At 39.9% G+C, this 416,153-nt stretch overlaps 3 protein-coding genes and 1 long non-coding RNA gene across 14 annotated transcripts; 2 read left to right on the top strand and 2 right to left on the bottom strand.

The window, feature by feature from the left end:
- The first annotated feature begins 293 nt into the window (after positions 1 to 293).
- Positions 294 to 236,884, top strand: LOC109446342 (histone-arginine methyltransferase CARM1-like). Of its 5 annotated transcripts, none has more exons than XM_019729679.3 (13): positions 294 to 556; positions 82,232 to 82,357; positions 121,829 to 121,935; positions 122,795 to 122,899; positions 143,410 to 143,520; positions 191,113 to 191,290; positions 195,949 to 196,039; positions 211,071 to 211,152; positions 212,761 to 212,846; positions 215,315 to 215,404; positions 217,116 to 217,253; positions 227,040 to 227,129; positions 236,725 to 236,884. In XM_019729679.3, the coding sequence occupies exons 1-13, from the start codon at positions 379 to 381 to the stop codon at positions 236,786 to 236,788; spliced, it is 1,446 nt and encodes a 481-aa protein (XP_019585238.1). In that variant the 5' UTR covers positions 294 to 378; the 3' UTR covers positions 236,789 to 236,884. The 5 variants fall into 5 exon arrangements, with proteins under 5 accessions (XP_019585238.1, XP_019585261.1, XP_074186593.1 ...); XM_019729683.3 differs by lacking the exon at positions 236,725 to 236,884 and adding an exon at positions 230,412 to 231,072 and having other exon boundaries at positions 296 to 556; XM_019729702.3 differs by lacking the exons at positions 227,040 to 227,129; positions 236,725 to 236,884 and adding an exon at positions 230,412 to 231,077.
- Positions 236,885 to 268,823: 31,939 nt separating this feature from the next.
- LOC141571340 (uncharacterized) lies at positions 268,824 to 270,062 on the bottom strand. The gene is made up of 2 exons (XR_012496102.2): positions 269,550 to 270,062; positions 268,824 to 269,452 (listed from the first exon to the last, which is right to left on the bottom strand). It is a non-coding gene; the product is annotated as an uncharacterized LOC141571340 (long non-coding RNA).
- Positions 270,063 to 270,891: 829 nt separating this feature from the next.
- On the top strand, positions 270,892 to 327,714 carry PUM3 (pumilio RNA binding family member 3). 7 transcript variants are annotated; one of them, XR_016019133.1, is made up of 20 exons: positions 270,892 to 271,023; positions 276,591 to 276,682; positions 277,779 to 277,994; positions 281,241 to 281,376; positions 281,983 to 282,058; positions 284,367 to 284,460; positions 284,703 to 284,769; positions 285,799 to 285,973; positions 286,781 to 286,884; positions 287,836 to 287,914; positions 291,406 to 291,504; positions 292,353 to 292,406; positions 295,565 to 295,645; positions 302,412 to 302,554; positions 303,204 to 303,426; positions 305,070 to 305,157; positions 307,523 to 307,613; positions 310,569 to 310,800; positions 327,125 to 327,192; positions 327,677 to 327,714. XR_016019133.1 is itself a non-coding variant. In XM_074330498.2 (18 exons), the coding sequence occupies exons 2-18, from the start codon at positions 276,598 to 276,600 to the stop codon at positions 310,699 to 310,701; spliced, it is 1,944 nt and encodes a 647-aa protein (XP_074186599.2). In that variant the 5' UTR covers positions 270,892 to 271,023; positions 276,591 to 276,597; the 3' UTR covers positions 310,702 to 310,854. The 7 variants fall into 7 exon arrangements, 3 of the variants coding, with proteins under 3 accessions (XP_074186599.2, XP_019585585.3, XP_074186596.2); XR_012495725.2 differs by lacking the exons at positions 327,125 to 327,192; positions 327,677 to 327,714 and adding an exon at positions 312,491 to 315,262 and having other exon boundaries at positions 310,569 to 310,782; XR_016019134.1 differs by lacking the exons at positions 327,125 to 327,192; positions 327,677 to 327,714 and adding an exon at positions 312,491 to 315,262.
- A 20,170-nt stretch (positions 327,715 to 347,884) lies between these two features.
- On the bottom strand, positions 347,885 to 360,616 carry KCNV2 (potassium voltage-gated channel modifier subfamily V member 2). The gene is made up of 2 exons (XM_019729740.3): positions 359,085 to 360,616; positions 347,885 to 348,264 (listed from the first exon to the last, which is right to left on the bottom strand). Exons 1-2 carry the CDS (start codon positions 360,462 to 360,464, stop codon positions 347,983 to 347,985), a joined length of 1,662 nt encoding a protein of 553 aa, XP_019585299.3. The 5' UTR covers positions 360,465 to 360,616; the 3' UTR covers positions 347,885 to 347,982.
- Between the last annotated feature and the right edge of the window lie 55,537 nt (positions 360,617 to 416,153).

Here is a 416,153-nt window from a genome sequence, read left to right as displayed (position 1 = left end):
CGGCCGCAGAGCGGTCCGGCCGAACAGCAGGTGTCACCCTTCTGCTTCCAAACCCCAACTGTCTCCAGGTGCGTCGCGCACTCTCTAAACTTGAGTGTTCTCAGATGCTGCCCCGCGAGGCAGTTACGCCCACGTGCGCATCCGTTGCGCGCTCCCGCGAGATGTGTGTGGGAGGTCCGCGTGTCCGGGGGGGGGGGGGGGAAGGTCAGCAGGTGTCCGAGAAGTCAGCAGGCGTTTTCCAGCGCGAAGACTGAACTTGCAGCGGAGGTGAGGAAGGTGGCTAGCGCTGCCAAGTTCCTCCCCTTCCCCCGGCAGTTTCTCCCCGGGCCCAGGGCGCGCAGGAGGCGCCGCCAGGGTTCGGGCGGAGGCGCTCGCACCATGGCCACGGCCCCCGCGCCGGCCCGGGTCCCCGCGCGTCTGTACTACCGCGTGCAGCTGCGCTTCGTGACCGAGGAGCAGCTCTTCGCGGCTGGGCCGCTGTCACCCCCCAACCCGAAACCTCTGTGGCTGGAGGTGCACCCGGCAGGGGAGGAGGCGGACGCGACAGTGACAGACGGTGAAGTACTAGTAGCAGCCCATGCGCTCTAGTCCCGAGTCCCGCTCGGAGGCTGCGGCCCGTGTGCGCGCGTGGAGGGTACAGCGGTGTGGAAGGGACGTGAGAGGAGGGCCGCGTGTGAGCTCGGGGCGCGGGTACAGGGGGAGGGGCGCGCACTCGCCGGGGCTTTGCGCAGGTGTGCACCCCGACAGCTCGCTGAGGGGAACCGCGGGGCCACCTCCCTTCCCAAAAAGGCCCAAATTGCTCCCCTTGGGTCTTTATTGCTCTTGGAGAACTTGGAAGCCGAGGGCAGACAGGCCCTAAGTTTTAACTAGGTCCGAAGTGAGGTCCGGAGAAGAGAGGCGCTAATGCCTTTTTTTTTTTGGTGGGGGTGGGGGACTCGTCTTCAGCAGCCGAGCAGGACAGGAACCGATGTCCTTTTACTTTCAGGCCTGCGCGCTGCTCGTCCCCTCTCTGCCTTATAGCTGCACCTGGAGCTTTCTGGGGACAAAGTGAGAAGAGTAGGGAGGACTGAGGGACTGTCACGGCATTACTTTTTGGTTCAAAAGGTGACCTTTAGCAAAGACGTGCAAGTGTAATCCTCTGGGTTCTTGCAGCTACGGCTGTGCTAAGGGAATGCTTGTAATCTGTGTGGAATCTCGTACCTTTTTTGAGAATTCGAGGAAATCTAGTTCCTGGCCCTTGAAAGTGCGCATACTTGCATGCCAACTCTGCATGTAAATATGAGGGACTCACACCTCCTCCCCACAGTGCCTATGAAAGACCCCTTTCTAGTTAAGTGTTGGCAACAGAGCCCTAGGCAGCTGCGAGGCTCCAAAGACTCCTGGGGTCTCTTCTCACCCTAACTTATAAGATTCTGAGCTCTGCGCTGTGGTTTGGTTCTAGTGGGAATTACAAATAACTCAAAGGTACTTCTGTTGCTCCTCAGTGATAAATAGAATACATATTCACTGCTGTATCTCCAAGGCCTTAGAACAGACTCAGGCACATAGTAGGCACTTGGTGCTTATTGTGGAATGAAAGAAAGCCTTGAGATGTGTCTTCTCCCGTTAGGCTGGAATGGGGAGATTTGAGTCTTTAAAAAAGAAGTATCAAATACCATTCGACTAGGGTCTAAAGAAGCTTGAGGCTTGGCAAGGGATCAAAAGCCTTACTCAGCAACTCATCGATTTCTCTTTTGGACGCAAGAAGGATAAAGGAGTAGCTTTCAGTGTTTCCCCTGGGAGTTCTGAAACTCAAGGTGCCAGAAAAAGAGTTCCGTTTGTCTGTTATGGTAATTTTGTTTAATATGCAGCCATACACAGGGAGAAACAAAAGAGCAGATTTGAGATTTACACACTAGTTGGCGTCCTATGAATGTCTTTCCCACAAATGTGCATTAAGAAATATCCGAGGTTCAAGGTGACTGAAGTTGTAGACTCCCCAATGCATTCCCCAATGCCTGGTCTATGAAGATATAATTGTCTTACGTAGAGCAGTAAGCTTTTCCTCAATGCAGTAAGTCGAGTCTAGAGAGGACCACTAGAAAGAATAATTAAAGCTAAGGCATCATCATCAGATTGTAACTAAATTCCTTGGGAAAGACATACAAACAAGGAAGCAAAGAACTCGTTACTCTCTTAACAGCTTGAGTCCTAAAATGCGTTCTATATATGATTGCAGTTATTAAAGCTTACTACTCTTCTATGGAGAGTTCTTGGACAGTAACTATTCTGGAGGTTTATGTGTTTTTTGTGGTGGTTGTTGTTTTTAATAGCTCATTTTATTCTGTCACCTACTAGGCCCCTGTGGATGGTGACCGGGCAGTGCAAGCTTAAAAACAAATTCTAGTAAACTATTAGAAGAAAGATTCTGCTGTACTCAAATATTGTAGATTTAGTAGCAGAATTTTGAATGGGTAGGAAAGCTCCTGGGGATGAAGATTGGCCCAAAGTCTATAATGGACTTTAAGGACAGGCCTAAACAATGTACCTTTAGAAAATTGTAGTTTCTTAGCTCATATTAGGATTAGTTGATAAACAAGTATACTCTGGAGTAACACTGACTGGATTCAAATTCTGGCACTGTTTATTAGCTGTGCTGCATTTAGCAAATTATTCTCCCTATTTAAGCATCATTTTTTTCATCTATAAAATAAGGATGATAATACTTATGTCGTGTTATTAGATAATGCATACACCATGTCTGGTGCAATGCCTGGCATATATTAAGAGCTCAATAAGTGTTCACTATTATTAATAATATTTATATTCTATCCCCCCAAAACAGTGTCCGCAGGCTGTTCTGAAGGATAGCTAGGCTGTAGTCTCAAGATGTTTCTAAGTAAGACTTAATTAAATCTGGTAATAACTTGGAAAAATTGAATCATCTTTTAGATTCCCAATTGCAATAGCTTGTGTAAAGAATGGGATAGAACAAGACAAATCAGTTTATTTTAAAACCCTCTAGTGTTAACAGTGATTTTATGAAGGGAACACACCAGGTTATCCGGCAAATAATGCGCTCCAGCTTGTGAATTCTGGGGAGACATTCATTCATTTATTCTTTCCTTAACTATGTCTCGAGTCTTTATCCTACCAGGAGCCTGCCTGAAACATGTTTAATTCATCTTCCTGTCCCCAGAGCATTCCACAATGCCTAGTACACACAAGGCATCAATAAATGTTTCTTGAGTGCATCAGTGATTTAAATCAAGAATTTTAAAATCTTGCTAAAATAAAACTTAAAATACTGAGCACTAAGTACAGAATCTGAGTTGCCCCCAAATGATTAAGGCACTGACTTTACTTACAGTGTAGAGAGACGGTTTAAAATACAGTGTATCAATGCAAAATTTGAGGTATAGTGTGGTCCACAAATGAGATAACTGTCATTGAAGTTAGTTTGTCACTCACCGCTCCCAAGAGGAGGGGGCACACCACACCTTGGGTGGGGGCAAATGGAGAAGCACCAGAATTGGTCATGAGGCAGAAGGAGAGAAGGGAACTGTGGGCAGGAGCCTTCCCTGTGCTCTCTGGGGCAAGGAATGGGGAGGCAGGGTAAGCAGACTTAGCATGGCGAGCTTGAATAATTTCAGTGGGCTCTAGGGTGTAGGGTTTGTCCGAGCTGTTTGGTACGTGGTCGTGGTGTGATTAGGACAGTGGATAGTGGCCTCAGTATCAGAGCCCAGTAAAGTTGGTGGTTGGGTGTGGGGTCTGGGTTGGTTGGTACTTGAAAAGTGTGCTTGGAGGTGAGTTGTTTGCTATCTCTAGGAATTGGCTAACCTGGGAGGGGCAGGCTCTCCAGGGTCAGCAAGTCTCCCAGTGTCAAAGCATCAGAAAGCAGAAAGTAAAAGACATGGTTGATACCAGGGAAAATCAGAATGCATACAAGGGAATTAGTATGTAGGGTAGGAGTGGGTGTCTGCTGGGCGTGGAGGCAGCTGCAGGTAGGAAGGACCCGTGCTTCAGGACTTGAGTTCAGGGGATGGGGAAAAATGGATATGGTTTTCATACTTCAAGCATATGAAAAAACTGGAAAATGGAGGGGAAACAAAAAATGGGTGGTGGATGGGCCTGCTTCTTTCCTTCCCTTTCTTCAAGCTCTCTGAAAGCCCCGTCCTTGGGGGCTGGAGGAAACAAGAGCTGAGATTGTATCACACACAGGCTAAGGGTAGAATTGGTCTCCAGGAGAGAAGAGAGAATATTTATTCCCTTTCTCAGTTTACAATGGTCTTGTAATTAATCCTGAAGTGTTAGGAAAACATATAAATAAACCACATAGATACTCAAGTATAAAAATGTCGTGGTTTTGTCCCTGAGATGCTATAAAAGGACTCAAGGATTTTCGTCCCCTAGTATTTGCTCATCTCATTAGAAGAGGGGGAAAAAAGAGCAGAAGAAAGAGAAAAACATCCTCCGTATCACTTGGGAATTTTAATCTTCCTTTATTAAATTTTGTGAAAACAGAGTAAGTTGAGGCCTGTGAACATAATGCTGAAGTCATACAACATAAGCATTCATTACTTTTTATTCAACAAATATTTGTGGAACACAAATCACTGTACAAGCAATAAATGAGCTGGATAAAGACCCATCTTTATCGAACTAGTGTTTTAATTGGGGGAAGCCAATAGCCAAAGACACAGCAAGGTAATTTCAAATTGAGATGAATGTTTTGAAGAAAATGAACAGAATGAAAAAAGTTGAGAAATAGAGAGGGAGGCCAGTTTAGAGAGAGTGGTCAGGGAAGGCCTCTGAGGAAGTAACACAGCGGTACCTCAGTTTTCGAACATCTCCGTTGATGAACGTTTCGGTTTATGAATGCTGTAAATTTTATGGATCTATGGTATCATTAGTAAAATTCATGCTAAATTTGTAGTTTTAGGGGTTGATTTTAAAGGTCTGGAGTGGATTAATCCATTTTGCATTACTTTCTATGGGGAAACCGTGCCTTGGCTTTCAAACGTTTCAGAACTTGAACGGTCTTCCGGAACGGATTCCGTTCGAAAACCGAGGTACCACTGTATTTGATCTGACGCAGGAAGGATGAAAGAAGCCAGCTAAGCCAAGATGGGGGGTGTGTGGGGGGGGATATTACAGGCGGAAAGAATGTCAGGTAAAAAGTCTCTGAGGCGAGAAGGAGTTAGTGTATTTGAGATGTCCAGTGTAGCTGACGCTTGTTAAGAGAGGTGAGGAGTATTGTGAGTTACAGTTCCAGTTACCAAGCATAACAAGCAACCTGTAAACTCGGTGAGTTAAAATAACTAATGCATAGCGCTCCCGTACTCCGGGTTAGGAACCAGGCAAGGGCTTGGCTGGGTGATTCTTTCGCTCCTTCTAGCATCTTCTAGCATCGACTGAAGTCATTCATTGGCACTCAGCTGTTGGCCAACTTGGTCTGAAAGAGCCGAGAAAGCTTCATTCACCTGAGCTGGCATCTGGGCAGGTGTGATGGCTAATTTTTTGTGTCAGTTTTGGTGGGCCATGTGCCCAGAATTTGGTCAGATATTCTGGATGCTTCTGTGAGGGCATTTTTAGATGAGATTAACATTTAAATTGGTGACTTTGAGTAAAGTAGATTACTCTCGGGAATGTGGGTGGGCCTCACCTAATTAGTTGAAGGCGCTAATAGAACAAAGACTGATCTTCCTGAGTAAGAAAGAATTCCGCCAGCTAGTGGCCTCAGGACTTGAACTGCAATATTGGCTATTCCCTGAGTCTTCACCCCACCAGCCTACCCTGCACGTTTTGAACTTGCCAGCCTCCATAATTGTGTGAGCCCATTCTTTGAAATAAATCACTTTCTATATAGATGCATGCCCTCTGGGTTCTGTTTCTCTGGAGAATCTTGACTAATACATTGGTGATGACTCAAAGACTAGGGCTGTCAGTGGGTCTCGCCACTGGGGCCTCTCCAGCTGGCGTGGCTTCCTCCTGCATGTTTCTTCATACCATGGACTTCTGTAGAGAGTCATGTCTCCAAGTGGGAGTTTTCCAGCAGACAGAGCAGAAGTTGCATTACTTTTTGTGATGCTCCCGGCGAAATCCATTCACGTCACCTGTGTCATACTCTATTGGTCAAAGCGGTTACAAGTTTGCCCAGGTTCAAGGAGAGAGGATGTAGACCCCTTCTCTTTATGGGAGGAGGGTCAAAGAACCTGGGGACAATGTTTTAAAACTGCCAGTTAGAACCAGATCATATAGGATGTAATTCATTATCTCTCTCTTTTTTCTCTCTCTCTCTTCTTCTCTCTCTCTCTCGCTCTCCGCCCTCCCGCACCCCCTTTCCCTCCCCCTCCCTCCCTCCCTCCCTCCCTCCCTCCCTCCCTCCCTCCCTCTTTCTTTCGGAAAGGCCATAATAACAGCCCTCGTCATCTGTCATCCGTATTACTGAAAAAGCTCATCACAGAGCCTGGGTTTTGATGTGTACCACAGTAAACTTCCTGATTCTTCCCTCCTAAATTGAACTTGCTCCCTACCCCAAAAGGAATAAAACGATGCAGGTCTACCACTTTGGGGGAGCAGCCAGTAACCCCTTCTTTGCAGGCAGGCAGACCAGGAAGTAAGAGGGGAGGTGGCTGCCTGGGCAGGGTCCTGTCCGTCTCCTAAAGACATGAGTCAGAGAACCCCAGGCGGACAGTGGGTAGGGAGAGAGGCTGGCTAGAATTGTTACTGGGCACAGTATGTTTCGGCGGGGCACGGATAGCATTTGTGCTGGGACTTTCTTCCTGGTGAGAGACATTGCACCCTGGTCCCTTAGCAGTAAATGCCAGCAACCCCCATTTTCGTACCCTAGTTGCTGTGACAATGAAGAACCACCTTCATGCATGTTAGCAAAACTCCTTTCACATGGACAGAGGGTGGAAACATGCAGAATCCCTTCCACTGCCCTGCGACCCCCAACCAATAATCACAAATTTATAATACTCTCAGACTTCTCCATCCAAACTATCTGAAAAATACTACATAGATCTTTGGCACAGTAGTCCCTCTCCCAAAGAGAAGACTACTCCTTATATTCGGAGTGAAAACCCACCATGCTACCATTTAACCCAGCAACTATTTAGATATTGTTGCACTGAAAAGTTGTGAATGCACATGAAATACAGTCAGAATCCTGCCATGTTACTTCTCTGAAATATAGTCAGAATCCTGCCAACTAACTTCTTTCTCTTATTTTTATTTTACTAAGAGCAACATTTTCATGATTGCTTTATAGCTTTCCAAGAAAGATACTTAATGCAACTCATCTGAGACTCGCAGCTAGCCTCGGGTTTGTGCTCCAGCATCATGGGACACATCAGCAAAGAGAAAGCCTTTCCTTCCTCTGTCACGCAGTAATGGTACCTCGAATAGATGACAAATGGGAAACCGTCCAAGGCCCTTGTGTATTTGAGTCTAAAGACAGCAGAAGTAAAAATAGATGAAAAGACTTGTTTTCCTCATCAAATAAAGACCCCTTAAGATTCCTTTCTTCCCCTGTTTTCAATAGTTGCAGCAAGATGTGGTCTGTGGTCTGTATTCAGCGCTGATGAATAAATCAGGGCAACGACAGGCAATCCACCGATTAACACTTTCAGTCAGTGACACTGGGAGGAGAAAAGAGGCATGGAGATCTTGTGAGTAAATCGTAGACAGCATAATTGTCCCTTCATTTTCAGAGTTAGTCTTCGAAACAAAGAGGTTATTGAGATAAGAAAATATCACTGACGTGTTTGTGCTTTGTGTTGTGACTGGCGCAGGACATTTGAAATAAACAGTTACTTTAAAGATGAGGTTTGTAACTGTACCAGATTAGAACCATCCTGAGGATGAAAATCCCTCTTTACCTCTTCCTCCCTCTGCTTAGGTCATAGATGAGGAGCTCTTTTACCCCTGGTGGTTTGAAACGGAAGTGCAGAGTTGAGTGCACTGTCATTCGTATGCCCTCCTCCCAGGACTTGCCTCCCTTAGGAGGTCCTAGGGCTTGGGGGCTTTCCCCATGCCCCTCAGTTTCCTCTCCCTCTACCCAGGGTTTCAACCAGAAGATTTTTTTTCAGATAAAGGTTTCCCCAGTGTATTAGCATTTTGATAGAGAAATCCTCCCCTCAGAGGAAAGACTTTACATTCTGGAATAAGATCCTTTTTTCAGGTCTGAGAGATCATTGGACATCGCAGATCACTTTCTGAGTGTTACAGTTACCTTAATTTAGCTAAGCTACTCCTGCCTGGTAGCTGCTAGACACGTCATCTCTTGCCTCACATAACCTGAGGGTCGATAATATTGACGTTATTTTATTGGTCCATTTTGTCCCAGGTATATTGTCCTCAAAACTTGAGTGCTTCCCCCTTGGCGTGATGCCTTTTAGTGTTAGTTACCCAGCCTTTAGCACATGGTAAACCTGGACTTCTAGCCACAAACCCAAAGTTGGATTTGCCTATGGAATAAGGAGACATTTGCTCATCCTTTGGAGGAAGGTGGATCCTTCACTGAGCTTAGCAGCCTTAATGAGAATGTAGAGTGACTGATGGTATCACTTTTGGCATATTTTAGACAGAATCGAGGTGTTTATACTCCAGGCCAGTTATCTCAATAAAATTGTGTGATCCTTTTTTGTTGTTGTTGTTATTTTCTTCTCACCATGTTAGTCTCTGTTTTATGATTAGGCTGGCGAGGTGGTTGGATCCACCAGATCAGATCCCCCAGTTTACTAGCTTTGTGACCTTGGGCGTGTTTACCGAACCTGCCTGAACCTCAGTTTTTCTCTCCTGGAAGCTGAAATAATTTTTACCTCATACAGTTATGGGAAAAACAGAATGATTAAACAACAAAAAGTTCAAAATGACTTCTATTAATTTTCCAAATGAGTACAGTCAAAATGATCAAGTAAAAACGAGGCAAACACATTTTACAAGCAGTTGTAAAGCAAAACTGCCACTTTTATGGAGCTGACATTCTTGTGCCATTCAGAAAACGTGAGGAGACTTTGTGCTGGGCTCCCTACAGGACTGTTTGAAAAAAATATGTTTTGTGATTGTATCAAAATAGATTTTAGCAAACTATAATAGATTTATTGTGTATCGTTGTCTCTCACGTTCGCCATATGTAATATCAACCTTCTGCTGAGGAACCTTTCCTCGGGGCCTTTGTATGTGCTGTTCCTTGTGTTTGAGATGCTGTTTCATGCCCATATCCCCAAAGCAGCCCTTTGTATATTTGGATCCTTCTCATCCGCCAGTTTAAAGTTTGAAAGTCACATTTCAGAAAGGACTTCCCATCATGCTAAGCACCTACTGTTCCTTCTGCAGCCACTGCGATTTATCTCAGCATTCTTGCTTTCATAGCAGAGATCACAACCGGTAATGAGAAATTTTCTAAAAAATTATTTACTCTCGAAGAGTAAAAAATTTTTTACTCTTTATTTACTAAAATTGAAGGTGGACTCACAGGCCACAATTCACAAAGAGTATTTAATGAGAAGCATTGCGAGGAAGGGAAGAGGTTGGCCCAAATGCTTTTGAGAATATGAGTGAGAAGCTTGAAGCATATTTTCCAATTAAAAATCATAAATGCATAAAGAATAAAGGGCACTGGCCAGGTCAGGTGAAAGGACTCTTCGAGCTATGCCTGTTCCGAATCTTATCGTGACATTGAGTTCCTGGTCAGTCTTTTTGCTGAGAAGGGTCAGAAGGTCTCCAGTACTGTTTTGTTTTTAGCTATAGCTGGCTGATTGTTACCTCCTGGGGAATATAAGTGAAACTTGAGGCTATTATGATGACTAACAAGCTTGTTTAACATGTTTTTTATCAGAAATTGTATTTACTTACCATATGTTTATTTTAGAAAATTGATAGCATGTTTCTTGTAGCCAATCAAGTTTATTTACCTTGTTGTGTTGTATACAGCAGCACTGTGATGGATTGCTTACTAACTTTCTTCAGAAACTTTTTTTGTATCAGTGACATGAATTAATTTCATTTATTGATCCCTGTGAGTCGTATTTATTGCACCACCCTATGAGCCAAGCATGGTTCAAGGCACGGGGAAATAGTGCATTAGTTATTTATTGTTTAGTGTAAAAAATAACCCCCAATTTAGTGGCTTAAAACAACACACATTGATTATCTCACTGCTTCTGTGGTCAGGACTCGGGACCTGACATAGATAGGTCCTCTGCTCAGGCTGTAACCGGGGCTCTGCTTAGCGACGAGGTCTGATAGATTTGACTGGGTAAAGATCCCCTTCAAAGCCCACGTGTGTGTGTGTGTGTGTGTGTGTGTGTGTGTGTGTGTGTGTGTGTTGGCGCAGTTCAGTTTATCAAGGGTTGTTCCCCGAGGACTTCAGTTCCTGGCTGGCAGTTCACTGGAGGTCATGTTCACCTCCAGTTTCTTGGCACACAAGCCTGTGCAACATGACAATTTGTTTCCTCAAAGACAGAGAGAGAGAGAGAGAGAGAGAGAGAGAGAGAGAGAGAGAGAGAGTAAAATGAAAGTATAGGCCTTATGTAGCCTAATCTTGAAAGTAACATCCATGATTTGTGCTGCAGTTATTGGTCAGCAGGCCAGTCCACACCTGAGGGGAGAGGATTACACAATGGCATGAGTATTTGGAGGCAGGGATCACTGAGTTTGCCTGCCACAAGGAATGAAACCAACAAAGTCACCACTTTTACAGAGCGTACATTCGAGTACCATTGAGAAAGCATCAGGATCTTTGTGCTGGACTTTCTATAGGCCTGTTTGAGAAAATGTATTTGTGCTTCTAACACAAATTATTAAACACCATGTGATGAATCTTTCTTTCTCAAATTCGTTGTCAGATATATGTATAGTCCTGTCCTAAATCTCTCAGGAGTTTGCAGTTAAATTGCAGTACTAAAGCATGTGTGTAAACGTATACGACATCTCTGCAAAGTGGCACTGATTGATGAAACAAAAATACGCTCCAGTGTGCTTTTGGCTTCTAGATCCTTTGGTCTACTAGAGAGCTGGACAGAGGAGACCCCTATTTATGAAGAAGACAAATCCCGTTGTGGTAACTTCTATTTAATTTTTTGGCACCTTAATCATGACTTCACTCCTTTGGAATGCTTAGCTAGCTTTTCATCTTTGCAGGAAAGAGATGTATTGAGATACATTTTGCCTTGTGTTTATGTTTAGACACTGAAGTACTTTTATTAAGTCACTCACAGGGGAGCAGGAGTGAACTGCTGTTTCAAATACTAGAAATTAAACTGACGTTTTGTAGAGTGAAACAAAGAAGTTAGTACAAGATGGGAAAGGAAAAAGGGTGGAAGGAAGCAAGGAAAGTAGGAAAGAAGGAAGAAAGGAAGGGGAAAATGAGGGAGAGAGGGAGGGAAGGAAGGGTGAAGGGAGAAGGGAAGTGGAGGGAATGAAGGAGGAAAGAAAGAGGAAAAGAAGGAAGGAAGGAAGGGAAGAGGAAGGGAAGTTGGACCCCTTACTGTGGATCTGTTGCATCTTACGGGATAAACAACTGGTACCTCTACAGATATTGCTATTTTCTGTACTAGCCATGTTTTATGGCTTTAAGTCATTATCTAAAACTGTCTCACAAACCTTGACATTTACACAGCCATGGGTTTAGAATTTATTTTTTTAAAAGACATGGAGATAAATTCTTGACAGGCTTGAGAGAACAGCCATGTCTTAGATCTTGGCTATCGGAAAAATCAAAGATTAATGAAAATCCGTAGATTAGAAAAAAGGAAAGGAAAGTGAATCTAAATTGTGTGTATTGTTCTTAGCCTAACCAAATCTGGCTAATGACACCACAGATCCTAAGGTATTTGCAAAGTAATGTGAGGTGCCCTGAGGCAGAGTTTAGGAACTGGCCTAAGACATTCAGAGGCAGGAGCAGAGCTGAGATACAAACCCAGCTGTCAGAGGGCTGGCGTCTGAGCCTTCATAATGCTTCTTTGTGTTTGGAAAACAAAAGGTCTGTGTCATTGCTTCACGAGTTTCCTTTGGATAAAGCTTATTATTTTCCTTACAGGGAAACTCTTTTTCTGATTTCATTTTTTTTTTTTTCTGCCTCAGAGAAGGAAGTTTCTTGTCTACAGATGACAAATCCTGCAGGATATGAATTCTGTTTCTTTAGGTTTTTAGGAATATCAGATCAGAAGAGCAGAGAACATGTCAACCATAGGCAATGGATATTAATTTTCTAATCTGTAGAATAATAAGAGCATCAGAAGAGACTGCAGTTCAGAGTGGTGGAATGAATCCATAGGCTCACGGGGCTAGTACATAAAAGAGGTGGGCTGGGGCTCAGCCTTTCCAGTGCCCAGAGCAGCTCTCTGCCCCGAAGTCTCCTTAGAGAATATTTAGAATGCATTTTCTTAGACAACTTATATGAGTTTTATCTCTTGACTCTTAGGAATAGTTCTGATTTTTCTTTTTTATTTACACGAGGGCTTTGTTTCATAAAGCTATTGATTCCTTGATGTTCTGTTTAGAATTGTAGTATATATCTGATGTTGAAGCATTTCAGTAGTCCTGTTTCTTTGCATTTCCCCATATTCTGTTGAGGCCCTTCACTTTCAGGTTTGTGAGGTCAGGGTTTGTGTCTCAATCATTTCTCTGTTTCTAGAAGATGTACAGTTGGGCCTTCATCTAGTGGGTATAGTTATTCTCAGCTCCTGGGACAGAGACTGTAATTTTTCCCTGGAAAATATGGATCTAGCATCTCAGCTTCACTCAGCCATTATTACAGTGAGACAATTTTTCTGTAATCTCTTAAATTCATTGAGTCTATCTTTTATTAGTTAATTTTGTTCCACTTGGAGCAAATTCTTCCTATTCAGAACATGTGCCTGAACTTTAAAATAAGAGTAATAATAATATGACAAGTTATCAGAAGCAGGTGAGCTAGTATGCAATGTCTACTGCAACAAAGCATCATTTAGTGTTTTGTGTATCATTTCTAAGTTTTCCCACTCTTTTTCCGCCTATCTTTCTTAAATGTGTTTTTATGCTTTTAGTTAGTTCCGTTCACATGGGACCAAACATATTTGCAATCTGTAGATAGCACCATTTCAAAATGGTCCTGGAATTTCTAACAAATCAAGTTCCTTAGAATGCTAGAGAAGATACTTTTCTCCATGTAGTTTAGATCCCCCAAATAGGGATTTCGTATCATTTGAAGCAGAATAGTAGCCTTTAAATAAACGTTTTCCAAAACAGCATATTCTGTCATTGGCAAATAGAAGATTATGAAATGTCATGGTCATTTTCATTTCTGATAATTATTCATTTACAATTATTTGAGTACTTTTCTGTGCCTGCACCATTATATCACCTTACCAGTAATCAAAAATAGCCAGCCACTTAACGTTGCTTGATTCTTACTCTTGATAATTTGACCTAAGAGAAACAGAGATTGTTGTCAGAAGTTGGTGGACCCAAAGTCTTTGAACTTCTGAGAAGATGCATTCTTGCCCTTAACGCTTCTTGACTTGGTCCTCTGGTTTATCTCAGTGGAGACCACCAGCTCTTAAATTCATAGAGTGAAATTTCTATTAAAGATACCAGTAACACAATACTTAGAGAATAAGATAAGACACACAATACAGAGGAACTGAATCAAGAGAGGTAGAATAGTGAAGGCTAGAAAGAGCCATGAACCCATGTCCATCTGTTTATAATAGCCTTTAGCAAACGTCTCTTACTGGATACTTATGTACCATGTAACTGCTTCCTAATATTGTACTTTTCCTTTTTGTCTGACATTTTTCACCTTCAGGTAGTTAACTACTAGGGGGTTGGGGGGGGGTCCATCTTTTTGGACAGACCTTTAAATATATATAATTCTTCTGTGATTTTGAGATACCCATTCTTCCTATGTCATTTCAGATATAACAGTATACACCAACCATATACTAGAGAATTAGAGAATTAGTAAACATGTTTTGGGGACAGTATTATGACATGGGTGGAAAACTAGGGCTCTCACAGATAACAATCATTAGACATGTTTCATGTGGTGACACAGAATTATTAACCATTTAATTTGAAGGGTAGTTGAGGTAAAGGTAATGGTATCCATCTTACTCTCCCAACATATCCTACCCCCCCAAAAAAAAATAGCAAGAACTAAAATTCATGCTCTCAGCATAACAAGATAAATACTGTCTAAACTTAAAAATGTCAGCAATTACAAAAACATGGAATCCCAGTGAGTTAACTCCATCCCACTGCTGTAAGCCCTTGTGAATTACAAGGGCAGTCCCTGAAAAATTGCATAAAACAGAGAAGGAAGAACTAGCAGTAGGCCTGATAGTCATCTGAAACTATCACCATAAAGAGAAAGTCCACCATAAAAGTAAACATACTGGGGAAAAAAGGACCCTGTGGATCAGGAGGCTGACTGACAACAGAGAAGAAACTTAAAACTGCAAACTGTGTCAAGAGGCATTTTGAAAAGGTGACACTTCAGGAGACAAATTTAAAATGGAGACGCACCCTTTGACAGCCATGTGTTGAAGAGAAAAGAAAGTACATTTGTGATCTTACAAGGCAAAAGAAAAAAAGCAAAGATCAAACAACCCCTCCCCTATAGCTCTGATTCTGAAAAAAGCGCCATCCAATAAATTGACCACATTTTAATACTCTGATGGAAGAGTATACTCTTGAACTAGGCATCTCTTAAAACACTCCAAACCACCAGTTCGTCTGTAGACAGCAATGCAGAGGCACAGTTATAATTTATATATAACTACCATAAAAATATAGCAGGAAATGAGAATCAAATTAATTCAGCTGATGAAAATTCCACTCACTAAATTAAAAGGAATGAAATATTCTTAAGTAAGCATTTGGGGATTTGAAAAGAAAAACCACTTTGAAACAGAAATTAAAAATCAAGAACAGAAATGGACACAAACAAAAAGTCTAAAATAAGGGTTGATTAAATTCAGGAAAAACAGAAGAAATAGTCTAAATTACATTAAAAAAAATGAAAACTAGTTTAAGAATTCCCTAAGGAATAAGATATTCAAACAAAATCTTAGAGCATTGAGGAAAATCAGAAGACTACCAAGAGAATAAAATACGAGATTAAAAAAGATAAGAAAGAGTAAAAGAAAAAGGTATTTGAAATGAAATGTAGGCAAAGATGATTCAGTTAGGTATAACTGGAGTCCCTGAAAAAACATACAAAACAATGGACAGAATTAATATTTAAAACTATGTTTTTTAAACCTTGTTTTCTGTAAATAAAATGTCAGAATCTATATATTGAAAGGGCTTAGTAGATACCGGGGGATATTGACCCATAACAACTAATTCTGAGACCTCTCTTAATAAAATTATTACAGTTTATAAAGATAGTTTTAGAAGTCCTCAAAGTTACATGGCAAAAAGATAAACTATCTTACAAAGGCACGAGTACTAGGCTGGCTGTAGACCCTCAAAAACACCAAAATGTTTTTGATTCAAAAACAACACACAAAGTACATCAGCAATAGAACAGCACTCTTGTTTGTTAAATATGCAAGAGCTCAGGAATTTGTATCCAGTAGTCCTTGAGAATCTACTAGAATCTCCCAAAGAAGGAAGTGAATGAGCTTCAGCATGAGGAGTGATAAGAATTTGATTGTGCATCTTACACTAAGTCAAAAATGGGGATGAGGATAGAAGAAAAACATTACATGTATATGTATATGGAGTGATTAAAAGAAAACTCATAGCCTTAAATGCTTTTATCAATGAAAATGAAAGAGTGAAAATTAACAAATTAAACTCCAAATTCAAAAAGCTAGGAAATGTCAAAAAAGAAAGAAAAAAAGAAAAGGAGGCAAATAAACAAAAGTAAATATAATTAATAAAGTGAAAATCATGGTTTTTGAAAAAATTAATATACAAACCACTAATCTAATGAATTTAAAAACAAATAGAGATTCCTTTGCCAACAACAGTGCAGATAAATTTGAAAACCTATATGGAGCAGACATTTCCTAAAGAACCGGCTCTGTTAGAAATAATGGTTTAAGCAGACCAATTCCCTCGAAGCAATTAAGGTTGTAAGGGAGCTCCACACCTGGATGGCTTCCCAGGGGAATTCTCCCAGACCTTTGAAGACCAGATGGACTCAGAGCTCTATAACTTACTCCAGAATATCAACATTATTTTAAGGAAGTAAGTAATGACAGTATAATTAGAAAGTTATTACCAATGTCACTTAGGAATATTGATGCAGAAGTGCTTAATCAAACATTAACAAATAGAATCCAACATCACAATAAAAAAACAGATAAACCATGATTAAGTGACATTTATTCCAGGAGTACAAGCTTGGTTCACTATTAGGAAATCCAGGAAAATAATGTACTGTATTAACAAATCTAAAGAGAAAAAAGATCATACAAATATCTGCAGAGGTGCTCAAAAATCTTTGGACAAAACCGAACTTAATAAATGTATAACTCATTCTTAAAGCAAGCATCTTAATGGGAAAATGCTAGAGGCACTTCCACGAAGGGAAATACGCCTACTATCCACTACTATTCAGCTTTGTCTTGGAAGTAACAGACAAGACAGGGATAAGAATTGGAAAAAGAAACAAAACAATTTCTATTTGCTGATAATAATGATCATGTACCTGGAAAACCCTAGAAACAATAGTAAAACTCTTTCAAATAATAAAAAAGAATTCAGTGAAGTAGCAGAATATAAAGTTAACATAAGGAAATAGAAAATTGCTAGTCTTCAGATACAGAAATAATAACCATTTTTTTGGATATAATGGTACAGAAACCCCATTTAAAAGGGAACAAAGGAGATTAAGCCCAAAGTAAATTCAACATTAAATTTGCAAAAACTAAATAAGGCAATCTTTAAAACACTCCTGAAAAACACAAACATATGTGGATAAATTAAAAACTTTCTCCCCTGTTCTTGTAAAGGATGACTCACATCATAAAGCTGTCACTCTCTCTAAGCTAATTTATAAATTAACATAATTTCAATAAAATATCAACAAGACTTTTATTTAAGTGGAATTGGATGACTAATATGAGAGTTTGTATGGAACAATAAATAGCCAAGAAAACATTAAAAAGGAAAAGCTATGCGAGAAGTGTAGCGCTACCATATTTAAAAAACACAATGCCTCTGTAATTAAAACATGAAGAGAAAGATCAGTGGAACAAAATAAAAAGTCTAGAAATAAATTCAAGAATATCTGGAACTATAATATAAAGATGTCATCTTAGATCATCAGAGCAAAGATGGACTTTTTCATAAGTGACTTTGGGACAATTGTTTTGCCATTTGGAAAAAGATAAAAGCAGATCGATAACTCACATCATACACAAGAATAAATTCCAGATGGATCAGAAATCTGAATATAAAATATAAAGTAATTCCAGAAGAAACATTCATGATTCTTCTTTCACCTGCATGAAGGAAAAGGTGATTGGAACTCAACATTTACTGATGCAATAAAAGAAATGATGAATAAAATTTAATGCAGCAAAACATAAACATTAGCAATTCAAACCATAACTGACAGAGAAAATTTCGCAATATATGTCACAAAGTGTTAATATCCTTAATGTATAAGGAAATTTTAAGAAATGAGGGAAAAAGACTAAAATCTGATAGAAAAATGTGCAGAAGACATGAATAGACAATTCAGAGATAAAGATACAAAGTGGCCCTTCAACATATGAAAAATTATTTAGCCTCACTTTAATAAGAAAAAGGAAAAATATAAGTACCCCGAGTTATGATTTCCTATCTATCAGATTGTCAAAAGTTAAAATGTATAACAATACCACTTTCTGTTTTTGCTTCTGTGAGGAAACAGGCATTCTTAACACATTGGTGGTGGAAATGCAAATTGGTACAATTTTCTGGAGGTGAGTTTAACATTATCTAAACCAAAGCAAAACAAAAAGACTACATATGTACTTGTCATTTGGTCCAGCAATTCCACTTTTAGGAGTTTACCCTGAAGGTACCCCTTAAACAATATGGAAACGTGTGAAGTTTTTTCATTGTAGTATAATCCGTAATTGCACAATATTGAAAATGACCTAAACACTGAAACATTGGAGAGATAGATTAAATAAACTGTGTTAATGTCCACGCAGCAGAGACTTGGGCAGGTATAGAACAAATGAGGAAGATCTGTGAGCCAATGTGGAATGATTTTCAGGATAAGTGAAAAAATTAAAATGGAAGAATATAATGCCCTACCTTTTGTATGAGAAAGAAAAGGAAATAAGAAAATACGTGTATCTGAAATGTATACCACCAAGAAGGAAAGAAAGGATATATGAGAGACTATTCTTGGTTATCTAAAGGGGTTGGATGGGAATGGGCTGGAAAGGGTAGAAATGATTGGGGGAAGGGAGTTGACACTTTTTTTTTTTTTTAGAAGCTTGGTTTTTATTCTCTGGATCAGACAAACGGTAATGTCATAAACCTATGTTTTAGAAAGTTTCCCGTGGTAGAGCATGGAGGATGTATCCAGAGTACCTGTTGCCTCTGTCATAATTTTCCGTAAGACTAGCTTTGATTATTGAACTGGGCTGGTATGTGGTGAAAGGAAATCTGAAAGAGGATCTCTTTCTTCTTTGTCCGTGCTTCCTTCATCAATTGGACATTGGTGGCATCACTGGCTAGATCTGGGACTCCTGAGCAAAGGGTTGACACTTCTTAAAATACATGTTTTTGCGTAGTTCTGACTTTTGGAACTACGCTAATGTTTTATATACTTAATAAAATATATAAAACCAGCCTATATGGGGGCAAACGTTAAATTGGAATACAGATAGAGAAATAAACTGAATTGCATTTTAAATGAATGACATAACGACACTATTATTCTCTGAGAGAGACAAATTGAGGGAACAAAAATTCTGTGATGCTTGAGCACCATAAGCTTGGCAAGTACTTAACCTACGCTAACTCTTGTTTTGGTCACCTTCTTGTGAGAAAGGAATTTGTGTTAAAGGAGAAAGCCACAGTGGTTTCAGGAAGGAAAAAACGCCCTTATGTACTCTGAACCAAAAGGGTGGGAGTCAGTGATAAAATAACAGGCGAGAGATGAAAATGACATTCTAAAATTAGTATAAGCTCAGGCGAACTTGGCAGTTTCATGTTGAGCCCTGCCTTAAGGAAATAGCTTCATATATCATTTCTTTAGACTAGAGCAGAATATTTGCAAATAAAAGTTAATTCAGAGTGTGTGAAAGTAGCCTTAATGCAATATACTTTGTTTTATGTTGGAATAGTATGATTTTTAAGTTAAAAAATGTTAGTGGAATCTGGAAAAATATTCAAATTTTTTCTTATTAGATCTATTGGAGACTTAGAAGTAAATAATCCAGTCTATAGGACCAACGATCAAGCAGAGATGTGCAGAAAAAGAATGTCTTCATTGTTCAGTCTTAAAATATGAATGTTTATTTTTATTAAACATCAGCTTATAAAAATCACCCTTAATAAAGATATTAAGATACTGTAGACTACAATAATTTTACATTAAGATGGTAACCCAACTTCTTATTTCATGGATTATATAAATTAAAATGTAGTGGGTTGAGTAGTGGTATCCAAAAAGGTATGTCCCTCTCCCAATCCCCAGAACTTGTGAATCTTACTTTATATGTGAGTGTTACCTTATATGGTGAAAGAGCGAATAGTACGTTATATGAAAAAAGATGTGATTAAGTTTAGGATCTTGGGAGGAAGAGTTTGTCCTGGATTTTCCAGTGCCGCTATATCTAGTGATAAGTGTCCTTATAATAGAGAAACAGAGGACAATACCACAGAGACAAGAGGAGGCAATGTGACCATGGGACCAGAGATTGGAGTCACATGGCTGCAAGTTAAGGAAAGCCTGGTGTCACCAAAGAAACCATGAGCTAACCTAATCTAGGAAAAAAAGGAGAAAGCACAAATACACAAAACTAGAACTGACAAGGAGAAATAGATATCAAAAGAGAGGAAATTATAAAAAATCGTGAGACTACTTTGTACTATTTTATGAAAAAACTGAGTAAATGCTGTGAATATTTTTTTAACGCAATGTATGAAATTGACCCTATTAGAAGAAGCTCTAAACACAAAAATTATCATAGACTGAAATGGAGGAAATACTTAAAGATCTCCCCCAATCAAAGCACCAGGCTCAGATTGTGTCACAAGGGAAGTCTACCAAATTTTTTAAAGGTCAAAATATTAAGAATACTTAAACTATTCCAAAGCAGAATAAGTTACATTTTTCAAATTTGTTTTATGAAGCATATTTATCATGGATCCCGAAACTAAAAAAGATGTAAACTTATTAGATGTAAAAATACATAACCAATCTCAGTTATGACTATTGATGGAAAAATTTTAAATGAAAGTTAGTAAACATATTTAAACAAAATATTTTTAAAATAACCAATAAAGTTTCATTCTAAGAATATTAGAAAAAAACACTAATTTATTATTTTAATACAGCTATGGAGGAAAATAGTTGTATGACTTCCATAGATGTAATAAAGACGTGTTGTAAGGACTACCTTCTCTAGGCAGTTCTGCTCCATCCATTTTCTTACTTTGTCAGGCTCTGTGCCCGGTGCCACCAGACCTAAGGTGGCGCTCTCAGTTTCCTGCCCTGTCTTCAGTCTTTCTCAGAAATACCCAGTGGAGGTCCATAGAAAACAGTTGGTGAGTGGGTAAGGACTCCATTTGTGTCTGGGGCTCCCAGGGATTCTAAACTGTCATGCTACTCCACCGTCAATCTTTAAAAATGCATTAATCTTTCAGTTGATTTTCCCCCCTACTTTGAAGTTTGCTACCTCTTTCTCCCCAGTCTGCCAAGAGTGGAACAATTTGTGTCTCCCGTCTTCTCCTCAGAGAGGTTTGTCACCTTTTAGAAATCAGTTTTCCTGGTTGCTTTGTAACCGCATTCATTCATATACCCCATATATGCCATCTTTTGAGCGAACGTCATACTACACATTGCTACCATAATTCAACTTCAAAAAGTAATACAAAGATAATAGCTCCTAAGATGTGTTTTTTGGCGCCCCTTATATATACCGTGTTTCCCCGAAAATAAGACTTAGCTGGACAATCAGCTCTAATGCGTCTTTTGGAGCAAAAATTAATATAAGACCCAGTATATTATATTATATTATATTATATTATATTATATTATATTATATTATATTATATTATATTATATTATATTATATTATATTATATTATATTATACCTGGTCTTATATTATAGGAAAATAAAACTGGGTCTTATATTAATTTTTGCTCCAAAAGACGCATTAGAGCTGATTGTCCGGCTAGGTCTTATTTTCGGGGAAACACGGTATATATAAGGGGTGACAAAAAACACATTTTAAAAGCTATTATCTTTGTATTACTTTTTGAAGTTGAATTACGGAAGCAATGTGTAGTATGACGTTCGCTCAAAAGATGGCATTAATCAAATAAATGCTAGCATCATTCATTGTATTATCATTTTAATACAGTTTTTTCCTAAAACGTGTATACTTTTTTTTGCCATCCTCTGTGTATGAAGGAAGAATTTATTATGGGAATTGGCTCAGGCAATTATGGAGACTGAAAAATCCCAAGATCTGCTTGCCACCTGCAAGCTTGAGACCCAGGGAAGGAGTGTAGAGGGCAGGAGATCAATGTCCCAGCTCAGGAAGGGCTGCATTCTTCCTCCCTCTGCCTTTTTGTTTTATTCGGGCCCTCAAAAGGACTAGAGATGATGCCCATCCACACTGGAGAGGGGGGCAAATGGCTTCACTGATCCCACCAACTCAAATGCTAATCTCATCCAGACACACCCAGAAATAATGTTTGGCCAATATCTGGGCACCCCATGATCCAGTCAAGGTGACACATAAAATTATCCATTGTATATATAAAATTAGGGTTAGAATGATGTTCTTTTGTGGCTTTCTATATCCTAAATTAAGGAATTGTGACTTACTCATCAATACAACCCAGTAACTAAATACAAAAAACTCTCCTAGTAACAACCTTATCATTGGCTTAAACTAGGCATGTTAAGTTACATTAACTGGAAGATTTTCTTTTTTTCTTCTTCTGTGTACAGAGAATCTCGATATTTACTCTTGGTTACTCCCTAGTGGTAGCATTTTTAAAACAACTGGCAGTATTAGAAAATCATCTGACAGTATTTCAGGAATGAAAAAGAAGCTGTAACTAATAAGCCAGTATACAGAAGAACAGAAACAAATCTTTTTGGGGACAAATAAATATTGCTATATTAAAGAAAGATGAAGAAGTAATCACCAAGGTTTTCTTAAACAGAGTGTATTTCTGAGAATAGTTACCAACTTCAGATTTTTCACCTCAGAGATTTTCTAAGGATGACCAGGGCTTTCTTTTGTGTTGTGAGAGTTTCTGCCTCAAATGAATGTTGAATTTAGGGAGAACACAAACACAAACCAAATAGGTGCACAATTAAATGCCTTCTTGAGAGATTGAAAAATCCAGTGCTTTAAAACTGCACACAGCCAGCAAGACTTGAAATTATTGGGACATTTCCTTTACTCTTCATCTCTCTTAGTCTCCATTCTATTATTTGTTTCTTTTGGTTTCTGATTTTTGTCATTTTTTAAAAATCTCACTTTTTTTCCTTTAAAAAAACCTTGATGTTGATTCCTGTCAGCCATCGTTCTCATGCTTAATATTGGCCTCAGCTTCATTACTTAGTTCTGAGAGGGTCTGACTTATCCCTCTAAGCGGGTCTGACAGTCAAGTGCTTCTGCAGATAAACACCCCTGATATGATCAAGCCCCATTCCACGGCCAAACTTGCAAATTAGATGAGGACCTCTACATTTCTACCCTTTCCTCTGATCATTCAAATTTCTTTCACGTTTTTTCCCTAATGTCTCCCAAATAACAGCTTTTTCTGAGTTAATTCAAATCGATCTCATCTCATACTACCTCATACACTTAAACTGATTTCTGTGTTAATGTATCTGAATTATATAAATATATAGTTGAATATTTTCCTTGTGTCAGTGGACTCTTAGTGAATTATTTGTGGGATCTCTGTCCATTCCGTTTCCTCAGTGGGTTGTAAATTCAGCATAGGCAAGATCAAAACTTATCCCATCACTTGGCTTTAGAAAAAAGCTTGATTTCATGCTTCTTGGAAAGGTGCAATAAAGCAGCTTATGATTCTGGTGTCCTCATTGTGAGCTGTAATTAATGTGTACCCTTTAGTAGTTGTTTGGAAATGCTTGGGTCTGGTCATGCAAGGGATGATAACGGGTTATAGAAAAAGACATCTTATAGAGTTTTTAGAAGATCACGCACATAGCAAGCATCCATATTGACTATTCTTATTATTGAACCACTGAGGATTCTTTGCTCATCCACATTTATCACCGACAACATACGTGATTGGATTCTTTTTTTATTTTAACCAGAACAAATTAATTGTGACATTTGACAGACTATCAAAAATGCTGCCTTCTCCCTTGCTCTCAAATCTGTTAGTTCAGGCAGACTATCTTCTGAGTGGATAATATCTAATTGAATATACATACTACCTCTATTTTACTCCTTTCTCTTTCCAAGTTAACTGCCCCTACTCCTTTGTTTTTTGGGGCAGATGTTTTCTTTTCCTCAAATTTCTTGAATGATGAAAGCAGTCTTAGTTCAGGCTGTGCTAACAAAATACCACAGACAGAGTGGCTTATAAACAACAGGAATTTATTTCTCACAGTTCTGAGGGCTGGAAATCAAGATCAGGGTGCCAGCACGGTCGGGTTCTGGTGAGAACCCCCTCGCGGGTTGCAGATGGCCAACTTTTCTGTTTCCTCACATGATAAAAAGAGGAAGGGAGTGCTCTTGAGGGTCTTAATTATACATCACCAATAACATTTATGAGGGTTCCACCCTCGTGCCCTAAGCACCTCCCAAAGGCCCACCTCCTAATACTATCACTTCGGGGTTAGGATTTCAACATGGATTTTGGAGGGACACAAACATTCTTAAACGGTGATGTTATATTTTGAAACAACTAGATCTTCGGTTATGTGAAATGTTTGGCTGTATTTAACATACTGAACTTCAAATATCTTGGAAGAAAAATTGCCTAAAAAAAATCAGTTTTGGTCACCTAACACCAGGTCCATTTTCGTTGCATAATCTAATTTTTAAAATCCTGGTGTTTTGTTTCTGTCAATCATGTCATACCAATTTATACCTTAAAAAGTGAATTACGAACAGTGTTATTTAGCAAAGGAAATTATTTGATTACCTCCCCGGTGCTAGCCGCAGCCTGGCATTTAATCTGGCTGAGGCCTACAGACCGCAATTTGAACAATCAGGGTAGTTTTCTGTAATTGCAATAAATCATATCATTAACCATGACAGACTTTTCCTCCTACAGATTTTTTTTTTTTTTTTCGGTAACGGTTAACTCCTGAACTCCCCATGAAAGCCAGATTTCACTGTAGTCAAGTGAATTTCATAGTCAGCTGGCAGAATATAAAGACAGAGTCTGTGTTGGAAAAACACTGATGTCCCAAGAGCGAAGCCTCGAGAGGTCCCTCTAACTTTAAGAGATGTTAAGGCTCAGATGAATATGCCACATGCAGAGGCCATCTGAAAGAATACTTGTGGAAGGATTATCTGCTACAAGCAAGGTTGTTTAATTTTCTAACAGAGAAACAGATTGAGATCAAGATGTGAGGCATACTTACATTGTTACATTTTGGTCATTCATATACAATACACCTGCCACTGTAGTGAGGCTTCCTGGGGTGGAAAATATGAAAAGAGAAAATATTTTAAGAGTTAACATTTATTGCCACCTTATGTAAGCTCATTTTACAGTATATCCCTTTAAAAAGTTAAAAATGTTCCAGGCTCTACCATCTTTAAAACTTGATCGTAACATTCGTCCTCTCCAATGCCTGATGTGTAACCATGCTTAACAGTTTATGATTTCAGATGACATACTTTTCTTTGTTATCCAGTTGGTGTTCAGACTGTTGGCTATCAATATGAAAAAGGAGAGATTTTGAGCATTTTTACTCGTAAGCTTATTGATTTTGTTAAGCATATATATTTTTTCTCATTGATTTTTGACCATTTATACCATAGATAGTTCCATGTCTCTAAGACTCCTTCGCTTTGTCTATAAGTTCAATAAAATAGCATAGTATTGTGATTATCTAAACTGTATTTTTATAAGTACTAAATATTGATTACGATTTATAGAGAAAGAAGTCAATTCCATGTCATTAAACCCTTGGTAATCAAAGAAAAATGTTCCAATGTTAAGGACTCATTGCTTCTCTTTAATTTCTTTGGAGCTTTCTATTTTTTAAGTTATTCTTGGCTGCTGTTGTGTGCTGTATATGGTGCATGGGAGGTGAATTATCTGAGTCTCGCATGACTCAAACTGTATTTTGTCCTCAAATTAATTTCTATCTACTCGCTATACAATTCTAGCTTCTAGATTATTTTCTCTTAGACATTTGAATGCATTTCCACGTAGTCATCTAGTATTCAGTATTGTGTTGAGAAGTCTGTCCTCAGTTCGATCTAGTTTTTTTTATAGGTAATCTATTCTTTTCTCTGTAGTAATTTTATTTTTCTTTCTATATTTGGTGTTCTGAAACTTCACAATAATACATCTGATTCTTTTTAAAAATTCTTCTTTTAAAAATTATCTTCCTTAGCATTTGGTAGCCTTTTACCTTTTTGGTTTTTAGAACTATTAATTCTAATAATCACCCCATTCCATTTCAGAAATCTTTCATATTTTTCATTCCTCAATTATAGTAGTTTGTCTTTGTCCTTGTTTTATAGATACAACGTCCTTTTGCCTGTTGACTTTTCAAAAAATTTTCTGAACACAAAGAAATATTGAAAAGTAGGTATAATGGATAGCTAATACCCTCCAACTAGATTTAAGCATTGCTAACATTTGTACCATAGCCTTTGGAATCTCTCTGTGGCTATCAAACCTCCTAAAACATCCTCTTCCATTTACTAAATTATTTCTGTTTCTTCTGGTGTCAGTTGTTCGAATATTTGTCTTGGTTATTCTCTTTTGTGACATTGGCTTTCGTTAGTTGTTTATATTTTTTATTAGCTGCTTATTTTGTTTTCAAAGACTCCATTGATTAGTGTATATGCATAGTACTGGCAGGAGTTTCCTATGCAGTTGTATATTGATTATTCTGTAAACTGGCATGAGTTTCTACTGGCATTGCATTTTTGAGTGTCTATTTCCCTGGTTCCCATGTTGCTCTTCAGTGAGAAGCCTGACAGTAGACTCTACAGAAGAAGACAGGGCATATTGGTTGGCAGGCTTCACTTTAAGATGTGGCTGTGGATCAGATAATCAGCTTGGGGTTCTCTGCTCCAATTGGCAAAGGTACAAAGGACTTCAGGGCTTCAGCGTGTTTGTTACTGGGCAGAGTGGTCTTTTCTCTTTTTCCTCCTACGTATCTGTTGTATGATTCCAGAGTTATCTTCAACTTTGCTTGACTGTTAGACTTCTACACACAGAGCCATTGTTGAGTTAGAATACGTTTCCTCCCTCTGCACAGATAAAAAATATATGGTTAATAAGAACGTGGCCTGGATTAAACTTCTGTTAAACTCCTTGTTGGGAAACTATGTGCAGTGTACAACCTATATACCTGTATGTGGTGGCCTTACCTACAGCCAAGAGCTAAGAGCCTTCCCCAGAATGTAGCTCCCTTTTAAAGAGCTTCATAAGGGTGAAAGGAGGTAGATGGAAGGCTGCAGTCATCTTTCTAGTGCCCACCCCGGTTCCCATTTAAATACAATTTCTGCATTGCTACCAGCAAGATTTTTCTGATATTCATAAACAATGTTTTCACTTGTCCAACAAGAGAAGGAGATGTGAGTGTGTGGATTCAATCATGAGTGAAATTATATTAAGAGATCGTGGGAAAACACAAGGTGGAGCTACCAGAGTATTGGGGCAAGGGAAGGCTAAAACAGAGATAAAGTGCCCAGGTGTGTGGTAAAAAGTGTGGGGCTAAAACAGGAAAGGGGACCTGGTTAGAGATGGTGTCTGGAGAACCACCTCAGTGGAGGTGATCCCTAAAGTCATCCGAGTGAAAGAGACTGTGAGGGGCCGAACACAGGGAGTGCAGAGCCTTTCCAAACACATCAAGGGTGGAATAGGCAAGAATAACTTTTGAAGTTAAGAGAAGAGAAAAAATTTTCGGCATCTGTGCCGTTTTATATCATGATTGTCCTACATTTATAATTTCAAAGTTTCTTCATTGACCGTAGGACAAAGTCAGAAGTATTTTGCATGGCATGTAGTTTCCTCCAGGATCTGGTCACTGCTTACCCTCCACCTCTTCCACTAACCCCCAGCTTTACTCTTCACTCCTGCATTTTCAAACTCTTTGTGACACCTCAAACACTGTTTTCTCTTATGGGCCTATAACTTTGAACATCAGATTTTATCTAATTGTTTTCCATCCACTTAAAAAACCACATTCGCCTCCTCCTAGCCTTAGCTGGAGATCGCTTTGCCACTAAAACCATTCTAACTGTGGCCTATGTTGAGTTGATTTGTTCCCCTATTCTCCTTTTTCTGTAAGTTGTCGTTTAATTGTGTTTCATTTGTTTAATTACTCGTAGCAGAACCATTTCCTTACAGAACTGTCCTCATCAAGACATCCACATTACTTGCTACTTAACAGGGAGGTGATTAGTGATTGTCAGCCAAATGGATGAATGAGGCCCATGCCCCACCCCTCTCTAACCATTCATTCTGACACATCCTCTCTCCGTTTGGCCCTCTTGTATACATTAACTACTTCATTCTTCAAATTAAGAAGAAAGACTTATCTGCTCAGAGGATACAAGAGTAGTATATCCCTCCATTCATTCAATGCACACAATATTATGGATACGGGCAGAAACCCTGGAGAGGAACAAAAGCAGACCCAGTTTCTGCCATGTTAGAGCCGACTGTTCAGTGGGAGATACTGGCATTCATCACGTGACTACACAGACAAGTGTAATTTGTTCTCCAAAGGAAACACATGGTGCTTGGGGAACCTCGAATGGGCAGTAGGTAGTTAGGGAGGTTATGGAAGGCTGCTTCTGGGAAAGTGGCACATGAGCTGAGATTGAAAGGAAGAGAGGGAAGAGTGGTCCAGTAGGAGCGAACGATAGATGCAAAGACTTTGTAGCTGGCATGGGAAATAGAATGTACTGAAAGAAGCCATCATGGCTAGTGGTGAGGAGCAAAGGTGAACATATTGAAGAAGTTGGAAAGCAGTAGGCTTTAGCACATGCAGTGTCTTCTGGTCTCTGTGCAGTAGCTTTTGCTGTTAGTGTGCAAATTCTGGGACTAGGCTGTCTGAGTTTGTACCTTGACTCTAGCACTTACTCCTTTGTGACTTGGAGAGTCTCTGCCTCAGTTTGCTACCTGTAATGTGAGGGTCATATTATTACTATTACCTATCTTATAAGGATTAAATGAGTTAGTATGAAAAGCATTTAGAACAGTGCCTACCTAGCACATAGCACTATGATAATTGTCAGCTATCATTATATCTTTCCCAGGCATATTACCAAGATTAGATACGTTGAAGTATTTACATTAAGTCATGCAGTCATGGAAATCATGTATATATATATACATATACATATATATGAAGTATATACCTCTGATGACATATACACACATGTATACATATATAAAATATACACTGATGATATAGATATAGATACAAGCTGTGATCAAACAATATGGTGAATGTTGAAATAAAAAAAAAATTACAGTAAAAGACACATTGGCATTAATCTCCCTCAAAATACTCCACTTGTTTCGAACACACTTATCCCATCATTCTTGGCACTTTCTGAAGCAGTTCTGGAAGTCCGCTTTCATGAGTGTCTTTAGTTGCACTGTCATGGCTGCCTCCATGTCCTGAATCATTTTGACTTTGGGGAAGAGCCAGAAATTGCACGGGGCCAGATCTGGTGAATAAGGTACATAGGGATACACCGTAATGTTTTTATTTGACAGAAATTGCCATATACCAGAAGCGATGTGTGACATGGAGCATTGTCATGATGGAGGATGATTTATGGCACACTATAAAACACACCTTTTCTCAACTGTAGCTCACACCCGACTGACTGCATCATTCAACAACTTGAAACTTATCATACAATGTTACTAAGGTTCAACACCCCACTTCACAAATTGAAGATCCCTGCCTTTCCATTGGAAGGCGCTCAGCAGCAGCATTCACCGTATTTTGTGATCACAATGGAAAGGCTCCATGTCACATATCGCTTCTGGGTTGGCAATTTCTGTCAAATAAAAACATTACGGTGTATCCTCATCCACCTTATTCACCAAATCTGGCACCATGTGACTTCTGGCTCTTCCCCAAAGTCAAAATGACCATGAAAGGTAATCGTTTTGAATTAATTCAGGACATGGAGGCAGTTACAACAGCGCAACTAAAGACACAAAAGAGGACTTCCAGAACTGCATTAGAAAGTGGCAAGAATGATGGGATAAGTATGTTCGAAGTGAGGGGGAGTATTTTGAGAGGGATTAATGGCAATGTGTCTTTTACTGTAATAAATTTTTTAATTTAAACATTCACTGTAGTTTTTTATCACACCTTATATATACGTACTGGGGGTGCCAAAAAATGTATACAAGTGGACATTTTGCTCAAGCAGTAATTTGCTGTAATCAGAAGTGTCTGGACACTGGTGGTAACCACTTTGAGCACCTCTTGTAATTGCAGAAGTCAAACATGAGTTGTATTCATCTTTTGTTATCAGTATATATTGAGCATTACAGTTTTAATAGTATTTTCCTTTCTTAAAATGTGTATACATTTTTTGGCACCCTCTGAATATTTCACGTGTGTGTGTACACACACATATATATATAATCATCAGTATATATTATATATATATAAATATATATATCATTATTTGTATATATTTTCCATATGTATATATGTATATATATATATCATTGTAGAGATATATGAGTTGTATACATACACACACATATCTATGATTTCCATGACTTAGTATAAATAGTTCTTTATATCTAATCTTGTCCATATATATTTCAGTACTATTCCTAGGGAAGACATTTTATATTGGAAACTAGAGAAAGAAGGGAAATTAAGGGATTGTTCTTTAATTTTCCCTTTCAAAACTGTAATTTTGAAACTTATGAAGACTTTCATACAGTTGAAAACCTCTGCGTTTAAAGGATTATTTTTTTTCCATTCCTCACCCCTGTTTAAGAGCAGGAAGATCCTGTAGGTAGCATTTTTCTGTAAGCGAAGAAACAGCATGCTTCAAGCACCTAAATGCATTGATCCAGCACCTCTTGACCCCTTAAGTCGAGGTAAACGTGCAGTAGCAGAAATCTTGCTGATAAGAACCCCGTTTTCCAAGTCACTAAGTACTACTAAGACATACTTGCATAAAGGGTATAAAGGGATTTCATTTCAAGCATCATTGAGTTGTGAAGGCAAGAATTATGCATAATTTGTTTCATTGGAACTGTTATTTAAGAGGCCTTATTGATTTTCATTGGTGGCCACATGTAACAATTCTTTCAATGATCATTTTGATTGCGATTGTGTTAAAATAGCATCCAAAGCACAAATAGGGGGAAAAGAGAGATTTCATTTAGAACTCCTTTTTTATTGAGTGCCTGCTTTGTGCTGTTTGGAGAAAGTGGAGCCTGTGTGTGTGTGTGTGTGTGTGTGTGTGTGTGTGTGTGTGTGTTTTCCACAAGTATCACCAAGTGTAGTGTCTCTTAGAAGATACTGGCTTCTGAATACATTTGGACCATGAAACAGTATTTTCCTTTGTCTCCCTTTGTCTTTGTTAATTAGGAAAAATTGCCAGACTCCCCAGTGGTAGCATGTCTAATTTAATAACCTGAGAATCTGATGCTTGAAAATATAATGAAATGTACTAAATACCGTGGCCGTTTTATAATTACTGATACAAAACATATTGTAACTAATCTTTACTGATTAGAAAAGACTTTTATAAACACAAAATACAGTCAGATGAGAACTGTAGTTCCATCTGCATAATTTAATATAATTATCAATCAGGAAATTGTTTTTGAACATGGGCTGATAGGCCAGAATTTGTTTGAAGATGATGAATATAGTCAACAAACTCTCTGCTAGATTTTTTTTTCTTAATTCTGTAAAACAAAATAAAACAAAAAAACACAGAAATCAATTTAGTGGAAATCTCTCTATTTTTCTTTGGAAAAGTTTCTACCATTTGCTTTTCATCAACAGTCTAAATGATTATCCTAACAAAACTGGCAATTTTGCTTGATTTTTTTGATATCTTGTATATACTGCTTGAGCCAGTATTTCTACACACTTTAGAAAACCCCATCTTTTCCGATATTTTATTTATTTTAAAATATTATGTAGGTGACATTGTGGAATAGGAGGACTTATTTGCATTGAATCCCAGTTTGAGTCTTCCCTAGTTGTGTGACCGCAGAGAAAGATGAAAGTTGGCAGGTGACTTGACCTTGGAATCTCAGTTTCTTTATCTGAAAACACAGGTACATTTATTAATGGGAATTAAATAAGATTTCACTGTAAACCACATTACCTGACACATCGTAGGTAATCAAAAAATGTTCTCCCTTCTCTTCTACCTTTTCCTCTTGAGAAAGCAGCCATGATACGGGAGCAGTGACACATGAAGACTTAGTGGAACGTGATCTGGAAGGAAAGACACAGTGTGTTAGTTCATGTGTAAGTGTTGTAATTGGCTGGGAAGACTTTAATGCCGTATTCACGGAAGATGGTTGAGCGTAGTGATTCAGAGCTTGGAGGTGAATAAATTGAAGCTAGGATGAGCTTCAATCCTGGCTTTGTTACTTACGAGGAGATTACTTAACCTCTGGGAAATTTATTTTCTTGATCTGTAAAAGCAGAATAGTTATAGTACCACTTCCTAAGAGATTAAATGGTGCAGGTTAAATAAAATGAAGCATATGGAAACCTCATACAATCAGGGACCCATGGATGCTTTCTTGTGTCCTTGTATTTCATGTGTGTCTCTTATAATTCACACACCCTGGGGAGGCCTTTGCTTCCCTATTCTAAGCCTCGTTTCTGATGTTGGTATTATCCTTAGTTATAACTTGGGTTTTTATTCCCCATTTAGCAACCAATTTGACTACTCAAATATCGCTAAGATAGATGAACTTTACAGTTTTAATGAATTTGTGATTGGTGGTGGAATCAGCTATTTTTTTCTTATTAATAGTAAAGAGGATTGAAAGCAGGCAGAAGCTAATAACACAGGTTACTCCAAAGAGTAAAACTGGCTCCACATAGTCTCTCCAAAATTACATATTTTGGGCTGGTTGCGGGGAGTTGAAAAGATAGAAGCTCCAACATGTTGCTTGTTACAAAACATATTCACATTTTTTCCTTAGTATAGACCAAATTCTCTGCATATGTCATTTGTTTTATCCACTATTTTCAGTGAACATGGGTAGAGCCCTTACTAGGCTACAAAAGACTGCCTTTCCTCAAGACATTCGTAGGTGGGGGTGTGGACAGCAGTGGGGAAATGCACAAATGGATCGTGCTATGATACACTGTATTAGGACAGTGCTAGAGAAACTGCACAGGTGTTACGGGGACAGGGAAAGGGGCGCCTGACCTGGCCTGGGGTAAAGCAGGAAGGGAACAGTAGAAGAGGTGATGAATAGGGTTTGGGTCTCAATCGAGATGGTTCGGCACTCTTATGAAGTGTTTAGAATATATAGGACCATTTTTGGTTGTCACCGTGATGGGGACTGGGATTATTGAGTGAGGGCAGTGATGTCAACGTCCTTCAAGGTTCAGGGCAACCCCACACCACACAAATTGTCTTTTTCCAATGTCAGGAGTGTCCTGGTTGGGGAATATTGAGTGAAGATGGCAAGTAAAGGGAATGGTATTTATCTCCTATATGTACGACAGGGTGGGGAAGAAGATTTTGCTTTAAACTTGTCGCATTTGTGAAAAGAGAGGCAGTTATAAAGCAGGAATAATCGTTTTCTGTCCGTGGCTGCTGTTGGAATGCCTGGAACTGGTTTTACAATCCCACGACTTTCCCAAAACCTATGTAATGATGCATGTTGGCTTGAACATGCCTGTTGGAGAGGCTCGGGCTTCTCAAGCCCCTGGAGAATGAGTCCACCCAGATCACTATCAGAATGATGAAAACCCCAGGTTAGAACATTCTCAGGTTTTGCTTTTTTCTTTCTTTCCGACAGACTGCCAAGTGAAGAAAGGGGCCAACTATAAAACAGTAGTGACATTCTGAACCAGAAAATCTGTTTTTCTTTGATACATTTTTGAATAAAATAGATTTGTTCAGACATCCAGAGCAGTTACTAGAGTTGTCCATGGCTCTGGCCTAAAAGAGAGAAGGCACCAGGAGAAATAATTAAGTTGTGTACATGCAGGAGCAGGAGGAAGGGAAGAGGAACAGAGGACACGAGTCTGGCCCCAGGGCACATCTGGTGATCACAGAGGGTGCAGTCCAGTAGTGAGGGCGCAAAGGGCCCCAGTATTTCAGCAGAAACAGAAGTCCCATGGTGATATATGCAAAGGTTCAGACTCTCTGCCTTAACTCCCATGGTTCTGCAGAGGCGTCGTGCAGGCCAGAATTGGGCATAGGGTGGAGGAGGTAAGACAAATGGCAAGAGTGATAAGGAGAGGCGGGGTCAGCCAGTTTCTCCCCTGATCGTTAGCACACATCTCTGACTGTTACATATAGATTGGAGTTCTACGTAAGATTTCATTTTAAAATAATGAAAAATGTTCTTTAAAAACCTTTTGAAAGCCGTGAGATTGGAAAACACCAAAGTGCTCATTCCTCTGTCAGCTGATTATTTAGAAATAAATCTGCTGGGCAGCTTTGGTCAAGTGCTTGGGCCTTTGTGTGCTTCTGTTTTTTTTCCCCATTTGGGTGATGAGGGGTTCAAATTAGCATTTCTAAGTGTCTTTCAATTTTAACGTCCTTTGAATTTTCAAATGTATTAATTAATCAGTTTACTGCACTGCTCTGAAAGAAAATGATTTGGGAGCCTAAATAGGGATTGTTTCATGATACTAACTGATGAACCCCCACAGAAGACCTAGGAGAGTCTAGGTTTTTTTTTATCTGGAAGTTCTGAGGTGTGATATGAAAATAAAGTTACGCATGGAAATTCAGTTTCCTGCCTTCACAGATACTAGTGGTGTTATTAAGGCAGAGCGTCCTGACATAGAACAGGAACGCTAATTCATCAATTGACCCACTGTTCAGGTCTTTACCTGGGACAATCAGTAGGCCAGGCTTCCACTGGGTAGATGTGTTGGTTTTTCTGAGGTAACTAAATTTTTTACAGTGGGTGGTCACAAAAAGAGTTCTTTGTGTTAAATGTTTTTAGTCAACTAGATACAGGTGCATCGAGTATAAATGTACTTTTCTAAGAAGGCTTTGATTAAGCAATCCTGTCTTTATGGCTGTACTTCCAGTGGAAGGATTTTGGAAGCATTGGGCAACCTGCCTATTCTGACAGTTTGTTCCATACATTTGCTTCCCATTTTCCTATTAGCATTTAAAAAATTCTGTTCATTATTTGACCTCCATTCATTTTGAAAGTATTATCCAGGTTAAAGGTTCAAGCTGCTTGTTAAGGAGCAGAACCTCTGGGTTGGTTCTGCTACTATCTCCTCCGTTTGCCTGGGTCAGTCCCTTGGCCATTGGCCAGTAATTTAAAATGGTTTTCCGGATTTAGGCTTGCTTTCTGCTTGTTTTGAAATATACTGGCTGGCATTGTGTAAGTTTGTTCAGAATGATCTCTACACTAAAGACAGAAATGAAATGCCCAGGAAGAGCAGAGACTAGTGCATCTTGATGTAGTGATTACAAATCCACACATTGGTGTTTTATTTAAGCCTTGCTACAACCCCCACGAGGAAGGCCTTCTCATTAATGTCATCACCGCCATCATCATTATTATCACGTAATTATAGTTGAGGAACTTGAGGCTTTAGAGAGGTGAAATAACTTACCCAAAGTCTCACAAGCTAATTTCTTTTGCTCAATAAACTTTCTTAGCTAACTTCTTGTTTGTAGAAATTATAAAGAGATATGACAATATATTCTTCAGTCACACATATGCTTTTATAGTCTAATACCCCAGATTTTTGTACTAATTTAAATCACACTGACAGCCCCTGGTTTTTATTAGATTAATTTACACTCACATCCGATGAAATGTCATGGACGCCAGGTGAAGCTTGACTGTTAATTTGAAAGAGCTTTTGGGTTGGGCTGGCATTTTCATAGCTTATTGCTAATGCACCCATCCTCACGGAGTGACAAAATAAAGTGCAGCCTGGCCCGCAGCCCCTTAACTACCAAATGCATAGCCATTGATATCTCAGTTATGTTTTGTGATTCCGCAGTTGAGAATACTCCATCCAGTTCCTTTCCTTTGTTATACCTAAAAGCAGCTCAGAAACCTGAAGTCTTTCTTTCTTTCAGGGAGTGCTCCCAGACCAGGGAGAGAAGTGGATTCATTAGACATTGCTTTTCAGCCTTTCGAACAAGGGAATAAAGTGGATAGGTGGATTCAAGTGATGTCAAGTATCAATGCTGGTTTGTTTTGATGGCCCAGCACAATTACTCCTTTCAGAATATTGTCAGTATTTAACATTGCCGTGACTCTGAGCTCTGCCATTCTCAGAGTTGCCAGTATTCACAGGGACACAGTAAAATAGGACATCATGAAAGCACTGTGCCTGGTGCATGCCAAGTTCCCCGTACTCTCCAAGGAGGTTTGTCGCAAGTTTTTCCTCATCAAATCTTATAAAGAGCCTAAAATCCTTATAAGAAGTTGATAACAATGGAAATTATAAATGAATAATTTCCACAAACTGTGCACTGTGCCCAATACTTCCTTCCTGCTGCACGTCTGTACTTCAATTTATTGTAGTTTCTTGCACTTTTTTTTTTACATGGTGCTCGGTCGTTATTTTAATTTAATTATATGTATGTGCAAATTGTCTTACAAAGTTTTTGAGAGCACCGAATAATACTCATTTTTCACCATAAAGGTTTTTTTTTCTTGTGTAGAAGTACTGTAAACTCATAATGTAAAGAAAAAAGGAAACTATAAAAAGGCAGATAAAACCAAAATATCTTAGAATCATCACTAATACTTTGTGCTTCGAAGTCTCTTTGTTTTAAGTATTTTTCTTTTTGGTCATATTTGCCTTTACAATGTACGTAAAATTGGTGCTCTGGTTTTTCATTGATCACAGCAGCAGTTTTCTGTGTGAAACAAATAAAATCCTCTCTAAATGTCATCCTTAGTAAATCTATGGTATTGTATGTAGAAATATCCAACATAATTCTCTGCCATTAAAGTAAGAAAGGGAAAGACTCTAGATATTTTTAAGGCTATAGATCTTTACCTAACAGCCCATTTCATAATGATGAGATATGAGAAGCTTTAACCACTGGTAAACACAGTGCCGGTACCACCTGACAGAAGGGCCCGGCTTTAGAGCTGGACCAGAATCCTTTGAAGGCCCGGGCTGTGTGAGGCGTTACCCTTTGTGGGTGGGAGACTGGGAGTTCCTGGGGGTGTCAGGACAGCAGCTCTTTACCAAGCTTGTAAGACCATACCACTGGACTGGCTGAAAATCAGTTCTGGCTTTCCTTTCAGAGTCAGGACCAGTACAAGGACACCTGCTGTAACAATTAGGATTCTGAAAATTCTAAGCAATTCAATGACAAGTGTCAAAAATAAGGGAAAAAAGGAAGAAATAAAATCTATAGATGATTTAATTGTCTGTCTAGAAAAACTGAGGAGAATCAACAAAATCATTAGGGTTATCAAAAAGTGAAGTGACCAGATTAAAAATGAATATATAAAACCATCTACAAAACATGAAAAACTGAAATAAAAATTATACAAAAATAGTTAACATTGCCACAGGGTAACAAAAACATAATACATTTTAAAGAAAATTTAGAATATTTGTGTAGTTTCTTACAGGTTTGTTCAAATTCTGTAAGGGGAGAAAAACACAAACTATATCCTTGTTCTACAGAGAAAAAACTAGTTTTCCAGAGCATTGCCTTTCCCACAGTGACTCAGCCAAGTGGTACAGCTACGAGCAGGATCTGTTCATACAGTTACACGACACAAGTCATGCTTTGTTTCTTCCTATCACTAGTTTATGTCCCAATGAGTTAACTCATGTGCAATCAGTCTAATGTGGTTGACATGAATAAAAACCCCAGCCTAACCATTGGGGTGTTCGGAGCTCTTTTGATCAATGGACAAGATCTTACAAATAACATATGGTACAAGTGTCACATTGTGTCAAGCATTGCCATCCCCATGCCAGTTGTAGCTGATGAGTCATCCCATACATAGAACCACCAGTAACACTCCAAATATAACTTCAGAAAATTTTGAATCACAAATCCAAGTTAGCCAAAGAGGGTCGGGGACACACAGAGCATTGTGTGATTTGAGCTGGCCTCAGTCAGTTGGAGAACTGGGATTCAGAAAACAAGGCCAGTGATTGTGCTTGCCTCCTGCATGGAACCCTTTTCAATAAACCTCATTTTCCTTCTTCTTATGTCTATATCAAATGTTTTTACTTATATTCAGGATTGATTCCTGCCCCCCATCTTGATGCATAATCAACATAACTGGTCATCTAAAATGACTAGTTGGAAATGTTACATGATTAAGTACCTTGGTACGTGTGATGGTTAATTCTTGGTGTCAACTTGGTTAGACTGTAGGCACTAGTTTTTTTGTCAAATACTAGTCTAGATATTGCTGTAAGTGCATTTTTTAAAAAATTGACATTTAAAATCAGTTGGCCTTAAGTAAAACAAATAACTCTCTATGGTGTGGGTGAGCCTCATCCAATCAGTTGAAGGCCTTAAGAGCAAAGACTGAATTCTCCCGAAGGATGAATGAATTCTGCCTTCACACAGCCTTTGGATTCAAGATTACAACATTGATTTCCTCTGGGTCTTCTGTCTGCCATCCTGTCCTATAGATTTAGAACTTGCTAGCCCCTCCAATTGTATGAACCAATTCCTTAATATCCCTCCCGTCCTCCCTCCTTTTCTCTATATAAATAGATTAGCTAGCTAGATAGATAGATAGATCTCCTATTGGTTCTGTGTCTCTGGAACACTGACTAATACAGTAAGAATTTTCCTTGTGATAACAAAATACATTTTAATTGAGTATGCATTATACTGGACACTATGCTAGGTCTTATTTATAAGTTACACAATAATCCTATGAAGCAGTATTATTATCTCCACTTTCGAAGTGGAGGAACCAAAGCTCAGAGAATCTAAGCAGTATGCGTAAGTCTCATACACAGTTGGTTACCATCTTGGAAGCCTTTTCAAAATTTAAAATTCAGTCCTCTTTGCCGAGAGAAATGGCTCCCACTTGGCTGTCTGTTTTTCAAGTAATTGCTTAGATGACAGGAAAAGCAACCTTGCCTTTTCTCCCCCAGGTTAATTATGGATAACAGTAGTTCCTGAGGCAGTAGTTAGTAGGAGCAGCCACCTAGGCTGTGATTACATTTAAATCTCATCCCAAACTTGTCATTGTCCTGAGAATCTCAATTGGACCAGCCCTGAGGAAGGGAGAACTCAGGCCCAGCAGTGAGAAGCAGCAGTCCGTGTAAATGTCAGTTCAGTTTCCTGTGGATGGATCTCATACAGGAGGATTATGGGTACTCATATTCCATCTGACTCCAGAGACTTACTTAAAAAGACTTACTTTAAGCAGCTTTATAAACCAAGAGTAAATGGTCAGCTTGAGTTTTTATAGGAGTTAGACTCTTTTCTGTTTGAGCACAACTAATGTTTTCTCTATAGATAGTTAAGTCAGCCCACCTCCCACCTCCAAACTCTTCAAATTCTGCTATGATCTCTTATAATTTGTCTGTTTAATTCTGCAGGCAAAGTAGCACCTGGATGGGATGAAACCATTGTAGATTCTGTTCATTTAAAAACAATTTTTTATTGTGGTAAAATATACATAATACAAAATTGACCATTTTAACCATTTTAAGTGTACAATTTAGTGGCATTAAGTCAATCATAATGTGTGCAACCATCATCAATATCCATCTCCAGAACATTTTCATCATCCCCAACAGAAAATACCCATTAATAACTTTCTACTCTTCTCTCCCCCTGCCCTGATAACCTCCATTCTACTTTCAAGCTCTATGAATTTGGCTATTCTACATATCTCATATAAGTGGAATCATACAATATTTGTCCTTTTGTACCTGGTTTATTTCACTTAGTTTAATGTTATTAGGTTTCATCCATGTAACATGTATCAATTTTTTTTTTTAACCTGTCCCTGGTCCAACCCCTAGTTCTACTCCTCTGGCCCCACCCCTCTGCATATATCAGAATTCGATTTCCTTTGAATCCCTGCTTTAAACTCTTATTATTTTTCAATTATAGTTGACACTCAGTATTATTTTATATTAGTTTCAGGTGTACAGAGTCGTGGTTAGACTTTAGTGATCCTCTCAATAAGTCTAGTACCCACCTGACGCCATACACGGTTATTACAATATTATTGACATTCCCTATGCTTTACTTTACATCTCCGTGACTATTTTGTAACTACCAATGTATACTTTTTAATCCCTTTGCCTTTTTCACCCAACTCCCCCAATACCTCTCCCATCTGGTATCCAACAGTTTGTCTCTGTATCTATGAGTCTGTTTTTTTTGTTTTTTTGTTTTTTTTTGTTTATTCTTTAGCTTTCACATATAAGTGAGATCATATGGTATTTGTCTCTCTCTGTCTGACTTGTTTCACTTAGCACGATACCCAATGGGTCTATCCATGTTGTCACAAATGGTTAGATTTCATTGTTTTAAAGGCTGAGTAATATTCCATTGTGTATATGCACTACATCTCCTTTATCCAATCATCTATTCATGGGCATCTACGTTACTTCCATATCCTGGCTATTGTAGATAATATTGCAGTGAACATAGGGAATGCATATATCTTTTTGAATCAGTGTTTTGGATTTCTTTGGATAAATATTTAGAAGTGGAATTGCTGGGTAGTTCTATTTTTTCATTTTTCTAGGAACCTCCAAACTGTTTTCCGTAGTGGCTACACCAATTTGCAGTCCAACCAACAGTGCACAAGGGTTCCCTTTTCTCCACGTCCTTGCTAACACTTGTTTTTTGATTTATTGATGATAGCTATTCTGACAGGTGTGAGGTGATACCTCATTACGGTTTTAATTTTCATTTCTCTGATGATTAGTGATGTTGAGCATCTTTTTATGTGTCTATTGGCCATGTCTTTGGAAAAATGTCTATTCAGATGCTCTGCCCGTTTTTAAATTGGATTGTTGGTTTTTATGTGGTTGAGTTGTATGAGTTCTTTATACATTTTGAATATTAACCCCTTATCAGATGTATCATTGGTGAATATCTTTTCCCACTCAGTAGGCTGTCTTTGTTTTGTTGATGATTTCCTTTGCTATGCAAATACCATTTAGCTTGATGTAGTTCGATTTGTTTGTTTATTTTTGTTTCCCTTGCCTGAGGAGATATATCAGAAAAAATATCACTAAGAGCAATGTCAGCAGAGAGCTTACTGCTTTTGCTTTCTTTTAGGAGTTTCATGGTTTCATGTCTTACATTTGTCTTTAATCTATTTTGAGTTTGTTTTTGTATATGGAATAAGAAGGTGGTCTAGTTTCATTTTTTGTGTGTATCTATCCAGTTTTCCCAACACCATTTATTGAATAGACTGCCTTTACCCTATTGTATATTCTTGCCTCCTTTGTCAAAAATGACTGTATAGACATGGGTTTATTTCTGTGCTGTCTATTCTGTTCCATTGATCTATGTGTCGGTTTTTATGCTAGTACCATGCTGTTTGATTACTATGGCCTTGTAGTGCAGTGTGATATCAGGTAGCATGATGCCTCCAGCTTTGTTGTTCTTAAGATTGCTGTGGCTGTTGGGTGTCTTTTATGGTTCCATATAAATTTTAGGATTATTTTTTCTAGTTCTGTGAAAACTGCCATTGGTATTTTGATAGGGATTGCATTGGACCTATAGATTGCTTTGGGCAGTATGGTCATTTTAATGAAGTTAGTTCTTCCTATCCATGAGTACAGTAAATGTTTCATTATTTGTGGCTTCTTCAGTTTCTTTCTTCAATGTCTTATAATTTTCCTCCTTGGCTAAACCTATTCCTAGATATTTTATTTTTTTGATGCAATTGTAAATGGGATTTTTTTCTTAATTTTCTGATATTTCGTTACTGGTGTATAAAAATGCAATGGATTTCTGAATACTAATTTTGTATCCTGCTACTTTACTGAATTCATTATCAGTTCCAATAATTTTTGGTGGAATCTTTGGGGTTCTCTCATATAGTAGTATGTCATCTGCAAATAATGAATTTTCCTCTTAGGACTGTTTCTGTTGTATTCCATAGATTTGGAGTCATTGTGTTTTCGTATTCTTTTGTGTTATGGTATCTTTTGATTTCTTCCTTGATCTCATTGTTAACCTGTTCATTGTTTAATAGCATGTTATTTAACCTCCATGTGTTTGTGTGTTTTTCAGGTTTTATTTCTTGTAATTCGTTTCTAGTTTCATACCATTGTGGTTAGAGAAAACGACTGATATGATTTCAATCTTCTTACATTTATTGAGACTTGTTTTATGGCCTAATGTGTGGTCTATATTGGGAAACATACTATGTGCACTTGAAAAGAATGTGTATTCTTCTGCTTGGGGACAGAATGTTCTGAAAATATCAATTAAATCTATTTTGTCTAGTGTGTCATTTAAATCTGTTGTTTCCTTGTTGATTTTCTGTCTGGAAGATATGTCCATTGGTGTCAATGGGGCATTAAAGTCCTCTACTGTGACTGTATTACTGTCAGTCAATATTTTATGTCAGTCAATATTTTCTTTATATATTTAAGGGCTCCTATAATTGGTGCATACATGTTTACTAAGTTTGCAGCCTCTTGTTGGATTGATTCCTTTATCATTATGTAATGGCCCTCTTTGTCTCTTATTGTAGCCTTTGTTTTAAAGTCTTCTTTGTCTGATATACATATTGCTACTCCAGCTATTTATTTTTGTTTCCATTTGCATGATATATCTTTTTCCATCTCTTTACTTTCAATCTCTGTGTGTCATCTGAAGTGAGTTTTTTGTAGATAGCATATGTATGGGTCTTATTTTCTTATCTATTCAGTTATCCTATATGTCTTTTGATTGGAACATTTAACCCATTTACATTTAAAGTAATTATTGATAGGTACGTATGTAGTTATTGCCATTTTATTATTCATAAGTATGTTCTTCTTTTTCTTTTTTCTTCCCATCACCCTTATTCTTCTTAAAGAAGTCCCTTTAACATTTCTTGTAAGACTGGCTTGGTGGTGAATTTCGTTAGCTTTTTCTTGTCTGGAGGGCTGTTTATCTGTACTTCAATTCTAAATGATAGCCTTATGAGGTAGAGTAATCTCGGTTGTAGGTCCTTTCTTTTCATTATTTTAAATATTCCGTGCTACTCACTTCTGGCCTACAAAGTTTCTGTTGAGAAATCAGCTGATAGTCTTATGGGAGCTCCCTTCTAAGTAATTAGTTGTCTTTGTCTTGCGGCTTTTAAGATTCTCTCTTTGTCTTTAAACTTTGCCATTTTAACTACTGTGTGTCTTGGTGTGGGCCTCTCTGGGTTCATCTTGTTTGGGACTCTCTTAACTTCCTGGACTTGTATATCTATTTCCTTTATCAGGTTATGGAAGTTTTCAGTCATTATTTCTTCAGATAGATTCTCTATTCTTTGCTCTCTCTTTTCTCCTTCTGGTACTGCTATGGTGCAAATGTTGTTATGCTTCATGTTGTCCTAGAGGTTCTTTAACACATTTTTGTTTTATTTTTTTGTCACAATTGGGAGTTCCTTCTACCTTGTTATCCAAATCGTTGATTTGATCCTCTGCTTCATCTAGTCTGCTGGTGATTCCTTTTAGTTCATTTTTCATTTCAGTTATTCTTTATTTCTGACTGGTTATTTTTTGTTTTCTATGTCCTTTTTGATACTTACTATCTCTTTGTTGAAGTTCTCACTAAGTTCCTTGACCATTCTTATAATCACTGTTTTGAACTCTGTATTTTGTAGGTTGTTTACCTCCATTTCATTTAGTTTTTTTCCTGAAGTTTTCTTCTGTTCTTTCATTTGGGAAATGTTTCTTGATTTCCTAATTATGGCTGCCCCCTGTGTTCGTTTCAATGTATTATAGATCTCCTATGTCTCTCAGTCTTGACTTGATAGCCTTATGTAGTAGGTGTTCTGTATGGCTCAGTTGCACAGTCTTGCTGATCTCCTGTGCCATGTGCTCCAGGAACGTTCCTTGTATGGATTGTATGTGCCCTCCTGTTGTAGTTGAGCCTTGATTGCTTTTGACACCTCAGTAGGTGGTATTGACTCTCAGGCTGACTGACTGTGAGGATTTGCCACATCCACAGTGTATGAGCTGCTGTGTGGGGACTGACCCCACAGAGGAAGAGTCACCCCTTTGGGCTCCTGTGCCTATCGAGATGACCTTTTGGGTGTGCCTCTTTTGGAGCTAATCTGGCAGTGCTCTGTTTTTGTCTCAAGATGGCCTCTGGGTGTGTTGGTTCTGGGGTCTCTTCAAGAGGCTCCCATGCAGCCGAAGGTCATCTGCTGCCTGTGACTGGCCCACGGCTAGCTGGTAGGAGTCATAAAGCTATCCAGGTTGGATACTATCTGTGCTGGACCTAGAGGTACATGGGGGAGGCCACGCTGAGAACCTAGGCTGGCTGCCACCAGTATCAGGTCTGGGGTAGTTTAGCAAAAGGCTCAGGGAACCCTGAGGCCTGACACCACCTGCCAGCTGCCTGTAAGGCTCGGCCACTGAAAGGGCCTCAGTCCGTATGTGGGTTGGGTGAGTCAGGGTTCCAGGTAGTAGCAGGTTGGGGCGACTGTTCACCAGATTAATGCAGGTTTAAGTTTGGCAGCAGTGCTGAGTCTGGGACCCGTTGCAAAAGTCCCAGGGTACACCCAGACCAGTTACCACCTGCCTCGGGCCTGCAGACTCCTGAGAGTTGTCCAAGAAAGATTTCAGCATGAGTTGGGTTTGGTTTCCCACCACTGAAATTGCCTCCACTGGTGCATGAGCCAAGACCCACTGTTTGTTGCTAAAAGAGCCTCCTGAGATGTGTGGCAAGTGTCTCCCAAGGTGCTGTGCTAGTTGGGAGGGGCAGGGTCCCAGGGAGTCACCAGGTTGGGCCAAGCAGAGTTCACCAGGCCAATGCAGTTTCAGACCTGGCCATGTTGGGGAGGGCTCAACACAGAAAAGATGGCACCTCCCTGTAGGCTACATGGGAAGAGGGTTCAACACAGCATTAATGGTGGCTAGCCCTGTAGCTCTCATCCTGCAGCCACACAACTCAGTCTTTCCCTGTATGTCTCTGGTGCCTCTAGTCGCTACCGATGGAGCCCAGGGTGAGTGCCTGTGAGCGAATGAGTCTATGTATGGACCCTTAGAGGATGTCTGGATTTCCAGTAGCCTTCCATCTCACTTCAATGTTTGGAATCCTCGTTGATTTTCACAGCCAAATGTTGTGGGAGCTCCTCTTCCTGGCACTGGAACCCTGGGTTGGGAAGCCTGGAGTGGGGCTGGAACCCCTCACTTCTCAGGGGGGACCTCCATCTTTGAGATATCCCTCCCGATGCTCACCCACTACACCCAGGTGTGGGGCTAGCCCATTTTGCATCTCTGCCCCTCCTATCACTCTCGAGGAGCCCTCTTTTTTATACAGTTTGTTATAGGAGTTCTGTTCAGCTAGCCTTCAGATGGTTCTCAAGATTGTTTTATAATTTAGTTGTAATTTTAATGTGGTCATGGTAGGTGGCAAGCACAGTGTTTAACTACTTTGCCATCCTGCCCAGAACTCTAAATTCTTTTGGGTATTCTACAAGGGAATTGCTGGGGCATATTGTGATTCAATGTTTAACTTTAGAAGAACCACCAAACCATTTTCTACAGGGCCTGCACCATTTTACAGTTTCATCAGCAGTGCACAGGGTTCCAATTTCTTTACATCCTCACCAATACTTACTTTTGTTTGTTTTTATAGTAGGCATCCTAATAGGCGTGAGGTGCTGTTTCCTTGTAGTTTTGATTTGCATTTCCCTAATGGCTAATGATGTTGAGCATCTCTTCACGTGCTTCTTGACGATTTGTATATCTTCCTTGGAGAAATGTCTATTTGTATCCTCTGCCCATTTTTTAATTGAGCTGTTCAGTATTTTTGTTGATGACTTGTTGAGGTTCTTTATATATTCTGGATATTAATGCTTTAGCAGATCTATACTTTGCAAATATTTTTCTCCCATTCTTCGGGCTGTCTTTTCAAGCCCTTGACATTGTATGTTGATGCCCCCAAATTTTAAATTTTGATAAAGTCTAATTTACTTTTTTGTTGTTGCCTGTGCCTTTGGTGTAATTTGTTCTTTTTTATTTAAAGGTCAAACTCATATAAGCATCTTCTCCCCAAATTGTACTCCAAAATGTTTTCTACGACTCCTAGAAAGAAGAAACCTGTGTTTCATAAGCCAAAATAACGTAGCATAGCATAGTGATTAGAGCATGACTCTGAAGTTAGACTGGATTTGAAGTTGGCTTAGCCATCTTCCAGTTTTGTAATGTGGAGCAGATTAATTTATATTTATGTAGCCTCAGTTTCATCATTTGTAAATTTGGGTTATAATAGTACCTAACTTATAGGGTTATTGTGCGGATTAAATGAGGCAGCAACTGTCAAGTACCTATTATGTATATTGTGTATTGAATTGTATGAATCCATTTATTTTGGCTGTTATTATCTTAGAAAGCAAGTGGACTTGGGTAGAGCTAGTGTAAAATAGACCACTGGTATATTATTTATAATGTTATAGAGAAATATGTCAGGAACTATATAATTTTTTCCAGATTTTCTTTTATTCTTCTTTCCTCTGTCTTCGACCCTGTGTATACGAAGTAGCTAACTTGCTTAATGCCAATAAAAACTTTGTCTGCAGATGTTTATATAGACCTTAACATTTACTACCCTTAAAAAATCAGAATGAGCAGGCAAAGAGCTCGTGACACTGAAAATTATTGCTCATGCTCTAAAACTTAGAAAAGTTTAGCTAATACTTCTCTTATTCTTAACTTGATCTTAAAGATGTCAAACAATTTTTGGATCACATTCTTTGTGTACAGAGGAAAAATTAAAATATAAGGAATATGATTTTATTACCAAAAATTAGGACTGAACTCAACTGACAGTTGATCCTGTTAGATACCTAATTACTGTCAGAACAAAGTATGTCCCACAATCAACTGCTTCTCAACCAACATCATTATTTTTAACAGATGTTTAATTGTCTTTTATCTAGTTACTATACAACAGGTCAACTCAAAATGTTGCCTAGGGGTTACTTTTGCAACTAAGTCATCTTAGAGGATTCACTAGGTTACATTGCTTAAAGTCAATAATGCTGATTTTGAAAATTTTTTCATGAAAAAACTATCACAGCTGTGCTCTCTTTGAAAGAAGCATGGGACAGCCATTCTTTTTTTCCTTCTTTGGGTGAGAACAGATCCAGAACTGTTTGTTTCTTCAATATATGTTGTTTCTTTCCACTGGTCCTCCATAAGTTCCTTTGGACCACCTCCTGTGAAGGTGCGGTATCTTTTTCTTTGGACAGGGACCCTGTTTAGGCTTCTCAGTTCTTAATATCAAAACATATAACTCTTCTGTTTTGGGGGAAAGAGAGAACATGGACATTCTAGTCTGTTAAGAGAGAGTATTACAACCAGATACTGCCCAGAGCTTGCAAAAATCAACAGTGTAATACTCATGGAGGTAGGTGTCCGCACCAATTAAGTTCATCCCTTCCTCTAGATAGAAAAAACCTGTTCTTCAATAAAACTCGGCTGTTTATAACTGGAGAGCATTATTTTGATCTAGTAGAATAGCTTTTAATTTAATTACAATATGTCCTAAAAATCCTCAACTGTAATCAAATGATGTTAAGTAACAGCTGTATGACACCTACTCTGGTATATGTTAATGGTGTGTTGAGAGTGGTTTCCACCTCATCATTCTACATTCTTCTCGTGAAACTTCAGAGGAGAATTTCTTTAGGTATCTCTGATTTCCATGAATAATTAATACATATTTACATTCAGGGTACTGTGGGCCACTATCTGGTTGTTTCTCATCTCTTTGTATAACCATCCTGTTAACCAGATAAGAAAATTTCAGTCAAATGGATAACCCATTTCTAGAAAACGTGTAAGACTGTGGGATGCATATCTATGTACTATTTCATCTTTAAGCAGAGAGATGGAATAAGCTTTTGATTAAGAGGGTGGTCTTCTAATGCTGAACGGCTTGGGCTTAACTCCCAGTGCTGCCATTTACTAACTTTGTAACTTGGGGTAAGATAATTTCTCAATTTTTTGTGTTTTGATTTTCTTATCTGTAGAAGGGAGATAACATTAGTATCTTTCTCATTGATATAAAGCAATTAGAACAGTTTATGGTACATGTAATTCTTCATATGTTACGTATTATTTTTGCTCTCCCACCATTGTTCTCAACTCTCTTTTATTTCTAGATATATAGAGTGACATATCTAACTTGATAAAAATTATACATACATATATGTGCGTGGATAGAGAGAAGAGAGAGAATATAACAATCTACTTCTGGAGACTCTTCGTTGTAGGTGTCAGAATCGTATCTTAAACTGCCATAAATAAAAATGACTAATATAACAAAATTTCAAGAATGAATCTGCTTCAGGCATGGCAACACCCAGGAGCTCAAATAATGTCATTGTTTCTCACATTTGATCGGTCCTGAACTATTTTAACTGGAATCAAAGATTGCTTCATGCTCTTGTATCAGTTGCTCCATCCTGGGGTTTATATAGAGACAAACTGAATTAAAATACCTTGATTCTGCTATCCTTAACCAGAGGTTCCTTATTAAAAATTACACAAAAGAAAATGAACAAACTAATAAAATATCTTGTAGATTCCGTCAGGACTTTCAAAATATTTTGAGAATGAGATAGAATAAAAGTTACCAAATATAATATTAGGTTGGTAAAAGTAATTGCGGTTTAAAAGGTTAAAAACAATTGCGATATATTTACACTAATATATTTACCAGTGTCTTCAAATTTTAACTCTCTGTGAATATTACTATTAATGCTGCACAAATTTATTATGCTAAAAGGATAAGCACTATTTTGCCTCCACTATGAGAGAATTTTTCAGCCTCATATTTTGAAAATTCCTTAAGAACCCAGTCTGTGTTTCCAAAGAGACTCCACAGTCAAAAGTTCAATTATGTCACTGTCAAGTCATGCATGGAGTTAATAGTAATGTCAGTACTATATTCATGGCCTAAAGACATACAGGCAAGGGCCAAGATCACTAAATTTCTTTTTCAGTGACAACTCTGACCAACTAGCAATGCCTGCTTGGCACTGTGTTGACAAGGATTACGTGACTCCATTGGGCTAAGGGGGAATGGATGCCCTGACGGACTGTTATGATCTGTATTAAATAAGTGAGTTGCCATGTATGTGCCATCCCTGTTTTATGCCATCAGTTCTAAAGAGCTACAGATTTTGTTTTAAGGAGCCACATGGAGTTCTCATATCTCTACATAAAATAATTCCAAGATGTTCATAAGGCATGTCATATGTAAAAACCTGAAGAATTACACGTTTTGCAATCATTTTTGGTAAAATTACTAGTAATTAGAATTGCCACTTAGAAATTCCACTTTAACACAACTGCTACTATTTAAATTTATTTTCTTTGCTTCCCTATGTAGAAAACAGTTGAATTTAAAAAAGGATTGCTTTACTCAAAACAATTTAAAATAGAAAGCCATTAAGTTTCCCAGATGATTAGAATTTGACATACATATGAATATAAAAATAAGTTTGGGTAGAGGTAAATAATTTCTTTTGAAGACAGTTATTCAAAACCAATTCATAAATAGCATTCAGAACACCCCTTTCAAAATGACAGTGTTTCTGTGATGGAGGTTGGATATTCTGATGCATTTTTAATTAAAATATCAGATACTATAAATGGTTACTTCAAGATATGTATTTTAGATTATAATCCAGATTAATATGCCTTGACTTTATGAAAATAGTTATGGCCACAAGTTCTCAATTTTTAAACATAATACCACTTTCAAATATTTTCGCCTAAATTTCCATAAGGACAAACTCCCTTTACCCGTAGTATTCTAACATACAAATTTTATATTGTGTGTAAACATCCTATACCCCAAACATAGATTATATCATTAACATTTTCTTACACTTGCTTTAATCACATATCTGTTAATTCATTCCTCTATCCACCATAAATCCACCTTTTTGTTTTTGTCACATTTCAAAATCAGTTCTAGATATCAGTACATTTCACCCTAAATACTTCAGCATGCATACCATAAAGTTCAGTATTTGTTTACTGTCTTTTTCTTTTTTAGTAATATGTACCTGAAAAAAAATGTATTCATTTTATGTGTACCATGTGATGAGTTTTGACAAATGCTTCCATTCATGTAACCCAATCCCTATCAAGATTACCATCATCCCAGAAAGCTTTTCAGTCTTGTACCTCTCTATCCCCCCCGTAGCAACCACCATTCTGATATATTTCCCCTTGAATTAGTTTTGCCCATCTTCTATGTAGTATCGTGCAATATGTTCGCTTTTGGTGTAAAGCTTCTTTTACTCAACATAATATTTCTGAGATTTATCTGTGCTGTTTTGAGTATCAGTGTTTTGTTCCTTTTTATTGCTGGGTCGTCTCCCGTTGTATTAATATACTACAGTTTATTTATACATTTCTATTGATTTTCCGTCTCTGGCTGTTATTAATAGAGCCGCTATAAATATTCACATACATAAAATACCTTCTTTTGGATTTCATTTCTCATGCAAAAATACCTATGATTGGAAATGCTGGGTCACAGAGTGGGTATATGTTAAGTTTTATAAGAAACTGTCAGGCCTTTTCTAAAGTGATTATACCATTTTTCACTCTCACCAGTGATACATGAGAATTCTGGATGCTCACCACTAGTGTTACCAGTCTTCTTGATTTAGCCAGTCGGGCATGGTTTTTGTATTTCCTTGTAGTTTTAATTTAATTCTCCTGATGACACTGGTGTTGAGAACTTTTTCAGGTGCTTTTTTGTTGAGCATATTTTCTTTTGGAAGTGTCATTTCAAGTTTTTTTGTGTATTTTGGAGGGAGTTATTTGTCTTTTTATGATTGAGTTGTGGTAGTGTTTTATTAAGTCCCGGGTACCAATATATTGCCAGTTGTATGTTTCGATGATATTTTCTTATAGTCTGTGGCTTCCCTACTCACATTTAAAGCCACTAAGTATAATGTTTGTTGAGGTTTTTTGTAGATTGAGAAAATTCCTTTGTATTGCTACTGTGTTTCCCCAAAAATAAGACCTAGCCAGACAGTCAGCTCTAATGTGTCATTTGGAGCAAAAATTAATATAAGACCCAGTATTATGTTTTATGTTACGTTATGTTATGTTATGTTATATTATATTACACGGTGTTATATTATAGTAAAATAAGACCAGGGTCTTATATTAATTTTGCTCCAAAAGATGCATTAGAACTGATTATCCGGCTAAATCTTATTTTTGGAGAAACACAGTAGTTTGCTGAGAGTTTTCATAAACAGTGTTTATTGGATTATGTCCAGTTTTGTTTCGTTTTTTTGTTTTGTTTTGTTTTCATTGGAACTTGTAGTGTTAATGTGGTGAATTACAGCGATTTATTTTTGAATGTTAAACCAGCCTGGTATTCTTGGAAACCCTGCTTGGTCCTGATATACTATCCTTTTTATGCACTACTGTTTCAGTTGGCTTTTATTTGGTTAAGAAATTTTGTGTCTGTGTTCATGAGGGAAATTGGCATGTAATTTTCTACTTTTATTGTTTCTTTGTCAGAGTTATTCTGAATGAGTATGAAAGTTATATTTATTTAGGAAGTAATTCCTTTTTCCTCTGTATTCTGAAAGAATTTTATGAGATTTGTCTTATTTTTTTCTGTAAATGTTTGGCATCAAATTCACCAAGAAGACCATCTGAGGGTATAAGGATGAAGTTTTCTTTGTTGTCAGGTTTTAATAACAAATACATGCTCTTTATTATATGTAAGACATTCAGATTTTTAATTTCCTCTTGTGTCAGATTTGGTAAATTGTATTTTTCAAGGTATTTATCCATTTCATCTAAATATTGAATTTGGGGTTTTTAAAAATAGATATAGTATTGTTATTGATTTCTGTTTTAATTCTATGTGGTCAGATAACATACTCAATATGACATAACTCTTAGAATTTTCGAGACTTCATTTACTGCCTGTGATACAGTCTATATTGGCGATGTACTATGTATACTTGAAAAGAATATTCAAAAGTTCAGGTATGTCAAGGTGGTTGATAGTGTTCAAATCATCTATACTTTTACTGATTTTTTGTCTGTTTCTGTCAAATTTTGCTTCTTGTATTTTGAAACTCTGTTACTAGGCACATACATTTTTATGATTATTAGTCTTCCTAATGAAATGACTATTATATTGTCAAATGACTGTCTTTATTTCTGGTAATATCTTTTTGCTTACCCCAAACTTACGCTTACTGATTGCATACACACGCACACACAATGGCACACACATATATATTTACCCCAACAGATCTTTATCTTTATCTTTAAAATATTCAGTTATGATAATTTCTTAATTAGAATGTTTAGTCCATTAACATTTAATATAATTATTGATATGGTTGAATAGAGGTCTGTCATTTTATTGATATGGTTGAATAGAGGTCTGTCTTATTTGTCCCCTCTGTAGTTTATTTCTTCATTCCTTCTTCCTTGCCTTCTTTTGGATTATTTGAATATTTTTAAGAAATCTATTTAAATTTATCTATTAATGTTTAGCTATACCTGTTTGCAATTTTAGGTGTTGCTTTAGGAATTATACATTTTAACTTTTCACGTCTACATAGAATTATCATCATACCACTTATGTAAAATGTAGAACATTTGCAGCCATACAGTTCCATTTGCTTTCCTATTGTTTGTTATATTTATCATATATATTACGTCTCCATGTGTTATAAACCTCAGAACACAGTGTTACTAATTTTATTTTAAATTATCATGAATATTTAAAAGCAGTTAAGAGAGAAATAATCTTTTTTATTAAAACATAGTTACCATTTCTGATATTTTTCATTTCTTCCTGAAGATCCAAGTTTCCATCTGGTATTCTTTCGTCAGCCTTTATAACAAACATCCTTTAGTGTATTATATAGTGCAAGTCTGCTAGCAACAAATTCTTTTAGTTTTCCTTTATCTGAAATATTTTAATTTTGCTTTTTATTTGGAAGATATTTTCTCAGGATGTAGAATTTTAGGTTAGTGGCTACTTTTTTTTCTTTCAGTGCTTTGACGATGTTCCACTCTATTTGAACTTGTTGTTACAGATAGAAGCCACCGATAATTCAAATGCTGTGCCTCTGTATATTATATGCCATTTTTTCTCTGGCTGCTTTCAAGATTTTATTTCTATATTTGCTTTTCAGAAAGTTAACTAGGCATGATTTTTTTTCTTTTGATATTTACTTTGCTTAGGGTTTACTGAGCTTCTTGTATCTAAAACTTTGTGTCTGCTGGCAAATTTAGGTATTAATCAACCATTATTTTAAAAAATATCTTCTCTGCTATAGTCTGTCTTCTCCTTCTGAGACTCAAATTACATGTGGGGTAGATTTTCATGTTTTCCCACAGTTAATTGAGGCTTTTTTCATAATTTATAAATTATTTTTCCATATAGGATAATTTTTATCCATTCACAAGTTTACTGATTGTTTATCATTTCTTCCTACTATTCCCATTCTGTAAATTTTTAATTTCAGATATACTTTTTTTACTTTTAGAATTTCTTTTGCTTTTTTTGAGAGTTTCTATTTCTCTGTATTTTTTCTATCTTTTAATTCATTATAATTATATATATTTTTATTTTCTTAAGCAAATATAAATAGCTGCTTTAAAATTTTACCTGCTAATTCCTCATCTAGATCATTTTGGGGACATTTTCTGCTGATCCTCCTTCCTAGCAGAGTGGGTTAATTTATCCTGTTTATTTATAAGTCAAATAATTTGGGGTTGTATCCTGAACATTGTGAATGTTATATTGGGGAGCTGCCGATATTTGTAATATTCTTCTAAAAATGATTTTTTTTCTTTTTAAGCAGGAAAGTAATTTGGTTGGACCAAAACTTCCAAGTTTTATTCAGAAACCTAAGTCTCAAATTAGTTCATTTTGCTTCAGTTGAACTGTTTAGTGCTTGTCCCATGCATGTGTGTTTCAGCTGTCAGTAGGCATTTGCAGGGGGTATCTGCAGAATTGGCTCTTCTTCTCTGTCCGTCTTCTTTGTAGGATTTCCTCCTCACTGTCTGGCAGCTGTTGTTACCCCAAATTGTGTCCTCTTATTCTTCAGACCAGAAAGACTACTTTTTATTTGCTTTCAAAGTTTTTCCCGTCCTGCATAGTGCAGACTGGGGTCTTCTCTCAGGATAGAAGCTTTGAAAAACAGGGAATTAACACAGTGCCATTCCTTTCTTCCAAGGGTGAACTCCACTCTGGTTTTTGCCTTCCTTTGATAGGTGTGGTTTTATTTTTTGTTCTGAATTACAGTTCTCTGTAAGAGGGCCAATTTTATAGGAGTTAAATCAACCACTATCAGTAGTACAATCCCGTCTTTTCTTAGATTGTATTGTTGTGTTGATAGGACAATATCAGCGCTGCGTACAGGTGCTATGTTGTATCCACTGAATTATTTATACTAGTCTTCACTGGTTCAATTTAATTTATTTCTTGCTTCTCTAAACATGGAAACCTCATATTCTAGTAATGGTGGAAAAGAACGATGCTTACTTCCTCAGCCTTCATTGTCGTGCTTCTCTTAGTAATATGTTAATCCTAATATAGGTGTCATGTTTGATAGGTCTTGTTCCTAGAATTTGTCCTGCAGTACAGAAATATAGTTTTCATATCTTACTGTTAATTGCATAGAGCTCTTTGTGAACAGTTATATGCACTTACATGGCAGCAAGAAATAAAGCTTGTGACAATGAAAAATCATGAGAAGCCATTAGCTCATTGAGGGTTTAAATATGTGACGTGAGTCTCTGTGATACCATGTTGTAGCCAACTGAGGTTTTTTTTGCCATGAAAATCCCACTCTTATTCCAGTTTTTCATCTGTAGCACAGCACTCATAGTAAGGATAGTCATAGTGGCAGCTACCACTGATGGAGTGCTTGCACTATACCAGGCCTTGTGCAAGGGCTTCCTAATGATAGTCATTCTCAGAGGGGTTACATAGTGTACCAAGTGGCACTCAGAAAGGGGTAGAGCTGTGACTTGAACTCACAAAGTTTGCCTATAAAGCCTATGATCTTAATTGTTTTACTAATAATATACGTCGTCAACATGTACTCTGGTCTGACTTTCTAATCCTTCTCAAATGCATCATCTGTCTGTATGGTTCATTATGTAGGCTTCCTGAGGGCAATATTTTTTTGTCTTTCCATCTTTTATCTTCCATTTAGGGCAGATAACAAGTAGGTGGTCAAATGTAGTAGGTGGTCAATATGTGTGCTGAGTTGAATTGTTTATGTTCTGTCATTGCAGTTTATCAGTCTATCTGCTGCACTTTGTATTTTTATATTTTCCTATCATGATATATTAGACCACTCAACCATGCTCCCAACTAACACTGTAGTCATCTTTATTTATAACATTGTTTATCTGTCCAACTATGTCACGTGTATTTTGTAAATAAATATCAGATAGATATCAGGCAATTAACATATTTAATACGTTGGATTATGTATTTGTTCATCCATTTACTCACTATTTTTTGAGTGCTGTTATATGCCAGGCATTTGCTTGACTCTGGGGATACAAATATGAAAAAAAGGCACAATCCCAAACTAATAATTATGGCTCCTAACTCACTATATTTCCTATAGACCATTTCTCTAATTTTGTCTTTCATCTTGACAATTTAGTATCCATTTTCCAGGTTATTATCTAGCTTATAAAAATCAAATCTGAAAAACAAACTGTTATTCTAGTCTTTCATGTCATTGATAAAAGTCATTACCAAATCCCAGTGCTCTGTCTTCAAGCACTGTTCTCAATGAATTCTGGTGACTACTCTTGCAACGTCTGGTCATTGGCACATATCACTGAGCATCAAGAAATATATCCGAACTTTTGATTTGATGCTCAGACTTCAGGACATTATGTGGATCAGCCCTGTTGAGTCTTTAGAGGATGACTAGTTGTGCATTAATTGAGTGGCCCATAACAGGAAACAATGCTCTAGCTGGCTGCTTGTTATGAGCACACACACATCCAATGACTGCTAATCTCTGTGTGTAGCCTGTGATGGAGAAGGGAGAAAGAAAGACCTCGCTAGTGAGTGCTATGCTGTCTGTAGCTGTATTTACTTGGCACATACATTGAAGACCGTATACTCCAAACAGGCCAACCTACGTTTCTGCTGGCAAGTTCTTTGTTTTTTTTCTATGAAAGTGTTGACGGGTCTCCACCTTTGGGGAGAACTGCTCCTATGGCATGGACTCCCTGAGACTTCTGGCCTACTCTGAGCCTGGGCTGAACACATTTCTGAGCCACAAGATTTCAGGTAAAGAGACACAGAAGCTCATGGTAAAAAAATCACTGGCCAGAATGGAAAGTATTCACCAAACTGTAGGTGATTGCTGGGAGTATTGGTAAGGGACTAACAGCATGTTGTACAGAAGGTGTTTGATTATATATATATATATATATATATATATATATATATCTCCTGTAAAGATATCCTATCTGGAATATGTAAAGAACCCCTACAAATCAATAAGAAAAAGGCAGATGTATCAATAGACAAATGGACAAAAGCTTAAATAGGGTTTTCACAAAGGAGAATATCCAATTGACTAATAAACCTGAGGAAAAGCCTTCAATTTCACTAGTTATGTATTAGGGGAAGGAAAAATAAAGCCATAATAATATATCATTATGCACTCACCAGAATGGATAAAATTTAAAAGCTGATGATAACAAGTGTTGACAAAAATTTGAAGCAATTGAACCTCTCATATTCTCCTGGGGGAGTCTCAATTGTTGCAACCACTTTGAAAAACTGAGAGTAGGTACTAAAGCATACTCATACCCTATAACTCAACAGTTCTACCTCCCAAGTGTTTACAGAAATTCTACCTCCCAGGTATATAACAGAAATGTTTATAAACGTGTATGGAGAATGTGCAGAGTGTTTATAGCAGCACTGTTTGTAGTAGCTCCAAATTGGAAACAATCTAAATATCCATCAGTAGAATGATAGCTTAATTATGAACTTCCCATAAAATGGAATATTTTATAACGGTAAGATGGAACTAATTATTATACATAAAATGAAAGAATCTCTAGTTATCTAGTTTAAGGGGAAAAAAGACAGGTACAAAAGAGATTCACAGTGTGATTCCATTTATGTGAAATTTTAAGCAGGCAATACTAATTTATAGTGACAACAGTCAGGAGAGCAACAAAAGAGAAGTAACTGAGGACGGGTATAAGTGGAGCTGATGGCATGCTGGACTGTACCATTTCTTTATATTGGTGCTGAATGCATGTTAATTTCATGCAATTTCCCTGAGCTGTATATACACTTACATTTCTTCACATTTCTTTTGTATGCTGTATTTTGAATGCATTTAGAACATAGTTACAAGATGGAAAAATACATTTTGGGAATTCTTCCTGGATATGAAATAGTGAGTTTTAAAAGCATTCTGGCTGAGGCCAGAGGGGTTAAATAATTTGTCCAGCTATCAGTATATGATAATTGGTAAAGCCAAGATTCGAACTCTTAACTCCTGTGTCCCCTTAATAAGAAATAAAAGTTTGGAGAAAGAAATCTTGGAGGCCCCATATAATGAAGTTGAAATCAGTTCCATATATGATGGAGACCCTTCAAGGGGGGCAGTGGCATGATAAAAGAGTGTATGTTTAAAAATTCACGCAAAATCCATGGGGAGAATAAATATTGCTGAAGCAAATTCAAAGGAAGGGATATCAGCTATTTATGTATTCCCTACTTTGTTCCAAAATTAAATTAAGGATACTTATAAAGGTTTTAATAAGACATAGAAAGAAAACTAAATTGCAAGTAGGAATGAAAGATAAACAGAAAAAAGGGTAGGGATATGAAATGCCAGTTTTAAGGCAAGGGCAGCAAATATAGTGTATTGCACTGTATACTTGCTAAGTGTATACCATAACTTTTGTTCTAAGCCACGAACATGCAGATGGAAATAAAATAAATTCAGTCTCCATGAAATATTTGGGGCAAATGGTTAGAGGAAGAGGAGAGGTATAGAAGGAAGGATGGATATGTGATACACCTCTTTCTGATGATTTGGCTTAGTATATAGAGATAGACGTTAGAATAGGTGTAAGGAGAACTGACTCTGGGTGGTGAACACACAATGTAATATATAGATGCTGTATTGCAGAATTGTATACTTGAAACCTGTGTGACTTTACTAACCATTGTCACCCCAGTAAACTTGAATTAAAAAAAAGAATGTCAAGGTTGGAAGATAATATTTTATAAATACTACTGTTAGCCCATCTTTTGATAGCTATTGGGTAATAGAGAGTTCAAAGATATGTTTCTGAATAAGCTCCTTTTGTGCAGCCACTGATGTAGTCAGTTGAGTGACGTTATATGCTTTACCTTATCAACAGAGCCAGCATGCAATTGACATTCTCTTATAATGTTGCCTGCTAGAACTAGTATGTATGCCTTACTCTGTTCCATTGCTCACCCATGCACTCATGCACACACATTCTGCTTGGAAATGAACTGCAGAGCAAGAGTTGTGAGTAGAGACCCAAAGGCAGGATCAATATTATCATAAGAAAAAAGTTTCCGTCTGTGCAGACCAAGAGTTCTATTCCATGTAGCATGACCATGTAAAGTTTAGTCTGGAAAAATTCCTAAAGCAGGTGCAATCAAATCTCTACCATAGTCATACTGCATTAAAACATCCAAAAGGCTAGGTTTGAGCAGGAAAACCTCCTGCTGTGTCTTCTGAGATTAATTGTTTATGAAATTTAAACCAAAGTGACTGAAGTAATGTGCTATGTGGAATTATTTGATATAAACCAATTAATAGTTTCTCTGAAGCTCTTCATAGTGTCACTATTTAGATACTAGGATCAATTTCTTCTGAAGGCTCACCTTCTCGTAATTAGAAAAGAAACAATAAAACAATACATCCATCTACTTCAAAAGTGGTGTCTGATTATTAAAGAACAAGTTTAAAAGGGCATGGTATAAAAAATTTAAAAAGAAATAGATTAAAAGAAACATTTTGATTAATGGGAAAGTATTAATGGAGTGAATTCCTCAGAACCCTGATTCTCTCAGTAGCTGCATGAGGGGAATTTGACTAACATCAGAAACCAGGGTCTACACTGAGAATAAGCAGCTTTGAATCTATAAATAACCCCTGCCTCTAGACTCAAAGGACAAGAACAGGGAAACAGGAAAATTCACAGGTAATCTCGTAATTTATCCTTGTAGACTTCTCCAGAAGTGATAAAAACAAGAGTATAAAATAGTTTGAAATGGAAAGACAGAGTAATTACCTTCTCACCACCCTTCCACCTTCGTCCTTGGTTTGGGGTAAATTGACCGGAGAAACCTTGGTCTGCAATTTTATCAAACAAGAAACCAACATAGGGTTTGGAAAGCATTTCCAAGAGATAAGAAAGGGTATAATTCTGGAGACATTTTTTTTAAGCAATTTTTTTATTGGACTCAGTTAATTGGACACTTTTATCAAATCCTTAAGAAACAGATAATTCTAATGTTATTAAAACTGATCCACAGTTAGAGTATTTTGGTCCATTTCCTAAGGTACTGTATTCATTTTCATGAGGTTAGCATGCCATGGTTAGCCAAACATGGCAAAAAAAACCAAAGCAACCATAAACTAATCTTCTGTAGGAGTAAACATGTGAGAATATACTAAACTCTTAGCAAATTAAGTACATAGCTTATTAGAAAATAATTTGAAAGTCAGTGAAAATATTTGAAAGTCAGTGATAGTTTAACATAGAATACCTAGGAATAAAATTTTGCACTTACATAGCACTTTAATGGAAGGAGAAGAAAGTATAAGTAGATGGTAAAAATTAATTTAATAAATTCAAGCTTTATTTGTGGTAAAAATGAGTAAAATTAGTAATATTGGTAAATATATTAGTAAATATTTAAAAACTCCCTTAATATGGTAAAGAATTTTTATCAGAAATCCATAGCAAACATCATACTAAATAGTCAAACTGTAGAGATATAATACTAAAAGATTTTAGCATCCTCTCAGTGCTGTTTAGTCCATGGTATCACTGAAATTTTAGGCAATAAAGTAAGGGTTTTTTTCAGTTTTTTTTTAAGGGTACCAGAAAGGAAATCACAAGTTATCATTTTGAAATGTTAGATTATTTACCTAGAATCAACAGAAAACACTGTTAGGTACGTATAATAAAATTTGGTAAAGTTAACTATATAAAGGGGGAAAAATGCTCCAAATAAATACTTTAGTGGAGAGTTTATAATATGGCATAAATAATAAACAAAAATACTGGATAGTGATAAAGCTATGTGGATAATTAAAATAGGGTTATGTGATAAGGAACCACTGAAATACTAAGGATAAATGGTGGGAGAGGTGTTATTAGGAGGTGCTTTATTAGGAGATGATGTTTAAACTGATATTTGAATGAGGAAAAAAAAGCCAGGCATGAAGAAAAGAACTTCTCACCTACAGAACTGAGAACTAATAAATTTGTATTGATTTAAACTGCTAAGGCTGTGGTAATTTGTTACCAGCAATAGATAAGTAATACATAAAGGGTGTCAGAAATAAAAATGGCCTTGCATTGAGAGGTCTGCAGAGAAGTGGGGTGATTAAGGGTCTGCCAGTCTTCTGTTAGAAAAGATGAGGGGAACTTCAGTTACAAGATTAAGGTTATGGAGGGAAAGATCAGGGGTCCAGTATAGGGGTTTTAGAGGCCAAGGGATTATGGGATACTGGTTCAGATAAATGAATGACTTCGGATGCTTGGAATTCTAGTATTATATGAGGTTAATGTAAATGTGAGGCATTTACATTAACTTCCAATAAGTCCTGTATGTGAGGAAAGTGGGCAACCAGCTGGAAGATACAGGCCATTGGGTCATTATCCTCTTCTGCAGTTCTCTTCTGTAGTGGTGGGGCAGCAAAGAGGTGGGTAAAGTTTTCTTGGAGAACTGACCTCTTAGTGACTGGAACTATGAGTGGTGTCTTAGTCTTTCTGGAGAGTTTCATATGGGGGTTGGGAGAGAAGTGATCTCGTTAGAAACAGGAGGCTGGGAACTGCCTCTTCCTTCCAGAGAGCATAGAGTATATATAGAAAGACACAATAGACTGAAAAAACTTAGCAGACGCTAAATATGATAATGTAATTTGTCTTAGTTTATAAAGCAGAGAAAGTAAGTCTCCTAGGTATTAACCTGCATCTCTGCACTACCAGTGTTGTACCTCTTCAACCTTAAAATCCTTGGTGACTGTAGCTAACCTCACACTTAATGGTGAAACCCTGAAAGCTTTGCCCCTACGATCAAGAACGAGACACGGATGTTCACTCTCACCAGTTCTATTTTACATTGTATTGGAGAGTCTATCCAGGGAGTTTAGGTAAGAAAATGAAATCAAAAGCATCCAGATTGAAAAGGAAGCAGTCAAAATATTTCTTTCTGTATATTTTTAAAAATCCTAGGGAACCCACACGCATTAAAAAACTATTAGAGTGATAAGTTCAGCAAGGTTGCAGTAGACAAGATCACACAAAAATCAGTTGCATTTCTATATACTGAGCAATCTGAAGATAATATTTTAAAATTCCAAATTGTTTGAATAAAACCCTTAGGAAAAATTTAACAAAAGAAGTGCAAGACATGTACACTAAAAACCTCAAAACAAATTAAATAAGACTTAAATAAATTGAGAGAGATCCTGGGTTCATAGATCGGAAGGCTTAATATTAAAATGGTATTGAACACTCAATATTAAGATGACATTGTCGGCCAAATTGACCTACAGGTTTAGTTCAATCTCTATCAAAAAACCCAACTGCCTCTTTTGCAGAAATGGACAAGCTGATAGTAAAATTCATATGAAATGCAAGGGACCCAGAATCGACACAATAATTTTTCAAAAGAAAAACAAAGAGGACTCAGACTTCTCAATTTCAAAACTTAGTGCAAAGCTATAGTCTTCAAGACAGTGTGTCACTGGGCTAAGAACAGACATTGAGATCAATGGACTAGAATTTCAAGTTCAGAAATAAAGCCATACATCTGTGGTCAATTGATTTTCGACAAGGGTGTCAAGTAAATAGGGAAAGAACAGTTTTTTCAGCAAGTAATACTGGACAACTGGATATGCCCATACAAAGGGAAAAAAAAGAATTTAGACCCCTTACTACATACAAAAATTAACTCAAAGTGTTTAAGAGTGTAAGATGTAAAAGTATAAAACTCTTAGAAGAAAATAGTGGCTTAAATCTTATGACCTTGGATTAGGCAATGGTTTCTTAGATAGGCTACTTAAAGCACAAGTCACTAAACAAAAAAACAGATAAATTGGACTTGATCAAAATTAAAATCATTTATGCATCAAAGAATACTATCAAGAAAGTGAAAAAGAACATAGAGTGGGGGGAAATACAGGCAAAGGATTTTCGTAGACATTTCTCTGAAAGTATAAAATGGCCAATAAGCACATGAAACAATGCTAACCGTTGGGAGTCATAAGTGAAATGCAAATCAGAATTAGGAAATACCACTTCACACCCATTAGGATGACAAATAATAATAATAATAATAATAATAATAATAATAATAAAACAGATAGTAACTAGTGTTGGAGAGGATGTCTAGAAATTGGAAGCCTCATATATTGCTGGTGGGAGTGTAACATGGTGCAACTGCAGTGGAAAGCAGTTTGACAGTTCCTTAAAAGTTCAATACAGAGTTACCATATGAGCTAGCAATTCCACTCCTAGGTATGTACACAAGAAAACCGAAAGCATATGTTAAAACAAAAACGTGTACAAGAATGTTCATAGTGGCATTATTCATGATAGCAAAAAAAAATGGAAACAACCCAACTGATCAATGAATAAACTGATGAATGGATAAACAAATACAGGTGTATTTATACACTGACATATTATGCAGACATAAAGAGGAATGAAGAGTAAATACATACTCTGATGGATGAACCTTGATCATATTGTGCTAAGTGAACAAAGCCAGACACAAAGATCACGTGGTACATAATTCCATTTATTTAAAATGTCCAGAATAGGCAAATACATAGAGACAGAAAGTAAATTAGTGGTTAGCAGGGACTAGAGAGAAGGAGGAATGGGGAATGACTACCAGTGGGTATAGGATTGCTTTTTAGGGTGATGAAATGCTCTGGAATTATGTAGTGATGATGGTTGTACAACCTTGTGAATTAAAAATAACACTGAGTTGTACATTTTAAAGTGGTGAATTTTATGATGTGTGAATTACATCTCCAAAAAGAAAAAAGGAAAAAGCCCAGGTTCATTGTGATGGTATGCTGAGGACAGTTTTGATGTCTTGGATCCATTTGGACTGTTTTGTAGGAAGCTTCACTGCGTGCTAGAGCCTGATGAGAGTCTGCCAATCAGGTGGACCCAGGAGCATTTCTGAGCCCGAAATGGCGCAGAGGCATCACTTGTGATCATTCTATCATGTACAGATTTGGATTCTTAAGCTTTTATGCTTTTTAGTGGCAGAGGCAGCAGAGTTCCCAGGGTCTGTTCCTTAGTTTCATGGGTGTTGAAAGCCAGGACTAACACACCCATTCTGCTGACATCAGTTTGTAGCTGGAAGGTGTGTGGCCCTCAAGCCTGCAGCTGCAACAGTAGTTTCTAGATCCCTCTGTTTCTGATCGTGGCAGAGATGGTGGCTTCCCTGGAGGACTGTTTGGGAGGAGTTGTTGTGAGGATCACTCCTGAAAGATCAGCCTGGAAGCTTCTTACACCACCCTGCCAATGATTTTCTAAGTCTCTGTTTCTGAATCAAATCTCTTTTTGTTTCATCTAGCTCAAATGATGGCTGCCTCTTCAGTTAAAGTCTGATGGATGAACATGGTGTGTGAGGCTCCTGCTAGCTTCCTCCTCCCGTCCCTCCTGGGTCCACACTTTGTGTTCCAGCTCCATCAGACTAGTGTCATTTCTGCCACACACCCTGCTTTTTCATGCCTGTATGCCTTTGTACCTGCTGTCACTTCTGCCTGGATCATTTCATTCTGACTTCTCTGACTAGTGATTTTCCAAGTGTAAATCATCATCTGGAAGTGACACGTTCGGAAGGAAATATCTCCTAAAAGTCTCTTGGGACACCTGCCCTCCCAGCCAAGTCTGGGCACATGCTCTTCCTTTGTACCCACTACCACCATAACAGCATGTAGGTTGCAAGACTACTTATAAGTTGAAACTATAAGCTCCTTGAGGGCAGAACCTCTTCCCGCTCTTCTCTGTTACCCTTTTACCTACTTAGCAGAGCCTGGAACATTCGGCAGCCATCAATTCTTGCTTTTCAGAATTGAATTTATGACTTTGAACAATCTTACTAAATTTTTTGTGTGTAACATATAAGAACTAAAGACTAGCTTGAGAAAGTAAATAAAAATACCAGAATTTTAGACATATATATATAAAATAAGATAAATTGGGGTTCTATTTGTAGGTCCATGATGGAGTGTAATTATATCTTAATTCAACTTACCTCTCCGGGGTGATTTAACAGCTCATTGCAATGAAAAACGTTTTTCACGTAACTGTGAATATGGTGAAATTAGGTCATACTTTAATCTACTTATACTAATGATAATGTTCAATACATTAAGGAGACCTAAGTTAAAAAATTTCTGGGATTTGATAATTGAATGGTAAACACATTCCAAATTACCATTAAGTTTTTTCTCTTTATTGTCAGCTACTACTTTAAACCCACAGATATATATTGTATATTTTTATGAATATATGTTTCTACCATGTTTTCCTGAAAATAAGACCTAGCCGGACCATCAGCTCTAATGCGTCTTTTGGAGCAAAAATTAATATAAGACCTGGTGTTATATTATGTTATGTTATAGTATATTATATTATACCTGGTATTATAGTAAAATAAAACTGAGTCTTATATAAGACCCGGTGTTATAGTAAAATAAGATAGTAAAATAACGTGTCTTTACTCCAAAAGACACATTAGAGCTGATCATCCGGCTAGGTCTTATTTTTGGGGAAACAAGGTATACATATATTTTAGGCAAAGTATTTCCAATGTCGCAGATCTACAATCTGAAGACTGGGCCTCACCAATGTCACAATGATGGAAACTTTAGATAAGAAATATGGCAGAGGAAAGAAAGGAGAGAGAAATTTTTGGCCTGTAGTATTTCAGAGGGTGGACTCAATCTATGAATGTCTGGACACTCTGTCCGGACAGAGTCTTTAGCTGTATACAGGCATCAAGTTTTGGATTTATCAGAAAGAATTAAATAAAGATTGAGTTAAGGGGAAAAAAAGGCCGATGGTCAAGTTAGGAAAGCTCATTACTCAAAATAAGCATGGCATTTTTAAATAATAGTGAGTTGGGAAGATATGCATAAATACCATACTATTTATGAAATTATACTCATTTCTTTGGAAACCTGTGTGAATTTTTAGGGAAATGTGGGAAGACAGGCACACTCGTTCTTTGTGCTGCACTTACTGAGTTCATTGTCAAATGCAGTCTAATAGTGCCCTAGACTGCAATTTCAGTGTAGTTTTATACATACATATTATTCATTTTCTGTTCCTTTCAATTCAATAAACTACTAAGTGATTATTACCACTTCAAGGCATATGAGATTATGCTGTTTCTCTCCTTTTTTTTGGTAAAAATAACTTGTACTGTCTTTTCTTATTAAAAAAGCTATACATATTAATTACTGGGAAATCAAAAAAATGGAGAAAAGCAAGAAGAGAACCTGTAATTCTACCTACCAGAAAAAAAAAAAAAGTTAAAGTTTTAGTGCCTATGCTTCTACTTTTCTAAGTATATATCTTTTTCTTATAAAATTAGAATTATACCAGAAATTTTATTCTCTTAGAATACAAGAGGAATAGCTATCCATCTTAACGTTATTTTTTGGCAATTTCATGGTGTCCCTTTATGTGGATTACCATGATCTATTTAATTAACCCCCTGTTGCTTGACATTTAAAATTTTCCAATTATTCAAAAGTGCAAGCAGCACTGTGATGAATAGAAATGTAATTAAATCTTTTCACAATCTTTATTATATTCTAAGGATAAATTCACCAAACTGAAATTACTGGATCAGAGGGCATAGTTATTTTAAAAGCTTTTTGTATATATTACCAAATTGCCCTTTCACAATAGTCTATCATTTACATTCTCATCATATGAGAGTGTTTATTCTCTGTATTTTAATCTGCATTCACTAAAACCATTGAAAAATATGTTCACAAATTTGATAGACAAAAATTTGCTTATCTCTTTGTGGGTCTTTAAAGATTATCCTTATATATTACAGCATATTTCCAGTTTGCAGTTTGTCTTAAGTTTGTGATTGTCAATATATTGGTTTTTGCTTCATGGCTGCTGTCCTTGGTATCATGCCTGGGAAATGTATACAAATATTCTGTAGCCCAACTTCATATAGCAATTTACCTATTTTTTAATTTTTTTTATTTTATGGGTTCTCCCCGCCCACAAATCTTTACTAATTATTTTTTGGGGGGGAGGGAGGAAGTAAGAGGTAAATATGTAACTATTTTTATTCCTCAAATGTTTATACAATTCTCTCAACACAATTATTGAAGAAACCATTCTGTCTCCGCTTATTTGTCCTTCCTAAAATAAAAAAGGTGTTCAGCTATTTAAAATTGTGCACTGTATTCTATAAAATCACACTGATCTAAACATTTAAAAATCCTTCTATGACTGCAGTAAAGATACAAGTGCTTTATCAGATAAAGTCTCTTAATGCCTTTTATAAAGGAATTCTTGATTCCTTTATAAAGTAAAGATGTGGGGTAAAATTATCCTTTGACTGCCAGTGAGGGCCTGCTGGGTCATCTCATCACCCTTTCTTTAAACCTAAGATTTCTTGGAAAATTCCAAGTCAAGATCTGTTGCATTAAACAGCGTTAAAAAATATATTTGCCAGCTGCTCCCTAATTGTAAAAGAATATTGAAAATATTATACATTTAAAAGTTCTAGATGGATTATCTATTTAGTAACAACTTTGAAAAATAGAACATTAACAGCTTTTTTGCACTTAAAAAAATTAATACCATTAAGGAAAACTGGAAATGCCTCCTAAAATAATTGATTATTATGAAAGTGGTATATGTAACACAGAGCTGAATTCACTCGAGAACTGATTAGATTGTCTTCTTGTTTTACCTTCTTATAAGAAATACGTGTTTGGTCATTCAGATGACTCAAATGTATTTTTCATTTATAGTTAGTCTTCATCCACAGTTCCTGGCTCACAGCTTCCCAAACTCTTAGAATTTCCTAAATGTTGAGAATGATAAAGTGTCTTTTGTTATGTTAGTGAGGTGGCTTTTGGAATGAGCTTAAGGATGGGGGCTGGTTGCCAATGGAGCCCACCTAGTGATTAGAGGTGTGGAACTTTCAGTCCCACCCCTTAACCTCTGGGGAAGGGTAAGGGGCTGGAGGTTGAATTAATCAGCAATGGCCAAGGACTCAATCAGTTATGTCTGTGCAATGAAGCCTCCATAAAAACCCCAAAGGATGGGGTTCCAGGAGCTTCTGGTCTGGTGAACATGTGATGGCGCTGGGAGAGAGTCTGGAAGCTCCTTGCCCTTTCCCCATACCTTGCCCTTGTATCTCTTCCATCTGACTGTTCCTGAGTCGTATCCTCTCATAGTGAACCAGTAATCTAGTATGTAAATGTCTCTGCATTCCATGAGCTGCTGTAGCAAATTAATGGAACCCAAGGAGAAGGTCGTGGGAACCTCTGATCTACAGCCAAAAGTACAACCTGGACTTGCTACTGCGTCTGAAGTGGGCATGGGGAGCAGTTTCGTAGGACTGAACCCTCCCCCTGTGGAATCTGGTGCTATCTCCAGGTAGATGGTGTGAACATTGAGATGAATTCTTGGACACTCTGCTGGTATCTGGGAAATTGTTGTTGAAATGGGGACCACCACACACACATTGGAATTGGTACCAGGAACCTAGTTTAACCTTTATGTACACAAAAGAACAAATATGCTAACTTACCTATTTCTCAAGAGTAATTCAGGCAGTCATTCAATTCAGGTTCATTTAGTAATGTTAAAAATTACTTTTCAATGGGGTAGAGATTCAGTCATTAGTTCTAATCTACCAAGGTTCTAATAGTATTTTGAAGTCTAGCATTCACTTCTAGGAATTTTATTTTTCAAATAGCAAAAGTGGTGAAAATACAGGCACGTGCGTTATAGAGGAATGACTGAACAGAAAGAAATAGGAAATCATGTGGCATGACACAAAAAATAGGATGGACGGCCCTCACTTTTAGATCGTTAGAGCAGCCCGTCTCAAGCTTTCTCATTCACGTGAGTCATCCTGGGAGCACGATACACACATACTACATGTTCTGATGCCGAATCACAGGTAGACAGAGTCTACATTTCTAACAAGCTTCAGGTGATGCTGAGGCTGCTGGTCCATGGGGCACTCTTCGAGCAGCAATAATTTAGAGGAATTTGGCTTCTATTCAGCTCTACAATCCTAGGCTTAACTAACAATAAGAGATTCCTCCTTTACTTGGTAAAGAGAAACCTTGGGCTTCATTTTTCTAAGTATGTTTCTGTTTCAATCACACGAACATCAAGAATCTTGACCCCGAAGTAAATTACTTACCTGAAGTACAGTAAAGAAGATGATAGCACGTTCTCAGATTTCTCCAGGCAGAAGCAGTAGAACTGCAACCTACACAGGACTTCAGTAGTGCTGAACAAGGGGAACGCTATTATAGCGCCTGCGAGAACGACTTGTACAATCTCTTACACTAGGTAGGAAAGACCAGTCACCGTAGAGGGTATTCTGCAGTGAGTTATCCAAAGTACACAGAGCTGCTTCTGATTTGCCAAGAACTTCTGATTTGCCTGTCTATCCTTTGGTCTGTTCTCTAATCTATGGTAATCATTATTAGTGTGTGTCTTCAAGAGGCTGTGTAGGTGTGAGTGTGTGTGTATAAATTTAAGGTTTTCTAAATAAGTGTTTTTAAGGCAAATATAACCCCCTACAAAAAAAATGTTAACTTTGCAGAGTTCTCCTTGCAGGGAGGTTCATGGAAAATATTCAAGTTCTAGTCCCAGAACTGCTATTCACAAACTGGATTGTCTTTGACAAATCACTTTACTACCTGGACTTCGGGTCCTCATTTATTAAATGAGCGAGCTGGGTAAGATGTCCTCTAGTGTCTCTTAAGTCAATAATTTCATAAAAAGAGCTTAGTATAAAACTTACACTTTGGCTTGAGTCTTTTGTTCTCATAAGGAATTAATACATTTCACATGTTAGAACCAGAGGGTCAGCTTTCTAAAAAAAAAAAAAAAAAAAAAATGTTTTTGTTGATTTCTGATTCTGAAAATCGTTTGTAATAGCAACCTCCTTTCTTTTGGCAATTGTCAGCGTAATTTCCATTCCTATGTAGTTGATTTGTTGCTTTACTGTCTGGCTGCTTCAGTGATTTTCTCTTTGATTTGGTATACTGAAGTTTCACCCCATATATCTAAATATAGAATTTATTTTTCTTTATTCTGATGATAACTCCTGCTTCCAGTATATAATGATTCATGTTTTCCATAAGTTTTAGCATATTCTCATCCATTATATTGTCAAGTATTATTCCTCTCCTGTTCTCTGTACTCTCTTCTCTTATATGAGATCTTCTTATGTTCTCAGTCTCTTAACTGATTTCACATTTTTATCTCTGTCTTTTCCTGGGGTAACTCTATACGATTGCCTGAGATGTGTTTTCTGTTTATTACATCTTTTTTCAGCTGTATGAAATCAGTTTTTAAACTCATCTATTGGTTTAGTGTTTTTTTTTTCTTTTAATTTCTAAAATTTGTTTGGTTCTATTTCAAATTCACCATGCTTTCTTCATCTTTCTTGTTCTTTCCTTATTGTGGCTACTTTCTCATAGACTTTTTTCATCATGTAAAAGACACTTATTACACTAACAACAAATTATCTGAAAAGGAAATAAAGAAAATGATCCCATTTTAAAAAGTTTCTTACACAGTTTTTCTTTACATATTTGCCTTTGCATGTACACTTAAGCCTTCTCCATTCTGATATTTGAGAAATATTTTTCTATAATCTGGCTTATTTTGAAAATGGCTATTTGTTCTTTGAAAAGTTTTTATTTGGGTATCAATGTTAGATAGGCATCTGTATTGGTCAGGATTCAATTCAGGTGCATGTAAGAGGAAACTCCCAAATAACAGTGTCTTAAAAAATAGAAGTATATTTTTCCCTCACATTAAAAAAATATCCAGTAGTTGGCTGGCTCCAGGAAATCTTCAGGAACATCGTTTCCTTTCGACTCACTACTCTGTCACCTAACTCGACTCAGATTAATCATTAAAAGGGGCTAATAGAGCTCCATTCATCGTATCGGCTTTCCAGCAAGCAGCATATAGGGAGAAAAAGGATAAATATCCTCTCATTTAAGAAAGCTCTCCCTCCATCATGACACTAGATTTTTTTCAACTGTTTTTCTGTATCATTTGTTTAAAAAGCAATCCTTTGGTGGTTGCCAGAGGGTAACGGGGGTGGGGGGTGGGGGGGTGGGATATGAGGATGGGGGGGATCGAATATATGGTGATGGAAGGAGAACTGAATCTGGGTGAAGAACACACAATGGGATTTATAGATGATGTGATGCAGAATTGTACACCTGAAATCTATGTAATTTTACTGACAATTGTCACCGCAATAAATTTAATTAAAAAAAAAAAAAAAAAAAAAAGCAATCCTTTACACATTGACTTGAAATGCCACCTTTATCAAATACTAAATTCTTAGAAAACTCTTTCTGAGATTCCCCCCCGCCTCCCCGGTATATCCATCCATGTGCTTACTGATGTATCAGTACTACACAGTTTTCACTTTGAAATTCTGATAATACTGTATCTGGCTATTTATTGACCACTGCCACCCCCACCAAAAAAAAAAAAAAAAAAAATTCATGGCTTTCTTCATCATTTACTTTCTTGAAATGAATTTAGAATCCCGGGTCAGTTTGCAGACACACACACACACGCACATACACACACACACACTTAGACACACACACACTCAGACACACACAGAAAATCTTGGAATTATGGGCAACTTCTAGACTTTGCATTTATTTGTCTTTTACATACCCCAGCTTTTGTAGTTATGTTTTGTTCATATGGTCTGGTCCTTCACATTGCTTGCCAAGTTTATTTCTAATTGTTTTATAATTCTGTTGCTGTTTAAAATAGAATTATACTTTTAACAGTTTTTTGGAGGGAGCAGATATGTAGAACAACTACCTACTAGTAACTTTATTACGTAATATATGTAACCAGTTTCCTTTCTCAACTCTGTAATTAGTATAAGTTTTAAGTTGATTCTCTTGATTCTTTTAGATCCACAATGAAACCACCTCCTTTCTAATCGTTAAACCTCTTTATTTTCATGCTTCGTTCCATAGGCTAGAACTCTCAGAACAATGTCCATTAATAGAGATTCGTGCAAACTCTGTGGTTGGTCTTATTTGTGACTTTAAATTAATTTCAATCTTAAACACAATGTTAACTTTTGGTTCGATACAAATATTCCTTATTCTAATAAAGATGTACCCCAGATTTCTAAAAGTTGTGTGTGTCTGTGTGTGTGTGAAAGCTTTTGTTTTTTTCTCCTGTTTATTCTCTACATTCATAAAATGTATTACATATTTTCCTTTGGCATGTTAGTATGATACTAATATTAACGACGCAAGGAGTTGCTAATAGTTATGGAACCTAGAGCCAGACTTCTTGGCTTCAGTCCTATCTCCACCATACAAAGGGTCTTCTTTGCTGTCTTAGTTCCTCACTTGTAAAGTAAGGATTAGAGTCATACCTACCTCGGTTATTGCAAAGATTAGATGTTAATGCATATGAATGTCTGTGAACAGTACCAGGTAAATCATAAATGTCAGCATCGTCATCATTATTTCTGTTGAACTTGGACTAACCCTGTATTATCATATTATACTATCATTTTATTTATTATATTATCATGAATAACCATATTTATTGCAGGTTAAATAATTCCTAAGGAGATAAAGCTAGTAAGTGCTCTAATCGAGATTCAAACCTCGGTCATCTCCATCTTCCCTCCATACTCATAATGGAATTTAATATTTATTTTAGGAGTGTGTCTGTCAAGTTTTATTACTGTATTATATTGCCTTGGTAACTGACTTAGGTAGTATTCCATCTTCTCCTCCGTTCTGGACCGGTTTAAGTAGCATAGAAACCACCTCTTCCTCACGTGTTTGTTAAAATATTGCTTGTAGACCATCTGGGCTCCATAATTCTTTTGGAAGAACTTCTGTAGTCTTTAAAAATTTTTCTCAGAGCCAGGTCAGAGCCTGGATCTGCACTTAGGGAACCAACATTGAGTGAATATGTACTGTGTGTAAGGGATTGAGTTGGGGGTTGGTGGGTAGAAAGACATGAATAAGGCATCAGAAAAAGTTTACCAATTAAGGGGTAGATAGGAGTGGTTCAAAAAGAGCACATAAACCATGTGTGGCAAGAAATTAAGGTAATGAAAAAAAGGCCATGCTTAATTCTTGGCAAAGGGGGAACCTTGTGACTTAGAGTGATCCCGTACCCCTTATGGAGCAGGTGAGGTTGGAAGTAGGCTTTTAAGAGTAGCTAAGGTTAAATCGGAAGAGAAGGGGATATTTACACCTGATTGCTTTGGAAGCAGGATTTCAGAGCTCATATTTTGAGAAATGTTGAAATGCCTTCATCTGTCCTGTTCCCCTTCCTTTTTACTTGTCCTAGGGAGCTATGTAATGCAGAGCAATGAGAATAGACTTTGAAGCAATCCAGACTGAGGTGAGTTTAAGCAAATCCCCCAGGGACTCTGAGCCTCCAGTTTCCTGTTGGCAGAATGAGCATAAGGAACCCCACGTCACGCCACAGCAGTGTGGAACAAGTGAGGGGAAAATGTGCAAGCACTTAACAAAGGTAGCTGGTTACTCAGATGCCCCAGTTCTCTTTGTGTTACTGTGGGCAACTGTTGTCAGTCAAAATAGCAACATTACCTGCAGACAATCAAAACCTTTTAAAATCCCTACTCCAGTCTCCCTGTGTGGATTGATGCACTAACAGTTATTACTCTACCTATAAACCACATGGAACTACTTACTCCTCATTTCTAGAGCTGCCATATGTCTTCATGACATGATCATTCACTAGCCTTTTGCATAGGCTGTTCTCTCTGCTTGGAATGACCTTTCCCCCTTCTTTCCTTTCTTCTTGGAAAGATCTTATGTTTCTTCCAAGGCTCAAGTCCAGTGTAATGTCTCCTATGGGGGATCTCCCAGATAAATTTATTTGCTTGTTTCTCAGAGGTACCATAGCATCAGAACAGACGTCTTCTCCTTACACTGAGAGTTCTCTCAAGGCTCTGGCTGCAGTTTATTTTATCTTCGCATCTTCCCCCAGTATTGCCGGTCAACAGTGACTGGCTTGACAGCAGATGCTCATAATGTTAGTTGAATGTGCATGTATGAACAAATCCCCAAACCAAGGCTTGCAGATATCTGGTGCCACCACATCCACTGCTGGGCCAAAGCAAAAATGAATCTCTGGAACAGCTCTTGACAGCAAAGTTGTTATTTTATACTCTTTCATTGGAAGTTCCTATTCTTTTGTTGTTATAGCTGGTGAAACCACATCGGAGCAATTATCCCCTCCTGAGTGAATTCAGGAGGATAGTTTATAATCTCTAGAAACCACAAGGAGAAAGCTGGTGATTTGAGAAAGCTCTACCCAGAAATAATGTAGATGCTACAATATTTAGTTACCCTAAAGAGACATTCAGAATGAAATTAAATTTAAATCCTAGAGAAGCAGTTTATTCAGGGAAAGTAGCAAGACTTGTACATTCTTAGGAAGAAGTGAACTTTTCTTGATCTCATATCATAACTGGAACAACATTTCATAAACCCAAAGACCCAAACCATTTGCTAGAGTTGAAAAAACATCAACTAAAAATAACAAGTGTTTGATTGCCACGTCTATATCTGTAATGCTCTGAGACTTCAGTCTCTTTGTTTTTATGCAGTTTAGGAAGTGACCGAGATATGTATGACTGTATTGATCCACTTGTTTTATGCAGTAAGCATTGTCAGTCATAATGTGCTGTGTGCAGTGCTGGAAACAGTAGACATGTGTTTGATAGGAAAGCGTTGAGATTTTAAAAAAGAACAAGATCTACTTCTCCTTTTCCTAGAATTTCAAGTAACCTTGGGTTCTCTGGCCCCTAATCACCTTCTCACCTTGAGAAATTCCTGGGGGAGCTGATGGATTACTCAGAGAAGCACCAGAAGTACATCTGAAGGAGCAATAGGTTCCTAGAGAAGCTGTTAGGGAAGTGGCATCCTCTTTCATGGAAGGCAAAATGAAATATTACTTCCTTCTGATTTGAGAATATTGGTCACAAAGGTGTTTAACATTTCATTATGATGTCAGTTTTAGTGTTTATTCTTTCTGCTGTGATCACGTGTGGAGAGACGGATGTAAAAGAAAAGAGGGAATGGTTAAAAAATTTTTTTTAAGCTGATTTAGAGGCTAGAAAGGTGAGCTAAGCTTTGTCCTTTTATTTGTTTTTGACAGTGTACACAGCAGATAGGCCACATGTGTCTGAATAGAAATGCTGCTGAGGTGGTTCCAATCAGATTAACTATTCATGGCCCCTGCTGTATACCAGGTCCTTCAGAGGAATAGAAGATGAGGATGACACAGTTCCTGCCAGCAAACAGTCTGACATCGTGCAAAATGGTTAAGATTGGGGTACAAACGGGAGCATAAGCGAAGTCCTATAGGAGAGATGCAAAGTGCTGTTGGGTTCGTGAAGTGAGGGAGATAACATATGCCAGTTGGGGGCAATCAAGAAAGGTGCCATGGAGGTGGTGGCATTTAAAATGGATACTGATAAATTAGGTAATATTTTCGATGGCAGTAAGGGAGCCTTCTCACTTCAGAAGTCCTGCTCTTTAATTTCAGATCTCTACTGCCACTATAATTATAAGCCCTGTTTGGAGAGCAGCGGATAGTTTGTCTGGAGTATGGTATATGTTCAGGGGGTTGGAGGTTAGTTGGGCAGAAGCAGGAAAGGTGCCTGGAGGATTTACAGTTCCAGGCAGGAGAGTCAGTACTTTCACATTCAGTGGGGGAATGTCTGAAGGTTTGGGCAGAGCACTGCAATGACTCACATGGGCTTCAGTGATTGTAATCGGGCAGCTTGGAATAGTGGGAACTCATTTTTAATTGCACGAGCAGATAGCAGTGGAAAGATTGTCACAGTTGTTCAGTTATGGTGTAACAAAACCATAGAATGAGCAAGGTCAAGGGACTCAGGTGAAGAGTTTTTAGACTCGACACCAAAAGATGATCCATGAAAGGAAAATCTGAGAAGTTGGATGTCACCAAAATTTAAAAGTCTTGCTCTGTGAAAGATGCTATTAAGAGGACGAAAAGACAAACTACAGAATGGGAGAAAATATTTGCAAACCACATATCTGACAAAGAACCAGTATTTAAAATATATGAAGAACTCTCAAAACTCAATGGTAAACAACAAAAACAAACCAATTTAAAAGGGGGTAAAAGACATAAACAGACATTCCCTGAAGAGGGTATACAGATGGTGAATAAGCACATAAAAAGATGTTCAGCATCATTAGCCATCAGGGAACTGCAAATTAAACCCACAATGAGATATCACTACACAACTATTAGAATATCTAAAGTGAAAAACAGTGACAACCCAAATGTCGAGGATGTGGAGGAAATGACTCATTTGTTTATTGCTGATGGGAATGTTAAATGGAACAGTCACTCTGGAAAAGAATTTGGTAGTTTGTTGTCAAACTACATGTGCAATTACCATTCTTCTAAAAGTTCAGGAAAAGGAGATTCACATCAAGATGCGCAACAGAAAAGTATGGAGGTCAAATCCCAACCAACTACTATAAGAAAAAAGGCATTAAGGAGCAGAGTACCAATGATGAAAGCATGCTGAAAAGACATGATCCAAAAGTTTCTAAGATTAATTTGCAAAACAAGTTAAGAGATGTGAAGAAAATTGTGCAGGACATGAAAGAATAACATGAAACAGAATTAGAAAAACTCAGAAATGAAATGACAGAAGTTAAGAAATTAGAAATAAAAGAGTTAAAATAATTTTAGAAAGGATGGCTAAACTAGAAGGAACAAGAAAAAACATCGAATAAAGGAGAAAAGTTGGAAAGTTTTAAAATGTAAAAGGAAATGTAAAGAAGAGACAAAAAAGGATTCAAAAGAAGATAAAACATGGAAGGTAAGCAAAGAGGATCCAGTACACACATAAGAATCTCTGAGGAAGATATCAAAGAAATAAGACAAATACTAAAACAATAATTGCAAAAATTTTGCTGAAATAAATAAATTGAAAATGTAATCTTTATACCTGAAAATATTGACCTAGAATTGCTAGCATAAGACACTTTCTAGCAAAAATTACTGGCCTTTAAAGGAAGAGAAAAAATCTTTTGGATATATAGACAACATTAATGTATTATATACCAAGTTTCCCCGAAAATAAGACTTAGTGCATGTTTTGGAGCAAAAATTTTAAAAATCTTATAGTAAAATAAGACCGAGTCTTATATAATAATATAATGTAATATAATGCAATATAATATAATGTAATATAGTATAATATAATGTAATATAATATAATATAAAGACTGGGTCTTATATTAATTAATATTTGCTCCAAAAGATGCATTAGAGCTGATTGTCCAGCTAGGTCTTATTTTTGGGGTAACACGGTATTAGTTTGGTGCAAACGTAATTGTGGTTTTTGCAATTATTTTGAACCTTTTAAACCACAGTTATGTTTGCACCAACCTAATATAAGAGAAATAAAATTAGATTATCATTAGATATCATTGGCAGTCATCTATGTGCCAGAAGAGAAGGGAGTAACAACATATTTAAAGATCCTCGGAAAAAGAAAACGTGAGCCAAGGATTTTATATCCAAGCAAACTGACCTTCAAAAATAAAAAGACACAGTTATTGGCATGCAGGAAATCAGGGAATATTGTTCCCGTGACCCTTCCTAAGGAATTTACTAAAGAATTTGTTTCAGTGAGCCCTTCCTAAAATTCTGCTAGCGAATGACTGGACAACTGAAATGACTAGAGAGACTTGTACACAGGGCTGGTGGTGAGCACTAAATCGTTATTAAATGAGGGCCTACAGGGGACAATATTACTGTGTAATGGCTGTATGATTGGGCAGCATAGACTTAGGATAACTGTAAAAAGAAATGTAGAGACGGGATAGCATTTGAAAAACACAAAACAAATTCAAAACCAAACCAAACCAAAACAACAAAACAACCAGATAATTGTGTAATTCTGAGACTAATGTCTTAGAAGCCCCCTTTCCATCTCTGTCTCTCTCACATATGGCTGCTACCCCAGTTCTCAACACTGAAACCTTCCCCAAGTCCCTTTTGTCCTTTTCCTGCTTATCTTCCCGTTTTCTTCATTTCTCTTCTGTTATTAACATTGGCCCCTTTCAATCTAAGTCAGTCAATCCATTGAAAAATTTTCTTAACTATCATTATTCAACAAGCAAAAGCTTAGAATCTAATCTTTCAAATACAAAACAGTTCTTACCAGGTAAAGGAGAGGAAAAAGCTATGAATATATCATTTATTACTATTTTGTCATATCTCATTGGAAATGGTTACTAAAATGATCAGTGTTGATGCCTGATTTTAATATTAGATATCTTGGAGTTCTATAATCCTGTCCTTTTATCTTTACACTCATTTTCTGGGGTTAAATTTGTTAAAAATGGTAAGTGCATAGTTGTCTATATATTTTATTCCATCTATATATGTGCTGCCTTTATAGTCAATTTTTCACTTATCTATTCCTAGGAAAGATCATCTTTAAGTAGACTAACTTCCTATTTCTACATAGGAAAATATTAAAAGGGTCACTTAGCAAATCCTTGGCTTAAATGCCATATTATTAGGTCGTGGATGCTCTTCTGTCCAGCAATTTGTATATAAGAATATATTTTGGAACCTCAGTTCTAGACCATGTCTGATACATAATATTCTTGGTTAATTAGTGTTGTGATTTGCCTGAGGAGATTGAATTTCTGCGTTTGCACAGGCTGAAAGGAGAGGGTATATATGTAGAGAAGTAGAGAACTATTAAGAAAGGCAAGGACAGCTCTCTTGACTTTATCCCCGTGGCATTTTCATGCTTACTTGTCTGCACTTGTAAAATGGGTAGATACTGGATTTTCTGTGTGCCTTTGGAAGTTTTGTCAGATGCAGCTGAGGTGGCGGATAGAGTTAGGCATCTGGGTTTGCCATCATGATTTTCTTTGAGCGCCTTCTGGGGGAACATGTGGCTTTTCCTCAAGGAGGGAATGACAAGCCTCTGGGCTTTCCTAAAGTTGATTAAACTTTGTGTACATGAACTTATTCTGCTTGCCACCAGCAGATCAGGCCTTAGCCTTTGAAGAAGTAGCAAAGAATGTCACTGATGAGAGCCAAGTTCAAAAGCACAATGATAGTATTAATAAACACACAGAAGCAGCCAGCCTTCTGTGCCACTGCAGAGATGAAATGAGATGTTTGGCAGGGGAATGAGAATGTTCTGTAGATGTAGTTATTATTATTAGTAGTAGTAGTAATGCTAACTGGAGAGATAAACCTTAGTACAACGTGCATTGGAAATGACCTTCACACCACCCCTACTTTTCATCAATGTAGTAGTATTTCCTGGTTTTGGATTTCCTCAGCAATATTTTTATCATAGTCCTACATTATTCTAATATGAATTCTTTAAAGAGACACAGTTCTAGGATGATAATACACTCTCCCCTAAAATAGCTGCACTTTCGTCTTGCTCACATTTGTTCACAGAAATCATTTAGAATGTTTGTTTCATGTACTAATGTGGTCAAAGAACAGGAAAAGAAATCAACACAAGAAGTTACTACATTCGCAAACAAAAAAAATAACAAAACATTCATTTCCATGAATGATTTAAAAATTGAGAATTAAAATAATGATTTTATTGGATGCAGTAATTCCTAAATATTTTTGAATGAATGAAGTTACCAATTAATATCTAATAAATGAAAAAAATGTAAAGAATAGTAATACCCACTGAGAATGACGTTAGTGATGGTAGTGTGTTTTTTGTTTGATTGTTTTTTTTGTGTGTGTGTGTTTTTTGTTTTTGTTTTTACCAAATGGATAGCTTTCTTGTTTTTCCTGATTATAAAAATAAGTAGTCACATAGAAAATTCAAGCAAGGCATAACTTTATAAAGGGAAAATTAAAAATGATCCAAATTTCTCTATCCAGAGGAAACCGCTGATGACATTTTGGTGTATATCTTTTTAAACAGCTTTCTACAAAGATATACACAATATTAAATTGCTACAATAATATCGTACATTCTGTTCTGCAACTTGAACGTGGAAGTATGTTTGACTTAACCAACCATGTAAATGATTGTCTCTTAGCTTTACATTTTCTACCCGTAGTAAACACTTCTAAGATGCACATCCTTGAATGTACATCCATTCACGCTTGATAAAGTTCATCCTGGAAGAAATTATTATGAGTAGAATATCTAGTAAAGAGTACATAGGTTTTAAATTTTAAACAATAAGGGTAGAACATATTTTGGTAATATAGAAATTTACATTTCGAATAACGGCCACTCACTGTTTTCTCTCACCCTTTCCAATATTTGATATGGTCAACGTATAGTCTTAAAATTTTGACAATGGAGAGAAAAAAGTGCTCATCCTTTTATTAGATTTCTCATTGATTATTACTGAAATTCATTATTTTTTCACATTTGTTGTGCTACTGGCATTTTTCTAGTTGTCAGTTGCCTACTGATCCGTCTTACTTTTTTTTTTTTTTTAGTTTTAGGTGTACAAAACAACATAATGACTAGACTTTATGGGGTGTAATGTCAGGGGTGTAAACCCCTGACAAAGTGATAACCCCAAAAAGTCTACTGCCCATCTGATACCATACATAGTTTACTAACTTTTTAATAGGGATGTTTGTTTCGTGTTATTTTTTAAGCTAATTGTATATTGGACATATTATCTCTGTTAAAAACACTTTCCTAGGTTATCATTGCTTTTCAATTTTGTTGAAAGTGTTTAAAATTTTTTTTTCCATAGGTAGATTTTAAAACTTGAAGTAGATATACGTACTTCCTGGATTTTATGGCATGCTTCAAAAGACTTTCCCCACCCGTATTTAAACAGAAGATAGGGAGGGAAGGAAGAAAAGAGGATGTATGGGTAGCAGTTTTCAACTTATAAAAGTAGGAAAAAACAACAACTCAGTTTATACCCTAATTAAATCACACATACACAAAACAAACCAGAACAACAAAAGAAATAATCTGAGCCTATCTGGTTAAGAAGAATTGAATCATATACATTTTGAAGCTTTGTATCTATTCTGGGATGGTATGCAGTCAATACAGTGAGAAATGCCTTCACTGATTCAGAAAATATTTATCAAGTACTGGGTACTGTGCTAGGTTTTGAATCAGAAAAAAAATAGTGATCCCCAAAATAAAGTAAAATATCCCCTGCTCACAAAGAGCTCACAGACTATAATACCGTGTTTCCCCGAAAATAAGACCTAGCCGGGTCATCAGCTCTAATGAGTCTTTTGGAGTAAAAATTAATATAAGACCCGGTATTATTTTATTATAATATAAGACCGGATATAATATAATATAATATAATATAATATAATATAATATAATATAAATATAATATAATATAATGCCGGGTCTTATATAAGACTATGTTTTATAGTATAACATAATGTAACATAATATAACATAACAATATAATATAATACCGGGTCTTATATTAATTTTTGCTCCAATAGATGCATTAGAGCTGATTGTCCGGCCAGGTCTTATTGTCGGGGAAAAGGGCAGTCATGTATGTACAAGGAACTGAGGAGGGCTAGGGTCCTCCTTCCTTCTTCATTCTACCTTATCCTACTTCAAGACCGTAAGAGAAACAATTGGTAAAGGATAAAAATCCTGCTTTCTTGAAAGAAATATTTCTTGTGATTTTAAGAAAACATTGTTTAAAAGAGCCCCAAACTCCCTGCTTCTGCCTCTACATTCACGGCTGCGTCCCTGCAAGGAGACATTGATGCCTTTGAGACACTGACTGGCTGTAATAACCTGTAATCATGTTTTATGCCAGGAGAATGTTTTCAAAACATCTGCATTATTTAACCAGCCGAGACCTTTTGTGAAAAATATCTGAATGCTTTCATCAGGAGGTGCTCATTTATTTGAAGGAATGGTTGAAAATATTTGAAAATATTTGACCATCTTAACTCTGTGTGTTTTGAATGTGTATGCATACGCCTATGTGTAACTGGAATTTAAAACACTTACTGCATTTGATTTTGTAAGGAGGAATGGAAGACATCAAAGATAAGAGCCAAAATCTACTTTATGATAAGAAAAATAATAGTCTCTCATTGTTTTAATAGGATTTTAGAAATTATTTAAACTTTATTATTCAGTCTTAACAAAAAAACCTGTGAAATAAGCATCAATATTTTCATTTTGCATAATGAAAAAATGTGACTCCAATGTGTTTAGGTGATTGAAGTTCCTCGGTTAGTAAACATCAAAGATGAAAGCAAAGCCCAAGTTCATTGCTTTTTTCCAGCACATTACAGCTGCCCCAGTGGTAAAGGCCTGTCTATAACCTATAAAAGGAGGACTAGTGAGTTCGTACCCAGTTATGTATGGATGGCTCTAACGAGACCCTAGCCACTTATGGGCCCTGCTTGCAGAAACTCAGCTCCCTTTTTTTCCACACTTGCCACAGCACAATGTGGTAGGAGCAACATGGGCTTTGAAGTCAAATTCTATTCTGGTTTTAAATTCTAGTTCTGCCACTTATTAGCTATGCATATTTGGACCCATACTCTGTCTTGTATTCACCTAGGAATATTGGCAGTGATAATACTTACAATGGAGATTTTTATGACATCTCTGGCACATAGTAGGTGCTCAAGAATAACCCGTAGGGACATTACCTGGACTCTTTTAGGATGGCATTAAGAGGTACAAAATATTTGGGGAATACAATGCTTATGGGTAATGAGACCCTGGACATAAAGGCAAGAACAAATGAGAGTTAGTTTTGAGCCGTGTTAACCTATCTGCAAAGAATTGGTATTCAGCCATAGAGTCATCTCTTTTTATCTCTGATCCTCATATTCCCGTATGTCTCAGGAGGCGTTGTATCAAGAAAAAAGAAATGGGGAGCCTTGAGAACATGAGAAAATTTTGCAATGCTCAAAATGGATTTTCCTAATCCTTTTTTTTTCCCACCCTTTATAGCTGATGGCGTCTGTGTCTTTAAATGCTTACTCAACAGAGACACTGAATGTTGCCGTGTGGGGAAGGAGTCCGTCTTGATTACTCTGGGGTACAGCAGTGCTCTGCTGAAGTTTGAGACTCATGCTGGTAAGTTTTGCGCTTGTTGTGATCCACTGTCTTTTTCCCAAGAGGAATCTCCTGATGGTTGACTTTTCCCTGTTTCGATTGATTGGCTTTTGGCAGCATGCTTCCTGATGTGAGTTGTCATCGATCAATAAAATGATTGCAAACTGGTTCTGGTGCTTATTTGATACCAGGGCTAGAGAACAATCAGCCTTTTCCTAGGCAAGAACGGTTTTATTTTTAGCCCCCCTTTTGCTTCCCTTTCATCCAAAGCTGCAGGAGTGGCCACCAAGGACTGTCCAGATCTTCACCACTGTTATTGATTCTCCTTGAAGATGAGGTTGTTTGCAGAAATGTGATTTTTCAGTTTCAGTATCAATCAGAATGATTTCATCCTGTTGATGTCTTGCAATCATTTGTTGAACAGTTTTAGACTCTGGACACCTAATGTCAAGCATTAGGGAGGTAAACTAAAGTGTAACTACCGTAGAAGTATTTTAAGAAAGGACTAAATGGCACTCTGGAAGATTTCCAGCCTCATGAAGAAAGTTAGGGCTAGCAATGCCTTGGGTCTACCTTTGATGGTCAGTTGTCATTTTTTTTTAGCTTAGATATAAATTGTTCCGTCTTACTTATGCTGTCAATCCAGATAATGCAAAGTATTAGCAATGGTTCAGATTCTCCTCTGGGTAGTAAAAGTGTCCAAAGTTGTTTCGCTATTGGAAACTACTTGGGATAAAGAAGTTAACCCGGTTTCTTATTTTTAAACTGACTCAGTCAGCCAGGGTGAGGAAGTTGTTTTATCGTATACCTACTCATCCACTCATCCCTCTAGTCGTCCATCAAACCATCTTATTTTTATAATGCATTTCAGAGTAAATTATATTAACCAGCAATTTCACCCCCATATACTTCAACCTGCATGTCATTAACTATAACTCAAAAGTTGTTTATGCTTCTCAGTTTTTCTATTGTGGTTAAATTTACATGCATTAAAATGCACAAATCTTCAAGAATACCAGCATTCCTAAAAGTTATCTTATGCCTTTTCTCAGTCACTCTTTACTCCTGTCCTTCCAGAAATAATCACAGCTTTTATTTTCCCCCCATAGATTAGCTTTGTCTTTTCTAGAACTTTCTATAAATGAAATCATTCAGTATATACTCTCTTTAATTAAGGTCACACAGCATGTTTTGAGATTCATCCCTGTTATAGGTATTAGTAGTTTGTTGTTTTTTATTGCTAAGTAATAGTCACAATTTTTTTGCCCATTCTCATTTCAGTGGACGTTGAAATTGTTTCCAGGTTTGAGCTATGGTCAGTAAGGCTGCTATAAATATCCTTATACTGATCTTCTTGTATACATATATATTTTTTTCATTTTTCTTGGATCAATACCTAGGAGTGAAATTGCTGGGTCATAGAGTAAATGCGTGCTTAGTTTTATAAGAAATAGTCAGAATTTTTCCCAAAGTGATTGTACGATTTTACACTACCATCAATAATGCATGAGAGTTCTGGTCACACCACATCTTTGCCAACATTTGGTCTTTCAGTCTTTTCAGTTTCTTTGGTGGTTGTGTCTTTGTATCTCACAGTGGTTTTAATTTACATTTTCCTGATGACTAATGATGTTAAGCACTTTTTCATGTGCTTACGAGTTCAAATCATTTGCCTGTAACTAATTGGTTGTTTATCTGTGGAGCTGTTTTTCTTTATATAGGATACCAGGCAGGTATCACATATATAATTTATCGATGTTATCGCCTTGTTTGTAGTTTCCTTATTTGTTTCCATAATGATAGCCTATGTAAAGAAGAAGTTTTAAAATTTGATGAAGTCCAGTTTATCATTTTTTTCTTTTTTGTTTATTGCATTCTGTGTCCTAAGAACTCTTTGCCTACTCTCAAACAGCAAATTATTTCTCCAGTAATTCCTTGTAGAAGTTTTATAGCTTTATATTTTTGGTATACAATCCATCTTAATTGTTTTTTATATGGTATGGAGTTAAAGATTAATTTTAGACCACATGGATAAACAGTTATTCTAGCACTGTTTGTCGACAAGACTTCTGCATGTGAAATGACTATATAGACTTGGTCTATTTTGGAGCCCTCTGTTCTGTTCCATTGATTATCCTTCTGCCAGTGTCTCTCACATTGTCTGAATCACCTTTAAAGTAATACTAGAAGTCTGTTAGTTTACGTCTTCCAACTTGGTTCTTTGTCAGGATTGTTCTGGATATTCTTGGTGCTTTGCATTTCTATATAGCTTTTATAAGTAAGTTGTTAGTGTCTACAAAAGTGCTTGGTCAAATTATGATTGAGACTGGTCAATTTGGTGAGAATTGCCATTTTAACATTACGTCTTTCAGTCATTGGTGAGCTAAAGACAGCTCATACTGTATCACAAGAGACCATTATTAAAATTTCAGGAATTTGAAAGCCTGGAATTAGTGGGTCAGAGAATTTACACCACAGAAATTGGCAAACTCCATAAACAGGGGCTTCTTTTGTTTTGTGAGGGAAACCAGTTGTTAAATGTTTATCAACATGCTGTTGCTTCCAGTCCAGGAATAGGGTATTTCTCTCCATTTCTTTAGGTCTTTAATTTTCCCCAGAAATGTTTTATAGATTTCAATGTGAAAGTTATACACAACTTTTGACAAATTTGTCCCTAATTATTTTATGTTTTTGAACGTATTACAAATACATTTTTGAGAACACACAATTGTTTGCTACTAGTCTATAAAAATAAATTAATTTTTAATATTAATCTCAGATACTATAATCTTTTAAATTCACATACTAGTTCTAGTAGTTATAGTTTAGGTTTCTTAGCATTTTCTACATTTAAAAAAAAAGAAGAACTTGTCACCTGCAAATAGAGACAGTTTTATCTCTATGCCTTTTATATTTTCTGGACTTTTGAAATTCTTATGACCTCCAATACCATGTTGAATATATCTGAGAAAGCAGTTGTTCTGACCAGTCTCCTGCTTGTGGGGGGAAAGTCCAGTATGTCACCATTAAGTATGATGTTTGTTGTATGTTTTCTGTGGATGCCCTTTATCAGATTGGGGAAGTTCCCTGCTTTCCTCAGCTCACTGCAAATATTTATCATAGTTGGGTGTTAGATTTTGTTAAATATTTTTCTGGATTTATTAAGATTATAATCTTCGAATTTGGTGAATTATTTACTTTGAATAAAATAGTTTGTGTAGAATTGGTATTATTTCTCCATTAAATGTTTGATAGAATTTACCTTTGAAGTCATTATGGTTTAAGTTTTATTAATGGAAATAAAGTAGATGTAGGCACCTTCAGATTTTATTCCTGTGTCAATTGGTATTCTATGTTCTTTCATGGAATTTTTCCATTTCATGTAAGATGTCAGATATACTATAATTTGCATGTTAATCTTCTAATTTTGTAATATCTGTAGTAATTTCTCCTATTTCTTTTCTAATATTTGTTATTAATGTCTTCTTTTTGTTTCTTGATCAGCCTAGGTTTATCAATTTTATCACTCTTTTCAACAAATCAGCTTTTGGTTGCATTATGTTCTCTATTATTTACTTTCATTAATTTATTTAAGAAATGGAAAATTTGGGGGGGGCTATGTAATGGGACATAACTAAGCTGAAAGCAAAATGTCATTTTTACATTTTATTATAATCATTTAACCTATTGTCTCATCTTGAGGGAGAATTTAATTGGATCATCTTATTGATGAGGAAACTGAGATTCCAAGAAAATCAGTCACTTTCTCAAGGTAATATGACTGATAATTAACTGACTAAGGATTCAAATCCAGAACTACCTGACTCCAAAGCCCACATTCTTTATCCATGCCACCACACATTCCTGGTGACACACATTCAGTTTTAAGAAAGAAAGAAACCAGTGAAAGAACGAGGAGTGAGTGTGCAATAAGACGACTGAATAGGAAACCTTTCTTCCAGTGTGTTCACACTTAACGCTCAAGGAGGTCATACTGGTTTACTCTGTGTAGAATGCATGTTTCCACAGTATCTGTGTTTCAAGCATGGGGTGCTGTTCAGAGTTGGTAAAAAAGCCTGAGCAGACCTGGTAATTTTATGTTTTAGAGGCTCTCAAATTGGGGCTGCCTTCGTTTTCTGGACAAAACCTTTCCTTTGAGTCTTTACACTGCAGTGAAATGGAAATTTTGAGATTCCAGTAGACAAACTCTAGAGATACCGGGATACATTTCACTCCCTGTCACGTCCAGGGGCCAATTTCCATGTACTACATGCACTGCTTGCAGCCCTCGAAGGAGAGAACATTAAATAGCCTGGAGAGGCATGAGACCCAGAACCAACTGGCTCACTCCATGTTGGGGGCCAATGACAGGAGTCTATTGATCATACAGGAGGCCTCTGTAAGTGATAGCTGACAAGGAGAGAGAGTGAACTGACCCTTCTCACTACGTGCCTTGATACAGAGATTTGGGGCTCAGTTATCAAAACTGGATTCAATTTGCTTTTGCCTAATTTTGAATACAAATGATGAAGGTTCTCCTTAATCTGTTTATATCAATCAAAAAAGCTACAAGGCAAATTTCTAAATAGGGAGCCCATAGGTGGGACTAATTCTGATATGAATTCTTCATTGGTTCAGTGTGTTCAGTGTGTATTTCAGGAACGAAGACCTTGGCCCACTTTGCTTTAGAACACTAGCTATAATCACTTAGTCTCATTTGTTCTGTAAGAAGAAAAAATAATGCATATCAAGAGTTGAGACTTTGCTTGAGAATTTTCCCAAGGATGCCTCACAACAGCTTCCTATTCTGGAATTTGTGTGTCTCTTGATTTCTGCTAAGAGTAAATCCCACCACGAAATGGTTTGCAAGTGCAGATGTTTGCAAATTGATGGTCCTCCTTGGTTTAATTTAATAATAGTTTTCAAAATTAATGAATGTCCTTGGGGAGTTGGTTGCCTGTCTGATTTTCCTGGCCCTGGAAACTGAACAAGCCAAGCAGCTGATCCTTTATTCTAGATCTGTCAGGGCAAGTTGTGATGTGAAGAACCGGAGTCCACAGCTGCAGGAAGGTAGTGGCAAGTGAATAACAAGCTGGCTGTGACTCAGTGGGTCCCGGGTGGCCCAGATCCCAGGTGGCACTGGGACCTTGATTGTCATTTGTCAGCCTCAGTGCTGACAGAAAACTGTCTGTTGGTGTCAGTGTCCATCAGACACGATTGCTGAATTTTTGAGATGTGCTCTGCTTTCCTGAAGTAAGAGGACATGGCATTTGAAATGTGAGGCTGCTATTTTATATTTAGAAGTGAGTGAACAGCTGCCAATTATCTGTAACTTAGGTGAGAAAGAAAGTCCAACTTTATCGGGAAGTTGACCTGTATTGGTAATGAGGTAGTATCACTAGGAAAGAAATAATCAAATATCCAGATACATCGATGAGGAATATTTCTTCACTCCCTCCTTTCCTTCTTCAGAATGGTGACTCAGTGATCTCCAAACCGGATATGGTCACATGTCAGATAATCTCCAGTAATCTCAAAGACCACTGTGAAATCCAGTACATTTAAATTGATTGTATTTTAGAAGCAGTGGGGATATTTAATAATGACAGATATCAACAGAGGAAAAAGTTTTATTTAAATGGACTTAAGGTGATATCTATGATACACTGACTGTATAAATACTAGATATGTGCAAGATTTACTTCCTGTTCATTCATTCAGTCAACAAGTATTTACTGAGAGTCTGTTATGTGCTGAGCACTTATTTATGTCCTGAAGATACAGTACTGAATAAATAAAAGTCCTTACAACTCTGTAGCTAACATTGTAAGAGGACAAAGACAGTAAGTAAATGAACATATATAGTGAGTTGTGTGTGATAATGCTGAAAAGAGAAACCAGAGAAAGGCAGAGAATGACTGGAGGTGAAGTGTGTGTACTGTTTGTAGGTAATTTTTGAGGGAAAGCCCCACTGATAAGATGACATTTGAGTATAGAACAGCAGTGGAGAAGGAAGGGAGCTGGGCTAAGGGTGGTTCAGACAGGGAAACAGAACTGCAGAGACCTTACAGCAGGATATGTTTGAAGGACGGCATTAGGAACAGAGAGCCAAAATGAAATGAGGGCGACGGTGAGTGGTGAGATCAGAGAAATAGAGGCCAGATTAGGTGAGACGTTGGAGACTATGGTGAGCATCTTGATGTTATTCTGAGGGAGATTGAAAGCGTCTGAGGGCTTGAAGCGGAGGCCCAGCACTGTCTGAACATTATTTAATTTTTATATACTTTTTAAAGGTATGCGTTTATACCTTCTCCGTAATTCTCATAGCAGCCCTGTGAAGTTGGTATATTATTATCATTAATTCCCATTTTTAAGCAAAGATACTAAGTCTCATCAATGTGAAAGAAATTACCCAAGTGACAAAAAGAAAATGCAAGGCCCATGTTCCTTCAACAGCTTCCATACTGCCCCTTTCACTCTTCACTGGTTGACATTTAATCTAGAAGACCCGTATCTTTAATTGTAATAAGAAACATAGGAAAGCCAATTTTTGTCAACATTTCACTAATGGAGAAAAAAGAAAGACACTGGTGGACCTTATTCTGGGAGTTTATGAATCATGGGAGAGTTTCTTCATCCTTTTTTTATTTTGAAAAAATTTCCAACTTACAAAGAAGGTTTTATATAAACATAACAGACAACTTCTGATACCCTTTAAACGTATTCATTAATTCATAGTATTTTGTCACATTTGATTTATCTCTTTATCTTTGTATATATATGTACATATATAAACACACTCATTTTATTTCTGAATCATTTGAGAGTAATTTGCATATGTCACACTCCTTTACTCTTTAGTACTTCACAAGATATAGCCCATGAAAAAGAATATTTTCTTACGTGGCCACAGTAGAGTTGCCAAATTCAGGAATTCGACAGCTATACAGTATTTATATTTAATCTACAGTTCATAGACTAATTTCATAAATTGTCTCAGTAATATCGTTTATAACATTTTGTTTTCTCTTTCATACTGCATCTGGTCCAGGATCATATATTATGTTCAGTGGTCAAGTCTCTAGATTCCTTTAATTTGGAACAATTCTTCACCCCTTTGCTTTCCTTCATGACATCGAGATATTAGAACAGAGATCAGTTATTTTATAGAATATTCCCTTATTTGGGTTTTTCTAAGGTTTCCTCATGAAAACGTTCATGTTATGCACCGCCAGTCAGAAAACTACCTGACAGATGTTGTGTCCCCCTCAGGATATCAAATCAGGGAGCACGGAGGTCTATCTACCTATTGTTGGTAGTATGAATTTTGATCACCAGGTCAAGTCGTCTTTCCTTTTCTCCACTATAAAGTTATTATGCTTTCCTTGTTAGGTATCAGTAATAAGGAATCTGGGCAAAGGCACTTTGATAGCATGCCAATATCCTGTTCCTTATCAAACAACCCAAATTTAAAATACATCTATTAGCCATTGCTTTGGAAATGCGTTCGCATTTTTGGTACATTAGCCTTGTATCCTGTAATCTTACTAAGTCACTTAGTTCTTGTAAGTTTCTTTTACAGATTCCTAGGATTTACTACATAAATGATCACATCATCTGTAATTAAAGACAGTTTTACCTTTTCATTTCCCATCTGTATGCTTTTTATTTCTTTTTCTTGCTTACTGCACCAGCGAGGCCCTCTAGTATAGTGTTGCAGAGAAGAAATTAGAGTGGACATCCTTACCTTGTTCATGGTCTTGGGGAAAGCGTTCAGTTCTACCATTAGTTGTAGGTTTTTTTGTAGATGTCCTTTATCAGGAAGAGGAAAGTCCGTTATATTCCTAATTTGCTAATAGTTTCTATCTTGAATTGTGTTTCAATTCAAGATAGAAATTATATCTGGATATATGAAGATGATTGCATTGTTTTTTATTTATAGCCTGTTAATATAGTAAATTAAATTATTGATTTTTGAATGTTAAAACAATCTTGTTTTTCTGAGTTAAACCTCTTTGTCATGATGTATGACAGTGCTAAATTAGATTTGCTAGAATTGTATAAATAATTTTTGTGTCTATGTTTCTTAGGTATTGCTTTGTAGTTTTCTTAATTATCTTTGATTTGGGTATCAGAGTAATACTGGTTTTATAAATTGAAACATGTTTCCTAATTTTCTATTTTTGTGAACTCTTTGTATAGAATTTGGGATCATTTCTTTTTCAAATGTTTATTAGAGTTAACAATCAAATCCAAATGGACCTTGAGTTTTCTTTGTGAGAAGATTTTTACTGGAGTCGATTTATTTAATACATATAGATCTATTTAATGTATCTACTGTTTGCTGAGTGAGCTTTAGTTATTTATGTCATGGAATTTGTCCATTTCACCCAAGTTGTCAAATTAGTTTCCATCAAGTTGTTCATAATATACTTTTCTATCAATATGATATGTAATATTGTCCTTTCTCATTTCTTATACTGATTAATAGATCTTTTTCTTATTAATCTAGCTAGATGTTTATCAACTTTATTGATCCTTCAATGAAACAGCTTTTTGTTTCATTTATTTTTCTCTATTTTGTCCATTTTCTGTTATTGATTCTTGCTCTTATTTTTTTTCCTTCTGATTGCTTTGATTCTCTCTGATTACTCTTTTCTCTTTAACTTCTTAGGGTAGATGCTTAGATCATGAATTTGAGTTCTTTTTTTCCCTAATATACACATTTACTGCTATATATTTCTTTCTATACACTGTTTTAGCTGCATCCTATAAATTTTGGTATGTTATTTTTTCCTTGCCAAGCATTTCAAAATAATTTGTATTGTTATTGTTCTTTGGCCAATGGATTTCTTTTTTGATCCATGGATTATTTTGAAGTATATTGTTTAATTTCCAAATGTTTGGAGATTCCCCAGATATCTTTCTGTATTCTTGTTGAATTCTTTTGTGGTATGAGAATGTCATTTGTAGATCAGTAATTTGAAATTTATTGGAGTTTATTTTACCACAATATGGTACATCTTGGTGAATGTTCCACGTGCACTTGGAAAGAATATGTGTTCTGTTATTGTTGGGTGGACTGTTCTCTAAATATTGGTTAGGTCAAGTTGATTGATCTTTAATGATTCTGAGTCTATTTGTCTATCAGTTATTGAGAGAGGAGAATTGGAATTACCAACTATAACTGGATTTGTCTATGTTATAATTGTTTATGCCCCTTTGCTATATGAAAGTTGGTATTCTATTGAGTATATGTAAGGTTGTGCTTCGGATAATGACTCAAGAAAGCAAAACAATAAAGATCCAAGTTTCTAGTAGGTGTTTTTCTTTTTTTAATTAAAGTTTACTGGTGTGGCAATGGTTAGTAAAGTTACATAGGTTTCAGGTGTGCAAGTCTGTAATACATCATCTATATATCACATTGTGTGTTCACCACCCAGAGTCAGTTCTTCCATCACCATGTATTTGATAGTATTTTTTCTTTTTATGAGGAAAACTCATGCTTCACTTAAACCCAGCTGGAACATAGCTGCTCCATGCCTCCCTGCTCTCAGTATTTATTATAGTAGCCATATTCTCTGGGCCCTGTTTCCTGCTGAACATATGCACAAAATATCTGCATACTACTGAAATATTTATGGGTGAAATTACATTATGTCTGGGTTTGCTTTAAAATGTCCAGCCAAGGAAACAAAAAGTACTTGGCAGTAGAAATGATTTAAGATTGACAAAATCTTAGTAAGTTTTGAAACTTGGTGATAGAAATCTTTATATTAATCTATGTACTTTATGTACACTTGAAAATCTTATCAGTGAAATCATATGGGTCTCAACTTTTTCTGTGTGACTTACTGTGCTTAGCATAATAATCTCAAGATCCATCCATGTTGTCACAAATGGCACTATTTCATCTCTTCTTATGGCAGAGTAGTATTCCATTGTGTGTGTATATATATATATCACATCTTTTTTATCCAATCATCTATCAAAGGACACTTTGATTGTTTCCATGTCTTGGCCACTGTAAATAAAGCTGCAATGAACATCAGAGCATATATATCTTTAGGAATAAATGATTTCAGATTTTGGGGGTATATACCCAGGAGAGAGATTGTTGGGTCATATGGTAATTCTATTCTTAATTTTTTGAGGAACCTCCACACTGCCTTCCATAGTGGCTGCACCAATCTGCATTCCTACCAACAGTGTATGAGGGCTCCTTTTCATCCACAGCCTTTCCAACACTTGTTATTATTTGTCTTGTTGATAATAGCCATTCTGACTGGGGTGAGGTGTTAGCTCATTGTGGTTTTGTGGGATACAAAGCTGAAAGTAACAAAGGAGCAAGACAAACAAAAACTCATAGACACAGATGATAGTTTAGTGGTTACCAGAGGGTAAGCGGGTAGGAGGGGTGGAAGATGAGGGTAAATGGGGTCAAATATATGGTGATGGAAGGAGACCTGACTCCGGGTAGTGAACACACAATGTGATATATAGATGATGTATTACAGAATTGTATACTTGAAACCTATATAATTTTACTAACTATTGTCACCCCAATAAATTTTAATTTAAAAAACATCTTCATAATGAAAGTAAAAATAATCATAGATGGAAAAGTCCTTAAAAATATGAGTTGGGGTATCAAATGCTACAAACATTTCTCCAAGAAACAAATCTCATTTACGTGTAAGTTAATCTACCTACTGATCAGCTGAGGTGTATTGATCAAGAGTTTTAGAGTTGCATTGAAATGCCCTCTTACAGTACATTAACAATGGCAGGAAGCTGAGGTGGCTGAGCAATAAAACTTGAGAATCTTTAAAATTCTGGTTTTACTGCATTTGACTAATAGATCCTAAAAAAGCAGAGCAAAGTTATTTAATATAGGACAGTGTGTGCTCAGCATTACTATTTACATTCTCCTCTCCCAGCCCCCAACCCCCAACACCATTATTCTTTAAAGTGCTTTCAAATGCTTTAGCTCTCTTACAAGTATCAAAGAACTTATGTCACATAATAGATTAACACAAAACACTTAAATATTTTAGATATTTAAATTTATTCATAAAAATTGTTAATACACTGTGTTGGTGATGATGTGGGGAAATAGGTATTGTCATCTATCCCTGTGGAGTGTAAATTATAACCTTCTATATAGAGGGCAACATATTTCAAAATTTAAATGGGCCCGTCTTTTGATCTCACTGCTAGGAACATAACTTACTCATAAGAGGGAGAAGTGGAATTTCAGAAAATATTAACATTAACTCATTGCTTGTAATAGCAAAATACTGCAAACAACCAAAATGTCCATCATTAGACTATTGGTGGTTTCGAATACCACGCAACTATTTGAAAAAAATTCTCTGCATACTTATGAAAAGAACTAGATATATTATTGTTAAGTTAAAAGTTTTTAAATAGGCATTATTTATACCATCTATCATTAAATTAAAAAATATTTATTAGTATTTGGTGTTCAAAACCCTGTTATTCAGTCACGTGCTGGGTGCTAAGGATAGAACATTTCCTTTCATCTATTTTCTATTTTTTGAGCACTTTGTTACCAGGCAAGAGCCTCTCCCAATCTTCCCACCTTATCTTTATCAGAGAAAACTCCCTGTGGTTCCCAGGTAAGGGAGTGGTGTCCCCACACCAATTTGGTTCATGTCATCTTAGGATATTTTAGTGGATTTTTATGGAGTCATGGATCACATAGGAAGAAGCAGTGTGCTATATTAAATCCATCTCAAGGAAGGGAACTCTTTATACAGGATTTATTGATGAGACAACATGTTAGTTTGCCCAGATCTACTGGGATGTGTAGTCAGTGACAATCTTACCTCGGAATTGAGTACAATTCTGCTTCTGGTAATTGGAAATTCAGAAATGCATTTTTCTGCCAAAGTAACTTGCAGGGCGCATATGTTCAGGCCAGTCTGCAAACTTCGCAGTATACCTGAAGCATAGTACTCAACCTCCTTATAAACAAGTAGCTTTATGGAGTATGACATCCATATTTGGCAGCAAAAACAATAACATAGGTTAAGGTTTCTCTGAGGACAGAATTTAAGATGCCAAAACATCTTCTCTAGTGGTTCGTGTGCTAATGAAACGTATTCCTCACAGATACAACAATGGCGCCTGTGTCTGTGCATGACACTGTGCATCACGCAAATGTGTGGACAACGGGGGTTGGGGTGGGGGGGGGGCAAAGGGGTGCCTCCAGGAGTCCCCAGGATGAGAAGCTGGAACAACCATTTTCTAAGAATGCCTGTAGTTGTTGGCTAACATCTTGGTCACCCCCTTTCACTATACCAGGTCCAGACATGGGTTAATTCCTTTACATTTCTACTGTCCACCCCTGTAAATACTGCTTAGGGTTTAAGGATGCTTTTCACGTTAAGTTGAAAGTCCCCTTGCTCTTTTTTCCATCTTTTAAATTCCCACACAACTACTTAGACCAGAATTTTTCAACAGTGACACTACTGATGCTTTAGGCTGGGTGACTCTTAGTTTGGCGGCTGTCCTATGCACCGTGGGCTGCTCAGCGGCATCTCTGGCCTCTCCCCACTAGATGCCAACAGCACACCCCTCCCCCGCTGTGACAACCAAATGTCTTCAGACATTGCCCAGTGTTCCTTGGTGGGGAGCAAAGTCACCCCTGGTTGAGAATCACTAACTTGGAAACGTTTCGAGGTTTCTATGGGTTTGACTGCTGGAAATAAGGAGGGAAATGAAGGTTCAACAGATAAGCTTCATTTTGTTCTTCTTTTTTCCCCATCACTTATTTGACCAAGAACCACAGTTTGCAGACTTATGACCAGAGGAATGAATTTACCAGCAGATGAATTACATTTAGCCTACAGCGTGATTTTCTCTTTAAATTAAGCTTAACGCCACTTAGGCTAGGGCTGTCCTCTCCATTCCAGTTTCTCAACATTCCCCTCCACGTTCTATAGAGGGACACGCTTATTCTGCTTCACCTGTGTCCAATCTGTGCAACCCACGAAGGATGTGAGTGTGCTGCCTCTTTCTAGAGTAGACCATAGAGGAAAAGGCAAGGACTAATACCATATAGTGCTCACTGAGCATACTTCAGAGCCACCAAAGACCACGTAACACTTTGCCCAAAGTAGAAAAACACAACAAAAACAAAAAATAAACGTCCTTAAAACAGTTTTCTTTCATCTGCCAGGAAGTTATCGTGATAGACCGATTCTGTTAGAAAATAAGGTGATTTACTCACAAACAATAGTTGAGTGTTTACCAGAGTGTAAGGGGGGAGGGGATGGAGGGGAACAAATATATGTTGATGGAAGGAGAACTGACTCTGGGTGGTGAACACACAATGGGATTTATAGATGATGTATTACAGAATTGGACCCCTGAAATCTATGTAACTTTACTAACAATTGTCACCCCAATAATTAAAAAAAAAAAAAGAAAGAAAAAGGAAAACAAGGTAATTTACTGCCATTTGCTGAAAAATCATAATAAATAAGTCTATGATGCTCTTGAAAAATAATGCAGCCCCTGCACAACCATACATGGCAGGCTTGCATATTTAAATTAAGTAAGGTCTGTATTCCATAACGAAACCTAGATTCAGGCTTTCCTGGGAATTTCATTCAAGTATCTGAGTTTAGAGCAGATCATTAAGAGAACAGGGAAGATCACACAGTGAGAATAAGATCACCATTATCTTATATTCCCTGTGGTAGAAGGAAAATACTGGCTGTTTCTAACAGGCAGGCAGTCCAACTCAGACCCTATCCTGTACCCGTCTTTGGGGTGGGAGGGGTAACACTCAAGGAGGGGTGGTTGATGGGAGAAGGAAATAAAAGCCGAAGAGACTCCTGGGTGATGGTGACATCAAAGAAGAAATGAGAGTTTCCGTGGCTGCTAGAACCTTCTTCCCCACGCAGAACTGATCCTCGGAGGCTGTTCTTTCTAGGCCTGAAAACTGTTTCTGTTTCTCTCATTACTGTTTATCTAGCCAAGGTTCTTAAGAGAGATGATCCCTTCATTTTTATGTTTTTAATTCAACATTCATTTATTGTTCTCTCTTTATTCTTCATTCATCTTTTAAAATGTATTTATAAAAATAAATGTTTTTGAACCCCTACTATGAGCTTACACTATTACAAATCCCTCTTCTCATGGAGAGACCACCTTATAAATGTGATAACTATGTATGGTACCAGATGGGTGCTAGACTTCTCATGGTAAACACTTCATAAGGTTTATAAATGTTGAATCACTATGTTGCACAATTCAAACTAATACAATATTGTATGTCAGCTAGAATTTAAAAAAACATGAGTTCTGATTTATGATGACTCTAGCAGTGTTTGAGTATGTCATTTCATTGAAACCTTAACAAAATTTCATGTTGTAGATTTTACTAATTCTGTTATTCTAAAAGTAGTACATCATTTCAGTTTGCATTTCATTGCTTTCTATTGGTGTGAAATTAAGGGGTATTTTGTTAGAGTCACAGAATTTGATCTTGGAATGCTGGGTGACATCATATCTCTGTCATTGTGTCACCATCTACTCTGGAAGTGTCTGTCTTCAGAGCCGTTCACGGATATTCATTGTACTTTTCGTTCTAGCCCTATGATAGGATTCCACTTCCTACTCCCTTGAAGTCAGGCATAGATATACGACTTGCTTTGGCCAATGAATGTGAGCGAGACGGATGTGTCATTTCTGCCTGTGTTTTACGTGCCTGTGTGGGAATCGCCATGTTCCTTATAGCCACAATCCTGGGCGTTTTCTAGTGGGATCTTTTGGTGAGAATAATGTGAAGCAAAGGCCCTGCACTGACCTGTAGTGGACATGTAGCATAGAAGAGAAACAAAGGCTGTTCTAAGCCACTGCACCTTGGCAGTTGTGTGTTAGGAAGCGTGATGTGCCTCTCCCATCTGATTCCACCGGGCCGGCCGGGCCGCCAGCCCGCGGGGCTCTGCCATGCCCGCGTGCTGGGCCATTTCAGCACCACAGAACACACAGCAGATCTCAGAGCCAGGTGCTTTTCCCAACAAGGAAAGAGTGTGGTGGTATTTATGTATAATCCATTCAATTCCAAACAACAGAGTGGGTGACAACACTATGCCATCTGCCAGCTCAAATTATTTTTGTCATCTCAGATTAAAAAGTGTTCTAATATTCAGCAAGGAAATGACTTCATGTGGGTTGGCTTCGGGCACCTTTTTAAAAATTGCTTTTCCTTCACGACAAGCCTATAAATGCTAAGAAAAGAAGCTAGCATTGATTGATCATTCATTATGCTTCAGGGACTGTGCCCACAGAATCTCCTTTATTTCTCCTTGCAACATGATGAGGTTGGTGCTATAATCATCCCTGGTTTAAAGATGAAGAAACTGAGGCTCAGGGTGAGTGTCACTCGTAAAGGCCATTCGCTGGTTACTGGCAGCACTAAGATTTCAGTCAAGTTCCTTGGGGCTGTGCACCAGCCCCTGCGTGACCGGGACCACGCTGGTTCTTCCCGTACTTCGCAAGGCCCCAAATTGGGCCCATTTCGGTTCTGCCAGGCCTTTGTCTTTTACTGTTATCATCTTTCCCTCTCAGCTGCTTTTGCCATATTGTGATCAAAGATTTCATCCTATGTATGATTTTGTCCAACCAGTACTTAGCAAACAGACACTGCACAGGCTTGAGATGCAAAAACCATTGAGCCATAGTTACTTCCCTCCAGGAGCTGATACTCTAGAGCAGCACCCACCAATAGAAATGCAACATGAGCCACAAAGCAAGTTAAAAAAGCCATAAGTTAAAAAAAATATATTGGTTTTTCCATTTTTTAAGTTAAAAATACACATAACATAAAATTCACCATCTTAACCACATTTTTAAGCCTACAGTTTGTTGGTATTAAGTACATTCATATTGTTGTGCAACCATCACCATCCATCTCCAGAACTCTTTCCACATAGGTAATTTTAAGTGTTCTAGTCCACACATTTCTTAAAAAGCCAACATAAACAAATGAAATTAATTTTGATCGTATAGTTTAACCCAATAAATCCAAAATGTTATAATGTAAACATGAAACAAGTATAGGAAATTACTGACGAGCTATTTTACATTCTTTTTTTTAATTTGTACTATGTGTTTGAAACATCTGCATTTGGACCAGCCACATGTCGAAGACTCCATTGCCATGTGTGACTAGTGGCTATTGTATAGCATGGCACAGGTCTACAGGGAAAGATAAAGGCACAGACTGATGATTTCAAGGTGATAAGGAGAATGATGGGATGGAATGTCCATGGGGCACTGTGGGAGCACAGCAAAGTGACAGCACAGCCCTGGCGCTCTGGGGAGGCTCCCAGGAGAAGACAATACCTGGGTTGGGCAAAGGCGAGTGAAAAAGATGAGATCCAAGGCATGGAGGCAAGCTGTGCAAGGAATTGCCAGCAGTTCATTGTGGCGAGCATAAAGTGCCAAGTAGTGGAGAGAGGGAGGAGACGTGACTTACGAGGCATGATGGGGCCCAATCGTGAAGGGCCTTGTATGAGAAGCCAAAGAGTATGGATTTTATTTGCATGATCCTCTGCCACTTTACGATGTCCTTGCATATACCTTCAGTCATTGGGGAACGGCATCAGCCTTTGAGGTAAGCCTTTGTGGCCAAGACTGCTAATTGCCTCCCCCTTCTAGTCTCTCCATCTTCCACACTGTCAGAAATCCTATATTATTAGAGATGACAATAAGTATAGCTAAAACGTGCACCTCCTAGTCAGCTTCTTTATTTGCAAAGCTGGGTTGGAGGTGAACGTTTTAGCTGCACTTAATGCCACCCCCAATAATACAGGATTTCTGAGAAGTTGTTGCATAGGAGTTCTGGGGAATCTCCTTAACAGGGGCTGATTCAGATAAGAAGTATGTCGTTTACCCATTGCCCCTTTCAGCTTCTTGTGGCCTAGAGTGTACACATGATTGCTGGAGCTACAGCAGTCACTTTGTGACTATGAGGTACCCTAAGGCTGGAAAGTATGCTCTAAGCACATCAGAGGAGAAGGAAACATGGTGCCAAGGTCCATATGACTGTGGAACTGCTGCACCAGCCCTGAACTGCCTAATTCTGGACTTACTTTATATGAGAGAAAATAAATCACTCTCTCATTGAAGTCACTATTATTGATTGCTGTCTTTTTGCTGTTATATGCAAACAAACCTAATCCTGACTCACTCAGGATGCATAACCCACAGATTAACTCTGTGTTCGTTTTACAAAGGACATTACCAAGGATCTGAAAATTTAAGTGACCTGATATGTCCTGCAAGGAGTAGTAGTGTCAGAGACAAAACTGAAGCCTGGAGATTCTGGCCCCAAGGCCTGTGCTTTATGTGTTGTACCACTTTGTGTTTCAGCGATGTGGATTCTGCTACCTTCCCTTTCCTGTGGCTGCACAGTTTCAGGGTAGCCATGATGTACAACAGTGAATATAGAGTACCGGGTCACAGTGACAACCTGTATGGAATATTTAGTAAGAACTGATCTGGTGACCACGTTGTCCCAGCCCCTACTTGGAAGTTGGTGTCCTTTGCCTTGACCATCTGTCAAGAGGACCATGGAACATAGGGAGAAGCAGTGACCATCTCCTCCCCTCCTCTGAACGCCCCTATCCCAGGGAGGGTTTCTTGCCTTTAGGGCTCCCTCTGATTGCTTTCCCTGGGTTCTCCTGGCTGTGCAGAGAGAAAGCCCCACCAGGCCCCTCTCATGCTGCATGTACAGGACTGTGCAGTCGTCTGGCTTGCCCCTCTCCCATCCTGCTGTGTGCCTCCTGGCTATGTCGCTGCTCGATTAGCATCCCTAGCAGAGGGCGGTGTTCCTCAAATCTGTCAGTTCTGCAACTTGTTGGCTTCTCTACAGAGGGCTCAGCAGGAGACGAGGTTGCTGACTCAAGGCTAAATGTGATTTTCGTATCGTCTGCAGAGCTCAGTCATCTGCACGATCCTTGTTACTTGTGAGTTGGCTAAATCAATTAATGGTTTCTTGAGCATCCTCGTTGACCTTCAGAACTACCATCAGCAATATGTCCTCTGCCAGCAAATGGGCCTGAGCCAAGCACCTTGTGCTTGCCTCACTGGTTCCAGGTGTGGACAGGTTGTAGCTAGGGCCTTCAGATGGAGGTGCTCTCGAGCTGACCTGGAACTCATCACTCCATGTCTTATCTGACCTTGTGTGCCAATCCGCCCGCACCGCTGGGCACACACGTGTGTGTACTGTTTAGCTGTGTAACCAGAGATGGGATGAGTACACTTTTTCCATAAAGGGCCAGATGGTAAAATTTTTAGGTTTCATAAGCCATATGTCCTTTGTCACAGCTACTCCACTCTGGTGTTGTAGCATGGAAGCAGCCATAGACAACATGTAAAAGAATGTATAATATTATAGCTGTACTTCAATAAAACTTAATTTATGAACACTCAAACGTGAATGTCAGATAATTTTCATTTGTCACAAAATATTCTTGCTTTGACTTTTTAATGTGAAAATGTAATTTAATGTAAAAACAAAAAAGCAAAAAACAAAAAACTAAACTTGTGAGCTGTACAAAACAGGCTAGCGGCCAGCTTTGGCCCGTGGGTCCTAGTTTGCCAACCAACCCCTGCTCTAGAGGCAGGGTAATGTGGTGGTTAAAAACCTGACTTTTTCGGTGCAAATCCTTGTGCTGTCACCAGTGAGCTGTGTAAATCAGCAGTTACTTCATCTTTCTAAGGTTCGGTTTCTTCATTGTGAAATGGGGCTAATTCTAGTACATACTACAGAGGACTGCAGGTTGATTAAATGAGATGATGGATGTCATGTACGTAGCCCTGCGCTGTAAGTGTCCACGATGGGCCCGGTGCTGGGCTGGTCACTACGGGAGATCTGCAAATGACCCAGACACAGCTGCGCTCTCCAGGAACTAGGAGTCCAGCAGGGAGGTGGTCGTGTGCCCTAGTCACTGTCACACACACGGCCGAGGGATCATAACTGTAACAGAGGCACAGGAAGGACAGTTTGTCGTCTAGATGTTTGCAGTGCTTCTTCTGAAGTTTTGAAATGCTCAGGATGTAGGCTCAAAGGAAGAGCAACCCACCCGAGACTGCCTCGGCGAGGCTAATCCATGCCCCTCTGAAGCCCCTGCCACCCACAATGGCGGGCGCCATTGGAAGTCTAGCTTCCCCATCACCTTCCCAGCACCTCTGCTCTTCCCTCTGCTCACGTGCCTTGGCAGCCAGAGGTAGTGCTGCTACTTTCCATCTGTGTGGTGTCATCCAGTTGACCTTATGGATGGTATCAGTTTATTGTTGGTGAATTTCTATAAAATGGAAGTCATTCCAATAAAATGTGCACAATTTGCAAATAAATTATTTGAAAACAAGGTGAGATATGATAATTGATACTTGTATGTGTTTGCATTATTTTAACTTCCACTTAAAAGCAAATTTTACCCTTACTATTTTGTAAGATTACTTAATCTGCCCAATCTGGCCACCAACTAGAATCCTAACTGAGTTTATCACCTATGGGAATATAAGAATATAGAAATAGGCTATATTCTTATCCTTAGTCATAGGATTTCTTTAACTCAGCCCTTAAAGACAAAAGGTAACACTGGAACCTCCATATGGTTTTGATGGCATAGAGCTTTCTGAATTGTTTTCTTTTATATAATATATAAATCACAGATACCCATCTGAGACTACAGTAATAAGAGACTATTCAGCTGAACACATCTCCAGAAAGAATTGGTAAATTCCTTAGCAACAGTAGTGATCCTTTTACGTTTGTTTCCTGGGGTCTTCCTGAGTCTAATCACCCATGAACCCTCTTCTATCCCATGCTGCTTACATCCTGTGCTTCCCAGGCCAAATTTTCGCTCACACTCTTGAATTGGGTATTTTATACCAATTGTAATGCTTTCTCGTGTCTTTGACTGCAGTTACTCAAGTTCAGGATTTTAAAGTAGTGATCTTCCCACTCTTCCTCTCTGCAAACCCTTTCAGAGGGCCCTTTTCTTCCATTGCCCTTAAAAACGCCTGCCAGTCACTTAGGGAATCACTTCTCTCATTTTTGCACTGTTACTATTTCTTCCTACTCTTTGTCCACGCTTTGATCTGCCTTCTGCAATGATAGCAGGAGAGGTTTTGGGGGTTATTCTAGAATGGTGAAGTGTGAAAGGAACTTCTGAGTTGGGTATGGCAGGGAAAGCTTGCCTGTGCAGGGCTGCTGTGCACGACAATTCCAGACCACACCGTTCTCTTCATGGTCTATGTGACTGTTCCGTGCAGTGTACAACCTGTGTGGCGATACTCAGCTCCCACACATTGCGGACAGGACTCATGAGCCCTAGATGCACACTCTGTGTGGCACTGTCTTACTGGTAGTGGGAGTGGGGGAGGGGAAGGGGGAGGGGAGGAGACAGAGGGGAGAATAGCTGTACTTTCTTAGAGCTACTTTTGTGCTGGGCATTCTTCTGAGCACTCTCTATATACTAACATTTAATTACTAAATAGCAGGTTTGTACTTATTCATTGCAGCGGTGATTGGCTCCTGCAGTGGTCTAGTCCCTGTCCTGGACAATGGGGAACAGGTCAGAAACAGGCTTCCGTCCCTCACGCGAATGGCAACATAATGAACTCCGATGGAACTGATCAGAAAGTCAGCTGTGCTATCCATGGCAGGACCAGAGCTCAATGCAAAGAAAATTGCTCAAATTGTCCTCCGAACCCTCTCAAAAATCCGCACAGTCGACCTGTTGCATGAGATGACAAGTCCACCTTCGCGTTTAATATTACATCACCAAGCGGCTTTTCTGTTCTGCTTAAAATTTCTCTGTAACTCCTTCCCTTGGCCCTTCCACACTGGAAAACCAGGTCACTTCCCCACCTGCACAAAGACTCAAAAGTTTCCCTGCTGGGAGCTTTACTTCAGGCTATTACCTTCCTCCTTCCTCTCTGCCTGTCCAAATTCCTCCTACATTTAGCCCACCTCTTAGCACCCTTCCCTGATAGCATGAATAAACACCACTCTGTGTCCTTGGGTGCGGAATACAAATGATCCTACGTCATTTGTGTGTAACAATGCGTTGTTTTGTAGTAGGTGTGTGTGTGTGTGTGTGTGTGTGTGTGTGTGTGTGTGTAGTCACATATTCCTTGAGGGTGGGAACCTTATTTCGAATTTTGTTTATACCCCCTCCACAACCCCTGCCCTGTGCCTAGCACACAACAGGTGATCAATAAATGCTTTTTAATAAAGAACTGACTCACCACCAGCACTCTGGCCCCCTTGGCTCAAGTTGTTCTGAGGCATGCAGCCTTCCAAGAAAAGCTGGCTTTCTTGGCTTCCTTCGTAGTGCTGGTGTGAATTTCAATGCTAGACCTTCAAAGAAACAACTCAGAAAGGGCCATCATACCCTTTGATAATTGTGAAATAAACAGGTCCCCAGTGGAGAGGGGCCCTGGGGGCCACTTGGATAAAATTCACACCTATGTCTACTCATTCTCCTTTAGCAAAATAAAATAATTTCCAACCTGAGCAAGCACTGAGTGCTTGCTGTATTTTACACACACACACACACACACACACACACACACACACACACGTAATTCAATAATCCCTACCCCCTAACCCTAGGAAATAGGTATTATTATCGTTTTCATTTTACAAAGGACAACATGGAGGCACAGAGAGGTTAATTTGTGTGGCCTTGTGAGGTCCAAGGTCACACAACTAGCAGATAGTAGAGCCAGAATTGAATGCCAGATAGGCTAGTTTGAGTTTGAGCTCTTGGCCTTTGCACTATATACTTCTACGCTATACCTCTTGGGATTCATTAGAGGGGTGTGTGTGTGTGTGTGTGTGTGTGTGTGTGTGTAAACATGTATATGTGTACCTGTGTGTATACAAAACAGGAAAAAATTTAAAGTGCAGTATTTTGTAAACTTGATGTTCTTTGTTTGGTTTTCAGTTTTTTTCCAGCTTTATTGTGCTATAATTGACATATAACATTGTATAAGTTTACAGTGTCCAACATGTTGATTTGATATGTATTGTGAAATCATTACCTCAGTCGGGTTAGTTAATAGTAATACCTCCATCATCTCACATAATTACCTTTTTTTTTTTTTTGCAGTGAGAGTATGTAAGATATACTTTCTTAGCAATTTGAAATATACAGTGCAGTATTGCCGACTGTATACAATTCAATATCACCATCCTGCACGTTAGATCCTTAATCATATTAGATCCTGTACATTAGCACTTAGTCATCTTGTAACTGGAAGTTTGTACCTTTTACCAACATCTCCCCATTTCCACCACTGCCAGCCCCTGCAGACCACCATTCTGCTCTCTGTTTCTGAGTTCAGTTTTTTAGATTCCAGATATCAATGATATCATACAATATTTGTCTTTCTCTGTCTGACTTACTTCACTTAGAAGTATTGTTGTTGGTGAATTGCTATTAAATGGAAGTCAGTCTAATAAAATATGCACAATTTGTCAGTAAGTCATTTGCAAGCAAGGTGAGATATATAATTGCCGCTTTTATGTGCTTGCATTATTTTAATTTCTAGTTAAAAGCCAATCTTACCCTTACCTTTTTGTAAGTTCACTTGTTCTACCCAATCTGGTCGCCAATTAGAATCGAAGATACATCCATGTTGTTGCATATGGCAGGATTTCCTTCTTTTAATGGTTGCATAATATTCTGTTGTATATGTATATATGCATGTATATGTGAGTGTGTGTGTACACACACATCCCACATTTTCTTTATTCATCCATTAATGGATATTTGGGTTGTTTTATATCTTGGCTATTGTAAATAACGCTGCAGTGAACATGGGAGTGCAGCTATCTCTTTGAGATGATGCTATTTTTTACTTCAGATAAATACCCAGAAGTGAATTGCTGGATCATATGATAGTTATATTTTTAATATTTTGAGGAGATCCCATCCTGTTTTCCATAGTGGCTGTATCAGTGTACATTCCTACCAGTCATGAACAAGAGTTTTCTTTTCTCTACATCCTTGCCGACACTTGTTATCTCTTGTGTTTTAGATGATAGTCATTCGAACAGGTGTGAGGTGATATATCATGAGATATTGATTTGCATTTCCCTCATGATTAGTGATGCTAAGCACCTTTTCATATGCCTTTGGCCATCTGTATGTCTCCTTAGGAAAAATGTATTCAGTTCCTCTGCTCATTTTTCAATCAGATTGTTAGGGAATTTTTTTTTCTTTTTTGGTACTGAGTTATATGAGTTTTTTAGGTATTTTCTAAATTAAGCCTTTATCAGGCATATAATTTGCAAGTATTTTCTTTCATCCCACACATATTTCCATTTAGTTGGGTTGTTTCTTTTCAGTTTCTTTTATTAAAGTGTTACAGTTTTCAATGTATAGATTTTTCACCAGCTTTGGTTGAATTTATTCCTAAATATTGTATTGTTTCTGATGCTATTGTAAATGGGCTTTTCTTTCTTTTCTAGATAGTTCATTGTTGGCATGTGTGTTATTTTGTAACCTACAACTTTTCTGAACTCCTTTATTAGTTCCAACAGTTTTTTGATGGATTCTTTAGGATTTTCTATATATAAGGTAAGGTCATCTGCAAATAGAGCCATTTTTACTCCTTCCTTTTTTATTTGGATGCTTTTTTTTCTTTTTATTGCCGAATTAATCTGGCTAGGACTTCCCATGCTATGTTGAATGATAGAAGTGGCAAGAGTGGGCATTCTTGTTTTCTTCCTGATTTTTAGAGGAAAAGCTTTGAGCTTTTCACTGTTGAGTATGATATTAGCTGTGTGCTTGTCATATATGGCTTTTATTATGTTGAAGTACATTCCTTCTAAACCCAATTTATTGAGAGTTTTTATTATGCAAGGATGATGTATTTTGTTAATGGTTTTTTTTCTGCATCTACTGAGATGATCATTTTCTATATTTCATTCTGTACTGTGGAGTATCACATTTATTGATTTGCGTGTGTTGAACTATCCTTGCGTCCCAGGGACAAATCTTTTTAATTTGCTATTGAATTTGATTTTGTGATATTTTGTTGAGAACACTTTGCTGCCATGATTTTGTGACACAGAATCAACAACATCTCCCCATCTAGCCAATCTCTCTGGATGCAGCTGAAGTCATTTCCCTGTTACTTATGTTACATCTTAATTTTGTCTTTGTTCCTTTTCATCCCAGCCATCCTCAATTAGTGTATAGACAGCGTCTTCCAATATAGAAAGTGCCCCTCAAGGATTTCCCATGCTTTAGAATTTTCCCACTTTCTAGAATGCAGGTGCTGCTATTGGAGTGAACATTGGCCTTGCTAATTTGACTCTGAGAACAGTGTGTCAGTATCTCTCCATCTGTACAATGGTTACCATCATACCTCTTGACAATGGGAATTGAATTAGTGACACCATAAATGTGAAAATATTATCATATGGAGCAGTTTGTAAATGTGTGCTTGCCTTTAAACCATGGCTGAGACTGGTAGCAGGAAGTATCTCTCTTCTCTGCTCCCGATTGCTCTTCTATGTTTCTCTCCCCTCCTGCTCTTTCCCCAAGCGTCCTCCTCTCACTTTGGTTCCTGGACAGCTGCTACTGTGAAGACAGTGCAACTTCCATATGCTGAAAGCATATGGGACCAACACTGTTGCTTCCAAAGCCCTTGTATTCGCTGTTCAGAGCAGGGTGGGTTATTGTGTAGAAAGTAAGGCAGAAAATTACAGAATGATTTAAGCAGCCTTTTTTAATGGGACCAACGCTGTTGCTTCCAAAGCCCTTGTATTTGCTGTTCAGAGCGGGGTGGGTTATTGTGTAGAAAGTGAGGCAGAAAATTACAGAATGATTTAAGCAGCCTTTGTTAAGTTCTTCATATAGTATGATGGAATCAGTAGATCAGTCTTTTTACCCATCGTACATTTGTGCCTCTGTCTCCCAACATCTTTCACTTAGAAGTTGAGTTTCCACCCACATTTATATGAGTTCAAGGACAGTATAGAAAGCACAGAAGACTAAGGCCAGAATGAAATTAAAACACAAATCTGCATATTATAGGACATACAATTATTATTCTTGACCCATGACTTTCTCTCTGAGCATCTCAGCACCCAAGCAAAAAAGGAAACACTGTCACTTTATAAAATTTCCAGTGTCCATAGGGGACAGAGAAGTGGCAAGTAAGCAGAATATGTCAAGCAAAGCTTCTCTTGGCATTGAGATCTGAAGAAAATTTTTCAAGTCGGTTCCTAATAAGATTTGGAACACCCTTCATACCAGAGTATCGGGGTTCTAAACTCAACACTCATTCTAGAGCTGGATTGCAGTTAAAGCTTCAGATAAGCCATACGTATAAAAAAGGGCTAGTTGTAGTTATGAAAACATCGAATGATAACTAATATGTCTGGATTTAATTCTCCTCACTTTGGGTCCATTTTGTCCCCTATTCCAGATGAGGAAAGTGCAGGTGGGTGGCAACCAGGAAGCATTCATTCAACTCTTACTAAATCCATTGGTCGCTTGTAATAGAAGTAGATGTTTGGGTCAGCGTGTTAGGGGATGTTGATAATGCAGGGCAGTACCATGGGCATCCTCTATGTGCAGAATTGGTCTTCAACTGTAGACATCACACTCCTGAGACCCCTAGATTATCTCTAATTACAGGGATGTTTAAGGGAGGTGGATGGACTCATAAAAACTCACCTTCCCAGCTGAAATCACACTGTAGGTCAGTCAACAGTACTATATTCATATGAAAACAGGCTGTTTGGGAATGATAATGCTGATTCATAGGCCCGTATCTAATAGCTCTAGACTTAGAGTCTGAACCTGCCCCGATGAATGTCTGCACCTAATAGGCAAACAAAGACACTGCCAAGAAACTCAACAACTTCTTCCATAAGCTTAAAATGGAACAAACGATTACAAAGATAGCATGATAAAGTGTGTTTGACAGTCATTTTCCTTAGCTTTTACGATTTCATGTTGCTTAGAAATAGAAGGAAAGAAGTTGATATTTCGAGTTACACACTTGCTGTCCACTAAGTTTTATAATGGATCCCTAGGGATACGGGGGCACAAACTCAAATACCTACAGGCCCCATGCAGGTCATGAAAATGCATGAAGTGGGCTGGTTACGAGTAAGAGAAAGGTGGCATCTGTGGTGCTCTGGAGATCTCGTATTCATTCAAAAGGTGGCAGTAGCTACTTCCCTCGTGTTGATTGCTGCCACAGAGAAGTTCAGACCCAGGGATATAATGCTGCACAATTTTCGCCAGAAATTCACATTTCCTGTGAGATTTTTCTGATTTTTAAGACACATGGTAGCCAAATTTCAAAATGCCTGTGGGCCAGATTTAGCCTCTGCTCAGTCATTTTATACCCTATGAAGTAGCTATATAAATGTGAAAGAATGAAAATGAGAGAACAGCAAAGAAACTGAGCTAAGAAGACACATGCACATCCATGCTTTTAGCCAACTGTAGCTTCATGTCAGTGAGAAAACTACACTAGATGCATTTTGCTTTCTTAAAAATAAAGACGATTAATTTCTTGTAATACCACAACCATGCTGTGATATTATTGTTAAATCCAAGTTTGAGTGGGAAGAGAGCTAGAGCTTAAAAGCTGTATTGTGAAACCAAAAGATGCTACTTGTCATCTGCACTGATTTTTTATGTGACTTGAAAGCTTGCTTTTGCCTCGCAACAGGTACAGAATTTCTCAACTGAGTTAATGGGTGTTTTTGTCTTATTCATTTACAGATATGATATAAAGAGAAAGCCCAGAGAGGTTTTTATGTCTACCTGTTATGCTAAGTTTTCACTTGGCAAAATGAAGTGCCTCCAACACTATGTGCTGAAGGCCCAGGCTGCTATTTCAGGGTTTACAATTTTATGTTTGGTTATGCTAATGCTTTCCCAAAGTTAGAGTATGTTTTGGGAATGTAGGGAGTATGGGACAGGCAGCCATAAAAATGTCATTTTAAAAACTGTAAATCTAATCAGATTGGAAATGTGCTTTATGTCACCTGTTTGGTGCTCACCTGTGCTGCTTTGCTTGCTGGGTGGCATGCAGAGGCCTTGGAAAGCCATGAGAACAAAGGGAATAATGGCTTGTGTTGCCACATAAATAAATTAGTCCCTCTGTGGATATATGTTAGATGCTCTAGAAGGTGCATTCTGGCCTCCCTTAGTGAACTGAGGTACCATTGACCTTTCTACAAATCCGGTGACCTTCAGGTAAATAGCTGGTTTTGTGAAATTCGGTCTTGACCCTCCATGTGAGGTGCACATGGGAGTGTCTTCACCGTGATAGGCTAAAACTCAATGATGTAAATGAGCCCAATTGCAAATTGACCAATTCACCTGAAGGGTAGAGAAAAGTATGGTGCACACTAAAACAAACAAACAAACAAACAAACAAAAACTTGAAATGAGTACAACATAAAAATATATAAAATTGTTAGTAAAACTAGAAACCAAACCAAATTAAACCAAAAGACTCTCAGTATAATGGCAATGACCCAGGGAAAAAAAATGTTGTAAAATATTTAGGTCATGGCTGCCTGTACTAAATAGCTCAAGTCAAAAAGGGAAGTTACTGTAAGGAAATGTGTCGTGGCCTTTGAGGCAGAGGAGCAGTGTCTGGAACAATCATGGGAAGCAGGTATTCCTTGCATGGCCTCCACCTACATCTTTTTGTCTCATCTTTTCTCAGCTGCCTGTTCCTCTTGCATTTGACCCAGCATGGTCACCTCCCCCAAGACTACATTACCTTAGAGCTAGGATGACTCAATTATTTACCAAAACAAGACTCTTTTGAGTGTGAAAGGGAATAAGATCAATCATTTCTCTGGGACAGCAAGCATAAGTTGGGCAAACCAAGATGTAGAATCACGTTCACTCCCCTTTAGAGCCTCAGAGCCGGTCTCTTGATTACAGTGTCTGGGTCTCTTGGTTGAGGTTGCACTACTCTTTGGCCACAGCTCATTCTTTACTAAGCGAGGTGGGGTATGGGATCCAACAGTGTAAACAGGGCATCAGGAGCTATGAGCAGGGCCACATACTCTTAGGAGATGTGGGCAGGAAAATAAAGTCAGTGACTATGGCAATGTCAGGGATTCAACATCTTATAGGACCAGAAATGTTAGAGCAATTGCTTTGTAGTGATATTTCAGAATAACAGCCTGCTGCTGGGGGCAAAACCTGGGTTCAGGCTCGCCCAAACTCAAAGATTTCAGAAGCCAAGAAGCTGAGTTTCTATTTGCCATGGCTGTTTGCCCTCCAGTTTGCCCCCTTAAGCACAAAGATTTTTCTCACTCCTATGTCCCCTGTTTCAAGTTAGTCTGTACTGTGTCTACCTCTCTTTCAGTAGTGGTCATCTGTGATTTGGCCTGCATTTCATCCACTCGCCTTTCTTTGGATAACAGAAGCTCAATTTTCCTTTGGCATTACATAGGACTGACTCAAGTCTCATCAGTTGGCATTGATCCCTGGCCATAGCCATTGATTCAAAGATAAGTCTTTAATTTAACTTGGCTCAATCGGATTCAACCTGGGGCTTTTGTTGGATCATGTTGGAAGGACTGGGCTTGCTGAGCAGGTACCAGTGTAGTTCTGGAGATGCTGATGTAGCCTTGTCCTGTGAGTGGAGAAGGCTGACTGAGCATGAAGTTCAAACAGAAATAGGGAGCAAGAGAGACATAAAGAAATAGAAACAGAGATGGAGGGAGAGAGACTCAGACTTGGCAATATCATTCTAATTGCTGGACCCAGCTATTCTTTTATTTATTTATTTTATTTTCAGTTATACTTTACATTCAGTATTTTATATTAGTTTCAGGTGTACAGCATAGTGGTTAGACATTTCTATAATTTATGCAGTGATCCCCTAGTACCCACCTGGCTTTATACATAGTTGTTACAACATTATTGACTATGTTCTCTATGCTGTACTTTACATCCCTTGTGACTGGTCTGTAACTACCAATTTGTATTTCTTAATCCCAGCTCCCCAACACCCCTTCCCTCTGGCAACCACCAGTTCGTTCTCTGTATCTGTGAGTCTGTTTCTATTTTGTTTGTTCATTTATTTTGTTCTTTAGATTCCACATATAAGTGAGATAATGTGTATTTGTCTTTCTCTGACTTATTTCACTTACTACAATACCCTCTAAGTTCATCCATGTTGTCACAAATGATAAGATTTCATTTTTTATAAATATTTTATTGTATATGTACAATAAACATTGTACACATGTTTTTTGGCCGAATAATATTTTATTGTATATGTACCATATCTTCTTTATCCAGTCATCTATGGACAGGCACTTGGCTTGCGTTTGTATTTTGGCTATTGTAAATAGTGCTGCAATGAACATAGGGGACACAGCCATTCTTGAAAATGAAAGTTTTAGCCTGAATTTTTCAGTTTTGTGAGTTATGAAGTTCCTATCTCGGTTAAACTTAGTTGAGCTTTTCTACCACTTGCCAGCAAGAGTTTGGACTGTATCATTTCCTTAGAATCTTGTTCCTGTTCTGGCTTAGTCAGTTAATCCTCTGTCCAAAGCTGACCCTTGATCCTTTTACTTATTGGACACCACACAGTTATTAGATCTTGGGCTTTCCTTGTTGGTGGGGGAGTTTCAGGGCAAGTGCACTAGGATACCACGGGGATCAGGGACCTGGCTCAATATTCAAACAAATGAACAGTCCATCCTCATTTTCCTAAATGGTGAAGCTCGCTATTTTATTAATGTTTAGGTCACTGCTGGTCATCTCAGTAAGTGTTTAATTGGTTTTTAAGTATGCATAAAAATTGTTTTGGAAATTTGACAAGATCTATGGCCCAACTTTTTTGCATAAGATTCTTAACACTTAGGGATGGGGCAAATAACATAGTTTCCAATTTTCCTCCCCAGTGCTTTGTAGTAATGTTTTGGTTGCATGAAAATAGTGTTAGGTAAGTGTTAATATAGATTACAAATCATAGGTTTGGTTGCTAATTATAAGGCTTTAAGAAAAGAGCAAGGCCAAATAATATGTTCAGTTTCTTAGAGCTTATAAGTACCTTTGTTTTAAGAAATGTTAATTTGGCAATTGCTTTCAAAGAATGTAGACAAGTTCTCTTTTAAAAGGAAGCAAAAGCAGTAAAAGAAATTATCTTGAAGTTTGGAGAAGCTGTCCATTTTTCCAGCTTTCTCATGTGTGCAGTAGAAACATACAATATCTTGTAATAATGCTATCTGTGTTGGGCACTCAGAGAATCTACTTTATTGCTAAATGCTTTTGTTATTTTACTTTGGAAACCTGCTTACAAGGTATGAGGCCCTTCTTAGGGCCATCCTTATGTTGGATTTTACTGCGCAGTAGAGTCCCCTACAAGTGTTTATGTTTGGATTGTATTCATTTTTCTATCCTGCTTCAACTCCCACCACCTGAGACTGCTATGCTTTCCTCTGGAATTGTATGTGCGTTTCACACACACACACACACACACACACACACACACACACGCACACACATGCACACACACACACAAAGTATATCTGTACAGAAAATTTCCTAAAATTCAGTTTGCATTTATCTAACCTTGGGAGTTGGGATGAAGCCGGTATGGGAACTTTTTATGCAAGTGTTATGTTCCTCTTCATTGAGAGAGAGAGGGAGATCGAGAGAGAGAGAGAGAAAGAGAGAGAGAGAGAGAGAGAGAGAGAGAAAATAGTAGCATTGACATTTAGAAGTTCAGATGGTGAATAGATTTTAACTTAAAATGCATCATAGACCAAAGATAAGTTGGTTTTGCCAGTGATACCTAACTAGAAAAGCCTTTTCATTAATTAAACTTCTCTAAAAGATAGAGCAACTGAGCCCAAAATACAGAGGGTGCCAAAAAAATATGTATACATTTTAAGAAAGGAAAAAACTATTAAAATTGTCATACTCAATATATACTGATAACAAAAGATGAACACAAGTCACGTTTGACTTCTGCAATTACATGAGGTGCTCAAAGTGGTTACCGTCAGTGTCCAGACACTTCTGATTACGGCGAACTGCTCTTGAGCAACATTGACCAAAGTATCCACTTTGGCACCCCCAATATTTAAGTTCACCTCTAATTAGGAAATAAATGAGTCAGTGAGAAAATAAGCCTTTGATTAAGGTAATGACTGTGGGAGAAAAAACAAGAAAGACAGGAAGGGGTGGGGGCGGGGAGAAGAAAGAATGTTTTCATCTGCTCATTCTCTCAGTGCTATTTATTGGGTACTTACTATGTGCCAGATATCCCATTAAGCACTAGGATTTAATGGTGAAGAAATCTTTTACCATCATAGACCTTATATTTTATTGGGTAAGACAGAAAAAAAATAAGCAACTAGACAAATAAAATAGAGATTATTATGCCATATGTTACACAGAGAACTAATAAGGGACTCGTGGAGAGGAAATCATGGTAGCTGTTGGCCTCACATTCATCCCACTTGAATGATGCCCTAAGATACAATACTACAGCTCTGAGCAGATTGGAGACGTGGGGAATCATGCAGCATATCCTAAGCCATATCCATCCTGGGGGGGAAAGCACCAAGGGGAGGAGAATTGAATGGAAGTGCATGGTCAGTATTCTCCTTTTTGTATACTGACCACAGGAAAATAGATAGCTTTGACTTCCTAAGATGCCCAGTAAACAGAGTTTAATTTGCCAAATTAGAGCTGACGGACTAGAGAGAATTAAAATGTGTTGTCTGTAAATTATTCAAGATAGCCCAGAAGCAGTTCTGCTACCATGTCTAGAGTTTGATGTATTATTACTTTAAAACAAACAAGCAAACAAAAATCTACACCATGATTATATTATCAGTTGTGGATTTTCTGGTATAATTTTGTGGCATGTGGCCAGAACAGCTGAGACATTCAGACAGGTATTACCCTTTCTTGCAATAGAAAGAGGCTAGTATCTAGGTAAATAAACTTTTTATGTAAAGCATCACAGACACATTACTTGTAAATAACAGTTATTTAAGAGCAGCAAGCCAACAGAAACAGAGCCCTTCAGTCTGGTGTTTCAGGAGTAACAGAACAGAAAGGAAATGGTGTGCCTCTGGAGTCTTGATTGATCCGTGACTGTAACTACATGCTAACCCTGAAAGTGATGGTTTGTGAGGAAGAGACTTAAATCAAGACTGAGAATCAAAAGGAAAATAATAATGGCTGTAACATGGAACTGCCATGTCCTTGGTTAATATCTATATGAAAGAGAAAGTTATATCCGTATTTGTGGGTTAAAAAAAAAAATGATGGTTTACAGCCATCATGGTTACAATGGCAGTTCCAACAGGTCATCTCTTTGAGAAAGAGTATGGACAAATGTGTCCTTTGAAAGGAGTTCCCATTTTTCTCATACTCCATACTGTATTAGAGGGACTTGGCTTTTACTAATAATTGAAGGTGAATCCTCATCTTTATAGACACTGCTCCTGCCCTCCGACTCCTGTCTGCCCACAAGGACCTCAATTCCAGAGCAGTGGTTCTGACCCAGATCCTCCCATCTTTTCTGCCCTGAGCAGCTGAAGGTGCCAGTATGCAAATGTCAACATCCATTTATACTTGATTATGCTCTAACCAGCTGGCCTTTTCTTTCCTCTCCTCTCGGAGCCATCCTGGATCTACAGAATTAAAGGAATCTTTCAAACAAATGGTGCCTGTAGATCAAAAGGCTCCTTCTCCATCCAAAAACTTATACACCTCGCCAAAATGCTCTCCAAAGGCAAAATTACCTGCTGGGTTTAAAGATCTCTTCACTCCTCTCACCCAGCGTCCCTCCCCACAGTTTGAAGAACTGAGGGAGAGGAGCTGGGTTATCTCTGCTGCATCTCATTTTGGATCCTCCAGGGAGCCTTGCCATTGATGGAATGTTTGTGTCTCCTCAGAATTCTTATGGTGAAACCTAATCCCCAGTGTGATGGTATTGGGAGGTGGGGCCTTGGGGAAGTGATTCGATAATAAGGGTGGGGCCCTCATGAATGAGATTAGTGTCCCCCTGAAAGAGACCCCAGAGAACTCCCTGCCCCTCTCACCATGTGAGGACACAGCCAGAAGACGGCAGTCTGTAACTTGGAAGAGAGTTCTCATGGGAGCCCGACCACGCTGGCACCCTGATCTCACACTTCCAGCCTCCAAACTGTGAGAAATCGATTTCTGGTGTTCAGAAGCCACCCTATCTAGGGTATTTTGTTGTAGCAGCCCGAACAGACTAAGACAGTGCCTTTCGTGGCTTCCAGAGCCTCTCCTTCTGGAGACTGAGAGAAGGGAAGAGATCAACAATTATATTTCTTTTCCTTTTTAAAGAGTGGTGCTTTGTTCTTTTTTGTATCTTTACACGTCAGATGGAAACACAGACATTTCCTTTATTTACAGACATTTATTGAACCAATAAGGGTAAGGGTGACAAGTGAAGAAAATATTCTGCTGGCGGCCATCGTGACAGAATTCACCCCAGGCAGGAGTCAGTGATGCAATTCCTGGACTTTTCAGGGTGTTCCTGGTTTCCTAAATCCTGTAAATGTATCACAAACCTCTCCAACTAGATTTGCTTTGTCAAATGTGGTCCTTCCTTGTGCCAGGATTATAGAGTTGGGACTATAGTGTCTATAAAGTAATACTATTGAGTTTTTTTTAAATAGCAAACATAATAGAGCTGATACATCCAAATTAGTATTTATTTTGGAAGGCTATTTATATATTGCATGGATGCTGGGGTGACACAATATTTCCTTGGGGCTTCTCTTTTACATTTTCCTGTGGAGATAATTGCTGAGCCGCACAAGAAGACTAGCTGTGTTACTTTATAGTCAAAGTCTTGTTTGTTAACCAAAAATTATACTTTTCAGCTTGCTACACGTCCTAATCACTGTATCAGGCAGCCATTATCTGGCTCTACTGAAGCTCAGAGTTTCTCCAAAGATGGAGACTTGTAACTGTAGAGAATATTCAAAAGACAAATGACTTTATTATAGACTATGAAAACCCAACAACTGAGATGGCCAGGACTCAAAGAGCTCACAGATGGGTGACACAAACCACTGCTGGCAATCTCTGAGAACTCAGAGGGAATTAGAGAGATGCCAGGAGACTAGAGCTGGGTAAATATTATCCAGTGTCTTCTTTTTTTTTTTTTTTTTTTTTCGGTAAGTCTGGGAATTTTGTTTATTTCTTGGTGACAGCATTTAAGTTCCCTCTTAGCAAACTTCAGTTACAATACAGTGTTATCAGCTACAGTCATGTATAATATATTAGCACCTCACCTCTTACTCATAGGAGAACATTTGTACCGATGGAGCAACCTCTTCCTATTTCCTACAGAACCCCGCTCCTGGCAACTACTTTTCTACTCTCTGTTTCTATGAATTTGGCTTAAAAAAAAAAAAAAAAAAGATTCCACATATAAGCGATATTATACTTTATTTGTCTGGCTTATTATACTTAGTATAATACCCTTAAGGTCCATCCATGTTGTCACAAATGGCAATATTTCCTTCTTTCTCATGGCTGAATAATATTCCATTGGGAAAATGTGTGTATGTGTCTGTGTATCACATCTTCTTTATCCAGTCATCCGCTGACAGACACTTAGGTTGTTCCGATGTCTTGGCTACTGTGAATAATGCTGCAATGAACATGGGGGTGCACATATCTCTTGGAGACAGTGATTTCATTTCCTTTGACTATGATCCAGTGGGGATTGCTGGGTCATATGGTAGTTCTATTTTAAATTTTTTGTTTTCCATAGTGTCTGTACCAATTTACATTCCCTCCATCAGTGACAAGGGTTACCTCTTCTACACGTCCTTGCCAACACTTGTTATTTATCTTTTTGATAATAGCCATTCTAACGGGTGTGAGGTGATATCTCGTGGTTCTGATTTGCCTTTCCCTGATGATTGGTGATGAAGAACTTTTCACGTACCTTTTGGCCATGTGTACATCCTCTTTGGAAAAATGTGTGTTCAGGTCCTCTGCTCGTTTTTAAATTGGACTGTTTGTATTCTTTTTGCTACTGACTTGTGTGAATTATTTATATAGTTTGCATATTAACCCCTTATCAGATATATTATCTGAAAATATTTTCCCCCATTCAGTAGGTTGCCTTTTTGTTTTGTTGATGCTTTCCTTTGCCGTGAAGAAGCTTTTACATTTGATATAGTCCCATCCCAATTGTTTTCGTTGCCAAATCCAAAAAATCATTGCTAAGACCAATGTTCAGGTGCTTACCCTCTACGTTTTCTTGCAGGAATTTTACAGTTTCAGATCTTAAGTTCATGTATTTAATTGATTGTGAGTTGATTTTTGTGTATGGTGTCCAACTAGGTGTCCAGTTACATTCACTTGCATGTGACTGTCCAGTTTTCCCAGCACCATTTATTGAAGAGATTATCCTGTCTCCATTATATATTCTTAGCTCTTTTGTTGTAAATTGTTTGACCATGTATGAATAAGTTTATTTCTGGACTCTCTATTCTGTTTCACAGATCTGTGTGTCTGTTTTTATGTCAATACCATGCTGTTGTGATTACTATAGCTTTGTAATACAGTTTGAAATCAGTTAGTGTGATGCTTCCAGGTTTGTTCTGTCACAAGATTGCTTTGGCTATTCAGGGTCTCTTCTGGTTTCATACAAATTTTAGGAGTGTTTGTTTTGTTTCTGTGGGAAATATCATTGGAATTTTGATGACTGCATTGAATCTATAGATTGCTTTGGGTACTATAGACACCTTAACAATATTAATTATTTTACACCACGCAATTTTCATGCAGTTGTAAATGGGATTGCTTTCTTAATTTCTCTTTGTGATAGTTCATTGTTAATGTTTAGAAACAGCTGATTTTTGTACATTGATTCTTGTGTCATACAGTTTTACTGAATTTGTTGATTCGTTCTAACAGTTTTGTGGGAATCTTTATATGTAATATCATGTCATCTGTAAATAGAGTCAGTTTTACTTCTTCCTTTTAGATGTGGATGCCTCTTATGTCTCTTTATTGCCTGATTGATCTGACTAGGAATTCCAGTGCTAGTTGAACAGGTGTAGCAAGAGTGGGTATCCTTCTCTTGTTGCCGATCTTAGAGGAAATGCTTTCAGCTTTTTACCATTGAATATGAGATTAGCTGTGGGCTTGTCATATATTCTCTTCATTATGTTGAGAGTGTTCTTTTTATATAGTTTGTTGAGAGTTTTTATCCAGCAAAGTTTTAAAACATTTAGAGTTGTAAAATATTATCCAATATCTTTTTAAAGGAGTGAAAAACAAATACAGGAAATTTTAGTTTAACAGACTTGGTTATTTTTGACCAAATAGAAGTTGATAAGCAAATAACTAGGTCCAGAATTTGAAGGAACAGTCAAAAACCTTGTTGAAATTAAGATATGCTAAGTCTCTGATGTTGCCTCTGAGAACAAATTGGAGAAACAAGAGCACACAGGAAAAGCTAAAAATATATTGTCCAGTGCAGGTTGTAAAACAGTAGAGTACATTATTATTATTACAAATAATAAAAAGATAGATAAAATATACAAAGAAAAATTACTGAGAGATTCTGTCTCGATATAGAATCAGTGATTATATCTGGGAATTATTTTTCCTTCCTGGCTTTTCTGCATTTCTAAATGTTATGATTAAGTCACATGCAATTTTTTAATTACAAAAGAAAACAGTCAAGAAAAAAGTCATAAGAGAAATATTGATTAATTTATTGATTTCCTGTGTGGGATGATACTGTAAAGGAATGATGTCTCTTTTACTATAATGTAGAATTCTTATTATATTGATGTTGCCATATTTGTTGACTGGAGTTCTCAAAAATATCTTGTCACCAGATTCATCAGGAACATAGTTAAAAATAAATGCTAGACTCTACCATTCTGATATAGTAGACCTGGGTGGGGCTTGGGAATCCATCCAGAAGGAATTGGTTAAATTGTGGCATATCCATAAAAGTCCACAACATATACTCATTAACAATGAGGTCAAGGAGACTACTTGGGAAATTATTCATAGTACTTAAATAAAAAGATACAGTTACAAAATAATATGATACAATTTTGTAAAGAAGAGGAATTTTTACACACACATACACACCCCAAAAGAAGATACACCAAAATGTTAACAGTGTTTAATAGCTTGTGTAATGGGATTATGTTTTTATTTTCTTCTTTTTGATTTGTTGCATTTTGTATTTTTTTTTTTACTTTTAATGTGTTGGTTTTATAATTATTTTAAAATAATTTGCATCCTTTCCTTTATAAAGGTATAATTGCAAAAGATAAAGAATTGATATAAAATGAAAATAAGCTTTTAACCAAAGAACCATTCTGTTTTCATACAAGAGAAATCCACATGGGAACACACTAGCTAAGTGTGAGGGTTTATAAATTGGAATGAGCATTTAGAAGCTAGGGAAATATTGAATGTTCTGGATATATTTTAAACCTAATCCTGATTTATATTTCCAACAAGTATTGCTCCCTTTTTCCATCTCCAAGTTTCTTTAGAGTAGATGGCATGCCCTTGAGCAGATGGGGATTGTGTTAAGTGTGTTTACATATTTATTCTCCAGCAATATTCTTTTTCAACCTATCTGACCCCACATGAAATAGCCCTAGGGCTTCACAGGGCTGTCTCACCAATTGAAAATAGTTTCATCAAGTTCATTAGTCATTTCCCCAAATTTACATTTCAGATTAATTTATTGGGTGACAACTGCGTTAGCACCATGGGTGTTTTGTTTTGTTTTGTTTTGTTTTTTGTTTTGAACAGGACTTTATTGGGGAACAGTGTTTACTTCCAGGACTTTTTTCCAAGTCAAGTTGTTGTCCTTTCAGTCTTAGTTGTGGAGGGTGCAGCTCAGCTCCAGGTCCATTTGCTGTTGTTAGTTGCAGGGGGCGCTGCCCACCATCCCTTGCGGGAGTCGAACCGGCAACCTTGTGGTTGAGAGGACACGCTCCAACCAATTGAGCCATCCGGGTTTTTTTGTTTTGTTTTGAAACCTTACCATTAGCACCATGTTTTGAAGACAAGAGATAAATAAGGCTCGGACCTCTAAACCAAGCTCTGAAAGAGTTTGATATAGAGAGATGGACATTTAAATAAATTTTTGATAAATTCAGTAATATATGAAATACAATGATAGGCTAAGACTGTAAGATTAGAGCAAAGGTTCTTGTCCCTAGCTATACATGAAAACTAACTCTGGAGGCTTTAAAAATAATAGAGATGCCTTGTCCCCGCCACAACATGGAATTACCAGATGTAGGATTAAGGGTCCAGCATCTAGATTTAAAAATTTCTTCCCAGGTGACTCTGATCTATAGCCAAGTGTCGAGGCCCACTGTATTATAGCAACTAATCCTGCCTGTGGGTGTTCCAGAACACAGCAATGAGGAAATGCTGGCGGAACTGAATCTTGGAAGATGAATAGGAGTTTGATATCAGAAGAATCTCAACAGAAGAGATGGGGGTTCAAAGTCAAGAAACCAGGCCAAGACCAGGATGACCTGGGAATCTTTACGTGCTTCAGCACTGCAGGCGTGCCGAGGGCATAGTGCAGGTCGTGTGTGTGAAAAAAAGAGAGGTCGTGGAGGGTTCCCATGCAGAGGCAGGGAGAACGTGAGGGGCTGCAGCGCGGGGTGAACAGAGTGCGGGCCCTAGGGATCCAACGTGAGCTGCAGGGGAAAGACCTAGTCACATGCCCGTGGTAGAGAGGGGAGAGGTCACAGGCAGTGAGGATCGCTGGGTAGGAGTTGAGAGACTTTTCTAAGGCAGAAGTCACCAAATTTGACAACTGCGCATGCTGTGCTATCTATTAGTAGTATCACTTGTGGGATTTTTTTGAGCCTTTCCTTTTGTATTTTTTTCCTCAAATGATAGAAAGCATTCCCTTGTATTTACATATCCCTAGCTGTTTTTACCTTTTCTCTATATGCCTAGAGAATACTAACTGTGAACAAAACCCTGTCACTGTGATAATAGAATGAGATTTTATATATATATATATTCATTTACATACACATATATTTTGTATTCACGTACACATTTTTCTTTTCCTTATCAACAGTCACCTTCCCTAGAACACATACTGAGAATAAGCCTGGAAGCTTTGGGGGAACAATAATGGGAGAATTCCATGAGCTCAGTCCCTCTCTGTGTTCCATTATGCTTTCTCACTTGACATTTGTGAATGCAAATATGTCTGACAAGTGTAAATAAGGATGTCACACCTCGGAGAAGTACCCATTTCCACCTTGCCATTCCTTACCATGCATGTGTTCAGGGATGAGTGTGCTGTTTTAATCTCCCAGTATTTTCTCAGTTGGAATTTTGTGGAGTGCCACAGTGAGTTCTGTCGTTTCCAACGTGTAGAAACAGCTTTGCTTCTTTCTTGCAGAATTCAGCTCGTTTTCAAATACCTTGAAAAGATACTGGAATAAGAAAAAGGAATACTCAGTGTTCAGCCAACGGACAGAAGAGGCCTCTGCTGCACAATACTTCCAGGTCAGGGAAGTTTCCCCACGTGGAATTTGACTTGTTCCAAGGTGACATATACCTGGGCAAGGCGTGGGTGGGGAGGAAAGCGTTGATACGGTACCGCAGTGGTTCTGCAAGTGTGGTCCCCCGACCAGCAACGTGGCGTCAGCTGGGTTGGAATCCTCACTCTGTCACTTACCAAGTTGTCAGGACTTGGGCGAGTTTCTGTATCTTTCTGAGTCCCCATTTCATAAGCTGAGAAAGATAATTCATCTGATTATTGTAATGACTTCATTTGATTTGAGGATCTATGTGAAGCCCTTAGCATAGGGCCTGGCACACAGAAAACTCTACCGAATGGTGACAGTGACCACGATGCTGTTTCTTACTAACTGTCAGTGCCCATGGGTTTGTAGGCACCACATTGCCCCACTGACTCACCTCATCGGGGTGATCACCATCGCTACCTTCTGCCCCACCCTCACCCAAGAATTCTGTCCAAGACCTACTTTTCTCTCCCTCCAGACTGATGGGACTCATAAGGGCCATCCATTTTGACCCTGGCGCCTTTCTCTTATCTCCATTACTCTTATACTCTGGTCTCTCTCATAGCCTCTGCTTTGGGAAGGGCTCCTGGGCACTTATCTGGTCAAGATCTCGGCCTAAAACTAGTGTATGGAGCAGCAGTCAGAAGTCTGGGGTCTACTCCCAGCTCTAAGCCGTACAGATAGGGCAGGTGTGGACTAGTCACTGCATCTCTCAAAGCCTCAGCTGCCCTGTGGTTACGCTAAGCCTGCCGTGACCGAGGTGGCTCTAAGACCCACATGCTCATGAAGGTGCAGCCTCCTGGGCTGCTGACTCCCCTCTCCTTCTCTTTCCCTTACAGTTTTATGGCTGCATTTCCCAGCAGCAGAACATGATGCAAGATTTTGTGAGGACAGCCACTTATCACAGAGCCATCCTCCAGAACCACGTTGACTTTCGAGATAAGGTAACGCTGGCAGCTGGTATTCATCTCAAGCCATTTTAAGAAGCCTTGTCAAAAACTAGAAGCAGAATCAAGCTTTGACAGCGTTACCATGTGACCCAGCAGTTCCACTCCTAACTACATACCCCAAAAGAATGGAAAGCAGGTATTCAGACAGCTACCTGTACATGAACGGGAAGCAGCGCTATGCACCACAGCCCAAAAGTGGACCCAGTCTAAATGCTCATTACCTCGTGAAGAGATGAACAAAGTGTGATGTAGCCACACAATGGAGTATCAGAAATATTATTTATATTTCTTTTATCCATGATAAGGAATGTAATGCTGATACACGCTTCGACATGGATGAACCACGAAAACATGTGAAGTGAAAAAAGCCAGTTAGAAAAGCTCATATGATTCCATTTATAGGAAACATCCAGGATAGGCAAATCCATGGAGAGAAAGCAGACTAGTGGTTCTTGAGGGCTGGGGGACGGGGAGATTGAGAGCAGCTGCTTAATAGGTTCAGGGTTGCCTTTTGGGGTGATGAAAATGTCTTTGGAACGTGATAGAGGTGATGGTTTAACAACATAGTAAACATACCAAATACCACTGAATTGTACACTTTAAAATGGTTAACAGTTAATTTTATGTTATGTGAGTTTTACCTCAATAAAGAAATGAAGCTTTGAGTGCCAGGAACTCAAGAGACTGAATGCACTATGTTTTTGGTGCATATAACAGGTTAAGAGCTTTATTGCTACATAATGGATACCTCTTATCGTGTCACTTTACTTCACTTTTTTTCATAGACTCCATAAATGCCGGCATTTATTTCCTTCACAAAATGGACCTGAATGATGGATGATTGTGAACACATTCTACAAGTGTTGTTCATGATTCTTCTACTTGTTAAATAGCCAAAGTGTCAAAACACTATGCAGTTCATCAGAGATAAAAAGCACTGGTCAGTGGAATCAGCAGTCCTGGGCTCTAGTTTCATATTTTCCCTCTAACTAGCTATGTGATCTTAGGCAAAACACATTTCTCTGAGCCTCATATTGTGTTCTGCTGCCATAATTGTTCATCCATTGCCTTGAGCTTCACAGCATTAATTCCACAGGAAGGGTGTGGTAGAACATTGAGATAATGATCCCAGTGACTCATGTCTCCCTGTGTCCTCATCGATGAGCGAAGTTGTGGAGCTAACAGAGAGTCTAATTTTTAACCCCTTATATCGGTGCTGTCCTTGGTTGTACTTGGGTCAGTAGGCTATGACAGAAGTGACATTGGGTGAGTTTCAGAGCCTAGGCTTTAATGAACCTTGTGGCTTCTGGTCTCACCCTCTTGGAGCCCGGAGACCACCAGTATATACTGTGAGGAAGCCCAGTCTATCCTACTGGAGGTTGAGAGGTCACATGGAGGGGAACTGACGCACCCAGACAACAGCCAGCACCAATTGCCAGACCTATGAGTGACGCCATCTTGGTCGAGGCAAGACCAGCAGAGAAACTGTCCATCCCTCCTGCAGACTCAGGACAAATAATAAATTGTTTCCATTTTAAACTGGTAAATTTTGATACAGCATGTTATGTAGCAATAGTTAATTAAAGCAGGGAGAACATGCATGAAATGTAGTAACAAGTAGTCTCCAGTTAGTTGATTTGCCCATGGCTTTCTTTCCTTGGCATCTCTATTCTGCTATTAAACTCATCAGAAAAGTTTTTTATTTTGGTAATTGTATTTTTTTTTAATTCCAAATTTCCATTTGTCTCTGCTTTTTGTCATCTATTTCTTGACTGAGACGTTCTATTTTTCCATTGATTTCAGCACTGTTGATGATTGCTGGTTGGAGCTTTTTTAATAATAGCTGCTTGTAAATTGTTGTCAGATAATGGTAACATCTATGTCACTGCTCTGTTAGCTTTAGTTGATTATCTTTTCCCAGGGAATTAAGATTTTCCTGATTCTTAACATGCCACAAATTTTGGATTGTATTCCATACATTCTGAATATTACGTTATGAAACTCTGGGTCTTTTTTAAAGCTTATGGATAATGTTGATATTTTTGTTAAAATATTAATTCAACCTGGTTAAATTCAGGCTGTGAGTTTCATGTCACTAGTTGGTTTTCTGAGGACTCTGGTTCCTTTGTCAGTTCAGTTTTCAAAGGCTTAGCAGTGCTATTTGGAACTGTCCCATGTGCATGTCACCCAGTGGTCATTCAGGTACCTACGCAGAATTCTCAAAGTTTTGGTGTGCTAATTAAGATCAGATGCATGCATGTACACATTGGGGATAAGCCAAGAAACTTATATACAAAAACAAGCACAAAACATCTTTATGGGGTTGCTTTGCCAAGTTTCTTTCTCTTTGTGATCTCCCTGGTACTTTTTGATTCCCTGGGACCACTTTTCAGTCTCTGGGCCAAAATCTCACTCTGCCACGCACTTCCATGATTTTGCAGACATATTGGCCAAACAGAGGACAAGGAGAAAAAAGGCAATGGGGGTTGACCCCCGCCTCTGAGAATGGCGGCACCACTGAATGCAGAGGAAGATCCCCCTCTCATAGTTTTGGCTCCTGTATGCTGATGTGATGCTGTGACCACCACAAGGTTGCTGGGGGCTGGAGCACAGAAGAAGGGAGGAAAGGAGAGGAAAAGAAAGGCAAGAAGAGGGGGTAGGGGAGAAAGGGGAGAGGAGGAGACAGGAAAGGAAAAGAACAGAGGAAGAAAAAGGAGGATTCCCACACTCTCTCTGAGCATGAAGACTTCCTGTGCCTCATGCTGGGGCCAGAACTAGAAGGCATCTCCAAGAGCTCTCTCGTCTGCACACTGCCCATTTTTGGTGTGTCGCATTAAAGCTATGGGTTAGGGGTAAAGGGATATGGTTTGGTCGTATTTCGAATTCTAGTCTTCTTCCCCAATCTACCTGCTGCTCTTTCCTTTTCAGAGTCTTCACGTAACTGCTTCATGCATTCTTTTCATGTTTTATAGCTGTACTCAGTGGGAGAGACAGGGCGAAATGGGCTTTCTCTGATTTACCAGGACAGGACATTTTCTGAAAACCCAGTCTCGGTACTCAGGTAGGGGTGATGGTGATGGTCGTGTTTGGATGAAGAGTCTCATAAGTCTTGTCATGTGTCTTGAGGTGCCAGGACCTTTGCTTTGCCAGGGAGGCATGCCTGGTTAGCGGTGAGGGTTACCTGATTATGGTAGGTAGGCAGGATGACGATAGAAGAGAAAAGCTTGTTACTTTTGACAACTTACCTGGTAGTCAAGATTGTGGGTGAGCAATCTTATTGACAGAGGGTAGGTTTCTTGCAAAAAATATATATATATATTCAACTCTCAGCTACTGATTGCTTCTCCATGGTTTGAGGATATTTTCTGGAGGTAATACTTTTATTTAGGGAACCTTCTCTCCCTCTGATGTTGCTTAGTTTGAATCTATAATCTATTTTCTAAAATGTATTTCCTGTATTACCTATAATCTGATTTTAATTCTGGTTACAGCTTCTAAAGACCACTCCAAAACTACTAATCATACTAATTGCATCAGATGACTGTTGTACAGAATTTTATATGGATTTTGTCATTTGACCATTTTATTATATCTTTTCATCTATAAAAATGAAGATATTAGACCAGATCATCTTTAAGGTCACTCCCAACTCTAACCTTATTTGATTCTACAAAATACCCTTTTCCTGCAAGCCTGAAATGCGTTTATCTGCCAGAGAAATAAAATAGGCGTCCATCTGCTGGGGTTTATGAAGGTGATAATTAATCACATGGTTGATAATTAATTATATCCCTTTTCCCTTCTGAGTTCTGAAACGATTTAGAAGTAGACACAGATGTCAGGTAGAAATCACAATACCAGCTTTATTGTTGGAAATGCTGTTTAGAAAACAGGGCTTGGACCTGTGTCCAAATCAAGCTCCCTACTCCATTTTTTCCACCAAACTGAACTTTTCTACCCACATGTAGGCCGAACAGCTGGTCACCCCAGACAAGTCCAGAGCCTGCCCAGCAAGCTTCCACACTGGGGACTCAAGTGCTCATGCTTGAGTAAGGAGTGGGCAGGCCGGCCCCTTCCAAGCGCTGGGGCTAGGCATGCTCAGTTCTGTTTTCCAATCAGATAGGTCACTGCTGTTCTGAGGGAAAAGAGGAGGTGGGCGGGGGCGGGGTGGGGTGTGGATAACCATGTGGCTGAGAGGGAGAGGAAGCAAGTCTCTTCCTGTCTCTTCTTATAAGGGCACTAATACCGTCATGAGGGCTCTCTGTCACCTAATTACCGCCCAAAGGCCACCCACTTCTTCAAATACCATCACGTTGGGGATTAAGATTTCAAAATATCAATTTTGGAGGGCACACACATCAGTCTGTAGCTGTTTCTTTGATCTTCAGGACAACTTTAATAAATAGTTATTTATTTATTTATTTATTTATTTATTTATTTATTTATTTATTTTTACCTTTTTAGAGATGAGAGAACTGAGGCCTGGGAATGTGATCATTTACCTGATTTAGTACAACTAGTAAATGGAAAGGCCAGGACTTGAATCCAATTAGTCTTACTTTAGAGTCCACACACATAACCTCTGAAAGGTACTCCTGTGGGAAGGTTGCCTGAAATTGCCAAGGGAGACTTTTGTTCTCCTGGATTTAAGCATGGGGTAAAAAACGTCGTGGTTTCTTAAAATCCTGTGCGTGTATGAGACAGCATCGCACAATGGTTATGTTTATGTGTTCTAGAGCCAGAGAACTGTGTTCAAACTCCAGCTTAGCCACTTACCATGCGCCTGCCATAGACCCTGTTTGCCTGGAGATCTTGGTCTTCAATCTCCTTATCTGTAAGAGTACTAGCTACTTCCTAGAGTCCTTGCAAGGTCAAGATGATACAACGTATGTGAAGTGCTCAGTACATCGCAGCACGTATTATTGTCATTGATGGTCTTGGGGATGCTGCTGTAGTTTCCACTTCTGCTATAATTTTCAATTTTTCAAATTTTGAGTTTTCATTCTGCTTCCTCCATGCAGTTTTAATGAAATTCCTTACTTGGCTAGAGCATTGCTGCCTGAGAACTCCATTTGGAATCCATTCAGGAAACTGACCTTGCTGGAACCCACCCCATTCCCCTCCTCAGAGTTTCTGTTAATTGCCATCTGGCTATTTTTAGTTTCTTCAAGTGTGTGCTGGGTACAAGCAGGGAAAGTCCATCCTGCTGAGGGCGCGGGGCTGTGTGAGCTGTAGGGTTTTAATTTGGAAATGTTTTGACACTTCATTTGTCAGGGCACCAGTTGCTGGAAACTTGTAAGAAGAAGCAGGAGCCTAGAGCTTTTTTTTTTTTAATCAGTGTTTTTGGAGGAGGAGAGAATCCCCAGTCGCAACAGCTGCTTAGTGCATCCAAATGTGAGGCTGGCTTAGACAGAAGGGATTCAGAGGTTTGAAGGCTTCAAAGAAAACACAAATAACAAAAAACAAACGTGCAAAATAACCTGTTCAAATTGTCAGCTGATATTCTAATTTGCAGAGCCTGAGCTTCAGGCTCTCTTGATGTGAGTTTTCTTTGGTGTGGGCTTATCAGTTTGGTCAAAGGCTCTTGAGTTCATCTCAAATGCTGCTGTGAAATTTCCCTCCCCCTTTAAAATACTACACACCTTTGCGTAACCTGGCACACTGATGGAGCCTGCCCTGAATCATCGCTGGGATAGGCCTGCCAAATAGTCCTGTCTGCACGTGATGAAACAGCTCTAGCTGCCTTACTTTTTTTTTTTAACCTCTTTAATGAGGTTTGAATCACATACAAAAAGTTGTACATATTTAGTGTATACGACTTGGTGAGTTTGGAGATACGTATATATCCATGAAATCATCATCACAATCTATGCCACAAACATATCCATCGCTTACAAGAGATTCCTTCTGCCTTCTTTTTTGTTATCATCATCATCATCATCATTTTGTGATAAGAACACTTAACATAGATTTACCCTTTTAGGTAATTTTTAAGTATGTAATACTGTTTTGTTAACTCTAGATACTATGCTTTGCAGTAGATCTCTAGGAATTAAGAATTGAATTATCCATCTTGCATCACCAAAACTTTGTGCAAACCTTTAATTAATGTTTCCTTGTTTTTGCCTCTCCCCAGCCCCTGGCAACCACCATTCTACTCTCTGCTTCTGTGAGTTTGACTATTTTAAATACTTCATATAAGTGAAATCATGCAGTATTTGTCCTTCTGTGTCTGGCTTATTTCACATAGCGTGTCCTCCAGATTCATCTGTGTTGTCAGATGTGGCAGGTTCCCTTTTTTTTAAGGCAGGATAATATTCTATTGTGTTGTATATACCAGATTCTCTCTTCTTTCTATGAATCCTCCACTTCTCGCCCCTAAGCAGCATTGTTAACCTGGTGACAGAATCCTTGCTGAGAGCTGTATTCTAAACCCTTGTTCACAGCCCCACGCCCTCAGCAGGATGGACTTTCTCTGCTTGTACCCAGTGCTGTGTAGGGAAGTGGGAAGAAAGGAAATAACTGGTGACTCCTGCTAGGTGCTTTGCATTTCTTATCTCATTTAAGCCTCTCTTATTAGTCAGGATTCTTAGCTGCCAGCATCAGAGACCAACTCTGCTAATTTAATTTTTAAAAGAAAAAAAAAAAGGACTAAGAATTTCCTAAAAGGACATAGGAGCGGAGAACTAGGCTCAGAGGCTACATAACCAGAAATAACTTCTGAAACCACGCCGCAGAATTGTCTGGCAGACAGCGGTGCAGCCATACATGGACACGGCAGCAGGCACAGCCTTCCCCCAGAGCTTCCCCGTCCTTAGGGCCTCCCTCTGATGGCTGGATTCTGGAGGCAGCTGGGACCTCCCCGGGGTGGCTTCTGTGCTGTCCCTGAGTCTTCACGCTAAGTGCATCTTATTGGCAGAGCCTCGATCCTGTGAGGGTGCCGGAAATGAGCGTCAGCTTGCTCAGCTTCCCTAGTCAGGGGCGGGTGCTGCCTCACCGGTGGGGCATTTCCCCAAACATAGGAAGGAGTCCGATGCTGAGAGGTATAAAAAATTGGCAGATGCCCACTCTACCATACAGCAAACATGTACTATACAAAGGGTGCCAAAAAAAAATGTATACACGTTTTAAGAAAGGAAAAAACTATTAAAGTTGTAATACTCAATATATACCAATGACAAAAAATGAATACAAGCCATGTGTGTACAATGTTTTGGCACCCCAGGTATATTTGTTAGTCCAATAGTATAGATAAAGGGATCAGAACTACATAAATTGAACAAAACTTGCTTCAGGGTTCACAGCTCCTGAGGGGTAAGGTTATGTGCCAACTCAGTTCTGTCTGTATTCAAAGGCCACACCGCAGGGTGATTTGGGAGCAACAGAAAGCTGTTCTTTACATGATAACCAAACTGGTATTTTACTTATCTGTGTGATTTTTGGATATATACGGGGATGGGATATATAGTGAAAAACAGTCTCATACATATGCAGTCGACTCTTGAACAACACAGGTTGAACTGTGCAGTTCCCCATACACACAGATTTATTTTTCAATACATATATTCCATCAGCCCTCCATATCCCCAGGTTTTGCATCCATAGCTAAGAATCCAAATATGCAGAGAGCCAACTGTATACATTGTTCTGTGTCATTTTATATAAGCGACGTAAGCATTCACAGATTTTGGTATCTGCTGGGGAGTCCTGGAACCAATCCCCCGCAATACCAAGAAACAACTGTATATTTAGTGAAAGAAAGAAAACCACACACATACACACACACACACATATATAATATAAATATATATATATGTGGGCTTTTTTCCTATGGTTTTATTTTTCCTGTGGCCTGGGCTTTGGAAGCTGCTTTAGTTTCCTGGGGCTGCTGTAACAAATTACCACAAACCGGGTAGCTTAGAAAAACAGAAATGTATTATCTCACAGTTCGAGGCCAGAAGTCCAAACTCAAGGTATCAGCAGGGCCACGTTCCCTCTGAAGGCTCTAGAGGAGGATGCTTCCCTGCCTCCTCTCACCTTCCATCGTCACACGGCATTCTCCCCGTGTGTCTGTCTCTGTGTAAATTTCTCTCGCCTTCTAATAATACCAGTCACATTAGATTTAGGTTCCACCCTAATCCAGTATGACATTGTCTTAACTTGATATATTTGTTAAAAGACCCTATTTCCGAATAAGGTCACATTCACAGGTGCTGGGTAGACACCAATATAGGGGGACACTCTTAAACCCAGTTCAGAGGCCAAGGTTCATGTTAGGTCATATATCGCAAGAACTCATCCTGGGGTTAATTCTCTGTACTCAAGGTGAAGAGAGAGGGGTCGAAAATGGACGTCAGTCGTAACTGATCTCTTTGGCATCATAGCCCTACAAGGGCTTCCACATGGATTTCCTGATTGGGAACGTGACCAGATGGCCTGTCTGTGTCAGGGTGCTTCTGAACTTGAGTAGAATCTGCTCCTGAAAGGATACTGGAGAAAGATGCCAGAGTCAGCGGAGGAAAATGCTTTCATTTGATATGAAAGCAAAGTATAGCTTTCAAGTAGAGCTAAGAAGATTGAATAAACAATGGTCACAGACTGCTTTTAGATAGAGTATTTGGGAATGAGGGACCTGGGGGCTTTAATGCAATCGATGAGTTTCTAGTCGAGATACCAAAATCCGTCTCTGTAGTTTTCAGCATGGTGACATGACCTCAGTCTTGTTGAGGTGAGTTTTAAATTGGGATAAAAACACTTAACACATGGTGGCTGGAAGAATTTAGTGAGCTACCATATGCAGAATCTTAGCTCAGCATCAGAATGCTGTGGACATACAACTGGGGAATCTGAATGAGAAATCATCGGTGCTCTAGGGAGGTTGCTTCCCCAGGCTTGTGAGGGTAAGCTAGGTTATGCTGCTGTAGCAGTCAACCCCCAAACCAGCAGAGCTTTGTCTCTCACTCATGTTCCATGTCCATTATGAGTTAGTGAAGGGCTGTGCTCTGTCTCAATCTCGCTCCAGGACCCAGGCTGAAGAACTGGTGACACATGACTAATTCCTGTTGCAAGAAAAGAAGAGAGGGGCAAATCATACCCCTAGTTTTTAAATCTTCCATCTGAAAATGACTCATGTCACTTGTGACCACATTACGTGGGCCAAAGCAAGACCTGTGGTTACTCCTAACTTCAAAAGGACGAGAGAGTACAATTCTACCATGTGCCCATAAGGAGAACCAGAAGTATTGCATAAATGGCCGTGACGACTATCATACCAGATGGTACCTTTTTTTTATTAAATTTGTTGGGGTGACAGTGGTTAGTAAAATTACATAGGTTTCAAGTGTACAGTTCTGTAATACATTATCTATATATCACATTGTATGTTCACCACCCAGCAGATGGAACTTTTGCAAAATTATTAAAGAAGGGACAGATTGCTAAGGTGATTTTTCTCAGCACATCATCTGTGCATGGGAGGGGACTAGGGAAAAAAACCAGGAGCAATTTGAAGGATTTATATTTCATTGGTATGGTTTTATTGGTTAACTTACTATTAACTTATACCCATGGAATGTAAGACAGAAAGTTTCTAGGGTTGGATTTCTAAACTCTTCACATTCCGTCTAAGACAGTACCATGAAGGGCCAGTTTGGAACACCTACTGACTTTGCTAAGGTTTATATGGAAGACTCTGCAACAGTAACTTCTAAAGTACGTGAGTTTGTTTTAATATCTGCTTGCTAGGATAAGAATGTAAGTAGATAAAAAGGATAAAGTCAGGCCACTTACACTGGATAAAACAATCCGTGAGTAAGTAGTTGAAAGTACTGTGTTAGAACGTGGCCTTTTCTTGCACTGAACAGGAATTAGGCTATGAACTTGGAGCTTGTACCTAAATCCTCTTTTCTCTTACTTTCCTAAATCTGACGTATTGACACAGTCACTTAGCATCAGAGTGGTGGCTTCGGTTTACAATTTGAAGTCCCAGAAACCCAGAAAAGACAGAATCACAGAAAAATATCACTAAACATGGTAAATGTTGTATAATTACCACCATTTGCTTGGCCTGGGTTCCCTAAGTCACAGATCATGAGGCCAAAGCTTACATGCTAGTACTTTCTTAGGGAGGGCCATCTCAGGGAAGCAGGAGTCAAGGAAAGGGCAGTGAGGCAGGGAAGGAGGGAGGGGACGTGTAAGGGAGGACAGCCCTGAGCTGGCCACAGCTTTATGAAAACCTGATAGCTCTGTGTCACAGCACATCTTCAAAGAGCCAGATGAAGACACTCCATTGGCGTCCATCTCCCATGGCTCAAAGTATGGCCCCATAGTGTGTTAACTCCCTTGTCCTTCCAGGGTGCGCCTGCATGAGTGCCAGGCGGGTGCTGTAGGGCTTGCCTCGTGCCTGATCTCTGTGGTAGGAGGCAAGGGGCAAAATGCATGTGGCATGAGTGAGGTGGGCGTTATTACGCCCAGAGGAACTAGGAGAAGCCCGTGCAGCAGACTCCATAGGCAGCAGTGGATGCACTAGCAGGGGTGGCAGCAAAGAACGTCTGCTCCTGGTTTGAAAGGTCAGCACAAGCAATTCCTAGAGCCGCCATGGCCAGACTGCAAGGCAAGTGCTCCATTCCCGCGTGATATAAAAGATGAATATACAGTGGTTGTCCCTTATCCGTGGTTTCGCTTTCTGAGGTTTCAGGAACCCATAGTCAACCGTGGTCCAAAAACATCGAATAGAAAATTCCCGAAATAAACAATGCACACATTTTGAATTGCAAGCTGTTGTGAATTGCCTGATAAAATGTTGCACCGTCCCACTCACGGTGTGAGTCATCCCTTTGTCCAGCATACCCACGCTGTATGTGCTCCCTGCCCGTTACGTTAGCCAGCGAGAGGTTTCTTGGTTATCAGACTGCCTGACTGTCACGGAATCCCAGTGCTTGTGTTTAAGTGACCCTTACGCTACTTACTAATGGCCCCAAAGTTATTCACATGTTTTATTACAATTATAATGGTACTATTGTTAATCTCTTACTGTGCCTAATATATAAATTAAATTTTATCATTGGCATGTGTGTATAGGAAACAACACAGTTTATATAGAGTTCAGTATTATTCAAGGCATCCACTGGGCATCTTGAAAAGTATCCCCCACAGATAAGGGGGATTACTGTATTATAAACATATGTCACCCAAGCTAGAAAACTGACAGTCAATCTAGACATTTTTCTTTTCCTTCCCAGTCTCCAAATCCTTTAGCATCTATTGACTTGGCATTTCTGTAGCTCTTCCGTTCCCCTCTGTTCTGTGCTTAATTCTTAGTTCTCATTCTTATTGTATCTTTCCTGGAATATTGCAGAAGTTTCCCAATTAGTTTCCGTACTAGTACCAGTTAAAATATCTTTGGCTTCAAGTAGGAGAAAATCCCAACTCAAATTGGCTATAACAGTCAGAGGTAATGTGACAAGGAGGTATTTTAATCCAATTACTCAGAGCATCACATCCAAATTTAATCATGTCCAGGAAATAAAAGGCATCTTCTCTGTGTGTCTTTGTTAGAGGGGAGGAAATCTTTGCCAGTAGCCCACCAGCAGACTTCCCCTCAGGTCTCATTAACAACATTGTATCATACACACATCACTGGCCAGAGGAATGGAACACCTATGATTGCCCTAGACCAATCAGACACTCTCCCTCGGGCTGAGGATGGATAACCACATAGAGGAGGGTAAATTCTCAATAAAACTGAGATTCTGATAGGAAGGAGAAAGGAAGAGATGTTGATTAGGAACCACCAGTGTATGCTTTGCTACCTCTGATCTTGTGCCCACCAATCTGTGCCGCAAGTATGATGCTGCTGAAATGTGACTGCAATTATTCTCCTGCTGAAAACTTTTTCAAGCTCTTTGTCTTGTATACAAGACTGTCTGTGATCGAGCCTCTGCCAGTTTCTTCAGCTTTTGCTCTTGCCGTGTTCATGTCTTGGCCACATCCCAACTTCCACTTCTAAGACACACATCATGCTGCTGAAGAAATTTACCGTCTTCCAAATGTGACTCTATCATTCTTAGGTTCCTTTATTCATATGGCTCCCTCTTGTTGGAGCTCCTGCCCTTCCCATCATTCAAAGGGCACAACAGTGACTCACCTTTGAATTTTAGTACCCAGGCCACCTCATGTCTGTCTAGACCTCTTGGTAGAGTAGACCGTTCCTCCTTCATACTGTGTGCCCTTTATATAATTCTAACATTGCCACCGTCACACATTGTTGTACTTCTTTCTCACATGTCTCTTTTTCCTAACCAGGCAGTTATTCTTTATTCATCTTTGCATCCCCATTACCTAGCAGTGCTTGGCACAATGGGTGGTCGGAGACATTTAATAGATGTCTGATGAATGATTGAGTGCCTAAGGGTTTAGAGCTGAGTGAGCTAATCTGAGTCTATTGGCAGCATATGAAGGGGGTTAATCGAGGGGAGATAAGCTAAGAGTGATCAACATATGTTGTATTTTCCATAATAATAGAGGAAAATAGTTGGAGAACTGGTGGAAGTGTGGTTAAGAGATTGGTGAGGCATTTATGTGTCCTCTCCCAGAAGACCAGGCAGAACGAAACAGGGGTTCTCATAAGTATTAATTATGCATTATTGAAATACAGGCAGTCCTGTGGTTGAAAGCACGTGTCATTGCACAGCAGATGTACAGTTCTGTCTTATGAGCTATCCTAAGTGCCATAACAAAAGTACTAATTATCTGATCAAAATTTAAGCGTAGTCTGCAAAGGCCATAAAGGGATGTCTTCTGCAGCCCTGGAGATGATTTGGAATTTTTATTTTCTGACAAAAGGCAGAGTAAAAGATGTGATGGACTGCAAAAGGCTGTGTATTCTGTGTTTGTTCTGTTACTGCCTAGAAGTTGCTCAGTCAACATTCTGGTCAATAGTTGGGATATTGGAAGAGGTGGGTGCAGTCTATGCAGGTAGGCAGCCCCTGGAAGGTAACAATGATGTGTCTATTTCCTTCACCAGGTTAGGAAAGTTTTCCATCATTATATCTTCAAATAGTTTTCGATTCCTGTTCTCTCTTCTCCTTCTGTAACCCCTATGGTGGTAATGTTGATATGCTTGCTGTTGTCACAGAGGCCCTTAAACACTCTTCATGTTTTTGGATTCTTTTTTTTTTTTTTTTTTTTTTCTGTTCTGATTGGGTGTTTTCTGCTACCTTATGTTCTAAATCGCTGATTCAGTCCTCTGTTTCATTTAATCTACTGTTGAGTCCCTCTAATGTATTCTTCATTTCAGTTATTGTATTCTTCATTTCTAACTGGTTCTTTTTTGTTTTCTATCTCCATTTTTATGTTTTGCATCTCTTTGTTGAAGTTCTCTGTGAGATCATTGAGCATCCTTATAACCAGTGTTTTGAATTCTGCGTCTGGTGCATGGCTTGTCTCCATTTTATTTATGAGGTGTGATAAAAAAATATGGTGAATGTTTAAATTTAAAAATATTATAATAAAAGGCACATTGCCATTAATCCCCCTCACTTCTAACACACATCCCATCATTCTTGCTTTCTAAAGCAGTTCAGGAAGTCCTCTTTCATGAGCATCTTTAGTTGCACTGTCGTGGCTGCCTCCATGTCCTGAATCGATTCAACATGTTTACCTTTCATGGATATTTTGACTTTGGGGGAGAACCAGAAGTTGCACGGTGCCAGACCTGGTGAATAAGGTGGATGAGGACACACCGTAATGTTTTTATTTGACAGAAACTGCCATACCAAAAGCAATGTGTGACATGGAGTGTGGCCATGATGGAGAATGAAACCATTTGCTCATTTCTCAGGCAATTTTCTACGCATATTGTTTATTAAATGCTCATAAAGACACTCATGAAAGAAGACTTCCAGAACTGCTTCAAAAAGTGGCAAGAACTATGGGATAAGTGTGTTTGAAGCAAGGGGGAGTATTTTGAAGAGGATTAATGGTAATGTGTCTTTTACTATAATTTTTTTATTTATTTAAACATTCACCATAATTTTTTATCATACCTCGTAGTTCTTTTTCTGGAGCTTTGTTCTTTTATCTGGGACATAATTCTTTGTCTCCCCATTTTGGCTGCCTCCCTGTGTTTGTTTCTATGTACTACGTAGGGCTGCTATGTCTCCTGGTCTTAGTAGAGTGGCCTTATGTAGTAGGTGTTCTGTGGGGTCCAGCTGAGTAGTCTCCCTGGTCACCAGAGCTAAGTGTTCCAGTTGTGTCCCTTGTGTGGGTTGTGTGTGCCCTCCTGTTGCAGTTGAGCCTTGATTGGTGTTTGCATATCAGTGGGAAAGATTGACCTTCAGGCTGATTGTTTGTGAGGACTGGTTGTGACTATAGTGGAAGAGTTATGGTACAGGGGCTAACCCTACAGATCAGGATTCACTTTAGCAGGGCTCTGGTGACTTTCCCATCAGCCCTTTGGGTGTATCATCCTTGGAGGCAGCTGGGTGATGCTCCGGCTAATTCCGAAGCCCTGGGGCCATCTGGCCAAGTTCAGCCCTGGGTCCTTCTGGCCAAGTTCAGCCTTCATCTGTGCCCTGCCTAGGGACACCTGGCATGAGCCACAAAGCAGTCCACAGATAGCTGCCACCCATACTGTGCTTGGAGGTACCTCGAGAGGCCAAGTCACAAACCAAGGCCAGTTGTCGCTAGTGCCAGGCTTAGGATACTCAGCTAGAGGTACGGGACATGCTGAAGCAATATGCTTCTTGTTTGGGTTTTGTGAACCTTTGAAAGATTTTAGGAAATTCTGCAGCATGAGCCAAGTCAGGCCGTTTGTATGGAAAAGTCACTGGAAGCAGGTTGGGTCTGCCTAAAAGTTTGGTGGGGCAGAGACTCAGAATCACCAGGTAGAGCGAACAAACGGTGTTAGCCAGTTTGATGCGGACTCAGATATGAAATCAGACAATTCAGTCCCCCCCTCCCCACCATGTCCCTCGTGCCTTTCGATATGCTGCTCCAGTGCTGGAGGTCAAAGTGAGTAAGTCTGTCAGTGAGTAAGTCCTTGCATAGGCCCTTTTAGGGGATCGCCTGGGATGACAGTTGCCCTTTGTCTCAGCCACGGTCTTCACTGGTTTTCACAACTGGAAGTTATGGGGACTTCTCTCCCCTATGCTGAAATCGAGGCTGGGGAACCTGGTGTGAGACTGGTACCCCTCCTCTGGGAGGGGACCTCTGCAGCTGAGATATCCCTCCTGATTTTTAACGGTCACACGTGAGTGTGGGATCAGCCTGTTCCATGTCACTGTTCCTCCTACCAGTCTTGAGGTGCCTTCCTTTGTATGTCCTTAGTTGTAGGGCTTCGGTTCAGCGATACTGCAGGTTATTCTTAATGATTATTAAGAATAATTCTTAATGGTTATTCTGTAGTTTAGCTATAATTATGATATGGTTGCAAAAGGAAGTGAGCACAGTGTTTATGTACTCTGCAATCTTGAATGGAAAATGATTAAATACATGACTTTAACTCCATCTTTTTCTGAGCCTCTTTATCTACAACATGGAGGAAATAATAGTATCTATATTATGTATTTGGTAGGGGTAATACATAGTTGTTATCACAGGTAAATAATGTAATGCCTACAAAGTATTAAACAGGCATAGCACGTAATAAGTATAAAACAAATAGTACATATTTATTTTTACTCTTATTCAATAGTTTTGTTTCACACTTTCATAAGGACCTGGATATTCCTTGGTAATTTTAACCTAGTAAATCCAAATAAATAGCTTTGAACAAACTTGGAGCTTTTTTAGCCCTGTTCAAACATTTTGCAGGATTTCTTTGCCTAGGAAACTATAGGAGCATGTGATTAAAATCATCTGTACAAGTGAAATGATGATTCTATCCTTTTAACATTTTAAAAAATTTACTTACAAATAAATTCATAGAACTTTTGGTCATTGTTTTATGGACCAGTAGTTGACTTTTCACTATTAGTCCTGACAGTAATTTCACACCATTTCCTGATAATCCCCCAGATAAGCTCCACATTAGCCATGTCTACAGTTACTGTCTGTGTATCCAGGAGCAGCTGAGGAGAATAGATCTGGAGGAGCAAATAGCACTATGGGCATTGAGTAGGTAAAGAAAGAGCGAGAGCGAGAGCGAGAGCGAGAGCGAGAGAGAGAGAGAGAGAGAGAGAAAGAAAGTTACCGTGGACTAATACAGAATGCAGAGGGGAGCACCCCAGGCAAAGGGAACAACATGTACTAAGACTCTGTGGCAGAAGAGAGCACAGAACCTTCCAAGAAGGTGTGCGTCAGGGCAGAAGGTTGCCTTAGCTAGTCAGAAAATGACCCAAGGGACACGTTCAGATCATAGTCAAGAAGGAAGGGCAGAGATACAGTGTATGAAGTGTCAGGTCTGTGAGGTGACTTGAAGGCCGGGAAATAAGAAACAGACAGGGAAACAGAAGACAAGTTTGGGTGAAACAGTTCCGGATATAAGTCTTGAATAAGCCAAGGGCATTCTGAGTATATCCTCTTTGGTGCTAGCTTTGCAATGCGAGAATACTACCAGAGTCTAAATGGCTGGCACAAGTCATAAGCCTTTTCCAGAGCTGTTTCACGGTGATGTTGGAATTAAGAGACTGCCATATTGACTCATCCCATTCAGTCATTTAGTCAAAAATATTTTTAAATGATTTTTATGTTTTCCTCTGTTGTAGGTGCTGAGAGATAAATGATGAGATTTTTGTCTTTGGGGAACTCGTAGGTTAAGCAGGGAAGATAAACATGCAAAGAAATACTTGCAGTGTCCTGTAGTAAGTGTTATTAGAGAGCCAAAGAGCCCAACCTAGACTGCCTTACCAGGGAAGTCAGGGAAAGTGCCCTTGAGATGTGGTATCTGAGCTGGGTCTTGAGTTCCCCAGGTAGAAAAATGAGAGGAGGGACTTCCCTCAAGGGAAATATATTGGTCAGTATATGCCAGTTACTAAAATATAATAAAATTTATTTCTTGCTCATGCCATGACCAGTGTGGTCTGTGTGGCTCTTCCCAAAGTGGTGACGCAGGGATTCAGGCTCTTTTCAAGTCCAACATGTGGTTTCCAACGCCACTGCATAAGAAGCAAACAGTGTGGGGAAGGTACCACAGATGCTTAAACACCTGGCCTAGAAGTGACACCCATCAGTTCCCCTCACATTCTATCGGCCAGAACTAGTCACATGGCCATATGTAGATGCAAGGGGGCAGGGACATGCAGTCTTGGCTGGGAAGCTGCTTCCCAGCAACTCTAAGAGATCATGAACCTTTGGTAGGCTGTTAGTTGCTTCTACCACAGGGGGTTGTATATGAGGGAGCTTAGAATTAGGGAAAGGGACACAGTTGCTGAACCTAGGGTGTGTGGGGAAGAAGGAAGAGGAGAATTACACAAAAAGAGGCCAGGAAAGTCAGTCATTGCTGGATTACTCAGGCCCAAGGATGACGCACCAAAGAAACCAGACCTTCTCTCTCAACTGCATGGAACCAGCTGCATTGGAGGTGTTTATTCAAAATGTGATATGATCGTATTTACGTCTCTTCACAGGCCACCCTTTCCTCTCATGTTTTGCTAACACAAAGAGGGAGCCACGATGGTGCATATTGCTGAGCACTGGATTCTCATTCCAACTCTGCCACTTACTAGTCATGTTACCTTGGGCTGGAAATAGTCTCTCCGAGCCTCAGTTTCCTTATCAGTAAAATGGGAACAAAACTATGTACTCTCCATCACAGAGAGGCATGAGGATCAAATACATGTCAGAGGAACGTCCTCTGGAAACTGGAAACTGCTTTACAGATACAAGGAGATTAGATTATTCTCTTTTGTCTCTGCCTGGGGGGAGTCATTTTTCTCTAGGGCAAGAAGGTATAACTTAATGTCTGCCAAGATCCACAGGCTTACCCAGTTCTCTGATGGTCTACCCATGGTAGAATAAAAAATGGGCTCAATGTAATGTTCTGTGAGGACAAGAACATATGATTAGAAGTAGCCCCAAGGCTTCCTGAAGTGACATGTATGAAAGTGTAACACTGTGCTAATGTCCCCTCTTCTCCCAGTCTTGGAAACCCCAGCTGGGAAGGACTGAGGAAGTATATTTCCATTGACGCCTAAATATTTGCTTTGACCATCGATTTTTAACCAGAGAATTTATTCTCAGCCCTCCACAGCTTTGTTTCTGTCATTTCATGGCTTACATCGAGAATGCAAAATGTCTTTCTCCCTCCTCACCATTTTCTACCAGCCCCAGACTAAAAATTCACTTGTTAACTCTTTAAATATACACACAAGTGGGAAGGAGATGGCATTATTTAGATAATACTAGCAAAATATCAGATTCTTTTATGCCCTGTTTTGAAATAGACAAACAAGTAAGGCTATTTTGGCTTGAAATTAAGTATAGGCATAAGGTATTTGGAAAATTGCCTCAGTTTGTAATTTTTCACCTCTTTTCTAGATATGGTCTGGGTCTATCAAACCATCTTCCTACCAAATGGACTAATTTGGCAAAAGTGGAACCATGTCAGGCTTCCTCCCAACTCTGTCCCTTTTTGTTTTCTCCCCATCCCCTTTCTCCTCTGTCTCTCTCCTAGTGGTAAAATATTTCTTTGATTTTTAGTCTATAAAATCAAGAGAACTGAAAAACGCTGCTCTAAGATGTGCTTTATGACAACCTAATAAGAGAGACAAAGAGCTCCATTCACCCATTTCTAGGTCCCCTGCCACCAGAGCAAGCAGGAGCAACTTCCATTGTCTCTTAATTTTGTATCCATGTTTTGTACTGAACATGGAATCTAAGGTGTTATACTTTTAATTGAAGAAAGCTCTGGAAAGGATTTTCTGGATGCGGTGCACCTTTTATTTGAGTGGGAGGGTGTCATGGATTGCGTTCTCCAACTTAACAGCCTCCAACTCCCTGAACAGCAGTCATGGGTGTTCTTGCAGTGGACTAAGGTCATGTGAAGATGATGTGTTTCCTAGGGAGGATGAGAAGAAGTGAATATTGGTACTTCTAAAAGTATGGACAGGCTGACAGCTAATTGCGGAGACTGGGTGACATTTTAAGTTAGTAATGCTCTCAATTACCCAAACCCTGGGCAACCATATGGAATACAGCCACAGCTCCAGAATTAATATAAGCAAGCACTGTGAACCCATTACTAACAGCATGTTCTCTTAGAATAATGGCACGGTATCTGTGTCGGCACAGTGTGATGTTGCAATTAACACACGCATGCACGCAACCTCTTGATATTTCCTACTTTTTGGAAAATATTTCCTGCAATCAAAGTTTAAAAAAAAACACCAGAAAAAAAACTTAGCTAAGTTTTCCTTCAAAAAGTAGTATTTTTTTTCCTTGTCAAACATTACCTATTGGTATTGCAGTGTTAAAATGTCATAGTTATAAAGGTGATTTAGGCAAGCAGTGTATGATTTTGTGGAACATGAACTTGGAAGGTAGAACTGTCCACATTCAACGCTTAGCTCCTGTGCTTACTACTAGGTGAACTTGGGCTGGTTGTTCAGTGTCTCTGATTTTCAGTTTTATCCTCTACAAAGTGGACATAATAATACTGTCTGCTCATACGTTTATTGTAAGGATGTAGAGCCAAGCAAAATGGCTTACTTAAAGCTAGTTCTTAAAGATGCTTAAAAATAAAAGTCACTGATGAGATAGAAATACAATAACCTGAAATTTCAATGATCAGACAAGGCCTCGGCTTCAGCAGTGTTTGGGGAGAGCGGCCCATTATGTACCCTGCACCTCTTGCCTGTAGCATGTAGGTCCAAGCATTGGGCCTTTTGTGCCAGTGAATGGTGGTTTTCTTGACTTAAAAGTCCCAGGTCTGAACACAAAGAATAGAAGAGAAGGTTCTGTAAATTCCATCTGCCCACTGCCTTAATAACTTCCTTCCCTCCATATAAACTTCCCCAACTTTGTGGAGAGGGGCTGGTAAAAAAAGCACATACCTCACTTTGGGACTTTTAAAGACTTTTTCTTCAGTTATTTCTCAACATTTTATACATACACACACACACATGTAATATATATGAGTATAATTCTAAAAACGATTTGAGACAGCTTTCATTTTGTTCATGTTGACAGATTTGGTAAGCAAGTACATTCATGATACTACTTTTCTTGGCCCTGAACATCCTGAAAGCAATCCATGTTACAAAGAACCTATAATAATAGCAACAATTTGAAAAAAACACCAGTTCTGTGCCAGGTGCCTCACGTACACTTCATATTACTTAATTTCTATGGCAAACCTGAGAAAGTAGATACAATAACCCTGTTTAACATAAGTGAAAGAGGAGGCTCACAGCCATTCCTAACTTGGCCCAGGTAAGACCACTTGTAAATATCAAAGCTAGCACTTTACGTAACTCTGATTTCAATGCTCAAGGTTAGCGTGGTGCCAACAGCCAAGTACCTGCTTGTGTTTTCACCCCTTTTTTTGTCTTCTCCTCTCCTTCCAGATCGTTCTAGATGTTGGTTGTGGATCAGGCATACTGTCATTTTTTGCTGTACAGGCAGGAGCTAAGAGAGTCTATGCAGTTGAAGCCAGTTCAGTAGCACAATATGCTGAGGTAAGTGGTATTTTTACAACAGCTACTAACTAGGTCTTCAGTAAGCTTCCGGGAAATTAGTGATGGACTCTTCCAGGTAGGTAATTTAGAAAAAAAAATGTTTTACCAGTTTGATTTTTTTTTTTCCTATTGGGATGTTACTGATGAAGGAGACTGACTTCACTGTAGTAATTGATACGAAAACAATGATTTTAAAAATTTCACGATACCTTAAATATAACACAACTTTCTTCCTCCCCATCCACTGGGCTGCAGGTGGGCCCAGGGAGGATAAATGTTTTCTTATCTTTAATGACCTACTAAAGGTGAGGGTCAGACCTCCCTGGAGCCAGGTTTATTTTTTTTTCTTAAGTGCTGTACTGACAATCGCTGCACCACTCACTTTAAATTTGTCTTTTGGTTTAAGGCGCTATTGCTACATGGTAGAGGACAGACAGGGCTCTGTGTTTCAAGAAGCTTTTTCAGATTTCAGGTTCTGATTGGAGGACAGGGAGATGCTTTGCTTTAGATATAGTGCTCTGTTATCGTTACGAAATGTGTACAAATATTAGAGAGTAACTCAGTCAGGCGTAGGACAATAATGGCTTTCAGTGATACATAATAACCCAACCAAGCTGCGGAGATGTGCGCATGTACACATGTGAACAGGGCGATGTGCTTGTCGTTCACACCTGGAGGAGGCCTGTATTTTAATGAGGGACAGCATCGCAGAGAGAGAGGAAAGCGTGGCTGCTGCTTCTGATCAACACCTGAAACTTTCCTCCAACCCAGGACCACTGGTAGCTCCGAGTGATGGTTGGTTTTGGATTGAGTGAGCAAAGAGGGACTGAGACAAGTAGCCCAGTAGGCGTGCTTGGAAGGAGACACCGCCAGGGCCTCTTGGCTGGCATGTCGTTGCACTCTTTTTTCTTGTTCCAACGAGTCTCGGATAAAAATTTTTGGTTTTTGCTTCTTTAACAATTCTTAAAAGTCGTTTTTAATTGTTATTAAGTATTGGATACACACCAAAGAGTATTTGCTAAATGCATACAGTGTAAAGCATAACAATACAATGAATGTGTGCTGTGGGGGCAGAGCCAGGAGTGCAGTTTCCAGGCTCTCGGCCTCACGTGGAAAGGTGCTGGCTCGGGTAGTAAATGGCCATCAACTGTGATTGTATGACCATCAGCTGTGGCTAGTTGGCCGTCAGCTGTAACTAGTGAGCCATTGGCCACTAATATAACTGCCGTGGCTACGTGAGCAGAAAAAAATGGGGGCTAGCAAGAAGATGGTGGCTGAGCCTGCAAGCGGCAGAGTCAGGGTTGTGGATGGTGTGGCTCCTGTTTCCTATTTCTCCAACCCAGCCACCAGCGAGACTATAGCGGTATAACTTCCCTATCTATGGCTCCATGGGTGTTCCTTTTTGGCCTCACCATATACTGCGTTCTTTTGTGGGGAGCAGGACCAGAGACCACATAGGCCGCCCCACATGAAATGTGCCCACTACCTCTTTTAAGAAATAGGCTATTAGCATTTCTATTAAAGGTCCATGTGTCTTTTCCTTATCATTTCTCCTTTCTGCTCTAAACAGAGATAACCACCTCTTGAATTTTTGTTCGTCATTCTCTTGTTGTTCTTTGTAGTTTTACTACATATGTTTCTATCCCTAAAAATAAATTCTTATGAACTGTCCAAAAATGGAATCATAATCTATGTGTTCTTCTGCCGTTTGCTTTTTTGAAAACCAACATTATGTTCCCGATGGTCATTTTGTTGATGCATACAGCTGTACTTTATTCATCCTCAGTGATAAGATAGTGTTATGATGTATGAAATGCTTCAAGTTATTAGTCCTCTGTGCTGTTGGCAGACTTTGGATGGCTTCCATTATAAAAGTGTTGTTATGAATATGCTTGACATAATCCCCACTGCATCCTAGCTAGAGTTTCTCAGTATATACCCAGCAGTAGAATTGTTGGGTCAGAGGGCATGCATACCTTCCATTCTGCCCTGTAATGCCAAATTGTTTTCCAAAGTGGTTGTACCAATTTCTCCTCCCTCTAGAAGTAAAGAGAGCCACCATTGTTCTACAACTTTGTCAGCATTTGATATTGTCAGGCTTTGGAATTTTTGCCAATCTGGTGATTATGACATGATATTTGTGGTTTTCATTTGTATTTCTGCTTACTAATGACTTTGAGCATCTTTGCAAAGTGTTTTGGCCACTTCTGCTTTCTCTTCTGTGGAATACCTGTTCAAATTTTTCACAATTTTTCTTTTGAATTGTTTTTCTAATTTGAATTCAATTGTAGAAATGATTTCTGTATCTGGATATTAATTCTATTTAATTATTTGTGTGGAAAATATCTTCTCCCAGTTTGTACCTCACCTTTTTCTGTATGGTCCTAATACACTTTAAATATGGCATTCTAAATAAAAAAAGAGAGAGAAAAAAATAAGAGAATAAAAACTTCCAGAGAATCCCACAGATAAAAATGGCTATGCATAGATTGTAATAGATCTTAAAATGCGTTCTTAAGGGTGAAGAGATTCAGTCGACCTTTGTCTCAGGTGCTGCTCATTCATTAATCTTACCTACATTCAGCTGCATCCACGATTCTGTTTGTTGGAGAACATAAGAGAAACAGTGATGATGAAGGTTATGCCTATATTCAAAGATCTTTTATTCTAATAAGAGATTGATCCTGTTGTCTCTTGTATCAGACACACCTATCCTCACACCCTATAAAAGACTGGCATAAATAAATTAAGGATTTTTCTTGTCTCCTATAGTTTGTTTTCTCATATGTTTTGAGGTAGATTGAGATACATTAGGTAGTTATTTTTAAAAGCTTAAAAATCTAGAGCAGCTGATCAGCTCAGTTGCTTAGAGTGTGTTACTACTAACACCAAGGTTGCTGGTTCACTCCCCGCATGGACCACTTTGAGCTGTGCCCTCCTTAAAAAAACAAAACAAAAAAACCTTAAAAACTAATACCCTTGCTTGTAAAATTTTTTTAGGGAAGAGAGGAAGAAATTAGCTAGAATGTTCTTGCATTCCCTAGCCATAATCCTGTCTCCATCCCCACAAAAACTCTCAGTAATCACCAGCACACTATGAGAGGAGCCGTTCTAGAACTGTCTCTGCAATTCATTTCTCCAAGAGAATTCTCATCCTGATTGAACACAGCAGCAGAATTGTTGCCTTCTCACAGAGCAGGGCTACCCTCATAGACATTTTTACCCGGAGTGTTGCTGCTGTGTCATTATAAAGGCCTCTAGCAGGAAGCCAACACAGAGAAGAAGAAAAGGGAATGAACTTAACATTTAAAACTTTGTTTTCTTTTTTCTAATTAAATTTATTGGGGTAACAATGGTTAGTAAAATTATAATATATAGGTTTCAAGTGCACATTTCTACAATACATCATCTATATAGCACATTGTGTGTTACATTGTGTGCTCACCACCCAGAGTCAGTTCTCCTTCCATCCACATGTATGTGATCCCTTTTACCCCATCTAAACCACTAAACTATTGTCTGTGTCTATGAGTTTTTGTTTCTTTGTTTGTTTGTTTTGTGTCTTTGTTGTTTTCATTTTTCCACATGAGTGAAGTCATATGGTTCTTGACTTTTTCTGTCTCAATGGAATACTACTCAGCCATAAAAAAGATGAAATACTGCCACTTGTGACAACATGGATGGATCTTGAGATTATTATGCTAAGCAAAATAAGTCAGACATTTAAAACTTTTAAAAGTATTTAAAACTTCTTAAACTATTTAAAACTTGGAAATGATTTCAAATTCACAGCTAAGTTGTAAAAAAATAAGATAGTTCAGTCTACCCCAATTCTCTACCTGGACTCACCTGTTGTTCACATATTACCTCCATTTGCTTTATAATTTACTCTTGCTCCTCTCTCACCACACACGCACACACAAACATGTATACACACACGTGTGTGGATATTTGCATATTTGGAGATAGAGATAGAGATATACACACTTTTTTCTGTGAGTCAGTTATATACATCAGAACCCTTTATTCTTAAACACTGCAGTGTATATTTCCTACGAATGAGACTGTTCTCTTATATAACCAAAGAAGAACCTATTTTAAGGTGAAAAAGAAGCTGCACACTTACATGTCCCTGAGTCTCTTGATGTTACCAGTTAAAAGGTACTAGGAGACCCCAGCACGGGCCGGGAGACTGTCACCAGGGGCATTGAGGTGAGAAGAGTCTATACTTAACTGCCTCTTTTCTTGTAGTATTTCCAGAGGGACTTGATTTTTGAAATTTCAAAACCAACGTTCTAATGAATTCCAAAGCCACAGTGTTATTTTATCTTTGGTTTTAGCTTCTGTAGAGGATGCGTTATTGCCGTAATCTTTCTTTCCTGTGTGCAGCTGGGGCAGGTTGAGGTCAGGGGTAGCTTTCCAGGTGCTGTGAGGACTACAAGGAGTCCTTGAAATTCTTCCCCACAAGACCCCTTTTCCCGGAAAAACTGCCCTGGGTGTAGCCCCAAGGACAGGCTAGTTAAAAATGCATTCAGGACTAAGGATGATTAGAATCTTCTCAAAATCTGCACTTGATGACAGCTGGTCCCTCTTGATGCAAACCGTGGCCTTTGTCATGTCCCTTGCTTCTGCTGTGGGTGTCATGAGATGCTCCCGTGGGCTAAGGCCCTTTCACCCTGGCTCAGGACGACCTGTGCCAGCTCTTGGTTTCTGCTTCTTACAGTGACACTCTTCTGTACTATTTGTGGGTGGCAAAATGCGAGTGTGAACAGCACCCAAAAGATATTCACTCTAAGAATAGGCTTTTGTAGCAGCTCAGCATACAGTGCATGGTGCTCCTTTCGACCTTTTCATTATTTGGTAATTGAACCAGCAGACATTTAATTCTTTCCTCTGGAGTCTTCATTAAATTGCTCGGAAAAGATAAAATTGCAACAAGAAAGAAAAATGTACAAATTTAACTACCATCGCCTGTCCCTGGATTCTTCTCACCCCAGGCTTCTAGGCTCTAAGTAAACAGAATGGTTTCAAATTGCATTGAATTCAATTTCAGTTGCAGTCAGTGGCTCAGCCTGATTTTGTAAGGGCCGACCGTCAGGTGGCAAGGTGATGTGAATGGTTCCTTGTCTGGAGGGCGTGCATGTTCAGTCATTTTTTTGCAGGGTGGTGGGGAAAAACTCTCCCAGGTGCAGCCCCCATGCTCTCACCCTGGGCTCCATGTGACATTTCTAAGTCAGTAATAAGAGATCATCCTTGTTCAAGGAACAAGGTAGAACTAAAGCTCTTCCATGGGTTTCCAAACTGTGAGCCTGCCCATGTCAAAATGGCAGCTATCTCTTGCTCTTTTTTCCTTTCTTGTTTAAAAACAAACCAAATGGGAAAGAAAAAGGCGCTAATCAAATCTATATACATATACAGTCAAGGAGGGGGGTATTCCTTAATTTAAAATTGTACACAAATACATTTCCTATCTCTCCATGTAGATGATAAACTGAAGGGCCAGGAGAACGAAAGACTACGAGGGTGAGCAGTCCTGGGTAGATTTATGTGTTGTAATCAACTGAAACTTACAGCTAAGCTCCCTGGCACTTGGATTTAACAGTGTTCACAATTGTTTTGAGGCTACTTAATAATTAGGCTGTCCTCACACGTGGTTCCTATATATTCCTCATTAGGATGACTTTTAGGGTGTCAGACCAATTCCTTCTGGGTCATGGCAGAAGTAAAGGCAGGTGGAATTGGTGCTATTGTGACACTGCTTTTCTGGACCTGTTGGATTCCTAATCTAGGGCTGATCTGTCCAATATGAGAGCCACTAGACACATGTGGCTATTTATGTTTAACTATAAATCATATATTAAAGCAGTCAATTCCTTAGTCACACGAGCCACGTGTCAAGTTCTTAGTATCCACAAGTGGCTAATGGCTATCATACTGGACAGTGCAGATATAGAACATGTCCATCACTGCAGAAAGTTCTAGTGGACAGCACTGATGGAGAGGACACAGGTGGCCAAACTTCACTTTTCTGGCATATGACAACCAGGCTGATGGCTGTGTTCACTGCCAGATATTGGCAGCCATGGCCAGAATGGACCAGCTTGACGTCGTTAAGTGAGGCAGCACTTCCCAATCCCTCTAGCTGTGGGCATTGTTTATCCTTCACTTATTAATGTGTAAGGTCTGTCGTAGAGCAAGTTCCCTAGGAAACAGAGATTTGCATGCAGGAGGTTTATTGCAAAGGGCTCTCAGGAACCTGACCTGTGGGGAAGTGAAGGAAGCAGGATAGTATTGGGCAGAGGGAGGAGTTAAGCTACAATGTAGTTGTAATAAAGGGCTTAGTCAATCCCGCAGGGAATTCTTGAGCTGGGGGAGCCCTTATGATTTGAATGACCTTGAGGCAAGTGTCTTTATATTCCACATTTGTTGATGTATGCTCCCTCGGGATGGGTTGTGACTTTGGTAAGATGGCTCTCTTGGGCTGAGGAAAGTTTCTAGAATAAGACTCAGCTGAGAGCCATTATCTGCCAACATTCCCAGCAGCTGGGAGAATAAGTGCCTTGGTCCTGAAAGAAGGATGTGTATGGTATGCCACAGGAAGTACTACAAGTTCAAGGTTTAGGATCCTATCTCTGGGCTACAGACGGGAAGCTGATGGAGAGTAAAGATAACACTGGTAAAGCAAGGAAAAGAGTTGAATTGATGGAGCCAGTAGGATGATGCTAAAAGCTGAGGCAAGGCCACAGGGCAATTTGTTATGTGTTTTAGGTGTGAGCAAAAACTTTCTAGAAACTGAGTACGTCACCTGATCTGATGTGTTCTGTACTATTATTCTAAGCCCTGTGAGGACACAGAGCAGATATAAGACAGGATCTCTTCCCTTGAGTAGTTTACAATCCAGTTGGGTTTCAAGCAGGTGAAACTTGACACCAGACAGTGAGCGCCCCGTGCATATGAATAGCAGAGAGGAGAAGTGCAGCCACAGGGACCAGTCCCCACCAGCTGGGCTGCGTAGGGAAGCCGTCAGAGAAGAGGTGCGCTTTGAATTGAATGCTGAAGGATGAGAAGTGAAATGCTCCTGTTTTCTTTTTGTTTTTCACCTCTTATTGCCAACAATGAGATTTTTAAACCCCTTAGGTTCTTGTGGGATTCCTCACCTTAAATGTGTTGATAATCTCTGTACAAATGCTTTGAAGGCCAATTTTTATTCTTGGACACTAGACAGAGCATAACCTTTGGAGTTTCCTAATATGAATTTATTTTGATCTCAACTCTTTGAGCGAGGGTTTTTCTCCAGCTTCTTTAGTAACTCCAATAGCTAACTTCTACTTCCTTCTTACTCTCCCACAGACACCAAGTGTGTGAGTCAGAAAATTCCATCTAGTCCATCAACACTTCATTTTTATATTGACAATGCAGTTAAAAGATAGCAATAATCTGTTAAGGAAAGCATAATAAGCATTTTCCATAGGTGAAGTTTTACAATATAGAATGTGTTTCCACATCTATAAACTCATAGATCTTCAGGAAGCATCTGTGTCGTGCTTGGAGCAGATATCCCCATGTTACAAATAAAGGAGAACTTTGGAAAAGTTAGGTCATCCAGAGGGGACACAGTTTGTGACACACAAGTCCTCACTGCCACCCCCTTCTGGAACATGCAGGTAAGCAGGGGCTAGTGGTTCCTTAGCAGGTGAAGAGGTAAATATGAGGTGTGATAAAAAAAATACAGTGAATATGTAAATTTAAAAAATGTATTACACTAAAAGGCATATAGCCATTAATCCCCCTCAACACACTCCCCTCACTTTGAACACACTCATCCCATCGTTCTTGCCACTTTCTGAAGCAGTTCTGGAAGTCCTCTTTCATGAGTGTCTTTAGTTGTGCTGTTGTGGCTGCCTCAATGTCCTGAATCGATTCAAAACATTTACCTTTAGGGGTGGCCAGATAGCTCAGTTGCTTAGAGCATGGTGCTGATAACACCAAGGTTGCTGGTTTGATCCTAATGTTTTTATTTGACAGAAATTGCCCTATACCAGAAGCGATGTGTGACACAGAGCCTTTCCGTTGTGATCACAAAATATGATGAATGCTGCTGCTGAGAGCCATCCAACTGGAAAAGCAGGGATCTTCAATACAGGAACTAGCGCATCAAACCTTAGTAATTGTGTAACAAGCTTCAAGTTGTTTGGTGCAGTCAGGTGTGAGCTACGGTTGAGAGAAGGTGTTTTTTAAAATGTGCTGTAAATCATCCTCCATCATGACAATTCTCCCTGTCACACATCGCTTCTGGCATATGGCAATTTCTGTCAAATGAAAAACATTACGGTGTGTCCTCATCCACCTTACTCACCGGATCCAGCCCCGTGCAATTTTTGGCTCTTCCCCAAAGTCAAAATGATTCAGGACATGGAGGCAGCTATGACAGTGCAACTAAAGACATTCACGAAAGCGGACTTCCAGAACTGCTTCAGAAAGTGGCAAGAATGATGGGATAAGTGTGTTTGAAGTGAGGGGGAGTATTTTGCAGGGGGAATAATGGCAATGTGTCTTTTACTGTAATACCGTGTTTCCCTGAAAATAAGACCTAGCCAGACAATCACCCCTAATGCATCTTTTGGAACAAAAATTAATATAAGACCTGGTATTATACCCAGTGTGGGGACAGAGGCATGAGTGCAGTTTCCAGGCTCTCAGCCTCACATAGAAAGGTGCTGGCTCAGGTAGTAAATGGCCACCAACTGTGATTGGATGGCTATCAGCTGTGGCTAGTTGGCCGTCAGCTGTAACCAGTGAGCCATTGGCCACTAATATAACTGCTGTAGCTATGCTAGCAGAAAAATGGGGGCTAGCAAGAAGATTGTGGCTGAGCTAGCAAGAGCAGATTGCAGAGAGGTGGATGCCGCCAGCGAGAATATAGTAGTATGACTCTGCCATCTATGGCTCCATGGGTGTTCCTTTTTGGCCTCACCATATCCTGCGTTCTTATGTGGGGAGTGGGACCAGAGCCCCCGAAGGCCGCCCCGCACGACACCCAGTCTTATAAGACCATAAAATAAGACCGCGTCTTATATTAATTCTTGCTCCAAAAGATGCATTAAAGCTGATTGTCTGGCTAGGTCTTATTTTCAGGGAAACACAGTAAATTTTTTTTATTCAAACATTCACCATATTGTTTGATCACACCTCATGTGTTTGACTAAATGCTGGAGCACCTACGCATGTAGATAGTTTATCCAGGAGCCAGGAGAAACGCCATCTTACTCTTCTTTAGAAATTTATTGTGAAGCATGGAAACAGACAGACAGGTCTGCCATGTAAGAAGGAAATTTTCCTCCATTGGCAAAAATCAGCTAATAACACACTTAACAAAGGAGCAATTTAAAGTAGTCTGTGCAAAATGCCACAAAACCCCATCCAGGAAATAAGAACCCTTCTTGTAGCTGGATTAATGATTGACAAGGCAAGAAGACAACTTGGGAGGGAATATCCATGCCTCTTCTCACTCAGCACTCACTTCCCTGTAGGGTAGGCCCTAAATACCTTTGCCAGGATTAGAATTGAAAATGCAGGTTCAAATAGTGTGAAGTTGTACTTTTAATCCGCAGCCTAATGGCTGGCCAGCTATGTGACTTTGACAAGTGTATTCGTTTCCTATGGCTGCTGTAACAAACACAATATAGTGGCTTAACACAAATTTATTACGTTATAGTTGGGAGGTAAGAAATCTGAAATTGGTGTTATGGAATTAAAAACCAAGGTGTCACAGCACTGTGTCCTTTCTGGAGGCTCTAGGAGATAATTTGTTCCTTACCTCTTTTAGCCTGTGGAGGCTGCCCACATTACTTGGCTAGTGGCTGCATCATTCTGACTTCTGTTTTCATCATCATGTCTCCTCTTCCTCTTACCCGCCTGCCTCTTTTGTGATTATATTGGACCCACCAGAATAATCCAGGAAAATCTTCCACCCTTTTATTCTTAGCTTTATTGAGGTATAATTGATATTTAGAGTTGCAAACAGTTAATATATACATCTTGAAGAGTTTGTACATATGCATGCACCCATAATAACATCACCACTACCACGGCATTAAACATATCCATCACCTCCAAAAATTTCTTTGTGTTCTTACATTTCCATTTGTATGCTTTTTGTTTTTTTTGTGTGTTTTTTTTTTTGATGGAACACTAAGCAAGAGATATAAATTCTTAACATATTTTAAAGTACAGAACACCTCATTGTTTACTATAGATGCTGTGTTATACAGATGATCTCTAGAGCTTATTCACCTTGCATAACAGAAACTTTATACTGACTGAAAAACAATTTTCCATTTCCCATTCCTCTAGCCCTGGCAACCACCACTCTATTCTCTATTTCTCTGAGTCTATTTGGATACTTCATATAAGTGGAATCATGCAGTATTTATCCTTCTGTAATTGGCTTATTTCATTTAGCATTGTGTCCTCTAGGTTCATTCACATTGCAAATGGCAGGATTTCCTTTTTTTAAGGCTGAATAATCTGTTGTATGTACCACGTTTCCCTGAAAATAAAACCTAGCCGGACCATCAGCTCTAATGCGTTTTGTGTTTTTTTTGGAGCAAAAATTAATATAAGACCCAGTCTTATTTTAATATAATATAAGACTGGGTATAATGTAATACCGGGTCTTATATTAATTTTTGTTCCAAAAGATGCATTAGAGCTGATGGTCCGGCTAGGTCTTATTTTGGGGGAAACACGGTATATACCACATTTTCTTTATCCATTCATCTATTGATGGACATTTGGGTTGTTTCAATGTCTTGGCTATTATGAATAATGCTGCTATGAACATGTGTGTGCTGATATTTCTTCAAGATCCTGTTTTCAATTCTTCTGCTTTCAACTCCACTCAGAAGTGGAGTTGTTGAATCCTATGATAGTTGATTTTTTATTTTTTGTGGGAACTCCACAGTATTTTCCATAGCAGCTGTACCATTCTATATTCCCACCAACAGTGTATAAGGATTCCAATTTCTCCACATCTTCACCAATAATTGTTATATTTTTGCTATTTTTTAGAAATAGTCATTCTGATAGGCATGAAGTGATATGTCATTATGGTTTTTATTGGTATTTCCATGATTGTTAAGATAGCAACACCCCTTTTATCTGTTTTACTTATTGGGATTCTGGATCAACTTTCATTTGAAAAAGGGTCTAGAGGCCACAAAAAAAACATTTTTGAAACTAATGTCCAATTTCCTCAGTTTACGGAGGGGGCTTAGAGAAGTTAAGGGGCTTGCCCGAATCCACCGGTACCTATGTTTCCTCTGCCATGGGAAGTTGTCCTTATTTCCAACGTGGCCGTATCTGTCATCTCGATATGTAAACCATAATTCAAGCAACATCTTAGCTCACCTTGCAACTTCTGAAATCTACTCATAGCCACTCACTTTCTTGTTCCTTTCTTCACCCCTCACAGCTCCCATTGTTTGTAGCTGTTGTCAGCCCCTTTCAAAGGGCCAGTTTGATTCTGGGCGTTTAAAGAGACAAGCAGCATGTTTGCAGAAAGTACTTGTTGACCTAAAACATTTTCTGCCCTGGCAGCTATACATTTTAAGAGAATTGTGATTAGGCCACATATTTTCTTGGCAAGCAGAGCAGGGAATTTGGGACAGACTGTAATTTAAATTCGCCTAAATAAGGCATCATTTGAGCTCTACCAGGGAATGAAATGAAAAAGTGTTCAGACGGTTGATTACTAATCATTGCTAAAAATGTGTCAGTGTCTTAGAAGTCCCTTTAAGCCTAGCAGTGAATTTGCTTGACACTCTCCCCCTCCCGAGCCCAACTTTACTTTATCTAGCCAGTTTCAGGTAGCTGAAGAGTTTCACCCCATAGGAAGTCTCACAAGAAAGAAAAAAAAAAAAAAAAATCCAAGATTGGCGTTTGGCTGTGTGAGACTCTTCAAGACCAGACCAATGTCTAAAGAGCAAAAAATTCAGTCAAATCAACAGGTTGGCGTACCTACACAATACGAAGTAATCACTTTGCCTATTTTCCACAGAATTGATAAACCCTCTTTTGCTCTGGGCTGATGGTTTGGCCGTCATGTAGCCTCAGATTGGTGTCCAATCTTGCTCTTTTCATCTACTGTAGCCGAGGAAATGATAACTGGTTTTGTCACCTGGGTTACTTTTTAATGATCTGAAAGACCACAAGGAGCCGGCGTGTCTTTTGTGCAGTTCCTCATTCAACAACCTAATAGCTACCTGAAAAGGGCTTTCTTGAAAAGCAAAAAAAAAAGTCTACTGCTCTGAGGCAGAAGCAGCAATACCACACGATTCTCTGATTAAACCCTCACACTGTGCATATTACTGGGAATCTGACCTGCGTGAAACGGACTTACTGCTGAGGCTTCTTGGCATTTGCACTGCTGCTTTTCTGCCAACAAGCCGTGAAATGACAGATGAGTAGCCCTACATGTTAGAGTGAATGGCAAGGAAAGTGCCCAAGAAACTGCTGGGCCCCAGCCGCCTCCTGGGGCAATGCTAGAAGGGGAAACGTGTTTTTCTTTAGGGTCACCCTCTGTGCAGATGAACTTCAATCACGAGGAAAACCAAAGCTGGCACCACGGGCGGTACACTACTCGAGCAGAAACACATGGCCCAGTCTCCTCTCTGCCCCAATGGGCAGGCAGCCTCTGCTAACAGGTTCCAAACTTAGAACAGAAAGCAGGAAATTGTTCTCTCTCCTCCCTAAGTGCTTCTTAAAAATACAACATTTTAAACCTCAAAACCTCCGTAACATAATGTCTAAAAAAGCAACTTCCTAGGCTTCGGAATGGCCAGCACTTAGGGCAGGGACCTGGTTTTTACTGTGTATATGTATCCGCGAAGTTCTAGTTGTGTAGATTGGCGAACGTTTTCAGCTAGCCCATCAACATACTGATTCATTTTGAAAATGGTATGTGTACTAGTGTACTCACACATTATGTACATTATAAACATACTCCAAAGTTAAGATGATATCATACCGCTATACACCCACAAATAACAAAAACTTAAAAGGCTGACAAGAAAGCCAGTGGAACCCCTGAACATTATTGGTGGGAATATAAAATAACACAAGAACTTTCAAAAACAATTGGACAGTTTCTCATACAGTTAAACATGCACTCCCCCTATGACCCAGCAATTCACTCGTTGGCATTTACCTAAGAGAAATGAAAATACCTATTTACACAAGGATTTGTATATGAAAACCTGGAAACAACCCAAATGCCCATCAATAGGTAAAAGGACAAATCAATTGTATATCCAGTACAATATTACTTTTAAGCAATAAAAATGAATAAACCACTTATGCACATAACTGCGGATTAATCTCAAAGACATTATGCTGAGTAAAAGAAGCCAGATAGAAAAGAGCATATAAAGGTATTCATAGGAAATGTTAAAACAGGCAGAACTAATCTGTAGTGACAGAAAGCAGATCGATGGTTGAATGAGGCCGGTGGTGGTGGTGGGATGACAGGAGGGCAGGATTGGCTCTAAAGAGGCATGAAGCAAATTTGGGGGGTGATGAATATTTTCTATATCTTAATTGTGCTGGTAGATACATATATATATACACACACATATATATGTACATATATATATATATATATACTCATACACATATATAAAATTTATTAAAACACATTAAAATTTACACTTAAAGTATGTTTCATTTTATGTAAATTATTCAGTAAACATGCTTTTTAAAAAACAAAAGTAAATAAACTTGTATTCACTCTTGAACTAAAAGTCTTAGTCTGGAATAATGTAATAACAAGAAATAAAATGATTGAAAAAGGAGGAAAAGATGAAATAAGGATGCAAATCAGCAATATTTTATATTTCACTAATGGCATATAAAAGCCTATAGAGTTACGTGATTTAAAATATTGATTTAATATTTGGTGATAATGTAATTTAAAGGTCTGGTTCTATGTTAAATTTATTTTGATACTTAGTTATGAGGGCTGTTGCTGCTGGATTGAAAACATACAAAAATATGTTAATTCAAATGGAATACAGGCAAAATGAGTTGAGCTAAATCACAATACTCATTTTTCAACTGATCTACCATTATGCAATACATGAAATTCAGTTAAAACATTCCGTTTTTCTGATGTCAATCAGAATGTCTTAGAAACTCATCAGAAGGTTTTGTTGCATTTTTACATTTTTAAGAAATAGGTTTAAAATTACTAAAATTCTTCTTTTGGTAGGTTTTTTAAAAAAATGTTCCCAAGTTTTTAAAGTTTTGCAGATACAAGACTTTTTATGCCATTTTTCAGAAACAAAATCATGTAACAATGAAATATTTCAAACAACCATTTTCAAAACGTTCTTGCCATAGCATGAGTCTCTTTTGAAAAATAGTTCATCTCTCATTCATTACCAAAAGTCATCTTTACTTTGAAAGGGAAAATTAAGTTTATTTTTTCAAAAATGCCTGCTAGGGAGAGTAATTCTGACAGCTACTTGTCATCACAGAAAATTTTAGCAAATTACATCTCTTATCTTTAACGAGAAAATTTCATGATTCATCTGTAAGTGAGGCAGCTCTTCTAAGTACTTTGCTATGAAATAACCAGTAAAGGCTCATTGCTGTAAAGATTTTCAAGGACATTCCCATGTTATTTCAAAGTTGTAAATAGTCTACTATCTCTTTAAGGCCTTTTATAAAACAAATAAAATCCAGATTGATGACATCCGATAATGCCATTCTAAGTTAAGCTACTTGTCAGTAATAACTTGCTGATGTATGATGCTGTGACTGAATTTCACATGCAGACCTATCTCTGAAACGTTCTCTTTATGTGCATTTTAGAAATTCCCACCAAAGTAACTGTGTATCAGTGGTTGTATGTACACAGTTTTCCCATGAAACATTGATAGTGTTAAAGATCATGAATCTTCTCCAGTACATCCTTCCTTCAGTCGGCCCTCAGAAAAGGCGTTGTTCTGGTATTTGTTATTCAAACACAATCTCGAATGTAACATAACTTATGCTAGGAACATCTGTATGGAATACGAATGTATGTAGCAAACCTTCTGCATAGCATGTTTTTTCCTTAAAATCATTAATATCTTAATCTTAAAATCATGAATAATGTTTTCCTGCATTGTCAATAATATTTGCTAGCAGATGCTTGCATTTTAGTGTTTTGCTGTGTTGTTTCTATGTATTATTTCAGTCATTTTTTAAATACTTTTTTATCTTTCATTTACAGTCGACATGAAATATTATATTAATTTCAGGTGTACAACATAGTGATTAGACATTGTGATCACAATGTCTAGTGCCCATCTGACACCATAGTTATTATAATATGAATGACTATAATTCCCTATGCTGTACTTTACATCCCTGTGACTGTTCTTATGACTGGTAGTTTATGCTTCTTAATCCCTTGCCCTTTTTCATTCATCCCTCCCCTGCACCCTATGGCAACCATCAAAATATTATCTGTGTCTTTGACTTTGTTTGTTCATTTATTGTGTTTTTTCAGGTTCCACATATAAGTTAAATCATATTGTATTTGTCTTTCTCTGCCTGACTTATGTCACCTAGCATAATTCCCTCTAGGTCTATCTATGTTGCACAAATGGCAAAATTTCATTTTTTATGGTTGAGTAATATTCCATTGTATATATGAACCACTGCTTCTTTATCCATTTGTCTATGATGGATGCTTAGATGCTTTCAGATCTTGGCTATTGTAAATAATGCTGCAGGGAACATAGGGATGCATATGTCTTTTTGAATTAGTGATTTGGGTTTCTTTCAATAAATACCCAGAAGTGGAATTGCTGGGTTATATGGTAGTTCTGTTTTTAATTGTTTTGAGGAACCTCCATACTGTTTTCCATAGTGGCTGCACCAATTTACAATCCCGTCAACAGTGCACAAGGGTTCCCTTTTCTCCACATGTTCACTAATACTTGTTTGTTGACTTATTGATGACAGTCATTCTGACAGGTGTGAAGTGATATCTCTTATTTCAGTCATTTTTTTTTTTTTGCCACAGCAAAAACAAGTATTTCTCATTGACAATTGGCTTTTATCTTTTTTTATTATGTAAGGAACCTCCCTTATAAAGGGAGAAATTTGGAAAACTTTTATGCAGAACTGGATTAAGTAACACATACCTTTAAACAGTGCTCAAAAATTGTTTTTAAAAGTTTGTCTTCATATCTCAGATGATACACAGTTTAAAAGTCTAACAAACCTGAATTCCTTTTACTAGAACAATATATAGCCTTAAGGTGGTCTTTGTTGTTAATGGTATTTGGTGTACATTTATATTTCAAACAAGTTTTCTTGGTGATTTGGAATTTTTAAAGCTGTCTTGTGAGAATAAAATATCTATTACTTTTGCATCAAAATGGATCTGAGAAGAGCTAGCAATGAGAAGGGTCAGGTCTGCCATTTTCTTGTTTACTTGTTTTTGTATAATGGCTATATAGGCATGTATTGGATGTCTTGGAACCTGAAAGAGAGAGATAGGGTGCTATGTAGGAGGAAAATGGGTGACCAAAGCTCCTCAGTTTGCTTCCCTCCAACACCTACACTGCCAGGCCTGTGATTGGCAATATAATGTGGAGATTAAGAATGTCGGCTCCGGAATCAGTGTCTGGGTGGAAGCCTGGCTCTACTGTTTACTAGCCATGTGGCCTTGCATAAGCTACTTACACTCTGCACTGTGGTTTCCTCATCTGTAAAACGAGAATATTAGTAATAGTACACCTGATTATCGACTCCTTCCCTTTCTCCATGTCCAACACATCAAATCTAGTCACCTCTCCCTTTACAGTATATGTAGAATCCATCGACGTCTCCCCACTCTCCTCCAGGCAAAGCTAGTTCTTACCTAGAATAGCAATGTAGCCGCCTAACTCATCTGCTTGCTTCTACCATTGTCCCTCTTATTCTGCCTTCCGGGTAGCAGCCAGAGTAATTATTTGAAAGTATAAGTCAGACCCTGGCGCTTCTCTGCTGGAACTTTCCAGTGGCTTCCCATTCCACTGAATGAAACCGGGAGTCCTTGCTGTGGCCTGCAAGACCATTCACACTGGCTGCCTCCTTCCATGACCACATTTCCTGCCACACTTCCCCTCACTCTGCTCCAACCTTCTGGCCTTTTCTTTTTCCTTCCAGACAAGCACACTTCACCCTCACGGCGCTTGCTCTAACTGTTCCGTCTTGGAGGAAAATGCTTCCTCCAGGCAGTCATGGGGCTAGCCAGCGCTTACTCCGTTCAGTTCTCGTCAATGTTGACCTAGAACAGAGGGCTTCCCTGACCTCTCAATCTAAAAAACCACCTCCCTTCAGGTCACTTTCTATTCCTTTACCCAGCTTTGTGTTTACTAACGGCACTTTTACACCTGACATATTTCAAATCAATAGCCTGCTCGTCTGTCCTACCACTAGCCCAGTAGTTCTCCATCTGGGGTGAGTTTGCCTCCCAGGCGACATTTGGCATTGTCCGAAGATATTTTTGATTGTCACACTGGGAGAAAGAGGTAGAGGTCAGGAATACTGCTACCGTAAGCACCTAAAATGCTCAGGAGAGACTCCCCACAACGAAAACCTACCTGGCCCAAAATACCAATGCGTATTGCTGAGGTAAGAAACCCTGCTGTAGACTCTAAGTGGCGTGAGAGCAGGGACCCATTCTGTTGTCCCCTGATCCTCAGTACTTACAACTGGGCCTGGCACGTAGGAGGTGCACAATACATGTCTGTTGAGTAAATGAATACAAAGGAGAGTGTGGTAAAGCATTTAGCGTAGCGTCTGCAAATAGTAACTATTCCCTTTAACATTGAACATATACTTACTGAGCTTTCCAGTGTGCCAGGCTCCACACTAACTTCTGAGGATGTAACGGTGAGCAAGACATTCTAGGTCCCCACCCTCATTTTGGTGAACTTCTTGTGGACGTTAACGTTAGCTGTTTTTATTATTGACATTGTTTGTATCCGTCATCCTGGTACTACCTCAGGTTTGCCATGAGACCATGGCTTTTTTGTTTCCGTTTTGTTTTTTTGATGATACGTTTTTTATTTTTCAGAGATGCTCTGGAAAACTTGGAGGGTTTAGGTTTGCTAGAAGCAGCCTGGCATGGTGTAAATAAGGACTGTCGAATTTGGAATCAAACAACCTGGATTGATATGTGGGCTGTAGCACGTAATAGGTATATCTGTCAGGATAGGCAAGGTTTTCAGTAAGGCTCTACTTCAGTGACACTACGATTTCTCAGGCCTAACAACCAAAAGGTTTACTTTTTTGCTCACGTACTTGTCCACAGCTATGCTTATTTTATTGATGAAAGCAAGTCACATGACCAAGCCTGATGTGAATGGGACACGGGAAGGGAAGAGAATATGTATGGGCAATAGGAAAACAGTTTGGTTTCTTCAGCTTCAAAAATCAGTCTAATTTTGTAAAATCTATTGGTCAGGCTTTGGGTTCCAAGTCACAGAAGCATAACACACATTGGCTTAAGAGAAGAGAGAATTTATTGGCTCACATAACCAGGCACTTCAGAGGAGGAGTGGCTAGTGATCCAAATGAGGTTCTCGCTGTCTTCCCTTCTCCCTTCTCCCTCTCCCTCTCCCCCACACCACCGTAGCTCTGCTTCCTTTTCTCTGTGTTGGGTTTATTCTCCTACTATTGACAGTCCAACTACAGGTAGAGAGGAAGACCACTGGTAGCCCCTAAATAATATCCTTTCAGATCCATGACTCAGAAAACAAGTAATCTTCTCCTCCAGATCTAAATTGAAAAACTCCTGGGGAAGGATTTTGGTTAGCCTACCGGTCCATCCTTCTGCTCATTGTTGTCAGAGGAATGGGAGTGCTATGGTTGTCTGGACCTGGGTCACATGCCCACCTCTGTGGCTGGGGTGAGGGAACCTGGCTGTAATTGGCAGCCTCACCAGCATCACATGATCAGAATAGGGGAGTAAGAATTTCCCGGAATTACCCAGGAAGAGTGGGTCCTGCACAAGTGAAATCAACCCAGGACGCAAACAAATACCTGCCTTGCTCTAAATAAGATAAAGCATGTGAAAGCCTTTTGTAAACTGTAAAGCATTGTCCAAGTGCTAATTGCTATTATTATTCCTTTCAAGTTGAATAAAAAGCCCCATTTCGTAAATCTAGGGTAAATTAATGCTGGTGGCAGGCTAGTATTGTTCCACACACTTACTTAGGTGAAAATAAAGTTGCAATAAATAGGCAAAAGGTAACCAGCAAATTGAGTAAGTCAGTGACAAAAACTGTTTAGTATTAAACCTAGAAGAGGTGCTTGTTATTTATTTCCAAATGAGGTTACACATGCAAGACAACAACTACGGGGTGATAATGTCAAGAGTTCTGCAGTGTGTGTTTTCTGAGTGCTACTAGGTCCCTGGCTCGGGGCTACGGGATATTCTAAAAGAATAAGAAACCCTTCCTCTTTTGGGGAAGGGTTTCACTCTAGTCACATCCCAGTAGCGCAGAACATGCAGATTATGTCAAGGAAGGATCAGGACAAATTGACTGAATTTTTCACTTTTCCTCCTGATGCCTTGACAGCCTGCTTCTCATACTTACCGAATGATGTTTAATTTAATTCTTGTGCTTCAGGCAACACGCTCTGCGTTGCAGCTGTGCATGGTTTGCTTGAAAGGGCTTTGGCAGCAAGGCCAAAGGCAGGAGGCACACCGTGACACCTTGATGAATGCATTCCTTAGAAAGGAAGCGCCTTCATAATGAAGTCACAAAAGAAATCGTCATGCATACATCCTTGGAAGCCCAGCGGCGTGCATGTATGAGTAAGGCCAAAATACTTCCAAAAAATGACCCTGTTGAAGGTAAATAAGGCCAGTGCTAGGCAGAATTTTTAAAAGTCCGACTGTTATGTCTCCAGACACCATTCCTGTAGCCATTTCCCAGTATACATACACATATGCATGCACACACACGTGTGCACGTGCACACACACACACACACACACACACACACTGAAGCCCTCTCTGTTGTGAACCCTTCTCTTGCTTCCTGCATCCAATGCCTTGTCACTTTCCCTGTTGATTGATCAACTGGGTTACTTTTGTGTTACTGAATTTTACCTTCTCAGTAGGCATTGCATTTTAGGCCTTGAACTATAATGTGGTAAATGACAGCTTCTGAGAAAATGAGTGCCTGTGGGGAAGGAAGGGTGACGTGTCTGGAGTCACCCCTTACCTTCTTGTGACAACAGTCCCGAAGGAATGTCTGAGTCAGTCTTTATAGCAAGAGTCGGGGACAGTGATGTAAAATTCATGTCTTCATGAGCCTCCCACTTCCCAGAGCCTTAATTGGCTGCAGGATTTGTCCTACAGCTGGCACCCAGAAGGCCCAGGCTCTTGGTCTTGAGCTGCACTGGAGATAATGAGGGTTCACTGACAAATGTCTTTCTTTCCTTTTGCCTTTATCACCCGGGTATTAGTTTGCTAGGGCTGCCATAACAAAGTACCGCAGATGGGGTGGTTTAAACAACAGAAATTTATTTTCTCACAGTTCTGGAGGTTGGACCTCCAAGATCAAGTTGTCAACAGGGCTGGGTTCTCCTGAAGCCCGTCTCCTCGGCTTGTAGATGGCTGTGTTCTCCCTCGTTATTCACAGGGTCTTTGCTCTGAATGTGTCTACATCAGGGAGAGGGTCTGTGTCTGTGTGTGGGTTAGGGCCCACCCTAATGACCTCATTTTAGCTTAATTACCTCTTTAAAGATCGTATCTCCACATTCTGAAGTACTGAGAGGTTAGGATGCCAACATATGAATTTGGGGGGGGGGGGACGTTTAGCCCATAACAACTCACCTCGCTCCCCTTATCCTGACAGATGGCCTGGCCTTTTCCCCTTCTTTAACTGCCTAATCTAGGCAGGCCTGGCTGACCCAGGTCCCTAGTTGCCAGATGTATGGAGCCAGAGAGAACTAAATGGTTTCCCTCAAAAAAAGCCAGAGACAAAGCCCAGAAGCCCTTGAAGCAGGAGGTGAAAAGCTCAAAAGGGGTCAGGTGGTTATCAGAAGCCTAGGTTTAGATCTGAGGAGTCAGGCAGACAGAGAGGACACAGATGAGGAATGATAAATCAAAATGGTGACAGGGGGCCATCTGGGCCAGCACCAGAGTTAGCAGGCTCTATGTAACCCATGGCTGCTCTCTAGAAGTTTGTGGCATAAGAACCTGAGATAGCATGGGCATTAACCCCGCCTCTCATAGTTTATCCAAAATCTGGGCTTTCTCTTCCTTGCCTTGCCATCTCTGGTTCATGATCCTGTGACATTCTCTACGTCGCTTCCTTTGCTCAAAACCCCCTTCCACTGCAGTGTTAACCTGGTAGCTCCTACACGAGCTTCCAGATTTCAGTGACGTGTCAGTTCTGATGAAACGCCTCCCTAACTCAGCACATTTTAAGTTAGCTGTTCAGACATCCAACTAGATTATGAAGTTCCATAAGAACAGAGACACATCTTGCAGTGTTTGAGTCCCCGCAGTTGTAAGTTCTCAACAAATGCTTAGTCAAGGAATGTGTTTAATTAGGTTGCTCAAAACCCTTCTTTGAACCCATTTGGCTTATGTATCCCTTATGTGTCTCTCAATCTCCTTTGTGTAGGGATGTGTACTCAGTGCTTTAAGAAGTATAAGCAGTTCAGTGAAATGGTTAAGAACGCAGACTCGGGCACCAGGCTGCTTAGCTTGGAGTTCACTGTTTATTGGCTTGGTGACTGTATGAATTCACTAGGGCTGCCATAACATAGTCCCGCAGACTGGATGACTTAAGTACAAACATATTGCCCCCCAGGTCTGCAGGCTAGAAGTCCGAGACCAAGGTGTTGTCAGGGCTGGTTCCTTCTGAGGGCTGTGCGTGGAAATCTGTTCCAGGCCTCTCTCCCACCTTCTGGTGGCTTTGCTGGAATTTTTGGTGTTCCTCAGCTTCTGCTGTATCACCCCAATCTCTGTCTCCATCTCCAACTGGTGTTCTCCCTGTCTGTGTGATTGTGTCCAAATTTCCCTTTTTTTTAAGGAGACCAGTCACATTGGATTAGGGGCCACCCTACTCCAGTATGATATCTACCTAATTATATCTGCAATGACTCTATTTTCAAATAAGGTCACATTCTGAGGTACTGGGAATTGGGACTTCAACCACATTAGTTTGGGGAGGGGGGTCAAGGGACCACACATTCAACCCATAACAGTGACCCTTGGCAAATTGCCTAGTTTCAATATCCACATTAGTAAAATAGAATAAAAATATAGCCTACCTTATAGGGAGGTTGTGTGGTTAAATGAATTAATATATGCAAAGTAGTTAAAATAGTGGATGACACTATAAGTAAGCCCCGCATCAATACTAGCCATGATTATTGGCTGTGTATATGTTTATCTCCTTCACCAACCTGTTGTGGTGGGAACTCGGCTTGGTCAGATTTCTAATGGCATCACATCATATATAGTGCAACACAGAGCAGAGTACCTTGTGCCTGATACATAATCTTTGACGTGAATTGATGAAACTAAACAAAAGTCAAGGTGATCTGGGCTGAAGTTGAAAATCCGTCTGGATTTGTGAGATAGTGGACTTGGTAGATTATACTTCATCATGCCATTTACTTTGTTGCATCCCAGAGGCTTGCCCTGGGAGGAATTTGAAACCCCTCCTCTTTCGTGGTCTCTTCCTGAGGTTTCTTGCTTTCTTAGAAATGCTTAGAGGATTTGGTATTACATACCGTGTTTCCCCCAAAAAGAGACTTAGCCGGACAATCAGCTAATGTGTCTTTATAGACACATTAGAGCCGATTGTCCGGCTAGGTCTTATTTTTGGGGAAACGTGGTAGACAAATGCTGTTTTGTCTTCAGGTATAGAGAGAACATTCAGCCTGAGCATCTTACCTTTAGTTAGTGGCCTAATTGAATGCTGCAGTTCTGTGGTTCTCTACTCAGTTGTGATATTATCAGTGCAAACAGGAAAAAGAAAGCAAGAGCAATGTGATATTTCTTCGTCGGAGGCCTGGGTGGGCCATCTGGCAATCTTTAAATCTGGGTGCCAGATTGAATAACATGCTTTGGGTGATTTTTTAAATGTATTATTCAGGGGAGATGTTGTTTTAACCTCTGTACTTCACACCACCTCCTGGCTGATGGAAATCTTTTCTCTCCTTTGCTTGAAAATTATGTGGAGCACAGCCCAGTAGAGACTAATAAATCAGCGTGAGAATTTCTCAGCTGGTCTGAACAGCAACTAATGATGGAAAAGGTGGTTGAATTATTCCTATAGAGTCGGGACAAGGAAACGATGTGCAAGTGTCTTTCCGCAAATACATGAGGCACAGTCTGGCTCCTGACTGATGCAGCAACTCGGATGTTCCTCTCATTCCAGCAGCAGTGGAGGTCCTCTCCACACGGGAGTCCAGATGCTGGAATGAGAAAATACCCGTGTCGGGGACAGTAAGCTCAGCTTCTGGCCTTGACTGGGTTGCTTATTGGTTTCTTGAAATTGACAAGTCACATCACTTTTCTGTGCCTCACTTTCCTCTTTTGTACAAAGAGGTCATTGAACTATAACTGTGATCTCTGAAGTTCCTTCTATGCTTTTACTTCCTCCATCACATTTTATAAACCTATAGACCCCGAGTCTTCTGACTCCAGGCCAAATGGTTACAATCACTCTTGTTTCTGACAACCCACCCTTTCATTACTCTCATGGAGCTCAGGGCCAGTATCTGTATATTCTAAATTGCATTGTCTCAAACTGAATTCAAGGCTTGAGTGAGAGCCCGAGCCTGTTTTAATAAGCGAATCATAAGAAACAAGGAACATGTGAGTTCAACTCTATTTCTTTTTTTTCCCTTTCTTTTTCTTTTCTTTTCTTTCCTTTCTTTTTTTTTTTTTTTTTTTTTTAAGATTTTATTGGGGAAGGGGAACAGGACTTTGTTGGGGAACAGTGTGTACTTCCAGGACTTTTTTCCAAGTCAAGTTGTTGTCCTTTCAATCTTAGTTGTGGAGGGTGCTGTTCAGCTTCAAGTTGTCCTTTCAGTCTTAGTTGTGGAGGGTACAGCTCAGCTCCAGGTCCAGTTGCTGTTGCTAGTTGCAGGGGGTGCAGCCCACCATCCCTTGCGGGAGTCGAACTGGCAACCTTGTGGTTGAGAGGACACACTCCAACCAACTGAGTCATCCAGGAGGCAGCTCAGCTCAAGGTGCCGTGTTCAATCTTAGTTGCAGGGGGCAGAGCCCACCATCCCTTGAGGGACTCAAGGAATTGAACTGGCAACCTTGTGGTTGAGAGCCCACTAGCCTATGTGGGAATCAAACCGGCAGCCTTCAGAGTTAGGATCCCGGAGCGCCAACCTCCTGAGCCACCAGGCCAGCCCCTCAACTCTATTTCTTAACACTGAGAAATTATCTGAATGGCTCAGCAAGGAAGTGTCCCCACATGTAAGATAGAAGACTGTTCATCATCCTTGCCCATGTGTGTTAAAGGAAAACTATTACAACATTTCTGACACTAAATATGTGGGCTTTTTCTCCAACCAATTTTCCAATTCTATGGACTCCAACTGGGCATCATATAATTTAATTCAATTCTGACACTAACTATCTGGAGTTAGTGACAGATTCTACAGGTATAAGGGCTCAGTGCCACAAAACTGCTCTCACTTCAGACACCGGTCACACTTCTGTCCATCTTGGCTACTAAGTCAGGGCTTCCCACAAACTCACTCAGATTCAATAATTTGCTAGAACAGCTCACAAGATTCAAGGAAACATCTACTTACATTTATAGATTTATCATAAAGGGTATTATAAAGGATACAGATTAACAGCCAAGGAAAAAGGTAGGCAGGGAGAAGTCCGGAAGGGTCCCCTGTGCAGGAGCTCCTATCCCCATGGAGTCGATGTGTGCTGCCCTCCTGGCACAGGGATGTAGTCACCAATCCAGAAGTTCTCTGAACCCTGTTTAGGGATTTTGATGGATTTATGGATTTTTATGCAGACTTCATCGGGTAGGCATGATGGATTATTAACTCAATCTCCATCCCCTCTTTGTCCCCAGAGGTGGGGGGGGTGAGGTGCTGAAATTTCCAAGCTTCTCATCATGGCTTGATCTCGCTGGTGACTAACGGCCCCCATCCTGAAGGTGTCTGGAGTGCACCAGCAGTCTTCTCACTAGAACAAAAGATGCATCTATCACCCAGGAAATTCTAAGGGATTTAGCAGCAGTGTATAACACGCCCCCATCACCTCTATCACTCAGGAAATTACAAGTGTTTTAGGAGCTTTGTGTCCGGAACCAGTGGCAGAGACCAAATATACATGTTTCTTACTATGTCACAGTGTCTTTGTGAAGTCTTGGAATAAAACATAAATCAGAGACAAGGAAATATAAAGAGTGAAAAGTATCCCTGGACCTCACCTTTAACTCAATGCTTCTTAGCAGGAGGATGGAGGTCATTTATAACCGACAGAAACAGGTGAAGGGTCTCCCAGAAAAAGTCAACAGGTCACTAACTGAAAGAGCTTGCTGGAACACCCTGAGGGGCTAACAAGTCAGTCATGGCACCAACTGGCCGAGCATGACATTTTCCTTGGCAAGCTGAACTCAGGCAGTGTGTGGTTTGGGGTCATCTTGGCAGAAAGATCCTTTGTAAGGGTACAGTGATCCGGGTGACTCTGCCCAAACCGTGACTGGGTATTTCTCTGAAGCAAGGGGCCATGTGGCCTGTGGAAGGAGCTCTGCAACATCCAGTCTTCCTAAACTAATCCCTGTAAGAAGAGAGGCGGGTAGGGAAGGAGAACACACATCAAGACCCAGATTCTAAGAGTCTCTGATTTTAAGAATAGAGTAAATGTGTTTTTATTCAGACCTACTTTCTTTTAGAGCCCCCAGTGTTTATTCTCTAAGTCCCTAATTGCGTTCCTTTCATAATGGAGATCTGCACGAGCTCTCACTTTTCTTTAGATCTGGTTTGGTTGTAACAAATATGTCCATCCATTCACAAGGCTGCTTGTTTGATCTTTCATTCAGAAATATGACTTTTTTTTTTTTTTCAAGAGCGGCTTTCTTAGACTAGGTCCTCTTCTCCTTAAGAAGGACCTGGAGAAAAGAAATTTCAGAATGCCTTGGCTACATTTTTGCGACATATGCATTTTATCAGCCCTCACTACACAGGAGTGATTCCATTTCCTCCTCTGCTTTCTCTTCACAGCTCTGCAGAGCTGGCTGCGGATCAGGCCTCTAGATATTCCCAAGTCACTGGTTGCTCTCAAAGCCAAGGATGGGCTAATTAGCTGAATTTCACATTTGAGGGAAAACCATATGAGAAGATGAAACACTGAGGTTTTGTAAAACCTAAGAGAGTTTTTATACTCAGATAACATTTGGTGGAAAATAAAACCCAAATAACCCTAATTTCCATCATGTTTAAATACTTCAAATGTTGGTTTGTAAGAATTATTTTATGGACATTTAAAGTTTTTTTTCTTTCCGGCAAAGCTCCTCACTTTGTTTTGGCCTATAACCCGTTTACTTGTGTTCTTTTTCTAACTTCTAAATCAGGTAAACCAAGTATATAATTTATCAGTCATTTATATATATTGAAAGTTTTAACTTCACATACTCCTTTGGTGTAAATTTTAAAATCACTTTTGCTATTAAAAAAAACACACCTCAGTTTGCACAAGACTATTTTAAGTGGCTAATTGCTATAAAGAAACAGTAACCTTGATGGAATGATTTAATCATTTTGAATTTCAATTTTCATATCTATAAAGTGGAAATAATAATGCCTCTCACGATATTGTGTAGTAGATATGAGATCGTAAATTGGACATACATTGTGAGAGGTAAGGGTCTAATATTATCGTTGATTTAACTAAAAGCAAAGCCATCAAAATATAATATAAATGCAGTCTAATCATATAACCTAACTATAACTATAGTTATATAATCAAATAGCTACATACTATTGATACATCTGCCCTGAGGAGGCAAATCAAAATTAAATTTTTTAATTGACATACTAATATTTAGGATTCCTCTAGAGCTCAGAATTACACTGGACACTCACAGCCCTCTGTACTGTGAAGAATGCTCATGGATGGAAAAACATTTCCCCAAAGGGAAATTTCCTCATTTGTGCAAAGGGAGGTGTGGACAGGAGACTTCACCCTCCACACAAGTTCTCCACTACCTCATGCTCCTTAGTTGCCCACCGTGACCCAGGTATAAATAACAAAAGGGTGGAAATTGATGCGAGTGCTCAGACTATGTGGTTCCCTTATGACTGTTGTGGTTGAGAGCCCTCTTGGGCTGAGCAAGACACCCAACATTTATCTGTTAGTTCATCTCCATGTAACAGAAAACCCAGATTAACGCTGATGTAAACACATGGAACTTTTCTATCTCATTGGAAAAGTCTGATGGAGGGAACCTAAGGCATTTTAGCAGCTCCACAAAATTCATAGGGCCCCAGGCTCCTTGTGTCTTCCTGCTACATTATCCTGGTATGTGGTTTATCTCATGAAAGTTACCCCAGTATCCAAGATGGTTGCTAGAGCTTCAGCCAACAAATACATGTTCTCGGCAATAGGATGGAAACAGAGAGGACTCAGTAAAATGTCTCCCCCTAGCTTTGTCTCCCCTTTTTAAGGAACCTTCTTGGAAGTCCCTCCCAACAATTCATGCTTACATCTCATAGGCCCGAACTTAAGTCAGTTAGCCACACTTGTCTGCAAGAGAAGCTGGGAAATATAGTATTTTAGTTTGTACTTTGTTGCCTCCAGTAATATAGGCATTTTATTAGTAAAATAAAAGGCTAGAATGGACTTAGATAGGCAACTACCATATTCCCTCGAAAATAAGACCTAGCCAGACAATCAACTCTAATTCATCTTTTGGAGCAAAAATTAATATGAGACCCAGTATTATATTATAGTATATTACATTATATTACATTACACCCAGTCTTATAGTAAAATAAGACCTGGTCTTATGTTATATATAACATAACATAATATATATAACATAAGACCGGGTCTTATGTTGTATATAACATAACATAATGTATAATAATTATTATATATAACATAAGACCGGGTCTTATTTTACTATAAGACTGGGTGTAATGTAATGTAATTACATAGTAAAATAAGATCAAGTCTTATGTTAATTTTTGCTCCAAAAGATGCATTAGAGTTGATTGTCCAGCTAGGTCTTATTTTTGGGGAAACATGGTAACAGTTGTCACACAAAGTATAAATTTGTATGGCTTCTGGGGAAAAATAAGGGAATACCTGTGGTCAAGGAGAATTGCTACCTGGTGACCTGACCAACTGTCTACATTGCAGTCCCATTTCTTCTGCAAACTGAGGCTTGAAATTATTTAATTTGACCGAGATTCCTAGAAAATGGAGAAGCAGAGACTTGAACTCAGGTCTGTTATCTCAGAAGCAAGGACTCTTAACTAACGTGCTATACAACATCACGCATACAAGAGAAGGAAAAAGGAAGAGGGGGAAAAAGTCATGAAAAGGTGACAGAATAAATCATGTCCCAGAACTAAAGTGAAAATGGTGTGTTAAAATGCTAAAAGATCATTTTTTAAAAAGTCATGACTGTCATACAAATATTAAATGAACATGTGCCAAGTATTTCATTTAACTTATTAATAGATGAACTAGTAAGATATTAAACCTGTTCAAAGGAGAATTCAGAGAATCCATAGAGATAGGCGATGAGGAATGCTGAAAACATTTACAAATAGATGCAAGACTGGTCTATCCACAGGGCAATAGTCAGTTGCATTCAACCTGATACAATTCTTTTTTATTTCTGAGGACAGAATTACTTGCGTCATCATCAGTTTTTCTTATAGAGTTGTAAAATGCTTGAAGACACCGAAAGGCAAAAATAACCTGAAAGGGTATGCTAGATAGGACGCTCAGTAACGTTCTCATCCATTTTAAAGTCTCATAATTTAAAAACATTTTCCTTGTTGGCCAATATGCCAGCATTTAGAGAGATATAAAGAATATCCCTCAAATTCCTTTTAACCACTTACTCGCTATTTATCTTCTGCTACCAGAGGACCAGCGTAGAGATTGAAAGGGCAAAGGATGGTTTTTTTTTTGTCTTTGAACTGTACCTGTGTGTTGGTAATAACTTTACAAACTAGGATGGGAACTGAATTCCAAGGGCTGCTATATCACCTTCGGTGAGGTAATTAACAAACACTTATTGGATGTCTTCGAAGTGCCAGATACTCCACTACATGAGCAAAGTAGACATGGCACCTGCTGTCAGATATTTAGTCTAAGAGAGAAAGTTTACCTTCCAATAGAGGGGAAATAAGCTGGCTAATAGGATGTACAAAGGCACAACCCTCTTGCCCCCACCTCCACGTAACTGTGAAATTGCTTCTAGAGACATTACGTATTTCTTTTGGTTACTTTATAACTTGGTCAGAACATCCTTTCCAAGCCTAGACAGCTTGTCTGTTTCCTTGATGCTCTTCCCGTTTTTGAGCATTCTGGAACATCTTTAGAAGGAAACAACCGTGTGTGTTAAAGTTGCCAGTGTAGTAGTTCTTTTTTTTTTTTTTTTTTTTTTTTGCTGGTGGCCAAACTATAGGATTGGCAGCATTTCCCTCATAAAAGTTCATGAGACTTTGTCTCTTTGGAGATTCTGCAAATGATAAGGGGGCATATAATTATTCAGTACAGAAAACTTCTGGACTCCTCTAACTCTGCCCTTAAGTCGCCCCAATGAGAAACAAGGAGAAAAAGTCCATTTATTTGCCTCTCTTTTCCTTCCTTCTGTGTCTGTCTCCCTCATCTGTCATTCTCTGTGTTTCTCTCTATGTGTGTTGTCCTCATTGCCCTGCCAACTCGTTCTTGTTTGCAAAGGGTTTTTGGAATCACATCTCTGGCTGGTTCCCCCAGGGGCCCATTTACTCTTTCTTAGCAGACTTTAGAAGGCCCTATTTTCTGCACACTGATAATTAAGCACCAGTGGCCCATGAGGGGTCATATGCAGTGCTCAGAGCTGTAATCAGCTTGATTAGAGGCAGTAGGCAGGTGTGTACTGAAGAAGGGAAAGGCAAAAGGGAGAGAGACAGCATAGATACCTCCTCTTCAGACCCTTCTCAGGAAGGAGCCACGCCATAATGCTACTATCACCAATCACCATTATGAACTAAACTTGACGAAACACATTGATAAATATAATCACTGCCGTCCAAGTCTGCCACTGTTTTGTGATGTGTCCTTCGGTTGGACACTGACCTCCCTAGGACTGAGTTTCCTGAGTTATAAAATGACAGGATCAGAACGGGTAGTTAGCAAAGAAGTTTAGCTTATTCTATTTAAGTAAAGCAAAGCCATTGAACTTTTTAACAGTGAGGTTAATATTGCTTTTTTAAATGTCTGAGCAGGTATTCAGAATTGCCCATTAAGGGATGGGGCTAAAAGAAAGATTGCCCAGGTATACTATTGTTTGGGGGACTGACTGCTGACTACCTTTTTTTCTTTTAAAGTAATAACTGTATACCTGGGAAAGGGAATCAAGCAATATAGGTAGATCTAAAATAAAAAGTAATCATCTCCCACTCACCCACTCATGCCTATCACAGTTTCTAGTGTGAACTGCTCTGAACTTCCATTTAATTTCTTTAGCTGATTGCCATCATAACTGTATATCATCATACGCATATTTCTGTTTCCTGAATTACCTGTTTTGGATATACTGTTGACTTGCAATATAACAGAGGAGAAATTTTCCTCTTGAGGTACAACTCCCAATTTTGTTTGGTTATATTATTTCTACATTGTCAAGGTTTAGAATACTTAACTAAGTCTTTGTGGGTTGTCTCTGAAAATTTAAACCCCCAGAAAAACATATTAAGTATAATGATCATATACTTAATAGCTTTCCCTATGGAATCAAGTAGTTTCGTTGGACTCACAGAAAAGAAAATGTTATCTCATGTCACTGAACTCTTGCTACTCAAAGAAGAATATTCTATATATCAAAAATGGACAAACTTTTAATTTCTTTCCAGATTTCTTCATTCATCATTTATACTCAGGTTGCCACTGTTTTTTCTAGGTACAGTGTCCTTTTTCTTATATATTTTTCCTTTTGACTGATTCCTCCTATTTTTTTCATATGACATACAATTTAAAAACCTTTGAGTCTTTCTATGTCTAAAAATGCTGTCCATTTCCTCACATTTTTTGGATTTGGGGCTGGGTATAAAATTCCAGGTTCAAAAGTCATTTCCCTTTGAACATTCTTTATTATCTGCTAATGTTTTATGTTGCTGATGAGAATTTGGTATCAATATAATTCTTTGTCATTTGAAGCAAACTTTTTTTTTTTCATAACTTCGAATGCTTTGGGGATCTTTTCTTTATTCCTAAGGTTGTCAAATTTTGCCATGATGTACAAGATCTGACAATTAAGTTTGAAAACTCATCCTAGAAAAAGTGCTACATACCTCATTGCTGCATATCACTACTGTCACCTTCGAAGTACTTCCCTTGGGAAGCTATGTACCAATGTCAGCATCTAGTCCACCCTTCAAAGCAAGTTTGGAACTCTTTTTCTGGAATGGCCATCAGAGTTGTCATCATATTACAGTTGATGTCCTGGATGTCATCAAAATGTCTTCCTTTCAATATTTCCTTTATTTTAGGGTAAAGAAAGTCATTGGGGGCCAGATCAGGTGAGTAGGGAGGGTGCTCCCATACAGTTATTTGTTTACTGGCTACAAACTCCCCCACAGATAGCGTCCTGTGAGCTGGTGCATTGTCATGATGCAAGAGCCATGAATTGTTGGTAAAAAGTTCAGGTCGTCTAACTTTTCACACAACCTTTTCAGACTTCCAAATAATAAACCTGGTTAACTGTTTGTCCAGTTGGTACAAATTCTTAATCGCTCTGATATCAAAAAAGGTTAGCTACTTTGTTGCAACAAGTTCACAAACTTAATTATCAGATCTTGTATCTTGACACGGACTAATGTTTAGAGCTAGTCCACCCTGCTACAAATTCAGTAGACTCTTTCAGTCTGAAAACTAATCTCTTTGTTGAGTTCTGAGATTTTTTTTTCTATTATTTAACTATTATGTCCACATCTACTTGACTATTCTTTTATGGATTTTATCTGTTTGAGTTTGCTCTATAGTCAAATTTCCTCAAATTTATTTATTTATTTTATTTATTTATTTTTTAATTAAATTTATTGGGGTGACAATTGTTAGTAAAATTACATAGATTTCAGGTGTACAATTCTGTATTACATCATCTATAAATCCCATTGTATGTTCATCACACTGAGTCAGTTCTTCCATCACCATATATTCGATCCCCCTTACCCTCACCTCCCCCCCCACCCCCCTTACCCTCTGGCAACCACTAAACTATTGTCCGTGTCTATGAGTTTCTGTTTCTCATTTGTTTGTCTTGTTCTTTTGTTGTTTTTGGTTTATATACCACATATCAGTGAAATCACATGGTTCTCTGCTTTTTCTGTCTGACTTGTTTCGCTCAGCATTACTCTCTCAAGATCCATCCATGTTGTCACAAATGTTCCTATATCATCTTTTCTCACTGCCGAATAGTATTCCATTGTGTATATGTACCACAACTTCTTTATCCATTCATCTATCGAAGGACATTTTGGTTGTTTCCATGTCTTGGCCACCGTAAACAAAGCTGCAATGAACATTGGAAAACACGTGTCTTTATCTCTAAATGTTTTCAGATTTTTTGGGTAGATACCCAGGAGAGGGATTGCTGGGTCATATGGCAATTCTATTCGTAATTCTTTGAGGAACCTCCACACTGCCTTCCATAACGGCTGCACCAGTATGCATTCCCACCAACAGTGTATGAGGGTTCCTTTTTCTCCACAACCTCTCCAACATTTGTTACTATTTGTCTTGATGATAGCCATTCTGACTGGGGTGAGGTGATATCTCATTGTGGTTTTGATTTGCATTTCTCTGATGATTAGTGATGTTGAGCATTTTTTCATATGTTTATTTGCCATTTGTATGTCCTCTTTGGAGAAATGTCTCTTCAAGTCCTCTGCCCATTTTTCAATTGGGTTGTTTGTTTTTTTGTTGTTGAGTTGCATGAGTTCCTTGTATATTCTGGATACTAGCCCCTTATCGGAGGCACTGTTAGCAAAAATCTTCTCCCATTCAGTTGGTGGCCTCTTTATTTTGTCAATGGTTTCTTTTGCTGTGCAGAAGCTTTTAAGTTTCATATAGTTCCATTCGTTTATTTTAGCTTTTACTTCCATTGCCTTTGGAGTCAAGTTCATAAAATGCTCTTTGAACCCAAGGTCCATAAGTTTAGTACCTATGTTTTCTTCTATGCAGTTTATTGTGTCAGGTCTTATGCTTAAGTCTTTGATCCATTTTGAATTAACTTTGGTACATGGTGACAAATAGCAGTCCAGTTTCATTCTTTTGCACGTGGCTATCCAATTCTCCCAGCACCATTTATTGAAGAGGCTGTCTTTGCTCCATTGTATGTTTTTAGCTTCTTTGTCAAAAATTATCTGTCCGTATTTATGTGGTTTTATTTCTGGGTTCTCAATTCTATTCCATTGGTCTATGTGTCTGTTTTTCTGCCAATACCATGCTGTTTTGATTATTGTGGCCCTGTAGTACAGGCCAAAGTCAGGAAGTGTGATACCTCCATTATAGTTCTTTTTTCTTAAGATTGCTTTGGCTATTCGGGGTCTTTTGTGGATCCAAACAAATCTGATGATTTTTTGTTCTATTTCTTTAAAATATGCCATTGGGATTTTGATGGGGATTGCATTGAATCTGTATATTGCTTTGGGTAATATGGCCATTTTAACTATGTTGATTCTTCCAATCCATGAGCATGGAATGTCTTTCCATTTCTTTGTGTCTTCTTCAATTTCTTTCAAAAATGTCTTATAGTTTTCAGCATATAGGTCTTTCACATCCTTGGTTAAGTTTATTCCTAGGTATTTTATTCTTTTTGCTGCAATTGCAAAAGGAATTGTTTTTTGTATTTCTTTTTCTGAGATTTCATTGTTAGTATATAGGAAGGCAATGGACTTTTGTACGTTGATTTTGTAGCCGGCAACTTTACTGTATTCGTTGATTGTTTCTAGTAGCTTTTTGGTGGAGTCTTTAGGGTTTTCTATATATAGCATCATGTCATCTGCAAAGAGTGATAATTTAACTTCTTCATTCCCAATTTGGATGCCTTTTATTTCTTTCTCTTGCCTGATTGCTCTGGCAAGGACTTCCAACACTATGTTGAAAAGCAGAGGTGATAGGGGACATCCCTGTCGTGTTCCTGAACGTAGAGCAAAGGGCTTCAGCTTTTCTCCATTAATTATGAGATTAGCAGAGGGCTTGTCATATATGGCCTTTATTATGTTAAGGTATTTTCCTTCTATACCCATTTTATTAAGTGTTTTAATCATAAATGGATGTTGTATCTTGTCAAATGCTTTTTCTGCATCAATTGATATAATCATATGATTTTTGTCCTTTATTTTGTTTATGTGATGTATCACATTGATGGATTTGCGGATGTTGAACCATCCTTGTGCCCCGGGGATGAACCCCACTTGGTCATGATGAATAATCTTTTTAATGCATTGTTGTATTCGATTTGCTAGAATTTTATTTAGGATTTTTGCATCGGTATTCATTAGAGATATTGGTCTGTAGTTTTCTTTTTTTGTGCTGTCCTTACCAGGTTTTGGTATCAGGGTAATGTTGGCCTCATAAAATGAGTTAGGGAGTACTGTCTCTTCTTCAATTTTTTGGAAGAGTTTGTGCAGAATTGGTATTAGATCCTCTTTGAAGGTTTGGTAGAATTCACTAGTGAAGCCATCTGGTCCCGGACTTTTGCTTTTGGGAAGGTTTTGGATGACTGATTCAATTTCGTTACTGGTGATCGGTCTGTTTAGATTTTCCAGTTCTTCATGGTTCAGCCTTGGAAGGCTATATGTTTCTAAGAACTTGTCCATTTCTTCTAGGTTGTTGAATTTGGTGGCATATAGTCCTTCATAGTATTCTTGGATGATCCTTTGTATTTCTGTGGTGTCCGTGATAACTTCCCCTTTTACGTTTCTGATTTTGTTAATCAGTGTCTTCTCTCTTTTCATCTTAGTAAGTCTAGCCAAGGGTTTGTCAATTTTGTTAATCTTTTCAAAGAACCAGCTCTTTGTCACATTAATTTTTTCTATTGTCTTTTTGTTCTCTATTTCATTTATTTCTGCTTTAATTTTTATTATTTCCTTTCTTCTGCTGACCTTGGGTTTTACTTGTTCTTCTTTTTCTAGTTCTTTAAGGTGTAACATGAGGTTATTTATTTGGGAGTTTTCTTGTTTCTTGAGATAGGCCTGTAATGAGATAAATTTCCCTCTTAAAACTGCTTTCGCTGCATCCCAGAAATTTTGGTAGGATGTATTTTCATTGTCATTTGTTTCTATGTATCTTTTGATTTCTCCTCTAATTTCTTCTTTGACCCAGTCTTTAAAAGTATGTTGTTTAATCTCCATGTATTTGTGTTTTTTCCCGCTTTCTTTTTACATTTGATATCCAATTTCAAAGCCTTGTGATAAGAGAATATGCATGGTATGATTTCAATCTTCTTAAATTTGTTGAGACTGATTTTATGTCCCAATATATGGTCTATCCTTGAGAATGTTCCGTGTACACCAGAAAAGAATGTATAGTCTGATGTTTTAGGATGAAGTGCTCTATAAATGTCAATTATGTCCATTTCATCTAATGTGTCATTTAGGGCTACTATTTCGTTATTTATTTTCTGTTTGGATGATCTATCCATAGCTGTCAATGATGTATTTAAGTCCCCTAGTATAATTGTGTTTTGGTCAATTTCTCCCTTTAGTTCTGTTAGTAGTTGCTTGGTGTATTTCGGTGCTCCCTGATTGGGGGCATAAATATTGATGACTGTTATGTCTTCTTGTTGTACAGTCCCCTTCACCATTATGAAATGTCCATCTTTATCTCTTGTTATCTTTTTCACCTTGAAGTCTGTTTCATCTGATATCATTATGGCTACACCTGATTTTCTCTGGGTACCATTTGCTTGGAGTGTCAATTTCCACCCTTTCACTTTGAGTCTATGCTTGTCCTTGTAGCTGAGATGTGTCTCTTGGAGACAGCATATGGTTGGGTTTAGTTTTTTGATCCAATCTGCTACTCTGTGCCTTTTTATTGGTGAGTTCAGTCCATTTACATTTAGGGTGATTATTGATATGTGAGGATTTCCTGTCATTCTATCTTTAGTTTTCTGGTAAGGCTGTGTCTCCATTGTTTCTTTGCCTTTTTGTTGTTGTCTATTATTTCTGTGTGGTGGTATTCTATGATGTTTCCCTCTGTTTCTTCTCTTATTTCAGTATATATTTCAGTTCTGGATTTTTTTTGAGTGGTTACCCTTAAGTTTATGTAAAAGAAAGTTTGATATTTAGAGTATTCCATTATCTTCAGCATGCTTACTCTCTCCATTCCCATATTCCGGTTCAGGCCTTTACTCTCCCCCTTTTTGAGTTTTGGTTGCCACAAATTGTCCCTGTTGATGGTGGTCGAATAGCCTCCTTTAGTATTTCTTGTAGTGCAGGTCGTGTATTAGAAAATTCCCTCAGCTTCTGTATGTCTGGAAAGGTCTTTATTCCTCCTTCATATCTAAAGGATATCTTTGCTGGATATATTATTCTTGGCTCATGATTTCTCTCTTTCAATAGTTTGAATATTTGGTTCCACTCCCTCCTGGCTTGTAGAGTTTCTGCTGAAAAATCTGATGATAATCTAATGGGCTTTCCTTTGTAAGTTACCGTCTTCTTTTCCCTGGCTGCCTTGAGGATTCTTTCTTTGTCGTTGATTTTAGACAGCTTCAATACAATGTGCCTTGGAGAAGGCCTGTTGGGATTGAGGTAACTAGGTGTTCTATTTGCTTCTTGGATTCGAGGGTCCAGTTCTGTCCACAAATTTGGGAAGTTCTCATCGACAATTTGTTTGAATATATTCTCTGTTCCCTTCTCTCTTTCTTCTCCTTCTGGTATGCCCATTATTCTTATATTGCTCTTTCTGATGGAGTCAGAAAGTTCTTGTAGAGTTCTTTCATTTCTTTTAAGTCTCAAGTCTCTTTCTTCTTCTCTCTGTGTCATTTCCAGGTTTCTATCTTCGATGTCACTGACTCTTTCCTCCATCTGGTCAACTCTACTACCTAAGCTGGTTATTTCATTCTTAATTTCTTCTATTGAGTTCTTAATCTCCAGAAATTCTATTTGGTTCTTTTTTAAGATTTCAATCTCTTTCGTAAAATGCTCATGCTGTTCTTTGATTGAGTTTCTGAGTTCCTTTAACTGCCTATCTGTGTTTTCTTGTATCTCGTTGAGTTTTCTCAGAACTGCAATCTTGAATTCTCTGTCATTTAAGTCACATATTTCTGTATCTTTAAGTGCCTTCTCTGGAGATTTTTCACTTTCTTTCTGAGTTATCTTGTTGCCTTGGTTATTCATGGCGATTACTGGTTTACTATTTCTCTTCCTAGACATCTACAGGAGTGGCTTCTGCAACAGGTTGATAGAAAGCGGTCTTTCTTTTGTTTGCCAGTACTTGTTGGTAGAATGTTTTATTATTTCTCCAACTGCAACTTATTTTTCTTCTCCCACACAGTAGTGCTATGTTTTCTCTGCACTATTCCAACTTCTCACGCAAAGGGGGGATTCCCTGGGAGACGGGCTTCTCCTCTGTTAATAGTTCGTCTAGGTCACAGGGCACAGTGTCCCGGTGGGTATGCGGAGAGCTTTTGATGTTCCAAAGCTCTTCCAGCTCCTGATTCAGAGCCCGTAGGTTTCAGCAGTTCTGTTTACTCCTGCAGGGATCTGCCCAGATAGGTGGGGTCAGAGGCGGGGTGAGTTGTGAGAGGTGGCCCAGAGCAATGGCGGCAACCACCACCACAGCCGGTCCTGCTTCCACAGCTCTCTCCCCTTTGCTGGAACTAGTTGGGCTGTGAAATTGTGTTTGCAGTCCACAGTTCTCAAAACAGCAAATTTTCTGTTGTTTTGATCTGACACTGCTACTGTTTCGCTTCTAGCACCGGGCAGGTGGGGGCGGGGCGAGCTCTGGGAGGGGAGGGAGGGGGCGGCTAGTCTCAGTGCCTAAGGCTCCATTCTCTGCTCGGCAGTGCGGGCTTAAACCACCGTTTTCAGCCTTTTTCCCTCAGTCTTTTCTCCGAGGTCTCTGCCGTGAGCGTTGGGTTCAGCCGTGTTATATGCTGTCCCCTCAGCCCTGTGGAGCCCTGGCGGAGCCCTAGCAGTCCGAGTTCTTCCCTCTCCCGCAGCTGCGGTAGTTCCGGGAAGCAGCGAGCTCGGTGCACTGAGCTAGGTCTGCGTTCTCCTCCCTCGCGTCTCCGTCTCCGCGCACTTCTCCCTTTCCTCCTCCCTCCACTCACGCGGATCTCCCACCTGTAGGTGATTTCAGTCGGTAGTGGGCCTCTTCGTGTTGCCTGTGTGCTGTGCAGGGAGTCCTTTGTGGAGTTTTTGTTGTTCGATTCGTTGTAAATTCCAGGGGAGCTTTACAGAGGCTCACCTCACGCCCCCTCAAATTTATTTTACAGATCACTATCTTGGTGTTAAACTTCGGCAACTCACCAACTGAGTTATTTTCCAATAATCATATTCTTAATTTTATAGCAGCCTATTCTTGTTTGATGGCTATAAAATCTCTCCTTTCTAAGGTTAGTAATTTAAAAAAAAAAAGTTATATTCTGTTTTCCTTGGAGTTATTTGTTCTTTTGTTAATTTCCAACTTTTATGCTGTTTTCCTCTAACATCTGGAGATTCTTGTTTACTCATTCTTAGCTGATGAGTAAAGAACTAGGTTGCTTAGTATAGATAGTTAGTGAGTCTGTGTGCCCAATAGGCCTCTCTCTTGTAAGGGAGAGAAGACCAAAGCCTTTGCCTAAGTGTAGGGAGGATGTGTTGACGAGTAAGGGTCTCTATAAAGTAAAGGGGTGTATAGCTCACTGGTAGCCTAGGAACCTGCACTGTTGCCACCATAAGAGTTTTATCCTGGGAATGGAACTTTGGATGGTACTCCCTCATAGTTTTCTTCACTCAGAGTCTGAAATTGGAATCCAGTTACCCCCACGATCTTCTCTACTTCTCTTTCCAGCTTCATTATCCACACTTGACTCCCTACTAAGACATATCAAAAAAGCAGTGCTAAGAACTTTAGCTGGGTATAAAACCCAATGATGTCAGCCTCACAGAGTCCATATGCCTAAAGCTGGGGATGAGGTGAAAGGGAGTGGGGATTAGCCCACAAGGTAGTTGCATAGGCTGCTTCTGCTCTTGGCATTTGCTGACTCAAAATTTGGATTTTTTTTTCCTGACTGTATTACAGAAAAACCTTTCTTTACTCTGATATTTAGGGGTTCAGAATAATGTGTTCTGTTTTCTCCACTAATGCAATCCAGTCTACTGTATGTCTTCTAAAATCTCCTCAAACTTTGTCCTCCTCTGCTACCTCTTTTTAATGTACATGCATGGTAAGGTTTCTTTCTGATTCAAATAATTTCCTGTGTTTCTATGGAGTCTCAGAAAACAGAGGAGTCTTAGATCTCTGCTTTTACTAATATTTTTCTTTAAAGAAAAATCACTTTGCTGTTTTTATATTACCTTGTGATAAAAAACTAAGCAATTGAAAAATTTAACAAAGAAGCAAAATTTTAAACCACCGTAATAATCATCATCAAGACTGGATGAATAGCATTCCAGACATTTTTGTGCAAATATGCAAAGAGAAGAATAGGTAGAAATACTTTAAGGAAGATGAGATTATGTGATCTGTTGTATTTTAAATAAAAAGTATTAAATAAAAATCAAACTTTATTGAATTTAACAGAAGGAAAAGACACTGAGGTAAAAAAGAAATTGCTCAACTTTAAGAGCTTCTTCACGCATAAATTGCTTTCTAAAGAATTCCTTTAAAGTTACAGAAAACAGTAACAAATTCAAATCATTCTTTTTTTAACCTTATGATAAAAATTCCTTTCTTCCTATGAAAGAGATGAAGTCATTCTCATATCTCTTCCTTCCTTTTCTCCCTTTTGTTATATATTTTTATGTTTTCAAGTTATGTTTTTCTTACTGAAATATAAACAAAATTCGTGCATTTTTAAGTATTTGTTCTAGAATTAAATGGACTCATTTCTAACTATTATCTTTGTGTTATAGCTTCTTCACTACCTTTTTAAAAATTTAATACATCTCTTAATTATGTAGATTCTTTTTTTGTTTTGGCAAAGCATTTTTTTTGTAGAAGGGTTTATGGGTGCTATATACCCTGAATTCTTTCATGTTGAAAATGTTGAATAGTACCTTCTCTACATTTAATCTTCTTTTGGTCACAATTTTTTTTCTTTTGAATTTTGTAGACATTGTCCCATTGCCTTTTTAAAGTGAATGTGACTATAGAGGAGTCTAATGCCAGCCTGCTTTCTTTAACTTTTAAGGCTATTTATTTTTCTGCCTGGGTGCCCTAGGATTTATTTTTTTCCTTTAAAGCCAAAATATTGAGCAGAATATATTTCCAAGTTATTATTACTGTATTAAATAGTCCTATAACCACTGTGTATTTTTTTTTTCTGTTAACAAATTCATTTTTTTATTTCTGGGAAATTTTCTTTTAATAGATCTTTGAGTGATTTTTCCATTCTATTTTTCTATATGTCTGAGACATTGATTACCTTTATGTTGCTTTGTTTTCATCTCTTTTCCCTTTCTATTAGCTTCTTTCTGATTGCAGAAATCCTTTTTAATTTGCCCTTTTTGTCCTTTTTAATTTGCATTCATTATGATTATCTCAAACTTTTCTATTAATAGCATAATTTTAAATTTCTTATTAGAAAATATTTCATGCATACAGAAATAGAGGTGAGTATAAATATAGGGTATAAAGGATTCTAACAAAATAAACACACACATATATATATACCCACAACTGAATTTAAGAGCTAGAATAACTATGTATTAAAATTCTTGTATGCCTCTCCCAAATTCCCTTTCTTCACTCTCAGAAGTTACCAACATCTTGAGTTTTATGTTTACTGTAAAAGTTTTATATCGCATTCCGTGTTCACCACCAAGAATCAGTTCTCCTTCCAACACCATATATTTGACCCCCTTTACCCTCTTCTACCACACTCCCTCCCCACTTACCCTCTGATAACCACTAAACTATTGTCTGTGTCTGAGTTTTTGTTTCTTTGTTTATTTTGTTTCTTTGTTGTGTTCAGTTTTGTATCCTACATATCAATGAAATCATATGGTTCTGGAAATTTTTCTGTCTGACTTATTCCACTTAGTATAATAATCTCAAGATCCAACCATTTTGTCGCAAATAGCACTATTTCATATTTTTTTATAGCAGGATAGTATTCCATTGTGTACATATACCACAGCGTCTTTATCCAGTCATCTATCAAAGGATATTTCAGTTGTTTCCATGTCTTGCCACTGTAAATAAAGCTGCAATGAACCTCAGAGCACATACATCTTTAGGGATAAATGTTTTCAGATTTTTTTGGTATGTACCCAGGATAGGGATTGCTGGGTCATATGGTAATTCTATTCGTAATTTTTTGAGGATCCCCCACTTCCATAATGGCTGCACCAATCTGCATTCCCACCAACAGTGTATGAGAGTTCCTTTTTCTCCACAGCCTCTAATTTTACTAACTATTGTCACCCCACTAAGTTTTAATTTTAAAAACTTCAAAACTACAAAAAAACAAAAATGGGCTGGCCCAGTGGCTCAGGGTGTTAGAGCACATGCTCCTAACTCCGAAGGCTGCCGGTTCGATTCCCACATGGGCCAGTGGGCTCTCAACCACAAGGTTGCTGGTTCAACTCCTTGAGTCCCGCAAGGGATGGTGGGCTCCGCCCCCTGCAACTAAGATTGAACACGGTACCTTGAGCTGAGCTGCCGCTGAGCTCCCGGATGGCTCAGTTGGTTGGAATGCGTCCTCTCAACAAGGTTGCCGGTTTGACTCCCACAAGGGATTGTGGGCTGTGGCCCCTGCAATTAGAAAACGGCAACTGACCTGGAGCTGCGCTGCGCCGTCCACAACTAAGATTGAAAGGACAACAACTTGACTTGGAAAAAAGCCCTGGAAGTACATACTGTCCCCCAATAAAGTCCTGTTCCCCTTCAAAAAAAAACTACAAAAAAAGTTTTAAAAAATAATACTATCTCATTTGGTTGGTTACCTCTTATATTCACCCCAACAAACTTTAATTAAAAATAAATAAATATAAAAAATAAAAAATGAATATCAAAAAATATATTAATAATTTAGTATATCCTAATCATTACAGTTTATTTTTGAATACATTTGTTTTTTTTTAATTAAAGGAATCATACCATGTATTCTTCAGCAACCTGCTTTCCCCCCCCCCCCTTAAAATTCTGCTTATGAAGTAATTTAGGTTAACACATATACCTCTAATTCTTTCTTTTTCACTGTTGAGTAGTATTTATAGTATGGACATACCACCATTTATTCATTCATTTCCCTGTCAATAGTTACTTAATTTTAAAATTTTATTTTGTAACTAGCAATATTATTATAAAAAAATTAGTACAGGTTATCTTGTACACTTGTTCAAGAATTTCTCTAGAATGTACATTTCTAGGGGGTGAAATTTTTAAGCTACAGAATAAGTACGTCTTTAGCTTTATTGAATCATGCCAAATGGTTTTCCAAAACAGTTATATATAATTTAAATGTCATATATTCTTTTCTTGGATACTTGTTGTGTATTATTCTGTAATTATGTTGTTTTGCTTCTTGATTGGTTTCCTTGGGTCTGAAATATCCCTTTTAATCTCAGTTCTGTTGCTTTGTCATCTTTTCTTTAAATTCTTCTATTTAATCTATATTCTCTTTGACATATTTTTTGTACTTTCTCATTTGATTTGATCCTTGAAATAACACTGTGGAATGGGTACTATTATTATTCTCATTTTATAGGTGAAGAAATAGACTTCCAAAAAATTAATGGGTTTTGGCCACAGTCTTACAGTTATGAAGTAGAGGATCCACAACTAACACCCAAGTCTTTCACCTCCCAAACTCTTGCTCTTTCCACTGCTTTGAGATAGAATATAATTAATTGCTATATTGTATACCATGTTTCCCCCAAAATAAGACCTGGTCGGACATTCAGCTCTAATGCGTCTTTTGGAGCAAAAGTTAATGTAAGACCTAGTCTCATTTTATTATAAGTAAAATGAGATATCATTTTACTATAAGTAAAATGAGACCGCATCTTACTTATAGTAAATTAAGACCAGGTCTTACTTATAGGAAAATAAGACTGGGTCTTACATTAATTTTTGCTCTAAAAGACGCATTAGAGCTGATTGTCCGGCTAGGTCTTATTTTGGGGGAAAACACAGTAGTAGAGCCTGTGATACTAATTAAGTTTCCAAATTGGACAGGCATGAATAAACTACACATATTTAACATACACAACTTGATGAAAAACGTCCCAAATGAGATAAGAACAGCAGGATACCCTGATATCCTTGATCTATCTTGGAAGTTACTGTGATAGTAAAAGGGTGAATTCTGCTGCTACCACCTAAAGAGTGTGTGTGTGTGTGTGTGTGTGTGTGTGTGTGTGTGTGTTTTAAGCAACTGGTACCAGTGACAGGATTATTGGCACAGGCTTTTGAAACCCAATGTAATAACAAGGAAACAGGATCAAAGCAAGGACGTGGTGTGGGTTTACTTGTACCTTGATGGTATCTTGGGAGAAGAGCCTTTATTTGGAATCTCTCTCTGTCCTGAACTCTTAGAGAAGAGCCAGGTCACAGAAAATACCTGTGAATATGGTGGGTAATGGAGCCTTCCTTCTCGTTAGGGACCTTTTCCAGCACTTGGAGGGACAGAAATTGAAGTTTATTTTTTCCTGGAAATGATAGTTTTACTGAGTTGGAGTTTTGAAGAATGATATATGAAATGACACAAAATTATCTCTACTGAGAATCCTGTAAACCAAAGATGAAGGAAGGCAGCAAGACTGATTCAAAGAATAGAATGTGTCATATCTGGAATTAGCTGCTTCTGTGTCTTGAGCTATTCTTGGTTGAGTTTATGTCCTATTTTCAAATATGTGTCAAGGAACTATATTCAAACCTAGGATTATCAAATAACTATTTTCATTGTTTCCTAAAGATTGATCTATGGGTGATCTATAAATGTTCAGGGGGGAAAAAACTACAAAGTATTCAAATAAGTTTGGATGTCTTTGATTTCACCAGGCCAAAAAGTTTCATTTCTGTAGAATTCCTTAAAGCCATTAAAATGCTAATGGACTTTGAATTTGTAAGAGGGACTTATATTATAAAGAAGTTACAAAATTATTTGATCATGAAGTCTTTATGTTCATGGACTCCTGGAATGTACTTTGGAGAAATTTTGCTTCCTTGTAATCATAAAATGTTAGAACTAGAAGGAGACTTAGTTTTTAAATTCTAATTTTGCAAAGAGAGAACCTAAAATTTAGAGTTGAAGTGATTTTCCCAAGGTCACGGAGCTTTTGGACGGTAGAAGAGTGACTAGAAACCGTAGCTTCATTCACTGGATCTTTGAATCTGGTAAAAAAAAAAAAAAAAAAAAAAAATTGAAGTCACAAGATACTGTGACCTGCTGGCGGTCCTGTTTGCTTGCTCACTTCCACATACGCAATATGTTCTTCTTTACCAGTGAGAATAATGACTCAGAATTTTTTCCTATGAATCCAAAATTGCCCTCCTGACGTCTCATGAAATCCTCTCTCTGACGCCTTACTATATCTCTGATCTTCATGGGGGTTCAAGAGTCTGGGGTTATTCTCTGAAAAGTCTCCACACAGAGTAGATCTCATGTTCACGTGGATATTTTATCATATTGGTTCCTCCGGCAAAACTTAGACAGAAACCTTTCTTTCCAACATCTTGTTGATGAGGCTGTTTTATACACTGAGGATGTGTGGACAACATCACATCCCACAAGCAGAATTTAGAAAGGGCTTGAAATTTAGAAATGGAATCACCTTTCTGGCAGGCAATGGAGCAATGTGAGTCAGAAACCCCTAAAATTCCGTACCCTTTAACTTTGAAGGAAGTAGTGGGAAGTATGTCCCCAGGTTCAATTGTATTATTATTTGTCAGTACACTATTATAATAATGAAAAATGTGATATAACCTAAATATCCAATAACACAGGGTTGGTTAAATGAATCAAGGTACATCTATGAAATGCTATATAGCTAATAAAAAATGTGTTGTAGAGCTATTCATGGAAAGATGTCTAAAACAGAGCCTCCCAACAAGCATGCCAGGCACTGAGTTTTGATGATCTTTGCCCTCATGGGAGCTGCTCAGGATCTAGTGTAGCATGAGCTCCCAGCTCAAATGTCCTTTCCTGTTCACCCTAGGGTGTCATAAAAATAACTTATTTTTAAGTGTGTCATGATATAAAAAAAATCAGAAAACTGGTCTAAAGCATATTACATGAAAAAAAGATTATGAAGTATTACTATAAAGTATTATATACTTTTATAAACGGAGATACACTCAAATGTCTTCTGGGAAATATACCTGGCCTACATCTTCATGATGGGAATGCAAGTGATTTTTAGTTTTGTGTTTTTGCTCATTTGCATTTCTCATTTTTAGTGAATGCTATTCCTTTAATAAAAATAATACTGTAACAATAATAATTTTAATACTTAGCCCTAAGCGCTTAATATGCTTTATTTTGTTTTGGCCTCAAGCAGGCCTATGAAGTAGGTACTACTATTATTATTTTCATTATATAAATGATATTTTTAAATTCTAGATTTGAAGCTATTAGGAACTGGGCAAGTTGGTGCAGGCAGAAAGGAAAACGTGGAAATTAGATATCTAAAAGGCAGAAATAACAATAAAATAGAGCTAATTGTCTGTGGGAAGCAACTATGAATGCATCCCGGATACTGAGGATTATAGTGTTAGTGATCAAAACAGAATCAAGGAAAGACAAGATTATATAAAGATTTTAAGGAAATTTAAGGGAATGGTTAGTTTTTAAGAAGAAGCTGAGGTTGGCTCTTGTCGATACTAAGGAGATGACAAAGCACATTGGTAGAAATGTTAGGTGATGGCTGGAGCTCAGGTGAGAGCGAACTTTGGACAGTCATCCACAATGGACCCATTGCTGAACCATGCATGTGAATGGACTCTCCTGAGAGGAGAATGTTCAGAGAAAAGCAGGGTACCAAAAGCTTTAACCTTTAGGCCTTGTCTCCACATCATCCTGTGAAGTTGATTTTCATGGGTGGAATGATGATAAATGGAATTCCAAGGGTCCTTGTGCATGGGTAAATGATGACAATGGGTGACATGTTAAAATAGTTTTCTTTATTGTTTTTCCTTGGATCAAAGGTTACTTGATTTCTTTTTTTAAAAAATATAAGTAGAAAAGACATTTAATAAGCTTAAAGGGCACATGTAGGTGAGCAGCCACCCTAGAAGATAGGGTTTGAGGTGAAAGATACACAAGCCATGTGAAGAAGTGATCAGAAATTGACAACTGAATCATGATAAATTCATGGTATACTGCATTTAGGATGAAGAAAGGGATCAAGTTAATGAAAATACACAATGTAAGGTCCCTGATTATGTATAATTACAATGAGCAAAGATGTAAATGTCTCAGGGTCTCAGGGAACCACGACTTGAAAAGGAGTGTGCTGTGTATGTTTATGTTGGGTCATGTAGAAAAGGGCATATTTGGCATTAAGAAGAGCTATATTAGAAATATAATAAGTACATTTCTCTTCAAGTTCCCTCCTTTGAGTAAAGTCATTAAATAGAATACAGAGGACGGCAAAGAAGAATGACTCCATGACTGTAAAATGTACTTCTAAAGACAGGTTAATGAACGTGGTATTATTTTTGGAATCAAAAGATCAAGGGATAATTTAATAAGGATCAATATCATTAATTCATGTAAGGTTATTGTACAGAACTTTTTGGCATCTTTATTGCAGGCAGAACAATGGGAAATAAACTGAAGCTATTAATAAAAAACAATCCCCCCGAAAAGTTCATGTGCATACATATACACACACAGAGACTCACCCGACTCATACATACACACACACAAGTTTATGTTTTTATAAAGAGTCTAGAAGTGTATGCATCAAACTACTAATAGTTACTATTTGTATGTGGTACAATTAGAGGTGTTTTTATTTGTTTCATATCTGTATCCTCTAATTTATATTAAATATGAAATATTTGTGCAGTGAGAAAAAATATTTTTTAAGTATTTATAGAAACAAATATGCCACTTAACCTGTTATTCCTACCACACCTTCAATCCTTAACCTGTAACACTTATTTTTCATAAGATTCTGTGTAACAATAATACTCGTACCCTATTTAATCTTTTTCAGATGTTAGTGAAAAATAACCACCTTTCAGACAAGATCATTGTTCTGCCAGGGAAAATTGAAGAAATCTCGCTTCCTGAGGCTGTAGATGTGATCATTTCTGAACCGATGGGATACATGCTGTTCAATGAAAGGATGCTGGAGAGTTACCTTCATTCCAAAAAATGGCTGAAAACAAATGGTGAGTTGGCCAATCCTGGTTTGAAAAATAGGCTAACTTTTCTGTAAAATTTGACATCCTTTCCCCCATATTTAATTCTTGACAGAAAGGAACAGAGAGCATTTTGTATTTCACCAATTCTTTGATTTTATCGTCTTATTTTTCCGTAACAAATGAGCTAGTCTCCCACCATAAAGATATTGATGGCAGTGGCCCACATAGTATTCAGAATGGACCAGTTCAGAATTATGCATTTTTGTCCTGGTTCTATCACTTTCTTCCTTCAGGAAGAAATATTTGACCTTGTCTCATCTGTATTACTAAAAAATAATCTCTTAAGCCTTTTCAAGTGTTGGCCTTCTATAATGTGAGAAACTGGTGTCTGCTTGTTTTTTCTGACATATTCCTTTACTATGTGTTTTTTTCCCCTGTGATCACTGTCTATATTCGAGATAAAAATACAAAGCCCAATGCACATTTGTGCTTACCAAATGTCTGCCTATGCTAATCAATTTGCATAAATTATTTTATGAAAACCTTACAAAGCATGAATGATGAGGGTTTTTAATTTATTTGAAGGGTTAGTGCTGAGATTCTCCGTGATTTTATACCCCTTTCCCAGGGAGCATTTGGCAATGCCTGGAGACATTTTTGGTATCACAACTGGCATCTAGTGGGAGAAGCTAGGGGTGCTACTAAACATCCTTCAATTACAGGACAGCCCCCACACATCAAAGAGGTATCAGCCCAAAATGGAACCGTGCCAAGATTGAGACCTGGCTTAGAGGGAGGTACTATTACAATCCCCACTTTATCAAGAGAATACTGAGGCAAAGCAACTTGGCAAGGACACATCTCTAATAAGTCACAGAGCAAAGATTTGACCCCAGGTCTGTCTGACCCTGAAGCCCACACTCACAACTCCTACACAGGCACTGACTTTCCACTCTTCGCCAGAGAGAGTGCACATGTTCCAACAACACATTTTTTAAATCGAGATGTGAAGGTATCGGGCCAGTTTTAACAGTTGCATCTCATGAGAATTATTGCTTCTTGCCTTAATTGTTTTCCTTTAAATTACCAAATGTTGTGGCTCCCTACCTTGATGTCCAATGAAGACAAAATAGCAAATAAAAGTGCAACTTGTACTCTCCAAGTTACTCAGTGTATGCATGTGAATAAAGCCTGAGCCTCATCTGTAATTTCCTACATGGTTCCAAATTTAGGGGTCATAAATATGCATTTTAAAAATTCATGTGCAAAAAAGAAACCAAATAACCTTAGGCAAAGTATGCCTAATGTCCAGAGCTTCGTCAACATTTCCGTTGTCAAACAGCCCGATGACCTTGGAAGCCTTGTGTCCAAGCGATAAAATTGAACTGTGGGAGATGACAGTGAAGGAGTAAAGCTGCTTGGGTTTCTTCTTCATGCCCACCAGGAAGAAGTTTTATAGTTTTATCTGGATTTTTTCAAATGGGTGGGTGCTTTCATGTGATGATATTTTCTCACAAAGTTAATTAATGTGCATCTGATTGAGCCTCTCTGAGCTGAGCATTTCCCCAGATATTTGAAGTGGATCTGAAATTTTGTATTGGGCTATGTATCTTTAACTAGACAAGTTGAAGTAAATACTGATTTTATCAGCTTCCTACCCTGTGGGTTCCTGAGGGAAGAATGATTGACTTTTTCCCTAATTATTTTTATTTTCCATCAAAATAAGACATAGTTTACAACATCAAATAATGACATGAAGGGTTATAATAAAAGTAGTATACCTGTGTCACATGTCTGCCTATCTGAGCCTGTTCCCCAAAGACAATCCCTTTCAACTCTATTCTCCGTTTCTCCTATTATTTGCCTACATATTTTTATGTAAAGCTATCATATTGCTATTCTTGTCACTGGGCAGTTGAGAAGTTAGTTCTCCTACATAGCAGCTCTTTCACATCTTGACGCACCCTCCCTCCACCTAGCCTCTCAATATATTTATTAAGGTCCTCAATCCATTATCCTAATCCTTGGGGCCAGATACACCTCAGAATTCAGAATCTGGAAGACTTTGGAAAGATAATAAGAGTCATATACCATATAATATTCAATGCCTCCACTGGGATCTGGGGCATCACTCCCCAATGAAATACATTGTATTTCTGCACCAAAACATAGGACTATGCATGGCAAGTGAGATAAATAAGGACTTAACTAGGCTCACATCAGTTCAGGTCAGGTTTGGCCACCGAATGATATTGCAAACTCTGTTGCTTTGAAGAGCTTTTTGGATTTCAGAATTTAATATAAAGAAATATGGACCTAGATCATTATAGGCTAAATATTGGTTAAATCAATCATCAGTGTTTACATTATTATGACAATGTAAATGTTCTTAAGTGTTGAATCAGGCGATATAGTAGGTGCATATGATTGTGTATTTTCTCATGCAATCTTTTGCTTTTCTTGGAGCTAATTGCCTTGTTTTTTCATTAGCTTAGTTTTCTGTATAGCCGTGACTAATTTTGTCCATGCTCCAACAGGTCTGACAGATCCTGTCAGCATTTACTGTGGGGAAGGCTTCTTTCTGTCATCCCTCTGTCCTCTCCCACTCATGAACTGGTTGGTTTCCAGGCTGTCGCATCACTACCATACTTTGACTTTCCCTCATCATTCTTGTGCCTTCCTCTTTTTTGGTTTACACCATCATTTTAGCAAAGAATATTCTCTAACAGGTCTGGAGAATGGGTGCTTGAGAAGTTACTTTTTATTGAGTCTGTGTATTGCCATATTGCTAGGTAGAGAATTGTAATTTGGAAACAGTGTGTACTCAGTATTTTTTTTTTTAAATTCAAGTTTATTGGGGTGACAACTGTAAGCAAAGTTACATAGGTTTCAGGTGTACAATTCTGTAATACATCATCTATAGATCACATGGTGTGTTCACCACCCAGAGTCAGTTCTCATCACCAAATATTTGATCCCTTTTACCCTCATCTACTACCCCCACCCCCCTTACCCTCTGGTAACCACTAAATTATTGTCTATGTCTATGAGTTTTGTTTCTTCATTTGTTTTTCTTGTTCTTTTGTTGTTTTCAGTTTTATATACCACATATCAGTGAAATCATATGGTTCTCGACTTTTTCTGTCTGACATATTTCACTTAGCATTATAATCTCAAGATCAAGGCATCGTTCTCTGGTTTCTGGTTTCCAACATTGCTATTGAGAAGTCCCATGCCATTCTGACTTCTGAGCCTTTAAAGTGACAGTTTTTCCCTGTGGACACTTTTAGTATCTTGTCTTTATGTCTAGTCTTCTTCGCGTGAAACTTTTAAATTAGTGTGCTAGATGTGTAGTGAGTATGTTAAATCAGAATATTCTTTTTCTTCAACTCTTGGAATTTTTCTTACATGTCACCTTTGATGATTTCCTCTCCTCCATATCTTTGGGATTTTTATTAGGCTTGGGCTCAGAACATTCTCCTCTGAAGCTTCCCAAGTTTATACAAGTAATGACACATATTACTTTTTTAAGGTTGTTTCATATCTTTCTATCTTGAAATTGAAAAACCAACCAGCAGTCATTATTGTTCTGACAGCAACACATGAGATTTAGATGATGACATGAATGATGTTACAATCATGCTTTTTCTCTGACTACCTTGGAAAATACCCTAAATAAAACAATCTGTTCTGCTTTAACAGACATTGAGTTAAAGTGTGGGGCCCTTGACTGATGAGGGTCCAGCCCTGGATTTTGCCCTTCCACTTATTAGCTCGGAGATTGCAGCTGAGCCACTTAAATGTCCCTGTTCCTTAGTTTTCTCATTTATAAAATGGATATAAAAAGGATTAAATGAATTAATACATAGAAAGCCCATAAAAAAGTTCATGGCAGAGTTAACAAAATCAAGAAATTTTAGATATTTTTTTTTTTGACAGCATCTCACGTTTCTTAGGTGATCCTCATTCTGAAATTGGGTTGATAATTCATCTTTCATGTGCAGTTTAATAAATGACTCTGAAAAAGAAAAAGAGTCTACCTGAAATGACAGGAATAGTAATGCTAATCACCAGGTATACCTACGCAGGCATGCTAGTCTAGGTGGTCATTTGCCCACCAAAGAATCTGCCTTTTCCCTGGCGAGGTCGGGAACCAAACACAAGTACTGGCGTCCCAGCGTGGAGGGCGGTGAGCCTGCATATAAGCATAGATTCTAACAGCACTTGAAAAGATAGTCAATATGATTATACACGGACAATGTCTGAGAAGGGAAGTAATGTGATAGAATGATGGAATGTTGATTAGTTTCAAAGCTAAGTTGTTTTTACAATAAAGAGGGAAAAACTAAAGTAAGTACCCAGAATCCAAGCACAGGACAAACAGAAAAGAAAAAATAGCTGAGGAGGTAAATATGTCAGGTTGGATGCCTCACCTAGGACTCTACAAGCTTTTATCATTACACAGCTTTGGGACTTGGCTTTGGTAGTTTTATTTTTTTTTATATCCCCTCTGATCGTCTGCCTAATTTTCTTATCCTTGCTTTGAGGCAAAATTATATTTTAGCCTGTTGTGTAATAAAAGAAATAGATGAAAGAATGGAATTGGTGAAGTGGCAGGTAAGTGGACCCTTCAATCAGAAGGCGGTAGGAGTCAACTTGTGGGTCTGTTGTCTTTTGCTCATTAGGAATGATGTTCCCGACATTCAGCGACATCCACTTGGCCCCCTTTTCTGATGAGCAGCTCTACATGGAACACTACTCCAGAGCCAACTTCTGGTAATGTTCTGTCTTCCCTTCCTTTTCCTTCAGAGTGAACCAGAGTTTCTAAAATGATTGACCTTTGGGTCACGTATTTGGGGCGAGGGCTGTCCTCTGCACTATAGGATATTTAACAGCATGCCTGGTCTGTACCTACTCGATGCCAATAGCACCTTCCACCCAGTTGTGACAACCAAAATGTCTCCAGACATTGCCACATCTCCCCTTGGGGTCAAAATCATTCCCCCTTGAGAACTGGAATAGACAAATCAGAATTGCTTATGCAATATCAAACACCCAAAAGACTTCCCTGATACTAAAATTACAACAGCTTACCTTGCTTGTTGGACCTCCCTTCCCACTTTTCAGCACCCATTCCTTTGGCTCAGGCCTATGGCTTCTGTCAGAACATGCCTTTGTCAGAGAACATATCAATCAGTACACCTCGATGTAAATGAGTTGATCAGTTTGTTTTGTTCTTTTTGGAGTTTTCTTACTAATTGGCTGTTGGCTTTTGGGCAGTTCACATTACCCTCTGAGACTTGGTTTCTTCATTTGTAAAATGAGAACTAACACAAAACCCCTGCCAGGTCTAAACCACCATGCCTTCTGGCATTCTTTTCTGAGTCCTGGTTTTTATGAGGAGAAGGAGGGAAGGAGAATGATGATACTGGACCCATGGGAGGGAGAAAGAACAGATATCATCTGAGTGGGAATGTTAGATGTGTAGAAGGAGCAGAGGTATGTGCTGGCAGATGGATGAGGATGGATGCTAAAATTTAAGCCTTGAGTTCTGGGTGAGATGTGCAGAGTTGATTTCCTGGGTTTTCTCCTTGTAATTCTATCCCTTGGTGAAGAGGCAGCAAATAGGATGTGCTTTGGTTTCCTGGGTTACAAAACTCTATATGGAGTGGGGTCAAAGGGCTAAGATTTTTCTTTTTCCCAATCTCTTTTTCTCGCAAAACTGGCTTCTGTACACAGATTTATCATATTTCATGGCTCCTGTACTCAATCTGTAATTCTGAAACTTCAAGCAACACACTTTCCAATGGGGGTGAGTGGGCTTTTGGTGCATGGGGGTCAATGAGATGGGGGAGACCTTCATTATGATTATTGTTCTATAAGGTCATGCCAACTGTAAATGTTTATATTTTAAATGTGACCTCCTGAGTCAGTGGAGAACTCGGAGAGTTAGGAATGCAGATAGCAGAGTAGACCAGTATAGTTGGGGAGGTTGGTTGGTCAGTCATTCCTTATATGAACTTCCAAGTGTACTATCTGCTGCCATCTTACTACCTTGAGAATATTAGTGATCTCAGTGGACTGGCTAGGCTCCCCATCAGCATACAAACATGCTCCTATTTATTCCACCTAAAAAGAAAAATGAACAAACTTTCTAATATCTCACTTCCCCACTTGGCTACCACTCGTATCTCTAAGTCCCTTTGCAACAAAATTCCTCAAAAGGGTTGTCTGTACTCAGCCATCTCCAACTTCCCACCTTCAGCTTCTCTCAAGATAGTCTACCAAAACCCTCTTACTAAGGTGACCAGTGAGTGCCCTGACTGCCCCATTGCTAAATCCAGTAATCAATTTTCACTTGTCAACTTATTTAACCTACCGGCATTTGAGCAGAATTTGAAACACTTTTTGGCCCCACATTCTTTCGATTTTTCTCCTGCCTTACTGGTCACTTTCTCAACCCGCCTTCCTCTCATTGTTACTTGTCTCCTTAACCCCTTGATGTTGGCGTGCCTCAGGACATAGTCTTTGGACCTCTTCGTCCGCAGTTCAGTTGCTGCGAACTCCATATTTTGCCATAGCCAACTGCCTCCTGGACATCTCCTCATGGAGACACTTACCACGTCCAAAACTCAACTCCTGATCTCCGTGCTCCCATCCCAAACCTGCTCTACTCAGGATCTTTCCACCTCAGTTGCTGACAGCTTTCTCCTCCCATTCATCAGGCCCAAAACATTGGCGGCCTCCCTTTTTGTACCCCATGTGTAAATCATTAAGGAATTATATTGGTCCCACTTTCAAAATATATCCGGAATCTGACCAATCCTCAGTATATTCACTGTTCTCCCTTCATCCCAACACTGTCAGCTCATCTTGATTATTGCAATAGCTTCTTAACCCATCTATTCCCAACATTCCCAGAACCTCCCAGTGGGTTCCACCCAGTCTGGCTCCCCATTTCCTACCACGTTCAATCAGCTCCAGCGACACAGGCTTTCTTGCTGAGCCTCAGACACATCAGACGTGCTCCCACCATAGGGCCTTTGCATTTGCCGATCCTTCTACCGTGTTTCCCCGAAAATTAGACCGGGTCTTATATTAAGGTTTGCTCCAGAATATGCATTAGGGCTTATGTTCAGGGAATGTCATTCTGAGAAATCATGCTCGGGCTTATTTTCCGGTTAGGTCTTATTTTCGGGGAAACACGTTATCTAGAATGCTTTTCCCTCAGTATTCACATGGTCACTTCCTTCACCTCCATAACGTTTTTGTTAAACGCCACATGCTCACCAACACCTACCTTGACCACCCTGTTTAAAATGGCAGCCATACCACTCCCAATCCCACTTTTTCTGCTCTGTGTCTTTTTTTTTCTCTAGCACTTATCACCTTCGAAAAGATACATAATTTCTTTCTTTATTATTGTTTCTTTTCTGTATCCCTCCTGATAGAATGTATGCACTGCAAGGCCAGAATTCTATTCGTTTTCACTAATGTCTCCCAAGCACCCAGAACAGTGCCTGCTACAAGGCAGGCCCTCAGTAAATATTTCTAAGTAAGTAACAACTCCAATAATCTCAAGCATGTACAGAAATAATTTCTATTAAGATTTTAGTTAGTATATTTCCAATTTGTCTGCTCTTTTTCTTTACAAAATTAGAATCATACCATAAATGCCATTTAATAGCTTTTTTTCTTTATTTTTTTTTTACTTTGAAAATACCTCATTGATATTTTCTTATATCTTTTAGATATTCTTTTGCTCCAGAGTATTTCTTTTGTGGCTCTGTCATAATTTATTGACTCGTGCTCCAATGCTAGGTGTTAAATTATTTTAATTACTGCTTTAGTCCTGTAAATTATACAAGAATTAACACTAAGGTGTTGTTTCTATATTCTGTGAGAACATAGAACTTTATAGAATTCTGTATCCTATATTCTATAAGAAACAGTGCTAAAGTAAGTATCCTATTATAGAAATCTTGGTGTGCATTCTGATTATTCCCTTATAATAAATTGCTAGAAGCAGAATCACTGGACCAAAAGGTGTGAAGAAGGAACTTTAAAAAAAATTGTTCTTATATATTGCCAAATTGCCCTGTGGAAAAGTTTTACCAATTAACACTTCCACCAGTAGTATATGAGAATGTCTGCTGAGTCTTGCCCATACGGGATTTTTTTTTTTTCAATGCTAATTTGATTTGCAAAAAAATAGTAGACAGTTTATTTTTAATCTGCATTTCTTTGATAGCTGGTTCATTTGAATGGTTTTATTTCTAGTTAGTCAATAAGCACAGAAATATTTTTTCAAATATATAGTGATGAAAATTCCCAGCCTTTGCTTTCCTTCTAATTCCCCTGCCTTTCTAAAGTGGGTTCTGCACTAGACTACACGCGTGTGGGCCTTTTGTTGCATTGATCCAGAGAATAGGTGGTGAAAGCTTGCATGGTTTTTGTTAGAGAGGCAAAGAAGTAGAAATGCTGGCTTAGAAGGAAGGAGATGCAAAAAAAAACAACAACACGAGTTTGGGTGTATTCTGAAGGAGTGAGCTGAGAGACTGAGGGACAGCTAACGGGCTACATACATAAGAACGTCAGATAGAACTAGTTTTCAGTCCTCACCTGACTTTCCTAGCAACAATGCTTGGCACCACGGGCCCTTCACTTCTGGAGCCTAAATCGCATTGTCCTCCTTCCTACTGGCCCCGACTTCTCAGTTTCCTTTGTTGACTCCTCCTCCTGACCCAAATCTTCAGCGTTGGATTGAATCCAGCTTAGTTCTTAGATGCCTTCCTCTTTCTGTCTATACTCACTTCCTACTGATCTCATTCTGTCTCCTGACTGTCAATACTATCTTTAGGCTGACAACCCCCATAAGTTAGAGCCCCAGTCCAGACCTCTTCCCTGGAACCATAGACTTTGGGTGTCCATCTGGCTGTTCACAAACCTGCTTGGATGTCTATCAGGCATATTAAATTTAACATATCCAAAGACCAGCTGCCTCTTCACCATCAGCGCCCTGCCCACCCCTGCAAAACAAAAAAGAAACAAGCAAAACAAAAAACACTGTTCTACGACCGTCTTGCAATAGTCTCTCGACTCATTTCCTGTTTTAAACAACAACTGAAATGTTCTCGCTAATACATAATTCGAACCGTGTTCTTCAGCTCAGAACCCTCCAGTGGCTTCCCCTCACCTGCATAGTAAAAGCCAACGTTCTCGCAATGGGTAGTAAGACTACATGGTCTGGTTCTACCTGCTACGCCTCTGACGTCTCCTGTTGCTTGCTCTCTTAACGCTCCATTCTGGCCTGAATGGCTGGTCTCCTGGCCCCCCCCCCCCCCCCCCCCCCCCCGCTTGAACATGCGAGCTTTCTCCCACCTCACTGCTATTCCCTCTGCCTGAAACACGAGATGGCCCTGTGGCTCGCTTACACCTACTTCAGATCTTAGCTCACATTCATCTTCCCAGGGAGGCCATCCATCAGTTAAAAATTGTCATCTCTTCCCTCCTGGAAACGCTTATCCGACTTCTCACCTTGTTTTCCTCTATAGCACTTACTGTCATCAGCCATATTATGTGTTTTTACTTATTTTATTTATCTTCTGTCTCCCCCATGAGACTACAAGTTCCATCGATTGGCTGTTTTGTCCCCATCATCTAACCTAACTAATAATAGTTGCTCGATACATTTTTGTTAACTGGAAGATAAATACATTGATTTATAAGAATTTTTTATAAAGGATATTAAGACTGTTGTATTTTTTTCAGAATTTCCAATTTGCCTTGTAATCTTCTTTGTGTTATTTTTCACCACAAAATAAGTGAATTTTTTTTATGTAATTAAATCTATCAATATTTTATTGTTTCTTTTTTTCCCCCTTTATTTGGAAAAGGGCTTCCCCGTCCTGAGTCTGGTATTAACTTCCTTCTACTTCTCTCATGTCTCACTTCTTCCATGTAACATTTTAATTATTTACATTTAACTCTAAAATTCATTTTAGTTTAAGTGTGTGGTAAGCATATAACTTAACCTTTCTAAATAGCCAATGAAGGAGTTCTCTCTTAGTAGACAGGATTACTACATTGTGATGTTAGCAGCAGCCACTTACAACATTAATAATTTCCTTTTCTTAACTTGATTAAGATTTCTGGGCCCTTATTAATTAAGATTCTGTAATGTATCTCCTGAGAGTAAAGCTGAGTCATGAAGAATCATCATTCAGAGCTGCAAAACTTTGTGTGATGGGTACTGCTGGCCGTATTGAAAACAGCTGGTGCAGGGGTTTTAAACCAATGCCTTTCAATACAATTTTAAATGTGTTTTCATATAAAAGAATATATATCCATAGAACCAACCAAGAGGAATAACCAAGTATTCTCAAGAAGTTGAAAATGAAGCTAGTTTACCTTATCACATTTGTTATAGTTCCAGAACATAAAGGCATAGGCAAACAGGCAGTAGTTGAAAGCTGGATGAATCAGACTCTAGAGGCAAGTTAATTGAATCTCTCGGAGATGCAATTTCCTTATTTACAAGTTAAAGATAACGGTGTTGTTGACCTGGGGATGGGAGAGTTTCAGCTTCAGCGATGGGCCCTCTATTTGTGTTTTGCTACCACAGTAGCCCTTTCGTCGCAGGGCAGCGTGAGGGTTCTGCCACATGCTGAATATGTCTGTCCGAATTGTGCATCAGAGACTGAGGAAATAACCACAGGGTGGGGGTGAACCCCTTGGACCCCCAGTGTTAGGGACTTCGTCCAAATCTTCGTTTGCTGCTGTCCCCCAGAAGCCCTTACTAATCAGAGGCATTCTGAATTCCCTGGTATCCTTATCAATTCAGCCTTCTTATCTCAAACTCCTTTAAAAATCGAGGTAGTCTCCTTTCTCTAACATAGTTACTTTGTCCCAGAAAGCCAGGTCCCTCTGGAGAAGGATTGGGGAGTATTTCCCATAGAGACTTGCGATGGCTCTGCAGCCCTTCAAGGGACTGGGCCTCCACTTCAGTCATGGACCAGTGGTCTCTGCATCCACGATTCAGATCTGGAAATTAGATCTGGAAATTGGGTGAGGGGCCCGCTCTTTCCATTGTGACTGTTGATGTCATCCTGCTCACCAGCTAGCAAGATGTTGTCGTCGTTGTTGTTATACAAATTGAGTACCATTCGAGGGACAGCATCTGTCTCACCTCTCTGGTACCCTGGGGTCTATGAGCAGCCACCACGGATCCCTGTGGGTCAGGGTACCCTTGTTACTACTCTCACCTTGTTGTCTGATGCAATAATAATGTAAATCTTGCCTATGACAGTTAATTACCGCTTTCTTGCTTTCGACATTCTGAAATCCCACCCGAACTGTGCGCGTCACAACTTAATGGCAACATCACCTACCTACCATCGATCTACTGAGGACAGTCACCCTAAATATCTCAGAAATGCCACTGTTCTCTCACTGGTTCATTCCCTGTGACATTTATGAAAGGAAGGTTTCCTGGGTTTTGTCTGAGAACATAGCCAAGTGGACTGTTCTTGCACCTTCCATAGTAAATCCATCTAGCGTTGCCACCCCTCTGAGCCTTCTAACCTTTTCTCAATGCTCTGCTGCAGGAGTTCTGGAATCTCTACCTCAGGCCCTCATGATAACCAAGCTTCAAAGTGACATTAGGAGACTATTAGGACTGGTGTCTTGCTAGAGCATTGAATCCTGTGTGCGCTCCCTGTCAATTAATTGTGCCCAATCCTGACTGACGTTCTTATCGTCTAACGCCCTTAAAATCCACTCTCATTACGTATTTCCCTGGTTCTTAGCAGAAAATCTTAACCAACTTCTTTCTGCCGTTTCTCAGGTATAGACGTTATCTCCTCCTGGAATAGCAGTTGCACTTACTGCTCAGGCTGTGCTGGAGTGATCCGCCTGACAGCAGTGAGGGATCATTAGCCTGGAGGCAGACCTTGAGAGGAAGTAATTATCCTGCAAGGCTGGGCTTCAGGAGACGTTGTGCAGTCTTTAGGCAAAGGGCAGCTGCTCTCCACCGGCAACACAGAAGACAATTCTGCTTCTGCTGGCCTGAAGGATTCAGGGAGTTAGGAAGGTGTTTTCAGGATTCTCTGCCTTGTCCCAGGTCTGAGTGCTACTCTTTCCCTGTCAGAGCCCCAACTGTGATACATAAGATCTGTCAAGGTTGCACGTCCAATCTCCTTTGCAGCTCTTGTACTATTAGTGTTTTACTATCTTGGTGAGTTTTCTTTGGTGGGGGGCTATTGGGGGGAGGTAATTCTGGTTTCAGGAATGTGGTTTGTCAAATTCTGTACCTGATTTTTAGCACAGCAGGCCTGGAAGTACCAAGGAGATAGAAATTCCCTTAAATCCTGCTAAGGAAGCCCTCTGGGTTTCCCAATATGTCTTAAGTTGGGAGTTGGCTGCCCTGAGAATATAATTTTCTTTTTGCAGTGCTTCCGATGCTGTTAACAGAGGCTTGCCTGCTCCCCAATCCATATGATTATTGTCACCCCAAAACGTCAAGCACATAGTCACCATACAGCCCAATGCTTCACCTTCTGCGTTTACTACATCCTGATTAACCACCAGTGAGACCATTAGTAATTGTGATGAAACCACATACCAAGGGTTATCACCCCCCACTCGCAATGACAATTCTATTGTCATCAAGCTGATGAGTGATTCCCTCTTGAGGATCTACATTTGTAGGGCCACACCTGATATTGACTGCCTTAGCTTGGGTTCCCCAGGAATCAGGGTCTTAGACAAAGCTTACTCATATTCAGGTTCATTGAAGAATGTAGTCCCAGTGAAACAAGAATGAGGAGAAATAAGAGTGAAGCAGAGAAGAAGGCAGAGCAAATGCGAAAGTGCGTTACTGAGCTGACCACCACGTGGAATCGAACACCAAAAGATTGCTTGGTCCCTCAGGACCGTCTCTAAGAGGCTGAATCAATTATATTTTAGGACAGTTTATACAGCGGGAGTGGGGGAAGTGAATTTATCCACTGGCTCTTACCTCCCCATTAGTCAGCTATTCACCCCTCAACACTAACTAGCCTGCAGTTCTGGGCTGTGCGTGCATGGGCACCAGTGGGTCTCCTGGCCCCTTACGGCCCAGAGTCAGCAGGGATGCCCTGGGGCAGAAGGGGAGGGACACCCAATGCAGGCCTGAAGTGCTGCACTGCTGGGTTGTCCTCATGTGGAGTCAGATGAACTCACACCTTGACATAGTGGGGCCAGAACACGTGGCCAAGGATTCCAGAGACAAGTAAGACTGAGCCGATCTGACACTTAAAAGGTGATTTACCACTTAAGGAGCCAAAAGAAAAGGAACAAGTTTCTTTTTCAGAGTGTTATGAGTGGATGGTATGCATTCATCATGCGTGACAAGGGCAGAGCCAATTGAGTGATACCAGGGATGCCACTGGTGAATGGCTTGTAGTCAGTTATTCTTGACAGAAATCAGAAGCCATGCTTGCAAAGGACAAGGGAAGATACATGTAAGCAGAATTCTGCCATAAGCAAAGAGAGCTCCTTTCTCACACCTGTCTACTCTGAGCGTGCTAAATGTCCTGTTGACCATGGTACTGCTGAGAACCACATTGTTTTTAAGGAAATCCATTCAGCTGAATGGACAAGATACTAAATTCTACCGAGAAGATAATGGATGGTTTGTTCCTAGGCTAACTCTGCCCCCAAACTGAAATTTCTACTAGCGTTTCTTTTGGCATAGGTAGAGTTTAGGCCTCGTGTCTTTCCCAAAAATATATTGGGCCCTTATAGTCACTGGTTTATAGAAACACTTTGGATCAAATAAGAACATTTCAAATTACTATGTAATACAACCAAATTTTTGTAAGAAGCTAAGTATATGCACAGAGTATCACAGAGAAAGAACTTTTGCAGGAATACTACCATGACCAGTGCAATTATGTTTGGATTTTCATAGGCCACGTCCTTGTTTCATTGTATTTCAGTGATTCCTGGGACTGTAATTTCCTTTCAACTACCCAGTATTTCTTCTTGATATTTCCTCTGTTTCTATCTGCAGCTCTTGAACTCATCTGGCATTTGCTCATAGAAATAAGCCTCGATTTCTAGATCCATCTTTTTATGTAAATTATGTCAAACTCATAGCTCTTCTATAATATTCTGCCGCTGGGCCCATCCATACCCATCCAGGCCTGTGTGGTCAGGGATGTAGTATTGCAGTTTCTGGGTACTCAGGCATCAGAGCTGTCTGTTTCCAGACAGAATTGCCAAGTCCAGCAGACACCCAGCTAACCATGCCCTGGCCTGGTTCTAATTGCTAACACAATTTAGTTTAGTACTCACAGAATTAGGACTCTACTGAATTAGGCAAAACTATTCATCAGAGTTATGTTTGTAACAGATATACAGGAAGGCTCTTATTAACTATTTTCTTTAGTTAAGACTCCGGGTTTTAAGTGACCAAACACCTAATAAAAAAATGGCTTATGAAAAAGAATATTTCTGAGTTAACTTATCTGAAAAGCCCAAGAGCAGAGTCAGTTCCTCAGGCACAAATGGATTCTGGGCACAGAGACTGTCATTGGGTCTGGGTCTCTCTTAGTGCCTCAGATCAGCTCCATTCTAGGATAGGCTTTTTTCTCATGGCAGCAGTGTGGTTTCCAGCAAATCCAGATTCATAGATTCATACGTCTGTGTCCACTTCTCCTTTGCAGGCATTTGATAAAAGTCTTCACTCTCATTGAGTCAGATGTTTAACCCTAGGTGCGTTGCCAAGGCCAGGGAGGTAAGATGCTCTGATTGGCTGCAGCTGAGCTACATGCCAAACTTTAGAGCTGAAGGCAGAGTCAAGACCATCCAAACCACAAGAATTGAGAGTGGGGAAGAGGTGCCTCCCAGAGAAAGATGTGGTACTGTTACCAGAAAAAGAGCAAGTATTTGCTGGTAGAGCAAACAAAAGATGTCTACTACAGTTATCTTGACTGATCTACTCTTCCTTTCAGTACAGGCTTCCATAGATCCAATTCCTATGCAAACCAGTAATGTCTCAATTCACACTGACATGCCTAGGAGTAGTCCATGGATTCTTATATAGAATCACAGGCTTTCCCTTACTTTCTATGAAAGAGGCACAGTCTGAAGCTTGTTTTTATTTTTAAAAGACTGGTGCACGCACTTCCCCCTCTCCTTTATACTGTGTTTTTACAAATACAAAATGTATATACACACAGAACATGTAAAATATAACTCACGTTACTTTGCTGGAGTTTAAATCAGCAAAACCAGAGACATAATGAGCAGAGCATCTTTACAAATACCACTTTTCACAATGGTATGTCTCCATTCTGCTGATGCAGAAAATTGTCAGAAACAACCAAGCCTCAAGTCCTGCTATACATAAGGAATGAATGTATAAGAAATCAAATAAAGATACAGTTTGTTCCTAGACACGCATCCTCCTCCTGCCAGCTACTCCCACCAGACCATTCCAGCCACCCTCTTGTGCTGCATTTTCAGCACCGTGTGTGACTAGGTGACATTATTGGATCCTTGCTTTTGGTTGCTAGATCTTAGGGTTATATACGAGGTGGGACAGTTAAGTTTGCGAATTCATCCTAGAAAAAATGCTACATACCTCATTACTGAATATCACTGTGGTCACCTTCGAAGTACTCCCCTTGGGAAGCTATGCACTGATGCCAGCACCTAGTCCACCCTTCGAAGCAATTTTGGAACTTTTTCTGGAATGGCCATCAGAGCTGTTGTCGTATTACCCTTGATGTCCTGAATGTCATCAACACATCTTCCTTTCAATATTTTGTTTATCTTCAGCTAAAGAAAGAAGTCATTGGGGGCCAGATCCGGTGAGTAGGGAGGGTGTTCCAATACAGTTATTTGTTTACTGGATAAAATCTCCCTCACAGACAGTGCCGTGTGAGATGGTGCATTGTCATGATGCAAGAGCCATGAGTTGTTGGCGAAAAGTTCAGGTCGTCTTACTTTTTCACGCAGCCTTTTCAGCACTTCCAGATAGTAAACTTGGTTAACTGTCCACCGTGTACAAATTCATAATGAATAATCCCTCTGATATCAAAAAAGGTTAGCAACATCATTACAGCAAGTTGGTGAACTTAATTGTCAGACCTTGTACAGTATGTCTTTCATCAGGTCGCATACCCTAGATTGTTAGTTCTGGTAGAACATAGTACATTAAGATACCCAAAAGGTGTCCAGTTGTCAAACAGCAGAATAGTTTTCCTTCCCTCTTATCTTCTTCATTCCTTTTCTTTATTTTTGGTCTTTTTGAAGGAGGGAAGCTTTTAATGGGGATGAGTAGTTGTTTGTTGTTAGAATGCAGAAACAAAGATTTTTATTAAAATAAAATGTCCAAGTTCTGCTATGAGAGAGTGTGTTCATATAAGCCAGAGAGAGGAGTGCTTGCATTAGCGACGCCCTCCACTGTTGGATCGGGAAGCCCAGTGCTGACTTCTACAGGAGAACCCACGGCTGCACCACTCTTCTTGGAAGACAAATCCGGGACACTGGTGGGGAGAAGAGGTGTGGGAGGAGGAGGAAGGACAAAAGGCCAAGGTGAACTAGAGGAGAGACAATGAGAACAAAAGAGACCAGAGAGGGGAGGTTCTCCTGGAGGCTTCCCCAAGCAGGCTCTGCGTGGAGAAGGTGGAGAAAGTTAATGGGGTGGTAAATGGGTTGCTTCCTCCTCTGTGCCCTGGGTGTGTTTCGGCATAGTTAATAGTAAGATGGTGTCCTACTGGACTGTATTTGCAGGACTTTCCGGATGTTTGTACGTATTATGGTGGGGAAGGAGTGGGGAGGGACCAGGAGTACCCTTGAAATTTGGAGAAGAAACACATATAGACTCCGCCGTATGAGCTCCGAAAGGGGCCACAAGTTAACTTGGAAAATCAAGCCCACACAGGAGCAAACAATAGGACTGATCCCCAGCTTCCAAGTCAGCAGATTCATTTCCCGAGCCATCCCTCCACAATGTGTCACAGGAGACCCAGAGAGGTGCCAGCTCCCATCTGCTTTAATTATTTTATGATACATTTTGGGAGATTGAGATTTCTAAGAATTAGAAATATGGTCCAGCCAGAAAGTTTTTAAAGCCCAGGAAGTGGGCTCTTTGCCCACAGCTCTCCGTCTGCCCCAGGAACGGTGCCCATTTGCTCCACACTGATCGTGGCTGCTGGGTTTTCATTGGCACTGAACACATGAAGCGAACAGCACAGACTGGGCCCCTCGGAGAGCTATGGTTGTATGCAAAGAACAGAGAGCCGTTCTCAACCTCAGCCACTGCCAGGTAGAGAGCTATCTTTGTTCTTGGGGTTTTCTCTTTCACCTACTTGGCAACAATTCTGGAACAGCTAACTTAGTAATATTCAACCCTGACTGCACATTCGAATCACCTGTTGAGCTTTGGAAACAGACAAGCACTAGGGCTACACCCGCCAAATCAAATAAATTCACAACTGGGGGGATACAGTCCAGGCATCAGCACTTTCTAGAAGCTTTTCATGGGATTCTAAAGGAAGGACAAGGTTGGGTCCTTTTAGGCTCTCTGGGAAATTCTGTTTGTTTCTCTCTGTGTGTTTCTGCCTGACCATCCCTCCCTCTTTTCCTGTCTCTCTTTTTCTCCCTCTCTCTCCATCCCTCCAATAAAAACTTTTGTGATAATGACTTATTTCCCCAAAAACACATCCACTCTCCTTCTAAATACTGAAAAGATTTTTTTTAAAAAACACAATGTTCTGTGTCCAAGAGTTTTCTAGGATTGTAGGAGTTTGTTTTCAATACGTATGTTTATAAAATGATATGCAGCACTATTTAGCTTTACCTGTGGGCCAGCCTGGCTCTGGCTCTGGTAGAAGAATAAGATTAGGAAACAAGTAATGAAGCCAAAGAAACTTGGGGGAATGATTTTCCATTTCTCCTTTATCGTTATTGGCACCTGTGCCTACACATAGGGCCATTTAGGACACCACGTTCTCCACTCATTCATTAAATAAATATAAAGAGATAGACATATACATTGATAGATATTTTCAGTCCTAACAATATGTGAGTCTTCAGGCTAAGTGCTATGCACTGATGAAAAAGAAAATACTTCTGCTTTTAAGTGGCTAAAACTTGAATATTTCATCGTAATAACAAAGTTTTACATTTTTAAATGGAAATATTTGCTCTGACACATAAAGATTGAGTAGAAATTAACAGGGCAAAATAGGGAAGGGAGCATTCTAGGTAGAAGGGAAAACAAGGGAAGCCTCGGAGGTGAGACATGGGACAAGCCCTTCAGGATCTGCAAGTAGCTCAGTGGGGCTTGCATTTTACTTGGAGGTTGAGGACTGGCTGTTGACTTAACACTGTTAGTTCTTCTTATGAGGGTATCTGAGGCTTTGCCTCCTGATTTAGAGCCTTACTTTTGCTGGACCTTCCTTCAAAATCTAACTGCACCACAATATTTTTTAATGTTTGTTTTGTGTTTTTTGTGTTTTTTTTGTTTTTTTGTTTTTGTTTTTGTTTTTGTTTTGTTTTTATCTCTTCCCTGTAGGTTGGTGGGCATGGGGTTGGGGGAGGATGGAAACTGATGAATTGAATTCCCATCTGATTCACAGGCTATATAACACACACATCCTTATAAGGAAGCCTCTTTTCAGTGTCAGGATAAAGGCCTTCTATCGTTAGTGATAAGGCCCCCCAAGCCTTTCTGGAGTTGGGCCTGGGAATTCGAATTTTTAAGAGTCTCCCCTAAGTAATCCCATGGTACCACTGCCCTAGTCCCTAAAATGCTCAGAGAACGGTAGCCAGCCAACACTTAAACATCACTGTAACAAAAGGCCAAGCACTGCTCAAAGTGCTTTCTAGTATTAACTCATTGAACTTTTGCTATGATCCTACAAAGTGGGCTTATAATTAATCCCATTTTAGAAATAAGGAAACTGAGACCGAGTTCAGGTGACTTGCCCAGGCACATAGCTAGTCGGTGGTAGAGTTTGAATAAAGCTACTTTTAATCCACACCTTAGATTGCCTCCCTAAATAGCCGAGGCCAGTGGCCACACAGTACGTGCTGTGCAACCAGTGGTGTGCTGGTGAATGCTTTCCATTGAGGGGAGGAAGCATGATCTGTAGCATTTGCCGATTTCTGTGGGCCAGATGTCATGGAATCGGAAAGGAATGTGCACAATGGACTGTGACGGGCCTGCTGCAGTACAGACTGGACACAGCCGTCACTCACTTGTGACTCTGCCTGGTGTCTGTCAGCCACGACAGCCAATGGCATCATAAGAGTGCAGGCCTGTGGCTACAGAAGAACAGAAAAGGGAAATCTGCTTCTTAAAACCATGGGAGTGTCCAGAGGCTTTGGAGATCTAAAGTCACACTCTGGGTGGGGATAATGAGAGGGCCCAGGAGTTACATGTTGGGACTTGGACAGCGCATTAAAGCAGTCAGCCGTCTTGGTGTGTGAGGTCAAGTGTGGGAGCCCAGAGGCCTTCCTGCCCCCAAATATCTTTCTCAGTGACCTCCTCACAAGTACTTTCCTTTGCCTCAACTACCCCGCCCTTCTCTCTCTCCCCATGCCAGGTCAAGTAGAGGTCTGCAGATTCTGAGAGAAAACCTCCTTCTCTACCACTCACTATTGGCCAGTCACCCTTCACATGTTCTCACACTCGCTCCAGGCCTAACATAGGGGATCTGGGGGGAGCTCTGTGGCACGTTACACCTGTACAGGGCATGGGGACTCTGGTGAGGGACAAGACGCATGGTGATTCTTTGTGCAATTATCTCAGGTACCAGCAGTGCTTCTATGGGGTCAACCTGTCCAGTCTTCGGGGTGCTGCAGTGGATGAATACTTCAGACAGCCAATAGTAGTAAGTGTGTCCTCTGACAGGCTTTCGCCCCGTGTGTTTATCTGCTGATGCATTCACTCATTCATGAACCTGAAATACACTGTACTGCCACGCTGTGTGCTAAGCCATCACAGAAGAGCACTGTGGGTTCAAGTCCTCCAGCTCTGACCTCCCACCCAATTAAGAAAATTCTCTGGGCGGCCAGATGGCTCAGTTGGTTAGAGCATGAGCTGTGAACAACAGGGTTGCCGGTTCGATTCCCACATGGGCTAGTGAGCTGCTCCCTCCACAACTACATTGAAGACAACGAGCTGCCGCTAAGCTGCCGGAGGGGCAGCCGGATGGCTCAGTTGGTTAGAGCGTGAGCTCTCAACAACAAGGTTGCTGGTTCAATTCCCGAATGGGATGGTGGGTTGTGCCCCCTGCAACTAAAGATTGAAAAAGGCGACTGGGCTTGGAACTGAGCTGCACCCTCCACTATTAGATTGAAGGACAATGACTTGGAGTTGATGGGCCCTGGAGAAGCACACTGTTCCCCAATATTCCCAAATAAAAAGAAAACTGTTAATTAAAAAAAAAGAAAAGAAAATTCTCAGAGAATGATACTGTTGAAAGCAAGAAGATTTGGGAACTGTCTTTCGATAGTAACTTCTAATTCTCCTGCTGTTCCGATCCACCCATGCATACACTCGACCCTCATATGTATTCAATAATTCACATCCTCCCCTTGCTTCTAGTGGCCTAAGGCATAATTGAAAAGGAAGCGTTGTAAATAAATAGCTGAGAACAGGAGCTTAGCTGTCAAACAGATTTGGGTTTCAGTTGGGGCCCCATCTAGCTGTGTAACTTTGGACAACTTTAAGTTTGTATTATCTGAAACACCTTTAGATGTAAGTAAACGGAAACCTCACTCAAACTGGCTTAAGCTAAAATTGAATTACTGGCCCTCAAAAATTGCAGAGCTTTCTTCGTGGACCTGATGTAGCAGTTCAAACAATGTCACCAAGGTCTGATTTTTCTATCCTCATCACTTATATCTCCATTTCCTCTGATTTAACTCTGTTAAAAGACAGGATTTCCCCCTCGTGGTGGCAAGATGGCTATAGAAACTCCAAGCTCAGAACCTTACAACTCTAAGTCCCACAAGACAGGCTGCCTTTTCCTAACAGCTTGGGCAAAAGCCCTAGAATTAGTTTAGGTAGAGCCTGATTGTCTTACCTTGGGTCAGGTGCCCATCTGTGAACCAATCACTGTCTTGGGGGGGGGGGAAGTAATGCTCTGATTGGCCAAGCTGGAAACACATGCCACACCTGGAGCTGAGGGTGAACTAAGTTCCTATGGAACTTCTGGGAATGTGGAAAAGACAAATTCTGGATGGTCAAAAGGCACCAAATGCCTGCTCCAGAGAACTGATATAACCTGGTAAAGCACAAAACACTTAGTGGTTGGCATATAGTAACCACCAAATAAATGTTCGCTTTTATTATTAATATTATTCTCATGAAGCTCATGCCTTCTAAATTCTAACTCCTATTGACTTCAAATCTCAGGAGGCAAGCTAGACTGAAATCTTGCTTGAGTTCAGTTTATGCTGACAGAAAGATAACATCTTCGTGTTTTTTTCCCAAGGACACATTTGACATTAGGATTTTGATGGCTCGATCGGTCAAGTACACAGTAAATTTTATGGACGCAGAAGAGGCAGATCTCCACAGGTTTGTACCAGCCAATGTTGCTCTGGATTTTTAAATCCCTTCTCCACCTCTCCCGTCCCTAAGATTTCAGTGCAGCGTTTTACTGCTCATACAGGGAAGAGATTTCAGGTGTGAGTCACACATGGGAACGGTACATCAGTCCTAGTTTCATTTGTTGCAAAATAAGGATAATTGTGCTTCCTTCATAGGATTGTTTTAAAAATTGAATGAGAAAAATTAAATAGTAATAGGTTGTACTTATATAGCCAGACACTGTTCTGAGCCCTTTTGATGACTCAGTTAATACTTACAACAACCCTATGTAAATAGTACTATTGTTGTTCCCATTTTGCCAATGAAAAATATGAGGCAGAGTGGAACAATAAATTGCATAAGTTCACAGAATTAACGTGTTGTGAGAGCTAGGATTTGAACTGTTCAGAAGGCTCCAGAATCTGTGCTTTGTATCTACTCACCCAGGCCAGTGCCGGAAATAAAGACAGGAAGAGCTACAGCTTGTTGAGTGCGTACTACACACTAGGTACTGTGCTAAGTACTTTATAGGTGTCGACTTATTTTCAAAGAGGACACTCAATAAATGTTAGTGTTTTCCCTTTCCCTTCCCTTGAAGAGACTCTGCAGTGAAGACTCGTTTCTCAGATGGTGCTGTGATTCCTCTTTGGACAGCATTTTACTAGTATTTTGCCCTTTTCTCCCTGAGAAGATCAATATTCATGTATTTTTCTGGGTAAGAAATTTAAGACCCACCCAGGTTACAATTTGCTTGGACCACTGAGGAAGCAAGGGTCAGACTTTAGAAGATGCAGCTAGCTAACTCAAACCGTCATCTACTTGAGAACACAATGAACAGTGGATGTTGTATCAGTCAGGATAGGCTAGAACATGCTGTAATAACAAAAAGAAACTTAAGTGGCTAATGATAAGTCAGGTGTCTTTCTCCCCTACACTATTTACCCATTGGGCACCAGTGTTACCTCTGCACAGTATGACTCACCCCAGCAATCAAACTGGTGTGGCAGCCTCTGTCTGGAATGATCCGATTACTGAATAAAAAGAAGGAACATGGCAGAATATGTACTGGCAATACAATCTTGTGCCTGGAAATGACACAACTCACTACTGTTCACATTTAATTGGTGAAAGTAAATCACGGGGCAGTGCCTAAGCTCAAGTGAGTGGATAGATGCAATCCTACTATATGCTCAGAGCAAGTGAACTGGCGTGTGGGAACAACTCTAATAACTACTACAGGTCCAGCCAAAATTGACTTCAATTGGCTTCACTTGCTGCTCTCAGCTACCTCCTGAGTCCCAGAGGATTTTTGAAAAGTCTGTCTGTGTTGGCTTTCCAGGGATGTCTGCTCATTTGTGCACTGACCCAACGCATGTGTATTGACATCCTATGGTGCATGCACAGGTACAAAGAGTAGTTTTCTAAAGTCTACTCTTGAGGAGCTAGTTCATAGTCCATTTAGGGGAGTGCCAAAAATGGGAGGAAATAATTACAATGCGATACCAACAAATTCAATATGACAAGTACAATGGAAAACTCTAGAAATGCTCTGACGGCTGCAGGGTGGGAGAAGTTATTAGGCCTTTGGGGTCACCAGAAATGCAGATAATATACAGCCTACTTTGAAAATCTCTAGAGCACTTTCTAAAATAAGTCTTTTTGGAGTGATACAGCCCCAATGATGGACGCAGAATATCACTTTTTAATTGTGAAACACTTTAAAGTTTGCAAAGCACTCTCATATACATTTTTTTTCTCATTTGACATTCACAAGAACCTTGAGAAGGGAGTAGGAGATTTTGTCACCCTTCAACGAATGAAAGAACTGAGGTTGAGAGAATTTAAGTGCCTTTCCAAGGTTCCACAACTAAAGCAGGTCCAGCATCTAGATTTTGTTTGATCTTTTCCAAAATTCTTTCTATTTCCACTTCATCTGCATTTGCCACGCACCATAGCCACTTCTGCGTGATTTTTGCTATAGCTGGTGGGAAGTTAAATTGCCTCCCTAAAAAATAAATGAACTATGACAATGACCTTCTGAGCTTGATGTTTCCTTGTGATCCACTTCCTTTTTCAGAGGCCTGAACAGCCCTTGCATTTGAACAGCTGTGTAGGGGATCTGCCGCAGCCCGTGTTTTGGCTCCTTGAAGGATGGTTGTCAACTGTGTCCTGAGTCGCCCTCCTATTCAGTAGTCAGTCCCAGCTCCAGAAGCTACACTCGCCCGGTGGCGTTCTGGGTCACTGCAGCACAGTGCTGTGGTCCTTGCTAGGTTTTGTCAAGAAGCAACATTGTCCAATGTGCATCGTCACCCTAGCATTAATCACGCTGAGAAGCTTGCTGCCAAAGCAGAAGTGCTGAAGCGACACAGAAAATATTTTGTGAATGTTCCTTCCCACTGATGTTAACAAAAGAATAACTCCAAGTGTTTCTTCTTTCTTTTTTTGTTTCCTTGCAGAGTAGAAATCCCCTTTGTGTTTCAGATGGTGCAGTCTGGCCTCATCCACGGCCTGGCCTTCTGGTTTGACGTGGCCTTTGTTGGATCTCTGTAGGTATCACCCCCCTTCACCTACGTTAGCCCACGCTGTCCTCTCCTATTTGTAGTCACACCTTTAAAGTTTTTAAAAATTAATTTCAACAACAACCCCCTTGTTCTTTTCCAGAATAGCCCTGCCTTGGCTTCCATCACACCTGGCTATAGAGCCTCTTATGTCTGGGTTAATACCTGAAGTCATACTTTCCCCCATTTTAAATCACAGCCTTTCGTTTTACAGTCTAAAATTCTTTTCTAATGATCAGGCAGCAGGTGTTACGAATGCTAATTGCAACATTAGGTAACTTCTCCATCCATGCGCTCCTTCTTTCCTTACTGCAAAGGTTTGAAAGTTACTGGGCTTTAAAAGAGAAGAAAGACCACCTACAAGGTGTCTGTTAAGGTTTGGTGTTCCTTGTAAGGGCTGAGCCACTCCCACGACCCCAAATCTCTGCTCTCCTCCTGACTTCCCTGCTTTCTTCCCAGACTTCCTCATGTGTTCCAACTAGCAGAGAGATTTGCTCTAAGTCAAAGACCAGGCAAAAGGAAAAATTTTACGGTACACTCTCCTCCACTCCTGATAAAAACATCCAGGCTCATTTTTGTACCTGCTGAAAAAGAAGTGTCCGTGGGTCTGTGGTAAAGCTCAGGGGGTTTTGGGGGGCTCAGGATAGGAGGGGATTCCTGGAAGCCTTGTCTGGGCTGACAGTCAGAGAGAAAGAAAATGGTACGCAGGTAATCCTACAACCACAGAAGCGTGTTTGTTCGAAGAATCCATACTTTTTTTTTCTCAGCCTTTTCCCCAGTAATATCCCAAAGTAAATGCATTTGGTCCTGCATAGGTAAGGGAGATAAGCATAAAGTAGCCTAATTCCAGGGGGAAATTTATTTGAAGTTAAATGCTTTGTGTTAAAAAGCTGGAGATAATTTGCGTTCCACTCCAAAATATAGCTGGTTTATATTAAAAGTGGTTTATATAACTTAGTAATTAAATTATATAACCCTCCCCCCAAAAAAATCTTCAGGTGCAAGTATACCCTCTAGAAATTCACCGCATGTTTAATGTGCACCTTCCTCCCCATAGGCCAACAACCACTGCCTAACTCCAGGTCAGGTGAGCTCAGTGTTCGCAGCACAGCAAGATGTTCTTCATATAAATGAAGAACCTTGATTTAAACACTCCCACACGCACCAACGCACGCAGGATGTCTGAGCTGGAAAGGCAGTAGAGGCCGTGCGCCCCAGTAGTTTTTCTTGCTTCCAGAGCCTCATCAGGACCCCTGAACAGGTTGGCATGAGGCAGTCAGAGACCAGACTCCAGACTTCTCACCCTGGCAGATCTTTCAAACAAATCAGCTCCCAATTTCACTCTGTTACTCGCTGGGTTTCTCCTGAACTTTGACTCAGAAATACCGTTGATAGCATGGCCAAATCCATGGGTTTGAAGCCTGGCTCTCCCCTTGTCCTCTGTGTGATGCTGGGCAAGTCCTTTGACCTCTCTGGGCTTAGTCCATAGGATTGTTGTGTAGATTTAATGGGCTAATATACGTAAAGCTTTTGGAGTAGTACCCAGCACATAATAACTGCTCAATAAGTCGATGTATCATTACCTTAAAAGCATTCCATGAGTCAAAAGCAATGAAAATTATCAACCTAAATCCTCAGTCCAATCCATTAATACAGGCCTGGAACGGAATTGGTTTTCAACTCTTCTCTTGGTCTACAGGGTAACGGTATGGCTGTCAACCGCCCCAACCGAGCCTCTGACCCACTGGTATCAGGTGCGGTGCCTTCTTCAGACCCCTCTCTTTGCCAAGGAAGGAGAGACCCTCTCTGGAAAAGTGCTGTTTGTGGCCAATAAACGGTAAGCAGGGAAGTACAGACATGACCCCCGCTCTGCTCACAGGGCACTGACAGGTGTGAGAAGGAGGAAACTGCCAGGCTCCTGGGACTCCAGCACCGAGGAGTGGAACGGCCCGCTGAGTTTGCAGAGATGCCCTCCGCTACAGAGCCTGCAGGGCACATGTCACCCATGCACTGAGTGTGGCAAGGGAAAAGGGCCTCGGGTAACTCAAGGGCAGTGTTCTGCACCCAACCATGGAGGGAAGAAGCACATCCATCAGCTCACGGGGTGCTTGCCAAGGGCTTCAGTTACCAAGTGCTTTGAGTCCTGTGTCAGATGCCTGGCCATGCTTACATCTGTCTAGCCACACACCCCCAATTTAGTGCAGTAAAATTGATCTGCCCTACAGGGGCGGCGTGTGGGGTGTCACGCAGGACTGGCTGCTTCCCTCTGGTAATGGATTTCACGAGGTCTCTGCAGCAATGACTTTGATTTATCTCATTTGTAAAATGCTCTAGTTTCTTTCACCTGGTTGGAGCTTCTCCTGGGTGAACGAGAGAGAGGAGAAGCAGAGTGGTTCAAGGACTCTTGGGATATGAAAGGGACTCAGAGGTCATCTCATTCAACTTTCTTACCCCCCCCCCCACCTCCCACCCTTCTTTGGGCCTGTGCTTGAACACTCCAGTAACAGAGTGCTTACCACTTCACAAAATCAACCCTTCCGTTTTTAAGGTCTTTGTTTCTTTAATTACTAAAAACCTAATATGTTGTGGTAATTATATATAAAATCAAAACTACAAAAGTATCGAGAGTCCACCCACACTCTCACCCTTTACCCCACTCCCCAGATGTGACCCCTTGGTCCGTATCCTTTCAGGTGATTTGCTGAGCAGTCTGCAACTTGGATTTTCACTTAGTAATAAGTCCTGCATCTGTACAGATAGATCTGCTTTGTTCTTTTAATAGATGCGTAATAGTTGAGGGCATGGATATACCTTAATGTCTTTTTTTTTAATTAAAATTTATTGGGGTGACAATTGTCAACAAAACTATATAGGTTTCAAGTGTACAGTTCTGTAATATAATCCATCATCTATGTATTGCATGATGTGTTCACCACCCAGAGTCAGTTCTCCTTCCATCACCATATATTTGATCCCCTTTACCCTCATCTCCCACCCCCTCCTCCCCTACCCTCTGGTAACCACTAAACTGTTGTCTGTGTCTATGAGTTTTTGTTTCTTTATTTGTTTGTCTTGTAATTGTGTTGCCTTCAGTTTTATATTCCACATATGAGTGAAATCATATGGTTCTCAACTTTTTCTGTCTGACTTATGTCACTTAGCATAATAATCTCAAGATCCATCCATGCTGTCGCAAATGGCAGTGTTTCGTCTTTCTTGTGGCAGAGCAGTATTCCATTGTGTACATATACCAAATCTTTATCCAATCATCTATCAAAGGACACTTTGGTTGTTTCCATGTCTTGGCCTCCATAAATAACACTGCAATGAACACGGGAGTGCATATATATTTATGGATGTTTTCAGATTTTTGGGTAGATACCCAGGAGAGGGATTGCTGGGTCATATGGTAATTCTATTCTTAATTTTTTGAGGAGCCTCCATACTGTTTTCCATAGTGGCTGCATCAATCTGCATTCCAACAGTGTATGAGGGTTCCTTTTTAAATTCTCTGATTAATGATATTTAGGTTGCTTGCAATTTCTTTTTTTTTCACTATTGCAAATAAAATGTACTAAATATGCTTGAATATATAGCTGGCATGGTGACAATATTTCTAAATGAGATGCCTAGAAATAAAAATGATGGATCAAAATGTATGTATATGTTACAGTCTGACAGATACCACCTTTCTTAGTGGTTGTGCCAGTTGCCACTCACTCCAGCAGTGGATAAGTATGCTCATTTCTGCACTATTTTCCCTAACCTGGATGTTATCATTCTCTTTGGTTTTTGCCAATCTAATAGACCCAAAAATGATTTTTAAAAGTTGCGTCTGGTTCTTTTTGTTTGCATTTTTGGGCCAAGTTAGGTAACTTTTCATATGGTCATTGGCTATTGATGTCTTCTACTTTAGACATTACTAATTATGAAAAAATTATTCTTACTGTTGATTCAATATCTTCCTAAAAATTCTACTCAATGATCTTAGGTACATTTCTGAATTCAAAGTAAATAGATCTACTCCAACTTTCAAATGTCAGCTGTTCAAATATTCAGAGAGTGCTACAAAATACCCTCCTCATCCCTGTCTCTAGGCTGCATACTCAGCTCCTCCCTTCTCTAAGAGTGATTTTGAAATAGTTTGAACTTCTAAGTCTACCCCTATGGAAATACCCAGGTTATCAATGGCCCCTTTAAAATATTTCTCCAAAACTAGAAGCAGGACAGTGTATATGTTCTGACAAGTGCTGGGGACAGAGTGATAGTGACCACTGCTGTTTTGAATACTATACTTATAATAATGTAATGAAAGTTGAAATTAAGTTTGGAGGGCCATTTTACTTGACCGTTTAGTCAATTAAAACTAAAAAAGTACATTTTTATTTGCTCTAGATATAAGATTAGTGTACCGTTGATTTTTGTCAGCTTTGGTTCAAGTTTTTGTGTTTATTCCACTTGTGCATTCATTCTGCTATATTTAGATCCTTACTAAAGCCAAAGATTTATTTTTTAAATTATTTTGTGTTGTATATGAGTGATTCTTAACATTTTGTATCATTCGCAAATTTAGTAGGCAAATTTTTATTTGAAAGGTATTAATCAGAAAGAGGCCAAGAATGCACTCTTCCTTCAAAATTTGCATGGCCTAATCTACACCCTTTGAACATGGTCATGGAAGGTAGCTCAAAATTCACCCACCTGAACTCATATCCAGCCCACATTCCTCCATCCAGACCAGAAGAAAATGTCATACAACCTTTGTTGAATGGGCTCTCCAGATAAGCTTACTCTCTGTCTTCACCCACATAGCCCAGTCCAATAGCCATGCCAAAAAGGGACATGAAGCTAACTGAACCTAGCTCCTCACAGTTTGTAATGGAACTGTGCTAGATCTGTAGTTATAACTTTCTATCTCCTAAAAGAGCTATTTAATTTTTTCATAGATAATGTAGTCACACTATTCACAACAAAAATGTATTATATAAAACGGTCTACAATGAAAAGTCTTTCTCCCAGTGCTGGTCTCCATTCGTGCCCCTTCTCCTGCATCATGTAACCACTATTGCTGGTTCTTGCATATCCTCTCAGAGTTTCCTTCTGGATACGGTGTATTGGTAGGAATAGGAATATATATACAATTTCCCCCTGCTTTTATACCTAAATGGTAACAGTCTGTATCTGTTTTCTACATCCTGATTTTCTCACTTAACAGTACCTCTCAAAGATATTTCCACAGCAACGCACTGAGATCTTGCTCTTTCTCTTCTCTCATTACTGTATTTCTGCATCGTGGTCTTCCTTCATAAAGGTTATTGTTTCCCTCATAGAGGTGAGGGCTTCAGTGTGGTTTTAAAAATTTATAAGAAAACATTTGCTCACATTTTGTATCTGTGCCCCGGCGTCATTTATCTGACGCGTGTTTTCCATGTCAGTCAATTTTACTACCGGTTTTCACTTTTTTTTTCTGATAATATCTTTGTATTAATGTTATGGCTGTTCATCGTCCAATTAAGGGAGCATTACTGGACAGCAGTTTATAAGAAGTTCCTGTGGTTGTGAGAGATGTGATTGTCTTCGTGCTGCTTTTCTCAACTCACACTCTCTCTCCTGTGCTGCCACAGAATCATACTGCTTCCTGCAAACATGGCTTCTCTGTGAGTCTTTAGGTCATTTCTGTGTGTTCCAATGCCAAGAGCATTTCTGCCAGGGAGCCTTACTCACCCAGTTCCTGCACAAGGTGTTACAAAGTAGGAGTGAAGCCTTTGCATTTCAGAAGATGCTCTTCACCTTCAGGTTGTTCATTTTTATGAGCATTTTCTGAGTTGTGCTGCCCCTGGGCTCTCCTGCCCTTCTTTGCACTTCTGTACTTTTTTTTTTTTTTTCCTTCACATGGCTTACAACCAGTCTCAAGTGCTTTTGCAGCCCTTACACAGAAGTTGGAGACTGCAGAATATGTCTTTCTCCTGATTTCACAGGAAATGAAGTCTGCAGTCTGTAGCATCTTTCTATTCTTATTTTTGGATGGCTTCCAGGAGGAAAAGTGGAAAGTGCTGACTTATACCATGCTGATCCTGAAAGTTACCACTTGCTTCCTAAATCCTTATAAACCATCTGTTTAATGACCAGTTTAAAAAAAAAAAAAAAAAACTGTTCTCAGGAACAGTAGCCAACAGCTGCCTGAAGTTTTAAACTTAACCTTTTCTGCTTTGTGCAAACCACTATAATTCTTTAGCTTTCCAATACTTATATTTTAAACATACTGTAAGGCGTAATTAGGTAAATGAATTTAAATCATCTTTTTCTTCCATTGCTTTTTCCTAACATATCTTGGGATGCATGCTTATCAGTCATACTTTTTCTGCCCTTCTCTCCTTCGCTCCCCTAATAGGTAAGAAGGAAGCAAAGCATTTACCTCATACCTGCCTCGTCACTCCCAGGGCTCCCACAGCCCTCCAAGCCTATATTAGTTCAGCAGTGCTATTATTTGCCTACACGTGAGCTTCCCGAAAGAGAGCCTGGTGTATCCCTCCTCATTTAATACATTTCAGAGACCGCACAATGGTGTGGAATGACTACCTGATGAAGGAGTCATAAACTGGTGACCCCTCTCTTATTAAGAACTTAGTCTGGCACAATGGAAAGAAGACACTAAGATATCATGAGCAGGTGGTACTTTGCAGGAGGAAGAACAACAGGAGGGAGGGAGGAAGATTTTTATCTTACTTGTGTAGCGAACAAGGCCAGGTTTTGGAGTCTGATGTTTCCTGGGTCTGTCTAGTCTCTCCTGCATACTGATTAGTGCTTGAGTGATCTTGGGCAAATTAAAGAATTTCTCTAGCACCTCAGTTTCTTGACCTCATCATCTGTAAAAGTAGAATTTATAATAATTGTTTCATAGGCTTTTGCAAATATTAAAGGAGAGAAAATAGTATATTAATTAACACATAGTAGGTCCACAGTAAATGTTAGTTCCATTTCGTCTTCCCTTAATCTCTTTCTTACTATTTTTGTATCTCATCAGATTTTTTGTTTTAAAATTATTGTTTTCCTTGGTGTTTTCTACGAACTTCAGCACTTCCTAAATGTCAGTGTTTTCCCGCTGTTTTTTTCAGTAAGATGCTACCTCTTTGTTCTGTCTTGGATGGGATCTCCCCCTTCCTTATTGTCAAAAAATCTTTTAAACTCTGACCTCCTGGGAGAACTCCCTGTGCAGCCACACAGACATGACAGTGACTGCCCTTTTCTTCTCCGCCAGGACCATTTATGATCGTACTGTTAGCATTTTGTTTTTGACAGCCTCCCATCATTCTTGAGCTGTCACTCATTTTATTGCTTTGGACACTAAAATAGAACTCGTCTTTTTTATGAACTTTATGAAATATATGTCCCTTAAGTTCACAGAAGTGGTCTCCAAAGTTGTTTGATCATGTGTACCTATGATAGAAACACTTTATGTATGTGCCCCCTCCCCGGTATGCTAATATTTCTTTTTTAATTATGTGTATGTATATAGTAATAATAATAGAAAATATAAAACTAAGCTCTTGATAGATAGCTAGCTAGGCATATATTATATAAATATGTATACACATACACACATGCATAGACATGTATGTATACATATATAGACACTCGCATAATGTATATTTCATGAGACATACAAAAATAGAAATTTAAAAAATGATTTGAAAAAATAAATATAAGCTGCTTGTTAGATCTAGCTCGGGGACTCATGCTGTGCCAAACCACTTTGAAGCATCGATTATAATTCGGGGATTCCTATGAAGGACTGCTGTACCCAGGTTTGCCAGGGGATGTGGTTTGTAGAGAGTTTTGGGGTTTATGGAACTAGAAGAAATGCCAGGCAAAGAATTAAAGCTTTTGGAAGTTTCAAGGGCCGCTCCTAATGGTCATCATTAAACTGATCTACCTGGGACGTCATTGAGGGCGAAACCTCTCATTAGCTCTATATTTGGACAGCTGCGTCAGAAGGAAGCATTGTGCGCTCTTACGCCCAGTGAAGTTATAGTATGTGCTGGTGTCGCTTTAAGTGACATTTCTTTGTTCTACAGTGTTAACCAAGGTTCTCCTAGCTCTGGCCCATGTGTGCATCACTTGGTTGGTATTTACTTAGAAATGTACCACATTATTTAAGATACAATCAGAATCTTACCTTTGTAAAACCTGAGAAACTAGGTAAACACTGACTGATACCTTAACTCTGGGCTGCTGATTTAGAATCCAGCATCTAGTGAATTCACTAGTGTTCAACATATATTTGGTAAACAACTATAGTAGTTTCCTAGGGCTACTGTAACAAATTGCCACAAACCTGGTGGCTTAAAACAACAGAAACTCATTTTCTCACAGTTCTGGAGGCCAGCAATCTGAAATCAAGGTGTCAGCAGGGCCATATTCTCTCTGAAGGCGCCAGGGAAGAAGCTTCTCTGTGTCTTTCAGCTTCTAATGGTGCCTGGTAACCCCTGGTGTTCCTTGTAGCTCCTTGTAGTTCCTTGTAGCTCACTGCAGTCTCTGCCTCTGTCTTCACTTAGCCTTCTCTGTGTGTTTCTCTGTATGTTTCTCTCCCTTTTTTATAGGGACACCCGTCATTGGATTTGGGGCCCACCCTAATCCAGTATGACCTCATTTAAACTTCATGACTTGTGCAAAGACCTATTTCCAAATAAGACCACATTCACAGGTACTAGGGAGTAGGACTTGAACATATATTTTTGGCAGGATACAATTCAATCCACTATAAGAGCTAACTGAAAACATTAACAATAACTTCCATATTTTCTTCCACACCCCAGTGTATTGTCCCATATCCTCTCAAATCCCTTTGAAGAATACTGGTCTATGCTTGCTGACGTTCTCATACCTTCCTTTATCTATCAGAAAATCCACAAGTGACTTGGGCCATTTTTTCCCATGCTCCTTGCCACTTCTGTTTCTCCAACCCATTCTTCTTGGCTAGTCAGCCCTAAGCTTAGCTCACTATTGGATCTTCTGTTTTATCTAAGATGAAATCGTCATGAATTACCACATTCTTTGGAAAGACATGTCCTGCATATGCTGTTCCCAAGTTTCCAGTTCTTCTTGAATATTACAAAGGAAATACTGGTATACGTTTGGTATATAAAATGTTGGTATACAAGAGCGATGATTTTGTATTCAAACCTTAAACCTTAGTACATCCCCACTACGTCACCTCTTCTGTCTCCATATGATTTTAAATGACTAAGTCTAGCAAATAGCTAGAGTTTTTATGTTCGTTTGTTTATAATACATACTGCCAAGTAACTGGTTCAAAAGGATGAATAGTTATTTAAGATCCTGTAGTCATAGTCTTAGAAGATTACCCATTATTGGCTGTTTTATTATTGCACATTAATTCTGGGGTTTGCAGTTGTCTTCCTGAGTATCTTGGAACTAGCATGGCAGTGATACTGGGTTAGAAAAGCTCATTCTTTTCCTGAAATTTGAGGTGAGGACACATTCTCCCAAATCAGTGAACCTAATCATCCCCCCCGCCCCCACATCCACCTCATTCCCTTAACCCCCCACCCACCATGGAGGGCTTTGAGAACAAATCTCAAATTTTCATTGACCAAGCTGAGTCATGACATGACATGATATGACATGACATGACATGAAGTGACATGACATGACGTTCTTTTTCCCTTCCTTTGGGGGAGATAGGACTTTGATCAGGGGTAAAGAAGAGGAGTGGGTTGTGAAAAGTGACTATAAACTGACAACGTTATATATAGTATTTGCTGAAGACCCTATAGCAAGATTTTACTGATTATTTTTCCCAACAACAACAGGAGCCATTCAGTTGTGACAAATCGGACTCATATGCATCTATAAACACACACATTTGCACATACCTCGGAGTACTCAATTTCCTCCTTAAGTTATATGTATATTGTTTATTTCAAAAGTTGTTAAGAAGGTGTCTGTCATTTGGCAAAGTGATTTCTTTACCAAGCTGTTCTCTCAGCCTTTCTGTGATTCCAGCAAGGATTGCACCTCTCCTTATGAGCTCATTGTCTCAATGGCCATCCCCCCTCAAATCTGCCATCAAGCATCACAAATGCAGGAAACGACTAGATATAGGCCTCCTGGAAAAAACATTTTAAAACAAAGAAGTTCTGAGTCAATTCGATGAATTGAAATAGGATCAAAGGACATAATTGACTTCTCTTAAATGTATGGCTGTGTTTTCCCCTTACTTTGTTTGGCCCAGTAAAATCCAGAACTCGAGTTACTGGTTTCACAAGGTATGACATTATATTGAAGCCTACCCAGGTGACTACTGGCAATGACAGGGTGGGAGGGGGAGTGGAGGAATGCACATCACTAATTTCTGGAATTTAAAAAAGAAGCCTAGTAATGAAGGAAATCAAATTTAAATAATAATATTTTACCTCCAAACATTTAAATATTAAGAATTGGAAAAGGCGTGGTAAAATGAACACTTTCATACTTTGTCGGTGTGGAAGTAATTTGGTACACTTGCTGGAAGGGGTTTTAACAATAGGTGTTGGGAACCTTAAATATTATATATCTATGTGCTTTAGCTAGTGATAAGAATTGATTGCTGGGAAATAATCACAGGTAGAACATAGAGATGTATTACAAGAATGTCCTGTGCAGCAGAATTTCTGTCATTAAACTAGATTGATGTAACTGTAAGTAATAATGTTATTATAAAAATAGAAATATTAACAATGGGGAATTACTAAATAGATCATATCATATCCATATATTATTATTGAAAAGCACATTTTCAAGAATTGTAGGATAAACACATTCATGTTAAATAAAATGAGATATGAAGGTATTTTTAACGCCATTTTCCTGAAAATTTGCATCTGTAAATACATAGAGGGAAAAAAACATAGACAGGAAATATACTGTAATTGTAATGTTAGCTGAATCTTTGTCTATTGGTATTATGGAATTTATACCTTTTTCTTATTTTCCCATTTTTCGACAGTGAATATGTCACACATAATCAGAAGAAATACATATATTCTTGTGAATGACTAATAAAAATCCCACAAACATGTCCCTTCAAGATTAGTCATCAATAATATGTCATATTACTCGTTCTTATCAGCAGTTCCTCTCACTGTAATTGCATGAGCCTTCATCTGGGGCCTCTTAAGATCAATCACATTTGTTAGCTGTTTTACATCAGTGTGAGGTTTTAACTTAGGCAGTCCTTTCATGATTAAGATTGTTTGGGTACATCCGTGATGACCTATAAAGTGTCTCTGTTACTTAAAGCCATTTCTGTCATTGATATTGGTAAAGCTTTCTTTTGTGGGGAAAAAAAAAAATTCACTTTGACCAACCAGAGGTACCATTACTTTTACAATTTTTAGATCAAGAAATTATAGCTATCAGACTCTTCTAACGAATAAACAAGGCCTTTAGTTGCTTCTACTAATATTAATAGCATCCATATAAATACACTCAGACATATATAAAAACATGTACTCTTAAAACCTTCATGAAGTAGGTATTATAGAAGATGGCCTAATGTATATGAATAGCTAATCAGCCTTGTGAGATCAGTTTTTGTTTCTGTTTTGTTTTTGCCATACAGACAGAGCTATGACATTCAGATCACGGCGCTGGTAAACCAGACGGGCTTCAGATCTGGGAACATCCTCGACTTAAAGAATCCTTTCTTTAGGTAGGAAATGTTCTCATCCATTTCACACCTATGTACATAAAATCTCAATTGACTGTATAACCAGGTAAAGAGGTTCAGAATAATTCCATCTTTCCTAAGAGGAGAAAAAGCATCTACTTTTCCTCTCTAAGAAGTCTTGAATCCTGATATGGAGTCGAATATTTTTTGTTGTATTAAACAAAATTCAATATATAACAATCTGGTCCTGAAATAAAGAGCCCTAGGGAGTCCCACAAAGTGAATTCTCATTATAGCGCTGAGCTACAACGAGTTGTGTGACCTCAGGCAAAGTCACTTTTCTTCTGGCATTTGGTTTTCTCATCTGCAAAATGTGAAGTTTAGGATGATCTCCTTTGACCTTCATTCAACATGGGATGATTTTCTGTAGTAGTTATTCCAATATATACATCTAAAACATGAGTCCATTTAAAGTCTATTTTTGAGACATTTTTTTGAGATCACGTAAGCCAGGACAGACCTCTCTTCAGAAACTGTGCAGATTTTGTCTGATACAAAGAACTTGCTGCAATGAGATGGCTACAAGAAATATTTCTGGAAAAACTTCCCACCTTTATACCTATTCATTATGAGCTAATTAAAAATCTACACATGACATCAGTCACACAAATAAAACCACTGGACACCATCGCTCTACTTTCTTAATAAAAAGAGGCTTTTCTCTCATATTATGATGTCTCCCTAAGGCTTTTACTCAAAGCTTTATGTTCCTGTCACATTGAAAAGTTTGAAGAGAAGCAGAAACTCAGTAAACCGAACCAAAAATTCTTTGGCAGAGTTGGGAAAATGAAATTTTGAACTTGAAGGTAATGGGGCAAGTAGAGCTGCAATTGTATATGTTGTGTGCCAGTTGTCACACATGATACAACTCTGAAATCCATTGCCAATTAGGTATGTGGATCTTATCTTTAATTCTGGGGGGGGGAGGAGGAGTCCTCACTCCCATCCATCCTTTACACAGTCCTGCCATGTAAAACAAAGGACACAGGTTTTAGCCTCAGAGAGAATAGGCTGATGACTCACTAGTACTATTTAAGCTGTCTAGGCCTTAATTTTCTCATCTGTAAAATGGGATAAACAACGCAAGCCTCACTGGGAGATTGCAAGGATTCCCATACCATGTCCCGGTACTGAACAGGCCACGGGATTAGCGCTTAGTAAATGCTAGTTTCCTTTCTTCCTCCCTTTTCTTCCTGTTCTCTGTTCTCCAACTCCCTCAATAAGGTAAATAGATAATGATTTGTATAGTTCATGCCAAACAGAATCATTTGGATTTTGAAAAAGGAAGTGGATTTTTGGAGGATTTTCAAAAACTCACCTTTTGAATGCAAGAACCATGTAAACTAGTAACACCTGAGTCCCACTTCCACTTCATCTTCCAAGAACAAGGGTTTTACCATCAAACCACCTAGAGAGGACCTTGGCCTTGGCTTCGGCCAGCCCCTGCTTTGTATGGAGGCAGAAATACAGTGGCCACAGGGACCAAGTGAGAGCTTGTCAAAGGTCTAGTGATACCCAAGATGGCCATGGCCCTGTCAAAACACATGAACTGTTGAGAGAAGAGCAGATGACTTTCCTTTTCACTTTTTCTCTCCCTCAGCAGCAAGTCTGATTGACATATTTAATTAAACAGATAAGGGTGTTTAAAAATGTGACTCCCCTGAAAAAGATAAACAGAGTAATATCTACCTGATTTCAAGGCTGGGTATAAAGCTACAGTAATCGAGGAAATGTGGTACTGATGAAAGGACGGCATGTAGATGGATGGCATGGAATAGAGATCACAAACGGAAATCACATTTGAAAATCTGTAAAAAAACTAATATCCAGGCTATAAAAAAGAATTAGTGATATAATACTCTCAAAAAAGCCCAATAATACAAAAAAACGTTATTTTTAAAAAAAAGGCAAAAGATTTGACCACTTTATCAAAAAGATGTAATAGCAAATAAGTACATGAGATATTCAACATCATTAGTCATTAAGGAAACACAAGATAAAATCATAATGACATACCATTGCACGCCTATTAGAATGGCTAAAATTAAAATTCTGACAATTTCTGGCACGTGCTGGTGAAGATGTGGAGCTGCTGGAACTCTCATTCATTGCTGGTAGAAATGTAAAATGGTACTTATCATGTAGTTCAATGTTCAGTTACCATATGACCCAGTGATCCCACACCTAGGTAATTATACAAGTGAAATTAAAATTATATTTAAATGTTTATTGCAATTTTATCTGTAATCACCAAAAAACTGGAAACAACTAGTGTCTTTCAACTGGAGAATGAATAAACAAACTGGGCTCTATCCATACAATGGAATGATTTTCAGTAATAAACAGGAATGCAGTACTGATACATATAATAATACAGCTGAATCTCGAGTACATTATGTTAAGTGAAAGAATCCAAACTCAAAAGGCTACAGATTATATGATTCTTTATTTGACATTCTGAAAAAGGCAGCACTATAGAGACAGAAAACAGATCAGAGCTGGGGTTGGGGGAAGGGTTAAGTATAAAGGGGAATGGGTACATTTTTTTAGGACAATGGAACTTTCCATATCTTGATTGTCATGCTGGCAGTATATGGCTGTGTGAATTTGTCAAAACTTGCAGAACTATATACAATGAAAAGAATGAATTTTACTGTATGTATGTAAAAAAAAACTTTTTCAAGTACATAAAACTTGCCAAAAAAAAAAGAAGAAGAAAAAGGACAACATAAAGGGATAGCAGAAAATAAACCGAATGATATGCTAGGCAGTGGCAAGGCCAGGGATGGGAAATGGGTGTTATTTATATTGGGTGATCTGGGTGGCCTCTCCAAAGACGGGTTAGCTGAGTGGAGACGTAAATGTCAGGAAGCAGAGCAGATGGGCAAGCAGAGCCTTCCGGAAGAGAACAGTGAGGGCGAAGTGAGCCTATTGAATAGCAGGAAGAGAGAGAAATAAGTTGATGCTTCGCCTTTGCTATAAAGCTTTAAAATGAAAAAGTTCTTTCAGGGAACAAAAATCTAGATCATCATCTCAGATCTGAATTTAGGCTATGCATAATCAAACTTACTAAATATAGTGAGTAAATATAGATCTAAGAGTCCCCATAAAAACTCCAGGGAAGGGCGCGGGATTAGGAAGAGGGAAGGGGGAGGAGACAAAGAGGGAAGGAGAGGACAGGAACACGAAACTGGCTTGCCTGCCTCTTTGATCTTGGTAGAACTTATTACTTTTGGTGTCATAGAATCACCTTCTCTGTTTTAGGTTTGCTTAGAAGATAGTCACAAGCCAATCAATAAGTAAAATGAAGGCCTAAGAAGTCCCTCGACATCCAAGCGTATATTTCATGTTCCTAACATGCATTCTACATTTTAAAAGGATATTTAGATTTATTTAAATTCTTTTTTTTTTTTTAATTCTAACTCTAAAATGTGCATCCTAATTTTGTTGACAAGTCTATTTTTTTGGTGCTTCTTAAACTGGCTCTTTATAGCTTTCTGCATGTAGCTGAAGAATCTTTTTTTTTTTTTTTTTGAATTTTTGGTTTCTCTTTATTTGTATTATTATTTTAGTAAAGCCATCAGGATTGCTTCAATTTCTGAAGTGTTTAAAAAAGCAAGTTAACAAAACCCTACCTCATGTTTATATGTATGCGTATGTGTGATATGACATAAGAGCATGTTAGGAGTGATCTGTTTGCAATTTTAATCTGACTGCTTTTGCAAATATTTTCAACAAATCAGTAGCTAGCTCCTAACTCAGCAACGTGTTAAAGATTTTTTTGCCTTATTCATGTAATGGAATGATATGATATCGGGAATGTTCTTCATTGACAATATTTGATGACTCTGTACATAGTTAAGAAAATAAAGATGGAACCTTTGTCAGTTCTCTTAGGTTTACAATAAAACTGTACAGCGTAAGATACCAGTGGGGCCTCTCCTTTAAGACATTTGTTATATGTCACATGTCAAATGGTGATGAAAGATGATCTTTCCAAAGAGCAAGTTTTCCCCTGGCCCCAAAAACCTTATAAAAATGGATGTCACATCAGCACGACAATCTAATGAAACTCAACAGGCAACCTGCTCACTCTGTCAGGGGGACTGGAATAAATAGCAACTACATATTCTCATCAGTCAGTCAGTCACCCGCAGCTTTCAGCTTTCCACTCTGATGCTTTCGCTCATTCTGGCCACTCAGTTTGAAATAGTCTTCCCCTTCTATCTACTCCAACGATCTTACTCACATTACTTCAAGGCTCCGTCCCAATACACCCTCACCAGCATGCTTTGCTGACCACCTTCCACACTCACCAAAAGTATCCTTTCCCACCTTTGACGTGTCTCCTGTCCCTCTCCTTATTAAACCCTTTTTTGCAGCATTTTATCACTTCCTACCCTAAACACACACATATCTTTCTTGTCTATTAACTAAATTCTTTGTGGACTGGATCTGAGTCCAATTCATTTTTTTAATTTTTCACAGTGCCTAAGAGTACACCTAAAGCATCAAAAGTGCTCAATAACTGTACATTGATTAAAAAGATAAATTTATCCTGAAGTTAAGAGTAATTGGAATTATGGAATCAGGCCTGACAATGTTCTAACTGCCTTTCGAGCATGTTAGGCAGAAACTATGTAAACCCTGGATTGTAGAAACACAACACGGCTGTCGCCACTGTCTAAACCCACACCCAGGGCAGACATTCATAATCAATCCCAGCACTCTTTCCTGCTGAACCCTGACTTGGCCTCACAGTCCTTCTCAGCCTGATGCTCAAAAAAACCACTATCAGTTTGTAGAAATGGGCACAAAAGATGAAACCCATGACTTTTAAGGAGTCAAAAAATCGGTATTATTTCCCAGTCTTTGAGCAATCCGAAAGATCGGTAATATTTATGAATGTGTAATTTGCCCCATGACTTTGTAGTGGTGGAGAGATCAGGAAGAGAGTTTGGCCAAGCTCCAGAAGCAATACTGAATAATTTCCCTTTTTTGGGGGAAAGGAATTAGGGTGGGCTTCTTCAACTAGCTCTTCCAAGCCTTCCCCCAACTTATACAGTAAACATTCTTTTAGTCCAAGGCCAGGAGAAAAGAATTCAAAAGGGACTATTTTTCATCACATGCCAAACTCTGGGGACTGAGAGAAGGAGTGACGGCCTAAGCCCCTCTGATCGTCCCTTGGGGTTTACCCCTTAGCCCACCACAGAATGATACTGGATAGAGGGGAGAACTGGGTTCTAACCTCTAAATAAGGGAGACCCCAGCCTCTAGACAAAGGCTTTTTTATCCTGTTTAGCCATTTTAAATGAACGAGGACTAAAAATGGAACCTGCTCTAAGCAGCAGAAAAGAAACAATGAAGCACACATTTGATATCCCTGTATGCTACAAGGTGGGTGTCGGGGAGTGAGTGTCTTTTTGTCAATCGCTGAGAGATGCCCCTCCATGTAATCAATAACTCCCCTGATATATTCCTTAAATATTTTTTCATCCTCTTCACCTTATTTTTGGAAATTTAAGTGCACTCTTAGTAAAGTTACTAAAAAATGATTTAAAGTAGTATAGGCTAGAGTTTATTTTATTGGAGGAATTTAGTAACTTATTCCAGTCCTATACCTACAGAATGATTAAGAATCAAAGGGGCTAGCTTATTAAGTGTAAATTGACTGTGTTTTGTGGGGAAATCACATTACTAGGGTCCTTTCCCATTTGAAAGTGACCTCAAAGCAACTCCCCGGTAAATATCAAGAGTAGATTCTGAATTGAGGAAAACCTTTGAAATCTCAGTTTCTCACGAAACCAACCTGCCACAATTGAGAACAGCACCCCGGAGTGTAGAGGGAAGTTGGTCGGGCGCTGACGTCAGGCTGCTCGGAGGTAGCCTATGTCGGAGACACGCGGCCGGGACACCGTGGGACTTAGAAGTCACACTGGCTGAGGAACTCCAGGACAGACACCAGGAAGTCCCTGGAGAGGTTAAATCATGCCTTTGACTGCCAGTATCACAAAATCCTGACTGCAAATACCTAAACAATGAAGAAATTTATTATATCAAGAAGTCCAGAGGTAGCGTGGACTCCACCATTGCTGACCAGTGGCTCAGTGATTTCATCCAGGACTGCAGTTCTTCCCTCCTTTTGCTCTCCCATCCTCCCTCATAGTCCAGCACCCCCTGTGTGGGCACCAGGCCATGGTGGAAATTGCAGACACCTCATCCGGACACACCAATGTCCTGAGTCATAATAAGAGGCTATCACTTCTGGTGTCTCCTCTTTAAAAAGTATGATGATGGTAGTTAATGCTTATATGATGCTGTGTGCCAGGCTTCAGTCCTAAGTGCCTTATAACCACAGTAAGTCCTCACTAACAGTGTTAATTCATTCTTGGAACTGAGGCAGAATGACGTATAAGGAAACCAATTTTACCTTAGTCTAATCCATATAAACAAGAGTTAAGTTTTTACAGCATCTTATCAACGTTGTAATGAAATGACATTGAATGAAAGAATGTTATTCGAGAACCTGCTATATTAACTAATTTTAATCCTTACAACTCTATTATGTGTGTACCATTATTGACACCATTTAACAGATGAGGAAATTGAGGCAGAAAGACTAAGTAAATGTCCTAATGACGCACAGCTAACAAGTGGTGGAGCCAGGATTTTGAACCAGACAGTCCACTCCAGAGTCTATGCCCTTAACCACAGAGCTCTCTCTATTGCAAGAAAGTCTTTCCAAAAGCAACCCAGAGACTTGCTTTCATCCTTCATTGGCCAGAACTGAGTCACATGTTCGCCTCTAAACCAATCACTGACAAGAGACATTATCATGAAAAGGTTGAACCAAACAAGATTTCTTACTGACCTCGAGGTAGACTCATCTTTCCCAAGGGATAAAAAGTAGAATTCTGTTCCCAAAGAAGAGAAATGGACATAAGGCAAGGAACCAGCAATGCCTGCTTTGAGGGGCTGCCTACAGACTGTCCAGCTTCACTACTAATTCCATTTCCTCTGCCTTCATAAGGTAAGATAGCATGTTGCACCATAGTCATCCGTGCATGTATTTCTACCTCCTCCCAATCGAACTCCAAAGATAGGAACAAGTCTCACAAATCTGCATGTTCCCCACAGGGCCTTGCACATAGACAGTGTTCAAGAACTGTTTGTTCATTGTAATTGAATTTTCATTCTTGAGTCTACTTAATTGGAGAGGTCATCAGTTGGCCATGCTCAAGGAAGCCAGATAATGCATTTTCACATTGCTCTAGCAATCAAATGAAGTCTGAGAAACTTCCCTTGCCGTACAAAATAGCATGAAATCCCACATTAACATGGGTCAATGCAAAAGCCTAAACTTATTAAATTGTTAGTGTCTTGCACTCAGCACCCTTGGAGGTAACATTAATGTCACATTTTTATTATGACTTGACATTTCCACGTTAAGGAAACACATCAGAGAGCCATAAGACAGAGCAGGCTACATAATTTACACCTCGCTGTGCAAAAAGAAGATGCGAACACCTAGCTTAGGTGGATAAGTCAGTCCTACCTTTCATGGGCCTATTGCTATAACCCATGATGAGCAGGGGACCCCCAAGGGATTGTAACTTACCAGGATTGAGATCAGGTAAGAGGGTCCCACTGAACTCACAGTGACACTATCAGACCGTAGCAGGGACTGGCATTGTCCTGAACCACCCCAAGAAGAATCAGGATGCATGCATAATGCTGACCCTACCTGTAAGCCTTGCCTTGGCTTCTGCTGGGGACAGAGTGTAACATTAGAACTCAGGCCACCACCGCCTGGTTGCTGCAGTAATGAAAGAGACAGGAGCAGAAAGGGGAAGGCCAGGCAGGGCCTCGGGTTTGATGGGTAGATGAGAACTCATCCAGAGAGGCACTGGGGAGGCAGAACCACTTGTGAGCCCAGGCTTCAAGCCCCTGGTGTGTGCTCCTTAGTGCCATCATATTTCACTTACAAAACACAAATTCAAAGACAAAAGTATTCCAGATCTCAAGATGGTGACCACAGAGCATTAAACCTCAAACTCTTCTGAGCACAGAATCCTGTGCACCTGAACTTAACACTAATCCTGGCCTTAGAGGTGAGGTGTAAGTACCTGTTTAAATCAACTATCCATCTATGGAGAAGACAGGTATCATTTTAAGACATGCTCTTGTACAAAAGCTTATTGAATGAATGAGCATATCTAATGGGATGGGGAAGAAATTGGACAATGAAGAGGGTAAATTGTTCACTGTACAAGTGTCCATCCCATGTCCCATTCAGTGGCTCCTCCCCTAAATGTATGCCGTGGTGACTTCGGACTTTATTTTGTAGACAGGTAATGAGGTGCTATTCCACATTTTTGAAGTGGAGGAGTGACACAATCAACGGATCTTTTTGGTGGCACTATGGAAGCAGAGTTCAAGGAAGTAGAGACTCTAGTCAGGAAATCAACTAAATTCTAAATCAGCAATTACTGAAAGTGACATTATAGCACAATGGTTAAAGATGTGGGCTCTTTAGTAAGAGATACCTGTGTTCAAATCCTGGTTCGGTCATTTAGATAATATAGCCTTGGGCCAGTCACATGCTTTCTCTAAGTTTCAGTTTCCTTAGCCACTAAAAGGAAGTAATCACAATAGTGTTTTTGTGACAGTTAAATGAAATGATACATATGAGGCCCTTAACACACTGCCTGAGTCATTAAATGTAGCTGTTATATTATCACAGGAAATGGATTCTTAGTTCCTCCTCCCAGCTCCATGTTTACATGCTTTTCAAAACTGCTGTGATTCCAGTGATATGATGGAGAGAGGCAAGTGCCTGACCACCCAATCTACCAGTCTCTCTCCTCTCTGCAATCCATAATTCCTTGGGACAGAAGGGTAACTGTTTATTCCCTCTCCTATTTCATAGTCTTATTCCCTAACTTTGGGCAGCTGCCTCAAGATCTGGCTGTACAATATGGAGTAGCATCTTACCTGTAGAAGGAACCCTTGGCCTGAGTCCCTTGTATATCAAAGGAATTTAGAAAAATCCACTTTCTGTTCATAGCCTAATTTTAAATACATTGCCTTGCCAAAGAAGTCACCTCATTCATGTATTCATTCCTTTATTCACTCACCCTCTCTTGCCCGAGGTCAAAAAGCCTATATAAAGGATGATCTAAAGGATGATGATTTAAAGAAGAAACTAAAATACATTTGTTTACATGTTGCAGTATGTTGTCTCCATTAAAAACAGAATTTATCATTGTTATGTGATAAGTGAAGTAATTTATGGAAATCCTACTTAAACCTACCAGGATGTATGTAATTTGGGGAACAAACAACAACAGTTACATGTCAGAAGCACCAGAAGCTGCTGGCACTGTTTCCCAGGTATTAGGAAGTACATAGAAATTAGAATGAAAGAAGGTATTCATCAAAACAAAAGTGCTAAGGCCAGGCGCTTTCAAAAGTGGAGGGGTTAACACCATGAGCTTTACAATCAGGCACAGTAGGTTTGCATGTGTGTGGATATGAGTGCTGCATGCCAGTATTTCCAGTTTTCTTCTCCTTCCAGGAGGAAGAGGATCGTAAGAGGATCGTGTTTCCTAGACCTCTTGAAGTTAGGCAAGGCCTGGTGAACTGCTATGGCCTGTGCAGGGCAAGCAGAAGTGAGGCATGTCATCTCCATGTTGAAGCATTTAAAAGACAGTAGGAGATTCTCCATGCCAGCTCTTCCCTTCTGCCTCAGTAATTGCAGAATTCCTGTTGAGATGATTTGTCATTACATGGTAAAGCCGCTTTCAGCCTGAATCTCTGAATCAATCTATGCATCTCTGAATGTCTCAGAACGTCCATGTCAACCTATGTTATACATGCAGTTTGAGCAAAACACAAACCTTTGTTGTTTTAAACCACTGAGCGTTGGGAGTATTTCTTATTGCGGAATTATTAAGCCTGTCCTAACCAATGCATCATCGTTCTAGGTACTGAGGATCCATACATAAATGAGGTAGTATTCTCCTTTTTATATTACAGCAGGAAGGATACATACAGTAAAGATATCAGCAAATAAATATATAGAACATTAGAATATACAGAGTGGTGTGAAGCACAAATCCAGGGAATGGAATGTGGAGTGCCCTGGTGGCTGCTTCTTAGGCAGCAGTGCTCAGAGAAACCTCCCTGAAGGGCTAAGTGTTGAACTGATGAGAAGGGAGCCATGAAAAATTTGGAGAAGACTCGGGCAGAGACAAAGGCAATTTGAAGGTCTGAAGCAGGGGGGTGATATGGTAGGATTTATACAGTGTACTTTTTCACTCTGGTTGCTTTTGATAAGCAGACTGTATGTGGGCAAGAATGGAAACAGGAAAATCCTGATGTAACAGAACAAAGAGAGGCAGAATGTTAGGGCTAGGCTGTAGTATGGAAGATGCTGAGAAGTGACCGGATGCAGGGTCTGTTTTTGGAGACAGTAGTAACAGAACTTGCTGATAGATTGGCTGTCAGTACGAGAGGAAAGGGCTCAAGGTCAACTCCCAGGTGTTTGGTCTGAGCAACTTGGTGCTATTTACTAAGATGGAGAAGACAGAGGGAGGAACAGGTTTGGGAGGGAGGTTGGGAGGGCACATCAAGAGTTGTGTTGTGAACCTTGTGGGTTTGAGATGGCTGCTTGATGCCAAAGTGGAGCTCTCGGGCAGGCAGTGAGATGCGTGCATCTGGGATCTGCAAGAGTGCATTCTGGAGGTAGAAGTTGGAGAGTCACGGAGAACACAGGTGGTAATCAGAGCACAGGCCTGGATCAGGTGCCTTAGAAGATAATGTAGAGAAGGGAAGAGAGCCAAGAACAGAGAACCCTAACATTTAAAAGTTGGAGAGACTAGAAAGGGCCCGGAAGAGAGACTGAGCAGTTTGCCCAGTAAGGTCAGAGGACTGTGGTAATACGGAACAAAAGAAGAAATTGCTTCAAGGTGGAGGGATGAACAATGTGCGTCAAATGTGGCTATGAGGTCATATATGATGGAAACAGAGATCTGGCCACTGGAGTAAGTAACAAGGGAGTTACCGATCGCCTGGATAAGCGCCATTGCAGGGGTGAAGAGTGAAGGGGATAATGACGAAGTGGAGAAAGTATATCTAGACAGCTTTCCCCAGGTGGTTTCAAGTGGAGAATAGCAGAAAGATGGGGTGCGAGCTGGGTCCCTGTATCTGAATCTCTGCCTTGACCACATGTAGAACACCTCAGACCCTCCAGCTTCATCTTAATAGACTACATGTGGGCTGGAGTCTTTCCTGAATCTTAGCCCCACGTCTGGGAATGTACAACTGTCTGCCAGACTACCCTGAGGACAGATTTCTGCCTACCAGAACCTCCGTGTCAAGTATGAGTAAACCACGTACCCAGGAGACAGATGGACAAAAAGAGAAAGAAAAGAAGGAAAGCTTTCTTCACCAAACCAGGAGAGTTCTGTGTACTTGGTGGCAGTCAGTGACGGTGCTGAGCTTCCCTAAAGCATGATCTTCAGGGAGCTACGTGGTGACGGTAGGTCGGACACCTCACATCGTCAGCAGTTAGAAACGAAGCAGTAGATGATCACAGTGCCGGAGGTTGATTACCTTTAATTTTTGAATCGTCAGTACATTCACATGGCTCAAAATTGTGAAAGTATAAAGGATGTGGAATGAAATCTCCATCTGCCCCCTGCCCCCCTGCCTCCCAGTTCACATCACCAAAGTGAATTAATGTTTCTTGTCCGTTCTTCCCTACGCACACATGCAAATACACACGCACTTTTCTCTCTCTCCACCTTTTGGAGTGAGTGGTATTATACCCTACATACTATTCTGCACCTACAAGCCCAGGAATTGGGCAACATGGAGAGAAGTGGGTTTTTGCAACTTTACTTCACAGCTACTGAGTTCATGATAAATATTTTTAGGAAAGCAGTTTTTATTAGGTAGTAGGCTGATAAATAGAGTCTAAATGGATTTCTCATATGTCTGGGGGTATCTGTTGAATAGGGAGGACCTGTGAGGAAGTGAGAGGTGCCTAGGAGAATGAAAGTGGGAAATGTGACATGTCAGCATTTTTGTACAAGTTCCCAGGGACTGTCATGGAACTTTGCCATCACTGATGGGTTTGCTCATCATTATCCCATCCCTTCCAGCACTTTTGGGAAGGCTCTGCCCTCCCGCCAGCATACCCACAGGGGTTCTTGACTGGCTCTCTGTGAAGTCAATCTGCTGCCAAGATCACCACCTGTCCCCTGTCAAAACTGGCCCAAACGCCTCTCTGTTGGCTGACCATCCTTGCAATGCTGCCCTCAGGATTTATTGTCTAACCAGGTCCCCAAGCTCCTGGTTGGATGTCCCACCACCAGCTGCATGTCTGGGCCCCTCTCCTAGCAGGGGGCCTGTGCCCCTTGAATGTGTACCAATTCTAACATTAAAAAAAAAAAATAGGACCCAGTTTTTAAAATTACCATCTGACTTGCCAAGTGAAGTGAAGCTCATTTTCAAATGATTCCCAGCTGTCATAATAGCATTGTGCCTGAATGGCTCAGCCATCACAGAAGCAAGGAGGGCAATTTTATTTCGTATTTGACCTGATAACAGGAATTGTGATTAGAAATCAACTTGAGATACTTAGAACAGCTACTTATAATCACATCAATTAACATTTATGCATTGCTTTACTGTTTTTAAAGCACTTTTTATGTACACTGTCATAATATGATAGGGAGTGATGGTGGCTCCAAGGAGAGAACAAAACTGAATTATTTTACAGCCTAAGCTTAGAAACAGGAAGGAAATAGGCAGGTTCTTACCAAAAGGAATATCAAAAGAAGACCCCAGTGCTAAGCACAAAAGAACAAGCACTAACAGTGCCAAACCTAGAGAGGCTGAAATAAAAACATTGCCAACCATTGTCAAGATAGACATGTCATGGGAGGAAGGTCAAATCAAACAGAGGTCTTCTAACAATGTGTTCAAGACAGAGGGCTGTGAAACAACTATTTGGCCAGAGTAGGCTGTTTATACTTTGGTTTATTGCATAGGTAATACATAGCTTTGTATTAAAATATCACAACTGCAGATAAACCAAAAGAAAAAAAAAAAGAAAAAGGTATGTTAGACTTCTCTGTCTAGCCTCATTGCTATTGATACCCCCAATTTGTTGCTGCTTTCCCTAGCTCCCAGAGAAATACTTTCTGGCTCCCTGTCCAACCTGTTCCATCTTCCAGTAGTTTGGGAATAAACATTTCCTAGCTATTGGTGACTCAGTAAGGACCTAATTGATGATAACTGCTTTTCCTGAAGAATTGGTACCCCTAGTTATCTTTTGTCTTAGGGGCTGAAATGCACAATATATCCATAAAAATTGTGAAAGGATTTGGCTTGATTAATGTCACGGCAATGAGTGCCAAGCAAAACCATGATTCGCCACATCTGGCAAGTTTGATTTGCCAATTTTGAATAAACATTTTCTTCATGGTGCTCTCCCCAAAGAGTCTCACGGAACTGGCTGGGACACAGCTTTGTGTTTCCTCTCCCACCCTCACTCCATTTGCCTATTGAGTTCCCTTGCATACAGTAGGTGCTCAGTACATATTTACCGAATTAAAGTTCTCTTTCTCAGAGTATTGTGGAGCTCCGCTATTGAACTGATTCAGTAGGCTTTGTTTCGCATGAACTCCTGTATGAAGCCATTGTCCTGATGAGGAAGTGAGAGCTGACTTGTTGAAAAGACTGATTCTCCCCCTTGGGAGTAAACATGTGGGAATGTGTAAGGGTTGATGGCGGGACTACAATGTGATGAGTCTGAGTGTGTGCATAGGTGTTACTGCTTTATTTCTGCACAATGGGAAATGCCCAGCAATGGCCCTTCTCACCAGAAGCTAGCACTTAGAATTTCGTTCTTCGCTCATAGTTCTCTTCTCTGGACTTGCCCTCCCTCCAGCATTCTTCTCCATCTTATTACAGTTGTACCCAAATGCCTCAAGTACAAATTGATCTAAATTCTTGGAGAAAACCAGACTCGGGACATCCTGGACAGGTTACAAAGTGGAGGGGAGCTCTCCAGAATGAAGACCAGGGATGGACAAGAGAATGGCACAAGAGCGGGAAAGTGGCCGGTAAGATTAATACTGGCCCAGCGTTTCTGGAACACACTTGAGGGGCTTTTTTTCTAACAATGCTAAGCCTGCAGTCACCCCAAATCCTGTCCTTGCCCAGAGGTGAGGAGAGGAGCAGGGGTGGGACACGGGGCAGGAGAGGGGGATGAGTGCAAAGAGAAGTTGAATTAGAGAGAAAAGAAGACAGGGAAGTTGGAAGTGGGATCAATGGAAATAGCAAGGATTGAGCAATAGCGCTCTTCCCAGGTGGCTGTTAACGAGTTATCTGTCTGTCTTTCTATTTGTCTATCTATAGCCATCCATCCATCCACCCACTCATCTATCCATTTATCCATCCACTCATCTATTTATCCATCCTGCCTTCCAAAAGGATTTAAGTTAGTTTCCAAGGATAAATTTTACATAATGATATAGTATAAACTGTAATTGGGTAGAATAACTAAGAAATACAAGGATGGGGGACAGAATGTTGCCAAGAGTGGAGCTGACCGCACACGCTTGCTGGTCTGCTTCTCCATGGGCTGCTTCTGACAGTGAGAGGCAGTGATTCACGTGCCCAGAGTGAGCATCTTCCTAACCCTGGGCTCTGGCCTGTCTTCCTCTCCAAATATGCGTCTCTGGTTGTGTCTTGTTGGACCGCACACCCAGCTGGACTTTGTGGGGGTGACCTCTATATGCAGTGGGTGACAGGGAGAAAGCAGACCTAATTGTGTATGTTTCTGAGGATTGTAGACGTTAAAACCCAAATGCAACAAATTGCTTCACTTCCATAAGGCAAATTAACAGAACCCACCCAGCTATAGAAACTATCTTGTCAGAATTTATAAAACAACATTAGGTTTTCAGAGCTCAAAAAAATAGCAAATTTTAAAATCATTTTTTGAGTTAAGGTTTTAAACCATGTTGACAGGGCCTATGAGATTCTTTCCTTATCTGACATCTCCCTCTACTGACAGTACCTTCTCTCACTTTTTCCTTAGAACGTAGCAGGGAAGTCCTTTGAAAGTGACATGCCTGTGAAATGCCTTTGAGTCCTTGCTCACAGATTGGAGGAGGACCAGGGGGAAGATCATAGGTCCTGTTTGGGACTTGGGGAATTAGAGCCATCCAGCTTCAGTCAGCAATAGGATACATAAGGCTGGAGCTCAGAATCGGGACCTCAGACAAAGAGAGAAGTGGCAGAGTGGTCAGTGGGGGTGATGGATGAGAAGAGGAGGAGGAGGGCAATGCCCTAACCTTGAGTCTCTCAGACATAAAGGTCAGGCGGATGGGTGGGAGCCAACAACACAAATTCAGTCATTTGTTCCTCTGAAGGTCTTTTGACAGCACCTCCTATGGGGGGCCCATCCATTCTTGGCTTGTATAATCCCAATGTTGGGAAATCCCCTCATAGTCAAGAATTGTTTCACAGTGTTTCATGTTAGCAAGTGATTGCTTATGATGAGCTAGAATCTGCTTTCTTCCAGCTTCCATCCTGTTTTATCATTCTGCTGTTCTATGTGATGTAGACTTCTACCTCACATGTTTACCCAACAAATGCTTCCCCATGAGAATCCCATGAGACAAATATGGCTTAATGGGTAAATGCCCCAGTTCAAGGTCTAATCTATCCCCCCTTCATCCCCCCACCCCCATTCTAATCCCTTAAGGGCAAAGACTGTGTCTTATTCCCCTCCCTCTCCAGTTTCCAGCCCATCAAACATTTCAGGGAGGCTTTCTATGTAGTATGTACTTCACATGCATGATCTCTTTAGACATCACAACAATTGAATGCACTGGGCATTATTATGATCTCCAATTACAGATTAGGAAACTGAGGCTAAGAGTGATATGCAATTTGCACAAAACCACATGGCAAGTATATAATGCAGTCTGGCTTGGAATCCATGTCTTTCTGATATCAACGCTTGGGCACTTAATCAATGTGACTCTACCTGTTTTGTCTGCAGACAGCATCAGGCACAAAAAAAGCCCACAGTGGTAGCTACTGGACTGAACCAATTTGTAATAATACCTACTTGAAAATTGGTAACTTGGGGTCATGGGGCTCATAGATAAAACAAATAAGACTTTGTCTCTGGACCCAAATTTCTTCCCAGTTGACACTACTGACTTTCTTATCTTGGATTTCTCCAGAGGGCAATAGATTCCTGCTGACGATACTTTAGATGTCACTGGCTCCCTACTAACCAGCTCTATAACCTTAGGTAAGTTACTCAACTTCTTTGAGCCTTGAGTTTCTTATCTTTATAAGAGGGATGAGTACTTGATGATATGTTGTGAGTTTAACCGAAAATGTAAGTTAAATGTTAAATACAGAGCCTGCCCCACACCATATCTACTCAGAAGTAGATATCAGTCTATGATGGGAAATTAAAAAATTGGTGATTATCATTTCTACCTGAAGAAGATGAATGATTGGAGGAAATGGGGGCAGCAAATAGAGAGAGAAGCCATGGGGGTAAGGAAGCAAATAAAATGCAATATTATGGAAGCCTTAGAAAGAGAGTGTGATCCTCAGTTCCTGTCTCTCTTAGGGGACATTCAAGAGTCTCTGTCTTGCATTTGGCAAAGAAATACAGGGGACTTTCAAGACTTGTTTCTGCAGAGAAATGGGGATAGAGACAGAGGGCAGAAAAGTGGAGCAAAGAAATAAAGGCAATTACTGATGACTATTTGTCAAGTGCGGTAGGAAAAGGAAGTAGAGGAGGGGGCAGCAATCCAAGGGTAATGGCTTTCTGTAAAGATGACTGATAAATTCTCACTGAATCAACGGCTGAGTGAGTGAGTGAAGATGCTTGAGTTTGATTAAATGATTTCCATAATGTTGACATTGTTGGGTCTGTGGCATCTGTATGCCTTTTTGGTAATAATGATGGGAGAAAAATTGGGAGGATTATATAATAATTTCAGGAAAAACAAAAAAGAAACTCACATCTTTACCAAGAACATTAGGTAAAAATCTTTTCACCTGCTGCCATCTGTGGCTCTCTAAACTCCCAAATTTTTTGAATGCTCTCCACTTGAAATAAGGTGTCAGTCAGATAAGACCCAAAAATACCAGTTGTGGTTGGAAGCTGATCATCAAGGATTTGGAGATGTGTAAATGTGAGTCTGAGAATTTAAATCCATTCAGGCACATCTCCTGAGATTCTTACGCTCAAATAGACTAGGCTGGATGAAAACCCATTTGTGGCCTCAACCCATTTCCTGGGTCCAGAGCTCCAATCCTTGAGTGGTGTTGGTTAGTCAGAAGGAGCCTCAACTTTGCAGAGTACGTGGTGAGTACCAGGCTGGTTATCTCCTACAGACTCAGGTTTCTTACACTTAAACTTGCATGAGAATCCCCTGGGGAGCTTGCAAAAATGCAGATTCTGCATAAATTAATCTGGGAGGGGCGTGAGATTCTCTTTTTGTAACACATCCCCAGGTGGTACTGAAGCTTTGCTGCTGGGCACCAGTATAGTGGACCAGGGGCACCTGACATACTCTTGGTGTCAGTTCAGTTCCAGGACTGGTTTCCTCCCTTCCCCAACCCTAGCACCACCATCCCCTGCCAGGAAAATGCAATAAATACAAATTCAGTAACAACAGTTGCTTAGAATCCTGAATTCACAGCTTAACAGTATTTTTGCTCTGCTTTGGGGGGGAAAATGTGTTTTCTTCATTTTGGATCCCATAATTCTTCTTCTTTTTTTTTTAACCTTAATGGTTTGGCACAAACCCACTCTTGTTGATTTGGTATTTCCTTTGTGGATAAACTTTCTGGCTTTGGAAAAAGCCTCCTTCTATTATGAGGCACTTTTAACCTGCAGGATTTCCATTTAGCTTAATTGGCATATTTATGTACTGAGATGGGTGCCTAGAGGGCTTGGGCCACAGCATGTTTTGTATAAATCGAAAAAAAATGAAATGAGCTGTTCTCACAGTTGTGTGCCCTTCAGTCGTGGAGTGTGGTAAAAGGTTCATCATTTACAGGCTGCAAAAGCTCAGGAAGATCAATAGGCATAATGCAAACCGGAGTCATTTAGAAAAGCAAAACTTGGGATTTTCAAAGCCCAGTTATTTCAGGAGCTTGGCCATTGTTAATTCCCTGTTAAACCCTTCCTGGGCCTTCACTCCCTCTCCATGTTAAGGAATGGCCTTCTCAATTCCTGATGAATCCTCCTCCTAAGTTTAAGCCCAGAAGCCTTCTCCTGAGGGTTGGACAGTTCATAAACTCTGAGGCACTGACTGTTCCTGACTAACCCCCTCTGATTACAAGCCCAGCTGCAGACTGTCACTTTCAGGTCACTTACGAGGCCTAGCATGCTTTGAAGACAAATGTGGGAATTGATTCTTATTGTTCTAATATAACTATGGTTAATGGCTTACAGATTTTTATATAGTCTGGCCCTGCTAGGCATGTCTGCTAAGTCTCTATTAAAGTTGACAAAGGAGAGAGAAGGTCAAAGGGCACGGGACAAATGCATGGCTTTCCTCCAAGCCAGACTGAGAAATGCCCCCTTAACAAGAATTCTTATGATCTCCTGAAGACCCGAGAGAGAAAGAGGGACCTTTGGTGGATACTGGATGAATTTGACCTCTGAGCTCAAGAGTGCATGTTTCACAGGAGGGGCAGGTGATATCATAGTAGCACAAATGCCACTGGGATGAGTTGATGAAAACAGATACAATGAACCAGCTACCCTTAGAGTTTTTAGCTCCTGCCAAGATGGCTGTAGTGGGTTGAATGGCGGCCCCACAAAAGATATGTCTATCCAGAAACTCTGAATGTGACCTTATTTGGAAAAAGAGTCTTTGCTTATGTAATTAAGTTAAGGATGTCTAGGAGATCTTCCTAGAAGATCTGAGTGGCCCTAAAGCCAATAGCAAGTGTGTTTATAAGAAGAAGAGAGGACACACCCAGGGGAAAAAGCAATGTGAAGATGGAGGCGGAAGTTGGCGTGGTGCAAGGCAAGAGTGCCAACGACTGACAAAAGTCTCCAGAAACTGAGAAGCATGGAACCGATTCTTCCTCAGAGCCTCCAGAAGGAACCAAGCCTGCTGACAGCTTTATTTTGGACTTCTGTACTCTAGGATGTGAGAGAATACATTTCTGTTGTTTTAAGTCACCAAGTTTGTGACCATTTCTTCAGGCAGCCTTAGGAAACTAACATAATGACCAACTATCCAGTCTGCTGACGTCCTCATCCAAAAATCAACCCTCAAGAAGCTCTAGAACCAGGAAGAAACATGGATTCTAGAAATTAGGGATAAAAAATGAATGTGAGCTGCCCCTGAGGAGACTGCTGGTTGTCTTGTCTGGTGGTAGGACAGGTGGGCGGCTGCACCAGGAAGGGTGGCCTGAGGCAACAGTGAAAGAGAAGTTGGAGGAAAGCCTATGAAATTCTGCACTGGCCCCCTCTCCAGCTTACTTGGAGAAATCAGGGACTGACCCCTCGCAGTCCCTCTGCCAGTGTAACAAGGACACAGGGTAGGGCATCGGATGCCACGGGGCACAGGACCGAGCAGTCCTGAAGTGTCCACTTCTCTCTGCCTCCTCCAATCCCAGGGTTATCACTTACAATCCTCCCCCACTGCCACTTCTTATGTTTTTAAAGATGCACTCCTGACCAGAGGGGTTGCCTCGGAAGATGGAAGCAAATGGCAAAGGTCAACCGTGGTCGGTGGTGCCCGAGGCTCCCCCATGGATCTCATCCTTCTCCTCTCTTCAAATTCATCCGAACTCACACAGAGAAGCCCTTCCGATTCCATCCAAAGCAGGATTGCTGGAACAAGAATTTAAACGAACACAGAAGATGCCTGTGATAAAGCATGTTAGATATGTGAAGCAAGAAATTGAAAAAGAACCAGGGGAAAGCTAGGATATTTTAAATAGAGATGGAATAAATAATAGGGTAGATATAGCTGAAGAATTAAGCAGTGAATTTGAAGGTCAATTTGTAACAAATACAGGCAATTGGCTGAGAACTTTAATGTATAAAGAACCTGTGTAAATTGAAAACAAAACTCCTTAACACTCCAACTTTTTCTTTTTAACATGCAAAGGATATGAGCAAAAATTCTCAGTAGAAATAGGAAAGGCCAATAAATATGAAAAAAATCCAAACTTACTCATAGTAAAATAAATGTAAAATAAAGCCGTGAAATGCTGTTTTAGTCCCAAATTGGAAACGATGTGAAACAAGTACAATAATCAATCCACTTGGCATGTCTTTGATGAGGGTTTAAATAGAAGGGCCATTGGGAGAGTTGTGGGCTTTATCGGAGGCACGGATTTTAGTGCAATACCTGAAGCTGGGGCTTGATGGAAACCTTAGAGAGAGAGCATGCGTACACTGGGTGCCCAGAGAGACAAGGCCAGGTATGGCCAAGGAGCAGCAGGGAGGCTGGCACGCTCATAGATTGCTTGCTCACAGCTTCTCTGGAGAGCTACTTTGAAACACAAATCAAAATTCTTTTGACCTGCTAGTAATCCAGAGATCTATAGAGAGATGTGGGCAAAGCTGTGTGACATCCATTGACTTGAAACCTCTGCTCTGGCAGGAGAAATTTCCTTCACCTGCTCGCCTCTCTTCTTGCCCTCAAAGGCAAAGCCTCTCCATCCTCCCATTCCGGGACTTACAGTCACCTGTTCACTTCATTCAGCTTTGCTAACCTATAAGGAGAATGGCTGCCTTCTGGAAGCCACCTAAGACGAGGAAGTAGCAACTCTGAGGATACAAGCCATGACCCAAAGTGGTGAGGCACAAAGAAGAAAGATGCCTGAATTCCTGGTGGCAGTGAGTTGTCATACAAGCCTTCAACTGCCTACCTCTGGCTCTTTTTTCAATATCAAAGAAATATACCTCTCATCAGTTTAATCCACTCGAATTCGGTCTCTAGCAGCAGTCAATGCAATTTAAAGCTAAATGCTTTCAATGAAGACTTTGAGCTGAGTTAGTTCTATTCACTAGCACACTTGCCATAAATTTCTCTTTGGTTGCAAGCATTTGGGTGAGTCTGACATCCATTTCCTGAAAGACTATGAAACGTCCATTAATCATTAAGTAGTTTATTTTCTAGTTAAATTTTTCAAATCCAGTTGTTCTGTGGCAACTCTGGAGCAGGTGGCTGATGATGCGTACAGAGGGCTTGTTCAAGTGATTCACAGGCGTGAGCAGATGTTAAAGGGCTTTCGCTGTTCAAATGGAAAGAACATCTGGAAAACATATTCTCCAGATAGATGAGGCCAAACAGTCCAAGGCGGGGAGGCAGGGTCGGGAGAAGAGAAGGAGGTGACTGGGACCAACAAAGAGTCTGGCATAGGTGTGAGAAGGGTGAGGGCATGGCAGCCCCCTGGCACTCGGCTGTTTTCATGTTATCTTGTTTAAAATCACATGAAGCCTAATTCTAGGGGGAATGATCCATTGAGGTCATTTGTAAACGAGATGCTAAAATATTAAGGAGAGTTCCTCTCTCATCTCTTTCTTATCCTATTCAATTACGTAGAAAAATTACTTTTTACTGCAAAAATACAAGACAGGGTACTTCTTTTATAATTCAAATCTGAGCCTAAAAGAAAGTTACAAGAATTACAGAAGCAAGTGTGTTGTTATAAAATAGATTTGGGTGAAAAGATTTCCTAGGAGCAAACAAAGAAATGAAACTAAATAGATGTATGTTTTCATGACTGAAGATTCAGTGCAAAGTGAAGGGCAAAGAATAGCCAGGATAGTCCTGAAGAAAGAAGAGGGAGAGAGGGGGAGGGAGAACCTGCTCTATCACTTACCAAGACTAATTATAGTGCTATAGACATGAAGACACTGAGGTATCGGCATGGATAGACAAGTAGACAATGGTACAAAATAGAAAACCCAGATACAGATTCATACATAAACGGCCACTTGATTTATAACTAAAGAACCACTAAGTCATAGAGGAAGGATGTCTTTTTAAATAAATGGTGCTGTGGCAATTGAATATCCTTAAGTGACAGGGAAAGGAGAGGAGAGGGGAGGGGAGGGGAGGGGAGGGGAGGGGAGGGGAGGGGAGGGGAGGGGAGGGGAGGGGAGGGGAGGGGAGGGGAGGGGAGGAGAGGAAAGGGAAAAAAGGGACAGAGGGAAAGGAGGGAAACGAGGGAAAGAGGGAGGGTCTTGATTTCTACAATACTTCAAACCACACACAAAAATTAGCTCTAGGGAATTGAAGATCTAAATGTGAAAGGTAAAACTAAATCTTTTATAAAACAATGTCACAGAACATCTTTATAATTTCAGAGTATGAAAATATTAAGCAGAACACAGAGAGTACTGTTGAAGGAACATATTCATAAATTGAACCATATGAAAATTAAAACTTTAGACTGAGTGGCTTATAAATAACAGAAATGGCGTTTCTCACAGTTCTGGAGGCTGGAAGTCCAAGGTTGCCAGCACAGTCGGCTTCTGTTGAGAGCCGTTTTCTGGGTAACTTCTCATATCCTCCCGTGGGGAGAGCAGAGCCGAAAGGAAGGAAGTTCTCGCATGAGTCTTCTAAGAGCACTGATCCCACTCATGGGGGCTCCACACTTATGACCTCATCTACCCTTATTACCTTCCAAAGGCCCCACCTTCTTACACCGTAACATTGCAGAGCAGGGTTTCAGCATACAGATTTTGGGGGGACACACATTCAGTCCATAACAAATCCCTATGATTTCATTCTTATAGAGTTCACATGTGGCAAAAACTAAGATACACTATTGAGGGATGCACATGCGCACGTAAGTGGTAGAAGGGAAGAAAAACAAGGAAATGGTAAACATAAAGGGGGAGGGGCATGTGATCAAGAAGGACTTGTGGGGACTGTTAGGCTTCCGGAAATGTGTTTCTGGACCCAAACCGCAGTTACCTGGATGGTCGCTTTACACTAATTCATTAAGCTTCGTATTTATGTTTCATGCATTTTGATATATATGTAATTTTTTTTCCAAATGAAATTTAAAAGAAAAAAACTGAAAAGACTCAATTCAGTCAGATATCTGAATCAAGGGGTAAATTGGCAAATTGATAAATGACCTCTTCATACTTTAAACAATGTACATGATACTCTTGGATGTTTGTTTCTTGGTTTTGCAAATACATTGTAAAATTTTCATCATGAGTCCCTCCTGGGCACTAATGATTGAGCCAATGATTGCGCATGGAAAGGATATTTGATTTTCACAAGAGTTGTATTTCATATAAAATATTCACCTTACATCAATTTTTCTTTGCATGAGGGGACATGGATAAGAGCATTCAGAGCGGCACTATTCAAAATAGGAAAAGAATTGGAAAGGGTGTCCGTCAAAGTGAAATAGATAAAGTGTGCTATATTCAGCCACAAAAGAAAAGCTACAGACAATAATCTGAATCAATCTTTTTTTTAAATGTTGAGCAAAAGAGAACAAATAAAACAGGGCATTTTTTTCTATGATTACATTTTTATTACGTCCAAATACATGCAAAATCCAAACTATAGTGTTTAGAGGTACACACTTATGTGGTAAAAGAGGGAAGAAAAACCAGGAAGGGATAAGCAGAAAAGGGATGGACCAGGCAAAGGAGGGCTTGACATGTGCTAACACCAGTTCAGACTCACTGGAAAGATCAATCAAGACTAAGAATCTCGTTCCCTAAAGATGCTGATGAATTTCTTTCTAGGATCATAGCATCACAGGATTGGAAGGAAACTGAAAGATCACTAAGATAAGTAGATCTTAGATTTTTTTTTTAAATTTCAATTTCTTTAAATTGTTTCAAGACAACTTAGAGATTTCAATAAAGGGTTGCTAAACTTTTTATTTTGCCAGGTAAGGTATATTTAAAATCCCACTACTACCTATCACTACCATTAATTCATAAAAGAAATGGCATTTCACCCTTACAATGTAAGAAGTAAAAAGGTATCAGAATAAACGATAGTCCTTTAAATGGAATAAATTAAGATTTAGGAACAACATTGTCCATATCTTTCTAGGGACTTAATAAGAAAAACTTATAATGGGCTAGCACCAATCCCTAGACTATTCTCTGTTTTACTCCTCCAGCTCTGAAGAAGTCCCCTTTTCTACAGACCACTGTTCCACTCCACTGACATCACTCTGTGGAAATTACTGATGGTGTTATTGTACTGCCAGAGTCAATCTAATACGTGGCTTAAAAAAGACTGAAAGTGTGACATTCCCATTTGCTCTCCCATTCCATCCCACTCTGGTTCGTTCCTTTAACAAATATCACTGGGGCATCTACTACACACCCAGCCCCATTCCAGGCACCAGGGAGGTTGAAGTGAAAAAGACAAATCATCCTGCCCTCGTGTATAGTTGCATTTTAGTTGGGAAACAATCATAAAGTAAATACATAAACAAATCATTTCAGATAAGGAAAGATCTATGAAGACTATAAAGCAGGGTGGGGGATAGAGTGTGATGGGGCAGGAGGGAAGGAGATATTTTAGGTTGAAGGATGTAGAGATTGAAAAGCTGCCCTATTTTCTATGAGTCTAACCACTGGACTTTGTCAGCTTCCATCCATTGCTACATCGGCCCTTTTCCTCCTCTATCTCTGGAGAGAGAAGAAAGAGAAGGACGAGCACAGGACAAATGACTGAGTAGTGTTTTTAGGACTGAGTGAGACTAATCCTGACTTTGGATAAAAGAAGGAGAGGAGCCAAGAGGTGCCAGGAAATGGCTTTGGCTGCAGCTGCCAAAGAAGAGAGGATAGACTCCAGGAAGAGAGAAGGTGGGCAAGAAATCTCAGTGCTTCAGGGGTAAGACAAAGAAGGAGGACTCGGAGAGGAAGAGCGGTGGGCCAGGTGGGTGAGAGCAGGGAGGACTGGGAAGGAAAAGGGAGTGTGAGATCTCGGTGATGAATTCATTCCTGCTTTAACATGACACTGGCCAGCTTGCATGAGGTTTCGCTTTCTTTGGTTGGCAAAATGTGTGACAGACTTATTAAAGAAGCAGTGGACCAAGGATTATTAACCTAGCATCTTCCGATCTCCAAGAGGTCTTGGTACAGAATTCAAGGGGTCCATGAATTGAAAAGGTTAAAAGGGAGGGGGGAGGAGCTAGACGAAGGAAGGGAAGGATATCTATAAAATATTGAGAGCATCAAATCTTTATTTTCACTAACCTCTAACGAAAATTAAGCACTTCATCAAATATGATTACATCGCTATACAGTTGTTGCAGATACCATATATCTTGAAGTATCATTTTTGCTCATTACTATTTCAAAATTACAATGGGTAGGAGGCCTGCCCCTGGATCTCATTTATTGCATTAATAAAGAAGCACATATATTACTATAGCTCACATTTTAAAAATATTCTGACCACTATATTTCAATAGAATTGGCTTACTTTATAATCCTATGCATTCTGTTTCATGCATTTAAAAATATGGTGCTGAGAAGAAATTCAGAAGCCTCCACAGACTGCCAAAGGGGCCAAAACCCCTGGTATTAAACTCTGCCGAGAGCTTGATTGGAAAGAACAGAATTCTTCAAGTCATCCATGCCAGGGGAACTTGCAGACTTGCCTAAGAACAGACAGGATCACATTTAATTTGGGGCTCCAGGCCCTCAACTTTAGGAGAGATTAATAATAATGATGACTCTCCTCTAGCTGGCTAGGAGTCCTGCGGAGTATTTCATCCTGTAGGTTTGGATACAGTCAGACATTTCAGGGGAAATAGTGCCATCTGGTGGCAGACTTTCTTCCTTCGCTGCAAACTTCTGTTTGTCCTGCAGTTGGGAGCATTCACAGCAAAGCACATCGGCATTCAGAATGGTCAGTGTGCAGCTCCACCCTGCCTCTGTCCATGTGTCCAGTCTTGCCAATTCCGCATGTCACAGATTCAATGCGGGATAATACTCAAGCAAGATTTCGCAGAAGCACACTTTATGGCTCCTTTGTAGAAATGTTCAGCAGGGGCAGTGATTGGCAGTGTTTGAATTCCAATTCTTTCGAGGCTTCAATAATGTTGAAGGTCTCTCTCCCTCAAAAAAGCATTTTCATTTGTGATAGTGCTTGGAGCATTTCAAGTGCAAGGTGCACAGAAGAGCTAGGAAGCCTGTGGGAAAGTCCATTGCCATCGGTCTGGAGGCTTCGGGTGGCATTGATTTTAATGGACTCCCTGGGTTTCTGGCACACTGAGCCTGGATTTGCTTCCATGTTTTGGTCAACTTGCCCTTGTCACTTGTCCTTGTGTCGTCAATACTGGCTCGTCACCTGGACTTTGCTACTTCTCACCTCCCCGACCACTCCTCCTGACTTCTGCGGCTCCCTCCCTGGCCTTTCCTCATAAACTATAGCAACAGCCTTCTAACTGGTCTCCCTTTCTCCACCCTAGTCCCCCCTGAGTTAATTCTCCACATGCAAAGAGAATGATCCTGTAATGACACAAGTCAAATCATACTATTCCTCTGCTCAAAATCCTTCTCGCTCAGAGTGGAAATAAAAATGTTCGCACTGTACTGTACTACAAGGCCTTGCAATCAGGCCCACGGATAACTCTCTGACCTCACCTACTGCCTTCACCCTCGCCAACAATCCTAGCCACTTGGCTCTTCCTCTAACAAACCGGGCATGGCTCTGCCTCAGAACATTCGTACTCGCTCTTTCTCTGCCTAACACACCGTTCTTCCAAGTCCCAGCATGTCTCACTGTCTCACCTCTTTCACAAGCCAGAGACCTGTACCCCGTCATTGTTTCAGTTTTCTCCATATTACGTATGGAGAAAACCATGTCACATTATATGCATTATATGTATTCATTTTGTATTGTCTTCTTCCTCCTGCTAGAATATGATCTCCAGGAAAATAGTGATTGTTGTCTGTTCAGTTTATTGTAGTCTCCCTAACGTCTGAAAAAGTGCCAGTCACAGAGCAGAAAAATCCCATTTTTTTAAGCTGTAGGAAAGGCTCATATTTCCTGCCATCAGATCACACTCCACCTTGTGGATGAACCCTCTTTCACGGCCTGTAGCGAGATCTTTCCCCACCCGACCCCCCACCCCCAGACTTTCCTGACCTCTGAGGTAACTGGATGACTCATACCTTCTGAGCTACAGCAGGTTACTCTGTTGCTGATAGTCTAGAAGCAACACCCTGAAAAGCAGAGTGGCCCAAATCTACTTTTCATGTCAAATCTGAACCAACCTTGGGACACAAAGATCACTAAATTAGAACTTTGGACTAAGGTTACTGCGGGCAAAGTAACAGTGTACAAATGGACAATGCTTGTATAGGATGGCTGTGCTTTAGTGTCTCCTTGAAAGCTTTTGAAAAATAGCAGTGCTTAGACCTCTCCACTTAGGGCTTCTGACCCCATTAGTTTGAGCTGGAGGTTCAAGCATAAGTATTTTTTAAAAACTCCCCGGTGATTCTAATGACTTCACAACTTACACGGCACTGTGCGTACCGCATGTGCTTCTCACGGTACATCCATGTGACAGCTCGGATGGCCGGTGTTTTTGTGCCCATTTTACAGGAGACCCAAGAGGATGACTTACTTGGCAGCCAGGAAGTCTAAGACCTAAGATTCAAATCCAGTTCTAGCCCCAACTCCAGGGCTTTTCCCCACCAGAATATAGCAGAGGTCATCCCTACATTAGGTTGTATATCCAGGCATAACAACCTCTACTTCTCCTTAATAACGTATTTCTAACTGCATTTTATTGTCTGTCTTCTCCATTGGGCTGCAAAACTTGAGAACAGAGACCAGGCGGCCATGTTCACACAGAGCCTAGCACATTCTAGGCCCTTCACAAGTTATTTGTTGAGTGAATGAATGAATGAACGAATGAACGAGTGAACAAACGAATGCAGCCATTGTGCCATTGGCTCTACCGTTCTCAGCAAACTCATTGTCGGTTCTGCTTGTCCTGCTTGGGTGGCTACATTGCCCGGTGAAAGTTACAGTCACATACTGGTTTTACTCCAGTGACATCTGAGCTCACGTTTTACCCAGTTCAAAGGAGCTTCCAGGACCTTCTTTCCTTTTCCTTAGAACATTTCTGCAGCTGAAATACTGAGGCTTTGGCATGAAGAAATTAAATTTATGTCTGTGCACAAATCCCAAAACAGCAGGCTTGTCATAAATAGGTCTCAGTAGAATAAGTCTCTTCCACAACAAGTCACAGAGAAAGGAAGAATGATCTTCATTAAGATGTTTCACCAATTAATTTTTTTCCGGATGTATCTAGTGGCTCCCTACAAACTGGAACAGGCCTACCACCTGCAGTCAATGATGTTATAGTCACATTACCAAGTGTGTGACTGGAGCCCGTGGACCAGTGCTTCTCAGCTTCAGCACTATTGACTTTTGGGCCTGGATAATTCTTTGTTATGGAGGCTGTCCTGTACGTCGTAGGACTAGCAGGATCGCTAGCTACCCATTAAATGCCAGACACACACACACACAGGCGCACACACACACACACACACACACACACACAGCCGCCTCCCTATCCCACGATGATTCATTTATGTCAACGTGTCTGGGCCACACTGCACAGCTATGTTGTCAGACATTATTCTGGATGTTTCTGTAATGTTTTATTTGTGGTTTTTTTGTTGTTGTTTTTTGGATGAGAGTGACATTTAAATTGGTAGACTTTGAGTAGTGCAATTTGCCCCTTACCATGTGGGTGGGCCTCATCTAATCAGTTGAAAGCCTACATAGAACAAAAGACCACCCTGAAGCAAGGGGCAATTCTGCTAGCAGACAGCCTTCTGATGTGAGCTGTAACATCAGCGCTTCCAGCCTGATGGCCTTTCAACTTGAACTGCAGATACTGGACTTGCCAGCCTCCCTAATCACATGAGCCAATTCTTTAAACTCAGTCTCTGTGTATATACACAGATCCTATTGATTATGTTTCTCTGGAGAACAGTGCCTAATACCCCAGTATTACCGTGTTTCCCTGAAAATAAGACCAAGCCGGACAATCAGCTCTAATGCGTCTTTTGGAGCAAAACTTAATATAAGACCCTATCTTATTTTATTATAAGACCAGGTAATATAATATATAACATAACATAACATAACATAACATAACATAACATAACATAACATAACATAACATAACATAACATAACATAACATAATATAACATAAAAAATACGGGGTCTTCTATTAATTTTTGATCCAAAAGACGCATTAGAGCTGACCAGTTAGGTCGTTAGAGCTGACCAGAAAATAAGACCCGTTAGGTCTTATTTTCGGGGAAACAGGGTAGTATTTCTTACTCCCCAAAATGTCCTCACGTATTGCTGAATGACTCCTGTGGAGAAAAATAGTCTCCATTGAGAACTGTCGCTATGGACAGATGAGGATGGCATTCCTTCAGGGCACAGTTCCTAGACAAGTTGACCTGGCTAGAGTAGTCTGGAAGGTAGAGGAAGCAGAAATATCTCCTGGGAGGTGTTTTCTGTATGTGATTTGGTTGGAGTTTGTCTAGGCCTCACCTGACAGCAGAGGTGTCAGGAATCTCTGAAATAGCTTAAGCTAAGACTGATCAACCCTCGCCTTGCAGCGTAAAATGCTCTCATCTAGAAGAACGGTCTTATATTAATATATGCTTGACTTTTACTTCAAAGCAAAATAAAGGCAAATCAGCTTTGAATCCAGTCCTTACAGGCGCTCGCATCTATAGGGCTCTCCCTCAGTTACTCTATGTTGAAAAATAAAGTATTGCGTGGAGAAGATGAGCCATACAGTAGCTCAGTCCATGCAGATGTTGGCTGCTTAGAGGACACCTGAGATAATCAGTTTTCTATTTAAAAAAAAATAAAGAGGCAAAGAAAAATAATACAGTCATTATTCCTGTGTTGTAGATTTGAATGTTGTAAGTCCTTCCAAAGACAGTATTGAGTGACTCCCAAGGTGTCTGTATTGATGACCGAGATACTTCCATCAGAGGTGAATATGAAGACTTTATTCAGTGAAATGTGACAGTAAGAACGAACAGTATTATAAATTTATATATTATTTCGAATATGTACATGTCACTAAATACATATTACAAGGAGACGATTGACTTGTTTACTTATATCTATAAAGTTGAAGTGACGAAGCTGGCCCAGGGCACTCGGGCGGACTCTGGCTGGCAGAGGGAGAAGCCCTGTATAACGAAGCATAGATGGTATTTGCTAAGGCAAAAGGATCCCAGGTGCAACAGTCCTCTCTTCTAGCTTCCTCTTTATCCTCTGCTTTTCTACTCTACCGTTTTCTCCACTTCCCTTTCCCATTCTTCTCATCCTCCTCCTCTGCTTCTCTCTCTCCCTTTGTCTTCTTGTTCTCCTGGCTTTGCTTGTTCTCTCTCCTACCTTCCTCATTCCTTTCCAGTAGGTACCTTTCAAACATCTCCATCCCCATGCTCATAGGTACCCGTTCTTATTCACATATCAGATTCTGAAGAAGGAAGTGAATGTAGAGGAAGAGGTGGAACAATCAATTCTTGTTATATCACTAAGAATGTCAGCGTGTGGAGCCTACGCAGAGGGATAAGGCATGGGAAAAGTTGTGCCCAGGATAGTTCCCACCATGAACTTGGCAAATAGCATTCATTGCCTCAAATGTGAATCTCAAAATGGGGCTCCCCAGCCCATAATTTCAAAAAAGTAAAGGTATCTTGTTATTCCTTCTACTGCAGGGATGAATTTGCTGCAAGAGTCAGTATTTTTTTCTTTTTAAGTCAGATTGATTTGACTAAGCTCCCACCCACCAGGGCTAGTGAGTATTTTCAGTTGGGTTTCTGGGAGCCCCTCCCTCACTCATGAATCACAGAGTGCTACAGAACTTTAGCTGCCCGTGAAATTGAGGAGTGGGGGGGCCTTTCATCTTTAGTTCATTATGGAGCCAAGGCAATGCCCCTTCCCCAAGGCCCATGACATTCCAAGGCAGGTACTTCTGCTCCACCTTAAATTACCCCACATTCCAGGAGTCCCACCCTCCCCGACCCCACCTCCTCTCCCTACCCCTCACCACCGGATTTTGTCCTTTTAACACCTGCAATGCTCTCTCCCTTGGAGATTTCACCTCCAGTCTTCCAGGAGTTCCGCTTTCTTCTTTTTCCCTTCTCCTCCTCCTCCCCCTCCCCCAGCCACTTCCCCTCCTTCTCATCCTTCTTTTGTGGATGATGTGAGGAAAGGGGAAATACCTTTCATTCTTTTCGTTACAGCTGTGAGAATGAGACTAAATTAATGCCTCAGTGAGTTATTTTCCCAGGAGTCTATTTTCTGATTCTTTTTTACACTTTGGTGAGTTTTCCCAAAAGCTCCTGCATGAAATATTTGAACAAACTGTTAGGTTATACTTACCTTATTTTTTATCTCAGTTATTCCTAGGTATTGTTTCTTGGTTTGCATTATTTCTTCATGATTTTTTTTTCTTTTGTTCCCATGAAAAAGACAGGATGGTTAAAATGAGCAAGTCTGGAATTCGGACGTATGTTGTACAATTCTCCAATGAAATGTATTTATAAGCTTTATCGCACCTTTCCACAAGTCCTTTCCTAATTTACAGGTGTGTTTTAAAAGACTAGTCTTATGAATACTTATTTTCCCTAATGTATTAAAAAGATGTGTGTGGGGCCAACTTTTTACTGAGGTTAACTCCAAAGGCATTCAATGGCCAGTCACTTGTTGCCTTATAAGGCAATGCTTGCAATTATTCCTATGTAAAACTCTTAAATTGTGTTCCTTCTTTCACTCCCTGTTGTCAGCACATTAGTCTGGACCCATGTGACTCGCTGTTTAGGGGACTGAAACAATCCAGTTATCTCCTAGCTGTAGCAGTCCTTCTAGTAGGCCGTCCATATCCCCCACCCGTACTTCTTCATTGCACATTGTCTGGTCCCCCTTACCAGCAGATGCATCTTCTTTTTTATTTTATTTTATTGGGGAATATTGGGGGACAGTGTGTTTCTCCAGGGCCCATCAGCTCCAAGTCATTGTCCTTCAATCTAGTTGTGGAGGGCGTAGCTTAGCTCCAAGTCCAGTAGCCGTTTTCAATCTTTAGTTACAGGGGGTGCAGCCCACTATCCCATGCAGGAATTGAACCAGCAGCCTTGCTGAGAGCTCATGCTCTAACCAACTGAGCCATCCGGCCGCTGCTCCCCGCCCCCAGCAGATGCATCTTTGTCTCAGAGCTTCTGTGATGCCACCAGATGCCTTCTTGTTGCACACGTGGTAGGCTGGAAGTTCTGGGAAACCATAACCCCCTGCCCTCAGGAGCAGCCCTCAACCCATGGCTGGTGGGCGTCATGTATAAACACCCTAGCTCCTGTACCCCTTAGGTGGACTATCTCTGAGGTGTATGTGCCATACTGGCTCTCTGAGTTCCCCAACAGGATTAATCCCCAGTTACCCACAATGGTGAATAGCTTGACGATGAACCCTTTGTTGGCTGCCTTCTGTTCCCTGTCTCTCTCCCCCAGTCCCATACTGGTCATTTCCTGGCATAACCCGCCAAAAATCAGTTATTTTCGCTTGAATCTTTGTTTTAGGGTTGACTTCTGGAGGAGCTCACTGTAGGACACTGCCTCTCATGTTTACCCCCACAAAACCACTTAGGCACAGTCTTGTTACATTGCACCTTCTTATTAATTTCAAAAAGATTAAAAAAAACAAACTTTGCAAACATCACCACTTCCGCTCAAAAATCATGGCAACTTCCCGTGATCACGCATAATATATGTACCATCACTCCAAGCTCGTTTCTTTATTTGTGATGTATTTGTGATATAATAATACTATACAGAGTTGTGGTAGTAATTTGCATACTAAATTTGAGCGATGCTCTAAAATTTATCAAATGCTACACAAAAATCAGTCATGATTAAGTGGTTGGCAAATACTCCCTCCTGCTGCTGAAAATGGGAATGATGACGTTACATAAGACTAGCTGCTCCCTGGGGATAAAGGATGTGAATATCAGGAAAAAACGGCAAAAATACATGTATCATTACAGTGAGTTTTATAGAACCAATTCCTGGGCAATAGAATAGCACGATCATGTCTACTGCACATATTCATTAATCCTACAAAAGCTTATTGTTTTGATGTAAGTCATCATTTTTCTCCCCTGCTCAAAATGCTGAGATGTCTCCTCTTTTCAGTCAAAGTCAAGTCCAAAGTACTTAAAATGGCCTAAAAACTCCCTTCACTGCCTGCCAACCGCTCCCACCCTCCTTCTGACCTCGTTTCCTGTTATTCTTCCATAGTGGACTCCAACCACACTGCTCTCCTCCCTTTCTTCAAAGACACTAGTCATGTGGGCTGATGACTCCTGCTTTGAGTCCTTTGCTCTAAAGGCTTCGCTCCCAAATATATGTTTAGCAAACTTCCAAACTGCCCAGGTCTTTCCTCAAATCTCTCCTCAATGAGACCCACTCAGACCCCCCTATTTAATTTTGTAACCTGTCCACCCAACCTGGCTCTCACTTTACCCGGCTTTTCTTTTTTTCTTTTTCTTTTTAACTGTAGTACTTCTGACACATCCTGCAATGCACTTGTTGTTTGTTATTATTTGATGTTTAATGATAGAGTCTTACTTTTGTTGACTAATATATCCCAAGTACCTAGAACAGTACCTGGGACAGGGTAGTCTCTGAATAAATATAATTGCGGAATTTGACTTAAGTTCTTACTATATCCTACTGAATGCAATGGCTATACTCCCTACACTTGTGGAATTACAGGCTAGCAATGACACTCACTTAACAAGTGTATTGACAACTAAGTATGTGCCAGGCAATGTGCTTAGGCCCTGGAGATATTACAGCAAACAAAAGACAGTTCTCCTGTTCTAATACAGCTTATTCTTATTAAATGATATAATGATGTTATTAAAATTTAGATTGTCATTTTAGTATCCCTGTCTCTTGGACAGACACCCAGAGTGCCCTGCATCGCACATACTAAATCTCAGTACTAAAGTGTATTAATACGAACACTGGATTTGTGTAGCTCCCTCAAACCAAACTTCTACTTTCAATGCTATCATATTTTGACTCAAGAGTTTATATAATGTATTGTCCAAGATGATTTTTGAGGGCCCTATTGCTTTGAATTGCTAAATACTAGATAATACATCAATGAACATATGGCAGAAATTTATCTTGTCCCCCAAAATATTAAAAGGGCAGGGGATTTGGCTTCAAAAACCCTGAGGATGGTTATGGTTTTTGTCCTGGTTTTGCCACTAAACTAGTCGTATGACTATGGCAGGTAGAGGGTGTACCCCTCAGGTCTCCCTTCAAGATAGAACCTGCTGGAAACATGAGAGGTGTGGTTAGCTCAAAGCCTCCAGCTCTCACACCTTCACGACCTATTGCAGTATTCGAACCAAGGTCACAGTCTTCCAGGACTATTCCAAGCCAACAACACAACGTGGCTGAGGTATAAAAGCTAGGACTTTCCTGCCCAACTCAGGACTCTTCTAATGGTCCATCTTTGCTCTGACACTCCACACCAGCCTGCCCAAAACTTTCTCAGAGCCTTTCTCTAAGTCTCTCCCTACAAATTTCTTCTTTCCCACATCAAAGGCCGAGGTTCTCCCATTTACTCCATTCCCTCTTTCCTTGATCTTTCACAGGCTATTCCCTGCATACATCTCTTATATTTCTAACTCTGTCTTTGTTTTTGCTTCCCAGAAAACTTGAAACAACACAGTAGGTACCAGGAGTGGTTCCAGAAAGCTGTCAATAAGGTGGGATTTTGAGACAGGATCACTCACCATGGCCGGCAAGGATGGTCACCAACCAATGGTGTGCAGGGCACAGCTAGTCCTTGGCACCAGGTTATTGCTCAACTACTAAAAAAAAAAATCACCACTCATGACCAGGGGGCATCTGATGGAGAGAAATGTCCTTGCCAGTGCAGTGGTTCAGGCATTTGGAAGTGATGGCGGGGGTTGGGGGGTATGCTGTATATAAGGATAGTGGAGTGGGAGGATTTCTTGCAGAGTGATAATGAGAACTGGAAGCAGTTAGTCAGTTAAAGGCTAGAGGGAGAACCGGCGGTGTCTTTGGAAGCTTACAAAGAGGACAGTATGATAAGCAAGCACAAGACTTCGGAAGCATTGAATCTCCTGAATCGTTTACATGCTCAGCCGAGGTGGTCTGTTACACTGAAGAAAGTGACCTGATTCGGCGAACCCGAGACCCTGAAATATGAGATGGGGACATGGGTGGGAACCCCCCCAAAGATTTGGGCTCCACTAACTGTCCTGCACACGCACAGCTTGCAGAGGTGGCCCGCAGCTCCTTATTGAGAGCTCGACTTACCTTGTGCAGGAAGACACTGCAGAGATCTCTTTGTGCAAGATGACTCCTGCTTCCCTAAACCCCTGCCCTCAGGAGCTGCTCCCACTGCCTCTCCTGGTGACCAGGCCAATAACTAGGGTGAAATCCAGCATAACCCAGCTAAGGACATGCTGGGCCTGCTGAGTGAGAAAAGAGATTATACCCAAATGACCTGCAAGAATTGGCCAGCAAATACCATCAAGAGCAGAGGCATACCCAGGGGCTTGACCAACAGGCTGGAAGGTAAAAGTGAAGGAGCAGAAAAATACTGACTTGGGGCCACTTTCTTGGAACATGGTGTTTAACACCATGGTGTGAAACCCGGCAGATGGGGCAAACACCGGCTTCGTTCCATAGCCTGGAGAGCCAAGGTTAAATGCCTAAGTTGTCATAGCAGATGGTTAAATACCGTAGGATGAAAAAAAAAAAAAAAAAAGGTGGAAAATAGGATCATTCCTTGGAATGAACAACAATATTCATTTACAGTTTTTTACCAGGGCTGTGTTAGCTCGCCCACCTTCTGTCTCAATATAGTCCAACGAGATCTGGGCCATCTGGGCAGCACACTGATCCACTACACCCGTAGCATAAAGGCGTGGCTAGCATGCTAGCGACCTTGGTAAGAAATACGTGTTCCAGAAGGTAGAAGACAAACCCTCCAGAGATTCAGGGACAGACCACTTCCATAAGCCTTTCAGGAAACCTAAAAGCTAGGACTAAGAAAAAGGAAGTGCACATTTTTAGGGTCAGGGCACGTTAGGACGTCCACTCCAAAGAGAAGACACGTTGCCACATCTTGCATCCCTAACACAGAGAAAGAAGTACCATGCCTGTGGGCCCCGAGGTGCTGGAGGCCACATATTGCACGTCTAGGAATCCTGCTCTGGTCCATACACCAAAGGACGTGGAAGGCTGCCACCTCTGAGTGGGGCCTGGGTCAGGAAGGAGCTGTGCGGCAGGGCCAGGCGGTAGTGAAAGCAGCCTGGCAGAGCCCATGGGGTGGGAGGTGTCAGTGGAGGGGAAAGACGCAGGAAAGCCCCGGTAGGAGGATCACAACACAGGGCTTTGAGGTGCTGGAGCCAGGTCGTGGCATCATTTGTAATGAAGAGTGACACACAGCTCAGAAAACAGCTCCTGGCATGTCACTGAGCCCTGACCGAGAATGCTTGACTAGAGAGTACCAAGGACCACCCATCCGGGACTATCCATTATGAGCTGAGTTATGTCTTGCCTATCAATTCATAAAGCCTGATGGACCCAACAACAATCCCCTGTAAGATGGAAATGGTGTATCAGGGATTGAGCCCAAGGAGGACTGGGGGGCATGAATTAGCTGCATGCATAGGGAGCCCCGATGTCCATATCGCCCACATGATTGCAGCAGCCCCCCTTCCTCAGCTCTCACTTAGGCCATATAGCAGGGTGCCATAGACAGCTGAAGGAGGAGGCAAAGCCCAAGCAGAGTTTACAGATGAGTTGGCTCAGTATGTGGTTGTAAACTGAACCTCAACAGCAGCATTGCAGCTCCATTCATGCTGAAAGACAACGGAGGGGGAAGAATCTCCCTGACAGGCAGGCAGTACGCATGGTCATCCACTTTATGTGGAAGGAGAAGTGGCCCACGGTGAGAACATAGAGAGATTCCGAATCATTGGCCAATGGCCCAAACAGCCTGTCAGGGGCCTGGAAGGAAAAGGACAATGGGCGGCAAGGAGGTCCAGGGTAAAGGCGTGTGGGTGGACATATGGGAGTAGAAACAAAATGGGAACATTTTCACATTTTAATACCCATCAAAAGACATTCGCTGTGGACAATGAACAACCAAATAGGCAAAATGACTCAACCAGTTGACATTAGTCAGCTTTCAGCACTGGGCACGCTAAAACTGGCGTGATGGATACATGAATGAGTTGCCACAATGCCAGAGATGGAAGCTACACATGGGCCCAGTGGCATAAACTTGCACTTACCAAGGCCAGTCTAACTACTGCTTCCTCTGAAGTAGAACGTGCCAGCAACAGAAACCATTGCTGAGGTTGCTGAGCCCCTGATATAGCACTACATATTTCCCAAAGAGACCAACAGACCACCTACTGGTAAGTTAATGCCATTGGGCTCCTTTCATTCTGGAAGGGCCAGCAGTTTCTCCTTGTAGGGATAGAGTCCCACTCCAAGTGTATGTTCGCCTTTCCTGCCTAGAGCCTCAGCCAGCACCACTACCCAGAAGCTAATGAAATGCCTGATGCGTAGGCATGACTCCTATGTAACAGCATCTGAACAGGGGACACACGTCACAGCAAAGGGAGTTATAGGATCTATAAGTCATACCACACACTGCGCCATCCAGAGGCAGCCAGCCTCATAGAGCATTGCATTGGCCTGCTGAAGCACCAACTTGGAGGCTATAATCTGCAAAATAAATAAATCAAAATCAGAGATCTCTATATGAGGCTGTAAGAATAGGTCTGGGAACCAAGGGGTAGAAGCAGGAATGGCTCCACTTACTGTCATTCTCAATGACCCTCTTATGACCCCATAGCCCTGGGTTCTACAGGGTTAGAGGTCCTTGTGCCAAAGGGGACACACTCTTGCCAGGGGCTAAACAAGAGTTCCATTGAACCATGGACGCGACCTAGACATTTTGGACTCATTATGTCCAGGTCCAACAGTGAAAAGAGGAGTCACCGTCTTGGCAGGGGTGATTAACTCTTATCCCAAGGAGAAGGTAGGCTGCTTTTATATGATGGGACCCTGGAGGGATACGGGTAGAGCCCAGGTGATCCCGTAGGTCCCTCTCAGTACTCCTTAGCTCTCGCTGGAACTGGCAGTGGACCTGAGTAGTAAGCCTTGCCTTAGACAGGGATGGTACCAGGGTCTCGGAAGCCTCACAAGTGAAGGTTTAAGTCACCAAGCCAAGGGTGAGCCACCGGAAGTTGCCAAGTTCATAGCTGAGTGTGAGGTGAAAGTAGAATGCACAGTGTGGGAAGGAGATGATGAGCGTCTGCTGCAGCCCCAAGGAGATTATAGTTCATCTCACTGATCTCCCGCTTCCTTAGAAGAGAGCCACAGGAGCGATGGATTAGCTACTCTCCTAACGTGGATAGGAAAGTAGACCGTGCTGTGCAAAGGGTGGACTCTGGTGGCCATGACAGTGAACTGCCCTGATCTCCGTTAAGGAGAGAACCTGTTGCGAGACACATAGTTAGCTGCTGACAGCCTCCCATGGCCACAACTCCGTGTTCCCCCTCAGCACTTATGCTGAGGTCATGCTCTCCCTGGGTTGCTCCCAGCCAGTGACTGAGCGCTGCAGGGTACTAGAGCCAGGCCATTCCCACCTATGAGGCCTTCAGTGGGCAATCTCTGCGCTGGAGCTCTATGTTGGCCTAGGCAAGACTTTCTCAGAGCTCTACTGTAGTCTCAAGATCTTTCTACCACATCCTCCTTCCTCCCGTCTCCACCTTCACAAGTGTCAGATCTGTATTATGGCATGAGGCTCTTCCCACTCACTCCTGTTCCCTCTCTCCTCGTCTTTCACAGGCTTTTCCCCAGTAAATTTCTTGGCTTCCTAATTCTATCCTGGCATCTGCTTCCTGGAGAAATCAACCTGACATAATGGGTTTAGGCTAGTTGGTTAATCTCCATCTTAAAAGGAGGAAGAACGTCGGGTAGGTAGGTAGAAGTGGAACATCACTGTAAGTCCTGACTAACTTTCTATAGTTTTAAAAGTAAAATGGGAAGGATAATTAAAAAAATTATTAATATGCTTACTTATCAAGTCTATTACTCACAAATCAAGGAGAACAAAAAAGCCAAAACCAGTCACTACTTTCCAAAGGAAATACAGTTGGCCCTTGAACAATGCATGGGTTAGAGGCACCAACTCCTGTGCAGTAGAAATCTGCGTATAACTTTTGACTCCACAAAAGAGTTAACTACAGTCATCCCTCAGTATCCAAGAGGGATTGGTTCCAGGACCCCCCGTGGATACCAAAAAACAATGAATGCTCAAGTTTCTTATATAAAATGGCATAGAACAATGCATACGTACCTCTGATCAAGCCTAAAAACATTTAAACAAAAACTTAAACCAAAAACATGTTAGTTGTTCTCATTCTAGCTAAAACCCAGAGCTGGTACATATTGCTTGAGTTTTGTTTTTACAAAATCACAGTGCCATTTAAGGGCTCTCTGTATACAAGATAATTCATGGGTTCTAAGTGCTATTAACTAATCTTGATTTTTATTTCTCCATCACACGCTGACATAATCTTGTATTAAAGCTAATACTTTATACTGCCATCAGATAAACTTTCATTTTTGTCATATGACTTTTCTGCTGCCCCTAATAAGCGTGTCAACAAAGATAGTAAATTAGGACAGGGTCAATTTCAACCAGAACATTATAAAATGCAGTTAATGCTTAGATTATATTGTGTAGTACACTTTTTAGCAAATTAATGGTATTTAAAAACATAATCCTCCCTACTGAGAAGCAGTTCATTCTTACTAACGGTAAATGTGTTGGCAACTGCTCCATTTCCATGGATTTATGATTCTAATAGGTTCTGAAAATAAAACCCAATCTTTGCCAAAATCTCACTTAGGCTTAATATCACTAACATGCCCTTTATCCCTGCTCATGCATTTGGGAAACAGAAACAACAGCAATTAGTTAAAAATCCATTCATTAGAACTCCAAAGAACTGATTTGGGAGAAGGGAGATGTGTAGGAGCTGATACCTAATACATTTTATTTTTATGGAAAAGAGAAATATTGCACAAAATCATGAGGCATTGGGAAAAAAGCAAACATTTTTCAGAATACATTTGAAAGTATATAGTTCAGATTTAAACCATTTCCAGTATCTAATGATATTAAATTACTACAGGAGACCTCAAGCAACAAGAAAGGTTACAGTTATGTCCAAGACATTTTGCTTACAGAAACAAATGTATCATACATTTAATTCTTTAAATCTCGTGACTGCAAAACAGGGATCAGATTGTGGGGTTTAATACTGAGTTAACTAATCAAATCAACAACTGGAGCGCCATTCCTTAAACAACTGGCTCTTAATTTTAGCTGCATGTTAGCATGATCTGGGGAACTTTCCAAATTCTCATTGCCCAGGCCCCACTCAGACTAATTAAATCAGAATTACTGGTTTTGCTTTTTGTGTTTTAAACTCCCCAGGTGATTCACCACCATGGATACTATTATTATTTTAAGTTTCAAACCAGATTAGTTTAAATTACAAATTAAATCTCTACTGCTGGAAGGAAGTGTATTTGCCAAGTGAACTTTAATTTTACTAGAGTTCTGAAAAAAAGAGTGAAACCCAAATGCCTGGTTAATATATCTGATGGTCTTTCAGTCCTGGGGGTGGCCATGTGATCTAGTTCTAGGCATTGAAACAGAAGGGGAACCTTGCTGGGTCTTTTCCTTCTGTGACAGAATAGTGGCCTTCTGGGTTAAAAAAAAAAAAATTGGGTTTCATCCCTTTCTCCATTCTCCTAGCCCTGAACTCTGATATAATTCCTGAAACTGAGACGTACATCTTGCAATCAGAAAGCAACAGTGAAATAAGTCAGACAAAGACAAATACCATACGATCTCAAGTATATTTGGAATCTGAAAAACCAGAACTCAATAGAAACAGAACAGATTGGTGGTTTCCAGAGGTGGGGGTGGGGTGGGGGGCTGGAGGGTGGGTGAAGATGGTCAAAAGGTACAAACAGAAAAAAAATGAAAGCAACAAGTGGGAGAATGAAGTCAACACACCAAGCATGGTGGTGCACACCAACTGAAAGAATGAGTCTTTGATGATATTGTTGTCACTGAACTAGAGCAACCAACTACCTTCAGAATTTTGTGAGAAGAAAATGATTGCTTAAGCCATTAGCTGAACTGTCCAATTACTTTCAGACAAAAGCATCTCTAATGGATTCAATTTGGTTCTCTCTCTCTAGCTATAAATTACTCAACATTTACTGTTGGCTAATAACTTTACAGTTATCATTTTTGAGTCAGAGTAGCTCCCAACAGGTAAGTGCTGTTTCACTCATTTTACATGTGCAGAAACTGAGGCCTCTACAAATTAACTGTCTTGTCCATGGTCATACAGACCTGGGATTCTAAGCCCGATTCCTGTGATTCCAAGGCCAGTCTTGTTAATTACATTGTTAGAAACCTCTTGGATGTGTACAAGTCTAGTTGCTCTGATTAAATTGTATGCTATATCACTTAGGAAGAACATTTCGTGCTTCTAGGAATATACATAATGCTCAACATTTAGATTATTAGATATTTGAAGAATTAATGGGTTTAATTTGGTTAACTGCAAAATTACAGGATAAACTTTGTTGCTATTCTACAAAAAACCATGATACTTTCAACTCACTCCAAACAAATAAAGCACTCAAGTGAATCCCCTTTTTCAGCAAAAGAGACTTGATAAATAACATTATTAATAATAATCTAGGACTTTGATATGTGATAACTTTTTTCTCCTTGCTGAAAAGGCAAATGAATAAGTAGGGTTTTGATGTATATGTTTACTTCAGCTATATGGTTGTCTGAGAGGATACGGGATGCTACTATCTGCGACCTGGAAAATACAAATATATCCCGCTCAGGTTTTGTGTGGTAGGGTGTTTTTGTGAAGTTATTATTTTTTTTTTTTGGACTAGCACGTAGCATACTATTTGACTAACAGGCTCTGCTGATGTACTTCTAGTAATTCCTGTTCCTCTTATTCTCTCCTCTTGAGCATTTACTGGAGAATTAATGGATTGGAGAAACCAGTCCAGAGGCAGCCATGTTGTTTGGAGTCAGGCTCACTGGATCAAAGCTGCGTAAAATGAGGGTAAAAGACGTACTTAAGTCTCATGAGACTTAAATGAGATGAAATGCAAACATAATACTTAAGGGAGACAGTAAGTACTTACCAAACATCTATGTGCTGAGCAGTGGGATAGGTGCCTGGAAAATAAACATGGCTCTGCCCTCAAGTTTAGTGAATAACCAGTTTCAAGCCAGAAATAGTATGATTGGGAAGACGGTAAAATCTGATGCTTGACACACCTGTGATCAAGTCCCAATTCCTCAACTTCCCAGGTGGCCCTCCAAAAGATGTCAGTGTCCCAACCCCCAGAACCTAGGACAGTGACCTTATTTGGGAAAAGGATCTTTACAGAGATAATTAAGGACCTCTATATGAGATCACCCTGGATTATTCCAGTGGGGCCCAAATTCAATGACAAATATCCCTATAAGAAGACACATTAGAAAAGTCCATTTGAAGACAGAGGCTGGGATTGGAGTCACGCAGCCACAAGCTGAGTAACGCCTGGAAACTATCAGAATCTGGAAGGGGCAAACGATTCTCTCCCAGAACCTTAGGAAGGTGCACAACCTTGCCAACAGTTTCAATTCTGACTTCTTCAGTGTGTCAAAGAATAAATTCTGGGGGGTGGGGGGTGGGAGGTGAGGTTAAGGGGGATCGAATATATGGTGATGGAAGGAGAACTGACTCTGGGTGGTGAACACACAATGGGATTTACAGATGATGTAATACAGAATTGTACACCTGAAATCTATGTAATTTTACTAACAATTGTCACCCCAATAAATTTAATTTAAAAAAAAAAAAGAATAAATTCTATTGTTTGACACGACCACATCTGTGGCGTCAGTTTCATCGTATGGTTTCCTAACTACAGTCTCGTTCTCTGAAGATGAAAATGGAATAAATGCAGTCTAGAGGAATAGGCAGAGGTCAAAAATGGCAAAGATTTGTTGAGCGCTCATCACGATCATTCACTGAATTAAGCGCTTTCCATGCATGACTCAGCTATCTCCATTTTATTGATCACGTATCCAAGGCTCAGAGAAACTGAGTCATTTGCCTAAAGCCATACAGCTAGCAAGAGGAAAAAACCGGGATTACAATTGAAACCAACTCCCGAGATATCCCTTTTATCCTCCACGCTAGACTGCCACAGAGGATGGAAATCAACAGCACTCACTCAAAAAACTTCAACTATTTTAGTAGTATTTCAGGCTACGGGATTAACCGCGCCAACCAAGTCTCGGCTTCAACAAGTAGCCCTCGCGAGAAGCCTCTCTTTCCCGGCGCGGAAACGACAGGGTTAATAACGTCACTTTCCAGAGCCGCTAACACTTCCGCGCCCGACGGATCCTCTCAAGGGCCAAAACCCGCGTGTGGCTCACCCTTCATGGCTCTATATGAAAACGAATAGAAGCGGACCAATCGAAAGGCCGAAGTCGCTAATCCCCACCCCTTAACCCCAGCTCCGCGGCGGAAGAAGAAAGAAAAGAGGGCCTAGGGGCGGGGCTAGGGGAGGAAGCGGAAGCGGCGGCCGGAGCCGGACCTGCGCCTGCCTGGGCCACACGTGCGCGGTGAGTGCGGCGGCCCTGGGCTCCGCTCTTGGGAGAGGTTCGCCCCGGCGGATCGCTGGAGGGGGAGAGTTTTCTCGGGGCGGCCGGAGAGGGTGGAGAAGGTGTTCACACCTGTCACTCGCTGGGCAACGTGCTGTGGACTTTTCTATTGGGGAAGTCTGGTGATTGACGGGGAGCCTGGCGATGAGGGCGGGTTTACGACACCTTCCTGCCGCGTTGCTCTGGGAGCGCTGGGTTCACCTGAAATACCTTCACGCTCTAAAATCCGGGCCTGTGCTGGTTGCGTTCAGCCTTTAGGTTGTACGTTTGACAGAGAACCGCGGTACGCCTCGTCAGTGCTAGGTGCCCAGGTTACAACCTGAATGTACTCGTGCGGTTGCAAGTTATGAGCGCTGGGATGGAAACGGACTGGGTGCTGAGATAGAGAACGGGAGAGTCCTAAGTAGTGACTTGTAAGCGGAGACCCAAAGCATGACGAGAGGCTACCCTGAAATCTGGAAGCCCAGGGGAAACTGCGCGGAAGCAGTAACTTGGGTTGTTTCTCAGGTGGGAGCTGTAGAAAGGGGACCAGTGTAGTGAACTAGGTGTACGGAAGTAAAAAGTAAAGTTAGGGGTAAAGTGGTTCGAGGTCCGTTAGGGTTTTTAAGGCCTTGGTAAGGAAGTTTAGATTTTCTCTACAATGGGGAAATATTCCCATGTTTAGCAAACAGTGAAGGCTTATAAGCAAGAGAGAAACGTGATAGGTCCTGGTTGTCTTTAGAAACTATAATTTGGATTATTATTGATTATGTAATTGGAAACTATTGATGGTTTGGATTCCAGTGGTAGGAGTGGAGATCAAAATTGGAAGGTTAGGGGTATTTTTAAAGGGGATTGAAGAATTACTGAAGGAGTGAATGTAGCCCAAGAGAGAAGAAAATGTCATAGATAAATCTTAGGTTTCTTCCTTGAGCAGAGAAGCGCATGATGTACCATTGGCTGAGATGGGGAAAAATGGGGTGGGGAAAAGATGAGGATGTTTGGGTGTGGTTTGGAGTGGAAGTAAAGACTAATGTTTTGGACTTACTAAGTGTAAGGTGCTTGTTAGACACATAACCAGAGGTGGCAGGTAGGCAGTTAGACACAGGTCTGGAGCCCAAGGAGATAATCCTAATAGAGAAAGTATAGAAAGCCATTGGATTGGATGAGGTCACCTAGAGAGACGTGGAGAGGGAGGAAGACGAGGAATGCCAACAGGTTAGGTATTCAATGTTTACTACTTTCACAGCACAGTGATAAGTCTGCTGAGAGCAGTTAAAGATCAGTCACATGTCCCTCTGTCTCTAGGAAATCTCTGCTATTTCCCTTCACAAGGCACAGTTAAGCTCTCATCTCTGTGGCCCCCTGGACACTTTATATACACTGTTATAAGGCTTAAATGCGTTGTGTTGTAGTTTACTGCTTGTCTCCTCTAGCATACCACACTTTTTCTTTTTATCCAACCCAATAGCTTTGTAGTACAGTGTGTAGGTAGTCAATACATTTCAAGTCCAAAGTGTTAAATTATAAGAAGCCCATCAAAATGTGCCATAGGGGGCCGGCCCGGTGGCTCAGGCGGTTGGAGCTCCGTGCTCCTAACTCCGAAGGCTGCAGGTTCGATTCCCACATGGCCAGTGGGCTCTCAACCACAAGGTTGCCGGTTCAATTCCTGGAGTCCTGCAAGGGATGGTGGGCTGTGCCCCCTGCAAATAAGATTGAACAGGGCACCTTGAGCTGAGCTGCCGCTGAGCTCCCAGATGGTTCAGTTGGTTGGAGTGTGTCCTCTCAACCACAAGGTTTCCGGTTCGACTCCCACAAGGGATGGTGGGCTGCGCCCCCTGCAACTAGCAAGGGCAACTGGACCTGGAGCTGAGCTGCGCCCTCCACGACTAAGACTGAAAGGACAACAACTGGAAGCTGAATGGCACCCTCCACAACTAAAATGGAAAGGACAACAGCTTGACTTGGGAAAAAAAGGCCTGAAAGTACACACTGTTCCCCAATAAAGTCCTGTTCTCCTTCCCCAATAAAATGAAAAAAAAAAAAGAAAGTATGCATTTAAAAAAACAATGTACCATAGGAATAAGAGGGAGCGTCGTTTGGGAAAGAGGAGAGGTGTATGGAGAAGAATTTATAAGAAATTGTCATCAAAGCTGTATTTGAAGGATGGGTAGGATTTATATTGATAGAATCGCTTTAAAGTTTGGATCCTAAAGAAGAATAGTGAGGAAGTAAGTTTGTTTCCAGTGTGGTATGTGGGTTGGGGGTAAGTTAGGACCCAATTTTGAATGGCTGTGAATGCTAATCTGAGTTTGAAATTTTTCCTTGTAGGCCATGGCAAAGTTTTGAAGATTTTAAGCAGTTAAATGACATGAAATGGGTGTGTTAATAGATGATTAATCAAGCAGCAGCAGAGTGGAACACAGGAAATTGGATCTAACAGCAAAAAACAATCTGAGCAAGAGATACAGAGCCTGAATGAGATAATAGAGGAAACGGGAAGAGAGAAATCTGAGAGACACAAAAGTGATGGTTGGATCTGAAGGTACAGGGTTCCCAAGCAAATGCATTTTGTTAAGTGAAAGAAGCAAGACCCAAAAGGCTATATATTGCCTGATTCCATTTGTATGACTGTTTTGAAAAGGCACAAAACTAGACAGATGGGATCAGCGCTTGCTGGGGGGAGCCAGGAGAGGATAATTGCAGAGGGGCTCCATGGGGGACTTTTTGGGTTACGCAGCAGTAAGGTGCTGTAGTGGAGGATAAATGACTGCGTATGTTAGGTCAGCCCTGTACACCAAAAACAGTGACCTTGACTGTGCAGATGGAAAAATAAGTCAACCCACATATCTGGGAATGGAACGCAGACTGTGACAAAATGAACCTAACTGGTACAAACATATAAAATAACCTCACTGAAAAGATAGTGGGAAAAGAATTAACCTAAGTAACTGGAAAACTGTTGAATGGATTATGTGAGGGGGAAAAAACAAAACTAAATAAACACTGTACTGTAGTTGGTAAATTGGTATCTCATGGAGGTGCAAGTTAGCAATTCTGAAAGTACACGTGTGCTGGGATTGAACAATACACAGATTGTAGCTACTGGGAGGCAGGTGTCTCACTGTCAGAGAAAGAACTGACACATAAGCAAGAGAGGAAAACGAGCGTGAACCGTGTGGCATTAGAGTTGGAGACATTAGTATGAACTTAGGTAATAGGTAGAGAAATACAGGTTTGTGTGCACACATAGGTTAGTATACACACATATATTAGCCCTGAAAAGGCCTAGAAGCAGTGACAGCAAGCAAAGCTAGCTCTCAGATCCTGGTTTTTTTTAGTACCATTCTCGGTAAAAGGAACCATGGTTTCTGGGCTAAATTGCTGATTTCAAGGCTACTGTAGGGAAAATAGAAGATTAAGTTGGAACAAGTGCCAGGAAGTAAGGACATGCTGAAAAAAAAGATGGGGCTTGTCAAAAGGACACAGGAACGAAAAATTTCCCACTGGCCAAAGTGAGAACAATTTGAGCAACAAAATAATGACAGTATTCAGTTATAACCTCAATAGTAAAATATCTGTGAGATCCTACTGATGTAAATAAATGATTAAATACATACATGAGGAAGAAGCAAATTTTCCCTACAGAAGAATCCAAAATAATAAGAGGTAGAAGTAATGAGGGAAATAGAAAGTCACCATTAAAGCACCACAGTTACTGCTGCAGGCAAGATTCACTGGAGAATGCTAAAATCCGTGGGAGAGACACAGTGTTGCATAATCTCAAAATATATCAGCCAAAGTATTAATCGTTATGCTGGTTTTAAATACATGTATATTTTTTAATTTCTTGATTTTCTTTTTTTTAAAGGTTTTTATTGGGGAAGGGGAACAGAATTTTATTGGTGAACAGTGTACTTCCAGGCCTTTTTTCCAAGTCAAGTTGTTGTCCTTTCAATCTTAGTTGTTGAGGGTGCCGTTCAGCTTTAAGTTGTTGTCCTTCAGTCTTAGTTGTAGAGGGCGCAGCTCATCTCCAGGTCCAGTTGCCGTTGCTAGTTGCAGGGGGCACAGCCCACCATCCCTTGCAGGAGTCGAACCGGCAACCTTGTGGTTGAGAGGACGCGCTCCAACCAACTGAGCCATGCGGGAGCTCAGCGGCAGCTCAGCTCAAGGTGCCGTGCTCAATCTTAGTTGCAGAGGGCAGAGCCCACCATCCCTTGTAGGACTCGAGATGTTGAACTGGCAACCTTGTGGTTGAGAGCCCACTGGCCATGTGGGAATCGAACCGGCAGCCTTCGGAGTTAGGAGCATGGAGCTCTAACCACCTGAGCCACTGGGCCGGCCCCTAAATACATATTTTAAATTCTTGAATACCCCTCTCTCTACAAAGTGAGCTCACTTCCCTCCCCTTCAGTTTGGGATGAACTTAATGCCTTGCTTTTAATAAATAGATTATGGAAAGGAAGCATAGTAACTTTAGAAAAACCTGGCAAACATTAATCTGATCATGGTTAGTATCAGCAGTCATGCTGGTATCATGTTCCTTGTAATATGATGTGATGTCAAGGGCACTTCAGCTCTGGTATTCTTCCCCCAGAATCCATAATACCAGTCTAATAGTGAGAAAATACCAAATAAAATCCAAATGAAGGCTATTCGACCAAGTGCCTAACCGTAGTCTTCAGAAGTGTCTCGGTCATGAAAGATGAGTCAAGACTGAGAAACTGTCACAGAAATACTAACATCTACGTTAGAGAGTCAACTTTAGAAATTTAGAAATGAGTTGAATATACAATTTTGGAAAGCTGAGAAATAACCACATGGCTTTTGCCCCTGATATATTCTGTTTTCAGGAGCCTTGGGTAGGTGAGGGGTTACCTGTGGTCTGCCCTGTGCACCATGGGGTCCCTTACCCAGAAGTGAGCTGGTAGGCGGATTCCTTAAAATGAAATATTAAATATTTAAACATAATCTTTTGGAGGTCACTGAAAAGTACTGGGTTGCCTCTAAAAGAATAAGAAACATTTGAAGCTAGTCTTTGTTTTAGCTCCATTGCATTACATAGGGAACTTGTAGATAATCTTTAATATTCATTCATTAAATCTGAATTTTTGGTAAGTGCAACCTGTTGTTTGTTCCCGGCTTTTTTGGATAGAGACCAAGAAATCAAATGGTAATATTATCAGTTTCTCATCACGAAGTCTTCCCACGTTATAAGAAACACAAACACAGACACTTGTATCACATTTAATGTAAATAATGGTCTGTTTCTAGCCAGTACTATTGCTGAAATGTTGCCTCCAAATACATCACACACTAGCCAAGGGTTGTGTGTGTGTGTGTTTTCTTAGTTTTTGCGTTGCTTATTTTATTTTCAACTTTAAAATCTTAGAAGCAGTGATTGTGTAGCTCCTGGATTTGTGTGGTTACCCAGGTGATTTGTCCTGCATCTGTGAACTCAGGTACTAAATGTGGCAGTGACTACTTAATGACTCTTATTCCATGCGAGCAATCCAGTGATCCTTTTGGATTTTGTTTTTGTTTTTCAGAGTTGCTATGATGGAAGTCAAAGGAAAAAAAAAATTTACAGGGAAAAATACAAAGACGTCACAAGAAAAAAACAGATTTCATAAAAACAGTGGTAAGCTAGCTGTACCCAAATATGCTTCCCATGTGCTTGTTTTGGTCCTTATAATTGAAGAGAGGGGTTGGTGGGATGAGGGGGCACGTGGCAGATTGCAGTCTGTATTGGTGGGTAGGATTAGGATTAAAATAAGAGAAAAAGTGGATGTTAACGTTTATGAGTTTGCATGTTCCCTGTGAAACTAAGACGTTTAAGAAATTGCTAGGATAATTGGGGGATGTAATACTCATGAAAGACCCCTTAATGTCAGCTAATGATACTGTTGTCTCATACTAGTCACACGAATTCACCACATTTTACTTAAATGCATGATAAATTGTGGCTGATGAATACACACTACTAGTAAGCCAAATACTTTCGTCTTCAAGATTTCTGATTGTGATGTCTATATTATTCCATCAGGTGTCAGTATTGCAAAATAGAAAAGTCGGGATCTGTGTAAATGACTAAATGTTTCCTAAGTAATTTTTTTTTTCCAGCAGCAGTCTTAGGGCATAGTTGTTGCAGTTTTCACATCATTTATTAGGTATTTAATTTGCGAGCTTTGTTGACCAAGGAAGATTTTTGTCAAATAACTTTATTATAGGCTTTGTATACTTTCTTTTAAAACTAGAAAGTTTGAAAAATTAACATATTTAATTTGTCTATATGGTAGACAAATTTTAAGTGTTCATTTTCTTACATTCCTGTGATGTTATTCAACCATTGGAAATGATGTGTAAAGGTTTTAATGACATGAAGTTATTAAAGTAGAATATAAAGGTATATAAATAATATCTCATCTCTACTTTATGCTTAAAACAAATACACCAAGCTGACAACTGGTTATCTCTATAATTATGGATAGTTTTTATTACGCATTTCTCTACTTTGTAGGTTTTCTACAATGAACCTGTATTATAATTTTATAATCAGAGAAAGTTTTTAAATTTTGTTTTGATTTTTAAAATCCCACCGTGCTCCATATTTGAGAGTAAGATAAAGTATGTTTCGCTAAAGAGTGTGTAATTTTCTGTAACAAGTGCAACCCAGTGGGTAAAAGAGATCTAGGCTCAGGATCATTGAACTAATAATTATTTATTGTTGTCACTAGATTCTGGTTCTTCAAAGACGTTCCCAAGAAAAGTTAAGGAAGGTGGACTTAAAATCACACCTAAGAACTTTGAGAAAGGTGCCACAAAACCAGGGAAAAAAGGTGTGAAGCAGTTCAAGAATAAGCAGCAAGGGGATAAAATACCAAAGAATAAATTCCAGCAGGCAAATAAATTCAACAAGAAGAGAAAATTTCAGCCGGACAGTAAAAGTGAGGGTAAGCACTGATTCCTTCAGCACAGTTTTTGGGGACGCTGTGTCCCGTCTGAGTCACCGCCAGAACCACCATGCACAAGGGCTCTAGAAATCTGTTAGGCACCTCCCATTCTTGTTCCTTGACAGGCAGCATTTGGGGTGGGGAGGAGATGGGATTAAATAAACAACAGGAAGCATCCTTCCTGGTCAGAATTGTCCTTTGATGCTTCGAGTTCCTTATGTCCTAGGCCCTTGTTGAATTACCCTAGCTGTGGAGTTGAGCTAAGTTGTAATGGCTTCATACAGAGGAATTCCAATAAAACTTTGCTTTCTGTAGGCTAATATTTATTTATTCATTCAATCATTTATTGAACAAACAAATATTTGAGTTTTGCATGCACTGTGCTTGGAGATGGGGGGAAAATGGACAACCAGTGAAGTACAGGCCCTGACTAATCAGCATAGAAGCGGCCTAAAATCACAGTGTGTCCAGGTAAATACCTGCCTCGGCTAAGGGTGTCTTAGTGAACAAGAGACAGGCCCTTTCCTTACAGAGCGTAGGCCACTCTAATGCAGTCAACCCATCAGATGGCTCAGATCCAGTAGGCAGTTCCGGGGAAGGTGTAGTGTGTACATGGCCTATTTGACTTTAATGGGTTCAGGACAAGTTGCCAACTGACGGGATGTACTGGCATGGCTCCTATTGAAACAAACTGCTCATCTCTTCCTGATGTTTCAGGGGTCATTTCGAACCCAGAGCTTTGCTGTCTGTTGGACACTGTGCCCCTCTTATGTGTTGTCTTGCACTGGTGTCCAGCTTACCTGTGCTTGGCGTACATGTACCTTCTCTGCAGCATCATGAGAATTTCTCTGGTGTCTCCGCTTCTCTTTTTCTCCATCGTGGCATATCCTAACACTGTTCCTTTGCTGCCAACTGCGACCACTGTCATGGGGCCCTCTCAGTCCAGTTCCCTAGCCTTGGTCTCCGCTCTCTACTCTCCGTGGGGCTTATCACTAGAGGGACAGCAGCCTTAAGACTGGGAGGTTGGGAGAGAGGAAGGCAAGGAAATTTTTCATTGTTTCTCATTAGTCTTACAGGGTCCTTTCATGCTCCAGCCCCAGTGTTATTACCCCTTTATCTTCCTTTTCCTTCTTGCCATCGCCCCCACACCCCTTAGATTCTCTTTCAGCTTCTCTTTCCTACCTCTTCTTTCTTACCCTTTCTAATAAATCCTAAAAATCTTCCTTTCCTTGCTGGAATTCTTGGCCCCTGCATTTTAAAGACACACACACATTCTCATATTAAGATCCTGCCATGCTGTAGCCTGGTTCCTTTTGCTCTAGGAGTTACGTTCCTAACACCCCAAAAGGGAACTCTGATTTTATTTTCTCATATTTTTATAGCATCAGCTGAGGGGATTGGGTACAAGACATCCCCAACATTGGGGTATCTGCTTCAGCCTAGCATGGCATAATGTCAGTGGTGCCCAAATGTTTGTAGAATTAAATGAGCTCTGTTATTACCCTCTGAGGTATACTACGTGATGTTCTAATATTAATGGAAGATGTGCACTCTGTTGGCCTGCAATCCTCTATTACCAGGCCAGGAATAAGTAAGAAGCCAGTAAGGGGAATAAATATGTCGTAGGGTATTGTATAGCCATTAAAAATTATGGTCTTAAGGAATATATAGTTTCATGGAGGAACACTCACAGTGTAATTATGTTTAAGTGAAGACTGTAGAGTCTGAATTTTTTAGAGTAATATAAAGCATGCATAGGAAAAAGTCCAGAAGGAAATAAAATGTTAATGGTTATTAGCTAGTTTTGGGGATTATAGGAGAATTTTGTTCTTTGCGTTTTCCAAGTTTTTTACAATGAGTATTTTTAATCAGAGAAAGGGGGATATTTAGAAGAAACTAATTCTCCAAAGGGTTCTTTGCAGGATGCTCATGTTAGTAATACACATTATTGAGTTGTTCTTTGTTTGGCCTCATCAGGATTTTTGATTCAAGTGGTAAAATATTTAGATTTTTGAAGACTTAAAAAACACTAATAGACACTTGACTTTCATAGAATTCCTCAGTAAAGAACTTAGAAATTTTGATTGTGCATTGTTGTGAGTAATAGGCAGCAGAACACAAAGTTTCAGAGTCCTCTCTGGGTTTGAATCCTCACTCTACCATTTCCTAGTTGTGTGACCTTGAACTAGGAACTTAGCTGGTTGGTGATTTTGTTTACCCCATGTAAAAGGAAGGGTAATAAAGTACGGAACTCTTTGCAAGGTTCTAGTATCCAGTACAGTATTGAGGATAGTCGTCATGCTGTACATTGTCTCTAGACTTACTCATCCTATACAGCTATAACTTTGTACGGTTCAACCAGCATCTTTCTGTGTCCCTCACCTTCCTGCCCTTGGTAACCACTGTTCTACTCTGTGCTTCAGTGTATTTGACATTTTTAGATTCTACATGTATGTAAGATTTTGCAGGTTTTTTTCCTTTATGTGTCTACCCCAGAACTCATCTTGTGAAAAAATAGTGCTCACCTTACAATAGAGTTATTGTAAGAATTAAATGACTTAATACATAACAACACTCAGAATAGTGAATTGCTGTTTTTCTTGTTTTGATTTGGACTAATACTTCTTTTCATTAAGAACTGGTTATACCTAAAGTCCAATGAACTTAAAGTTCTAAAGTAGTATTTCATATTTCACTTTACAATTGAAAAAGTGCTTAAAAATTTTAAAGTGATTTCATAATATTTTTAGTTTCCTTGTTTCTTAATAGGTATCCTCTTAAGAATAAATAGCTGTTGAATGAATGATTGGTTGATTTCAATCAAATTTAAAATGTATAAACAGCACAGAAAATGAAATAAAGTATATTTACAGAGAATACAGAAGGTGCCAAAAAAAATGTATACACATTTTAAGAAAGGAAAACTGTATTAAAATTGTAATGCTCAATATATACCAGTATCAAAAGATGAATACAAGTCACGTTTGACTTCTGCAATTACAAGAGGTGCTCAAAGTGGTTACCATCAGCGTCCAGACACTTCTGATTACGGCGAACTACTTCTTGAGCAACGTTGACCGAAGTGTCCCCTTGTGTACATTTCTTTTGGCTCCTGGTATTTTCCCCCTTCTAGTTTCCCCAATGAGTATAGGTCCTGATTAGTAATTGCCCTGTGTGCCTGACTTGTACATGTTTATGGCACTTAGAATGTTACATGTAATTGAAAATAATTTCTATAACGACTAGACTCAGCAGCCAAGAAACCCAAATGGGATGATTTCAAAAAGAAGAAGAAAGAACTGAAGCAAAGCAGACAACTTAGTGACAGAACCAACTATGACATTGTTGTTCGGGCAAAGCAGCTTTGGGAGATGTTGAGAAGGTAACGCTACTTACTGGCATCTTTATTAGTCCCTTTGAGATGAAGGCAGAGTAACGTGTGTGTTGTAAACAGTGAGATTTCCTAAAATAAAGGACATAGCACTTGGGTTATTTGGGGAGTCCTCATAACCCTCCAGCAGAGGCATCCGTCTCTGGATGTCTGCCCATTGCACAAATATGTGGAACCATTAGGATGGTGGCAGATATGCTTATGAAACTGTATGAGAGTTCAATTGGATTTGACATCCTTCCTGAAAGATTTCTGAGGAAACGAAGGACAATTTCTTATCGGCTAGGTTTTGTGATACTTAAGTATTTGGTATCTTGGACTTGTTTTATTATTTTCTTTACTTCTGAAGTTCTGGCTGTTAAGATTTAGATTGATGCGTGAAATTATACCTTGTGAGATGAGTTTCTGCCTTTGAGAAAATTACTTTTCTCTGGCTGCTCTGGAATAGTAATTTTAATGTCAAAAGGTTTGCTGCTTCAAAAAGAAAATCATACTGAACTAGGTGAGCATACACTGAAATGGTTTTTAGTTTTGCGTGTTTAAAATAATGTCTTTCACATAAGCTACGTTTCCTCCCTCTTTTATTCTCATTTATAGAAAAGACTGTGACAAAGAAAAAAGAGTGAAGTTGATGAGTGATTTGCAGAAGTTGATTCAAGGAAAAATTAAAACTGTAAGTAGGGCATTACTTATAGTTGCAATTTTGGCAATTGCAATTGACTTACTCTCAATATAAGGGAGCTGACCATTCATGACAAGTGAAATTGTTGTTCTTTTAAATGTATTTGGCTAAAAATTTCAGATACCTTTTATGATACTGACTAAATAAAAATTTAAGAGTGAGGGAACTTACTACTTGGAAATTGTAAAAACACCATTAAGTATTTGGCTATGTCATTTTTTAAATAATTGATTTAAAATAAATTGATGTTCTTTTAAGTTATCTTGAATGTATTAGTTCAATAATATATTACAGTGTATTGCTCTGAACTCCATATACTTTTGTATGTTCTAAATTGCTGGCTTTTTTGTGTGTGTGATGCAAACATGACTACTTTCTTTCCTTCCATGCTTTTACACACATGCAAAGATCTTTAAAATATAATAGATTAGGGAGTTCTAAAGTAATTCTCATTGTTGCTGTTTAATACTGTTTTATAATAAACTTCTGTTGACTCGTGTATTTGGATAAATACTTAATGGCTGTTCACTTAAGATAATAGACTCAGTAGTTTTGGGGACTCTGGAGGGGCAGCCTTTGCCAAAACACGTACATACCGTGTTTCCCCGAAAATAAGACCTAGCTGGAAAATCAGCTCTTATGTGCCTTTGGAGCAAAGATTAATATAAGACCCAGTCTTATTTTACTATAAGACTGGGTCTTATATAATATAATGTAATGTAATACAATGTAATATAATACCGGGTCTTATATTAATGTTTGCTCCAAAGACGCATTAGAGCTAATTGTCCGGTTAGGTCTTATTTTTGGGGAAACACGGTAGGTTTATCCAGAGACTATATTGCAGTTAAAGGATAATGTCTTGAAATAGCAAGTTCCCAGCTGCTGCTTTTGTACAAATCCAGCAAGATCATTTTAGAAAAGAACTCCTCATCTCTAGCAGTCTATTATCCTCAATTTATAAATGTTTTACAGTCAAGATCCTTTCCTAGTTGCCCTTGGATTATTTACTACATGCCCATGGACTTGGCGGTTAGTCTGGTGTTCAGATGCTCACTCTGCTGCTTAACATAGTGGCTTTCGGACAGTGTCAGTCTATTTATTATTTACTGTTTGCTGAGAATTACACTAACCAACGCATATGTTGTCTTCTTTCCCTTAAGGTCATTATCCCTATTACACATTTCATACATCTAAGACTCAGACTAAGTTAAGTTTCATTCCCAGGGCCATAGGAATAACAAGTTCCTTAATATCTCATAAACTTAACTTGTCTCTTCTGTAAAGTGGAAATCACAACAGCCGCACTCTTGAGGTTGCTTTGAGGTCTAAATGAGAAAACTATATTTAAAGCCTGTACGTTGGTTATATAGTAAGTAATCAATATAGGCACAAAACAGCCTTATTTAAAAATAATGTTTTTTGAGTTTTATCAGAACTGTCTACACATATTTCCCTTAAGGAAATTCTTCTGAAATCCACGGACTTCGGAGGTGTACCTTCACCTTCTGGTTTGTTGGAATTCAAAAATTTTAAAGACAGACTGAGCAGCAAATAATAAGCACTATTCAAGTAGACTGGTAATATAGCACAATAAATAATTTTGCATGGCTGATTGTGGTTATTGCTATAGAAAATTGATCAAGTCCTTCATTGAAGATCTAATCCATTCAGTAGTTGTGGTGGGAAGATGGATTGGAGAATCAGATTTGAAATACAACAAATTTTTAGGAATATAACTGGATATATGTTTGGTGATCATAATGAAAATCGGAGTAATAGGGGGATTCACTTATAATGTGTGTCTAGATATTTTTACTTACATAGCAAGACTTTTAAATCTATCTTACATTTTACCTTTGCTTGCCACAGCCAAACATTCTGAGATTATTTATATTTTTTTAAAAATCGTAGAATAACAGAATTTTTGAATTGGAAAATTCTGTATAGCGAAAAGAACTTTCAGAGAAATGAGAAATATGACATGCATATTCATTGAACAGGTTTGGTTTGATTTGGTTTTGTTTTAATTAGTAATGGTAAGAATCTTGCAAAACGGTTAAATCTATTCCTGTCTCAATGCCATGTTGTAGGCAGCAAAACCAGAGAAAGCCATTCTGTACAATTAAAGCAAGTATTTGTACTCCCGGTTAACCTAGATTTAATTTTATCCATGAAGACCCTACCTTTTTTTCTAACAAGGAATTCTGAAAGACGTAGCAATAGAACATAACCACTATGATAAAGACATAAATCTTCAGAGATTTCGTCTAAAGGCCCAAGTCTGTTTTTCCTCCAGATTGCATTTGCGCATGATTCAACTCGTGTGATCCAGTGTTACATTCAGTACGGTAATGAAGAACAGAAACAACAGGCTTTTGAAGAACTGCGAGGTAGGTATTTCTTACATACTGAAGGTTAATTGTAATCATTTTTAATTAGTCACTTGTTTTCTCTTAAAATACCCAAGACTGTCTTGGAAAATAATTCTGTCCTGGGAAAGTAGTGTGTCCTCTGCAGGACTTTTTGTTTTTTGCCTGGGATAAATAGAGAGTTATTTGTGTTCTCAGGATTGTGCATTTATCTTGCCTCTGTTTCTGAGGAATCATTGTAATGTAACGTATTTGTTTTTCAGATGATTTGGTTGAATTAAGTAAAGCTAAATATTCCAGAAATATTGTTAAGAAATTTCTCATGTATGGGTAAGTTGTTGTATTTATACAATATTTTTTTACTAGTTTTTTTAAAGGTTCGGATACCGATTGTATGCAAATGTTACTTAAAAGTCCGTGACCATAATAATAGCCCTGAGCAGGTGTTTGTAATATTTCCAGGGAGTATGGTTTTAAAAACAATTATTGAAATTAATGTAAAATGATGGTACTGCCCTCATCATTCTTATGAGATATCTTGAAGCCCTGAAGAAGAGAAGTGAAATAATTAACTTGTAATTTGTTACCAGTATTTAGAGGGTAGAGGGTTGGGAGGGGCAGGTGAGTAGACTCAGGCAGAGTCAGTGGGTCAAGAAATGTCAAGATGGGAGGATTTTCTAAATTGCGTATAATTGATACTTGTCTTGATGTCTCTTTCTGAGTGTAATAATTGCCAAAATATGCTAACCAACAGCAAAAAAGCACTGTTGACAGAATTTTCAAAAACTATTCCTGACTATAATTATCAGATGCTTGATTGTTTTAGGATGTAATATAAATACTTATGATTAAGTCCTGTTTTAAAAGAGCATCCTTAGAATATGTTTTATTCATATTTCCGTGCATCTTTGACTTTCACCTTGTCCTTTTGTCCTTACCTACTTTTTTCAAGCTGAACAATTTAATATGGGAACTGACATTTATTGAGCACTTATTATGTGCTGGTCACAGTTCTCCGTATATCTTACTTAACTCATTTCATCCTCACGTCAGTGTTATTCTTTCTATTTTCTGAATGAAGAAGCGGAGGCACAGAGAGGTTAAATAACTTGCTCAGGGTCTTTTAACAGGTAAGCAGAGCCGTTTCAAACCCAGGCAGGCTGGCTACTGAGTAACTTAGAAAGCTTGAGGTAGAAATATAAGGAAGTTTAACCTTTCTTCACATAAGCATTTTTCTGTAGTAGGACCTTCCCCCCCAACGATGAGTTGGCCTTAGGAGTTATGTTGATGTTATGTTTTGTTGCCACCCAGCTTTCTCCTTGTAACACTCATCTTTTCCCATGATCACATTGGGGTTAGGAGTAAACCCCAGATTGCAGAGATAATAAGAAGTTTTAAAGGCCACGTAAGGAAGATGCTCCGGCATGCAGAGGCATCAGCCATCGTGGAGTACGCATACAATGACAAAGCCATTTTGGAGCAGAGGAACATGTTGACGGAGGAGCTCTATGGGAACACATTTCAGCTTTACAAGGTAACAGTTCAAGGCATTTTTTTCTAGTGTTTAGTGTTTTTCTCTTGGATTATTTTGTCTCTGGTGTAGTGATTATACTTTCTTTCTCCCAGAGCACTATCTTTAAATCCCGTTTAGGACGACTTTTGTTACTCCTTCCCACGTGCTCTGTGTAATGCTTCAGTGCTTCCGTGTCCATAGTCAGATAGACTCAGGTAGAAGACTCTTAGCAGTTAGTGAAGCTTTGTAACCATGCGGTAACCAACTCTGGCTGAAGTGCGTCGGGTGCCCTGTTGCTGCCTTTTCCTGTGTTTCTTCATGTGTGTGTGGATTATCCCCCAGGTTGTATGTAGAGAGGAAGGGGAGTAGAGAGACCCAACTTTGGTTATAGTACAGGGATTGAACTGAAAAATGCCAGTGATGGGACTGGGACAGTTACAGGATCCATTTCAGACCTTGGGACACAAATGCCCACACTAACCTCCAGGGGTAAGTCTTCATTCCTAGGTTGCATCCTCCACTAGTCAGGTTCCGTTCCTGGGCGGAATTTAGTGCCCTGTTTCTTTGTTAACAGTCGCTATAGGAATATACGGATAATTACAACTCATGGTAGCAAGGAATTACGAACTGACTCTTTGATCTTGTGATTCGGCACGTGCTAGGTGCTTGGCAAGTGCCTGTCGGCCGGCTGTGCTGGTTGGTATATATGAAAATAAATATATATGAAATTTATTTTGCTTATTTAAATGACTGTAATTGATTTTCTTTGTTCTGAAGCTGAAGAAACTTGATTAAATTTACAGGAGTTTGATTTTTCTTCTGTTGCAGTCAGCAGATCACCCAACTCTGGACAAAGTATTACAGGTACACCCAGAAAAACTAGAGCTTATCATGGATGAAATGAAACAGATTCTAACTCCAATGGCACAAAAGTAAGAAAACCATTTTGTCTTAACAAATAGCATTTGAAAAAGGAAAGTTTCTGTCACCCTTGCATAGAAAAGATGGATAATTTTCCAAGTCTAGTCTATTATTTATGTTGAATTGTAAGACTTAGAAATCCGAGAGTGTGGCCTCCTTGGCATTTGTACCATAGTGGAATGGTTAAGACGTAGCCTGGGTGTGAATCCTGGTGACCCCTCAGTTACTGTGTGACCTCGGCAACTTAACCTCTCTGTGCCTCAGTTTCCATGTCTATAAAATTGGGATAGTAATAATACATAATTCATAGAGTTTTATGAAGATTAAACGGGTTAATATTTCCAAAACACCTAGAACAGTGCTTTGCCCATGAAGGTAACATGTTTTGCCATCTACTTAGACACTCAGTGTGAATGTGAAGTCTTTGGTGCTTGATCGTTAACCTCCACTGTGCACCGGAAATCACCAAATGTCACACCAGGAAGTTTGGATCAATTAGGTGTTGCAGTTTAAAAGATCTACTCAGGTTTTAATTTTGCTAAAATTATTTTGTGAAACTGGTGCATTGTGAAGGGTGCTTGACAGAAAGAAAACAGCTATAAAAATTAGGTCCACGTATGGATTTCCAACCGTGCATCCATTGTTGGGTAAAAAATACAGATGTCCTTATTTAAGAGAGTAGAGTATATTTTGAATAATGATTTATTTCATCTTTGCTGATTAAATACTAGAAATTTGTACCCTGGTTTTGGTTGCAGATGGCACTAAAATGTTTTTATACTCTGGAAGTTTTTTTCAGTTTTAATACTGCTAAAAGATGAGATCTGTCCTATCACAAATTATATTTGCTAAAACCATTTCACTTGTTTTGATTACTTTAGGACAGCCAGAGTTACCTATGTTTGTATTACTGTAGTGCCTGTAGCATCTGATGTGTTCTCTTCTCCCTTTTTTGTTTTCAGGGAAGCTGTGATTAAGCACTCATTGGTGCATAAAGTATTCTTGGACTTTTTTACCTATGCACCCCCAAAGCTAAGATCAGTAAGTTCTTGGTTTTAGTTTTCAAACTAAACATAGAAGAAAAGCCATATTAAAATGTGAAACACTGCTTTGATGTGCTTTGTCTTTTGAAAATTTTAAGGAGTTCTTTTCCTTATTTAGAGAAGATGAAGCATGTCTGCTAATTGCATTTGTAGTTTTGCCAGAAGACAGTAGAATTGACCATAGTTTTATCAACTCCATTGAATATTTTGTTCTTTTTTTATTATTATTATTATTATTATTATTATTATTATTAGTTTCTGGTGCACAAAACAATGTAATAGTTAGACATTTATCATTTGTATCCCTCACACTGTGTCAACCCTCCTCCCTCCATCCACTGTCCCTCTGACATCACACACAGCCGTTACATTTCCATTGTCTCTATTCCTAATGCTGTATTCAGCTTCTTCTAACTATACACATACATATATATACGCATATATATATGTATATGTATATGTATATGTATATATACATATATATATATATATATACATACATATATATATATATATATATATATATATATATATATATATAAACTTGTAGTTGACATTCATTATTGTTCAACTTCAGCTTCAGGTGTACAGTGCAGTGATCAGGCATCTACATCATCCCTGAGGTGGTCTCCCTAACGAGACAAGTGTCCATTGGATGCCCTACAAAATCTTTGCAACATTCCCCAAACTAACCTTTCGTGATCCCGTGGCAATCTTGTGGTTACTGACTATGCTTTCTAATCCCCTCACCTTCCCCCTTATCTCCAGCCCCCCTTCCCATCTAGCAACCCTCAGTTTTTCTTCTATGTCTCTGAAACTGTTTCTGATTAGTTCATTCATTTATTCTTTTCTTTAGATTCCATATATAAGTGAGATCATATGGTATTTGTCTTTCTCTGTCTGACTTATTTCACTTAACATAATGTTCTCTAGGTCCATCCATGTTGTTGCAAATGGTAAGATTTCTTTCTTTTCTTTTTTTTTAAAAGATTTTATTGGGGAAGGGGAACAGGACTTTATTGGGGAACAGTGTGTACTTCCAGGACTTTTTTCCAAGTTAAGTTGTTGTCCTTTCAATCTTAGTTGTGGAGGGCACAGCTCAGCTCCAGGTCCAGTTGCCGTTGCTAGTTGCAGGGGGTGCTGCCCACCATCCCTTGCGGGACTCGAGAAATTGAACTGACAACTTTGTGGTTGAGAGCCCACTAGCCCATGTGGGAATCGAACTGGCAGCCTTCGGAGTTAGGAGCATAGAGCTCTAACCGCCTGAGCCACCAGCCCAGCCCCTTCTTTCTTCTTTATGGCTGCGTAATACTCTATTGTATAAATGTACCACAGTTTCTTAATCCAGTCATCTACCGATGGGCATTTCGGTTGTTTCCATGTCTTGGCTATTGTGTATAGTGCTGCAATAAACATAAGGGTGCACACATTTTTTTGAATTAGAGTTTTGGATTTCTCCGGATACCTAGGAGTGGAATTGCTGGATCATAAGGTAGTTCCATTTTCAGATTTTTGAGATACCTCCATACTGTTTCCCATAGTGGCTGCACCAATCTGCAATCCCACCAACAGTGCACAAGGGTTCCCTTTTTTCCACATCCACGCCAGCACTTGTTGCTTATTGATTTATTGATGACAGCCATTCTGACTGGGGTGAGGTGGTATCTCATTGTGGTTCTTATTTGCATTTCTCTGATGGTTAGTGAGAACTCCTTTGAATTTTTGTATTTTAATTATAATCCAGAGAGGATCCTCTAGCTCACCTAATCTGAAAATTAACTAACAGATAGAGGGCTGTTAATCATTCAGGTAGTTTGGAATTCACCTGTGCCGATACTAAAAACAAAATTATGTTGGTGTTTAAAGGTTAAAGGACACTTATGTAAAGCTAAATGGGCCATGAAAAATTGGACCCTATATGATAGAAGGAAAAGGAATAGGGACTAAAGGTAAATTACACTGCCTTTCAAGTCAATGATGGGAATACAAATGAGAATTCATTGTTTAGCTCCCCGAACTTTGCTTGCTTCATTGTACAATGACTTCATCATCTATTTATCCTCAAAGTAATATGAGGGATAAGTAAAATAATGATATTGACTTCTTAACAAATATTCCAGACTAAACATTCACAGAAATTTTAACCCTCTCAAAATTGACATAGAAAATAATTTTCCAAGAGTAGCCACCCACCTAAGCTTGTGGTTCAGTGACAGTAGCAGTGCTGCTTCTCTTTTGGGGAATTCTCTCCCTGTCCTGCAGAGCACAGTATCTCACAGTTGTGGATTTATTGAGGTATTGAGGTAAGACTATATTCTCAGAGCTGTGAAAACGATCGTTTGAATATATTCAGTGAGGAAAAATCTTTGTTTTTAGTGTTAAATGTATTTTAGTAATAGCAAAAAATCATTGGGAACCCAGTGTGAATATAAAATAATGAGACAAATCTTTTCTGGCCCTGGGGGCATTTTCAAAAGACAGACTTAAACCTTTGGGTTAGTGGAAGCATAATTGGAATATGTGTGTAACTCTCCGACTGGGTAGCTTTGAAGAGATTCATAAGTTTATGTATGCAAACTGAAAACTGTGTTGTTGATTCATCCTGGGAAAAGGTTGTAAGGTAGTTATAGGTGAAATTGCTTGTCTCTTATTGATGAAAATAGGCACCCACCTTTCTCTTTCCTGGCAGAATACATTGTATTTATTTCTTTATTTAGTGTAAATTTTAAATATTGGTAATGCACTAAAATGGGCCCCTGCAGCTGTTAGCTGTCAGAACTCATTTATGTCTACATATATGCTAGACTTCTGAAGCACAATTTAGCAATTATATGCATTGAAAATGAATAATAAAGATTAAAAATAAACTAAACTATGTTGTAAGAAATTAATGATTGGATTTTTACCAACAGGTCATTGATACTGAAGGCCTAATCTAATAGATTAGTTTTTCGTAGGGAAATGTTATTTAAGTGTTTTGTGGTGAATTGTTAATTTTTCTGGAAGTAATCCAGTGAGAAACTAAAAAAGAGAAACCTTTTCAGCCAAATTTAGTGTTTTGGTTCTCTGCTCATTTTATATATACACATGTCTCTTTTAGGGAAGAGCATCATTTTTTTTTTTTTAATCTGGCTTTTTAATTAACTTCTGACCATAGCCACCTCCTGGCCTTCTTTTTCTTGAAAATTCATTTAGGGTATACCATATATGTACTTATTTTTTTGAATAGACAATGTATTTTAATACAGACATAAAATAGGTATTTTAATAGAAATTGCTTGTCAGCAGTATTTCCTACTCTTGATGGAAAAGAATGTTTCTAGAAAGATATTTTGTATCCGTGTGCTTGTCTACAGAATGAAAAATTAAATTGTTTGCTACCTGTACTGTTTTTCATTCTCTGCACATAACAGGTCCACAGTAGACAGATTTTTTTTGTTTTAAGGCAGAAAGAATAACCCAAAGCCTCCATGGTTCTGTGTTCCCTAGGAAATGATTGAAGCCATCCGTGACGCGGTGGTATACCTGGCACACACACACGACGGCGCCAGAGTGGCCATGCACTGCCTGTGGCATGGCACTCCCAAGGTAAGTGTGTCCGGGCTTCACTTGCCTTTCCTTAGACTTGCTGTCTCCTTTGGTCTTTTCCTGTTGTGCACAAACAACTTTATCTTTGCAAAGTTGTGCCTATGAGATTCACAGGAATTGGCTTTTCTTTGAGCCTAGTGTTTCTTCTCTGCGGGAGTTTTCATTGTTTGGGGAGCAACTTGTCAAGCAAATAAACACCATATTTATGTTATTTACAGACGTTTTGGTACCTGTCAAGCTCCTTGATTCCTCATTTAATGATATTAGTGGGGGAGGGAGAGGAGGAAGGAGACAGTGAACAGTTACGCATTTGCTCATGTGAGTGTTAAATACTTTAAGGGAAAAGGGAAAAAGTCCACATTAATTACAGAAGTTTAACAGAAAAGATTCTCATTCTTGTGATCAATAAAATTCTGCCTTTAAAAGACAGTTATACTTTGTCCACTTTTTAAATTTATACAAATTTAATTTGGATTCAACAAATAATGTGCTGAATGTCATCTGTAAGCTAGACTTATGCATTTGAAGACTGTTCAGACATTGGAAGAGGACCTCTCCATTCTCCCTGTAAAGGGCGATAGTTTCACTAGGTTCGCCTTGCAGCTAATAATTTTATGGTTCCATATTTATGTCTTAATGAATTATCACATACAAGTCTAAGATTACAGTAGCTCTGAAAGGGCTTCTAATAATATATTGCAAATTTTTTCATTCTGGCTGCATAACTATATTCACTAATGAAAAATAATGCCACTCAAGTGACAATTTAATATTATATAAAATTTTTAGCTATGAAATACCTTTAATCTATAATTAAAAATTACTTGAGACAATTTTTCTTTTTTAAGGACAGGAAAGTGATTGTGAAAACAATGAAGACTTATGTTGAAAAGGTGGCTAATGTAAGTATAAGAAAACTACATATTTCTTTTAATTATTTTTAATAATGAAATGAAATCATGTCTGTTACGGAAAATTTGAAAAATTCAGAAAATTACCATTGCCAGAAAATTATTCATTGTTTTATTAGTTCTTTTCTATGCATATCCATGCATATTTATATTACCAAATTTGCACAAAATGAGATTTTTCCTTTTTTCATTTAACATTTTGTGACAATTTTCCATTTTTATTAGATATTTTTCAAAAAACCTGATATTTACTAACTCATTTAATGAGTTTGTCCAATCATGTTATTGACATGGAAATTACTGCCTAGAATAAATTTGTAATGTGGTCAAAGAACATCCTAATTAAGTTTTATAGTTCTTTGGAATCCTTTGGAGATGCTGTAACAGTTTTCCTGATGAAATTAGAGGATATTTTTGAGTGTTTCTAGGAATTTAAGTAGTTTTCCATAGTATTTCTAGAACTTATGTAGTAGTAAATGCTATTTTTTAATTTTTGAGTTATTTCATATTTTATAGCTTCTCATTTACTGGTGAACTAAAATTAGTGATATTAACAACTTTTTCCTATGAAAAATCTAAAATTACATATTTTCTTTTTTGTGATTGGAACTGTGTATAGTTTTATATTCTACGGGTTTAAGAGAACTGTTAGCATCTGGTGAATACTTAATATAATAAGTACTAATTCCTACCCAGATAAATTGCTGCTGTGTAATTGTATCCATCCATACCTGTTGTCTTCTGTAGTGTTGGAGACTAGGATGAGAGAATGAAACCACTTAGAAGGCAGCTAACTTCTCTGTAACACAATGAAATAAAATGATTCTCTAGTGAATTGTTTCCAGAGTATGAGAGTATTTTGTTTCATTACTCATCAGTAAATCTTTTTGTATATTTTAATTTGAATATCTTAATTAGAAATGAATAAGAATAGAATGTTAGAAAGTTCTAAAAGGTATTAATAATAAAAGACATTTTTAAGTAATAAAATTAGGTTGCTTTAATTTTATAGTTATAACAACAATTTTTTTGAGAAACTAACTCCCACAAGGCCCAATGATGGTAACAAGAAATTAACAAGCAATATCTTTTTTAATCTCAAGCAGTTGCTTCTAAAAGGGGGGAGATAAATTAACCCATGGATTTGACTTATGAGTTATTTAAAAGTGTTTAATTTCTAAATATTGGGGGTTTCTTGGCATACTCTGTTATTTCAGTCCTTTAAATGTATAAAGACTTATTTTATGGCCCAACAAATGGTCTATCATAGTATCTTGAAAAGAATGTGTTTTGCGGAGTTGTTGGGTGTGGTACTCTATAAATGCCAATTAATGATCAAGGTGGTCGATAGTGTTCAGATCACCAGTGCTTTTATTTATCATTGTTTAGTTCTATTAAAATCTCCAATTGTAATTATAGAATTGTCTGTTTCTCATCTAACTTCTGTCCCAACTTCTTTTCTATTCACCAAGGGATGTTTTATGTTTAGGCGTGCTTCTGTGTGTGGGACTTAAAAAATCAGAAATCATTGGTTGTGTACTATGCACATTGTTCTCTGTCCCTTTGTTTCTGCACTTTGTTTCTGTCACTTAATTCATCTCAGGGGGTCATTTTATTGCAATATATATATATCCCTCTGTCTGCCTCACTTTTTTAGATGACTATTATATTTCATTATATGACTTCCATAATTCGTTTAACCAGTCCCTACTGTTGGACACTTCGGTAGTTTCTAGTTTTTTTGTTATTTCAAATAGCACCCCAGTGCATATCCTTTGTGCATATATGAAGGCATATTTGTAAGATAAATCCAGAACTAGAATTGTTGGATCAGAAGGTACGTGCATTTTAAGTTGTTATCGATGTTGTCAGTTGCCCTTCAAAGGAGTTTACAGTCTCACCAACGACATAACAGTGGGCCTGTTTTTCCCCAAACCTTTGCCAAATTAGTATATTATCAAGGGTTTTCACTTCTGTGTATAGGATAGGTGGATAATGGTGTTTCATTATTTTAATTATTGTCCTTAATTAATGAGCGTTATTTCATGTGCTTAAAGCCATTTGTACTTGTCTTTTTCTGTGAACTGACCCTGAGTGTTCTTGGCCCTGTTTTTAGTAGATTGTTGGTTTTTATATGGTAAAGATGTTAGACTTTTGTTTTTTTTCTCCAGTTTGTTTCTAATTGAAACATTGTTACCTATCATATTCATCAGACCTGGCTCCCTCTGAATGAGGGTTATCAAAAGTCACATGTCCCCTCTAAGTAAAAAAATATTTATATTGTTATGTAGGCTCCAAAAGGAATAAGCACAAACTCTGAAAACACATTTCTCTTTCTTTTCTTTTTCTTTCTTTCTTTTTTATTTTTATATAAAGTAGAAGTTCTTTAACTCTTTGTAACAATACCAGCATAATGGACGTCATTTCAAGAGGTGACCATTGTGATAGTCACAATGTGGATTTGTATGATCTCTTGCAGTTAATATTTTTTAAAAGCAATTATTTTTATCTTATTCTTATATTTAGCTTATAAATATATTCCAGTTTGTTTTTAAGTATTTCTATTCTAATTATATAAGATTATTTTAAAGAAATTGGACAATATATAAAAGAAAATAAAAAATCATTTGTAATCCTTCAATTCAGAGATGACTGTTACACTACAGTTTTCTTCCAGGATTTTCTGTGTACATGTATTATGTATATTTTGTATATATCTAATTGTATCTGAGTTTACATATTTTCTTTTTTGTGATTGGAACTCTGTATGTATAGTTTTATATTCTAGGTTTTTTTTTAATCTACTGAATTTTTTTAGTTTAATTTTAAGTAGCTATTTGTTAACAGGATATTTATTTTTGAGAGGTGTTATATCCTGGTTAGTTAAAAAAAATGAGTCTTGGCTATTTGATGTTGAAGAATGTGCTTTTCTCTTTGTTTCTGTCTTTTTTTTTTTAAATCAACCTAGAATATAATTAACTAGGTCCTGATAAGAGAGGAAGTTCTTTGAATGGCTTTTATCCACTTGTTTAAATTATGTTGGGCAAGTTGTGAGGTTGGTAACCTTTATAAAGTGACTCCATGGGTGGAATAGAATGGAGAAGCTGTGCATTTTTTTTTTAATCCTTCTTGGCTTTCATTTCTTACAGGGCCAATATTCCCATTTGGTTTTACTGGCAGCATTTGATTGTATTGATGATACTAAGCTTGTGAAGCAGATAATCATATCAGTAAGTATTTCTCATAGTCATGAATTTTCGTTGAATTGATGTATCAGTTGTGGGTTTGTAAGTTTCATTGCACACATATATGTGTAAAGACTTTGACGTGTGCTCTTTGACAATATTTTGTTATTTACTAGTTGCCTCAATTAAGTCTGTTTCGAGGGTTTGCTTTATTCCTGTATAAGCCATAACCTTATAACTGGATATTAATAATATTGTTTTAAATATGTAAAAGAGTGGTTAAATTAGGATAACAAGGCTTTTTAGATCATACGACAAACTAAATGAAAAGTTAGCAATGCAGTGTTTATATTTGATCAGAAATTTGTTTACCTAGTAATCTTTCAGTTATTCAGGAACTCATATGCAGGCAGAGGACATCCATGACCCTTCTTCTCTTTCTCCCTTTGGAGAAACTACCTCCACACAGTTATTCCCCTTATCAATACACCATCCTAGATTGAGCTAGAGAGGAAAAACTGATAAAACTCAATTGTGATACTTCTTAGGGCTTTCAGGAAAGCTTTTGTAGAGTCAGATTAAAAATTACTACTAAACTTAAAATACTAGCTTCTGTTTTTACATTTCAGCAATTCCTACTAGTCTGGTATAATGACCAAAAAGTGATAATAATTAAATGCAATTTCTTTAACCCTAAATTTGCCTTCAGAAAAACTGAGCTGTCCTCTTGAAAAGACTATTCCGATGTAAAAACTGCATTCTGAAATAATTTCCTTTATTGTGCAATGATTGACATTCTGCAATTATTGACTTCTGAATCTGGGACTTTTCCCTTACTTTGCTTGTGGTGTGCAAGTAGGGAGTAGTGTTGGGTATACAATAGAGGTTACAGGGGCAGGGATAAGAAATTGCAACTAGTTGCAGGGATAAGAAATTAGTCTCTGGTTTCAGTGACAAAGCTTGGAAACATTTTAAAAATCGTAATCTGTATAGACATAGGTTATTCATCTGAAAATTACTCAGACCTTTCTGTTTGATAAACGTGGATGGCACCCTTGGAGAAATCTTAGTAACAAAAGCTACTTTCACACCGTTTGCAGGGAGAAGCAGGTGGATGTTTAGGAAGATACTTTACCTGTTGGCATGTGGTGGTGCTATGGCTTCTCTCTGTAGCCTGTCTGGACCAGTAGAGCTGGGTGTAGGAGAAAAAATGTATCAGCTAGTGCAGGGGAAGGAGATTGGTTTTCTTAGATGCCAGCTGTAAGTCCCAGTGTGTGTGTGTGAATTTCTCATGCCCTTGCTGTCATTTTCCAACTTTTCCTCTTGACTATTTTAAGATTGTGATGACTTTCTTTGGGATAAGATTGTGGGAAGAAACAAGTTGGCAAGACTTTCATGTCACAGACTGAGTATTTTGACATGTTCCTTGTGACTTTATTACCCTTTGACTCCAATCAATAATGATTGTTTTTCATTCTAGTGACAGAGATGTGAGGCCATAGATTGGCTAATGAATAAACTTGTTTCATTAAAATAGAAACAGGCTGGGCTATTCAAAGTTTGCTTTTGTTTAATATTTTCAGGACAACTGAAATTTGCATAACTGTTCCAAATGGATTTCAAGAGAAACCAAACTTACTTTAGGATTTGCTGCAGTTGTCGGCTAGATTGCTTTTTTCCAAAGATTTATCCCACTTAAAGTTGCTGTTGAAACAGTTTTAATTCCTTGTGCTTATCAGTTTGATTCCCACCACTACTCAACCCACATTCCTAATGACTTTCTCATACTTAGGGCGGCTTTCCCTGAGAATGGCCTGATTTACTACTGATCTCTTGCCTCTAACTGACAAATGCTCAACAGGTTCTGTGTATCATTAAACTATGTACTAGTGATAAAATTCTGGAATGCTAATTGCTCTTGTATTTTTCCCACCCATCCACCAGAAAATCTGCTGCAGTATGCAGTGCTTTTTAAAAATACCCAAGAAAGCTTGGTGTTGCTAAGAATTCTCTTCAGTATAACCAGACTTCCTCAAGTATCAGGTTGAAATCAAAACCTGATCAGCTGAGCCCTCACCTTTCAAAATGGATACACACTGTTGCCCACCTTCTTTACTTTCCAAAATAAATATACTTATAAAATTTGATACATTTTACCCTGGAATTGTTGGTATGTCACAGCTGCTTTGATAGCAGTGGTGCACTGAAGAGGCAGTAAATACACTGGCTAGTTGCTGTTTGAAACTGACTAAACATTGATGCATACTTTAAAATAGATTGTCTTTAAAACACACAGAAAGGAATAAAGAATAATACAGTGGACACCTAACCTCCCACCATTTGATAAAGAAGTAAAACTTGGCAAATACAATTCAAGTTCAAGCCCTTTGTGTACCATCCGGATTACATATCCCACCCCTGCCCCATACCCACTGTGATGAATTTTGTATTTATCATTCATATCCATTTCCTTATCCTTTTGCTCTATGTAGATGTATGTGGTACTATTTTGCATGTTTACAAATTGTATGTAAATGATGTTTTCTCCTGAAACTTGCTTTTGGCATTGCGTGTGTGAGATTCATCATCAGGGCTCGGCAAGCCTTTTTAAAAAGGGGCCAGGTAGTATTTCAGGTGGGCTGTATATGACCTCTTGGTTGCCTATTCTCAGTTTATTTTGTTTTTAATAACCCTGTAAAATGTAAAGACCATTCCTGTCTTGTAGGATGTACAAAAACAGGCTGCAGTTTAGATTTGACCCATGGGTCTTTGTTTGCCTACCCCTGTTCTAAATCATTTATTTTTCAATGCCAAATAGTGTTTGACTATGACTATATTGCAATTTATTTTTCCATTTTTCTGAAGATGGACATTTAGATTGTTTACAATTTTTAAAACTTTAAAAACTCTTACTATTTTTTGCTATCCCAAATCATTCTATGAACATTATTGTGTGTCTCCTTGTTTCTCAAAGGCATTTGCTTAGCAGAATCTCTGGTTGCCAACTATGCTGCACATATGTTTATATAGAGTCACGTGTCCGTCCCACCCAGCCACTACAAAACCTGTTGCATTATGCAGTGCTTTTAAAAATAGCCAAGAAGGCTTAGGGTTGCTAAGCATTCTGTTCTGAGTAACTGATTTCTTGAAATGTCAGGTTGAAATCATAGCCTAATAAACCCTCCTCCTTTTCTCTTTTAAGACCAAGCTCCAGTTCAGTCTCCAGGTAGCATTCTCTAATCTCAGCCAGACGTGGTCTCCCCCCAGACCTGTTCTCCCCATCCTCTCAACTTTGGTAGTTTGTCCTTGTCATCCATTCACTTAACAGTTAATCATGACCTGACCCTGGGCTCACAAACTCAGGAATGTTCATTGACCAGGCAGGTAAATGAGTTGAGGCAGGCCAGGCGTGGGGGGTGGACCATGGGGAAAGGAGCGGGCACATGTCCTGTTCAGGGTGGGAGCCTCCGCCAACTAGGAATGTGAGCTCCTTGGCGATAGATCTTCTGATATTTCTTTTTCTTTTTAATTGTGGTAAAATACACATAACATAAAATTTCACCATCTTAACCATTTTTAAGGATAGTTTCGTAGTATTAAGTATATTCACATATTTGTGCACAGTCTCCACAACTTTTTCATCTTGCAAAACTGAAATTATGTGCACTAAACTGTATCTTCCGATTTTTTGAGTGCAGCCAAAAAAGTGAACTTCTGGATAAAAATCATTGTATTTTTAAAACAAAATACTGAGGAGGTTGCAGTCAGCACCTAGCGATCTAACCTTCCTTCTACACTTCTGTTATTATCCATTATTTGCATCTCTTATTTTTTATTGTTTCTCTAGCCTCTTCTACTGTATTTTAGCTCTTTAAGGTGTATTTTAGCTCTTTGTCCTTACACAAAACCTACCATAGAGGTGTGTGGACCATGGGCTCATTTCTCAGTGATGTGTGTTACCTTCTGCATTTCTTTCCTCCACTGAAAATGCACGTGCACGCTAACCCTACTTCCAGAGTGCACCCTTCATTTTGACCTTCACTTTTTATAAGAGGCCTGGCAAAGCAAGAGTGCCAGAGAATCTGACAAGGGTCCAACACAAGGAGGTCAGAACTGGCCAGACATGTCTTCAGAAAGGAGGTCTTTTTTTCTTCTCATACTTGACTTGTTCTGTTTACATGCCTGCTTTAGAGTAAAGCATAAGAAGCAATGACAAAAAAAGGAACTTACGATTTTTCTCTTAAATTCTTTTCTTTTTTCCCCCCCTTCTTCCGCCTCTTCACCCTCCACCCCCTCCGGTTCAAGCCATTGTTTCTCAGTCTAGTTGTGTAGGACACAGCTCCCTGGCCCATGCGGGTATTATGACCCTTGCGCCCCCCCCCCGGGCTGTGGCAGTTGGTCTCCTGTCGTGGGTTGGCCGCTCACAGCAGCTCACAGCAGCCCAGCTCCAGGGAGAGCCGTTGTTCACAATCTTAGCTGTAGAGGGCGCAGCTCACTGGCCCATGTGGGAATCCAAACGGCAACCTGGGCATTAGGATCACGGTGCTCCAACCTCCTGAGCCATCGGGCCGGCCTAAGTTAATTCTTGTAAGAGGGTCAGCTAAGTCAAAAATCTTTAAAACTCAACCTCTATTGTTGAGGTTCTCTCTCTTTTGAGGATTCCGAACTCATGACTCCACCATCTTTGTTACTCTCCATAGTTAAAAATGCTGTATATTGAGAGTTGTGTTTTTAATATGAAAATAAATATAATTACTTTCTAGCAGTTTTCAGTTTGCAGTGTGAATTTTCTGATTTACTGCTGGTAATGGCCCACAAGTCAGGCAGGTGTATTATTTCCTTTTACAGATAAGGAAATGGATGTGTACAGAGGTTAAAAGATTTGCTAAAGTCTACACATTGAGCCCAAAGACTGAATTTAGTGTAAAATCAACTATACCATAGCTTCATCTCACTTATTTCTACATGTTACTGTACCTGTTAGTGTTCTCCTCTCTAGGAATGTCCCTCAGTGTGTGACCCAGGTTAAAGAGAAATGAATTAGTGCTCTGTAACATAGTAGCACTCACACTGTCGCCATGTATTTTTCAGAGGTGTATGTTTTTGATGGTAGAAAAGCTGGAGCGAGAGTGAAATGGGGGAAAACCAAATGAACGTGATATCACACTCAAATGAACGTTGAGTTTAGATTCTAAATTCCTTAATTACAAACTGAACGGCAGTAAAGTTCAGTGAATTTGGGGAGTAGTTCTTGACTAGTATTTGTGCACGGAATTAAGCTTCTCACGTTAAGGTGAAACCATTTCTGCCGAGTCATATGTGTTGCCCTAATCCTTAAGTGTGAAACCTGCAGAGAAAGTAAGTACATTAACAAATACGTTGCTGGCTTCATGCCACCCCTTTTCCTCCTTACACCAAGAAAAATTTTTTTAAAAATAGCAGCCATTTATGTTTCTTCACTGCATACTCCCCCTCCCCTTTTTTTCGTTTCTGTTTGTTTTAAGCAACTATTTTAAAGATATTATACCTCACAATGGTGAGGTATAATAAGACTTTGCTGTCTTATTTTACTATAAGACTGGGTATAATATAATATAATGTAATACAATATAATTAATACTTTAAAATTAATATAATATAGTACCGGGTCTTATATTAATTTTTGCTCCAAGAGACGCGTTAGAGCTGATTGTCCAGCTAGGTCTTATTTTCGGGGAAACACGGTAGCAGATCTGAGTATATCATCTCATGGAGAATCCCTTTCCTTAAGAGTGATTGTGTGTTTTCTTTGAAAGTGACTAAAGTTGGAATCAGGAGACCAGAGCCCTGCCACTTACATTCTACATCCTTCTGCAAAGTCACCTCTCTCTTTCTGGGTTCCTCATCTGTAAACCTGGGTGGTGGGATTGAATTCTTTCCATGGCCCCAGCCAGTTCTGAAGAAGCTCGGGTGCTCAAACACACATGGCTTTGCATATCTGTTAGGTTTGTTACAAGAAATAGGACAGTTGGTGGGGGCGAGGGGGACTGAATGTTTTTCTGTTTCATATTCTCTATTAAGAAGAAAGGACTTTTTAAACAGTAACTTTTCTGTCTTTGAAAACATCAGCAAATTTACATCAGAGCTTAATGGGGATAGAGATGACATTGCCTTTGTTCCTTAAATTCACACAATTAGAAAAGGAGGTTACTATTCCTGGGTAAGTGATGGGAAAATGTCGTAGATTGTAGTTACTTGTAACTGCGCCGTGGAGTCTTTCTGCATTTGTTTCCCTTCCCCCCTTTTTGTTTTCAATGAGAAATAGCCTTCATTTACCATGAATAAGTAAACCCACTTTAAAAGCCTTGATCCACATGTTCTGTTTAACAAAGTTCCTTTATCCCCCTTCACATACATCTCAGTGGGGAAATTCTAATAAGAAGGTTGTTCTTCTGATACTGATGCTACATTTAAGTGCAGCTGCAAATTAACTGTATCTGCTCAGTGACCCCAGCAAGCAATGTCCCTCGTAATGGCGGCCTAAGAAATATCTGTTATATAATGAATGAAAATAACTGTTTTAAATATTTTTTAAGTCCTTCAGCTGGGTCAGTTATATAAATGGATTTTTCAATAATGCTAGTCACAGTAGAGACTCATTTCTGTGTTCTGAATGTAAATTTCTTTGTGCTTTAATGAGACGATTCAGAACTAGCTCCACATTTTCCGGTAAGTATGTTAGGGAAAATAGTTAAGTATGTATCCTTTACCATTCAAGTTCCAAGCATCCTTTGAGCATACGGATTCATTATTTGTTTCTATAATTTTACAGGAAATTATTAGTTCCTTGCCTAACATATTAAATGACAAATATGGAAGGAAGGTCCTATTGTACCTACTAAGCCCCAGAGATCCTGCACATACAGTACGAGAAATCATTGAAGTTCTGCAGAAAGGAGATGGAAACGCACACAGGTAAGAACAAGTATAATAGAATGGCTTGAGCCCTTTATTCTCTCCTCTGATTTATTAATGTTGAGTAATGCATGTTTCCAGAAATCTACTCAAGCATGCATGCCCCCTCTCACGCTCCCCTCTCTCTCTAACACTAAAAAGATGAATTCCATTTTTAAGCCTGTAGTTGTTTTTGTCTTGAAAAGGAAATAAAAGCGTCATGCCAAAAGAATGCCTCTGAGCACCTGGCACATAGTAGGACTTAGGTGTGTGGTTTGTTTTGGTTTTGCTATATTTTTAAAGCTGATGCCACATAATTAAGTACTCAAAAGAGTAGAGTCTATAAAATAGTTTGAACATGTGTTGTCTTGTAAAATATTTTGTTGTTTGGTTTTTTAATTATTTGGGGGTGTTTTTATTATACACGGGAAGCTTCACTTTTCTGGTGCTTGTTCTGTGCCAGGCACTAGTCACATCCTAGGGACACAAAGATGAAAGCTATTCCACCCTCAAATCACTTGTGTATGTGCATAACAGAAAGATATAGACAATTAACAATAGTGTGTCACACAAACTATTATAAACCCTTAGAGGATTGTGTGAAAATAAGATCAACATATTTCCTTTGCCATTTATCTTGCCTTAATACTCATTCAACGTATCCCAACAGCAAGAAAGATACAGAGATCCGTCGCCGAGAGCTCTTAGAATCCATCTCTCCAGCTTTGTTAAACTACTTGCAAGGACACGTCCAAGAAGTGGTTCTAGATAAGTCTGCATGTGTGTTGGTTTCTGACATTCTGGGAGCTGCCACTGGAGACGTTCAGCCTGCCATGAATGCCATCGCCAGCTTGGCATCAGCAGAACTGCACCCTGGTGGCAAGGATGGAGAGGTAATGTGCTATTATTATAAGACAGGCTGGAAGGCTGTGGTGACTGCAGACTCGTCATTGAGACCATTGCTATAAAGAGAATTTTAATCATCATTATCTCAACTCACTGCATACCCACAGTACATTTGAAATTTGTGAATTCAAAACACAATGCTGTTACAACACTGTCTGTCTCAGAAACTTGCAGTGACTCCATGCATAAAAACAAAATCCACTTAATGTGGCTCTCTGTCGTGCATGAGCGGCCCCAGGCTGCCTTTCTAGCATATCCTCTGCTCTTAATTCTGTTTTGAATTTGCTGTGGACTTTGTACCTCTCTGCCTTTGTACATGCTTCTCTCAGCCTTGAGTGCTGTGCTGCCCATGTCCATTCATCCTTCAGGATTCCCAGAGTCCTTCTCCATGGTCTCCCCTCATCTCCTCTTGTTAAAACGTCTTTGCTCTTTCTGATAGCTCCTGCCTGTGTTATATGGGCCTCATGTTATTCTGCCTTGCATCTTAAGTTCATTGATTTGTGTACCTGGTACATGCTAGGCACTGGTCAATACTGCCCGCCCCTCCCCCCAAAAGCTTACCATTTGGGGGAACACAATGTTTAAATAAATATTAAATGATCATTTCATATTGAGATAAGTACAGTGAAGGGAAACTACAGATTCTATAGGATTAAATAAGAGTGGGGGCCAACTTATCCCCAGGATGGCTTCCCTGAGGCACTGAAAGCTAAGGCCCCAAGGATTAGTAGCTCAGTGAAGAATGGTGGAAAGAAGATTGTGGGCAGAGGGAAGAGCATGTGCAGCAGCCTGAAGGAAGCAAAGAGCTCAGCTTATGTGAGAACAGAATGCTGAGGGGTGGGAAAGCGCTTAGGAAAGGGAAGAGGCAGGCAGAAGCCAGCACGCAGGGCCCTTGGCCTGCACTGGGTTGTAAGCTCCTCAGGAGCAGACGTGTGGGGAGCCTACTACTATTACTATTTCTGACCTATGAGCTAAGGGGAGAGAAATGGGCTGTGGGTCTTAGAGAAGCCCTGGCCCCTGCCATCATAGAGCAGATCATGCTATCAACTCTGGAAGATGCATACATAATGAAAGTTTCTTTTTAAAGAGATGGAGCCCATTGTCTCCCATGCTTGATAAGGAGAGATCCTCTGATACGGGGCCATACAAAGGAGTGAGATTGAGCTTAAAAAGCTGCTTGCTTGGCCTGCTTATCAGATAACACCAGTATGTAGTCACATGTACTTAAACATTCAGCATTAGGTTTTAATGCTGCTACTGTAGCGATCTGTCCCATAGGTGTACTTGAACCTCAGAACTGCATATTGGAATCTGAGAAGTGCTCAGCGTGATCGAAGATGAGCACTATGGAGGTGCTCTTCAAACTGGAACTCACGAAGCTGAGTCTGAACCACTTCTCCGGGGCTGTGTTATCTCGAATAACCGTCCTCGTTTCAGTCTGGGGATTGGAATAGACCTCTGGTCCCTCCGGGTGTAGCGGTCATTCAGATAAAGACCTCTGAACTCTGAAGCCTTCTGGGACGTTCAGCTTGACTGAGTTCGTATCTTTCTGGGCTGATGTAGAATGGATTGTAGGCTGAGGCATGGATGAAAACAGCTTGTAAGTTAACGTGTTCTTGACCCCTTCTAGCTTCACATTGCAGAACATCCTGCAGGACATCTTGTTCTGAAGTGGTTAATAGAGCAAGATAAAAAGATGAGAGAAAACGGAAGAGAAGGTAGGTTGTTAAACTTGACCTTTTCTTGTATCTTCTGTGGAATTTCAGTAATGTCTGGCATCCTGAACTTTGTCAGCCATTTAAGTTTAAATGAAAGTTTGTTGCGTGTTCAGTAATAATGTTTATAAGACATGATTTAGTAGTTGCAAGTATTGCTTTAGCAAATGCTAGAAATTTGTCTCCTAGAATCCAGGAATTCTTTTTCTATTTTCCACCCTCCCTCATTCTCTCTACCCCTTCCTCTACCCCTTCAGTGTTCTGACTGGGGTTGGCCAGTTTTCTAAAATGCCATTCTATTCCTTGAGGATAATGAGCGCAGTACACTAGGGGGGCCCATTTGTGAGTATCATTACCCCAATCGGAAGGCATAATATTTAGCTCTAGTTTTGAGGAAAGGATACGCAGAAGAAAATTATCCTTATCAGAGAATTTTGAAGTGGTGCCTATTTGGTGTTGCAATACATGTGGCCAAAATGCAAGTCAGTTCTTGGCACTTTCTGGTTTTTCATAAACCTTACCCCTAGCTGTTCTGTAGAAACTCAGTTCTCAAGAGGACAGCATCTTATATCTAATTGAGAAGTGGCGTCCATTTCCCTCTCAGTCCTGTCTTTGACCAGGCCTTCTCTTACTAAATTCAAACTCCATCTGGTATTTTAGCCATTAGAGAGATTTTCCCCAACTGGAGTAAAGCAGTTGGGACTTTCTATTACTGTATCTGAAAAAAGTGACAGATTATGAATTTACGCCTTAAGGCAATTGCAGTGCTAATGGCTAGTGAGGGAATCAATATAGCAGTATATCCATATGCTGTCACTTCTCATTCTGTCTACCTTTAGGAATAGAGACTTGGAGCTATTTCTCACTGTAAATTTTTTGTAAAAGAGAAAGCTTCTTATAATAAGTTTTGAAGGAAAAAAGATGTATTGACTCATCTCTTTCATTATTAAAAAAGTTGGTGCACAGTTGAGCCGAATTTATGTCAGACAAGTTGTCTGCCTTACTTTTTAAAGTCCAGGAATTTTCTAATGATTTTTTCCCTATTAATTAAAATGCACTGACAGCCCTAAAACATGCCTGTTTGATGTTTTTGTCATTTTCATGTAGCACCAAATGAGTATGGCTAGCTGTCTTGGTTACCCGTTGCTGTGTAACAAGCCACCTCAAAACTTTAGTGGTTTTCAAAACAACAATAATTTGATCAGGGCTTGATTGAGCTTGTTTCTGCTCTGCTCAGAGGCTGCTCAGCTTGGGGTTGGAGTATCCACTTTCCCAATGGCGGGCAGTGGCCGTCGCCAGCAGCCTCAGGTCCTGTCCCAAGGCTGCTTGGGCTTCCTCAGAATGTGGTAGGTTTGGGTTTAAGAGAACGAAGTAGGCACATGGTTCTTTCATGATTTAGCCTCAGAATTATTTAACATCACTTTTATCATATTTTCTTGGTTAGGTCAGTCACAAAGGCCCGCTGAGATTCAAAAGACGGCATCAGTTCCATCTCTAGCATGGAGGCTGGGCAGGCAGTATTCTAGAAGAGCACATAGGACAGCAGATACTGTTGCAGTCACCTTTGGAAAACACCATCTGCCTCAGGAGCTGATCTCTATTGCTCCTTAGCATGTGCCATGAAAAACTAAATAGCCATATGCCTCTTGGCTTTTAAAGGCTCCTTACATTTGGGTATTTTTGAATGAAATATACATCTTAAGATGTTTGTTTTCAAGATAGGTTGTCCCTACCTCCGTTTGCACTCAATCCTAGCCTTCAGAATTTCTCCTTTGTCCAAGAATTAGTTACACTTAAATGGCACAGTGAGGAGATAAAATATACCAACGCATTGAAAATCAGATATACTAAAACAACAAAAAATAAATGGTAGTTTTGATATGTAACTAGTATTATAAAGAGAAATTTCCAGGTGTAAGCCAGAACCGTCATTTGACCACTGGCTATGTTCATGGCACCTTCTGAGTGAGCATTTTTCACAAGGGAAAACTTATTTTCAGTCAAACTTGATTTGCTACTGTCAAACATTTACTTTCTGAATACCTTTCAGGTCAGAGTTAAATCATTCAGTAGTACAAAGAAACGCAAACATGACCAAGTGAGCATTTTATAGGAATTAATTGTTTCTCTTGAGTAACTGCTACTAAACATAGCTTAGGATTTGGATCAGATTTGAAAGAAACAGCTGTACTGAAAATGCATTATATACACCTGAACTGGAATTTTTAGTGTTAAGGAGTTTGGGTGAGAACTCTCTTTATTTGCTTTTTTATTAAAATGTATTTGCAGATTTAAGGACAGTAGAGAGGGATATTGAGAGTTTAAATCTTGGTATGTGATGTTCACTAAGTTTCAGTATATTTTACAGGTTGTTTTGCAAAAACACTCGTAGAGCATGTTGGTATGAAGAACCTGAAGTCCTGGGCTAGTGTAAATCGAGGTGCCATTATTCTTTCTTGGTATGTATGACAAGTGCCTTTCTCTGCACAGGGCCGCATCCTGATGCCGGTTCATGCAAGAAACTTCTCACATTTATTTCTCCCTTCTAATATTTGTTCCCAGTAGTCCAGTATTACTTTCAGCCACTCCTGGTCTAGACAAGTATACCAAATATTAGAAAGTAAATGTAACTATTTCAGTCAATACTTCACAGTTTTTTTTGTCTACCCTCTTTTGGAGGTCAAGGATCATAAAATTAAGACATTCAAAGGCATCATTTGATTGTCTCACCACATTTTTGGTTTTGACCAAAATGTAATTGTATTCTTCTTAATGAATTAGTCTTTTCCCTACAAAAACTGACAGTGATTTTTTTTTTTAAATTATGACTCACTGTACATGTAATTTTTATTCATTGTTTTCAACTATTCTGTAAGGATTTGAGAAGCATTTGCTTCTGAAGTCTTCATGCTAATTGTTTATTTTCTAGTTAAAATGGATAGAAAACTGATGATTTGTGAACTGAAGCATATGCTTAACTTGCATATTGTTCTCTGAACATAGTATGTTGAGTTTATAATTAAAGGTCATTGAACTTTCCATGTATTCTATTCCCTGATGAAACCCTTCTATTAAGAACATTCATTTAAAAATAGGTTTGTGTGTTGTTTTGAAACAATCACTATTGATTTTTTTCCACTGCTGTTACCTAGGTTTGGAAGACAGATACCAATCTTAGTTTGAATTTCCCATAGTATTTCACATGCAAATGCTATGCAACTTCATCTGTATTTGTAAATGTTATGAGTGTTTGTTCAATATAGAATTTGAATTGGTACACATGTACTCAGAAACATACGCATTCATATGAGCATTCTTTTTTTATTTTCAGGTATATTAGTGTCTCCAAACATATGGGTGATACAGATCATTTTGTTCATTTCCCGTTAAAATTAGTTAATTTTCCAGTTGATGGTGAGCAGCCAGAAGCCATTAGCTTAAACATGAACTTTTTTGATATAAATTTCTTTACCAGGAATTTGGAGTGTTAACACCTACTGACACATTCTTTCATTATACTTAATTAACTAAAAATTTCACCAATGCCGTAAAATTAATTTATATAGATTCTCATCGATCAGAGCTCCCTTTGGGTGGATTTCAAACATAAGGATGCTATAGGTTTATTAGGGAATACTACTTAGAATTGGAACAGGAACACATGAAATATTTGGGATTCTAAAGGGAAGTTGAACTATAGATAACCTAATGATTGATACTGTAATAGCTTCTGTTAGGTTTTTAAAATATTGTGATGTTCTGACTTATTTGGTAAAATTCTCTGTTGTTTTATATTGTACTTCAAACCAGTGTAAAATTTTTTTTTTTTAATCTTTTTTAACAGTAAGTGAAAAAGCACTCTGGGTAAAAAAAAAAAAAAAAAAAAAAATCAGCCTTGTGTGCAGTCTGCAGAATAACTGAGGGAAGCAGAATTCTCTAGCATTTTAAAGCACGGGTTCTAGACAGACTGCCTGGGTTTCAGTCCCAATTCACTATGTAGCCTTGGGCAAATCATTCAGCTTTACTGAGTCTTAATTTTGTTGGTCATAAAATGAGATAAATAATAATCCTATGTTACGAAAACTAAATGAGATGACGCATATAAAATATGTAGCATTATGTCTATTACATGCGTTCAATAAATATTAAGTTTTATTACTATTATGCATTATGTGACTATATGCTTAGCCAAAGTATATAAAATAAAAATACCTAATGAGTCACACATCTGTCTATTAAAAGGGCACATTACATACTTCACAACTATACATAAGCACCAAGCAGTACTTGGTGCTTGTGTCCCACAGTGAGCAAGGGAACCCTGCTTGGGGCTGCGAGCTTATCCTCCTCTTCCCGGACACGCTGAAAGTTATTGGGACCAGGCCCTTGCAAAAATGCCAAGGATGTATTTCAGAGGTCAGCCTTTAAACATGGTCGTGAAGAAGTTGGGGGAGAACAGAAATCCAGCCTTGGTGTGTTCCCCGGTCAAGTGCCTATGCCCCGGCCCCTGTTTAAAGAGAAAGAGGCCTGCTTGTTGCCAGCCTCCAGGGCTCCACTCACTGGTGACAGAGCACTCCATGCAGCAAGTTCTCAGAAAGCAGAGATGACGTTCCTTTGCTTGATGACTCACACTAATTGAATGCTTACTAAGTGTCAGACTTTGGCAAGGTGTTGTACATACTACAAGATCATTTGAGCCCCCCCAAATAACCCTGTGAGTAGAAGGTAGAGATTCTGTTGTGGATCCCACTTGAAAGATCGGGAAACTGAGTCTTAGTTTAAATAGCATGCTCTTGGTTGTACAGTTACTGAGTGGCAGAGGTGGGTTTCCAATCTAGGCAGTTAAGCTCCAAGGTGAAGCTCTTTACTTTTTCACTAAATGTTTTAGCTGCAGAGTTTAGTAGAATGTCATTCATTAACTGCTTGTCTTTCACGGCCCCCACCTTTCCCTCTGTGCACCATTCACTCGTGCTCATTCCGTCACTCAGTGAGCATTTCTCGGCCATCTGGTCTGTACATGTGCCATGAAAGAACACATCGGGCCCTGCTTTTGCATTTAGGTGGAGAAAGGAAGATAGAATACATGTATTAAATAATTTGAAGACAGGTTGTTAGTCCTAAGATAGTCAAAGTGAAAGTAGGACAGATTCCGTATGGAACAGAGTTGCTCCTACATTTGCTTAAGTGACCCCACCAGCTAGATTATAAAACGTTTTTTATTTATGTGGTTTTAGAATATAGGCTACTAGCCCCCATCATTCATCTGATAAAGTAATGTATTTATCGTTGTAAGACTTGTCTCACAAGTCAATGAGTTTTTTATATATTATGGATGCAGGTAGTACTTGCGGATGATTTAGGGATTTTAATGAAATTTAGTGTTTTGTTTGTTAATTTTTGTCTTCTCTCTTCAGCCTTCTCCAGAGTTCTGATCAAGAAGTTGCCAAGAAAATCAAAGCTGGACTGAAAAGCCTGATTCCCACATTGGAAAAAAACAAAAACAACAGCAAAGGAATAGAAACGCTACTTGAAAAACTGTCCGCATAGATGGAAACAAGATGGAATCATTTTTCTTCTTCTGATCTGTTTTCCCAGTGTGGAAAAGAAGGGCTAGAGTCCACCTTGCTGGTAATTTGGGTGCTCTGTGTATGTGTTTCTTTTTTGTTAAGAATTTATTTATAAAATGGTTTCTAAAAATGCTTTTTTTTTTTTTTCTTTTTCTTTAAATCCCAGCCATCTTCCCTATTACCTTGAGTTGTAAGCAAATCACAATGTAAAAGATTTAATAGTCATGCAGTGGGACCATCCAAATACATATAAAGGGGTTGTGTGAGTTAATCCATGGGAAGGCATCCTTGGTGAGCAATAGTCATCCATGGAGGAGGTGGGACTTGAAAGGACCTCAAAGGAAGCAGGATGTGGAAAAGAACAGCCAAGGGGGAGTTTTTAGTGGGAGCAATGAGGTGGAACTTAAAGTTTTGTTTTAAAAGGAACTTCAGGAAGCCTTAGGGCCTTGATGGGTACAGGGAACGTGGATACCTTGGGCAGCCACAATCCTGGCTGCCTTATGGGTTGGGTTCCATGTTAAATTTTGTTTGAAAGCCACTTAAATAAGTTAAGGCTCATTAGGGGGAAATAGGCTAGATGAATTAGGGGATCACAGTAGGTAGCAGTGTTAAGGTCAAGGTCACTGGGAAGATCTGCCTATATTTGGATCTGGGCCTTCCAAGTACCTAGCTCCTTGTGATGAGACTTTCTTCATTGGGATGGTCCCTGAAGTAATTGAAGTCTACAGGGTTTGAGTTTGAAGGAAGGAGATGCAAATCTGTTAACAGTGCAGAAGTTTGAATTTAAATGCAGGTAGGATGTTTGAATTTTAAAACTGCTTGGCTTAGCAAAGCTGGGAAGGTTTTGGTAGATCAGTTAGGCTCCTGTAGCTCTGCCCTGACTATTTTCGATGCAAGCTTTGGTGCTTTCTCTAAGTAGGCGTCTGTAACACGACACCGACTGGTATCTGTCACTATAATTACATCTACTGGAGAATTGCTGTGCTTTTCCTGACCAGACTACTGGGTCCCAGGATGACTCCCAACATAACAAGCTACCAGGACTCCACCTGCTACCCTCTCCTGCCCAGTGAGCAAAAGAGCTGATTCACCTGCAACTCCCTTGACGTAGATTTCCCCTCCACCCACCCGACCCGTGCCACCCAGATCCCTGCCATCCAGCCTCATCCAAGGGTGGAGGTGGGGCAGCTGGGGGAAATGGGGTAAAGGCAACATCAGAGCTCACTTTCGTTTGACTAATACATTATGAGTTTGTGTTTTCTGTATAAAGGGCCCATTCAGAGTGTGGGGGAAACCCTATTATCTGTTCCATCTATGAGAGTAAAAAAATAACGTACAGAATTCCTCCTCACCCTTGCCTTGCCCTCTCCAGAAGCAACTACTTCCCAATTCTTTAGCTCACTAAATTCTTTAATATACAGTTTTTGGTGTGTTTTTCAGTATAGACAGTTTTTTTGTGTGTGTGTGTGTTTTTTTTACTTCCAATTATGGGAAAATAACATTAAGATTTTTCACCACCATTGTTCCCCCACTTCTTTTCTCTCCATCTTCCCAATACAATTGCATCAATTCTGATAAATCAGTGTTGAGAGTTTATATTGATTATATTGACATAAAATGTTAAATACTGAAATAAGTAGTGAACTGTCATTACAGTTCTATTTTCTTTTGCTTTTCTATATTTCTATTATTAATTTTTCCCAAAATTTTCATCAGAATTGCTTAAACTCTTCTTAGCGGGTACCATTTTGCTCTTTCTTTTTTTTCAGCCTGTGACACTCCCATGTTATTATGTTCACCCTCTGCCTGGTGGCTTCGGTATCCTGACTGGTCTATTCACTGTTTCTTACCCAGTGTGCCTCGAGTGGGTCCTAGATGTGCTGAGATTTTAACAGCCTCCTCCATTGTTCCCCCAGGCCATGCACACATTTCCCTTGTATGTCTTGTGCAAAAGAGCACTGGTATGAATCCTGGTGGCCCATCCCTTCAGTCAGTGATGGATTTAGGGTGGAGGCTGACCGGTGAACTTTAGAAGAAAAGTGTTGTTTCTAAGAGATTTCTTAAGGAAAGACCCACAAGGAAGAGTCCTTTTTCTGCCGGCCAGCTTTGGTATATGCAGATGAGACACTTAGAGCTGCTGTAGTATCTAGCAGCCATGAGAAGACAGAAAGCATGTAGAGGATGGCTGAGCAAAAGATGGGAAGAATCTGGAACTTGGGTGATGTTGAGCTGCTGAAGAAATCAACGCCTGGAGTTGCCTTCTCCTGGACTTCTGGTTATGTGAGAGGAAAAACGCCCATTTACCATTTAAGCCATTTGAAATGGGATCTTCAGAAACGAGCAAACAGAAGTGTGCTAGCCTGACTGAATACTAATTTCCACACTGTCCAACACATCAGCTCAACTAGCTTTTCTGCTCTCTTCAGACACCCCTCCTGGAGCCAGCTGGCTTTCTGGATGTCCTGAAGAATGGCACAACTACCATCGTCATTCTTAGCCTTCCTTTCATTTCTCCTGTGGAAAGCCCATTCTAGGATCCCACACATTTTTTTCTTACTGAACACCTTTTATTGTTGCAGTTTAATGGATCAGTATTTAACTAGGTAACAACACCCCTTTTGAATGGGGCACAATCTAGTACTTTCCTGAGAAGAATACTTATGAGATAAAATACTGAAGATCGTGGAAGTCAGAATGTCTTTAGTCTGCCTTTTCATACCTGGGTACCTAGTTTAGCTGGATATAGAATTCTAATTTGAAATTAATTTTGCCTCGATTTTGAAAGTGTTGGTCAATATTTTCTGTGGCTTGCAGAATTGATGTGAAAGTCCAGTGCCATCCCTATCCTCAGTCTCTTGTATGTGGCTTTTTTTGCGGGGGAGAGGGGCTTCTCTGAAAGGTCATGGGAATTTTTAAAATCCTCAGCCAACGTATATTTTATAGTCTTAATGAACTGACAGGTATTGTGTGTGTCCATTTATCATTCTTCATGCTGGCACTTATTGAACTGTTGTAGTCAGAAAAATGAAGCCCTTCCATTCTACATTCTGCAAGCTATATTTGTATTGTTTCTCTGATCCTCCCTCCCACCCCTTTCTCTTTGAAATTCCTGTTACTCAGATTCTGAGTGCTGGTTTGATCCTCTAGTAGTTTTCTTTTTCAGTTCTATAGCTTTTTTTTTTTTTTTTTAATCTTTTCTAGGTGAGATATTTCCTCCACACACTCTGCCAGCCCTTCCATTGAACCATTGAAATGTTCTTTTCTTGTTTCTTGGATGAAATGTCTCTTATGTCTCTGGGGATGTTATATTTTGTGTTTATTTTGTTTTACTTTGTCTTTTTTCTGTTGTCTGTTCTTTTTATTTTGTTCTCTCATTGTTTTTGGCTTTCTTGGAGATCTTTGACTCTCCTTATGTACCTAAAACTGGTCAGAAAGGGGGCAAGCCCATCCTGTTTTCTACCATTGACGGTTCATTGCACAGGTGAGTAGGTGTGAAATCTCCTGTTTCACTGAGGTCCTCCATACGTCAGCATCTCTAGGCCTTTTGTTGGGGCCATTTCGCCGCCTCCAGAGAGAAAGCCACTTGACAGATAGTATTCTGTTTGCTCAACAGTAGGTATACAGATTTTATTTAACCCACCCACTTTCGGTACAGTGCCTCTCCCTCATGCTCTCTTGTATTTAGTGCCCTCTATTCTGGGGTCCACAAAATAAACTGTCAGCCTTCTGCAAATCTGTGGCATCGTAGTCAGCCAGTTTTAGCCAATCCCCCTATTTCCCATCCCAGGCCTCACCCCAGCTTTCTCCTGTACCTGGCACCTCTAATCGCTGGGGTTTGCTCTAGATCCTCATGAAAATCAACTTGCTCCTCTTCATGCACTTAGTCATCGGCATTCTCAGCCCTGCTACTTTCTCCTGTTCTAGATATTTGTTGGTATTGCTCAGCCACTGATGCTTCTCTCCCGTTGACTTTGTTCTTGTCAGTTTATACCCTTTTATTCTTAGCAGAAGTCTATAAATGGTTTTAACCCAACTTAAAACAACGCACTTCGCTGAATGGAGGGTTTATGTTCTGTGGAAGAGCCTACTGGATTTAAGAATGTCTTTAATTTTTAAATCAAGTTTTTGTAGTTTTTGGATTATACCAACCCCGTACTTTTCCAGGGATCAGACATTGCCTAGAAGAAAGTATCTGTTTTCCTTTTCAGCCTGGGGTATTTTCCATTCTACCTAGTTTCAGCCAGGTAGTTTCCTGGGGTAGTGGAATAGATAGAATAAGGCCTCTTAGAGCAAATGGCTTCTTGCATGCTTGAACTCAGAGCTCTTTAAAATATGAGATGGCACTTCTGTTTCTATTTTTAATGAAATTTTGAAAAGCCTACATCTTAATTATAGCAATCACTCTTAGGAGATGTGTATATTTAGAATAATGGTTAAAAGAGCACAAAGTCTCTTTTTAAAAAAGCAGTTAATACTGAGTCACTAATTATGAACTATTTCTATAATAAAACTAAAGAATAAACAAACATAAGAATCTGCCACTTGAGTTCTTTTCTCATCTCTGAATGGCTTAACCGAAGGAAACTAAGTTTCTAATCATCTCTTATCTGTTACGGGCTGAATTGTGTCCCCCTCAAATTTGTGTGTTAGAATCCTAACCCCCACCCCCCGTACCTCAGAATGTGACTGTATTTGGAGATGAGACCTCCAAATACAGGTAACTAAGGTAAGATGAAGTCATATGGGTCGGTCCTCATCCAATATGACTGGTGTCCTTATAAGAAGAGATTCGGACACACATAAAAGACCATCTGAAGACAGAAAAGATGGTTTCTACAAGCCAGGGAGCGAGACGTCTAAATGAAACCAACCCTGCTGATACCTTCATCTTGGACTTCCAGCCTCCAGAAGCTGTGAGAAGACAAATTCCTGTTGTTTAAGCCACCCAGCCTGTGGTATTTGGTAGGGAGTCCTGGCAAACTACACCATCTTTCCTTTTCTAAATTTAAAGATACCACCACCAAAGTGCCCCAAATTCCCTAACCTTTTCCCCCAATGAAGAGTCTTAACCAGGGGATACAGTGTGCTCTTTGCACCGTACATCTTTTATGGGTAGTAACTAAATGTCTGCTCTGCCCTGCATTCTAGAATGCGCAAAAAGATACTGATTGCTGAGCACGTTTGTACCCAAAACGGTGCCTTGGAAGACAGCACCGATATTTCCACTCCCATCCCCACAAAGAAGTGGTGTTTGGACTCTTTCATCAGAATGTTTTATCCAATTAAACAGACTCATGCCCAGTGCTGAATGTGAGTGGACAGAGCGAGCTGCAAAAACGTGGTAATGAGAAACGTTGGCCCACACTGCCTTGCTGTCTTGTTCTTAGGGGACTTAATTATATCCTGGGGGGAAATGATTAGTTCTTAGTTGTGCTTGGTGTCTGATGACTACTTAGTGGAAGGTGACAGGAATCTGGTAGGGTCGTGAGAATCATCTTGCTCTTGGTGACTGTAATTAAGTATAATGAATAATTTAGATATTTTAAATGGTTTCCAGATGCTTGAAAACAGACTTTCCTTTAGATAGAAATCCTCTTGCATTTAAAACTCATATTCTTATCACTGTACCTACCAGTAATGACACTGACTTGCTACTATTACATTCAACAGTAGGCAGTGATTTAAAGACCTGTGTAACAGCATGAAAGTGCTTTTGAGGAAATGGACAAGTCTTGAGTTTTCTTGCCCAACTATTCTGCCCCATCTGTATTGCTTAATATTTGTCTAGCTTTAAATATAGACCCATTAGAATCCACTGTGTCTGCTTGTGGACAGTATAATAACCTGGTGGATATATCTCTTGGTCCCTCTGGCACCTCTTTGGGGGTTCCCGTCTTCCCATGTTTCCCATTTATCCTATCTGGGTGGGGTGAATCCATCATGGCTGCCTCCATCAGGTGCACATGACAGGTCTCCCTAACCTAATACCATTCATTCCCTTGGCCACAAGAATACTTCATGCGTGAAGAAGTACTCTTACTACTGTGTTTCCTCGAAAATAAGACCTAGCCAGACCATCAGTTCTAATGCATCTTTTGGAGCAAAGATTAATATAAGACCTGGTCTTACAGTAAAATAATATCGGGTCTTATGTTAATTTTAGCTTCAAAAGACATATTAGAGCTGATGGTCTGGCTAGGTCTTATTTGCGGGAAAATAATGGTAATAAGTAGCATCCAATCAGAATCTGGCATAGAACCAAAACCTGAGCATTTGGAGTTCGGGGGTTTCTGTGAGTTAAATTGTGAAAGATGCTATCCCTTCCCCTGGCATCTCAGCCTGTTGCCTGGTGCTGCCTGCCTGGATGTTACTGTGTTTCATCAATTGTACAAATGTACTTTTTCATATTTTAAATCTGAAAGGATTCATTTTTATAGTCGATAGCATGATCATTTTTTAATTTAATAGGGAGTTTTTTTTCCTTTGTGATACATAAAATAATGGTGGGTCTTGTGATACATAAAATAATGCTGGGTCTTAGAGTCAAAGCATGTTACAGTGGGTAAAACATAGTATTCCATCTTTTCGTCTCTCTTCATAGCTTGATTTGTTTTTCTGTGGTAGCTTTTCACGCTCAAAACTTTTCTTTATTGCTGGATTCTCCTGATATATTTCCATTCAAAGCATACCTCTTTGAAAATTGAAAATCAGCTAAAATTCAGGGCAGTATAGGATAGTGACTAGAGGCGCCAGCCCAGAACCACATTGTGATTTGAAGCCCTCTGTTAGCTGGGCATCCTTAGGCAAGTTACATAACCTCTCTGCTTCTGTTTCCTCACTTATAAAATGATGCACACTTCACCAGGTCATTGTATTAAGTGAGTCTATATATGTAAAGGACCTAGAACTGGGCCTGACACAGAGGCGGTCACCCTTTCAAAGCCAGGCTTATCTTTGGGCAGGTAGAATTATGGGAGATTTGGAGATTGCTGGAAAGGCCTCTGACAGCTCTGAAAACCATGACTTGGAAATCAAAGTTCCGATCTTTGAGATTTTTAACATCAAGCATTTCAGCAACCCTTGCCCCAAAAAGCAAAATCACACTTGTACATTTGAGTATGTATTGGCTAAGAAATCACACAGAATCTTCCATGAATTTATTACCACTTTTAGATACATATTTTATAATTTCAAACAGCTGTGTACATTTGAAAAGTCATTAGACGTGCACCATCTGTCATTGCATTTGTAGCCGGTACCTGTCCACAGGTTGCGAAGCAGAGGGTGAAAGCACTTGATCCCAAATCAGCTCTTTAAAGTGCAAACCTTGTAGGAACAGCATCTTTTGCTGTTGCTTGGAATTACGTAACATCTTCCTTCGAAGTCCACCAGCTCAAGTAGCATGCTGAGGGCTAGACAGGCTGGAAAGGGAGTTTGTTTCCGCCCCTTGGGGGAGGAGTGAGGGCTAACGTGAGGTCACTTCCTGGGCCAGTAGCCCTAGATACAGCAGAGAAGGGGGTGTTTCCCCTCGTAGAGTGGTCTTGGCATCCAGAGGTGGGAGTATGGGTTAGCGCCAGGAGACAGTGCCAACTCCAAGTGATTGTTCTGAAGAGGAGAGAGCCTTAGACGTGTTTGGGAGACTTGGACCCTGTATGAGGGCGGCCACTTGGAAGGCAGGTAATGCTGCTTCTCAGTTCTTTTACCTATAAAAAAAAGCCACCTGCCTCACAGTCCCTCAATTTACAAAAACTTTTTAAGCAAGATTTTCTACAAATGTGAGGGGTTGAGAACAGTACCTCAGTGAAAAGCACTTGGAGTTTGTTTCCTGAGAGTCCAGCTTTGAGGCTTGACTCTGGCTCTGACCAACAATATAGGTAAGTCCCAACCTTTAGAGACTTCTGGGGGTTTTTTACCTGTAAAAATAAAGATAACACCTGGAAATTTCAGAGGGTTGGGGTCAAAATTGAATGAGATTGTGCGTGTGAAGGTGCCATGTAAAATTTGTAGGTGTTTATTTTTTTTTATTTTTTTTTGGGGGGGGGAAGGGGAACAGGACTTTTTTATTGGGGAACAGTGTGCACTTCCAGGACTTTTCTCCAAGTTGTTGTCCTTTCTATCTTAGTTGTGGAGGGTTCTGTTCAGCTTCAAGTTGTTGTTCTTTCAGTCTTAGTTGTGGAGGGCGTAGCTCAGCTCCAGGTCCAGTTGCCATTGCTAGTTGCAGGGGGCACAGCCCACCATCCCTTGCGGGAGTCGAACCGGCAACCTTGTGGTTGAGAGCCCGCGCTCCAACCAACAACTGAGCCATCCGGGAGGCAGCTCAGCTCAAGGTGCCATGTTCAATCTTAGTTGCAGGGAGCAGAGCCCACCATCCCTTGCGGGATTCGAGGAACTGAACTGGCAACCTTGTGGTTGAGAGCCCACTGGCCCGTGTGGGAATCGAACCGGCAGCCTTCGGAGTTAGGAGCACGGAGCTCTAACCGCCTGAGCCACCGGGCTGGCCCCTGTAGGTGTTTATGATTCTCCGATAGACCAGGTGTTCCTGCCTTGTCTGATTCCCAACACACAGGGTTGTAGTGTACAGAGAAAAAATTAAAAAACAAAAAACAACCCTCTACTAGTTAAGTAAAATTATCCAAAGCCTAGAACTAAGGCAAAAAGACTTGCCCCCTTCAAAAACCCATTAGCACATTGTCTATCAAACCACAAACAAGGCTATTTGACTTTTCTAGGGGGTGTAACTTTGTTTGACATACTGGTCTATGAATTAAGGCTCAGAGTCTGGGAAGGTGGGTCATAATATGCAGAATATCAAGCTGCGAACAATTGCTGTCCAAAGTAGAGACAACTCCAAAGATTACACTTGTATTGCCTGTAGAACATGAAGCAGTGTTGATCTAAATTTGCAGTCTTATTTTAATAGTGTTTTCATTGAATATATTGTATATGTATTGAAGGAGGGAAAAGTCATTTTCCCTCTACCCTGCTAAGATGGAAAAGAAAATATCTGTAGTGCCTACATGTAATGTGTCTTTAAATCTGTTTTCTTTTTTCATACTAAAGATAGCTTCTATCTATGCTCAGTTTATAAATGTTTCATGACCTCAGGGTTCCCACTGTTTCCCTCTCTGTGGTACAAATGCTGTCCACCTGTTCCATTCCCTGCCTCTCGCCTTCCCCTGGGTGTACCAGGGCCTTGGCCAGAGTTGCAGGGTGAACCAAGGGGAGAAGGAGGACCAGCAGTTCAGGGGAATAAACCTCCAGCACTTAAGTGGAAAGAGTACCCAGCCCCCCTCCACCTGGGCTGCAGTGGGATAGAAGCAGGTTCTGTGCCTTGATTCTGTAGTACAGCAAATACTGCATCTGAGATAAAGTGAGAGGCAGTTTGGCACTGGGCATTTGAGGGCTGGCCTAGGAATTGAAGGATTATTTTGGTAGAGTGAAAAGATCTGTGGGCCAGTAACCAGGTGTGTGACATAGACTGAGCTATTTAACCTGTATGGGCCTTAGTTCTGTCCTCCCTTGGAATAGATCAGGTGGTTTCCAGATGGGATCCTGGAAAGCCCAGGGTGCCCTGAGATGCCTTGGGAGCTGCACCGTGGCGAGAGGTAGGGGCAGAATGAATGGGGCTCCTGACCAACAGCCTCAGCTCCAACCGGAGCAGCTCCACCTACATCTGTTTAACATGCTCAGACTCTAAGTAAGATTTCCTTTTGTAACGGGGTTCTGCTGTTAAAAAGTTAGACAACTACTCCTCAACATCATCTCCAGTGTTGCTTCTAGATGGGACAGTCCAAGATTGCCTAACTGCAGTCACCTCCATGTGTCCACTGCCCCATGCAATCAGTAAGCAATGCCGGCAAGGGAAGCGTTAGACTGGAAGCAGATTTCCTGTGACGCCAAGGATGCTTTAGCATCAGGGCCCCTTGCTTGCTGGGCATTCCAAAGCCTGCTACCTAATATTTTATTCTTAATTTAGTTTTTTTCTTAAGGGGAGATACTAAATTGTACAAGATTCAAGCCCCACAAAGCCTGACTCTTCTTGCATTAGGCCCGAGCTGAATGTGCAGACACCCTGCAGACCTAAAATGCAGTCTTAGAATAAACCAGCCATTTGGAGTGGGGAGGGACTGGCTTGGCAAGCTCATCTTTATTAAGTGATGCAAAACCAATGTCGTCTTATTCCTGCTAATGAGGAACGGATGTAAAATAGCAGTTATTACTCATCTTTCTTCTCCTCCACCAACACTTTTATCAGAGTAGCATAGCTTTGAGGCTAAGAATGCACCCCCTGCAGATAAACTGCCTTGCTTGAAATTCTCCATCATTTCCTAGTTATGTGACATCAGACACATTAACCAACCTCAGTAAGCCCTTATTTTTACATCTATAAAACTAATACCCCATAGAATTGTGAAGGGTAAACAAGATACTGTCGTGATACAAGATACTGTATTTAACACTGTGCCTGGACCCACAGAAAGCACTCATGAGTTTTAGTTTTCCTAATTACCATCGTTGGTGATTAGTTAAGGCAGAAACAACTAGTTTCCTGTCTTAATACCTCAGAAACAAAACTCCAGTTTTTAGCTGGGTTCCCTGCCTGTTCCCAACTCAGATATTTCCAGCCTTCTTCACGGAAAAAGTTGTTTTGCCAGTTAGGTATAAGAGGAAGTGTTGTACTTAGGAAGTCATGTGAAAGGGAGAGTGAGTGCCCTTCTCTGGTCTTTTCTCCATCCTACTCCTTTCAACTTAGATGTGATGGCTAGAGCTCCAGCAGCCACATTGCCTCATGGGGATAAGGTTTTTATCCTAGGGATGAAGCAGAAGAGAGCCTGGGTCCCTGACAACTTCATGGAGTTGCTATGCTAGCCTCAGAATGCCTCTCAAATTCTTTTATAAAGGCAGGGTTCTCAAATCACCTGAAGGGCTTATTAGAACAGATTTTTGGGCCCCACCCCCAAAGTTTCTGTTGCGGTAGGTATGGCTGTGAGCCCAAGAGTCTGCATTTTTAACAGGTTCCTGGGTGATGTGGATGGTGCTGCTCCTGGGACCATGTTTGGAAAGTCAAGTTTTTATGTGTTAGGGAAATAAACTTTTTTCTTGTTTAAGCCACTACTATTTGGGGGCTATTCTGGTATTAAAAATGAACCTAATACATTATTTAACTTGAATAGCTCTACTTGCTCTGCTAAGTGATAAAAAGCAGCAAAATGATTAAAATGCCATTCAAAGTGAGGCAGAGAGATGGGGTGAATTGCAAATTGAATTTTTGGCTTCTGCACCATTCATTTGTCAAATGAGAACTGAGCACCTAACATGTGAGGCATATACAAGAATAACTAAGACATGGACCGTGATTTAACAGCAGCTGCCCCCCCAGCTGATACCGACGTGGAATTTAGTTGAGTCAGACTCATTATAACCAGTGTCTGCAAGAGAGTGATGAACCAAGCCAATGCTTTCCCATCACTCAATTAGTCTGGAAATAGGAAGGGACAGAGAGGTTGGAGGGGACCTTAGAGACCATCAAATGCAGTGGCAATCAACCTCACCTGCACATTGGAATCACCTAAGGAGCTTTAAAATATTGATGCCTCGGCTCATCTCCAAGATTGTTTTAATTGGCCTGGGGTGCGGCCTGGGTATCAGAGTTCCCTTGGCGATTCTAATGTGCATCCTAGGTTGAAAATTGCTGATCTAAACCAACCCAAAGAGATGAGGTGACTGCCCCCAAGGTGATATGCAAGGTCAGAAGCAGGTCTCCTGCTCTTCAGCCAAGTGCCCTTCAGATGCCTGGCTGGCCCTTGAAACCTGCCCGAGGTCAGGCCGGGTACCCCGCTAGGTGAGCTCTCCCTCTCCCTTAGTTGTAGATGGCATAGGATGTGTGGTGCTGTAAGCATGCTTCTGCTTTCAGCTCAGTGCAGCTTGCTGCAGCTCATCAGTTTCCCTAACAAGATTTTCCTTGGTGACAGCAAAACAGATCATTTTAATTAGCATTAGATAATGAATTTCAACAGCATTGAAGTACCCTGTTTCCCTGAAAATAAGACCTAGCTGGACAATCAGCTCTAATGCATCTTATGGAGAAAAAATTCATATAAGACCCGGTCTTGTTTTACTATACGACTGGGTCTTTAAATTAATGATATAATATATAATATAATAATACAATATAATATAATTAATATAATACTGGGTCTTATATTAATTTTTGCTCCAAAAGCCGCATTAGAGATGATTGTTCGGCTATGTCTTATTTTCAGGGAAACAGGGTAATTCCAAAATCTCCCTTAACTGCCCTAAATAACATCAATAGTGGGATTTATTGTTGAGAAATGTCTGTGCTAAGGATGCAGCCGAAAATTCTCCTTACATGAGGTTATTTTCCATGGTTTTACTTCAAAGACACAGTTGGGTTAGAACCAGAGTCTGTCAGAGCTGTATGGACTTAGATGTCATCTGGTCTCCTCGCCTCTTATCAGACCTGCATCTTGTCACTTGCACCCACGATGTGGTGGCGATCTTCAGCTTAGACGCTGCTGGTAACAATGTCCTGAGAAGCGCCCCCACTCAGAAAATCCTTCCTTAACCCTCAGCTGCGAAGGTCCCCTTCTAACTTGCCCCTTGATCCCAATTCTCTCTGGGAATTCATTCTCACCCTTCACCGCCAGGGGAGGAGGGTAGTGTTTCTGGGGGCACCTAAGGGATTTGAATAGATGTTGTGTTTGGGATGAATGCTGCTGCTGTTAGCCTCTGACTGAAGGGACTGGGAAAATGACACATTGTCCTGTGGCCCTGGAAGAACTTGCAAATGGATTTCACTTCCCCCTAAATTTCTGTGAAATTGGCAGTAGATATTGTTGATTCACATTTCTCTGAAAGAAAAAAATTTTTTTTGGCCAACTTTGAAGACATTAGGCCATGGACGTGCTCATCTTGTTATCATAGTATTAGTGTCTCCTGGGTCATGTTCTGATGTAGAAAGAGGGGTTCTGCCCTCTCTCCTAACTGGCCCAGCCTCATTGGACAAGCTGTTTCATCCCCATGGTTGATGGTAGCTGCTTTATGGTAAGGTGAGTTGGTAACATGAAATCGCGTGAGCTACGACTCTTAGGTTCCAGTTTTCTTGCATCATTTGAACATAAATTTCATAAAGCGAGATAGTAAGACACTGACCTAATAACGGCTTTTCTATGGAGCAAAGATAAAAGTGTTAATTTTGTTTGGTCTTTGCTTTAAAAAAGTAGAATTTTTGAGGTTAAAACACTCGTTAGAGGTACTGTCTAATCACATTCTGTGCCTAAGTTAAAGTTGCTCTGACGCCAACTGGTGTACTGCTGTACAATTTTGACACTAATCCCCCAGAGTTAGTATCGGGCTCCATGGGTTTAAGGGCATGTTTCCCAGCAAGACTGCCCTCTGCCCTTTCTTCAGTGGCCGCCACACTTTGGCCGTCCTCAGGCCTCCGCACTTCTGACCACTGGCTACAAATTCAGAGGTTCCCACAACACCCTCAGGTTCAATAACTCACTAGAATGACTCACAAAACTCAGGAAAGCATTATGCTTATGACTACAGTTTTATTACAAAGGATACAAATTAGGACTAGCCAAATGAAAAGACACATAGGTGTGGAAGGGTCTTGAATGCAGAGCCCAGAGGAATCAGGGCCCGACACCCTCTCTGGACATCAATGCGTTCACCAATCAGGAAGCTCCCCTTAGCTCTAGATTTTTTGCTGGGGTTTTATTATGTGGCCAAGAGTGATGGACTCATCAGCCATGTGATTGAACCTAATCTCCAGCCCCCTTTCCATCCCTGGAGGTTGGGCTGGCTCAAAGTTCCAACCTCTGATCACATGTATTTCTGGTGACCAGCCCCCATCCTGAGTCATCTCATCTCTCAGCATAAACTCAGGTGTGATCCAAGAGCTCATGAATAACAAAAACACCCCAATTACTTGGGAAATTATGAGGATTTACAGTCTCCTTCCTGGAAACTAAGGACAAAGGCCAGTCAAATTTTTTATTACGCAACAGGATGATTCAACTAAATGTCCTTGGAGAGTAGTGAGAGGGAAGGGTGAAGTTCTGTCCACAGTGTACCCACTATTACACTCAGTCAATATGTGCCCCAAAGTGTGTGAAATAGACTCGGTCCCCACATACTTCTCACAGGGCTTTGGGGCGCCTGTGTTTATAAGATTGAACTCCTTATTGTGCATTATTAAATGCATTACATATTTTCACATATATATCACATGCACAGACTCATGATCTATAATTACCACACTATATAGGTAGTAATTTTCAAGGTGATTTTGGCCGTATGTGGTTTTTGCCTTATTAATATGTGAGTCTAACCTCCGTGTAAAATGCTATTCTGCTATGCAGTGTCCCAAGCTGACTCATATAGTTTTCCAGAAGTTTGGTCATCCAGATTTGTCTGGTGACAGAGCTCCCTGATTTAAGAGTCAGTCCATTCGATTGTTTGGCAGCACTCATGGTTACAGAGTAGCAGTTTCTTACATTGAGTCAAATCTGTGCCCTGATCCTATGACTCTACACTCGAGTCACACAGGGGACACCTCTGTTAGAAGAGGACTTGCAGTATTTGAAAACAGAGACCCTGTGTGCTGTCTTCTTTTCTCCAAAGCAAACATTCCCCGGTTTCTTCGACCGTTTTTCGTACATTCTTCCACATAGGCACATAGCTTTGGGACAACCTCATCAGCCTTCTCATGGATATTTAATGTCCCTTGTAGAGTACAGTGCCAAGAACAGAATACAATACTCCAAGAGTGGTGAGGCAATTATGGCATAGCTCTTACATTTCCTGATTTGACATTCTATGCCCATTAATTCAATCATTCTGCCATTATACCTTTTAGATGAATTGGAATTCCTCCACCTTTTCACACATCAAGTAAATGCACTTGGTGGACACATGTTCCTTAGATACCCAGCATCCATCCCCCTTTCTCCTGGTAACTGCATTAGGATTTTTCTTTGCCCAGCTACTCCCTCATTGTCAGTCTCTGTGCCCACATGTGGAAACAACCCAGGACCAAACAATCACAGCATTCTAGTCACCTCATCAAAGTGACTGGATTTTTTGCTTAAGTTGTTAGGAAAGAGGAGTTCTCTTTCCACTGGCATTGCAACGCTGATATGATAAAAACCTTGAGTTACTACTGAATGAAGCCAAAATGGAGGAAAGCTGAAAATATGGAGAATAATAGAAGGAGAAAGACTGAGTCTTTGTGACATTATTTGAGCCCAGCTTCCAACTCTACCTATAGGCAGATCTAAACTCTACTTTTCAGTTACTTGAAATTGCTGGGTTTCGTTTGTTTGCTTAAACCAATTTTAGCTTTAATCAAGAGTCCCAACTAATGTACCTATTTTCTATTCAGTGGTATTGTGGTAAATGTTACACAACCTTTTGTGAGGACGGGAAAGGGAAGGCCCTGATTTATAGTGCTTACTGTTTTCTGTGGTCTCAGTGCCCCACCATGGCCAATTACAATCTCAGAACATGATGTCAACCTGCTCACGTATTTAACAATCTGGTCTCACAAACCAGCTTCCACACATACTACTTCTATGTCTTTACTCAAGTTATTCATAACAATTTTGGTCAAGATCAAGCCACGGATCAAGCTCAGAAACCAACGAGAGAACTTTCCTCTGCTGCCCAAGTTGTCGTGGACACACCAATCAACACACTTTGGGCAATTCCAACAAGCTACAAATTTAACTCTTAACTAACATCCTGCCCATATTTCTACTTTGTCCAATATCATGGGAGAATGTCACAAATTTTGCTAATGGCAAGTTCTCTGTATCCTTGTATCCCTTTATTCTGTCAGTCTAGTCACCATGGGAAGTGAAGTCACCTTGTCATGGCTTGCTTTAATGACTCGTACTCCCCCCTGAAGATCAGTGCTTTCCATTCTAAACTGTAGACCATCTGCTAAATATTCCCGGCTAGGATTTTTATTGCTTGCCAATGGTCTATTGTTTCTGGAATCTGTCCTCCCCACTCGGGAAACTTGAACATTGCCTGTGTCCAGTCTTTCTTCACTTCCACAGATTGTTTTGGGTATGTGTCATGGGAGAAAACAGAAATGATTGGAGTTGGAATTTTGTCTAATCTTTGTCATTTTTATTTTTAAATTTTGCTAACGTCTATTTTCCTTCCAACAGATCTGCAATTTCTTATGGGTCTAGAGGCCTACCTTATGTAAAGAAACTGGAATTATTTTTTAACCCGTTCTCCAATTTTGAAATGTGTGCCTTTCTTAATCATGTTTGCTGCAGCCTTTGGGTAAGAAGCATACTCCCATTGGTAGAATTTCCCTCCCTTTGTTTCACCCAAATGCTCTGCTCTATGTCTTTCAGATCCATGGATTTCTAATTAAGACTGTACACTCTTGACATACCATTTGACTCTGCTTTCCCTACTGCAGGTATAGCTTTTGAATAATTCAACCTTCCATTGGTCATACTTTAGGTGAGAGCCTCACTCCATTAAGTTTTCTTGACACCTGTAGGACTATAGTTCCCTTGGGTTAAAATTCCATGTTTACTATGATCATCCCTAATCTTTTGTGCTGCAATATAATGACATCTGAGGTCATAAGTACTATAGCTAAACCCATCCTCCATGGTTTCCTTGTGGGAATTACTACCATTCTACCCAGTCCTTTTCCTTATTCACTAGTCACTTCCAAAATTCCTTATTCCAGCTGTCCTTAGGGAAAAGAATGTGAAAGGAAGACCTATGCAGCCAAGTTCCTTTGTTACCAAACCAGGAAACAGTGGGGCAGAATGCCTATAGCATTCAAAAGGGAGTCAGTATTCTTGGCTTCTAGTCCTACCTTGACTACTCACTGACTATGATCTTGGACAAGTAACTTTAATCCTCTGAACTTCACTTTTCTCACTTCACAGGTGGAAATAGTAATGTCTGCCCTACGCATATCTCAGAGTTCTGTCCAGAATGAAATGAGATGGTGTATGTGAAAGTGTTTGTCAGCTGAGTATTACACACAGGTGAGCTACTGCTAGTAACATTACCAAGGCTTCTTGTGAAATGCAGGATGTGAAATTAAGCAGACTTGTGGCATTTCAATATATCATCACCCACTCATGATCAGAAGTTCTTATTTCACTGATATAGTATCACAGTGGAAGGAGAAACAAGACTAATCAATTTGCTGAACTCATTAATCTTCATTTGATCGTAGTTGACATCTCTATAGTAAAAGCATTCAGCTAAACACAGAGCAAAGGAGCTTTTAGTACTAGTGAAATTGTTTTCCCTTCTAAATGAAGCAGTGCCCACTGATAAGCACTGCAATTAACTGTTTCACTATCACTTTAAACAAAACTTTCCATTCCTGGTTCCTGGGGAGAGGAGAAGGAAGGGAAGAGATAAAAATATTGGCTTGTTTTCATGTTGGTAATTTAATGTTGGTAATTTACAACTGATAAAATTAATTGCTGCCTTTATCAATGGGTTGTCTAGAAGGTTTCCTTACAATCCACTGGTTACTCATAAGGTCTCAAGGGAGAGAGGCTAGATTTGGGCCTGGCCGATGCCATAATTCTTTACCAAGTTGGAATAAACACTCTTAGAAACAGGCTTTTACAAAGGGTTTACAAGTTAAAGCAAAGTAATTTAAAAGTCATTAATTACATGTGAATATTATTTTGTGAATAATACTACCCAGGAAGATAAATGATTATAAAAACTCATAGGACATGGAATGAGTGTGTGTTGCCCACCCCCCCACATCCAAGGCAAAGGCACTTCAGTACCTCTGAGCTCATTGACCGTGGATCTGTCATCAGATCTTCTTTACCAGCATATGCAATTTTCCTACATAGACCACTAACATTCAAAAAGTACAAAAACATTAAAACAAATCCGGAGAGGGGAAAAGCATTTACGATTTTACTAAATTAACATAGCCTTCCAGCTCTCCTTCACATGCATAGGTACTTCCTACATGGTAGAAATACATCTGAGCAGCAATGTAAGAAACATTTTTTCCTAGACAAATTAAGCCTGCTGTCAGAATAGATAAGAAGTCAAATTTCAGTCATCATTAAAGCTCTGTGGCCTCCTACTCATGAGTTCAAATAAGAATCCTTGACAAATCTGGTGCCAGACTGTGGGAAGAGCCTGGTCCTAGGTCTGTCAGGGTCACCATCATTGCCAATGGGGCTGTAGAGCTGGTCCTCTGCCTTCTGGGGGGCACTCCTCTCCCCAAAGGCCCCTGTCAGCAGTCCCGCCCTCTGGCCTTGAATGCTGCTTCCAAGCTTCAGTGCTGAGAGTCCACAAGCCATGGTTTCCCACAGGTGCCTTCCCCTAGGGACTCAGGGTGCAGGTGGTGACTTTTGGAAACACGGGTTTCTTACTTTCTTCCCAGGCTCAGGATTATCACCCCGCCAGACAAATATAGTTCCACCTCTTGAACTCAAAACACCAGCTTTCATCCCCTTCCTCTTTGGTTCATAACATAATCCCTTCACTTCCCTTTCAAATAAAAAAAAAAATTATATAGTGGATCTTCTAATAATTCATGATTTTGATTGTGAAGTACCAGACTCACAAATAACTCAGAGTCAAAAGAATCAAAACTACCAAAACCCAAAAGCAATAACAAGACGTAACAAATATTTGGTTATCCTTCTTTGGAAGAGGGAAGGAGTGCTACAGATTACCTTTGCATTCTAAGAGTCTCCTACTTTAGCAAAAATAAGTGTTAGGGAAAAAAATTATACATACACACACACACACACACACACACACACACACACACATATATATCTGTCATATATAAACAAGTGCAAAAATGTAGACATAACATTTGGTACCGTCTAGCTAGCAGTTTGAGAAATGAGGCATGATAGAAAAGCTGTAGAGGGAGGTCAGCTTGTGGCCACGTCTGGGCCTTAAGGAGTCATGATCTTGGTGATGTCATGAAAAGTCATTGGTGGTCAGCTTTGTAAACTCTGAATCATAATTCTGTCATCATCCAGAGGATGGTTGATCGCTCAGACTGACTTGTTAACCAAGCTTGCAGAGCCCAGTGTGGAAGCCAGAATGTCAGTTTACTGATTTGCATCCTGAATGTATAACTGTCAAGCAGATCAAAGCTTGTGTTCAGTAGCTTAATAAAAATTCATCAAGTGTGTGCTATGCACCAGGGATGGTGAATACAGCAGAGAATAAGACAGACAGGTTAGTTTCTGTTGGTCTGTTCCTTCCTTCTCTAGGGACACCACACAGAAAACCAATCTGTGATCAGAAAGCTGCTTTGTGAGCCTGAAATCAAACCAAAGATGGTTACATGTGAGACCTTAACTGGCTAGTGGTATCCTATACTGACAGTCCAAGAGGGCACGCCTGTCCAAATGTGGGTCTGCATCCCTTTACCTGACCCAACTTGAGATGAGCAAACTCAAGAGCAATGAACTGCGTCTACTCTGGGAGCTTCAGAGGCAGCTGGAAAAAATGCATGGAGACTTGAGATGAAAGCCTCAGCTGGGAGTGGGAATAGCAGAATCCCAACAGGTGAACACAAACATCCAGGCCTTTCCGTTTGGCAGCCTGTCCTGGAATCCTAAAACCATAGAGGCCTACTTCACTTTTAATGCAGATAAGAAATTCACAGGCCTAGAGTGAGAAAGGGTTTAGCCCAAAGTATTCCAACAGTCCTGGTTGAATGTCATGGTTTCCTGTCTCCAAGACTAGTTCTCATTCTGCCACCAGAATTTTAGAGCAGAAAATAGGGAAAGTGAAAGAAACAGGAGTAGCTTATTTTGGTGGTAGAGGGAATATAACTGTAAACTTAAAGGAAAGTTGCAAGAATCATACTCTTGAAATTCACCCACATTCACCAATTATTTACATTTGCGTCATATTTTCATTCTCTAAATGTATTTACATCTATGCATGTTTTTGAACCTTTTGAGAATCAGTTGGAGATACATATGTCCCTTTATCCTTAAAAAAAAAGCTATCTTTCCTTAGATAAGGACATTTTCTCACATAATCATAGTACATTCTCAAAATCAGGACTTTAACATGGATATAATATTATTTTTTAATCCACAGTGTCCATATTCCAATTTTGTCAATTGTCCCAATAATGTCCCTTCTGGCACACTTTTTTTCTGGTCCAGGGTCTAGTCCAGAAACTCATATTGCGTTTAGTTATTATGCCTCTTTAGTCCCCTATAATGTGGAATAGTTCTTTAGTTTATCTTCGCCATTCTTGACCTTCGCATACTTGAAGAGCACAGAAGAGTTATTCTAGCATATCCCTCAACTTGGGTCTGCCTGATCAAATCCAGAGTTTGCATTTGTGGCAGGAATAGCACAGAAATGATGTGGTGCCTTCCGTTTGCCCTGTTATCGGTGATGGTAACTTTGAGCACTTGGTTAAGGAGAATCTGCCGCCTCCTTTACAGCTGCTTTTTTTCCTTTATAAAGAAGTAATTGGTGGGGATGTACGCCAAGGCTATATAAACATTATGCTTCTCATCAAATCTTTGTCCACTAGTCTTAGCATTCATTGATGAGGTTCTAACTGTCCCATTTGGAGGGGTTGGTCTCTATGTATAGCTGGACATAATATTTGAAATAGTCCCTGATGTATATTTCCTTCTCCATATTTCCTCTTTGTTCTATGGCCTTTCCACTGCTGGAACTAAGGGCATGTCTCACTACCCCAGGGCAGGGTGGGTGCTGGAGACCATTAAAAACAGAGTAAAATTCTTGATTTTTCCTGGCATATTTAACTTGTATGAATTGAAAATCTGCAAGGCAAATTATGTCCACGAAGACCTTGGCAGAGGATAAAGTCAGCAATTGTCAACTGTCCATGTATTATCAAATGAGAGAAACGTTATATATCTGTAATATCTCTATCTATGCATATATATACACATACATATCTATATACATATATACACACATACTTATAAATAATATGTATATACGTACATACATATACACATACATACATATATAGGGTTTCTAAGACAGAAAAATGCAGTCCATTAATTTTTCTCAAAGACAGACAGCCTAGACTTGAGCTTTGGAGATAAAGCATACCCCAGAGAGCTGTGTGTCTGGAACACAGTGTTTTCAGTTCCTGTGGAAATGTGTTTCTAACTTGTATCCTCAGCTCACACCTAGGAATACCACGAGAAGCAAACATACAAAATTGAAATTATGTGAGTTGTAGGGATGTCTTGTGCTAAAATGTGCACTGGGTCCAGCTGCCATTGCCCTCAGCCCTATCCATCCCATCTTTGAAGGACTTTAAATGCAAACAGAAGACTCCCATTCCTCTCACCACATGCTCCCACCAAGGAGAGGCATGTCCTTCTTATTCCTTCCTTCTGTTCCTGGAGTTTTTGAGAATCAGAATCTCTTTGAGGATGGGGCCCCAGCCTCAGTGTTTTTTAAAGGTCTCAGATGATTCTAATTTGCATTAAAGGCTGAACAACATTGCATTTAGGTTGCAAAGCTTCTCTGAGAGCAAAGGTTTCTTTTAAACTTCTTTCTTACTCTCAAGTGGAACACACATCCCACAAAGTTAAGAAAATGTGATTTTATCTTGGAGAGAGTTATATTTGAGTTAAAGGGAATTTGTGGTCCAAAAGAGAGAAGGGACTTTTCCAAAGTTACTCCTCTGCTCAATGACAGAGCCAAGAATAGAACCTGGTGTGGTAGGCAGGATGCGAAGATGGCGCCTACGACCTTTGCTCCGGGGTGTTAACTTCTGTGATGATGTTATGTTACATGACACAAGACACAAGGGCATACTCTAATCCCGTGAGTCCTTTTAGAGTTTTCTCCAGCTAGTGGTAGAAGAAGTCAGAATAATTCCAAGCGTGAGGGGATTGGCTCAATGGCAGTTCTCTGTTGCTAAGATGGAGGGCGACTGTGCAGAAGGATCTTGTGATATTGTGATATAAGACATATAGGTCTAGTCTTCATCCCTAAAATTAATATAAGACCAGGTATTATATATTGCATTAATTATATTATATTATATTATATTATATTATATTATATTATATTATATTATAGACCCGGTCTTATTATAAAATAATAATTTATTTTATAAATTATTATAAATATAAGACCGGGTCTTATATTAATTTTTGCTCCAAAAGATACTTTAGAGCTGATTGTCCAGCTAGGTCTTATTTTCAGGGAAACACGGGAGGTTATGCTAACGAGGTGACTTTTGGTGGGCCCCTAGATAACATCCAGGTTGATTGGATCCTCTGGAACAAACCATGTGATTAGATCAGGGGTGTCCAAACTTTTTTCAACGTTTTTCACCAAGGGCCACATGCAGTAAAATACACAAACAGTTGGGCCACTCACTCGAGGTGAAGCACGTATTGCCTCACCTGGTTTATTTAAGTAAACTAAATATATTTTTGTAATTTGCTGCGGACCAATTAACAATGGATTGCGGGCCACAGTTGGCCCGTGAGCCGCAGTTGGATACCCCTGGATTAGAGGGTTGAAACTTTCAGCTCCACCTCCCGCAACCTCCTGGGAGGACAGAGGGACTGGAGATTGAGTAAATCACCAGTGGCCAGTGATTCCATCAACTATGCCTATGTAATGGAACCTCTACAAAACCCCAAAATGATGGGGTTCAGAGAGCTTCCAGGTTGGTGAACACATCCCTGGGGGAGGCTGACGTACCCCGACTCCATGGGAACAAAGACTCAGAGTTTTCCCAATGTACCTCTTCAACTGGCTGTTTATTTTTTATCATTTTTATATCCTTTGTAATAAGCCAGTCAATATGAGTAGTGTTTCCTTGAGCTCTGTGCTCATCTAGTAAAATATTAAACCTGAGGAGTGAGTTGTGGGAAACCCCCCATCTTTATAGTCAGTCAGAATTACACGTGGCCTGGACTCGTGACTGCAGTGTGAAGTCGGGGCATCTTGTGAGACTGAATCTTTCACCTGTGGGGTCTGTGTGAACGCTGGATAGTGCATGTCAGAACTGAGTATGATTGTAGGACACCCCATGGATGTCCACAGAGAACCGGAGAATTCTTTGGTGTAGAAAGTCCACACGTCTTATCAGAAGGGCTGTCAGTAAAAACAGATTTGCTGAGAGTTGAGTTGAGTTGTTGAGAGTAATCCCTGACCAACAGCCAGGAGGAACATAGGAACCTCCGTCCTGCCAAAGCAAGGAACTGAATTTGGCCAGCAACTTGAATGAGCCAGGAAGCAGTTGATCCACAGAAGCTCCAGGTGAGAACCCAGCCTGGCCAACACCGTGATTTTGGCATTTTGGCTGCGTGAGACCCTAAGCAGAGAATCCAGCCAAGTCCCTCTGGGCTTCTGACCTACTGAACTGTGAGATGATACATGTGTTGGTTTAAGCAGCTAAGTTTGTGGCAATTTGTTTTGCAATAATAGAAACCTAATACAAAGCTTTGGGGCCTTTTGCCTTCACAGCATTCGGTATTCTCAGATTGAAGGGAAGCCAGCTGGTCCTTCTGCTTGCCTTGTGAGGGGTGCAGTGATTTAGAGAGGTGAGGGAATTTGAGCTGATGCTAATGAAACCCTACTGCCACTGTTGAGTGGCTACCAGGAGCCAGGCATTGTAACTGGGTGCTTTGCATTTGTTACTTTGCTTAATTTTCAACAATTATCCATCAAGCATGTGGAATTTCCCATTTTATAGATGACTAACCTGAGGCCCAGGAAGGCTAGTAGGTAGCCCAAGGTCATGCAGCTGGTAAGTGCAGAAGTTCAAATCAGGTCTATTTGACCCTGTGGTTTTGTGCTGATGACACCCAGTGACCTCTCATATTAGTTTCCTAGGGCTATACTAACAACGTACTATGAACTGGGTGGCTGAAACGCAAAGGTGTATTGCCTCCCAGTTCTGACGGCTAGCAGTCTGAGAACAAGGTCTCAGCAGGGTTGGTTTCTTCTGAAGGCTGTGAGGGAAGGATCTGTTTCTGGTGGTTTCCTGGCAATTGTTGGCATTCCCTGTGCATGTCTGTCTCTCTGTATCCAAATTTCCCTGTGCATTTTCCCTGTGCATGTCTGTCTCTGTATCCAAATTTCCCATTTTTATATGGACACAATCATATTGGATTAGGCCCACTCTAATGACCGCATCTTAATTTGCTCATCTACAAAGACACTATTTCACATTCACAGACCACGGAATGAGAACTTCAACATCTTTTGGAGACACAATTCAACTTGTCATAGACCTCATCTCCAATTCTTAGGAGAGAGCCACACCTGTGTGCAAATGTGTGTTGCCTGGTCTCATTAATCCTAGAGTTAGAGATTGAAATCAGTACTCACGCCTTAGGCAGAGAAATGAAAGGAACCCTTGTGTTTCTTTTCCTGCCCATGAGGCACCCAGTTCCTTATCACTCCATCCCATGCCTTCAGGCATTCTCAGCCTTCTCTGGTCCTAGTGAGAGGAAGTTGTCAACCCCTCCTGACTTGCAGCCCCCACTGGTGTCAACCGAGCTGCAGTGAGGCTGCCAGTTCCCTCTGGGTGAGTCCTGTGTGGGAGGAGGGAGAGGCGTGTGGGGCTGTTTCAGGGCATTGATGGGGCTTCCTGGGACAACTGGGCACAGCCTAGAATTCAAACACCTGCTGCCATCACTTTACTTGCTTCTTTCTCCTTTAACCAGAGGTGAGCCTGTCACTAAGAGAAAACCCTACCGTGTGTTAACCTCATACTGAGAGGCACGCCCTGTTCTCAGGACTTTATATAAAAGATCTCACTTTTTCATTATCATGTTCAGTGTTTTATGGTTTGCAAAACATTTTCTCTTCTGAACCTTCCTTACTGCATCCCTTTGAGAGAGTAGGATAGATTTCATTTTCATTTTGTGGATGGGCAAATAACTAGCTTGATGTCACACCATACGTGAACTAGGTAGGACTGAAATCTAGTTCACAGAGGCAGCCAGACTTTTCCATGGGAGCTGCTTAAGGCTGTAATCCCGAGGAAGTGTTTTAGTCCCACCTGTTGTTGGGGACCCTTTAGAATTTGCCTCCTTCTAAGGCCCATGTAGGAGACAGCCCTATCTTAGAGCCCTGCCCCATGCTGACATTCACATGTATGTTTCTCTCTCACATTCATGCAGGCGCACACACGAGCCTTGTGATCTCATTTTTGGGAAGAAACCATAGCCTTACTTTCATAAGCTCCCTCGAGGGTTCTGCATCCTCCCCATCAGTGTTTATCATGCTCTGCTCCAGGGAAATCCCAAGCCAATGCAGTCATAATTCCTAGCTAGGGCTTCTGTCTTAACTCTTTGCTACCTGTCTCCTTTGGGGAGCACAGGGCCGGCACACACTAGGTGCTCTATGAAGACAGATGATCTATTTATGTAGCAGCAATCTTTTGCTGCATAACAAATTATCCCCAAGTCAGCAGCTTGCAACATATGTATTATCTCACAGTTTCTGTGGGGCAGGAATCCAGGCAAGATTTAGCTGGGTGGTTCTGGCTTCGGGTCTCTGATGATGTAGCCATCAAGTTGTCACTGGGCCTGTAGTCAGTCAGCCGGGGCTGGCAGGTCTGCTTCCCAGGGTGAGCTGCTTAGTAGGACTCAGTTCCTCTTTGGCTGTTGGCTGGATACCTCACCACGTGGGCCTCTCTGTTGGCTCCCTGAATGTCCCCACGTAATGGCAGCTGGCCTCCTCTAGAGCAAATGATTTGAGAGAGAGAGCGCAAGACAGAAGTGGCAGTCTTTTATTATCTAGTCTCAGATGTGACATCTCATCACTTCTGCCCCATGCCGTAGATCACACCGAGATCAGCTCTGCTGTAACGGGGGAGGGTGTGAATACGGAGGCATGGGGTCATTGGCAGCCATCTTGCAGGCCAGTGACCACCACTTGTCTCTACAAATGCTTGACATTTCTCAGAGAACTTCTCATACATCATTTCATTCTTTAAAAACTTGTTTCTCACAGATTTATCTTGTTTTCCCAATAAATCAAAAGCTTCTCAAGGAAAGAGAATGTCACATTTCTAGATCAGTTGCCCGGCCCCTCCCCCCATCCTCCCAACCCACACCAATCCACAAAACAAAATAAAAACAAACTGGTCTTCTGTGGATTTGGGAATAGGATTCATTGCCTGCATTAAGTAGACTGCTTTACATTCTCGGCCGCAATTTTTGCCTCTGTAAAATGGGGTGCAGAGGAGAAAGGGTTTGGACTTGATGTTCTCTAAGGACACTTCTAGCTGCAAGGGTTGTTTTCTAAAGTGGGTGGGACTCTCCCCCTTTACCAGATACAGAAAGGAAGGCAGAGAGTTGGGGAATACATACTTTACCAGGGCAGTCTCTGTCAAAGCGGGGAGCAGACGCTTTCCTCAGGATTGCTGGGACTGATGAAATCTGGGCCAGCAGCCTTTTGCCTGCTGTCTAGTACTGTTACTGTTACTTCTACCACCACCATCCCTGCCATTCACTTAGCATCTACTGATTGCCACACTCATTTTAAAGGTTTATATTATCCATATGAGTCACAATAATCTTATGCCATAAGAATTACTCCCATTTTCCAGGGGACAAAAAAACTAACCCTCAGTGAGTTTTATCTGAATGACTGGCCCTAAGTCACCAGTAAATGAGTGGAAAGTAAGAGCTTGAAATTTGGAGGCTGGATTAAGGTTAAACTGCAGCAGCACACACCAGATGCAAGGTGACTTCATCCCAGCCACCCACAATTTCTGGCAAGGCAGCTGCACGGCAAGCAGCTGCCACCACCTCACACTGAAAGGGCGAAGTGACCTCCAGGGACACCTGTGTAGAGGATGACCTTGACTCTGTAGCTATCTGACTGCGTCTCAAACAGGTGGACTGCTACACTCTGAGCCAAGTACAGGATGGGAAAAAAACTGCAACATGTTTGCTTTACACACAATGTGGTGCCCTTGATTTGTAGGCTGCAGAAACAGCCACCAGTGTGGAGGGGCTGGAGAGAGAAGTGAGGCCTGGCATTGCATTGTCTCAGTAGCATCCTGCCCCTCCTGAATCTTCCTGAGGATGCCATCCAAGCCTCCCCAATTCTTTGCAGAACCTGGGCCTCCTCTCTCCCCACCTCAGGGAATTTACCTCTCTTCTTTTGGGTTTGGGCTACTCATAGCCCAGGATCAACTCCAAACCCTAGTCTGTGTGGCCCTCCAGTCAGCAGGATCCCGCCTTACCTCTTAAAGTGCTCTGGCCTCCCAAACAAAACCCTGAGTAGCAGCCCTGAAAACTTTTTAAAGAAGTTCCTAATCCTCCCCCACCCCCCACACATACACACCGGGGACGAGAGAGCCGGGAACAGAGGTCTGCTGATTCACTTTAGAAATCTTTAGGGGTAGGGAGGAGAAAATTACTCTTTTATGCTTTGGAGTCTCTTCCAGCAAGGAGAAGGCAAAACGTAATAACTCATTACATCAGCCTTCCATTTACTCCTTCCATTGTTCTTCCATTTATTCCTTATAAGAGCCCTATGTACCTGTAGCTTTATTCTCCCCATCTGAAATACAAGAAACTGAGCTTCAGAGATGTTAAATAACTAGCCGCAGGTCATGCAGTTAGTGAGAGGCAGAGTCAGGACTTGAACTCAGATATGTGTAACCTGAGCCTCAGGCTGTGGGCCTGAGAGCAGTGAGCTCCTGTCACATGCCACACTGTATCTTTTAGCTGTTTCTGGACATTGTCTCATTTTAAGTGTTGCAACAATCCTGTGAGATAGGTATTTGGGGGCCATTTTATGGATTATGAAACTGGCTCAGCAAAGGTTACGTAACTTGCCCATGGACACAGCGCTTAGATGTGGCACAAATCTAGAGGCGTTTGAAATGCCTTCGTAGGGCCTCTCTTCCTCCAGTCCCCACGGCCAAGAAGGAATTCCAAGCTCTGGGTGTTTCAGATTAGATCATCCCTTGCCAAGACTCCATGCTGTCAGCAGTAGGAGTGCGAGGTAGCTCCACATCCGCATGGCCACCCCACCATCCACACGCGCCGCTTCACCAGCACTACCTGCCCCGAGGCCAGCAGGACCACCTCTCTGCCCCTTCTGCCATGTTTATGACAGTCACCATGAGAAGGCGAGGGCACCTAGGTCATCTCTCTGCCCCCAGACTTTTATTCTGACACCTCCTTTTCTGAACCCAAGTCCTCCCCTTCCCAAATTCTACAACCCTCCTACTGTGGTCCTTGGAACTAGTGTCAATCATCAACTCCCCCTATGCTCTTAACCTTTCCTTTGAATGTCGAATGCTCTCACTTCTTTACTGTATTGTGTTTTGCAATGAGGGCATATTGGTTGGGACAAATCTTCATTTTGTGGGAGTGTTCTATGCTTTGCAGGACACTTAGCATCCTTGGTCCCTCTGCACACTAAATACCAGTGAAATGACGATGAATCTCACTGATATCTGACTTTCCCATGAGGACCCTGTTCCCCTGAAGCCCTCTCGCGTGGTGGTGGTTTTCTGTCCAACAGCCCTTACCTACTGGGCCCGGAGTAAGATAGGTGTCCTCCTTGGTCCTTACAGCTACTTCCAGATCATTCTGCCTTTCTCCTTTCTAACGGCTCCAAACCAAGTTTAAATGCAAGTCTCAGACTTCCCTTTTATCATAGTCATCTACTGATCTCCAGGCCCTCCCTCTAAATCCTTGATGAATAGGACCTGGCTCTCTATGACCCTCTCCAACACCACGCTTCTCTAATTCTTGGTGACTTTAATATCTATGTGGATGAAACTTCCAATTCCCTTGTCTCTCTCAGGTCCTCCATGTCCTGTCCTGTAATGGTTTTACCTTTTACCCCACTTCAGACACTCACTCTCATGGTCTCACTCAAGGATGTGTCATCAAGGGAACTGCAGCCATTCCCTACAGTCAACTTCAAATATCCGACTTTTTGTTCATAACTTTCAATTTTTCCAGGTTACTAGTGTTGTTTAAACTTCAGAAATTCTTCTACCGCACCAGCACTTATAACCTTCTGGTCTTTCTGCCTTTTCACTGTTCCTAATACCTTCACTAAAGTGTGCTCTGCCCCCCCCCCCCCCCGGGCATTTACACTTGGGGTTTGCTCTTCCCCAGAGACCTGCAGAGTTAACTCTTTACCTTGTTCAAGGTCCCAGTATCGTCCTTCATAGCGAGTCTTCCCCTGATGATTTAATTTAAAAGTACCGTTCGCCCAGTATTGTAATTTCTTATATGATTTGTCTCCCTTGTGCTTATCATTAATATATATTTTCCTTTTTATTTATTCCTCTAAGATGGTAGTTTTATGGAGCAGGGAATTTTATTCACTGTAACCCAGTACCTAGAAGTGTGTTGGGCACATATATGGTTATCAATAAATACTTGTTGAACGAAAAAAAAAATGTGCTAGGAATGCATTTTGAACCCAGGTTAGTTGGGCTAGAAAGTTCCTCCTCCCCGTTCCTCCTTGTCCTTTCAAGATGAACCACAGTTATGAGCTGGACTGTGGGAGCCATGGAGTTAGCAGCTTTAATGAGGGTGGGAGCAAAGGGAAAGGCTCCATAAAACACCAGATGTGGGTGATTGGCAATATAGAACCAATTAAAATTTGGAAAATAGATGAAAATTCAGATGGATTTCTGATGTCATGAAGGCATGACACAGTCTCATTGTTGCTCTCCTCTGTTTTCACTCCTTTCTCTTCCTTTCCTTCCATCTTAATCTCCCTCTTTTCCACTATTGTATGTAGCTTTCTACCTTCCTGTTCTCCCTGCCTCTCTGCCTCTCATTTTCTTAACTCTCACTCCTTGACCCCTTTCTCCTCTCCTTAGTTTTCTCAGAGAACAAAGCAAATTATTTTTTGGAAAGACTTTGAATTTCCAAGATGTGGGTAAAATGAAATTGTCCCCTTTCCTGAGCTTCCCTTGAGCATCCTGTGCTTTAATGAAACAAATGGCCTGGAGGAGGACATGGTGAGTGGAGGTCGATTGTTCAGTTGGTGGGTATGTCATGTTTGGGTTCTATCTCTTCCTCCCTGTTTGGCCTCTGCAGCTCCAGGGGGATGGGCAGGGTAGGGCAAACCTATCGCTGTCCCCTGGCCCTGTGTTCCTTCTAAAATAGAAATAAATGACAGACTAGCGATTTTGAAGAACTTTGCAAGAAGAGGGAGGAGAAATCCCACTAGATGATGAATCTTGAAACTAGTAGGGAAACATAATCCTGTTTCTGAATGTCAAATTTTAATTTTCATGGATGAATGGGTGCGGGGAGGGGGGGGCATTTCTCTCCTTCCTCGATGAATTAGCTGACAACAGTTGCAAGTGGAAGAACCAAGTGGGCAGATCTGATGTTGTGGGAAGCAGAGTTGTCAGGAAAGCGCACCACACAGCATCCAGCGGTCTTCCTTGGGCAGCGTATGGGGCAATGTGGAAAGAACAGAACTTCGGTTTCAGGCGTACTTGAATTCAAATCCTTGTTGCATTCTTTTCTCCCTCTGAAACCAGTTTCAGATATGACAGAACAGTTAAGTCATATCACCTAACTGCTTTGTGCCTTGGTTTCCTCGTCTGTCAAATGGGGATGATAACAGTCCCTTCCTCTTTGGGTGCTCCTAAGGACTGGAGATGATGCATAATAATGATGATAATGACGATGACGATGATGATAATTAGTATGAATCTGGATATTTACTAAATGCCAGACATTGTGCTAAGTATGCCCTTTAACTCACATAAAATGCTCAGAGCAATGCTCGTCACATAATGGGCATTTGACACATTCGAAGTAGCATTATTGTCCAGCCCTGTGTAGGAGAGTGAGAAAATGACTTCAAAGGACATGCACATTTAATACATGAATATTTCAGGTCACTTCTCTGTTGCCAGATGGAGAGGTTTCACCTTCCCAGGAACCTTGACACAAAAAAATATTCATCGAGATGGATTAAGTTATGGTTGCAGAAAGAAACAACTCCAAAATCTCAATGGCTTTACCCAAGTAAGGTGTGTTTCTCACTTACACCACACGCCCGACAGGGGTCAGCCTGGAGTTCTCGTCATTCTCACTCAGAACACTTAACGGATGGGTGCATGGTCTTGACATCTGTTTCCACAATTACCAAGACAGATAAAAGGGGTAACTGGTATAGGCAAACAGCAATTAAATACTTCTGCCCAGAAGTAATGCATGTTTATTTTGCTCACATTTGTTTGGCCAAGGCAAGCCACTTGGCCACACATAGCTTAAATGTGGCAGAGAGATGCAGTCTACTTCCGGGAGAACTGAAACATTTGTGAATAAACCAATGATCATGGACCCGAATGAGCACCACAGAAGAGCATACTCTGGATGGTAGACATTGCTGACATTCTGTTTATAAAGAATGAATAATAAAAGCTACCAGGAACAAAGCATCTACTATATGATAGGTATTGTGTTAGGTACTCTGCATTTATATATCAGTTAATCATCACTGGAAGGTCTTAATAGCCTCCATATTATCATGTAGAAACGGAGGCTCGGGTAGGTTCAATTACAAAGGCTTAATAGTATAAGGATAGCATAAGTATAGTCGGCACAAGTTTTCTGGATTTATAGCAAAATCCTTCAAAAAGAACAGTGTACTGGGAGGTGATAGAGACTGATTTCTAGTCCTACCTCCTAGTTTTTAAGGTCTGAGCACGGGCCAGGCCATCAGGCAGGTCTTGAGCATCAACTCTGACAGATTTGCTTTGGCTGCTAGAGAAATGTGATGAGAAGGCTCTCCTAGGGGAGGGAGTAAAGTGACTGATTAAGAACCATGTGATTTCACTGATATGTGGTATATAAACCAAAAACAACAAAAGAACAAGACAAACAAATGAGAAACAGAAACTCATAGACACAGACAATAGTTTAGTGGTTACCAGAGGGTAAGTAGGGTGGGGGGTGGGAGATGAAGGTAAGAGGGATCAAATATATGGTGATGGAAGGAGAACTGACTCTGGGTGGTGAATACACAATGGGATTTATAGATGATGTAATACAGAATTGTATACCTGAAATCTATGTAACTTTACTAACAATTGTCACCCCAATAAATTAAAAAAAAAGAGAATGTCTGCTGTCAGCATAGGAAAGGGGATGGCAGTATGGAAAATAGACGTTTGTCATCTCTGGGCACACTTCTGCTCTGGGTCTCAGTTATAGCACTTACAAAACAAGGTTAATAAAACCTTACCTATGTGGTGGTAGGAGCCTGGCCAAGATGATTTTTTGGTGTCCTCAGAGGATACCTTCTGTCTCAAGGTGAATATAGTCCAACTCATTTTATGCTCACTGTTCCATCATGCAGTCATGAAAAGTCATTAGTATGTGTGGGATGGGGCTGGGGAAGGGAACTCAACAGATTGACTCATTGAACATTGCTCCTAAAAAGAGCGGAGACTTGGACAAGAAGAATAAATCATTTATTGGCACTTAAAGATGCCAATCATGACTGTCCTACCAACCATCTGTGAGTTGATTATGCTTCCTGGTCTATAAATCCAAGGGCTGTGTTTCTCAGTCTGGGGTGATATGTTGGGAAGCATGAATCCTCAGATCAACATGCTTTATCTGTTTGGTGGTGATTTGGGGAATATGAGCAATATGTTTTTCCTAAGGTAGACAAGATGTACTAAATCAGGATTCCAGGGGGAAATAGGTGGCATACTTAAAGGATTTATTTACAGAGATTTACAAAGGTATGGGCAGGTTTAAGCGAACTGACAAGGGTGGTAAGATAATCAGTGACTAGCAATGCAAGAGGCCATTACCACTCGTAGACCTGAAAGGATGACAGGAAGGGAAGGTATTACTGGAACCTGTGAGTGCTGTGGCCGATCAGGAAGGCTGCTCGACTGAGTCATGGCCATAGGAACTCAGCCACTGCCCAGGCTACTGCCACACAGGGAGAGGGTGGGGAGTAAATCCCCCAAATGGTCTCTCCTCTCATCTGCAGACATCCTGCCGAGGACAAGGGAACCTGTGTGTTACAGACACGGAAGACAGACCCCTTGGACCACGCACCACGGCAGAATAGTGGCTCTAGACAGACAAATGGAGAAGACCCAGCACAAGAATAGACATATAAAGTAGATGACACGTGAGTTTTAAGGCTGTCACATTGGACTTGAACAGGGAGGGGAGAGGGAGCGCTGAGGTGCAGGGACCCACATTCATCCTGGTTTGGGTGGCCAGGGCGTCAGCCTGGGAGAAGAGAGTTTAAAACTCAGCAAAAACTTAAACCTACTTTCCTAGACTTAGACTCTTTAGGAACTTTTATTGGGGGGCAGGGGGTAGTAACCTAATATTTTCCATTAATATTAAGAAGGATTTCTTGTGAACATGTGCACTTATATCCTTGAAGCTGAGGTTAACATAAGGGAACTCTGTTTTTCATCCAGTTTGGATTAGGAGTTTAAGAAGGTCTTGGGCTAGCACAAGTGAGGGAGCCCAAGCTGCTCCGGGTAAAGGTTGGGGCCCACTAAAATGATGGAGATGGTCCTATTAGAGCTCTTTTGGTGTTGCCCATGCTTTGGAAGGTTATATCTCCTTTCTCTTTAACAAAGGAGGCCATTCCAAGCCACCAATCTCATCAGCAACCTTTGCTTCCAGTGCCATCTGTGTTGACCTGGAAACTCTTCCCAGCCCCTGAGCTAGAACAGGAGAACTGCCATATTTTCTTCTTTTGTCAGTCCCCTCCCCCCAACAGTCAAGCACCCCTCCTGACCCCAGAGCAAATGCCCCCAGGAGGGCAGAAGTAAGGCCTACAACCCCATTGTCCAACATGGCAGCCTGTAGCTATGTGTGGTCATTTACATTTTACATGAAATTAATTAAAATTAAGTAAATCTTAAAATTTAGTTCTTGAATCACACTAGCTGCATTTCAAGTGCCCAACAGTCACACGTGGCTGTATTGTATTAAATAGTACTTAACGTTTCCATTGCTATAACAAGTTCTGTTGGATAGAGTGGTCTGGATCCTTGTGCATGGCTCTGGATGGGTTCGGGGGCTGGCAATAGGATCAAAAGCTGTTTACACCCACATAATCCTCTCCTTGATGACAAGCAACTCTATCTGGGCTTGTACGGTTTTCTGCGCAGCCAGCAAAATATTAATAATGATGATAATTACAGCTCACATTTATTCAGTTCTTAACATGAGCCAAACAGTGTGCTAAGGGTTTAGAATATGTATGCCATGTCATTACTGCCACAACCCTGTGGAAGACACTATAATCATCTCCGTTTTAATGATGCAGAAACTGAGGCTTGGAGAAATTAAGTAACCACACAACCGTATGAAATTGCCAATGATTCAGACCTTTTTTTTTTTTTAAATGAAAATGGCAATTGCACATGGTTCAACCTCACAGTAAATGGCAGACCCAGGTTTAAATCCAGATCCAAAGAGTATTTCAAGTTGTGTGGCTAAGCCCTTGTAAGGAACTACCTTGAAATCTACTTCCTAGGGCTACTGAAGGATTAAATGATGCTGGTTCTGTGCCTGGCGCACACTGGAGCTCATGGAATGCTGGTTCTTTTGTTTTCACTCCATTCTGTCAATCTCATTCTCTTGGGAGTCAGAGCACAGCTGTCTGAGCAGATGTGGCCAGTGAGATGGGGCTGCTGTCATTTGCCAGATCCCCTCCCAGGGACCTGGAAAGGTTCATCTTCCTAACCAAGGCCTCCCCCAAGCTTCCCCCTACCGTCCCCACCCCTCTCTCTCAGGGAGTCTCTTCTGTTGGGCTGGTCAGGGTCATTCTCCCTGGGCCTCGAGCAGAGGGAGGGGTGATGGACGCTGGCCCTTCTTAGTCTCTGTGCCCTTAGCAGCCCCAGCAGATGCACTTCATCAGCACACCCCTCCCGCGGAGACCTGAGAAGGAGCTGGAAGGCTGGAGGTGAACTGGACGGGGCAGCTGCTGCTTTGAGCCTGTCCGGTGGTTACATAAGCTGTGCGCCGACCTCTGGCCTATTGCAACTCTGTTTTCATAATTCTTCCTGGCAAGGAGTCTGATTCAAAATTCCTCCCTCTTATTTGACAAGAGGAAGAGAAGACCCCTTGGCTGAGGGTCCTGATTTTAGGACTTGGGGGTAATTTCCATCCATGTAAGGAAACTTTGTCTCTCAAAAGCAATAGTAAAGGGTTTTCAGATTTAGCAAATGAAAATACAGGATGCCCAGTTAAATTTGAATTGCAGTTAAACAATAGATAATTTTTTAATGGAAGTATATACCATGCAATATTTGGGACGTACTTCTTAAAATCATTTGTTATTTATCTGAAATTCAAATTTACTCGGGCATCCTGTATTTTATCCAGCAACCTTCCAATAGTAGAGCTTCTGTTCACCCTTCAGACACCATCATAACGTCACTTATGATGATGTTAAGGGTGCTTCAGAGTAAAGGAGAGGGAGATCTAAATCTTGTTTCCCCAGCTGCACCCTAATTTCATACTCATACCTTCTCATGGGAGGTGCAGAGTGAAGTGAGTTAGACCCTGTGGTTCTCAGAATGTGGTCCCTGAACCAATAGCATCACCTGGTACTTGGTAGAAATGCAGAGCCTTGGGTATCACCCAGACCTGCTGAGTCAGCGACTCCAGGAGTGGACCCAGCAAGCCCTCCAGGTAATGCTGATGCAATTTGAGAACTACAAGTTTAGATTTTGAGCAAGAGCCTGAGGGGTCAGATAGACCAGGGCTGAAAATCCAGTCCCACCGTTTACTGACTGTGTCAACTCGGTGAATTACTTAACCTCTCTGAGCTTGTGTTTCTTCCTAAATAAAAAGGAAGGTAATACCTTATTTAGGCATGTATTAAGGATTAAATGAAGTTATATATTATAAAACACAACCCATAGTGCCTGTTATTGTAAGAATGCACAAAAACAATTACCATTATTTTATAACAGAAGTGTAGGTCCCGTCATGCCCTGAAATGAATTTGATGGTCAGCATGGCAAAAGCTCAAGTAACGGGGGCAAACTCTGTTGGCTCAGTGCAAACAAGCCGTTCATTTCCGGGACTTCAATTTCTAATAGGCCTGTGGAGGGAGGAAGGAATTAGGAAAAGGGGGCAAGGGAGAGAAAGGATGGACACCCTATGGGAAATGGTTTTCCTGACCCACAGATGGAGCCCAGAGCAGAGGACCACATCTATTTAATTCCCTTTGTTAAGTGCTCGGTCCAGAACAGTCCACAAAAGGCAGAGGTTGTTTTGTTTATTTTTGTTCTTTCCTGGAAAGGTACGGGAAAGGAGGCCCGGAGACATGAGGACATGTGGGAACTCCTATCAAGGGAAGGAGGATTAGCACACTTCAGCCTCTTTCACAGATCAAGTCTGGGAGCTCGTGTATTAACTCTAGACCAAGCTTTCTCACCTTTGGCTCTATTGCCATTTTGGGTCAGGTAATTCTTCACTGTGCGGCTGTCCTGTGAATGTGTAGCAGCATCCCAGGACTCTCCTGACTAGATGCCAGTAGCCCTCTCATCCTCCTTCACAATGGTGACAACCGAAGCATCTCTAGAAACTGCCAAATGTCTCAGGGTTGGGGGAGGGGAGTAGACAATGACAAAATCTCCTGGGTTGAGAACCTTCAGTCTAGAGAATCTACTAGACAACACCCACTCAAAGAGTCTTAACAGCCTCCATTTATTGAGCATTTACAGATATTATCTCCCTCCCCCGATGTTCATATTACAAGGTAGGTCTTATTACCTACATTTTGCAATTGAAGAAACTGAGGCTCAGACAGTTAAAGTAACTCACCCCAAATCTTACAGCTGGTAGATCTGGGCTTCTGACTGAGGCTGGTCTAACTCCAAAGCTCATACAGCTCCTGATACAACACTCTCTTTGGAAAATTAAGGATTTTTTTCCTTTAAGGAAATTCTTCTCAAGTCAACTCAAGTCCAAAAATATTTATTGAGAAGCCATTAGAAACTACAAGAGAAATCTAAGATGTTTCTCTCAAGGAGTTTTCAATATCAGGGTCATTGGGAAGGTCAGCCTCTCGCACAACACAATATGAGGCAGTCCACGCTGGGGGGAAAATGAACATTTCTAGAGGTAGAACTTCATGAACTTAATGCCCTTTGTGTATGTCTCCCTCACATGTCCTTTCACTGCCAATCCGGATAATAAAAAAAGGAAGCCTCGAAGGTCATGGATCTATCAGCCACACATCCTATGGACTATTAATTCTCTTGCCTTGGGGTAGGCTGTGGGTTGCTTCTAGCCAAGCACTCAGCCATCTTCTTTCTGGCTCTCTGCAGGAAGTCCACGTTTCCCCTTTCCCTTCGTATGGCGGTGTACTCATAAGCCTTGAGCTTGCTGTAGTAATCGGAGAATTTGTTGTAGAGGATGGAAATTGGCATCCCATTGAGGATGATCCCGAAAGCGATGCAGAGGAAGGCGAAAAGCCTGCCCAGGTGGGTCTCCGGGTGCATGTCTCCATAGCCCACAGTGGAGATGCTCACCTGTACAGGAAGGAAAGTAGGACGGAGTTGTTAGCACCGTAAGGGAGGAGAAGAAAGGGAGAGAACAGGCATTGTCTCCTGAAAGTGGCCTCTGTCTCCCTGAAAGTGCACGTGGGGCATGTAACAGCATCCATGGAGTCAGCTTTAGGAGGTACCAGAAAGTTCGGTACCTGTGTCATGGAAAGAACATAAGCTTTGGAGCTGAAAGACCTGTGATTAAATCCTGACTTTCACTTATAAATTTTCTTTTGCATCATACAGGGGAGACATACCTACTTTAAAGGGTTGTTGTAAAGAGCATATAAGATAAAGTGTGAAGTCCATGGTGTAGAATGGGCTCGATGAATGTTGGTCTTTGCCTCCTCTCAGCTTGGGCCAGCTTTAGGGCTGGGGCCCCTAGGTTTGCCTACTTGATCTCCATGCTGAAAAGAGCTGGGGCTTAGAACCAGTCAGACCTGGATTCAAGTCCTGACTCTGACCCTTCCCAGCAGAGTGACCTTGGGCAAAACATTCAGAGTAGCTAAGTCTTGGTTCATCAAAAACAGGAGGATATTACCTAGCAGGATTCTTCTGAAGACTAAGTAAGAAATGTACATAAAGTACTTAATACGGTATCGGGCACACAAAAGTCATTAAACAACCTCCTCCACTGTTTTCTCATCTTTAAAATGGAGACAATTATAATACTTCTCCGAGTTATTATGTAGTTCAAATGAGATATAAAGGGTTTTTAATTGGAAATGTCTGGAGAAACATATGCTCATTATTTTGCTAAGGGACAGTTTTGTAAGACATCCCAACCAAAGATATGTTATGTTTACCCTACCTGAAATCCTTCCCATCGCTCTTGTCAGACTGCTTTAGAGTCCACTAATTAGAAATTTATTTAGGTTAACAAGTTTGTGTTTTAACATGCAGATTCCCATGGGACTAGTTATCAGTGTAGCTAGAGCAAAACCCAGGAAAATCTCTCGGGGCCTGTTTTGTATGCCTCATGTACTAAGACTCCCTTTGGTCCCCCAGACTATTGGCTAAATTACCAGAAGCCTTTAGGCAGGGCTGTTGCTTAGTTGAAAAACTGTGCATTGCACAACTCACAGCACCACCTGTGTGCTTCATCGATTTGTGCTGTTGTTGCCACAATTTTCCGGCGGATGGAAGTAAAATGTACGAAGTCATCCAAGACGGCCTTTAGTTTAGAAATGTAAACATTTTTGTTGTGATGATGTAAGGGTTAGTTTGAATTTAGAATAAGTGTGACAGGTTAGTTAGAATGAAATGGAGAAGTGGGCCAGCTGGGCAAATCTGGTGGCGTGATAAGAACCGCAGTTCCATCCAGCCCACAACCTGAGAAAGCTTGCACCTCTCCTCTGGGCTGGGGCATGCACCACCTCTCGCTGCTCCATCATTGGCGAGAGACCCGCGGAGGGATGGGCTGCCTCTTCTCATGGGAGAAGCATACAAGCAAGCATCTAAGGGAGGCAGGATGGTGTAGACCAGGTGAAGGAGACAGGTATGGCACTAGGCCACGTGAGTTTGAATCCACTTCCCAGCTGTGTGCCTTGGGCAAGTCACCTACATTTTCTCTGCCTCTGTTTCTGCTTGTGAAATGCAGGGAGAATAACAGTACCTACCTCATAGGGTTGTTCTGGGAATTGAAGGAGTGCCTGGCAGAGGGTGTGTGAGTGAGGATGTTAGTTCTCATGCTTATTAGCCCAGCGCTGTGGAGACAGGCTCCTTGCGGGCGCCTGCTGAATGCCCTGTGAGGGGCATTGGGTGGGACATAGTCTGGCTCCAGGAGAGACCTTTTTCCTACCTCCTGGGCCAAAGAGTGATGAGAGGCAGTGATAAAGTGAGATCGTGGGTTAATCTCAAAGTATGCTCCCGTTTGTGTGTGTGCGTTTCTTGTCACTGGCCACACCAAAAGTAAAAGAACTTGAGTCAGATCTTTCTGTCCAGGTGTGGGAACTGAACAATAGCTTTCATATGTCACAGCATCACTCACACCTCTGTATGAATGTTTAGTCAGCCTACATTCCCTGGAGGACGCCTACACGGAATCTGGATATAGGGGTGAGTGACAGAAAGGATAGTTTTAGAACAGCAAGCATCTGTGAAGGGCCAAAGCAGAGGCTTTGAGGTAAACCAGCCCCCAAAGGGTGCAGATTGATGGGGGGAGGTCTAGGATACAGAGGGAGGAAAATAATTGAGACCAAGTGCCATTTTAAAACTTCAAATCGATACCCATTCTGGCTTTGTTTCACTCCCAAACCCAACATTTTTTTTTTTTTTTTTTTTAATATTTTTGGCTGAACTTTGAGTGAAAAGTCAAAAACAAAGAGAATTGGCTTAAGGAAGATTAAGTACTTGATCTGCATAATATGGTATAAATATTGTTGTATATCTTGGATCTCCATTTTTAGAGAAAAGATGTCTCCTGCTAGGAGGCTCTGTATGACTAGTGCTGAAGAATTTGTGCAAAACGCATAGCTAATTTATGCATTGTCAGTTTTATGGATAATTGGACTCAACCAGTAATCTGCTTGCTCCTTGGCTCCAACGGGAACTCAGGATTCCTTGGCTTTAGGGAGCTTTTGTTCCACATTCCACAGTCCAAACCGTTTCTCTTTGGATGAGAGAAATTAAAAATTGAAGGCCCAGACTGACCCATGTGAACTCAGAGTGAGTTCTCACTTTGGCAGGAGTTGGGGCTTGGAAATGTGACCAAAATTTCTACAGTCCATCTTAATATCCTGAAAAAACTGGCTGGCTCAGCCGTTCTGTAAACCGCAAGATTACCGTTCCGTTGAAAACTTACATGTTGTTCCCTAGCCTTTGGCTCCCAAAACCCAGAACATGACTTTCCCCCAGCAGCTCAATAACTAATCAGCAACTTCTGGCCTGTTAAACAAGGCAAGGAGGACAAGCGTCCAGTTTTTCTCCAAAACTTTAGAATGACTGCAGTTGAATGTACGAGGCATGGATTAAACCTTGGCTGCCAGTAATCTATGCATCTAGGAATTACGATCCCAGGGAATAAAACCGATGTTTCAAAATAGTTCTCCTAAAGAATTTAAAGTGGTAAAAACTAATGTTTTCTGGAAAAATTATTACATACCTCAATTACGTAACTCAGCCCTTCAAAGGTTTTAGCTTCAAAGGCGATACTTAGCCTATCCGTGCTGCTGTTGCTACAGATATTTTAGGAATTCCTCTTTTGGATTATAATCTGCACGGAGGATTCAGTCGCATGACCTTGAAACGAGTGGTCTTGCTGGGCCACAATTAGGGCCCAATTATGTGGTGCCTCAACTAGAGATTAACCACCTCAAGGGTTAACTATAGTTGCCAATCTTAAACTCAAGGGTCTTGACTATTTAAAAATATTGACTCCACCCTCAACAAGGTAAAAATTGAGCTCCATTACCAGGCAAATGGATTATGTCACAGGCTCTACAGATAATTCCTCAGTGGAATTCAGAGAATGTTCTGATCAGTGGAAGCACTGTTAGAATCAGGTCATGGGTGACCACCTTTAAGAGAACAACCATTCTCATCAGTATGCTACAGTTCGGACATGCATGTAAGTTGTACAATAAGGAGGAAGTATGCAAAAGCTAAGGCAAGTTTAGGATCTATTAATCCACCCATAGGAAGGTACATAATTGTCACAATGCCCTCTGCATCTTCAGCTTACCTGGTACTTCTCCCTGCCCTCTACAGTTCTGTCATGTCCCATTCAAGTCCTATTGGTCAAACAGGAGGAGCATAGTTTAAAGACATGAAAGGGGAGCATCTCCAAATCAGGAGTCCACAAGCTCAAAAGTGATGGAGGTGCCTGATAGATAGCCTTTGCCCCATTTATAGCTCCTGTGCTGTTTCTGAAGGAGCTAGGAGAACCTGAACGCCTTCTGTGGCAGACATTTATCTGTTGTCTCTCAGTCTCAAACCCGACCTTCTTCTGTACTCTATTCTGTAACTCTGCAGCCAGGAGTCTGCAAAGGACACTTCCCGGATTCCCTTGCCTACTGTCTTCCGGTTATGTTCTGCCAATGAGAGACACTGTTGGGAGACTGGAAGGTGCGATGAGGAGCTAAGGGGCTCTGTTCCTGCTTCTGTCTCTGTTACCGTCCTCCAATAGCAGCTCTCTGTGGCTCAGGCATCTTTCAGCATAGCTGGCACCGACCTCATGCTGTCATCTTCAAGGTCCCTGCAACAGCTACACAGAGGTTCCTCCTCTGTACTGCTTGGTTCTGGTGGCTCTGCCTTCTTCTACTTGTTCCTCCAATTCTAGGGCCGATCGCTGTTACCTACAGTTACCAATCTTTGGGTTATCTCAGTTTCTCCTTTTTGTTTCTAGCCTTCTAACCCCATGTATCTATTTCCCTCTATCAAGTTCCCTCTTTAAAACACCCACACAGTTTCCTGTTTTCCTGATTCTAACATGACTGATTCATCTTCCCAATCAGCTCCTCAAAGCAAGCAATCAATAAAAATAAAATAAAGCTCAGTGATCTTGTAAGTACCACCTATTTGCAAGGAAATGATATCATACTTTAGGACAAAGATAGGAGCAAGGTCTCTGGGGCACCATTATTTGATGCCTCAGCTAGAGGTCAATTTTCTTTTTGAAGAGTTTTTGTTATTTTTTGAAGGAATGAGTTCATGACATAGTTTCCTATTTGGTTTCTACAGCTTTAAGTTGCTCTGGTAAGCTCAGAAGGAAATGGTTTGTTGAACAGTCCAATTGCCCTTTTCTCCTTAAAAACATAGCCACGCTGGAGGCCAGTGATTATAGCTTCATCATAGAGCTAATTGTTCTCGTTGAGCTGTGCCATGCAGTTCCCACACCCAGGCAACCCTGAGAGCCCCCATTATGGCTGGAGCCGCTCCAAGCGTGGGCCTATTTATCTGGACACTCAGAAGCCCTCCCACAATAGAACAGCTAACCCTTTTGTACGTCTCACAGTCTCTCTCTTTCCCCAGTAGGGAAGGAATCACTTCTGTTTTATTTTCCCCAAAATGAATCTGGAAGCAAAGGTTATTGCTTCCATGTGATAAAGACTATTAACTAGTCAGATATAGAAGCTTCTATTTATTTCAGATGTACTACAGGCTAGCAGTTTACATATGTTTGCTATTCCATTAGTGTTCATAAAGGACCTCCATTTGACAGGAGAGCAGGACTGGTCTAGCTTATATTCTAATGCATGAACATTTGCAGATATTAGTGTCCATGAGGGATTTGTTTTGTAGCTGTCGGAGAACTCACAATGATGAAAATTACTGTATTCCTCTTAAAACCCTGAGTTGAACAGAGGATGGTTGCAGGATCCTTGGCATAGAGAGAGGGAAGATTTTTGAAAGCAAGTCAGATTTGAGGTGGTCTGACAGCACTAACACATGCAGAAGAATGGAGTAGAGAATCTTTTTCTGATGTGGATGATTGTACCATAAGTGATTCAGCACTGGGACGGAGGAAGAAAATATCGGTCCTATTACTCTTTACCCCATCTTTAAAAATTCAGTGTGAGTATGTTTTCTGATGCGTATGATATATTTCAGCAGGAATATCTTACTGCAGTAGAATGATTGTATTATGGGACCTAATTCTTTATATCCTCCTATATTCCAGCTCTGTGCCATATAACTTTGCACTCTTTCTGATAGTGTGTGGGCTAACTTGTGTGCCCTTTGACTCTGAGATTGGCCTTGTGACTTGTTTTGGTCGATGGGTTGAGGAAATGGCATTAACAGAAACTTATACAGTGCTTGCATGATTGGGTGCTGTCTGCCTGTGTCTCTCTCTCTCTCTCTCTCTCTCTCTCTCTCTCTCTCTCTCTCTTTCTCTCTCTCTCTCTCTTTCTCTCTCTCTCTCTCTCTCTGTTCTTTGTTACGGCCATAGATACGTGTCTGCTGGAGGATGAAAGACATGTAGCCTGGTTTCTCCTTCATCCTAGCTGTCGACAAGCTGACCATCAGATATATGAGTGACTGACATCAGGCCAAATGAGAAGAACCTTCTAGTTGAAACAAGTCTAAATTGCTGGCTTGCAAACTCATGAGCTAAAGAAATGCTTGGCATTTTAAGCCATTGAGTTTTGGGGTGGTTTGTGATCTATCATTATTGTGGCAATATATAACTTAGAATTTATGAATAACTAATTACACATTTATCATGGGTGTGTGCTCAAAAACTTTTTCTTTTTTTTTTTAAATTTATTGGGGTGACAATTGTTAGTAAAATTACATAGATTTCAGGTGTACAATTCTGTATTACATCATCTATAAATCCCATTGTGTGTTCACCACCCAGAGTCAGTTCTCCTTCCATCACCATATATTTGATCCCCCTTACCCTCATCTCCCACCCCCCACCCCCCTTACAAAAACTTTTTCATTATGAGATATATGATCAATAAAATGCTTGGAGATCTTTGGGTCAGAGTTACTTCCCGTATTCAACTGCTCAGATTCTCATGTCTGTTTAGTCATGTCTACTTAGATGAGTTTCTTCTCATTGTTCAAATTTTACCTAAATGTGATCTTCTCCAAGAGGGCTTCTCTGACCATTCCATCAAAGGTAGATTCTGCCATCCAAGTCACTCTCTAGTTGATTGTCTTATACAAGACACACTGATACCTGAAATTATTATCTTTCTCCTTTAGAACATAAACTCCATGAGGTAAAGGACTTCAACTTTTTTTGTTTTTTTTAATCAATCACTATTCCTAGTATTTAGAATAATACTTGGCAAACTGTAGATGTTCAACAAATTTTAGCTCAGTGAATGAGTACTATGGATTTTTGTGGGTAACATGAGGAATTGGCCCTAATATTTTGCATCCTTTTACTTTGCATCTGCATAAGGAAGGAGACAAGACATTTTTTTTTACTTTTCTGTCACTGCCTATTTTTTTTATTAGTTTCAGCTGACAAAACAATGTAATAGTTAGACATTTATCATTTGTATCCCTCACACTGTGTCAACCCCCCGCCCCCCCATCCACTATCCCTCTGACATCGCACACAGCCGTTACATTTCCACTGTCTACATTCCTAATGCTGTACTCCACTTGAGACAAGACATTTTGTCTCCATCATTTGGACAGTGTCCTTTTCTCTTTGCTCTACTGAGACTACAAACCCTGCGTACATAATATGCAACATCAGCAGAATTGGGTTAATAAAAATCCGTCCTGAGGAATATGGTAGTCCTAGAATGTTCAAGGGGAATTGCTCTTATTGTTTTCATAGATTAGTTTAGAAACCAATACAAATTATCAGTCTTTTACCTAACTCACAATTCTTTTTACAAGTATACATAATTCTCAGATAATAAAATGGACAAAGGCCATTGGTAAAAGTTAAGGTTGGAAAATGGTAAAGTTGAAATGTGCAAGTTTTGGCTTATGAAAATAGTGCCTGATAGAGATAATGGCCACAAAAGATAGCTCGCATTGGTAAAAAAAAAAAAAAAAAAAAGAAAAGTCTATTTGCATATATAGATATAAATATAGATATAGATAAAACCTGAATGTCAGTATCACTTTTATTGTAAAATTTATGGAAAACACTGGTCTTGAGTAAAATAATTTGTTACTATAAAAGGGATAATTTGAAAATGCTAAACATTATTGTAAGATAAACAGATCAAGAAATTAAATGGGATTAATGGACATGTACTTCAGGAAATTTTTTCAAAAGAAAAAATCCAATATTAGCAACAAAATTTTTATAAAACTCAAACTAAAAAGTTTTTGCACAGCAAAGGAAACAATCAACAAAACAAAAGACAACCTACTGAATGGGAGAAGATATTCGCCAATGATACATATGATAAGGGGTTAAAATCCAAAATTTATAAAGAACTCATACTACTCAACACCAGAAAAACAAACAATCCAATTAAAAAATGGGCAGAGGACCTGAATAGACATTTCTCCAAAGAGGACATATAGATGGCCAATAGACATATGAAAAGTTGCTCAACGTCACTAATCATCAGAGAAATGCCAAAAACCACAATGAGATATCACCGCTTACCTGTCAGGATGGCTATCAATAAATCAGCAAACAACAAATGTTGGTGAAGATGCAGAGAGAAGGGAACCCTCATATACTGTTGTTAGGATTATAAACCGGTATAGCCACCATGAAAAATGGTTTGGAGGCTCCTCAAAAAATTAAAAATAGAATTACCTTATGACCCAGCAATTCCACTTCTGGTTATTTATCTGAAGAAATCCAACACACTAATTTGAAAAGATATATGCATCTCTATGTTCATGGCAGCATTATTTACAATAGCCAAGAGATGGAAGCAACCTAAGTTCCCATCAATAGGTGACTGGATAAAGAAGATATGATACACACACAGACACACACACACAATAGAATATTACTCAGCTATAAAACTAGAATGAAATCTTACCATTTGTGACAACATGGATGGACCTAGAGGATATTTTGCTAAGTGAAATAAGTCAGACTGATCTCACTTATATGTGGAATCTAAAAACAAAGTAAATGAATAAACAAAACAGAAACAGACTCATAGATACAGAGAACAAACTGATGGTTGACAGATGGGAGGGGGTTGGGGAGCTGGGTGAAAAAGGTAAAGGAATTAAGAAATACAAATTGGTAGTTACAAATAGTCATGAGAGCTGTAAAGTACAGTACAGAGAATATAGTCAATAATGTTGTAACAACTATGTCTAGAGCCAGGTGGGTACTAGGGGATCACTGCGTAAATTATATAAAAGTCTAACCACTATGCTATACATCTGAAACTAATATAAAATAACAACAAATGTCAACTGTAACTGAAAAAAATAAGTAATTTAAAAAATTTTAGGAAAATCTTAATATACAAACTAAAAAAAACTTTTGTGGGTTAAAAATATAGAGTATCAAAGAACCCACTAAACCCAGCTTACATATGTAGCCTTCTGAGATATTTGGATGAATGGAAACTTGACTGTCTAAAACTTGGAATTATATCATCAGCATGTGGATTTGCTCTTTATCCTTCCCGCTTTACTCGCCTCCAAAGTAAATGTCAGTTGCTGGGGACAAATCGTCCTCTATCAGCTTGATCTGTACACTGGGTTTATCTACTATGGGGATGACCTTTCGTTATTTGGAACATGATCAGAGGCGTAACATTTGGCTACCTCACTTGGAAGAGCCTAACCTCGTCCCGTCACTATGAAGAAAGCTCTCAAATCCTGTTGTACATATGAGCACTCACTTTCCAGGGAAGGAAGACTCAGTGAACTGTAGAGCTCTCCATCCTCCTATTTTAGAGATGAGAAAACTGAGGACAGGGAGTGAGGGAGTAAGTAATAACAGCTCATTATTCAGGGTCACAGTTCATTACTGGCAGATCTGGGAATAGAATCTAAATCCAAATCCTCCATCCCATTGCAATCCAGTGGGATTCCCCGTGTTTCCCCGAAAATAAGACCTAGCTGTACAATCAGCTCTAATGCATCTTTTGGAGCAAAAATTAATATAAGACCTGGTCTTATTCTACTATAAGACCTGATCTTTATAATAATATAATATAATATGATACAATATGATATATAATATAATAAATACGGGTCTTATATTAATTTTTGCTCCAAAAGACACATTAGAGCTGATTGTCCAGCTAGATCTTATTTTCGGGGAAACATGATAGAGCCTTGGGTTGGTTCGTCTCAGTTCACACCAGACTGTGGGGTCTGACATACCCAATGTTAATGTTGAAAATACAGACTTTCTAACATGGGAAAAACTGGTTATATTTGCTTAATGTCTTTAAAGGCATTACAAATAATCTACTTTAAAAAAAAAAAAAGAAAAGGAAACCATACGTCCAGTTCTCCCCTATACACGTTTCAATTTATTCACTGACCTGAGGAGACCCAATCAGCATTTTCAGGGATATGGGTATTCAGGGATTTAGTGTAGTATCCCAAAAATATAGGTATGTGAGTAAATGGAATAAGTTATTATAAAAGGCGAATACCAAAGAAAGCAATGACAAAATAATCAATATATTAACTGTGAGGCCTGCAGAAGAACTAAAGCATGAAAGAGGCAGTGCTGGGGTGTGGAAAGGCCATGGATTTTGTAGCTGAACAGACTTAGGGTTTAGTCCTGGCTCTGCCACCTCTAGCTGTGTGTCTACACTCAAACTCTCTGCATCTCAGCTCCTCTAGCTGTAAAATGGGGCAATAATATCCAGTCCTGAAAGAATTTTAGTGGCATTGGAGCAAGTTTCAGTTATAGATGCTTCTTTATGCACTCTGATTTAACTAGAACCAGTAGGATTTCAGTTAGGCTTGACGGTGTTTAGCCAAATCTCACTTCCTCTACTGAATAAGTCTACAGGTTCCTTAAAAAATTGAAGCCACTTCCAATTTGTCCTGTTTTAAATAGAAATAGTGGTCATAACCACCTCGGGGTTAAGATAAACTTACAAACTACTCTGGACAATAGGTGTTCACTGAGTGACAAATAACAAGAATGAGGATGAGGGAGCTTCCCACATGCATCAACAATGACTCCCCCTTCATATCTGTCTGTCAAGGGTTAGTTTAAAACCAAATCTAGATTTGGAGAGTCCTAGGAGCAAGTCAAATTCAGTTACTTACTGGACTACAGTGTCTATGACTTTCCAACCCTCTAACACCCACGCGTTTTTGTTAAGGCAGCGATGGCATGGTCCTTGCACAAGGCAAGGTGGCTCATAACCAAGGAAAGGGAGGGCCAGCTCCTGCCTGGCTGGGCAGGAGGGTGACAAAGCCCAGGGCCCCGTACTCACCGCGGCCCACCACCAGGAGTGGGGGATGCTGGTGAAGTTGGTGCCAGGAACATCGTGCTCCACTGAGTAGACGACAGCGGAGAAGGAAAAGATGCCCATGGTGATGAAGAGCAGCAGGCAGCCCACCTGCTGGTAGCACAGGCGCAAAGTGAAGCCGAAGGCTCGCAGGCCGGTGGAGTGGCGTGCCAGCTTGAGGATGCGGAAGACGCGCATGAGGCGCATGACGCGCAGGACCTGGCCCACCTTGCCCACAGTCTCCAGGTCGTGCTCCCGGGACGAGCCTTTGCCGCGCTGCTGGTCGTCGCCTGTGAAGCATTCGATCAGCAGCTGCAGGTAGAATGGCAGGATGGCCACCAGGTCCACCAGGTTGAGGGCGCTGCGTGTGAAGCGCCGCAGGTCCGGCGTGGAGGCGAGACGCAGGAGGAACTCCAGCGTGAAGAAAGCGATGCACAGCATCTCCACGTGCTCCAGGATGGGCCGCGGGCCGCCCTGCTCTGCGTGCTGATGCATCTCCTCCACCGTGTTGAGAGTAAGCGCCACGATGGAAATGAGCACGAAGAGGCTAGAGGCCACCCCAAAGGCCTTGGCGGCCACCGACGAGAAAGGCTTCTCCATGAGGTTCCAGAGGCGGCGCCGCTGCGACCCATAGAAGCGCAGGTCGCGGAAGAGCTCCTCAGCCTCCTCTGCCTGCGCCTGGGCGCGCAGCTCGTTCTGGATCTTGAGCTGCTCCCTTAGCTCGTCCCTCCGCTCCTCAAAGCAGATGCGGCAGCAGCGCGGTGTGTACTTGAGCCGCACGCCCCAGTAGCCCAGCTCCTCCAGGAAGTTGCGTGGGCACAGCTCGTCACACAGCAGTAGTACCCCAGACACGTAGAAGTTGTAGATGAGCTGGAAGACGGCCGGGTCGCGGTCGAAGAAGTACTCGTCCGTCTGCGCCTCGTACTCGTCGCACAGGCCCAGCTGGCGGCTGCGGCTAGTGGCGGTGGCCAGGCGGCCCAGGCGAGTCTTGGGGTAGCAGGCCAGCGCGGCGTAGTGCAGGCGGTAGCTCTGGCCGCCCACGTTCACGTTCAGTGTCGACAATACAGCGGGAGAGTCAGTGTGGTCTTCCAGCTGGGCGGCGGTGGCGGCCTCTGGCTGCGGGGCCTCTTCAGCCAGGACATCCTTCCAGTCCTCCCCCTCCTCTCCGTCCTCGTCCTCCTCGATGTAGTAGTTATAGTTGCCCTCAGTCCATGGTAGGGTGCTGCCCTGGGAGCCGGAACAGCCCCCCAAGGAGCAGACGCTCCTGCGGTGTTGGTTGTTTGCTGCATGGGGTGCGTTGTCACACTCAGCAGTATTCCAGGGTCTGTAGCTCCAAGACCGCCTCCTCTCGCTCTGTTTCAGCATGGCTGCGAGAAGCAGGCCCCCTCCTTTTCCGTCCTGGCTGTCGTTGGGTCCCCAGTCTGCTCACTGCCACCAGGAGGAAGGATCCCGTGCCCTGCACTGTCTTAGACTGCCCTGGGCCACAGAGCTGGGGGCCCAACCGCTGCTCTCAGAGGGACCCCCTCCTCAGGCCCTGGGCAGCCCAGCCACATATGTGTACGGGGTCTGAACACATAGGCAGACAGCTCTGGACTGCTCTAATCTTGCTGATAGGGAAGAAGCAAGTGTTAGGAGGGATTTAGAACCTCTTATCCTGTTTCCTCCCCCTCTGCCTCCACTCTGTGACGTAGAGGATGATTATGTGGTCTTAAATCTCTAGATAATCAGGAGGTGGCAGAGATTATTGCTAATAAAAATGTGGGCCACCCATGAGGCCTGTGCTCCTTGTACCTGTGCTGGAATGAAATCAACTGAATTGGCTGTAGACTATGGCTCAGTTTCAGTTTTGATCTCTCTTTGTCTCTGTTTCTTTTTCATCGTCCCTTCTCTTAAAAGATAGGGCATGTTTCAAGGTAGAATCCCAGGACTGGTATGTAAATTTTCTCAGGTCCTTGCAGAACTGCTCAGCCGCTGTATTAGGCCATATGTGAAGATGGCCAGACTTCCTTCCAAGGAAAGGGTCTTCGTCACTCTTCAAGATACCACTTTTTTACATCTCTTTTCATATGTAAGGAAGACACTGTGCTGGATGCTGGCGATGGAAACTCAATGCAGGCACAGTCGCAGCCCTCAAGTTGCTCATGGTTTTGTAGGTGATATAAATATGCAAACACAACAGAAGAGTGAGTAAAAACTACAGGGATAGCAGAGAAGAACAAGGGATTTGCTTGGAGCAGGGAATTTGTTTTTAAATTCATTTTATTTTGATTAGCTTATACATGTTTAAGAGAAAACATTGAAAAGGTACAAAGATGCATAACAACTTTTCTCTCTCTCTCAACCCAGATTTCCTGCTATCAAGTGTGCCTTTGAGGGGGCAATCACCATTAGTACTTTTTGGTTATCCTTACAGAAATATTCTAAGCATATACAAGCAAAAACGTATCTCCATCTATCATCTGAGTAACTCTATTATTAACACAAATTATAGTATGCTATACATTTTGCTTTTTCCAATTAGCTATATATCTTAGAGATGTTTTCATAGCTGAACGTAAAGATCTGCTCATTCTTTGAAAATAGCCGCTTCGTAGACTGATATTGATAGACATTTATGTTGCTTTCTATCTTTGCTTTTATTTATTTTTTTCTTTTTTAGAGATGACAGCATTTATTTTATTTTTATGTCTTATGAATTTCAGGTGTACAAAATAACATAATGATTAGACACCGTATCTGTCTTTGCTCTTATAAACAATGGCGCAATGAATAACTGTATACATACATTACTTTACATATGTTAGGATCTATGCACGATAAATTGTTAGAGGTGGATTGCTAGGTCAAAGACCTCACATTTGTAATTTTGATTTATAATGCCAAATTCCCCCTTGTAAAAGTTTACCAACTTACAAACTCACCGTCAATGTATGAGGATGTGCTCTCCCTATTTTATAGGTGAAAAATATGTGAGTTAATTTTAATTAATACTTCTCTTATGATGAATGCAATCGAGCATCTTTTCATGTAGATTAAGAGCTGTCATGTTCCTTTTTCTATTTTCCGTTGAGTTGCTGGTATTTTCTGATTGATTTATAGGAGAGCTTTATATACCACGAAAATAGACCTTTTGCTGTTGGTATGAACTATGAATATTTTTTTCTGAGTTTATCCTTTGGTGAGATCTTTCCCATGTAAAATATTTATGACTTCTGGATGGTATGTCTTCACCTATCTGTAATTCTTAAAAAAATTTTTCCTTACAGTTTCATTTTTCACATTTAAGGATTTGATCCATCAGGAATTAATTTTAATGTAAAGAGTGAAGCTGGGATCCAGCTTTATTTTCCAGTTTCTTAACCAGATGTCCCAACAAATTTATCGAATGATCTCTTCTCTTCACTGATTTGTAATGCTATCTTTCTCATGTAGTTCAATTTTAACTATATTTCAAAGGTGTTGGGAGAGGTAAGAGTTATTACAAGGTCTGTACCTATTAGTGTAACATTTGCTGATATTGTTTAGCTTCTAATAGGTCTCAGACCTATAAGCTTACAATAAAGTCTCTCACCAGCTCTAACCTGTAAGTTCCTCAATGTATTTCTAGTGTTTTCCTATTGGCATACAATATTGATGTTGTTTCTCTAGCTACATACTTAACGGTTTTCCAATTCCGTCTCTTCTTTATATTGTGCCAACTACTGTCACAATAGTTTTTACAAGTTGCATAAATTCACTTTTTTCTTCAGAATCAATTATACTATTATCAAGAGGAAAAGTATCATTATTTACATATTTTTAAACTTTCTTTCCATTGCCATCATGTCATACTGCTTACCTAAACTTTCAACACTCTTACGGCTTTTGTACTTAAAAACAATAGAGTGAATAAAGCTTGTAAGGCATCTCAAAGCTAAGCACGAGCACCACACCCATACAGTGGAGTGAGGAACATTGCCTAGATGGCCACATTTGGGTGACTCCTACACCCCGAATGTGTCTGTTGGTGTGGGTGTGTTGCTTAGGTTTTGCTCTGATGTGTATGTGTGCGAGTGCAATGGTAGATGAGTACCTATAGGTAGAAACACTTTCTAACAGAGAACCATCCAGCCACGGGATGGGTTTGCTCAGAAAGTGGTCTGCTCCTTTTTCCTGAATGTATTTAGAAATCTATGGCACGGGGCAGAGGGAGACCTGCAGGGATGAAAAGTAGGATTGGATGGTCTCCACGCCTTGAATTACTAAGATTCTAAGTGTTTGCGTGATGTTCCACTTGCCTTGAATTCCCTTCTGCCCTTCTTCTCCCTAAACCCTCGTTCTTCAAAAGTCAGCTCAGACAGCATCCTTCTCTTTCAGTGACCCTTCTCTGACATCTTTCTCTTTCCCCAAGGTGGGTTAGCCACCCCTTTTCCATGTTCTCATTTAAAAAACACATGCCACGAACAATGTAAGGCACTCATTTTAATGAAGAGTGATGTAAACATTTTCCCATTATAAAAGTTATGCAAGTGCATTATAAAAAAATTTAAAAATAGCAGAATGCTAATAATTGATACAATAATAGTAGTAGCTTGCCCTGATACTGTACTATGGAAATGCATACGACAATCTATCATATAAGTGCTATAATTATTTCTATTTTACAGGTGAGGAAACTGAGACACAGAAGTTAAGTGACTTGCCTCAGATTGCACAGATGGCAGATCTGGGTTTTGCTAACTATCATGCTAATAAAAGCATATACATAAAAATCACCTATAATCTCACCCTCCAAAGACAACTAACATTTTAACCTACTTCCATGTAATTACACACACACACACACACACACACACACACACACACACGCACACATACATTTAACATGGTTGTGGTCATATTGGATATAAAATTATGTATCCTGCCTTTTTCAAACAAAATTTTAACATAGGCATTATTGGTATTTTATAAAATACTTTGTAAGCATTATTTTAAATGGCTACAAAATATTCCATATTGTTGACCAAATCTCTTCCATTGAAATAGATATCTTTCAATAATTCCGCTATTTTAAATAATGATGTGATAAAAGTCAATGTTTGACAGGTTTTTTCTGTTTTTGATTTTTCTTTTTGTATTCCGGGCTATTTCTTGAGATAGTTTTACCAGAGATTTTAGGCCAGTCTCTTTTTTTTTTTTTTTGCCATTCTCTTTTAATTCCGAGCCTTCCCATGTGCTGTTCCTGTTATCCCTTCTGTTTAAAACACTTTGTCTCCACACCGCACTGTCTCCTCCTCCTCTAGCTAACTCCTACTTATCATTATCATTTAATAGATGGAAGACTCTTTCCTTCCCTAATCACCTAAGGCTGAATTCAACTCCCCTCACGTGTGCTTCCGTGACATCTTTACATCGCTGGTGACAGTACTTTTCACAAAAGCTTATCTGCTATAAATAGGAGTAGATTCTCAGTTCCAGAAGGGCTGGACAGTGTCTTCTTTGTTCACCAGTTTCCCCCAGAATCTAGCCTAGTGCCTGGCACATAGCAAGTGCTCAAAAAATACTAGCTGAAAGATCAAAATATTTCATACATGTTGCCAACTTGCTTTCTCATTTGCCTTACCAATAAAGTATGGCAGTGTCTCTTTCACAGTAGCTTAGCTAGAATATCATTACTATTTTTGTTACTTGCTAATACAGTGTTGCCCCGAAAATAAGACCTAGCTGAACAATCAGCTCTAATGCATCTTTTGGAGCAAAAATTGATATAAGACCCGGTCTTATTTTACTAAGACCAGGTATAATATAATATAATATAATATAATATAATATAATATAATATAATATAATATAATATAATACCAGGTCTTATATTAATTTTTGCTCCAAAAGATGCATTAGAGCTGATTGTCCAGCTAGGTCTTATTTTCAGGGAAACATGGTATATAGGTGACAATGCATTACATTTTTGTTTTAACTTTATATTAATTATTCATGTATGTGCTCCCCACTGGCCTCTAAAGTCTCCAAGGGCAAAGACAAACTTGCCTCTGTGACCCAAGCCCAAGCAGAGTATCGATATGTAACAGATTAAAATATAGATATTGTGAAGGGACATGAGAGACCTCTCTGTATTGTTCTTACAACTGCTTCTGAATCCATAATTATCTCAAGAGAAAATGCCAAAAAAATGTTTGCTCTGTACTGACATAGTCCCATCCCTACTACGAAGGGAGAAAAAATGAGTGAGCTTTGAGGAACACTGGCTAGAACACTGTCTGGGAGTCCCACCAGCTTTTCCTTGGTGACAGAGATTGATAGGCGGCATGGTAAAACAGAAAGGACATTGGAATTCAAATAGACTTAATTTTGCCGGCTGGTGCCAAAGCATTGGAGAAATTACTTAACCTCTGCCTCAGTTTTCTTATCTGTATAATGGGTTGTTGGATGATTTCTAGTTAATATAAAAAAGAGAATGCCCCTCTACTTTACCTTCAGTTGGCCTGCCTGTGCCCAAACCCTCACATATAATACTCACCAAAAGATGGTCATCTCTCCCTCATCCAGCTGGCTCCTCCCCCAATTCCTGATTTTATACCTATAATACATGAATATATTTATTTTTAGCACCTGTAAAGTTTCTCAGCATAGAAATAATGAGCACATTCACAGTCCACCATTCAAATTAATTCCTTTATGTTAAGGCAGTGCTGACTAATAAAACTTCCTGTGCTGACAGAAATATCCTTATGGCTTGAACAGAATGTTAAATCTTATGTAATTAATTTATATTTAAGTTGAAATAGTCACATGTCGCTAGTGGCTACCATGTTGCACAAGGCAGTGTGAAGATATTACCTGTGTCTAGATCAGTTTCTGATCAATATACAGTGCCATGAGCTTTTAAAGGAGCAATAAGCTTTTAAAGACATTAACCCCTTAGTCGTATGAGTTTGCCCCTTTAAATGGGCCTACAGCCACTGAGACCAGAGGGAATGAGACAGGGGAGAAGTAATCTTGATAGGACAATGAATAGAACGGTGGGACTGGGTTGAGATGACTGAGTAGGTAGAGGCTGAGCTTGGGGTGGGGGGAGTTCAGAACAGATAGAGATTCAGGATGGCTTGGGGAGAGAGTAGTAATAACAGGGAGAAACTAAGGCAAATGGTAAGGAGAGCACTACAAACACTGGAAGCCAGGGTTGGGGGTGCGATGAGAAGTTTAGTGCTTACGAGGGAAATTTGCTTGCACTCCTCTTAAGACCTTTGATGTCCCTTTTAGTAAAGGACTAAGATTATAATTATGACGTGGGAAGTTGAGATGAGGAACTGGATGATGAATACCCACGCCAAAACAAATAAATTACAAAAAACAGCAATCTCTCCAACTTCCAATAAAGGGAAAAAAAAGTTTTTTTAAAGCCCCCAGTAAGCCTGGTGAATTTTTCCCAATAATTGAATTACGTAGGTATTTGTTCACCTCCTTCTTTTTAAATTTGCCTGTCTCATCATAGGTGAAATGTGCAATAAATGGTAACAATAACTGACTGCAAAGTGTCTTAGTCAGTTGAAATCACTGCTGACCAAATCAAAGTTGTCTGTGAGTTTGGAAAAAGGAAGAGAGTGATGGGGAGAAGAGAAGCTGTAACTGCACATCCTCTTCATTGATGTAATCAGGCTTAAATCTGGAGGGTGCACCCATTTTCCCAAACCCATCCATTCTCTTTAGTTCTCTCTTTTAAAGTTGAAGAACCTGTGACTCAGAGATGCAGGTTTCTTGACTGATGTCGTTCGGTGAGTGGCTGGCAGAGCTGGATCCAGAATCTGGGATTTATCTAGCAGCCATGCAGGGCACTTCCTTTGTCCTGCAGTGGCAGAATAGGCAGCCCGTGACGATGTATGCCTTACTTAGAAAACCATCACCTTGGTTTCTCGTCTTCATTTATCGTTTCTCCTCAACATGCATAGACAGACTTTCAACATGGTTCTTTTTGTTCTTTTTGACTCAGCTGATGCAACAGATCTTGACATCTGTTACACCATTTTGGAAGTGGATGCAATCAAATTTAACATAAAGTGTGAACATACATACTGTGTATAAGGCACCGTGCTTCCTTCAAGCTGGAAGTGACCCAGTGGTTATCTAGTCCCATCGCTCACGTTAGAGATCGGGAAACTGAGGTGTCAGATAAATCAGGCCACTTGCTCAGGGTCCCCATAGAGAGGTGAATTAGTACATGTCTGACTCTAGAATCCTGTTCTAACACCTGTCCAGTGCCCTTTCCTAATAACTTGACATTGCTTCAGCATCACTGCATATAGTTTTTACTTTGAGCCTGTGTTCGTGTGGAACAAAGGAGGTGTAGACCTGGAAGGAGTGTTTTGAGTTAACTAAACATCATATCCTGGCATTTAATAAAGAACTGGGCTCAGTTGTCCAAAGTAATTGCCTTCAGTGATCTAATTCCGTGGAAACTTTCTTGGTCCTCCATTTTGTATTGAGTAGGTAGTCCCAGTTGTATTTCACATACCTGCCAAAAACAATTGATTCTCTTCTGCCCAAACCAGAATGCTGCTTAATTTCCATGATGGAATAAACTCAGTTGGTCTTTAAAAAGTGTAGCCTTATATAATTCGACACAGCTTTGCATCTCACTTCCTTTGGTTTTCCAGTGTTTTCCCTGGTCTCTGTCTCTCTGTGTTTGTTTCTGCTTCTTGTACTCTGAGCAAAGAGACTCCCTCTGACCAGGTCTCCAGAAGAGCAGAAATGAGGCTACTGAGAACTGCATTGGATAGAGAGGGAAAGCATTTACAGAAAATGCTTGCACCCAAAAGTTTTTTTTCCATCTTAAAATTTGCATTCAAGAACTCTTACTAAGAGAGGGAAATATGCCAGAGAGTATGGAACATCTGCTGTGACGCGGGTATTACTGTGATGACTAGGAGCTCCCTGGAGTGGGGGTGACGGGAGCCAGATGATGCTCCTGAAGAGATTTGCCGATTTAAAAAGTGGCATCTGTGAAAACCTAGTAAGAATATAAGGAATGTACTTGAACAGATGGTATGTGAAGAACATTGGAATAGAACCATTCTCTGAAAATCTGAGGATAATAAATGTGGCAAAGGGAAGGGATTACAAGTGATTAATGATGACTCAATTGTATTATTCAAATTGCATATGTAGTTTTACTCCAAAAACTTTCTTGTTTTTTCTGGTTTTACTTTTATTTGTTTGTTTTGTTTTGGTATTGATCAAAAGTTATCTATCAGTCATGGCAAAATTGTATAATATAGGTAAATACCTTCCGTGCAGCTTTCTAAAATGTCGAATCTCTGCCTTGCAAAGGTTACTCATAAAATCAGAACAGAAGAGTTAGACCTCAGGGGATGAGTGTGTGTGGGGGAGGCTGTACTCACTGAAAAGCATAAATAATAGATTTATTAAATATATTTGTGGTTATATTGCTCTTATGTTGATAAGATTAAACTTTAAAGCAATGCAGCTGATTTTATAGAACTTCATGAGACAAGTCAGTATTCTGGACTGAAGAGCAATTGGAATGGATTAGTAAGGCATTGCCAAAAAGAATTATGGAGCATCTATAAATTATCATAGTGGAAATAGCACCTATGTGTATGTAACCCTGTGCTTGGCGGTGCTTCAGGGCTTGTGATTCGGTAGCTTATTCTTTCAAGGAAGATAATGATTTTCCTTACCACCATGCTTTCATTCTTGATTTGTTTTAAAATTAATTTGGCAAAAGTAAATTTTAGCTCTTACTATGTAAGAACATCACAAAATATGACTAAGGTCAATTTACTGAGGTTTTATTGCATGCGTATTTTAGGATTACATTCAGCTACAGGTAACTGAAAGAACGTTAAGGAAGGGCTTCTACATGTAGGCGTTTTCCTCCTGTGCCAAGATGCCCGAAGATTGGCAGTCCATGGCTGCTGCTGGCTTAAGGTTTCATCAAGGAAGCAGCCTCCTCCAGATGATTTGTAAACTAGAAAGGTGCATGATTTGGTCCTAAATATCTATTCGTTTCCTCATGTTTGTTTCTGGATTAGTAGGTCCTGCTACCTACTAATCCTGGTACCTGAGTTGTTCAGAGCAATCTGTCTTTTAAATTTTATTGCTTTAAAAAAGATATCAGATCAATATAAAAAAATTGACAATAGAGAAATGTGCAAAGAAAATAAAATCCACCTTATTTATATTTTACACTCCTAAATAACTACTTAACATCATGGTGAATATTCGTCCAGAAATAATTGTATCTCTGTATATCTATCTAAATCTATATCTATATATACACATCCTATATGTATACACATACATATGTATATCCACATATGTACAATTATACATATAATTTTACATATTGTATAATTTCACACACCTGTATTTTTATGTATAATTTTACATATACAGGATGATAAATGTAACATTCTATAACCTTCTTTATTCACTTAATGATAAATAATAGTTATTTTTCCATATGTAGATCGATTTCCAGATTTACGTCACTTTTTTAATGGCTGCCCGGTATTCCCTTGTTTGTAGGTGTCCTACTCATTCTCTAACAAAATATGAAAAGAGTTTGAGCACCATCACAATGCCAAGTCTTCCTCAAGTCTGGTGCCTTGTGTGTGTGTAAGTGCACTATGAAATCTAAGCACTGGATTAGACACTCCAGTACCTGAGTACAGTTGAAATCCACAGACTGTAATCTGAGAGGCAGAATGGTATGTTCAAGAAGTCAAAAGAGCTGAATTCTCATCCCAGCTTGACAACTTACTAGCAATCTGAGCTTTAACAAGTCACATCTTCTGTCTGGGCCTGTTTCCACATGTATCAAATAATGCACGAATATAGGTGATATTCAAGGTCTCTTTTATTGACCCTCTTGTGTTACGATTTTATAAAGCCTTGTCTTTCATTATTGTTAAATCAGCTCCATGAGAATACGGACTAGGTCTGGATTATTACTTGTGTGTAGCTGAGTCTGGCACTTAGTAAGTGCCCAATAAAAATTTGCCGAATGACAGAATGAAAATGCCAATTTACTTACATGCTGAATTGTTCTCCTGTACCAACCCCATTGCCCCTCCTCGCTTTTAGACAGATACAACTATGGAAGGATTATTTAGTATAGTTTCCCTTTCCATTTGGTCATATCTTGTTTTATGACTCTTGGTAAGATTTTATATATTTATTTATAAAATCCTAAGTCTGCCTTGTTCAATTTCTTCTCAACTACTTTATTTACATTATCTACCACCGGAAATGAAATATATCCCACATTTCCATTTCTAGGTGCTTATTGCTAGCATGGAGAAAAGTTACTGATCTTTGTATATGTACCTTATATTGAGCCATCTTACCAAATTATCTTATTCTTGCATTTTTTCAACAAGAGTTTTCAGGGTTTCTGGAAGCAAAATCATATCAATAAATTAAGGAGTTCTCGCTGTTTTTAAATGTGTATGCACATTATATATGTTTTTTATTTTTGAATTTGTTCATAGCTCCAAGAAAATATTGAATAGTAAAATAAAAAAGAATATGAATAGGAAATCTACAAAGCAGTAAAATAAATACACGATAAACATATGCTGCAGCTCTTTCAGTGGAGCCAGGAACAAGAAAACAATGCCAAGCCCCACTTTTGTACGACAAAACATACCATAATAAAAACAAATGAAAAATATTCAGTTTCACTCTTAGTCGTATTTCAAAGTGGCAAAATATAAAAAGAGCCATAACATTTATTGCTGGTGGGGATGAGCCCTCTGAATGGCTAACAGCTTCTTCAAATACTCCCTACCGATACCTATTAAAGCGAAAAGTTCACTTATCCATTGACACAGCAGTCCACTCTTGAGACTTGAGAAATACCTTGTATTCAGGATACGAACATTTTGTTGATTACTTCAGAATAGTTTTCCCATGTATGGCTTGTCTTTTTCGCTTTCTTTATGGCCGGTTTTTGATGTTTAATTTTTTTCATTTTAATATGGTTAAATTTACCAATCATTGTGTAGCTATCCTTTATATCCTTATATCTGCTTAAGAAGCCCTTCCATATCATAAAATCACAAAGACATATCCTTCTACATGTTTTTACTTTCAAAGTTCCGTCTTGTGCCCTTAAGTTTTAAATTTACCTGGAATACGTTTACTTGGAGATACAGCCTGAGTCAGGGAGACAATGTCAGTTTCTCCCCCCATAGATAGATAACCAATTGTCACAGCTTTATTTATTAAATAATACATTCTTCCCTAAATGATTTGCAGTGCTCCTTTTGGCATACCTCTGTGTCTGGGCCCTCTAGTCTGTGCCATCACCCAATTTGTTTATCTCTGAGACAATCCTAGGCTGTTTTTCACTGCTATTGATATAAAGCTTTATAAGAAGTATTGATATATATGGGGCACGTTCCTCAATCTTGTACTTTTTCTTCTTCAAGAGTGTATTTGCTATTCTTGGGCTTTTGAATTTCCATATGAATTTCAGAATCTGCTTTTCAAATTTTTAAAAAAATTGTTTTTAAAGTTCTGTTGAGGCCTTAGATTAGAAAGGAATTGATTTAATAAACGAATTTGACAGAAGTGCTCTTGAGACTACCTAATATATATTTCTACGTTTATTTAGGTCTTTTAAAATGTCTTTCACTAAAGTGTTAAAATATTCTTCTTAAGGTTTTGAATATCTTTCATTAGATTTATTGCTAAGTAACAGAATTTTTTGCTATTGTATGACATCTCTGGTGGTTTTAAAGTATACCCACAAATTCTTTGAAATGCTTTCTTTTAAAAGGTGGAGCTTAATTTTGATTGTATTAGGTGTCGGGTAAGCTTAGAGACTCGCTGCTAAGGAAAAAATAAAGTGGAAGTAATTCAGAGACTAGATCATACAAGGTGCTGTGGCTTTTTCCTTGCTTTTTCTTAGATCACCTTCTATAAAATCTAACTACTAGATTAGACAAGGCAGCAAGGCAGCTACCATATCATGAGGACACTCCTGAAGCAGCCTTATAGAGAGGTCCCCATGAAGAAAACTGCAACCTGCTAATATCCAGCAAGGACTGGATATGCCTTTTGATTTTCCGAGAAGTGATTCCTACAGCCCATCAGGATTTGCCTCAGGACTGGAGCTAGACTGAAACAGACTGCATGATTTGAGGGAAGGCACGTGGTTGTAGTTTGAATTTAGTAAGGATGGCATGTGTGTCCGTATTGAACAAGAGACAGTCTGAAAGAGCAAGGGCTCAGGAAAGAGAAAGACTTGGATTTAATCTTCCCTTCCACTTACCAGCTATGGTTTTTGTTTTTCTGGATTTTTTTTGGTGTTTTTTTTTTTTTTTTTTTTTTTAAATCTCTGAGTCTTAGATTTCCTCATCTGTAAAATGGGACAGTGACAGCAACTTTGTAGTTTATGAGAATTAAGAAAGATGGCCAGTGTGAAGTCTGGCCTAGTGCCTGGCATGTGGTACTTGCTCTGCAAGTGTGAATTCCTTTCTCCTTCCCTGAGCAGCTGAGCATCAGGAACACAGATTGTCATCTGTGAAGTTACAAAACCAGCCCCAAACTAAAACCTCAGACCCAGTGAATAATCCGCACACAGACAACTGAGAGTTGGTTACATGTCAGCAGAAGTTTTTACTAATGAAAAAGAAATGTATAATAACTTACTGTGTGCTAGGTACAATTCAAAATACATTATATATCTAATTTTTTAAATCCTCAACTGACTGTATAAGTTATGCATGCCTATTATTGTTCCCATTTTGCGGACAAAGAAACTGAGGCACAGTGAAGTTGAGTGACTTGCCCTTGGTCACACAGCTAGTAAGTAGTAGAGCTGGGATTCAAACTCAGCCTCTGGTTCCAGTCTTCATCATATGTTGTTCTTCCTCTGCGATAGCTCAGAAGACCCATTCCTGACAACTGTCTTACTGAGCAAAGGCCAAGGAGCAAATTCACACGTTAGGTTTCTGTATGGCAATCCACTTCCCACACCGAGTTTTTAGTTAGGTTTCGACAACTTCCTTGTTATAGCCAATAGTGTATATTAAAGTTAATTTGAATCTTTACCATTGTGTTTGTTTCATAAAAGATCATCCATGCATCATTTCATTTATTCCTTCAATAATATTCGTTAGGCCTTTTAGAGGCAAGACAAATGTATGAGAAGACTTAAAATCAAAGACCTGGTTCCAAATTGTGTTTTTCCATTTCCTGGCTGTGTGATCTAGGGTAAATCTAGGGTAAATGCCTGAGCTTCTGCCATTTTAGGTTAAATGGAAGAAATAATACCTACTTCTCTTTGTTATTCTGATGATTAGATGAGATCGCAATGAGAGAGAGAGAGTGGTTTGCAAACTGTAACGTGCTCTGCAAATGTTCTTTGATATCTATTCTACAAAGAGGAGCGAGCCAGAAGCCTTTGCTTACGTAAGCAGAAACCTAGCTTTGGGAATAAGAAGTGAATTAAGTGGCTCTCTGTCCTTCTTTTATTGCGGATCTCAGCCAGGGTTTGAGCTTCAACTGTGGTACCTGCATGTGAAAAAAGAGAGAAGCTTTGAGATAGTTCCATGGAATGTGTTAGGTTTGTCTGTCATCACAGCGTTGCCTCCTTTGTGGACCAGAATACAAATCGAAATTCTATGCTACAGAATTATTAGCATCTCCTTACACAGAAGAGATGTTAAAAATAAACAAGTGGCTCATGGGACTTGGTAGGAGAGGTGAGTTGTACTCAGGAGCTCCTGCTGTCATGCTGCAGAAGATATCTTCAGACCTCCCAGAAGTGTTTCAGACAGCGAGGAACTGTGATTTAAATGGCAGAGGACTTGGTTTTCTTCCAGAAAATTGTCTTATGTGCCAATGTCCATTAACGCAGCTGGTTCCTGGACTGATTGTCTGCATTAAAATCCACTCATGATAAATAAGTACAAGTTGAATAAATACCAATTCCTAGTCCCACTCTGCAGGGATCCTTATTCTTCAGATTTGACACCAGACCTGAGAATCTGCATTTTTAAAAGCTCCAAAGAAGATGCTAATTTGCAGCTAAATATGGGAGCCATGGCTTGGAGGTGAGGATGAATAAGGTGTATGCGGCTGTATATGGCAGCAGGACTGGTGAGTTTTGGGGACTAGGCTGATCTTTGGAATGCCTCTATCCCAGGTCCTGTTCACCCCCAGTATACATCGCCTCCTCCCTTTTTTCAAGGAAACCTGTTTTCAGAATAGTTTTCTGGACAATTGCAGCATGCCAGTCTTAAATCATTTGAACTGTTGCCTTCCTGGTCAACCATTTCATGAGAATGTAGGTGAATGATTTTAGGAGGTTATTTGCATTATCCTTTCAACTCATGCCCTCCAGTCACAATTATGTGATGGATGTTGCATGGCACTGTTTCTGGGATGAAATCTCAGGGCTCAGTTCTCTACTCCTCTGATTTCTTTATTATGAATGGTCAGTACTGTTGGGACTCCCCTGAGGAGGGGAATCCTTGCCCGGTTCCAAGACAGAAAGACAATAGGCAAAAAAATGTTTGAAGCATCTCAAGAGCATTGGAAGTGGTGAGACCTAAGCAGAGTTGCTGATGAAGGTTTGGAAGTAGCTGGGTTTCCTAAGAAGCTGACGAGAGACAGGGCGCACAGGCACCCCTGTGACGAGGGATGCACGCACATCAGTTGGCTGTTGCTGTTGTCTCCGTACTCTTACCTTGACAAGTGACTCTGTGATCATCCAACTTGTCAGTGTGAATTCTGGTTTATGACACGGTGTGACCAAGTAGTAACAGATGGCTTAATCTCTTTGTCTTTTGTTTCCTCATCGGATAAAAGGATTTAACCATGTCCGAATTGTGTGGTTGGTTTGAAGCTGAGGTTAGTCGAGGCCTGTGAGTGGTCTCGTTTCCTCTCAACCTGGAGCCCACTTCCACCTTCTTAGTCTGTGCTGCAGGGTGAAGAGGAGGCGGCTGCAAAGTGAATCAGTCCTGACAGGAAAACCCATTAAGCGGAACTGATGTGTATCAGTGTCCCTTTATATAAAAGGTGCTGGGATGCATATCTGTGCATATAACCTCCCAAAGTGCCACGCAGCCACACAACAAGTGGCAGCTTGGTGATCTGCCGAAGGCCACACAGGAGGCCATCAACATCTGTTAGTGGGAGTGGCAATGGATGCAGGAGGATGTTTTGGTGGTATCCCCACTGGCCCACCATAGGATAAATGTAATGCTGACCAGTCAGCCATAAGAAGGTCTTGTTATATAGTTGGTAACGTGATGTCATCATGGGTGAATTCCCACTTGCAATGGGAGACTCTGGAAGACAAGGACCCTTGGTTAATAGATTGTGAGCTAAGCCATCACAGACCAGTGCTTCCTATTTTATATTTTTGGCCGAAGATACAACAAATGACTAACGTTTCGCTGTATGGAGGAAAACAATGTGAAGAGAGGGTGAGGCTCCCTGAGCTCCAGATTTGACTTTCTGGGCTTAGAAAGCGGCTCACCAGGATAAGACCAGGTGCTCGGCCGAGAAGGAGCCGCACTGAGAGTTTTGTGCTGGGCACTTCGGCTCACGGCTCCTTGCAAGGAAACAACACCTTGCCATTGAGGGCTGAAGTCTCGCATTCTGCAAAACTCTTCTCAAAGTTCTCTGCTCATGTAAGCCTTGCCACAAACCTGTGAGGTCAGTGTTTGAAATCCCCATTTGACCCTGGAGGAAAGAAGGCACAGAATCGTTGGGAGGCAGGGCCAGGAATGGACCTGTAGCTGCAGGCGCCCAGGCCCAGGCTTTTCTACCAGGCTACTAAATGGGCCTGTAAGGAATAGGGTGAGGTTTGGTAGTATTATGACGGCATAAAGTTAGGGGGTCCAGGAATACTGAAATCCTACTCTCCTAATGAGGTAGATGCATTGACCTTGCAACAAAGAACAATGACAAAGAAAAGAAGAATGTAATTTTATTTATTTATTATTGGATGGGCTTTCCCTCCAAATCCCCATGCTGGGAATTTGGTAAGCTGGATTGGAGCAGGAATCCCAGGCTTAAAGCCTGAGAATCCACTATTCCTTTTGACCCAATCTGAATCTTGTGGTTCATACTAGACTGGCTGGTAGGAGAGAGATGGAGAGGAGGAGGGAGAAGGGGAGGGAGGGAGGGAGGGAGGGAGGGAGAGAGAGAGAGAGAGAGGAGATGGACAGGGAGGGGAAGAGAGAGATTGAGATGGGGAGAGGGGAAGAGGAGGGAGGGACGGACAGAGAAGGAGGGTGAGGGAGGCAGAGAGGCAGGCACTGATGATAAGGGGTCAGGCCTGCTCTTCCTAAAGGTCAACCTTCACTTCTGATACTTGGGTGTTAGAGAGGTGAGAATGAGACAGCAATCTGGCCAGAAGTGTCCCCACAATGAAGTGCTTCCTGGCCCTTCAACATGGAATAGACAGAAGTGAGAGATGCACATTCAGAGCTTGGCCTTGTACACACCCACTAGCTAATATGGCCTAGGGAGTGTTCTGGAATCAGTCTAATTCAAAGCAACTTTTTCTCCTTTGGGAGCAATTGAGAGGATTTGATAGAATTGCAGGTAGAGCCTTGGAACCTAATTCTTGTAGCAATCTTCCAAATACCATGCTACATGTGGTAGGTACTGGAGATGAAGTGAAAGGTGGGCTAGTTGCAGGTAATGACACTAATAGGGGATGAGAACCAGGTACAGAGACCTATTTGATCACGTTACAAAGCTCAGACTGTTCCCTATAGGTCAGTGCTACTTAGTGTTGTGGTCCATGGAGATGCCAGTTCTCTGGCCCTGTCTCAGATACTCAATCGGAACCTCAGGGGTGGGTTGCAATACTCTTCAGGTGACTCTTATGTCAGCTAAAGTAGGAGAACCATTGTAATATTTTGCAGGAAGGGAACTGAAGGGTTTCAGGGAGGAATGGGACATGGTTGGTATTCTGGAGTAGTGACACAGCCTAGCCTATATCCCCTTCAAATAATGACTTTCATCCTCTCAGCTTACCAGCAGGATGGGTTCTTTGCAGCTATGCTTTTACCACCTGATCCGACCTGCCTGACTGTAGCTGATTGTGCCATGCAAAGACAACTTGACGCAGGTTGGGCCAATCAAATGATCTTGCCCGCTTTCCCTGATTTACAGGGGGTCCAGCCTATCTCTTTCTTCTAGTCCTGCTACCTCCCCCCCTTTAGCTGTCCAGACATGTCTAGATGCTTACTAGTGTCCAGAAGGGCAGTTTGCTTTCTTTTCTCTTGCAGCACTGGGGCTAGCTGCTTCCCCCCTTCTCTGGCAGGCTCCCCTTCGCCCTGTCCTCAGTGACATGGGTGGGTGGGGCCCCTGGTGAGAGTGCCCTGCCATGCATAGTGGCTCTTCAGGGTGGGAGGGACGGTGATCTGTACCACACTCAGCCAAGGGGCCACTTCCCCACACCTGAGCTGGGCTGTCACTGGTTCAGCTCTGTGGCTTCCCCAGAGCCCCAGCAGCCTCCAGGATGCCTGGCTCAGATCAGGACTTCAAGGCTTGGATTCAAGGCTTGGAATCACATTTCCTTTCCCATCTCTGCTTTCCCTCACCCCAGCCCTAGAAATGATGCCCATTGAACCTCCAAATGATGCCCATTGAACCTCATAGAACAAGAAACATTTCTTGCCCATTTTCCTGCTTGAAGCTTAAGCCTAATGGAGTGAGTTTCTGTTCCTGAAGACAAGAACCTTAGCCAGCATAACTAGGTTTGCCATTGAGAGATCACCGTCAGCAGTGTAGATACCAGAAAGAGAGCAAAGACCTGACAGGCAACAATTTTCCTCTCCAGGTGAGAGAGGACAGCAGCCTGCCCTGGAGTAGTACCAGTAGAGACGAAGACAGGTGAATAGATTTGTAACACACATAGATGTTAAAATCAGCAGAACGTGGCAAAGGTGAAGAGGGAGAGAGGGCACTCGGATGCCACTAGGGTCCTGCCTTGAGGGTCTGAGTGGAGGATGCAGCCTTTGTCTGGGACAGAGGACACAAGGACAGCACCTGTGACGAGGACTGTGAACCAATGGCCCTCAGATGGCAATGATGGAGGTCAATGGTAAGGTCAATGGTAGGGTGTGACCAAAGTAGTTCACGCTCGCTTACCTCAGAACCAATGGAGCAGCGTTTTCATCACCTTAGGTCTTCTCTGTGCTCCCTTCTCTCTCTGTCCTTATGTCTCTTTTCTCAGCAGGTTTCTCACTTCTTTTGCTCCTCTGTTGACCAACCCTGTATTTTTCTCTCCTGTCTGTCTTTATCTCTATTATTTCCCTTTCTTTTTCCACTTGACCACATCTTCTTCACATAACCTACCAGAATAGGAAATGAAAGTACTGTGGGTATACTTCTAGATGTTGTATATTTGTGCCATAAATTTATGCTCCAGGCTCTGAATTTAAAAGCAGTTTAACTTAAATTACCTAATTATAATGCTCGCTCCTATATAGACTTTATGCAACCTTAAAAATGAAAGGTGGATCCAATTAATGCCTATTTCCATTTTTCAGTGTACATTTCCAGCTGGGGATTAAATAATATGTGCCCTGTGAATCTGCTTCTTGTACCTATTACTGCCATTTCCTTTATTACAGATGGTCCCCCAAACGCTCATTTCCCATTGGCTCCAGTTGTTCAAGATAGTAAAACTGCACATAAAAAAAGTCAGCTTTTAAAAAATAGCCTAAATCTGGAATGAAATCAAGTGAACCGCAGAGTTGCCTTGTCAACACCAAATATTCTTTATATCCCTCATGGATTAAAAGTCCCTGATACATAGACCAAGAGCTGTCAGAATAGGACACCAGCACCCTTTTATTGTGCCTTTGTGGTTTATTCAACTTAATTTTACAAACATTTATTAGTACCTTTTAAGGGCTGGAAATTTGCAGTGTGCTGCCACTTTTAAATAGCAGACAACCTTCCATTTAGCCCACATGTTCCCCAACCCAAAGAGTATAAATGAATGGGGATATTAGTGTTGGGCCGCAAAGGGATTGAACACAGGCTGAGAATCACAGTTTGTGACAGGTAGCGCTGGGCGCATACCCCATGTTAGAGCTTAATTATCACAGCAATATTCTAAGGCAGGTGTTATTGTTCCCACTTTACTGATGGGGAAACTGAGGTTTGGAAAAGTTGAATGAGTTGCAAAACAAGTAATAATCACTATTTCTTTTCTGAATTGTGGGAAAATATGCATAACATAAAATTGACTGTGTTAGCCATTTTAAGTGAACAATTCAGTGGCATTTAGCACATTCGCAATGTCGCGCAACTGTCACCATGATCCATTTCCAGAAGTTTTTCTATCATCCCAAACTGAAACTCTGTACCCATTAAACAATAACTCCCCATTCCCCCTGCTCCCTCTCCTCTAGCCCTGGTATCCTCTAGTCTGCTTTCTAATCCCTGTTGTTTCAAATGAGACATAGCTGGCATGGGTGGGAAGGTGTAGAATGCAGTGGTTATGAGCCAAAGTGGCTCTAACACCGGAGTTCAAACGTTAGCTCCTTTGGGATCAATGATTTATTTCACATCCTCGTTATTATTCACAATAAAAAGGGTCTGCTTCATTCTGCAGGCCCGGGTGGATCATACGTACAATAGGACACTCCATGGCTCTAGTGGATCAGAGTACCAACTCCACAGGGTTAACTAGTTAACAGGGAAGTCAAAGAACCTAGGAAAGTAACGATGCTCCTTGCCAAATGCCCTGGATTGGTCCATGGAAACCCAGCTACCCATTTCATCTGCTAGAATCCTTGGAGAGAAACTGGTAGCTGAGGCTACCCCTTATTAGCCAAGTGACCTTTGGCAAATTATTGTACCTCCGAGCCAAGATAATAATATCCATTGTACAACACAAATGGGGACTGAGGTAATTTTTGTCAACAGTACTTCGCCCCTGGCTGGCAGAAAGAATATTATCAAGAAACTTCACTTTCTTCTCTTCATGACAACAATAGCTGCCTTTTTAAAAATAAGAGCATCCCCCATGTTGTCAGAATCACCATACATTTTCTTCTTTACCACCTGCAGAGGAAGCATTATCCCGACTTTCTGAAGATGGGGAAACTGAATCTCCAAGAAGTTAATGAACGGCCACAGCCACACCTGGTAAATGGAGGGATTAGAATTTGAACACGGGCGGTGCCTTAGCCTGCCTACCTGCCCACCAGCCTCCCTTCATCTTTTCTCCTTCCCAATGCCAAGTCCAGCCTTGCACTGTGGGCCCAGGAAAAGCAACTCTTCCCCAAAGCAAGATATTTATTAGGTGGGTGCAAAAGTCATTGCGGTTTAAAAGGTTATAAATAATTGCAAAGACCGCAATGACTTTTGCACCAACCCTAATACTTCTTAGTGAGGGATGGAGGGAGAACGCAGGGGAAAACACTTCGGTAGATGTCCTGACTTCACCCGTTCTTCTCCGGATAGGCAAGGTTATTGACTTTTACTTCTTACTTCAGACTTTTGGCTGTTGTTTGTTCCCATCACCAAGGACAATATCTCTAAATCAGTGCCACCCATCGTCAGTGGAGGGAGCCAGGTGGTGACGCTGAGCAGTTTCAATGACAACATATGCCACGGTCGTTCCCCCTCTCGGTATCAACACGAGCACAGGCTGGAGAGCCAGTAGGGTTAGGGAGCAGATCACAGAGAGGTGTTGGGAGGGAAATAGCTCTGCTACGAGTGTCTTCTTGAACTTGCTGGCGTATTTTGATGTGTATCCTGGTCTTCCTTCTAGTCCAGGGTGTGGATGAGAAGACTGGGACTGAAGATTTGGGGATGCTGAGTTGACCTTCGAAGCCTGACTCCTCATCTAAAATTAAAGCAGTTTGGGCTATAAGTTCTTAAAGTTTTCTAGCTCAAAACTTTGGTTATGTCATCTTTTCTCAACAGGGTTTGTCCTACACTTGTGGCTGGCCTGATTTTTGTTTTGTTTTGTTTTTTTCTTTTCTTTTAACTGTGGCCATTTCTGAAGATTTTCCCTTGTTCCTGTGATCGTGTATTTTCTCCCAGCTTTGAGGAGTTCGAGAACTTGAGCTATAACCTCAGGTTGGGGTTGCTGTAAAGGCCTCGTAACCCATCCTCCTCCTTTTCAGTCCTTTCCCTGGTTTATCTGCCTCGAACGCTACAATTGAAATTTTCTTATTCTCCATCTTTTATTCAGTAACTTCCAATTATCCTCTATTTCTCAAGCTTAAACTGGATGTGAGGCCCACTTTTATCCATGTGTAAGGTTTTTGTCGTAGGAAAAATATCCATTTAGAATAAAAATTGAGGGTGACTTGAATGGAGTGAACTTACAATGGGTATAACCTTCAGGGATGGCGGACCACTCATGAAATGTTGTATGCATGGGGTAGCACAGGAGGCAAAATCCACCTGAAGGGATTACAACAAAGGCAGGAAGAGAATTTACTTGCTCATCTAACAATTCCAGTATTGAAGTGATTAAATTATAATGTCAGGAGTTATTATTGGAAAGAGGCTATTTAGTAGTTAGCACAGAAAATGTCATGAGCTCTATGTTTTCTTCTAATGAAGGATTCATTTTTTCAATGGGACCACAACTGGAAATAATTTATCCTTTTCAAAAGGATGTGACATTTCCTTTCTATTCATATAGCAGTCAGGAGTTTGGTGATTTTGCCAGAAATGATGTTGTTTTCGCAGAGAACATGCTGTTTCTACAAAGCAACCACAGCTGCCAAAACCAACCTGAAGCTCAGATGAGAGAAGTAGAGAGACCCTGCATTACACAGGCTCGCCCAGGGCTAGTTGGGATCAAGTGCAAAGCAGCCCCTCATCCTTCTGCGGAGAATATTGAGAATAACCAAAGCTTTACTTTCACAGAACTCAACTGATACATTCTTAATTAAAGACATGGCAATGGGGTGTTAGCAAAATCTATGAACTTCCTCTAGCGCAGTGAAGAGAGAATTGGTCATCTCAGCTAGACCGTGTGGTATCTATGGAACAGTCAGCTGGTTGTGTTCTCACTACCTGCTTAGTGACGAGAGACTCAGCATGATTGTCCTGAGTCACTGCATGTCCTTTATCACTCCTTGTGTTCAGGAATGAATCGTACATTGTCCACAGTTTTCATTATAGTCACTGTCTGCAAAATTCGTTCATCATCTTCATTAAGCCCAAAGTTCATTCTTCCCTCTTGATATCATTGATTAGAGGTATCTGGAGAAGACGAACCTTATTTGGTGTCCATAGGGCCAAGGGGGGTGGGCAGCAGCTCTTTAGAACGCTCACGTAGCCCACTTTCCTTCCATTGGGGATGCCACATCTCCGAGAGACAAGTTGCATTTCATATGTTGACCCTCATATTTTAGCTTCCATATGCTTTGTGCCTTCTCCAGAAGCTACTCTAGGTATGCCTGTGATGGACTGAATTGTGTACCCTTCCAAACCCCCCCACACACACACACACAAGTATATATGTCAAGGTCCTAACCACCAGTACCTCAGAATGTGACTATTTGGATATAGGGTCTTTAAAAAGGTAATTAAGGTAAAATGAGGTTATCAGGGTGGACCCTAATGCACTATGCCTCATGTCCTTATCAGAAGAGGAGATGAGGACACAGACGTGCAGAGAGGGCACATATAGGGAGAAGCAGGCCATCTGCAAGCCAAGCAGAGAGGCCTCATAGGAAACCAACCCTGCCAGCACCTTGATCTTAGACTTCCGGCCTCCAGAACTGGGAGAAAATTAAACGTTTCTGTTGTTTAAGCCCTTCAGTCTGTGGTACTTTGCTATGGGAGCCCGAACAGACTGATCTAGTTGCCTTTCTGCCACCTACATCTCTGACCCCTAAGTGCGGGGACCAGGACAGTTGGGTTTATTAGACACACAAAAAGGAAGGACAGATGTGGCCTGCATTGAGCCTAAATACCTACTCCTGTCTTCCAAGTCCTCTTCCATCTCCCCCTCCTGTTCTGCATCCCAAGGCTTATCTCCCTAGCATGAACTTGACGTGACAATCGCACCAGCCCCCATATTGCCTCCTTCACCCCACCTCCCATACACGCTTTGCTGGTTCAGCTTTTAGAGGAAGTATTCTTCTCCTCCTGCTTGGGATACGCTCCGGGTCCTCCATCTGCCCAGGCTTCCAGGCCCAGTTTCTGACGGGGAGCTCACCTTTTTCTAGACGCCTACCCTGCTTTATAATTTGTGCCGCATTATTCGGGCTTGATTTTCCTTTCTCTTTCTTTACAGCCTACTCAACTTTTTTTTATCTTATAGTATTTCAGGCAGCTTACCCAGGTACATAAAATGCAGCAAGGTGCCAAAAACATATATTTGGCATAGAGGAAAAAGGAAAACAACGGTAGAGCTATAAAAGGGAGCCAGGAATGAGACAAACATCAGAAAGCAGGCTAGTGTTGCTGGAGATTTGGCTCACTTTTCAAGAAACACACTTGAAAAATGGAAACTTAACAGTTATACAATTCATTCTGTATAGAAAATGGAAACAAACTGATTGCTCAGGAGAAGTAAAACTGTTCCTGGTGTTATCCAAAGAAACACATTTCTCCTGCGAGTTGTTAAACTGCTTTATACAATGAATGCCTTTTTTTTTTTGACATCATGACAATGGCCAAGAGATGAGGTTTTATGAAAACCCTCACAGCGTTACACCAAAGTTGACTTTGGTAATGGCAGTTATATGGATGCCAACCAATAGAAATCAGGTAGAGTTCTTGGCCAGTCTCCCTGAATTTAGGGGTAGATGTCAGAGGTCTTAGAGAAGGAGAGAGATTACGTATGCTTCAGGCAGTCCATTGTATTGTTTCTCTCAATACGATGAGCTTTGATTAATACTGGATTAATCAAAGTGGATAAAACAGTGAGCAGTGAACTCAGTTTTTGTGCAATGGCAAGAAACTGTTCTATTCTGGGTTGCCAACTAAATTTTGATCACTTGCCCTAGATCTGATCAAAACCAGGGACAAAGATGCCGTTCCGTTTGTCAGTGCTCTAAAGCCAAGGACCACAGGAACGCACCTGCCGGTGAACTGAGTTGGGTTTCATGGCTGTTGCATTGAGGGAGGCTGTACACTAACGGGAAGGAACGGTGGGGAGACTCAGCCCAAAGACATCAGGGAGGTGTATATTACAGGATTTGATCGTGTGTTAGGTGATTTGGGGTAGAGTTCAGGAAGCAGGAGTTTGCTCTTCACTGGGTGCTGGCAGGAATTTGGAGCAATTCTATGATTGGGTGTCTTCATTTTTAACTAGAACGTAGAAGAACTGGAGCATAACTAAAGCTGTGATTGTTAAGAAGTGTCCATTTCACTTACAAGCTGAGAGAGAGGGACATTTGGCTGTTTTGGTGGTGTTCACACCTTGTTTTTCTCTGTACCCAGACATGATTGTGGAGTGGATTTATTTTTATCTCACTTTATCGCAGTAAGAGGCTGACCTTGTCTGACTCTGCCTCCTAGCAGCACAGAGATCTGCTTGCTAGTGCCCGGCCAGCTCCCTGTGGTCAGGGGCTGCCTTTGTCTCTTTTATACTGTATGTAGAGTCAAGAGCCTAGTCAGGAAGGGCACCCCACTAAGTGAAGGGGAGGTGGGAATGCCTTCAAAGAGGGACGAGATTTTGGGTTCAATCTGCTCAAACTCAAGGAAAATAAGGGAATTGAGGCCTCTTTTATTCCACATACCAAAAAAAAATCATTTAATTCCCCCACCACAAATAAATATTTTAGGTAAAATCCTTGCCCCAGGCAGTATTAATCTTAAAAATTAATTATTGGCGTATTGATGCTGCAGCCCCAAATCCTCTAGTCTGGCTGCGAGGCGCGTGAAATTTACTGTATCATCTATAACCATGATTTTTTTAATGTTACTTATTAAAAATATAACTCCTTTCAAAAACTTGAACTTTATATTAACTATTAACTCAAAAATTATCAATATAAAATTGCATTATAGAAAGTTTATAAAACAAAAAAGGAAAAAAAACTTCATAGTCCTAATCTACCCAACCACTGTCATCTCTTTCATTCCTTTTACCCTTTTCATCTACATTTTAAAACATATTTAATCATACTGCACACAGTTTCATAATCTGCTAATTTACTTTATAAGGTACAGTCTTACCTGACATCTGTGCATCCATGTAACTACAGAATCATTTTAATTATTGTTTTTAATGGCTGTATAAAATTTCGCATAAATTTACCATTTTCTTAGTTATGCATCTACTATTGGAAATGAGTAATTTTTCCTCTTCAGCACTAGGACTGAGACTTCTCTCAGGCGTATAGGTTTTCTTCGCTTTTAAGAGAACTATTCTTTCTGCTACGACACTTTTAAGATTTTCTCTTTACCCTTCAGGTCTGGGAATTGTGCCAGATTATGGATAAATGCTCCTCTTCCTCCAATAATTTCGCCTGAAATTTATTCAGCTCTTTTTAGCTGAAACTCAGATATGTTTTGTTTCATGGAAGGCTGTTGTTTTTTTTGTTGTTGTTGTTTGTTTTAACTTTTGTTTCTTCTCCATCTCTTCCCGTTGTTCCTCTTACTATCCACATGTTAATTCCCTGGGTTTATTGTGTGTGCCTCTTATCCTTTCCCTCATGATTATGATCTCTTTGAATTTTCGCCTTGGGGTTTTACTTATTTCGTCCTTTTGATTTTCCAGACCACTGAATTTGGGTATCTTCTCCTTATATTCATCTACTGATTTTTTAACTGTGTTCTATGAAGTTTTTTTTCACGTGCTGAATTTGAATCTCTTTAAGTGCTCTTATCATTAATCATTACTATTTAAAATTTTTTTTAAGGTTACCCTCCATCTGCTCTAGTCGGCTTTGTTTCATCAGGGACCTACTCTAATCCTGGTTCATTCTTCCTCTCTCTGACTGCCGAGCTGTTTTAGGGTCTGGTTCTTTTTCTTTGCTGCTTATTGGGGTTCAGCTGCTGGCATACCTTACCTGGGATGGAGGGTGGGGTTGGATTTGAGAGCAATGGAAGCTGTGGTGTTCTGACCCTGGAAGAGCTGCAGTGCGAAGTCATCAGCTCCCTGTCATGGCACTGGATGAGGGGAGGAGAGGTTCTCCATGGGGCTGTCCTAGCCTCAGGGATGGGGAACCACCAGTTCCCCCATTCAGCTCTTCCTCAGCTCCTTGTAGCCTCCAGAGACTAGCCAACATCAATGTCACCTTTCCCTGCAGGAGTCCAGGGGACCCTGTGGATTAAGCTCTCCCCAAAATCTGACCACTTCAGATCCTCACCCTGAGATTATCTTTTGCAATCCCCTGCCCCCCAGGCTCCCACCTGGCCCAGAGTTTAAAGCACCCTGTCCATTTGCCTATCCACTACTGCAATGGATACAAAGCTCAGGAGAAGTGAGATAAAGTTGGTTGTATAGTTGTGTGTGTAGGAAAGGAAGGCTGCCTCAGTGGACTATTTTCCGAGAATCCCCTGCTGCCATGTTTTCCACATTATTGTTTTTAAACACTTGGCTTAGTTTTACTTTCCTATAATTTTAGAATCACTCAAATTTAAAAATTCTGTGGATTTTTTTGGGGGAGTAATTTGACATCTTTCAAATATTTAGTCATGGAAGATAGGGTTTTATATTTATCCAAGTCTTCTTTATTTTAAGTGGCATTATTTTCTATATATAAGGTCACATACTTTTCTCATTAAGGTTATTTTCAGATATTTGTTTACAATCATGAATTTTTTTTCTCCCCCATTTTCTTTTGAATTATGCTAACATTAATTTTCAAGACGCTATTTTAGAGTAGGGGTTTTTAACACTGGATGCAATTTAGAATCATCTGAGGAGCCCCGTTTACAGCAATTCTTATTCAAATTCAAGCCATTGTTTTAGAATATTCTTTTTAAAAGATACAACAGAAATACAACATAGGACATATAATAGTTGTCACCATATTTTAATCAACACTCTGAAATTTGGGACCATCTTGGAGTTTCATCTCAACCTCCAGTTTCACTTATGGATCGAAGCCCATATTACTCATTTGTAAGTTCTCCAACGCCTTCCCTTCCTCCATCAGAGGAATCAGGGCGTTACCCTCTGTGCCTGAGTATCCTGGTTCAGCCAATCACAGGGACGCTTTTAATTTACTTTTCCAGTGTAGCTACAGAGAAAATGGTCATGAAGCACCGTGATATTGCATGAAACATAAAAACAATCATGTATTTCTCCATGAGAAGGAATAAGGAAATTCAAACTCCCCTCCTTTTGCTTCTTCAGAACAGGGATCGTTATTTTAAATATAGCGGTAAAATGATACTGCACACGTACACATCCAGCTCCCTAGTCTCCCTGCCACTCCCAAGGTCCTTCTCGGGGAGGTGAGCCAAAAACAGATGTGCCCCATTAAAGACACAGTATTTCTTTTCTCTCTCTCTCTCTCTCTCTCTCTCTCTCTCTCTCTCTCTCTCTCTCTCTCTCTCTCCCCCTCTCTCTCCCTCTCTCTCCCTCTCTCTCCCTCTCTCTCCCTCTCTCCCCCTCTCTTCCTTCCTTGCTTCCTTCTTCTCTTCTTTCCTTCCTTCCTCCCTCCCTCCCTCCCTCCCTCCCTCCCTCCCTCCCTCCCTCCTTTCTTTCTTTCTTTCTTTCCTTTTTTTGATATCCACAAGGTTGTAGTATAATTTTCTCCTGAAACAATTTTTCCTCTACAATCACCCTCATTTTTATCGAAGATAATCGCAGTAACACACATTTGTTTGCAGAATAAGTCTAGTCTCATTAAAGTTGGCCTGATTATTTACATAAGTGCAGCAAGAGTAGTGCCTGACCATATAGATTCTTTTTAAATCTGCTTTGCTGGAACTTTTCATAAGAAATCTTAGATTGGTCTTTTAATAGCTTCTCCAGGCTAAGACAGTAAGCCAAAAACTTACCATCAGACTTTACGGGGAATACCTACCTATATATAAATTCCTCTCTTCTTGAAATCCCCAAGATATCTTTTTGTTGTTGTTGTTGTTGTTAATTCGTCTCAGTGTACAAAGCAACTTAATAGTGAGATATTTACACCCCCACAAAGTGATAACCCCCCCCTCAAGCTATTATGCCTCTGACATCTTACATAGCTATTACAATACCATTAACTATCTTCTTTATGCTATACTCCACCTCTCATGACCATATATGTATATTTATTTAATTATAGTTGACATACAATATTATTCTACTTGAGCTTCAGGTGTATAGTGCATTGGTTGGCATCTATACCGTCTATGAAGCAATCCCCTTGATAAGTCCAGTGCCCATTTGGCACCTTACATAATCAATTATGTTCTCCATATGACACAGTATTTCCTATCCAAAACAGACAATTAAGAAATTTATTGAATCATTAATTAAATAATGTAAGAAAAGTATTTATTTATTAATAAAAACTGTTTTTTTTTTAAGTTAGGTAATGCTTGCTCATTATACAAAATTTAAAAATGCACAAAAGTATAGAAAGTAAAACAAATTCCTCCTGCTCTTGTCCTTATGTTCCAGTACCTTTCCCAAGAGGAATCTAAATTTCTAGTTGCTGTTCTTCTAGAACAGGGGTCAACAAACTTTTTCTGTATAGCACCAAATAGTAAATATCTTACTTTTTGTGGCCTTTAGTTAGGATCACAACTATCCAACTCTACCACTGTAGTTCAAAGCAGCCATTGATAACACAAAGAGTGTGTCTGTGTTCCAAGAAAGCTATATTTACAGACACTAAAATTTGAATTTTATGTCATTTTCATGAAACTATATTATTTTTCTTTTGGATATTATTCTTCTATTGATTTTTTTTTTCCAACCAGTGAAAAATGTAAAAACCATTCATAGCGTACAAAACAGATGGTGAGCTGGATTTGGTCCTCAGGCCATAGTGTAATGACTCTTTTCTGGAGGCATTCCATGCATATTCAATTACGTATTCCTTCTGTTTCTTTGTATATTTATTTATAAATGGGCTCCAAGCTATAAGTCATGTTCTGCACTGAGTGTTTTCTGTGAAGGTTTCTGGGTGGTCATTTGATATCCGTTCATAGAGTTCCATCTTTCATTTTATTGGTCACGTGATGTTCAGGCACATGCTGTGATGTATTAAGGAACATTAAAATTGTTTCTGATCTTTGTCTTCTAAAAGTAATGTTGCAGTGGATATCCTTGTATATTTGTGCACATCTGTGATTCTGTCTGTAGGATAAATTCACAAAGAAATAGTCAAAACTAATGATTCAGTATAAATATAAGTAAAGTTTCTGAGGACAGATTTTTCCACTTTCATCACAGTTCATTGCAGGTTACGTGCAGACCACACCAAAGCCCTGGGTGGTTCTAAATCTTTTCAGGAGTCGTCTGTCAATAGTGATGCCAGAGGATGTGCATTAAATTTGTAGGTATAGGTGTGTCTTAACTACCAGTGTTCACAGTAGAGGGGGAAGGAGTACATGGTGGACCCATCTTTCAGATGATTCTGAAGGCTCCAAATGAACCTTAGGTGTATTCACAGTCTCCCTTAGCACCCACAGGGCTGAATGGCACTGCCCACAGCAGGAGAGCAGAGAGGGGTGAGGTTTTAAATGGGATATGAAAGGAAGAAATTTGAATTTGTATGATTCACAAGGAGATTACCTCCAAAATAGATTATAAACTAATTTTATAAATTAAATTTTAATAGCATATAGATGTCATCTAAATGAATCTTGTAAATCATTTCATAGAGTACATAGTTCCCCCTAAAGTGATTTGTTTTATAACAAATCATATTTTGGTTGGCATATGACAAGTTGTATTCATACACATAAAAAGCTTGTGTACCCAGGATAATTGGTGCCTCAAAAAGTGCAAAGTACAGATAATCCAAAATCAAGGTTTATCCCTGTTCCAGCAAATGACTTAGTCCCTCCCAATTTCTGTTTCCTCACCTCTAAAATGAGAAGGCTGGGATATTTGCTCTCTATGGTCCCTTCCAGCTTCAGGATGTGCAAATTATGGACAATCAAGAAATGCTCAGTAGATCACGAGGTCCATGCGGTCTGGGACCTTGTCTATTTTTCCTCACTGTGGTATCCTCCTGCTACTTAGAATAGGGCATAGCATATAGTGGTCACTCAGGAAACATTTGTTAAATGAGTGAAAAATGAATGTATCAAATGATCATGTTGCAGAAACTTTTGCTTTTGCCTTTGTGGGAACAGAGTCCCAGAGAGCAGTTTCTGGGCTCTCTGCCTTGCGTGGGGAGGTGCTGGCTCAGGTAGTGAATGACCATCAACTGTGATTGGTTGGCCATCATTTGTAACTGGTTAGTCAATTGGCTACTGATGTAACTGCAGGGTTGTGTTGATTTGTTGGTTGGTAGGCGGGCAGAGAAGTAAATGGCAGACTGTGGATCATGTGGCTACTACTGCGTGTGTCTCGCCCGGCCGCCAGAGAGAATATAGTGGTATGACTCCCCTATCTATGGCTCCCTGGGTGTTCCTTTTTGGCCTAGCCATATCCTGTGTTCTTATGTGGGGAGCGGGACCAGAGGCCACACAGGCCTCCCTGCATGACAGCCTTTGTTGGAGATTCTAGTTGTCTAACCCACTGTCACTGCTCCTTACTCCTTTGTAATAAAACTCTGTTATTATTTAAATGTCTACCCTCCTCCACATTGCCGGACGTTTCAAGAGAAGTGGCCTTTAGACCCAGTGCTAGAAGATGGCACTGGCCAATCATAGTAATTCCACTTCTCTTGCCTGTGATTGGGCTAAGCATGGTCATGTGATGGTATTTGGCCAATGATTAGTCAGGGAGAAATTGCTGCATGGTTCTAAGAAAGTTTATACTGATAAGGAGGGACTCCTTGAATAAAGCTGTCTCTCCATTGTTGTTATGTCTACTTGACCCCATGAATCTACTGTAGCCATCTTACTCATGAGAGAGCCAGCGGAGGACAAGCTGAGAAGCCCAGAGTGATAGAGCAGAAATATGGAAAGAATTTGAATCCATGGTGACAGTGTTACAGTCCTGAGGAAACAAACTCTGAAACACCCCTGCTTCTGGATTTTGTATTAAGTGAAATGATCAATTCTTTATGATTTAGAGAGTCAAACTTTTTTTTCTTACTTGCAGCCCAAATCATCCTAATAATATATCACTTTTACAGTTATTATATAGATGTCCTTGGTGGAAATTAAAGAGTCTTCATTGCTTGTAATTTGGAGTTTAGTGGGTAGAAAATAAAGATGAATTTTTCTTGTTCTTTCTCATGCTATGGAAAATCGTAAGAAGCAAAAACTGCTAAAATAGGGAAGAGTCTAGTATTAATTTTTTTTAAAACATACCCATTGCAATTTTATAAACCACGTAAAGATAATACAAATCTGAGCAGTTTTAAAAATGATTTGTGGTAATAGATGTAGTAGAATATTTCCAAGTTTAAAATGGAGTAACATTTGTAATTGGTTATAGTTTTTTAGGCTTTGAATTTTTTTTTTTTTAAGGTTGTAGGTAGAAGCAATTTGTTCCACATTTTATATGAAATTCATGGCAAGAGCTAGATGCTGGCATGAATAACTGAATCAATAAAATACAGGCAAAGCATACACAGCTGTGTCAGTATCTTTAAAACAGAGACATGTCAATTCAGCATTTCCCTGGTGTCCCACCCACAGCAGGAAGTTGGGTGTAGAGGCAAGCTTGCTAGGAGTCCAGGCCTCTACATGATTAACTATAGTATTATGGGAGCACATTGTAGGATTAGCTGAGGATAAACTATTATTAGAACTGTCAATATTTGTTAATTGCTGGATAATACATCTCATCTCTGCCTCCTCACAGCATCTCCCTCATTTTTGAGCCCAGACACACACACACACACACACACACACACACACACACGCACACACACTTTGGGCCACAGTTATGGCAGCCAATCATAGTAAGCAATTATCTAAAAGACCCCGCAAACTTAATTTTTGGTTACACTGCATTTTCTCAGGATTCTGGTGACAGGTGTCCAAAACCCTTCTCTGATGCTGTTCCAAAGGTATCTTTGCTTACAGAATGCACCACAGTGCTGCAATCATAGTTCCAAAACCACACAAATAAGGTTGTTACAGAAAAACAGAACAACTGGATGATTATGCTAGAAGAAAAGATCTTTGAAACCTTGATTGACAAGTTCTACCAGTTGCAGCGAAGGAGCTTTCCATTAAATTATGTGATCATGACATTCTTAGTCATCAGCTGTCATAACTTTCTTGACCTTAAAACCACTGTTATTTTATTTATTTTGCTTTTTCTTCTCCTACTCCATATCTTCTCCCCTACCTACTTGCCCCCCCTCTCTCTTTCTTGTAGGTTTGAGGGGGTGGAAATTTCACTTTCCAAGAATACAAAACTGGTCTTTCAGCTTCCCACAGATATAAAAACTCTATCAATCATGAAGCCATTGGATATAAGTGTCATATTCCATTCTGTTAAGGTCTAGAACCTTCAGAGGGGGCTAAGTCCACGTTAGGGTGAATGGCATGCTTCAAATCCATCACTGAGGTGATTTCCATGCGGTGGAAGAAAGCTGATGTAATGGAGGAAGATAGAGATTTAGAGTGAAACAGGCCGGAGTTCTCAAAGCATCTCTGTCACTCAGTAATTAGATGACAAACCAGATCATTAGCCAATAAAAGAGAAGCCTCAGTGTTTCACCTGCCAAATGAGATATTAATACAGACCTTGTAAGGATTAAATAGGAGGAAACATGGGAAGCAGTACTACTCTCTTCCAGGCATATGTAAGGGTAGGAAACTCAAAATCAAATATAGCACAGTGCCTGACCCCAACGAGCTGCCCTGAGAAAGGCAGACGTGGACACCAGTGATGTCATCCCACAACAAGGGGCCTGTGTGCTAACCTGTGAAGTTTGGCCTTAGCCAGGTCACTTGGTCACATAGCCTGCAAGTGGTTGGTAGATCTAGGGTGGAGCTCAAGTTCTCTAAATCCAAGGCTAGGATGTTCTCCATCAGAACTCCTGTCTCCTTCCGTGTGGGACCTTCACACAGTGACCTCACCTCAATGCCTGCAGGGCTCCCCCACAGTGGTACAGTCTGCATTAGAGAATGTGAAAAGCATAGCCTTAGTCACCCCTTGGGGTGACAGGAGGCACAGGTGGACCCACTGGAGGTGTTGGCTGAGGGTCATTGGCAACCTGGGCAAAGTAGTTAGCCTCTGGCTTCTAAAGCAGAGGGAGTCTGAGACCAGGTGCCAAAAAAGACCAAGAGAAGGTGCGAAGCCCATCAAAAAGGGAGTGAAGATGAGGAATGGAGGAGGATGCCCACGGGTCAAGCTACAGGTCAACGCAGGTACAGAGTGGGAAGACAGGAGTAAAGATTGCAAAGAGGAAAGAGGATTTGGGACCCTCTTTATAACCGGGGCTGGGAGGCTCAAAGCCCCTTGTTATTTATTCAGTTACTTCTAACGGAAAGAATAACCTAATAAATAACTGCTGCCTGCAGAGGGTGTGCAAGAGCTACTCACCCTCATTCAATGTCTAGAGTTGGCACAAAGAGCAAGTTGGAATTGGGCCCATCCATTGGAACTGAAATTACCTGTACAGGACACCAATTTCATGCCCCTTTGAGGGAGCTTTCTACTTTTTTGCTTTCATATCGTAGCATGTGTTTTTCTTCTTATGTCCTAAGACCCTCCGAAGGGAAGGTGCCATTTGAACATTTAGGTTATAAACATTCTCTTGGGGATAACCCAGGCTTTACAATTCATTTAAATAGTCATTTGTTGAAACTCACCTGCCTGAGAACATTATACTACCTTGGCATCCTAAAGAATATCATTGTTCCAGAAAAATCAGGCTAGAGAGAATTTGCGTTTAGGGAAAAGTTAGACGGCAGAAGGAAAACGAAAAAGGACCCTAGGTATCCCCATTCCAGCTCCTTTCTGGGCTAGAGGGCAAATTCAATACAGGTTTCCAAGCAGGGTCATGTGGGTTAACCTGTTTCCATTTGCTTTGCTGAGGTTCATTTCCAGTCACGTGGTTTGGTATCAGAACATGGTGCTCCGATTGTGGCAGTCCTGGCTTGCTTTTGGTCGAGGGATTAATGTTGTGATTGTTACCAAACAAGGGGGTCCACCCACTCCACCACAACAGAGCCAAACAGTGAATGCCAAGTTTTACAATGGAGAAATTAAAGCAATTTATTGACATGGCGCCACGCCAGAAAAACAGAGCTAGCACTCACCATCTGAATTCCCCGATGGTTTTTTAATCAAGGATTTTTAAAAGCAGAGATGGAGGGTTAGGGGTCAAGGGCAAAGCTGATCGGTTAGTGCTTGTGTAAACTTCAGTGGTTTCCCTTAATCTGATTAATTCAGTTCCTGACATCATCTTGTTTGGTGCATTTGTAGCTGCAGTTGCGTGATCTCACTGAACCAAGATTCTGCAAGACGCCTTCTGATTGATTGTGCATCAGTGACTTCATCCTTAAATCAAAAGGCAGAAACTAAACATCTCGTGACCATTGCTATTGTTTAAACTATGATTGTTTTGTACTTAACTAGCTACATTTTTCTATTATCTCTAGCAAAGTGTACTTTTAAGCATTTTTCCTGGAACTTGCTGTACAGGCAGGCCCCTAGGACATGACTAACACGCTCTCCTAATTTTTGACTGTAAGCTATGTGACAATCAAAGCCATGGACACATTTAGTTAAAGCCCATACTTACATTTCTAGACTCGATGAGCTAATACCTAAACCTGTTTACTGTTAACTGTTGTTTCATAGATGTCATTGAATATGCCCAGTTCTTTATTCCTCTGGCCCCACAGCAGAGAAGCACAATTCTTTAAGATCATTTTTTTCAGTCTCAATATCTCATCTTGATTTCAACCTGGAAATACTAAAGTGCACTGAATTCTAGCTGGTGACCCGAGAAGATCAAGGAACCCCATGGACTGCGTTTCCCCAGACCGGCTGGGGCTGCACCGATCCACCACTTGCTTTTGGGTGGATGCCAGTTACTGAACTCTAAACCCCTGCCTTTTGGGGAAAACCTAATGCTCCCATTTGCAATGGCACTAATGCTTTTCAAGGTACTTCAGAGCCAAGAAGACATGGTTCCTTATAAAATAGTTTGCACATTAAGCGTGCTATATATAGTGGTGCCAGAAACTTTAAAAAAATCTTTTTAAAAAATGTATGAGGCTGTGCTTTTATATGGAGCAAAGTTGCAAAAGTCGTCTTTTCCGATTTGTTAGAGTCTGAAAACTTCCTTTAGAATCCTCAGTAGATTTTCAGTCCAGCAGAAAATACGGCCTGTCATCTACTAAGTGATCTGATATAACCACTGGGAGAGCTAGACTTTCTAACGTCATGATGAAAGGACCCAACCCAAACACCCTCATAGCTTGCTCCTGGAAAGGGGACTTATCAAAGCCATTGCTAGAACGAGTGACAACTTGCTTCATCCTCTTCTTTCTCATCCTGCTTTTTTGCTTTCACCAATTTCTTAAGATGATGTGTGTGTGTGTGTGTGTGTGTGTGTGTGTGTGTGTGAGTGTGTGTGTGAAGTAATCACTCTCCTTCTGACGGGGTCCATATCTTTACAGAAGGGCCATGTCTTCCATCAATTCACTCATATTTAAGAATTGCATTCTTGATCAATTAACACCCCTTATCTTCTCCCATCCTGTAGAAACTATTCATGTGATTTTGGAAATGTTCTAATGAACTTGGGTCAGAAAAATAAATAGGTAGAATGGAAGCTTGATGATGGCACAGATTTTTGGCTTGTTAATTGAAGTATCCCTAGCACTTCGAACAGTGTCAGGCACAGAATAACTGCTGAAAATATTTGTTGAGTAAAGAAAGAATGACTGAATAAAGATGCAAGCGTGTTGGTCATTAAGTAAGCAGTTCTGGAGAGTAGAAGGAGCGATGGGAAAAGCAGATTTTCTGTTGTTCTGCCCTTGTGGACTGAAGAGGTTTGAAGCATGGAGTGGGGGTGGAAGAATGGGCTAAGGAGAGATTTGAGAAAAATTGGAACTTTTAGAGAACAAAGTCAAAGAAGGAGAAGAGGCTTAAAAAATGAAAGAAAAACAAACAAACAAACACAGTATCTATCCTAAAGAATTGAAAGCAGGGACTTGAACAGATACTTGTACACCAATGTTCATAGTAGTCTTTTTACAGTAGCCAAAACACGGAAGCAATTAAAATGTTCATCCACAGATGAATGAGTAAACAAAATGTGTCTTATACATACAATGGAATTATTCAGCCTTTCAAAGGAATAGATTTCTGATCCATGTCATAATATGGATGAACCTTGAAAACATTATGCTAAGTGAAATAAGCTATAAACAAAAGAACATACTGTAGGATTCCACTTATAGGAGGTAGAGTAGACAAATTCATAGAGACAGAAAGCAAAAAATCTCTATTACCAGAGGCTGGGGGAAGGAGAAATGGGAGTTAGTGTTTAATGAGTGCAGAGTTTCTATTTGGGATGAAGAAAATTTTCTGAAAATGGGTAGTGGTAATGGTTGTACAACATTATGAATGTACTTAATGCCACTAAATTGTACATTTAGAGATGGTCAAAGTGATACATTTTGTGTTATATGTATTTTACTACAATTAAAAAAATAAACAGCTACAAAACCTGACGTTTTAATATGCCCAGGAAGCAACGGCAGCTCCCTTTTTTTTTTAAAGATTTTATTAGGGAAGGGAAACAGGACTTTATTGGGGAACAGTGTGTGTACTTCCAGGACTTTTTTTTTTCCAAGTCAAGTTGTTGTATTTTCAATCTTAGTTGTGGAGGGCGCCGTTCATCTTCAAGTTGTTGTCCTTTCGGTCTTAGTTGTGGAGCAGCTCAGCTCAAGGTGCCGTGTTCAATTTTAGTTGCAGGGGGCGCTGCCCACTCGAGGAATTGAACTGGCAACCTTGTGGTTGAGAGCCCACTGGCCCATGTGGGAATCGAACCGGCAGCCTTCGGAGTTAGGAGCACGGAGCTCTCACCGCCTGAGCCACTGGGCCGGCCCCGGCAACTCCCTTTTTTTTTTTTTATCCCTTTCCTTTGCCAGAGAGGGACTTGGGCATCAGACAGAAGTGTCTCAGATCTAAGCCCCACCACTCATTAATGGGGTGGCCTTGCTCAAACTAGTTAAGCTCCCTCTGCGTCCCAGCTTTCTCACTGGTAAAATTGAGATAATGGCAATACCAGATTATTATGACCTGAGAATCAACATTATCGTGCATGTAAAATGCTTTAGCACAGTGCCTGCCTGACACATGGTGGGCAGGCAATAAATGGTCAATTCCTATCTCTCCCACTCTTTCCCCCATTCCTATATCCTCACCAACCTTCCCACCACTCTCTTCCATCTCTTTGATTTTTTTCCCCATTTTGCAAAATTCGGTTTACTGATCGGGGGCCTACATCTCTAACAGGTGGTCTCCTCCCTGACTGGGCACGAAGAAGGGTTCTCAAAGAGGAAGCGATTCCTGGTCCGGGTGTGTGTTTTGAAAACTTTCTGTGTAGCTATTTCAAGTAGAGCTCACGTTCCTTTTGTTGTGCCTCTAGCATCACGGTTCTCAATGCATCATGGAATTCAGAGTCCAACCTGTTTCTTGCAATATCATCTTATCTTCCTTAGACTGAAGCATAAGGAACTTCCTCAGCCCTATAGGTTGATGCCATTGGAGCACTTGCTTCACTCTATCTTTTATAGTTTTTATTAAAATATTATATAGTCAAAAAGTTCTACAATGATTCTAATGAAAAACAGAGGTCTCCTCCCTCACCCCTGATCCCAAATACCCAGAGACAGGGACCATTAACGGTTACTCCTCTTACTGCTAATCTTTCACCCCATTTTCTAAATGATAAGGCTTTATTGCTACAGTTTTTTCTTGAGCTTGATATTATCCATTGCCTTATTACAGTAAAAGATGGAAATTTTACTCACAAAATCTTTTCCAACTCTCTGTGTCCACAGTTCCCTCCCTAAGTGCTTTCATTACACAATTTTGGATTACATTAACACGTAGCGTTTATATTTTTAGAACAATGTACATTTTATTCCCAACTGTAGTATTTTTATTATAGAACTAGTTTTCGTTTCCTTGGAAATAAATGATCATTTAAGTTTTTATTTGTTTGGTAAATATTTCTTATAATTAAAAATTTTTATTAAAGTGTAGTTGACATACCATATTATATTAGTTTTAGGTGTACAAAAATAGTGATTCTGCATTTATATACCTAAAGAGGTGATCACCACAATATATCCGTATCCGTCTCTCATCATTCAAAGTTATTGCAATATTATTGACTATATCACCCGTGCTGTACATCACATCCCCATAACTTATTTATTTTACAACTGGAAGTTTGTACGTCTCATTCTCTTTCACCCGTACACCCATCTCCCGACTGCCTGCCCCCTGGTAATCAACAGTTTGTTTCCTGTGAGGCGATTTCTGTTTTGTTTGTTCATTTATGTTGTTTTGTTGTTTCTTTAGATTCCATATGTAAGTGAAATAATAAGGTATTTGTCTTTCTCTGACTAAGTTCACTTAGCATGATACCCTCCAGGTCCATCCATGTTGTCACAAATGGGAAGATTCCATTCTTTTTTATTGCTGAATAATATTCCATTGTATATATACCACATCATCTTATCCATTCATTTTGGTAAATCTTTGTAAGATCTTGCACATGTCAAAATGTGTTTACACCCACATTTGATTAACACGAGGTGTGATCAAAAGATATGGTGAATGCTGCTGCCGAGTGCCATCCAAAGGAAAAGCAAGGATCTTCAATATGGGAAGTGGCGCATCAAACCTTAGTAACAGTGTGTGACAAGTTTCAACTTGTTTGGTGTGGTCAGTCGGGTGTGAGCTATGGTTGAGAAAAGGTGTGCTTTAAAGTGTGCCGTAAGTCATCCTCCTTCATGACAACGCTCCATGTCACACATTGCTTCTGGTATATGGCAATTTCTGTCAAATAAAATCATTATGGTGTGTCCTCATCCACCTTATTCACTGGATCTGGCACCATGAAACTTCTGGCTCTTCCCCAAAGTCAAAATGACCATGAAAGGTAAACGTTTTGAATTGATTCAGGACATCGAGGCAGCCGCAACAGCACAACTAAAGACACTCATGAAAGAGGACTTCCAGAACTGCTTCATAAAGTGGCAAAAACGATGGGATGAGTGTGTTCGAAGTGAGGGGGAGTGTTTTGAGGGGGATTAATGGGGATTAATGTGTCTTTTACTGTAATAATTTTTTTAAACTTAAATATTCACCATAATTTTTTATCAGACCTCATAGCCTAAGAATAGAATTCTAGGTTAAACTGATCTTTTTTCAGAATATTAAAACTATTATTACATTTATTCTAGTGTCTGGCATTGTGTTGAGAAGTCCAGTGACATTCTGATGTCAGATCTTATATTTGTGACTTTTTTTTTCCTGGAAGTATTTATGATTTTAGGTTTGTCCACAGTTTTCTAAAGCGTTGTGGTGGTGGTGGTGGTGTGTGTGTGTGTGTGTGTGTGTGTGTATTTACTGTGCTGGACCTTCAGTTTGCCCTTTCCACCTGACAATTCATGTCTTTCTCTTTGAGTAAATACTCATATTATTTCTTTGATAATGTTCTTTACTTCATTTTCTCTGAACTTTCTTTCTGGAACTCTCTTTAAGTGTTGGATCTCCTAGGCTTATCCTCTCATTGTCATATATTTTTGTTTCCTAGTTTCACCTTCTTTGTCTTTTGTTATACTTTTTAGAAAATTTTTCAACTTTATGTTTGAGTCTGTCTATGGGCCTTTTTATTGTGGTTATAGTATTCAACTTCCAAGAGCATTTCCTTATTCTCTGAATATTCCTTTTTATAGCATCCTGTTCTTATTTTATGCAATATCTTTTGTCTTAAAGCTATAATTATAGAAATATTTTTGGACAATTTCTTCTGTTTTCTCCATTTGACACTCTTTCTTCTGAAGTTCCTTTTTTTCCTCTTTAAAATTTTTTTTTTTGGAATATTTTTCTAAAATTTTGTGTGATCCTTGGCTGTTTGTTCATACTTAAGAGTGGGGGACAAAAATGCTAATCAAAACTCTATGGCATAAACAGGACTAACTAGTGGTTTACCCTATCCATTATTTGGTCCAGGATCTAGACATTTTTAGAGGGAATTCTAACCACTGGTAACCACAGATCCTTTTTTTTTTTTTAAGTCAAATCTAAACCTCAAAATTCGTGTGTGTGTGTGTGTGTGTGTGTGTGTGTGTGTGTGTGTGTGTGTGTAGAGAGAGAGAGAGAGAGAGAGAGACAGGGGTATAAATCTGGCTGAATCATTCTGGGAACTAACAGAGTTAGGAATCTGAAAATGGACAACGTTGACTCCCAACTTAAATTCCCTGTTTTCATCCAAAGTCTTTCTGGTTTATTCCTTATAGAGTATAAGCTTTCAGATTTCTGTCAGGATTAGGGAGAAAGACATCTGTGCTATGAAGAAAATCTAAGTGGTTTCTTTTTTGTTAAATGGGTCGGAGAAGGTAGAAACATTCTTTAAAATGCCAAGTTTAGTAAAATTGGATGCAAAATGAATGCCCGTCAATAGAGACAGTATTAAGTACATTGTGGCACAGCCATATCATGATATATAGCTTAAAAAATAACTATTTAGACAAACATATATTACATAGAAAAATGGTCATAATGTATGATGGAGTGAGAAAATACAGGCTATAAGATTATGTGTAATATTATAGTGTTTTTATTAACACAAAACCCAAAACTTCCTTACTGCATACTTTCTATATCTATAAATATTTCAGCAGTAAGACAAGATATGTATTAAGATAATCCAGGGTATAGAGCTCTTTAAAATTAGATTAAGAAGTTATCTTTTCAAGTTTTTGTCCCCCTTGACACAGCTGTAAAGAAATAGTTTTCCTAATCATTTTGGCCATTTATTTTCTACTTCTAATCTTTTAATCCGTATGACTCACAGATGCTTTTGCATGACTATTTGGCCAAATTAGGAAGTGTGGTGCAATCCCTATGACACCAATTATCCAGTACTCTGTAGTGACTATCTCTGGCATGTACACAGGAAACAAGGACCCTGGAGCCAGGAGGCATATGAAATGAAAAATGAAAGTGAGCAAGCTGCAAAAATATTTGTAAAAAACAGCATTTTTGTTTTATTCCTGACCTCTCAAGGAATGCTTCTCGTGTATTTCATCATTAAGTATGAAAATGGCTATTGGTTTAAGATTGCTATCTATTTTTATCATTTTAAAGAAGTATCCTTCCAATCCTCATTTTCAAAGAATTGTTATTTTAAAAAATGCTTAATAAATTTTACAAAATACCCTTTGGGCACTTTTTATTATAAGGCTTGTCTTATTTGAGCCATTGATATGCCATATTATATTACTTAATATTAAATTATTCGAACACAGCTTGACAATTTTGACTTGGTCACGGTGGGTTATGCCTTTTACGATATCATTGAATTTGATTTGCTAGCATTTGATTTGGGATTTTTTTTCATTTGTATTCATAAGTGATGATGATCTATAGGAGTGTGTGTGTATGTGATTGTGTATTTGTGTGCACGCACACACATTATCATTGTCAGGTGTGGTACAGGATTATTCTAGCTAAAAGCAGAGCATCAGATATGTACATGGACAGAACCAGATGATAGAACTGCAAGAAGAAATAGACAAATCCACATTTATAGTTAGAGATTTCAATACCTCTTCCTCAATCATTGATAAAATAAGTAGATAGAAAATCTTCAAGGATGTAGAAAATTTGGACAATACTATCAACCAATGTGACCTAACTGGCATTTATGGAACACTCCACCTAACAACTGCAGAATTGTGACATTTATCAAGATAGACTGTGTTCTTGTATTCAGGTTTTCATATCTTTTGTCAGATTTGTCCTTAAGTATTTCATATTTTTGATGATATAAAAAGATTGTTATTTTAAGTTTCAATTTCCAGTTGTTGCATGTATAGAAAGACAATATTTGTGTATTGCATTTGTATTCTGCAACCTGCTAAACACACTTATTAATTTTAGTAGGTTTTGAGGGTAGATTTCATAGGATTTTCCACACAAATGATCATGTCGTCTGTGAATAAAGTTTACTTCTTCTTTCCAATATTGATGCATTTTATACATTTTTTCATGCCTTTTTGCACTGGCTAAAATCCCCAATACAACAGTGAATAGAAGTGGTAAGAGAAAACATCCTCTCTTGTTCCTGGCTTAGGGAAAGGCATTCAGTCTTTTATTAAGCGTGATGTTAGCTATAAGAATTTTGAAATGGTCTTTGTGGGGTTGAGGACGTTCCATTCCTAGTTTTCTGAGAGTTTTTATTGTGAATAGATGTTGTATTTTGTCTAGTGCTATTTCTGTATGTATTGAGAAAATCATGTTTTTTAAAAATCTATTAATATCATAAATTGTTGATTTATTTACAAATGTTAAATGAACTCTGCATCTTTAGGATAAACCCTGTGTGGTCATGATATATTATCATTTTTATATTGCTGGGTTTGATTTGCCAAAACTTTGTTAAGAATTTTTGCATCGCTGTTCATGAGGGGTATTGATCTATTTCTTTTGTTGTAATGTCTGTCTGGTTTGGGTATCAGACTCTCGTGAAGTGAGTTGGAAAAGATTCCTTCCTCTTCAATTTTCTTGAAGAGATTGGGTAGAAATGGTATTTTTTTTTCTTAAATGTTTGGTAAAATTCACTAGAAAAGCCATCTGGATGACCTTGAATGCCAAGATCAAGAGTTTGGCCTTGGCTCTGAAACTTTCATTGGTTCCCATGGTGAAAGGTTGATGTTTGCAGAGTGTGTTTTGGGAAGCTGGATCTGGCCACTGTGGGCAGAAGATATGCTGGCAGTGAAGGCCTGAATATAAGCACTAGGCAAACATTATATTCTAATTTCCAAAATTCCTGTAGATAAAGCTTTGTTCAGTCTTTCACAGGCATGACAGAATTCCCCCCACAGAAAGGAAAGTGACCCCATTTGAGGAAAGCCACAGATATTCTGGAAGGCGCTTTTTCTTTACGGAGAGGCCAAGGGGTGGGGGTGGGGCTGCAACTATCATCTCTGAAAAACTACACTTGGTGCCCAGGGTTTCTAGTTCCGCTAAATAAATCCAGCTTGGCTTGATGCTTGCTTTATGAAGTGCCAAGACCAGAGTAAGATTACAGCATTTTTAAGTGACTGGAATTTTTTTTTAAAGGAAAGTGATTATTTGAGGTTTCCTTTTCTTTATAGGTTAAAGAATCATAAAAGAAACATAAATCTTTAGGACTTGTTCATAACACAACTCTGTCAAGCTGCTGCCTCCCCACAACACTGGAGATTTGTCATTTTGAACAAGCACCATCTCCTGTTCTGGGCATGGTATTCTACATATTTCCTTATACACTGTTTAGTATTTTTTAAGAACAATATTGCAATTTGATCATCTGATTGCTGCAGCCACTTTCAATGAGTTTCACTTTTTTCCATCAGCTCTCAAGATAGGATAGGACCGTGCCACCCCTATCGAGCAAAAAGCTTATAACTCAAACTGCAAAAATAACAACATGGATTTCTTTTCCACATGAAACCACCATATATTACATGCTCTTTTCAGGTCATGAGTGAAAACATTTCCCAAAGTATCAGTTTGATGAGAATATCAGCATTTTCTTTGGTGCTGCAACTCCAACAATCCCTGTGTATTCGGAAAGCAAGCATGCCTTTCTAATAAAGCACTTTTGGGAGGGAGGCACAGTTGACATCAATGGAAAAGTCAGCAGATTAGGGAAGGACTTTCACTTGGCATCCGTGTGAAAGACTAGGCATCGTCAATATGGGTGGTGTTATTTTAAACACAAACATCCTGCAGTGATTTTCATTGTAAACCAAAGGTCTGTAATATAAAGCTTCAACAAAATTTCTTCCTGGAAGTGAACCTGAAAAATGTACACAAGGCAAATGTCTTTTTTCAAGCAGATCTAAAAAAGCAAAAAACCAAAACAAAAATCTGACCTTTGGATAGTACACATTTATTATCCCATCTGGTCCTAGTAACCACTATATGAAGTGACTAAGTCAAATTTTCTTGTTGATCCATTTTACAGATGAGGAAGTAGAGGCTTGGAGATGGAAGAGAATTTACCAGGGTTATAAAGCAAGTAAGCAGCAAAACTGAGATCAAAATCCCATTCTCTTCACTCTGGCTCCCGTACCTTTACCATTATGGCACGCTGCCTCTCGAGAGTCAAAATACAGATATGGTGATTGAGTGATTCCTAGCTTGCAGAACTCAAAATACACATACCTAATATATAACGCAGGGCAAACCAATATTACATGCCTGGAGTTGAATATTTCGTAAATAAATTCCCAAATGTCACAGTTCTGTAGAGAAAGAACTGTTATGTTTTGCTATTAAATAAGATACTCTGTCCATTACTATACTGCTATGTTGGTATCTCAGAGAACTTATGTGTAGAATCTTAGGGAAAAAGAGACAGTCATAGGAAAATGTGAATTTATTTAAATGTATACATCAGAGACTCCTCCCCTGGGGTATGGACATTTTCAGAACCCATAGAATAGGTACCAGGACATATCGGGATCCCTGACATTAAATGTAAAATTTTGCAAGTACGTATGTTGTTTTTCAGGGCTAATCCTTTGGTTTCATTAGATTTTTAAAGAGGTGTCTGTTTCTTGAAGAACCATGACTCTGATGGATACAAAACCATTTTTTTTCCTTTCCCTCATCAAGGCAACACCCAAAAACTTCTCCATCTCCTGGCCTCTCAGAGAGCTCATTGTCTGCCTGCCACGTTTATTTGATATCCATTGGGCACAGCTTTGCCTGCAAATAAGAGGTACTCTGAAACAAATTCAATCACCTGTGTTTGTTTCAGAGTACCCAGAATCCTCCTGTGTATGTGGTAGGTGCTTACCAAATCACGGATTTGTGCGTGTTGGCTTTCAACACTGATAATGAAGTCAAATTTTATCATTGACTCATTCTACAGATGAAGAAATGGAGGCTTGGAGATAGACGAGAATTTACCAGGATTATAAAGCAAGTAAGTGACAAAACTAAGATCAGAACTCCAATCTCTTTAACTCTAATCCTAGAACTTGTGAAGGCTTGTGGGATCAAACCTTTTTGTAGACATGCTATTGTAAGGTACTTAGTTGACAAATCAGTTGTAAATATAAATGAAGTAGCAGGTGTTCTTATCAAATTATAGTGTAACTTTTAAAATAATCTCAGTAGTATATAGTAACCTGGATGCGTGTTACCTTTTGGCTTGTTATGCCCTAGGCTGGTTATGTGTTTATTTCAAACATGTTGCTGTTGGCTCTATGTTCTGTAAGAGTTCCTCATTAGTACAGCATGGAGGGTCTCAAATGATATTAACCAGCATAACAAATTACTATGTTCCCTGACGGAACACTCAATCACTTTTGCTGTTTCAAAATATTAAGTCTACCCTCAAGGATATAAGATGTGCTATAATGATATGCATGCAAATGATAGCTTGGTGCTCTCTGAACGTAAATCCACAAAAGGACCTCTAACTTGTGTGCGGCATAGGAAGGCATCATTTAATAGCAGATAACCACTCAAGGGAACTGTTCTCAAGAGACAGTGTTCCACTGTAGGTGTAAGCTGTGGTATGCTTGTTTACAAAATATTACTCGCATTCATGGGATCAGTTTAGTTTGACGAACAGTATATTTGAGCACTTAAAAAATGCCCAACTTGTGCTGTATACAGGAAGCGGGGCACAAAGATTACCAAGACTGAATTCTTCCACTAGAAAGAGACTGAATTCTTACACTAGAAAGCTTTCATTTCATTCAGTCAGGAAGTTTCATACATAAAAAGAGATAATCTCAATATAAAGATGTACATGGTATTATAGATTTATATGCCAGTAGACAAGAGACACATGACCCAAACTGGGGAAACAGGGAAGGCTTCCTGGAGGTGGTGACATGTGAACAAGTCTTGAATAAAGAGTAAGAGCCCACTGAGAAAGATGAGAACACAGGAAGCAGAGGGAAGAGTATGAGCAAAGGCACAGCTGTGTGTAGGAGGCAGCAGTATGTGAAAGGAGGGAGGGATTACAAACACTTGAGCATTACCAGAACATGGAGTTTGGGCTGCAGAATTGAAAGATACAGCAGAACTGAGTAGCAGGGATCAGGTGATGATGGTGGTCTTGAGTGTAAGCCTCAGGACCTTAGCTTTCCCTGCATGAGTAACAAGAAGTCATCTGAGATAGGGAGTGATACAATCACATATGCACTTTGAAAAGATGGTTCCGTCAAAGGTTCAGAAGTAGCCAAAGTAAAATCAATGAATCACTGAAGTAGTAATTGAAAAAAACAAACAAACACCTTATTGTGCATATACCCAAAAAGACTATTTGCAAACCGGGAGCACTCAAATCAAAACATGGACGGAAGCTCAGGGGTATACGGTTCTCCCGCAGTGAGAAAGCAGTGTCTTCACAGTACTTGGTAATTGAGCTAAATTAATGACTAAACTGGTTTTGTCTGCTCAGGGAAGCTTCAAGGCTTGTCTCTGTTTGCTTTTGATTTTAACAATGCTATAGTTTGAAATACTCCCAGCCCCAACAGTCCATTGTTCTAATACGTTCTATACACAGGCTGACTAGCAAAATGCTAGATACATACCATCTAAAAGCCATCAGATCCCACCTACAAATTTAATAATTTGTAACGTCTTCTGGAGTCACTCTGCCCCTTAAACTCCAGACAATATGGGCATAAACTTCAATTCCACCTCCTGTAGCAAATCCATTGTCCCAGCTAAAGAGTTCTGACTCCCTGGGGCGCTCATGCTCTCTGGGTCTAGGCTCCTGCAGCTACTGAGTTAATTCAGTTCCGTTAATGGATTGTTCTTAAGTCCCTCTCCTGTTCTGCTGCCATGTCAGCCCAGATCGAGGACTGGGCTCCTTTCTATGACTTTCATCAAAAGCCACTCACAGAAGGTATGTGTGTGCCACACATTTCAGTGAAGGCCTGGAGAGATGAAAGGGTTTACAGTGAAGAAAATGTCAACAGTCCAGGGCTGCGTATCAGATGTCCTGTTGTCTGTCATCTTGAGCCCCAATGTCCGCTGCACACCATGTGGCTCCACTCTCCCTTCCATCTTGCTGCTTCACAGGCTTCCCTACCCCCTGCCTGAGCCCTCTCCTCACAGAATGCCCGCCATTCAGCCATCTTTAGTCTCCTTCTCAAACTCAGCCCAGGACCTCCTTTGGCAAATCCAAAGATTCTCCATTTCTCGTAGCAGTACAGGGATTTCCTTCACCCAGACATTTCCAGGCCCTCCTGCCAGGGCAAAAGGACCTACAATTAGTTTTGGTTTTAAATAATGTCTTTTCACTGGATTTCTGAGAGAACTTGAGATTCCATGAAAACTGGTGCCACTTTTGGTGAATTGGCACTATTAATTAGACTCATTGAAATCTTATCTGTCTTACAGTGGAGACAGTCCATGCAGTGCTGGGAGTAGAGCACCTGCTGCAGGGGAGGGAGAAGGCGGGACGGCCACAGGCAGTCGTCTCTATTCACAGCCTGTCCTCTGGAGTTTACCGCATCTGCTTTTCTTTTCTGAATGGAAACAGGTACTGGGGCTAACATCTGGGAAGAAGCTGTTTTCTCATTCAAAATGGTTTGTTAATATTTCGTTTCTATTCCATGACCAGCATGGATGCCCTTCAGAGACTTACTTCACTTCTTAACACAGTAAAAAAAAAATCCGTTCCTGAAATTTTGGGTCCTAGGAGGCTCTTGTTTTCTCCTAGTGTGCTTTTCTGTTTTTCATACTAAAGGCTTTTCGTGGGAGTAATTGTTATTCTGTGGGTGACTTAAGGCATTGTCTGATGGATGAGGTCTCTTTGCTGGGTGACGTGAGGCAGATCGCTTCTGCTTCCCCAACTGGGTCCTGTTATCAACTCTATCAGACGAGTACCAGACTCAGTGACCTTAGAGTCCATTTTAACTCAGAAATACCAGGATCCTAAAATTCCTAAAGTCATTTTGATGATTCTCCAATGCTTTTAGGGGCCAGGCAGGTAACAGAGAAAATACACAGTGTTTGGATAGATGGGAAATGCTGGACCATGGTCTAAAGCTTTCTATTTTTTAAAATTGTGCCACCCATAGAAAACAACCTTTTAGAGGACATTACTCAAGAGCAAGCACAGAAGTCCAACCAAAATGACCCTGCCAAGAGATGTACCTGGAACGGCTTTACTTTGAAGGTAGAAAAGGACTCCCTCCCTTTGCGTGGCTGGACTTGAATTTCTGGGAACTGGATTTATGCTCCAGGCTTTTCTTCTAGATTCAGACTTCTTTTGCTATGAAGGAGAAGTATGGCTTTCCATCCAGCTTCCATGCAGCCTTGTTGAGTTTTCCACCAATGCTGGGCTTGTGCCTGTCATCCCTGCCCAGACCGGGAGCAGCCAAACTGATATCCCACAGGCAGAACACAGCTGAGAGAGGAACCAGCTAGATTTTCCCAGGTGACGGGACCATCTATGATGACACATTCTCCACTCCAGGGAGACAGCCTGGGCACATACCCCACTTCACATGATGGGCTGGAGTGGAGTGTAGCCTTCCTTCATCCCCACCAGCCCAGCCGTAGCCATGACCATCTACCTACTCTACTGCCGCGTCTCTTAATCCATCTCTCTGTTTTTGCCCTTGCCTCCCTGCAATCTATTGTCAACAAAGCAGCCAGCTCGATCCTTTTGGATTGAGATGTCACGCTGTTGTACCCAAACCCCCTCAAGTTGTCCCATTACTTAAAAGAAAAATCCTAAATCCCAACCACAGCCCTTGAAGTCTACATTGGTTGGTCTTTGCTGCTCCCTTCTCTTTTCCCTCTTTGTCTTGGTTACCTCCAGCTATCCAGCTGCCTTGCTATTTTGTTGGTAAATGAAGCAGGCCCCTGCCTCTGCTCTGCCTTCAGTGGGCTCATTCCCACACTTCCTTCAGGTTCTCTGCTCAGGTCATCTCCTCCTAGAGGACTACGTTGAATACAGTCTCTAAAATAGCACACATTCTGTCCTTCTTTATCTCCTAATCCATTTGGTTTTTCTTTGGAGCTGTTATCACTACCTGACATGTTATATGTCTGTTTTGTGACAGATTCCCAGCTAGAATGAGCACATGAAGGATGGGGCTTTGGCCTGTCTTGTTCTCCACTGGTTCCCCAGAACCCATAACAAAGCCTGGCACATAGGAGTTGCTGAACAAATGAATGAAATGAGGACAAAGAGTGTGTGTGTGTGTGTGTGTGTGTGTGTGTGTGTGTGTGTGTGTAAGGTGCCCTTTGAAGGGGCTGATCCAGATACACTCTTCCTCAATTTCATTAGAAGTTCAAGAACTTTTTGTATTTTCCCCTAACTGATGTTCAGTCTAGGATATGCCATTTATAAAACTGTCCTAGAACGTTATAGATACGGTCATGGTAAGTCCCCTGAGGTCTGAGAAGGAATGCCTGTTGTTATCTAGTTATCTCAAGTCATTCTCCAGAATGTACAGGCCCTTCTCAGGAAATTGAAAAGCTATTCATTTGGGGTCAGGTAAAAAGGCAAATTTGCTTTTAGTTTTAAAGAACTAATCCTTAGCAAATTTCAAATGTAACTAGGTGAATTTAAGAATATATAAATGACTGTGAATTTAAAACATAATCAAACATAATATCTGCCCTCAATCAACCAGTAGGCAAGAAATGCCTCTGAATTAGAGAGTTCAGGTTTCATTAAATGTCCAGAACCAAAATGTAGCATTCTTCAATATTTCCTAGATTATGGGCTCATCACATTTGCTAAGCATGATAAATTCAAAGGGGGTGCTAACCTCATCTGCTAGAGTGGTACAACGTTTAGTGTTTTCTTCCCCCACTGATTAAATAGAACTATGTATAATTGGTGAACTTAAACCAGTCACCTGTGCTCTTTAATCAGCAGAGGGTCACACACAGGTAGCTTTCTGCAAAGCCTAAAAGTACAGGATGATTAATCTTGATTTCTTGGAGTAAAGAAAAAGATCACCAAGTGCTACCGTGTTTCCCCCAAAATGAGACCTAGCCGGACCATCAGCTCTAATGCATCTTTTGGAGCAAAAATTAATATAAGACCCAGTATTATATTAATATTATATATTATATTATACTGGGTCTTATATAAGACTGGGTATTATGTTATATTATATTAGACCCAGTCTTACATTAAAACATTTTATATATAATATATATATATATTAAAATATGTATGATATTTTAATATAATACAAGACTGGGTCTTATATTAATTTTTACTCTAAAAGACGCATTAGAGCTGATGGTCCAGCTAGGTCCTATTTTCAGGGAAACACGGTAGCATTGCAAGGGGAGACCTAAGAAGTAACACTTGCAAATGGGATTTAATATGAGTGCAGACCAAAATCACATCTCCAAAGGGACTCAAGTAAAGAATTTTAACTACTTTTAAAAAATTGATCATGATCTTTGGGCACTAGAGAGGGAAATAGCAGGCATCATATGAGTAAAGCAATTTATATGTGTTGCCTTTCTCTTATGAGAACCCTACACAGGTAGGTGCTGAGATTTTTCAGAGGAGGACAGAACTTGATAGTAAGCAACTTACCTGTGGCCACAGCTAGTTAAGTGGTGGAGGAAACATCCAAACTTAAATCCAGTTCACTGCAAAGCTGTGAACATTCAACATTTCACTCATTAAGTGAATCTTAAATTCATTAAGGACTCACTGTTGAGCTTTTAAAATAGTTTGTGTGTGTGTGTGTGTGTGTGTGTGTGTGTGTGTGTGTGTTTGAGTGTGTGTTTGACAGTTTTTCTTTCCCTCAATTTCCCCCCACTGTTTTTGGATTCCCTGAGCCAATTTCAAGATTTAGCACCCAGTGTAATCAAACAATTGGGGGCCATTGCTTGGAAAAAGATTCATTTGGAATATCTCTAAGAGTCACAAAGACTTAGCCTTATGGTAAGTGAATTTCAGCAGAGACCACCAATGAGGGGAAAGTATGTAAATCATTTTACTTGCTTGTCAAGGCCCATCTTGTCCTGTCACCCTGAGGCATGCTCCCTTTCTCCAGCTAGCACCTGACAGGGAGGAAGCTCTGGACTAACATTCCTTGGTACTAATAGCTTTGATTTTTCATTCCTTTCATGGGAGTGGAAAGGGGCGACATAGTAGCTGTCTATGGTGAGGCACCAGCTCCTAAGTACGGCAAGAAAGGGGACATCTCTCCTTCTTTGAGCTTGATGTGTCCAGACGTGCGTGGCCTTTGTCGTTTCCCAGAATGGGGTCACTAAGCTATCTTTAGTGATTCAGCTGAGAAAAGGAGAAAGATCTGAGTAAAAGCTTTTTATAAAGGTCTCTAGAAAAAAGGAAAGGCTTGCAACAATTATCTCAAAAATAAACTTTTATTTAAGGTAAATGTACAGTTCATTAATAAAAGAAAAAAATGTTTATGTACAGGTCAGTAGGGCTAGATGCATTCCAACATGTGCCTCTAGAGTTCTGAAGATCCTGAGCGTGATAATTTGATTGTATGCTCTGGACTCCTGAGGCATTACATACTCTTAAGTCATATTTCAGTGTCAAGTGACATTTTAAAAAGGGCAAGGTAGTTTTTTCAAAAGCCGTCGTTTTGTTCAAAGAATTCTTTATTTCCTGTGCATGTGTGTAAACTGAGAACTACCCAGGTTTCAAGGGGTAGATTCCAAAATACCTACAATCAAGTCTTGGAGTTACAGCGTCATCACTCAGCTGACACAAGTCACAGTTCGTCCTGTCTTTCTGGGCCAGTCTCTCCTTATGAGAGCCTTAAAATTTAAGATTTGTTGTATTACAGCTTGTTTTGTCCAATGTCTTTATACACAGGAATACTGTTGCATGTCTACAAATTCCTTTAGGGAACCTTTATCTTCTACTTTGCAATCCAGTAATCTACTTCTTCTCCCATACCTGGTAAAGGAAAATAATTCTGGGACTTCTAGCATCTTGTAGGCATGACACATAACCAACAATGTTACTCTGTGCCGACCTGACGTTGTAATGCTAGCCTTGTACTTCTAGTTCATTGCCATGTTGGAAGCCAATCATTGAGGGCTCTGAGATACCTGAGGAAAGGCTGAAGCATCTTAGGGTCAGCCATGAAGGGGACTCAGCAATCACACAATGTGACATCCAACTTAACCTTTGCCCAGCATTGCCTCCTTTTCTAAGAGGAGATGGCAGTATGTTGGGTTTGGAGTCACATGTTATCTGTATCCTCAGTTTTCACATTGGAGATAATACCGATTCGGGTTGTTGTGAAGATCAAATAAAATACATGAGAGCATTTATTTAGCACATTATTAAGCATATGGTAAGAAGCTCAGGGAGATTCAAAGTGCTTCAGCCACCATCCAGACTGCAGGCCCCCAAATATTTGTTTCCATGTCTTAGGCGGTTAAGTCAAAACGTTGAGGCAGGACCAGAATTTCTATGTTTCTGGGTTTAAACCATGCAATCTTTCATGCCTTTTTAACTATATAAAGGCAATCTCACTACTTGAATTTCAGACTTAGATCTCACCAGACAGGTGTAGTGGGAAGCCCTTGAGACAAGGTGTGATGTGTATTACCTTCAATAATGAGTCAAGCTACCTGTCTCTGTCACTGGTGAAGTCACTGATCAGTTTCTAGACTGTGCCACAGTAAATACAAAGGGAGGCATATTACTGAGAGTACTGTGTAGCAGTGACATTTGCCTCACACCTACTAAATGGCAGATGCTGTGCCGAGCGCTTCATGTGTGTTCTCACGTGATCATTACCGTGTCACAGAAGGCAGCCCCATCATCACCGTGTAGAGAGGGGATTAGTCACTTGCCCCCGGTACCACACGCAAGGCTGGTGCAGAGGTCAGTGCTGTCAGTCTCCTTACTGCCAATCTAACTTTTCCCTTACGCACAGTGAAGAAAAAAACGTTTATGATGTGTCAGGGTCACCTGCAGAGCCTGCACCCCTACCCTCCACCTGTCTTACTCCTGCCTCAGTGAGCATGGGTGGAAAGTGACTTATGGGGGACTGTCAGCGTGGTCCCACTTTGTTGCGTTCCTCTGATGAGCCAGCCTCAAAAATGCTAAACAGATTCAGGAAGACACGATAGAGAGATGGGATATTACTGTCATCTCTTAGTAGCTTATCTATGGACCCTCCGATGTCACATATAGGACCTCAGTGCTAAGTCACACTCAGCGTTTCATGTGTGAAAGTACACAGGAATGAGGAAGGTACAAAGAAGGCTGGTGACCCTTCGCATGAAGCTATTTTGAGCTAGGAAGCATCCATGCTTGATTTGAGAGGAAAAAATCTTCATAATCATTCCCATTATATTTGGAAAGAAGATACCTTTGAAGACTTTTTCTACTTTTATGAATTCCTGAACTTCTACAGTTTGGATCCATGACCTGGCTGAAATAGGGACATACAATTCTCAATTTTCCCAAACAGTCAGGCTGAACATTTGACTCTGAAACTGAAGGGATCAAATTTAGTGATCAAGATTAGCAGGTCATATTCTTCCTTCTTGGGCCTAAGTTATATGGCAAAAGTGTATACACTTTTTTTGGGCAAGTTTCCCCACCATTAAAAGCAAGGATTCTAGCTTCCATTTGGGTTTAAAATAAACTGCTTTACTAGGTAAGAATTCTAGGAAATCACTCTAGTTAGACTGCCTGCAACAGGAGTACACCTCACCAGAATCTTTTGGTGGGAGATGAGGATATTAAAAGGTAGGCTTTAGTTAAGCCTCCCATTGCTAATTGTTAACTGAAGAGGTAGTCCATTAAATGCCCTAGAGTTTTGCTATTGAAAGCCTGTTTCTCATTTTTTGAGAAGGGCAATCTGACTTCCAACGATGTAAGGAACAAAAGCAAGTGGGAGCCTCATTTTTTCCCCCTTGTGTCCATCAAGAATAGAACATCAGAGGCTTGGAAGTGATACCAAGCCTTTAAAATAGCTATAAGGATGTTTTAAGGGAACTGGTTGATCATGGGACTATTTCTCACCAAATAGCTTGCGAAGGACCTTAAAAATATGGTCAGGGACTTGACTGGATTTCTCTTTACAGGGGCCACAAATCTGTTTATTCATCAATCTTAGCAATTCCCAAAGTCTCTGGAGGACCCACTTTCAGTGACTTTGAGTGACAGGCTCATTTAACTCCAAGCATCCTCCTTTAGTTTGATAAGCTTGAAATACTACCTCTTAATTCTCATCTTGTGCGGTAAACGCTAGAAACACAGCAAACGTATGCCAATGTTTCACCTAGGATTCTTAAAGTTTGGATACTGAGGCCCTCATGAAGTGCTATTACATACCGAATTGACCAGCCATATGACTATTCTTATTTCAGTAGAACTATACAGTTACTTTATTTCTTCAAATGAGTTTGTTTCTCTTCAGTTAGTTTCTGTCCTTAGATACTTATTGGGGAGGGCAAGGTAAAAGAATGAAAAGCTTTTAGGCTCTTTGAAGGTTGGAAATTGGGATCTAGTATCTGAAGGAACACACCAGGGCCTCACCAGGACAAGAGAAGAGAATGGAGAATAATGCCTGATTTTGTTCTTAAGAACAATGACTTGGGGCCTCATAGTTGACTAATACTAGGTAATATTCATAATGGGGGAAACACTGGTATCTTTAAGTTTCCTAGGAAGAAACTTTGTTTTGCTTCAATGAAAAACATAAACCAGTGGGTTTTGTACTACAGCAGGTTCAAAGTACCAGTCAACCAAATGGCCTTCAGAGTTCAGATAGGATGAATGCTAACCTACTAATCAAATAAGCACTTCAGACACCTCACGTTAGCAGGCCACGTCCTGCCTATTTGAAGAAGAGGCGACAGGTGAACAGCAGAAGAGGCCTGCCTTCATGACCACAGATTTTTCCTTCTATATGTCTGATCTCTACACCTCCTACAAAAAAAAGGTCCACACCTGTCCTTTCATTTTCATCCATTTGAGCAAAATCTCAAGAGGGTACCTATTAAACAAGATGACAGAAGCCACTTATTCATCTAGGATTACTGAGCTCTTTGCCTAAGCCACAAGCAAGATGTCAATCGTCGTCTTTATATTCCATGTGCAAGTGGAATAGGAGTCATCCACTGATCCGTTAGCTACTCAAAACAACTTCTCTCCATCCTTTTGCTACTGCATTGGTCGTTTCATCCCCAGAGGACTCACTGCACCTTCTGCAGTTGACTCCCCGCCTCGATGTGGACATACAGCATCTTCCCAGGCTTCAAGCCGCTATCTCCCCTTGCTGGCTGGCATCCTGAGTCTTTAGAGAAAGGAATTCATGGCTAATCTGATGGAAAACTTACAAAAGCCCTGTGCTATTTTTTCTTCTACCCCAATTCCTCAGCTGCTCTTCATACTAAATGTTTCAGAGCTTGTCATTAGAAGGAATCCATCCTATGCCAGGCAGGCTGAAAAATTAGGAGATAGTAGATTATTTATGAAGTCACGTTAGGACAGTGGTTTTAAAACTTTATCTCAGCATCACCTGAAGGGCTTGCGAAACACACATATTCCCAGGCCCCGCCCCCAGTGTTTCTGATTCAGCTGGTCTGGAATGGGGCCTGAGAATTTGCATTTCTAACAAGTTCCCAAGTGATGCAGTTGCTTACCCCAACCCCACTGAGAGCCACTGCGTTAGAATGCTCAAGAATGGCACGCTTGTTATCCTCCCTAAATTCCTTCACGGTCAAATGTCTAAACTTTTAAAGATGAAAGTCTTTTCTCATGCCTGAGAAGGTACTTGTCCTTGCACTATATATAATGATAGGACATGGAAAACAGACTTAAGCATGAAGAAGCAGAATTGACA

The sequence above is a fragment of the Rhinolophus sinicus genome, chromosome 16, assembly GCF_057876585.1.
Source record: "Rhinolophus sinicus isolate RSI-liver-muscle chromosome 16, RSI-T2T, whole genome shotgun sequence".
Taxonomy (NCBI): domain Eukaryota; kingdom Metazoa; phylum Chordata; class Mammalia; order Chiroptera; family Rhinolophidae; genus Rhinolophus; species Rhinolophus sinicus.
This window is presented reverse-complemented; position numbering and strand designations above follow the sequence as displayed.

What these genes read in the sequence shown, in the direction of transcription:
- PUM3 (XM_074330498.2), top strand. Translation starts at nt 276,598, where the DNA reads ATGATGGAAGTCAAAGGAAAAAAAAAATTTACAGGGAAAAATACAAAG. An exon ending in AAGAAATTTCTCATGTATGG is followed by an intron (nt 284,770 to 285,798) that starts GTAAGTTGTTGT and finishes CATTGGGGTTAG; the next exon opens with GAGTAAACCCCAGATTGCAG. An exon ending in CTAACTCCAATGGCACAAAA is followed by an intron (nt 286,885 to 287,835) that starts GTAAGAAAACCA and finishes TTTTGTTTTCAG; the next exon opens with GGAAGCTGTGATTAAGCACT.
- LOC109446342 (XM_019729679.3), top strand. Translation starts at nt 379, where the DNA reads ATGGCCACGGCCCCCGCGCCGGCCCGGGTCCCCGCGCGTCTGTACTAC. An exon ending in TACTCCAGAGCCAACTTCTG is followed by an intron (nt 196,040 to 211,070) that starts GTAATGTTCTGT and finishes CAATTATCTCAG; the next exon opens with GTACCAGCAGTGCTTCTATG. An exon ending in GAAGAGGCAGATCTCCACAG is followed by an intron (nt 212,847 to 215,314) that starts GTTTGTACCAGC and finishes GTTTCCTTGCAG; the next exon opens with AGTAGAAATCCCCTTTGTGT.
- KCNV2 (XM_019729740.3), bottom strand. Translation starts at nt 360,464, where the DNA reads ATGCTGAAACAGAGCGAGAGGAGGCGGTCTTGGAGCTACAGACCCTGG. An exon ending in ACTCCTGGTGGTGGGCCGCG is followed by an intron (nt 348,265 to 359,084) that starts GTGAGTACGGGG and finishes CTTCCTGTACAG; the next exon opens with GTGAGCATCTCCACTGTGGG.